At 44.3% G+C, this 550,208-nt stretch overlaps 5 protein-coding genes, 2 long non-coding RNA genes, 1 other non-coding gene and 1 pseudogene across 19 annotated transcripts; 4 read left to right on the top strand and 5 right to left on the bottom strand.

Annotated features, from left to right (window-relative positions):
* The first annotated feature begins 51,619 nt into the window (after nt 1-51,619).
* On the top strand, nt 51,620-88,800 carry RNF149 (ring finger protein 149). Of its 4 annotated transcripts, XR_008499589.2 has the most exons (8): nt 51,731-52,333; nt 64,944-65,194; nt 66,119-66,187; nt 71,159-71,241; nt 74,178-74,274; nt 78,290-78,488; nt 86,669-86,883; nt 88,267-88,800. XR_008499589.2 is itself a non-coding variant. In XM_054474370.2 (7 exons), exons 1-7 carry the CDS (start codon nt 51,874-51,876, stop codon nt 83,086-83,088), a joined length of 1,203 nt encoding a protein of 400 aa, XP_054330345.1. In that variant the 5' UTR covers nt 51,620-51,873; the 3' UTR covers nt 83,089-83,801. The 4 variants fall into 4 exon arrangements, 3 of the variants coding, with proteins under 3 accessions (XP_054330345.1, XP_063505350.1, XP_054330344.2); XM_054474370.2 differs by lacking the exons at nt 86,669-86,883; nt 88,267-88,800 and adding an exon at nt 83,045-83,801 and having other exon boundaries at nt 51,620-52,333; XM_063649280.1 differs by having other exon boundaries at nt 86,669-88,800.
* On the top strand, nt 86,966-87,079 carry LOC129030980 (small nucleolar RNA SNORD89). Its single transcript, XR_008500869.1, has one exon. It is a non-coding gene; the product is annotated as a small nucleolar RNA SNORD89 (small nucleolar RNA).
* An 884-nt stretch (nt 88,801-89,684) lies between the features above and the next one.
* Nucleotides 89,685-106,814, bottom strand: CNOT11 (CCR4-NOT transcription complex subunit 11). Of its 2 annotated transcripts, XM_054474350.2 has the most exons (7): nt 106,203-106,810; nt 102,022-102,186; nt 97,304-97,456; nt 94,941-95,143; nt 93,119-93,321; nt 90,865-90,961; nt 89,685-90,782 (listed from the first exon to the last, which is right to left on the bottom strand). In XM_054474350.2, exons 1-7 carry the CDS (start codon nt 106,714-106,716, stop codon nt 90,585-90,587), a joined length of 1,533 nt encoding a protein of 510 aa, XP_054330325.1. In that variant the 5' UTR covers nt 106,717-106,810; the 3' UTR covers nt 89,685-90,584. The 2 variants fall into 2 exon arrangements, with proteins under 2 accessions (XP_054330325.1, XP_063505349.1); XM_063649279.1 differs by lacking the exon at nt 102,022-102,186 and having other exon boundaries at nt 106,203-106,814.
* Nucleotides 106,815-207,703: 100,889 nt separating this feature from the next.
* On the bottom strand, nt 207,704-211,543 carry LOC129028689 (uncharacterized). Its single transcript, XR_008499441.2, has 2 exons — nt 210,349-211,543; nt 207,704-209,077 (listed from the first exon to the last, which is right to left on the bottom strand). It is a non-coding gene; the product is annotated as an uncharacterized LOC129028689 (long non-coding RNA).
* Nucleotides 211,544-211,618: 75 nt separating this feature from the next.
* TBC1D8 (TBC1 domain family member 8) lies at nt 211,619-356,699 on the top strand. 5 transcript variants are annotated; one of them, XM_054474294.2, is made up of 20 exons: nt 211,619-211,958; nt 275,321-275,431; nt 305,879-305,997; nt 311,043-311,271; nt 314,711-314,951; nt 324,947-325,154; nt 326,676-326,870; nt 327,639-327,815; nt 329,187-329,337; nt 331,600-331,814; nt 332,981-333,098; nt 335,588-335,873; nt 336,927-337,056; nt 337,213-337,311; nt 337,913-337,981; nt 342,846-343,086; nt 343,625-343,690; nt 352,333-352,422; nt 352,846-352,943; nt 355,648-356,699. In XM_054474294.2, exons 1-20 carry the CDS (start codon nt 211,832-211,834, stop codon nt 356,098-356,100), a joined length of 3,423 nt encoding a protein of 1,140 aa, XP_054330269.1. In that variant the 5' UTR covers nt 211,619-211,831; the 3' UTR covers nt 356,101-356,699. The 5 variants fall into 5 exon arrangements, with proteins under 5 accessions (XP_054330269.1, XP_054330266.1, XP_063505308.1 ...); XM_054474291.2 differs by having other exon boundaries at nt 211,638-211,958; nt 275,321-275,476; XM_063649238.1 differs by lacking the exons at nt 352,333-352,422; nt 352,846-352,943; nt 355,648-356,699 and adding an exon at nt 346,194-348,348 and having other exon boundaries at nt 211,646-211,958.
* LOC129030731 (BBSome-interacting protein 1-like) lies at nt 296,796-297,020 on the bottom strand (annotated as a pseudogene).
* Nucleotides 356,700-357,528: 829 nt separating the features above from the next.
* RPL31 (ribosomal protein L31) lies at nt 357,529-361,762 on the bottom strand. The gene is made up of 5 exons (XM_054474336.2): nt 361,650-361,762; nt 361,164-361,270; nt 359,683-359,808; nt 357,881-357,993; nt 357,529-357,601 (listed from the first exon to the last, which is right to left on the bottom strand). The coding sequence occupies exons 2-5, from the start codon at nt 361,268-361,270 to the stop codon at nt 357,570-357,572; spliced, it is 378 nt and encodes a 125-aa protein (XP_054330311.1). The 5' UTR covers nt 361,650-361,762; the 3' UTR covers nt 357,529-357,569.
* A 5,430-nt stretch (nt 361,763-367,192) lies between these two features.
* NPAS2 (neuronal PAS domain protein 2) lies at nt 367,193-546,438 on the bottom strand. Of its 4 annotated transcripts, none has more exons than XM_054474289.2 (21): nt 546,146-546,438; nt 459,030-459,083; nt 438,393-438,541; nt 430,689-430,780; nt 425,900-425,989; nt 415,213-415,333; nt 414,105-414,218; nt 399,705-399,823; nt 398,937-399,019; nt 398,113-398,219; nt 395,452-395,599; nt 392,810-392,894; nt 388,956-389,097; nt 388,326-388,435; nt 386,105-386,194; nt 381,548-381,694; nt 375,798-375,995; nt 373,547-373,737; nt 373,121-373,213; nt 370,474-370,654; nt 367,193-368,612 (listed from the first exon to the last, which is right to left on the bottom strand). In XM_054474289.2, exons 2-21 carry the CDS (start codon nt 459,059-459,061, stop codon nt 368,430-368,432), a joined length of 2,475 nt encoding a protein of 824 aa, XP_054330264.1. In that variant the 5' UTR covers nt 459,062-459,083; nt 546,146-546,438; the 3' UTR covers nt 367,193-368,429. The 4 variants fall into 4 exon arrangements, with proteins under 4 accessions (XP_054330264.1, XP_054330261.2, XP_054330262.2 ...); XM_054474286.2 differs by lacking the exon at nt 546,146-546,438 and adding an exon at nt 545,360-545,378; XM_054474287.2 differs by lacking the exon at nt 546,146-546,438 and adding an exon at nt 545,360-545,378 and having other exon boundaries at nt 367,193-368,216.
* LOC129028652 (uncharacterized) lies at nt 388,481-395,127 on the top strand. Its single transcript, XR_008499419.2, has 3 exons — nt 388,481-388,609; nt 391,044-392,174; nt 392,903-395,127. It is a non-coding gene; the product is annotated as an uncharacterized LOC129028652 (long non-coding RNA).
* Nucleotides 546,439-550,208: the final 3,770 nt, after the last annotated feature.

Genomic DNA, 550,208 nt, shown 5'->3' with positions numbered 1-550,208 from the left:
TACTGTGTTATTATTCTATAATGACTTACATCTGAAGGTTAATTTCATTGCTTTCGTCACAGAACAATTTAATGAAGAAATTAGCTTTAATAGTGAACAAATAAATTGGGTGCAACTAATGACAGTATCATTCGGACACAAATTCTAAATATTTTTCATATATGTGAATTCAGTTTCTTCTTACAATTTTTACTTCTTTTCTCCTATGCATCTCAGTTATTTTTACAAAAATGTAGATTTGGCTTTTGTTACATAGATTACATTCCATCATTCTTTCATCTTAGAAGAAAAATTTACAACTTAACAACCACATTTTTCCAGTATCAAAACTACCATAGATTATAATTTTATTTTATTTTTTTTTTCTGAGACTGAGTCTTGCTCTGTCGCCCAGGCTGGAGTGCAGTGGTGCAATCTCAGCTCGCTGCAACTTCCCTCTCCCAGGTTCAAGCTATTCTCATGTCTCAGCCTCCTGAGTAGCTGGAATTACAGCTGCCCACCACCATGCCCGGCTAATTTTTGTATTTTTTAGTAGAGACAGGGTTTCACCCATGTTGGCTAGGCTGGTCTCGAATTCCTGATGTCAGGTGATCTGCCTGCCTCAGCCTCCCAAAGTGCTAGGATTACAGGTGTGAGTCACCGCACCCAGCCCTTTCTTTATTCTTTTAATGGAGCCACACAACACATATTTTTCTTGATAACCAAAATGAGTCACTGAAGCAAGTGTCTCAATCAGTTGAGATTTATTAAGCCAACCTCAGTGCATGTCCAGGAACACGCAAGCCACAGACCTATCTGTGGCTATTTTCCTGAAGAGGTTTTCAGGAGGTTTAGTATTTGTACATTTTCTTAAAGGGGAGAAAGGCATGTAGGAAGAGAGGCAGGTAGGTGGTAAGGCAATGGTTATATCTTTGTGAGACTTTAGTTAGTGCCCAGTAAATCAACATTTTACATAAGATAAGGTGAATGTTTGAAAGAAAAAAAGGGAGTAAAGGAAGAATTTATTATGCAGATGTCTCTGGGTAAGCAGAGGAATGATTGATCCAGTCTTGTCTTTATTCTGCACCTGGGAAGATAAGCTTGCAATGGAATGTCAATTCCATTATCAGCATGGAATCAAACAGACTTTAGTTTCAGGAGCTAGACTTAGATTGCAGACCTAAAGTTACAATTGGCATGTCCTTGTTTATGGGAGGCCAGCAAAAAATTTACTTGTGAATGGTCTGTAGGGGCAGTCATTTGGAGACCCCTGAAGCCTTTAACATTTTCCCAGGGAGTCTGGCTGATGCATAATGCTGGTAACAGTGATTTATTTGGAAGAGGGAGTTGCATAACTCAATCTCTAGGCTTAACCTTCCCTTTGGAATAAGGAGTTTGAAGGTCCAGAGATTTTTTAAATTTCTTCAACTGTTTTTGTTACTGTGAGTAGCTAGTCGGACATGAGCAAGCCAGGAGAGGACCCAATCTCACCCCCACCAGGAATGTCAGGTGACTCTCAGGTGGTGGTCAGGTGGTTAACTGTCTCTCTAAAAAAATAATTGGTCACACCCAGTACCAGGGAAAGGTAGTCTCCCAATAGATAGAAAAAACCTGAAGTTGGTGATCAGCGACTTCCCACTAATATCTGAGGAGTTGGGTGAGTGGGCTCACACGTGTGCACCAAGATGCAAAATGGTGGAGTTTAACTGGTATGTGACCTTATAGGAAGACTCAACTGGTAAGGGAAGAACGTCTCAAGTGAGCATGTGTACAAGTCCCATAAACGCACTGTGCATGCTCCCCTCCAAGAGCTGGCAGGCCACTGCACATGCAGACAGCCCACCCCAAGGGAAGAATCAGAGAGAAGCGATGCAAGTCCCCAGAAGTGTGCCAACATATAAAACCCTAGGTCAAAGGTCAGTGTGCCAATATATAAAACCCTAGGTCAAAGGTCAAACCATGCACTTGATCTCTCAAGTCACCCGCTTGGCCCCCTCTTCCAAGTGTACTTTACTTCCTTTCATTCCTGCCCTAAAACTTTTTAATAAACTCTCACTCCTGCTCTAAAACTTGCCTCAGTTCTCACTCTGCCTTATGCCCCCCTCAGCTGAATTCTTTCTTCTGAGGAGGCAAGAATTGAGGTTGCTGCAGATCCATACAGATTCACTGCCTGTAACAGTTTTACTTATATCTTTGTCATGGACACCTATAGCTCTATCTCATCTATTTTAAAGGCTGCATTGTTACAGTATTGATAAAACTTAATTTATTTGTATTTCCCCACTGCTAAGCTTTTTGGTTACTTCCAATTTTTGCCATCATAAACAATTCTATGCAACAGGCTCTTTTTTTTCCCATGTGGTAGTATTTTTTTTTACCCCCAAGGCAAGCTTTTGAGAAAATGTCCCAGCATGATATTTAAAAGTTTATAATCAGATATTGGGATAAAGAATCCGTAAACCTTGGGGACTGACTGGATCTGGGAGATAGAGGAGAGGTGGAGTCTGGGATATACCCAGATATAAGGGACCAGATGGGGCTGGGCACGGTGGCTCACTCCTGTAATCCCAGCACTTTGGGAGGCCGAGGCAGGTGGATCACTTGAAGTCAGGAGTTTGAGACCAGCCTGGCCAACATGGTGAAACCACGCGTCCATTAAAAATACAAAACTTAGCCGGGCATGGTGGTGTGCGCCTGTAATCCCAGCTATTTGGGAAACAGGCAGGAGAATCGCTTGAACCCGGGAGGCAGAGGTTGCAGTGAGCTGAGATTGCACCACTGCTCTCCAGCCTGGGAGACAGAGTGAGACTCTGACCAGATGATAGGTAGCCTACCTTTTTTTTTTTTTTTTTTTTTTGAGACGGAGTCTCGCTCTGTCACCCAGGCTGAAGTGCAGTGGTGCAGTCTTGGCTCACTGCAAGCTCCGCCTCCCAGGTTCACACTATTCTCCCGCCTTAGCCTCCCAAGTAGCTGGAAGGTAGCCTAGCTTTCTACTTGAGACCAGAGGACCTAAGGTAGGGTCCTACAGGCCTGGCTGCACCCCTGTGAGCTCCATGGCCCTGGACAACTTAACCCCTCTGAGTCTCACTTTTCTTACTTCTAAACAGGGGTTAATAATAAAACTTCCTAGGGTTGTCATGAAGATCAAACAAAATGAGGTGATGTACAAATGTCCTTGGTATAAAAATTAACAAGTCTTACTACAGCAGCAGATGATGGAATATATGTGAAAGGCTTTTAGAAATACTGAAAACACTATGTGAATGTAAGTGACTAATATTATCATTGTGCTGCCTCATCCTTGAACCATCTTCCCAAACACTTATGGACACAGCTTGCAACAGCATAAGGCACAAGCTGTGGCCAAGAAGAGCTTTCTCTTGTGGGTTACATGCCGGTCTCTGAACGACATTTGGAGAATCAGATTCTCTTGTTTATGCTTCTTCCAGAAATAGGCACCCTGACATGATTAGAAGGAGGTGAGAGCTTTAAGTTCCCTTCCCCACAAGTCAGGCACGGTGGCTCACGCCTGTCATCCCAGCACTTTGGCAGGCTGAGGCGGGTGGGTTACCTGAGGTCAGGAGTTCAAGACCAGCCTGACCAACATGGTGAAACCCCATCTCTATTAAAAATACAAAAATTGGGCCGAGCGCAGTGGCTCGCACCTGTAATCCCAGCACTTTGGGAGGCCGAGGCGGGCGAATCACAGGGTCAGGAGTTTGAGACAAGCTTGGCCAATATAGTGAAACCCCGTCTCTACTAAAAATACAAAAATTAGCCGGGTGTGTGGTGCGTGCCTGTAGTCCCTGCTACTCAGGAGTTTGGGGCAGGAGAATTGCTTGAACCTGGGAGGTGGAGGTTGCAGTGAGCCGAGATTATGCCATTGCACTCCAGCGTGGGTAACAGAGCGAGAGTCCATCTCAAAAAAAAAAAAAAGAAGAAAAAGTTCCCTTCCCCACATCCTCGCTGCCAGATGACCTTTACAGTGGAAACAAGTCTTAGGATAATTCTGTCACCACAGAAACATTTCTTAGCAAGCAGTCACAAATATGATCACACTACTGCTCTTATTATTTCTAATATGCTTTTTCTGATTAAGGAACCCTCCAGTGCAGGTTCTGATGGCAATATTTGAAAGCCCTTTTTCCAGTCACTGCTGGATCCAGACAGATGCGTTGTACTACTCCAGGGATGCCATTCATATTACACACACATCCAACACCTGCCAAAGTTTTCTTGTGTCCATTTGATGTGTTTTGTTTCTGCAGTTAAAAAAAAAAAAGAAAGAAAACCCACCTAACATGAGATCTACCCTCTTAGTAAATTTTTATGTGCACAATATTATTTTGTGAACTCTTATGTTGTATAGCAGATCTCTAGAATGTATTCACAACAGAACTGAAACATCGTTCCCTCTGAATAATAACTCCCCATTTTGATAGGAACGGGAGGCAAGAGGGCAGGGTCCCTGGCAAGGGTTCCACCCTCAAGCCTGGACCTGCCGCCCTAAATGAGAACAGGCATTCCTGTTTTTGAGCCAGTGTTGCTTTTTGGCCTGCCCTGCCCCCACATCCTGGGCCCATATAAACCCCAGACCACAGCTGGCAGAGGGAAAAGCAGCTGGACTTCGAGAGGCGAAGAAGCAACTGAGAGTCGGAGTGGATGGATGGACGCAGCTTAACTTCAGATGGCACGACTTTGGAGAGGAGCCTGGCCGGAGATGGCCAGGCCTCAGGGAAAGATCACCTTCCTGCACCAGCCTCTTTCCAGCTCTTCTGCTGAGAGCCACTTCCACTGCTTCACAAAACCTCTGCACTCACCAGCCTTTAAGTCTGTATGACCCGATTCTTCCTGGATGCCAGACAAGAACCAGGGTACCAAGAGGGCAGGATGTACGTCACCCTGACTCGCCACCGAGCTGATTAACACTTAGCTATCTGCTGACGGCAACCACTAAAAGAGCATTGTTTGTAATACATGCCCTCTGGGGCTCCAGAGTTTGTGGGCAAGTTGGTACAGGGTTCATTCTTGCCTAAAAAGGCACTCGCCCCAGCTCCTGCACGTGCTCACCTGTGTACTCCCCTTCCTGCAAGCAAAACAAGCACTCCCACCCCCCGAACCCCACCCTACCCCGCTGTCGCAGGGAACTTTCCCGTCTCAATTTCCTCCACCTTCAAATGTGCACTTTTGCCTAGGGCGCTTCGGATGTTATCTCACTGCCCCAGAATGCAGACTGATATCTAACCTACACAAGCACACCTATTGCAAGGCCTGAGTATTTTAACGTAAATATCCATAACATAACCTGAATGATATAACCAGGAATGTGACTACTATTTTTAAGTTTATAAAATCGTTAGAATTGCCGGCTGATGTTCTATCCTTGTTCTGATATATGAAAAATGTTTTTCACATGCAGAAAAAACATCGTTGATCCAGAAGATCCCCGATGTGTCCAGTTAACGCTCACTGGCCAGATGATCGCAGTGTCTCCAGAAGAAGCAGAATTTGCCAAGCAAGCCATGTTTTCAAGGTGTGTAAATGCCTTAAAATTGATATGCCCAGAAATACACAATAATAATAAGCAGAGGTCAGGCTGTGCCATTTGATGCCTCTGGTGCAATGACAGTGATTGGTCTCCACTGCCCTTCAGTGGTAATAGGGCCAAGCTCAGCCTGGCTGTGGAGATCACTAGCAGTGGCAGCAGAAGCTGGGTGAATGCCTCTGGGGAGCACCGCACTGAGCTATTCCAGGTACAATTCCTACCTACTTCCAACCTTTGACAATGCCCTGCCTTGCCATGAAAATAGCTGAGCCTTCCTCGTCAACACAACATTTTCAAGCATCCACTTGAAACAAAGCCCATTGCCTGCTGGGGATGCCAGCGCAGCGTTTCTCAGTGTGGTGCTCTCACTCTTACATCAGTAGGATGCTGACTTAGACGCAGCTTTATGGGCCCCACCCCAACCTACTTACTGAATCAAACTCTCCGGAAATAAGGCTCAGGAATCTGTATTGTAAAAGGCATGCTCCAGGAAATTGATGTGCATGCTAAAGTTGGAGAACTACTGCTGTAGGGGTCCGCACAAGTGAGAGGGGGGCCCAGCCTGGAGTCAGAGCTTGTGCAAGCTGAGGACGGCGCATGCACACGGGGGTGGCCTTTCCACAGGTGTCCATGCAGGGACAGCTGGAAGTGGAGGCTCGGAGCTGGGGTGCAGGCTGGTGCAGCAATGGAAACAGGCTAGAAGGTATTGGTCTGCAGTAGAGGGAAAGTAACACGAAGGCAAGTGTTGAGCTGGAGGGGCGATCCACAACCCCATGGGAAGAAGATCCTGCACGCAGGGATGCAGTGAATAAGCAAGGCTTGTAAGGACACGGAAAAGGGCTAAAGGCACAATTGGAGAAAACTAGAATGATTGGGATTGGATATGTTCACATGAGCTCATAGCTTTCAATACCTAAAGAAACAGATGTCAGTGTGCGTGTGTGTGCGTGCGCACAAACATTTTTATTTTTTTATTTTTATTTTTATGGCTAGCTTTTAAACTCAACTCTAGTTCTTTAGTTCTTCTCCTCTCACATGTTATTATAAGCAATGAGAAGAGGCCAAAATCTTCCCTAGATCAGTGGGTTCATTAGGTTCATTTCCTATTTTCTTTTTTTTTTTTTTTATTTTAAGTTCTGGGATACACGTGCAGAACATGCAGGTTTGTTACACAGGTATACATGTGCCACGGGGGTTTGCTGCACCCATCATCTAGGTTTTAAGGTCCCCCATACGTTAGGTATTTGTCCTAATGCTTTCCATCCTCTTTCCTCTTGCCTCCACCCCTCAACAGGCCCTGGGTGTGTGATGTTCCCCTCCCTGTGTCCATGTGTTCTCATTGTTCAACTCCCACTTATGAGTGAGAACATGCAGTGTTTGGTTTTTTTTGCTCTAGTGTTAGTTTGCTGAGGATGATGGCTTCCAGCTTCATCCATGTCCCTGCGAAGAACATGAACTCATCCTTTTCTATGGCTGCATAGTATTTCATGGTGTATATGTGCCACATTTTCTTTATCCAGTCTATTATTGATGGGCATTTGGGTTGGTTCCAAGTCTTTGCTATTGTAAATAGTGCTGCAATAAACATACGTGTGCATGTATCTTTATAGCAGAATGATTTATAATCCTTTGGGTATATGCCCAGTAATGGGATTGCTGGGTCAAATGGTATTTCTGGTTCTAGATCCTTGAGGAATCGCCACACTGTCTTCCACAATGGTTGAAGTAATTTATATTCCCACCAACTGTATAAAAGCATTTCTATTTCTCCTCAGCCTCGCCAGCATCTGTTGTTTCCTGACTTTTTAATGATTGCCATTCTAACTGCCTTGAGATGGTATCCATTGTGGTTTTGATTTGCATTTCTCTAATGACCAGTGATGATGAGCTTTGTTTCATATATTTGTTGGCCGCATAAATGTCTTCTTTTGCTTCATGACTAAAACACCAAAAGCAATTGCAACAAAAGCTAAAATTGATAAATGGGATCTAATTAAACTAAAGAGCTTCTGCACAGCAAAAGAAGTTATCATCAGAGAGCAAATAGGCAACCTACAAAAAGAGTGAAAATTTTTTCAATTGACCCATCTGACAAAGGTCTAATATCCAAAATCTACAAGGAACTTAAACAAATTTACAAGAAAAAAACAAACAATCCGATCAAAAAGTGGGTGAAGGATGTGAACATTTCCTATTTTCTACCTAACTACAGACAACAGCATTGCCAAGTTTGCCTGCCACTACATAATGTAGATCCCTTTACCTCCAGCTTACAGTAGCTTTTTCTGCTTTTATTTTTAATTTTAGAGACAAGGACTTTTTCTTTTGTGCAGGCTGGAGTGCAGTGGTGTAATCATATTTCACTGCAGCCTTCAACTCCTGGGCTCAAGGGATCATCTTGCCTCAGCCTCCTGAGTAGCTAGGACTACCCACAGGCACCACCTTTTTTGGACACAGAGTCCAGGTCTGTCGCCCAGGCTGGAGTGCAGTGGCATGATCTCGGCTCACTGCAACCTCTGCCTCCTGGGTTCAAGTGAGTCTTGTGTGTGCCTCAGCCTTCCGAGTAGCTGGGATTACAGATGTGCGCCACCACGCCTGGCTAGTTTTTGTATTTTTAGTAGAGACAGCGTTTTGCCATGTTGTCCAGGCTGGTCTCGAACTCGTGGCCTCATGTGATCCTCCCACCTCAGCCTCTCAAAGTGCCGAGATGACAGGCATGAACCACTACGCCCAGCCAGGCACTACCTTTTTATAAGCCCTCACTGTCAGTCTCCTCAGGGTCCTTCCTGCTTCCACCCACTGCCTGGGCCCAGAGCCAGTGCCCCATGGATTAGGGTTTGTTGCACCAGCACTGCTTCCAGGTTTCAAACTTTGTTCCAGTTATCAGTACAAAAGTAGGTTTCTTAAAACAACAACAATCGTGTTATTATCTTGGCTGCATAATATTTGGGGTGTTATGGCATCAGATCAGCAACTTTTGTTCAAATGGATTAAGAAAATAAAATAGTTTTGGATACTGTACTTCCAATTTCCCTGTATGTTTATTATTGTTTCAAAATAAATTATTCTTTAAAAAGATGATTGACTGAGTGTGGTAGCACACACCTATAATTCCAGCACTTTGGAAGGCTGAGGCAGAAGGATTGCTTGAGGCCAGGAGTTCAAGACCAGCCTGGGCAACATAGTGAGACTGCATCTCTACAAAAAAAAAAAATTTAAATTAGCCAGGCATGGTGGCATGCTACTCATGAGGCTGAGGCAGGAGGATCGCTTGAGCCCAGGAGATCGAGGCTGCAGTGAGCTATGATCCCGCCTGTGCACTCCAGCCAGGACAACAGAGCAAGATCCCATCTCTAAAAAAAAAAATATTTAATAAATAAAGATCATCAAGCTATTATTGCATTTGCTTTGCAATAAATGTTTTTCCCAGTTTGGACTTGGTCTTTGAATTATGTTTATGACATTTTTAGATATAAAGGAAATTTTTATGAAGTTAAAAAAAAGAAGTGAGCCGCAGCCCCTGCCCTCAATGATACTGCAGCGTGTTTAGGGGTATGCGTCGGGGAGAGGCAAGTCAGTCAACAGCACAAGACGGGATGTGACGTTGCCTGTCAACTCTAGCTGGCTCTCACTTGCCTCAGTAGCTCTCAGCCTGCTGCACGACTGGAAATCTTCCCATGAACAAACCGGTTTCATAGGTTCACCATTTTGTTAACATTTCATATAGAGATGCATAAAGCCTTTCTTTATGTTTCCAAAGAATGGTAACCAGCCTCCACTGAGCACTTACTCTCTGTGGGTGTTTTCTGTGTGGTTCATTGCCTGCTTCCCCACACAGCCCTATGAAGAGCCACATCAGCATCACTCCACGTGACAGGTAATGAGACAGAGGTTTGTGAGTGCCAACAGCCCACTGGCGTCACGGCTTATCAGCAGTTGAACTGAGATTCACACCAAGGAGCCTGGCCCACGACTTGAGCCTCTAGCCACATGCGGTAGGGTCTACAGTCCCTGGCTTCCTGCGGTGGTCTCAGGCACTGACACTCAGCTCCCTGCCTCTGGCTGATGTGAGCAGCTGTCAGCCCAAATGAGGCCTGGACTCTGGAGGTCCTATGACTTGGCCCAGGGCGCACCTCTCTGATAAGAGCAGCTTGACTGTGGTCTCTCTTTATTCCTGCAGGCACCCAGGGATGAGGAAGTGGCCTCGTCAATATGAATGGTTCTTTATGAAGATGAGGATAGAACATGTCTGGCTTCAGAAATGGTATGGAGGCGTATTCAATATTTCAAGGGAGGAATATTTCAAAGCAGTTCCCAGAAAGGCCTGATGGAGTGAGAAGAAAGTCCTTGGTGTTTGCACTTAAATGAAAACTTTTTCAGTGATGCAGCCAGACAGCTATTGACCACTGTCTCTTTGTTGAAGGGTTCATAGCAGCCCTGCCATCCCTGCAGCAGAATGAGAGAGGGTGAACAGGGAACTCTATGCTAGATTTGAGATTACAGTGGTCATTTGCAGATCTCCAACTCACACAGATACTTCACGTAGATAATCTTTATTCCATTGTATTCAATCCAGACTCACTGATTCAGAAATCATATAATAGCTGCTGGTCAAAATGACATGTTGAGATCATTGTCGTTTCATTCTTTAAGAAAAAAAAAGCCTGTACCTACAATGTGATTGCTTTGTATTGTGAGAGGATTTTTGTTGCCTGCTGTGCCAAATGCAGTCTTGGTTCTAAGCTCATTGTGACCACGAAGCAGCTGACTGTGCATCACGCAGCCACAATATTGTTTTTAGGGTGAGAGTGGAGGACTGTGTGTCCGTGGATTACTCCTCCTGCTGGTGGGTTGCAGATGCATTATTAGGTCATACTGGCTAGAATGCAGCTTTTTTCCCACCATAACATGAAAAGAGTGTAAGAACATAGGGTGCTTTGTGCACAGCCCTTCTCTATGTAAGCAGCCATGGCAGTGCATTAAAGAGAAAGGAGTAGCTTTGACATTAAGCTCCCCAGATCCCTGCTGCTCATACTTCTGGCAAGAGTTCCCCTCTCTCATGCATGAACAGGGGCATCCAAAATAAGAAGCTCCCCATTCTGTGGTGGGGAAAGCGGAGAGGGGAGAGGGTGAAGCTGGGAAAGTAAAGGCAGCACGTTACAGAAGGAAGAAAAGAAGCCAGTAACGGAGGGCCCACTGCCTGCCCGGCCCTGGGCCAGGCCCTCAACAGAAGCCATCTCATTTAAGCCCTGCAACCAATGAGATGCACATCATCATTGGCTCTTACAGACAAGAAAACTTGACTCAGAGAGGCTGAGTCCACATCCCAGACAGCTCACTGCAGACACAGGTGGAGTGGTTCCTACAAGACATCCAATTTTAACAACAAAAGAGTTATTGAAATGCATGGGTAGAAACTGAACCAGGAAAATCAGTAAAGTGATCGTAAAAAAGAAGGACTAGCTTGCCTGGAAATGATGCTTCTTGCTTTTGGAAAAAAAAAAAGTCTCTGAAATTTGATTCTTACTACAGATTTAAAACTTTATACATATTATATGTACGAGCTCCTAGTGTTTTCAAGAAATTAGACTGTACCTGTGTACACTTCTAAGGCCTACATGGACCTGTGTATATATATCTAAGACTTCTGATCATTAAAACCTATGAAGGGTTGAGCTGTCCCAAGTTTTCTGTCTTTCTGTAATGGCTACAAACTTTCTTTGGTAGGTTAGGGAGGTTGTATAACATAAAAAACACATCACTATATATAGGAAATATATACTTTTCAAGTAAATAAAAGTGTTATTAATGATTATAAGCTTTTGCTTAACAAAATAACACACGATAAGAGTTTGAGTTGTCAAAATATATTTTAATTATCTATTGCTATAAACATAGTAAGATGCAGAGAATTCTTTATTTGTCATAGGCCAGTCCTCAAAAGAGTTCCTAACAGTGGTGATTTTTAATATATAAGAATAAGGCACCTCTGAGGGAATTTTATATTTTCAGAGTTTAAAATTACTGCTACTCCCAATTTAGAAAAAAGGGGAGAAAGCTGGAAGAACAAATGACATGCTCAAATGTATTGCATAAGTCAACTTCAAACCTTAATACTGGGAGCTTTGCTGCCTCCTGATCCTGTCTTGCAGATAAGGTCCCCTTGCTAGGTTTGCGTTTACAGTCAGGTTCCATTTAGCTCATTAAAGGTCACTGCTGCTTCAAAGGACTTTGCCGAATGGATGCCATTTATAACCACTGACGAATGTTATCAGCTACTTATCCAAATTACAGGAAATGAAACCTGAAAAGGTTGGGTAAGAATAGTGTTGAAAATTCATAGTTTTAAATTTGATGGACTCCATTCAGGCAAGTGTGTTTCAGCAAATCTCTAGAAATTTACATTGATTAAAATGTTAGAGGCTGTTCTGGAAGTTCTAGACATGGCAATAAGGCAAGAAAAAGAGATTAAATGCATACAGATCAGAAAGAAAAAAAAGTACCCCTATTTAGAGATGACAGGATTGCCTACATAGAAAATTCCAAATAATCTATTTTTTAAAAAAGACACTCTGGAACTAGTGAGTGAGTGCAGCAAGGTCTCAGGACACAAGATCAGCATACGAAAGTCAATTGCATTTCTCTGTGCTAACGATGAACACGTGGGGGAAAAACTAAAAACACGATACCATTTGCAGTCACTCCAAAGTGAAATACTTCCATATAAACAAAACTTACCCAGGACCTATGTATTGAAAATTTTTAAATGCTAAGAAAAGAAATTAATGATCTAAACAAAGAAAGAGAGATACCATGTTCTTGGATTGGAAGATACAAAACAGTAAAGATATCAATTCTCCCCATCTCCATCTCTAGGTTTAATGCAATTTCTATCAAAATCTCAGCAAGGATTTTGTAGACCTATACAAGCTTATTTTAAAAGTTACATGGAAAGGCACAGGCATTGAAATAGCTAAAACAATCTTGTAAAAGCAGAATAAGGTAGGAGAAATCATTCTATTTAATATAGAGTTATGATGTAGCTACAGTACTCAAGAAGTGTGGTATTTGGTGGAGGCATAGAAACACACGTTGATGGAACAGAATAGGGAATCTAGAAATAGGCCCACACAAATATGATCAACTGATTTTTTTTTACAAAAGTACAAACTAATTCAACAGAAGATAGCCTTTTCAATTAATGTGGAGCAAGTGGACATCCATAGGCAAATAAAATGAACCTTGGACTAAACTTCATACCTTATACAAAAATTAACTCAAAAGAGATCATATCTGTAAACATAAAATGTAAAACTATAAGACTATAGAATATAGAAAATCTTTTGGAACTAGGGCTAAGCAAAGAGTTCTCAGACTTGATACCAAAAGCACAATTCATAAAAGAAAAATTTGATAAATTAAACTTCATCAGAATTTAAAACATTTGTTCTGCAAAAGACCATGTTAAAAGGCTGAGAAGACAGGCCACATACTGAGAGAAAATATTTCCAAACCACATATCCAACAAAAGATTAGTATTTAAAATACATAAAGAACTGTCAAAACTCAACAGTTAAAAAAATTCTAATTAGAAAATGGAGCACATGAACAGGCATTTCACTGCAGAGGATATACAAATGGCAAATAAGCACATGAAAAGACAGTCAACAGCACTAGTCACTAGGGGAACTGCAAACTAATACTACAATGAGACATCACTACATAGCTACCAAAATTGCTAAAATAAAAAATAATGATGACACCAAATGCTGACAAGGATGCAGATAAACTGAGTCAGTCATATACTAGTGGTGGGAATGTAAAATGGAACAGCCACTCCACAAAACCATTTGCCAGTTTCTCATAAAACTAAACATACAACTGCCATACTGACCCTCAATTGCTCCTGGGCATTTATCCCAGAGAAATGAAAAGAGGTTCACACAAAAACTTGTGCATGAATGTTCATATCAGCTTTATCCATAATGTTCAAAAACTTGGAGCAATCAGATGGCCTTTAACGGGTGGCTGGTGAAACAGTGGGTGATGCCTCTATGCCTGGAATACTACTCAGCAATAAAAAAGAACTAATTACTGACATGGGCAACTACTGGGATGAATTCCAGAGAATTGTGCTGAGTGAGCAAAGCCAATCATAAAAGTTTGCACACTGTATGATTCCATTTACATGGAATTTTGAAATGCAAAATTATAGGAATGGAGAATAGATTAGGGGTTGCCAGGCAGGAGCAGGGAGAACAAGAGAGTTGGGCCTAACTGTAAAAGGATAGCACAAGAGATCCTTGTGGTGATGGACGTGTTCAGTATCTTGACCAAATCAATGTGAAAATCCTGGTTGGGATACTGTACTATAGTTTAGCAAGATGTGCCATTGGGGAAAACTGGGTAAAAAGAACATAGGATCTCTGTATTATTTCTTAGAACTGCATGTGAATCTATAGTTATCTACAACTATCTCAGAAGCTACAATTATCTCTGAGTAAAAAGCTTAACATAAACAAGATTTAAGCCTTAGCTTAATAAAGCATTTATACTCTCTCTCATTAGTGCCTAATAAAATGAGGAACTGAGCTATAAGCCAAAACCTAGTACAAAGAGACAGCATTTCATTTGTTAACCGTTAATATATCCATTTGCAGAAGAGGTGTAAAATTATTTAATATTTTCCTAAATATGTTCAATTTAATGTTAAATACAAATTAATAAGAATTCAACTAATCTGCTGTATAGATTTTAAGTGGGTCACTTAGGAGGAGAGGATATCTTCAAATTTCTGATATAAACATGTTGAGTAAGCTATAGGTGTATATAAGTATCCAAGTGTGTATATAATGATTCTCCACTGATTTTATAGAGAAGAACTATATTTCCAGTAATCTTCCCCTAAATATTGTGGGAAATAATTCTGTTTTAGTGAATAAGCTAATTAAAGTCTATCCAGACCACCATGTTTTTATTTACAGTGACTATATATATCCATGATTTTGACATAGAGTATAATTCTGATGTTACTTATTTCAATATGCCTTGTATATATTAGCTGCTTAGAAGAGAGTCGCTTTTTGGTTGAAAAGTATTTCTAGGCTGAGCAAGGTAGCTCATGCCTATAATCCAAACACTTTGGGAGGCCAAGGCAGGAGGATCACTTGAGGTCAGGAGTTCAAGACCAGCCTGGGCAACATAGTGAGACCTCATCTCTACAAAAAATGTTTATTAAAAAAAAAAAAAGGCCCAGCATGGTGGTGCACACCTGTAGTTCTAGCTACTCAAGAGGCTAAGGTGGGAGGATTGCTTTGAGGCCGGGAGTTTGACACTGCAGTGAGGTATGATCATGCCGCCGCACTTGACTGATAGAGTGAGACTTTGTCTCTTAAAAAAAAAAAAAGGTATTTCTACAATTTTTCCAAAAAGTCGGTATTTATTTAAATAATTGAACTATCAAATACTGTTCTGAAAATAAAACCTCTCTAGGATAATTTATTGATGCTTATTTGATTGCTGTAACAGAAAGTCAATTATTGTACAATTTGAATTGTAATGATGTGATTATTTGTCTGTGCCATGTAATATGCATGTAAAACGTAAAATCTGTTTTCAAAACTGGATCTATTTAACCAAAGACTATTTCATTCCTGATATGATTTGTGTGCCTGATTAAATGAAATTATGATATCAATATATAGTCCTTTCATGTCATACTACAAATTACCATTACTAGAGGTTCTAAGAAAATAGACACGACTACAGAGAATCCGCAGTTAATTTTCCAATAGAAAAGAAAGAATTAGGCCAGGCGCGCTAGCTCACGCCTGTAATCCCAGCACTTTGGGAGGCTGAGGCGGGTGGATCACCTGAGATCTGGAGTTGGAGACCAGCCTGGCCAACATGGTGAAACCCCGTCTCTACTAAAAATACAAAAATTAGCTGGGGTTGGTGGTGGGTACCTGTAATCCCAGGTACTTGGGAGGCTGAGGCAGGAGAATCGGTTCAACTCGGGAGGCAGAGGTTACAGTGAGCCGAGACTGTGCCATTGCACTCCAGCCTGGGCGACAAGAGCGAAACTCAGTCTCAAAAAAATTAAAAAAAAAGAAAAAGAAAAGAAAGAATTAGCCAGGTTACTTTTGTTGATTTCTTAAGGCACTGAGTAAAATGCACCTAATTTGCAGACTCGAAAATGCCAATGTAGCCACGCTTTGGTATTCCCACTCTTGAAAATATTTGCCATTTTCAACATAGTTGTTATTCCTGGAGTTCAGGGCTAGGAAAAAGCCCCATCCCACTGATGAACAAACATGCACAAGGGGTCACACATACAAAGTGTGGCAAAAAATGATGTGTGCCCACGAGGTCAACCCTGGGTGACTGTAGCTTCCACAGACCACCTGCCAACACCCTGGCTTCTCCAGGATATTCTTGTCCTCCACTTAGGGTGACAAACTGGCCTGGTTCACCTAGGAATGAGGAGGTTCCTGGAACGTGGGGCTCTCAGTAGTGAAGTCAGGAAAATCCTAGCATACTGAGAGAGGTTGGTACCCCTCCCTTGATGCCACCTCTCAGTCTCCCACATCCTGGGCCACCCCCTGGAGCAGGCCATCTCCAGGGTGACCCACTTCTGACCATGCACTCAGACATCTCCACCCACACTTCTGTCCTTCCAGCCTTTCTCCCCTGCCGCCAGAGCACTTGCTCAGGAAGGTGACCGACAACAGGATGGGATTGCAGTGGAGAACATGGCCAGGCCCTTCACTCAAGATACGAATGGTTTCTAAACAGTAAGTAAACAAGCACGCTTGGACCCCAGGTCATCATTCTGTAGATTCAGTGCCCCATCCCTTCAGCCAGTAGTCTCAACATTCCCACTGTTTTCATCAGAACCACATGGCAAACTCCAGCCTGGAGAAATTCAGCATTCATCTCTGCAGCTGAATAACATTCACAAGGATTGCTTTGGCCTTAAATCCAAGGGCTGCCATCCCTGACTAGGCCCTCCCTGTAGCAGGGCTTTCCCTGCAGCTGTCTCCCACCCTCTCCTATATGCTCCCGGGGAAATGGGCTCTCTCCAATAAGCACTCCCTCAAATCCCTGGAGAATTCCTCCAGTGGCTGCAGCCCCTTCCCCCTCCTGCCTGCCCTGCTGGATGGTTTTCCAGGGCACGGTTCCCCAGCCTGGATGTGGGCAGGAGTGGGTCCAGACTCATCCCAGGTAGAGACAGGTGTGATGGAAGAAGGGGAAACAAGGGGGCATTTAAGGTGTTTTTTTTCCTTTCTTTTTTTTTTTTTCCTTTTTTTTGAGACAGAGTCTTGCTCTGTCACCCAGGCTGGAGTGCAATGGTGTGATCTCGGCTCACTGCAACCTCTGCCTCCCGGGTTCTAAGCAATTCTGCCTTAGCCTCCGAGTAGCTGGGATAACAGGTGCGCGCAACCACACCCGGCTAATTTTGTATTTTTAGTAGAGATGGGGTTTCACCATGTTGGCCAGGCTGGTCTCGAACTCCTGACATCAGGTGATCCACCCGCCTCAGCCTCCCAAAGTGCGGGGATTACAGGCGTGAGCCACTGCGCCCAGCCGTTTAGGGTGTTTTCTAAGAGCGGATAGGGTGGGAAGGAAGGTAGTGCAGGCAGCAGGCGGCTGTGACAGCTGCAGCGGGGGACCTGAGACCACGATCTGGAAGGCCCACCATTGTCCACAGTGAGACATGTGAACGCCCAGTTCCAGAGAGATGACAGCGATGACAAGGCCAGGCTGAAGCTGTGGCAATGGACGGTGGAGGTGACCGGGAACATGGTGGCTGGGGTGAGCCAGATGCCGCAGTCACAGTGAAGGTGAGCAGGAGGGGCGAGGCGAGCAGAGAGGAGGGAAGAGGCTGACTGGCAGCCATGGGGGTAAGGGAGGGTGCTGCCATCCTGCTTGTCGGCTACTGCTGAGGGCTACTGATGTGAACTTTCAAGGAGCGGGGTTGTTTCGTGTTGCTTTACCGGAGGAGGAATGATCTGCAAAGCATGAACATAGCTTTATAATAGACTAACGTAGCTTGAATCCACTGTTTCTTAGCTTGGTGAATTTCGGGAACGAGTGAATCCTTCGAATCTCAGTTTCGTCCCGTGTAAAATGGGATAATTATTATGCAATGCCTGGCATGCCATAAAGGTTACAGACGGTGGCATTATAGGACTTCTCATTTGCATATCGTATAGATGACGTTTGTCCACGTGTCAGTCGCCTTAGCAAGACTGGGAGCCAGTAGATGGGCTGATTTTGCACACGCCCATTTATGGCTCCTGGTAGGTGCTCAGCAAATGACTAGAAAGAAGGGATGAGTTTGTTTTCTGAGGGCTTTGGGCCGGAGCCTCTGCGCAGGTCTCAGTGGGTAGCCTCACGGACACGCTTGCTTTTTTCCTGCTCCCCCGCGACTCCGTCCCTCGCCTTCTTACCCCGCCTCACTGAGGTGTCCCACCCTCCTAACCACTTCCAGATTAGCCGCTGAGCCTCCCGGAGTTTCTGATCAACTCCCGGGTTTGCAAGCCTGGCAATTTTTCACTGCAGCCAAGGCAAAGAACCACTGCGCCCCCTGGTGGCTCCATCTTGGAAACCTCGCCTTTCCCGGAGCCCAGCATCCTGCCAGGAGCTAGGTGCAGACATTAACCTCATCTAGTGTTCACATCCACCCTGCAAGAAAGAAATGCTTCAGTTTTTCACATGGGAAACCTGACGCTCAGCAAGCTCACAGACCTGCGCTCCTGGGCTTCCAGGGCCAGGGAGGAGGCTGAGCAGGTATTAAACCCATGACTGACTCCAACCTCCTTTCTCTCCTCTCAATGCTTTGGGGGTTTCCAGAACACAGTCAGACCTATTTTCCCCTCCTTGAGTTTTCCCTCTCTTCCTTCCGTTCTCAGCACCCCACCCTCTCCCTGCTCCCGACAGTGGCTGTCCCTGGCAGTGGCCCCAGGCTCAGGGAGGAGCAGCTCCAGCGGACCGAGACCAGGCTCCATCTGCATCCTTCACAAGCCGTGTCTTCCCTGGTCCTCACGGCGACCCTGTGAGGCAAGTCTTCCTATTCTCGCTAATTGCCAACTCAGAAGCTGCCCAGAATCACACAGGTAATAATTGGTCCATTGTGAGCCCAGGTTCATGCTCTGAACTACCACCCAAAAGTCTTACCCTGGCGTATTTATGTATTTTTTGGTATTCGGCTGTGATTGAAATTTTGATTTTAATTCAATGATACTTAAAAGAACCATAACTTCAGTGTGGACTCATGATGGCCTGTAGCCAGGCTGGGGAGCTTTGGCCCCGCCCCGGCTCCACCCCTTCCTTTCTTGGGTCTTTTGCTTTGTCGTCCCTACCAACCTCTCTATAGCGAATCCCCTGGATTAAACCTCTCTCTGTTTGAAATAGTGTGTTTGTTTTCCTGATTGGACGCTGACTGACAGGTCTCCTAACAGACATTTTCAGGGCACTGATCTCTTAATTTCTCATGGAATGAAGGCATTTGTTCTATCATAACCACATTTCACATTTCCTGTGTCATCTTATTATATTTTAATTACTTCTGAAACCAGGCTCTGGATCTGTCTTAGTATGAAAGCCATTCATTTTTAATAGATCCTTTTTTTGTTTGTTTGTTTGAGACAAAGTCTGGCTTTCTCGCCCAGGCTGGAGTGCAGTGGTGCGATCTCGGCTCACTGCAACTTCCGCCTCCCAGGTTCAAGCGATTCTCGTGCCTCAGCCTCTGGAGTAGCTGGGATTACAGGCACCCACCACCACGCCCGGCTAATTTTTGTATTTTTAGTAGAGACGGGGTTTCGCTATGTTGACCAGGCTGGTCTGAAGCTCCTGACCTCCAGTGATCCGTCAGCCTCGTGCTGGGATTACAGGCGTGAGCCCAGATACTTTTGAAAGAATCAAGTAGTTGACCTAAAAGTGTTTGGGTACAAAAAAAAAAAAAATAGTATGAATGTTTTGGGTTTTTTGTTTGGTTTTTAACAGAAAAATTTTTTATTGTATTCATCAATGGTGTACTATATTCTGCAAAAATAGCTGGTGATATTTTTATAAAGACCCAAACAATTCTCCTTCCAGACGTTTTATTGAGAAAGTAAAAATCAAGTCAGATTGAGAAAGGAAAAATCTTCCCTGCTATGAAATCAGGCTAGCCTAACATAGACAAACTTGCTGCTGCAAAGTTAACTGGAAACAATGTTTCTCCCAGGGTCAAGCTACATCTGTAAAATGTCACAAACCCGGTTTTAAGTGATTTCTGCTTTCTGCCTCAGTGAGAAACCTTGTTCTGAAGTCTTACACAGTCAGAAACTTAGCTGCTTGAAATCAAATCAGTAAAAATGGAATGTTCCACTTTTGCCTGGAGGATCCAAGTCTTTTAACATAGAGAAGCAGCCTCAATCTCCCACTCAGATGCAGGCTGCAGACAAGGGTTCTAGACACAACACAGCAAAGCTATCTTAACTTCCTAATTTCTAAGAAACAGAGAACTTTGCAGTTTAGGCCCAATGCTGAGCCCTAACCCACAGCCTGTTTGCCTGGACTCCATCAAAACATTGCTTCATTTAAGTTTTACCTAAGGGCCTCCCTTCCCCCAAATCACATAACCTTATCTCTTCTTTCTTTGGTGAAATGCCCAGTAGTTCCACTGACATGCAGTCTCCCTCATTTCCAAAAGCCAATAATCCTGATTTCATTGGACTTCTGTCCTGTCCATCAGATCTGTCCTGATGGCCTTTGGCTAGGACAGTATCCACAGACCTAAATGCTCGCACTTCATAACCAAGGCACCCCACACTCCTCCCTAGCCACCAGGAAAGCCAAGTGATTATTCAGAGTTGTTCGATGAGCATGCAAACAGAAGGTATTATTCACCCAAATTCAGAAACAGGCAAGTAAGTTCATCTTTCTTTTCCAACAGACAATGCAGACAAGTTGCTCTCATAATCCAGACGTAGTGCCTCTCTCCTGCTAGGAGACAGGGATGGGGAAATGCTTAATATCACTGATGAAGCTGTATTTCAAGATATTGTACTATAAGCCATAAGATACTCTATCTCCAACAATGTATTATATATTGATTTAATTAGAACTACTCATTAAGTCCCGGGATGACCTGCCATGGCAACCAACAATTTCCAAATACAATGCTTAAGTAATCCAGATTATATCTCACTGTTTTCATTATCTATTGCTGTGTAACAAATTACCCCCAAAATGTAACAGCTTGAAACAACAAACATGTATTATGTCATGCAGTTTCTAAGGCCAGCAATGCATATTATGCACACTGCTAGAATTTTTAGGGAGTTCAAATCCAGGTAAAAATAAATGTGATACTATAATGCCTAACCTTGTTTTTTTACTAACCCTATTTTCAAATTTTCCCTTTTTGTCTCCTTAATTACCTAGCCTTGTTTCCCATATGAATAAGACTCTCCCTTAGCTGGGAGAGCCGGACAAACTCCATCTGGCCCCTTGATTTACAAGATGTTAAGGGCTCCTTACCCAATCCCCTTCCTCAAGGCGTTAACCTGTGTAAGCAGATCCTTAGCATTTCAAAGGAGCCCAATTAACTGATAAGGTACTGGAACAAACAATGTATGAAGTTCCCAGGATTTTGCTCAAAAAGATAACAACATAAAGCCTTGAGTTTGTGTCCAGCATAGCATCCATATCTAACTCTAATAAAGGATTTAGAGCCCCGCACCTGGTTCCGTTGCTTTTTTTGTAACCATTTGTCTTTTAAATTGTTTATCTCTCTGTAACTATTTGTTTTTTTATTCTTTCATGTTTTTACTTCTGTAGAATTATTGCATTTGAGCTCCCCTCCCCTTCCTAAACCAAGGTATAAAAGTTAATCAAGCCCCTTCCTCGGGGCCAAGAGAATTTTGAGCGTTAGCCATCTCTTTGGCCACCGGCTTAAATAAAGGACTCTTAATTCGTCTCAAAGTGTGGCGTTTTCTCTAACTTGCTTGGGTATAACAATACTATTCCTTATTTAATGAAGATATTATCTACTTCAGTAAGTTCATATGAATGCAAACTTGTGGAAGATTTTGTTGTTGTGTGTTTTAGTGTAACAGCATATTCATGTTCCTCAGGTTAGTAATACAAATAGAATTTGTGTTATGCTCCAATGAAACAGGAGAATTCCCTGATTCCCCTCATAGGACATGTGACAGGGGTGTCGCCTGTTTGGTTGCCCAGCAGCTCAAACCCCTAAAGGCAGCATGCAGATGGGCAGGCACAGAGGCTCACCCAAGCCCTTTTGGGCTCTGGCCCCACAGCAGCATCTAAGGATGGGTGTCTTCGACTCCCAACACCCAAGTGGGCATGTGTTACCAAGCTCTTTTAGATTTGCCGTCTGCAGATGGCTTGTGTGTTCATCAGCTCAACGGACCCTCTGCCTTATCGCAAGGGGGATATCCACTTCCATGATCCGATCACCTCCCGCTAGGCCCCTCCTCCAGCACTAAAGATCAGAATTCAACATGAGATTTGGGTGGGGACACACAGCCAAACCATATCAGGGGTCTTGTTATTTTGCCCAGGCTGGTCTCAAACTCCTGGGCTCAAGCAATCTTCCTGCCTCAGCCTCCCACATAGCTGGGATTACAGATGTGCACCACCACTCCAAGCTTTTATTTTCATAACATGTATTATAGTCAGCTTCTCTATACAATATTTAGGTTGCTGGTTAGAACTAATATAGTCTAGTGTTTAGCATGCACATTGATATCTTAATTCAAAGAATTGCTCTTTTCTGATTCCAAAAGCTAACTATCTGGGTAGTTATAGGATCTGAGTACTAATTTCATGACTCACAGGAATGGCAGGAAGAAATGAAAAAAATGCCTAGTGAACGGGCTTGCCAGGGGAAGGGGAAAACTAACCCAGAAATATCAACTCTGAGACATAGCCCAAGAAAATGATTAGATTTCAAAGACAGAGATTAAATCCCAAAGCCCCCAGGCAAAAATATTAGATAACTTAGAAAAGCAAGAGAATTAGTCTGGAATCAAACTTTTCAAAGCCAAAATACAAACAAAGCAACAACAGGCATTATTTAAAAAAAAAAAAAAAAAAAGAAAGAAAGTATGATCCAAGGATTTTATACCCAAATTGTCCTTTAAATATCAAGGCTAAAGAAACAGTTTTCACCAGATAATAACTGAGAGAAATCTGTACCTATCTACTTTTCTTGAAGAATCTACTAGAGAATCACTGTTTTCTGCATGTTTGTTTATTTGTTGTTTTCTGTTTTGAGACAGAGTCTCGCTCTTGTCACCCAGGCTGGAGTACAATGGTGCAATCTCGGCTCACTGCAACCTCCACCTCCTGGGGTTCAAGCGATTCTCTTGCCTCAGCCTCCTGAGAAGCTGGGATTACAGGTGCCTGTTACCACGCCCAGCTGATTTTTTGTATTTTTAGTAGAGACAGAGTTTCACCATGTTGGCCAGGCCAGGTCTCAAACTCCTGACCTCAGGTGATCCACCTGCCTCGGCCTCCCAAAGAGCTCAGATTACAGGCATGAGCCATCACACCCGGCCAAGAATCACTGTTATCTAACCAAATGATGACTGGGAAAACTTTAGCAATCAGATTGATGGTGAGCATTTAAGAACATAGAAGTATACCTCTAAGATTAAAACAAAAATGAGACAAATGTGGAAGACTAATGTACAAATGTTATGACAAAGTTGAAATAAGACAAGTAACATATGGGAGAAAGGAGTGAGAGTGAGGAAAATAGAATTAGCTCATTGAGTCCAGGCGTAGTGGCTCACGCCTGTAATCCCAGCACTTTGGGAGGCCAAAGCGAGCGGATCACTTGAGGTCAGGAGTTCGAGACCAGCCTGGCCAGCACGGTGAAACCCATCTCTACTAAAAATACAAAAAATTAGCTGGGCATAGTGGTGCATGCCTGTAATCCCAGCTACTCGGGAGGCTGAGGCAAAAGAATCGCTTGAACCCAGGAGGTGGAGGTTGCAGTGAGCCGAGATCGCACCACTGCACTCCAGCCTGGGCAACAGAGCAAGACTCCATTTCAAAAAAAAAAAAGAGACTGATTTTAAAAAATAAACCAGATAGTAAAAATTAAGCAAGGAAACAGGGGAGCAAGTGAATTTTAAAATGTACAAGGAGGCCAGGTGTGGTGGCTCACGCCTGTAATCCCAGAACTTTGGGAGGCTAAGGCAAGAAGATCACTCGAGCCCAGAGGTTCAAGACCAACCTGGGCAGCATAGTGAGACCTCATCTCTACAAAACAATTAAAAAGTTAGCCAGGCATGGTGGCGTGTGCCTGTGGTCCCAGCTAATTGGGAGGCTGTGCTGAGACCTCAGCTTTAGCTCATTGAGAACAGTTTCAGAATTCTGATTTCCAAAACTGCAGGACGATAAATCTGTGTCATTTTTAGCCATTGATTTTGTGGTCATTTGTTACAGAAGCAGTAGGAAATGAGTGCAGTACATTTTTTTTTTTTTTTAGACGGAGTCTTGCCCTGTGGCCCAGGCTGGAGGGCAGTGGCATGATCTCGGCTCACTGCAACCTCTGTCTCCCAGGTTCAAGAGATCCTCCCACCTCAGCCTCCCGAGTAGCTGGAATTACAGGCGTGTGCCACCATGCCCGGCTGATTTTTGTATTCTTAGTAGAGACGAGGTTTCGCCATGTTGGTCAGGCTGGTCTCAAACTCCTGACCTAAGATGATCCACCTGCCTTGACCTCCCAAAGTGCTGGGATTACAGGCATAAGCCACCATGCCCGGCCAAGTGCAGTAGATATTGATGACAAATTCGTTCTCATGAAAAATGAATAAAAGCTGGAGGATAGGATCCAGTTAACAACAAAACTCAGTTCACATGAATAAATTAGACCTTGCTCAATTCAATTGAATAAGATGCCCTGTAAGATTTTTTTTTTAAATAATAATGCTAATTGACTTTTATTAGTATTTTTTTTTTCTTCGGAGACAGGGTCTCACTTTGTCACCCAGGCTGGAGTGCAGCAGCCTAATCACACCTCACTGCAGCCTTGACTTCCCCTAGCTTAAGTGATCCTCCCACCTCAGCATCCCCAGTAGCTGGGAGTACAGGTGTGTGCCACCACACTCAGCTAATTTCTGCACTTTTTTAATAGAAATAGTTTTTTGTTTGTTTTTTGAGACAGAGTCTCCTGCTGTTGCCAGGCTGGAGTGCAGTGGTACAGTCTCGGCTCACTGCAACCTCCGTCTCCCAGGTTCAAGCTATTCTCCTGCCCCAGCCTCCCGAGTAGCTGGGACTACAGGTGCGTGCCACCACGCCCGGCTAATTTTTGTAGTTTTAGTAGAGACGGGGTTTCACCATGTTGGCCAGGATGGTCTCGATCTCTTGACCTCATGATCCGCCTGCCTCGGCCTCCCAAAGTGCTGGGATTACAGGCATGAGCCCCCATGCCCAGCTGAAATAGGTTTTCACCATGTTGCCCCGGCTGTTCTCAAACTCCTGGACTCAAGCAGTCTGTCCACCTTGACCTCCCAAACTGCTAGGATTACAAGCTGACTTTTATTCTTTATGCCAGAGGCCTAAATAGTAAAAATGGGGAGAAATGAGAGAAAGTCTGATGTAGCCAGGATCCCCACGTACAATAAGAAGAGCTCTTCTTGCTATAAATTGGCATCACTATTATAAAAATGTGATTTTTTTGATAAAACAAAACAGGACTATCTCTTTTGAAATTCACAACCTAGATTAAAGATAAAATACAATGTAAAAAGGATATATTCTTCCAATACATGAGAATTTAAATTTCCAAACAAACTTACAATGATGGTTTTCATAATTTGACGTTAAGAAATCGTTAACAACATATGAGGAAGAGCAATGCTAATTCTGGTAGACATTTCTTTTCTTCTAAATAGCTTTATTTTGTAAAAAGAACAATTGGCTATATATAAAGGCGAGAATTGTGAAAAATAAAAATATAATTTATTATTTCATTGTAACTATCTCTTTTTTTTTTTTTTTTTTTTTTTTTTGAGACGGAGTCTCGCTCTGTCGCCCAGGCTAGAGTGCAAGGGCGCGATCTTGGTTCAGCACAACTTCTGCCTCCCGGGATCAAGCGATTCTTTCGCCTCGGCGTCCAGAGTAGCTGGGATTACAGGCATGCACCAACACGCCTGGATAATTTTTGTATTTTCAGTAGTGTTGGGGTTTTACCATGTTGCCCAGGCTGGTCTTCAACTCCTGACCTCAGGTGATCCACCCGCCTCAGCCTCCCAAAGTGCTAGGATTACAGGTATGAGCCACCAAACCCGGCCCATTGTAACTATTTTAAGAAATCTTTGCAGAGTTTAGTTCTTTTCCAAAGTCTCTTTATAATGATTTCATGCAAGTTTAAAATAGGCAACTTTTCTGAGTGCTCATAAAAAAGTGTCCTGAGACTTTTGTGCATTTTTCATAGTTGATCCTTTTGAAGTAGTTAGGTTAAGTAACCAGTGGAGTAAGTAACCAGTACACATTTGTAATCCCAGCACTTTGGGAGGCTGAGGAGGGCAGATCACCTGAGGTTGGGAGTTCAAGACCAGCCTGGCCAACATGGTGAAACTCCATCTCTACCACAAATACAAAAAATTAGGCGCAGCACACACCTGTAGTCCCAGCTACTCGGGAGGCTGAGGCATGAGAATTGCTTGAACCTGGGAGGCAGAGGTTGCAGGCCAAGATCATACCACTGCACTCCAGTTTGGGCGACAGAGCAAGACTCTGTCTCAGGAAAAAAAAAAAAAAGTAACCAGGGCAAGTGCATCCTTCACATATTGTTTCATCTATTATGTGATTAAAAATCATAAACTTTACTGAAAATAAAAACTGCCATGATCTAAAAGCTATCAAATGGTTCTGGGTATAAAGATAAGCTGACGCAGGCAGTGAGAAATCTTTTAAGCATTCTTCAATCTGGTGATATTACAGCTAAATAAGTTTTTCAACATGAAAAAGATACTTAAATAATTTTTATTCAAGTAAAATTCACATAAGAGAAAATTAACCATTTTGAAGTGTACAATTCAGTAGCATTTGGTACATTCACAATATTGTGCAGCCAAAAATATTCTTTTTAAAACAACTTTATTTTCACAGATCATTAAGCAGAGTTATCCACCAAATATTAATACATTATTTCTATAAAGACTTCAATCGTTTCAGCTAAAAGAGGCCAAATATCAAAAGCTATCTAACAGTGACAATTCTTTGTCTTTTCTGATGCTGACAAAGACTTTCAACTCTTTTCAGTAGAAAAAGTCAACAGAAATCAAAGATGCTGTTAACGTTGCTGCTGAGAAAAAACTGATGCTCTCTTTACACATTTGAAAAAGTCAGGAAAGTTCAATGACCTACAGGATGGGTAATGTTCCACAGGCTTTCTGAGAGAGAACAGTCAGAATTTCCAGAGTAAATTTGATAGGTTTTAAGTGACTTTAGCAGTAATGATTACATGCTGGCATTTGTATTTTTTAGTACTGTATAGTTTAGTCTTGTATAGTTCCTCGGTTAATTAGCAACTTCAAATATTAGACTCAAATAGCTGGAAAAGCTGGCCGGGCGCGATGGCACGTGCCTGTAATCCAACACTTTGGGGGGCCGAGGTGGGAGGATCACCTGAGGTCAGGAGTTTGAGACTAGCCTGGCCAACATGGTAAAACCCCATCTCTACTAAAAATGCAAAAATTAGCCAGGTGCGGAGGCAGGTGCCTGTAATCCCATCTACTTGGGAGGGTGAGGCAAGAGAATCGCTTGAACCTGGGAGGTGGAGGTTGCAGTGAGACGATATTGCACCATTGCTCTCCAGCTTGGGTGACAAGAGCAAAACTCTGTTTCAAAAAAAAAAAAAAAAAAAAAAAGGCTAGTTAAATGGTTCATTTGAAGATAAACATTCTTAAACACTTACTAGATTTCACCTATTAAAAAAGTATAGTTTCTCCCTTCCTACCTTTGGAGCTCCCGCCAGTACCTCCTATTGGTAGAATCTAACAGTAAGTCTGCCAGCAAAAGAGCCTGGGACACCCAGATCCCACACGCAAGAGAATTTACAGACTCCCAGCCTTAACACCGCAGAGCCAAGTAGAAAAGATCCACTGTGGCTGTAGGAGACAATTGGCCAATAACAGGCACAGCCCACTGCTTTGACTACTCAGCACCTGCACCCTTCAAGGCACAGACAGCTAAAAGAGCTAACAAGACAAACGCTCTGCCTTACAAGATGCAGTTATACAGTGCAGAAATAAAGATACTCTCACTTTCCCCCTGAAAAGGGGAAACCAAACGTCCCATCAGCCACTGTATCCTACTCTGGGTAATATTAGTTTCTGCCTCGGTATTCTGTAAACTGAAGACCAAATTGTAAAGTTAGCTGCCACCCACCCTTGTATCAGGGGAGACCATCTCTTTGGCCACTTCTCCATCCAGGAAGCTGGGTCTAAGATTTCCTTGTAGGTCAGGCGCCATGGCTCACGCCTGTAATCCCAGCACTTTGGGAGGCCGAGGCGGGGGGATCACGAGGTCAGGAGATCGAGACCATCCTGGCTAACGCGGTGAAACCCTGTCTCTGCTAAGAATACAAAAAAAAATTAGCCGGGCGTGGTGGCGGGCACCTGTAGTCCCAGCTACTCGGGAGGTTGAGGCAGGAGAATGGCGTGAACCCGGGAGGCGGAGCTTGCAGTGAGCCGAGATCACACCACTGCACTCCAGCCTGGGCGACAGAGCGAGACTCCGTCTCAAAAAAAAAAAAGATTTGCTTGTTGGTTTTCAGGGATCTTCTGCAGCTGTGCCCATTTTGTAAACTAAGCCCAAGTTTTGTTTGGGTTTTTCCTCAATGAACTGATCATAGAAAACTCCCCATAAGAATGGAAAACTCCCCATGAGAACTAGGTTATGTGGGCCCTAACACATCATCTCACAACCCTTAGAGGCTTCCTGATCTAAATCCTGGTGAAATAAACGGCCTCTATTTTTCATCTAAGTGCTTGCACCATTGGGCTCTTACATAGTTATTGTAATGAAGCAGGTTCAGAAATCATACCTTTACATCAGCTGGGAAAAGGGGGAGTAATTCAGGAATTTCCTTAAAACACCCAGAGCCTACCTGAGAAGTAATGAGAACCCAAATGAGCATCTACAGAAGGAGCAGGATTGAAAAAAAAGAAAAATAAATAAATAAAAACAAATAAGCATCAAGAAAACCAAAACACCACAGAATTAGACTTGGAGAAAATTAGACCTTCTTTCCCATCCCTATCCATTCATTCATTGCTTCTTTTTTTATCTTATTTTTTAAACACGTTTATTGATGTGTTCTGACATTTATCAAGCATCTACTTTACGCCAAATGCACAGTAGATGCAGTTGTGAGCCAAACAAATCCCATGCCCTCAAGGAGCCTCTGTCGCAGCAGAATGTGCTGCATTTAGCAGACCTGCCACTCACTAGCCATGTGGTTACTCAGGACTTTCTGCGCCTCAGTTTTCTCACCTGTAAAATGGGGCAACATGGTGCCTCAGGTTGTTATGAGGATTAAATGAGTTCATGCATATAAAGTGCTTAGAACAGGGCCTGCCACATCGTAAGCACAGAGGAAATGTGAGTTTGTCTTACATTCTATTTTCTATCCACAATTTCTCACAGAAAGAGAAAATTTGAGGAGGGAATGAGTAGCTATTAGGAGGCAGGGAAGCCAACATCTTCATGCTAGAGACATGGACAAGGAAGCCCAGGTACCACAGAGTATAAATGGTGGGATGCAAATCATCTGAGGCCAGGGTGAGCTTTCTGACGAGTGGTTTGGGAGATCCTAGCATGGCACCGCTGAGTCTGACAGATTGACTATATGTGCTAACCCGACACTCCCTACCTATGTAATTCTGGGCAAGCTTTATTTACCCTTGGGGAGGAGAAGGAGGAAGATCTTGAGAGCTGAAGTTCCCGACTTCTGAAGGGCAGAAACAGAGCAACTAGGTTTACACAGGAGCACAGGGAGTGGCACTTCAGAGTTCTGTCCCCTGCATGATTCTTCAACAATTTCCAGTTTTGTGCTACTCCAGTTCAGGTTCTGAGAGAGGGCCCTGCTTTGCACTACACTGAGTTACTTACCCAACCTTTGACCAAAAGAAAAGGAAGCACTTGAGTGCTATTCATCAAAACTAGTCTTGTGTGGAAGACTATTTCCACAAAGCAAAATAGTCATGCTCGTACCAGAAGAAAAGGAAATAGGCCTGTCCAGGAACGCCTAGCAGACACCCACTACGCTGAGCTCACCAGCCTGGTCCTGCTGGCGGGGGTGGGGAGACTTGCAAATGGGCTGAACAAAGGCTGCATTCTCTCACTAATCTCAGAGTAGGTTCAGAGAGCAGGGCTCCAAGGCTGGTGGGGCAGCCCAGCCCTCCTCAGCTTGGTCAGTCTCTGCTTCCAGGCCAACTACTCTAGGAGTGTCATTTCTCAGTCAGAGGGAAGGGAAATTGGGTGTGCAGACATATTTGCTTGTTTGCTAGTGATATTTTGCCAATTTCCAAATGCATAAGCCTATACAGTGGCTACAGCAATGCTACGGAAACTCTCACCTGCCATCAGCCTCTCTCGGCCTCTGGGCTCTGATGCAAAGGTTCTACGTCCGTCCAAGTCCTCCAAGAAGCCGACTCCAAGATGGAATGAATAGGGCAAGGATTTTATTGTGCCTGTGAGAGATAACAGACGGGAAGCTGGGAAAGGTTGAGAGCAACATTAGACCCCATGCAAGTCTGACTTGAGTGAAGGAGAAAGGGAAGAAAGACTAGCTGGAGGTGTCCTAGACCCTTATGTGAACTAAAGAAGGTTCCACAAGGCCAAAGGAAAGCTCTCAAGACAAAGCTGGCCATCAGAAGAAGTCCCCATCTTTCGAGAACTGCCTTAAAATGCCTGGCTTAAGTGCCCAGTCCTTGACTTAGAGCAGCCAGCAGCCCTGGTCATTTATGCCCCTGTAGTTTGAGGTCTATCAGATGCATTCTATGAGCACAGCGAGTTCAAAGTCACTTAACCTTAAGGGTGTATTCTGCCCAGAACTATGAAATTCTGAGAATTTAAGTCTGTAGACTACAAATATTCATATAACATATAAAAGATTATTGATTTCATTTTATGCCTTCCTTATGAGGTCTCTGCTGTTTTTTGTTTTTTGTTTGTTTTTGTTTTGAGAGAAGCAGCTATCTTTTGCTAAAATACAAGATATTTATGAACAGGAGCTCTAGGTTCTATATTTCTTGACTTCAGCTTTAGCAATGTATAAAGGTAGTTTCTGGAAGAAGTATAATTACAGAAAATTGCCTCTGATCCTGATGCTGATGCCCAGCTGTGCAGCTTTAGAACTTGTTTTATTAACTCGCCCGTCAGTTACTATGCCTCCCGTGAACTGAGTTCACACAACTGGTTTATACACCATCATCACAATTTATTAATGTTAAAAGCAGATAAAATCTTTGTAGTGCACCACGATTATGGCCTTGATGTTACACCTGTTAGATTTTCAGGCAGCCAAATTATAGCTCAAGATTGCAAGATAAGCATGGCAACATACGAAAGAGGGTGGAGGGCTTTTATGCATCTCCTCTGTGGCCTAGGCCAGGCAGGGTGAGCTTCTGCAGGCAAGAGGAGAGGGATGTAAGGTTCTGGGGCCTTCTGTCTGGCAGGTGCTGACAGAGTACTGACTCAGCCTTAGTAATAACACCGCCTCTCTCCTTCTAATATCTCCTTCTGCAGTTAACAAGAACTTTGATCTTGCTGCACAATTCATTCATTTATTCAATAAATATGTGTTAAGTATGAGTGTGGTTAATTGTCTTGGGTATTGGGAACACAGTGATGAATAAGGTATGAGCCTCCTTTTTATTTGCAGCAATAATGTGAAATATCCAGATGGCTGACTAGATTGTATCTCAGGGAGACCCCACCATCTGCTGCTTCTAATTCATGGGGGTAATGGAACCAGTGGTTTTTACTGCACATTCTGGAATTTAGACTCAGTGGAGTTCTCAGAGGTCTTCAGAAATCTGTTTACCCATTTCTGGTGGACTCTTTTTCTCATTCCTAGCAGCTATTTTGCTCCTTCCCTTATTCTGTAATCCCAACACTTGCCCCATCTTAGTTTCTGGTGACCTCACTTCCTATTCTTTTGAGAAGAGAAGAGTCACTTGCCCAGAACGATTTCAGCTTCCTGACTCTGCACATCAAAACTGTCTGTGTCCACACTGACCTTCTCATCCTTCTCCCTGTGTCAAAAAAGGAAATACACTTCCTTCCTCCCAGCGTTACCTCTGTACATCAACCCCACCCTTTTAGCTCATTTTGCAAACTTGTTCCCACAACTACTTCCTCTACTCTGCAGCCTCAATCTTCCCTTACCCCTGGTTCCTCCTCTTCAGCTGACAAACATTACTGTCTGCCACTCCCCAAGAAAGAAAACACTTCCCTCAACCCTTCTACTTCTTGGAATTACTGATCTTGCTTCTTCTCAAACAACTTAAAGTGGTCTATGCTTATGGCCCCCAACACTTAGGCCAGTACCAAGACTCTGCAGCACATGACATTATTCCCATTGCCTTCTGAGCCTGTCCAGCCCTGGGTGCCATAAAGCTGTAGTCTTTAGGGTCTTCTTCTCTGAACATTTATCTGCCATTGTCAGTGGCTCCTCTTCATTTCCTTGCCCTTCCCAACCCCCACTCCTTCTCTCCCCTCCCACCACCACAGTTCTCTCCTGGCTAAGAGTCTCTTTTGTCTTTTGTCTCCCCAGCTGAGTGTCTCAGCCCTCATGGCTCCATAATCATCTCTGTGCTGTTGCTTCTCAAATTAGGATTGTGAAAGTTTACCTCTCTCTCAAATTGCTGACCTACATTGCCTGTGCAGCAGACTTGGATGTCTTGCCAAGTACCTCAAGCCAAATTCATCATCTTTCCACCAAACCGGTTCTTCCTGCTGCCCAACGTAGCATAGTTTTTGCATCATCATTATTTTCAGGCATCCTTCTTTTCCTTTGTGCCTATTTGAGCAGTTTTCAGGACCTGTAAGTGTTGCCTCCATCATCTCTCCTTACATGCTGTCATTCCTTTCAGATCCCTTTCAGGCCACCACTCTGATTCAGTGCCTCATTATTGGGTTTTTATTATTTAAATAGCATCCTAGTTAGTCTCCTTCCATTAGTCTTTTCCTCTTTAGGTGCCTTCTCCTCAATGATATGAGGTATATCTTTTATTTTTATTTTATTTTTTTATTTATTCCTGAGACAGAGTCTCGCTCTGTTGCCCTGGCTGGAGTGCAGTGGCACAATCTCGGCTCACTGCAACCTCCGCCTCCCGGGTTTAAACGATTCTCCTGCCTCAGCCTCCCAAGTAGCTGGGATTACAGGTGCCCACCACTATGCCTGGCTAATTTTTATATTTTTAGTAGAGATGGGGTTTCATCATGTTGGCCAGGCTGGTCTCGAACTCCTGACCTCAGGTGATCCACCCACCTTGGCCTCCCAAAGTGCTGGGATTACAGGCCTGAGCAACTGCGCCTGGCCGAGGTACATCTTTTACATCACAGTAGAACCATGTCATTTCCTGATATTTAAAAAAAAAAAAAAAAAAAAAAGTCAATATGTCCCTATTATCTACCAAATGGAAGAAAAACTCCATGGTATAGAATCCTAGTCCTTTGTAGTATGGCCTCAAATGCTTTCTGACCTTGCCTTACTTGATTTAACCTGTATACCCTATTTTTCATTCAGAATTTAACTAGTCTCAAACACAACCCCCATTTTCCCACTTCCAAACCTTGGCTTATTTTGTGTCCTATCTCAAATGCCTTTCCTTTTCACCCTGCCTACCCCATTGAAATCTTAACTATCATTCAAAGTTGACTTCAAATTCACTACTTCCATGAAACAGTGCCCAATTTTTCCGTTTGGAAGCTCTCTTTTTGTTTGGAGCATCTTATGGTACTTACTGCAATTTACCTAATAACAAGACACACTAAAGTGAAGGTCTGATCTCTGCTACTCATTTGTAAATAAGCTTATGTCAGATTTCTCTTTGCATCTCCTCATACAGTATGGTATGCATCTCCTCATACTCAAAGTATGGTCTACATCTTTAAGCACAGTGTTCAATTCAGCTGAAGTTTTTTTTTTATTTTATAGCAAGGCTGTTTAGATAAAGTCAACAGTAGATTGATGTACATTCTGGAACAAGCTCCTTATCTCATGGCAGATTAGTACCAAACGGTTCATTGACTGGCACCAGACCACAGTTCACGTTAAGTTGTATTGCCTTAGGAACAGTACCTTTCAATAGATTTTTTTAAAGACTTATTTTAGGTTCACAACAAAATTCAGCAAAAGGTACAGAGAGTTCCCGTATCCCCTCTGCCCCAACACAGGCCTCCCCAACTAAACATCCCCCACCAGAGTGGAACATTTGTTACAATTGATGAGCCCACATTGACACATCATTATCACCCAAAGTCCATAGTTTACATTAGGATTCACTCTTGGTGTTCTATATTCTAAGGGTTTGAACAAGTGTATAATGACATGTATCTACCACTATAGTATCATACAGAATATTTTCACTGCCCTGAAAGTCCTCTGTGTTCCACCTACTCTTCCTTCTCCCTAACCCCTGGCAACCACTGGCCTTTTTATTGTCTCCATGATTTTGCCTTTTCAAGAATGTCATATAGTTGGAATAATACAGTAGTCTTTTCAGATTGGTTTCTTTCATTTAGCAGCAGGCACTTACATAGCCTCTATGTCCCTTCATGACTTAAGAGCTCAGTCTCATAATATTCCATTGTCTGGATATATCACAGTTTACTCAACCATTCACCTGCTGAAGGACATTTTGGTTGCTTCCAAGGTTTGACAATTATTAATAAAGCTGTTTGCTATAAACATCCATATGCAGGTTTTTGTGTGGACATAAGTTTTCAACATCTTTGGATAAATACCAAAGAACACAATTGCTGGATCATATGGTAGGAGTATGTTGAGACGAGAAAGGGAAAGAAAAAGTACTTATAGAAATAATGGCCAAAAACTTCCCAATTGGATGAAAAACATTATTCTACAGTTCCAAGGAGCTAAACAAAATTCCAAGTAGGATAAACTCATAGAGATTTACATCTAGACATATTATAATCAAACTGTTGGAAAACAAAGAGAGGATCTTGAAAACAGCAACTGAATCTTGAAAGCAGTAAAGAGAAGTGACTTACCACATATGAGTGATCATCAATAAGATTAACTGCTAATTTCTCATTAAAAACCATGGAGGCCAAAAGGCAGTGGGAATGACATGTTCAAAATGCTGGGAAAAGAAAAAGACTGATAACCAAGAATTCTATGCCAGCAAAACTATACTTCAAAAATGTAGGAGAAATTAAGACACTCTCAGATGAACAAAAGAAAATAGGAGAATTTGTTGCTAGCAAATCTGCCCTTGTATTTAGAAATACTAAAAAAGATGCTTCAGATCGAAATGAAAAAGCATCAGATAGTAACTCTAATCCATACAAAAAAATAAAGAACACTGATGAAGTTAACTACAGAGGTGTATATAAAAGACAGTTCAACTGTATTTTTTGTTTGTAACTGTTTTATTCTCCTGATAGATTTTTAAACAACCACATAAACCAGTATATATACAATTATGTTGATGTGTTGATGGGCTTATAATGTATAAAGATACAACTTGTATGACAATAGTAGGAAAAAAGGAGGGTGAAGGAAACAAAACTATGTAAAACCAAAGTTTGTATTCTTTTGAAATTTAGTTGGCATTATTGAGAACTAGATGGATATAAGTTGTTACTTGCAATCCTTAGGGCAATCAGAAAGAATATAACTCATATATATAGATAACAAGAAAAATGACAAGTGAATTAATGTTATAAACTAGAAATATCTACCTAACACAAAAGAAAGCAGAACCAGAAGAAACAAGAAAAACAAGACATATAGAAAATAAACAGCAAATTGGCAGATGTGAATCCTACTTTATCGGTAATTACATTAAATGTAAATTTAAAAGGTTGATATTTCTTCCTTCAGTTCTGTTGGGTTTTGCTCCATGTATGTTGGGACTCTGTTGTTGCTAATTAGTCAACAATAATAATTGAAGACTTTACCAGGTATGGTGGCTCTCACCTGCAATCCCAGCACTTTAGGAGACTGAGGTAGGTGGATCACTTGAGGTCAGGAGTTCAAGACCAGCCTGGCCAACATGGTGAAACCCCATGTCTACTAAAAAAAATTAGCTGGGCACAATGGCACGTGCCTGTAATCCCAGCTAATTGGGAGGCTGAGGCAGGAGAATCGCTTGAAACTGGGAGGCGGAGGTTGTGGTGAGCCAAGATTGTGCCACTGCACTCCAGCCTGGGCAACAGAGCGAGACTCTGTCTTGAAAAAAAAAATAATAATAATTGAAGACTTCAACACCCCACTTTAAATAATGAGAAAAACAACAGAAGATCAACAAGGAAACAGAAGACTGGAATAACACTGTAAACCAACTAGATCTAACAGGTATCTATAGAAGACTCCACCCAGAAACAGCAGAGTACACATTCTTCTCAAGTGCACACGTAATGTTCCCCAGAATAGATTGTATGTTAGCTCACAAAACAATTGAATTTTAAATTCGAATAGATTTAAAAGTATTAAAATTATATAAAGTATGTTCTCCAACCACAGTGAAATTAAATTAGGGCCAGAAGCAGTGGCTCACGTCTGAAATCCCAGCACTTTGGGAGGCCGAGGCGGGTGGATCACTTGAGGTCAGAAGTTTGAGACCAGCCTGGCCAACATGGTGAAATCTCATCTCTATTAAAAAACACACACACACACACAAATTAGCTGGGTGTGGTGGCGTGCACCTGTAATCCCAGCTACGCAGGAGGCTGAGGCACAAGAATCACTTGAACCTGGAAGCAGAGATCGCAGTGAACTGAGATCATGCCACTGCACTCCAGCCTGGGCGACACAGTGAGACTCCATCTCAAAAAACAAAACAAAACAAAACAAAAAAATTAGAAATCTACAAAAAAAGTAGTTTGGGAAAGTCACAAATATAGGAAGATTTTAAAAACTCATTCCTAAATAACCAATGCATCAAAGAAGAAAAAACAAGGAAAATTAGACAATACTTTGAGATGAATTAAAATGAAAAAAATACCAAAACTTCTGGGATACTGCTAAAGCACTACTTAAAGAGAAATTTATAGCAGCAAACACCTTTACTAAAAAGAATATCTCAAATCAATACCTTAATCTTTCACCTTAAAAAACTAGAAAAAGAAAAGCAAACCAAACCCAGAGCAAGCAGAAGACCGCAACAAAACCTAGAGCAGAAATAAACTAGAGAATAGAAAAAAAAATAGAGGAAATCAATTAAAACAAAAACTGGCTCTTTGAAAAGATGAACAAAATTGACAGACCTTTAGTAGACTGTCCAAGAATATAGTAGACTGTCCAAGAAGAAAGAGAGATAACTCACTTTATTAAATCAGGAATGAAAGAAGGGACATCAGCCAGGCACAGTGGCTCACGCCTGTAATCCCAGCACTTTGGGAGGGCGAGGTGGGTGGATTACCTGAGGTCAGGAATTCAAGACCAGCCTGATCAACATGGTGAAACCCCATCTCTACTAAAATACAAAATTAACTGGGCGTGGTGGCGCATGCCTGTAATCCCAGCTACTTAGGAGGCTGAGGCAGGAAAATCGCTTGAACTCAGGAGGCAGAGGTTGCAGTGAGCCAAGATCATGCCATTGCACTCCAGCCTGGGCAACAAGGGTGAAACTCTGTCTCAAAAAAAAAAAAAAAAAAAAAAAAAAAAAAGTAGGGGGGTGGGGGGTGGACATCACTACTAACCTTACAGAAATAAAAAGGATTATAAGTGAATATTATGAGTAATTATATGCCAACAAATGAGATAACTTAGATGAAACAAATTCTAAGACAAATATAGCACAGTTGTCTACACAAGGGAGCTATATTTATTTACCTGTTCATAAATAGATATTTCCAAGGATGAACTGAAAACTATGGAAGGAGATAGCTGCATTTTGAATATTGGCAGATGAGTCTGTCACATGTCTTCTTTAATTTTTTTATTTTGTTTGTAGAGCTCTACAGCTACAACTGATTATATAAGATGAATGAAGTACAGTTGAATAATATTGGCTTTTCTTTGCAATAACCTCAGGAGAGTGGCTCATTATATGAGTATAAAAGAATATGTTACATGTTTCCAGGAGAGCAGTGCAATCCACAAACTTGAGGAAATGGAAGAATTTCTCACTGTGGTGGGCTATCATTATGTAACAGGCTCTGCCAAGACAAGCTATATTCACTGCACGACCTGGTGCTAGGAGTGTACTAATGTACTTATAAATTGCAGCCTGAACCGGCGGGTAATACCGTAGCCCCTGTTTATGGGGTTTCCAAAACCATTTACAAATCTGTGTATTTATGGGGTTTGTAGGACGTCATAGCCTGCTTTTTCCACAAGGATAAGAAAGGGTTAATACAAATGTTTTGGTAAATATATAACCTCATAATTTTTCATCATCTGGTAAATTTTTTTTCATATACTGGAGCTAAATTTTCAAATGGTAGTAAGGCAAATTTTTCTTTGATCCATTCTGCAATATTTGTGAGAGTCACATTTTAAACACAGAAAATACGAGGTACATAAAATTCCTGGGAATTAAGATCTTTGGTACTTGAGAAAGAAGATTGATTCTTCACCAAATGTCAGGAAAGATCTTTGAAGACTTTGAGTGTAACATGAAGGCACAGTTGTACTTTGGGTTCATTAACAAATAATATGTTCTTGCTAAACACAATAGCAATGTCTCAGGAAATCCGCTTGCATTTACCTGGCCCTGCACTGTTCAATAAACCACATGTGGCTGTTAAGCACCTGCAATGTTGCTAGTCCAAATGGAGATGTGCTGTAAGTGTGACACACACGGAATTCCAAAGACTTAGTACAAAAAACTTGTAGGGCCGGGCACGGTGGCTCACGCCTATAATCCCACCACTTTGGGAGGCTGAGGCAGGTGGATCACTTGAGGCCAGGAGTTCAAGACCAGCCTGGGCAACATGGTGAAACCCTATCTCTACTAAAAATACACAAATTAGTGGGGTATGGTGGTGCATGCCTGTAGTCCCAGCAATTCAGGATGCTGAGGCACAAGAATAGCTTGAACCCAGAGGTGGGGGTTGCAGTGAGCCAAGATGGCACCATTGTATTCCAGCCAGGACAACAGAGGGAGACTCTGCCTCAAAAAAAGAAAAAGAAAGAAAAAACCTTGTAAGTGATCTCAAATTTTTTATATTCCTTACATGTTGAACTATTTTTGCATAAAACTGGATGAATAAAATACATTATTAACATTAATTTCCTCTGTTCTTTTTTTTATGAATTAGTTACTACTTTTATTCTTTTTTTAATACTTTAAGTTCTAGGGTATATGTGCCATATTGGTGGGCTGCACCCATTAACTCGTCATGTACATTAGGTATATCTCCTAATGCTATCCCTCCCCCGTCCCCCCACCCCACGACAGGCCCTGGTGTGTGATGTTCCCCATCCTGTGTCCATGTGTTCTCATTGTTCAATTCCCACCTATGAATGAGAACATGCAGTGTTTGGTTTTCTGTCCTTGTGACAGTTTGCTCAGAATGATGGTTTCCAGCTTCATCCATGTCCCTGCAAAGGACATGAACTCATCCTTTTTTATGGCTGCATAGTATTCCACGGTGTATATGTGCCACATTTTCTTAATCCAGTCTATCATTGATGGACATTTGGGTTGGTGCCAAGTCTTTGCTATTGTGAATAGTGCCACAATAAACATACATGTGCATGTGTCTTTATAGCAGCATGACTTACAATCCTTTGGGTATATACCCAGTAATGGGATGGCTGGGTCAAATGGTATTTCCAGTTCTAGATCCTTGAGGAATCACCACACTGTCTTCCATAATGGTTGAACTAGTTTACAGTCCCACCAACAGTGTAAAAGTGTTCCTATTTCTCCACATCCTTTCCAGCACCTGTTGTTGCCTGACTTTTTTTAATGATCGCCATTCTAACTGGTGTGAGATGGTATCTCATTGTGGTTTTGATTTGCATTTCTCTGATGGCCAGTGATGATGAGCATTTTTTCATGTGTCTGTTGGCTGCATAAATGTCTTCTTTTGAGAAGTGTCTGTTCATATCCTTTGCCCACTTTTTAATGGGGTTGTTTGATTTTTTTCTTGCAAATTTGTTTAAGTTCTTTGTGGATTCTGGATATTAGCCCTTTGTCAGATGGGTAGATTGTAAAAATTTTCTCCCATTCTGTAGGTTGCCTGTTCACTCTGATGGTAGTTTCTTTTGCTGTGCAGAAGCTCTTTAGTTTAATTATATCCCATTTGTCAATTTTGGCTTTTGTTGCCATTGCTTTTGGTGTTTTAGTCATGAAGTCCTTGCCCATGCCTATGTCCTGAATGGTATTGCCTAGGTTTTCTTCTAGGGTTTTTATGGTTTTAGGTCTAACATTTAAGTCTTTAATCCATCTTGAATTAATTTTTGTATAAGGTGTAAGGAAGGGATCCAGTTTCAGCTTTCTACATATGGCTAGCCAGTTTTCCCAGCACCATTTATTAAATAGGGAATCCTTTCCTCATTGCTTGTTTTTGTCAGGTTTGTCAAAGACCGGATGGTTGTAGATGTGTGGTATTATTTCTGAGGGCTCTGTTCTGTTCCATTGATCTATATCTCTGTTTTGATACCAGTACCATGCTGTTTTGATTACTGTAGCCTTGCAGTACAGTTTGAAGTCAGGTAGTGTGATGCCTCCAGCTTTGTTCTTTTGGCTTAGGATTGTCTTGGCAATGCGGGCTCTTTTTTGGTTCCATATGAACTTTAAAGTAGTTTTTTCCAGTTCTGTGAAGAAAGTCATTGGTAGCTTGATGGGGATGGCATTGAATCTATAAATTACCCTGGGCAGCATGGCCATTTTCACGAAATTGATTCTTCCTATCCATGAGCATGGAATGTTCCACCATTTGTTTGTGTCCTCTCTTATTTCCTTGAGCAGTGGTTTGTAGTTCTCCTTGAAGAGGTCCATCACATCCCTTGTAAGTTGTATTCCTAGGTATTTTATTCTCTTTGTAGCAATTGTGAATGGGAGTTCACTCATGATTTGGCTCTCTGTCTGTTATTGGTGTATAGGAATGCCTGTGATTTTTGCACATTGATTTTGTATCCTGAGACTTTGCTGAAGTTGCTTATCAGCTTAAGGAGATTTTGGGCTGAGATGATGGGGTTTTCTAAATATACAATCATGTCATCTGCAAACAGGGACAATTTGACTTCCTCTTTTCTTAATTGAATACCCTTTATTTCTCTCTCCTGCCTGATTGCCCTGGCCAGAACTTCCAACACTATGTTGAATAGGAGTGGTGAGAGAGGGCATCCCTGTCTTGTGCCAGTTTTCAAAGGGAATGCTTCCAGTTTTTGCCCATTCAGTATGATATTGGCTGCGGGTTTGTCATAAATAGCTCTTATTATTTTAAGATACATCCCATCAATACCTAGTTTATTGAGAGTTTTTAGCATGAAGGGCTGTTGAATTTTGTCGAAGGCCTTTTCTGCATCTATTGAGATAATCATGTGGTTTTTGTCTTTGGTTCTGTTTATACGCTGGATTACATTTATTGATTTGTGTATGTTGAACCAACCTTGCATCCCAGGGATGAGGCCAACTTGATCATGGTGGATAAGCTTTTTGATGTGCTGCTGGATTGGGTTTGCCATTATTTTATTGAGGATTTTTGCATGGATGTTCATCAGGGATATTGGTCTAAAATTCTCTTTTTTTGTTGTGTCTCTGTCAGGCTTTGGTATCAGATGATGGTGGCCTCATAAAATGAGTTAGGGAGGATTCTCTCTTTTTCTATTGATCAGAATAGTTTCAGAAGGAAAGGTACCAGCTCCACCTTGTACCTCTGATAGGATTCGGCTGTGAATCTGTCTGGTCCTGGACTATTTTTGGTTGGTAAGCTATTAATTATTGCCTCAATTTTAGAGACTGTTATTTGTCTATTCAGGGATTCAACTTCTTCCTGGTTAGTCTTGGGAGGGTGTATGTGTCCAGGAATTTATCCATTTCTTCTAGATTTTCTAGTTTATTTGCATAGAGGTGTTTATAGTATTCTCTGATGGTAGTTTGTATTTCTGTGGGATCGGTGGTGATAGCCTCTTTATCATTTTTTATTGCTCTATTTGATTCTTCTCTCTTTTTTTCTTTATTAGTCTTGCTAGTGCTCTATCGATTTTGTTGATCTTTTCAAAAAACCAGCTCCTGGATTCATTGATTTTTTGAAGGATTTTTTTGTGTCTCTATCTCCTTCAGTTCTGCTCTGATCTTAGTTATTTCTTTCCTTCTGCTAGCTTTTGAATGTGTTTGCTCTTGCTTCTCTAGTTCTTTTAATTGTGATGTTAGGTTGTCAATTTTAGATCTTTCCTGCTTTCTCTTGTGGGCATTTAGTGCTATAAATTTCCCTCTACACACTGCTTTAAATGTGTCCCAGAGATTCTGGTATGTTGTGTCTTCGTTCTCATTGGTTTCAAAGAACATCTTTATTTCTGCCTTCATTTCATTATGTACCCAGTAGTCATTCAGGAGCAGGTTGTTCAGTTTCCATGTAGATGAGTGGTTTTGAGTGAGTTTCTTAATCCTGAGTTCTAGTTTGATTGCACTGTGGTCTGAGAGACAGTTTGTTATAATTTCTGTTCTTTTATATTTGCTGAGGAGTGCTTTACTTCCAACTATGTGGTCAACTTTGGAATAAGTGTGATGTGGTGCTGAGAAGAATGTATATTCCGTTGATTTGGGGTGGAGAGTTCTGTAGATGTCTATTAGGTCCGCTTGGTGCAGAGCTGAGTTAAATTCCTGGGTATCCTTGTTAACTTTCTGTCTCATTGATCTGTCTAAAGTTGATAGTGGGGTGTTAAAGTCTCCCATTATTATTGTGTGGGAGTCTAAGTCTCTTTGTAGGTCTCTAAGGACTTGCTTTGTGAATCTGGGTGCTCCTGTATTGGGTGCATATATATTTAGGATAGTTAGCTCTTCATGTTGAATTGATCCCTTTACCATTATGTAATGGCCTTCTTTGTCTCTTTTGATCTTTGTTGGTTTAAAGTCTGTTTTATCAGAGACTAGGATTGCAGCCCCTGCTTTTTTTTGTTTTCCGTTTGCTTGGTAGATCTTCCTCCATCCCTTTATTTTGAGCCTACGTGTGTCTCTGCACATGAGATGGGTCTCCTGAATACAGCACACTGATAGGTCTTGACTCTTTATCCAATTTGCCAGTTTGTGTCTTTTAATTGGAATATTTAGCCCATTTACATTTAAGGTTAATATTGTTATGTGTGAATTTGATCCTGTCATTATGATGTTAGCTGGTTATTTTGCTCGTTAGTTGATGCAGTTTCTTCCTAGCATCGATGGTCTTTACAATTTGGCATGTTTTTGCAGTGGCTGGTACCAGTTGTTCCTTTCCATGTTTAGTGCCTCCTTCAGGAGCTCTTGTAAGGCAGGTCTTGTGGTGACAAAAATCTCTCAGCATTTGCTTGTCTGGAAAGGATTTTATTCCTCCTTCACTTATGAAGCTTAGTTTGGCTGGATATGAAATTCTGGGTTGAAAAATCTTTTCTTTAAGAATGTTGAATACTGGCCCCCACTCTCTATTGGCTTGTAGGGTTTCTGCCGAGAGATCCGCTGTTAGTCTAATGGGCTTCCCTTTGTGGGTAACCCAACCTTTCTCTCTGGCTGCCCTTAACATTTTTTCCTTCATTTCAACTTTGGTGAATCTGACAATTACGTGTCTTAGAGTTGCTCTTCTCAAGGAGTATCTTTGTGGCATTCTCTGTATTTCCTGAATTTGAATGTTGGCCTGCCTTGGTAGGTTGGGGAAATTCTCCTGGATAATATCCTGCAGAGTGTTTTCCAACTTGGTTCCATTCTCCCCATCACTTTCAGGTATACCAATCAGACGTAGATTCACTCTTTTCACATAGTCCCATATTTCTTGGAGGCTTTGTTCATTTCTTTTTACTCTTTTTTCTCTAAACTTCTCTTCTTGCTTCATTTCATTCATTTGATCTTCAATCACTGATACCCTTTCTTCCACTTAGTTGAATCGGCTACTGAAGCTTGTGCATGCATCACATAGTTCTCCTGCCATGGTTTTCAGCTCCATCAGGTCATTTAAGGTCTTCTCTATGCTGTTTATTCTAGTTAGCCATTCATCTAATCTTTTCTCAAGGTTTTTAGCTTCTTTGCAATGGGTTTGAACATCCTCCTTTAGCTTGGAGAAGCTTGTTATTACTGATCGTCTGAAGCCTTCTTCTCTCAACTCATCAAAGTTATTCTCCGTCCAGTTTTGTTCTGTTGCTGGCAAGGAGCTGCGTTCCTTTGGAGGAGAAGAGGCACTCTGACTTTTAGAATTTTCATCTTTTCTGCTCTGGTTTCTCGTCATCTTTGTGCTTTTATCTACCTTTGGTGTTTGATGATGGTGACGTACAGATGGGGTTTTGGTGTGGATGTCCTTTCTGTTGGTTAGTTTTCCTTCTAACAGTCAGGACCCTCAGCTGCAGGTCTGTTGGAGTTTGTTGGAGGTGCACTCCAGACCCTGTTTCCCTGGGTATCACCAATGGAGGCTGCAGAATAGCAAATATTACAGAATGGCAAATGTTGCTGCCTGATCCTTCCTCTGGAAGCTTCTTTTCAGAGGGGCACCTGGCCGTATGAGGTGTCAGTTGGCCCCTACTAGGAGGTGCCTCCCAGTTAGGCTACTCGGGGGTCAGGGACCCACTTGAGGAGGCAGTCTGTCCATTCTCAGATCTCAAACTCTGTGCTGGGAGAACCACTACTCTCTTCAAAGCTGTCAGACAGGGACATTTAAGTCTGCAGACGTTTCTGCTGCCTTTTTTCCTCCTCTGTTCTTTTTTTAATGTGGCTATTCAAACATTCTAAATTATATATGTGGCTTATCTTGTAGGTCTCTTGGACTGCAAAGACCTAGTCTATCACAGACTACTTGACGCATCCACTGGAAGATGCTGGAATTGGCATCACAGACTTGCAGGAATGCCCAGGAATGGCTGCAGACATTTTCTTCCTGAAAAATTCATCATAGAGAATTGGTGGACAATGGAATCTGGTTTTCTTCATTTTTTTCATGCTGGTAGTGTTCAGAAAACTAAAGATGTAAACAAATAAACAAAAAACAGGCTACTGTGTAAAGGGGTGCCCAGGCCTGGGTCTGATTATAGTTTCATTTAACCCCTGGAAAGGATGTTTGGTAATGTTCCAGTTTATGGCCTAATGACCAACATTATCAAATTACCCCCTTAGGTGCTTTCATACCATATTTACAGGCTCTTCCATTAGTACTCATTTCAAACAGAGATTAAAAAGTTGAGAGGACTGCAGGCACTCCTGACCCATATTAGAGCCTGGCCATACTCATCTAGGCCACTGGAGACCTAGATGAGCCTGGGGAGACTCCTGCTTCTCAGGAGCCACCCCTAGATTTTCTGGTTTGAATATAAGCCGGTAGAAGTCTACTTTGGGGCCTCTCTGACAATCCATCTGGGAGGTCACATGCCTGGTGCCTTTCACACACTCTCCAAAATAGCTTAGAAAATATCCATTCTTTGTACCTCCAAGTGTCCCTTACCCTATAACCCTCCCTGAGTATACACCTACTACCCCAAACAGAACAAAGATTTTGTAGACCTTTCCAGGTTTTCCTTAGGATTGTAATTTTTTTTGAGATGGAGTCTCACTCTGTCCCCCAGGCTAGAGTGTGCAGTGGCATGACCTGGGCTCACCGCAACCTCCAACTCCCAGGTCAGGCAATTCTCCTACCTCAGCCTCCTGAGTAGCTGGGATTACAGGTGTATGCCATCACACCCAGGTAATTTTTATATATTTAATAGATACGGGGTTTCACCATGTTGGCCAGGCTGGTCTCAAACTCCTGACCTCAAATGATCCGCCTGCCTTGGCCTCCCAAAGTGCTGGGATTACAGGCGTGAGCCATCGTGCCTGGCCAGGATTGTAATATTTATTTTATCAGCAATAAAATCATGTAAGTGCATTAAAGAAAATGTCTGAAATACAGAAAATAATTTGTGTTTTAACTTTTTTAGAGACAGGGTCTTGCTTTGTCACCCAGACTGGAGTACAGCAGCACGACCATAGCTTGCTGCAGCCTTCACCTACTGGGCTCAAGCAATCGTCCTGCCTCACCTCCTAAGTAACTGGGGCTACAGGCACACAGCACAACACCTAGCTAATTTTTAAAAATATTTTTAGGCCAGGCATGGTGGCTCACGCCTGTAATTCCAGCACTTTGGGAGGCTGAGGCAGGTGGATCATGAGGTCAAGAGATCAAGACCATCCTGGCAACATGGTGAAACCCTGTCTCTACTAAAAATACAAAAATTAGCTGGGTTTGGTGGCACACGCCTGTAGTCCCAGCTACTTGGGAGGCTGAGGCAGGAGAATCGCTTGAACCCTGGAGACAGAGGTTGCAGTGGGCCAAGATCCACCACTGCACTCCGGCTTGGTGACAGAGCGAGACTCCGACTCAAAAAAAAAAAAAAATTTTTTTTTGTAGAGATGGGGTTTTCTTGTGTTGCCCAGGCTGGTTTCAAACTCCTGACCTCACGTGATTCTCCTCCTTCAACCTCCTGAAGTGTTGGAATTCCAGGTGTAAGCCACCATGTCTGGCCAATTTTTTAAATTTATAATAAAATAAAACTAAATTCAGAAAAATTTTCACTCAGAGCAGTATCAATATCCAAAATGGCCACTATTAGCAATTACATAATACCAAGTCTTTTTTCATACACAGGTGAGTTCTATGAAGGTGAATATGTGTGTTTTAATATTTCAATAAGTTATCATTCACTCAACCCTCTGCTTATCTGGGTAGACAAATCTAAAAGCCACGGTCCCTGTCATCATGAAGGCCCCCTGTCAAGGAAAATGGGTTTTAAGCCTCTTTAGAAACTTCTTTCTTCCCAATTTCAACAAAATGCCAGTATGTATACAGTCTACATATAAATCAGATAAGTGATGTTTTATTAGTAGAACCTAATTTCCAATTAGTGATATTTATTTTGAAATACTAATTTGTTTGTTCTCCCCTCTATTCCCATATCATCCCACAACCAGTTCGAGCAGGTGCCAGGTTTGATGTTTCTCTGACCCAGGAAGGTGTGCAGAGTGGACGACAAAAGCGGTTCTAAGGCTCTTCTACCCTCTGAAGAGGGCACAGACAGTATTATAGAAAGGAGACTCCTCTAAGGGGCCTGTGAGCTCATTAGCAGTGGGAACACATGGGCCCACCGGACCTCTGGAAGCAGAATCTCTGGGGGTGAGGTTTTAACAAGTTCTTCAGGCCATGAGTATGCACATTAAAGTGTGAAAACCATCAGGTTAGAGGAGGGATTCCAGAGGTGGAGGGGTGCGCTCACCTTTGGAGAGAAGAAAGAAGAGAGGGAGTAAGCCCCCTGTACACGTGAGGCTCCAGGGTTGCACCTGAGGGGGTGTTACAATTTCAGGTGAGGTGGCACTCAGGATCCCGGCCCAGCAAAGCCTTTTCCTGCTCCATGCCACCCACAACAGGCCGTGAAACAGTGCATAGACAGTGGGAGTGGCAATGTGTTAACTGGGGCTGCTAACCAGAAGCCCGTGCCGAAACCCCCAGCCCTGGCCTCTGGACCCCATGGGGGCTACTACCATTTGAGGGACCCCTATACTGACTGAGACACCCATCGTAGGATGTATCCCACAGATCAATTTATTTTTATTAAAAACAAGGTGGGCATGATGGCTTGTAGTCCCAGCTACTTGGGAGGCTGGGACAGGAGGATTGCTTGAGCCCAGGAATTTGAGGCTGTAGTGCACTGTGATTGCACCTGTGAATAGCCACTGCAGTCCAGCCTGGGCAACACAGTGGAAACAACAACAAAATATACCACCACCCAAAAGAATACAGAACTGGAGAATTCTTGTACATCTGAGACTGTAGACTGAGAATCTTCCCCACTACGTGTATTAAAAGGTCAATAAATAAGACAACAAGCCATTTTGATGAACACAAAATTCTTCATTTGGAGGTTGTGAATGACACGTGTCATTCTCTATCAGCCTTGCCCTCTAAAGTGCTTCTTTATTGGAGGCTGTTTTTGTGTATTATGAAGGAAACCCTCGTTCATACTCATAGGTAATACTGTGTTCAGCATCAGGATGTAATGAGCCAAATACAGAATGTGGGAAATTATACAGGACAAATCATCAAATTTCTTCCTTTAAAAACTGAAAAGAAAAAAACCTATAAATAAAGGAAACTTGAGAGACATTTCAACCAAATGCAATGTGTGAAATTTGATCCAAACAAACTAAATGTAAAATAACATTCAGGAGACAATCAGGGGAAATTTGTGTGCTGACTGGATATTCAATGATATTAAAGAACTGTGGTCACATTTTTTAATGTGATAATAATATTGTGCTTTCATGTTTTTACAGAGTCCCTATGCTTTAAAGGTATACATTAAAATGTTTACAAATAAAATGATATAATATCTTGGATTTCCTTTGTCAACCTTAACTCATGAGATTCAGAACATATAGTTAATTATAGAAAATTCTATAATTCAAGTGCAAAGCTTGAGGATGGCCATCCAGAAACACAGAGTCCAAGTGAGCAGGGTCAGTGTTCCAAAGTAGGAAAGTTAAGGTTTTACTTGTATAGGTAGAGACAGAGAAGTTTTAGCAGGATTACAATATTTTCCGTATCAGACCAGTGCATATGTTATAGTTATTTGAGAACTACAAATATTTGATTGCTACATTCCAAGGAGGATTTATTTATTAATTTACTTTACTACTCTGTGAAGAGGAGTAAAAATCTGTGGGGGTCCTATCTTTGGTGCTGCTTGGCCTTTCCAATTACTTACAGGAAAAAAGGCAGAAGTTGCAGCTGCATGCCACGTGACTCAGGTTGCACAGCGACATCCCTCTCAAGGCTCGGAATACTTTCAATTTCCAACAGCTTTAAGTTTGAATTATTTAATTTCACACCTTCAAAGCAATCCATTGGAGGAGACAGGAAGTGGCCAGGTATATACTTGAAATCAAATTAGCCATGAGTTGATCTGAAGCCATCTTCACAGGGTTAACAAGAATTCTGGATAGAAATACAGTTATAGGTAAGCAGTAATCAGGCTGCACTTTGACCCACTTCCTTGTAACCACAAGTCATGTGGCAGTAGACACTGACTGTTTGTAGACCCATTCTTCCTATTGATAGGACTTCTAACGTTAGCGTCAGAAGGCTTTTAAGAATTGTGTATGATGTTTTTGAGATTCCTAATTCCAGTAAAACAGATGATGCCAACCAATCTGAAGACCCCCACAGAGGAACAGAATCATCATGAGAATACAATTTCTTCAGCTCCCTATCCCATGATTTTACCCTGCACTCTTCAACCAATCAATGATCTCCACACTTTAGCCCACTCCAAAACTCTTAAGAACCCTAGTCCCAAACTCCTCTGGGAGATGGATTTGAGGTTTCTCCCATCTCCTTGTTCAGCAGCTCTACAATTAAACCTCTCTCTGCTGCAATCTGGTGTATCAGTGTATTGACTCACCATGTGTTTCAGGCAATAGACCTATTATGGTTACAGATCATTGTTGGATCTAAGTTACAGGTGCATAACGTTTCATTATACTGTTCTCTCTACTTTTGAAAATATCTGAAAGTTTCTACAATAAAATGATTAAAATAAATGATAATGACAACTCTCACCCCCTTTCTCTCCCTCCCCCAACCAAATAGTGAGGGGTAAGGCTTGTTAGTTTTTCTTCTGGGGCAATACGGAAGGGAAATTAACGAGATTGGGTGGCCCCTGGCAGCCAGTGTAGGGAAAGAAGGTCCTGGAGGTTTGAGGTAGTGATGGCAACTTTGGATCAGGGAAAACCAACTGAGGCCTGGAGCTAGTAACAAAAAAATAAAGACCAAGAAACTGTGCTGAACTTAAGAGCTCAACAGCTGCAAGGTCTGTTCCTATTAGCCTGCCTGACTTTGCTCAACAAGCCTGTAACCAATCCTGAGTACTGAACTCTGGCACAGTAAAAAAAAAAAAAAAAAAAAAAACCTGCCTATTACAGAAATTATCAATTTCACATACACCACTGTGCTAGTTGAGGTAGGCTCATGAAAAGACCGAGGACACAATCCCAGCCCTTGCAAAGTTCACAACATTAAAAGAAGGCCCAAAACTTGGAAAGCAGTATTGCTGGTACAGCATGAATGTACAAACATAATATACACAAGCAACATGGAAAACTGGAGGAGCACCCAAGTTTGCCCAGTTACCCAAGGCGGGCTTCACCAGAAAAATAGCTTTTGAGTTAACACTTGAAGACTAACTTAGTGTTTGCTGGGACAAGAGCCAGGAGTAGGTCATTGGAGAAAGAAGTAAATGAATTTGCAAGACCTAACATGAAACTGCAAGGACACGTTTTTGGGAACTACAGTATTTGTTTTGCTGGAGCATAAAGGGTGGTGGTGGAGGTGTTCCTAAAACCCGTTCTCAGCCTGCATAGACCACCATAATTTAAGCCTGAGGCCCTTTGGGCCTTTTAAAATTCAGTTTCCTGATGGGAAAGGAGAGGAGATCCAACTTCATGGAAAATTTACGGGTTGTGGGTCAGACTGCATTTTGGAGCACAGAGACAGCAACAAGGAGGAAATGGAGAGGGTTTAAGGCCCAACAAAAAACATGTGGTGCAGGCCCGTCGCACAGCCTCACACCTGTAATCCCAGCACTTTGGGAGGCTGTGGTCAGGAGTTCAAGACCAGCCTGGCCAACGTGGCGAAACCCTGTGTCTACTAAAAATACAAAAATTAGCTGAGTGGTGCACGCCTGTAATCCCAGCTACTCCGGAGCTTGAGGCAGGACAATCGCTTGAACCTGGGAGGCAGAAGTTGCAGTGAGCCAAGATCATGCCACTGCACTCCAGCCTGGGCGACAGAGCAAGACTCCGTCAAAACAAAAAACACGTGATGCGGGCAGTAACAACCTACTTCCCACAGTTATAGACCCTTAACGCAGGAAGATGAGTCTATCAGAAATCAATGTTCTGAACCTCCTTTCTGAAAACAGTAGGTTTTGTACTCAATAGTAGTTTTATATGGATTCTGTATCACTGGGTATTGATGTCCAAACAATAAATCCTTTTCCCTTTTTTATTGACATAAAACGTAGTCTGATGCCTAAAAGGTAGTCTGATGCCTAAATGAGCACTTACATTGTATGTCATCAGTAGTAGGCATCAGACTACTTAAATGAGCACTTACGTTGTATGCTTATGCCTGATTATTTCAAAATGACAGATTATGCATAAAATACTATAACAAAAAGGGCTGTTGTAAATATACTTAAGCTGTAAGGAATCAATTAGCATCATAATATTAGTAGCAAAAGGTAGTTGGATAATGTGTGCATAGCTTTGGATTTTTTTTTTTTTTTTTTTACAAAATGTATTTGGATTTTTTTTTTTCTTAATTGACAGGGTTTCGCTTAGTGGAGTGGTGATCTCGGCTCACTGCAGCCTCGACCTCCGGGGCTCAGGTCATCCTCCCACCTCGGCCTCCCGAGTGGGAACTCTAGTTGGGTGCCACCAGGCTTGGCTAATTAACTTTGAAACGACTTAGACAAGGCCTCTGCCATGTGCCTTGCACAATAAACTCTCCACAAACATCTGTTCAGCGATTTTACAGAACTGCGGTCCCACGCCTGCTTTCAGGGAAGCTTCCCGTTTCTCTGGAGTTACTTCCCCTCACTTTGGGGGTGCTAGACGTCCTATTGCGCAAACTTGGCCCCTGGCCAAGGGGTCCGCCCTGGCGCAAGCTGTGGTATACAGGCTGCGCGCCCTGCCTCGGCCCACAGGCGCCTGAGACCCCGGGACGGATCGCGGTCCGAGGCTCCGCGGAGCTTACGCCTGCGCACAGCGCGGCCGGGCGGGCGGGGGCGGAGCCAGGGCCGATCACGCCCTTCGTCCGCTCCGCCAGGTGCGCGTGCGCAGCGGCCCCGACCCCGCCTCAGTCTTCCTGGGCGGCGGTGGGTGTCCGCTTCTCTCTGCTCTTCGACTGCACCGTACTCGCGCGTGACCCTGACTCCCCCTACTCAGCTCAGCGGTGCTGCCATGGCGTGGCGGCGGCGCGAAGCCGGCGTCGGGGCTCACGGCGTGCTGGCTCTGGCGTTGCTCGCCCTGGCCCTGTGCGTGCCCGGGGCCCGGGGCCGGGCTCTCGAGTGGTTCTCGGCCGTGGTAAACATCGAGTACGTGGACCCGCAGACCAACCTGACGGTGTGGAGCGTCTCGGAGAGTGGCCGCTTCGGCGACAGCTCGCCCAAGGAGGGCGCGCATGGCCTGGTGGGCGTCCCGTGGGCGCCCGGCGGAGACCTCGAGGGCTGCGCGCCCGACACGCGCTTCTTCGTGCCCGAGCCCGGCGGCCGAGGGGCCGCGCCCTGGGTCGCCCTGGTGGCTCGCGGGGGCTGCACCTTCAAGGACAAGGTGCTGGTGGCGGCGCGGAGGAACGCCTCGGCCGTCGTCCTCTACAATGAGGAGCGCTACGGGAACATCACCTTGCCCATGTCTCACGCGGGTGAGCAGGCCGGGGCGCGAGGACGGGAGGGGGACTTCTGCGCGGCAGCCGAGGCTGGGGTCTTCAGGGTTGGCCCTGAACCGCAGGCCGCGAAGCGGGCCTGGCACGACTCTCAGGCCTCTGGCCGTTGGAACTTTCAGGGAAGCCCTCGTTTGCTCGGTGCGGCTCCCCGAGCGCTGTTGGGAGGGAGGTAAGTCTGCAGACAAGATGTGATCTTCGCCTTTGATCGATGAGGTGAAGGGAGTACTAAAGACGTTAAAATCCACAGAAGGAGGCTTGTGGTTCTAACAGGTGGAGAAATCTCATGATTCCTAATCATGGGCCCCTTTTCCATTTACCGCTTCCCAAAGTCCGAGGGGTGAGTAGGAATCCAAACTCTTCCCCCAGCACGCGCCACGATCGGTTGTCCCTTCACCGACATAAAGTGATGGCTCGTTGGCACTCTGGTTTCTTCGCTTTCTTGAATCATGTCTGAATATTCTAAACTCTGAGTCAGAAAACCTGCATCTGACTGAGTCGGTGATCCTTGACCTGTGCTTTCTAACTTGCTAAATTTAGGGTTGTAACACTGGCTGTACTGCCAGTCAGATTCACTGAGGCTTGAGTTACGATCAAAATATTAAAATTAGTGTATTCATTCAAGAAAAGATCTTGGGGCCGGGCACAGTGGCTCACACCTGTAATCCCAGCACTTTGGGAGGCCGAGGTGGGAGGATCGCTTGAGGCCAGAAGTGTGAGACCAGCCTGGCCAACATAGACCCCATCTCTACATAAATTTTTAAAAATCGCGTGGGCGTGGTGGCGCCCACCTGTATACAGTCCCAGGCACTGAGGAGCTGAGATGGGAGAATCACTTGAGCCCAGGAGGTGGAGACTGTAGTGAGCTGTGATTGTGCCACTGCACTCCAGCCTGGGTGACAGAGCAAGACCTCAAGGAAAAAAGACAAAAAAGACCTTGCTATTTGCCAGGCAACCCTTCCTACACATACCATTCCCTAGGGCAGCAGGTTGTATCTTCAGGCAGTAGTCATAGTTTAAGTCTTATTTTGCAAAATATCCTTGAAACTAAGTTCCGGGTAAAATAACGACCAGTACACAGAGAGTGAGCATACTCTGTTATGTAAGATAACATCACTTTATGCATCACACAACTAGTTGACTCATTCTCAGCTGAATGTGGTTAGTTTTGGTTTTTGTTTTCAGTTTCCACTGCTACTAAGTCAGACATTCTTTTTCTTATACTTCTGTTTTTTGCTCTGTTTTGGCTTCCTGAATGCAAGTTCAGGTCCTAACAGTAAAGTGAGGACAGAAAAATAACCTTGGATTTGCCTATTTTATGAAGTGATGGGAAAGGTAGTCGGTTGAGAGACTGTTGAGAAGAATTAAAGACTGTTAGGACAACTCAAGAAGATTGAAGACTGAGGGAGATGCAGGGGAATGGGCAGAAACTGTGGGAGTACGGGATGGCGGGACAGAGTTGGTAGGGTGTGTTTGAAATTGGGTGGGAGTGATCTGCTAGAGTCTTCCAGAAGGCAAGAAGGCTGAGTCCAGAACACTGGAGGCTTGGTCACAGGCGGTCCAAGGACAATTCCTCAGTTGCAGCAGAAAGGAGGGCGTGGGAATGAGAGCAGATGTCCATGTGGTGTCACTGGGCTAGGCACTACGTTTGGTGCGGTTATTCCAGTGATTACAAATCTATTTAATTGTCACGGTACCCAGGCTGCTTTTCCACAAGAATGTCATGAAAGGTCCTGTCAGATTTGACATAGCACTTCACATATATATTATCAACAGTGTTCCCTGCTTTAGTAGTTCTGTCAAAGAAAAGAGGTTAGTGTGCCATGATTCTCTGATGTTGGGTTCTTATACACCCATCTTAATGTAGACTCTTTTTCAAATAGCAGGTTCATCAGCCTGCAGTTTTCCAACTCTACTTACTGCATTTTTTGATAATAGCATTAAGAAACACCTATTCGGGCTAATAGCACTTGTAACCATGGTTCAGCAAGCTTGCCTGCTTATGTTATTGACGTGTAATTTATCCAGGGCCAGAAAAACAACCATGATGTTCATGAGAAATCCACTTCTTGGGAGCTTCTCTTCCCATTATCGGTGTCCATTCTAGCCTTTTTAGTGAGAGGATAATTCTGTTTGAGAGAAAAGGCCAACGAAACAATTTAAAGATGTGTGAAGTGTCCAGTCTGCAGACACAGCTCACACAGCTCAGTGTTCTGCATAGAGTGACTCACTCTTCCCAACAGCCTTTAAGGTAGGTGTTTGACCACGGAGTACATACAGATGAGGAAACTGATGCTCAAGGAGTTTAAAGGATTAGCCAGAGACAACACAGTAATCTAGTAATCTAGGGCCAGATAATTCTTTGTTCTCTCTCCCTCTCCCCCTCCTCTCCCTCTCCCTCCCTGTTCCTACCCCCCTCACCCCATGTATGTCTTTGTGTGTGTTGGGGCGGGGGTTGCCCTGTGCATTTAGGATATCTTAGCTGCATCCCTGGCCTCCACCCACTAAATTCCACTTCTGACAATCAAAGATGTCTCCAGATATTGCCAAATGTTTAGAGAGTGGGGGAGAGGCTGACAAAATTATCCAACATTTTGAAACACTGATTTAAGGGAAATTAGTTTGCTAGCAGTGTGACACATGGATTAAACAGAGCAAAAGCTGGAAACAGAATCCACTTAGACTGTGGGGCTAGTCTAAGTAGAAATATAAGGGCCAGTACTATAGTCGTGACTGCAGAAATGAAAAGACCCTTACAGAATGTGGCCACATTGGGTATAACTTTTTGAGAAAGGAATTAATTCACAAGGTGACTGTGTACAGACAGCCTGGAAGACAGCTCAGACTTAGGTTTCTGTATTTAGTCAGAGTGTGACTAGAACCAGGAAAGATCACTGATTCAGTGGTTCTCACTGTTCTATGTAACACTGGTTTTCAATGAAATAGGTAGAGGTGGCCTGCCTGTAAAATTGAATACTAGGCTGAGTGCATTGGCTCATGCCTGTAATCCCAGCACATCGGGAGGCCGAGGCTGGTGGATCATGAGGTCAAGAAATCGAGACCAGCCTGGCCAACATGGTGAAACCCTGTCTCTATTAAAAATGCAAAAATTAGCCAGGCGTGGCGGGCGCCTGTAGTCCCAGTTACTCAGGAGGCTGAGGCAGGAGAATTGCTTGAACCCGGAAGGCAGAGGTTGCAGTAAGCCGATATTGCGCCGCTGTACTCTAGCCTGGGTGACAGAGTGAGATCCTGTCTCAAAAAAAAAAAAAATACTAGTAGTCTCTTCCCAAGCCTTCGGAGAATTTCTCCAGTTTTTCTGAAACCTATTACTCGTCTCTACTAGAATCCAGTACAAGATGCTTTTAGGATTTAAATCAGTATTTTATTGTGGCTCTAAAAAAAGTGTGACTTGAATTTTTTTGTCCAAACAACTGTAAGGACTGTTGCTGTTGCCCAAAGTCAATTCTGTTTACTTTAGCAGACATATATTCAGCAGCCACTTTGGGTTAAGTATTATACCTCCTGAGGGATAGAAATGCATAGGACACAGGCCTGCCCTTGAGAGGTGAAGGCCTTGAGAGGTCTAGTAGGAGTGATACACAGAACTTTCCAGACAATATGGTTTGGACCTCATATAATTCCAGTATGCACAGGTGCTTAGGAAGCATAAAGGAAAGTTTTTTTTTTTTTTTGAGGCAAGGTCTTGCTCTGTCACCCAGGCTGGAGTGCAGTGGCATGATCTTGGCTCATTGCAACCTCTGCATCCTGGACTCAAGTGATCCTCTCACCTCAGCCTCCCAAGTAGCTGGGACTACAAGCGCACGCCACCATGTCTGGCTAATTTTTGTATTTTTTGTAAAGATGGGGTTTTGACATGTTGGTCAGGCTGTTCCCGAACTCCTCAGCTCAAGTGATCTGCCTGTCTTGGCCTCCCACAGTGCTGGGAGTATAAGCCACCACACCCGGCTAAGGAAAGGGATTTAAGGCAGGTATTGCAAAGGTATCAAAGTAAGCTTGACCAAGGTAGGTGGAAATTAGTAAACATCAAAGCACTACAACAAAAGCTTTTACAGGATATTGGCCTTAAATTAACATACATATGTTTGTTAACAAATAGGCTGATCCTTTAACTGAAATCTTAGTGTGGTCTTTTAAGAATGGCACTTTCATTTTTTAACAGTTATTTACTGAGTGCCAAGTACTGGCAAGGCTTGGAGCTATATTTGGGAATCTGCCAGAATTGGGTGGCAGGGGAGGTTACAAAGGTATAAGAAATCCCTCCTATTGATTAGAGGTATAAAAATAAAATTAAAAAAAAAAATCCCTGACCTCTAGAGAGTTCACATGTTGAGAGGGGTGTGCAGTTTGTATTTGCAGAGCAGGTTAAATAGTCTTTTATGAATGGATAATAAATTCTTGATGCTGTGTAATGCTACACTCTCACAAATGATCAAAAAATTTAGATTTGAATTTAAGATGTATTTTGGGGTTGGGCGCAGTAGCTCACACCTGTAATCCCAGCACTTTGGTAGGCTGAGGTGGGTGGATCACCTGAGGTCAGGAGTTCGGGACCGGCCTGGCCAACATGGCAAAAACCCCGTCTCTACTAAAAATACAAAAAAAAAAAAAAAATTGCCAGTGTCGAGGCAAGTGTCTGTAGTCTCAGCTACTTGGGAGGCTGAGGCATGAGAATAGTTTGAACCTGGGAGGCAGAGGTTGCAGTGAGCTGAGATTGTACCACTGCACTACAGCCTGGGCGACAGAGCAAGACTCTCTCTCAAAAATAAAATAAAATGTATTTTGGTGCTATAGGAAGACAGAAATGGCACTTCATAGCCTCACAGAGGGTGGGATTAGCTAGGACACTTCCCAGAAAGGTTGAGGTTTTTTTGGTTGGTTTTGGGGTTTTGTTTTTGTTTTTTTTTTTTTAGAGACAAGTGTCTCAGTCTGTTGCCCAGGCTGGAGTGCAGTGGCACAATCATAGCTCACTGTAGCTTTGCCCTTTAGGGATCAAGCAGTCCTCCCACCTTAGCCTTCTGTGTAGCTGGGACTACAGGTGCATGCTGCCACATCTGGCTAATTTTTTAAATGTTTTGTAGAGATAGGGTCTCCCTGTGTTGCCCGGCTGCTTCCGAATTCCTGGACTCAAGCTGTCCTTCTGCCCCAGCCTCCCAGAGTGCTGGGATTGCAGGTGTGAGCCACCACACCTGGCCGAGGTTGAGTTTTGAAGGACAAGTTAAAGTCGATGGGAAAGGTGTGTTGTGTGCGGTAGAGGTGAGTGGGCTATAGGACATTCTGAGGGGCAGAAGGTCTGAGATAAAGCAGTGCATTTGGGAAAATTACAAAAGAGTTCTTAACATTGTCAAGTTACATTAACATTGAATATAGTATTATATTCAAAAATACAAAATATTTTTGAGCGAGACAAATTGTCTAAAACATAATTTAAAATTGAATGCCAAAAAGAGAATTGTACTTAGTTGGGGTCCTCCTAACTCACCCTAACCAACCATAAAAACGTTTGTTTTGTATAATGGCTTCACATTTCCATGATATTTACATTCATATTGATGAATTCACCAAATTCACCTGCTAGGGAATCTCTTTATTGGGAATTCTCCTTATTGAGTCATTTTAACTATAGCACTAAAAGATGAGCCAGTTTTTCAGATTGATTCATTCACGTAGAAGCCTGTTTATGGGCCATCACTGCTTGACGCTAGGGCTACAAAAATTAATAAATAAGATCAGGTAACACTTGTCTAGTAAGGGAGGCCTATAAATAAATTATAGTAGGTGTGCAAAAAGAGGTATCTAAGAGGCAGATGGTGCTGAAAAGCCTTAAGTTGAGCTTATGCTGAACCTTAAAGATTTGACCAGAAATTCTCCAGAGAGGAGGGGAAAAAAAGTAGAGAGAGTGTTGCAGTTAGCTATTGGGGAAAAGAAGACTTGAAAGTTTATAGTATTCTCTTTCTGGAACTTTAAAATGATTTCTTGCTGCCTAAATTAGTTTTCTAGAACAGATATCTGATCCACTACTTTAAATATTTCAGTAACTGCCATGTCCTTCAAGAGAATGTTGAAATCTACTTTAAATAGTTGTCTTGGGAGGAGAAATAGTACACTAGACTCATGTCATCCAGAAGAATTTTAAAGCTGTTGACCAAGTCAGAACTTTTTTCCTTTATTATTATTTTGACAAGGTGATAAGAGGAATGCAGAAATTTGAAAACAAACACAAAACAAACAAAAAAACCAGAAGTAAACACAACTTTACTTTTTGGTGCAGAAGAGTGTTAAATTATGTTACGGGTAATTTGGTTTGTTGAAAATACTATCTTTGAGGTGGGACGTCGTGATGCATACCTGTAATCCTAGCACTTTGGGAGGATGAGGCAGGCGGATTGCTTAAGACTAGCCTGGGCAACATAGTGAAACCCCGTCTCTACAAAAAATATAAAAAGAAAAATTAGCTGGGTGTGGTGGCACAGTCCCAGCTATTAGAGAGGCTGAGATGGGAGGTTCACCTGAGCCTGGGAGGTCAAGGCTGCAGTGACCTATAATCGTGCAAGGTGACATTTTTTAGTCAAGCAATATTGGTAACAACGTTAAGGCCTAAGGAAGGAAGAGATAACCTCTAAGGGCTTTTTCTCTGTCATCCCAAGTCTTTTGAGTTTCTGTGAAGAAATCCAGCCATTTAGTTTGGAAATAAGCTGTGATTTGGTCTCATGTGCCAGTTAAGGAAGGGTCGTGCACAATAACTTGAGCAGCTTAGCTCCTTAGTGTTGGCCAGAGAGGCGGCGATGCATCGGAGGCAAGAGTAGGGCCCACAAGGTGCCCGTGCCTGGCACCCCTTGCGGTTGTGCACACACTGACCCCTGAACTAGCACGTTTTTACCCAACTGCCCTGCCTCCGGTTCATCCCCTGAAATGTTCTGGAAAAGCAAATCTCAGGGTATAAAGAGTCTTCGTTCTGGGTTTTGTTAATTTAAAATAATTCCTAGAAGCAGTCTTGCTGCTATGATTATAATATAGCAAACTGTTTAGAACTCATGCTAGGTAGGTTTTTTTGGTTTGCTTTAATAGAGACAGGGTTTTGCCATATTGCCCAGACTGGTGTCAAACTCCCTAGGGTCAAGTGATCCACCTGCTTTGGCCTCCCAAAGTGCTGGGATTACAGGCATGACCCACTGCACCCAGCTAATGCTAGGAAGTTTTTAAAAAATAGTAATTTATTTTAACTCAGCAAACTAAGATGAATTTCCTAGGTGAGAAATTTCAGATTGATATTGCAAGTGTTTTCTGCTCAGGGTTTCCTGATACTTGTTGCGGCAGTATCACTTCCCCCACCCCCAGCCTTGAGATTGTAGGTGTTAAAGAACCTTTTAAATCTCAGTTAATCTTCTGTCTCCCACTCATCTGTTCATTTATTCAACAAGGTACCTTTGCATGTATCTTAGTCACCAGCCAAACTGGGCTGGTCACCATCCCAAATATATTTTGTTGTGGTCTACAGTCTAGAAACCCTCTTCCTTTGCTTTGTAAACTTTTTTTGTCTTCTTTGAGATGTGACTCCAGTGTGCCTGGGGAGATTTCCCTCCACCCCAAGCAAAATTGTCTCCTTACTTCTGTAGCTCTTTGTTACTCTGCTTTCTTATTGAAAAAGTGGTAGTCCAAAATAGAGTCATTCTCATTCCCATTTTGTAGCTGCAGAAGCATTCTCAGTGACCATGGATTTGTCCAACCTCCCAGGCAGTGGATAACAGTGATTTTTGCACCCAGGTCTGTCTGGCTGTGAAGCCTGTGATCCTATGAAGGGGGGTGGGGAAGGGACGCTACCTTGGAGCTGGGTCTTCAGACTTTAGAACTGGCTTTTTCAGGTGGTGTGTGACATTGAGCAACTCCCTAGAATTTCTTAACACTCAGCTGTAGAATGATAGTGTGGCCTTTTCCTGCTTCAAGTGAGATATAAATGTGAACATGTTCTTCCCCATTACCACACAAAGAACGTGGTATCAGTACCAGAAATTGATTCAACTGTCATCATAGCATAGTTTAGTTTTCTTTGTAAAAGCTTTTAACTGAGATGGGAACATGAGAGTTCGTTGTACTATTCTTTCTACTTTGTATGTGCTTGAAATTTTCCACAAAAGCAAGTTTACAAAAAAGACTTTTAGCTTGCAAAGTGCCATATAGTTATATAAGATATAACCATCATAATTCTTTCTATATACATCCTTCTTAACTACTAGATGTTTATTTTCCTGATGGCAGAAAATGCCTTCCTCCTTTGTTGTGTCCACTTGTGATGACATGGTTGGTTGTGTGGGTGCCTCAGAAACTACATTTCTTGCCAAGGGACCCTTTTAGACAGGCAGGTCATCAGATGATAGGATCAGCCTCCACACAGGGGCTACCTTAGAAGGGTGCCCTTCTGGTGTTTCAGTAACTAAATCCCAAAGCTTGAGATCTACAGTGGATTTGCTGCAGATGAAATTTCTCTCCACAATAAAATAGTGTTAGAGTGTGGTTTTAGTGTAATGTCAGGGAACATTCTTTATATACCCTTTCAAGTTATTTTTTGTTTTGTTTTGAGACAGAGTCTCGCCCTGTTGCCCAGACTGGAGTGCAGTGGCGCGAGTGCAGTGGCGCGATTTTGGCTCACTGCAACCTCCGACTCTGGGTTCAAGCAATTCTTCTGCCTCAGCCTCCAGCGTAGCCGGGATTACAGGCATGAGCTACCATGCCCAGCTAATTTTTTGCGTGTGTAATATTAGTAGAGATGGGGTTTCACCATGTTGGCCAGGCTGATATCAAATTCCTAACCTCAAGTGATCCACCTACCTTGGCCTCACAAAGTGCTGGGATTATAGGCGTGAGCTACCATGCCTAAAAGTTATTTTTTGAATAGCTAATATGTGCACATGGTACAGAATTCTTACTGTGCAAATAAGACTCCCCACCCTGTCCTGCATCCCGAAGCGCCTCTCCCCAGAAACAGTCATGGTCTCCAGTCTCTGGGGTAGCCTTCCAGAGGGTAGTATGTGTTGATGGGAGCATATAGGTCTTTGGGTTTTCGTTGTTTTTTGTTTTTTGGGTTTTTTTGTTTGTTTGTTTGTTTGTTTTTAAGGACTGCATGCTGTCCACACAGTTTACATGTTGTGTGTTTTTTATCTTGAGTACTGTCAGTACTTACAGAGCTGCTACTTCAGCCTTCATACACTTACTGTAATTTATATAGCTTTTTTCCTTTCGATGAACGTTTAGATTGTGATAGCAAAAACTTAGGGAAAAACATTGGCAATAAATCTTTTTTATTTATTTATTTTTATTATTATTATTTTTGAGACAGCATCTTGCTCTGTTGCCCAGGCTGGAGTGCAGTGGCATGATCTCGGCTCACTGCAACCTCTGTCTCCTAAGCTCAGGTGATCCTCCTGCCTCAGCCTCCCTAGTAGCTGGGACTACAGACATGCACCACCACACCCAGCTAATTTTTGTATTTCTTTTAAGTAGGGACAGGGTTTTGCCATGATGGCCAAGCTGGTCTCAAACTTCTGATCCATCCTCCTTGGCCCCCCAAAGCGTTGGGATTACAGGTGTGAGCCACCGTGCCCGGCCAGCAATAAATCTTTATAGATACCTCATTGGTTACATCTGTTCAATTAAGTTCCTGGGCACAGAATTGCTGGGCCAAAGAGACATGGACTTTCAGAATTTTTTGAATGCCGTTGCCTTTCGTAGAAGAGTGTAGTAATTTATTCACCCCCTGGTCCAGCAGTGTGCGAGAGTGCTCATTCGTGCCTATTTTTGCCAGTATAGTGTATCAGACTTTTTGATCTTTGCCAGTCTTACAGGAAATGTTTTCATTTGTTACCAAGGAAGACTTTTAAACACATGAAAACATGTGTTTAAAATCCCTTTTGCAGGGAGAGAGTGACTGCCAGTGGACACAGCGTTTCTTTTTAGGGTAATGAAAACGTTATGGAATTAGATAGTGATGATGGTTGTACAACCTTATGAATCTACTAAAAGCCACTGACTTGTATACTTACTTAAAAAGGGTGAATTTTGTGGTATGTGGATTATATCTCAATAAAGCTGCTATTTAAAATATCCATTTGGTCAGGCGTAGAGTGGCTCATGCCAGAATCCCAACACTGTGAGAGGTAGAGGTGGGAGAATTGCTTGAGGCCAGGAGTTCAAGGCTAGCCTGGGCAACATAGTGAGACCCCATCTCTAAAAAAAAAAAATGAAAAAAATTAGCCAGGTGTAGTGGTGTGTGCCTGTGGTTCCAGCTACTCAGGGGGCTGAGGCGGGAGGATCACTTGAGCCCAGGAGTTTGAGGCTTCATTGAGCTAGGATCCCACCACTGTACTCCATCCTGGGTGACAGAGTGAGACCCCATCTCTTTAAAAATAAAAACAAAACAAAAAACCCTTTTTATTTTCTTTTCTGCAAATCAACTTCATTTTCTTTGTTTTTCTATTACTCTTATAGGAAATTAGTTTTTTGTCTTTGTTATGTTACCAATTTTTTCCAAGTTGACCATTTGCTCTTTTTGTGTTTTGTTTGAGACGGAGTCTTGCTCTTGTCGCCCAGGCTGGAGTACAGTGGCTCAATCTTGGCTCACCGCAGCCTCTGCCTCCTGGGTTCAAGCGATTCTCCTATCTCAGCCTCCTGAGTAGCTAGGATTACAGACGCCCACCACCACACCTGTTTAATTTTTGTAATTTCGGTAGAGACGGGGTTTCGCCATTTTGGCCAGGCTGGTCTCAAACTCCTGACCTCAGGTGATCCGCCCGCCTCAGCCTCCCAAAGTGCTGGGATTACAGGCGTGAGGCAACGCGCCCGGCCGACCATTTACTTTTTTGAACTTGGTTTTGCTTTTACTTATGGTGAAAATTTTCATCTTTATGTAATTAAAAAAAAAAATTTTTAAGAACCTCTGAGGTAGTTTTTATACTTGGAGAAGTTTTTCTTCAATATTTTTTAATTCCCATGTTTCTTGCCATTGTATGTTTCCTCTTTTTTTATATATACACTTAAGTCTTTAATTTAGTTGGAATTTATTTTGGCGTAAGTTGTGAGAAATGGATGCAGCTTCCCCTGGCCCGCCACACCAATGATACCCAGTTGCCCCATGTGATTTTTTAAATAATTCATTTTGCCTCATGCATTTGGAATTCTGCTTTTATGCACTAAATTCTTTCATGTATTTGGATCTATTTCTGAACTTTTATTCTGTCTCATTCTGTGGGTGTCTCCATATGCTACAGCCACAATGTTTTAATTACTTTAACTCTAAAGACCAGTCCAGGTTTCACTGTTTAAAACGTTGTTCTGATCGTCTTATTTTCCTTCTAAGTGAACTTAGAAGCAATATTTTTAGTTCTTTTTTAATCTTATCGATATTTTATGATTATTGCATTAATTTGTAGCTAACTACATGTAAAATTTTTTATTTTAGCCTTTCTTTTCTATGTCTCTTAATTTTTGTCTCATGTCTGCTTATGCCTTCAGAGCAATGCTAAATAATAGTGATCATAGTAGAAATTCTCATATTGTCTCCCTGATTTTAATGAACATGCTTTAGGCATTATGTATTAGTACTCATAAGTGGAATTGGTCTGTATAGTTTTTTGTTTGTTTTTCGTTGAGATACAGTCACACTTTGTCACCCAAGCTGGAACGCAGTAGCGTGGTCTCAGCTCACTGCAGCCGTGACCATCTAGGCTCAAGCAATTCTTCTGCCTCAGCCTCCCAACTCATTTTTTCTTTAAATTATTTGTAGAGACAAGGTCTCGCTTACACAGGCTGGTCTCCAACTCCTGTCTTCAAGCTATCCTCCCATCTCAGCATCTCAAAGTGCTGGGATTACAGGTGTGAACTACCACACCTGGCTTGTATGGTTCTTTTGTTGGTTGTTTATTACCATGTTTGGTTTTATTATCTTAGAAGTAATTTTTAAACTTTTTTTAATCTGCTGTGGAACAACTTAAATATCATTGGTATTACTTGTGCCTTAAAGGTTTGGTGGTAGATTTCACCTGTGAAACTGAACAGTGCTCTAGCTTTTGGGGGAATAGTTCTTTTTTTTTTTTTTTTTTTGAGATGGGGTCTCGCACTGTCACCCGGGCTGAATTGCAGTGGGCATGATCTCAGCTCACTGCAACCTCCGCTTCCCGGGTTCACGCGATTCTCCTGCTGCAGCCTCCCAAGTAGCTGGGATTACAGGCACACACCACCACACCTGGCTAATTTTTTGTATTTTTAGTAGAGGCGGGGTTTCACTATGTTGGCCAGACTGTTCTCGAACTCCTCACCTAGTGATCCACCCGCCTAGGCCTCCCAAAGTGCTATTACAGGCATGAGCCACTGTGCCCGGCCGGGGGAATAGTTCTTAGTGATTTATTCTATTACTTCTAATGTAATCAGTTTCTTTTGGAACCAGGCTTGGTAACTTATGTTTCCTATGGAATTTTTCTAATGTATTTATATATGTAGATGAACATAGTACCCTTATATTTAATTTAATGTTCTCTATCTTATTTTGCGTTCTTCACATTGATTTCTTTGTTCTTTCCTACAGGAACAGGAAATATAGTGGTCATTATGATTAGCTATCCAAAAGGAAGAGAAATTTTGGAGCTGGTGCAAAAAGGAATTCCAGTAACGATGACTATAGGGGTTGGCACCCGGCATGTGCAGGAGTTCATCAGCGGTCAGTCTGTGGTGTTTGTGGCCATCGCCTTCATCACCATGATGATTATCTCGTTAGCCTGGCTAATATTTTACTATATACAGCGTTTCCTATATACTGGCTCTCAGATTGGAAGTCAGGTAATGATGGATAACTCTGAATTTTGCTTTTTAAAAGATAATTCATAAATATGCCACATATATATTCCTAGAAGTTACATTTGACCATATTCTTGATTTTCGCTTATATTATTTAAGTATTCAACATGACTTTTTGGAAGTAACTTTTTAATTGGACTATGTTAAATTTTTTGTTTTGTGGGAAATTAGATACCTTTAAGTCTGGGTTACCTTTTGCACATTTGTTTCCTGCAGGAACCCACTTAGTCCCTTGCCAGACACAAAGGAGTGATGAAAAGACCTGAGTTAAGGGTGGACCTGTCCTTAGGTAGCCCTCATTCTCTGACGAGGCCTAAAGGTGAGGAGCAGAGAGGAAGGGGGGGCCTCTCTGTCTCCATCGTGGAGCCTTAGTAAAGCCATTTGTCTCTCTCAGAGACAGCAAAGAGAAGGGCTGTCAGAGAGCCAGTGGCTTCCCAAGGCAGGCCTTTTGAACGTCCACTTATTTCTGTCATTGTGGAAAGTTGACTGTTCTGTCTTGAGGACTAGGAAGAGGTCTTTACCTTTTAGGTACTTGAATAGATGAGCATATGGTACCCCTATCCTCAGCTTCTTACTTTCTTGACAATATTTAAGCATAAGAAGTGGTTTCTTCTTCAGACAAGAAATTAAAATCAGTACTCTTGGTGAAACACCTCTTAAAGTTACATATGGCTGTTCTGCATGTTAAGACTTGAATGGCTTTTGTTGTTCGGGGGCTTTTTTATGAAGTTGGTGCAAAGGTAATTGCAGTTTTGCCATTAAAAGTTATTTTCAGTATAGTCATTTGACTTTGCCTTTCAAATGAAGTGTTTTCTGTATGCTTATGTGTATTATATTTGTGACTTTTAAGAAAAATAGTGATTTAATTTAAATTTTTCAATAACTATTAATATTTTCCTACCCAAGAGCCATAGAAAAGAAACTAAGAAAGTTATTGGCCAGCTTCTACTTCATACTGTAAAGCATGGAGAAAAGGTAATATTTTCATGGTTTTTCTTTTGTTTTGTGGTTTAGAGTAGAGAATATGCTGTACGTGTTTATTTTGAAGAAGGATTGGCAGAAATATTTTGCCATTGAGAAGGGCCTTCTAGACCTGCATTAATGTGGCAGCCACTAGTCACATATAGCAATTTGCATTTAAATGAATTTAATTTAAAATTGAGCCCCTCACTGGTGACACTTGAAGCACTTTGAGAGCCACAGTGGCTGGTTGCTGCCCTCCTGGACAGCTCTGACATTCCCAGCAGTGACGAAAGTGGTACTGGTTAGAACCAGATAATTATAAAGACACAGAGGAGCATACAGTCTTCACAGACCCTTGATAGCTTCAGTTCATTTCTGTTAAATCTGAGACTATGTGTCCACTCCCTTGGAGTCCTTTAGTTACAGGGAGAAAATGTTGGCATTTGTGGAGAAGGAGAGAAAAGATGTTTTTAAAACTACTTTTGGAAAAAGAAACATTTTGACATGGCCAAACTGACACTTAAAAGTTCAAAATCATACCAGAATTTTAAAGCATTTTTGAAATAAGACAAATCCTGAATCTAGAAGCTCAGATTCTTGGAGGATAGATGCCTTAGAAGGAAAACTGTTGCTAATGCATAGTATTTATTCTTTTCATAGTTCTGGTACGCTCTGAAATGTTGATAATTATGTTGACTTGCAGCTATGACTTGGTTCAGCTCTTTTGATTTTCATGTTATCTCACTAAGTTATCAAAAATCTGTTCCACCCTCCAATCTCTACTCCCCTTCAGAAAGAAAGAGTACGTGCACTTATGGGTGTATATGTCTTTCTTTGACCTTAAAGGATTAAAGCAAAAATAACACATTAGCTTACAGACCTTTGATTTTTTTTTGTTTTTAATTTGGAATTGATACTAATGAGGCTTTGAGAATTATATTGGTGGCTACCATTCCTTTGCTGATTGCTTTCATACTACAGTTCAGTTTTGATAGTTTGTGCAAGGTATTATTTTCTTTCCATACAAATGTGTTAAACAGAAAAAGTAAAAAAAAAAAAAAAGATCACATCTCATGGCTTAAGATCAGTGTCTGATTTGCAGATCACTCAGAAGGTCCTTGGGGGATAGAGTTTCCAGTTAATGCCTGTGACAAACTCTGCACACATTCAGCATAGTCAGTTACTTGACAAACATGTGGTTTATGTTCCTCTTGGAACATGCCTTCTTAGCCTCCTTAGCAGGAAATTGCAGTTCTTTTTTTTCTTCATTTGAGATGGAGTCTCGCTCTGTCACCCAGGCTGGAGTGCAGTGGCGCAATCTTGGCTCACTGCAAGCTCCGCCTCCCAAGTTCATACCATTCTCCTGCCTCAGCCTCCCGAGTAGCGGGAACTACAGGCGCCCGCCACCATGCCCGGCTAATTTTTTGTATTTTTAGTGGGGACGGGGTTTCACCATGTTAGCCAGGATGGTCTCGATCTCCTGACCTCGTGATCCACCCGCCTCGGCCTCCCAAAGTTGTGGGATTACAGGCGTGAGCCACCATGCCCAGCCGGAAATTGCAGTTCTTAAGTATGAGAAGACATAGATGTATATGTTTAATTTACTGAATCAAATCTTTGAGAACACAAGTCAATTGGTATTATCCTCTTCCCATACAGAACACTTTTGAAAATGTGCTTCCAGGGACTGTTTCTTCAAAGTTGTCAAAATAATGGTTGAAAAAAAGAGGATCCCTTGCAAAAAAGCCTTATGGTATATATATTTTTAAGAAGATTTCTAAATGATCCATGAGGTATATACAGATGGCCCCCACCTTCCAATGGTTTGACTTAACAATTTTTCAGCTTTATAACAGTGTGAAAGCAATATGCATTCAGTAGAAACCATACTTCAAGTGTTGTTTTTCACTTTCAGTATGGTATGCAGTAAATTATATGAGATAGTCAATACTTTATTATAAAATAGGCTTTGTGTTAGATGATTCTGCCCAAGTGTAGGCTAATGTAAGTGTTCTGAGCATGTTTATGGTAGGCCAGGCTAAGCCGTGATGTTCAGTAGGTTAGGTACATTAAATGCATTTTAAACTTAATGATATTTTCAACTTACAATGGATTCAGTGAGATGTGACCCCATGGTAAGTTGAAGAGCAGCTGTACACGGATTTTCTTGCAGTTTTACATTTTAAACTATACAAAAATATGTGTTTTCTTCAGTCTACATTGTATTCCGTTCTAGAGACTAGTGTTGTCTAATTTTTATTTTCTTGTAGATGCATTCACAGTAATGTATAAACTTGCAAACCATTATTAGAGATTTTAAAAATTAATCATTCTTGCCCTGCATATGATAAATGATACTATTTACTTTCATTGAAGCATATAATTTTAAATGTTGTTAAAAGTTCATTTTAATACAGTCTTTGATAACAATATCTACATATAAAATCAAATGTGGTCTGGCATGGTGGCTCGCACTTGTAATCCCAGCACTTTGGGAGACTGAGGCAGGAGGATCTCTTGAGTCCAGGAGTTCGAAACCAGTCTGGGCAATGTGGCGAAACCCTGTCTCTTAAAAAAAAAAAAATAGTCTGGGCGTGGTGGCTTATGCCTGTAATCCCAGCACTTTGGGAGGCCGAGGCGGGTGGATCGTGAGGTCAGGAGTTCGAGACCAGCTTGGCCAACATGGTGAAACCCCATCTGTACTAAAAATACAAAAATTAGCCAGGCATGGTGGCGCAAGCCTGTAGTCCTAGCTACTCAGGAGGCTGAGGCAGGAGATTCGCTTGAACCCAGGAGGTGGAGGTTGCAGTGAGCCAAGATCGCGCCACTGCCCTCCAGCCTGGTGACAGAGCAAGACTCTGTCTCAAAAAATAAATTAATAAATAAATTAATTAATAAAATAAAATCTTTACTGCTTCCATATTGACAGGTGGTGCACATGGCTAAATATATTTTTAAATACAGTAATTACATAAGAACAGTGTAACTGTGTTCCATGAAATGAACTGGCTAAATTTGCAGCCACATGCTGATACTGATTGGTAGTCCCTGAGTCCCTACCCCAGCATCCTGGGAAAGAGAATCCTGTTGGCCTGTCTTGTGTCAGATGGCCACTGTGGCCCTGGCTGCCTTGGTTGATGGATGAGACCAGGTGTGTAGATCCAGGAGTTAGCCAGAGAAGTAGGGAGGGCTGATTACCACCAAAGAGGTCCATGACCCATAGATTCTTAGAAGTGGAAATTTTGTCACAAGACTACTTTCTCCCCAGCAATTTTTGTTTCTTTGTACCTTTATTAAGTAGTTAGATGAAAAATGGTAACTTACTCTAATTTGTCATTCTTTTTAATCACTAGTGAGGTAACTATTTTGAAATATTTAGCCATTTACATTTTCTCATTTGTGAGTTGTAATTCCATTCTTTAGCAAATGTAAATGTGTTAGTTTATATGATTCCAGAAAACTAGTAGCTTATTTATATTTATTCTCTTTTTATTATGTTTTATGTTTGAAAAATAATTTATTTTATAATATAGCAGACATTTGCATTTCTACAGCACTTAAAACATGAATACTTTTTAACAACCCATGAACACTTGCTTAGTATTTAAACATTTTAAACTGTACAGAAATGTTTTCTTCAGTCTACATCATATTCCGTTCTAGAGAGACTAGTGTTGTCTAATTTTTATTTTCTTGTAGACTCATTCACAGTAATGGGTAAACTTGCAAACCATTATTAGAGACTTTAAAAATTATTTCATCATTCTTGCCCTGCATATGATAAATGATAGTATTTACTTTCATTGAAACATATAATTTTAAATGTTGCTGAAAGTTCCTTTTTTTTGTTTTGTTTTTTGAGACGGAGTCTCGCTCTGTCACCAGGCTGGAGTGCAGTGGCGCGACCTTGGCTCACTGCAACCTCCACCTCCTGGGTTCAAGCAATTCTCCTGCCTCAGCCTCTCGAGTAGCTGGGACTACAGGCGCGCGCCACCACGCCCAGCTAATTTTTGTATTTTTAGTAGAGATGGGGTTTCACCATGTTGACCAGGATGGTCTCGATCTCTTGACCTCGTGATCCACCTGCCTTGGCCTCCCAAAGTGATGGGATTACAGGCATGAGCCACCGTGTCTGGTTGTGAAAGTTCATTTTAATACAGTCTTTGATAACAATATCTACATATAAAATCAAATGTGGTCTGGTGTGGTGGCTCATGCCTGTAATCCCAGCACCTTGGGAGGCTGAGGCAGGAGGATCGCTTGAGTCCAGGAGTTCGAGACCAGCCTGGGCAACACGGTGAGACCCTGTCTCTTTTTTTTTTTTTTTTTTTGAGACAGAGTCTCTGAACAGTTGCCCAGGCTGGAGTGCAGTGGTGCCATCTTGGCTCACTGCAACCTCCAACTCGCTGGTTCAAGCCATTCTCCTGCCTCAGCCTCCCGAGTAGCGGGGACTACAGGCACGTGCCACTACGCCCAGCTAATTTTTGTATTTTTGGTAAAGATGAGGTTTCACCATGTTGGCCAGAATGGTCTCAATCTCCTGACCTCATGATCTGCCCTCCTTGGCCTCCCAAAGGGCTGGGATTACAGGCGTGAGCCACTGCGCCTGGCCGAAACCCTGTCTCTTAAAAATAAATAAATAAAACAATAATAATAAATAAAATGTTTACTGCTTCCATATTGACAGGTGGTGCGCATGGCTAAATATATTAAATACAGTAATTACATGTGAACAGTGTATTAGTATTTAAACACTCTTCATATCTGATTAGGCAGACAATGAAATTTTTTCCTTTTCAACTGTATTATTTAGATAATCCCCTAATAGTGGTAAACACCAAGTACAGTTATTTGTGTTTTAGTTTCACTGGTTGTACCACCGTAGAAGGGAGTTCGTCATTGTTTTAGTCCGGATGTAGTGAGTTTACCAAGGGATGTACTATGTACCAAGAATGTAGTAACACTTTCCTTTTCTTTTTACAGGGAATTGATGTTGATGCTGAAAATTGTGCAGTGTGTATTGAAAATTTCAAAGTAAAGGATATTATTAGAATTCTGCCATGCAAGTATGTTCTTTTTACCTATTGAGATGTTAAAAATTACTTGACAAGTTTTAGGTGTCTGACAAAATAGTTATTTGTTTTTTATGATATGAAGATCTTGTAATTTGTGATCATCTCTTCTTTTTAGAAAAGCAGCTTGGATTTTAAATGTAATGTCTTCCCTGCTCTTTAAGATTGCTTTGCCTAGGAGATTCTTAGGTGACATTAAGACTCATTAAGTATCTTTGTCATAGATTGACTTTTAGTCTTCTAAGCAAGGCTTTATCAGAATCCTAGGAATTCCATTATATATTTAGCAGTGCAAAAAGTAAGCTGTGTTGGGAGCAAGAAAAATGAGGGACCAGGGAGAAGGGCCTGAAACAGCCTAAGGGAAATGGGTTGGGGAGGGCAGTAGTCTGCTGTTATTTGCACCCTGGGTTTGCATTCCTTTTAAGGTTGTTTAAAATCAATATTCCTAGCTGGGCAACGTGGCTCACACCTGTAATCCCAGCACTTTGGGAGGCTGATGCAGGTGTTCAAGACCAGCCTGGTCAACATGGTGAAACCCCGTCTCTACTGAAAATACAAAAATTAGCCAGGTGTGGTAGCATACACCTGTAATCCCAGCTACTCAGGTAGCTGAGGCAAGAGAATTACTTGAACCCGGGAGGCACAGGTTACAGTGAGCCGAGATTGCGCCACCTGCACTCCAGCCTGGGTGACAGAGTGAGACTCCGTCTCAAAAAAAAAAACAAAGTTTTTTTTTCCTTTATTCTGGTTATACTAAGGGTTTTGTTTTAGTAGCAGGAAGTTGCTTTAAGGAAGGAAGGAAGGAGGGCAGGGCATGGTGGCTCGTGACTGTAATCCCAGCATTTTGGGAGGCCAAGGCAGGCGGATTACTTAAGGCCAGGAGTTTGAGACCAGCCTGGCCAACATGGCGAAACCCCATCTCTATTACAATAAAAATACAAAAATTAGCCAGACATGGTGGCGCATGCCTGTAATCCCAGCTACTCAGGAGGCTGAGGCATGAGAATTGCTTGAACCTGGGAGGTAGAGGTTGCAGTGAGCTGAGATCATGCCACTGCACTCCAGCCTGGGTGACATGGCAAGACTCTGTCTCCAAAAAAAATAATAGGATACTTTAGTTGATAACTTTTTTAAAAGAATCGCTTTGTTAAAAGGGTTCATTTTGTGTACAGAAATTGTATGTTTTAAGTCTGATGAATTTTAATTATACTTCACACCTATTAGAAGCAAGTCACAAGTCAGTACATAATTATATTTTGCTTTGTTTGCAAAGTACGTTAGTATATATCCAAGTACTTTATAGTAGATTGATAATTCTATGAAGGAAATGAAGGCGTGAATATCAGGGTAACCAAATGAAAGTTTCCTGACTAAAGGTAGCTGGTTTAAACCTACAGACATTTACATGTGATTGGTATGATGGGTACTGAATGAATTGGGTTGGATCAGTATAAGTTGATCATGTCATGTAGAAAGTTTAATTAAAGTAGAGAAAAGAGTTTTTACTCCAGACCGGTTTAGGGCAGGTCTTTCTGATTTGAAAACAATGTCCAGGAAGCTGCACAGATGAGCAGTACTAGGTCATGCTGGTGGCTGAGCTGGAGTTTGGACCTGACCCTCAAACGCAGGTGCATGTGCACATTTCCTGGTCTCCTTACTGGGCTTTTGACTTTTCCCTTATTTTCTCCTGTGCTTTATTTCTGTAACAAATTTCCCAATAAAACCAACATGTTCCTTTTATGTTTTTGTAAAAATTATTTCTTAAGTACTGTTTTTTTTATTTTTTTGAGACAGAGTTTCGTTCTTGTTGCCCAGACTGGAGTACAAGGGGTGTGATCTTGGCTCACTACAACCTCTGTCTTCTGGGTTCAAGCGATTCTCCTGCCTCAGCCTCCTGAGTAGCTGGGATTACAGGCGTCCACCAACACACCCAGCTAATTTTTGTATTTTTAGTGTAGAGCAGGTTTCACCATGTTGGCCAGGCTGGTCTCGAAGTCCTGACCTCAGGTGATCCACCCACCTCGGCCTCCCAAAATGTTGGGATTACAGGCGTGAGCCACCATGCCCGGCCGTGAGTACTGTTACTTTTCACTCCACTAGCAGATTTCTGTTTGTAAAAAAAAGTCTTCAAACAACAGTAATAATACCAAACAATTACCAAGTATTCTGTGTGCCTGGCACAGTTGTATGCACATTGCATGTGCCCCTCTAACCCTGGTGTGGGGCAGAGTGTAGGAACCTAGTTCAGAGTCCCGGCCGTTGAGTCGCAGAGCTCGTATCTGAGTCCAGCCTGTCTGGCTCTGAAACCCATACTATAGTGGTAACTCCTTTTCTTCATCACTTGCAGAAATAGATTTATCACACAGGAGGAAAAGTTAGCCAACTGAGACAAATCAGCAAAAGAAGAAAATATGTATGCTTTTTTTTTTATTCTGAAAGTGATAGGTGTTCATTATAGAAAAATGGAGTGTATACAAAACTGTGTAAGAGAGAAAATAAGTGTTGCATAAGCCTACCACCACAAGATGATCTGTTAATATTTTTGTTGTATTTCCATTTGAGTCATTTTATGGACTTATATAAGGTACTGCCAGTTTAGTATTAGTTTACTTATTACTACTAGTTGATTTATGCCACATTTTTTCCCAAAAAGCTTTCAAATAACTTACAAAGGCACATAAAAATGTACAACCTAGCATGAGGGCATAAATAAGCCATGGTTTTTGTAGAGTGAAGGAAAATCCCTAGAAGTGCCAGATTCTGTTTCACATGGAAGAGACAATAATGACATGATAAGTAAGTAGACTAGAATGTTGATTTGACGTCAGCTAAGTTGTAATGAGAGGATGAATTGGTAGAATGTCTTATTTCCTTTATAAGTTATGTAAACATTGATTTTAAAAACATTAACACATACTTAATCTTTTTAGGCATATTTTTCATAGAATATGCATTGACCCATGGCTTTTGGATCACCGAACATGTCCAATGTGTAAACTTGATGTCATCAAAGCCCTAGGATATTGGGTTTGTTATGTTTTTGTTTCTATTCAATCTCTGCCCCAGTTCTTCCTGAGTGATTCAGTTTCATTATTGACTAGAAACAAGAGGAACAGGTGAAATGCTCCTAATATCCTTGTAGTTCTCTGAAGAAATTTTCCTCATTATTAAAAATGAGTTATTAAGGCAGTGTAAAAAAATCAGTGAAATAAATTTATGATGGTAGAATAATATGCTCAGATGTTTCCCGAGCGTTTGTAATTACTTAGAGAGTAATGTGTTTTGGCGTGCTGCACCACAGAATGTATATATGCTAGTTTTGTATAAACAGGAATCATAAAATATTTGAAAAGGAAGGAGCCTCATAGGTTGTCTGGCTTAGTATGCTCATTTTACATGTGAAGAAAACAAAGCCAGTACTTCTTAACATCAAATATTCCCTATTCCTAGGTTTCAGAATCAAATAGACCTGGGGCAGTTTGTCCTGCATTGACTTTGGTTCATCACCGATGGTCACAGGGCCTTACACAGAAGACACGGGGGCGAAATTAAAAGGAAATCATAGTAGTAGCTAGCCACATGCTGAACAAATGCCTTCCATACCTTGTTATGTCTAATCCTCACAGCCGCTGTATAAGTGTTGTCACTATTCCCATCTTACTGATTAGAAACTTGAGCTTAGAGAAGCTAAATAACTCACCTGAGGTCATGCAGTTAGTTAATGGGGAATCATCTTTCAAATAAAGTTTGCTTAATTCCAGGGTCCAAGCACTTAACTATTACCCTACCCAAAGAGGGGAACATAGAGGGGAAAAATATATTTTTTTAGGTTATATTTTTTATTGTTTTTAGAGTCTTCATACAATCTATTAATGTCTCAACATATTCTCATTTAAAAGATAAACAATTTTAGGCCGGACTTGGTGGCTCATACCTGTAATCCCGGCACTTAGGGAGGCCAAGGCGGGCGGATCACTTGAGGTCAGGAGTTCAAGACCAGCCTGGCCAACATGGTGAAACCCTGTCTCTTCTAAAAATACAAAAAAAATTAGCCGGATGTGGTGGCACGCTCCTGTAGTCCCATTTACTCGAGAGACTGAGGCAGGAGGATCTCTTGGGTCTGGGAGGCAGAGGTTGTAGTGAACTGAGAGCGTGCCACTGCACTCCAGCCTGGGCAATGAGAGTGAAACCTTGTCTCAATCAATCATCAATTAAAAAACAGTTTTTAAATAAAGATCTTTGGGGAAAATAATTTATCAAATATAGTCTTGTTGCTAAACATATTTTTAGAGTTTATGATTTCATAGAGTTTATTGTAGAATCAGAAACTACATTTGGGGTTTTTAAATGATGGTCACTTTATGCAGCTTTAAGCCATTATGGTCATGTAAGCTTCTACAGTGGCATCGTCAAAGAACTGACCCGTTAAACAAGACTTAGTTCCCAGACTGCAGTCTGCTTAAAATGCCCCTCATCTTCTAGCTTAAGAGACCACTTCCTTAACAACTACTGTCATTCTCTATGAATTATGATTTGTTTGTTTTTTTTGAGACAGCCTCACTCTGTCGCCCAGGCTGGAGTTCAATGGCGTGATCTTGGCTCACTTCAACCTCTGCCTCATGGGTTCAAGTGATTCTCCTGCCTCAGCCTCCCAAGTAGCTGAGATTACACGTGCACTCTACTACACCCAGCTAATTTTTTATATTTTTTGTAGAGATAGGGTTTTACCACATTGGCCAGGCTGGTCTCAAACTCCTGGCCTCAAGTGGTGCGCCCGCCTCAGCCTCCCAAAGTGCTGAGATTACAGGCATGAGCCATTGCACCTGGCCACTGAATTATGTTTTTTAAATGTGAGTTCCAGAACGCCTTCACTGTGTGCTCACAGGAAGGTGGAGGTCAGTGTTCAAGAACTGTCTTACTAGAAACTGAGACTGTTTTGATGTGCAGAAAATTTGTCTCTCTTCTAGAATTTCTTCACGTATTCATGGTTTTCAGTAATTGTAGCTATGATTAGCATGGCATAACATGCTTTCTTAATGAACCTGGCTCATCCCCTTTACTCCAGAAACTGTAGCTTAGATGAGAGGATGAGCCTTTGTGGGACAGCATTTTAAATAATAGCATACAGGGAGCTTGATGGATTTCTTTCTTGGCAAGGTTTTAGAACTCTTTTCCTCCGTTAGATACACTCTAAAGCGTATTCTAAGTTGTTTTCTTCGTTAGTCAGTAGTTTTAAACTTGCTTTTCATTTCTGGATGTTTGTATGAAAGGAATTTCACTGACCATAGCAGAGGGACTTTAATCCTCATGAGTTTTGTTTTTGGAAATAAGCTATATATATATATTTCATGTATTAAAAATTAAGACTCTTCATCTCACATAAGGTTGAGTTGCTTTCTTAGAATGTTAATTTCAGAAAGCTAGAGTATATATCCTCAGAATGCCTAATTTATTTTTTGAAGAACAGAACCTGTAGTAACATCAAACCTCAGAAACTTACTGTCTTGCCTTTGACTTTTGAATCTTTAGACAGTACACCCTTTTCTGTGGACCTGTTGACCCCCTCCTGCAGTGTATGCTTTAGTTAGCCATGCTGTGCCCTCTTACAGTAACTAGTTCTCTATTTCCCCATAACTGTAGTGAGAGTCACCCTCAGTCAACCACACAGGCTTTAAAGGTTTACAGCTGTAACCATTTCAGTGTGTCCATGTCACTTGTTTTCATTCATTTGGCAAGGATGGGTCAAAGAAATGACATCTAAGGTGCTAGATCTGCACTTGGCTCTGGGGAGACAAAGATGAGTAAGACACAGCCCCTCCCCTCATGGACTCTTGAGGATTTCGCTTTCTGGACTGGTGGGGAGTGAGGGCACGCACACAGACACGACATGGCCAAAGAGGCCTGTTTGAAGTGCTGCCTGTGGGAGCACAGAGGAGGGGTCACGTGCCCTGCTGCCAGGTAGAAGTTGGAAGGTGGGGCAAGTGCATTTGAGAGGGCAGTTGAGCTGGGTGTTGCATTATCCATCAGACACACCAAAGTGTTGAGGCTAATGCTGTGTCTGTGGAGTGAACAGACGGGGTTGGAGGTTGGCAGGTAGTTAAGTTGGCAGATATTTAGGTAAAAAGGTTGGGGCTAGGCTGGGCAGGAGTTTGGGTATTGTGGTGATGTCATAGCCACAGGATTTGTTGCTTGGTGTGTCAGGAGTAGGGATGACACACTGGTGAGGCAGGAGGGGCAGGTTCTAGAACACAGGTGGGGCAGGGCTGTGGGGGGCGCAGCCCAGTGGAGGGAGGTGGAGTGCCTGTGAGTGGTGTTTTTACTTGAAGCAATGGTGAGATGCTGAGCCAGAAGGTCATAGTCAACCTGCAGTAACCCCTCGTCTAATAAGTCACTTTACCAGGAGTTCCATCCACTTACAACACAGCTTTGACTCTGGTATTAATCAAATAAGGTTTCTAGCTGTCCCCCAAATGTCGAGACTTAACGTAGTGATGCTGATAGTGTTTCCAGCCCTCCACTTTCACTGTCTTCCTTTCTTTAAAGCAGCAAATGGAAGGAGGAGGGAAGGTGGAGGCAAACTACAGCTGATCAACACCCTGTCCATACGGAAGGAGCCACAGTAACTTTTTCAAGAAAATAATACAGTCTGAAGGCATCTGTTCAAACGCCTTGTTTATCTCTGAAACCCTAGTGCCTCACTGTAAACCAGCACAGGGCGGTAATCAGAGTTCATGGCTATGGCCTCATATCCTCTGTCTGGGAAGGCAAGGAAGTGAAAGAAAGCCTCACTTTCTGTCAATAGTTTAAAAGGTGGCATTGCTTGTATCAAGGAGGGGAAATGTTTTTTAGAATAAAAAACATGTAGGCCTTAGGAGATTGGTTGTTGAGAAGGAATTCATTTTCTTGTGATACTAGATAAGGGAGACATCGATGTGTTTTTTGCCAGATTCATTGTACAGAAGTACATAATATTGTGTGTGAATTACGAGCCAGATGATAGATAAGCTTTGATCATGTTTTTTCTTCTGTTCTAATTCTCAAGGGAGAACCTGGGGATGTACAGGAGATGCCTGCTCCAGAATCTCCTCCTGGAAGGGATCTGGCTGCAAATTTGAGTCTAACTTTACCAGATGATGATGGAAGTGATGAGAGCAGTCCACCATCAGCCTCCCCTGCTGAATCTGAGCCACAGTGTGATCCCAGCTTTAAAGGAGATGCAGGAGAAAATACGGCATTGCTAGGTGAGCGGTGTGCAAATTATAAAACAATAGAATGTGGCCAGGAGTGGTGGCTCACACCTGTAATCTCAGTGCTTTGGGAGGTTAAGGTGGGAGGATTGCTTGAGTTCAAGCTATCAAAGAATAAGTAACCAGGAATTTGAGAACAGCCTGGGCAGCACAGTGAGACCCCATCTCTACAAAAACTTTACAAATTAGCCAGGTATGGTGGCATGCTCCTGTAGTCCCAGCTACTCAGAATGCTGAGGCAGGAGAGTGGCTTGTGACCAAGAGTTCCAGGCTGCAGTGAGCTATGATCCTGTCACTGTACTCCAGCCTAAGCCTGGGTGACAGAGCAAGACCCTGTCTCTTTAAAAAAAAAAAAAGGAATTTTATTAGTAGCTGTGAAAGAAAATAAAGAAATACATAAAATGCAGAAAAGCATAAGGAGAAAATGAAAATAGTCATCCCCCACATAGAGATGTCATCTTAACACTTTGATAATTACCTTTCCAGATGTTTTTCTGGAAATTGAAAGGTGTTTAAGGGTCGGTGAATATCACTTATGGGCTGTTAGGGTAACCTACTTTTTACTTAATATATGAAGCTCTTTCTATGTTGATAAATAGATAATTTTTTACAGCTACAGAGTATTATATTTTGAATTTTCTATAATTTCTTGAAACTAATTGAGTGTTTGTATTATCAGTAGCACTTTGAAATTGTTATGTATATATACTTATCCCTTGTCTAATTGTTTTCTCTCCTCTGATAGGTAAAATGTAGTGAACTGCATGTGTTTTTTTTGTTTTGTTTTTTGTGTTTTATTTTGTTTTTTGAGACAGGGTCTTGCTCTATCACCCTTGCTGGAGTGTAGTGATGAGAACTCAGCTCACTGCAGCCTCAAACTCCTGGGCTTAACCAGTCCTGCCACCTCTGCCTCCCAAGTAGCTGGGACCACAGGCGTGTGCCACCACATCTAGCTAACTTTTTAAATTTTTTTGAAGTGATGAAGTCTCACCATGTTGTCTAGACTAATTGCATTTTTTAAATTACATTTTTGTCCTCTTTTCACATTGTTGGTCATCTTTATTCTTCGATGAACTGCTTATTTTATCCCTAGCTTATTTTTTTTATGGAGATAGTAATTTTTTCATATTGATCCTTAGAGCTTTTTATACACTGAAAATACTAGGGCTTTCTTATATATTTTATGTATTTCTCCTCCAATTTCTGTATCCTTTGGCTTTTCATTGTACTTTCCAGATAGAAATTATGTAGTTTAGTTTCCCATTCTCTCATGAGTCTGCTTTTGATTGCATGCTGACTTAGGAAGGTCTTTATGTTAGGATTGTAAAGATATTGACCTGTACTTTGCTAGTATTTGTGGGTTTTGTATTTTACATTTAAATCTTAATGTAAGATTTAAATGTAAATCTTAAACATCTTAAACACACATAGTTTAAGGTGTGAGGGGAGATTTAACTAATCTGTTTTTTTCCTTTTATTCCACTTATTAAACCCAAATGTTTAATCAGTTGTCCTAATATTGTTTAGTGAATAATAATTGCAAATAATATGTTTTGATATTTGCAAGGCAATTTCCTTCATCTTTATTCTTCTTTTAAAAAATTTCTGGGCTATTCTACATCATTATTATTATTATTATTATTATTATTATTATTATTTGAGATGGAGTCTTGCTCTGTCAGCCAGTCTGGAGTGCAGTGACACGATCTCAGCTCACTGCAGCCTCCGCCTCCTGGGTTCAAGTGATTTGCCCACCTCAGGTGATCCACCCTCCTGGGCCTCCCAAAGTGCTGGGATTACAGGCATGAGCCACCACACCCGGCCTATTCTACATTTTTTAAAGATTAATTCTAAAATCATTTTGCCAAGTAAAAGAAAATCTCATCAGAATTTTTTTTGGAATTGGATTCACTTAAAAGGTTATTTTAAGTGGGAAGAATCGATGCTTCAGATTTTGAATTTTGTCATCCTAGAAGAGGAAGCATATTTTTCCAAAGCAGTAAGATTGAAACTAAGTCAGTTTTTTTGTAGCACATTTAGGATCTGTGAGGCAAAAATAGGTAGAAATATTAGAATGTAAGTATTAACCAGCACCAGAGGAAGAAAAGAATGCATTGTGGAACAAAAAAAGGAGAATAGATTTCAGAGAATTATAAAATTGTAGCGATTGATCTGTGTAGGCATTCTCCTAACAGCTCTCCAGCTAAGACTGGGCCACCTTGCAAAGCAGCATGTTCCCTTGGTAAATGGCTCTTACTTTTAAGAATGTCTTTATATAGAGCCAGAGTGCATACCAGTGTGATTTTGCCATTGCCTTCCAACTCCAGAAAGAAAACTAACTTTGCCTTCTCTAGTACATGACCACCCTGGAGATACTAAGACTCTTATTCTGACTAAATGTCTTTCAAGAGCAGCCTCCAGATTTTTCTGCATTCTTGCTACCTTGTTAACTTGCAGTGCCTTACAGTTTACCATTGGCTGTCCTGAAATACCCTCTTAGAACTAAGATAATACAATTTGAAATCATGGGTAGAAATCATGAAATCATGGTTAGAAATAAAGAAGGTGGAAGAAGCAGCTAGGTTTCCAAAGCAGCAAAATGTCAGATACATTCTGAAGCAGCCAGTTTCCCCAGTGTCCCCACCCCATCCCATATGGGCTCACATTCTATTTTTATCTTTGTCCTTTTTTTAAATTCTCAAGTATTGTGCAACAGCAAGTTGACTTTATCTGTTAATGTTCTTTCAGCCTTATAACAGTAACAGCATAAATTGAAAAACACTAAATTAGAAAAATCAGGCATTAATACTTCCAGAAAAAAATGTGGTTTCACTTATAGTTGAGAAAACATTTACTAGACTCTCAGGAGCAACTAGGAAATGAATGTGGAAGTTACTCATGGTAGACCCTGGAGAAGGTGTTTCCCTGTGGAAGTGCACCTTCCACTCTCCAGTTACATCACTTTCCACCTACTTCACCTCCTTGAAGGTGGGTGCAAAATATTTGGTTGGGTGTGGGGGCGATTGGAGAGATATTGGTCAAAAGGTACAAAGTTTCAGTTAGGAGTAAGTTCAAGAGCTCCATTGTACAGCATGGTGACTACAGTTCATAACAGTGTATAGTATTCTTGAAAGATGCCCAAAGAGTAGATTTTAAATGTTCTCACTTCAAGTAAATATGTCAGGTAATGCACATGAATTAGTGTGATTTAGCCATTCCACAACGTATACATGTTTCAGAACATCATGTTGTATACCATAAATATATACAGTTTTTGTCAATTTAAACAGTAAATACAAATTTTGTATTTATAAATATACACTTATATTTATAAAACAAGAGGAAGCATTTTATGAGATTACTTATGTTATTTCCCCGTTTAATAGAAACTTTAGGCTGGACATGGTGGCTCACACTTGTAATCCTAGCACTTTTGGAGGTAGGGTGGCAGGGAGCAGATTGCGTCGCATGAGGCCAGCCTGGGGAACATGCAGAAACTCTGTCTCTACAAAAAATTAGCGGGGCGTGGTGGCGTGTGCCTACTGTAGTCCTAGCTCTCTGGGAAGCTGAGGTAGGAGGATCACTTGAACCCAGGAAGTCGAGGATGCAGTGAGCCGTGGCCATGATCATGTCACTGCACTCCAGCCTGGGTGAGAGAGTGAGACCCTATATCAGAAAAGAAAAGAAAAAAGAAACTTTAAATTGGCAAAATAAAAAGTAGTGGGATCTGCTGCTATCTTTAAGGAAGTATTGTATTCTAAGAGCCTTTTGTGTGAAGTGATTTTGTATACTTAGTAATAGCAACTGTCTGGATTTCAGTACCAGCTCCTCCTCTTCCTTGCCATCTATAAACCGGGGCTGGGGATGTGTTAATCTCTACCTCTTAGGGTCAATATAAATACTGGCTATTGTTTTCGTTGGTGGCAGCGTCACCATCACCTTAGCTACTTGTTCAACTTTTGGGAACATCTTCTGGTACCACCATCTCTGACTGTCTTTAAAGACTGATCTGCTGATGAGATTAATGTTGGCTAGGCTAATGCTAGAAACCTCCTCATATGATGAAAGTGTTTACCGATTTTTCTTGTTAGCTATCAGTGGAATGGGTTTTCAGTTTTCCATGTATGTTTTATTTAAAATTTTCTGTTAGCCGGGCGCGATGGCTCATGCCTGTAATCCCAGCACTTTGGGAGGCTGAGGTGGGTGGATCACCTGAGGTCAGGAGTTCGAGACTAGCCTGGCCAACATGGTGAAACCTCATCTCTACTAAAAATGCAAAAAGTAGCTGAATGTGGTGGCGGGTGCCTGTAATCCCAGCTACCCAGGAGGCTGAGGCAGGAGAATCGCTTGAACCCGGGAGGTGGAGTTGCAGTGAGCCAAGATGGTGCATTCCAGCCTGGGCAACAAGAACAAGACTCCGTCTCAAAAAAAAAAAATTTTTTCTGTTTACCATCTTGAATTATCTCCAAGTGAGTAAGTGTGTTTGCATAATTGAAGCTCGGAATATGCTGCCCTCTTCTGATGGAGTAGCTTATGTTGCTCTCTTGCAGAAGCCGGCAGGAGTGACTCTCGGCATGGAGGACCCATCTCCTAGCACACGTGCCCACTGAAGTGGCACCAACAGAAGTTTGGCTTGAATTAAAGGACATTTTATTTTTTTTACTTTAGTACATGATTTGTATATTTGAAAATAATGTATATTATTTTACCTATTAGATTCTGATTTGATATACAAAGGACTAAGATATTTTCTTCTTAAAGAGACTTTTCGATTAGTCCTCATATATTTATCTACGAAAATAGAGTGTTTACCATGAACAGTGTGTTGCTTCAGACTATGACAAAGACAACTGGGGCAGGTACTCTAATGTAAAGGACAGGTGGTGGTTCTAAATAATAGACTGGCTGCTACGGTTCTGTAAAAAACCAGTTAATTCTGTTTTTCAAGGCTTTTGGCAAAGCACATCAATTTTAGACTAGTTGAAGTGGAATTGTATAATTCAATTTGATAATTGATCTCATGGGCTTTCCCTGGAGGAAAGGTTTTTTTTTGTTGTTTTGTTTTGTTTTTTAAGAACTTGAAACTTGTAAACTGAGATATCTGTAGCTTTTTTGCCCATCTGTAGTGTATGTGGAGATTTCAAAACCTGAGAGCACTTTTTCTTTGTTTAGAATTATGAGAAAGGCACTAGATGACTTTAGGATTTGCATTTTTCCCTTTATTGCCTCATTTCTTGTGACGCCTTGATGGGGAGGAAAATCTGTTTATTTTTTCCTACAAATAAAAAGCTAAGATTCTATATTGCACATGAGCGTTAAGTTCTTCATTGCCTTGTTAAGGAAAATGAGTAGGCAGACTGAGAATCTGTTATATTGATTTCAGTTACAATTTAATCTTTACAATTAAAAGGGCGAAAGATGTAGAATTTTAATTTTTGTTGTTGACCCGAAATAACCAGTTTTCTTGATTAGAGTTTAAGCAGATTTAATACCATGACCTTGCTCTTAACCATTTCTTCTTTTTTACTTGCTTGCTGTTATTTTGGGTCAAAGGAGCAGGCTAATGAAAAGCTTTTGGAGACTGCTAAGTGTTAGAAAGTGATTAAACACACACTCTGCTGTTTTCTCACTTCTTGGAGGTAGAAGTCGAGTATGAGGCAGTTATTTTTTAGAGTGTGGAATTATAGTCTTTTGTTGCTTTTAGTTATTCTGTATATCTTTACTTTGTAGGTAAAAATAAATGTTTATTTAAAACAATTTTTAAAATTATAAATTTATTTTTATAGCCATATGTAGGATACAAAGATTTATATAGATTATTTTCTCAAGCTACTTAATGCTTTAATTCTAGCTACTCATCATGAAACAGTAGACAGTTTTACTGAAATAAACTCTACAGATAGATGCAGTATGAGGAGCTATTGAAGTAGAAAATGTATTTTGCTTTGCATACTGAGTTTGTTTTAGCAGACAGCCTTAAGTAGGTTTCCATAACAGCCATTACCTTTGAAATCTACCTTCTGTAGTTTATTATAAATAGGAAAATACATCCTGATTCTGTAGCAAGTAGATTGTTTGCTCTTTGTCTTTAAGAAATACTAGGGGAGGGCCGGGCGTGGTGGCTCACGCCTGTAATCCCAGCACTTTGGGAGGCCAAGGCAGGCAGACACAAGATCAGGAGATTGAGACCGTCCTGGCTAACACGGTGAAACCGTGTCTCCATTAAAAGTACAAAAAATTAGCCAGACGTGGTGGCGTGTGCCTGTAGTCCCAGCTACTCAGGAGGCTGAGGCAGGAGAATCGCTTGAACCCGGGAGGCAGAGGTTGCAGTGAGCCAAGATTGCGCTACTGCACTCCACCCTGGGCGACAGAACAAGACTCCGTCTCAAAAAAAAAAAAAAACCCCAAAAAAACCAGAAATACTAGGGGAGGGCCGGGCGTGGTGGCTCACGCCTGTAAACCCAGCACTTTGAGAGGCCGAGGTGGGAGGATCACCTGAGGTCAAGAGTTCAAGACCAGCCTGACCAACATGGAAAAACCCCATCTCTACTAAAAAAAAAAATACAAAATTAGCCGGGCATGGTGGTGGGCACCTGTAATCCCAGCTACTCGGGAGACTGAGGCAGGAGATTCTCTTGAACCTGGGAGGCAGAGGTCGCGGTGAGCCGAGATTGTGCCATTGCACTCCAGCCTGGGCAACAAGAGCAAAACTCCATCTCAAAAAGAAAAAAGAAATACTAGGGTAAAATGTTTTAACTAGTCATTCTTCCCAGTAGCTAATGAAGCTGACTTTTAAAAAGAAGGCTGTGAGCTTTGCAGATGCTGCTGCCGCCCAGAGCCCCCTGCTTCCAGCCATGGTCAACCCCACCATGTTTTTCCACATTGCTGTCGATGGCGAGCCCTTGGGCTGTGTCTCCTTCGAGGTAAGGGGCCTGGAAAGCAGGAAGTGACTGCTCATCTAATCCATAAAACTATGTTAACAGATTGGAGCTGTTTGCAGACAAGGTTTTCCAAAGACAGCAGAAAATTTCCATGCTCTGAGCACTGGAGAAAAAGGATTTGGTTATAAGGGTTCCTGCTTTCACAGAATTATTCCAGGGTTTACGTGTCAGAGTGGTGACTTCCTTCACACGCCATACAGCACTGGTGGCAAGTCCATCTGCAGGGAGAAATTTGATGACAAGAACTTCATCCTGAAGCATACAGGTCCTGGCATCTTATCCATGGCAAATGCTGGACCCAGCATGAACGTTTCCCAGTTTTTTATCTGCACTGCCAAGACGCCAAGACTGAGTGGTTGGATGGCAAGCATGTCGTCTTTGGCAAGGTGAAAGATGGCATGAATATTGTGGAGGTCATGGACACTTGGGGTCCAGGAATGGCAAGATCAGCAATCAGCAAGATCACCATTGCTGACTGGACAACTGCAATAAATTTGACTGGTGTTTCTCTTAAAAAAAAAAAAAATACTGTGACAGACCAAGGTAAATTGTTTTTGATAATTACAGAAGTATGATTTCTTAATCAGCGCTGTCAAACATAGTGTTCCTTAATTTAAAAGCTTGAACACTAAATTATAAATTGGAGAGGTTGGAATAATTACGGTCATATCTCTAGAAACACAAGTCTTTAGTAGCAAAAAAGAAATTAGCAAGGGAAGAAAACTGTTCAGTACTTTGAAAGGAAAAAGTTTTCATTGATAGAAGTTTTTTTAGATGAAAATTAACATGATAAAGAAGTGACAGGCCAGGTGTGGTGGTTGAAGCTTTTTTAACACCAACAATTTGGGAGGCCAAGATGGGAGGATCTCTTGAGCCCAGGAATTCAAGACTAGCCTAGGCAACAAGACAAAACTCATCTCTACTAAAAATTTAAAAAATTAGCCAGGTGTGGTGGCACCTGCCTGTAGTCCCAGCTGCTTGGGAAGCTGAGGTGGGAGGATCACTTGAGCCCAAGAGGTTGAGGCTGCAGTGAGCTGTGATCACACCACTGTACTCCAGCCCGTGCAAGAGTGAGACCCTGTCAAAAAAAAGAAGGGACAAATACTAACGAGAGTTTTTGCTAAAAGTTTTAAGTTGATAAGATGCAGAGAATTGGGGGAATGTATAATAAATCAGATTTCATTGTTATATTATTTACCACATGAATCACTTTCCTCCTAACTGTTGTCATAGGAGCCATGTGTTCGCATGTCATGTGGACCAGTATTTAACTTTGGAAACCGCGGGTGGCATGGATAAGGAGGCAGTGTCCGTGACTGTGCCGCTCTCCGCAGCCCCCTGCCTGCTGTCCTGCTTCCTCGGCTCCTCGGTGTCTGGACTGGCGTTCTGGGTTTCCCAGCAGAAAACTAAAGGGCCAGAGAGGTGTAAAAACACACACCACTTGGCAGGTAATAATTTCCCCACATGCTATCTTTTTAGGGATCCTGAACTGTGTACACAGCCTTTCCCAAAAGACTGCTCCCTCCAGCTACTGAGGAATGATGACAAGAAAAGGCCGAATTGCAGTGTCTCCATCAGCAGTTTGCTCTCTGTGGGCACACGATGACAAAATATCCTGAAGCGAACCACTAGTCTGACCTCAGTAGCAGGATTGGAAGCTTCATGCTATGGGAGCTGTCAAGAAAGGCATCCCAAAGAGAACTGAAATTTAAAAATAATAATAGACCTTCAGGAATAGGTGACTGTCCCCATATACTGGGGATGAAATACCCAATGTAACCAAATTCCCCAGTAAGATCACTTAGTTTGGCAATAGTCTTTTCTTTTGAGCATGTTGAAGTTTATTTGCTCAATGAAGGCTGAAATGATAAGTCGGTATATATGTATTACTAAGTAGAACTTGAGGTAATTATATGTTTTAGTCAAAAGCAGTTTCTGTGGGCTTGGTATAAAACCTACTTTGTGATTTGCTAAAGCACAGGATGTTGACTCAAACCAAAACTAGTTTTGTAGTTAATGTGTGTTGTGTTTCTGTGACTTAACAGTCAACTAGAAAAGCCACCTACAACATTCCCAGCTACTTAAGTTTTAAAAGTTTTTTTAAAAACACTTGTCACCATATTTTGAAAAATACTAACATTTGGATTACTAGTTATAAAAGTGTAATTTCTACTGTGTCATAATCGGCCATGCAGCTGGAGACTTGCCCTCTTTGTACAGCAAAGTTGTGGAAAAAAGTATTTGCACTACATTTATTTAAACATTGGGGAAAAAAGCCAACCCGTGCTTCTTTCTGAGATGTAGGGCTGTATTATTGGCTAGTGAGAAGCCTGGGAACACTAGGACTTTGTGTGGGCTGATTGCAGGTATCAGATCCGGGATTATACAGGTACTCTTGGAAGTATCTTGGGGATTTTCCTGATAAGAACAGTAGTGATTGCATAAAAATAACAGACAGGATGTAAAGTGAAATCAGCAAAATATCTTAGTAGACAGAGGGCGCTGAAATTTTAACAAATGTGTAAAAAGTTCTTCCTATGCATTAATTTTCCAGATACCCTTAAAAGGTTTAAGGAATGTAATTCAAAATACTGTTAAAAAGACATGTGACCATCATTCTCCAAGAGAATGTGAATCATTTAGTGTGCTACTTAAAATTAGGTGTAAATGTATATGTACACTATAAGAATAAAAATCAATACCATTTCTTTAAAGCTTTCTAAAAGAAAATTATTTCTAATAGTTACATTTTAGGCTCTGAAACTATTTTTCTTTTGAAATAGCTGCTTTCTACCCTAAGATATTACTTATTGCTGTCTTCTTTTTAACAGGTGATTTGAAGATATTAAAGCTAGAAATTGGAACTAGAAAGTCAAAAGAATTCAAGGCATCTTAACATGACAGTTGAACTCATTTGATTATACTTAAAAAAGTTTATTGCAGTTATTGACTCTCAATTTTTTTTTTTTTTTGAGTGCAGTGGTGCCATTGTTGCTCACTGCAGCCTCAGTCTTCCAGGCTCAAGAAATCCTCCCACCTCAGCTTCCAGAGTAGCTGGGACTACAGGTGCATGCCACACCCTGATAATTTTTTTTTCCCAATATAAACGAGGTCTTGCTGTGTCCTCCAGTCTGCTCTTGAACTCAAGTGATCCTCCCACCTTGGCCACCCAAAGTGCTGGGACTGATTACAGGCGTGAGCCACCAAACCCAGCCACCAATTTTACTTTAGGTAAACTTTCATTTGCAAGCTTTTGTTGGTGTTGCAAGTGTAAATCTCTGTTTTATAAAATATTCTATAAATATAACCACTATTCCTTGTAAGCTATTTAAAATAAATTTTAAAGTCTTTCAAGTAAACACCAATATTGTGATTTTGATCCTCATTTACGAAGTCCCTATTTGAGAACCTGTCTACTAAAATGTATTTGTAACCCCAAAATCATCACATGCGGTCATTTTCAGACATGCACAGAGCAGTGAATGAGCCAAGCTGCCTGACCCGCACGTTCCTGACGGAGGCTGAAGGACGGGATACCCTGCCTTGTTTCCTCTCCTACTACAAGCAAGTGTCCTTTCATAGTCTCTTCAGTACCCTGTTCTTTGCATTTCTGCACTTTCTGTTGGCAATTTCACTATTTAAAATGGCCCTCAGGTGTGGCAAAATATTGCCTACTGCTCTAAGGGCAAGGCTGTGATGTGCCTCATGGCCTGTTAGATCAGCTTCACTCAGGCATGAGTGATGGTGTTGGCTGTGAGTTCAATATTTTATTATGCCAGAGAATCAATCAGTAGGTCCTGTAGGTCCTGGAACCTAAAGCTAGGTTGTTGAAACTGCCACTCCTAAAGTACTTCAGTAATAAGCTGTTCTTTTCCCAATGCTAACGTGCAAAACGGGGATGCTCGCTTTTAGGTGTAAAAAGAAATCTCTGTTGCCATCGTTTTAATTGTCTGAAGGCATTCCTCTGATAGATGGGCTTAGTTCATTATTTCCTCTAAGCAAACATTCTTAGACATTTCTTTTGTAAGAAAAACTAAGACAATTTATTATAAATCTTTAGTACTGCTCTTTCTCCAGAGTTTTGAGACTGGAACTTGTACTTATCTTAAAATCACAGGCTTGGTTTCCTTTAACTTTTTCAAGGTGTTAGTAATTCCTGTTGAACAGATTATCTCCCTGTAAATATGCTTTGAAAATACCTCAGTAAAAGGAATTTCTCATGATTTCTTAAAGTAAAAAATACATCAGATAACAGTTGATAAAAAGAACTTTAATGGAAGGCACTGTTGTCCAAAATCACATAAAGGGTAAGAGCCCACACGGTACCACCCTGCTCTCCTACTTCTCAAACCCACATCCACCACCCAGACAGGAGGGTGCAGACCTCACAGGAAATTACCTCCCAGAGCACTGACTGATATTTTTCCTTAAAACAAAAAAATGGCTGTCTCAGACTAATAACAGAACATCTTAAGAGGAAAAAAAAAAAACTATACCAGCTATTACAGCCTGGTAATAGAAGCAGCTTTCTAAGAATTCCCAAGTTTATAAGAGGCCCAAGAAATGCATTTATTCTGTTGTCTATTAAGCCTCCATGACAAGGAAAAAGTTATAGGTAAATCCTTGGTTCATCAGGAGTTAAGAGCTGTGTGCCTCATGAGGAGTTAAGAGCTGTGTGTATAAGCAGGTTCAAGAACCAAACTCCTGTTTGCCTCTTGATGGTTTGGAAACATTCAGCTGCTTTCACCTCTAAGACAAATGCTTAAGAATTTACTCTCATCAACACTGGAACTTTACGAAAACAGGATTCCTGGTTCATCAGAAGCCTGTATTAATGAAAAATGCATTTTGTTCTTTCGTGCTTAAAAAAAAAAGAAACTCATCTACTTTTTTGTGGAACTTTTTTTGGGATAGCCATTCCTCCTATGGATAGTCATCAGCAAGACACCTAAAAGACATGTTTTCCCCAGTTCTTATCAAAAATTCATCTCACGGAAAAAGTCATTCAAGAAAGCAAAACTTTGCTTTAAGTAGATAAAGTACTGTTTATATGCATTAGACCAAGCAATCCACTCAGGGTTTTAACGGTGTAAAAACTAAATCACAGTACAGCTGAACAGTGAATGGATGGGATGGTTCTGATGAGGTATTATTTTGACATTTTGGTCTCAGAAGGTGTTTCCCCAGTATCCAATGTCTTCAACAACCGGAAAAGACCAGCAGCTTCTCGTATCCTACTGAATTCAATACAGAATGCCTGCACTTCTATAAACAAATCCTGTACATTAATAATTTTGTTACGGATCAAGGATTGGAGAAACACACACACAAGACGCACCAACCGATTCTGAAAAAGGAAAAAAAAAAAAAATGTTAGTGTGCTCATTTTACCGGCAGGCATTTATAAAATTTACAAAAATTTATATTACCTGCATATATTTATCCTTAATCTGTTCACAAGTAGAGATGCAATTTGATATATAAAGGTGAATAAATTCAGGAGGTAGATCAACAGCTGTAGTTAGTCTGTTCCATAAAAGAAAATTTAGGCCATTAATTTCATTTGCTAACATTGAAAAACACTGTTAACCATAAAATACAAAATTTGCTTTGGTCATCTGGTGGAATTTCCTGACGTACCTAATTCCCTAGTTTTAAATATACTTGGGCAAGTTAACCTAAGAGCCATACCTACTTACTCATAAATAACACTTTTTAAAAATGTCTCTACTTACCATTTACATATCGCAATTATTTTTTTGAGCCCTGTCCCTGAGTATTCTTGGTTAAATCATAAGTCATGGTCTGTTATTGGAATTTAGAGTCATAATAAAGGCCAAAGCCGGTATTTTCCAAAGGATTACATGGAATGTTTTAAGGAGAAAAACGAGTGGGGTGGGAACAGGAATTCCGTGCTCAAAGTATGAATTTCCAAAAGAAGATTAATATATGCTGCCTTTTCTAAACTTACCAGACCTCAAAACTTTTTTCAGTAAGGCATGAGGAGGTAGTGCTCCAAGGACACTGTCATGAGCTGCTGCAGTCTCTTGAGATTTGTGTGTCGCCAAAAAACGTGTTTCACGCTTAAGGATGATGCACTATGATAGGTATCAGGGGAAAACAAACAGGACCTTGTCCTTGAATTCCAAGATACTGAGCAGACAGAATCACATTGATAAAAAGATGTGATTGTGCATCTTGGACTCAGGGCCAAATGTCTGGTAGGGACAAGAACTGCTATAAGAATATGGTGAAAGGGAAGTGAACACTCAGCGTGGTCAATCCGGATGACCTGCACAGAACTGGGCCACTGAAAAGAGTGAGTCTTCACTTAGTAGGGGAAACACTGGAACAAGGAGGGGGAGATGTGCAGCAGCACGTTTTCAACAAGCAGCTAGCCAGTTTTGCCGGTGACCAAGGTTAAAGTGAAAACTTAATTTGGAACCCTCACACTTCCTCCCTCTCCTGCCGCTAAAAGAACGCACTCTCCTTCTATGCACATACTTCCACTCCCTCGGCTTCCAGCTGGGCTTTTTCCCCCAGTAGCTGATGAAAAAAGGACACATTCTGTAGTTTAATTTCACACAGATTTTTCAAAAATCCCAACTTACAAACAGGTGGTCAAAAACTATGCTCTCACTGAAGTGTAGTTGCTTGGCACTCAGAATGGATTTCCCCATATAGGAGGACCATGTAATTTATCATCCAAAACAGGATACACGGAAAGGGAGCTCAGGATGCAAAGCCTCCACCAGGACTCTCAGGCACACCTGAACCTCTGGCCACCCTGCACATAAACAACTTAAGCCCTCCAGCCCATCTAATTCACAATTTACCTAAAAGATATTTGTAAGGAAAATACTATAAAATGCAAACACTGTACAGCACACATCAAGAAGGGAAGACGTTCTGTTTTCCTGACAGTCAAGGATGGCAGGGTCAGGAGACTGGGGGTCAGAAAGGCTGGGAGAAAAGCAGGAGGAAGCTAGGACGGCATTCTTAGGATTCTCAGCTCTTAAGGTCCATATTTTTCCTCACTTACTTACAGCTGTTAGTCACTAAGAAAAAATAGTATCTATATTTGTATAGGGATAAAGAAGATAGGACTATGTATAGGGAAATAAATTTCAGCAATTGGCTGGCACAGTGGCTCACGGCTGTAATCCTTGCACTTTGGGAGGCTGAGGTGGGCAGATCACTTGAGGTCGGAAGTTCGAGACCCTCCTGACCAACGTGGCGAAACCCCGTCTCTACTAAAAATACAAAAATTAGTCGGGTGTGGTAGCACACACCTGTAATCCCCGCTACTAGGGAGGCTAAGGCAGGAGAATTGCTTGAACCCAGGGGGTAGAGGTTGCAGTGAGCTGAGATCACGCCACTGCACTCTAGCCTGGGCAACAGAGTGAGACTCCCTCTCAAAAAAATAAATAAATAAAATAAAATAAATTTCAACAATTAAGTTTCATTTATGCTTCTACTAACACTAAATATGTTTGAAACCCTACCCTCAGTTCTTATGAACACATGCTAAATTTACATGTAGTGAATGCTAAGGCTTAGATTATTTCTTTAATAGTTAATCTTACGCCAATAATATCAAGACAAAAATCTGTTACAATTTTTCTTTCCTGGCCATCTAATCTGTATCTATCCCCACACATTTGATCAAATCTAGAAACTTACCGATTTACAACTTCCATTGAATGTAAAGACATGTCCATATTGACCAGGACAGAGAAATACTCAGTGATCTGGCTTGACTGCATTAATTTCAGCAACATTTCTATAGCGACTAAAGGGTTGTTTTCCACAAGGTCAGGAAGTTTGGCTGGGGTGAGGCCAATATGGTAGACAAGTTTGGGGTCTTTTTCCAACTCACCAAGGAGCTAAATACACCAGATTTTTAAAGAGAGAGGGAGAGAGAAAGAGGGTCTTGAGTCAATTTTTTTTCCACATGTATATGAAATAAGCATTTTATACAAAAAGCTACAAAACTATCTGCATTGAACCAACTTCATAAATTTCTTCCTTCAAACCCATGATGTCTTGACATTTCTAAATTTACATTTTAATTTTGAACAAACTAAAATGCAAACACATCTAAGACAGTTTATAAATATGCTAGTGATTCCTATTCCTGGACATCAAACCAGACTCCATACTGTCTGGTCAGATAAAATACTGTCTGGTTGTAACAATGTCAAGTCCTCTGCAGGTTTTTTTTCTGTCATCTGTTGTAACTAAAAATAATCTTAATGACCAACTAGTTCTCCCAAGAAACAGTCCTGCCCCACCCCACCCAGGTGGAGACCAGAAATACCAGAGAAGGGGGCGGAGTGGGGAGCAGGACAGCTGACCTGCTGCGAGTCATCAGTTTGCAGAACTTTACATTCAAGTCAAACCCACACTTTGTAATTCAAACAGGTATCCTCAAAAGACTTTTTCTACCAAATAAGCACTTCCTCTTTAAATGTCCTATGCTTTTTTTTTTCCCCCCTGTCTACTTATATGTTCCACAGTGGACTGTGTTTTCAGGATGGTCTTGCGAGCAAAGCGAACTACAAACATTGCTATTATTTCATTTTGAAAATGATATTTTTGGTGGCAAACTTGATAGGAGAGGTCAACTCCTAAAAAGTTCTAACTCAAAAGTGTGCAAACTGGATAAAATTCACCAACCAGTAGAAGAGTGGCCTTGCCTTTCCTGAGGAGAGTCATCCAGTCTCGCACTCGGGCAGTGGGGGCTACTTTAATCTCAAATCCACCACGATCCAGCTGTGTGATGGGGGCGGGTTCCCCTTCCCAGCCTTGTTTTCCTCCCTACAGCCTGTCAGTAACTCCACTTTCCACCAGAAGCGTTACCGTCAGCTCAAACGTAACCACTGTGTAAAGTGTCCCACTGTACACAGCAGTGACACCCCCACTACCCCACCTCTCCCAGGGACAAACTGATCACAAAGAAAAGTTAGAACATTTGTGCCATCAGACTTCTTGCCCCACCACAGCAAAATTACCAAAGAGTAGAACAAAGCTTCAGAGACCCAAAAACCTTTGCAACTTCCTACTGCTGACTCACAGTGACAGGATTAGTTTATTGCTTACCACTTTCCAAAAAAACAAAAATAAACTCTTGTTAGATTAAAGATAAGAAAATGCTCACAATGGCCGGGTGCAGTGGCTCACACCTGTAATCCCAGCACTTTGGGAGGCCAAAGCTGGCAGATCACTTGAAGCCAGACCAGCCTGGCCAACAATGGCAAAACCCCATCTCATAAAAATACAAAAATTAGCCGGGCATAGTGGTACATGCCTGTAGTCTCAGCTGCTGGGGGCGCTGAGGCACGAGAATCACTTGAACCCGGGAGGCAGAGGCTTCAGTGAGCCGAGATCGTGCCACTGCACTCCACCCTGGGCAACCGAGTGAGACTCTGTCTCAAAAACAAATTTTTTTAATTAAAAATAAATTTTAAAAAAAGATAAGAAAATGCTTACAGTCAATACCCACCTGTGTTTGTTGGGGAGAGGATAAGGGGCTTTTGAAGGCTTTGGCCATTATTCGCTTGATCTCCACACCAGTGCTATTCTTAACACACATCGATTTATCCCACTGGATCGCGTGGTCAGGCTCCGTGGGGTTTAGCCAAGCCAGTTCATCCTCACAAATGTGGAGTGGAGGCGGTGGACGAATAAACTCTGGTCGAAAATGGCCTGTAATGAGAGCAGTGATAGTTGCTCCTATCAGGAAGCTAATACCCCTACACATCTCACACATTTCACTTAATAAAGTACGCAAAGAAATCTCTTAATAAGGATGACATGACTAAAACTCTCATACTTCAAAATCAGAAGCAGGAATGACACAGGAAGTCAGGGTTTCAGTCAGAATGCAAACAAGACAATGAAAGAACACTATACCAGCATGATGCCAGAGAACAATCTATTCACTTTGGAGAAGTGAGGAAAGCCTGGCCATGATCCGCCCATGCTGCACTTGAACATGATCACTCAACAGCAAAAGGGCACGACTCCTAAACGAGTGAAGTCTTTTGATGAAAAAATGAAATACTATGTCCTCACACATCCTATTCTTAGTTACCACTATTTGTTCAGCTGCCACTATGATTTGTACTAGTTTTATCTTTGCCTCTTATAACTGAAGTAACAAATTACATGGCGATGAAACAGCAGGAGGAAAAGTATGGTTGCCTTTTGATATTTCGAAATGAATGTGGAAACCGTCACGAATCCCTAAATTCACAAATACTATATTCATTTTCAGAAAACAATAAAAGTACAAAAGGAAAAGGAAGTGGTTCAACTCAACTATTTTATAAAACAAGATTCATCCCTGAGTTACAAACCCACTGAAATAAATGCTGGCTAGGACTTCTGCTGAACCAATTTCACATCTCACATGGTTTCCACATAGGGCAGGAGTGGCTTATTCCTGTCATGGATCCTAGCCCTGCCAAATTTGAGAGTCTACTGTTGAGTTTACAGAAAATATCTATTTTTTTAGTTAAAAATCATCACTTTATCTTAAACATCTCCACTGTCTCTTCACTTACCTCACCAAGACTAGCATCTGAATCTCCCTTCAACCACTTATAAAAATAAAGTTTTTAACAATTTATGAGAAGTACTACTTATGTGATAGAGCGTTCTTGCGAGGTGGGGACACCTGGTGTTTGGCTAGACCCACTTATTATGAGTGATCTTTTCACATATCTTCCCGGTGACCTATGCAATTTAGAGTTGTGCCCGAGCAAATATTTAAAAGAAGCCATTACATGCCATGGACATTTCAGTCACACTTGTGACTAACAGAAACTTCAAATATTAAACCTATGTATGTCAAAGATCTACCGTAAACCAAATGGTACAAAAGTTACTGTGTGAACTTCAAACTCATGGTGATACTACACTATCATCTGGTAAACATGTTCTCATTCCAAAGCAGAAAGCTTGCCTTCATAATTCAAAGCACACAGAAGCCTATAAAATAGATGCCAGGTAGAGTGGTGCATGCCTGTAATTCCAACTACGTGGGAGTCTGAGGTAGGAGGATCCCCTGAGCCTCAAAGGATCGAGTCCAGCCTGGGCATCATAGCAAGACTCCATCTCTTAAAGAAATCCCCAAAAAATGTAGCTATGTTATTTCAAATTCTACAAGTGTTTTCTTCGAATTAAAGTAAATTAGGAGTTTATAAGAAAAACTTTAAAATGGAAAAGGAAATGACAGCAATAAGAAGATTAACTTAAGAGGTATAAAACAAAAAGATAATGAGCTGCTACAAAAAGACTCATTTCAGTAAAATCAGAATCTGTATTTTTTTTTTTCCTTTTTGAGACAGAATCTCACTCTGTCACCCAGGCTGGAGTGCAGTGGTTCGATCTTGGCTCCTGCAACTTCTGCCTCAGCAATTCTCCTGACTCAGCCTCCCAAGTAGCTGGGACTACAGGCGCATGCCACTACACTCGGCTAATTTTTGTATTTTTAGTAGAGATGGGGTTTCACCATGTTGGCCAGGCTGGTCTAGAACTCCTGACCTCAAGTGATCCACCTGCCTCGGCCTCCTAAAATGCTGGGATTGTAGGTGTGAGCCACCGCGCCCAGCCTGTATCTTTAGGTATGCATAGGATAGACATGCAACAAACAACTTGGCATGCATTTTTCTTAAAGAAGAAATTAACTGTCACTGAACATCTCTACTATGTTCTAGACACTACACTACACTACAAAGATTCACACTAAATTACAATTTAAGTCATAATAAAAATAAAATGATGTCTCAAAAACTGAAAAGTCCTAGAGGATCCTACTGACAGAATAAAACCAAGAGTATAAATTAATTTATATATACCTACTTTCAATAGGTGGCTTTGGTCCGCTGACTAAAGCTTCTGTGATCTGAGAGGCAACTGAGCTGTCAAATCCAGAATTAGAAGAATCCGGGTCTGGGTCACTGAGAATACTGGGGAAGCTCGCTTTGCTTTGCGTTGGCAATTCAGATTGGCGTTCTGGAAATAGGAGACATTTTAAAATTATGGACATCATGAGGAGAGTGAAGAGACAAACTACCAACTGGAGGCATGCTATCTGTAACAGAGAAAAACAAAGGGCCAGATTCAGAGAGACAGAGAGAGAGAGAATGTGTGTGTGTCTGTACATACAGCAGGTCCTCACTTAACGTTGTTGAAAGGTTCTTGGAATCTGCCACTAAGTGAAATGACATATAACAAAACAATTATTTTTATCAATGTTATAATAAAACAATGTTGATGAAACAGTGTTATTCAAGGACCTGCTGTACATCACTTCACTTAAATCTGCAGTTTCCAAAAACCTGTCAGTGATGTTAAGTGAGGACTTACTGTACATATATTTTTAAATCAATGTTTTAAAGAAAGAAAGAACCCACCGGGCGTGGTGGCTCACGCCTGTAATCCCAGCACTTTGGGAGGCCGAGGCAGGGGGATCACGAGGTCAGGAGATCGAGACCATCCTGGCTAACATGGTGAAACCCTGTCTACTAAAAAAATACAAAAAATTAGCCGGGCGTGGTGGCAGGCGCCTGTAGTCCCAGCTACTCGAGAGGCTGAGGCAGGAGAATGGTGTGAACCCGGGAGGCGGAGCTTGCAGTGAGCCAAGATCGCACCACTGCACTCTAGCCTGGGCGACAGAGTGAGACTCCGTCTCAAAAAAAAAAAAAAAAAAGAAAGAACCCAACAGGAAAAAATGGACTAGTAACTTTAATAAGGATTTTATTTAAAAAGCTTGAATGGCCAAAAAAATCTGAAAAGATGTTTAATCCCATTAGGAACTAGGGAAAATCCAGTTAAAATACAAGATACTATAACATACCCACCAGATTGGCAAAAATGTATAAACTTGACATTATCAAATGCGGAAGAGGATGTAAGGTAACTTGCAAGGTGCTACAAGAATGAAAAATGGCAAAGCAACTTTGGAAAATAATTTGACGTTTCCTTATAATGTTTACATGTGCATTTCTTTCCATCTAGGAGACACACTTTCACACGCGCCCCAGAATAATGTGCAAGAGTGTTCACAGCAGTATTATGTCCATCAACAGACACAGAACTTGGTGCTCCACAGTGTGAAGGTACCACAGCAGCAATGAAGGGCAGCCACTGCAGTTACACGCCATCAGCATGGACTCATCTGTCAACCCCCAACAGAAGGAAGGCACAAGAGAATAAATGCAGTACGATTCCACATGTATAAAGTTCAACGGCATGCAAAGTGAAACTATAGGCAGGCACAGGAGGGAAGCAAATTGAGGATGATTATCACAAAAATCAGGTTAGTGATGAGGCAGCCACTGGGAGAAACAGGGAGCCTGTAGGCCCTGAAAATATTCTCTTTCTTAACTTGGATGGCAGGTTGCCCCAGGTTCACTTAATTATAATTCCTTTAAAAAGTGAATGCATGTTTTACTTCAGATTGTGTAATTTTAAAGACACAGGGCTAAATTCCTGATTAAAGAACTATACAAATCAATTAAAAGACCATCAACCCAATGGAAAAATGGCCAGAGACATATGAAAAGATGCCTTAGACATATAGCATCTTTTGTCATTCACTTATTAAGAGAAATGGTCACTAAAATTATCCTGTAATGCCATTTTAAAAAATCTCAGATTGTTGAAGTACAAAAAGTTAGATAACATACTATCAACCGAAATGTGAAAAAAAAAAAAAAAGATAAATTGGGCAGTTGCATGGTAAACTAGTAAGTGGTAGGTGTTTGTCAGGAATAAATCATAAAGAAAAACAAAACCTCTGAAATGAAAACTCATTGTTAGGGTAAAACTTCACCCCTTGTAGTCACTTATGTTTAACTTGTCTGCTTGTTTTTTAAAGTTAAGAAAACACAAACTGCATCATCCAAAAATACACCTTTGGTCCACGGATGCCACTGTAAGACATCTGAATTTTAGGCCTCCAGAGAAGATCTGGGTGGCTAGCTCCAGAGTGGAGAGGCATGCTTGCTTTTTCTTTACACTTGTGAAGAGGAATGGATCCGGACATCTGCAATCTGGGTAGAGAACGGCAGGCGGCAAGCTTAGCCACTCGGCCAGGCTTCTCAGCCCTTACTCTAGACATGTGATCCTTGCTCCACGTGATATACTTCACAACTTTCTTACGGCTGACTCAAGGCATCCCAAGTTAAAAGGAAAGGTCAGATGTGATTCTCACTTTATTATGATTAAAAAAAAAACTATTTAAATACTATAAATAAATATTATAATAAATACTAAGCTAGAACCATCAGAATACATCACTTCTGTATCCAGTTTTCAAAGTATCTTTGGTGTTTGTCAGGAATAAATAAAAGTAATCATTTTATTTCTATTAAATTATATCTGGCACTAGTGGCTAGTACTTTTGTACTCATTAGTACAACCTTAAAAAGTCTTAAAAAGATTTCTTTTGGTTTCAGAACATAACCATTGTTACACTGTTCTTGTCTCTGCTTTTGTAACAGGGTTTCACTCTGTTGCCCAGGCTGGAGTGCAATAGTGCAATCATGGCTCGTTGCAGCCTTGACCTCCCAGGATCAAGCGATCCTCTTATGTCAGCCTCCTGGGTAGCTGGGACCACAAGTGCACACACCACCACACCCAGCTAATTTTTTTTTTTTTTAATTACTTTTGTAGAGACAGGGTCTCTCTATGTTGCCAAGGCTGGTTTTAAACTCCTGGGCTCAAGTGATTCTCATGCCTTGGCCTCCCAAACTGCTGGGATTACAGGTATGCACCATTGTGCCTGGCTCCATTGTTATAATGTTAATACCCAGTAGTTCAAAGGTTCTCAATGTTCCAAAGGAAAAGCTGTTTACCGCAACATGTCACCTTATATCAGAAGCCAAATGTCACAGGTTTATGAAGTCTAAGAAGGATGGGGCATTGTCAAAATACTTCAGCTTACTTAATTACAAAGTCAAGGGTTCACAAACCCAGCTACATATTACAATTTCCCTGTTGAGTTGCTCTCAAGTGAGAAAATGAATGCTCACAGCAGGCAAGCCCAAAGTGCCTCTTCTACTCCTTCAGAAATCAGAGAGCCTCTCTCTGACCACCAGTTATCCTTCTCCTATTATTTTCTGTCAGGACACACTGTTTACTTCAAGAGCACTCATTCATTTGCTTACATGTTTAACACAGAATGTGCCAGAACAATCCTGAACGAGAACAAAGTTGAAAGTCTCATACCTCCCGATTTCAAAACTTAGTACAAAGCTACAGTAATCAAAACAGTGTGGTACTAGGAGACAGACAGACATATAGACAAATGGAATGGAATAGAAAGCCCAGAAATAAACCCTTGCATATATGGGCAAATGATTTTCAACAAGGATGCCAAGAGAACGTTGGGTTTTGGCTATTCAGCATCCCCTGAGACAGGTCTCATGATATTGTGCAGGCTGGAGTGCAGTGGTGCAATCACAGCTCACTGCAGCCTCGATCTCCCAGGCTCAAGTGATTCTCCCACTTAAGCCTCCCAAGTAGTTGAGACCACAGGCATGCACCACCACACCCGGCTAAGTTTTTAATTATTTGTAGAGAAAAAGTTTCCTTATGTTGCCCAGGCTAGTCTTGAACTCCTGCCCTCAAACGATCCTCCCACTTTGGCCTCTCCCAAAGATTACAGGCATGAGCTACTATGCCAGCCTTTCTTCAGTTTAAAGATGGATTTTTCTTTTTTTTTTTTTTGAGACAGACTCTCGCCCTGTCACCCAGGCTGAAGTGCAGTTGCACAATCTCAGCTCACTGCAACCTCCGCCTCCCAGGTTCAAGTGATTCTCATGCCTCAGCCTCCCAATTACAGGTGTGAGCCACTGTGACTGGCCGGATTTTTCTATTTCTGCAAAAAACACTGTTGGAATTTTGACAGGAATTGCACCAAATCTGTTGTTTGTTTTGGGTAGTATTGACATTTTAACAAATATTAAGTCTTCCAATCAAAACTTAAAAAAAAAAAACCCACTACATTTTATCCGGCTTTCTTCTAAAACAGAAAAAGCAATCAATTCAAGTGAAAACTCCAAATGAATTTACATGCTATTAGCATCCAAAAATTTAAAGAGTTCCATTGATTGATTGATTGATTGATTGATTGAGATGGAGTCTCGCTGTAGCCCAGGCTGGAGTGCAGTGGTGCGTTCTCAGCTCACTGCCACCTCCACCTCCCGGGTTCAAGCTATTCTCCTGTCTCAGCCTCCTGAGTAGCTGGGATTACAGGCGTGCTGCACCACCATGTCTGGCTAATTTTTTGTATATTTAGTAGAGACAGGGTTTCACCATGCTGGCCAGGCTAGTCTCAAACTCCTGACCTAAAATGATCTGCCCACCTCAGCCTCCCAAAGTGCTGGGATTACAGGTATGAGCCACCGTGCCCAGCCCAGACTTCCATTTAAGATCCAGTACTAAAACTACTTTTTAAAATGGATGATACTAACCTTTTAGCAGTTACAAAAAACATAATTTTAATAGAGTCCTCAACAAGAGAGGCCTAATATTACCACACAGAAATGCCCAAAACACTGATTCCTCCTTACCGGCCAAGGCTAACTGAAGCCCACTAATGTCCACAGACTGGCCCATGTTTCCAACGTCCATCAGTGCAATCTGGCGAGGCGTCTTTTTGAAGAGTTCCCGTGGGGGTGCCAGCATCAGCTGGGAAAGAAAAAACTTTTCTGGTGGAGTTATAGGAGGTAAAAATCCTGCAAACAAAAATGTATAACGATTTCTCCAATGGTTACTTTTAAAAATCAACTTGAATCTGGTAAAATCAGTACTTGCTACTTGCCACTTCAAGCCACATAGTTTTAAGAACTAAATTATGTTAAGTTTCAGTCAACCAAATATATACATTTACAAACTATGTAATTAAATATGTCATTTGAAATTCTATGATCTGTGGCCCTACCAATGAAACTTGAGGTTTTTGTACCTGTTAATTGTAAGAGTTTAAGAAAGAGGAAAGAAATACAAAACGCAGCCTGGCAGTCAAAGACAGGTTTTCTTTAGTTAAAACATCGGCCAGGAGTGCTTCTCAGGTTTTAACTAAAGAAAATCTGTCTTTGACTGCCAAGCCGCGTTTTGTTTTTTTTTTTTTTTTTTTTTTGAGATGAAGTCTCACTCTTGTCTCCCAGCTGCAGTGTGACGGCATGATCTTGGCTCACTGCAACCTCCGCCTCCCGGGTTCAAGAGATTCTCCTGCCTCAGCCTCCCAAGTAGCTGGGATTACAGGCATCTGCCACCATGCCCAGCTAATGTTTGTATTTTTAGTCGAGTTGGGGTTTCACCATGTTGGCCAGGCTGGTCTTGAACTCCTGACCTCAGGTGATCCACTCGCCTCAGCCTCCCAAAGTGCTAGGATTACAGGCATGAGCCACCGTGCCCCGCCTGGTGTTTCTTTCCTCTTTAACTCTTACATGAGTAACTTTTCTTTCTTTTTTTTTTTTTGAGATGGAATCTCGCTCTGTTGCCCAGGCTGGAGTGCAGTGGTGCGATCTCGGCTCACTGCAAGCTCTGCCTCCCGGGTTCACGCCATTCTCCCGCCTCTGGCTCCCGAGTAGCTGGGACTACAGGCGCCCGCCACCACGCCCAGGTAATTTTTTGTACTTTTTAGTAGAGACAGGGTTTCACCGTGTTAGCCAGGATAGTCTCGATCTCCTGACCTGGAGATCCACCCACCTCGGCCTCCCAAAGTGCTGGGATTACAGGCGTGAGCCACCGCGCCTGGCCCAATAACTTCATTTTTTAAAGTGCCTCAATTCCTGCAAAGGCTAAAGCTTATATATGCAAGCAAAAACAGACAACACTATAGTGCTCGGAAATGCTTTTCTTTCTTCCCTTTTTCCACTGTGTAGAAGTTGAATAAATAGAAGAGCAACCAGCAGCAATCCAAATACACTACCTGATTTAACATACAATGCAGCTACAAATTCCCACGAGGCTGAATATTCCTTCCCTTTTGTCCCATGTTCAATTGTTCATGAAGCCTCATCTCTCCCACTGCAGAAATGTCACCAGGCTGCATTCCCTCAGCTGTAGTCCCCACTCCTCTCTTGCTGGGACTACTCCTGCCCCCTCTACTGACTTCCCCAGCTCCCAGTTTTGACCCCTGCTCACCCACCACCCATAGTCCACACTTCCTCTTACCATTTAGTTATATCTCTAGAGTACAAATCTGATCACATTACTTAACCTGTTTACATAGAATTAAACACAGATTTCTACACCATTACAAGACCCTTCATAATCTGGTCCCACCGCACCTTCCTAATCTCACTTCTTGACCTTCTCTCCCATCCATGTACCCTACCCGCCGGTTGCACAAAATCCCTCAACTTCTACACTTTTTTTTTTTTTTTTTGAGGCAGTCTCACTCTGTTGCTCAGGCTGGAGTGCAGTGGTGCGATCTCAGCTCACTACAGCCTCCGCCTCCCAGGTTCAAGCAATTCTCCTGCCTCAGACTCCTGAGTAGCTGGGATTACAGGAGTGCACCATCATGCCGGGCTAATTTTTGTATTTTTGGTAGAGATGGGGTTTCGTCATGTTGGCCAGGCTGGCTTCGAACTCCTGGCCTCAAATGATCTGCCTGCCTTGGCCTCCCAAAGTGCTGGGATTGCAGGCATGAGCTACCGCTCCCAGCCTTACACCCAGTTTTTAAATAATACCTGGCAGAGCTACTCCTGCCCTCCCACCTGCATCCCTAATCAATATCCAGCAAAAAATATCACTCCTGAGAATTTCTCCGGCTCCACAGGTGGTCGTTCCTTCCTCTGAACTACCCAGCATTACACAATCGCAGCCCTGCCTCTGTTCAGAGTCATCTGAAAAGCATTCTGAAGACATACCCACTAAATGTCTTACCCTAAACATACAATATCAGCAGCTCTGGGAGTGGAGTGTAGGCACTGATATTTTCTCTTCTATGTTATCTACACACCATCCCTACCTACTTTAATAATGGTATAATAGTGGGTAACACTCACAGGTACTTTGATCCTTTGTAACAACTCTACCAGCTGGGAATTGTTACTATTTGCATTTTACAGATGAGGAACCTGAGGCACATAACGGTTACATAGAATCCATCCATGGATTCCTTCTCTGGTGACTGCCATCCCACCTATGGCAAATCTGTGTGTACAATGCGGTCTATGGACTAGGTGTGGGTTTAGATTCACTGTACATGAGAATGACATTATATAAGTCGCGGTTTCTTTGCCTCACTTGTTATTCAGAATTCAAAGGACCCTCTGATCTAAATCCCACAGTGTCCCAATCCTCTAATACAAGCACCCTAGGGTGGTGGTTGTCTGTGTGTGTATGTGTGTGTGTTTAGAAGCTGTCACCCTAACTCACTGCAGCCTCAAACTCCTAGGCTCAAGTGATTCTCCTGCCTCAAACTCCTGAGCAGCTGGGACTACAGGTGTGAGCCACCCCATGCCCAGCAATTTTTTTATTGCTTTGTAAAGACAGGGTCTTACCATGTTGCCCAGGATGGTTTCAAACTCCTGGCCTCAAGCAATTCCCACCCCCCAACCTCCACCACTTCGGCCTCCAAAAGTGCTGGGATTATAGGAGTGAGCCACCTAGCCAGGCCTAGGTGGTGAGTTTTGACCACAAACCTGTGTTACATTCACTTTCTGGGCAGTCACAAGCTTCTTAGCAGCAGGTTAAGTACCTGTACCCTAAAGGCATCTCAGGCCAATACAAAGTGTTGCCCTTCTTAGATAAGGGCACTACAGGACACCTATCAGAAGATCCTGATGGGGTGCCCGGCAGGAACACTAACTAGAAATGCGGCCCTCCTGTACCATAAAAACAAACTCCTGGTGTTACTTCAAAATCTACTGCCTTAGCCTTGACTCACTGTATAGCAGGCCCTACCTATACTGGTTAAGGAATGTAAGATCAAGCTGTTTCCTATCTCTATGTGCTTCCTCCACTACAATGGTCCGTAAATCCTTCAGGTCCCCTTGTCACCATGGCATTTTTCTTGTTTTCTGATTGCAAGTCTTCTCCTAAAGCAAATCCACATAAAGCATCACCTGCTTGAGCTTAAAAACAAAAAAAATGCAGCCTCGCATCTAACCTACTAGTTTGATCTCACCAATGCCACACAATGGTAAATACATTTTACATAATGTATACCACGTATGCACTTTACATAATGTCCAGTAAGTCATGTGTTTCTAACCGCGAGATCATCAATTTGAGACTTTCTATCCTCTGCCCCCATCCCTAACAGGCTAAGGAAGGCGGCTGCAAAGTCTTTAATGGTGTTTCATGTGTATTTCCGCCCACCAACTTCTTCAGCTTCTTAGTACTGACTTCCACGTACTCCTTTGAGACTAAAAACCGGGGACAGATCCAGTCTTATCATTGGTTTTAACTTCACACACCACAGACGGGTTTTCGAAGAACGAACCGTATTTGAGACACTAAACATGTCAAGACCTACACTGAGCTGTATGATATGATGGGGTGTATAGAGAAATCATTTTCAGTGTCACGAACTTGCAATTAAGCTACCACCTCACCATTCTTTAGAGTTAAGGCGGGGAGGGCGTGAGGGGCGTGGGAACGCAGAGGGAGGCGGAAAAAGAGGATGATCATTTCACAGAGATAGTTAATTTCCCTTTCAGGTGAGTTCCCAGCAGCGCAGGTGGAAAGCTGCGGAATCTAACGCTATCCACACGGCACAGCTGGCTTCAGGAGGTACCTGAGAGCGGAGGGCGGTCGGGCTCCTGGCCGCCGCGGGCGGGCGGCGCGGGGTTGAGCAGGTGCGCGAAACTGGCGGCGAAGGGGTTGGCGGCCAGCGGCTCGGTGCGGTACATCTCCCAGAGCAGGTAGAGCGCCGTGAGGCGCTGCGCCGCGCTGGGCAGCAGGTCGGGCTGCTGGAGCAGCATGACGAGCACCGAGCCCAGGCGGAAGTGGTCGGCCTTGCTGAAGTAGTGGTGGAAGGCGGTGGACAGGCCCTCGAAGGTGCTGCCGCCGCCCGCCTCCTCCGATATGATGCTCAGCAGGCTCGAGAGCTCCTTCGGGGTCAAGCTCATCCTGCCCGAGGGGCCCCCCGGGCCTCCGCTCCCGGACCCGGGGCCGCTTGCTCCGCCTCTGCCGCCGCTGGAGCCCCCGAAGCCGCTCCTGGACGCCGACCCTGCCGCTTCCCGGGACCCTCTTTGCTCCGCGGCGGTGAGAAGCCGGCCAGACGCCGCGCTCGCCCCTCCGCCGGGCATCAACCTCGCTCCCCTTCCCCTCTTCCCGGCCCGAGGGGCCCTGGCGCCGGCTCGCTCCGTCCCCGCGGCCGTAAAGCGCGCTGTTACACGACAGCGTCGCAAACAAAACACGTCGGGGAAACCAGACCGCCGCGGAGAGGGACAGCGCCCAGCGAAAGCGAGGCTGATGGAGCCAAGCCAGGAAGAGGACGCGGAGACGCGGGGTAGGCGGGGCGAACTGGCAGGAAGCGGGGGTGGGGCCCGGGAAGAGAGGGGAGGGGCGGGACGAGGTCGGGCTGGCGGCGTTCAGGATTAGGTCCGCCGAGGTCCCCCGGCAGGAGAGCCCGGGGTCCGCATGCGTCTGCGCAGCTGCGAGCTTAAGCCGCCCTTTGGCGGTCCCCAGGACAGTTCCTGGTGCCAGACGGTCCCAGTAAGTGCTGTCTACGTTATTATTTGGAAAAACGCACCTCAGATGTTAACTATTTTCTTAATATAACATCCGTAAGTATTCGTCGTAAAAAGTATTGTAAATGCAGGCCGGGCGTGGTGGCGTGTGCCTGTAATCCCAGCGCTTTGAGAGTCCTAGGCGGGAGGGTCGCTTGAGCCCGGGAGTCCCAGGCTGCAGTGTGCTGTGATCACCACTGCACTGCAGCCTGGGCGCTCTGTCTCAGAAACATTTTTTTTTTAATGTAGTAAATGCAAATAAAGACACCACACATTTCTCATAACCACGGTTAACTTCTAGTCTTACACTCTTATTGCAGAAATGGAATCATATTGCACTATGAGCTTTTTTGTACATGGTTTTTTCTCTTAACACGATTTCGAGAACATGTCTCCAGTTAATATTCATTTACAAAATTGTTTGCTGTGCCACGTTTTACTTAGACTGCCCTAGGGCGCTTATTCTGGGCACTTAGCTGTGCATTAGAAACCCATGGGGAGACGTTACAAATACCTGGTCCCACCCCCAGAGATGCTGATTGAGATATTAATAAACCCCACCTCTTCCGGTGAGGCTGAGGTGTAGTCTGGGCTGAGAAGCACCGGGTGGCATTTCCTAGACTTGCCGGGTCCCTAAACCTACAGAAACGTACGCGTATTTCGCCAGTGATTACCACCAGCGATTCTTAATTATCTAGTTAAGAGCCACCTCAATTCTTTTTTAAAACATATTTTTATTTTATGTGTTTTTGAGGAGAAAGATATTTTATGTAAAAAAATTTTTTTTCATCTTTTTAAAACTTGTATTTCAGTAGTTTTGAGGGTACAGGTGGTTTTGGTTACATGGATAAGTTTTTAGTGGTGATTTCTGAGACTTTGGTGCACCCGTCACCAGAGCAGTGTACGCTGTACCTGTCAGGCTTCTGAGCCCAAGCCTGCACATATACATCCACATGGCCTGAGGTAACTGAAGAATCACAAAAGAAGTGAAAATGGCTGGTTCCTGCCTTAAATGATGGCTCAGAAGCTCTCCCGCTGAGCACCTTATGACCCCCGCCCAGGCCTGCCAGAGAACAACCGCCTTTGACTGTAATTTTCCACTACCCACCCAAATCCTATAAAACGGCCCCACCACTATCTCCCTTCGCTGACTCTTTTCAGACTCAGCACGCCTGATTTAAAAGTTTTATTGCTCACACAGAGCCTGTTTGGTGGTCTCTTCACACAGACACGCGTGACAGTACCCAAAATACAGTCTTTTATCCCTCAACCCTGTCCCACGTATACCTCCTCCCGCCCCTGAGTCCTCAAAGTCCATTATATCATTCTTATGTCTTTGCATCCTCATAACTTAGCTCCCACTTATAAGTGAGAAGTGTAATATTTGGTTTGCTACCTCAATTCTTAAGAAAAATTTAAGGAAGAGAAATTGTTGGGTCAACAGGTGTGATATCTACTGAATTTTAAAGGCTTCTTCAATTTGCCGCTAAATTGCACTTCAGAAAGATCCTGCCAATTAACGTTCCTAACAGCAGCAGATATAATGTGGTAACTTGGGGAACTGATTCAAATTAGCTCGAAAGTACTCTCATAAATTTTTTATTATAGGGCCTGGGCACGGTGGCTTACGCCTGTAATCCCAGCACTTTAGGAGACCGAGGCGGGTGGATCACTTGAGGCCAGGAGTTTGAGACCAGCCTGGCCATGGTGAAACCCCGTCTCTACTAAAAATATAAAAATTGGCCGGGCATGGCGGCTCGTGCTTGTAATCCCAGCTACTTGGAAGGATGAGGCAGAAGAATGGCTTGAACCTGGGAGGTGGAGGTTGCAGTGAGCCGAGATCTCACCACTGCACTCCAGCCTGGGTGACAGAGCGAGACTGTCTCCAAAAAAAAATTTTTTTTATTATAATAAACTGTATTTTGTGCAAGCCATTTTACATTGGGTGGTCTATGGGTCTATTGTAATTTTCCTGCAGTTCTAATACTATTTAATAGTAGTAATTATACCAATTGCCAGTTATTAATGTAGTAATACTAATACTGTGTGGGTTTTTTCCAAGATGTTTCAAAAATATTTGAACATTATATTTTATCTTAAAAAAAAAAAAAAAAAAATGAGAAGCCGAGGTGGGTGGATCATCGAGGTCGGGAGTCCAAGACCAGCCCAACGAACATGGAGAAACCCCGTCTGTACTAAAAATACAAAATTAGCCGGGCGTGGTGGTGGGCGCCTGTAATCCCAGGTAATTGGGAGGCTGAGACAGGAGAATCACTTAAACCCTGGAGGCAGAGGTTGCAGTGAGCCGAGATCGTGCTGCTGCACTCCAGCCTGGGTGATAGAGTGAGACTCTGTCTCCAAAAGAAAACCGGTTAGGACTAGGTGTGCTATCTGCATAGAGTGTGGATCTCTGGCAGCCCCCACCCCAGTCTTTTATTATGCAGGCAGGTAGCTATTCTTGTGACTGATCTCTTTCCTACCGTGCACATGCTAACACAAAAGGGAAGGTGGAGCCCCCATGGTGGACATACGTGGCCACAGGTTGCTCTGTCTGTGCGGCTGCTGGCATCACCCTGTGCAAGCGTCCAGCTTCCTTATTTATGTTTGCAGCTCCATCTTTCAGGCTGCTCTTTGTTAGAAAATAAGTGATTTCTTGGACTGCTTTTTGCTGCTTTTCTCTCTTCCCCTTCATGACCATTACCACGTAGGATGTAAGCCTCTGGCTTGCCTCCTATAGCCCCTCATTTCCTTCCCCATATTTGGCAACCAGACCAGCATCCAGGACAACATAAACTATGCCATTGGTTGTTAGAAGGCTTGGGACATTTGTCTCTTTGCCAGCCTTAGCTTAACCCGGGAGACAAAGATTATTTATTATCTCTCCTGCATAGGATCTGCAATCAGAACTATTGAACTTCTCCATTTGGACCACCACTCACACCTATAGGAAAAGGGTAATATAATAGATCATTGGCTAAATAACAGGGAATCCTATTCATATGTTGGAAAATAGGGACAAAAGGCTTTGGTACCTAAAACATTATTCCTACCTTGGCCTAAAAACTCACTAACACCTACCTTAACGCTATTATGCTTATTTGCTGTTTTTAGAGAATTTATTAGGACAATTTCAAGCTCAAAAATATGCTAACTGGTGCCTTGTTAGCCACACAGAATTGTACCCAAAAACTTTCTAGACCAACTCACTATAAAATTCAACTTTCTTTAGGTGTCCACGCCGCCCCTAAGTCATGCCTGAAGCAGCCCTGATTAACATCACCCCACCCCAATAATCTCCAGTAAAAACTTATATTTTCTTTATCTTTTCTTGTAACTTTATATTTTATAAGTAAGAAGACAGGAATGTCAGGCCTCTGAGCTGAAGCTCAGCCATTGTAACCCCTGTGATCTGCATGTCCAGATGGCCTGCAGGAACCAAGAAGTCTGGAGCAGCCAAGAAACCACAAAAGAAGTGAAACAGCCAGTTCCTGCCTTAACTAATTAATCCACCTTACGGCATTCTACCATTATGACTTGTTCCTGCCCTGCCCCAACTGATCAACTGACCTTGTGACATTCTTCTTCTGGACAATGAGTCTCATGATCTCCCCACCATGCACCTTGTGACCCCCTCCTCTGCTGACAATAGATAACCGCCTTTAACTGTAACTTTCCACTGCCTACCCGAGTCCTATAAAGCTGCCCCTTTCCTATCTCCCTTCGCTGACTGTCTTTTCGGACTCATCCCACTTGCACCCAAGTGAATAAACAGCCTTGTTGCTCACACAAAGCCTGTTTAGGTGGTCTATATGGATACATGTGACAATAAGCAATTCCAGAATTGTGAGACCCCTAGCGTTAAATGTGAATGGGAGGAAACTTAAAGTTTCTTCCAAAAGTTGTATTTATTTTTCTGGTTTTCCTGAATGCAATGGAAACTGCAGCCTGACTTTTCACAGGCCCCAGGTCATCCCCTTGCATGAGTTCAGTCACTGGATCTTGCTTCTCAAAATCAAATCACTGGATCTGGAGCGAAAAATATAGGCCCTTCAATCTTTTTCCTTAAATTATAACTGAAGTAAAACTACTGCTATTAGTTGTAAAGATCACTCTTTTTTTCCCCCCAACTGCTCTCAAAGCATCTACTGGTCCTGCCTTTGCACACTGCAGTCTACGTTCTCGTTGCTCCACTTCTTCACTAACCCTCCCCATCGTGTCCTTTTCTAAAGATCCAGGCCGGGAGTGGTGGCTCACGCCTGTAATCCCAGCACTTCGGGAGGCCGAGGCGGGTGGGTCACCTGAGGTCAGGAGTTTGAGACCAGCCTGGTCAACATGGTGAAACCCGAGCTCTACTAAAAAATACAAAAAATTAGCTGAGCGTGGTGGCAGGCACCTGTAATTTCAGCTTCTTGGGAGGCTGAGGCAGGAGGATCACTTTTACCCAGGAGGTAGAGGTTACAATGAGCCAAGATGGTGCCATTGCACTCCAGCCTGGGCGACAAGAGCGAAACTCCAACTCAAATAAATAAATACCAGCCTGGCCAACATGGCAAAACCCCATCTCTACTGAAAATACAAAAATTAGCCGGGTGTGGTGGTACATTCCTGTAATCCCAGCTACTTGGGAGGCTGAGGTAGGAGAATCGCTTGAACCTGGGAGGCAGAGGTTGCAGTGAGCCAAGATCGCACCACTGCATGCCAGCCTGGGCGACAGAGCAAGACTCTGTCTCAAAAATAAAATTAAAAAATAAAAATTCAGTAAAGGCTTCTAAATAACATAACCTTTAACTGGTAACAAATTACTTGGTTTGGAGGTGACTAACAATAGGAAAAGTTCAGACCTCAGGACTGAGCTCAATTTCAAAAGATTCTCCTAGGATACCCTGCTGTTAAAAAGGGAGACAAAAATATTCCCTTAGCAGCATAAATAAGATACTGTCAGCCTGGGCAACATAGTAAGACCCCCATCTCTACAAAAAATAAAAAAATTTAAAAACCACAAAATACTGTGCAAGCATCCCTTTTTTTTTTTTTTTTTTTTTTTTTTTGAGACAGAGTCTTGCTCTGTCACCCAGGCTGGAGTGCAGTGGCCAATCTTGGCCCACTGCAATCTCCACCTCCCGGGTTCATGCCATTCTGCCTCAGCCTCCCGAGTAGCTGGGACTACAGGCACCCGCCACCATGCCTGGCTAATTTTTTGTATTTTTTTAGTAGAGATGGGGTTTCACCATGTTGGCCAGGATGGTCTCGATCTCCTGACCTCATGATCCACCCGCCTCGGCCTCCCAAAGTGCTGGGATTACAGGCGTGAGCCACCGTGCCCAGCCAAGCATCCCATTCTTATCTCATTCAAATCCTACCCATATTTTCTCACTGCAAAGCAGAGGCTTGACAACTTATAACTTCTCTCCAATAACCCAAGAGATGCTGATTCGAATGTCAATTGAGATTAATTTTATGAAATATAAGAGGAGAGTTTTCCACAAAACATGGGCTTTGCAGTCAGCTAGACCTAGGTTCAGATTCTAATTCTACCATTTATTAGCTATGTATCTTCAGGAAATTTGAATAAGCTCTCTGAGCCTTAATTTCCTCATTTCTAAAATGAGAATTAAAATCTACTTCATGGTCTGCAGGATTGGACAATCACTGAAAAAATGAACAAAAAAAAACTCCCTCATGGAATCATCATAAAAATTAAGCAAGATACATAAGTAGAGTTGTACACATAGTAGGCACTCAGGGAATGTTATTTTCCATTTCCTCTTAGTCATTTTGTGGCAGGCCAGGTCTGGCTAATGCAGGCCTCCAAAACAACTGTTTCAGTACTGAGTGGTTAAGTGGTTAGTTAAATTTTTTTTTTTTTTTTTTTTTTTTTTTTGAGACGGAATCTTGCTCTGTCACCAGAGACGGAATCTTGCTCTGTCACCAGGCTGGAGTGCAGTGGCACGATCTTGGCTCACTGCAACCTCCGCCTCTGGAGTTCAAGCGATTCTCCTGCCTCAGCATCCTGAGTAGCTGGGACTACAGGCACGCGCCGCCACACCCAGTTAATTTTTGTATTTTTAGTAGAGACCGGGTTTCACCATGTTGGCCAGGATGGTCTCAATCTGTTGACCTCATGATCCACCCACCTTGGCCTCCCAAAGTGCTGGGATTACAGGCGTGAGCCACTGCGCTGGACCTAAGTTAAATATTAAAAGCTAGAAAAGCCAGTGCCCTTGTACAAAGGCTTGAATGTAACAAAAGCCCACCAAGAGTTTTGCCTAGGCCTTTCCTGGATTTTTAAACATGACAAAATAATGAAGGAATTCTTAACAGGACCCATTTAGGATTAAACGGATTTTTTTGGGGGGGTCTGAAGAAACTCCCCCAGTCCTCCACAAATAAGTTTATTGGGGGTCTGAAAGAACTCCCCAAACCTCCATGATTTAGCAGGAGGCAAGATAAGGGTAATCACCCCAGCACCTGGACCCATTTAAATTAAGTAAATTTACTCAGGCTCCAGAGGAAGGTCTTCAGGACTCAGACCTTAGTTATAGATTAAAAGAAGTTAATCGCTTATGTCATTAGATGAATGCACACTTACATGTAGACTTATAGCTTACAAGGTATATAAGCTCTAGAAAACTTTGTAATTTTGAGTCGGTCTGGAGATAATTTCCAGGCCTTCACCCTGTAACTGGTTGCAGAAATAAAAACTGTCTTTCTACCCAGTTCATCTGCATCTCATTATTGGGCCACAAGAAATAGCAGCCTGACCCTCAGTTTGGTTCAGGAATGATTTGAACAGGTTTAACTAGCACTCTAAACCATTATGTGTGTTTTTGTTTTTGTTTTTTTGAGACAGCCTTTCTTTGTCACCCAGGCTGGAGTGCAGGGGTACCATCTCAGCTCACTGCAATCTCCACTTTCCAGATTCAAGCAATTCTCCTGCCTCAGCCTCGCAAGTAGCTGGGATTACAGATGTGCACCACCACACCCAGCTAATTTTTGTATTTTTAGTAGAGATGGGTTTCACCATATTGGCCAGGCTGTTCTCCCTCAGGTGGTTTGCCTGCCTTGGCCTCCAAAAGTGCCAGGATTACAGACGTAAGCCTGTACGCCCAGCCTTAAACAGTTAAATACGTATCAGTCCTTTGTATTAAATATCTTAATGGTAAAATGTTAAAATATTAATGTGAATAACAGCTGACATTAAATATCGAAATTCACAGAACTCCTTAATAGTTTTAATTAACATCTGTTTATTTAATTTGTGCCATGTGATAAAACAGCTTTTTATGAAACAGCTTTTTTTTTTTTTTTTTGAGATGGAGTCTCACTCTGTCACCCAGGCTAGAGTGCAATGGCATCATCTCAGCTCACTGAAGCCCCCACGCCCAGGTTTAAGCAATTCTCCTGCCTCACCCTCCTGAGTAGCTGAGACTATAGACAGGCACCACCATGGATATTGCAGGATCTGGCCAGCAGCCCACAATGCAATGGGGCTCTCTCTTTGTTCCCAGGCAGATCGGCAGGTCAAGAAATAATAGACACACACAAGATAGTGAAAGCTGGGTCCCGGGGGGTCACCGCCTTCTGGTCCTGCGATGCCGCCAATGCACTGGATATACCAGCATTTATTATTAAGTTTAGTGAGGGTGGGGTTAGGTTAGTGAGGGATTTAGGGTCGTTTGATTGTGAGGTGAGATGGTCACGTGGGGATGAAGTAATTCTTTAACATAACATCTGTATGCAGAAGTACAGTATACAGAGATAAGAAGTTACAACATAGTGCATGCATCAGTAATTTCTAACAGAGCCTTAAAACAGAAACACAGTCTTTCCATAACCTATGATTAGCAAGATATTAATCAGCAGTAACAGTTGCAGTAAAAGCTGGTTACACACAATCCATAGAAACAGGACGTGAAGCTAGACAACCGGTTAGACTAGAAATTCTCAGAAGATAGCATGCCTTAACCCTGAAGAGGTCTAGAAGAGCCGTGGCAAGATGAGGGCGTTTATAGCCCTATCTTATCCACATGAATAGATGCCCTTCATGCATCCGTTTATAGTCCCTCCACAAGGGTCACATTCCATTCCCAGAGCTATGAACATCTGCTTTTCTGGGATAGGAATCTTGGTGATGTGAAATCTCCCTGATTGCATGTCCGTTCATAGGCTCTCTGCAGGGAGAAGGACATCATGTGCTGTTGGCTCATTCTGGCAGTCCAACCTGGCAATGTCTTTACACAATCCTGCCTGCAATTTTGTATTTACAATAATCAGGAGCATTTCATCTTTTATTCCATAGCAATAGTTTCAGGGGGTCTCCCTACATCTCCCCCTTTTCTCTGATTTAAATGAACCATAGCAATCATAGCTTGGCACTGATTGCGATTAGACTGAAGAATATTTTTTCCAGTTTTACACATGAACAATAAATCAATAACACAAATTATACACAGAACAAAATTAATGATAGTGGATCCTCCCAAAGATTTTACCCATTGAATGGGGTTGAGATTAGATAACCCCTCAGGGATACCATCTAAAACTTCAGCACTAGGTAAAGCAGTTAAGTTGCTTGAGAGCCCTCAAATATCTGTTCTTTTAGCTTGCTTATATCTAAACTTAATTTATCTTCACTTCCTTGTAAATGGCGTTTTACTGATTCCCAGTTGTGAACAGACTCATTATATTGGAATGGAGTTATACAAAAATCAGAAGTATTCCAATCACATTGCATTTGTAATCGATGTTCTAAACTCATAATTCTATCTCCCATCCATATAACAGTTTGTCTTAGATCATTAATTTGATTGGCAAATTTTTAATCAATACCTGACTGAGGATTCCACATCTGAGTAGAATTTTTTTGCCATTTTTCCACAAAGTGAACAGTTTGAGTAGATTGATGTCATGCAACTCCAGCAGTAGCAGCAGTCACAGTAACAGCAATCAAGCCCATTATTACTGCAATTAATGTAAAAATAAATCGTTTACTCCTTTTAAGATTTTTCTGTAGAATATTATTAATAACATGGATAGAAGGAGAAGATTCCCAAGGCCTATGTAAGGCTACGGGGAGCCAAATAACTTCTCTGGCTCTATTAAAATACTGCGATATTGATTAAAAGATGAGTCAATACAAGTAACAATTAACACATGTAATTATGTTGGTTTTTGAACTAATATGCATCTTTCCTACTAATAACATATATGGTGGTTTAACACAACTTTTAAGTGGTATAGTTTTGTTGGACTCCATATAGATAGTGTATATATTTTGGGATGGTATTCTTTTTTGTGAAATATGGGGTGGGGGGAATAGGTTGTATGAGAGGTGGTGGGGGGACATTAGCAATGGTGGGGTATAAGTCCTCATAATCTTTACTGTCCCATCTTTGAATTGACATTTTGATGATTGCCATAGTGATATTTTTGGCTGTGTGGAAATAGTAGTGTAAATTAATCTGTTGTCTTAGTTTTTGAGGTGACAAGGTGGATTTACTTATAACACTTTCTGCAGCCCAAACTCTCATACCAGTCATAGCTATGGTTAATCTCCATAATTCTGAATGTTCATGTCCTAAGTGGGGAACAACGAGCCTTGGCTTTGGAGGGGCAACCCCTGCCCCTTTCCACTTAAAAGGAAAAAATGAGTTAAATCTATGATATAATAGGGGAGGGCTTTCACTACTTTTTTGATAAGTAATATCATAGAGAAAATGTTGACAATCTCTATGACCTTGAGAGCAATCATTAGTAATATGACCTTTAGGAGGAGCCCAATCAACAATGGTGTAGTGAGAAGAATTAAATAACACAGTTCCTTCTGGACTAACACAATCCTTCCACATTAATTTGTCAGCATTTTAAGACAAGTTGAGAGGACACGCAGGTCCTAAAGGCTTATATTTGGAAGTGTGAATATAATCAGCAATTCCTATTTTTATCTGCCTTAGAGGTTTTAATGAGAGCCCTGATACCAAGTGTCCTAAAGGAGGGACAGAGTGACCAGATGGTAGTGTGACTGCCCAAGTTTGAATATCTAATGAGAGGTATCCATTAGTGGGTCCCAGGCACAAAGGTGGATACTAAAACCTAAAGTGATATTGAAAGGGATTCCTTCTTCTGAAGGTTGGGCAGGACAACGATCATCTACAGAACCAGGCATCCAAATACTGTCATTAACATAGACCTCAATAGGAGCGTCCGTCCATGTCATGGCTCGAATAAGAGGAGGAAAAGGAATATAGGCCCAATGTGTATAGTTTTTAACAGTCTGTGGAGTGACAGAGGGTAGAAGGATCAGTGTCATCAGGAGGAGGCAGAGATTGAGCCAGACCTGGATTGCTGGAGACAAGTTGTTCAGGATGGCTGACTGGATTGTCTGTTGTAAAGGAGTTAGCATGATTGTTTTCTTTTCTTTTTTTTTTTTTTTTTTGACGGTTGGTTGTGTTAGTTGTTTTTTGCTGTGGTGTTTTTTCAGCAAATTTCTCCGTCTCATTGTTGCATGCATCTTCAGGACACAATTTCAGGTGTCCAGCAGGAATCCAAACAGGAGATTGATGTTCACCTGGGGAAACACAAGCATAGCCTCTTCCCCACGTTAAAATAGAACCTTTTGACCATATATTAGATTGAACATCTTTCCACCACACTTCCCTTCTTGGTTTACCATGGGATGGTTACCAGAGAAATGTTTTTCAGCAGCAGTAACAGAACTAGATTTAGGAATATTAAGAAAATTTAACATGAACAATTCCAAGTTTAGTTGTATGTGAGGGGTAGACATCTCCTTATCCCCCTCTTTTTGTTTAAGTAATTGTAATTTTAAAGTTCTGTTACTTCTTTCTACAATAGCATGGCCTCGTGGGTTATAAGGAATACCAGTAATATGTTTAATATGCCACTGATCAAAAAAATTTTTAAAAGCTTTACTGCAGTTGGCTAGACCATTGTCTGTTTTGAGCTCACTAGGAATTCTCATAACCACAAAACATGAAGACATTTTTTTTTTAATGTGAGAAGTGGCTTCTCCATTTTGACAGGTAGCCCAGATGAAATTGGAAAAGGTGTCAACTGCAACATGCACATAAGCTAATTTTCCAAAAGAAGGAACATGAGTAACATCCATTTGCCAGATAGCATTAGGAGAAAGGCCTTGGGGATTAACTATGGGAGATTGTGTGGGTAAGACAAGAACCTGACATTGAGAACAGTGTTGTACAATTTGTTTAGCTTGTTTCCAATTGAGAGAATATTTATGTTTAAGACCTGAGGCATTAGTATGAGTGAGTTGATGAAATTGTTCTGCATCTGTAATAGCTAGAGAAACTAGACTATCAACTTTATGATTACCACTGGATAAAGGTCCAGGCAAATTAGTATGAGATCGAATGTGAGTGATGAAAAAAGGGTGCTTTCAGTTTCTGACAGTTTTTTGAAACAAAGAGAACAAGGAAAACAGATTAGTGTCAGCAGTATTTTTGATGGTAGCTGTTTCTATTGCCTTGGTGGCATGGACTACATAAGCTGAGTCAGAGACAATATTAACAGGCTGATCAAAATCTTGTAATGCAGAGATAACAGCAAACAACTCGGCTTTTTGAGCAGAAGTGTATGGAGTAGAAATGACTTTATCTTTTGGCCCTACATACCCTGCCTTTCCATTACTGGATCCATCAGTAAAAATGGTAACAGCTGCCTCTAGTGGTGATGAACGAGTAAGTTTTGGTAGACTCCAGGAAGTACTTCATAGACATTGAAAGAATTTTGACTTAGGCGAATGATTATCAATAGTGCCAATGAAGTCAGCCAGATTAGTCTGCCAGCACAAGGATGTAGAAAAGGCATTTTTAACTTCATTTTTTGACAAAGGACCACAATAATGTTTGGATCAAAGCCGGAAATTTTAGTGATATGTTGATGTCCTAACCCAATTAAAGTGGCCATTTGATCAAGATATATTGAAAGAGTTTTAGAGGCTGAATTAAGAAGAAATACCCATTCAACTAGAGAATCATTTTGTGCTATAAGTCCCATAGGAGAGTGGATGGAAGGAAAAACTAAAAATTGTAAAGACAAATTTGGGTCAATACGAGAGACTTGTATCTCTCTCACTCTTTGTTCTACAAAAGACAACTCTTGTTTTGCTGGTTCAGATAAGGAGGGAGGACTCTTTAAATCTGTATCTCCTGATAAAGTAGCAAATAGGTGAGATAATGCATAAGTAGGGATGCCTAGGGTTGGTCTGAGATAATTGATGTCACCTGGTAATTTCTGAAAATCATTTAAGGTGTTTAAATTGTCAGTATGAAGTTGGACTTTTTGGGGCTTAATGGAGAGAGCTTCTAGCTGCATTCCTAAGTACAGAAAAGGAGTGGCTTGTTGAATTTTATCAGGAGCAATGTGGAGTCCTGCATTGGCAACAGCTGATTTTAAAGAGGTAAAACATTGAATTAATTCATCTTTAGTGGGAGCAGCAATCAGTATATCATCCATATAATGAAGAATGTAATTATTTTTAAAAGTCTGTCGGATAGGTTGTAACACAGTACTGACAAACAACTGACAAATAGTAGGACTGTTAGTTATTCCTTGAGGTAAAACTTTCCATTGATATCTAGCTGCAGAAGCTGAATTGTTCATGGAAGGTGTAGTGAAAGCAAATTTTTCACAGTCTGACTTGTCTAAAGGAATATGAAAAAAGCAGTCCTTAAGGTCAATGATAATTAAAGGCCATTCCTCAGGAATCACGGAGGAGGAGGGAATGTCGGGTTGTAATGCCCCCATAGGTTTAATTACTGCATTAACAGCTCTTAAGTCTGTTACCATCCTCCATTTTCCTGACTTTTTTTGTACAACAAACACAGGCAAGTTCCATGGAGACAAAGAGGGCTCAATAGTGTTTGCTTGTAGTAAATCATTAACAATTTCAATTAAAGCCTCCAACTTGTGTTTGGAAAGTGGCCACTGCTCTACCCAAGCAGGTGACTCACACATCCATTGTGCATGGGCAGAGGAAGAGAAGGAGAGTGAGGGTGCTGGGATACAGACCGGGGGGAAGCAGGATTCCAAACCTCTGAAAGAAGGGGTCCCGGAGTGTCGAAAGAAACAGTACGCTTAGAAGAGGGGAGAGGTCTGAAAGGATGAGAGGAATGAGAAACGAGCCATTCAGATGAATGCCACACATCCTTCTCTGGCAGAGGGGGCAACAGCTTGGTAGAAGAAGAGTTAACATATACAGGTTCCAAGATAGGAGGTGGAGGGAGGGGATCATCACCAGGTTCCTCCTCTTGGGGAGAAAACAAGGAGAGATTGAATTCCTCCTCATCTTCAGAAGGAAGACTAGTAGGGGGGTCAGCTACCCAAGGTAAGGGGAGCAGCTCACCATCCGTGTTAACTTGTGGCAGTTGAAGAGGATCACCAGACTGAAAAGGAAGTAAAGCAACATGAATAAGAACCTAGTCAGCCCAAACAGAAATAGGAAGTAAAACAACATCTCTCATGAGGTGGCGGAGAGTGGCACCAACTCTATCCCAGTCTAACAGGTCCATAGAACCTTTGTCAGGGAACTAAGGACAATATTTTTCAATAGTCTGAAATAAGAGAATAAGGTTATTGGAATCAGCCTTGATTCCACCCTGTTTAAGAAGAAGTTTAATAAAAGACAGATAAGCCTGGTGTTTAGACTGTGATTGTCCCATAATAACCCTGGAATAATACCAGTTGACAAACCCGAAAAGAGGGGAGAGTTGGAAAAAGCGTACCCAGAGAACTTACCATCGAGACTGAAGACTACTCATCACGATCCCGCACTCAGAGTGCACTTAGTTGAGGAACAAAGAAGGCCATGTTGGGTGCCAGATATTGCGGAGTCTGGCCAGCAGCCCACAATGCAATGGGGCTCTCTGTTTGTTCCCAGGTGGATTGGCAGGTTGAGAAATAATAGACACACACAAGATCGTGAAAGCTGGGTCCCAGGGGGTCACCGCCTTCTGGTCCTGCGATGCTGCCAATGCACTGGATATACCAGCATTTATTATTAAGTTTAGTGAGGGTGGGGTTAGGTTAGTGAGGGATTTAGGGTCGTTTGATTATGAGGTGAGATGGTCACATGGGGATGAAGTAATTCTTTAATGTAACATCTGTATGTAGAAGTACAGTATACAGAGATAAGAATTTACAATATAGTGTGTGCATCAGTAATTTCTAACAGAGCCTTAAAACAAACACAGTCTTTCCATAAGCTATGATTAGCAAGATATTAATCAGCAGTAACAGTTGCAGTAAAAGCTGATTTCACACAATCCATAGAAACAGGACGTGAAGCTAGACAACTGGTTAGACCAGAAATTCTTGGAAGGTAGCATGTCTTAACACTAAAGAGGCCTAGAAGAGCCGTGGCAAGACGAGGGTATTTATAGCATCTTATCCATATGAACAGGCAAGCCTTATGTGTCCATTTATAGTCTCTTCACAAGGGTCGCATTCCATTCCCAGAGCTATGAACATCTGCTTTTCTGGGATAGGAATCTTGGTGATGTGAAACCTCCCTGACTGCATGTCCGTTTATAGGCTTTCTGCAGGGGCAAGCACATCACATGCTGTTGGCTCATTCTGGCAGCCCAACCTGGCATTGTCTTTACACAATCCTGCCTGCAATTTTGTATTTACAATAATCAGGAGCATTTCATCTTTTATTCCGTAGCAATAGTTTCAGGGGGTCTCCTTCCACATGCCAAACTAATTTTTTGTATTTTTAGTAGAAACAGGGTTTCACTGTGTTGGCCAGACTGGTCTTGAACTCCTGATCTCAGGTGATCCACTCACCTCAACCTCACAAAGTGCTGGGACTACAGGTGTGAGCCAGTGTGCCTGGCCTGAAACAGCTTTTTTATTATTTATTTCTTTGTGAGACAGGGTATCCCTCTGTCGCCCAAGCTGGAGTGCAGTAGAGTAATCACGGCTCACTGTAGCCTCAATCTCCCAGGCTCAGGCAATACTCCCACCTGAGCCTCCCAATAGCTGAGACTGCAGGCACATACCACCATGCCTGGCTAATTATATCTGTATCTATATCTATATCTATATCTATATCTATATCTATATCTATATCTATATATTTGTATAGAGATGGGGTTTCACCATGTTGTCCAGGCTAGTCTCAAACTCCTAGGCTCAGGCAGTCTGCCCACCTTGGCCTCCTAAAGTGCTTGGATTATAGGCATGAGCCACCATGCCCGGGGGTGGGGGCTTATAAATATTTTTCTTCCCCTCCTTCTTCTCCTTCCTCCTTTCTCCTTCCTTCTTCCTTCTTCTTTTTCCTATTGCTACCTTTTTAAAATCTGAGACAGGGTCTTACTTGTCACCCCAGGCTGAGTGCAGTGGCACAATCTTGGCTTGCTGCAGCCTCAACCTCCCAGGCTCAAGCAATCCTCCTACCTTGGCCTCCTGAGTACCAGGGACTGTAGACATGCACCACCACACTGGCTAATTTTTGTACTTTTGTGTTGAGACAGGGTTTCACCGTGTTACTGTTACTGGAGAGGGGTCCTCATCCAGACCCCTCAAGAGGTTTCTTGAGTCTCTTGCAAGAAAGAATTTGACGCAAATTCATAAAATGAAAGCAAGTTTATTAGGAAAGTAAAGGGATAAAGAATGGCTACTCCATAGGCAGAGCAGCCCTGAGGGCTGCTGGTGTACTATTTTTATGGTTATTTCTTGATTATATGCTAAACAAAGGGTGGATTATTCATGAGTTTTCAGGGAAAACAGGTGGACAATTCTTAGAAGTGAGGGTTCCTCCCCTTTTTAGACTATATAGGGTAACTTCCTGATGTTGCCATGGCATCTGTAAACTGTCATGGCACTGGTGGAAGTGTCTTTTAGCATGCTAATACATTATAATTAGCACATAATTGTGTCTGGAGTTGGTTCCTTCCAGTGAGTTCGTGGTCTTGCTGACACCAAGAATGGAGCCATGGACCTTCACGGTGAGTGTTACAGCTCTTAAAAATTGCACAGACCCAAAGAGTGAGCAGCAGCAAGATTTGTTATGAAGAGTGAAAGAACAAAGCTTCCACAGCATGGAAGGGAACCCGAGCAGGTTGCTGTTGCTGGCTGGGGTGGCCAGCTTTTATTCCCTTATTTGTCCCTGCCCATGTCCTGCTGATTGGTCCATTTTACAGAGTGCTGATTGGTCCATTTTACAAACCTCTAGGTAGCCACAGAGCACTGATTGGTGCTTTTTACAATCCTAGCTACAGAATGCTGATTGGTGCATTTTACAATCCTCTTATAAGACAGACAAGTTCAGGCCGGGTACGGTGGCTCATGCCTGTAATCCCAGCATTTTGGGAGGCCGAGGCCGGTGGATCACGATGTCAGGAGATCGAGACCATCCTGGCTAACATGGTGAAACTCCGTCTCTACTAAAAATACAAAAAATTAGCCGGACGTGGTGGTGGGTGCCTGTAGTCCCAGCTACTCGAGAGGGTGAGGCAGGAGAATGGCGTGAACCTGGGAGGCAGAGCTTGCAGTGAGCCGAGATTGCGCCACTGCACTCTAGCCTGAGCGACAGAGCAAGACTCTGTCTCAAAAAAAAAAAAAAAAAAAAAGACAGAAAAGTTCTCCAAGTCCCCACCCAACCCAGAAGTCCAGCTGGCTTCACCTCTCAATCCCCTCTCTAAACAGGACACCCCAACGCCTGTTGGGAATTGGGTGATGACCACTCTAGCTACTTCCTGCTGGATAGGGGCGAAGAAGGGGCCCTGCAGTGGTAGTGTCCTCCAGAGGGGAACTCTCTAGGCCAGCCAAAGGGTCAGTGGGTTGGTCCAGGGGTCCTCAGTAGAAGTTGTTAGTTGAGCTCGTTTAGGGTTCCATTTGTAAGACCATCTGTAGCTTGATGGTATTGATCCTGGAGGAAACAAATTTGACAAAGAGGTTAAAAACACAGGGCCCGAAGGCAAGTAATAGCAAGATGGCTGTTACAGGACTTAGAAAGGGGAGAAGCCATGTTGCCCAACTCCAGAGGTTGGTATAAGAGTTTGAAAGGTGTCTGATTTCAGAAGCCTTTTCCTGTAAATTCCGGGCAGCATCTCCTACTGTCCCTTACTGGTTAGTGTAAAAGCAACACTCTTCCCCTAAGAAGGTGCAAAGTCCTCCTTTCTCAGCAGTGAGGAGGTCTAGGCCTTGGCAGTTTTGGAGAGTCACTGCTGCCAAAGAGTCTACTTGGGATTGTAGAGTGAGGATAGATTTTGTTATTTCTTGTAAACTGAGAAATCCTTTGAGAGTGTGTGGTAGTAGGATAATGAAATAGATAAACGTGCTATTCTGGTTTCTGTAGCAGTAGCCATTCCTAACCCTATAAGTAGGGGTATTGGTTGTATGGCCCTGCGCTGACGTATTTGAGCTTTGAGGGGCACGGATAGGGTCTGATTTCCACAAGATTAGAAGTCAGGATAATACATGTTACACTGTTAACTTTTAGCAAACTTTACTTTTGTTGAAAACCTTGTAAGTTTGGGATTTCAATTATTCTTTGCTATTTATAAGACCTCGTTCAGTCCATATTAACTTAGAATTGGTATAGATGGCTCCTTCATGATTCTGTAAATACTTTAAGGTTCAGCTGAGTGCAAACAGCGCGCACATTTGAGCACAGCAATTATTAGGCAATTTTCCTAACTCTGCTTCTACAAGAATTTCCTTATCACTTACTGAATACCCATTGTGTCTTTTTCCCTTAATCACCTGGGAGGAACCATCTATTGTCCGGTCCTGAAGGGAGTTCCTCCTAGGTCTGGTTGGACCTTTTTATGGTAATTAATTAAGATTTAGATCCCCTGTTAGGAAACCTGCTGGGTTAAGGATTTTTGATAGAAAAGCTCTAAGTCCAGCTGGCTTCACCTCTCATAATGAGCAGTGAGGGTGATCAGAGGTCACTCTCATTCTTGGTTTTGCTGGGTTTTGGCCAGCTTCTTTACCACATGTTGTTTTATCAGCAAGGTCTTTGTGACCTGTATCTTGTGCTGACCTCCTATTTCATCCTGTGGCTTAGAATGCCTTAACCCCCTGGGAATGGAGTCCAATAGGTGTCAGGTGCATTTTACCCAGACTTTATTCAAGATGGGGTCACTCTGGTTTGAACGCCTCTGACATTACCCAGGCTGGTTTCCAACTCCTGCGTGCAAGTGATCTTCTCGCCTAGGCCTCCCAAAGAGCCATGATTACAGACATCAGACACTGCAACTGGCAAAGCCTTTTGCTTTTTGAAAGCTGTTTAGGAGATAGATATTAATTTGATGGTTTAGAGATGCTATTCTCCCACTAAATGTGAGGAGAGAGGCCATTTCTCTTACTGTCTCCTGTCTCCAAAGAAAAGGAGGAAGTAAGAACTGAAAAATAACAGACTGATCGGGGCCACTGGCCAGGCCTGTAGGCTAAAGATTAACCCCCATCCTAATCACTTGTGCTATCTATAGATCACAGACAATGGTATGGAGAAATACTTACCCCCACCTAGTCATGTACCCCATGCTTGCTGAATCTATCACCACCCTGTCATGTGGACCCCTTAGAGCTGTAAGCCCTTAAAAGGGCCAGGAACTCTTTCCTTGGGGAGCTTGGTTCTTGAGACACAAGTCTGCCAACACTCCTGGCCAAATAAAGCTACTTCCTTCTTTAACCCTTTGTCTGAGGGATTTTGTCCATGGCTTGTCCTGCTACAAATGAAGTCAGTAAAGCACAGAGAGCTTTGCTATAGAAAAGTGACCTCTGGATTGCTATGCCTTTTGAATTCTTATGTCTACCTTTTATAGTTTTTCTAGGTCTTTCATTCCTGTTAGGTTATTGCAAACCTCGCAGTTTGCTCTTCAAAGCTGAGAGGGGTGAGCATCTTACTTTTTACGATATTGTTCAGACAAGAGTGATGAAGTCAGAAAAGACTCATGGGTGATAGAAACTTAATTTTGTGATACTCCTTTGGCTGCTTGAGAAACTTTCCTGCTCATTTGTTGATCCCTTCCTGAGTTGCAGGTAGCTGAGGTTACTGGATATTTGGCTTTTGTACTGATATAGGAGTTAAGAGTAAATCACTTAGGCAGATAGCAAGGGTATGGGAGTCCTCAGTGAGACTTTTTTGGAGTGTAGTGGCACAATGTCAGCTCACTGCAACCTCTGCCTCCCAGGTTCAAGTGATTCTCCTACCTCAGCCTCCAGAGTAGTTGGGATTACAGGTGTGCACCACCATGCCCAGCTAATGTTTTGTATTTTAGTAAAGACGGGGTTTCACCATGTTGGTCAGGCTGGTCTTGAACTCCCAACCTCAGGTGATTCGCCTGCCTTGGCCTCCCAAAGTGCTGGGATTACAGGCATGAGCCACCACACCCGGCCAAGCAGTCCCAAATCATTTTCTAACAAAGAGCAGCCTGCAAGCTGGGAGCTTGCACGGGTGAATGCTGGCAGGAACTAAGGACTAGACATTTTCTCTCTTTTTTTTTTTTTTCTTTTTTGAGAAGGAGTGCAGTGGCATGATCTCGGCTCACTGCAACCTCCGCCTCCTGGGTTCAAGCGACTCTCCTGCCTCAGCCTCCCAAGTAGCTGGGACTACAGGCAAGTGCAACCATGCCCAGCTAATTTTTTGTATTTTTAGTGGAGACTGGGTTTCACCACGTTGGCCAGGATGATCTCAGTCTCTTGACCTTGTGATCTGCTTGCCTCGGCCTCCCAAACTGCTGTGGTTACAGGCATGAACCACCGCCCTGGCCCAGGACTAGACATTTTCAAGATGGCAGCTCCATCTTCCATTCTCTTCCAGCCACATGTACTGTAAAGGGGCAGACAAGACACTGATCAACTGGAAAGGCCATTTGCATAAGAAGATTAGGGTGGGGTGACCAGCCTTCCCCACATACTATATAAATGTCATACCTGATTGAACCAATCTATGAACTCTATGTAAATCAGACACCACCTCATCAAACTGGACAGTAAAACTCAGTGCATTCACTACCAGCAGGTCTTTTCCACTCCGAGACCCCTTCCTCTATAGAGGAAGCTGTTTCTCTTTCCTTCTACCTATTAAGCCTCCGCTCCTAAACTCGGTGTGTGTGTTTGTGTCCTAAATTTTCCTGGCACATGACAACGAACCCCAGAGTATGTATCCCAAACAACGTAACCACTTCAGTACCTAAGCTGTAATCTTGCCTGATGTTTGCTTCGTCGTTCTGCTTTCACCATTTTGTAGAAATTCTCATGCTTTTCTTCTAACATTCTATTTCCTGGCCGTTACTAACAAGGGATTCCCCTTTCAAAGGTAGCTTGATATTTAAGCAATAACTTTGGTATGAGGCAAGGAAATGTTTCGTTGTCCCTTCAGTTCGCTGCAAGGATCCTGGGAAGCTCAAAATGAAAGTAAAAAAGACAATTGAACCTCGAGTCTCACTCATACCTGATTTAGATGATATTTAGGTGAGACTTTGAACTTGAAATTGATGCTGGAATAGGTTAAGATTTTTGGGGCATTGGGATGGGGGTAAATGTATTTTGCATGTGAGAAGGACATGAATTTTGGAGATTCATAGAATGGAGTCATGGACTGAATTATGTCCCCCACCAACATTTATAATTGGAACCCTCACCCCCTATACCACTGAATGTGACTGTTTTTGAAGATAAGGCCTTCAGCTTAAATACCCAAAGAGGTATTTCAGTTAAAATGAGGCCATTGGTGGAGGTGGGCCCTATTCTTACCTGACTGGTATCCTTATAAGAAGAGCAGATTAGAACACACAGAGAGACATCAGGGTCATGCATGCATAGAAGGAAGACTATGTGAGGACACAGTGAGAATGCGGCCATCTGCAAGCCAAGGAGAGAGGCCTCAGGAGAAACCAACCCTACCAACACCTTGATCTTGGACTCCCAGCCTCCAGAACTGTGAGACAATACATTTCTCTTGCTTAAGCCAAAGAAAGAAAGAAAAAAGGAAGGAAGGAAAGAAAGAAGGAGGAGGAGGAGGAAGCAACTAAATAGACAGCTCATATCCAAAAGTTACACACTCCACATGATGTTGGAGGCTGAGACTGAAGTGATGCTGCCACAAGCCAGGGAACACCTGGGTTACAAGAAGCTGGAAAAGGCAAGGAAGGATCTTCCCCTAGAGGCCTAGAGCACAACACTGACTACACCTTAATTTCAAACTTTCAGCCTCCAGAAGTGTGGGAGAGTACATTTTTTTTTAAAAGCCACCCAGTTCGTGGCACAACAGATTCAGTAGTCCATTGTGTGAGTGAGTCTACAAGAATTTCTCTACCCATGTTATTATTGACAGATATTTAGATAATTTTCAATTTGGGGCTCTAATGAATAGAGGAGCTATGAATATTCAAGTAAAGCTGTTTTTTGTAGACATAAGCATTTTTCTTGCTGGGAGTAGAATTGCTAGGTCATAGGATACTTGCATGTTCAGCTTAAGTAAGTACTGGCAAAGACTTTCCCAAATGGTTGTACCAACTTATACTCCTCCCCACTCCCGGCAGTGCATAAGAATATGGATTGATTCACATAGCCACTATCTATTAATACTTTTTAAGCATTCTGGTTGGTGTGTAGTGGTATAGCATTGTGCTTTTAATTTTTACTTCTCTATTAACTAATGAAGTTGAGCACTTTTTCATGTTATTGGACATTTGGTATTCTCTTTTGTTCCCACTGAAGTCTCTTGCCCATTTTTGTATTTGCTTTCTTACTGATTTGTAGGAATTCTTTATATATTCTAGGGATAACTCCTCTTTCAGATATAGGTACTATGAATATTTTCTCCCACGCCGTGAGAGGGCTTTGTGAGATATATGTAATATGGTATAAAAGCCAGCCACTTAAAGGGACTGGAGCCACATCAGTTCAGAGTGTGGGTCCAAACAATGCTAAGCATGTCTGGTTGCTGATACTGCAGCTAAATACCTTAACAGCCAGCTCATTTTTCCTGACTTGTAACCTTTGCTCACTGGAATCCACCAACATAGCTGATTTCCAGTGAAGCATGTTGCAGCAACTTCTATCAGCTGAACCACAAACCCTAACTCCTTATTTTCAATGTCCCCTTTCTAGGCCCCAGTGGACTTCTGGGGCTAAGAAGAATGACACCCAACTCTGTTGAAAACCATTGCCTTCTTCAAGAAAAGATGGTACTGAGTCCAGTCCACTCCATTGGTCAAGGACCCTGACGACTTTTCCAGGCTGTCTCAGGCTTGGCTCTGGATTATGGTTGCCTAGAGGGTTGGCCAATTTTCTAAGCTGGCTCCAGGTACTAAAGCTACCAATATGTCCTGTGCTGAGCATGGGACTGCTTATGACACTGGACAAATGCAGCTAAGACAGTAGCATCTTTGGCCAGAAGTTTTTAACTGCTGCTACTAGAAGGAATGTCTGTGTCTATATTCAGAGATCTTTGTACTATGTGGATGAGATGGCTTCAGAATTCAATTTTCACTCATGAGTTTAGCTGATTAATATCACTAACGATAAAAGAAAGTTTCCTAATTAGCTGATTTCACTTAAACTGCTGGTCAGCCCTGAAGATGGAGCTCCCATGTAGGTGTTGCCATTGGGTGGGCTCAACATGTCAGTGGCCTGCACCAACCAGGCCAGTCACCTATCCTCCTAGATCTGAACTCTTTTTAACTCTCTCACTTTTCCTTCTTTTCTAGCAGTGAACACCTTCTGTTATGGGCTGAGTTGTGTTCCACCCAAAATGCAAATGTTAAAGTCCTAATGCCTGGTACCTGCAAATGTGTTGTATTTGGTGATAGGGTCTTTAAGTTAAAATGAGACCTGAGGGTGGGTCGTAATCCAATCTGACTGGTGTCATAAGAAGAGGAGATAGGACTCACAGAGAGACATAAGGGGAATTCATGCACTGATATGGTTTGGCTCTGTCCCCACTCAAATCTCATCTTGAATTGTAGTTCCCATAATCCCCATGTGTCATGGGAGGGATCAGGTGGAGATAATTGAATCATGGGGGCAGTTTTCCCCATCCTGTTTTCATGATAGTGAGTTCTCACAAGATCTGATCATTTCATAGGGGGCTTCCCCCTTTGCTTGGCACTCATTCTTCTCCTTCCTGCCATCAAGAAGGACGTGTTTGCTTCCCCTTCTGCCATGATTGTAAGTTTCCTGAGGCTTCCGCAGCCATGTAGAGCTGTGAGTCAATTACAACTTTTTTCTTTATAAATGACCCAGTCATGTGTATTTCTTCATAGCAGCATGGGAACGGACTAATACATGCGTGGAGGGACATGGTGTGAAAACACAGGGAGGGCCGGGCTCGGTGGCTCACGCCTGTAATCCCAGCACTTTGGGAGGCCAAGGTGGGCGGATTATGAGGTCAAAAGATCGAGACCATCCTGGCTAATGTGGTGAAATCCTGTCTCTACTAAAAAACACACAAAAAAAATAGCTGGGTGTGGTGGCGGGCATCTGTAGTCCTAGCTACTTGGGAAGCTGAGGCAGGAGAATGGCGTGAACCCGGGAGGCAGAGCTAGCAGTGAGCCAAGATCACACCACTGCACTCCAGCCTGGGCGACAGAGTGAGACTCCATCTCAAAAATAAATAAATAAATAAATAAAAAAGAAAACACAGGGAGAAGTTGGGCATCTGCAAGCCAGACAGGTCTCAGAGGAATCAACCCCACTGGCACCTTGATCTTGGACTTCCAGCTCCAGAACTATGAGAACATAAATGTCTGTTGTATTAGCCACCTGATCTGTGGTATTTTGTTATGGCAGCCCTAGCACAGACATCCAACACAAATGCAGCCAGGAGACCACCATTGTACTATGCATGTATGCCACAGTTTGCCTCCAATCATGTTGCTCACCAAAAGGGCAGCATGGTATCAAGTAACTTTAGATCATACATACCCAGACCAAGTACATCATGGGTATAATAAGGCTCATTAGTTTTTCCTATGGATAGTGAGTTGGCTTTTGCCGAAAGCAAGCTATGTATTTATTATTCAGCTTGTATTATAATTTAGGAAAACCTCTTACCTCAGCCTCTATATTGCTGGTGGACCTATATACATTTGTACAATCTTTTGCAAAATTAATTTGGTAACAGGCATTAAGAGTCTGAAAATTGTCAATCTCCTTTGTCTAAGTTATTCCACTTCTAAAAAAATCTATCTTAAAGAAATCAGAATCAGGAAACCCTTGTATACAAGATTTTCAGTAGCATTTATTTTTACCAGCAGCCATCTAAATGTCCAACAATAATAGAATAGTTAGGAAACCGATGGTATCTCCACCCATGGGAACATCACGCAGTCATTAAAAATGTTGTTTACTAACTATTTAAGATAAATATTGTAAATCCATACCATAGAATACTACTCAACAACAAAAAAGGAATGGACCATCGATATATGTAACTTGGATGAGTCTCAAGGGAATTATGCTGAGTGTAAAAAAGACGATCTCAAAAGGGCACATACTATATTATTCCATCACTTAACGTTCTTGAAGTAACAAAAGTTTGGAGATAGAAAATAGATTAGTGGTTGGCAGAGGTTATAGATGTTGGGGGGCAGAGAGGAAGTAGGTGGCATGAGGGAGCCTTGGGGTGAGGGAACAGTCCTGTATCTTGATTGCGATGGTGGCTACAGGGATGTGCACTGTAACCCTGCATGCTTCCTGGTTGAGACTGAACCGTAGTTCCACAAGATCTTACCATTGAGGGAGCTGGGTGCAGAGTACATGGGGACTTGCCATACATTTAAAAATTAACTTCCTGTGAATCTGTGACAATTTCAAAATAAAAAGTTAAAATTAGCAACATTCCTATGGCATAATGCTACACACAAAAAGTAAAATAGGCCAGGTGCAGTGACTCACACGTGTAATCCTAGCACTTTGGGAGGCCAAGGTGGGAGGATCGCTTGAGCCCAGGAGTTCAAGACCAACCTGGGCAACATAGCAAGACCACGTCTCTACCAAAAAAAAAAAAAAAAAAAAATAGCTGGGCATGGTGGTGCGTGCCTGTAGTCCCAGCTACTCAGGAAGCTGAGGTGGGAGGATCGTTTGATCCCAGAAGGTCGAGGTTGCAGTGAGCCATGATTGCATCACTACACTCCAGCTTGGATGACAGAAGAAGACCCTGTCTCAAAAATAAATAAATAAATAAATAAAATATATGTAATATTATATGTGTGTATACCATATGTATATACACACTTTATGCATTGTACAAAGTGTATGCACACATACATACTTAAAGTTGTTAATAATGGTTGTCTTTAGGTACTTTTTCTTATGTTCATGTGATTTCCAAACACACATGTATTATTTTTAGAATGAAAAAAATTATTAAAAGAGGTAAAGCATCCATGTAAGTTTATGATTGGAATTTGTCCTTTGTAACTCAGACATCTGCCTATATGTTCTTTTCTGAAATTTCCCTCGTTTCCCAAACTGAAAGAAATGCCAGATGTGCCACAGCATTCTCCCTTCTGAGATTCGAGCCCCCTCCCTTCTAGCTCATTGACACAGGCTGTTGACAGCAGTTTCAATCCGCTCTCCATGTGGAACACCACCAAACACAAGGCCCAACATTCTCACTCTCCCCGTGGTGCTGTCTAATGGTTCTTGAGGTTGGTGTGTTTCTCATCCCTCCCAAATGGTTCTTTCAGGAAAACTGGGAGAGGCAAAGAAGAATGAGGCAGCTTCAGTGGAAACATTTGGTTTTCTGCCCACTGGAGGAATGGACACCTTCCTGTGCAGATGTTAGCATCCAAAAGCTCTCTTTTTCTCCCCAAGGCCCTCCCATATTCCCCCATACAATTATCAATTATCTGCGATTTCTTTTTTTCTTTCTTTTTTTTTTTTTTTTTGAGACAGAGTCTCACTCTGTTGCCCAGGCTGGAGGGCCGTGGCATAATCTCAGCTCACTGCAACCTCCGTTCCCCAGGTTCAAGAGATTCTCCTGCCTCAGCCTCCCAATTAGCAGGGATTACAGGCACCCGCCACTACGCCTGGCTAATTTTTGTATTTTTAGTAGAGATGGGGTTTCACTATGTTGGCCAGGCTGATGTTGAACTCCTGAACTCAGGTGATCTGCCCGCCTCAGCCTCCCATAGTGTTGGGATTACAGGCCTGAGCCACCGCGCCCGGCCTGGGATTTCTTTAACTTCCCCATTCAAGGCATTCAAAAGACTTGCCCAACCCTGTTAGAGTATGAGGAAGCCAGGGAGGTAAGCACAGGCTTCAGAATCAGACTCATCTGGTTAGTATCCTTGGCCTGAGAGTTAGGTGCAGCTGAACAGACATCTGCCGAGTCTCTTGCGTGCTGGGCCTGCGCTGGCCCTGCGGATGCAAAAGGAAAGAGACCCTGTCCCTGCCCTCCAGGAGGGTTCAGACTGCATGAGGAGGAGCCTGCTTTGTAAATGTGGGCAAGTTGTGATAAAAAGTTCAGCCAAATTGTATTTAAAGGAGTTTAACTGAGCAATGGACCAATGCACGAATCAGGCAGCCCCCAGAATCACAGCAGATTCACAGAGATTCCAGTGCAGCCATGAGGCGGAAGAAGATTTATAGACCAAAAATAGGGAAATGTCATACAGAAATTGGAAGTGAGGGCAAGACGCAGTGGCTCATGCCTGTAATCCCAGCACTTTGGGAGGCTGAGATGGGTGGATCACCTGAGTTCAGGAGTGTGAGACCAGCTGGCCAACATAGTGAAACCCCATCTCTACTGAAAATACAAAAAAATTAGCCGGGCATGGAGGTGTGCACCTGTAATCCCAGCTACTTGGGAGGCTGGAGGAAGCCTGGGAGGCAGAGTTTCCAGTGAGCTGAGATCACACCATTCTACTCCAGCCTGGGCAACAAGAGTGAAACTCCATCTCAAAAAGAAAAAAAAGAAAAAGAAATTGGAAGTGAGAGACAGAATGACTGGATTGGTTAAAGCTTGGGGTATGCCTTATTTGAACACAATTTGAACACTCAGCAGTGTCTGAATGGTTGAAGTATGGCCATTGGGATTGGCCAAGACTTAGCTATTGTTACAGGTGCATACTACTAAGTTAGGTTTTCACTTTTGTCTGCCTGTTAATCTAGGTTACAGTTCATCCACAAGGACTCAAATATGGAGTCCTTCTCAGGCCATATTAATTTGCTTTAACAGTTGTTGACTGATACGGTTTGGCTTGTCCCCACCCAAATCTCATCTTGAATTGTAGCTCCCATAATACAATTCCCATGTGTTGTGGGAGGGACCCGGTGGGAGGCAACTGAATCATGGGGGTGGGTCTTTCCCATGCCATTCTCATGACAGTGAATAAGTCTTACGAGACCTGATGGTTTTATAAAGGGGAGTTTTCCTGCACAAGTCCTCTTCTCTTGCCTGCTGCCATGTGAGACCTGCCTTTCACTTTCTGCAATGATTGTGAGGCCTCCCCAGTGACATGAAACTGTGTCTATTAAACCTCTTTCTTTTGTAAATTGCTCAGTCTCTGGTATGTCTTTATCAGTAGCGTGAAAATGGACTAATACATTGACCCTTCTCAGCTTTGGTGTCCTCACCTGGGTTACAGAGAAAACCTTCCCTCTGTGGGCAGGAGATTGATAGCACAAGGAAGGGGGCCTTGCTTGGGATCCCTTGCCTCTTCTTAAATATGTTGAGAATGGGGAGAAAGGGGTTTGTTTTTTTTTTTTTTTTTTGGTTTGTTTGTTTTCTGAGATGGAGTCTCACTGTTGTCTAGCCTTGAGTACGATGGCACCATCTTGGCTCACTGCAACCTCCACCTTCTGGGTTCAAGCAGTTCTCCTGCCTCAGCGTCCCGAGTAGCTGGAATTATAGGCACCACCACACCCAGCTAATTTTTGTATTTTTAGTAGAAAAGGAGTTTCACCATGTTGGCCAGGCTGGTCTGAAACTCCTGACCTCAAGTGATCCGCCTGCCTTGGTCTCCCAAAGTGCTGGGATTACAGGCTGAGGGCACTGTGCCCAGCCAATAAAGGGTTTCTTTTTAAAAGGATGAATCTTTCTTTTGTGGAGTTTTAGGCATAAAACTGGTTCTACCTTTCACCTTCTTCAATAAAATTCTCATTCTAGCCTTTGGATTACTTCAACAGGACACATCTGTCATAAAATTAGTTTCCAGCACTCGTAAATCTTTCCTGTGAAAAAGACCAAATCTATGATTGTAGATATCTGTAAACAGCTGTCTTATCCATGCAGTGGGGAAAGACCCTGCTGAAGAGAACCCAGAGTGCCATCCAGGGCACTAAATGGCGATGCCAGTACTGAAAGCAGCTGTCAGTTGTAACTTGTGAGTTATGAACTCTTAAGTGGGAAACTCATAAGGAACTAAGCAGTTATTTCCATTTTCCTGTCGGAGAGAACTGTGAACTCTTTGACCATCCTTGTCTTCACTTGTGTTGGAACTCCTTCAGCATGACCAAGGATGACTGAGGAAGGGCTACAGTGCAGGTCCTTCGGCATTTGTAGGGCGATAAACAGTGAGGCAGGATCTTCATGAGCCACCTCAGTGTATTGGGGAATGGGTGTGTGTCCAGGGCAGCCTGAGCATGGCGAGAACACTGGATCTAAAGCCACTGGCAGTCTTCGAGTCCCCATTCCAGTTACCAGCTGTGTGAACTGAGATCTGTGTCTCACTTTCTTCATTTGAGAGTGGCAAGTTAAATAGTACCAATGTCAGAGGGTCATTGAAACTAGATAACCACTGTCAAGGCTTGGCACCATACTTAGTAACACAAAACCCCAGCTCTAGTGATGTACAAAATCATTTCCTGCCCGAAGGTTTGTGGTCTGTCTAGTGTCTCCATGTCCCAAGTGCCTTCTGAATGTCTAAAGTTGTAACCACAGGACCAGCTCAAACCAATTAACCATTGCTTAAGCTGCCGCTGTGGTGCAGAGCCAAAATTGAAAGTCATGTAGCTCAGGCATGCGCAATGGGAAAACGCTTTACCCTCCTGATGGTTAGCACCACCAGCCTGGCAGACCGGCTGCAGTGGCATCACCTGGACCTAGTTAGAAATGTCATAAAAGCTTGACCCCACTCCCCAGAGCAGGGAGACAGATTTGAGTGTTGCCTCTTGTCTCCTTCCTTGCTAGCCAACTCATAATAAAGCTTTTACTTTCCTCAAAAGCCAGTGCCATAGGATTGGCTTCTATGCACGTCAGAAAGTGAGCCCATTGCTCAGTAACAAAGACTTCCACATTCCCTATCTCAGATTGGAAGCTCTCAAATGAATTGGTCTCAGGAACCCTTTGCACCCTTAAAAATTACTGAGGCCCCCAAAGAGCTTTTCTTCTATGTGGGTTATATCTATCAAGATTTACCGTATTAAAATTAAACATGATAAAATGTTAAAATATTTATTCACTTAAAAATTACAGTGATGGGAGGATTGTTTGAGCCCAGGAAGTCAAGGCTACAGTGAGCTATGATCACACCACTGCACTCCAGCCTGGGAAACAGCAAGATCCTGTCTCAAAAACTAACAATGAAAATAGCAATATTTTCCCAAACAAAACACACCTGGGGCCAGGCGCAGTGGCTCACGCCTGTAATCCCAGCACTTTGGGAGGCTGAGGCAGGCAGATCACTTGAGGTCAGGAGTTCGAGAACAGCCTGGCCAACATGACGAAACTCCATCTCTACTAAAAATACACAAATTAGCCAGGCCTGGTGGCTCACGCCTGTAGTCCCAGCTACTTGGGAGGCTGAGGCATGAGAATCGCTTAAACTGGGGAAGTGGAAGTTGCAGTGAGCTGAGATCACACCACTGCGCTCCAGCCTAGGCAACAGAGTGAGACTTGGTCTTGAAAAACAAAAAAAACCATACTTGGTAGGAAGAGTAGCATTGCTTTACATTTTTGCAATTGTCTTTAATGTCTGGCTTAATCACATTCATTTCTGTATTTAATCTGTTGGAATGTGTTGTTTTGGCTGATGTATATCAAGAAAATCCAGCCTCACTTAAATATGAAGTTAGAAATGGAGAAGTATTTTATTAGCCTTTTTATATAATTGTGGCTATACTTCGACACAACACCAAAACTCAACAAGTACTAGTTTTGTTTGTTTGTTTTTCAGATGGAGTCTCGCTTTGTGCGACACTCGCTGTGTCAGGCTGGAGTGCAATGGCATGATCTCGGCTCACTGCAACCTCTGCCTCCCGGGTTCAAGTGATTCTCATGCCTCAGCCTCCCAAGTAGCTGGGATTACAGGCGTGCACCACTACACCCGGCTAATTTTTGTATTTTTAGTAGAGACAGGGTTTCACCATGTTGTCCAGGCTGGTCTCAAACTCCTGGCCTGAAGTGATCCGCCTGCCTTGGCTGGGATTACAGACCAAAGTGCTGGGATTACAGGTGTGAGCCACCACTCCTGTAATCTACTTGTGAGCCCAAGTAGTAGTTTCTTAAAAGTTCTTTGTAGTGAAGAGTCTGCAACCATATCAATGAATGTTCCTAGTTGATTACATTAAAATCCATTGGTCTATCTTGCACATTGTAGAGATATTTTATCATGCATGTTTTGGGATTATCATACATTAGTATTTGGAAAATATTGACTGTGAGATGCAGATCTTCCAAATGTTGACACATTTCATTATATTATACAATATCAAAACTCACATTTATTAATATTATCACTGATATCATCAGAAACATATTTTTTTTTTCTTTTTTTTTTTGAGGCGGAGTCTTGCTCTGTCGCCCAGGCTGGAGTGCAGTGGCGCGATCTCGGCTCACTGCAAGCTCTGCCTCCCGGGTTCATGCCATTCTCCTACCTCAGCTTCCCTAGTAGCTGGGACTACAGGCGCCCGCCACCATGCCCGGCTAATTTTTTGTATTTTTAGTAGAGACGGGGTTTCACCGCGTTAACCAGGATGGTCTCGATCTCCTGACCTTGTGATCCGCCCGCCTCGGCCTCCCAAAGTGCTGGGATTACAGGCGTGAGCCACTGCACCTGGCCTGGAAACATATTTGAAGTATTGAGAAGCTGTCAAGCTCAGAGGGGCAGACAAAAGTTTTCCAAAACTCTAATTTTCACATGAATGCCTAAATGTTGTCATTGGCATCAAATACTGTCAGTAGTTTTCCTTGAACTGTGAAGCTGACTTTATTCATTTTCAAGAAAATGTTTGTTCAAGTACTGGTATCTAAATAGCCATAGTTTATCTGCTAACCCACCTTGCAAATAAAAATGATGTTTCATGAAAAAAGTGGCTAATTTAGCTCAAAATTCAAACAATCATCGAACTGCCTTTCTTTGAGACAACTATGGATGCAGAAGGAGTGCTTTACACATATTTCTCATTTTGTCACACAGAATATTGAGAAAGCATGTGTTCAGCCAGGCACGGTGGCTCATGCCTGTAATCTCAGCACTTTGCGAGGCTGAGGTGGGCGGATCACCTGAGGTCAGGGGTTCCAGACCAGCCTGGCCAACATGGTGAAACTCCATCTCTACTAAAAATACGAAAAGTAGCCAGGCGTGGTGGTGGGCACCTGTAATCCCAGCTACTCGGGAGGCTGAGGCAGGAGAATTGCTTGAACCCAGGAGGCGGAGGTTGCAGTGAGCTGAGATTGCCCCATTGCACTCCAGCCTGGGTGACAAGGCAAGACTTCATCTCAAATAAATAAATAAATAAATAAATAAAAAGAAAAAATAAAAAAGCATGTGTTGAAGGGATGAGTTTTTTTAAAATTTTAATTTCATTTTATTTTAAAGTCTGGCATACACGTGCAGGACGTACAGGTTTGTTACATAGGTAAACGTGTGCCATGGTGGTTTGCTGCACCTGTCAACCCATCACCGAGGTATTAAGCCCAGCATGCATTGGCTATTTATCCTGATGCTCTCCCTCCACCTGCCCTCCCCCTCCAACAGGCCCCAGTGAGTGTTGTTCCCCTCCCTGTGTCCCTGTGTTCTCATTGTTCAGCTCCCACTTATAAGTGAGAACATGCCATGTTTAGTTTTCTGTTCCTGCCTTAGTTTCTTGAGGATAATGGCTTCCAGTTCCATCTATGTCCTTGCAAAGGATGTGGTCTCATTTCAAGTGATGAGATTTAATAAAATTAATAATTTGTACTGCTTCATCAAGAACATTCTTCAGTGAAATTGGCATTTTTCCTTTTTTTACTGGGAGTGTATGAAGAATATAATTGCCAGAACAACTTAACAGTACTGCCTTGATTTATGCTGAAGTAGCAGCAGTTTTATTCACCATGGCCATTGCACTATCAAATGAGAACACAGTCAAAAAAGGTAAATAATGTCTTACTTTTATTAGAAAAATAATTTCAACCTTATAGGCCTCCTGAAAGGGTCTTGGGTACCCCCCAAATCCCATGGACCAGAATTGCTGCCTTAGACCTGAGATCAGGCAACCTCTTCTGTAGAGAACCAGATGGTGGATATTTTAGGCTTTGGAGGCCAGACAGTCTGTCACAGCTACTCAACTCTGCAGGTGTGGTGCAACAGCAGCCCTGGATAATGTGTAAATGGAGGGGTGTGGCTGTGTTCCAATAAAACTTTATTTACAGGCGTGCACGGTGGTTCAGGCCTGTAATCCCAGCACTTTGGGAGGCCGAGGCCGGCGGATCACTTGAGGTCAGGAGTTCGAGACCAGCCTGACCAACAGGGTGAAACCCCGTCTCTACTAAAAATATAAAATTAGCCAGGCGTGGTGGTGCATGCCTGTAATCCTAGCTACTCAGGAGGCTGAGGCAGGAGAATCGCTTGAACCTGGGAGGTGGAGGTTGCAGTGAGCCAAGGTTGTGCCATTGCACTCCAGCCTGGGCAACAGGAGCAAAACTCCATCTCAAAAAAAACAAAAAAAACTTTATTTACAAAAACAGCCAGATTTGGCCCAGGCAGTAGTTTACCTACCCCGGCTTTAGACAATCCCAATTGCTCGTGGACTTTTTTTTTTTTTCTTGAGACTGAATCTCGCTCTGTGGCCCAGGCTGGAGTGCAGTGTCGCAATCCCGGCTCACTGCAATCTCCACCTCCCAGGTTCAAGCAATTCTCGTGCCTCAGCCTCCCTGAGTAGCTGGGACTATAGGCGCCCATCACCACACCCAGCTAATTTTTCTATTTTTAGTAGAGACGGGGTTTCACCATGTTGGCCAGGCTGGTCTCCGAACTCCTGACCTCAAGTGATCTGCTCGCCTCGGCCTCCCAAAGTGCTAGAATTACAGGCGTGAGGCACCGTGCCCGGCCTTGCTTGTAGACTTTTAAGCCACAAGATGACTATTAATGTAATCTCAGCCAATCAGATGAGGGCACAACAAATATATCCCACCATTCTTGTCTCACACAACTTCGGGCCCACACCCTCATTACAAGATATACCCTATGCAATGCTATGCTCTGTGTCTGTCCTGACATTGCACTTGTCAGAGTTGTTGGGGTCAAGGACCCAACAGGAAATAGATGGCATGTTCAAATTGGGTGACTCTAGGGGAGTGTGGTTGGGGAATTACAGGGAATGATGTGATAACCCCTGGTCGGTTACCACCTCTGGGCCCAGAGAAACAAAGGGAGGGAGGGGTTGTCAGAATCTGGAAGGAATCACATATGATCAGTGACCTCTATTTAAGCTAAGAAAATAAATACCCTAACTGACTGTCTTGCCTGCTCAGGTCTGCTGGTAAAACCCACGCAGAAGCCAGGGGCCTGGGGAGCCTGCCGATGGGGTCCATGAAGGTCAGGCTTCCATGATAGAGGGCAGGGCATAGAAAGGTGGAGGGGGCTAGGGGTGGGGCGGATGAAAGATCTGTGGCTTGGCCATGTCCTGTGAGTGCCCGTGGACCAGCCTGTGTCCTCAGCTAGCTGGCCCAACATGAAGTCAGGTGCATGACCCTCTTTATTGTGGGATCTGCAGCTCTTTCCCAGTGCCTGGCCCACTGTGGGGTCAATAAACTTTGACTGACAAAGGATGCATGAGAGTCCTGATGATGTGACTAAGGGGTGGGCCACAGAGCCAAGGAACCCTCAGCCACTCATTTATCCATCATGGGATCCCATGAGCCTGCCTGCAAAGGAGACCACAGCACCAAAACTCCAGGCACCTGACCTGCTATGGCTGCTGCTGAGCCAGTGTTGAGTGGATCAGATCTCCAGCCCCTCCTCCTCACCTAGCACAACTTGTCCAAATAAAGAGCTCAGTGACTAGGCTGGGCGCGGTGGCTCACGCCTGTAATCCCAGCACTTTGGGAGGCTGAGGCGGTTGGATCATGAGGTCAGGAGATCGAGACCATCCTGGCTAACACGGTGAAACCCCGTCTCTACTAAAAATACAAAAAATTAGCCGGGCGTGTTGGCGGGCGCCTGTAGTCCCAGCTACTGGGGAGGCTGAGGCAGGAGGCAGGAGAATGGTGTGAACCCAGGAGGCGGAGGTTGCAGTGAGCTGAGATCGCGCCACTGCACTCCAGCCTGGATGACAGAGTGAGACTGTGACTCAAAAAAAAAAAAAAGAGCTTGGTGACTAGAGATGGTGTGAGCTGCGATTATTTCTGAATTTAAGTATAGAAGCCTTTCTCAAACAGAAGCCATGGCAGGACTTAAGACTCTGGCAGTGGTTTCCAGATTTTCTTTTACCAGCAAAGGTCCCCATTCATGAGAAATCCTGTAAAGAACAGAAATATGAGCTGGGCACAGTGGCACACACCTGTTGTCCCAGCTTCTCAACAGGCTGAAATAGGAAGATCCCTTGAGCTCAGGAATCTGAGATCAGCCTGGCAACATAGGGAGACTCCACCTTGGAAAAAAGCATGTAAACCAGATAAAAGGAGAGCCATCCTGGTGGAAGAGGAGGTGCCCAGGACCTGACCTGCTTTGCCTCCCCTGGACGAAATCATTCAGGTGGCTTGGAGATGTCTCCATCATCCCACAGCTCTGAGGAATATGAGCTGAAACCCACTGCCTTTTGCAAAAAGTGACCGATGTTGTAAATGAACCTGGGAAAACCCTTGTGGGTTTTTTTCAAGCCCATAAAAGTAAAAATAAAAAAGAAATAACAGCACTCAGAATAATTCAAGATATTTTATATCACAAATAAGTCCCACTAGTTTTCATTTGTCATCTTTGACATCCTAGAACGTTTTTTGGATACCTATCTTCCATCTGTTCTTAATACTTTTTTTTCTTTTTCTTTTCTTTTCTTTTTTTTTTTTTTTTTTTTCTGAGATGGAGCCTCACTCTGTTTCCCAGGATGGAGTGCAGTGGTGTGATCTCAGCTAACTGCAACTTTTGCCTCCTGGGTTCAAACGATTCTCCTGCCTCAGCCTCCCGAGTAGCTGGGATTACAGGTATGTGCCACCACGCCCAGCTAATTTTTTGTATTTTTAGTAGAGACAGCGTTTCACCATGCTGGCCAGGCTGGTCTCCAACTCCTGACCTCAAGTGATCTGCCCACCTCGGCCTCCCAAAGTGCTGGGATTACAAGCGTGAGCCACCACGCCCAGCCTTACAATTTTAATTGATTTTTATTTTTACTATCCTTTTATAATTCTAAAAAAAATAGTAAGTTTTTATCATCCTCTTTTTAATTTATTAAGACCTTAATTTTTATTTTACCAAACTGGTACTTGCACAAGAGACCAAATAGTTCTAACAGGCTTATAATGAAGAAACAGCTGTTTCCTGGCTTACTCTTCCCTACTTGTTTCTCTTCCAAAAGGTAACCATTTTGAAATCTTTTAGCTGTTTCTTCTGGTATTGAATAACCTCCATGTTATCTAAATAATATATTTGGGGCTGGGCACGGTGGCTCATGCCTGTAGTCCCAGCACTTTGGGAGGCTGAGGCGGGCGGATCACGAGGTCAGGAGATGGAGACTATCCTGGCTAACACGGTGAAACCCCGTCTCTACTAAAAATGCAAAAAATTAGCCAGGCGTGGTGGCGGGCGCCTGTAGTCCCAGCTACTTGGGAGGCTGAGGCAGGAGAATGGCCTGGACCCATTCTCGGGAGGCTGAGGCAGAGCTTGCAGTGAGCCGTGATCATGCCACTGCACTTCAGCCTGGGCGACAGAGCGAGACTCCGTCTCAAAAAAATAAATTAAAAATTAAATAAATAAATAATATATTTAAGAGCTTCCAGATAGCTGAACACGTGGAGGTGCCCAGGGAGAGCATGGAAACTCCATCCCCCTTCCCCCATGCCCTGCCCTATGCATCTCTTCCACCTGAGTGTTCATTTTTTTTTTTTTGAGATGGAGTCTCACTCTGTCACCCAGGCTGGAGTGCAATGGCACAATCTCAGCTCACTGCAACCTCCGTCTCCCAGGTTCAAATGATTCTCCTGCCTCAGCCTCCCGAGTAGCTGGGATTACAGGCGCCCACCACCACACCCAGCTAATTTTTTGTATTTTCAGTAGAGATGGGGTTTCACCATGTTGACCAGGCTGGTCTCGATCTCCTGACCTCAGATGATCCACCTGCCTTGGCCTCCCAAAGTGCTGGGATTACAGGCATGAGCCACCGCGCCCAACCCTGGCTGTTCTTTTTTATTAAAAAATCCTTCTAGCTTGAATTCTCTTCTTACTTGAGTATTCCCTCCCAGATATTTCCCCTATGTTGTCTTTTTTTCCCCCACTCTGTCACCCAGGCTAGAATGAAATGGAATGCATAATCCTGGCTCACTGCAGCCTCAAACTCCTGAGCTCAGGTGATCCTCCCACCTCAGCCTCTCAATTATTTGGGACTACAGGTATGCACCACCATGCCCAACTAATATTTATTTTTTTAATTATCATTATTTTTTGAGACAGCCTTTTTGTATAATTGTGGCTATTCTTTGACACAACACCAAAACTTAACAAGTAGTAGTTTCTCTTTTTTTGAGATGAAGTCTTGCTCTGTCGCCCAGGCTGGAGTGCAGTGGTGCCATCTTGGCTCACCGCAACCTTCACCTCCCAGATTCAAGTGATCCTCCTGCCTCAGCCTCTGGGGAGCTGGGACTACAGGCGTGCACCACCACACCCGGCTAATTTTTGTATTTTTAGTAGAGACGAGGTTTCACCATGTTGGCCAGGCTGGTCTCTGAACTCCTGACCTCAAGCGATCTGCCCACCTTGGCCTCCCAAAGTGCTGAAATTACAGGCATGAGCCACACCACGCCCGGCCCCAACTAATTTTTGAATTGTTTTTTAGAGACAGGGTCAGCCGGGTCTTGCTATGTTGCCTGAGCTGTTCTCGTACTCCTCAAGCAATCCCTCTGCCATGGCTTCCCTGCAGGTGTGAGCTACCACACCCAGCCTGCCCTATATAGTCTTCATTTAGATTTTCTCACTCCACTTAGCTCTATCACACCTGTTTAGACCCTCACAGATCCATCTGCTTGCCTATGAAAAGTTCTGGTCATTCCAGTCTTGAGGTGTCCTCCATACTTGCCAGAGAAACCATTGTCTACTTTCCCTGCTTCTTTTCTCAATACTCCCCAGCACACAGTGTACTGTAAACATAGCATTGTATATGGAAAAAAAGGGTAATAGATACAGAATTCCTGTTAATCACAAGAAATGTAGGGACTTGATTTGGCAGGAATCACACCGGAAGGGTAAAAATTTCTTGAATGTTTATCAAAATCACCTGGAAGCTTTTTAAAACCTAGATCCTTGGCTTTGATCCACAAAGTAAACAAATAAACAAATACTATGTTTATACTGCCCTTTCTTGATTTATAACTTTTAGGGATTATCTATTGACTTATTTTTGGTAGTTGGGATTTTAGTATCTTTATATGCCCCTTTCTCTTAACCTCCCCTCCCTATTTTCCCAGTGAGGTTCTGTCACAACATTTAGTTAAATCAGTCACCAGCATTTAGATAATGTGATATTGCTCACTGCCAAGCCAGATGATGTGCCAAAATTATGGGGTTTTTTTCCCTCCAATAGCCTTGTGTTTTTCCTGAAGTTCATAAGTGCATCTATTTTTATGTGCGTCTTCCTATGTACTTATCACTAACATTTATCCAAATACTCAGATCTGTCTAATTTTCCAATGGCCCAAGCATGTCAATGACTGACAATTGTATTCATCATTGCTCCTGCCCCGCTGCAGAGTTCCAATATGTATTTTGGGACATTTAGACCTGGTAGTTAGCTACTTTCCTGGGACCTCCTTTTGCTGTTCTCCTGTTCTGAATCCCATTACCTAATCTCATGTGCTCTTCAACCTCAACTTACCTCCTCATTTTGCTAAAACAGTTTCTCCAGTATCTTCCTGGGGCCTCCAAGTGTTCAGACTCCCAGCCGTTTTTCTCAACAAATTTGTTTGCTTCACATATATATCTTCTTCTGTGGCTGCTTAGCTACAATTTCCCCTTTTCTACTGAATGAGTTGTCCTCCATTGGACTAGGGTACAGGCAGTGGAGATGGAGAGAGGCAAACAAATTCAAGAAACAAAAGATATAAAATTCCCAGGACCGGCTGATATAGTGGCTTCGGGGAGTAAGGGAGACAAATTTCTGGCTCATCCAGTTGTGCAGGGTTGTTTATTTGAACAGAAAACATAAACTTGTTTTATATCTGAATGTTAAGAGTTTTTATACAGTAAAGACATACAAGTAAAACTACAAAATTGCATATATTTATAAACAATATATAAATTTGTATGAAACCAAATGTCAATAGTTGATTTTTGGAATAGTTTCTAAATGGTATCTAATAAATCAGTGTTTTCCAAGCTTTTTTGGTCATAACACCCATCAGTAAAACTATTTTTTAATATGCGCCCCCATATTACACAGGTTGAGCATCCCTAATCCAAAAGTCCAAAATCCAAAATGCTCCAAAATCTGAAACCTTTTGAGCACTGACATGATGCCACCGTGGAAAATTTCATATCTGACCTCATATGGCAGGTCACAGTCAAAACTTTGTTTCATGCACAAATTTATTTAAAAATATTATATAAAATTACCTTCACACTACATGTATAAGGTGTACATAAAACAAAAGTGGGCCAGTAGTGGTGGCTCACACCTATAATCCCAGCACTTTGGAAGGCCAAGCAGGAGAATTGCTTGAGGCTAGGAGTTCAAGACTGGCCTGGGCAACACAGCAGGACCCTGTCTTTAAAAAAAAGTAAAAAAAATAGCCAGGTATGGTGGCATGGTAAGGCATGGTGGTCCCAGCTACTTGGGAGGCTGAGGGGGGAGGACTGCTTGAGCCCAGGAGTTTGAGGCTGCAGTGAGCTTTGATGGTGCCACTGCACTGCAGCCTAGGTGACAGAGCAAGATTCTTTCTCCAAAAAAAAAGAAAAAGAAAAGAAACATAAATACATTTTGATTTTAGACTTGGATCTCATCCCCAAGATATCTCATTATGTATATGAAATCCAGATTTCAAAATTTTGAAATTTTCAAAATTTTTGATTTCAAAAATTTGAAATCTTTGGACCACTTATGGTCCCAAGAAATTTGACTAAGGGATATTCAACCTATTTACACACACATATACACATACTTATATAAATATATATATTATTGTGCTAATTTATTAAGTACAGCATAAAAATATACAAAAATATAAATTACAAATGATATACAGCTGGGGCAACATAGCAAGACCCCCCCCTTCTCTACAAAATACTTTTAAAAATTAGCCAGGCATGGTGGTGCATGCCTGTAGTCCTAGCTACTTGAGAGACTAAGGTGGGAGGATCATCTGAGCCCAGGAGCTCCAGGCTGCAGTGAGCTACAATTGTGTCACTGCATTCCAGCTTGGGTGACAGAGTAAGAATCCATCTGTAATAAATGATACAAAAATAAGTGAAAAGTTACAGTGTATTATAGAAGTTATAGTGTATTAGCCAGATGACATGATCTGCTGTAAAGAACTGCCTGAGACTGGGTAATTTATAAAAGAAAGAGGTTTAATTGACTCACGATTCCGCATGGCTGGGGAGGCCTCAGGAAACTTAGAATCATGGCAGAAGGGGAAGCAGACACGTTCTTCTTCAAATGGTGGCAGCAAAGAGAAGTGCCGAGCAAAAGGAGGAAAAGACCTTTATAAAACCATCAGATCTCAGCGGGTCGCTGTGGCTCACACCTGAAATCCCAGTACTTTGGGAGGCTGAGGCAGGCAGATCACAAGGTCAAGAGATTGAGACCATTCTGGCCAACATGGTGAAACCCTGTCTCTAGCAAAAATACAAAAATTAGCTGGGCATGTTGGCACATACCTGTAGTCCCAGCTACTCAGGAAGCTGAGGCAGGGGAATCGCTTGAACCTGGAAGGCAAAGGTTGCAGTGAGCCGAGATCATGCTACTGCACTCCAGCCTGGTGACAGAGCGAGACTTCATCTCAAAAACAAACAAACAAACAAAAAAACTCATCAGATCTCATAAGAACTCTTTCACTATCATGAGAATAGCAGAGGGTAACTGTCCCCATGATTCAATTACTTCCCACGGTGTCCCTCCCATGACATGTGAGGATTATGGGAACTACAATTCAAGATGAGATTTGGGTGAGGACACAGCCAAACCATATAATATAGTACTTAAGCCATGGATTTCATTGAATAATTTTAGGCCCTATTTTGGTGCTTAGACCCATTTTGGTGATTAGACCTATTTTGAAGACTATTGCTATAAATAACAGCCTTAGTTCAAAATATGTTATGCAAAATGACCAATATTTATCAGCACTTCTGTGTATTGCTAAACTTCATAGTAACTTAACAGTTTAGCCTGACCATCAAAGGCCACAGTTGCTTAAAGGGAGACTTCTTGAAAACCCAGGACCTGGCCAGAAGTGGTGGCTCATGCCTGTAATCCCAGCACTTTGGGAGGCTGAGGCTGGTGGATCACTTGAGGTCAGGAGTTTGAGACCATCCTGGCCAACGTGGTGAAACCCTGTCTCTACTAAAAATACAAAAATTAGCTGGGTGTGGTGGCGTGTGCCTGTAGTCCCAGTTACTCGGGAGGATGAGGTAGGAGAATTACTTGAACCCGGGAGGTGGAGGTTGCAGTGAGCTGAGATCACGCCACTGTACTCCAGCCTGGGCAAGAAGAACGAAACTCTGTCTCAAAAAAGAAAAGAAAAAGAAAAAAAGAAAATCCAGGACTTGGTTTCAGCAGTGTCACTGCTGAATTCTACCAAACATTTAAAGAACTAACACCAACTCTTCAAAAAATCAAAGAGGAAGGAGTACTTCTAAATTCATTTTATGAGGCTAGAACTACCCAAATACCAAACCAGACAGGGACACACAAAAATAAAGAAAATTAGAGGCCAGTATCTCTGATGAACATAGATGTAAAAATCCTCAACAAAATACTAGAAAACGGAATTCAACACCACACTAAAAAGATCATTTACCATGATTAAGTGGGACTCATCCCAGGGATACAAGGATGATTCAACATATACAAACCAATAAACATGATGACTTACATTAACAGAATCACAAATAAAAACCATATGATCATTTCAATAGATGGTAAAAAGCATTTGAAAAAATTCAACCTCCCTTCAGGATAAAAATTCTCAACAAACTGGGTATAGAAGGAACGTTGTCAAAACAACAAGGACCATGTATGACAAATGTATAAGTTACACTGAAAGGGGAAAAAATGGAAAGCCTTTCCTCTAAGATCTGGAACAAGGCAAGTATGCCCACTTTTACCACTTTTATTCAACATAATACTAGAAATCCTAGCCAGGGCAACTAGTCAAGAGAAAGTTAAAATAAAGGGCATCCAAATAGGGAAGGAAAAAGTTAAATTATCCTTGTTGCAGATGACATGATCTTATATTTAGAAAAACTCTACCAACAGTCTGCTAGAACTGATAAACAAATTTAGTAAAGTTGTGGGATACAAAATCAACATACAAAAATCATTGCATTTCTATAAATCAACAGCAAACAATCTGAAAAATAGACCAATCACATGTAGGTAGCTACAAAAAATACCTAGAAATAAATATAATCAAGTAAAATATCTCTACAATGAAAAATATAAAACGCTGATGGAAGAAGTTAAAGAGGACACTGTATTAGTCCATTTTCATGCTGCTGATAAAGACATACCCGAGACTGGGTAATTTATAAAGAAAAAGAAATATAATGAACTCACAGTTCCACATGGCTGGGGAGGCCTCACGATCATGGCGAAAGGCAAAAGGCATGTCTTACATGGCGGCAGGTAAGAGTATGAGAACCAAGCAAAAGGGGTTTCCCCTTATAAAACCATCAGATCTCGTGAGACTTATTCACTACCATGAGAACAGTACAGGGAAAACCGCCCCCCATGATTCAGTTATCTCCCACTGGGTCCCTCCCTGAACACGTGGGAATTATAGGAGCTACAATTCAAGATGAGATTTGGGTAGGGAACACAGCCAAACCATACCAGACACATACACACAAAAATGGAAAGATAGCCCATGCTCATGGGTTCAAAGAATATTGTTAAAATGTCCATGGTACCCATGGTGTCCATGCAATCTACAGATTCAGTATGCTCCCTATCAAAATACCAATGCCATTCTTCACAGAAATAAAAAATAAAATCCTAAAATTTTTATGGAACCACAAAAGACACCAAATAGCCAAAGCAATCCTGAGCAAAAAGGATTGCCGTCCCTTGGGCCTGCTGTCCCTTGGGCTTGTGTGCCTCTTCCTTCTGCTTCCCTCTATGTTCTTTCTCTGCAATAACCCATAACCAAACACAGCTGAAGGCATCACACTCCCTGACTTCAAAATATACTACAATGCTATAATAACCAAAACAGCATGGCTTGTGTATAAAACCATGACACATAACCAAATGGAATAGAATAGAGAACCCAGAAATAAATTCACACATTTACAGCCAACTCATTTTTGACAAAGGCTCTAAGAACATATACTTGGGAAAGAAGAGTATCTTCAATAAATGATGCTGGGAAAACTGAATATCCATATGCAGAAGAATAAAATTAGACCCCCCCTCTCTCACCATGTGCAAAAGTCAAATCAAAATAGATTAAAGACTGATATGTAAGACTTGAAACTATAAAACTACTAAAAAAAAAAGCCATAGAGGAACCACCTTAGGACATTAATCTGGGCAAAGATTTTATGGAGAAGAACTCGAAAGCACAGGCAACCAAAGCAAAAATAGATCAATGGGATTACATCAAGCTAAAAAGCTTCTGCACAGCAAAGAAAATAATCAACAGAGTGAAAAGACAACCTACAGAAAGGGAGAAAATATTTGCAAACTATGCATCTAACAAGGGGTTATGCAAACCATTGTTATATACCAGAATATATAAGGAACTCAAATAACTCAGTGGCAAAAGGTCAAATAATTGGATTTAAAAGTTTGAATAGACATTTATCAAAAGGAGATATACAAATGGCCAACAGGTTTATGAAAAAATGCTCAACATCACTAATTATCAGGGAAATGCAAGTCAAAACCACGATGAGATACTATCTCACCCTAGTTAAAATGTCTATTATCAAAATGACAAAAAATAGCAGATAATGGCAAGGCTGCAGAAAAAGGATAACAGTGGTACACTGTTGAGAGGAATGTATATTTAGTACAACCACTATGGAAAGCAGTCTGAAGCTTCCTCAAAAAACTGAAAATAGAGCTACCACACAATCCAGCAATCCTGCTGCTGTGTATATATCCAAAAGAAAGGAAATCACTGTGGAAGAAATAGCTGCACTCCAGTGTGTATTGCAGCAAACATCACAATAGCCAAGATGTGGAATCAACTGAAGTGTCCATCAACAGATGAATGGATAAAGAAATTGTGGTACTTATACACAGTGGAATATTATTCAGCCATAAAAAAGGGATATCCTGTCATTTGCAGCAATGTAGATGGAACTGAGGGGTCATTATGTTAAGTGAAATAAGCCAGGCACAGAAAGACAAATATTGCGTGTTCTCACTCATATGTGGGAACTTAAAAAGTTGATCTCATGGAGGTAGAAAGTAGAATAATGATTACCAGAGGCTAGGAAGAGGGCACGGATGAAGAGAGGTTGGTTAATGGGTATAAACATACAGTTAGATAGAAGGAATCCATTTTAACATTTGATAGCACAGCAGGATGGCTAGTTAACAATAATTTAACGTATATTTCAAAATACCTAGAAGGTAAGATTTGGAATGTTCCCAACACAAAGAAATGCTAAATGTTTGAGGAGATGGATATCCTAATTACCCTGATTTGACCATTACCTATTGTATGCTTGCATCAAAATATTGAGTGTACTTCATAAATGTGTACAATTATGTATCAGTTTTTTTAAGTTTGTTTTTTAAAGGTAGATTTCTCTGGAGTGCCAGTATCTGGACCATTGGGAGACACTGTTAGCTTTGTAGAGAGGGCAGCAAGAGAGAGGGCTTGAGCTCTTGAGCAGCCTCTGCCTTCAGCTAGCTTTGAGCATGTCTTTGAGCATGTCTTCTCTAGCCTTCTGTTTATTTCTAAGGTGAGAAAATTAGATGCCATGTCCTCCAAGAAGCCATGCAGTGCTTAAATGTGATATTTCATGTATAGCGCTTGTCACAGTGCCTGGCACACAGCAATGTCTGACAGCCTCAAGGATAATATTATCATCAGTCCTCTCCCAGATAACTGCAGCATCTCCTCCGTGGTGTTCCTGATTCCACTCTTGCTTCTGTTTTCCACATAATAGCCAGAGTGACCTTTGAGAAAACATAAATGGGACAAATGATAAAGCTTTTTTAATATAAAATGTATGATCACAATTATGCAGTAAAGGATTAACCGGCCGAGTGCGGTGGCTCAGGCCTGCAGTTCCAGCACTTTGGGAGGCCGAGGCAGGTGGATCACTTGAGGTCAGGAGTTCAAGACCAGCCTGGCCAACATGGCAAAACTTCGTCTCTACTAAAAATACAAAAAATCAGCTGGGCGTGGTGGCAGGTACCTGTAGTCCCAGCTCCTTGGGAGGCTGAGGCAGGAGAATTGCTTGAACCTGGGAGACGGAGGTTGCAGTGAGCTCTGATCATGCCACTATACTCTAGCATGGGTGACACAATGAGACTTTGTCTCAAAAAAAAAAATTAACTTTGTCCAAAGAAATGTTTGGTGGTTGCTCAGCTCCTGGGTGGTAACCTCCAAGCCTGGAATGTCCTGCCTGATAAGATAAGTTGCCTTTGTTTATCTGGGGGCCTTGGGCCACCAAGATCGTGTATGCCAATTGATATGTGGTTTGGGGGACGTTGGGCCACACAGTAGCAGCTCGACTTTTGGAGGGCCTGGAGACTAAGGTCAGCTGCATGGTCAGTCAACCACACCCACATGACTGACTCCCGATCAAAATCCCAGACACCAAGGCTCAAATGAGCTTCCCTGTTTGGCAGTACTCCGTATGTGTTGTCATGCATTGTGCTGGGACAGTTAAGCACTGTCCATAACATTCCAATGGGAGAGACTCCTGGAAGCTTGTGCCTGCTGTCCCTTGGGCCTCTGTGCCTCTTCCCTCTGAGTCATTCTGTATTATTTCTCTGCAATAAACCATAACCCCCAGCACTTTGGGAAGCCAAGGCAGGCAGATCATTTGAGGTCAGGAATTCGAGACCAGCCTGGCCAACATGGTGAAGCCCTGTCTCTACTAAAAATGCAAAAAAATTAGCTGGGCATGGTGGCAGGCACCTGTATTCCCAGTTACTAGGGAGGCTGAGGTAGGAGAATTGCTTGAACCTGGGAGGCAGCAGTTGCAGGGAGCTGAGATCACACCATTGCACTCCAGCCTAGGTAACGGAGTGAGACTCAATCTCAAATAAATAAATAGCCATGAATATAATCACTTCTGAGTTCTGCGAGCCCTTCTAGCAAATCATTGAACCTACAAGTGGTTGGGGGGACCCCTAAATTGCAAATTGTTTTAATTTTTTAATTTTTGAGATGGAGTTTCGCTCTCATTGCCCAGGCTGCAATGCAATAGTGTGATCTTGGCTCGCTGCAATCTCCGCCTCCCAGGTGATTCTCCTGCCTCAGCCTCCTGAGTAGCTGGGATTACAGGCATGCACCACCACTCCCGGCTAATTTGGTATTTTTAGTATAGAGATGGGGTTTCTCCACGTTGGTCAGGCTGGTCTCAAACTCCTGACCTCAGGTGATCCGCCCGCCTCAGCCTCCCAAAGTGCTGGGATTACAGGCTTGAGCCACTGTGCCTGGCCTTGCAATGCTTTTTTAAGTTAAAAATCTAACAGAGTACTCACCCTTAATAAACAATTAACATGCAAATCAACATGCACCTAATGTCTACCTGTTGAGACAATCTTGAATAAGATACCCTTTAGAAAAATCTGACAAAAAACTTCAATTTTAAGATACGTGAAAGTATTTTGCTTTAGTGAGTGCTAGTCTTCCCCCTATTTTAGACTTACAGATCATTTACTACCCTGCTTAAAAGCCCAGTGGCTTCTTGGTACGGCTGGTATAAAATCTTAACTCCTTTTTGTAGTTTACAAAGTCCAAATGACCCTGCCCCTGCCCAACTCTCTGACCTTGTGTGGCATCATTTGTTCCTTTCCCCCGTGCTCTGCCCACCTTGGACTTTCTGCGGTTCTTTAGACAGGCCAAACCTCCTCCAGCCTTGGGGCCTTTGCGCATGCTGTTTCCTCTGCAAGGAGAGCTGGCTTCGTGTTGTCCTTTCATGCCCAGCTTCTCCCAGGAAATTTCTGGCCTCAAGAAAAATAGCCACCCCAATAGTCTCTATAACATGGCACACGCCTCCACGGCCAGCTAATTTTTTGTATTTTAGTAGAGACAGGGTTTCACCATGTTGCCCATGGCTGGACTCAAACTCCTGGACTCAGGCAATCCACCCATCTGAGTCTCCCAAAGTGCTAGCATTACAGGCGTGAGCCATCGCACCCAGGCAATTTTTGTATTTTTAGTGGAGATGGGGTTTTGTCATTTTGGCCAGGCTGGTCTCGAACTCCTGACCTCAGGCGATCCGCCGGCCTCGGCCTCCCAAAGTGCTGGGACTACAGGCATGAGCCACCGCACCCCACCCATCAGTACTTTTCTGATCTGTGAGGAGTTTCCAAGGCTGAGTCCTGGAGGCTGCTCCCAAAGATTGCATGTCATTAACACTAGATGGCATCAGAAACTGATCCAATGCACCAGCCAAGTCTTAAACCCCAGGACCGGAGCTCATCAGGCCCAGAAACCATCGTTTCCCTTACTTTCATTTTAAAATCAAGCAAAAACAGAGTATCAACTATAAGTAACAGCTATGTAACTTCTTCCAATATATAAAATACCCCTTGGAGCTAATCTGATGAAGGAAATCTATGGTATGTGAAGTTATCTTTTTGAATGAATTTTAGCTATTTTTAATCTTTTTCTCTTAAAAAAATTTGTTTAGGCATATGAAAAAGTGTAAGCATTACTATAATAAGCACCTACATGCCCGTCCCCCAGGCTAAGGAATCAAGAATATAGGCCGGGTGTGGTGGCTCATGCCTGTAATCTCAACACTTTGGGAGGCTGAGGCGGGCGGATCACCTGAGGTCAGGAGTTCGAAACCAGCGTGGCCAACATGGTGAAACCCCATCTCTACTAAAAATACAGAAATTAGCCCGGCATGGTGGTGTGTGCCTGTAATCCCAGCTACTTGGGATGCTGAGGCAGGAGAATCGCTTGAACCCAGGAGGTGGAGGTTGCAGTGAGCTGAGATCATGCCACTGCACTCCAGCCTGGGCAACAGAGCAAGACTGTCTCAAAAAAAAAAAAAAAAAGAAAAAGAAATCAAGAATATAAATACAGTAGTCATCCCCTGGGTATGTTTTTCCTCTCAAATGTTTCTCCCTCCCTGTTCCACATTTCCTATTCTGAAAAGACTAACTCTATGTGTATGTCCATTTATGGGATCCCTGAACAAATACCACAGATACACCAGAAATCCATTGTACTGCCATTGCCTCTCCACTGGGGGACAGACGTCAGGGGAGCCTCTCTTTTCAATGCATTCTCTCCCGTACTATTTAAATTTTTTTCATTAAAAAAGTAATATCCTATTCAAAATAGTAAGTATATAAGCTTTGAAAATTGTCAGCCTGTATCTGGGTTTTAAAGGGGGGGTTCTTAGACTAGGCGCAGTGGCTCACACCAATAATCTCATCACTTTGGGAGAGCAAGGTGGGAGGATTGCTTGAGGACAGAAATTCAAGACCAGCCTGGGCAACACAGTAAGACCCTGTGTCTATAAAAAGTTTAAAACTTAGCCGGGTGTGGTGGTGCAAGCCTGTGCACTTGGAAGGTGCACAGGAATGGGAAGCTGAGGCAGGAACATAGCTTGAGAAAAGGAGTTCAAGGTTACAGTGAGCTATGATGGTGCCACTGCACTCCAGCCTGGGCAACACAGCAAGACTCTATCTCAAAAAATAAATTATAAATAAAAGAGTGTTTCTTCTCTTTTTACCATCTGAAACCTCACTTGGTTTAAAATCCTTTTTCTTAAAACAAACAACAACAAAAAAACAGCTTTATTGAGACAAAATTCATACACCATACAATTCACCTATTTAAAATATATGAGTCAATGGTTTTTAGTGTAAAATTACTCTCTCTTAGGGCTCATTTACTATGAACCCTAAAGAATTCTGGGTTTTTCTCCACAAAGGCACTCTGGCCCCCTAAGCTTGGCAGGTGTGAAGCCTCCACCTGCTTCCCTGCTTCCTTGGTCTTCCTCTTGAGCCCTCGATCCTCTCCCTCACATGCACACTCTCCCCTCCCCTGCTGTGCAGAGAAAAAGGTCTAATGAAATATTCAGCAAACCACCAGGTGCGGTAGCTCACGCCTGTAATCTCAGCACGTTGGGAGGCGAAGGTGGGCAGATCGCTTGAGCTCAGGAGTTCGAGACCAGCCTGGCCAATGTGGGGAAACCCCGTGTCTACTAAAAATACAAAAAATTAGCTGGGGGTGATGGTATGTGTCTGTCATCCCAGCTACTTGGGAGGCTGAGGCAGGAGAATTGCTTGAACCCGGGAGGCAGAGGTTGCAGTGAGCCAAGATCACACCACTGCACTCCAGCCTGGGGGACAGTGAGACACCATCTCAAAAAAACAAACAAACAAAAAAAAAAACACAGAAAGAGAGAGAGAGAAAGAGCAAGAGAGAGAGAGAAAGGAAGGAAAGAAAGAAAGAAAAAGAAAGAAAGAAAGAAACAAAAAGAAAAAAAGAAAGAAAGAGAAAGAAAAAAAGAGAGAAAGGAAAGAAAGATTGATTCAGCAAACCTAGGGGTGCTGTGAGAACTCAGGTGTTGTATTTGATAAGCTTCTGTATTGTTTGAAAATTCTACAAGTAGCATGTCTCCTATTTTAATTAAAAAATATATTTAAAGTCTTATCTCTTCCCAGCATTTGTCAGTTCTAATCTGCGTATATGAAAAATGCCAGGAAGAGTCGGAGGAAAGTGGAGCATCCATCCTTCCTGGGGGGCAAGCCCTGCCTCTTATTCTTATTTTTATTTATTTATTTTCTTTGAGACAGGGTCTCGTTCTGTCACCCAGGCTGGAGTGCAGTGGAATGATTACAGCTCACTACAGCCTCAGGCCCCCAGGTTCAAGAGATGCTCCCACCTCAGCCTTGCAAAGTGCTGTGGAATTACAGGCCTGAGCTACAGCACCTGGCCAGACCCTGTGTCTTAGGTCTTGAGTTTCCCAAGGTTTTCCTCTCTGCCTTCACTAATCATGGAAGCCCTCCCCATGCAATCATGCCCAGCACTGGCTATAACCCTGGGAGGGGCGCAGAGGCAGCGCACAGTTCCAGGGGAGGAGGCAGGCCCTGCTGGGAGGGAAAGTGACTTGTTCCAAGTCCCAGAGCAGCAGAGCAAGTTTCTGCTCCAATGTGAGTGCTTTTAAGCATACCAAACAAGCTTTCCCTCATGTCTGGGTGTTGAGAGCAGCCCTCCTTTGGGGCACCTCCATGGGCAGCCACCTTTGACAGGTTGCAGCCCAGGCCAGAAGGCAGGAGAATGCCAGAGAGAAAACGTCAGAGAGGATGCCAGGCCAGCTGGAGTCCTGCCTGCCCCTGGCCTGTTCCCCACCTGGGGACCCTCCCAAGCACCTCACATCCATGCACACACAGGACCCTTTCTAACCATTTTTATCACCTATCACTTTCTTTTTTTTATCACTTTCTTTTTCAGCATTACATTCCCAGTGGCTCTTATTGTCCTTTGCAACCCCACTTGATGTTGAAAAGCTTCAAACACACAGTAATGAAGCATAATAGTAATCCTATGCGCTCAGCAGGGAGTTATTGATTTTGGGTGTAAAATACTAATGTGTCTTTCAGGGCTATTTCTGTATGTCGTTAGAATGCAGCTCACATAGTGTTTCCTAATGTACAAACCACACCACGACCTATTTTTCTTTCTGGGAAAACATTAAGTATTATCACTAGCATTACTTTTTCCCCCCTTTTTATTTGTATTGCACATCCAGACACTGAATAATAACTGATATAGGTTAGTTCTGTTAATGCATCAGCTGTTTCCATTTTTTCGGAGTTTTTTCTGCTCTGCACAGTTATAGAGCTGTATTCTCACATTAGTATTCCACTGGCGTGATTTTCAGTGGTACCATCTAAAGCCATACACTCAATTGCTCCTGTCCAATTTCGTCTTTGATGAAATAAAAATGTAAAATGTTTTGGCATGTCATTTTCCAAATGTTTCTCTGTTTTTTGCAGAAATACATGTTATTGATGGCAAGATAAATGCAAGGTCAGAATAAACGGTATTCTCCCTGGCTTCCAGCACTCCCACCAGGAGGCATCCAGGAGAAAAGATCACCATGTTCTTGGGAGCTTCTCTATGTGATGTCAATCAGCATGCATGCCTATTCTGAAGCCACACAAGGCAGCCACAGATTGTGCCCAAAAGCATGTATAGCTGGGACCACCCCATGTGTCACCAAATCTTTTCCTTCTAAGCACACAGAGAGACCACATTGCATCTAGAGAAATAAGAGATGTGGTGGAGCGCAGTGGCTCACGCCTGTAATCCCAGCACTTTGGGAGGCTGAGGCGGGTGAATCACTTGAGGTCAGGAGTTTGAGACCAGCCTGGCCAACGTGGTGAAACCCCGTCTCTACTAAAAATACAAAAATTAGCCAGGCGTTGTGGCATGCACCTGTAGTCCCAGCTACTTGGGAGGCTGAGGCAGGAGAATAGCTTGAACCTGGGAGGCGGAGGTTGCAGTGAGCAGAGATGATGGCATTGCACTCCAGCCAGGGGGACAAGAGCGAAACTCCATCTCAAAAAAAAAAAAAAAAAAGAGAGAGAGGGAGAAATAAGAGATGAGTTCTGGCCAAGGAAATGTGGACAGAAGAGTGTGGGTGATGATTAGGGCCACACCCCAAAAATCTCTCATGTGAGCGAAAACAGTGATGGAGTTTCGCTGTTTTCTGACCAATCAACTGTATACTCATTCGAAAAGTGTTAAGTTCCTTGTTTGTAATAGTGTCTTGCTCAATAATTTGAGAAACATTGGTTTCAACTTGTTTATTTATTGCAGAACTTCTCAGAGACTTTATTTTTATTTTTATTTATTTTTTTGAGATGGAGTCTTGCTCTGTCGCCCAGGCTGGACTGCAGTGGGATGATATTGGCTGACTGCAGCTTCTGCATCCCGGGTTCAAGCAATTCTCCTGCCTCAGCCTCCCAAGTAGCTACAACCATACCTAGCTAATTTTTCTATTTTTAGGAGAGATGGGGTTTCACCACGTTGTCCAGGCTGGTCTTGAACTCCTGACCTCAAATGATCCACCTGCCTCAGGCTCCCAAAGTGCTGGGATTACAGACATGAGCCACTGCGCCCAGCAGGGTCATATTTTTGTAACAAATAGCTAGGTTTTAGCCCATCACAAACAGCCAAACTTCAGCTAATCAAGGCAGCCAACTGATCACATCATGCTCAAATAAGACAAATGCCTAGCAGTAGCCAATCAGGTGATTTTTCTACTTTGCTTCTGTGTTCGGTCTATAAAAGTTCACTGCTCACACTTACGGGTGGAGTCCTTGGAACCTCTCCTGCTTATGAGTACTGCCTGACTCATTAATTGTTAATTGTTCAAATAAACTGTTAAATTTATTTTGTCTGAAGTTTTCCTTTTGACACATTGCATATTAGTGTTTTCCAAAGCCTTCAAGGCCCTAGACTGAACCAGCTCAAGACAAGTGTTGGGCAGCTGACACTGTGGCACTAAGCTCCAAGTGGCACTAAAACAAGCAATCAAAGAAAAAATAGATAAACTGGACTTCTTCAAAATGAAAAGGTTTACACATCAAAGAACACTATCAGGACAATGAAAAGACAACCCACAGCATGAGAGAAAATATTTGCAAACCATATATCTGATAAGAGAGTAGTATCCAGAATATATAGAATACTCTGATAGATCAGAAATAAAAAGACAAATAACCCAATTAAGAAATAAAATTGGCCAGGCACGGTGGCTCATGCCTGTAATCCCAGCACTTTGGGAGGCCGAGGCAGGCAGATCACGAGGTCAGGAGATCAAGACCATCCTGGCCAACACAGTGAAACCCCGTCTATACTAAAAATACAAAAAACTAGCCGGTTGTGGTGGCAGGTGCCTGTAGTCCCAGCTACTAGGGAGGCTGAGGCAGGAGAATGGTGTGAACCTGGGAGGCAGGGCTTGCAGTGAGCCGAGATTGCACCACTGCACTCCAGCCTGGGTGACAGAGCGAGACTCTGTCTCAAAAAAATAAAAATAAAAATAAATAAATAAATAAATAAAATCTGGCCGGGCACAGTGGCTCACACCTGTAATCCCACCACTTTGGGAGGCCGAGGTGGGTGAATCACTTGAGGTCAGGAGTTCAAGACCAGCCTGGCCAACATAGTGAAACCCCATCTCTACTAAAAATACCAAAATTAACTGGGCATGGTGGTGGGTTCCTGTAATCCCAGCTGAGATTACAGGAGGTTGAAGCAGGAGAATCATTTGAACCTGGGAGGCGGAGGTTGCAGTGAGCCGAGATCATGCCACCCCACTCCAGCCTGGGCGACGGAGCAAGACTCCGTCTCAAAAAAAAAAGAAAAAGGAGGAAAGGAAATAAAATCTTCTTTGTCCAAAGAACATATACAAATGGCCAAGAAGAACAGGAAAAGATGTTCAAGTCATTGGTCATTAGGGAAATGCTAATCAAGCCCACAATGAGATACTAGTTCACACCCGCTAGGATTGCTGCACTAAAAAACATGGACAATAATACGTGCCAGCAAAGATGTGAAGAAATTGGAACCCTCATAAATTGCTATTGGGAATGTAAAATGATGCAGCTGCTTTGGAAGACACTTTGTCAGTTCCTCAAAAAGTAAAACATAGAATTATCCTATGACTCAGCAATTCTCCTCCTAGGTATAACCAAGAGAAATGAAAACATATGTCTATGCAAAAACGTGTATAAAAACGTCCATAACAGTATTGCTCATCATAGCCAAAATGTGGAGACAGCCCAAATATCCATCAATCGATGAATGGATAAACAAAATGTGGAATAGCCTTACAATGACAAATGATTTAGCAACAAAAAGGAATGAAGTGCTGACACATGCTACAACATATGAACCTCAGAAACAATCTGCTAAGTGAAAGAAGCCAGACACATACAAAAGGAAGCCACATATTGTATGGTCTCATTTGTATGAAATGTCCAGAATAACAAATCTGTAGAAACATAAAGTAGATTAATGATTGCTAGGAGCTGGGGAGAGAGGTGAATGGGGAGTGACTGCTAATGGGTACTTGGTTTCTTTTGGGGGTGACAAAAATATTCTGGAATTAGATAGTAGTGATGGTTGTACAACTTTGTGAACGTACTAAAAACCACTGAATTGCATTTAGTGGCTGTAATTGTAAAAGGGTGAACTTAATGGTACATGAATCACATCTCAATGATAATAATTTTTAAAATCGTTAGAATAAATGGGGGCCAGGTGCAGTGGCTCTGGCGCCCCCATTTATTCTAATGACTTTAATGATTTATGCCTGTAATCCCAGCACTTTGGGAGGCCAAGGTGGAAGGATTGCTTGAGGCCAAGAGTTCAAGACCAGCCTGGCAACATAGCAGGCTACATCTCTAAAAATGAAAATAAAATTTCAGGCTGGATACAGCAGCTCATGCCTATAATTCCAGCACTTTGGGAGGCTGAGGTGGGAGGATTGCTTGAGCCCAGGGATTGGAGGCCATCCTGAGCAATGGCAAGACCCCATCTCTACAAAAAAATTTAAAAATTAGCTGGGTATGGTGGTGCACTCCTGTGATCCCAGCTACTCAGGAGGCAGGCTGTACCAGGAGGAGGATCACTTGAGTCTAGGAGGCTGAGACTTCAGTGACCCTTGATTGCTCCACTTCACTCCACTCTGGGTGACAGAGCGAGAACTTGTCTTAAAAAAAAACAAAAAGGCCGGGTGCGGTGGCTCACGCCTGTAATCCCAGCACTTTGGGAGCCCGAAGCTGGTGGATCACAAGGTCAGGAGATCGAGACCATCCTGGCTAACATGGTGAAACCCCGTCTCTACTAAAAAATACAAAAAATTAGTCGGGCGTGGTGGTGGACGCCTGTAGTCCCAGCTACTTGGGAGGCTGAGGCAGGAGAATGGCGTGAACTCGGGAGGCAGAGCTTGCAGTGAGCTGAGATCGTGCCACTGCACTCCAGCCTGGGCGACAGAGCGAGACTCCGTCTCAAAAAAAAAAAAAAAAAACAGCTGGGCGCGGTGGCTCACGCCTGTAATCCCAGCACTTTGGGAGGCCGCAGCAGGTGGATCATGAGGTCAGGAGATCAAGACCATCCTGGCTAACATGGTGAAACACCGTCTCTACTAAAAATACAAAAAAAAAAAAAAAATTAGTTGGTCGTGGTGGCAGGTGCCTGTAGTCCCAGCTACTTGGGAGGCTGAGTCAGGAGAATGGCATGAACCTGGGAGGCAGAGCTTGCAGTGAGCCAAGATCACGTCATGCATTCCAGCCTGGGTGACAGAGCCGGACTCTGTCTCAAAAAAAAAAAAAAGAAAGAAAAGAAAGAAAGAATAAAGAAATAAATAATAAAATTTTAGCCAGAGGCAAGATATTGAAAAAAAAATTAATAAAGTAAATGGGAAGTAGGATGACCATTAACACTGGCTGTCACACAGGACTCTTCATATAACTGGCAAAATATAAAATGGCTTCAAGATGAAAAAATCAAAGCAAAATCAAAGCACCATTGCTCAGCTGCACCAATTTTTTTTTTTTTTTTTTTTTTTTGAGATGGAGTCTCGCTCTGTCACCCAGGCTAGAGTGCAGTGGCACGATTTCAGCTCACTGCAACCTCCACCTCCCGGGTTGAAACTATCCTCCTGTCTCAGCCTCCTGAGTAGCTGGGACTACAGGTGCCCACCACCACACCTGGCTAATTTTTGTATTTTTAGTAGAAATGGGGTTTCACCATATTGGTCAGGCTGGTCTTGAACTCCTGACCTCAGGTGATCCGCCCACCTCGGCCTCCCAAAGTGTCGGGATCACAGACGTGAGCCACCGCGCCCAGCTGCACCAATGTATTTCTACTGACTGCTCTTGCACTATGCGTGTGGATAATTGCTCTGTACAACCAAAGACCCAAACCTGAGCTAAGACCAACCAGCTGACAGTCACCTAAGATGGTGTCACCCAAAACAATGCCTGCATTAGTGCTGATAACTGGAGATGAAGGATTTTATCTAAACTTTAATTTAAATTTCTTTTTTTTTTTTTTTGAGTGGAGTCTCCCTCTGTCACCCAGTCTGGAGTGCAGCGGCTCAATCTCTGCTCACTGCAACCTCCACCTCCCGGGTTCAAGCGATTCTCCTGCCTTAGCATCCTGGGTAGCTGGGATTACAAGCACGTCCCACCATGCCCGGCTAATTTTTTTTTTTTTTTGTATTTTTAGTAGAGACAGGGTTTCAGCATGTTGGTCAGGCTGGTCTTGAACTCCTGACCTTGTGATCCGCCTGCCTCGGCCTCCCAAAGTGCTGGGATTACAGGCGTGAGCCATCATGCCTGGCCTAATTTAAACTTTTATCCAAACTCTTTAATATTTTTGCTGTGAAATTGCCAGATTCAGAACGTTAGTAAAGAAAACTGGAAAACCAGAACTACAGAAAAGTAGGAAAGTGGTCGGGCGAGGTGGCTCAAGTCTGTAATCCCAGCACTTTGGGAGGCCGAGGCGGGCAGATCACAAGGTCAGGAGATCAAGACCATCCTGGCTAACACGGTGAAACCCAGTCTCTACTAAAAATACAAAAAATTAGCCGGGCGTGGTGGCAGCCGCCTATAGCCCCAACTACTCGGGAGGCTGAGTCAGGAGAATGGCGTGAATCCGGGAGGCAGAGGTTAAAGTGAACCGAGATCGCGCCACTACACTCCAGCCTGGGCGACAGAGCGAGACTCTGTCTTGACAAAAAAAAAAAAAAAAAAGGAAAAATAGGAAAGTGTTTGCTCTATGCAAACCAGAAGAAAAAAACATGTAAATTATTTCGAGCAGATCTTTGGGAGCATGCGCAAACTATACTGTTCAGCGATAAATCGCAGAAAAATGGTGACATGAAAGACAATTCTAAAAAATGCAAACGTTGTCATTTAGAGCCGGACAATGTTGACTATTATCTGAGACCCATGCTCATGGAAAAGGGCAACGGTGACAAGTCCCCCACCCGTTTGTTTGTTTTCTGAAACGCCCCCACGCTTTTGTGTTCCAGTAAAGTGCCAACACTAATCACCAAGAACAGTCCTGCCCCATATGCTTAGATAAGACTTGCTGTCCACTCCTTCTCCTAATGCTGTGGGCCTCGTGGATTATTCTCGGGGCTACCTGCCTTTAGAAAACTCAGACCCCTTGTCCACATTGAGGCATTCCTCACTAATGAGTGACTCCATCTTGCAACAGCCTAAATAAAATCTTCTCCTTAATTGTCCAGTGCATTTTGTCTTTCACAGTCATGTAATACAATAAATCCTTTATTTTGAACATAAAGAAAGAGGTGTACAGTTTTTCTTACTAGACAATCTGTTCTTTCTGTCCCCACAAAGAAAAGATTGAAAAAATATTTTTAAAATGTCAGTTTGGAGGGATGCCAAATATTCACCAGCTGAGGGTACCCACAGCTGGAGTTGCCCTGACCAGCTATCTCAGATAAGGACTGTGCCACAGCCTTCTCTGGATGAAAATTCACCCCCTTGTGGTGACAAATCAAGGAAGTTTTTCTTTTATTTTTTTAAAGCAAAACCTCTCCAAGTGCATGACAGTTTTACATTTCTATAGAAACCGTCCTTAATCCAATGCCCAAGGCTGGTTCTTCTCCTCTCCCAGAGCTCCTCAAATGCTAAACATCTAGCTTTGTTCAGCTTTTTTGGATATTAAGTGGAAATGTGCATGTATAGAACTGGTTTTATGCCAGGTGATCAGCTTTTTCATATCATTAATACATCTGATTTCTGATTTATTTTAATATAGTGACCACTCTATGCGTGTCACTATGCTTTAAGCCATTATAATAAGTCATGGATGGTAAATAAGATGGACATACTCTGAGATGATCACAATTGAATAGCACATTGAACTTACTCAGCAGAAACACTGTGGATAACGCACTCTTCAGTCTGTTAATGGGGCACATCACTGAATTGTCTGATACTTTCGTGTAGCTGTTCCATTCCTGGATTCTTCCATAATCTGCTGGGCAGCCTCAGGAGCTCAACCTCAGGATTTCCCAGAATCATTTTTATTTCCCTCATGCTGAACCATTGGGGTTTGGGGAGTACAAAATGCTACAATATTGCAGAGACATGGTAAATTCTTCTGTTACCTGTCCAAAGGGGATCCAATTGTGCCCTGGGCTGGGGCAAAGGGATTTAGAGGTTGAGCTGTTTCAAAGAAGCAGCTGAATCTAGAAAATCAGGGCCAAGAATAAAAGTGTGATTCATCCTGGAAACTGCCCGGGGTCCTCCCTCTTAGTGGGTACAGGATACAGCTTCAGGCTTGTCTGACAACACCTGTTCCAATGGTCAGAGTAGACAGCACACTGACTGCCACAGTCCTATGGTCTGAAGTTTCCATTTTGCTGGTACTTTGGGCCAGGAGAGCCAACTCCCTTAGCATCCAGTTACTGCGTGTTTACTGTGGAATGATTGTGCTGTTGCATAGCAGAGGGAAAAAGCAAACTTTGCCCAATGTCTCACCTATGAGTGCTATGAATGAGAGGTTGCTTGGTGTAGCAGGGAGATATCTGAGCTGAGAGAGTTGAGCTCTGGTTTTCAGCTGTCAGTTTGGGGTTGTGTATTAGTCCGTTTTCATTCTACTGATAAAGACATACCCAAGACTGAGCAACTTACAAAAGAAAGGGGTTTAATTGGACTTACAGTTTCACATGGCTGGGGAAACCTCAATCATGGCAGAAGGAAAGGAGGAACAAGTCACATCTTATGTGGATGGTGGCAGGCAAAAAATCAAAGAGCTTGTAGAGGGAAATGCCGCTTTTTAAAACCATCAGATCTTGTGAGACTTACTCACTATCAAAGAAACAGCTGAATCTGGAAAATCAGGGCCAAGAATAAAAGTGTGATTCATCTCATGAGACTTATTCACTATCAGGAGAACAGCTTGCCCCCATCTATCTTATCCCCATCTTGTCCCCACTATCAGGAAAGACTTGCCCCCATGATTCAATTACCTCCCACCAGGTCCCTTCCACAACATGTGGGAATTCAAGATGAGGTTTGGATGGGGACACAGCCAAACCATATCAGGTTGGGAGACTTTGGACAAGTCATCCCTTTCCTTCCACCTGTTTCTCTTCATCTATAAAATAAAAGAACTGGATCAAATGAGCTAGGAAGCCCCTTCTAAACCTAGCTCTTTTTTTTTTTTTTTTTTTTTTTTTTGACAGAGACTCGCTCTGTCACCCAGGCTGGAGTGCAATGGTGTGACCTTGGCTCACTGCCAACCTCCGCCTCCTGGGTTCAAGCGATTCTTCTGCCTCAGCCTCCTGAGTACCTGGGACTACAGGCGTGCACCACCATGCCCGGCTAATTTTTGTATTTTTAGTAGAGACGGCATTTCACCATGTTGGTCAGGCTGGTCTCGAACTCCTGACCACTGGCGATCCACCTGCCTCGGCCTTCCAAAGTTCCGGGATCACAGGCGTGAGCCACCGCGCCCCCCAGCCTAAATCTAGCTTTTGCTCATCAATCTCTTTGAAAAGGATGTAAAAAGTTTAGTTGATAGTGAACTAACAGCATTCTTTCTTTTTTCTTTTTTCTTTTTTCACGGACAGGGTCTGTCTGGCTATGTTGTCCAGGCTGGCCTCCAACTCCTGAGCTCAAGCCATCCTCCTGCCTCAGCTTTCTGAGTAGCTGAGACTACAGGTAACACAGTTATTTCTGATATTAGGATTAATATTAGGCCTGAATGTTTCTAGTGAAACTGTATATCATTCTTCCACAACATATATATTGAGCATCTACTAGGCACCTGATAAAACAATTAGGAAAATAAAGATTCCTACCCCATGTGGAACTTACATTCTAGCAGAAAAATGCAGACCCTAAACAATAAACACCATAAAAACAAGCTTATATAATAGGCAACAAATTACTTATTTGGATAATTTCAGCAAAAGTGCCTAGCCAAGTGGAAACCCCAAACCAGCCTACTATGGAAATTGATTTGAATGCTTTGAATATTTTCACTGCTTTCTTTAACCAACTAACTAGATTCCCCAACTGTGGGAAGAGGATGGGGCTGGCCAAGAAGCTTGGATTTTTGCCTTAATTAAGAGTTTAGTTTGTAAGTAAATAACCAATTCAAGCTGGATTAAGCAAAAAGGGGAATTTATGCTAAGACTCCAAGACTGAAAGCTGGACTCAGGACAGTGACTAGGATACCAGGGGTGCACACTTGTAGAAGGCACAACAGGTTTGTACAAGGGTAGGCCGACACCCAAGTGGAAGACATCAGTTCAGTGTTTAGGGGCTCCACCAGCCTGGTGGGCCCTCCATGAGGGGCTGAAAGCAGCTCTGGACACCTCCAGGGGCCTGGGTGTCTTTCTTCTCCCCAGGCCAGGGGTCCTTCCATCACATCACACCAGGCTCATTCAAGCAGCTGATATACCACATTAAGTACATTTCACTGTTTATTATTGAGACAGAGTCTCGCTCTGTCACCCAGGCTGGCGTGCAGTGGCATGATCTCCGCTCACTGCAACCTATGCCTCCCAGGTTCAAGCAATTCTCCTGTCTCGGCCTCCCAAGTAGCTGGGATTACAGGCGTGTGCCACCATGCCTGGCTAATTTTTTGTATTTTTAGTAGAGATGGGGTTTCACCATATTGGTCAGGCTGGTCTCAAACTCCCGACCTCAAGTGATCCACCCACACTGGCTTCCCAAAGTGCTGGGATTACAGGCGTGAGCCACCAAACCCAGCCATTTCACTATTTTTAAAAAGTTACAGCTGTTACTATTTGGTGTTATAAATGAATATTAATTTGACTTTGCCATTTTTCTCTTCACATTTGGGGGTCAAAAAATTTTATTTCCAGGATTCAAACTTTTTTTTTTTTGAAGTAGGGTCTCACTCTGTCACCTAGGCTGAAATGCAGTGGCATGACCGTGCTCACTGCAGCCTCGACTTCCTGGGTTCACGCAATCCTCCCTCCTCAGCCACCCAAGAAGCTGGGACCATAGGTACATGCCACCATGCCTGGCTTATTTTAAATTTTTTTGTAGAGATAGGGGGGTCTTGGCCGGGCACATTGGCTCATGCCTGTAATCCCAGCACTTTGGGAGGCTGAGACGGGCGGATCACGAGGTCAGGAGATCGAGACCATCCTAGCTAGCACGGTGAAACCCCATCTGTACTAAAAATACAAAAAAATTAGCCGGGCATGGTGGTGGGTGCCTGTAGTCCCAGCTACTCGGGAGGCTGAGGCAGAAGAATGGTGTGAACCCGGGAGGCAGGACGTGCAGTGAGCCGAGATCGTGCCACTGCACTCCAGTCTGGGCGACAGAGCAAGACTCTGTCTTAAAAAAAAAAAAAAAGAGAGAGATGGGGGCGGTCTCACTACATTGCCCAGGCTGGTCTTGAACTCCTGGGCTCAAGCCATCTTCCTGCCTCGGCTTCGCAGAGTGCTGGGATTACAGGCATGAGCCACTGCGCCCAGCCTCAACCATTTTTAAGAGCCCTGGAACTCATACAGGCTCCCGGCCCAGTGTGGCTCGCTGCTCTGAACCTGCCTCTCTCCCAGAGCCCGGAGCTCAGCACACCGGAAAACTTCAGCCAACCCATTCTGATTGCTTCCTGCACCGAAGGGCCTCAGCTGAAATCCATCTCACCGTGGTCTCTGATGGTCAGATTTGATAAAGGGGCCACGTAGGAACCTGAGCCGCCTGGGGAATGGTTGTGAATCTCAAAGCAGACGCACATTCTCCATTAGCGGCCATCTGAGGAGCCCAATTTCAGCAGAATCATTAAAAGTTGAAGATTCTGCAAATGTCTTTTTGTCTGCTGTGGGGTGATGGAAGCAGGGAAGTGTAGTTTTCCTCTGAAATGATGAAGCACTAGGCAAAGAAAGGCAGTAAGACAATTCCACACTTAACCTTAGAGTGACCGTGAAATTCAACACTGAAGACTTTTAAGAGAGATTCAGGAGGAGAGGAGAGCTCAGGTAACCACTGAAATGCTTAAAGGTCAGGAGCTGGGGAAAAAAACATCAAGGACTACATTCAAAATAAATCAGAAGGCCGGGCGTGGTGGCTCACACCTGTAATCCCAGCACTTTGGGAGGACGAGGCAGGCGGATCATGAGGTCAAGAGATGGAGACCATCCTGGCCAACATGGTGAAGCCCCGTCTCTACTTAAAAAATACAAAAATTAGCTGGGCGTGGTGGCGCTTACCTGTAATCCCAGCTACTCGGGAGGCTGAGGCAGGAGAATCACTCTAACCGGGGAGTTGGAGGTTGCAGTGAGCTGAGATCGTGCCACTGCACTCCAGCCTGGTGACAGAGTGAGACTCCATCACAAAAAAAAAAAAAAAAAAAAAAAAAAAATCTGAGTGCAGAAGACCAGGGCTTAGCCTTATTATTTTTTTCCCCCAAGAATTGAACCACTGTCACTGTTTAGCCTTTGAGAGTTGCTTTGAGACATTGAACAACATCACCATGTATGAGGGCATCCTCCTCATCCAGCCCCGACTGGGCTGGGGTCCAGTCTCTCCTTTCAGGGGGCCCTCAGCCCCCCTTGGGGAGAACTGCAGGCTGCAGAACTGCAAAGGGCCCTGGGTACACAGATAAGTGAGCAACCCGACTGAGGGGCTGCAAGCCCCTTGTAGTCAGAACTCGTACTCAAGCTGAGCTGGAGCTCCTGTTTCCTGATCCCGACCTGAGCTTTGCACTGACCACCAAAAACATACATGTAAGTTGATTAATTTGGGAAAACTAAAGGCTGGGCACGGTGGCTCATGCCTGTAACCCCAGCACTTTGGAAGGCTAAGCTGGGAGGATCTCTCGAGACCAGACTGGGCAACATGGTGAGAACCATCTCTACAAAAAAGTTTAAGAAATTAGCCGGGTGCAGCAGCAGGCATCTATGGTCTCAGCTATTCAGGAGGCTGAGGAAGAATTTCTTGAGCCCAGGAGGTGGAGGCTGCAGTGAGCCATGTTTGCACCACAGCACTCCAGCCTGGGTGACAGAGCAAGACCTTGTCTCAAAGGAAAAAAAAAAAAAAAAAAACAAAAGAAAAGAAAAACCATAATAAGTCCTTTCTCTCTTTCCTTCTTTTCTTTCCTTCCTTCTTTTCTTTCCTTCCTTCTTTTCTTTCTTTCCTTCTTCTCTTTCTTTCTTTCCTTCTTCTCTTTCTTTTTTTGATGGGGTCATGTTCTGTCTCCCAGGCTAGAGTGCAGTGATGCAATCACAGTATCGCAGCGTTGAACACCTGGGTTCAAGTCATCCTCCTGTCTTAGTCTTCCTGAGTAGCTGGGACAACAGGTATGCATCACCATGCCCAGCTAACTTTTTTTTTTTTTTTTAGAGATGGAGGTCTCACTGTGTTGCCCAGGCTCATCTCTAACTCCTATTCTCAAACAATCCTTTGTCCTTGGCCTCCCAAAAGTGCTGGAACTACAGGATGAGCCACCTCGCCCAACCTAGAAGTCATTATAAATTCTGAATAATATTTCTACAATTAATTAATTTGCTAACACAAATACTAGCTTAGAAACATAGTACTTAAAGTTGTCTGCTTTTCTTTTTCATAAAAGTACAGTTTATGCTCAGTGGGTTTTGCTTGTTGACCTACTTCTCTCTGGTTATTTGTCACAGACCCACAGTTGATTAACGTCACCACCGGCTCTGGGAAAAATGGCTTATGGGCAGTTTCACATCATAAAATCTTCTTGCTATTATTAAACAGAAAAAAAAATGCCTGTGAGCTCAAAGAAAGTGAGTGCTGTTCATGAGGTTGGAGGCGTTTTGCAATGGGTAGGTCATAGCCATATGAAATGTTTACTTCCTCTGTTTCTCTTCAGCTCTTTCCCTGGGCAGTTCTGACTATGTGTGCCTCTCCTCCTAGGTGAGCCATGCTAATTGTCCTCCCCTGAGAGGAGAAGCTCTAGGGGTCAGGAATGTCTCAGCTTGACACGGGAGGTGTCAGAATAAGGCTGTTCTTGTCCTTCACCGTGCCCTGAGCATGTGGCAGCATGCCCTCCTCTCTTTTATGGAGTGAAAGGGCTGCATGTGTGGTGACAAGGACACCTTGGGAACAGGAGGCTTCGATTCCACTCTCTGTTCGCCACAGACCCACCAGGTCACCTTGGCAACCCCCTTAGCTTGCATTACGTTAACTCTGCAGAAGCTGGAAGTGGAGCTGAAGAGGTTCCTATTTCACATGCCAGCTGGCTCAGTGGGGGCAGGGGCGGGGGTGGGACTGGGAGTGGGAGGGAAAACCTGGGGGTTGATAGCTTCCCACAGTGGGAAACACCACCCCTGACAGGAGTCTACCCCACTGGAAAACACCTGTGTTCCAGCCCTTCCGTGAAGTCTGACTACCCTTTCCTCCCTCATATATATATATATATATATATATATATTTAAAGACAAGAGGGTTGTTCTGTCGCCCAGGCTGGACTGCAGTGGTGCAGTCTCAGCTCACTGCAGCCTCTGCTTCCCAGGTTCACACAATTCTCCTGCCTCAGCCTCCCGAGTAGCTGGGACTACAGGCATGCACCACCACGCCCGGCTAATTTTTGTATTTTTAGTATAGATGGAGTTTCGCCATGTTGGCCAGACTGGTCTCGAACTCCTGACCTCAAGTGATCCACCCACCTCGGCCTCCCAAAGTGCCAGGATTACAGGCATGAGCCACCATGCTCAGCCCCCTCTTACTATTTCTCCGAGTATAGGAGAAGCTGAGGGGACCGAGACTAGAGGGAGAAGGGAGGGTGACTCCGGATAGCAGAACTTCAGTGACTTAAAAGCTGTAACTCCCATCTCCCTAAAATGCATAAAACTAAACTGTAACCCAGCTGCCTTGGAACCACTTACTCAAGGCTTCTTGGGTTCATTTTTCCTCCAGGCTGCGGTCATTCATATTGGCTCGGAATAAACCTCTTTAAAATATTTTACGGGATTTGGTTTTTGTCTTAAGATGGGAGATAGTATCAGATCCCACAGGTTGAGGGTTCAGTCCCCAAAACTGCCCCCTCACCTTCAGACACCAGTTGCAAGTCCTAGCATGTGGAACTTCTGATCAACTGGCTTCAAGTTGGGGTTCCTACAACCCTGTCTTTGAGTTCAATTAATTTAATGGAGTGGCTCACAGAACTCAGGGAAACACTTATGTTTACTGGCTTATTATAAAGGATATTACAAAGGATACAGATGAAGAGATGTGTAGTACAAGGTTTAAGGGAAGGGGCATGGAGCTTCCATGCCTTCTCCAGGGCACCACCCTCCAGGAACCTTCATGTGTTCAAATTTCTGGAAACTCTCTGAACCCTGTCCTCTTGGGTTTTTATGGAGGCTTCATTACATAGACATGATTGATTAAACCATTAGCCATTGATGATCAACTTAACCTTCAGCCCCTCTCCCCTTCCTGGAGGGCAGGGGTAGGGCTGAAAGTCCCAACTCTCTAATCCTGCCTTGGTCTTTCCAGTGACCAGCCCCATCCCTAATGTTGAGCTGTCAGTCATCATTAACACACAAAAAGATAGCACTCTGGAGATTTCAAGGATTTTAGGAGTTATATGCTAGAAAATGGTAGGAAGACCAAATATATATTTCACAATATCACAGAGGGTAAACAGTAAAAGTGATTAATGTGATATCAGTGACTCAGGTCAAAAACTAAACTGCTGCAACCAACAGGCCTTAACGTGATAGTTCAAGGCAGACACTTTCTTTCTCTCACTAATAGTCCAATGCAGGAGTTCTAGGTCAGCGGGACTCTGCTCCACACAGTCACTCAGGGGCCCAGGCTCCTGGTAGCCCTGCCATCTCTCCTACTTGGCATCCAGAGGGGCTCTGATTGGTACCATCCCAGCTAGAAGGAAGGAGGCAAAGGGCATGGAGAAGACCACATGAGGGGCTTTACACGCCAGGCCTGGAATAGGGACCTATCTTTCTTTTCTACTTCCACTGGCAAGCATTTGATCTCATGCCCACTCCAGACTACAGGGGAAGCTGGAAAATAGACTCCAGCCTTAAGTCCAGGTAGAAAGGAGGGCCAGTTTTTGTTGGACAGCCAGCAGTCTCTGCCCCGATGGCCTTATCAAAATGGAAACATTTGAAAGGAAAACTATAGCTCAGAGTCCAATTTAACTCCCACATGTCCAGGACCTCTCAGACTTCCCAAAGCTGCCAGTAGAGGGCCAGACTTTCACTCTGAGGACTGTCCCCTCTCCCAGCTTCCACGGATTCTGGAGCAGGGAATCAGAAGCCCCAGGACCACATTCGAGGTTTACTCTTTGGATCAAGTATGAGCATCTGTGGCTCTATTTTTAAAGCCAAGTACTTCTTCTTCTGGACGGGTATTGGGGTAAATTGTGCTAGATATCCAGTTAAAGAAAGTACACTCAAGAAATAGCTTTCCAGCCAGGCTTGGTGGCTTGCGCCTGTAATCCTAGCACTTTGGGAGGCTGAGATGGGAGGATAGCTTGAAGCTGCGAGTTTGTGACCAGCCTGGGCAACATAGTAAGACCTCGTCTTTACAAGAAATAAAAATATTAGCCAGGCATGGTGGCACACACCTGTAGTCCCAGCTACTGAGGAAGCTGAAGCAGGATGATCCCTTGAGCCCAGAAATTCGGGGCTGCAGTGAGCTAGGATTATACCATGGCATGCCAGCAGAAAAAAAAAAATTTTTTTCCATTAATAATGTTAATTTTTTTTTTTTATAGTTGTTGTGGAAGATAAAGCCCAGCCTGACATATGCTCTTTCAAAGGAAGTTCTCAGGAATATCCTGTATATGGCACCAGACCTCAGACAATTCAGGTAGACAAAAACCCTCATGTGTATCACAGCTACATAATGCTAGAACAAAATATTGAATATTCAAGCTCAGAGTATTTTTTAGAGGCTTTCTGCTTTTCCCTTATTTATAGGTTTGGCTTTTTCCTGATGTTCTATCAGTGACTGGAAATTGTATTAGTCCCTTCTCATGCTGCTATAAGGACATACCCAAGACTGGGTAATTTCTAAAGTAAAGAGGTTTAATTGACTGACAGTTCTGCATGGCTGCTGAGGCCTCAGGAAACTTACAATCATGGTGGAAGGGGAAGCAAACATGTCCTTCTTCACATGGCAGCAGGAAGGAGAAGTGCTGAGTGAAGGAGGAAAAAGCCCCTTATAAAACCATCAGATCTCCTGAGAACAAACTCAGTATCACAAGAACAGCATGGGGAAACCACCCCCATGATTCAATTACCTCCATCATGTCCCTCCCATAACATCTGGGGATTACAGGATTACAATTCAAGATGAGATTTGGGTGGGGACACAGCCAAACCACATCAGAGATCAATTTTGAGTGTTGGAATTTTGGTGACATAGCAGAAGAATGACACCTTCGGACAAGTCTGGGGTTACATCCAGATGTTATTTCCAAATTGCACATTATTTAGGGGACTTGTGACCTCTAATATTTTGGCTTAAGATATGGTTAAGAAGTGGCTCAATTTATAATACTATATACCTGGCTTCTATCATAAAACTCCATTAAAACCACAGTCTTGATGATTTGCAACTAGTCAGTCTCCGTATATCAGGAGATGGATTGCCCAGGTTGTGGGCTGACTTTTGAAAACTAAAAGTAAAATTCTAAGTCCTCAGCCATCTGAATGGATCCTTCCTCTTGGCCAAGGGCATTCCAGAGTTAACCTGAAAAACTAGTTCAGGCCATGATGCAAAGGAGGGGTCAGATATACCTCATTGTACCCTCCTCCCTTATGAAGTTCAGGCACAGCTGACCAGCATTAACATTACCCTTATGAAGTTCAGGCACAGCTGACCAGCATTAACATTAAAACAGATCCTAAGACTGACAAAACAGACCTTTTGTAGCAATAACAGATATTGAATTCCAGCCTAACTCTAGTATAGCATCACATGACAGGTAAGAGGCCCTGAAAGAAATTGAAGTATTTTACCCCCAAATTATGTTTCTTTGCCCTATCTTGAAATAATCCTGCAAAGCTGTCTCTTGTGGGGAAAATCTACATTCTGAAGAGAATCCCCTTTCTTTTAGAGGACCCTTTCTTGATCCAGGAGAGAATCAACTCTGATAAGAAACATCTACAATCTATTCTCTCTGAAGCCTGCTACCTGGAGGCTTATTTTGTGTAATGGGAACCTTGGTTCTCATTTAAGGGGAACCATTAAGGGGTCTCCACAACCCCTTAACCCAGACATTCCCTTCTATTGATTCTAGATCTTTAGACAATAACTTGACCTCTTTCTACCAATTGCCAATCAGAAAGTCTTTGAATCCACCTGTGACCTGAAAGCCCCACCTTGCTTCAAGTTGTTCTGCCTTTCCAAACCAAATCAGTGTACATCCTACATGTATTAATTGATGTCGTATGTTTTCCTAAAATGTTTAAAACCAAGCTGTAGCCCAACCACCTTGGGCACATGTCCTCAGGATCTCCTGAGGGCTGTGTCACAGGCCATTGGTCACTCATATTAAGGGAGGAGGCCACCCTTCATATTGTCTTATGCCCAATTTCTGCCTCCAAAGAAAGAAGTAAAAACTAAATGGCAGGAATGAAATCCACAAGCAGACAGCCTGGTGCCACCCCCTGGGCCTGGTCGTTAAAGATCGACCCCTGACCTAATTGGTTATGTTATCTATAGATTACAGACACTGCATAGAAAAGCACTGTGAAAATCCCTGTCCTGCTCTGTTCTGATTACCGGTGCATGCAGCCCCCAGTCACGTACCCCCTGCTTGCTCAATTGATCATGACCCTCTCACGCGGACCACTTAGAGTTGTGAGCCCTTAAAAGGGACAGGAATTGCCCACTCGGAGAGCTCAGTTGTTGGAGACATGAGTCTTGCCAAAGCTCCCGGCTGAATAAAGCCTTTCCTTCTTTGACTCGGCGTCTGAGGGGTTTTGTCTGCGGCTTGTCCTGCTACAATATTTGGCTCAGAATAAATCTGCAAATATTTTACAGAGTTTGACTCTTTTTGGCGACACTTTATTTCTCTACTTTTTCCTTGTTAGGCCATTTTGTGTTTTTTTGGTGTACTTCACACCCATGGAGACCAGGAAAGGCAAGATCAGTTCCAACTAGAAGTGTTGCTCATCAGTGGTGAAATACGAGGACAAGGAGGCTGGATCTAATGCTTAAATCACATCCTCGCACTGTCCTCTGCACCTGGAGCATGCTCTAACTTGTGAGTTGCAGTTGTGGTCAGAGCAGGTGTTTTAGGTAAAGGAGTGAGTTTGCTCTGCCTGGTCAGATACTCTCCTGCCCTTTTCTCTGTTGAAAAACGCTTTGGAGACCTCACGGAGGGAGGTAAAAACACTCAGGTGTAAAAGATTTCTAAGGTTTACTAAATAAGCCTTCTCAGAGCCAACTGCTTTTAATCCCTAATGCCTCAAGCAGAAGGAATCAACCTCTATTCTGGAAGCTGGGGTCTGTACATACCAAATTCCCTCAGGTAAGGGAATAATTCCTGAGTAGGTTGTTCCTTAAATGCATGAAAATGAATCTTATGGATGGCAGCTTTTTTGCCTATGCCTGAGGTGGGCCTCAGCCACAATTAATCCAGCACAAATGCAAATTGCAGAAAGCTCTTGACTTCCGTAGGCATGATTCTCTATTTAGGCAATTTTTTTCGAGGAAGAAGCTTGGGACATAACATCTTACATGGTGCAGTTTGCATGTACAAGGCTAGATAAAAAAGGCCTCAGCTGTTAAGCAAACAGAAACAGTTGGTCTTGTTTATTCTCCTTCCCTTTTCTTTTGTTCACCTTAGAGAGGCCGCTTAGAGCTTGTCTATACATGTCTTGAGTGTATTAAGGCAAAGGTATGGGTAGAAAGGAAAGGAAAACGTGAGCAAAGTGATGAAAAACCAATAGGAAAATTTTGTGGGGAAGTTTTAATGATTGCCACTACAAGAAAATCACCTGTAAAACTCTAACTTTTAAAACTGTAACTCTTTTTCCCATAAACATTTAACTAAATGTTAACTCCATTTTGGCTGGGTGTGGTGGCTTGTACCTGTAATCCCAGCACTTTAGAAGGCCAAGGTGGGAAGATCCTTTGAGCCCAGGAGTTTGAGACCAGCCTGGGCAACATAGTGAGACCTCGTCTCTACAAAAACTTTAAAAAAAAACAAAGTTAACTCCATTTAACAATGTTTATGCAAATTCCATTTAGGATAGCATCTAAAATAATAAAATACTTTGGAATAAGCTTAACAAAAGAAGTATAAGATTTGTATGCTAGAAACTACAAAATGTTGTTGAAAGAAATTAAAGTAGACCTAAATAAGTGAAAAACATACATATGATCATAGATTATAAGAGTTATTATTATTAAAATGGCAATACTATTCAAAGTGATCTACAGATTCAGTGCAATTCCTATCAAAATCCTACCTGGCTTTTTTTTTTTTTTTAATGGAAATTGACAAGCTCATCTCAAATTCCTGTGGAAATGCAAGAAACTGAGAGTAGCGAAAACAATCTTGAAAAAGAATAAAGTTGGAGGATTCACACATTCCTTTTTTTTTTTTTTGAGATGGAGTCTTTATCTGTCACCCAGGCTGGAGTGCGGTGGCACAATCTCGGTTCACTGCAAGCTCTGCCTCCCAGGTTCACGCCATTCTCCTGCCTCAGCCTTCGGAGTAGCTGGGACTACAGGCGCCCGCCACCATGCCCGGCTAATTTTTCGTATTTTTATTAGAGACAGGGTTTCACCGTGATAACCAGGATGGTCTCTATCTCCTGATCTCGTGATCTGCCCGCCTCAGCCTCCCAAAGTGCTGGGATTATAGGCGTGAGCCACCGCGCCAGGCCAGGACTCACACTTTCTAATTTCAAAACAAACATAGCTACAATAATCAAGACTATGTAATATTGACATAAGCGTAGACACGTAGATCAATGGAATAGACTTGAAAGTCCAGAAATAAACGTTTACATTATAGTCAATTGATTTTCAGCAAATGTCCCAAGACAATTTAATGGGAAAATAATCTTTTTAACATGTCACATTGGTTGTGGGACAATTGGATATTTACACGTAAAAGAATGACATTGAACCCCTACCTCAACCACATGAAAAATTAACTCAAAATGGAAAAAAAAACCCCATAAATTTAAAAGTTAAAACTATAAATTCTTAGAAGCATATATAAGTGTACATCTTCATGACTTTAGGTTTCTTACATATGGCACCAAAAGTACAAACAACAACAAAAGAAAAAATAGGTAAACTGAACATTACAAAAATTAAAAACATTTGCTCTTCAAAAGACAGCATCAAGAAAGCAAAAAGACAATCCACATGGGAAGCAATTTTTTGAAATCATATATCCAATAAGAGATTTTGTTATGAATGTAACTGTGCCCTCCACAAATTCATAAATTGAAGCCCTCACCCCTAATGTGATGATATTTGGAGTTAAGACCTTTAACAAGGTAATTGAGGTTAAATGACATCATAAATGTTGGGTCCTAATTTAATAGGACTGGTGTGCTTATGAGAAGAGGAAGAGGCCGGGCGCGGTGGCTCATGCCTATAATCCCAGCACTTTCAGACGCAAGGCAGGTGGATCAGTTGAGGTCAGGAGTTCGAGACCAGCCTGACCAACATGGTGAAACCGCATTTCTACTAAAAATACAAAATAAGCCAGGCATGGTGGTGCATCCCTGTAATCCCAGCTACTTGGGAGGCTGAGGCAGGAGAATTGCTTGAACCTGGGAAGCAGAGGTTGCAGTGAGCTGAGATCGCACCGTTGCATTCTAGCCTGGGCAACAAGAGTGAAACTGTCAAAAAAAAAAAAAAAAAAGGCCAGGCACGGTGGCTCACGCCTGTAATCCCAGCACTTTGGGAGGCCGAGGCAGGTGGATCACGAGGTCAGGAGACTGAGACCATCCTGGCTAACAAGGTGAAACCCCATCTCTACTAAAAATACAAAAAATTAGCCGGGAGTGGTGGCAGGTGCCTGTAGTCCCAGCTGCTTGGGAGGCTGAGGCTGGAGAATGGCATGAACCCGGGAGGTGGAGCTTGCAGTGAGCTGAGATCGTGCCACTGCACTCCAGCCTGGGCAACACAGCGAGACTCTGTCTCAGGAGAAAAAAAAAAAAAGAGGAAGAGACACCAGGGGTGCTCGAGCACAGAGAAAAAGGAGGTTATTGTCTACAAACCAAAGAGAGAAACCTCACCAGAAACAAACCCCGCTGGCACCTTGATCTTGGAATTCCAGACTCCAGAGCTGTGCTGTGACAGAATAAATTTCTTATGTTTGAGCTGTGATATTTTGTTTTGGCAGCCTGAGCAAATGAGTACAGACTTGTATCTAGAATATGTAAAGAACTATTACAGCTCAATAATAAAATGAAAACGCATTTTAAAAATGGGTAAAAGATCTGAATAGACATACTCCAAAGAAGATCTACCAATGACTAATAAACACTTGAAAAGATGCTCAAAAACATTAGCTATTAAGAAAACCATAATGGAGTACCACTTCACATTGACTATGACGGCTATAATCAAAAAGACAATAATGACCAGGCACGGTGGCTCACGCCTATAATCCCAGCACTTTGGGGGACTGAGGCAGGAGGATTGCTTGAGCCCGGGAGTTCAAGACCAGCCTGGACAACATATGGAGACCTTGCCTCTATAAAACAGTTATTTATTTATTTATAGACAAAGTCTAGCTCTTTTGCCCAGGCTGGAGTGCAGTGGCATCATCTCAGCTCATTGCAACCTCTGCCTCCTGGGCTCAAGCGAATCTCCTGCCTCAGCCTCCTAAGTAGCTGGGACTACAGGCATGCGCTACCACACCTGGCTAATTTTTGTATTTTTAGTAAAGATGAGGTTTCACCATGTTGGCCAGGCTGGTCTCGAACACCTGACCTCAAGTGATCCCGCATGCCTTGGTCTCCCAAAGTGCTGGTATTACAGGCATGAGCCACCACACTTGGCCTCTACAAAAAATTTAAAAATGAGATGGGTGTGATGATGTGTGTCCTAGCTACTTGAGAGGCTGAGGCAGGAGTATCGTTCGAGCCCAGGAGGTTGAGGCTACAGTGAGCCATGATTGCGCCACTGCACTCCAGCCTGGGTGACCAAAAAAAAAAAAAAAAGGGCAATAACAAATTTTAGTAAGGATATGGAGAAATTGGAAGCTTCATACATTGCTGGTAGAGATGTAAAATAATGCAACCACTGTGGAGAACAGTGTTGTGGGTAGCTCTTCGAAAAGTTAAACATAGAGTATATGACCTAACAATTCCATCCCTAGGTATATACCTTAGAGAAGTGAAAACATATGTTCCCAAAAAATCTTGTACATGAATGTTCATAGCAGTATTATGCATAATAGCCACAAAATGGAAACAATCTGATAGAGTTTGAATACATGTCCCTGCCAATTCTTATGTTGCATTGTAATCCCCCGTATTGAAGATATAACCTGGCAGGAGGTGATTGGATCATGGGGGTGGAATTCTCATGAATGGTTTAGCACCATCCTCTTGGTGCTGTCCTCATGATAGTGAGTGAGTTCTTGAGAGATCTGTTCATTTACAAGTTTGTGGCATCTTCCCCCACACTCTCTTTCTTGCTCCTGCTTTCACGATGTGATACACCTGCTCCCTCTTGCCTTCCACCATGAGTAAAACCTTCCTGAAGCCTCCTCAGAAGCCAAGAAGATGCCAGTACCATGCTTGTACAGCTTGCAGAACTGTGAGCCAATTAAACCTCTTCACTTTATAAATTACGTAGTCTTAGGTATTTCTTTATAGCAATGCAAGAATGGCCTACTACACCATCCAAATGCCCATCAACTGATGAATGGACAAGCTAAATATGACATATGCATACAATGGAATATTATTCAGCCACAAAAAGGAATAGAGTACTACAAGCTACAACATTGATAAACCTTGAAAACTTTAAACTAAGTGAAAGAAGTCAGACAGAAAAGGCAACATATTGTATGATTTCATTTAAATGAAATGTCCAGAATGGACAAATCTATAGAAAGCAGAATGGAGGTTGCCAGAGGCTGGGGCCAATGGGAAATAGGAGTGACTATTAATGGGTAGAGTTTCTTTTAGAATTTTTTTTTTTTTTTTTTTTTTTGAGACAGAGTCTTGCTCTGTCGCCCAGGCTGGAGTGCAGTGGCGCAAGCTCGGCTCACTGCAAGCTCCGCCTCCCAGGTTCATGCCATTCTCCTACCTCAGCCTCCCGAGTAGCTGGGACTACAGGTGCCCACCACCACGCCCAGCTAATTTTTTTTTGTATTTTTTAGTAGAGATGTGGTTTCACTGTGTTAGCCAGGATGGTCTCGATCTCCTGACCTTGTGATCTGCCCACCTGGGCCTCTCAAAGTGCTGGGATTACAGGCGTGAGCCACCGCGCCTGGCCTCTTTTAGAATATTTGATGAAAATGTTCTGGAATTAGATATGGGTGATGGTTGTACAACTTTGTGAATATACTAAAAACCACTGGGTTGTATAGTTTAAAAGGGTGAATTTTATGAGTGTCAGTTGTCTCTCAGTAAAGCTCTTATTTTTTTAAATCTTCAAAAAAAGTGTGTGCAAACATAAAATTAACAGTATTTCCTTTTCTTTTTTTTTTTTTTTTTTTTTTTCTGAGACAGAGTCTCGCTCTGTTACCTAGGCTGGAGTGCAGTGGTGTGATCTCGGCTCACTGCAACCTCCACCTCCCAGGTTCAAGCAATTCTCCCGCCTCATCCTCCTAAGCAGCTGGGATTACGGGAATGTGCCACCAAGCCTGGCTAATTTTTGTATTTTCAGTAGAGATGGGGTTTCATGTTGGCTAGACTGGTCTTGAACTCCTGATCTCATGATCTGTCCGCCTTGGCCTCCCAAAGTGCTGGGATTACAGGCGTGAGCCACTGCGCCTGGCCAATAGTATTTTCAAAATGTAGATACAGTAACCAACATATTATTTTGCCCACTAGGTTAAAAGACTTTGGAAAGTCTCCAGGCCACTTAGTTTGTTAGTTTTTCTTCCCTGGTCTTTTCCTCTTTAAAAAGTGATGAATTATGCATGATGATGGTTCCTTCCCATTTTTCTCCTCTGCCTAGAGCTGTACCCACCCAGGAAGTGTGTTCTCAGCAAACAGCAGGCTCTCCTCTTACCACTCCCTCATTCTGTTCTGAGGATGGCAGAGGTCAAGGGGAATATTGGTCTGTAAGGTCCAGGGCTCACTTCCCTCTGCAGGCCTGCGCAAGACACACTGCTTTTTTTTTTTTGGCAACGATTATACCACATGGTCTCAGCCTCAAAGTACTTACATTCCCAGACATGTAGAATGTGAATGATAACGTGTATTTCAGGCGGTAGGACTGGAGGAGCTGTAGGCGGGAGATAGATTTTTCAATGTGAATCATTGTGTACTGTTTGCATTTTTACCATGTGTTGTGGATAGAATTGTGCTGCTCCCCCCACCAACCTCACCCCCTGCCCCACATTCGTATTTTTGGGGTTTTTGTTTGTTTGAGACAGGGTCTCACTCTGTCACCCAGGCTGGAGTGCAGTGGCACAATCACTGCTCACTGCAGCCTCTACCTCCTGGGCTCAAGTGATCCTCCTGCCTCAGCCTTCTCTGAGTAGGTGGCACTATAGGTGGCACCACCATACCCAGCTAATTTTTTTATTTTTTAGAGATGGGGGGGTCTCACTCTGTTGCCCAGATTGGTCTTGAACTCCTGAGCTCCAGCAATCTGCCTACCTCAGCCTCCCAAAGTGCTGGGATTATAGGTGTGAGCCATCGTACCTGGCCACTAAATTCATTTAAGTCTTTTTTTTTTTTTTTTTTTTTTGAGACGGAGTCTTGCTCTGTCGCCCAGGCTTGGAGTGCAGTGGTGCGATCTCGGCTCACTGCAAGCTCTGCCTCCCAGGTTCACGCCATTCTCCTGCCTCAGCCTCCCAAGTAGGTGGGACTACAGGCGCCCGCCACCATGCCCGGCTAATTTTTTTGTATTTTTAGTAGAGACGGGGTTTCACCGTATTAGCCAAGATGGTCTCGATCTCCTGATCTCATTATCCACCCGCCTCGGCCTCCCAAAGTGCTGGGATTACAGGCATGAGCCACCATGCCCAGCCTCATTTAAGTCTTAATCTCTGGTACCATTCCAAATATTTGGAGATAGGGCCTTTGAGGAGGTGATTAAGGTTAAATATGGGTGGGCCTTGATCCAATAATACTGGCATCCTTATAAGAAAAGAGACAGATCACACTTCATTACCCTATACTTATAAGACCCAACCCAGGCCAGGCGCAGTGGCTCACGCCTGTAATCCCAGCACTTTGGGAGGCTGAGTTGGGCAGATCATCTGAAGTCAGGAGTTTGAGACCAGCTTGACCAACATGGAGAAACCCCATCTCTACTAAAACTACAAAAAAAATTAGCCAGGCGTGGTGGCACATGCCTGTGATCCCACATACTTGGGAAGCTGAGGCACGAGAATTGCTTGAACCTGGGAGGCAGAGGTTGCGGTGAGCTGAGATTGCACCATTGCACTCCAGCCTGGGAAACAAGAGCAAAACTCTGTCTCAAAAAAAAAAAAAAACAATTGATTTGCATTTCTATTTTTCCTATAGATAGGATCTCTGCCATTAGAATCATAGGCATTTTTCTTTTGAGACAAGGTCTGCTCTGTTGCCAGGCTAGAGTGCAATGGCACAATCATAGCTTGCTGCAGCCTTAACCCCCCAGGCTCAAGCTGTCCTCCTGCCTCAGCCTCCTGAGCAGTTGGGACTACAGGTGTGTGTCAGGCCTCTGAGCCCAAGCTAAGCCAACACATCCCCTCTGACCTTCATGTATACATCCAGATGGCCTGAAGCAACTGAAGATCCACAAAAGAAATGAAAATAGCCTTAACTGATGACATTCCACCATCCATTGTGATTTGTTTCTGCCCCACCCTAACTGATCAATGTACTTTGTAATCTCCCCCACCTTTAAGAAGGTTCTTTGTAATCTTCCCCACCCTTAAGAAGGTTCTTTGTAATTCTCCCTACCCTTAAGAATGTACTTTGTGAGATCCACCCTCTCTGCCCGCAAAGCATTGCTCCTAACTCCACTGCCTATCCCAAAACCTATAAGAACTAATGACAATCCCACCATCCTTTGCTGACTCTCTTTTCGGACTCAGCCCGCCTGCACCAGATGATTAAAAAGCTTTATTGCTCACACAAAGCCTGTTTGGTGGTCTTTTCACTCGGGCACGTGTGACATTTGGTGTCAAGGACCTGGGTTAGAGGGACTCCTTCGGGAGACCAGTCCCCTGTCCTCACCCTCACTGCGTGAAGAGATCTACCTACAACCTTGGGTCCTCAGACCAACCAGCCCAAGTAACATCTCACCAATTTCACATCGGTTAAGGGGTCTTTTCACTCTCTTCTCTAGCCTCTCTCACTACCTTCAATCTCCCTGTCCTTCCAATTCCAGTTCTGACTCTGTTTTCAGACTCAGCCTGTCAGCACCCAGGTGATTAAAAAGCTTTATTGCTCACACAAAGCCTGTTTGGTGGTCTCTTCACTCGGACGCATGTGACAGTGTGCACTACCATACCTGGATAATTTTTAATTTTTTGTAGAGATGAGGACTTGCTATGTTGAACAGGCTGGTCTGGAACTCCTGGCCTCAAGCAATCCTCCCACCTCAGCCTCCCGAAGTGCTGAGATTATAGACATGAGCCACTCAGCCTGGCCAGAGTCATAAGGCTTTTGTTTAAGGATCATTTAAGATGTTTTTCAGACACCAAATCTCAGCAACCAGTTTGAAGATCCTCTGCCTGCCCCTCTAGAGGAGCAGGATCAGCTTGAGAATACAGCTTCTTCCTCTCCCTGTACTCTTCAACCAATCAACAGTCTCCACACTTTGGACTACTCCAAAACCCTTAAGGACTCTAGCCTCAAACTCCTCGGGGAGATGAATTTGAGGTTCCCTCCCATCTCCTCATTTGGTGACCCTGTGATCAAGAACCTCTTTCTCTGCTGCAATTTGGTATCTCAGCATTTTGACTTGCTGTGTGCATTGGGTAACAAACCTATTACAGTTACACCACCCACCTAGAAGGTGGTCTTGTCTTCCTCCAGAATCTTAGAGAAATCACTGCTTCTAAGACTCATTGTGACACCGGGTCTTTCGTTTTTCTCATTTATTTTGTAAAGTTTGTGAAGATTGGGCCCATCTCATGAGTGTAGACAGCTCTTCCAGGGAATCTTTTTGTTGTTATTGTTGTTGACTGATTGAGTTTAATTGTCAGAGGCGTTTGAACCAGAGTGACTCCATTTTGAATAGGGGCTGAGTAAAATAAGGCTGAGACCTACTAGGCTGCATTCCCAGGAGGTTTAGGCATTCTTAGTCACAGGATGAGATAGGAGGTTGGCACAAGATATGGGTCACAAAGACCTTGCTTATAAAATGGGTTTTGGTAAAGAAGTTGGCCAAAACCAAGATGGTGACGAACGTGACCTCTGGTCTTCCTCACTGCTCATTATACGTGAATTATAATGCATTAGCATGCTAAAAGACACTCCCACCAGCACCACGATAGTTTACAGATGCCATGACAACGTCAAGAAGCTATTGTATCTGGTCTAAAAGGGAGGAAACCACAGTTCTGGGAATTGTCCACCTTTTTGCTGAAAAACTCATGAATAACCCAATCCTTATTTAGCATATAATCAAGAAATAACTACAAGTATACACAATCAAGCAGCCCATGCTGCTGCTCTGCCTAGGGAGTAGCCATTCTTTTGTTTCTTTACTTCCCTAATAAACTTGCTTTCACTTTATGGATTCTCCTCGAATTCTTTCTCATGCACGATCCAAGAACCCTCTCTTGGGGTCTGGATTGGGACCCCTTTCCTGTAACATAATTAGCATCTCCAACCAGAACAGGAAAGAAGATAAAACCCAATCTGTTTCTTCTACTTAGTTGCTTTGGTTAGAAAAAGAAAGTCAATTTCTGTAACTGTGGGTTTGAAAGGCTGTTTCCAATAATTAGAATTTTAAAAATGTTTTTATCGATTTAATCTTAGTCATTGTTAAGGTATAATTTTCAGAAAGGTACAATCATGAATCTTATGCAAATATGAACTGAAAATATGTCAAAGATTTAGTTAACTCATTAATTATAAGGGCACAAGTAAAATGTGGTAATTAATAAGATAGTATAAGCATTTGAGAAACTAGTTATAGATTGGCAATTTTATACATTGCTGGTTCAGGAGTGGAACTGATTAATGTCCAACAGGGCCAAAAACTATAACCTGTGGGATTATCTGTTCCACGGGACAGAAACTAGTTTGTATTCCCATGAGACAAAAATCTACAAGTTAATCATTGTCCCTACAGACTTGCAAAATAGCTCTGACAATGAAATGTTAAGCCCAACCTGCTGCAATGAGTGAATGCCTGGCATTTTAGTCTGTTCAGACTACTATAACAACATAGCTTAGACCAGGTAGCTAATAAACAATTGATATTTATTTCTCACAGTTCTGGAAACTGGAAAGCCAATGGTCAAGGTGCCAGCAGAGTCCACATTTGCTGAGGGCCTGCTTCCTGATTCATGGATGCCCATCTTCTCCCTCTGTCCTCACAGCGTGGAAGGGGCCAGGGATCTCTCTGAGGCTCCTTTTAAAAGGGCACTAAGGCCAGGCGCGGTGGCTCATGCCTGTAATCCCAGCACTTTGGGAGGTTGAGGCGGGTGGATCACTTGACGTCAGGAGTTCGAGACTAGCCTGGCCAACATAGTGAAACCCCATCTGTACTTAAAATACAAAAATTAGCCAGGTGTGGTGGCAGGCACCTGTAATCCCTGCTACTTGGGAGGGTGGAGACATGAGAATCACTTGAACCTGGGAAGCAGAGGTTGCAGTGGAGATTGCACCACTGCACTCCAGCCTGGGCAATAGAGCGAGACTCCATCTCAAAAAAATAATAATAATAAAATAAATAAATAAAAGAGCACTACTTCCATTCCCAAGGGGCCTACTTTCATGACCTAATTACCTCCCAAAGGCCCCATCTTCTAATACCATCTCATTGAGGATTAGGTTTCAACATATGAATTTCAGGGGGTCACACACACTCAAATTGTGATCTCTTTTGCCCATTCCCAAGTATCTAAAACAATTTTCAATCCTTTAGGATGGAGGTTTAAGGGTGTGCCGAACTGGGAAATAGGAGCTGGTGCCACCAGAAACCCAAACGTTCATTGTAGTTATTAGGCAATGAGGAGGAATCTGAATTTTGGTGACTCATTTTCCCATGCCACCAGTAACTGAAATAGAAAATTCAGTGTTGGCCATCTGTCTTCTCAGGAGTAAAGTGAGGAAATTATAGGGCATGGTCCTTGTTGGGAACAGGCCCCCCAAAATCTTGCCATAAACTGGTCCCACAATTGGCCATAAACAAAATCTCTGCAGCACTGTGACATGTTCATAATGGCCATAACTCCCATGCTGGTAGGTTGTGGGTTTACCCGGAATGAGGGCAAGGAACACCTGGCCCACCCAGGGCGGAACACCGCTTAAAGGTGTTCTTAAACCACAAACAATAGCATGAGTGATCTGTGCCTTAAGAACATGTTCCTGCTGCAGATAACTAGCCAGACCCACCCCTTTATTTCGGCCCATCCCTTCGTTTCCCATAAGGGATACTTTTGGTTAATTGAGTATCTGTAGAAACAATGCTAATAACTGGCTTGCTGTTAATAAATACATGGGTAAATCTCTGTTCAGGGCTCTCAGCTCTGAAGGCTATGAGACCCTTGATTTCCCACTTCATGCCTCTGTATTTCTGTGCATGTGTCTTTAATTCCTCTAGCGCTGCTGGGTTAGGGTCTCCCCGACTGAGCTGGTCTCAGCAGGTCCTCTGAAATAAAATTAAGCATTCCTACCACTAAGCATTCCTACCTCTAAACATTATTTTTTTCCTAAACTTATACTATCCATTTCTAAGGTTCCTCTCATGATTTAAAATTATTTAACAATTTTACATTTCTTGGCCTGGTGTGGTGGCTCATGCCTGTAATCCCTAAAATTTGGGAGGCCGAGATGAGTGGATCACTGGAGCCCAGGAGTTTGAGATCGGCCTGGGCAACATGGTGAAACCCTGTCGCTACAAAAAAATACAAAAATTATCCAGGTGTGGTGGCACGTGCCTATAATCCCAGCTACTCGGGAGGCTGAGGTGGGAGGATTCCTTGAGCCTGGGAGTTTGAGGCTGCAGTGAGCTGTGATCATGCCACTGCACTCTAGCCTGGGTCACAGAGTGAGAGCCTGTCTCAAAAAAATTTTATATTTCTTACAGTACATAATTTTATGACATATTGTTCTTTAAATGTATAATGAAAAACAACAGCCTTCTGCTTCATTTCCTCCCATCTCATGCCTATGCCCTACAGACAACCTCTTTCAACTTTTTTCTCAAACTCTCTGTCAGAACTTCAAGTTCTTCTGAACCCAGTTCCTCTCCATCAGAAAATCTCTCAAGTTACTAGCTCCCCTGGTGCCCTGGGACTTCCTGCTTCACACCAGATCTGGAGCTTTCTGACCTTTTGCAAGGCTGTTGTGCTGAGATTCACTCGCCTTGACCTTTGTTGGGGGAATTCCCTTTGACTCTGTACTGTGTGGAGTCCTTTACTTTCTGGCTCCCATTTCCTTCCCTTTTTCTTGACTAACTCTCTTGTTTTATTTTCTTCAGTATTTCTTGAGAAAGTACATTTGGCAAGTAAAGTTTTTAAGATGTCTGGAATTGTCTTTATTTTACTCTCATATTTGATTAACAGTTTAGTTGGGTATAGAATTCCTAGTTTAAAATCACTCTCCCTCAGAATTTTCTTTTTTTTTTTGAGACACAGTCTTGCTCTGTTGCCTAGGCTGAAGTGCAGAGGCACAATCAAAGCTCATTGCAGCGTCAAACTCCTGGACTCAAAAGTTCCTCCCCACTCAGCCCCTCAAGTAGTTGGGACTGCGGGTATATGCCACCACGCTCAGCTAATTTTTTAATTATTTTGTAGAGATAGGGTCTTGCTAAGTTGCCCAGGATCATCTTGAACTTCTGGGCTCAAGTGATCCTCTCACCTCAGCCTCCCAAAATACTGGGATTACAGGTATGAGCCACTGAGCTTGGCCACCCTCAGAGTTTTGAAAATTTTATTCCACTGTCTACTAGTTTCAGTGCTTTACTGAGAATTGCAATATTGATTTGATTCCTAATCATCTGTTTGTGATCTTTTTCTTCTTTTTGGAAGAGTTTAGGATCTTTTTATCCTGGATGCTCTGAAATAACCTTGGCAAAGGTTTTTTTGTTTTGTTTTTTTGTTTTGACAGGGTCTTGCTGTCACCCAGGCTGGAGTGCAGTGGTGCAATCAGGGCTCACTGCAGCCTTGACCTCCCTGCTCAGGAGATCCTCTCACCTCAGCCTCCCAAGTAGCTGGGACCGCGATTGAGTACCATTAATTAATTTTTTTTTTTTTTTTGAGATGGAGTCTCACTCTGTCGCCAGGCTGGAGTGCAGTGGCACAATCTCAGCTCACTGCACCCTCCACCTCTCGGGTTCAAGTGATTCTCCTGCCTCACCCTCCTGAGTAGCTAGGACTACAGGTGCCAGCCACCACGCCCAGCTAATTTTTATATTTTTAGTAGAGACGAGGTTTCACTATGTTGGCCAGGATGGTCTCGATCTCTTGACCTTGTGATCCACCCCTCTCGGCCTCCCAAAGGGCTGGGATTACAGGCATGAGCCACTGCACCTAGCCTAATTAAATTTTTTAATTAAAAATTTTTAACTTTTAAAAAATTATTTTTGTAGAGACAGGGTCTTGCCATGTTGCCCAGGCTGATATTGAACTCCTAGGCTCAAGTGATCCTGCTACCTCAGCCTCCCAAAGTGCTGGGATTATAGGTGGCAGCCACTACACCCAGCCAGTACGGGTCTTTTTTTGTTCATTTGGCTACATATCCTTCAAACTGGGTCCTTAAATTTTATCGTTCATTGAAGATGGGCCCTTGCAATATAGAGACTCATTTCCTCTAGTTCTGGGAAATTATCTCGTGATTTTTGTTTGTTATAAATAATATTCTCCCTCCTTTTGTCTATTCTTTCTTTATGTACTTCAATTTGTCAGATACTCACCCATTTAGATTGACTCTATCTCTTTTCTCCTTCTTTCTGTATCTTTTTTTTTTTTTTTGAGGCAGAGTCTTGCTCTGTCACCCAGGCTGGAGTGCAGTGGCGCGATCTCAGCTCACTGTTTTGCTTTTCTTTTTTTGTTTTTGTTGTACTTCCTGGGAAATTGTCCTCAACCTCATTTTCCAGTTCTTCTATTAAACTTTTCATTTTTGCAATTATATTTTTAAATTTCATAGAGTCTTTCTTGTTCTCCATTCCTTTTTTATAGTCTCCTGCTCCAGTGTTATGGTGAATATTTTGCTCTTAGTTCTCTGGGGATTTTTATTATAGATTTTGGAAAAGTTTTCTTCTACTTCCTGCATTGTCTCTGTTTTTGTTTTATTTTTCCATTGTCTTCTGGTTGTTTGTTTTGGTCTCCGTCTTTCCTAAAAAGGTATTCTCTAAGTGTCCTGAGATACAATGTGGTCCATTCATATTTTGAAATGAATCTCTAAAAAGTGGATGGAAGTTGTGTGGGCATGCACTGTGCTTGTTGATGGGAGGTTCTCATAGTGGGGACAAGGTACTTAGCTGGTATTTTTCATGGAGGGAGCCCCAAATGTCAACATATGTAGGTCATTTTTCTTGAACTACGCACTTTCCCCATTGGGTTAGCTTTTTCTCACGTTGCTATAAAGAAATACTTGAGACTAGGTAATTAATAAACCAAAGAGGTTTAATTAGCTCACAGTTCTTTAGGATTTTATATTAGTCCATTTTCACGCTGCTGATAAAGACATACCTGAGACTGGGCAATTTACAAAAGAAAGAGGTTTAATTGGACTCACAGTTCCATGTGGCTGGGGGGGCAGGGGTGGTGGTGGGAGGGCCTCACAATCATGGCAGAACGCCAGGAGGAGCAAGTCACATTTTATGTGGATGACAACAGGCAAAGAGAATTTGTGCAAGGGAACTCCTCTTTTTAAAACCATCAGATCTTGTGAGACTCATTCACTATCATGAGAACAGTGCAGGAAAGACCCGCCCCCATAATTCAATCACCTCTCACTGGGTTCCTCCTATAACACATGGGAATTGTGGGAGTTAAATTTAAGATGAGATTTGGGTGGGGACACAGCCAAACCATAGCATTCCACCCCTGGCCGCTCCCAAATCTCATGTCCTCACATTTTAAAACCAATCATGCCTTCCCAACAGCCCCTCAAAGTCTTAACTCATTTCAGCGTTAACTCAAAAATCCACAGTCCAACATTTCATCTGAGACAAGGCAAATCCCTTCTGCCTATGAGCCTGTAAAATCAAAAGCAAGTTAGTTACTTCCTAGATACAATGGGGTACAGGCATTGGGTAAATACAGCCATTCCAAATGGGAGAAATTGGCCAAAACAAAGAGGCTACAGACCGCATACAAGTCCAAAATCCAAAGGAACAGTCAAGTCTTAAAGCTCCAAAATGATTTCATTTGACTCTGTGTCTCACATCCAGGTTACGCTGATCCAAGAGGCGGGTTCCCATGGTCTTGGTCAGATCTGGCCTTGTGGCTCCGCAGGGTACAGCCTCCCTCCCAGCTGCTTTCATGGGCTTTTGTTGAGTGTCTGTGGCTTTTCCAGGCACACGGTGCAAGCTGTTAGTGGATCTACCATTCTGGGGTCTGGAGGATGGTGGCCCTCTTCTTACAGCTCCAGTAGGCAGTGCCACAGTAGGGATTCTGTGGGGGGGCTCCAACCCCACATTTCCCTTCCACACTGCCCTAGTAGAGGTTCTTCCTGAGAGCCCTGCCTGTGCAGCAAACTTTTGCCTGGACATCCAGGCATTTCCATACATCCTCTGAAATCTAGCCAGAGGTTCCCAAACCTCAATTCTTGACTTCTTTGCACCCTCAGGCTCAACACCACATGGAAGCTGCCAAGGCTTGGGGCTTGCACCCTCTGAAGCCACAGGCCGAGCTGTCCCTTGGCCCCTTTTAGTCATGGCTACAGCAACTGGGAAGCAGAGCACCAATTCCCTAGACTGTACAAGCACAGGGTCCCTGGGCCTGGTCCACAAAACCATTTTTTTCTCCTAGGCCTCAAGGCCTGTGATGGGAGGGGCTGCCATGAAGACCTCTGACATACCCTGGAGACATTTTCCTCATTGTTTTGGGGATCAGCATTTGGCTTCTTGTTACTTATGCAAATTTCTGCGGCCAGCTTGAATTTCTCCTCAGAATATTGGATTGTCTTTTCTATTGCATTGTCAAGCTGCAAATTTTATGAACTTTCATGCTCTGCTTCCCTTATAAAACTGAATGCCTTTAACAGCACCCAAGTCACCTCTTGAATGCTTTGCTGCTTAAAAATTCCTTCTGCCAGATACCCTAAATCATCTCTCTAAAGTTCAAAGTTCCACAAATCTCTAGGGCAGAGGCAAAATGCTGCCAGCTCTTTGCTAAAATATAACAAGAGTCACCTTTGCTCCAGTTCCCAAAAAGTTCCTCTTCTCCATCTGAGACCAGCTCAGCCTGGAGCTTATTGTTCATATCACTATCATCATTTTTGTCAAAGCCATTCAACAAGTCTCTAGGACGTTCCAAACTTTCCCACATTTTCCTGTCTTCTGCTGAGCCCTCCAAATTGTTTCAACCTCTGCCTGTTACCCACTTCCAAAGTTGATTTCACATTTTTGGGTATCTTTTTAACAACACCCCACTCTACTAGTACCAATTTACTGTATTAATCTGTTTTCATGCCACTGATAAAGACATACCCAAGACTGGGCAATTTACAAAAGAAAGAGGTTTAATTGGACTCACAGTTCCACGTGGCTGGGGAGGTCTCACAATCATGGCAGAAGGCAAGGAGGAACAAGTCACATCTTACGTGGATGGCAGCAGGCAAAGAAAGATTGTGCAGGGGAACTCCTCTTTATAAAACCAACAGATCTTGTGAGACTCCTTCACTCTCTCAAGAACAGTGCAGGAAAGACCTGCCCCCCATAATTCAATCACCTCCCACCGGGTTCCTCTCACAACACATGGGAATTGTGGGAGTTACAATTCAAGATGCGATCTGGGGCTGGGCACAGTGGCTCATGCCTGTAATCCCAGCACTTTAGGAGGCCAAGGTGGGCAGATCACCTGAGGTCGGGAGTTTGAGACGAGCCTGGCCAACATGGTGAAACTGCGTCTCTACTAAAAATACAAAAATTAGCTAGCCGTGGTGGCACATGCCTATAGTCCCAGCTACTCAGGAGGCCGAGGCAGGAGAATCACTTGAACCTGCGAGACAAAGGTTGCAGTGAGCTGCTATCACACCACTGCACTCCATTCTGGCAACAGAGTGAGACTCCGTCTAAAAAAAAAAAGAGAGATTTGTGTGGCGACACAGCCAAACCATATCAGCTTTACAGGAAGCATGGTGGTATCTTCTTCAGGGGAGGCCTCAGGAAGCTTCCAATCATGGTGGAAAGCTAAAAAAGAGTAGGTTGTCTTACATGACAGGAGCAGGAGCAAGAGAGAGATGGGGGAGGTGCTTTTATTTTATTTTTATTCTTATTTATTTTATTTTTATTCTTATTTATTTTATTTTATTTTTTATCTCATTTTCATTTTTATTTTTACTTTTTGAGACAGGGTCTCTGACACCCAGGCTGGAGTACAGTGGTGTTATCATGGCTCACTGCAGTCTCCACTTCCCAGGCTCAAGTGATCCTCCTACCTCAGCCACCCAAGTAGCTGGGACCATAGATGCATGCCACCATGCCTGGCTAATATTTGTATTTTTTTGTAGAGATGGGGTTTTGCCGTGTTTTCCAGGCTGATCTTGAACTCTTGGGCTCAAGCAATCCACCTACCTTGGCCTCCCAAAGTGCTGGGATTACAGGGGTGAGCCACCACACCTGGCCTGTCACACACTTTTAAATGAACAGATCCTGTGAGAACTCACTATTATGAGGACAATACCAAGTGGATAGTACTAAATCATTCATGAGATATCCACCCCTATGATCCAGTCACCTCCCACCAGGCCCCACCTCCAAAATTGGGGATTACATTTGAACATGAGATTTGGGTGGGGTCATACATCCAAACTATATCATTCTTCCCCTGGCTTCTCCCAAATCTCATGTCCTTCTCACATTGCAACATACATTCATGCCTTTCAAACATTTCCCCAAAGTCTTAACTCATTCCAGCATTAACTCTAAAGTCCAAAGTCCAATGTCTCATCAGAGACAAGGCAAAACCCTTCCACATATGAGCCTGTAAAATATTTTAAAAAGTTAGTTACTTCCAAGATACAATGGGGTATAGGCACTGAGTAAACCTTCCCATTCCAAAAGGGAGAAATTGGCCAAAAGAAAGGGACTAGAGGCCCCATGCAAGTTCAAAACCCAGGAGGGCAGTCATTAAATTTTAAAGCTCCAAAATAATCTCCTTTGACTCCATGTTCCACAACCAGGGCACACTAGTGCAAGGGTTGGGCTCCCAAAACCTTGGACAGCTCTGCTCTTGTGGCTTTGCAGGGTTCAGCCCCAAGAGTTGCTCTCCTGGGCTGGCGTTGAGTGCCTGCAGCTTTTTCAGTACATGTTGTAAGCTGTTGGTGGATTTATCATTCTGGCACCTGGAGGATGGCAACCTTCTTTTCACAGCTTCTCTACACAGTGCCCTGCTAGAGACTCTGTGTGGGGGCTCCAACCTCATGTTTCCCCTCTCCTCTGCCCTACTCGAGGTTCTCCATAGGCGCTCTGCTCCTGCACCAGGCTTCTGCATGGACACCCAGGCTTCTCCATACGTTATCTGAAATCTAGGTGGAAGCTCCCAAGCCTCAACTATTGCACTCTGTACACCACAGGCTTAACACCACATGCAAGCCACCAGAATTTATGGCTTGTACTCTCTGAAGCAATGGTCTGAGCTGTACATGGAGCCCTCTGAGCCATTGTAGGAGCTAGAGCTGTAGGGAGCAATGTCTCAAGGCTGCTCAGGGCAGTGGGACCTTGGGCTTGGTTCACAAAACCATTCTTTCCTCCTAGGCCTCTGGTTCTGTGATGAGAGGGACAGCTCAAAGGTCTCTGAAATGCCTTGAGGCCTTTCCCCCTTCATCTTGGCTATGAGCACTTGGCTTCTTTTTAGTTATACAAATCTCTCTGCTTCTCTTTTAAATATAAGTTCCAACTTTAGGTCATTTCTTTGCTCACACACATGAGCACAGGCTGTTAGAAGCAGCTAGGCAACATCTTGAATGCTTTGCTGCTTAGAAATTTCTTCCACCAGGTACCCTATGTCATCACTCTCAAGCTCAAAGTTCCATAGATCCTAGGGCAAGGGCGCAATGCAGCCAAGTTCTTTGCTAAGTCATAACAAAAGTGACCTTTGCTCCAGTTCTCAGTAAGTTCCTCATTTCCATCTGAGACCTCTTCAGCCTGGACTCCACTGTCCATATCACTATTAGCATTTTGGTCACAACCATTTAACCAGTCTCTAAGCCATTCCAAACTTTCCCTCATCGTCCTGTCTTCTTCTGAGCCCTCCAAACTGTTCCAACCTCTGCCTGTTACCCAGTTCCATAGCTGCTTGTACATTTTCAGGTATCTTTATAGTAATGTCCCACTCCTTGGTACAAATTTTCTGTGTTAGTCTATTCTCATGTGCTATAAAGAAATATGAGACTGGGTAATTTATAAAGAAAAGAGGTTTAATTGGCTCATGGTTCTTCAGGCTTTACAGGAAGCATGACAGCATCTGCTTCAGGGGAGGCCTCAGGAAGCTTCCAATCATGGCAGAAGGTGAAGGGGGATCAGGCATCTCACACAGCAGGAGCAGGAGCGAGAGATGGGGGAGGTGCCACACACTTTTAAATGACCAGATCTCACAGGAACTCACTTGCTATAGTGAGGACAGTACCAAGCAGGTGGTGCTAAACCATTCATGAGAGATCCACCCGCATGAGCCAATCACCTCCCACCAGGCCCCACCTCCAACACTGGGGATTACATTTCAATATGAGATTTGGGCAGGGACATACATTCAAACTATATCACCTACTTTCCTGATTATGCATGTGGGAAAAGAAACTGAAAGTGTTCCCTAAACTTTCAACCAATGCTTCTTTTTTTTCTTTTTTTTTTTTTTTTTTTTTGTAGAGTCAAGGTTTTTTGTGATGTTGCCCAGGCTAGTCTCAAATTCCTGGACTCAAGTGATCCTCCCTCCTTGGCCTCCCAAAGTGTTTGGATTACAGGCATGAGCCATCATGCCTGGCCCAACCAACACTTCTTATTTTCATCCACATGTTTCAACCATCCCTCAGAAACCTGGGGAAATTCAGAGCTAATTGTCTAGATATTGCTCAGCCCTGTGCAACCAGGGCTCTCCCGAGTCTCTTTAGATTTGTGCTTTTTCCATCTTTTAGACCATTTTCCATTCCATTCCAACTTCCAAAGTGTTATTGCTATCTAGTCTGCTGTTTTCTACCCTCCTATTATTTTTATCCTTGCAAGTTTATTTCCTTTTAATCCCATTTACTATAATTTTAATGGAGCTTTGGAAGACAGAAAAGATAAATGCCTGTGTTCATTCAGCTTCATTTAACGTAAAATCTTCCTCCCAACATTTCAATTACTAAATTAAATTCTGGATAATTCAGTCTCAAATGCTCCTCCTTATAAGTTCTGCAAGGCATCAAGATGATGTTTTCTCCATATGGACCACCACCCACCCCTAACATTTATTTTCCTCCACCATCATTAAAAAGAAACAATTGGCCGGGCGCGGTGGCTCACACCTGTAATCCCAGCACTTTGGGAGGCTGAGGCGGGCGGATCATGAGGTCAGGAGATCGAGACCATCCTGGCTAACACGGTGAAACCCCATCTCTACTAAAAAGATACAAAAAAATTAGCAGGGTGTGGCGGCGGGTGCCTGTAGTCCCAGCTACTTGGGAGGCTGAGGCAGGAGAATGGTGTGAACCCAGAAGGCAGAGCTTGCAGTGAGCCAGGATTGTGCCACTGCACTCCAGCCTGGGTGACAGAGCAAGACTCTTGTCTCAAAAAAAAAAAAAAAAGAAAAGAAAAGAAACGATTAACTCATAGATTCATAGATAGAACTTCCTGGGCCTTTGTTTTCAGGCTTATAATCTGGGTTTAGGGCTCTTTTACAATGCAAATAATTAGCCTAAAAAGGTTCTAATTTGTATCTTCTTTTTTTTTTTTTTTTTTTTTTGAGATGAGTTTTGTTCTTGTTGCCCAGGCTGGAGGGCAATGGCATGATCTTGGCTCACTGAAACCTCCGCCTCCCAGGTTAAAGCGATTCTCCTGCCTCAGCCTCCCACGTAGCTGGGATTACAGGCATGCACCACCACGCTCAGCTAATTTTGTATTTTTAGTAGACATGGGGTTTCTCCATGTTGGTCAGGCTGGTCTCGAACTCCTGACCTCAGGTGGATCTGCCTGCCTTGGCCTCCCAAAGTGCTGGGACTACAGGCGTGAGCCACTGTGCCCAGCCTGTGTCTTCTTTATAGATGTTCACACTAATGAGAGCAATATAACTCAGTGAGGTGTTTGTTTGTCAAAGGAAACTTAAGAGGAGAAATAAATATTTAACAGACACAATTCTATTTATCACAGAGTTATAATTGGTGAGTTCCAGCTTTGAGACTCTAGGGTTGCCACCAGCCACATGTGGTGATTAAGCAATTACAATGTGTCCAGTGTGAATGAAAAATGAAATTTTATTTTAAAAAACACTTCATTACTTTACATTTAAATCTAGAGCCAAGCACAGTGGCTCACACCTGCAATCCCAGCACTTTGGGAGGCTGAGGCGGGCAGATCACCTGAGGTCAGGAATTCGAGACCAGCCTAGCCAACATGGTGAAACCCAATCTCTACTAAAAATACAAAAATCATCTGGGTGTGGTTGTGTGTACCTGTAATCCCAGCTATTCAGGAGGCTGAGGTACGAGAATCACTTGAGCCCAGGAGGCAGAGGCTGCAGTGAGCCAAGATGGTGCCATTGTACTCCAGCCTGGGTGACAGAGCAAGACTCCGTCTCAAAAAAAATAAATAAAAATAATAGATAAATAAATAAATTTACATTTAAATAGCCACACATGGCTAGTGGCTACCATATTGGACAGCAGAGCTCTAGAGTCTCACAGAAATTTTCCTTTTTTTCATTTCATATCATTTTCTGTAACATGAGGGGAATTAAACATTTGAGCTTGCTTTCACTGAAGCTATGCACTAATGTGTCATCTTAGTCCACTAGTGTTGCTATAAAGAAATACTTGAGGCAGGGTAGACTGAGTGCAGTGGCTCACACCTGTAATCCCAGCACTTTGGGAGGCCAAGGCAGGCAGATCACCTGAGATCAGGAGTTCAAAACCAGCCTGGGCAACATGGCGAAATCCCATCTCTACTAAAACTACAGAAAATTAGCTGGGTGTGGTGGCGGGCACCTGTAATCCCAGCTACTCGGGAGGCTGAGGCAGGAGAATCGCTTGAACCTGGGAAGTGGAGGTTGCAGCAAGCTGAGATCATGCCACCGCACTCCAGCCTGGACGACAGAGCAAGACTCTGTCTCAAAAAAAGAAGAAAAAAGAAAAAAAGAAAAGAAATACTTGAGGCAGGGTAATTTATAAGGAAAAGAGGTTTCTTTGGCTCACAGTTCTGCAGGCTGTACAGGAAGCACGGCACCAGCATCTGCTTCTGGTGAGGCCTCAGGAAGCTCCCACTCATGGCAGAAGGCAAAGAGGGAGCTGGCGTGTCACATGGTGAGGGGGAAAGAGAGAGAGGAGGAAGTGCCAGGTTCTTTATACAATCAGATCTTGTGGGAACTACTAGAGTAAGAATTCACTCATTACCGTGAGGACAGCACCAAGACATTCATAAGGGATCAGCCCTCATGACCCAAACACTTCCCACTCGGCCCCGCCTCCAACAGTAGGGATCATATTGTTACTGAGAAATCAATAGGCTCACTGCCCAATATGCATTGAGGCCAATACCATGGCACTAGCTTCTGAGAAAAGAAAAGCTCTGGCTGGGTGCAGTGGCTCATGCCTGTAATCCCAGCACTTTGGGAGGCTGAGGTGTGTGGACTGCCTGAGTTCAGGAGTTTGAGACCAGCCTGGACAACGTGGTGAAACACCATTTCTACTAAAAATACAAAAAAAATCAGCCAGGCGTGGTGGTGCACGCCTGTAATCCCAGCAACTTGGGAGGCTGAGGCAGGAGAATTGCTTGAACCCGGGAGGTGGACGTTGCAGTGAGCTGAGATTGTGCCACTGCACCCCAGTCTGGGTGATAGAGCGAGACTCTGTATGGGAAAAAAAAGAAAAAAACTTTATTGCAATTCAACTGGCAAGGAAACAGGAGAAATGCTCAAATCTGTCTTGCCAAGCAGGGATTTGGGTTGACTTTTATTTTTATTATTTATTTATTTTGAGATAGAGTCTTGCTCTGTCACCCAGGCTGCAATGCAGTGGCGCCATCTCAGCCCACTGCAACCTCTGCCTCCCATGTTCAAATGATTCTCCTGCTTCAGCCTCCTGAGTAGCTGGGATTACAGGGGCACACCACCACGCTTGGCTAATTTTTGTATTTTTAGTAGAGACGGGGGTTTCACCATGTTGGTCAGGCTGGTCTCGAGCTCCTGACCTTGTGATCTGCCCGCCTCAGCCTCCCAAAGTGCTGGGATTACAGGTATGAGCCACCGCGCCTGGCCTGGGTTGGGTCTTATAAGTATAGGGTAATGAAGTGTGATCTGATTAGATCTTGCAATGAGATGATGCCGGGAGGCATGATCTGACTGGATCCTGCCATGGGGTGATGCCAGAGCTCAATCTGATTGGATCCTGGATTCTGCCAGGCAGCGTGGCTTCTTAATTTAGTCCCTGTTCCTTTGTCTGAGCATTTAGGTTCCCCCTGGGGTTGCAAACTTGGTTCCTTTGAGCGTGCTCAGGTTACCTGACCTTTAACCTGGGCGTCCATGGCAACCAATAAACAACTCACAACTTTATTACATGATAATTGAACCAGATTGCTCTGATGTGGTTACAAAATTTCAACCTGAGATTTGGAGGAGACCAGTATCCCAACTATATCATGTCCATAGACTACATATGTTATAACATAATTGGGACATGAATAGTTTTACACAGATTTCGGTAATTAGGGGGTAGATTAAATAATACGGTAATCAACACATACTTAAAATCTAGAAGAAAAATATGTTAACATCAATAGGTGTGATGAAGTGAAAGAGGAAAGGATGCAATATAGTCTGGTGAATAACAATCAGAAATCAGACAGGATAAGAGGATGTCCTGCTCTTACTGGTTCAGTGATGGCTGAACATGCAAAGAAAACATTTTTAGGTCAAATCCTGGGTTCTCAGAAAGAACAGGGTAATTTGTACCTTGGGAAGATTCCAGTTTATGAAGGTCCTTTTAATTGATCAAAATTCTTTTCTTTCTGCTTAGGAGCTTATGATTGAAATAGAATGCAGATTCTGCATCAGCTGAAGATTAGTAACCTTTCAGAGCTAATTAGAGAACATTCCAAGGTTTTGTCCTTTGACTTAATACTATTACAGTGTAGGGGTTCTTAGTAAAGGTTCTCTGACTTATAAAGAAATGAAACAAACTGGTTGTAAAATAGGCAAAGAATTTGGAATAGGACAGGGCCATTTGTACATTCCCTACAGTAATTTTCCTTGGCACATGTGCAGACTCACAATCATTGCCATTTGTTATGATTCTTCGATTCTAATGTATGTGTGTGTGTGTGTGTGTGTGTGTGTGTGTGTGTGTGTGTTTTGAGATGCAAAAAGAGTTAAAAAGGAAACCTAAAATTTGCTTTTCCCTGCCTAGTTCTGCTCCCTCATCTCTTTTGGCCTCTCCTTGTCCTTGTTTCTCCAGAGAGGAGTGCCTGGCCTGGGTGCAGGCTGGAAAGTCTTGGGAGGGTACTCTGAGGAGCTGGATGCTAGCTAGACTTTTGTTGGAGCCTTTCAAATATGTTGACATAATATAAGTACAGAGATAGGGAAATGCAAGCAGAGGTTGGGTGAATGGCCCTAGATGACAGATGGATGAGTGCACTGTCCCTATGAAAGGGGATGCCAGGGGACCCTCCTCCTCACCAACCCCTGAAGCAAGTGCTTTCTAAGGCTGACTTGGGTAGGGAAGAGGGCGGTAGTTGTGTTGGCTGTAATTTACTTTAAAATATGTTAGCACAGGCTATCAAATGACATATATGTACATGCTCACTGGTTTCAATCCACATGCCAGAGACAGCAGCATATACCCTCATCCCAATAACAAATGCACACTCCAGGAGCGGTAGAGCACCTGTAATTAAATGCCTACACTTTTAGCCAGGGGTGGTGGTGTGCGCCTGTAATCCCAACTACTCAGGAGGCTGAGGCAGGAAAATCACTTGAACCCTGGAGGCAGAGGTTGCAGGGAGCCAAGATCCCACCACTGCACTCCAGCCTGGGCGACAGAGCAGACCCCATTTCAAAAAAAGCAAAAATGCCTACACTCCAGCTGTCTTTCTCTCCAATCAATGGCAAGGATTTTGTTAATTATCCCAAGGGATGTTAGAAGAGTAATTTTATTGACGAAATTCTTTGCATTCAAGAAGGTAGGTTGGCTAAAATTGGTTGGTAGGCCGGGCATGGTGGCTCATGCCTGCAATCCCAGCACTTTGGGAGGCCAAGGTGGGTGGATCACCTGAGGTCAGGAGTTTGAGATCAGCCTGGCCAACATGTAGTCTCTACTAAAAATACAAAAATTAGCTGGGTGTGGTGGCAGGCTCCTGTAATCCCAGCTACTTGGGAGGCTGAGGCAGGAGAATCACTTGAACCTAGGAGGTGGAGGTTGTAGTGAGCTGAGATCCCGCCACTGTACTGGGCAACAGAGCAAGACTCTGTCTCAGAAAAACAAACAAACAAAACAAAACAGGCTAGGTACAGTGGGTCACGCCTGTAATCCTGCACTTTGGGAGGCAGAGGCGGGTGGATCATGAGGTCAGGAGTTCAAGACCAGCCTGACCAAGATTGTGAAACCCCGTCTCTACTAAAAATACAGAAATCAGCCGGGCATGGTGGTGGGCACCTGTAATTCCAGCTACTCGGGAGGCTGAGGCAGAGAATTGCTTGAACTCGGGAGGCAGAGGTTGCAGTGAGCCGAGATCATGCCACTGCACTCCAGCCTGGGTGACAGAGCAAGACTCTGTCTCAAAAAAACAAAACAAAAAACAAACAAAACAAAACAAAAACCCAAAACATTGGTTGGTAGCAAGGCCTTTGTCCCTCCCCCTCCTGGAATGGCATTTGAGGCTTGACATAAATGGGCCCATGTCCAGCTTCTGACTCAAAGCATTCTGGTTGCCTGGTGCCAACTGTGAAGTTACTTCTAGGATATAGTCACATTTTTACTTTGAGTAAACATTTAATGCAAGTTGTAGTCAAAGACCTGAGACTTCAGGAGCTTACAGAACAGGATATAGGGTTATCTTGGGCTCTCTTTCTAATAAATGAGTTTTAATTTTTTTTAAATTTTTGTAGGTACATAGTAGGTGTATATATTTATGGGGTACATTTTTTTGGGACAGGGTCTTGCTCTGTCACCCTGGCTAGAATGCAGTGGCATGAACATGGCTCACTGAAGCCTTGACTTCCTATGCTCAAGTGACCCTCTGGCCTCAGTCTCCTGAGTAGCTGGGACTACAGGCACATGCCACCATGCCCAGCTAATTAATTTTTTTTTTTTTTTTTTTTTAAGAGAAAGGGTCTTGCCATGTTGCCCAGGCTGGCCTCAAACTCTTGGGCTCACATAATCCTCCTGCCTTGACTTCCCAAAGTGCTGGGATTACAGGTGTGAGCCACTGTTCCTGGTCTCTAATAAATGTTTAATACATGTTTGAGTGTGGTGCAAAATTTAAGAGACTTGCTTCCATTTTAACAAATTAATTCTTTTGAGTACACGGTGGTGATGAAAGGCATATCTACACCCTCGCTTATTTCAAACCACTAGTAGCTACTGACATTTAGCAAAAAGAACCTAGTGGTTACACATAACCAAACTAATGTTTGTTTGCAATAGAGATTCAATGTGGAGAGGTCATTATTTCTGAGTTGCTATCATCCTTTCCTGGGGTGCTTGCCTCTCACTGTGCTTGGAAGAATGCTGGGGAAGGTCCTTCAGTCTGCAGGATACGAAAGCAATTTCAGAATTGCAGACAGAGGTGAGATATGTCACAGGTATACCCAGGGCCAGCGTCAGAATAACCCAGAGGTGATTATAACAGTTGCTATTTAGAAGACATGCCCAGGACAAGCCTGAGGTAGGTGTGTGACTTAGGTTACTTCACTTAAGCCTTATAATATCTTAGAGAGACATAGATATCCCTGTGAAGAAACTGAAATTGTAAGAGATTAAGGAACTTGCCTGTGGTTGCATAGCTAGGAGCTAGGGAAAGATTTCTGAATCCATATCTGCCTCCTTCGAAGCGCATGTTATTTGGATGATGGCTCTAATCTCTATTGAAAGTAATGCTAAGGAAAAAAATAGATGCCACTCTCCTTCCATTAATAAGACTGAAACCAACTTCAACTGTTCATTAATGGAAAGAGCATTGGGCTGAGATTCAGAAAAGCCTAGGAGCAAATCCTGGTTCTGCCATGTAGCAGATATGTGATATTGGCAAGTTTCTAAACTTTTCTGTGGGCTGAGTTTTCTCATCTGTAAAATGGGACTAATTTTAATTTTATTTTAGATTTATTGTGAGAAATAAGTGAGACACCTGTTGAAAGTACAAGCACAGAGCTTAGTATATAGTAGTCCTCCATCAGTGTTCTTTTCCCTTGGGGGAAACTCCTCCTACTATGACATGAAGCCAGGAACCAGCATTTATTTATTTATTTTGAGACAGTCTCGTTCTGTTGCCCAGGCTGGAGAGCAATGGTGTGATCTCAGCTCACTGCAACCTCCACCTCCTGAGTTCAAGCAATTCTCATGCCTCAGCCTCTCGAGCAGCTGGGATTATAGGCGCCTGCCACCATGCCCGGCTAATTTTTGTATTTTCAGTAGAGACAGGGTTTCACTGTGTTGGCCAGGCTGGTCTCAAATTCATGACCTCAGGTGATCCGCCCCATTCGGCCTTCCAAAGTGCTGGGTTTACAGGCATGAGCAACTGCACCGGGCCTACAATTTTTTTTGAATCCCAGGAATTTCTCACAGTGCTAGTCTGTTGAACATATTCAATGGCTGTTTCTTGACTTTGCAAATCCCTTGAAACTTGTTAGCTTATTCCTGGGCTTCTTGTGCCTGATTCTGAGCATGCTTTGCGCTCATTGGATGGAAGGCACTGTGGCAAAAGGTGTGAACACACACAGAGGGCTCCTTCTTTGCCTGTTACCTTACAACTGAGCTGTCAGAAGTGGGAGAGAACCCGCAGCCTGGGCCAATGATCTGCCCTTCACAGCATTCACGTTACAAGAGGAAATACAAAATCATGCTTCAGACAAGTAATCAAGCTAGAAATGTGAGCCAAAAGTCCATGAGGAAAATGTGATAGCAGTTTTCAAAAGGAAATCAATAATATTAAAAGCATACATTTAAAAAATTATTTTAAAGATTAAAAAACTAAATGAAAAACCAAAAAACAACTACATTTAATAGGTATCTGGACACTAATAGAAGCTTGTAGGTAACATAAGTGACAATTCTATTAAGAATTAAAGAGTATTAATTATGAGCCGGGTGTGGTGGCTCATGCCTGTAATCCCAGCACTTTGGAAGGTTGAGGCAGGAGATCACCTGAGGTCAGGAGTTTTGAGACCAGCCTGGCCAACATGGTGAAACCCCATCTCTACTAAAAATACAAAAATTAGCTGGGTGTGGTGGTGCATGCCTGTGGTCCCAGCTTGGGAGGCTGAGGGGGGAGAATCACGTGAACCCGGGAGGCAGAGGTTGCAGTGAGCTGAGATCGTGCCACTGTACTACAGCCTGGGCAACAGAGCAACAGAGTCTCAAGAAAATAAAAATAAAATAAAATAAAATAAAAAGAGTATTAATTATGAAGGAAAACCAGAAATGCCTTACCATTGCTTCTTTATATTGGGTCTAACATTTTCAGAATATTTAGTTTTTCTTCCCCATTTCTCTCTCCTTTACCTTCTTCCTCCTCTGCATGTATGAAGGTAAGGGCAAGGGGCTGGTGATGCTGTCTGGAACGGCTGACATGGGCAGGCTGGGCTGCTAGGGCAGAGACCTAGGAGCCAGGTCCTGGATCTAGGAAAAGAGGTCCTGGCCCAGCACCACCTCTCACCCCCAAGTGGAAGTAATCGTCACATGGATAGGCTTTGTGTGTGCAGTTTCGTTCACCTGTACAACAAGGGATTTTTGGTACTTCTCGCCAAACCAGTGTTGAGTTGGGCCAGTCACCTGCCAGCTGAGTTCAGGTTAACTACAAGCAAGTGCTGGCAGTGAAGTGTTGAATGAGTGGTGTGCTTTCATCTCTGAATGCTTGCCATCCCACGGCAGGACATGCAGTGTGTTCGTCTTTCTATGACCTTTCTCAAACTGCCAGTCAGCATGTGAGGGGGACCACAGCAGGGAGATGTCACTGCGGTTTGGGTGCTCTCAGAGGAGAGAGGTGTCCTAGAGGTTGGGTCTACTTTTCAAGGTTTTGCCAAGGTCTAAGGGCCTAGTATCTTTTCTTGGGGCCAGGGAGTATGTTTAGTGGGGTATTTGTATCCTGGATAGGACAGCAAAAGTATCTTTGAAGGTCATTTTCTCTTTATTTTATTTATTTATTGAGATGGAGTCTCACTCTGTTGCCTAGGCTGGAGTGCAGTGGCGTGATCTCAGCTCACTGCAACCTCTGCCTCCCGGATTCAGGCGATTCTCCTGCTTCAGCTTCCCGAGTAGCTGGGACTACAGACGTGCGCCACCATTCCCAGCTAATTTTTGTAGAAATGAGGTATCACTATGTTGGCCAGGCTTGTCTCTAACTCCTGACTTCATGATCCGCCCGCTGTCCTCCCAAAGTGCTGGAATTACAGGCGTGAGTCACCACACCCCGCCTCGAGGGTCCTTTTCTCTTATCTCTCCTTTTTTTTTTTTGGTTTGGTAGAGATGGGGTCTCACTATGTTGCCCAGGCTGGTCTCCAACTCCTGGCCTCAAGTGATCCTCCTGCCTCAGCCTCCCAAAGTGCTGGGGTTACAGGTGTAAGCCACTGTCCCTGGCTTCTCCTTTTTCCATCTTTCAACTACAACAAAATATTTATTTTATTTTTATTTTTTTGAAATGGAGTCTTGCTCCATCGCCCAGGCTGGAGTGCAGTGGCGCGAACTCGGCTCACTGCAAGCTCCGCCTCCTGGGCTCACGCCATTCTCTGGTCTCAGCCTCCCGTGCAGCTGGGACTACAGGCGCCTGCCACCACGCCTGGCTAATTTTTGTATTTTTAGTAGAGACGGGGTTTCACCGTGTTAGCCAGGATGGTCTCGATCTCCTGACCTCGTGATCCGCCCGCCTTGGCTTCCCAAAGTGCTGGGATTACAGGCATGAGCCACCGCGCCTGGCTAACAAAATATTTTCAACACCCTACCAATCCTGTTCCCTGTCTTCTTACTGCTAAAGAATAATTTCCAAAAAGTTAAAAGCATGATTCTCATTGTAAATATAAAATGAACATGGATCAAAGATTTTATTCAACTCATTCATTAATGAGGGAATCAGTAAGATGTTAGGATTAGTTCAAGGGAGAATTCAAAGAACAGATATATAGGTATAGACATAGATATTAGTCAGGAATGCCGAATGACTTTGCTAGTGGATGCAAAACTAATTAATATTCTATAGGATATCTTTATGGACCAAAGTTCATTTGCATTGCTTTGGACAAGAGTCATGTGCATTATGATCTGTTTTCTACAAGTTACCTTTTAAAGTATTCAGCGTGGGGCGGGCGCGGTGGCTCAAGCCTGTAATCCCAGCGCTTTGGGAGGCCGAGATGGGTGGATCACCTGAGGTCAGGAGTTCAAGACCAGCCTGGCCAACATGGCGAAACCCCATCTCTACTAAAAATACAAAAATTAGCCGGGCATGGTGGCATATGCCTGTAATCCCAGCTACTCAGGAGGCTGAGACAGGAGAATCACTTGAACCCGGGAGGTGGAGGTTGCAGTGAGCTGAGATCGTGCCACTGTACTCTAGCCTGGGCGACAACAGCGAGACTCCATCTCAAAATAAATAAATAAATAAATAAATAAATAAAAAAGTATTCAGCGTTTTCTGTATATTCATAGTATATTAAGAAACATCGCTGGGTGCAGTGGCTCACACCTGTAATCCCAGAACTTTGGGAGGTGGAGGCAGGTGGATCATCTGAGGTTAGGAGTTCGAGACCAGCCTCACCAACATGGCAAAACTCCGTCTCTACTAAAAATACAAAAAATTAGCCAGGTGTGGTGGTGTGCACCTGTAGTCTCAGCTACTCAGGAGGCTGAGGCACGAGAACCTGGGAGGTGGAGGTTGCAGTGAGCAGAGATCATGCACTGCACTCCAGCCTGGGCAACAGAACGAGACTCCGTCTCAATTAAAAAAAAAAAAAGAAAAGAAAAGAAATATCACCACATTTTCTAAAACATTTTAATCACTCCAATATATAACACACTAAATCATAAATCCCAGGTGAGTGTATGCATATTCATAAATTTTGCTGAATCTTACTTTATATTTTATTGGAGACAGGGTCTTGCTCTGTCACCAGGCTGAAGTGCAATGGTGCCATTATAGGTCTCTGCAGCCTTGACCTCCTAGGTTCAAATGATCCTCCCACCTCAGCCTTTGAGCAGCTGGGACCAGAGGCATGCATGCACCACCACACGTGGCTAATTTTTACATTTTTTGTAGAGATGGTGTCTCACCGTGTTGCTGAGGCTGGTCTTCAACTCCTGGCCTCAAGCTATCCTCCTGTCTCTGCCTTCCAAAGTGCTGGGAATATAGGTGTGAGCCACCATGACTGGCCTAACCTAGTATTTCATCCTCCTTAGCCTAACACTTTAGAATCCATTCCCATACACAGTTCTCAGCTTCTTTGCAACACATATTGGCAAGATTTTCCAGCTTTCGTGGTATATAATCTATTTCCATCCTCGTCTTCTCTGTCTGACCTTGCATTTCTTCTTCTGGGCTCTGTAGAGAGTTTATTCTTGTTATGGTTCTGGAGTCAATAAGGTGCATCAGGGGCAAGTTTGGAGAACAGGCATCCATGTGGGAGGCAAAGGCCCCAGTGAAGTCTTGAAAGGTCTTAGTGTGAGTGAAGGCTAATTTCCTTGCCACAGGGGAGGCGGGGCTACTTCTGTATACAAGGGAGCCTTGAGATTTGGGAATTCGGCTTTGTCTGTGTCTGTCCAAATGTTCCTATCACAAGTCTATGGTCCTACTCCTTCCCAATCAGTGTCCTAATCTTAGCAAGAGAACTTGCTGAGGTTGACCACTTAACCTTTGCCACAATTCTGTCATCTGTACAATTATATTTAGTATCTGAAGATGAACTTAGTCTGTCCTGTGCCTATCCCAGATAAACGGTTCTTTGAATTTCAGCATATCTGTACCTTAAAATGAGAATTTAATACTTCATGCTTATCTTTTCCATTGTTAAAAAACTCTCCAGGGCAGTCAGAAACATCCACTCCACTCTACAATCTTTATAATTATTACTGTTGCCACAGCAATCAAGTGCAACAGCAGCAAAAGCCTCCAAAGCTTTGTGGTCCATCTGCCCCTCACACTACTCCCAGTGCTAACTGGGGTAATCCTGCTGCCCCTCTATGCCACGGGTTACTAGCATCCCTTTTGTTCCCTATGCATGCATGAATCTGTGGGTAACCCAGCTAGAATCCCACAGTTGAGGAACTGCTTCCTGGGGTCACTCTGCTATCAGCCAGGGTCTTGGTAGGAAATGCAGTCCATCTCCGAGAGGTTGAAGAGACTTGCTGCTCAACAGCTGTGGGCAGAATTACAGAGGCAACTGGATTAATTTGCTAGGACGGCTGTAACAAAGTACGAGAAGCGAGGTAGCTTAAACAACAGAAATGTATTATCTCCCTGTTCTGGGAGCTAGACATCTGAGATCAAGGTTGTCGGCAGGGAAGGATCTGTTTCAGGCCCCTCTCCCGGCTTCTGGCAGTTCCTTGGCTTGTAGCAGCACAACTCTAATCTTATGGTGTTCTCCCTGTGGATTTGTCTTCCCAAATTCCCTCTTTTTATAAGGACACCAGTCATTATGGATTAGGGGCCACCCTAATAACCTGACATTAACGAATTACATTTGTAATCATCCTTTTTTCAGATAAGGTCACATTCTGAGTTGCTGGGAGTTAGGACCTCAACATATGAATTTGGGGAGACATAAGTCAACCTGCAACACCATCAAGGGTGATGAACACGTAGAGATGAGCAACAGCGGGAAGTGGTTAGGGCTCTGCCAGATTTTCTCCATCCGCTCCTCCAGATCCCCTCTTCACCCTTCTCCACCTCGTTGTGTGCCTGGGAGGCTGACTGCCGCAGACTGCAGCCTGTGCCCCCTTGCCTCCTATTGGCTTCTGTTTGACTTGGGTAATGGCACAGGCAGGAGCTTCGGAGGTGGGAGAGAGATAATAGAAACACAGTACCTCATAGTACCCTCCCATGCCTTCCCAATGACTTTCATATCCCTCTCCGTGCTTCTGTCATATTTAATATTTGTCAGATCAGAGCTGAATAATGCTTAAAACATGGGTGAATGTGTGTGAACCGTTTCAGAAGTTTTTGAACATTTAATAATAATGGCTGATGTTCACTGAGTACTTACTTTGTGTTCCAAGTACTTACTACAGTATGCTCTTGATAGTTCCTACAAGGCAGGCACTATGATTATCCTAATTTTATAGTTGAGTAAACTGAGGCTCATTGAGATTGGTATCTTGCCCAAGGTCAGGGTCACACAGCTAATTAGCAGCAGTTGCAGGATTCGATTTGGGGCTGTCAGCCACCAGAGGCTGCTCTAAACCACGAGGTCATCTGTGCTGATCCATTTACCAGACATGACCTCCCCTACTTGACCTCCTATCAAACTCATATTCAAGTTCTGATCTAGCAACAGCTGTTCTGTGGGGCTTTCTCAATTCCCTCCCCCAAGAACTGACCACGCGGTCTCCGCATTGCTCTCTGCTCACTGCCCCTCTGCGTGGGCTCCTGTTAGGAAGCCTACCGCTCTTTTCTGCCTCATTTTCCTACCTGTGAGTTCTTCAGGGCAGACAGGTCTCCGAGTTCATCTCTGCGATTCCCGGGCCTGGCAGTGTGTCTGCCCAGGAGGTGCCAGTGAATGTCTCTGGAAGGAATGTTTTCTTACCGTCCCTGACTGTTCTATATGTCCTGATGCACCCTCATGGTCCCGATTACCACTGACTTCCTTCCTCAGTTTCATTCAGAGGCTGTTAGTGGCTGCCAGTCCTGGACCATGCTCTCCCGGCTTCTGGGTGGGCGTTCCTGTCCCCCGTCCACAGGGTTCTTCTCCTCCAGGTCTGGTCAGGGTTTCTGAGCTGTTCCCTTCTGGGGCGCTTCCCTCAGTTCCCAGGCGTCCTGGGGGGTCAGGATTGACTTTACTTCCACTTTTCATTTCTGTCCTAGTTATCAGTCACGCTTCGTCAGGGATTCCTTTGTCAAAACCCCAGGGATGTTTTGATGGGGTTGTTCTTTTCTTCTTTTGCTAGGTAGGGTGTTGAATGTAACTGCCTCCCTGTGGAGATCGTTGGAGGTCCTCCAGCCTGCTCCAGGCCAGCCACCTTGTCTCTGCTTCCACAACATCCTTGAGGAAATACGCATTTAAAACCCGACCTCTACATTCCCTGTAGTTTCTCTTCACATCGCCTACTCCATATTTTCCAGCTTTTCAATTTCTCTCAGAACAAAGGTTTTATTTCTGGGCAGGGCACCAACGGCGGTGACACTAATATCGGTACCTCCAGGCCACTTGAGGGACGTCCAGAGCTGAGTCTGGTCTGATGCTTTCTTTAGGATCCCAAACATCGCTGCCGCCTCCGCAGCGCCGTCGGATCCCTGGGGAGAGCATCCAAAATGTGAACCAAGTATTAAAAACATTGGAATATAACTGTTTTTAATTCTTATGCTATTTTTTGGTTATTTGTAATTTTTGTTGTTGTCGCTATTTTAAACCCAGCGCACTTAGGTTTTCTGGCGTGCATTCTGCCCCCCGCCCCCTCGGTGCGGAAAAATGCCCTTGGTGGGGCAACCTGCAGCTGCGAGAAGAAGGCTTTTTTCCCTGTCCCTCCTCCACGTCTCAGGTCGAGGTCAGGGACCGCTGCTCTCCCGAGTTCCCCCTGGGAGCGCGGAGGGGCGGGAGGGAAGGAGCCTGGCGCAGGATTGGACTTCCTCCCTCCACTCCGGAACTGCGCGCCGGAGCGCCTGGGACGCGGAAACCCGGGAGGCGCCGCGGGAGCCGCGGGGTGGGGGCGGTCGGGGGCGGGGCCGGCGGCTGGGGCGGGGACAGGGGCGGGTGCGGGGCGGGGCCACGTGGGGGCTGCGCTGGGTGCGCGGGGCGAGCTGCGCCCGCTGCGCTCCGCGGGCTCTCAGAGCGCTGGGCACCGGCCGGGCTGTGGTCCCCGCGCGCCGCCGTCGCCTTTCGAGGGGGCTCGGCTCACAGCGACCGGCGGCCGGGGAGATGTGAGCCGGGGCCGGCGGGCGTGGCCGGACCGCCGCGATGTGGCTCAAGCCCGAGGAGGTGCTGCTGAAGAACGCGCTGAAGCTCTGGGTGACCCAGAAGAGCAGCTGCTACTTCATCCTGCAGCGGCGCCGCGGGCACGGAGAGGGGGGCGGCCGCCTCACGGGTAAGGGGCGCGCCGGGGCGGGCGCGGCGGCCGGGCCCGGAGCCTCGCACCCCGCCGGGCCCGCGGCCCCCAGTCCCGGGCTGCGTCGCCAGAGGCGATTTCTTGGGAGACGCGGGGCCCGGACGGCCCTGCCGCGGGCTTGTTTTCCTTTTTTATGCGTTTCTCCCGCGGGCTCCCGTCGAGGTGGTGGTAGAGGGGCTCCCGGGCGCGTGCGTTTTCCGGGCGAGGCAGGTGTCTTCGCCGCCGGCCCGGTGAGTTGGAGGCCGGACTCGGCTTGGGAATCGAAGGAGAAACGCCGGGTGGAGCGGGGCTGGAGGGAGCAGGGCCGCCCTGGAGCAGCGCGGCTGCTGTGCGGGGCCAGGTGACAGCGGGGTGCGCCGGGCCGGCCCGGACTCGGCCATCTGGAGGCGCCGGAGGCTCCAGGTGGTGTCGCGGCTGGGGGCGCGCGGCGATGCGCGCGGGGCGCAGCTCTTGGAGGCCGCGGTGAGCGGGGACTGTCTCCACGCCCGGAGGGGAAACTGAGGGTGGGCGAATCCCAAGCTCGTGATCTTAGTAGAGAAATTGAACAGGTCAGTTTTTTCCTCTCTTTCAGTGTCTTACAAGGAATGATAAGAAAAAAAACCCAGGGTCGTAAAGTTGATGAAAAAACAAAGCATTTTTTTTCTAAAAGTTATGTTCCAAAGCTCTTTGAAATTGACGCCAACTTGCAGTAGCTAGGACACCTGTTTAAACAGGTCAGTGAAGGAACAATTAGACTTTTTCATTTGTATCTAGGGGACCTATATTTTTCTTTCCAATTTTGGAATCTGAATAAAAGGGAGCTTAGATCTCCTGTCTCGTTCCTGTTCTACTGAGGAGAAGACAGAGGCCAGAGAGAGGTCAAAGGACCTAGGTTAGGTCCCCGGGTTAGTGGTTGGCGGCTCTTTCTGCTCTCAGACCAGTCTAGGGAAGGTCCTTTTGAGGTTGAGGCTTGTAGGAGATGTACTAACATGCCTGGAAACCACAGAACCAAGTGCAAAGGAACTGGCTTTTGCTGGACTTTAGCTTCTGAGAAAGCTGGCGGTTGGGTTTGTTAGAGGAGTGCAGACTTACACTGAGACCGGGTGAGTGGGTGGGAATTGGCAGGTTGCTGCATGGAGGGAGCTGTAGGCAGCTGAGGGTTCCCCATGGAAGGGGCAGAGGGTAGTTAGGATTCTCGATGGAGGATAGGTGTAGGGTGCTTTGGTAACCAGTGGTCCTGTTGAGTGGCAACAGGGACTCAACTTGGGCAACTTGGGCAGCACGTGGGCCTGCTCCAGGAGCTGTTTTGAGCTTTGGGGGAGGGAGTTGTGCAGGAGGCAGGGGCCGCAGTGGCCTTGTTGGGCCCCGTGACGCACCCTGGTGCTTAGTGCCCAGGCTCTCAGGAAATGGAGGTGGGTGGTGCCCTGGGAAGAGGCATCAGAGGCGAAGAGGCAGGAATTTGTCTTCTCTCCCTTTCTTTGAGGGCAGTGTATCTTTATTTATGGTGCATTTAGCAGGGTTCCTTGGTCTATAAATGTTTCATTTAGTAGAGAGTGAGGACAAGGCCTGAAGATTTGTGAAGTGAGAAACATAAGGACAGTTTGTCCCGTAAACACTCATTCATTCACTTTGTTCCGTGCACATATGTAGGATACTCTGTTCGCTGCTCTGGAAAGAGGCACGAGAGCAGGCGGTGAGGGCCGGCTACCTTCAGCCGATTCACCATCTAGTTAGTGGGTGAGATGGTTCCAGACACGGAGGGCAGAGCTGGCCATAGGATGCCTGGTCGGGCTTCAAGCCCGCTTCCTGTCCAGAGGGTTTCTGACTCTGTTGTCCAGAGTCTCTCTGTGATGAACTCAGTGAATTCCCTCCCTGTTTCATTCCAAAATCAAGCAGGTCCCATATTAATATTATACCTGTGGCCCTGGCATTCCTTGATATTTACTTTGGTTTGGACTTCCTGTGAATGTGCAGAATTTTCTTACGCTTAAAGGCAACAAGATCGACCATAAAAAGGGAAAAGTCTACAAAAAGAGGATACTTGATGTATTTCTTGGAGACCCTGTTGATTGTGAAAAGGATGATGTGTGCAGCCAGACACTTTACCTTTGAGCATTTAGCTGGGAAGCCAATGCCGATGAAGCAGTGCTGACCTGCCACGTGTGCTGTGGGGGGCTGGTCTTCATGGGGCCACTTAGGATTGTGGTAAAGTCAAGACCCCTGGGACACAGGGCAGCTCTGTGGTGGTGGCGGTTTTTGGAAAATGTGCAATTCTAATGTGGCAGATTGTTAGCAATTTAAGAGTTTAAAACCTAGATTGAGTTTATGAAACGAATGGGGGCTACAGTGATACACATTCTGGCAGGTTGTAGACTTTTGTTTGGAGGGAAGCAAGCAGTGGTGGCCTAAGGGGGATTGGAAGTAAAATGTAATAGAGCAGTAATCAATAAACATCTCTGTTCCTTTATTGTGATGCTGAATTTGTATTAGTAGGAGTTTAGACAGAGGAGATCTGGTGGTTGAAGTAATCTTAATTGCCTAACTTCAGAAATACTATCAGCTTTTGTTTCCTTGAGGATTAAAATCGGCCCTCCTGCTTACATACATGCATAATACATGCTCTCTCTCTCTCTTTCTCTCTCCCTCTCTTCACATTTCCAGGTTTATTTTTCTCCATAGTTCCTTCTCACTTTCTCTTACAATATATCAATTTATTTTTTTCATTGCTAAATTGCCTATTCGATGAGGGCAGGTATTTACCTGTGATAGTACCCAGCATATATGTTCAGGAAACATTTGTAGGATGAATGGATGGGTGACTGTATGCATAGGTGATGGATCCCACTCTTTTCTTAGAAGTTGGGTGGGAGTAGAGGCCCAGCGTTTTGGACTGATTGCCTGGAACAGGAACAACCCCTGTCTCTTCTCAACTTCCTGTTTACCTGGCAGTCTGACCATTATGGAAAGCTGGAGGGGTGTGGGTGGGAAACACAGTTGTTTCCTCCAGTCTTTTTTTGTAGCTCCCTCTTTTGAGGGGGATGGATCATCACACTAACTTCTCTGGTAGCCAGAAAGGGCGGGCACAGATGTGGCTGCCGTTGTTACCTCCTGGGCTCTGAGCACTGCTAGTGAGGTGCCCATACTTTCCTCACCTTAGAGCATAGCATGGCAGAATTCAGGATTATGAGATGTTTCCAAACTTCTGCTTGCAGAAGTGATATTGCTACTCTGGAAAGGAAGTAAAGTTATACAGTGTTCACTTTGATACAGTCTCCAACCTCTCCTAACAAGTTCAGCCAGCTCTGGGAGAACAAAGAGCCGGAGATGTTAGCATGTGGGAAAGAGACTGTGCAGAGAAAGAACACACAACATTGCTGCCCTCTCTCCCAGGGTCTCTGAAGCACTTCAAGTGAGTGGGATAATAAGGAACTTAAATAGCTCAAGAGCAAAAAAACCTAATAACCGGATTGAAAAATGAGCAAAAGACGTTAATAGACATTTTTCAGAAGAAGACATACAGATGGCTAACAGGTACATCAAACATGCCCAGCATCACTAATTATCAGGGAAAGGCACATCAAAACCCCAAGGAAATACCGCACTCCAGTTAGAATGGCTATTACTTGTTTATTTAATTCATGTTTTTCTTAGAATGGCTATTATTGAAAAGACAAAGGAAAAACGTGTTGGTGAGGATATGCAGAAAAGGGAACACTCACACACTTGGTAGGATTGTAAGTTAATATAGCCACTATGGAAGACAGTATGGAGGGTCTTCAAAAAACTGAAAATGTAGCTGCTGCATGATCCTGCCATCCCGCTACTGGGTATATATTCGAAGGAAATGAAATCAGTATGTTGAAGAGATACCTGCATTCCTGTATTTATTGCATCACTATTTACAGTAGCCAAGATATGGAATCGACCTCAGTGTCCCAACAAGAGATAAATAAACAAAATGTGAGATATATACAACAGAACACTATTCAACTATATGAAAGAATGAAATCCTATCATTTGCGACAACATGGTCTCGAACTCTTGACCTCAAGCAATCCTCCCGCCTCGGCCTCGGCCTCTCAGAGCACTGGGATTACAGGTGTGAGCCACCGTGCCTGGCACATTTGCAACAACATGGATGAACCTGGAAGAGGACATCGTGTTAAGTGAAATAAGCCAGACACAGAAAGACAAATACTGCATGATCCTACTTATATGTGTAATCTTAAAAAGTTGGTATTATAAAAGCAGAGAGTAGAACAGTGGTTACCAGGATGGGAGAAGATGGATGGGGAGAGGTTGGTCAACAGGTACAGAGTTACAGTTAGATGGGAGAAGCAAGTTCTGCTGTTTTCTTGCACAGTAGGGTGACTGTGGTGGTACCGTATATTACACAATAGCTATGAGAATGAGAAGCTTTTGAATGTTCTCACCACAAAGAAATGATAATTGCATGAGGTGATGGATATGCTAACTACCCGAATTGGATAATTATGTAACATATATGAGTATTGAAACATCAAATTGTATCCCATAAATATGTACAATTACAGTGTGATAATTAAAAAATAGTGAGTGGAATAAACATTACTCTAAAGACCAAATATCACCACCCAGCTGTGCCCTCTAAAGGATTTGATTTTTCAGTGTTTTATTGCGTGTATTCCTGTATAATCTTGCAATTCTTCTCTTAAATTGGCTGACAATTTAAAAGTTGTAATTTGAAAAAATATTAATGTTTTCTGCTTTGCAACATGGTTACCTTAAGCCTCTGTTCCTGTCATTGCATTTGTAGTAGTGATGGGCTGATTCCCTAAACAGTTAGGGTGAAGGGAGGAAGTATGGTATAGTGAAAAATAGTGTAAAATACAACCTTTGGAGTCAAGGTAAGTAAGTCTGTTCATTAAGAATCTGGACTGAGAGGCTTTGAGTTAGTTTATCCAGTTTCTTTGAGCCTTAGTTACAACTCAGCCTTAAGAAAGGGACAATAATGGATCTTACTTTGGAGGGTTAGAAACTGTTTTCCACAGCAGCAGTACCATTTTTCATTCCCACCAGCAATGCATAATGGTTATGATTAAAATAAGGCTTAAAATTAAAATAAACAGTATACATCAAGGGCTTAATTGTGCTTGGCACCTAGTAGATTTGACAGAAGAAAAGCAAAGTACAATTTTAAAAAACTGAATAATGAAGGCTTCTGAGAATAAAGGTGTAAAAACATTTGCATTGTAGTGAAGGACATAAGAAACATTCATTTATCTGTTAGTGCAGTATTTAATATGTGTAATTAAAAGATGAAATATTTAAATAACAGCTTGGGCCAAGAATTGCTCAAGAGAAAGGTGTTTTTATAGGATTTGGGCACACGGTGGCTACTCTCACCACATTAAATCGTAGTAAGTAAAGGGAGCTTCACCTTGTTTCAAATGTTGAGAGTGAGTGCTCATGCTGTGCCTCCAGTGAATCACCTACTGCCTTTGGAAGAGTGTCTTAATGACTGGGGGAGGTGAAACTGACAGGCTAAGGATTCACGTGGGGTTACAAAGCTTGCTCAGAAGGACTCTTATCAGAAGGTTGGAAACTGATGAAGTCCAGCATGGATGTTGCATTTCTTGGCTAGTCTGTCTGAGGTTGGCTGGAGTCCTGCTCATATAGCTGAATTTGTTGGCGAATTTTGTCTCCTCCAACAGTGAAAGTCTTTGACTCAACAGGGCAGCCTGTTGCATTCTATGGAAGTCCCAGATGTTGGCTCCAGAGTCTTACGTGCTTTGGTATTTTTTCTTAAAAGCACAATAGGGAAGAAACCACAAGTAAAGGAAGTAGTTTGATTTTAGGATCATAAATCTGAAAAATTAAGTTAAATAACTGATATATCTTTAGGGGCCGATAATCTATAAATAAAAGCGTTGAGGTTTCCAAGAGCTGCATTTAGTGAGAGCATAATAAAGGCAGTGTATTTGTAGTGAGATAATCAAACAAGGCACGGACTGTGTCACTCCAGGAGATAATATAAGGTACAAATTGTGCAGGCGGTGGGATACTGGAGGGTGGCCTTTTCCGCCTAATTGGAACTCCTTAGGAAGAGCTGACAATTATTGAGAGGTTGGTAGCTTGTAAAGAATTCATTTACTAGCAGTGAAGGCAGAAGGATTTTATGATCTTGACTCCACATTCTAGGTGGCACTGGATAAAGGAGGAATTTATTTATTTTTATTTTTTAATTTTTATTTTTGGAGACGGAGTCTCGCTCTGTTGCCCAGGCTGGAGTGCAGTGGCGTGATTTCGGCTCACTGCAACCTCCGCCTCCTGGGTTCAAGCGATTCTCCTGCCTCAGCTTCCTGAGTAGCTGGGACTACAGGCGCGCGCCACCACACCCGGCTAATTTTTTGTATTTTAGTAGAGACAGGGTTTCACCATTGTTGCCCAGGCTTGTCTCGAACTCCTGAGCTCAGGCAATCCGCCCGCCTAGGCCTTCCAAAGTGCTAGGATTACAGGCGTGAGCCACCGCGCCCAGCCAAGAGGAATTTATTTAAAATGAAAGTAAATCTGGTAATTCTTTCAGCATGGATTTTTTCCCCCTATTTTAAAAACTTACATCAATGGTATTAAAAAGCAGCCATGAGCCTATTTTAATCACTGCTGGGGGTTGCAGGCGCTGCCCCTGAACCGCCTGTTGGGTTGCCTCTCTTCGCCCTTCTGCTCTTAAGCACAGACCCTGCAGCATGTTGGCACTTTTCTCTCCCAGGCCCCTCATGGCTGTCTCCTCCTCCACCCCCAAGCATCTGGCTAATTCTTGTGAACCTTTGGGGCTCCGCCTGAGCTCCACTTCCTGGAGATGAACCTGACTCTTCCCCTACTCCCACCACTGTAGTCATGGAGAGGCGTTTTGAGGCTTTGTTGTTTAGGGTGAACCAGATCCTGAGCTCCAGGAGGGAGGTCATAGGTCTGTGCCCCTCTCTCCTGTGCCTTTAGTGCTGATGGTTCTTGTCACCAGAGCACTCTTGATAAATATTTGTGAAATACATGGATGTAGACGTCAAGTAGTACAATCTTGAGGAGATCAAGTACAAACTTCATGTAGATGTCATGTAGGAGATATCAAGTTGTACATATCAAGTAAAATGGATAGATGTGAGCCTGTGCAGTTGAAAAGTGTTTTGTGTGTATCATCCTGGAAATGGAAATTATGTAGAATGCAGGAATAAATAATAGAGTGTTGTTCTTAACTGTCTTACACCAGCGCTGTGTGCTGTAAGGACTAGGTAGCTTGTGGCTGAACCAGCTTAGCTGTTAGGACTACCTATTGATGCCGGGCGAGGGGGCTCACGCCTGTAGTCCTAGCACTTTGGGAGCCGAGGTGGGTGGATTGCTTGAGCCCAGGAGTTTAAGACCAGCCTGGGCAACATAGCAAAATCCTGACTCTACCAAAAAATACAGAAAATTAGCCGAGTATGGTGGCGTGTGCCTGTAGTCCCAGCTACTTGGGAGGCTGAGGTGAGAGAATCACCTGAGCCCTGGAGGTTGAGGCTGCAGTGAACTGTGATCACACCACTGCACTCCAGCCTGGGCATTGGAGTGAGACCCTCTCATGGGGTTGGGGGTGGGGGGAAGAACTACCTATTGGTAACCTTGATGTAAATGATTCCACACAGAACCAGACTTATTCCTCTAGTGTATCACCAGCCAACAAACACATATGTATGAATTTGAGTCATCCATATTCTTTAACATTTGGTGAATCTTTCATTCTACTGGATTTTATTATTTTCCTGCTTCCTGCTTTTTACTTAAAAAAAAAGGAAAGGTGGCTGGGCGTGGTGGCTCACGTCTGTAATCCCAGCACTTTTGGAGGCCGAGGTGGGCAGATCACAAGGTCAGGAGTTCGAGACCAGCCTGGCCATCATGGTGAAACCCCGTCTCTACTAAAAATACAAAACTAAGCTGGGTGTGGTGGCGGGCACCTGTAATCCCAGCCACTTGGGAGGCTGAGGCAGGAGAACCGTTTGAACCCAGGAGGCGGAGGTTGCAGTGAGCCGAGATCTCGCCATTGCACTCCACTCTGGGTGACAGGGTGAGAGTCCGTCTCAAGAAAAAAAAAAAAAAAAAGGAAAGGAAAGAAAAATCAACAATAAAATAAACAGTGCCTTAATAAGATATCCTTATGAAAAGGTTCTGCATTTTGTGGTTTGTTTTTTAGTTATGAACTTTTCGGTGTGCATAAGAGTATTTAAGGTAAGTTGTAGGTAATGGAGCAAACACTATATATCTACCACCTGTAAGTAAAAAAATAAGAGTATATCCTATGCCTGAGAGACCCCTTCTGTGTTTTCCTGATTACATTTCCCTCCCTTCCTTGCAGGCACCACTACCCTGGATTATGTGTTAATACTGACTTGCTTTCCTTTATAGTTTTAACACATTTATACGTATTCCTAATCAATACATAGTTTAGTTTTGTGTGTTTTTGTAACTTTATTACAAAGTATACTTTTATTCATACTTTATGTATTTTTCTGTCACTTGACCACCCTGCCCCCTGCATTATGTTTTTCTCACTTTGACCCATGGTAGCCGCCATAGTTCATTCATTTTCATGGATGTGTAGTAATCCATTGAGTGAATATATTATTATTTATTCATTCTCCTGTCCGTGGATATTTGGGTTGTAGTTGTTTTAGTAGATAAAGCTGCTGTGAACATTTTCCTATAGTGTTCACACAGGTATACATTTCTCTAGAGAATATTTCTATGAGTGACCTTGTTGGGTGTATCCATCAGGATGAGTTAGGTTATGCTGCAGTAACAAACACCCCGACACATAAATTTATTTCTCCGTCATGCTGTATATTCAATGTGGGTCAGCAAGGGTCTTTTCTGAGGGAGAACTGGGACTTTTGTGAACAGCCCTAATACTGGGTCATAGCTATGTGTATTTTCAACCTTTCTAGATAATTCCAAATTGTTTCCAAGCAGAGCATGGTGATACATGCCTGTAATCCCATCTACTTGGGAGGCTGAGGCAGGTGGATTGCTTGAACCCAGGATTTTAAGTCCAGCATGGGCAACATAGTGAGACCACTGTCTCTAAGAAAAAACTTCCCACAGTGGTACATCCTTGCTAATGCTTGATATTGTCAGAGATGTTACTTTTTGCCAATCTGGTAGGTATATACATAGTATCTTAGAACCACTAAGCTACTATTTCTCATTATTACTAATAGGGATGAGAATATTTTTATGTGTTCATTAAGTATTTGTTTTTCCTTCTGAGAAATACTTGGGTCTTTTGCTCATTTTTTCTGTTGGCTTATCTTTTTCTTTAGTTTTTTTATGAGCCGTGTGTGTGTGTGTATGTGTGTGTGTGTGTGTGTGTGTGTGTGTGTGCCTTTATGTGTGGTTTTTCTGTATTCTTTTTCGATTGTATGTATTTTTTTTAAAGTCAGGCTTTTTATTTTCATTGTAGGTTTTTTCAAGAGCTCACGTTGTTAATTTTCGTGCAGTCAGATGTATCAGTCTTTTCCCTTTTGTTTTAATTAATTAATTTACCTAGACCTTTTCTGGCAAGATCTTTTTCCTTCAGTTCTTTTTGTTACTTGTTTAAGAAGAGCTGCTTGGAGGGGAATCTCTAAGATGATGGTGAAGGGAAATCCTGAGATGTCAGTGAGAACCTCTCTTCTTCCCTCCTCCAACCCAGTGTTCAGTCCAGACTGGAGCCTGGCAGGAGGCTGCAGGACAACTTCTGGGAGAAGAGAAAGTGATAGACTGTGCAGTGTGTTTGCACATATTGAATGAAGATCTGCACATCAGGGGAGAATTTGTGGATAGATTATCCATAGATGGAAAGCTGAGTAAGCCAGAAATTTTGGGATAGTTGTTAATTCCAGGGAAAATAAAAAGTTGTATAGGGTGGAAAAAGTATTGTAGTTTTGCTGCAAAACTCAGCTCTTGTTAATGTTTTTGTAGTTATAATAATGTAAATATTGACTCACGATCTAACTGAAATTATTGCATAACTGGGGTGTGAGTGTTGGGTGGCGGGTGGCAGTCAATGAAAGGGAGCTAAAGCCTCCACTTCTGAAAGTTGACAGCTAATGCCTACAGTAAATATCCAACAAGTAGGCTGGGCATGGTGGCTCACGCCTGTAATCCTAGCACTTTGGGAGGCTGAGGTGGGTGAATCACCTGAGGTCGGAGGTTTGAGACCAGCCTGGCCAATGTAGTGAAACCTCATCTTTACTAAAAATACAAAAATTAGCCGGGCATGGTGGCGCGTCCCTGTAATCCCAGCTACTCAGGAGGCTGAGATAGGAGAATTGCTTGAACCTGGGAGACGGAGGTTGCAGTGAGCTGAGATTGTGCCATTGCACTCCAGCCTGAGCGACAAGAGTGAAACTCTGTCTCAAAAAAAAAAAAAAAAAAAAGTAATATAGGTGTGTTATTTGGAGATGCGAAGGTGGATACAAAAATAATCCATTAAGAGTTGGAAGAGGTTGCCTTTGGGGACTTGGTAAGTGGGAGCAGCAAGGAATAAGGGGGGACTGTTTGTGTTTCTCATGAGCCTTGCAGAATTATATGCTGATTGACACGCACCTGTAACGTTGATATAATGCAGACAGAATCTAAACTCAGGGAGAGCTTGGCATTTTTTCTGGTGGGCAACTCTGTTTGGGTAATGGCAATCAGGAAGGCATTGAAGCTGTGTCCCCTCATTGCCCAGGGGCCGTGATTTTCCCCGGATGCCTGTGTGTCAGCTATTTGTCCTCTCTGTGCTATATTTAGCCTTCAAAATGTCTAGCATGCGTGGGGTGTGTCATTTTACAGAAGCTTTTAAAACTATTTTCAGAAATGCATCTAATTTAGTCAGGTACTTTTATTTGAAATTAAAGATATCTATTCTGGATTTTATTCCCTCTCTCAATAGAGGAAATAGGTTTAGAGTTGCAAGCGCATGATCTTTGTCTTCTTTCTCAACTTTAAAGAGGGGTTCTGTGACCATAACCCACTCTTCATAGGGTCTCAGTTTATTAATCTGCAAAACAGTAGCAATGATTGCATAAAAATAATGAAAGTTTTTGCTGTGGGGGAGGTTTTATGCTTCAAACTGTTATGTTTTCTAGATATGTTGGTTAAATCAATGAAATTACTTGTAGATAAAGCAGCAGAAAGAAACCCAAAGAGCATTTTATTTAGCAGTGCCAGGCCCTGTGCTGTCATGCAGCTTATAGTCTGGAGAGGTGGGGTTTGTAGTTGTGGTCATGGGGTGATACTAAGCCACGAAACACTGAGTTATCAATAGTGGTGAGTGCTAGGGGATGTGAGAGAGAATAAGAAGGAAATGAATTTGGGTTGAAACATCAGGGATCTGTCTCTGAGGAGCTATGATCTCCACTGAGACCTGCATGGTGTGCAGGAGGGTGGTAGCTGGTGAGAAGTTGGGAAAAGAGCCGTCTGAGCAGAGGAAATGGCATGTGCAAAGGTCCTGAGGCCTCAAAGAGTCTGTTTTGGACAAGTTAAGTGTGGGATACTTGGGAGTTGTCTAGAAAGGCCTGTAGAGGAGGAAAGGGCAGAGGGGACTGAGGCATGGGCAAGGGGCAGGAGGGCCTCAGCAGTGTATTTTCCCTGAAGACAGGAGGAGGTGTATATGAGAAGGAGGGAGGGGTCTGCTCTGCATTGCAGTATGGAAAAGGCTAGGAAGACCTCGGAGACCTCAGCCACAGCAGCTTGGATGCAGGGAGATGTGGCGTGGGAGCGGGCTGGAGACTGCAGGGTGACGAGGAAGCAGGGATGGCAGATGAAGGCAGCTCTCTCAAGGTGGGATGTGGTGGTGTTTTTTTTTTTTTGGATACGTATTTATTATTTGTCAATGAATGGAGTCTCTGTTGAATGCTGGATCCACAAATGTTGTAGATTTGGGGCCGAGCTGCTGGGTCTTGAGACGGGCTGGGGAAAGATTTGAATAGGTCGAGGGAGTAGTTCACCTCATCTAGGTGAGGGAAGCTCAGGAGCCAGTTCCGGAGGAATGTTGTTTTAGAAATGGGGTTAGTACTCACTACTGAAAAAAAAAATACGTGGAAGAATCTGTCTCTCACTACCTGTGACATATTAAGAAATGTATTTACCGTTTGGCCTCTGCTTCTTGTTCCTGGCACAGAGCTCCTAATCCTTTGGAATTTCCTGGGTGATGGGAGCATCTTTTGTTCTAATGAGGTGACTCTTGGTGGGCTCCTGGGTGGAGACTGGTCACCAGCAAGAACAGATTTGAAGCTTGGGGATTTCAGCCCCACCTCCATCCTCTGGGAAGGAGCAGGGACTGGTGATTAATGATCAGTCATGCTCAGGTGGTGGTGGTGAAGCCACCTTAAGAATCCCTGGACTCTGGGGTTTGGGGAGCTCCAGGGCTGCTGAACACATGGAGGGTAGCCCACCCAGAGAGGGCACAGAAGTGCCACATCCCCTCCGATATACCCCGTCCTGTGTATCTCTTCATCTGGCTGTCTTCTGTATCCTTGATCATATTCTTTATTATGTAATAAGTTGGGAAATGTGTTTCTGTGAGCCATCCCAGCAAGTTATCAAACCTGAGGATGGGGTTATGGGAACCCCTGACTTGTAGCTGGTTGGTTAGAAGTGCAGGTGACAGCCTTGGGCTTGTGACTGGTGTCTGAAATGGGGCCGGTCTCGTGGGACTGAGCCTTTTTTAAAAAAATTAATTAATTAATTAATTAATTTATTTATTATTATACTTTAACTTTTAGGGTACATGTGCACAATGTGCAGGTTAGTTACATATGTATACATGTGCCATGCTGGTGCGCTGCACCCACTAACTCGTCATTTAGCATTAGGTATATCTCCCAATGCTATCCCTCCCCACTCCTCCCACCCCACAACAGTCCCCAGAGTGTGATGTTCCCCTTCCTGTGTCTGTGTGTTCTCATTGTTCAATTCCCACCTATGAGTGAGAATATGCGGTGTTTGGTTTTTTGTCCTTGCAATAGTTTACTGAGAATGATGATTTCCAATTTCATCCATGTCTCTATAAAGGACATGAACTCATCATTTTTTATGGCTGCATAGTATTCCATGGTGTATATGTGCCATATTTTCTTTTTTTTTTTTTTTAAATTTATTTATTTATTTATTTATTTTTTAATTTATGAAGAATTTATTGATGATTCTTGGGTGTTTCTGGGAGAGGGGGATATGGCAGGGTCATAGGATGATAGTGGAGAGAAGGTCAGGAGATAAACACATGAACAAAGGTCTCTGGTTTTCCTAGGCAGAGGTCCCTGCGGCCTTCTGCAGTGTTTGTGCCCCTGAGTACTTGAGATTAGGGAGTGGTGATGACTCTTAAAGAGCATGCTGCCTTCAAGCATCTGTTTAACAAAGCACATCTTGCACCGCCCTTAATCCATTTAACCCTGAGTTGACACAGCATATGTTTCAGAGAGCAGGGGGCTGGGGGAAAGGCCATAGATCAACAGCATCCCAAGGCAGAAGAATTTCTCCTAGTCAGAACAAAATGGAGTCTCCTATGCCCACCTCTTTCTACACAGACACAGCAACAATCTGATCTCTCCTTCCTTTCCCCACACTTCCTCCTCTTCTCTTCAACAAAACCGCCATCGTCCTCATGGCCCGCTCCCGATGGTCGCTGTCTCTTCGGAGCTGTTGGGTACACCTCCCAGACAGGGCAGCCGGGCAGAGGCGCTCCTCACCTCCCAGACGGGGCCGCCCGGGCAGAGACGCTCCTCACTTCCCAGACGGGGCCGCCCGGGCAGAGGCGCTCCTCACTTCCTCCCAGACCGGGTGGCAGCCGGGCAGAGGCGCTCCTCACCTCCCAGACGGGGCGGCCGGGCAGAGGCGCTCCTCGCTTCCCAGACGGGGCCGCCCGGGCAGAGGCGCTCCTCGCTTCCCAGATGGGGCCGCCCGGGCAGAGACGCTCCTCACTTCCCAGACGGGGCCGCCCGGGCAGAGGCGCTCCTCACTTCCTCCCAGACCGGGTGGCAGCCGGGCAGAGGCGCTCCTCACCTCCCAGACGGGGCGGCCGGGCAGAGGCGCTCCTCACTTCCCAGACCGGGCGGCCGGGCAGAGGCGCTCCTCACTTCCCAGACGGGGCGGCCGGGCAGAGACGCTCCTCACTTCCTCCCAGACGGGGTGGCGGCCAGGCAGAGGCGCTCCTCACCTCCCAGACAGGGAGGCCGGGCAGAGGCGCTCCTCACTTCCCAGACGGGGTGGTGGCCAGGCAGAGGTGCTCCTCACTTCCTGTATGGGGTGGTGGCCGGGCAGAGGCGCTCCTCACTTCCCAGATGGGGCAGCCGGGCAGAGGCGCTCCTCACTTCCTCCCAGACGGGGTGGCGGCCAGGCAGAGGCACTCCTCACCTCCCAGACGGGGCGGCCGGGCAGAGGTGCTCCTCATCTCCCAGATGGGGCAGCCGGGCATAGGTGCTCCTCACTTCCTCCCAGACGGGGTGGCAGCCGGGCAGAGGCACTCCTCACCTCCCAGACGGGGCGGCTGGGCAGAGGCGCTCCTCACTTCCCATACGGGGTGGCGGCCGGGCAGAGGCGCTCCTCACTTCCTCCCAGACGGGGTGGCGGCCAGACAGAGGCGCTTCTCACTTCCCAGACGGGGTGGCCGGGCAGAGGCGCTCCTCACTTCCCAGACGGGGTGGCCAGGCAGAGGCACTCCTCACCTCCCAGATGGGGCGGCCGGGCAGAGGAGCTCCTCACTTCCCATACGGGGTGGCAGCCGGGCAGAGGCGCTCCTCACTTCCCAGATGGGGCAGCCGGGCAGAGGCTCTCCTCACTTCCTCCCAGACGGGGTGGCGGCCAGGCAGAGGCGCTCCTCACTTCCCAGACGGGGCGGCCGGGCAGAGGCGCTCCTCACTTCCTCCCAGACGGGGTGGCGGCCAGGCAGAGGCGCTCCTCACTTCCCAGATGGGGCAGCCGGGCAGAGGCGCTCCTCACTTCCTCCCAGACGGGGTGGCGGCCAGGCAGAGGCGCTCCTCACCTCCCAGACGGGGCGGCCAGGCGGAGGCGCTCCTCCCTTCCCAGACGGAGTGGCCAGACAGAGGCACTCCTCACCTCCCAGAGTGGGCGGCCGGGCAGAGGTGCTCCTCACTTCCCATAGGGGGTGGCAGCCGGGCAGAGGTGCTCCTCACTTCCCAGATGGGGCAGCTGGGCAGAGGTGCTCCTCACTTCCTCCCAGACGGGGTGGCGGCCAGGCAGAGGCGCTCCTTACCTCCCAGACGGGGCGGCCGGGCAGAGGCACTCCTCACCTCCCAGAGTGGGCGGCCGGGCAGAGGCGCTCCTCACTTCCCAGAGTGGGCGGCCGGGCAGAGGCGCTCCTCACTTCCCATAGGGGGTGTGCCACATTTTCTTAATCCAGTCTATCATTGTTGGACATTTGGGTTGGTTCCAAGTCTTTGCTATTGTGAATAATGCCGCAATAAACATACATGTGCATGTGTCTTTATAGCAGCATGATTTATAGTCCTTTGGGTATATAACCAGTAATGGGATGGCTGGGTCAAATGGTATTTCTAGTTCTAGATCCCTGAGGAATCGCCACACTGACTTCCACAATGGTTGAACTAGTTTGCAGTCCCACCAGCAGTGTAAAAGTGTTCGTATTTCTCCACATCCTCTCCAGCACCTGTTGTTTCCTGACTTTTGAATGATTGCCATTCTAACTGGTGTGAGATGGCATCTCATTGTGGTTTTGATTTGCATTTCTCTGATGCCGAGCCTTTAACCTGCACTAATTCCAGGTAGTTAGTGTCAGAATTGAATGGAATTGTAGAACACCCAGGTGGCGTCTGGAGAGTTGGAGAATTGGTTGGTATGGGAAAACTCCCCATACATTTAGTGTCACAAATGTGAATAGTAAAGGATAATGTTTTTTTCTTTTACCACCAAAACAATTAACTAATTTAAATGGAACCTGATATGGTTTGGATCTGTGTCCCCACCCAATTTTCATTACAAATTGTAATCCCCAGTGTTGGAGGTGGGGCCTGGTGGGAGGTGATTGGATCATGAGGGTGGATTTCCCCTTTGGTGCTGTTCTCCTGAGAGAGATCTCCCAAGGTCTGGTTCTTTAAAAGTGTGTAGCACCTTCCTTCTCTCCCTCTTCCTCCTGCTCCGGTCATACGAAGATGCCTGCTCTCACTTTGCCTTCCGCCATGAGTAAAAACTCCCTGAGGCCTCTCCAAGCCATGCTTCCTGTACAGCCTGTGGAACTGTGAGCCAATTCAACCTCTTTTCTTTATAAATTACCCAGTCTCGGGTATTTCTTTATAGCAGTAAGAGAATGAACTCATACAGAACCCAAGTCTGTTGGCTTAGCACTATACAGTGATGTTTTCACCTGGCAAAAAGTGTTATTTGAGGAGACTGTGGCAGCTTAAAAATGTAATGTTACTGGTTTGGCATTTCATGTCACATGGAGCCTGCATGTAGGATGCCCCTGTACTGTCTTGTCTGGGGTAAATGCTGGTAGGAATCTGATGTGGCTCCACTCAGTGTGTTTCTCAGCTTAGATGTATTTAGTATTTTGTTGGAAATAATACGGTCAGGATTAAAAAAAATCTATTTCCAGAAGGACAATACAGATTAAAAGTCATTTAAAATCCCAGCACTTTGGGAGGCCAAGGCGGACGGATCACAAGGTCAGGAGATCGAGACCATCCTGGCTAAAGCAGTGAAACTCCGTCTCTACTAAAAATACAAAAAATTAGCTGGGTATGATGGTGGGCGCCTGTAGTCCCAGCTACTTGGGAGGCTGAGGCAGGAGAATGGCGTGAACCTGGGAGGCGGAGCTTGCAGTGAGCCGAGATCGTGCCTCTGCACTCCAGCCTGGGCGACAGAGCCAGACTCCGTCTCAAAAACGTGGTGGCTCATGCCTGTAATCCCAGCACTTTGGGAGGCTGGGGTGGGTGGATCACTGGAGGTCAGGAGTTCGACTCCAGCCTGACCAACATGGTGAAACTCCGTCTCTACTAAAAATACAAAAATTACCTGGGCGTGGTGGCACATGCCTGTAATCCCAGCTACTTGGGAGGCTGAGGCGATAGAATCACTTGAACCTGGGAGGCGGAGGTTGTGATGAGCCGAGATCACACCATTGCACTCCAGCCTGGGCGACAAAAGCCAAACTGTCTCAAAAAAAAAAAAAAAAAAAAGAGTTAGCCTAGTGATGAATGGTTTAGAAGCAGCTTCTGGGCTTTCTTACTTGAAAAACGTGTTTGCTTGACAGAAACACTTTAAAAAGGTGTAAACAGCATTGCGCAGCCTCAGATGGAGATGTAGGTATTTTACCCACCACGGGAGCGTAGAGAGTTAAATGGGTTCTGAGTATCTGTTATATTGCTGTTTTGTTATTATAATTAAAAATAAATGTGAAACGTAAGCAAGGCATTAAGATTGCTTACAGAATGTATAGCTCGTGATCGTCCATCATCAAGGATTCAGCCGTGGCAAGGGTTTGGCTGGAGTGAAGGGTCAGACTGGATCTTCGTAAATCCAGTGTCCCAAAACTGTATGTGTGCACAAGTGTGCATACTCGTGTGTTTTTATTTTAACCTGTAGCTTCCCTTAGGTTTTTGAGGTAAAGGAAGGCTTTGATGCTCACTTTGGCTCCAAATTGGACCATGTTTAATCCCAGTATTATGTAGCTGCCTGTTAATGTGGGGATTCGGTTCTCTCTCAGTCCTTTAGAACACCTGAGGCTGGGTAATTTCTAAAGAAAAGAATTTTATTTGGCTTGCAGGTCTGCAGGCAGTACAAGAATCATGGTCCTGGCATCTGCTTCTGGTGAGGCCTCAGGAAGCTTCCACTTGTGATGGGAGGTGAAGGGGAGCCCCCATGTACACAGATCACATGGTGAGGGTAGGGGGAGGTGCCAGGCTCTTTTTAACAATCAGTTCTTATAGGAACTAATAGAGTGAAAACTCACTCATTACCACCAAGACAGCATCAAGCCTTTTATGAAAGATCCACCTCCATGGCCCAAACACTGCCCACCAGGCTCCACCTCAAACACTCAATATGAGGCCAGGCCAGTGGCTCACGCTGTAATCCCAGCACTTTGGGAGGCAGAGGCTGCTGGATCACTGAAGTCCAGGAGTTGGAGACCAGCCTAGGCAACATGGTGAAACCCTCTCTCTACAAAAAAATAAAAAAATTAGCCAGGCGTGGTGATGCCTGCCTGTCGTCCCAGCTACTTGGGAGGCTGAGGTTGGAGGATCACTTGAGCTCTGCAGGCAGAGGTTGCAGTGAACCAAGCCAGGGTGACGGTGAGACCCTTCTCAAAAAAACAAAAACCAAAAAACTAAATTTCAGCATGAGACCTGTATTGGACAAACATCCAAACAAACCCAGGTTCCAAAATCAACATGAAGAACCAACATTGCTTGAGGGAAAAACGACTGCAGAAATCAGCAAACTACCCATCTTTTTGCAATCTGCTTATGTTATCAGGAGGGCCTGGGAAGTGAGGACCCCTAGAGACCTGGGGAATTCCAGCCCTTCCATGAACTCAGGCCAGGGCCTGTGCTCCCTGATGGTGGGCAGTTGGTTTGAATTGTTGTTCCCCACTCTGTGTTTGGACAGTGCATATCGCTGAATGTGATGAATTCACATGATCTGCTCCATAACGCCAACTGCCTCTCCACGTAGAGAATCTGAGGTGGCTTCACAGTCAGGTGAGGCCAGCAGTGATCACGCCTACATTTGGTATATTACATGGGGGATTGCTGTTAGGTGAGGTTGGTGGTGGCATTTTTTTTTAATTAGTTGAGCTACAATTCTGTTTTCTCTTGTTCAGATGGCTTATAACAAAAAGGTCTGTACTAAGAAGATGTTGTTTTGTCTTTCAACCTTTTGGTTGTCTTCATTTAGCCAAATAAAACATTTAGATTTGAGGAGAAAAGGGGTTGGAGAGCCTCTTGTAGAACTGGAAGGTTCTCTTTGACAAGATATGTATCTCACTGTAAAAACGACTTTTTCTTTTTTCTTGTTTCTTTTTTCTTTTTTTGAGACGGAGTCTCGCTCTGTCGCCCGGGCTGGAGTGCAGTGGCACGATCTCGGCTCACTGCAAGCTCTGCCTCTCGGATTCATGCCATTCTCCTGCCTCAGCCTCCAGAGTAGCTGGGACTACAGGCGCCCGCCACCATGCCCAGCTAATTTTTGTATTTTTAGTAGAGACAGGGTTTCACTATGTTGGCCAGGCTGGTCTTGAACTCCTGACCTGCTGATCCACCTTCCTCGGCCTCCCGAAGTGCTGAGATTACAGGCGTGAGCCACCGTGCCCAGCCAAAAATGGCTTTTTCTGTTTGGTTTTAACTTCATGTGCAACCTGGAAAGCCAGATTTCAACATTCTGTATTAATACCAAAAGTTAAGTTATGTTGTGGATTGAATGTGCCCCCCTGCCCCCTAAATTACTGTGTTGAAGCTGTGACCTCCAGTGTGACTATATTTGAAGATAGTGCCTGCAGGGAGGTAACTAAGGTTAACCGAAGTCATAAGGGCAGGGCCCTGATCCTATAGGGCTGTTCCCTTTATAAGAAGAGGGACAGTCACCAGAGAGCTTACACTCTCTGCCATGTGAGGACACTATAAGAAGGTGGCTGTCTGCAAGCCAAGAAGAGAACCCTCACTAGACATCACATTTGCTAGCCCCTTGATTTTGGACTTCCAGCCTCCAGAGCCATGAGAAAATAAACGTCTGCAGTTCAAGCCACTCAGTCTGTGGTATTTTGTTATAGCAGCCTGAGCTAAGACAAGTTAGAATCATATAATGTAATGTAAATTTGTTTACTTTCTTTGAATTAAAATTTATAAAGACTCTAACTTAGGCAAAGCCAGAGATCTGATTAGTATTGGGTGGTGCCTGAACATACTAAGACCCAAGACCAGACAGAGGCCCCAGAGGTTAGCATCCATTTCTTCCAGAAAGATCATTAGAAAGTCTGTGTGTGTGTGTGTGTGTGTGTGTGTGTGTGTGTGTGAGAGAGAGAGAGAGAGAGAGAGAGACAGAGAGAGAGAGAGAAAGAGAAGAGAGGGAGTGCTAAGCTGTGAATATTTATGTCCCCCCTCCAAATTCATTGTTGAAATTCTAACCCTGATATGGTTTGGCCCTGTGTCCCCACACAAATCTCATCTCAAATTGTAATCCCCACATGTCGAGGGAGGGAGGTGATTGGATCATGGGGGTGGTTTTCCTCCATGCTGTTCTTGTGATAGTGAGTTCTCACAAGATCTGATGGTTTTATAAGTGTTAGATAGTTCCTCTTTCACACACGCTTTCTGTCCTGCTGTCTTGTGAAGAAGGTGCCTGCTTCCCCTTAGCCTTCCACCGTGATTGTAAGTTTCCTGCAGCCTCCCCAGCCATGCAGAGCTGTGAGTCAGTTAAACCTCTATCCTTTATTAATTGCCCAGTGTCAGGGAAGTTCTTTATATTAATAGCAGAGTGAAAATGGACTAATACAACCCCCTAAGATGATAGTACTGGAGGTAGATTCCTTGGAGGTGATTAGATTATGAGGGTGGAGCCTTCCTGATTGTGATTAGTGCTCTTAGAAAGAGACCCCAGAGAGCTCCCTCTCCCTATCCACCTCGTGAAGACACAGCATGAAGCCACCATCTGTGAACCCCCCTCACCAGACACCAAATCTGCTGGTGCCTTGATCTTGGATTTCCCACCTTCCAGAAGCATGGGAGGTAAATTTATGTTATTTATAAGGTATCCAGGTAGTGGAGATTTTGTTATAGCATCCCAAATGGACTAAGACAGGGAGAGAGGGAAGATGGAAAGAGGGGAGAGAGGGAGAGGGGAAGGGAGCGAATATCTCAGAGAGAGACTTGAATGGCGAATGGACTCACACAAAAAGAGATCATGATCCCAGAAGCATTTGGCAGTGCTCATTCTAATATGCTATGTGATTAATATTTCTATATGCATTTCTGAAAAGTTTTATTTAGAATCAGAATTGTCTAAGTTAGATAATTTTCTTATTGCTTACATTTTCAGAGAGATGTACTTTTTTTTTTTTTTTTTTTTTGAGATGGAGTCTCGCACTGTCACCCAGGCTGGAGTGCAGTGGCTCGATCTCAGCTCACTGCAACCTCCACCTCCCGGGTTCAAGCAATTCTCTTGCCTCAGCCTCCCAAGTAGCTGGGATTACAGGCGTCCGCCACCACGCCCAGCTAATTTGAGATGTACATTTTAAGTAAAAGCAAACTGTTAAAAATTTATAGAAACATCTATACATTTGAATAAGATAATCGTATTGCAGATATAAGAATATTTTTATTGCAAAGTAAAAACAGAAACAGTGGCTCACGCCTGTAATCCCAGCACTTTGGGAGGCTGAGGCAGGAGGATCACTTGGGCCCAGGAGTTCAAGACCAGCCTGGGCAACATAGGGAGACTCCATCTCTACAAAAAATTGAAAAACAAAAAATAAATTAGCCGGGCATGGTGGCATATCCCTGTAGTCCTAGTTACTTGGGAGGCCAAGGCGGGAAGATTGCTTGAGCCCAAGAGGTCGAGGCTGCAGTGAACTGTGTTTATGCCACTGCACTCCAGCCTGGGCTGCAGAGTGAGATCCTATCTCAAACAAAACAACCTGATCAAAATTGTCAAACACAAAACAGGGATGGGATGGGGATTTATGTCTTCAAAAATGTCAAAGTCATAGAAAGACAGGCTGTGTTTGGAAAAGTTCTTTATTAAAGGAGACTAAAAAGACGTGGTAGCTCAATGTAATACGCAACCACAGAGTACGTACTGTACTGGAGGGAGCAGGTGCTATAAAAGACATCATGGGGTCACCTGGCAGCTTGGGGATATGAAGGGTAGATACAGGTATACACATGTAAAATCCACTGGAGTTGATGACTGCTCTTTTGTGTAGGACAGTGTCCCCATTCATAGGAATAGGCTTCCCCTCAAATGATTTAGAAAAGTGTGTGTGTGTGTGTGTGTGTGTGTGTGTGTAATTATATCATATATCATATTGTATCATTATATTGAGAGGAAGAAATAGAAAAAGAAAAATAGCAAATGATACAGTGAATGGGGTAAGCTGCCCACAGCAGATGAATCTGAGTCTTGGCAGAGAGGGGATGAGTGTTCTCTGTCTTATTTTAGTTCTAGTTTTCCTTTAAGTTTGACTTTATTTCCAAATAAAAGGTGAAATGAACATGCAAATCCAGTTTATGTGTGAATCCGGAAGCACCCGTCTACTTTGATTGAAGTATTTTTAGTCCGTGTTAATAAAATGTAAAATATACCTATAACAATTTTTTAAAAACCCTTTAGGAAATTTCTGCAGAAAAATAACTTTATTGTAAGTCTGAAACTAACCACTCCCAGCTTTTCTTGTTGAACAACTATATTTGGAACCTTGTTTTTTTTCTTTTTTTTGAGACATAGTCTCGCTCTGTCGCCCAGGCTGGAGTGTCGTGTCACGATCTTGGCTCACCGCAAGCTCCGCCTCCCGGGTTCACGTCATTCTCCTGCCTCAGCCTCCTGAGTAGCTGGGACTACAGGCGCCCACCACCACGCCCAGCTAATCTTTTCGTATTTTTAGTAGAGATAGGGTTTCACCGTATTAGCCAGGATGGTCTCAATCTCCAGACCTCATGATCCAACCGCCTCAGCCTCCCAAAGTGCTGGGATTATAGGCGTGAGCCACCGCACCCGGCCAGAACCTTGTTTTTTTTTTGAGACGGAGTTTCGCTTTTGTTGCTCAGGCTGAACTGCAATAGCACGCTGGGCTCACTGCAACCTCTGCCTCCCGGGTTCAAGCGATTCTCCTGCCTCAGCCTCCCGAGTAGCTGGGATTACAGGCATGCACCACCATGCCCGGCTAATGTTGTATTTTTAGTAGAGATGGGGTTTCTCCTTGTTGGTCAGGCTGGTCACAAACTCCCGGCCTCAGGTGATCCACCTGCCTTTGCCTCCGAAAGTGCTGGGATTACAGGCGTGAGCCACCATGCCTGGCCTGGAACCTCGTTTTTAAAGAGGTAAGGGAGCCAGGCTCAGTGACTTTTGCCCATAGTCTCAGCTACTTGGGAGGCTGAGGTGGGAGGATGACTTAAGGAGTTCAAGACCAGCCTGGACAACATAGCAAGACCCCATCTGTCTAAAAATAAATAAATAAATAAAATAAAGAGGTGAGGTTTCCCAGGGGTCCTGGATGCCACAGCCAGCAGGGCAGGTTGTGTACTATTTCATGTGTATGAGGGTGTTTTATCTAATCCCTTCCTAAAATTAAGTGACTTAAACACAGGAGTTTTTGATATAATGTGTATGTATTATTGCAGTGTTAGATTGGGGCTTGATTGTAGTCAATAACAGTTAGATATTAAGAGAATGAAGATCTTGGAAAAGAAGGCCATTCAACAGGTATTTACTGTGTGCTGCTAGGAGCCTGGCTCTTTCCCAGGCACCTGGATGTAGCAGTGAACAAAACTAGATCCTACCCTCATGGAGCTTGAAGATTACTCTAGTGATTAATCTAGGGTTGGAATTCTCAAATATGCACCGCCAATCCTCCTAAATATGTCAGCCCGGGCATCATTTTAAACTTACTTCATTAAAACAGTTAGTGCTGTTTTCACTGAACCACAAAAAATTGACTCTTTGCAGCTCTTGCCCTTGAAAATGGAAATACCTAGTCAAGGGGGTTAGGGCCTTTGAGCCCTGTCTTTCAGGTTCCTGCCTGTGTTGGCTGTGTCATCTGCAAGCTCTGTGACAGGGTCAAAAGCATTGGGGTGAGGAACTTCTGCCCCTGGAAGTCTTTCTGGCCCCTTCTCACCAGGGTCCGACTTGGTGAGGGGAAGCACAGCTTAGCTTAGCCCTCTGGGACCCTGCAGGGGGCCTCACGGCACGGCACCTGTCTTGCAGGCCAGCCCTGCTAAGCCACTAGAGTGTCAGCACAGCTGGCCCGATCGACGCTTCCAGGCCTCCCTGGCTCTCACTCCCTTTTGGGAGGCAGCTCAGCAGCCTTCCGGAGGCGACTGGAATGAAGTGGACTCATTTTCTTAGTTAAAAATAACCCCAGCAGCTGTGGGTTCAAAGTACCCCAATGGCAAGACTGGCCCTTGACTCATTGTTGTGACTCCTGGTCATTGTGGCTCTGAGGGTCATGGCCGGATGAACGTCATTGCTGGGATCTTGGAGCCCACCAGCTCGTACCCTTTTTTACAGATGAACAAGCTGGGGCCCAGGAAAAGGTCCAGTGACTGATCTGAAGGAGGATGCTGTTACTTGATTTGACTTGGGCTAGCCCTTCCTTTTTCTTTTCTTTTTTTTTTTTTGAGACAGAGTCTCGCCCTGTTGCCCAGGCTGCAGTGCAGTGGCACAATCTCGGCTCACTGCAAGCTCCACCTCCCGGGTTCACGCCATTCTCCTGCCTCAGTCTCCTGAGTAGCTGGGACTACAGGTGCCCGCCACCACGCCCAGCTAATTGTTTGTATTTTTAGTAGAGATGGGGTTTCACCGTGTTAGCCAGGATGGTCTCCATCTCCTGACCTCGTGATCTGCCCGCCTCGGCCTCCCAAAGTGCTGGGATTACAGGCTGAGCCACCACGGACTCGGGCTAGCCGTTTCTAGCAAAACTAGAAACCCCTGAAACATGGGTGCCCCTGGCTGCCTTCTTCCAGCCCACCTTGGCTCCTCCAGACCTCTCCAGCTACCTTTGTTCTGGGCTGGCGACTGTTGAAACGCTTGTTTGTTTGTTTAATGGTTTAAGTAACAGATATTTAAAAAAAACGGTGGTCAGGGCCGGATGCTGTGGCCTCATGCCTGTAATCCCAACACTTTGGGAGGCCGAGGCGGGCAGATTACCTGAGGTCAGGAGTTCGAGAACAGCCTGGCCAACATGGCGAAACCCTGTCTCTATTAAAAATACAAAAACATTGGCCAGGTGTGGTGGTGTGCTACTCGGGAGGCTGAGGCATGAGAATTGCTTGAATCTCGGCAGCAGAGGTTAGCAGTGAGCCAAAATCGTGCCACTGTACTCCAACCTGGGCGGCAGAACAAGACTCTCTCTCAATTAAAAAAAACAAAACAAAATAAAAAACACGAAAACTGTGGTAAATATACATAACATAAAATTTACCATCTTAACCATTTTTAAGTGGCATTACATACATTCGCAGTGTTTTGCACCCATCACCACCATCTAATTTCCAGAACTTTTTCATCTTCTCTAAATGAAAGTCAGAGCCCATTAAATAAATAACTCCACCTGCTCCCTCCCTCTATGGTAACCACCATTCTACTTTCTGTCTCTGAATTTGACTATCCCAAGTTCCTCATATAATTAGAATCACACAGTATTTGTCTTTCTGTGTCTGGCTTATTTCACTTAGCATAATGTTATCAAGGTTCTCAAGATTCTCAGGGAATATTATTTGAGGCTAATGATATTCTATTGTATGTATATGCCACATTTAAAGAATTCATTCGTTTATTCATTGAGGGACCCCTGGGTTACTTCTGCCTTTTGGCTATTGCAAATAATGCTGCTGTGAAAACAGGTGTACAAATATTTGTTTGAGAACCTGCTCTCACTTCTGGGTATAGACCCAGAAGTGGAATTGCTGGATCACATGGTGATTCTGTGCTTAAGTTTTTTGAGACAATCCTAGACTTTTGCACCTGATTGTTTGTCTCTCCTGGCCTCTGAGGACTTGACTGCCCAGCTAGCATTGTACTGAATTTGCTGGGGCTGAGGCCCCAGTCATGGGCCCCTGGCTTCCTGAGTACCCTAAGCCTGGCCCTGAGACCCTCATTCCTCTTCCCAGGAAGCTTGAGTGGAGAATTGAAAGAGAGCTGAAGCTAGTTTAGAGGTGCATTGCAATTGACTTAAAAACAAAGAATGAGAATGAGAATTTGATTTGGGGCATTTTCAGGTTTACTGTTCAGTCATTTGTTTTGGATTTCATGTAGTTTTGTTTTTTATAACTAAGATATAGAGTGGAATGCTTAATCTGTATTTGGTAGATTTTTCTAACATGTTCTCAGTTACATCTATACCTAAAGTTATTGGGGGAAAAGAATAGGGCTATTAGGAGGTGGAAAAGAAAAGAAATCTTGTCCTTATTAACCTGAATGACCTTGGACCTTGGTTTCTTATTTTGTGAAAGGGAGTTAATAATGTAACTAATAAGAATGTTATGAGTAATTGGGGAAAAAATGGATCTGAAGTATCTGGGACAGGCTTAACAGCCAGTGTGCTTAGTTAACATCAGCCTATCCTTACCTGTTTGTGGTTCTGGATTCATTAAGTAAGCTGTGTGTGTGGTCCTAGGCTCCCGAAGGGTAGAGCAGCAACAATGGGAAGAGCTCGGAGCAGGACTCAGGAGCTGCGACCCTCACATCCTCCACCAACTTCCTCCAGGCTTAGGTTCCTCACCTATCCAATGAGGAGGTTGGACTCATCTCTCTGATTTCTCATGGTGCTAAAAGGTCAACAAGGCTGGGTGTGGTTGCTAAGTTTGTAATCCCAGCACTTTGGGAGGCTGAGGTGGGAGGATCGCTTGAGCCCAAGAGTTTGAGGCTGTAGTGAGCTGTGATTGTGCTGCTGCACTCCATTCTGGGCAACAGAATGATACCCTGTCTCAAAAAAAGTGTTAGGTTTGTGAGTAGCCTTCTTTTGATTGCAGAGTGCTTTCTTTTCTCCATACTGACGTCTGTTCTGTACACGTGGTAGACCCATCTCCTCAGCGGTGTATGAAGTGAGTTGAGAGATTGAAAAGCCCAGACTGGAGTTTTTGTCATTCTAAGATCTTTAGGGCCATATGGGACCTGAATTTCCTTCTTTCTTTTTTTTTTTGAGATGGAGTCTTGCACTGTTGCCCAGGCTGGAGTGCAGTGGTGGGATCTTGGCTCACTTCAACCTCTGCCTCCCAGGTTCAAGCCATTCTCCTGCCTCAGCCTCCCGAGTAGCTGGGATTACAGGTGCCCACCACCACGCCCGGCTAATGTTTTGAATTTTTAGTAGAGATGGGGTTTCACTATGTTGGCCAGGCTGGTCTTGAACGCCTGACCTCATGATCCACCTGCCTCGGCCTCCCAGAGTGCTGGAATTACAGGTATGAGCCACTGCGCCCAGCCAGGGGCCTCAATTTCTTAACAGCTTGTTCTCTGGCTCTAGCCCAGAATTCCAATACCTATGAGGAGTCAACCCCCAAGCCCTTGTGACCTGGGGCCATCGACATCTTCCAAGGAGATGAGAAGGTGGAAGGGGCATTGGATGTGATTTTTGATTGCTCAGAAATAGAATTAAACTGTCTTCAAAGAATTGAACAGAGAAACTCTCTTGCTCCACTCACTTCAAGACTTGGCCATTTTCTACAATTGACGTTGTCTGTCTTTATTACTTAGTTACCAATCTTCATTTTCTCCAAGGAAGAACAGCCAGCTTAGCTTGTAATGCTTCCTTCTTCCAGTCTTCCTATTTTTGAGAAACATTTATTGCTTATTAGCATTGTAGTAATAATACCATACGTTTTCATATTGCATTACATTTTTCATAGGGCTTTCACCTACTTTACCTCTCTTTGTATATCTATCAAGATTTCTCTAGGCCACCTGGTTACCTCCTTTTTGTAAACTGAGATCCTTTGTGGTCATCTGTTTGCCAGGCTATTGGTAACAGGGCCCTGGTATCTGTCTTTTCTTTCTGTGATGCTGGTTAGTCACCAGTGCTCGCTCAAGATTTGCATATGGGCAGGACATATGTACCCAGCAGAGAAGCTTGTGGTAGAGAATTCTTACCCTCAGGACATTTGCTATGGTTCGGATATGGTTTGTGTGGCCCCACCAAGTTTCATGTTGGAATTTGATGCCCACCCAGTATTGGAGGTAGGGCCTGGTGAGAGGTGTTTGGGTTGTGGGAGTGGATCCTTTATGAATGTCTTGGTGCCATACTCATGAGAGTGAATTCTTGCAAGAACTGGTTGTTGAAAAGAGCCTGGCACCATCTCCTCTCTCTCTTGCCTTTCTCTCCTACCATGTGCTCTCTGTATATGCCAGCTACCTTCACCTTCCACCATGAGTGGAAGCTTCCTGAAGCTTCATCAGACACAGATACTGGTGCCATGCTTCTTGTACAGCCTGCAGACCTGTGAGCCAAATAAAGCTCTTTTCCTTATAAGTGACTCAGCCTCAGGTATTCCTTTATAGCAACACAAATGGACTAAGACAGCATTATAAGCTAATAGGGACTCAAGGGGAAGGAGAATGGAGTTCAAGTGTGTTACTCTCTGGTAATGCTAATAATTAAAATGTCTGGTGGATGGAGGAAGAGCTAAGAACTCAAATGAAGTTTGGGAATGTTTCTGAATTTAATGCATGGATATTGGTTACCCTGCCTCACTCTGGCATTAAGGAAAGGTAGTGGTTTTTAAACAATACATTTAGATATCCTTAAGTCTCTGGGCTCTACATTGTATTGCTGCACCATAAAGGTGCGTCTATACCTCATCTCTGCAAGCTATTTCACACTATTGTTAAGTGTAAAAAGACAGGAAACATTGCCTAACATGCGTTATTTCTGATCTTGAATGCTTGTGGTTTGTGGCTTAGTTTTTCAGAGGATCATTGATAGTAAGGGCACGGGGCTGACCCAGGACTTTCTTTGGAACAGAAATAAGGATTTTTAAAATAAGTGACATTCTAATAGATTACACTATACTGTGCTTTGTGGAAATAAAATTTCTGGAAGGAGGCCTGCCTGCATGTGTCTGTGTGTGAGTGAATGTCTGTGGGTATAATTTTCTCAGATTCCTGACTTTGCAAGTGTTTCATAAATCTGTAAGTATTTTATTCATATCTGCCTGCACCAGACCTGGAAAATGTGATTTTTTTTTTTTAAACTATTTTTCTTGTGTACTCTTAGAAGGGAGTGGCTGTGAATAGCAGGTTCAGGAATGTGGGATTGTGTTGTCAGAATCTGAACCCTGGCCCCGGGTGCCCCCTGGGCTCTGTAGGTGCTGCTTTGCCAGATTGCTCTTGTTGGCTGGAAGTGATGTTGGCTGGAGGAGTGGCCGGAGGCTGCTTGATTGTTTGCATGATGAATGCATTTGTCATGGGAGGCTGCTTGTTTTTCAAACAGGCATAAAAATATCATTTGCTCAGAGGAAATGGATTCACACACAAATGTCAAGAACCTTGGTGATCTTAGATTGTTTATCCGTGGGATAGTTTGGTTATTGAAGAGCTTATTTCTAAGGCACATGGGAAGGGAAGGGCTCTGACTCACTTGGTGGGTACTTGGCCTTCTGTCCTGTTGTTGTAGGAAGCCCTATCACGTCTCCAGATGCTTCAAAAGAGGATTACTGGCCACCCAGCCTCTTCATCACTCTCTGATTATAGTATTTTTTCCACAGCTTCCTAAGTAATGAACTGCAAGTACTTCTGGCAGCTGATAGACCTGGGCTGTGTACCAACCCAGGGACCATGTCGCTAAGCAAGTTGGGGAACAAAGTCACATTTGATCTGGTCCCTGAGTTCAGGGTTGGCTTATGGTGGGCTCTGCTGCCTTGTGCAGATGTTCTCTGCTCTTGGGGGATAACCCTAACTGACCTCATCATTTCAGCCGAGGGTTTACTTAGATTCCTTGCCACATCTCCTCAGCCAGCTGAGTGTACTGTATTAACAGCAGGTTTTTTTTTTTCTTAAATTGGAAGAGTTGTTTTTTAGTGTTAGTATTTTTGGATTTGGAGACTAGAAATGTGGTAGTTTTCATCTTGGTTAGCATGCAAGCAACCCTTATAGCGCTCTCCAGAAATTATTTTTAGGAAATTTGAAGCATTTATTATAGAGCCTTGAGATAGGAAATGAGCTTGTCTTAGTCACCCACTGCTTAGATGCCCTATGTAATGATGACAATTCTTTTATACATGTGTGTACAGAAAGAGAAAAGGTTTGAATTCTTTTTCTGTTGGAGATTGTAATGCATCCTCCACCTCCTCTCTCCTGCTGTTTCTGGTGGCCTCTGACCTTGTGTTTGTGTGGTGTCGGAGATCCAGTGACAGTGGGAGGGAAGTGCTCACTGGTTGGCGAGGGTTTATGGCTTCAGTTCTTACTCCAGGAGCCTCTTGCTGAATCTAAACAACCAGCTGTCTATCGAAGTAATGAATCCAGGGACAGGACAACAGGGGCTGGAGATTGAGTCCAAGCACCAAGCCCATGGCCAGTGTTTAATCACTCCTGCCTACATAATAAAACTCTGGTGAGTTTCATTACTCTAAACACCGAGGTTTGGTGTGGCTTCCTGGTTGGTGAGTATGCTGATGTGCCAGGAGGGGGATGCCCCCTGACCCACAGGGAAAGGCCATGGAAGCTCCCTGTCGGGGACTCTGCGGGACCTTCCTTTATGTGTTTTCTCCATGTGGCTGTTCCTGAGTTGTATCCTTTATCATAAGACTGTAGCTGTAAGTATAGCCCCAACAAAACAAAGCAAACAACTGACTCCTCTTTTTTTGTAAGGTAGACCTATATCTGTGACAGTATACTGGTCCTTAAGGTGATTTGTTCCAGTGTGTGGAAAGCATGTTCTGTCTTTGGAGTAGTCGTGAGACTCAATCACAGGGTGAAACAGCCCAAGAACACAGCTTCCATAGATTGTTGCGGGGGCAGGTGAGATCCCGTACACGACTTAGCTGTGCACACTGGTTTGGAGCGTGCTTGAGAAGTTGCATCTTGGGGCAGTGGCTCCACAGTATTTTTGTGGTTGTGGCCTACTCTGAATACTGCTAGAACTGTCACTAAGCAAATTAGCCACAGTGCTAATTTGCACTATGTACAACCGCTGAATACTGCTGGAAGTCCTAGCCAGAGCAATTGGGCAAGAGAAAGAAATAAAAGGCATCCACATTGTGAAAGAGCAAGTCCAATTATCCCTGTTGGCTGACAATATGATCTTCTATCTAGAAAAGCCTAAAGACTCCACCAGGCTGGTCACGATGACTGTGTTGCCCACGCTGGAGTGCGGTGATGACCATAGCTCACTGTGGACTGGAATTCCTGGGCTCAAGTGATCTTCCTGCTTCAGCCTCCTGAGTGGCTTGGACTACAGGTGCGCACCACCATGCCATGCCCAGTTTCCTGCTCTGTTTTATGTATACATTCCTAAGACTTTTACCTGTGTGTTTTGGTAGACACAGGTGCTGGCTTGACACTGTGCCATGCCTTTCGCCTTTGATTGGCAGCTGCTTACACACCCACATCACATTGCTGTACCACATGCTGGGCCTGATTTTTTTCTCCAACAAATACTACCATACAAATCTATATTCCTGGCTGTGGTAAAGCACATTTTACACCTTGATCAGTGTTTGACACCAATGGGAAGGGCTCGTGGTGGTGCTGCTCTGAACTGCACACTGTTGAAAAACGCACGCGGATCTGTCTTCAAAATTTGGGGGGACTGTTTTGTTTAAAAATTTATTTTAAATCCTTTAATTGAAAACTCAAATAGTCTAAGAGTTCATTTGGGTTTCATGTACAGTATTACATTTATGCAACCAAGCTATCAAATGGACTGCTGTCCTTGGGAATGAAACGTAACAAAACCGTCAATAGAGTATTATTTGAAAAGATTGTTTTCAGTCATGAACTAGCTATTTAAATGAGAAAACAAATGTAATGATGCTTTCTGTCATGATTTTATAAATAAATGTCAATTGTAGGAAATTGGAAAAATAAAGGAAAAAGAAAAACTCATAATCCCACAGTTAACCTTTTTGTATTGATATCCTGGCATTATCCATGCATTTTTTTTTTTTGAAATGGAGTCTTGGCCGGGCACGGTGGCTCACGCCTGTAATCCTAGCACTTTGGGAGGCCAGGGCAGGTGGATCATGATGTCAGGAGTTCGAGACTAGCCTGGCCAATATGGTGAAACCCCGTTTCTACTAAAAAATACAAAAATTAGCTGGGCATGGTGGCGCACACCTGTAGTCCCAGCTGCTTGGGAGGCTGAGGCAGGAGAATCACTTGAACCCAGGAGGCAGAGGTTGTAGTGAGCTGAGATCGTGCCACTGCACTCCAGCCTGGCAGCAGAGCAAGACTCCGTCTCAGAAAAAAAAAAAAAAGAAAGAAAAAAATGGAGTCTCACTGCGATGCCCAGCCTGGAGTGCAGTGGCGTGATCTCAGCTCACTGTAACCTCTGCCTCCCGGGTTCAAGCAGTTCTCTTGCCCCAGCCTTCCAAGTAGCTGGGACTACAAGCGCCTGCCACCATGCCTGGCTGATTTTTGTATTTTTAGTAGAGACAGGGTTTCACCATATTGGCCAGGCTGGTGTCGAACTCTTGACCTCAGGTGATCTGCCTGCCTTGGCCTCCCAAAGTGCTGGGATTACAGGCGTGAGCCACTGTGCCTGGCCGCATTTCATTTATATAATTGAACTCTGTATATCAGTCCTGTGTCTTTTCACTTACTGGAATAATAGCATTGTGCTATGGTCTAAATGTTTGTGTCCCTCCCAAATCCACATGTTGAAACAGAAACACCAACAGGATAGTATTAGCAGCTGGGGCCTTTTCTTGAAGGTGGAGCACTTAAGATGGGATTAGTCCCCTTACAAATGAGACCTCAGAGAGCTCTCTCGATCCTTTCACCGTCCTGGGACACAGCTCTAGAAGGCACCATCTTTAAACCAGGAAATGGGCCGTCACCAGACACAGAATCTGGGATGTGAGTGCCAATCCCTCTCCCACTCTTTGCTATGTGACCTTGTAGCGGCTACAGAGCCTCCCTGAGCCCTGGGGATAGGACTGTGTCTGCCTCTAGTGTGGCAAGGCTTAAACAGAGGTGATGAGTGGGTGGAGCTTGTCACAGTCCCTGGCACGTGTCATATGTCTGATATGTGTTAGTTAATGATGGGAGGGACTGGAATGACACGTTCAAACAGGCACAGCTGATAACAACCTTATAAAGGATAGAACAGAATATTACTTTATATTTTTGTCAACAAAGTCCTTTGGAATCCTTTTTCTCTTATTTTTTTCTTTTCCTCAAAAGAGCTCTTTAGTGATATGAGATACTTTAATATATTTTCTTAGAAAAGAGGGAGGTTTGCCTGTTCATAGGATCTGTTAGGTTAGGCTCTTCAACGTTATCATGCTACTTGTGAGTTCAATATTTCTAGGTAGCTGAATTTAATAGGGCTAAGGAGTTTTTTAAAAAATGAACATTAAGACACCCTGTAATGATTGCTACACATCCAGCTTAGTGTAGGGATCGGCTCTCAGCTTTCAGGTGTCATTGTCCCACTCAGGCGTGCTTCTGGGTGTGGGAGTGTGCATGTGTACATGTGCCGTGCCCTCTGAGTACTTTCTATTGGCCTTATGTCCCTAGCCCATGGTTGTGAGCCAGCTCTTGTTAAGGTCAGACATGAGTCACTGCCCATGGGGCCCTTGGCCGTGTTCAGAGCTTCCTGGGACTTTGTGTCCTACCCAATGTTTCTGCCACGAGGTTGGACCTGAGATTGACATCTTTGCATGGGCCTTGTATCCTTTTGCATTTAGCTATTTGATGAATGACACTGACAGGTAGTTTCTTCCTAAACGTAGGCTGGCTTTTTCCTGCCTGTACTTTATGTTCTTCTAGGCAGATTTTAGCTGGCAGATGCATCAGATAACAAAGGTCCCTGCTTAGTTGTGCAAATAATAGGATAGACACAGTGGTTCATACCCTTGGCCACACAGGTGAGAGCCTGGAGAACTGTCAGTAGCCCAGGCCGGACCACAGACCACTAGCATCTCTGACATTGGAATTTCAAAAGCTCCTCAGGGGATTGCAGAGCTCAGGCAGGATTGAGAACCAGTGGAGCAACCCACAGCTCACCCTAAGATGTTTTGGGCACCAGGAAGGGTGGGCACCAGGAAGGCTGGGCACATGAGAGATGGTTTGAGTTGGGAGCAGCGGCCAAAGAGGCAGAAGGATAAGGATGACTCTCCAGTGTGTTGTGGGCAAGATGTGAAGGGGGTCTTCATGCTGCCCTCTGTCCTGGTCTGAGGAGCTGGCTTTTGGATGATGGAGCGTCCTTGTTGCCACCCCCACCTCGGTGTTGGTGGTGGTGGAGTCAGGGACCCTCTCTGCACCATGGGGATGGACCTGGAGTGAAGGCAGGAGGGAGATCTAGCTCTCTTGGGCTCCTAGCTCACTTGGGTTATTTTGCCTGTTCTGTGGAGGGAGCATCTTCAAATTCATCACCTTCATCAGCAGGAGAGACTATTATCTTCATGTTGCAGATAAGAGAGCTAAGGCTGGAATATTTGATTGGTGTCCTTTCAAGGACCTGCTGTAGAAGAACTGTCTGAGTGGGGGCTAGATGCAGTGGATAAAGAAAGGGGCAGCAGGTGCCTTCTGCTTCTCTGTAATTTTCAAGGTGAAAGTAACTACAGAAGTGAAATTGCAGCTTAAGGGCAGACATAGTGGCAGTCAAGAGCCTTAGGGAAGAGGGAACAAGAGAAGATCCTAGAACAGTGGTCCTGGTCTTGGCTGCACAGTGAGTCATGGAGGATCCTGTGACAATGCCCGTGCCCAGGCAGCACCCCAAACCAATGACAGCAGACTCTGGAGTGGGGCCCAGGCCGGCTCTGCACTGCAGCCAAAGGTTGAGAACCCCTGCTCTAGAAGGAAATCCAGGGAGTTCATGCAACCACATCTAGAAGGAAAGGAGTCAGAGGGGTTCTCATTTCTTCTAAACCTGGTCGGAGGGGAAGCAAAGGAGTAGAGATGGGACACTTAGGGTGGAAGAGGAGGCACAGGCTCCTGAGTCAGCAGGGAGGTGGGTACCAGGTAAAGTGTGGAGCCATCTGTAAGTAGGGTGGTTTGTATCTCACTGATACTGTTCCCCTGTTGGCTGGAGGGGGCTTCATGTTGGGGAGACATGGAGGACCAGGGGGACTTAGTTGAAGGTTTATGTGGAATAGCTACTGGCAAACATGCATTGCCCATGGTTCTCCATATGGGAACTGCTTGAGGAGCCTTAAAAATTCTGAGGCCTTCTTGATTTCATTCTCAGCTAGATTGTTATTGGTGTGTAGAAATGCTATGATTTTTGTATGATGACTTTGTAGCCTGAAACTTTACTGAATTCGTTTATCAAATCTGGGAGTCTTTTGGTGGAGCCTTTTTTTGGGTGGGGGGGGGGCGGAGACAGGGTCTCAGTCTGTCATCCAGGCTGGGGTGTAATGGTGTCATCACAGCTCTGTGCAACCTCTGCCTCCCAGGCTTAAGTGACCCTCCCACCTCAGCCTCCCAAGTAGCTAGGACCATAGGCTGTGTGCCACCACACCCAGCTAATTTTTGTATTTTCTTGGTAGAGACGGGGTTTCAACATGTTGCCCGGGCTGGTCTCGAACTCGTGGGAACTCAAGCAATCTGATGGCCTTGGCCTCCCAGAGTGCTGGGATTACAGGCGTGAGCCACTGTGCCCAGCCTGGTGGAGTCTTTTTTTTTTTTTTTTTTTTGAGATGGAGTCTCACTCTGTTGCCCAGGCTGGAGTGCAGTAGTGCCATCTCGGCTCACTGCAAGCTCTGCCTCCCGGGTTCACGCCATTCTCCTGCCTCAACCTCCCGAGTAGCTGGGACTACAGGTGCCTGCCACCACGCCTGGCTAATTTTTTGTATTTTTAGTAGAGACAGGGTTTCACCGTGTTAGCCAGGATGGTCTCGATCTCCTGACCTCGTGATCCGCCCGCCTTGGCCTCCCAAAGTGCTGGGATTACAGGCATGAGCCACTGCGCCCGGCTACCTGGTGGAGTCTTTAGGCTTTTCTAGATAGAAGATCATATTGTCAGCCAACAGGGATAATTGGACTTGCTCTTTTCCAATGTGGATGCCTTTTATTATTTTCTCTTGCCCAGTGGCTCTGGCTAGGACTTCCAGCACTACGTACAATTGCATTTGGACCCCCAAAATTTATACAAATGAAAAAAAAGTACTGAAATCCAGGCCCCAGCGTGGCCCATTAGAACCCAGGGCTCTGGAGGGTAGGACCTAGGGTACATGGCGGTCTGGGTGTGTTGCCAAGCAGTCACCTCCCCATGTTGAAGGGAGCTCAATCCTCACTCATTCGTGACTTTGTGGTTGATGATGAATGTGATAAGAGTGGCATTTGCTATTTCAGGAACTTCAGCAAACCAGCATTGTGTTCATGTCAAGGAGGAGGAAGTTACTGAGAGAAGACTTTCCAGTGTCCCTGCAAGAGGCTGTCCTCCCACCCTCTTCTGTATGGAGAAATTAGAAGGAGGTCATTCTTTTTAAAGGTTAAAAAAAAAGGCCGGGTGCGGTGGCTCACACCTGTAATCCCAGCACTTTGGGAGGCCGAGGCGGGCGGATCACGAGGTCAGGAGATCGAGACCATCCTGCCTAACAGGGTGAAACCCCATCTCTACTAAAAATACAAAAAAAATTAGCCAGGCATGGTGGCAGGCACCTGTAGTCCCAGCTACTCAGGAGGCTGAGGCAGGAGAATGGTGTGAACCCGGGAGGCGGAGCTTGCAGTGAGCCGAGATGGCGCCACTGCACTCCAGCTTAGGCGACAGAGCGAGACTCCGTCTCAAAAAAAAAAAAAAAAAAAAAAGAAGTTCTGCCTTTCTGCCTCCTAACCAACTGTCATAGGCCTTGAACATATGGGTGCCTCCCCGCTGAATCTGGCCTTTACTGGACTTAGATTATTGACAGGTCAGGGGAATAGGTAAAGTAAATAGCAACGTTTATGACTAGTAAATAGAAATTGGTTATGAAATCCACTTTGGGTCCAGAAAGATTGGCTGGGTGAGATGGTCAGTCTATTGTGGGAGGCTTTGGAGAGCCATCTTTTTGTATATTTAAAGCTCTCTCACTCTGTGTGTGGAAAAGAGCCAGGCCCTGAGTTGGGCATTGTCTCAGTTTCTAAGGGCTGATCCCCAGCTAGGTGGCTTAAAACAACAGAACCACAGTTCTGGTGTCCAGAAGTCCAAAGTCAGCTTGTCCACCATGCTCCCTCTGAAACCTGTAGGGGAGTTCTTCCTTGCCTTGCCTGGGGTTCTGGGGGTTGGCTGGCATGCTTTGGGGTTCCTCACAGCTGCATGGCTCCATCCCTGCCTGGGTCATCACACAGTGCTCTCCCTGTGTGTCTGTGTTTTCAGTGGCTGTCTGCTCGTGATGACACCAATCACATTGGATTAAGGGCCTGCCTCCTCCAGTATGACCTCATCTTAAATAACATTAAATTTCACTTCTTGGCTGGGCATGGTGGCGCACACCTGTAATCTCAGCACTTTGGGAGGCTGAGGCGGCGGATCACTTGAGACCAGGAGTTCGAGACCAGACTAGCCAACATGGCAAAACTCCATCTCTACTAAAAATACAAAAACTGGTTGGGCATGGTGGTGTGCGCCTGTAATCTCAGCTGCTGGGGAGGCTGAGGCAGGGAGAATTGCTTGAGCCCAGGAGGCAGAAGCTGCAGTGAGCTGAGATTGCACCACTGCACTCTAGCCTAGGGGACAGAGGGAGACTTTGTCTCAAAAAAAAAAAAAATTCACTTCTTTTAATTAATATTAACTGACATCACACCTGCAATGTGGCCCCGTTTTAAAATAAGGTAACATTCTGAGGTATGGGGGATTAGGATTTCAACATATCTTTTTTGGAAGGGGGGAGCTGGCCCCTTCCAAAATTCAGCCTGTAAGAGGCAAGTGGGCCAGGGACTTTGCACCTGCTTGTTTAATCTCCATGCACACCAGTGTGGTGGGGATGATCCCTGTTGGACACATGAGGAAGCTGAGCCTGAGAGAGGTGAGGCTACTTACCCAAGCCACACAGCTGATACAGAGCAGAGTGAGGATTGTGACTCTAGAGCAGTGTACAACTTCCGTAGGTTAGACCAAACATAGGTTCTTTTGTGACTTCCTTGGACTGGAGTCCACATGTCTTTTGGGCATTCTCAGGGCCCTTGTGGACATTATGCATCTGTGGGCAACCAGTCAAATACTAAGATAGTACTTCCCTGCCTCTTCACCCATTACCAGAAGGAAACTTGGAAACGTGAAGTTGGTTTGATTTGTTGAGGGGGTAAGATTGGTGGAGATTTTTCTTATATTTATTTTTGTTTCCATTCTTATAGCTATAACAACTTAAGCATATTTTAAATGGAATTAAGAGGAGGTTTTTAGAGCTTTGGTAATAATCAGCACCCTGCTGAATGCTGCTGGTCTGCTGGAATCCTTTTATGTTGTCAGCCTTACCTGATGAAGACTCGCCCCATTTCTCCTGGTGGCTGGCCTTGCTGGCGTGTGCGTAGCAGATCCAGGTCATGGGATGTCTGGGGCCCAGGTGGTGATGGCCCGGTTCCATCACTACCACTGCCAGAGCATTTTGCAAACAAGTACTGTGTACTGGTTTGTCTCAAGGATCCAGAATCTTTTTTTTTTTTTTGAGACAGAGTCTTGCTTTGTCACCCAGGCTGGGGTGCAGTGGTACAGTCTCGGCTCATTGCACCCTCTGCCTCCTGGGTTCAAGCAGTTCTTGTGCCTTGGCCTCCCAAGTAGCTGGAATTATAGGCATGGACCACCAACCCCAGCTAATTTCTACATTTTTAGTAGAGATGGGGTTTCACTGTGTTGGCCAGGCTGGTCTTGAACTCCTGGCCTCAAGTGATCTACCTGCCTCGGCCTCCCAAAGTGCTGGGATTACAGGCATGAGCCACTGCTCCTGGCTGAGATTCAGAATCTTGAAGGCTGCAACTTCCCCTAAATGGAAGGCATTGAACAATCAGATTTCAAGATCAGAATTCCCAGTAGAAAACTCCTGCTAATAAAGAGACGTCCATGAATCTGAGGAAGTAAATTGCTCCTGCTAAGGCTCTTCCACTCCATCTTATTAAATTTTAATTTCATTTGATTTTTTTCTAATTACTGGCTCCACGTCTGTTCTTCCCACAGGTTGTCTGTTTGTGGATGTTGGTGGAGATGCATCTTGGGTCAAAAGGACAGATTTTCTAAAGATAGATTGGGTGACTGCTGTCTGTCATAATGTGTGATAGCCTTAGAGAGAGAATGAGCTGTCATTTTATCCTTACTCCCTTTCTTCCTTGTCTCTATCTTGGACACTGTTGGGATCCACATGTGACAGAGCCCCGATCCAAAGCTTTCTTGGTAGCTGCAGAAAGCAACAGGTTCTGTGAAACACACCAGTTGGCAGTGTTTTACAGACTAGCTCTATGTATTGTCACTTTATGGGGAAGTCAGACCAGGGACCATGGGGCCAACTGCACTTCCTTACTTCCATGGGGTGGGACCCCTGTTCTGGGTGTTTGCCTTCCTTACCTCTAGCTTGCCCTACTCTCCTACTTTCTCTGCTTTTTAGAATTAGTGGTTAAATTCCCATATGTATGACCCTACAGAAGAGAAGACAGTGTCTGAGAGTACACTTTTAGTACCTGCTGAAATGTCTGCACTGTGTGCTTCTTTCTAAAACCAGAACAAAGTAAAAACAAAAAGAAACTCTGTTTAGTCCGTGATATAAATTTAATTACTGACACAGTATCTTCTGCCCAGTCCAGGATGAGATTAGTGGGGTACTGTAACAGAACCATGTAACTGTTGTGTTGCAAATTACTGAAAGACATATGAGAGGCTTTGAGTAATCGGATTTCAAGATCAGAATCCACAGTGAACAAAACTCCAGGTACTTGGAGCATATGAAAAAAGTTTCCTGTAAGTGAGTTTAAACAAGTGGGTTCTTTGAATTTATTTTACTGAAAGGGCTAATTAAACAAATATTTATTGAGGGCACAGCAGGAACCAGGTATGCCAGGTGTTGGGAACTGATAAAGGATCCCAGCGCTTACCCTTGTACCCCCTTATATGTGCACTTAAGAAGGCTTCTGTAGTTTGTAAACATCTGACATTTAGTTGTAGCAAATTAGATATAATTTTATGCCTCTGTTATCAAAGATAGAAATGTTGACATAAAAATCAAGTAAATATGAGCTTTACAGCAAAGGTTGTAAAGGGTGTTGGAAGCAGTCGTGCCAAACACATGCTAAGCCTGACTGCTTTTAATATACCTGCACATTTTCAAGATGAATGGAACCCACTGTGGCCTCACTGGCTGCAGTTTGCAAATGATTCATCCTTCCCCCAGGGGAGGATTAATCAACTAGAGTGTCCTGAGCCATATTGGGTGTTCAATAGATAGTTGTTTGTTTTAGGAATTGCACAAGAGTTGCTGTCTTGAAATGCATGTAGCTTGGTGAGCCTGATGAAACAGGCAGACTCATTCCTTTTCAAGATTTGTTTGCAGATTTACAGGCTCCCTGGGGAGCTCTTTCCACGTGAGGAGCCGGAATCCACCTCGGAGCACCGTTTTTTTATTTTGAACTTGAGCCTATGGAGTTGTCTTCCTTCACTGACCGCTTTGCCTCTCATATTGATTTCCATTTTGCAAAGGAGGCACTCTTCCCTTGTCTTATTTATATGTTTTTCTCTGATCCATGAGTGCCTCCAAACTCCATTTCCTGCCTTTTATTATGTACAGGGCCATTAAACAAGAGTGTGGTTTGCAAGGTAGACTTGTGTCTGTAACAGTAGCATACAGGGCTGTCAGGCAGCAGGCGGTATTTGTGATTAAATCTGGCTGGGAAACTGATTTGTGCATCCTGGGCTATGAGTCTCGCTGAACAAGTTTAACAGCCTTTCTGCAACTGTCTCTGAGCATGAAACAAGGGATCTTAGTATTTCATGTTCAGTCTTGTTTTTGTTTTGTTGATTTTTTTTTTTTTTAACTTCCAATTCTCGGTATCCTGTGTGGGAACTGAATTGTCTAAATCTATGGCCAGTAAGGAAAGAGGCTAGAAGGACATATACTAATTAGTTACTGCTGAGTGGCAAGATGAGTGATTAAGCTTAGTTTTCTTCTTTGTGGTTTTATATGTTTTCCAAAATTCTATAATAAAAATGGATTAATTTTGGAATCAATGGGAAAAATTGCTTTTAGGAGGACAAATTGAGATTAGACCTTATTAGGGAAAGTTTTTGGAAAAGATGTTCTTTATAACTGGTTCTCTTGATGTGATTTTGGGAGTACAGGTAATACCTGTTGGGCTTGTTAAAATGGGATGTCAAAAGTGATCCGTTATTCAGACTCAAATGGGAAGTCTTGTGTTACAGCCTGCACGGGTATCAGAGTGCACTGGGCTGTTAAAGTGCTTGACCCAAGGCAGATACTGTCTCAATGAAATGGAGAAGTAGTCAGAAATGTTTCAGCAAGGGTTCTTTTGACGTAGCAGAAACCGGCAAGAGAGTGCTGCCTGTGCCATTATATTTGATTACAACATAGTGTCATATTGTTGTAGTCTTCATGAGTTAGGGCTACTGGTCTCTAAGGGAGGAAGGTTTGGGATTAAAATGGGCATGTCTGGAAAGAGCCCAAAAGAAAGGTAAGGGTGGGTTACACAAAGTTGGAACCATCAGGGCTGTGAGTGGCCAATACCCTGAGCAGTCAGGCCTCCATTCATGGCCTTTGGGAGACCGAGAATGGCACCTCAATGTCCAGGGAAGAGCTGTGGGTAATCCTGGATTGTCCTGTGTTTGGCAGCGGAGGTGGAACAGGCTGTTCCAGTCTAACCCTGATGTCTCTGGCACCTGGCATTTCATTTGAAGACTGTATCAGATCTTAAAGCCAAGCTCTTTGTGACATTTTGGTTTTCCTTCTCCCATTATGACCCTGGCCTTTCATTTTATAGACTTGAATCATCTGTTCAACACGAGAAATGAAATCTAATTGCTCTTCATAACCATCATGGCAGGAGACCACCTTAGATCAATGGATGGCCAAGTGGATAGATGCGCTGGGAAGTTTTCACAGAACTGTATTCTTTAAAGCCCCAGCAACAAGTGTGAGAAAGACACAGCAGTGACAGGGTTTGGAACTGGCTGCTGTGATGCTAAGGATTCTTGCTGTCATGTGTTTGAGCATGATATCACCCTGCTTGGAGGCTCAATACAACAGGACTCCTACGTTTGGTCTGAGGCAAAGCAGATGACTTGGTCCCCATCCAGGGATTATTTATGGAGCAGCTAGAGGACTGTGTCGGGGTGAGCAATGTGGACCCAGAGCACATATATGCTCAGATGGATTTATGATTCATTGCTTGGGGGATGAGGTTAGGAAAAGTTGTTTTTCTATTTACATTAGGAGCCCAACTGCAGAAATCTCTGACCACTAGAATTTCACATTTTTTTTTTTTTTTAAAACCTATGGTCAAGTACACAACATTTGACCATTGTAACCATTGTTAAATGTACAGTTTGGTGGCATTATGTACATTTGCATTGTTGTGCCAGCATCACCACCAGACATCTTCAGGATTCTTTTCATCCTGCAAAACTGAATCTCTGCACCCAATAAAGAATTTTCAGGTTTTGAGTGAAGACTCAAACCAATTTCTCCCTCTAATTCAGTGTGAATCGGACAGTCAGTCCAGGTAGCGTAACTCGCCCCAGACACCTGAGGCTAGCAGCCACACCCATTGTTCTCTCTTGGTTTCCTGAGAAAGCAAAGGACCATTGTGTGGATGTCATCATTCCCATGTATCTGGGGCACCACGTGCAGGTGACTGTTAATTCTGTTCTTGACAACGAGGGCCAGCATCCCTCCCTTGCAATGCCCTTGAAATGCTCCTCCGGACCTGCACTTGCACACACACTCAGGCATTCATGTTGTGGATTTGGCAGGCTCGTTCCACCAGCCGTGATGGGCACAGGACTACCCATGTTGTCTGCTTAGTTATAAACGGTGAGCTTGTCAGGTTGCCGCCTCCGGAGCATCCTGCGTGATACGGTCACCCTGCAGCCTTGCCCGCTGCTCTGCTGCATGCCCTGAAAATAGCAGTCATCTCTTGGTTTAGTGGGAATTCATGGGGATCATAAGAGTTCTCATTAAGAGTGATATTGAATTATAAAATGCTTTGTAAAAACAATATTCAAAAGTTGGATAATTTGGATTATGAATTTTACTTTGAATAGGTAGATTTCTCATGTTACCAATGCAAATTTCCCCAACATTTTTCTTTTCTTTTTACTAGTCATTAGAAAGGACTTCATGTGGTCTTTTTCGGTTATTTGTGACCTTTCGTGAATAAAAGTTTTTCTCTGTTCTGGTTCTTTTTTTTTTTTGCGATGGAGTTTTGCCCTTGTTGCCTAGGCTGGAGTGCAGTGGCACAATCTCGGCTCACTGCAACCTCCACCTCCTGGGTTCAAGTGATTCTCCAGCCTCAGCTTCCCAAGTAGCTGGGATTACAGGTGTGTGCCACCATACCCGGCTAATTTTTTTTGTATTTTTAGTAGAGATGGGATTTCACCATATTGGCCAGGCTGGTCTTGAATTTCTGACCTCAGGTGATCCACCCACCTCGGCCTCCGAAAGTGCTGGGATTACAGACGTGAGCTACTGCGCCCGGCCTGTTCTGGTTCTTTATTTGCTTTTCTCTCTAACCCTCAAAAACAGTGGCAGCAGCCAAAGCAAACAGCCCTAGCATGAAGACAGCTATCTAGTGCAGCTGGTTTCCCCATAGTGGCTTGTGGTGCACCATGAAGGTGCCATCACCGTTTAATGGATTGTGTATATTGAGAAGTCCTTCTATTACTCCAGTAATAATGTTTTCCATCATTGAGCTGCTCAGATGTACTTCTGGGCCCAAAGCTGTTAGGGAAGGCATACTTTCTTTAATGTGGATGGGAGTGGGGTGGGGAAGAGGGATGGGTGTTACTATTTCTTAAAAATGGGTTTTATTATGCTATGGTGCTATTATTGGTAAGAGCAGAGCACTCTGCCACCACTGCCTGTGGTTAGCACAAGGCCCAACACAGTGGTTATAAAAACCATTAAGCCATGGGAAGGCTTCTCTGAGTACCCCTGTTTGCCCTGAATCAGTAGCTGTCATTTTGTCTCAGACTTAGTACCATCACTGTGCATCAGATCCAGCCAGAATGAAAGAATTGCCGTACTATTGCTTAGAAGCAAATTATTAGTAGGCCTCTATTTGGGCCCTAATTATAAAACTTGTCACTCGACATCTATCTCAGCCAGAGTTGTTATTCTAAGAGCCTAAAAATAGGAGTGTTGTGCTCGCTGAGACGCCAGGAGGATTTTCCTGTAGCGCCAGACAAGCCATATGGAACTGCTGCGGAAGGGAAAGCAGGATGCACGAGGTGGCGGCCCCGCAGCCCTTGAGTGGGGCCTCATTCCTGGAGATGCAGCAAAGAGTTTGCTGGTTCGGGCTTGTGGAGGGAAAGTCAGTCTGAATGTAGATGGAACTGTAGGTTTGTAAATGATGTAGTATTTTTAAAAATAAGTGTTTGCCTGTCTCTAACCAGTCCTCATCCAGTAGAAGAGAACGTGGGCTCTGGAGCCAGGGCTGGGGAGGCCCGGCATCATCTCTCAGTGCTCAGGGCCTCAGCTGCTTCATCCCATCTGCAGAAAGGTGGTGGGAGGATCAGATGAGAAAACATGCACGTGGGTAGGAAGAACAGGAGTATTTTTTTTTTTATGACCCTGATCATAAGTATTGCCCAAAGGCCTCATTGTGAGTTACCTTCAGCTTCCTTATAAAAGGACAGACTAAGTAGGGCTGCACCCTGTTGTGGGAGCAGGCATTAACATTTTGCCATATAGTTGCTTTCTCTATGTGTATATATGTATATATTTTTGTCTTTGACCTGTTTGAAATTTGCAGACATGTTATCCAATTTTCTGATAATGGTGAAGGCATTCTTTGCCATGTTAACCGTTTTTTGTTTGCCCATTCAACAAAAACTTATGGGTAGTTCTTTCTTCCTGAGTTTTGTTTTCTCACCCGTATCTTCCCCTTGTCTGCAGAGTTGTGCCAGGGACTCTCACTGCCCTACCTCCCAGCTTTGCATCTCCTCTGTGGTGCTGGTCCTTTGTACCGTGGGTGGTTCCACCCTGCGTGCTCTAGTTTACCCCCTGGTTTCATGCCTCTCCCCAACCCCAGCCTTGGGTTCCTATGGGGGCAGTTTGCATTTGCACAGATGTGGGGGTCACTCTGCCCCACTTCTCTGCAGGTGGGCACTGATTGACTTGATTTTCCTTGCCACTTTTTAAAAAAATAAACTTTATTTTTTAGAACAGTTTTAGATTTACAGAAAAATTGTGAGGATAGTACAGAGGGTTCTGGTATATCCCATACCTGGTTTTGGTTTCTCGTGCTACTGACAACTTGTATTGGTATGGCATATTTGTTACAATTAATGAACTGATATTGTTACATTATTGTGGTAGGCTGAATAAAGGCTCCATCCTGTGAATGTTAGGTCCCTTGACAAAGGAGCATTAAGGTAGTAGATGGAAGTAAGGTTGCTAATCAGCTGACCTTAAAATAGGGAGATTATCCTGGAGTAATGGTGGGCGGGGGGGGTGGGGTGCCAATGTGATCACAAGGGTTCTTATAACTGGACGAGGGGATCTGAAGAGAGGACCAGAGAGTTGGTAGTGTGGGAAGAACTTGGCCTGATGTTGCTGGTCTTGGAGATGGAGCAAGGGGCCCCGAGCCAAGTAAAGTTGTTGGTCTCAGAAGCTGGAAAAGGCAAGCAGACCTCGGAGACTCACACCTGTCACCACCTGGATCCTAGTGCAGTGCGTTCTGTATCAGACTCACACATTTGTTTTGTTTTAAGCTATTATGGTAGTGGTAGCTTGTTATGGCAGCAGTAACAAATGAATACAATTATTATTAACCAGAGTCCAGGTCCTTATTCAGATTTCCCTAGTCTTGGGTTCCAGGATTCCATTCAGGACAACACATTACATTTAGTTGTCAATGTGGCTGGTACAGTTTCTCAGACTTTCCCTGTTTTGGATGACCTTCACAGTTTTGAGAAAATGCTGGTCGTGTATTTTATAGAGTGTTGCTCAGTTGGGATTTATCTGATGTTTTTCTTTTGATAGATTAGGGTGATTGGCTTTGGGAGAGGAAGACCACAGGGATAAAGTGCCATTCTCATCAGTTCATATCAAGGGTACATTCTCCCCTCCCCTCCCCTCCCTCCCCCCCTCCCCTCTTTTTCTTTCTCTTATTTTTTGAGACAGAGCCTTGCTCTCTCGCCCAGGCTCGAATGCAGTGGTGATCATAGCTCACTGCGACCTGACACTCTTGGCTCAGGTGATCCTCCCATCTCAGCCTCCTGAGTAGCTGGGACTACAGGCACCTGCTACCATGCCTGGCTCAAGGGTACCTTCTGTCAACATGACTTATCTTTATTGTTGCTGTCCTCAGTCACCTGGCTGAGGTAGTATTTGTCAGTTTCTTCAATGTAAAGTTACTTCCCCCACCTTTCATACTGTGGGTTGTGTATGGCTAGCATTCCTTACTTTATGACACTGTAAATGGTTCCAGGCTCATCTTGTATATTTCTTGCTCCAGTTCCAGAGGCAGCCATTTCTCCAAGGAGCCCTAGTTCCTTTCATTGGAGCATGGTAGTAGAAACCAAATCTGTGCTCTATGTGTGCTCATTGCTTCTAGGCCCTCTCAGAGGGCAAGGAATTTTTTTCCTGACAGAGCAAGGAAATACATCTGTGTGAATTTACTCTTGTGTATATGCATGTCTATAAATATTTCTTCATGCAACTGTATTAGGATTCTCCAGGGAGACAGAACCTCTAGGATACATATCTTCCTCTGCCTTTTTTTTTTTTTTTTCCTGCCTGGGCCCTCAGCCAATTGGATAGTGCCTGCCCACAGAGAGATTGGATCTTCCATACTTAGTCCACTGATTCAAATGCATATCTCTTTTGGAAACACCCTCACAGATATCACCAGAAATAATGCTTTACCAGCGATTGGGGTATCTCTTAGCCCAGTCAAGTTGACACCTACAATTAATCATTGCAGTAACCCTTTGTATCTATAGTAAGCTGAACCTGAGTTCACACCTGTCTCTGACTCTAGTTCGTTACCATCTGGATCATTCTTGCGTCTTTCCCTTGCCTGTCTATAAGCTCCTACTGCAGAAGTGAGAAACCTGGCTCTCACGCTCTGCCATCCTTTCTCTTAATCGTTCATTTACAATATGCTGATGCTCCTTAGCTTACGATGGGGTTACATCCCAATAAACTCATCCTAGGTTGAAAATATCATAGTCAAAAATGCATTGAATACACCTGACCCTCCAAACATTATAGCTTAGCCTCACCCACCTTAAACGTTCTCAGAACACTTACATTAGCCTACAGTTAGGCAAAGTCTTCTAACACAAAGCATATTTTATAACAAAGTGTGAATATCTCATGTAATGTATTGAATACAGTGCACTGCAGAGCACAGTACCGGTTGTTTATCATTGTGATCACGTGGCTGACTGGGACCTGCAGCTCACAGCTGCTGCCCAGCATCACGAGAGAGTGCTGTGCCTTGCACCACTAGCCTGGGAAAAGGTGAAAGTTCAAAATTCAAAGGATGGTTTCTACCGAATGTGTGTTGCTTTCATACCATTGTAAAGCCAAAAAACCGTTAAGTGGAACCATTGTTAGTCGGGGACCATCTGTGCACGTGTAGTAGTTTCAGAGTTGTTAACCTGTGGCCCATGGAGTCCTGTACTTGTGTATGGTTCTTTGCCGTCCTTTCCACAGACTCCACTTATTTCCAAAATTACTTAGGGCTGTCCCCTATTTCCCTCACTCCTCGCACTGAGGCTGTTTCAAACATGTGTAGTACAGTCAGGTTGCTGGGTCACATCCTGCATTAAATCCAGGGGTCCCCTGACCTCCTAAAGGATTTATTTTTAAAACTTGCAAATATTAAGGTTTACTCTTTGTCCTGTAAAGTTCTGTGGGTTTTGACAAACATACAGTGTCATGCATCCACAATCACAATATTATACAGAATAGTTTTCACTGCCCTAAAATTCCCCTATGTTTGACTAATTTAACCTTTTCCCTCTAGCAACCACCTGTCTTTCTACCCTTGCTATAGTTTTCCCTTTTCCTTTTTCTGGAATAATTGGAATCGTACAGTATGTAGCTTTCTTAGGAGGGCTTCTTTCCCTTAGCAATATGCTTTTAAGTTTCCTGTTTGTGAAAAGTCATGGCTTGATAGATTTTTTTTTTTTAATCACAGAATAATACTCTACTGAATGGATCTAACCACAGTTTGGTTATCCATTCACCTATTGAAGGACATCTTGGTTGCATCCAGTTTTAGATAATTATGAATAAAGCTGCCATAAGCATTCATATGCAGGTTTTTCTGTAGACATGTTTTTACATCAGTTGGGTAAATACCTAGGTGTGTGATTGCAGGGATCGTACGATAAGGCTGTGTTTAGTTTTGTACAAAACTATCAAGTTATCTTCTAGGTGGCTGTGCATTTTGTATTACCAACAGCAATGAATGAGTCCCTGCTGCTACGCATCCTCACAACTGGTATTGTCAGTTATTTGGATTTTAGCCATTCTATTAAGTATGTAATGGTATCTTGTTTTAATTTACAATTTCCTAGTGACAAAAGATGTTGGACAACTATATATATATATATATATATATATATATATATATATATGTATTTTTTTTTTTTTTAATTTGAGACAGCGTCTGGTCTGTCATCCAGGCTGGAGTATAGTGGCATGATCTAGGCTCACTGCAACCTCCGCCTCCCAGGTTCAAGTGATTCTCCTGCTTCAGCCTCCCGAGTAACTGGGATTACAGGCAGGCGCCACCACGCCAAGCTGATTTTTGTATTTTTAGTAGAGACAGGGTTTTGCCATGTTGACCAGGGTGGTTGCAAAACATTTCATATGTTATTTGTCATCTGTATATCTTCTGTGGTGAGATATCTATTCAGATTTTTTGCCTATTTTTAATTCGGTCATTTGTTTTCTTATTGTTGAGTTTTAAGAATTCTTTGTATATCTTGGATATAAGTCCTTTATCAGACGTGTTTTGCAAGTACTTTCTCTCAGTCAGTGGCTTGTCTTTTGGTACTCAAGTGTCCTTTGCAGAGCAAAAATTTTAAAATAAAGTCTAACATCAATTTTTTCCCCATGGATCATGCTTCTGGTGTTATCTCTACAGAGGCATCACCATACTTAGTCCTCTAGGCCTTCTCTTATGTTATGTTGTAGAAGTTTTTTTTTTTTTTTTTGAGATAGAGTTTTGCTCTTGTTGCCCAGGCTGGAGTGCAATGGTGCGATCTCGGCTCACTGCAACCTCCACCTCCCGGGTTCAAGCAATTCTTCTCCTGAGCCTCCTATTCAGCCTCCTGAATAGTTGGGATTACAGGCGCATGCCACCATGCCTGGCTAATTTTTGTATTTTTAGTAGAGACGGTTTCATCATATTGGTCAGGCAGGTCTTCAATGCCTGACTTCAGGTGATCTGCCCGCCTCGGCCTTCCAAAGTGCTGGGATTACAGGCATGAGCCACCGCGCCTGGCCTGTGTTGTAGAAGTTTTATAGTTTTCTGTTTTACATGTAGGTTTATGAGCCATTTTGAATTACTTTTTGTGAAAGATGTAAGGTCTGTGTCTGGGTTCATTTCTTTGCGTACAGATGTCTAGCGATTTAGCACCATTTGTTGAAAAGACTATCCTTCTCCACTGAACTACCTTTGCTTTTTAGTCAACGATAAGTATTTAGTAAGTATTGACTTACATATCTAATCTATTACCAGTACCGCCACACTGTCTTGATTACTGTAACTTTGTAGCAAGTCTTGAAATTGCATAGTGTGAGTCCTCCAACTTTGTTCTTCTTCTCCAGTATTGTGTTGGCTTCTCTATATCTTGACATTTTTGTATCAACTTTAGAATCAGTTGTCAATATTTACAAAATAGTGTGTGGGATTTTTATTGGGATTGCATTGAATCTGTAGATAAAATTGGGAGGAATTACATCTTAGCAGTATTACATCTTCTAAACCATGAACGTGGAATATTTATTTAGATCTTCTTTGATTTCTTTCATCAGAGTTTTGTAGTTTGATACAAAGAAAGCCTATGCATATTTGTTTAGGCTTATGCCTAACAAAAATACTTTTTACTGTTGTCATTGGTAATTTTTTTTTTTTTTCCAAATTCTAGTTGTTCAAATTCCAGTTGTTCCAGTTCCAGTTGTTCCAATTGCTGGTATGTAGGAGAGATGTTGTCATGTTAACCTTGAATCCTGCAGCCTTGTTCTATTTGCTTATTAGTTCCTTGAGATTTTCTTGCTGATTCTCTGAGATATTTCTACAAAGACAAGCATATCATCTGTGAGCAAAGTTTTGTTTTTTTCTTCTCTCTCTCACACTATATATATATATCTTTTATTTTCACTTTTTATCTTACTGCATTAACCAGAACTTTTAGTATGATGTTGAATAGGAGTGATGTAAGAAGACATTCTTGTCTTGTTCCTGATTTTAGTGGGAAAATGTCCAGTTTCTCATCATTAAGTATGATGTTAACTGTGGGGAGTTTTTCTGGAGATGTTCTTTATCAAGTTAAAGAAGTTCTGGCCATGCGCGATGGCTCATGCCTGTAATCCCAGCACTTTGGGAGGCTGAGGCAGGCGGATAACAAGGTCAGGAGATCGAGACCATCCTGGCTAACACGGTGAAACCCTGTCTCTACTAAAAATACAAAAAAATTAGCCGGGCGTGGTGGCGGGTGCCTGTAATCCCAGCTACTCGGGAGGCTGAAGCAGGAGAATGGCGTGAACCCGGGAGGTGGAGCTTGCAGTAAGCCGAGATAGTGCCACTGCACTCCAGCCTAGGCAGCAGAGTGAGACTCTGTCTCAAAAAAAGAAAAAAAAAAAAAAGAAGTTCTTGATCCTTAGTTTTTTTTTTTGGTTATTTCCTGCTTCCCCCTTCCAAGTTTTTTTTGTTTTTTTATTTTTTTTTAAAATCATGAATGGATGTTGGATTTTGTCAACATTTTTTGTGTATCAATTGATATGATCATATTTTTTTTCTTCTTTAGCCTGTGGATGTCATGTATTATATTGATCGATATTTCCAATGTTGACCCATCCTTGCATACCTGGAGTAAGTCCCATTTGATCATGGTATCATTCATTTTATGCATTCTTGGTTTCTATTTGCTCATATTTTGTTGAAACATTTTGCGTGAGAGCTATTAGTCTGTAGTTTATTTTAATATCTTTATTTGATTTTACTATATTACAGGAACGTTGCCCTCTTTACTGTAATAGAATGAATTCGAGTGTTCCCTCTGCTCTGTTTTCTGGAATAGATTGTGGAAATTTGTTATCATTTCTTTTTTCTTAAGGTTTGGTAGTATTCACCAGTGAAACTATCTCAGCCTGGTATTTTTTTGTTTTTATTTTTATTATTTATTTTTTTTTTGCTACGTTGCCCCAGCTGGTCTGGAACTCCTGGCCTCAAGCAGTCCTCCCACCTTGGCCTCCCAAAGTGCTGGGATTACAGGTGTAAGCCATTGTGCCTGGCCTGTAATGCCCCTCTTTATTCCTGATAATATTTCCTGTTTTGAAGTCTATTTGTCTAAAATTAATATAGCTACTCCTGCTTTCTTTTGATTAATGTTAACATAGTATATCTTTTTCCATATCCCTTTACTTTTTTTCATTCCTTTACTTTTAACCTATGTGAGTCTTAGATGAGTTTCTTGTGGACAACATACAGTTGAGCCATGTTTTTTATTTTTTTTTGTTTTTAATCCACTCTGAAAATCTCGTTTAGTTGGTGTACTTAGACCATTCATACTTGAAGGGATTTTTTTTTTTTTCTACGTTTTATGGAATCTCACTCTGTCACCTAAGCTGGAGTACAGTGGCATGATCTCAGCTCACTGCTATGTCTGCCTCCCAGGTTCAAGCAATTCTCCTGCCTCAGCCTCCTGAGTAACTGGGATTACAGGCACCCGCCACCACACTTTGCTAATTTTTGTATTCTTAGTAGAGATGGGGTTTCACCATGTTGGCCAAGCTGGTCTTGAACTCCTGACCTCAGGTGATCTGCCTGCCTCAGCCTCCCAAAGTACTGGGATTACAGGCGTGAGCCACTGCACCCGGCCCTTGAAGGGATTATTGATGTAGTTGGATTAATATCTACTATGTTTGTAACTGTTTTCTGTTCATTGCATCTTTCTTTTTCTCTTTCTCTCCCCTCCCCTCCCCTCCCCTCCCCTCCCCTCCCCTCCCCTCCCCTCCTCTTTCTCTTCTAAAAAAAAAACCAACAAAACAGGATACATGTGCAGAATGTACAGGTTTGTTACATAGGTATATGTGTGCCATGGTGGTTTGCTGTACCTATTGACCCATCGTCTAAATTCCTTCCCCTCACCCCCTACCCCCCAACAGGCTCTGGTATGTGTTGTTCCCCTCTCTGTGTCCATGTGTTCTCATTGTTCAACTCTCACTTATGAGTGAGAACATGAGGTGTTTGGTTTTGTGTTCCTGCATTAGTTTGCTGAGGATCATGGCTTCCAGCTTCATCTATCCCTGCAAAGGACATGATCTCATTCCTTTTTATGGCTGCATAGTATTCCATAGTGTATATGTATCACATTTTCTTTATCCAGTCTATCATTGATGGGCATTTGGGTTGTTTCCATGTCTTTGCTGTTGTAAATAGTGCTGCAATAAACATACATGTGTATGTATCTTTATAGTAGAATGATTGATATTCCTTTGGGTATATACCCAGTAATGGGATTTCTGGGTCAAATGGTATTTCTGATTCTAGATCCTTGAGGAATTGCCATACTGTCTTCCACAGTGGTTGAAGTAATTTACATTTCCACCAACAGTGTAAAAGCATTCCTATTTCTCCACAGCCTCGCCAGCGTCTATTTTTTCCTGACTTTTTAATAATTGCCATTCTGACTGGCATGAGATGGTATCTCATTGTGATTTTGATTTGCATTTCTCTGATGATCGGTGATGTTGAGCTTTTTTTCATGTTTGTTGGCTGCGTAAATATCTTCTTTTGAGAAGTATCTGTTTATATCCTTTACCCAGTTTTTGATGAAGTTATTTAGCTTTTTCTTGTAAATATGTTTAAGTTCCTTGTAAATTCTGGATATTGGATCTTTGTCAGATGAGTAGATTGCAAAAATTTTCTCCCATTCTGTAGGTTGCCTCTTCACTCTGATACTAATTTCTTTTGCTGTGCAGAAGATCTTTAGTTTAATTAGATCACATCTGTCAATTTTGGCTTTTGTTGCAGTTGCTTTTGGAGTTTTAGTCATGAAAAGTCTGTGCCCATGTCTATGTCCTGGATTGTATTGCCTAGGTTTTCTTCTAGGGTTTTTATGGTTTTGGGTTTTACATTTTAGTCTTTAATCCACCTTGAGTTAATTTTTGTATTAGGTGTAAGGAAGGGGTCCAGTTTCAGTTTTCTTCATGTGGCTAGCCAGTTTTCCCAGTACCATTTACTGAGTAGGAGATCCTTTCCCGATTGCTTGTTTTTGTCAGGTTTGTTGAAGATCAGATGGTTGTAGACATGTGGTGTTATTTCTGAGGTCTCTGTTCTGCTGCATTGGTCTGTATGCCTGTTTTGGTACCAGTACCATGCTGTTTTAGTTACTGTAGCCTTGTAGTATAGTTTGAGATCAGGTAGTGTGTACTAAAAATAAATAAATTTTTAGTAGTATTTTCAGCTTTGTTCTTTTTATTTAGGATTGTCTTGGATATATGGGGTCTTCTTTGATTCCATATGAAATTTAAAATAGTTTTTTCTAATTCTGTGAAGAATGTCAATGGTAGTTTGTTGGGAATAGCATTGAATCTGTGAATTTCTCGGGGCAGTACAGCCATTTTCACAATATTGATTCTTCCTATCCATGAGGATGGAATGTTTTTCCATTTGTTTGTGTCCTCTCTCGTTTCCTTGAGCAGTGGTTTGTAGTTCTCTTTGAAGAGACTCTTCACATCCCTTGTTAGCTGTATTCCTAGGTATTTTATTCTCTTTGTAGTGATAGTGAGTGGGAGTTCATTCATGATTTGGCTCTCTGCTTGTCTGTTGTTGATGTATAGGAATGCTTGTCATTTTTGCACATTGATTTTTGTATCCTGAGACTTTGCTGATGTTACCTCTCAGTTCAATAAAGTTTTGGGCTGAGATGATGGGGTTTTCTAAATATAAAATTATGTCATCTGTAAACAGAGACAACTTGATTTCCTCTCTTCTATTTGAATACCCTTTATTTCTTTCTCTTGTCTGATTGCCCTGGCCAGAACTTCCAATACTATGTTGAATAGGAGTGGTGAGAGAGGGCATCCTTGTCTTATACTGGTTTTCAATGGAAATGCTACCAGCTTTTGCCCATTCAATGCAATATTGGCTGTGGGTTTGTCATAAATAGCTCTTATTATTTTGAGTTATGTTCCATCAATACCTAGTTTATTGAGAGTTTTTAACATGAAGGGATGTTGAATTTTATTAAAGGCCTTTTCTGCATCCATTGAGATAATCATGTGGTTTTTGTCTTTGGTTCTGTTCATGTGATAGATTATGTTTATTGATTTGCATATGTTGAACCAGCCTTGGATCCCAGGGATGAACCTGACTTGATCATGGTGGATATGTTTTTTGCTGTGCTGCTGGATTTGGTTTGCCAGTATGTTATTGAGGATTTTCACATCAATGCTCATCAGGGATATTGGTCTGAAGTTTTCTTTCTTTTGTTGTGTCTCTTCCTGGTTTTGGTATCAGGGTGATGCTGGCTTCGTAAAATGAGTTAGGGAGGAGTCCCTCCTTTTCAATTGTTTGGAATAGTTTCAGAAGGAATGGTACAAGCTCCTCTTTGTATTTCTGATAGAATTCAGCTGTGAATCCATCTGGTCCTGGGCTTTTTTTGGTTGATGGGCTATTAATTACTGCCTCAATTTCAGAGCTTGTTATTGGTCTATTCAGGGATTCGACTTCTTCCTGGTTTAGTCTTGGTAGATGGTATGCGTCCAGGAATTTATCCATTTCTTCTAGATTTTCTAGTTTATTTGTGTAGAACTATTTATAGTATTCTCTGATGGCAGTTTGTATTTTTGTGGGGTCAGTGGTGATATCCCCTTTATCATTTTTTATTGTGCCTATTTGATTCTTGTCTCTCTTCTTTATTAGTCTAGCTAGTGGTCTATTTTGTTAATTTTTTCAAAAAACCATCTTCTGGATTTATAGATTTTTTTTTTCGATGGTTTTTCATGTCTGTCTCCTCCAGTTCTTCTCTGATCTTAGTTATTTCTTGTCTTCTGCTAGCTTTTGGATTAGTTTTGCCTTGCTTCTCTAGCTCTTTTAATTGTGATGTTAGGGTGTTGATTTGAGATCTTTCTAGCTTTCTGATGTGAGGATTAAGTGCTATAAATTTCCCTCTTAACACTGCTTTAGCTGTGTCCCAGAGATTCTGGTACATTGTCTTTTTGTTCTCATTGGTTTCAAAGAACTTGATTTCTGCCATAATTTCATAATTCACCCAGGAGTCTTTCAGGAACAGATTGTTCAATTTCCATGAAATTGTGTGGTTTTGGTTGAGTTTCTTAATCCTGAGTTCTAGTTTGATTGCACTGTGGCCTGAGAGACTGTTTGTTATGATTTTAGTTCTTTTGTATTTGCTGGGGAGTGTTTTACTTCCAATTATGTGGTCAGTTTTAGAATAAGTGCCATGTGGCACTGAGAAGAATGTATACACTGTTGATTTGGGGTAGATGTCTACTAGGTCCGCTTGGTTCAGACCTGAGTTCAAATCCTGAATATCCTTGTTAATTTTCTGTCTTGTTGATCTAATACTGACTGTAGGGTGTTATAATCTCCCACTATTGTTTGGCAGTCTAAGTCTCTCTTTTTTTTTTTTTTTGAGACGCAGTTTCACTCTTATTGCCCAGGCTAGAAAGCAATGGCATGATCTCAGCTCACTGCAACATCCACCCCATGGTTTCAAGCGATTCTCCTGCCTCAGCCTCCTGAGTAGCCCCCGCCACCACACCTGGCTAATTTTGTATTTTTAGTAGAAACGAGGTTTCACCATGTTGGTCAAGCTGGTCTTGAACTCCTGACCTCAGGTAATCCGCCCGCTTCAGCCTCCCAAAGTATTGGGATTACAGATGTGAGCCACCATCTCTTTTTTATTAATCGCTTTGTTCTTTATTTTTTTTAAAACCTCTCTTTTTCTGCCTTCTCTGGTTCTAATTGATTTAATTAAGTAAATGATTCTATTTGCTATCTTTAGCATGTCAACTATACTTCCTTAAAAAAATTTATAGTAGTTGTCTTAAGGTTTACAATATAAATTCTAAATTAATCTACATCAACCTTCAAACAATACTATACTGTTTCACATTGAATGCAGGCTCTATTTATTTTTTTGAGACAAGGTCTCACTGTGTCATCCAGGCTGGAGTACAGCAGTGTGATCAAGCATAGCTCACTGCGGCCTCGAACTCTTGGGCTAATGCAATCTTCTCACCTCAACCTTTTAAGTAGCTGGGACTACAGGTGCATGCAATTATGCCTGGCTAATTTTTACATTTTTTGTGAAAAATGTGAAAAGTGAGATGGGATTTCACTTTGTTGCCCAGGCTGGTCTCAAATTCTTGGCCTGAAGTGATATTCCCAAAGTGCTGGGATTACAGGTTTGTGCCACTGCGCCCAGTCTAAATGCAGGTGTATTTTTTTTTTTTTTTTAAATAACAGAGTATTTCCAAGTCTTCTCTGCCATTTTTATGACTTTACTATTGTTCATGTCACTTATCCATGTGCTGTAATCACCCAGTACATTCTATTATTACTTTAGACGATTATCTTTTTGATCTATGGAGAATAAGAAAAATAAAATATTTTATTTTACCTTTATTCTCAGACACATTTCCTTTCTTCATATAAATTTCGATTGCTGACCTATGTCATTTTCTTTCTCTCTGAATAATTTCATTTAACATTTTTTGCTAATTAGATCTGCTGGAAATTATTTTCTCAGTTTTTGTTTAAGGAAGCCGTTATTTCTTCAATTTTGAAGGATAATTTCACTGGATATAGAATTCTAGGTTTTTTTTCCTTTAAACATTTGAAATATTTCACCCCACTCTTTTGTTTGCATGCTTTTTAAAATGAGAAGTCTGCAGTAATTCTTATCTTTGTTCCTCAAGCTGTTTTTTTCCCCTATGGCTTCTTTTAGAATATTCTCTTCATCTTTCATTTCTGCAATTTGAATATGATTTACCAGTTTTTTTTACATTTATTTTGCTTAGTGTTCTCTGTTCTTTTTGGATCTGTTGTTTGGTGTCTGTCATTAATTTTGGAAAATCCCTGGCCATTATCACTTCAAATGATTACTATCTCTTCTCCTATTATTCCAGTTACATACATCTTATACTTTTTGGAATTGTTCCACAGTTGCTGGATGTTCTATCCCTTGTGCTCTCTCTCTCTCTCTCTCTCTCTCTCTCCCCCCCTCTCTCACTTTGCTTTTCAGTTTGGGAAGTTTCTATTGACTTATCTTCTAGCCCACTGATTTTTTTCCTTGACTATGTCCAGGCTACTGATGAGCCCATCAAAGGCAGTCTTCATTTTTCCTTGATTTTCTTTTCACGTCTAGGATTTCTTATTAATTATTCCTCAGAGTTTCCATCTCTCTGTTTACCCATCTGTTCTTGCATATTGTTTACCTTCTTCATTACAGCCCTTATTTATTGCAGTTATTTTAAATTCTGTCTGATAATTCCAAGGTTGTGTCATATGAGTTTCATTCTGATGCTTACTTTACCTCTTCAGACTTTGTTTTAGCGTGCATTATAGGTTTGTTTTTTTTTTTTTTTTTGGTCAAAAGCCGGACGTAATATTTTGGGTAATAGGAACTGAGAAAATAGTCCTGAAGTATGAGTTTTGTGTTATTCTGGCTCAGACTTGGGCTGTGTTTCATCTTCACTGTAGTTGTAGGTGACAGAGCGTTCAGATTCCTCAGGTGTCCTTGTTATGGTCTCTGCATTTGTCTTTGGGCTTCTTTAAGAACTCCTTGGCTGAGCACTGTGGCTCACGCCTGTGATCTCAGCACTACGACACGTCAAGGGGGGAGAATTGTCTGAGCCTAGGAGTTCGAGACCAGCCTGGGCAACAGAGAGAGATCCCCATTTCTACAAAAAACTAAGACATAAAAAAATTTAAAACAACAAAAAAAGAACCCTTTCTCAAGTAGAGTCTGAGTCTTGCCATACTTCCAGCTGTCATTACTGTCGTTATACTGGAGCCTGTTGGTGTGGTGGTCAGGTATGGGGGAGGGGAAGAGTTCTATAATCATAGCATAAATCTCAGTCTTCCATGGGCTTGTGTCCCTGGGTGTGACCTTCACAAGTGATTTCTGTTCCTCCTACCCTTACACCCCTAATGAGACAAGAAAGCTAGATGGAGTTAGCTTGCTTACTGACTAGAGAAGACTTTCTCTAGTTAATGAGAAATGCCCTTTTTGCATGGGCCAGGGAGGGTGGAAAAGGCTCTAGAAAATACTTCTCTGGTGAGTTGGCCTTTATTAATGGAGAACGGCCTGAGGATGTTGAACAATGATTACTTTTCCCTTTGCCCTGAGAGGGCCAAAGAGGATCTTCCCTGGCTCTTCACGGTGAGAACCTGGTGGGGTTCCTGGTGTTAAAACCTATGAAAGTTGTGGGGTACCCTAGAGACTGTGGCTTTCAGGAGTTTCTTACTTACTCTTCTTACAACTCAGCCTCCAGCAAGTTGCCAGAAATCACCATTTAAATATTCCTATGATTTATGCCTCCAGCAGAAGCTATAAACTGCTCCAGGGAAGCCCATCTTGGCTGTCTCTGTATTCTTCCATCTCTGTCTACATTTTGAATTGTGGTTTAACCTATGCCCTTTGTTCTCTGATTAGTCTAAGAAAAGTCGTGGCTTTTCAATTTGTTCACCTTGTCCTTGTTGTACATATGGGAGTGATAACTTCCAAGCTCTTTGCATGTTGGAGCTGAAACCGGAAGCACCCCTGTGGCTTTCTGATGGCTGCTCTGTCCACTTTCCCACCAGTTGAAGGGGCTGGGTTGGTCTTGACATAAAATGTCTTGACCTTTGCAAAAGCACCTGAGTCTTGTGGAGAAAAATTTCCACTCTTTCCAGTTAAAAAGTCACTACTTCCGTATTGTGGCTGCACACCCTCCCTGCTGCTTTCATTTGATGTTGTCCAAAGTCCCTCCGGTTTTTCTTTTTATCAGACTAGATGTGGGCTCTACAGCAGATCTCTTAATGTAGTTGAAAGTGCCAAGCATGTGGGGGTGTGGGATGATTGGGGGTCTTTAGCCCCTTTCTAATCTTCATCAGCTTCCTTATCACCACCTACTGTCCCAGTCCTTGACAGGCAAAGGTTGTTTTATCAATCCCCTGCAACTGCAGCTTTAACCCTGTCCCCAACCTGATGTTCCTAATCACTGAGCTCTCCTGAGGTATGGCTAAGATTCTGTATTAAAGTGGCAGCCCCTTTATCCAGTAGACAGGTTTCCGGCCTCCTTTGTTATCTGGAACTTAGGAGCAAACTAGGAAGGGGGCAGGAATTCTGAGCAGCCTTAGGAGTATTTGCTAGAAAAGCCCAGTGCTCTTCCTTCTTTTCTGAGGGTTATTGAGTGGGCAGATTAAGGAGATTGTAGGGGTGGGGTGTGTTATAGCCTGGATGGCGTGAAGGGGGCCTCTGCTGGGAAGGGGATATTGGTAGCAATAGGAAGACTGATCAGATAAGTATTTTGAGAATCACCCAGGAGTGGTGGCTCATGCCTGTAATCCCAGCACTTTGGGAGGCCGCATAGGTGAATTGCCTGAGGTCAAGAGTTCAAGACCAGCGTGGCTAACATAGTGTACTAAAATACAAAAATTAGCCAGGCGTGGTGGCAGGTGCCTGTAATCTCAGCTACTCGGGATGCTGAGGCAGGAGGATCGCTTGAACCTGGGAGGCGGAGGTTGCAGTGAACCGGAATTGTGCCACCGCACTCCAGCCTGGGCGATAGAGTGACCCTCTGTTTCTTTTTTTTCCTGAGATGGAGTCTTGCTCTGTTGCCCAGGCTGAAGTGCAGTGGCGTGATCTTGGCTCACTGCAACCTCTGCCACCTGGGTTCAAGTGATTCTCCTGCCTCAGCCTCCTGAGTAGCTAGGATTACAGGCGTGTACCACCACACCTGGCTAAATTTTTTTTTTTTTTTTGAGAATAATGGAAGCCAGTTTACTTGGTGTTGGAAAAGGAGTTACAAATATGGAAAGAAATGAGAACTCTGTGGTATTGGATTGCAGTTGGAGGTGTTGGTGTGAACTCTTTTTTCTCTATGTAGATATATATGAAAATGCAAATAGATGTAAATGTGTCAACAAATACGTATATATGTGTGTGTGTATGTAAGTATGTAAATGCGTATACAGTTGGCCTTGGAACAGTGCTGGGGCTAGGGTTGCCAACCCCCGTGCAGTCAAAAGTCCTCACATACAACTTTTGATCCCTAAAAATTTAACTACTAATAACTTACTGTTAACTAGAAGCCTTACTGATAAAACAGTTGGTTAACACATTTTTGTGTGCTATGTGTATTATATACTGTGTTCTTACAGTAAAGAAAGTAGAGAAAAGGTTAAGAAAATTATAATGAAGAGAAAATATATTTACTATTCATTAAGTGGAAGGGATCATCATAAAGGTCTTCATCCTCATCATCATCTTCATGTTGAGTAGTCTGAAGAGGAGGAGGGGTTGGCCTTGCTGTCTTGGGGTGGCAGAGGCAGAAGACACTCCACATATTAGTGGACCCATGCAGTTCAAACTCGTGTTGTTCAAGGGTCAGCTGTACACACATATACATGTACAGACGTATATTTCCTGGCTCTGTACACTGAGGGGACCTGGAGGCACCCCATTAGCAATGAGCACACCTGGCTTCCCCGTACTGGCTTTTAAATACCATTAGTCACTAAAGAAACCAGAGTTTCTTGGAGAAATGGTGGCTGATTCCAGGGCCAGAGTAGTGAAAGTACAAGATGAAGTTGGAATATTTTGTTGTCCCGGGAAATATGAAGAACGATGGGGACACATCCGAAGGACACAAAAGCCTGCTTGAAGGGGTTCCCACTGGCCAAACCTGGGACAATCAGAGCATCAAAATATATGATAGTAATAGATTATAACCCATTGAAAAAAGGAGGAAAACATGAGGCCATACTGATATAAGTAAGAGAATAATGAAATATTTGGTGAGGAGCAGGAAATTTGCATGGCTTCAGAATACTTCTCCACAGAATACTCGTTAATTACAAAGTAAAAAGGAATAATTTTATAGTGCAGGAGCCTGGCAGCCCCAATTTGAGTCAAGTGATGAAAGCGAACATTACCAAGAATGGGACAAGTAGAGGTCATCTGCCACCTGATAAGATGTGGTGAAAAGAACACAGCATCACTTCTGTGATTCTTGCCAAAAATATATAACCTGAATCTAATAATGACCAGGCCTCAGACAAACCCTGACTTTGGGACATGCTACAAGAAAAACTGGCCTATAAAGCTTCAAAAGTGTCAAGGTCATGAAAGTCAGTGAAAGACTTCTCCAGACCCACGTAGTCCAAAGAGACTTCACAACTGAATGTGATTCTGAACTGGATCCATTGCAGCAAAAGGGCATTATTGGGACATTTGGCAACATTTGAATGGGTCTTATGATTAGATGGCAGGGCCATATCAATATTAATGTTCTGAATTTGATGGTTGTACTGTGGTTATATAGGAGGATACTGTGTTTGTACTAAATATATGACGGGGTGTTATGTAAGTAACTTGCCCCCAGTGATTCAGTTTTTCTTTACACTTGAGGTAATGTTAAACTGTATAAAAATAGACATAGTAATTGCTCAGGCAGCTGTGGCCCTTATTCAGGGCCTATTAGTTAAGGGTAATGTGTGAAGTAAATTGAAGACCTAATCTTCTCAGCCATCTTAGCCATCTAGATTCCCAGGCAATCAAGGATCAAGATGCCCTTTTTTTTTTTTTTGAAACTGAGGTCCTGCTCTGTCTCCCAGGGTAGGGCACAGTGGCATCATCACTGCTCACTGCAGCCTCGAACTCCGAAACTGAAGCCATCCTCCCGCCTCAGCCTCCTGAGTAGCTGGGAATACAGGCACTCGCCACCATGCCCAGCTAATTCTTTAATTTTCTGTAGAGATGAGATCTCACTGTATTGCCCAGCCTGGTCTCAAACTCCTAGGCTGAAGCGATCATCTGCCTCAGACTCTCAAAGTGCTGGGATTACAGGCATGAGCTACCATACCCAGCTTGGGATGCCTTTTTTGTTTGTTTTGTTGTTGTTGTTGTTGTTGTTTTACCTGCCATTGATTTCTGATGCCACTCATTACAGGAAAATGCAAATCCTGTGCTCCCATTTTGTGCTTTATGGTCTGTAAAAGACTTTGATAGGTTTTCTTTTCTTTTCTTTTTCTTTTTCTGAGATGGAGTTTCGCTCTTGTTGCCCAGGCTGGAGTGCAATGGTGCAATCTCAGCTTGTTGCAGCCTCCACCTCCTGGGATCAAACGATTCTCTTGCCTCGGCCTCACAGGTGCCTGCCACCACGCCCAGCTAATTTTTTGTAATTTTAGTAGAGATGGGGTTTCACCATGTTGGCCAGGCTGGTGTCTCGAACTCCTGACCTCAAGTGATCCTCCCGCCTTGGCCTCCCAAAGTGCTGGGATTACAGGCATGAGCCACCCCTCCCGGCCGGTTTTCTTATTTACATCTCACAGTACCCTGGAGCAGGCAGGGATTATTCTACCATATTGGAGAGGAGGATAATGATGATAAAATAATAATAATGGGTGACATAGAGTACTTTTTATGGGCTTGCAATAGTTTAAGCACTTTGAATCTTGGATACTTTAACTCATTTAATTATCCCAATTACCCTATGAAGTAGGTAGACTGTGCTTATTTTATTTCACCAACAAGGAATCCAGGGCACAGACAAGTTAAGTGATTTGCCTAAGGCCCCACAGATGGAAAGTGGTGGAGCCAGGGTTTGCATCAGGCAGTCTTGAGTCCAGAGCCCCTGCTTATTTATGTACTAGGACTTAGCGCCTTAGCTAGGCTGGGTGACTGGTTCAGGGCCCTTCGTTCACCTCTTCATTGATTCAGCAAATGAGTACTGAGTGCCTGTCGGGGCAGGTCCTGCTGCAGATGCAGACAGAGCCCTTGGCTCCATGGAGCTCAGGCTTTGTGAGGTGAGTCGAAGAACTGGATGTGAAACTGTCTCTGCCACCCCAGCATGGAGTCCAGACAGCGACCACATGCCTCACACGCATGAGGAGCTGGCCAGCCCCGTGCTCACAGGTGCACTTTCTTCTCTTTTCTTTTGAAGGTCGCCTGGTCGGCGCTCTGGATGCAGTGTTGGATTCCAATGCACGGGTTGCTCCATTTCGAATTCTGCTTCAAGTTCCCGGCTCCCAGGTTTATTCTCCCATAGCATGTGGTGAGTTACTGAATGGATCAGACGTTTACTGGGCCATAGCCACTGGTGAGTTTTGTTCCAGTTGGAATGTTCCAAACCTTAAGGTGTAAGCATGCTGAGTATCTGCATGTTGGTGAAGCTTGAAGGTAACCCCTTTGGATAACTCCCTCATCTGCTTTCAGGAACTTAACTCCCCTCCCCTCCACTCCCCTTCCTTCCCCTTCCCTCTCCTTCCCTCCTGTCCCCTGCCCTCCTCTTCCTTCCTCTCCCCTTCTTCTCCTCCCCTCTCCTTTCCGCCCCTCCCTCTCAACCCTTGCTTTCCCCTCCCATCTTTTTTTTTTTTTTTTTTTTTTTTAAACCATCGAAAGCACATAAAGGCTGTAATCTTGGGCAGCATAGCTTGGGCATGCCAGGCTTTCGATTGGTGTGTTTCATGGTGCTCGTATATTGTTGATAACGAATCGAGCCATTTTCTTCTTAATCTTGTTTCTGACTTAACAAATGTGCTCCTGGATGCATACACATAATGGTGTGGGCAGATTCTGAGGGCTGTGTCTGACTCAGGGCAGTCTTCTCCTATTGTGATGGTGTGGGCAGATTCTGAGAGCTGTTTCTGACCTAGGGCAGTCTTGACCTCTTGTTCCACCTTTGCACTGAGAGAATGAGTCACTGGACAGCTGGGCGCTGAGAGAAGGTGGAAACCACCTGCTCATTTTCTCCCTCTGGGGTTTCTGTTCCTATCACAGGCATTACCTGGTGCTCTGTCTAACTACTCAGGTTCCTCTTGGGCCAGGAGTCATCACTTCTTGAGAAGACCCTTTTATTAAAAAACAAAACCAAAACATCTTTTTTTTTTTTTAAACACAAGTAATAAATGCTCATCTTCCAGAAATGAAAAAGTGGATAAGAAAGAAGGAAAAAATAATCACCTGCAACCCTTTATCCACAGCTAATCTTCTTTCTGCATATATACATGGTGGTTTTTTAGTTTTCTGTCTTCTCATAGCACCTTATTAGTTAACTTAAACTTTCAAAATCACCTCTACATGTTCTACGTTTAAATTAAAAAAAATTAAATTAAATTTTATTTTATTGAGATGGAGTCTCACTATGTGGGCCAGGGTGGTGGTCTTGAACTCCTGGCCTTCAGTGATCAGCCTGCCTTGGCCTTCCAGAGTTGCTGGGATTACAGGCGTGAGCCACCATGCCTGGCCAACATTGGAATTCTTTTCCCTCGAAAATACAAGAAAATGTGAAGTGAATTCACATTCATATCCCATGGATCCAATACTAATCACTGTTAACATCTTGGCATGTTTTTTTTTTTTTTTCAGTTTGTTTTGTTTTATAATTAAGACAGATCATTCTGTATTTGCATAAAATGATAAAGATGATGCATGCTCAGTAGAAAGAAATCGATCAGGCTGGGAATGGTGGCTCATGCCTGTAATCACAGCACTTTGGGAGGCTGAGGAGGGAGGATCACTGGAAGCCAGGAGTTCAAGGCCAGCCTGGGTGACAAAGTGAGACATGCATCTCTGCAAAAAATTTAAAAATTAGCTGGGCGTGCTGGTGTGTACCTGTAGTCTCAATTACTAGGATGGCTGAGGATCACTTGAACCCGAGTTCGAGGCTGCAGTGAGCTATGATGGTGCCACTGCCCTCCAGCCTGGGTGATAGAGGGAGAGCCCGTTTCTTAAAAAAGAGAGACTGGGTGTGGTGGCTCACGCCTGTAATCCCAACACTTTGGGAGGCCCAGGCGGGTGGATCATGAGGTCAGGAGTTCAAGACCAGCCTGGCCAAGATGGTGAAACCCCGTCTCTACTAAAAATACACAAATTAGCCGGGCATGTTGGCGGGTGCCTATAATCCCAGCTACTCAGGAGGCTGAGGCAGGAGAATTGCAGTGAGGAGGAGGTTGTAGTGAGCCGAGATTATGCCACTGCACTCCAGCCTGGGCGACAGAGTGAGACTCTGTCTCAAAAGAAAAAAAAAAAAACAGAGAGAGAGTGTGTGTCAAATAAATCAGCTAACTGAAAAATACAAAGAAGGTATCTATCTCCCCAAATCCCAGCCACCCAAGGTAACCTCTAGTTTCATGAGGTGAGCATCAGCCCAGATAACTTTCTAAGACAATTAGACACACAGGGATAGTTGAGAAGATGGACAGAAGGACTTTTATAAAAATGCAACTTGTATGTCAGTTGATTTCAATAAAAGGAAATAAACTGAAATGAAACCAAAGAAATGTTAAACTTCAAATAAATGTTTCTTTAGTACAAAAGAGATTATTTTCTAAAAGGTTCAAGTAAGGTTAAGGGAAGAGATTTTTGAAAGCATTAAAAGGTTAGAATTGTGGCTTTTGAAAAACAATGTTTGAAGTCTGATAGTGTTCACTGGCTCCCCACCCTCTGAGTCAAGGGTGCCAGCATTCTTATTCTCCTCCCTGCTTTCCCAATCTCTCATTTAAAAAAGTTTTATTATTAGTTTTACATTGCACTTTCCATTCTGTCATGTAACCTTACTTTATTGTTTAGCTCAGTTCTCACTTATACATTGATTTAATGCTTTTACTCAGGTATAGATTTCCCAATCTGGAATTTTTTTTTTTTTTTTTTGAGGCAGAGTCTTGCTTTTGTTGCCCAGGCTGGAGTGCAATGCTATAATCTCAGCTCACTGCAACCTCCACCTCCTGGGTTCAAGTGATTCTCCTGCCTCAGCTTCCCAAGTAGCTGGGATTACAAGCATGCGTCACCACGCTCAGCAAATATTTTGTATTTTTAGTAGAGACAGGGTTTTTTTTTAACCTATTGGTCAGGCTGGTCTCAAACTCCTGACCTCAGGTGATCTGCCTGCCTTGGCCACCCAGAGTGCTGAGATTACAGGTGTGAGCCACTGCATCCGGCCCCAGTCCAGAATATTTTCTCTCTTATTTGGCTGGACTCCTGTTTTCTTCCCTCAATAATGTCAGTGTCCTATTTTCTGAATGTTTTTCCCATTTGCCAGTGTTTGCCCTTGTTTCCGGACTTGAGTGACACCTTGGCTGGGTGATAGTTTGAGGCTATGCTCTAGAGCAAGCTTGTCCAACCTGCGGCCTGCTGGTTGCATGCAGCCTAGGAGGGCTTTGAATGCAGCCCAATACAAATTAGTAAACTTTCTTAAAACATGATGAAATTCAGCCGGGCATGGTGGCTCACTCCTGTAATCCCAGCACCTTGGGAGGCTGAGGTGGGCGGATCACCTGAGGTCAGGAGTTCAAGACCAACTTGGCCAACATGGGGAAACCCCGTCTCTATTAAAAGTACAGAAATTAGCCAGGAGTGGTTGTGGGCGCCTGTAATCTCAGCTACTCAGGAAGCTGAGGCAGGAGAATCGCTTGAGCCCAGGAGGGAGGTTATAGTGAGCCGAGATCATGCCATTACACTCCAGCCTGGACGATAGAGTCAGACTCCATGTCAAGAAAAAAGAAAAAAAGAAATTTTTTTGTGATTTTTTTTTTTTTAAGCTTATCCGCTATTGTTAATGTTAGTGTATTTATATGTGGCCCAAAATAACTCTTCTTCTTCCAGTGTGGCCTAGGGAAGCCAAAAGATTGGACATCCCTGTCTAGAGGTTGGTGGCTGTTGTTCTAGGGCCTTCCTGTATTTGATAGGCCAATAGGAGAAATCTCAGGCAGTACCGATTGTTTTTTTTTTCTTTGCATATAATGAGTTTTTTTGTGCACACAACTCTGTCTTTATCATTGAAGTTTAGTAACTTGATTAGCATCTGTAACTACTGTGAGCATAGTGTGTTACATTTTTTGGAACATGGTACACTTGCAGTGTGCAGATTGGTTTCTTTAATCACTTTAGGAAATTTTCTTGCATCATTCTGTGTATGTATTGTATTTTTTGATGCATTTTACATTTCATTTAACTTTTCCACTTCAAGGATACTTTATGTTGGATAGCTGTTATCTGCTTTTCATTTCTGTTTTTTGTTATCTTTTTCATCTATGTTCTCCATTCAGCTCATAACTCTTTTGAGTTAATAATTTGGTTTGCAGCAGTATATTCTATACCTTGCTGCTTTTAACTTATCTACTAATTTTGTTGTCAAGTTTTTTTTTTTTTTTTTTTTGAGACAGAGTCTCGCTCTGTTGCACAGGCTAGAGTGCAGTGGTACAATCTCAGCTCACTGAAACCTCTGCCTCCCAGGTTCATGCCATTCTCCTGCCTCAGCCTCCCAAGTAGCTGGGACTACAGGCACCCGCCACCACGCCCAGCTAATTTTTTTGTATTTTTAGTAGAGACAAGGTTTCACCCTGTTAGCCAGGATGGTCTCGATCTCCTGACTTCATGATCCACCTGCCTCAGCCTCCCAAAGTGCTGGGATTACAGGCGTGAGCCACCGCGCCTGGCCTGTTGTCAAGTTGTTTTGACCCTCATTTCATTTTGTTAGGTTTCCAACATCCTTTTAATCTGTTATCCATTAGTTCATCTGTGAGCGCTTGTTTTATTGAACCCATGTTCTTCAGTTGTTTGGGAGCATGAAGCATTCGTGAGAATTTTCTTTTCTTCCTTGAGTGTTCCATTCTCTTCTAGCACAGAATCTCTTCTTTGGAACGTTGTGTTCTCATCCATTCATTTTCTTTTGCAGTCGAGTGTTTGCTTGTTTGCAGTGCTGTTTCTCCTTGTCCTGCTCATGCCTGGGCATTGTTATCCCAGATGTTATATTGGCACTAACGTAGTGTGACTTTAACTCGTGTTATGGGAACAGGGCAAGGAGGACTGGCATCTCGCTAGACGAGATGTGGGTGACAGAGTAGGATCCTCTTTTTCACATTTCTTGCAGATGTGGAGCTTTTGATATGAGTATTTTTTTTCTCCCCCCTAGGTTGGCTTCTGGGGAGTTGTCAGGGTGGGGAGTTGCCCACATTTCTGCTCTGTTCCTGAATCCATGCCCTTTGTAACCACAGCCATACCACGTTCTTAATGGCCACACAGCATTCAACTCTGTGGCTGTAGCTCAATTTACTCATCCAATCCTTTATTGGATACTTAATTGGCCCTGATTTTTTAATAGTTTAAAAGCGTTTAAACTGTTATAGTTTAATAGTGAATACCCTGGCTGGGCACGGTGGCTCACACCTGTAATCCCAGCACTTTGGGAGGCTGAGGTGGGCAGATCACGAGGTCAGGAGATCGCGACCATCCTGGCTAACATGGTGAAATCCCGTCTCTACTAAAAAAATACAAAAAAATTAGCTGGGCCTGGTGGCGGGCGCCTGTAGTCCCAGCTACTTGGGAGGCTGAGGCAGGAGAATGGTGTGAACCCAGGAGGCGGAGCTTGCAGTGAGCGGAGATCGAGCCACTGCACTCTAGCTTGGGTGACTGAGCGAGACTCTGTCTCAAAAAAAAAAAAAAAAAAAAAAAAAAAAATAGTGAATACCCATTCATGTCAACTTTTCAGGACACTTCACAATGCCTAAAGTCCATTTATTTGAAATGTTTGTTGCCTGCCATGTACCAGACACATGCTTGATGTCAGGGATTCTGCGCTGAGTGTGTGAGGGGCAGTCTCCCTGCACCTAGCTTTTCAGGACCTGGGGGAAGGCGGATAGCAACATGAATAACAGGTGCAGGTGGGCAGAGGGCTAGGGAGGCCTGAGAGAAAAGCACCCTTGCAGAGCACATCCTGAGGAATGGCTGCATGGAAGGGATGTGTGTTTCTTTTTTTTGAGACAGAGTCTCACTTTGTTGCCCAGGCTAGGGTGCGGTCATGCGATCTCGGCTTACTGCAACCTCCACCTCCTGGGTTCAAGCAGTTCTCCTGCCTCAGCCTCCTGAATAGCTGGGATTACACGTGCACGCACCACTGTGCCTGGCAAATTTTTTGATTTTTAGTGGAGACGGGTTTTCACCATTTTGGCCAGGCTGGCCTTGAACCTCTGACCTCAGGTGATCCTCCCACCTTTGCCTCCCAAAGTGCTGGGATTACAGGCATGAGCCACTGCACCCGGTGGGATGTGTGTTCCTAATGCATTTTATGTTTATTGCCAAATTGCCTGCCATGACGTTTGTGCCAGCTTCCCTGGGTCCTCCCCTTCCAGCAGTGCAGGAGTCCTGAGCAGGTTAACTCCTAGACCCTCTTTCTGTTGAGCCGAGATGAGCTTCCTTTAGTTCCCACTGGGCGCAATTTCTGCCTCAGGCCTGACCCGGGCCAGTTCTGTAGATGCATCACTTTCTGTTGCCTTCTTGCCCACAGAACATCCCTTGAGTAAGAATTTGTTCTTTCAGTGCACTTTTCTTGGGTTAAGGAAGAGAGAATTGTTGAGTGTATTTCTGTCATGGACCCGGGGTATCAATTTAGAACCTTAGGCCTCTTCTGGGAGTGCCTTGGGCATCTTGCACTGTGTTATTGACTCACCGTAGTTAATATTTTATAGTGTCTTGAGCATTGAGCAAAGGCCCCTGCCCAGGGCTTCAAGTCTCAGATAAAGCCCAAACAAGAAGTGTAGGAAGGGCCTGGGCAGCCCCAGGACAAGGTGGGAACAGGAAGAGTGGCCTGCACAAATGATTTATATCTTCACTTGAGTTTGGCTGCTTGCACAGCAGGATGGGGAGACGTAGGAGGGCCTTTGAGGATAAGTTTTTATCCTTTTTTTCTAAGTAGAGATAGGTAGATAACTTCATGGGTGAACTACATTATTATTTGGCAGAAGATATCTATGGCTGACTGTGGTTGGAAGGAGAAATGAATTGCTATTATTTTTAACTTAACATGGACCAGAGAATCCCAAGGCTTTATAAAGATTACTGGCTTCAGTGGGTGGAGACATCCTAGGAGAGAGTGGTTGTGAGTTGTTTGTGAGGTTGTGGGCGGTGTGATTTGGGTGAGAGCTGAGATGTCACCTCCCCTGACTCCCTGTCACCTGCGTCCTCCATCCCAGCACTCACTTGTCACCAACTCTCCTTTGACTTGATTTTTGTCTGCCTTTTACTTCATGGAAGTAAAAGTTCTCTGAGAGTCATACTTGTGACCTTCTGATGCCTAGGACAGAGCTTGACGTGTCATCAATGCTCAGTAAACCATGAGTGGGTGAATAAGTGGGGAAGTATGGGAGAGAAGGAGAGGAGTCTCAGCAGTTAAGACGTCCATATATAAAGAGAGTGAAGGTAAGGCACACAGTTACAGATGAGACTCCTTGGGCACTTTCTGCCGAGCCAGGCCGGGGATATTCCAGGCAAGGCATGGACCTGCTCACCACCAACATGCAACGGAAGAACTTGAAAAACAGGGATGTTTCTTAATTTCTTTAAAAAACAAATGCTTGTATTGTTGTAAAATATATATAACATAAATATATATAAAATAAAATTAAATATATATAACATAAAATTGACCATCTTAACCATTTTTAAGTGTACAGGTTGGTGGCATGAAGTACATTCGCAGTATGGTGCAACCATCACCACCATCCATCTCCAGAACTTTTTTCATCTTCCCAAACTGAAACTCTACCTGTTAAACACTCACTCCTCACTTTCCTTTCCCCAAGTCCCAGGCAGCCCAGATGGGATCCACGTTCTGCCTCTAGGAATTTGCCTACTCGGGCACCTCGTGTTAGTGGGCTCGAGCAGTGTTGGTCCTTTGGTGACCGCTCATTACAGTCAGCATCCTATTTTCAACGGTCCTGCATGTTGCAGTGGGTGTCAGAAAGTCCTCCGTTTTTACAGCTGAATGATATTCCATTGTAAGTCGGCTTGCTTTTTGAAATCGTATCTCTAAATGATTGGGCATAAGTAGAAACAAGGACGTGGTGTGTGGAACCAGGAGAGCAAAATCCTAGGAGCTAATTCTTAGTCAAGTCATGGGGAGCAGGAATGCTGGGAGGGCCAGGGTGCCCAGCCTGCAGGAGGGCTGGTTTTTGGCTGAATTGATGCCTATCTTGTGCAGAGCCCTCTGGGTCTCTGGATGAACAAGGAGACTTCATTGCCATTTCTATGTGTCTGATGGTCTTAGTCATGACTCTGTCCTGTGCTTGGAAAGTCCAGGCTGTTGTAGGCTGAGAGTTACCTGTCATGTTCCTATGTGAGATGTCGATGTCTCGTGTTCTTTTTGGTAGGTAATTCTCAAGGTTACCAACTGCATTATTCACACATATATTTTATTCTTTTTTGTTTTTTGAGACGGAGTCTCACTCTGTTGTCCAGACTAGAGTGCAATGGCGTGATACTTGTTCACTGCAACCTCCGCCTCCCAGGCTCGAGCGATTCTCTTGCCTCAGCCTCCTGAGTAGCTGGGATTACCGGCGCCTGCCACCACGCGCTAATTTTTGTATTTTTAGTAGAGACAGAGTTTCATCATGTTGGTCAGGCTGGTCTTGAACTTCTGACCTCAAATGATCCACCTGCCCCAGCCTCCCAAAGTGCTGGGATTGCAGGCATGAGCCACCACACCTAGGTACACATTTTATTTTTTACCATGGCCCTGTGCATTGAGTGCATTGTTCTTGCCCAGTTTTCAGGAAGCAGAAAGAAAATACAGGCAAGAACTGCAGGACTTTGAATTATCTGCCTAGATCATTCTAAGAATTGAATTGATTATGAAATAATTGGACTCCTTTTCCTGTAGATTAATTGAGGCATGAGGTGGACTGTCTCTGGTTACTGGAAGAGGACTTCCTGATTGCCTTACTTTGAGGCAGCCAGGGTGGGGGTCCTCCTGAGAGCATGGGGAGGGTCCCAGGGGGCCCACTTCAGGGTTGCCTTTCATGAAAAACTTGTCAAACCTTTGTACAGATGGCCTTTTAATAACACTTACTGCTTTGCAGATCCAAGTTTGGACTCTGGGCTGTTCCAGTAGTTTGTTGGCTCTGTTTATGGTAGCTTAAGTGCAAGGTTTTTATGTAGCCAGTAAGGTCTGTCCCATGGTCTTGAGTGAAATGGGGAGCAGGGAAACAGAAAGAAAGGAAAGTGCCACGTTGTAGCAGGGGAGGGTCAGGAGACCACCTTACCTGGGCATTGTGGGGTGCAGGGGTGCCAACAGAGCAGGAGCTTACCTGGTGGGCAGGGACACTGCCACGTCTTGGGAGGGAGTATGTGTGTAATTTGAAAAAGCTTACTTAATAGTTTAAATTTGGAAAATAGAAAAAACATCCTTTTGAAATGTTAAAGATTGTTAAAGAAATTTGTGATATTTTCATAAATCAAAATGTGGCATATGTTTTAAAAAATTGAGAATAGCTGGACACAGTGGCTTGCTCCCATAATCCCAGTACTTTGGGAGGCTGAGGTGGGAGGGTTGCTTCAGGATGGGAATTCAAGACCAGCCTGGGCAACATAGCCAGACCCCATCTCTACAACAAAATTTAAAAAATTAGCTGGGCCTGGTAGTGCTCCTGTGGTGCCAGCTGCTCAGGAGGCTGAGGTGGGATGGGACCTGGAAAGTTGAGACTGCAGTGAACTGGGATCGTGCTACTGTACTCCAGCACTCCAGCCTGGGCAACAGAGCAAGACCCTGTCTCCAAAAAAAAAAAAAAAAAAAAAAATTTAGAATACAAGAGTTGGGCTTTCCAGTTTAAACAATCCTTCCCTTTCCCATACTTTCTTTATTTGTTCCTCTCAATATTGTATTGGGAAGTGTGACGCTTTGGCTCTGGAGAGGGAAGGAGCAAGCCACAGGGAGCTGAGGGACTTGCCAGGGCTGCTTCAGGCATCGGTAACACTGCGGGTGTATCAGGTGCTGGCCCTGACAGAATGTTCTTTCAGAGCATTCTTTCTGACGCACATTCTCTTATCCCTGCCCTTGACCACGGCTGGCATCTTGGTTTTCTTGCAGTCTGCATCACTGTTTGCTTTGTCTTTGGAGAGAGAATTTTATTGAGGGAGGAAATGTTCCAGGGTGGATCAGATTAGCATCTCTGTGAACTTTGTACCAGGGTAGCAAAGGAAGTGCCAACCCCATCTTATTTCAAGAACAGAACACCCTGGGTGCTTCAAGGAAAGTCTGGGAAGCAACCCAGTGGGAGGGAAGACAGTGCTTTTCTCTGGGTCCCCACACTGAGGTCAGGCGGTGCGAGTTGTCACACTTGTTTTCGGTCACGCTCGGGGTGCTGCGGTTCATGTTTCTTTTCTATTATGGAGTTATGGTCACCAGGCTCTTACTGTTTTAAATAAAGTCATTTTGCTTATGCTCAAATAATTACACTCATCCAAGGCATTCTTCCCTTAGGGTTGTTGTTTATAGTTATTTGAAAAGCAGGGACATACTGAGTCTAACTTGTAGATCTAGTAAATGCTGATATCAAAAGTGACGTTAAAAACTATTTTTAAGACTGGACCTGGTTGGGGCTGGTCGCGGTGGCTCACACCTGTAATCCCAGCACTTTGGGAGGCCTAGGCAGGCGGATCACGAGGTCATGAGATCGAGACCATCCTAGCTAACACGGTGAAACCCCGTCTCTACTAAAAATACAAAAAAATTAGCCAGCCGTGGTGGTGGGCACCTGTAGTCCCAGCTACTCTGGAGGCTGAGGCAGGAGAATGGCGTGAACCGGGGAGGCGGAGCTTGCAGTGAGCCGAGATCGCACCACTGCACTCTAGCCTGGGCAACAGAGCAAGACTCCGTCTCAAAAAAAAAAAAAAACCAGACTGGACCCAGTGACTCAAACGCCTTTAATTCCAGCACTTTGAGAGGCTGAGGTGGAAGGATCACTTGAGGCCAAGAGTTTCAGACCAGCTTGGGTGGCATAGCAAGACCCTGTTTCTACAGAAAAAAAAAAAAAAAATTAGCCAGGCGTGGTGGAGTGCACCTGTAGTCCTAACTACTCAAGAGGCTAAGGCGGGAGGATTGCTCGAGCCTGGGAGTTCAAGGCTGCGATGAGCTATGATGGCACTCCAGCCTGAGTGACAGATGAAACCGTGTCTTTAAATAAATACATGAATAAAACCCTCCAAAACAAAAAACCAATTTTTAAGCCTGGAATCAGACTTTTCTCTAGTGTCTTATAGGTTACAGAACCGGTTGGTAACTTCTGCATAGAGTGAGACTTGATTAACAAGGAAACCGTCTGGAGAGGATCTTAGCAGGTGTCTAGTTTAATCCCTTTCATTTTTAGTAGATGAAGAGACATTGACTGGGGCTGTGGGTTTCAAAAGGAGATGACTGGCAAATGACTTTTTATTAAATTATTCCTTAATGATAAAAAAATAACACTGGGAATGAGCACCGAGGCACCATGACTCTGTGCTGCCTGGAGCCCTCCTTCTTGGCCAGTTTTGCTGGTCTGACCCCAGTGGGTGTGTCTGCCTGCCTACTCTAGTCTCTCCCATTCCGTGAGGTCCCCGGGGGCCCACTTCAGGGTTGCCTTTCACTGACTTCTGTGACATATGCTAGAGCCTTGTATATCTGAATTGCCTGGGGCTGGTAGTGATCCTGATCAAAAAAATAATAAGGAAATTCAGGGAGTAAGCACTTCTGCCCGTTTTCTTGCCCTGCATTTTCACTTCTGATTATATTTTCCTCACAGGTAGGAGTTAGTTATCCATATTTGTTCCTTTTTTTTTTTTTTTTTTTTTTGCTAAGAAAGGTTTTTCTTTTCTTTCCTTTTTTTTTTTTTTGTTATGAAGATTTTCAAACATGTCCCAAAGTAGGGAGGAGAGTGTAAAGAAACCTGCAGAAACCTCATTGTGTACATGCATGAGGATTGAAGTTTTGCCCTTCTTCAGTTATTTCTTCCTCTCTAAGCCCTTCCCCTACCCCAAAGCATTTTAAAGCAAATTCTAGAAATTATAATATTTCACTCCTATGTATTTTAGGGAAACATCTCTGAAAAATATGGCCAGTCTTATCACTGTAATGCCCTCACTAAACTGATAAAGTTAACTTTGATTCCTTGGTGTCCCTGGACTCAGTCCATTCTTAGGCTTCCTGCTTGCTTCAGGAATCTTCATAGATCTGGGTTTTAATCCATAGCTAACTAGAACCGCACACCCATTTGGTTGTGTTTCTAAAGTCTCTTTGAGTCAAGAAAACTGTGACTGTCCAATGTGTTCATTTTGCCCACTGCCCATTTAGAGCCAATTTCTCAAGACAGGAATTGCAGTAGAGAAAGAGTTTAATATGTACAGAGCTGTCTGAACGGAAGACTGGAGTTGTATTACTCAAATCAGTCTCCTTGAAAATTCGGAGGCTAGGGTTTTTCAAGGATAGTGTGGTGGGCCAGGGAATGGAAGCTGCTCGTTGGTTGGGGATACAATCTTAGCAGTGTGGGAAATGGTCTTTGTGTGTGCCGAGCCCACTTCTGCAGGGGATGACCGGGCCAGTTGGTGGGTCCGGGTGGAGCCATCTGTGATCAGAAATGCAAAAATCTGAACAGACATCTCAAAAGGCCAATTTTAGGTTCTGTAAGAGTGATGTTATCTGCAGGAGTAATTGGGGAAGTTGCCAATCTTGTGACCTCCAGGAATAAAGGCTGGTAATTGTTTAAGTCTACACCTTAGCAGAATTCAAGCTCCCCTCATCCTCCTAATCTGGTGGTCTTTCATTAGCTTTACAAGGGTGCTTTAGTTTTGGGGAAGGGCTATTATCATTTGATATGGTTTGGATCTGTGTTCCTAACCAAATCTCAAATTGAAATGTAATCTCCAGCGTTGGAGATGGGGCCTGGTGGGAGGTGATTGGATCATGGAGTGGATTTCTCTTGAATGGCTTAGCACCATCCCCTTGGTACTGTCCTCAGGATAGATAGTGAATTCTTACGAGATCTCGTTGTTTAAAAGTATGTAGCACCGGCCAGGCGCGGTGGCTCAAGCCTGTAATCCTAGCACTTTTGGAGGCTGAGGCGGGTGGATCACGAGGTCAGGAGATTGAGACCATCCTGGCTAACACAGTGAGACCCCGTGTCTATTAAAAATACAAAAAATTACCCGGGCGTGGTGTTGGGTACCTGTAGTCCCAGCTACCCGGGAGGCTGAGGCAGGAGAATGGCGTGAACCTGGGAGGCAGAGGTTGCAAGTGAGCCGAGATCGCGCCACTGCACTCCAGCCTGGGCGACAGAGCGAGACTCCGTCTCAAAAATAAAAAATAAATAAAAAAATAAAAAGTATGTAGCACCTCCCCCCTCTCTCTTGCTCCTGCTCCCACCATGTGAGATGTACCCCTTTGCCTTCCAGCATGATTGGAAGCTTCCTGAGGCTCCCCAGAAGCAGAAGTTGCCATGCTTCTGCAGAACCGTGAGTCTCGGGTATTTCTTTATAGCAATGTGGGAACAGATTAATACATCATTTATACCATCACCTAAATGTCTTCCAAAGTTAGGTTGGCCCAAGCCCAGGAATGACTAAGGGCAGTTTGAAGGTTAAAGGCAAGATAAGGATTGGTTAGAGCAGATCTCTTTCATAATTTCTCAGTTATAATTTTTGCAAAGGCAGTTTCACAGTTTCAGCCCTCTTCATCCCCATCCCTCTTTTCATGCCACTGACTTGTTGAAGAAGTTGGGCCAATTTTTATGTGGAATATCCCACCGGCTGCACAGTCTGTTTTCTCCCTCAGGGCATCATTTAACTTAGTGCACTTTTCTTCATGTTTCCTGGAAACTGGAAGTTACTAATAAAGGTTTAATTGAATGTAGATTCAGCTGTTTTTAGGAAGAATACTCGATAGGCTGCACCATGTATTTTATTTTGCATTCTCTCAGGAGGCACGTATCATCTGGATGTCTCACTCCTGTTGATGCTAAGATTAGTTCACGAGTTCAGGTGACAGCTTCCATTGCATTCTCCCCCATCAAGCTTTCGTCAAAGGCTTTTTCCGTTATGATCATTGCCTGAATTCACTTTTTCTCTATGGATCATGAAATGGTGGCTTTCTAATTTGATCATTCCTTTTACAACTGTCAGCTTGAGTTATCTGTAAAGAAGAACTTTGTCTCTTCAACTAGTGCTATTTGGTCACCCTGAGACATAATATATTTAGAAAACATGGGGTAAAATGCCTCCTTTTGCTCTGTAGTTGCCTACTGTTAATGTAAAGAGTTGGTGCCCTGGTCATCTGCAGTGATGACAAGTGAATTATTATTCTTCTGTTTTAGCTTCCTTTTCTTTTTCTCTCTCCCTTCTCCCCTTTTTAGCATCATTTTAAAGTTAAGAATCCCTGCTCCTAGCATTTCATTATGAAAATTTTCAAACATACAGAAACATTGAAAGAATTATACAGTGAACACTACAAGCCAGGAGTTTAAAAATAAATTCACTGTGTTTCAATTAATTGCTGGATTTTTTTGGTATGTAGATTGAACCATCTTCTGCCCATTAGAACCCATTTGTAGTCCGTTTTATACTGCTATAAAGAACTGCTTGAGACTGGACAATTTATAAACGAAAGAGGTTTAATTGACTCACAGTTCAGCATGGCTGGGGAGGCCTCAGGAAACTTACAATCATGGTAGAAGATGCAAAGGAGAAGCAAGGCACTTTCTTCACAAGGCAGCAGGAAGGAGAAGTGCTGAGCAACGAGGGAAGAGCCCCTTATAAGACCACTTTGTTAGAACTCACCATCATGAGAACAGCATGTGGGAAACTGCCCCCATGATTCAGTTACCTCCACCTGGACTCTCCCTTGTCACATGGGAATTATGGGAATTACAATTCAAGATGAGATTTGGGTGGGGACACAAAGTCTAACTATATCACCCTTCCTGTGACTTCTATGACTTTTTTTTTTTTTTTTTTTTTTTTGAGATGGAGTCTCACTCTGTCACCTAGGCTGGAGTGCAGTGGCGCAATCTTGGCTCACTGCAACCTCTGCCTCCCAGGTTCAAGCAATTCTTGTGCCTCAGCCTCCCCAGTAGCTAGGACTACAGGTGCGTGAAACCACGCCTGGCTAATTTTTTGTATTTTTAGTAGAGATGGGATTTCACCCTGTTGGCCAGGCTGGTCTCAAACTCCTGACCTCAGGTGATCTGCCCGCCTTGGCCTCCCAAAGTGCTGGGATTACCGGTGTGAGCCACTGAGCCCGGCCGACTTCTGTGACTAAACTGTAACATTTGTCTCAAGTGCTTCCTCGCTTTCTGGCCAACAAGCTGTGAAATGCTCATCTTGTAACTTTCCTACCTTTTATTTGGAATCAGTCATTCCTCAAGTAGCCATGGCTCCTTTTTAATGGGTATTTAACTGATATATGATGCATATTTAATGGTATTTAGGGACCACAGTTTAGGCTGTAGGGGTGCTCATTGTTACTGGGTTGTCATTGCCTCTAAGGCTTTTCAAGTAAGTGTGAACCTAAAAAGTGTGTGTGATGATAAAGAAAAGTAAATAATGAGTTCATACTGACTTTTCCAGTTCAACTGTAAAACTACATAGTTATAACTTAACTTTGATTTTATATTTCTTCTCTTATACTGAAAATCTTGATTTCTAACAATGTTCCCATAATTGTTTGTCTGTTTATCTAATATATGTACACATACACCATTTCTAAATAACGTCAATATTGCTGTTAAGAATAGTTGAATGAGATTTTAAGGTTTTGAAGCTCTATATGGTGTTAGAATACATTTAACTACAGGTGTACTTCCTTTTATTGTGTTTCACTTTATTGTACTTTGAAGATACTGCATGTTTTACAAATTGAAGGTTTATAGTAACCCTGAACTGAGCAAATCTGTTAGCACTATTTTTCCAACAGCGTTGGAATGTGTTCACTTTGTGTCTCTGTCACATTTTGGTAATATTTTCAGTAGTTCAGACTTTTTCATTATTATTTTGTCTGTTAATGGTGATCTGTTATCAGTGATCTTAGTTGTTACTGTTGTAATTGTTTTGGGGTGCCATGAACCATGTAAGACGATGAACTTAATTGATAAATGTTGTATGTGTTCTGACTGCTCCACCCACTGGGCCACCTTCTTCTTGGGCATCCCTATTTCCTGAGACACAAAAATACTGAAATTAGACTAATTAATAACTCTGCAATGGCCTCTTGTGCTCAAGTAAAAGAAAATGTCGCAGGTCTTTCACTTTATATCAAAAGCTAAAAATGATTAAGCTTAATGAGAAAGGCATATCAAAAATTGAGATAGGCTGAAAGCTAGGCCTCTTGGGCCAAACAGTTAAAGTTGTGAATGCAAAGGTAAAGTTCTTGAAAGAAATTAAAATTGCTACTCCAGTGAACACATGAATGATAAGAAAGCAAAACAGACTTATTGCTTCTATGGAGAAAGTTTTTGTGGTCTGTATAGAAGATCAAACAAGCCACAACATCTCTTTTAGCCAAAGCCTAATCCATGCAAGGCTCTCACTTTCTTAAATTCTGTGAAGGTTGAGAGATGTGAGGAAGCTGCAGAAGAAAAGTTTGAAACTAGCAGATGTTGGTTAATCAGGTTTGAGGAAAGCAGCCATCTCCATAACATAAAAGTACAAGGTGAAGCAGCAAGTACTGATGGAGAAGCTGCAGTGAGTTATAATATCCAGAAGGTCTAGCAGAGCTCATTGATGGAGGTGGCCACACTACACAACTGACTTTAAAACAGTGTAGATGGCCGAGTGTGGTGGCTCATGCCTGTAATCCTAGTGCTTTGGGAGGCCGAGGCGGGCAGATCACAAGGTCAGGAGATTGAGACCATCCTGGCTAACATGGTGAAACCCCATCTCCATTACAAATACAAAAAATTAGCCGGGTGTGGTGGCGGGCACCTGTAGTCCCAGCTACTCGGGAGGCTGAGCCAGGAGAATGGCATAAACCTGGGAGGCGGAGGTTTCAGTGAGCCGAGATTGCGCCACTGCACTCCAGCCTGGGCGACAGAGCGAGACTCCATCTCCAAATAAATAAATAAATAAATGAATAAAACAATGTAGATGAAAGAGCCTTCTGTTGGAAGAAGATGCCATTTAGGAATTTTATGGCTGGAGAGGAAAAGTTAGTGCCTGGCTTCAAAGCTTCTCTTGATAGGGGCTAACATGCCTGGTGACTTCAAGTTGAAGCCAGTGCTCATTAACCATTCTGAAAATCCTAGGGCCCTTAAGATCTATGGTAAATGTATTCTGCCTGTGCTTTATAAATGGAACAACAAAGCCTGCATGACAGCACATCTGTTTATAGCATAGTTTACTGAATATCTGAAGCCTACTGATATGATTTGGGTGTTTTGTCCCCTCCGAATCTCATGTTGAAATGTGACCTCCACCGTTGGAGGTGGGCCTAGTGGGAAGTGTTTGGGTCATGGGGGCAGATCCCTCTTGAATGGCTTAGTGCGTAGGTCCCCAACCCACGGGCCGCAGATTGATACCAATTTGGTACCAATTTGTGGCCTGTTAGGAATTGGGCCACACAAGAGAAGGTGAGCGGCAGGCAGGCGCACATTACTGCATGAGCTCCGCCTCCTGTCAGATCAGTGGTGGCATTAGACTCTCATAGTAGTGTGACCCCCTATTGTGAACTGTGCCTGCGAGGCATCTGGGTCAAGTGCTTCTTATGGGAATCTAACCAATGCCTGATGATGATCTGAGGTGGAACAGTCTCATCCCAAAACCATCCACCATGGTCCATAGAAAAATTGTCTCCCACAAAATTGGTCTCTGGTGCCAAAAAGTTTGGGGACTGCTGGCTTAGTGCCATCCCCTTGGTGATGAGTGAGTTCTCGCTCAGTTCACATGAGATTTGGTTGGTTAAGAGAGCCTGGGGCCTCTCCCTTCTCTCTCTTGTGCTCTCTCTCTCTCTCTCCTTCTCTCTCTCTCCCCCCTCTCCTTTTGACACACCTGCTCCCCCTTTGCCTTCTGCCATGATTGTAAGCTTCCTGAGGCCTCACCAGGAGCAGATGCTGGTGCAGTGTTTTCCGTGTAGCCTGCAGAACTGTGAGCCAATTAAACCTCTTTCCTTAATAAATTACCCAGCCTCAGGTATTCCTTTATAGCAATGCAAACAGACTAACATGCCTATTGTTGAGACCTAATGCTCAGAAAAAAAAGATTCCTTTCAAAGTATTACTGCTTATTGACAATGCACCTGGTTACCCAAGAGCTTGATGAAGATGTACAAGGAGATTAATGTTGCTCTCATGCCTGCTAATACAACATCCATTCTGCAGCCCATGGGTCAAGGAGTAATTTTGACTTTCAAGTCTTATTATTTAAGAAATACATGTCATACGGCTATAGTTGCATAGATAGTGATTCCTCTGATTCATCTGGGTAAAGTAAATTGAAAACGTTCTGGAAAGAATTCACCATTTTAGTTTTTGATTTTTTTTTTTTATTTGTAGTACCTTTATTTTAGGTCTTTAAAAACACTTTTAAATTTCACACAGCAAATTTTAAATCATATAAGGATACATATTTGAACTTAGTGAATTTAATCTGTGTTCCTTGAAAACTTTTTTTTTCCTGCAAACTTTTAAAATGAGAGTACAATAGTAAATTATTTAAAATGAAACTGGGGAGGAACACAGGCACACTTTTCTCCATTGTTTACTACTTTGATCTAGACCTTAGTTAAATTTCTAAAATATGTAATACCTTTCATAATTTTTAAATTCTATTACCAAATAATGGTTAGTGTTATAGAAAGTTATTCTCCAAATACCCAAAGCTTTACGTTTACTTAATATCTGAGAAAATATCACCTACCAATCAATAACAATTAACTAAAGAATGATCACATTTCTAGCCTCCGCACAGGGCCTAATAACCAGCCCTTAAGGCCGATGCTTATTTATTTATTTATTTATTTATTTATTTTTGAGACGGAGTCTTGCTCTGTCGCCCTGGCTGGAGTGCAGTGGCGCAATCTTGGCTCACTGCAAGCTCTGCCTTCCGGGTTCACACCATTCTCCTGCCTCAGCCTCCCAAGTAGCTGGGACTGTAGGTGCCCACCACCACCACACCCGGCTAATTTTTAAAAATATTTTTAGTAGAGGCGGGGGGTTTCACCGTGTTAACCAGGATGGTCTCCATCTCCTGACCTCGTGATCCGCCCGCCTCAGCCTCCCAAAGTGCCGGGATTACAGGCGTGAGCCACCGCGCCCAGCTTGGCGGATGCTAATTTAAATTGCCTATTATTGACTGAGACAAACCCCCAAGAATTATATTCAGAATTTACAAAGATACTCTTAGCAATGTATCTATTAGAGGCTTAGGTACAATGTTTTAGAATTAAACGTCCAAGTTTAATATGTATATTGACCTCCTGGGGTCTTTCAAGTCCATATTACTTAGGCTTATATAGATAATTACAGTAACCATTTTTAGGTTTGTAATTGTTTGATACCTGGATGATAAAGGCAGAAATGTAATTCTCAAGTCCTTGAAATTAATGTAATTAGAAGCTTAGCTGACTACAGAATAGGTGAGGGTTTCTTAAAAATCAGATTTGTTGGCTGGGCGTGATGGCTCACGCCTGTAATCCCAGCACTTTGGGAGGCTGATGCAGGCAGATCACCTGAGGTCAGGAGTTTGAGACTAGCCTGGCCAACATGGTGAAACCCTGTCTGTACTAAAAATACAAAAATTAGCAGGGCATGGTGGTGGGTACCTGTAATCCTAGCTCCTAGGGAGGCTGAGGCAGGAGAATTGCTTGAACCTGAGAGGTGGAGGTTGCAGTGAGCTGAGATCGTGCCACTGCACTCCAGCCTGGGCGACAGAGCGAGACTCCATCTCAAAAAAAAAAATCAGATTTGTTTTAAGACACAGTTTTGTCATTACTGGTAGGATCGGTTGGTCACACAAGATATTTAATAGTATTTAACATGGCACAGAAAATTGGTTAAAAAAGTTTTTTCTAATTAGGTAATGTAAAAACCCAACATGAACTTTATGTAAGATTGGAATGTATCTTAAATTCATGTTTTTAATAAAAATGTAGGCTGGGAGCAGTGGCTCACGCCTGTAATCCCAGCACTTTGGGAGGTCGAGGCGGGTAGATCACCTGAGGTCAGGAGTTCAAGACCAGCCTGACCAATGTGATGAAACCACATCTCTACTAAAAATACTAAAAATTAGCCAGGCGTGGTGGTGGGTGCCTGTAATCCCAGCTACTCAGGAGACTGAGGCAGGAGAATTGCCTCAACCCAGGAGGCGGAGGTTGCAGTGAGCCAAGATCACGCTATTGCACTCCAGCCTGGGCAACAAGAGCGAAACTCCATCTTAAAAAAAAAAAAAAAGTAAACATGCTCTGTATATAAATGTTGTATTTAGTTCCTTGTGTCCAAGAATGTTATCTATAAAACTGAAAGCAATAAGAATAGTGAATAATTTAATTTGCAATTCTAAAAACATGACTCGAGAAAAAAAATCCCATAAAATTTGGTTCAAAGTTTAACTGCTATGTTTAATACAAACCAGAGTGTTTAAATTCACAATACAAGTTCTATCAATCTTGGGCATTTTTATATTATTTATATGAATATTATCAATTTTATTGATATCATTAACAAATACTGCTTTCATTGCACCTTATTTTCTAGTTACTGGTTTGTTTGTTTTTTTTTTTTGAGATGGAGTTTCGCTTTTGTTGCCCAGGCTGGAGTGCAATGGCACGATCTCGGCTCACTGCAACCGCCGCCTCCCAGGTTCAAGCAATTCTCCTGCCTCAGCCTCCTGAGTAGCTGGGATTACAGGCATGCAGCACCACGCCTGGGAAATTTTGTATTTTTAGTAGAGATGGGATTTCTCCGTGTTGGTCAGGCTGGTCTCAAACTCCCAAACTCAGGTGATCTGCCCACCTCAGCCTCCCAAAGTGCTGGGATTACAGGCGTGAGCCACTGCGCCTGGCCTTTTTTTTTTTTTTGGGACGGAATCTCACTCTGTTGCCCAGGCTGGAGTGCAGTGGCGTGATCTTGGGTCACTGCAAGCTCTGCCTCCCGGATTCAAGCGATTCTTCTGCCTTAGCCTCCTGAGTAGACTACAGGCGCCCACCACCACACCCGGCTAATTTTTGTATTTTTAGTAGAGACGGGGTTTCACCATGTTGGCCAGGCTGGTTCGAACTCCTGCTCTTGTGATCCACCCGCCTTGGCCTCCCAAAGTGCTGGCATTATAGGCGTGAGCCACCGTGCCTGGCCTTTTTTTTTTCTTGAAATGGAGTCTTGCTCTTGTTGCTTAGGCTGGAGTGCAGTGGCACGATCTCCGCTGACTGCAGCCTCCACCTCCCAGGTTCAAGCGATTCTCCAGCCTCAGCCTCCTGAGTAGCTGGGATTACAGGCGCCCCACCACCACGCTCAGCTAATTTTTGTATTTTTAGTAGAGACAGGGTTTCACCATGTTGGCCAGGCTGATCTCGAACTCGTGACCTCAGGTGATCTGCCTGTGTTGGCCTCCCAAAGTGCTAGGATTACAGGCATGAGCCACCACACCCAGCCAAGTTATTGTTAAATAGTAGATAAGGCAGATTGTTCCCTAAAGTGCTAAGGTATCATCCAGTGGGTTATTTGCCATTGTTCCTTTTCTGCCGTTTCTTGTTGGCGAATTGTATCCTGTGCTGCTTGGTGCATCTTCTCTAGTTTTACCAGAGTCAGAGATTTTAAGGGTAAAAGTTTGGTTTTACATACCACCACTGTGGTTACATCTTCCAGAGACAACTACCTTTGTTTTGGAAGAACTTCCTGGAACACTGACTTCACTTCCGCCATATCTGAATTGCTGGATACAGTAAGTTTTTTCCTGAACGTTCTGGTCTTTTTTCCTGCAACTTTTGACATCCAACCCGGTATTACCAAGATGACCGAGAGTTCTTGACTCAAGCCTACAGAAGAAAAGGTGCATCCCTTTGCAGGTGTCTCAGCTGCTGCCGCAGGTCATAGTCAGGATTTGCCATTTTAGATGCCTGAGGCACATTTGTGATTCTTAGAAGGTCGTCAAAATACCAACATTAATAGGAGTTTGGAAGAAGTTGATTGTAATCCTCATAGATGACTTTGAGGGCTTCAGGGGTTCAAGGCTTCAGGGGAGGGAGTCACTGCAGATGTGGTGGAAACAGCAAGAGAACTGGAATTAGAAGTGGAGCCTGAAGATGGGACTGAATTGCTGCAATCTCATTAAACTTGAGTGAACGAGGAGTTGCTTCTTATTGATGAGCAAAGAAGGTGGCTTCTTGAGAGGGCATCTACTCCTGGTGAAGAGGCTGTTGAAACATTGTTGAACGCTTCACACATTGTTGAAATGACAACAAAGGATTTAGAGTATTTCATAAACCTTAGTTCATAAAGCAGCAGTTTGAGACAATTGACTCCAAATTTGAAAAGTTTTACTGTGGGCAAAATGCTATCAACAGCATCTTCGTGAAAGAGAGAGTCAATCATGCCAGAAACTTCATTGTAGTCTTATGTTGAGAAATTGTCACAGCCACCCCAACTTTCAGCAGCCAGCACACTGATCAGTCAGCAGCCATCAACATTAAGGCAAGACCCTCCAGCAGCAAAAAGATTACGACTTGCTGAAGGCTCAGATAATCATGAATGTTTTTTTAAGCCATAAAGTATTCTCTAGGTGAAGACATAATGCTTTCACACACTTAATAGACTACAGCATACTGTGAACATAATTTTTATATGCATTGGGAAATTTAAAAACCTGTGAGTGACTCACTTAATTGTGATATTTGCTTTATTGTGGTGGTCTGGAACCAAACCCACACTATCTCCAAGGTATGCCTGTCCCTAATCTCAATGTCACCCATGACAATCTGTGAAAACTGTGTTCTTCAAGCTTGGTCATCTGTGATTGTCACCACTGCTCTCGAAGAGAGAACATTTTACTCTTCCCATGTAGCATTTGGAACAAAATGCCTTAAAGGCCAGTACAGTACCTTGTCATGGCTGTATGTCTACCTTATAAGAGAGGAAGATTCATTATTTTAATAGACAGCTGGTTGTTTAGATTTAGCAAGGTGCGTTTGGTGTAAGAACTGAAGTCATAAACACTCTGCCAGCCGGAAAGCACTTTCCTCCTATAGCCACTGGCTGTATCTCCAACACCATACAAAATAAATACATGGTCAGAGGCCACCAGAAACAGCAGGAGAGAGGAGATGGGAGGATTCATAATAATGCAATCACACACTTAATAGACTGCAGTATAGTGTCAATATAATTTTTATTTATTTATTTTTTTGAGATAGTCTCGCTCTGTTGCCTAGGCTGGAGTGCAGTGGCACTCGATCTCCGCTCACTGCAACTTCTGCCTCCCGGATTCAAGAAATTCTCCTGCCTCAGCCTCTCGAGTAGCTGAGATTACAGGTGCATGCCACCACACCTGGCTAATTTTTGTATTTTTAGTAGAGACGGGGTTTCGCCATGTTGGCCAGGCTGATCTCAAACTCCTGACCTTGTGATCTGCCTGCCTCGGCCTCCCAGTGTGCTGGGATTATAGGCATGAGCTACTGCGCCAGGCCAGTATATGCACTGGGAAGCCAAAAAATTTGTGTGACTTTCTTTATTGTGTTATTTCCTTAATTTCATGGGTCTGGAACTGAACCCATGATATTTTTGAGGTATGTCTGTACATATGTGTAATCAAAACACTGTTTAATTAGTTATTTTTTCTGTGTAATTATTTTAATAACCCAATAGTTAACTTTATTCATTTTTTAAAGAATTGATTCTTCCCCTATATTGATTTAATCTTATTTAAATACCATATTTTTCATTCCTAAAGGTTTGAGTTGGGTGTTTTTAAATGTCTTCCATTTGGCTTCTTAACAGGCTTGTGCCTTCTTCTACCATTTGAACATACGGAGTATATTTATATTTATTTTATTTTATTTTTTTGAGACATACTCTTGCTCTTTCGCCCAGGCTGGAGTGCAGTGGCGTGATCTCGGCTCACTGCAACCTCCACCTCCTGGGTTCAAGCAATTCTCTTGCCTCAGCCTTCTGAGGAGCTGGGACTACCGGCACCCGACACCACACCCAACTAATTTTTGTATTTTTAGTAGAGACTGGGTTTCACCATGTTGGCCAGGCTGTTCTCAAACTCCTGATCTCAGGTGATCTGCCTGCCTCGGCCTCCCAAAGTATTGAGATTACAGGCATGAGCCACTGCGCCTGCCTTAGAGTATATTTATAATAGCTGTTTTATGTCTTGGTCTACTGATTCTATTTTTTGTGTCATTTCTGACTCTGTTTCTACTTACTGATTTTTCATTTGATCATAGATCATGTTTTTCCTGTGTCTTCTATTCCTGCTTTTATTTCTGAAAAGTGTGTCTAATGGTACTAATACAGGGACATTTTAATGGCCACTTCAATTATAAATTAAAAGGCTATTTTACTTTTACTGTCGAAGAGATTAAGTTTGTCTATTTTTCACTTTTAGGACTCTTTAATTTCACTTGAAGGCAAAAAAAGCCAAGGAAATTTTGTAAAAAGAAACATTTAAAGCTTATTTTCTTAAACTCTACAGTGAGAAATGTACCTGACTGAAAATCTTCTAAATCATGATGATGGGATGGTCATTGAACTTTTTTATGTTCTTGTAAAGATACTGCTTTCGACTTACAGATTAGATGTTACAGTATCCACTTGAAGAATGTCAGCTTTCTGAAAATCAAAGGCTTTTTGTTCCAACCCTTTCCCTCCTTCATTTGTAATTTTTGCTTGAATTCTTTGATCCTGAGTTACCCTGCACAGGGTGAGTGTTGAGTGAGATTTGGGAATGACATTGCCGTGACAGTTAACTTTTAACTAGCTCCTTTGTAGTCTGTATGGCTTTTAGCCCAGGCATTTAGACAGTAGATGGTTAGTGTTTGGCCTGTAGAGAAATGTCTTGTCATTTCAGAGGAACAGATCTGAACTATACACACAGAATGCCCGTTTCATCGTTGATTAGGACTTAGGTGGCTGGAGAAGGCACTTAATTCAGTTGGATATTTACTGTGCAGAGAGAAGCAGCTGCTTTTGAAAACAAGCTTGGATCAAGTCTTTGTGGCAGTGTCCATGCAGGAGCTGCGGGCATAGACAATGAGATGTTTGTTTTATTTCCTGGAAATACCTCTGGGAAAAACCTAAGAGAATAAATATTGTGTGTGCGTTTCAGTGTGACTCAGCCACTGGGAGCTTCCATCCATGACGATGTCATGGGCAGAGCCAGGCCCGAGTCAGATGAATTGGCTTTCAGGTTGGTTATTTTCTTCACTTTGCTCTTCTCACCTAGAAAATTAAAATACTGGCAGTTACCTTGTTTTTTATGTATTTTATGGAGGTAAGTGATATTATGTGTATGGTATATGGAACAAAATTCCTGACACGTCAGGCATACAGAAAATATCCTCTGTTGACCACCTCTGGTTGTTCTTAGAACATGGGTTTGGTTACTCTTAAGTCATCAATGTTGTTTGTTTTGTGGTCTTACCTGAGGTTTCTAATACTGAATTTTAGTTTTGCAGAGGCATTTATAACTCTGACTTTTGACTTCTTATGTGGGTGAAGTTTAAGATTCACTGGACTTTCATTTTCTTAGAAAATGAAAAAGTCTTTTTTTTTGAAAAATTGGAGGTCTAAATAAGACAGGCGTAGTTTCGCTAATTGGACTTCCATGATGGTCCACAATATTCCTATAAATTTTGGTTTTAGACAGCTGTATTAGTTTGCTAGTGCTGCTCCCCACCTCTACCCCACCTCCATCCCCCTCCACACACTGAGTGGCTTAAATAACAAGCATTTATTTCTCACAGTTCTGGAGACTGGGAAGTCCAGGATCAAGGTGCCAGCAGGGTTGGTTTCTGGTGAGGTCTCCTCTCTCCTTGGATTGCAGACAGCAGCCTTCTCTCTGTGTCTTCACATGGCCTTTTCTCCGGAGGGGGGTGCACTTCCCCGGTGTCTCTTCTTATAAGGACACCAGTCATGCCAAACTAGAGCCCTGCTTTAATGACCTTATTTAACCTTATACCTCCTTAAAAGTGCTATCTCCAAACACACTCCCATTGGGAGCAGGGGCTTCAACTTGAATTTTGGGGAGACAAAATTCAGGCCATAATAGCAGCTCTCCTCTGTCTTGGTTTTGGAAAGTCAGCAGAAGCAGCAGTGAGAATACTGCTGTGGTACTGAGTTAATTTGTAGGCTTTTTATCATCCTGTGTCTTCAATGGATGACACATTCTCACTTTCTTGTTTTCTCTTTCTACCCTTCCCACTGCTTGTATGTCTATAATGCAGTGGCTTTCAATTTTTTTTTGATCATGACCTACAGACAGAAATATATTCACGTGTGTGTGCATAACTCTAACAGATATTTTACAAATCAGTAGCTATCCTTAGGAGTTTGTATGTATTCTGTTTTCTATCATTTTTTTTTTTGAAAAAAGGTATTTTCAGATGTGCTACTTTATGTAATTTGAAAAACTGCTGTAGTGTAGTTTGAGAACTGTGATATGTGACATAAATTAAAGGACTTTCCCTTTTAATCTTTTGTGGTCACGGATGTGCAGTCGGCTTACATTGATTTGTGGAATTTGTGGAACCCATCATAAGACTTTCCTGCAGAGGAAATTATAGTCTGGAAAATTTCCCTGCCATTTGGCAACTTTTGTAGGAAATAGAAGCCAGTAGGGTGGAAAAGTTTCATCATATTGATTGTCTTTGCTGGGAGAAGCATACAATTATGTCTTATATTCAGGAGCAGGGTAGATTGGAACAATAGCTTACTATAGCTCAGTGATAGATTTTTTTAATGTGTGGTTTATTTTCTCTTTTAAGGTGTGAGTTTGTTTTTGTTTTAGAATTATCTTTCTCTATGATAAGCTCCTTCCCAATAGGTAGAATGAATTTTTTAAAGAATAAAAGTCTAGTTTTTTGATGACTTTGTCTCAAATCTTAATTCCATAGGGATATATTGTGTTGGGGCTTGATGATAATTTATTCATGTTATCTAAAGTTGTCAGTTGAGGAAGACGCATGCGGTTAGCTGGTATCAGTTTACGGTGTTAGCCCCTGTGAGCTTAATAGCAGGGTAAGTGAAAACTTGTATCAGGTCGTCCGAAAGGATGCATTTGGGAAGATGGGAGTGGAGGGAGAGAGCTTGCTGTAAGTGGAAGCACAAAGTATCTCTTTTAATGCTCAGCCATAGCAAGAACTGGGCCTGAGGATGATGTAAATGATACTTAAAAATTCAAATTAGCAGGGCTGGGCGTGGTGGCTCACTCCTGTAATCCCAGCACTTTGGGAGGCCAAGGCGGGCGGATCACGAGGTCAGGAGTTCGATACCAGCCTGACCAACGTGGTGAAACCCCGTCTCTACTAACAATATAAAAGTTAGCCAGGCGTGGTGGTGTGCACCTGTGGTCCCAGCTATTCGGGAGGCTGAGGTGGGAGAATCACTTGAACCCAGGAGGCAGAGTTACAGTGAGCCAAGATCACACCACTGCACTCCAGCCTGGGCGACAGAGAGAGACTCCATCTCCAAAAAATAAAAAAAATAAAAATAAATAATAATAATTCAAATATAGCTTTTTATGGAAGGACCCTAGAGTACTTCGAGGTTGTAGAGAGTCATTTCATGCCCTCGTTTGCCCTTCATTTGATATGATTTTGGACAGATACTTGAGCCTCCATTTCCTCATTCAGTCTTCATCACAGATCAGTGAGATAACATCTGGAACAGACTAGCACCACAAAGGTGACTTTTCTCCCTGCTTTAGTTCTTCTTCATTCCTGCAACTCTTGATTCTCTCTTCTTCTGGATCAATGAGTCCATGAAAACAAATAGCAAAAGATCAAGGTCCCATAAAATGCTCCCTTTTTAGCTTATTCTTCACTTTTTTTTTTTCTTTAAGTATTCTGAGTAACAGATTTTATTGTAATGGGTAATAAATGATAAAGACCTAGAAAGAAAAGGTCTTAAAGTACCAAGGAGAAGCAGAGCCCTGGGCTACCCCAGGTGCTTGTGCAAGATTATCAGCTTGGGTGGAACCCGACTTAGTGATGTGATAGAGAGACATCACTGCTGACCCACTGGATTTAGACGAGGGTGTTCTTGTGGCTGACACCTACACACCTGCCACCTGGGAGCACTGAACAGGGCAGGGAGACTTAAGCCAGAGGCAGGTAAACCAGATGTACCCCTAAGTCGGGCCAGCATGGCGTGTGTTATAACCAGCTGAGGAACCAAGCAGACGCTCTGGGCCTCAGTGCAGGTAGGGAAAGGTCAGAAGCTTCAAGAGAGTCATGCTAGGGAGCCTCGAGTAGCTGGGTTTGATTTTGTTTTAAAATAACCTTTCTTGATTGTAAGAGGGACGGGGATCCTGAAGGGCCCAGATGGCAGGAAGTGGAGAGCAAGAGGACCGGGACCCCTCACCTCAGAGGAAGCTTCTGCTACACCTGAGTGGGCTGCTGCTTGGGCTTCTGTGATCCATGGGACCGAGGGGCAGCAGGGCAGGGTCACTGACCAAGTGCTCTTGGTGTAGGGACCGGAGAAGTCATGGCCTGTGAATAGAGACCTCAGGCGGAGAGAAGCCTGGGCTGGCCCTCCCAGCTCTGATGAGAACACGGGCTTTAGTGATGACTGAAGGATACTGCTTTGGCCAATGCCTTGCCCAAGAAAATACAAAACAAGCACCATTGTTTTAAACTTTCATTATTCCTTATGAAGTATTCTATTAGATACTTCTTTTTATTCCTTCCCTAAGGGTCCGCTCAGAACAACAGTCCTACTACAGATAGATGTTTTTCATTCTCATGGACTCCAAAGCAGCCACAAGTCCAGAGCCAGTCCCCTGACACCTTCTTGTGTGGGGTGTTTATATTTACATTCCAGGGAGAGGAAGGCTGCTGCACATAAGATGCGGAGAGAAAGATGACTGAGCAAAATGCATGCCTGGCTTTTTTTTTTTTTTTTTTGAGACGGAGTCTTGCTCTGTCACCCAGGCTGGATTGCAATGGCGTGATCTTGGCTCACTGCAACCTCCACCTCCCAGGTTCGACAGATTCTCCTGACCCAGCCTCCCGAGAAGCTGGGATTAGGGGGCCCCACCACCATGCCTGGCTAATTTTTGTATGTTTAGTAGAGATGGGGTTTTATCATGTAGGCCAGGCTGGTCTCAAACTCCTGACCTCAAGTGATCCACTCACCTTGGCCTCCCAAAGTGCTGGGATTACACGCGTGAGCCACCGCACCCGGTCCATATCTGGCTTTTGAGTAGGTGGTGCGTGGCTCCGGGCACCATATCCCTCTCACACTGGCTAGATGATTCAGCTCTGTTGTTTGTCTAATTTCTTTGAGGTTAGAATATCTCCTGCTTCCCATTTTGGAAACCTGCCTACAGTAGAAACACCTGATGCCCACGTGCCTTTTGTTGTCCAGGACCATGTGTGCTTCTAGTCGGTGGACCTTACTGAGCATCTGCTGTGTGCCAGGCCCTTCATGAGGAGCTGGAAATAGTCCCTGTGTTAAAGTGCCCATTGTCCGGTGGAGATGATGAGAATAGAGAGGAAATACAGATAACTAAAATGGCTAAGCTTTTTGCTTAATGCTTTAATAATGTGGTGATTTAAAAAAATTTTCATTGAAAGAAATGAATTTACGCCTTTGATTTAATGCTTTTGTGTTTCTGTTTTAACATGTACTATAAGACCTCTTTTTATGTATGTTTTTAACGGTCATTGCTGTAAATGATATGAAGTATGCATTTGTAAGCTGTAAATTTCCTAGGCCCTTGCTTATTGTGTTGCAGCGGTGTTGAGTGCAAGTGGCAGCCCCTGGCCCTGGCAAGAGACTCTTTCCTCCATGGACTTGGGCTTCAGTACTTCTTGAAGGGACCCTTGTTTTCATGGGAGAACTTTGCAAGGCTGCTCAGGATTGGTCTGCTACTCGGGGCTTGTTCTATGCCGGAGTAGCTGGATAATTAGAAATGTTTCTGTCATTTGAGTGGAGATGGTCAGAGTTCTTTGCATTAGTAGGGCGGGTGGGATGGTCATAGAACAGTCCCAGTGGTAACTCACTTGGCCACCTGGCCCATCTTTGTGGCAGTGGGAGTGACGCTTGCACATCCCAGTGCTGCAGGGAGGAGCACCACGGCCCTGATGGGGGTGCCTTCCTTTTCATCTGGCAAACTGTGGCCCAGGGTATGAGAGGCAAGATTTTTTATTTTTTATTTTTTTGAGACAGAGTCTCACACTCTTGCCCAGGCTGGAGTGCAGTGGTGCCATCTTGGCTCACTGCAAGCTCCGCCTCCCGGGTTCACGCTATTCTCCTGCCTCAGCCTCCTGAGTAGCTGGGACTACAGGCGCCCATCACCACGCCCGGCTAATTTTTTGCATTTTTAGTAGAGACGGGGTTTCACCATGTTAGCCAGGATGGCTCGATCTCCTGACCTTGTGATCCGCCTGCCTTGGTCTCCCAAAGTGCTGGGATTACAGGTGTGAGCCACCGCGCCCAGCCAAGGCCAGATGTTTTAACATCAACATGGGGATACACAATATTTGGAAAATGAGTTAATGTTCTAGGAATTACTTTCATTGCATTTTTTAATCTCTGTATCTTTTTCTGCTCGAATCCAGGTGCAACATTAGAGGAAATCAACCAGCACTGGGACTGGCTGGAACAAAATCTCCTCCACACCTTGTCCGTCTTTGATAATAAAGATGACATTGCCAGTTTTGTCAAAGGGAAGGTAAAGGTAGGTCCCCTGAGTTTAATGTTTCTCCCCATCTTTCCATCTTTCTTCCTTAAGACATTCCAACACTGTAGCGTACTAACAGTTTTTCCTACTAACTGAACTTTTTGGCTCAATACGTAATGCCAAATAAGTTTCATTTATCACCTGTCTTAACTTTGTAGTCATTCTAGCAAAATACACCTGACATGTTAAAAAAAAAGACTTGGCTGGGCACGGTGGCTCACGCCTGTAATCCCAGCACTTTGGGAGGCCGAGGCAGGCAGATCACGAGGTCAGGAGATCGAGACCATTCTGGCTAACATGGTAAAACCCCATCTGTACTAAAAAATTAGCTGAGTGTGGTGGTGGGCGCCTGTAGTCCAGCTACTCGGGAGGCTGAGGCAAGAGAATGGTGTGAACCCGGGAGGTGGTGCTTGCGTGAGCCGAGATAGAGCCACTGCACTCCAGTGGCTTTTTGAGACTCCGTCTCAAAAAAAAAAAGACTTCATTCTCAGGCTTAGTTTTTGTTATCCTTTACAGGAGTGAAGGCCCTTTTTTATCCCAGGAAAAAAAATAATGTTAAGATTTATGTTTTCGCAGAGCAACACATTATTTGACTTCTTAGAAAATCACCTTTTTTTTTTCTTTTTTTTTTGCAGTTGTGACATCTTGTCACACTATTCTGTTGGATCTACCACTTTCCTCCTGCTAGAAGTGGATGTTTATTCTTAAAATATGTAAATTAAATGTAATGAAAGTTTTGAGTTGGCAAGAGAGGAATATTTTGGGAGGTATCTGTGATACCTCCTGTGAGTTACAGTCTTATATAACTGGCCTCACTGCAATAACATGATGGGTAATCAGTGCTTTCAAAGCCCCATCGGGCTGGGAGAGATGGTTTCTCATTCTAAATTTAACTCTCTCGTTAAATACTTTAACACATTAGCGTGTGATACAGTTTTCCTTCCTTAGGGTAAAACCTCCTAGCCCTTTGATTTTGTTTGTTTTCTGCAAAAAGCTTGGCTTTCTAATACCTCAAGTGCTATGGCTTTTTAGTAAAGGGTGTCAAAGCAGATTTTTGATTTTGGAGAAACAAAATTTTTTCCTTTGGGGACTGTAGGATACTTGTGGGATTTGGTGAAAGGGAAGGCATCCCAAGTCCAGCCAGCTTGACAATGTCTTCTTGGAGTTACACCTGGCCTGTGGGGTTAGGGGGTGGGCTAGGCCATGGTGGGCTCGGGTCAGCCCTCGTCCTGGCCCAGCCAACTGTGGCTCACTTCCCTGGGTCAGATCACACTGGGGTAGCTACAGAAAGGCCCCATTCAATGCTATTTTTCACACTTACCCTGCATTTCTTGGTCTAATGCAAGTTGTAGTGGTTATTTGATTTAGGTGTTGCTCTTCTTAATTTGGAGGAAGAAAACTAACTTTCGCTACAGTGATTTTAAAACAGTTTCTGTAGAATAAGAAAACTTGTCCTTGACTCTCCTAGATTTCATGGCTGGGGCTCTGGAAATTACACTGAAAAAAGATTAACAAGAGAAAAACAGAGTTTATTTTTGTTTGTTGTTTTTTTGAGACAGGGTCTTGCCCTTTCACTCAGGCTGGAGTGCAGTGGTGCAATCGTGGCTCACATCAGCCTTGACCTCCCAGGCTCAAGTGACCCTCCTGCCTCAGCCTCCCATGTAGCTGGGGCTGCAAGCACACACCACCACACCTGGCTAATGTTTTTATTTTTTGCAGAGACGAGGTCTCATTATGTTGCCCAAGCTGGTATCGAACTCCTGGGCTCAAGCAATCCTCCTGCCTTGGCTTCCCAAAGTGCTGGGATTACAGATGTGAGCCACCACGCCCAGCCGAACAGACTTTATTTGAACACAAAAGCATGCGTATGTGTAACAGAAACTCAGTGATGAGTAACTCACAGGGGTGGTTAGCACTTGGGCTTACATAGCATGTCGGCAAAGAACAGTGCATTTGTAGAAAGGTGACAAGACTAGGGAAAAGGCCTTTAGGCTTTTGGGGGCAGTGTACTGTGGGGGAAACTCATGGACGCTAAGGATTATTTTAGTGAGGTTTGTTATGTAGATTCCTCTCAGGGCTGTTTCTGGACTTGGGAGGGTCGAGAGCTGTTTCTGGTGATTGAGAGTCAAAGTCCTCTTTCTGGTACAGGAGCAGGACACACCTTGACAAATGGACCTTTAAAAACAGGTCCTGTTTTTAGGCAAATGCCAGGGGAAGACAGAGAGCCTTTTTGGTGTTTGCGGTTTCTCGGTTTTCTTCAGCTCAAAATAATCCTGTGCCAAAGTGGCATATTTTGGGGTGACATATTCTAGTCCCTGACACTTTGAAGCTAAAATGCTTCGAAAAATAAGTCCTGAGGAGGCAGGGCTGGGGAGTGAGGGGCCTGCCTGGCCTGAGCCTGGGAGCACAGCATGACATTTGATCTCCCTTTCCTCTGGCCAAATCCTAAGGATCTGGGAATAGAGGCTTTCCTACTCATATCCTGAACCTTTGATGACTCTACAAAACTTTAAAAAAAATCCCTGTTTCAAGCTGTGCCTATAACCAGAAACCATACTTCAAGGAAGGCAGGGGTCAGCATGGCCACCTCATGCCTGCATCGGGAGGCCACTGGGTCCCACCCTGCAGCCGTGCCTGCTGCCTGTCTGCTCCGGAGCCTTCATAAAGACCCCTCCACGCCTCACTTCCAGGGCAAGGGGAGAGCTCAGCACTCATTATATATTAGATATGCTTTTCAAAAATACTCATCTCTCTTAACTAGAACTTCGTTAATGTATAATGTCTTGTTAAATGAAATGTGGAAAATAGAGAAAAACATAATGAAGAAAATAAAAATCACTTGAAATTTCTTCAGCCTCCAGATTTCTGTTAAAAATAATTTTAGGCCGGGTGTGGTGGCTCACACCTATAATCCCAGCACTTTGGGAGGCAGGTGGATCATGAGGTCAGGAAATCGAGACCATCCTGGCTAACACAGTGAAACCCCGTCTCTACTAAAAATACAAGAAATTAGCCAGGCATGGTGGCGGGCACCTGTAGTCCCAGCTACTCGGGAGGCTGAGGCAGGAGAATGGCATGAACCCGGGAGGCGGAGCTTGCGGTGAGCCAAGATCGTGCCACTGCACTCCAGCCTGGGCAACAGAGTGAGACTCCGTCTCAAAAAAATAATAATAATAATAATAATTTTAAATTACATTGTTACTTTAATGTCAGTGCTCAGGTTTCATTTTGAAAATAGCTTATAAAGTAGTGCAGGGTTTGATAACAATACCCAAAAAGTAGTCTTGTCTTCAGGGACATAGCTTTTCATGAGACATACCTACAAAACAAACAAAAAAAGGGAAATGTTAACAAAAATAAATGATAGAAGTATATATATATATGTGTGTATATTTTTAGAGATGGGGTCTTGCTGTGTTGCCCAGGCTGGAGTGCCGTGGCTGTTCACAGGTGCCATCATAGTGCACTGTAGCCTCAAAACTTTTGGGCTTACATGATTCTCCTGCCTCAGCCTCCTGAGTAACTGGGATTTGAATTATAAATGTATTTTTATAATCAGGTAGCATATGTGAGGCTTGGGGCCCAGGAGTTCCTAAACAGCTGCTCACATGAAGGTACCAAGAAGTTATTCTCAGGGAAGGATTTTGCAGTGAGCTCCCAGGGATGGGAAATCAGATTTCTGATGTTAGCAATGAGTTGTCAATTAGGAACAAATAGACCACAAGCCTGAATTCTAGGCTCTTCTACCACCACCCCAGATTATGAAGGACACTAGTTGTTACTCATTTTTGGCAAAAAATTATAGATTTAGATGTTTTGTTTTCCCATAGACCCGAGTGCTTTGGAGGTTATTTATGACCTTGGGAACCTTGGCCAATATCCATTTAAGGCTACAAAGTGAACCACACAGTCAGGCAGGTAGTAGCCTTAAATGCCAACATTTTTGAACCTAATGAGGAAGATCTTCGTGAGTTTTTCTCAAAAGACTAACTTTTTTTTTTTTTTTGAGGACTCTGTCATCCAGGTTGGAGTGCAGTAGCACAATCTTGGCTCACTGCAACCTCTGCCTCCGGGGTTCAAGCAATTCTTGTGCCTCAGCTTCCCAAGGAGCTGGGATTGCAGGTGCACCACCACACCTGGCTAATTTTTGTATTTTTAGTAGAGATGGGGTTTCACCATGCTGGCCAGGCTGGTCTCAAACTCCTGGCCTAAAGTGATCTGCCCACTTCCGTCTCCCAAAGTGCTGGGATTACAGGTGTGAGCCACTGCACCTGGACGCTCAAAGGACAAACTTTTATCTTAAAGTTGGGTAGTTCTTTGGGATTGATGCTGAGTTCACAGGCCTGAGCCAGTCCTTTTATCCTCATATGCCTGTAGGGAAGATTTAGAAAATGATCATTTGTGGCTGGGCGTGGTGGCTCACGCCTGTAATCCCAGCACTTTGGGAGGCTGAGGCAGGTGGATCACCTGAGGTCGGGAGTTCGAGACCAGCCTGATCAACATGGAGAAACCCCGTCTCTACTAAAAATACAAAATTAGCCCAGCGTGGTGGTGCATGCCTGTAATCCCAGCTATTTGGGAGGCTGAGGCAGGAGAATCACTTGAACCCAGGAGGTGGAGGTTGCGGTGAGTTGAGATCGTGCCATTGCACTCCAGCCTGGGCAACAAGAACAAAACTCCGTCTCCAAAAAAAAAAAAAAAAAAAAGAAAAGAAAAAAAAGAAAATGATCGTTTGAGAACTGGGCTTAGAAGTCAAATGATTTGCCCAGAGCCTCATGATTGGTAAGTGGCTGAGTGAGAGACTGGTTCTTGGGTTTTCTGACCCCGACTGCCATTCCTTTTTTTTCTGCTGCAGCCATGTGTCTGGGTGGCTGACGGATGACACGGCTGAGCCATTCTCCTCGTCAGGTGTGTCTGTCGTTGAAGCAGCGCACACTTCTTGGGGGCCTGTGCGCCTCAGTCCCTCCTGCTTCCTGTCCCTTGCACCCCCTGCCTTCCCATTGCTGGCTCACTGAGCAGGGACTGTCATCTCTGTGTGTCAGGCTCTGATAGCCGAGGAGACCAGCAGCAGGCTCGCCGAGCAGGAGGAGGAACCCGAGAAATTCCGAGAAGCCCTGGTGAAGTTCGAGGCCAGGTTCAACTTCCCCGAGGCGGAGAAGCTGGTCACCTACTACTCCTGCTGCTGTTGGAAGGGCAGGGTGCCCCGCCAGGGCTGGCTGTACCTCAGCATCAACCACCTCTGCTTCTACTCCTTCTTCCTGGGCAAGGAACGTAAGTGAGGCCTGGCAGCTCTTCCAAGATAAAGTTGGCCCTCGGGACTCAGCGCTGCTCCCAGGAAGGGCCGTGAACAGGAAGAGTTGGACAGATTTAAATAAATGGTGGAGATGACACCAGGTGACACTTGATTACTTATATATGCTACTGCTAGCAGGGGATTAGATCTGGAGAATTCACTTTTTCTACTGCTTCAAGAAACATCCTGTATAGTTCACTTTCTGTAGCCACTAAAGGGTTTCTACTACTATAAGTTGTTTAGAAAACATAGTATTATCACTGATGGCTTAATATTTCTCAAAGTGGAGAACATATTCCTGCTTCTTAACAAAGCAGGCCATTAAAAAAATTCCTGGCACTGAAGGTCAGGACTGCCCCTTGGAAGACTGGCTGGATATGCAGTCACTTCCAGAAGGGGAATTCTTCACTATCTCCTTGAGATTCATGCACTGATTCACTGCTCACCTATTTATCCAGTGGCAGGAATTGTCCTAGGCAATGGGATTCCAAGGTGAAAAAGAGAAGCCACAAGTGTTAATTGTATATTGAGTGTTTAAAAAGTCATTCCCACGGAAACTTCTTCCAGAACCAAATATTGTTTCAAGTGCTCATGTTGGGTAGTATGGATGCTGCATATGTGAGTGTGTGATTTTGTTTTCTTTCTTCATTTATATTTCAAGTTGAACCAGTGAGAGGGGCTTCTCTTGAGTGTCTGCTGTGGCTGGCTTCTGGCACATGGTTTTCCTTTTCCAGCTCGCCAGCCTTGGTTCTGATGCTCTGGGATATACACCCTATCTGCACAGCCCTTCTGCACCCTTGGAGTGTGCCCTTACCTAACCTTGGCCACCTTCCTTGTTTTTGAAATGCTTTTCAAAGTACACCTGGTGGCTTTCTTTCCTTTCTCTGTACTTAGCCTGTTGGAAACTCCTATTCATCCTTCATCCTTCAAAATTCAGTTCAGATTTTGTCACCTCCAGAAAGCCTTCCCTGGTCCCTATATTATTTGTACTGTATTTGCATTTTTATGCTGGGTCCCAGCAAGTCAGTGGCACTTATTAATACGCATGGCTGTTTTTTCTGTGTGAACAAGCTCCTTCAATGCAGGGCGGGCGCTTCACAAAGGAGATGCTTAATGAATCAAAGTTGGTGGTGTAGGTGGAGCATATACCTGTGTATAAAAGAGTTTTTATGAAAGCAGCTAGAAGTAGCTGGAGAAGTTTATTGTCGAGCCTGATGCAGAAATGTGGCCTTTAAAATTATTAAAGCGCTGAAAGTGGTATTGTAAGATAAATGGAAAGAAATGGTAAAAATAAAAACAGTCATTCTCTATTTGAAAAGGAAAATGAATTGTTTTCTGACACTTATTAGTGATTATCACTAAACCTTTTTGTGTTAGGAGGATAAGATTTGGAAAAAATAGGCCAGGCACAGTGGAAACCCCGCCTCTACTAAAAATACAAAAATTAGCCAGGCACGGTGGTGCACGCCTATGGTCCCAGTTACTTGGGAGGCTGAGGCATGAGAATCGCTTGAACCCTGGAGGCGGAGGTTGCAGTGAGTGAGCCGAGATTGCACCAGTGCACTCCAGCCTGGGTGACAAAGCAAGACTCCGCCTCAAAAAAAAAAAAAAAAAAAAAGATTTAGGAAAAATAAATGATTCCTAATATGTGGTGACATTTCTGATTTTCAGTTGTTCTGCATGCCTCTCTGATGACAGCAAGCCGCCAGATGTTTAGATTTCTGTTCTCCTTGCTGGCTACTGCTGTTAGAAACCTTTCTGAGACTAGACCAGGTGTTTCTAAAATGTGCTGTTTGTACTATGTTACTTTTTTAAAGTTTCATAAAAACTACTTATACTCTGTCTTCTAAGACTCTAACAACTGTTATTGACACAGGCTAAATGTTAAGTCCGTTTCTCTGAACGAGATCATGAATGATCCTCATTTACACACCTCTTTTCCCCATAGCTTACACCTTGAATGCTGTTTTTGAAACCAGAATTTATGTAGATTCAGAAACTTTTGCATAACTGTTGAAGTTTAAATATTCTTGAGAAAGGTATATGTTGTTAACTTGGTGTTTCAGAATAGTGTTCCTTTGAAACATGCAGTAGCCAGCAGCTTGGGAAGTTTTACTGAGATCTTTAAGAAAACCATTAGAACATGAGTTGGGTTTTGACCAACAGTTGGCAAGTGGTCTATGCTCTTCTTTCCTGCTCTGGTTTAAAGGTATTTATACCAGCAGCATATAAATGTTTCCTTTTATCCACAACTTCGCCAGCATCTGTTATTTTTTGACTTTTTAATAATAGCCATTCTGGCTGGTATGAGGTAGCATCTGATTATGGTTTTGATTTGCATTTCTCTAATGATCAGTGATGTTGAGCTTTTTTTTCCCATACGCTTGTTGGCCGCATGTATGTCTTCTTTTGAAAAGTGTCTGTTCGTGTCCTTTGGCTACTTTTTAATGGGGTGGTTTCTTTTTTTCTTGTAAATTTGTTTAAGTTCCTTATAGATGCTGGATATTAGACCTTTGTGAGATGTCTAGTTTGCAAAAAACTTCCCCTATTCTGTAGGTTCTCTGTTTACTCTGTTGATAGTTTCTTTTGCTGTGCAGAAGCTCTTTCACTTAATTAGATCCCATTTGTCAGTTTTTGCTTCTGTTGCAATTGCTTTTTGGCATCTTCATCATAAAATCTTTGCCTGTTCCCATGTCCAGAATGGTATTGCTGGTGTAAATTAGCTCAATCATTGTGGAAAGCAGTGTGGTGATTCTTCAAAGAACTAGAAGTAGAACTACCATTCAGTTCAGTGATACCGTTACTAGGTGTATATCCAAAGGAGTATAAATCGTCTACCATAAAGACGCATGCATATGTTCTTTGCAGCACTATTCACAGTAGCAAACACATGGAATCAACCTAAATGCCCATCATTGGTAGACTGGATAAAGAAAATGTGGTACACATACACCACGGAATACTATGCAGCCATAAAAAAGAATGAGATCATGTCCTTTGCAGGAACATGGATGGAGCTGGAGGCCATTATGCTTAGCAAACTAACACGGGAACAGAAAAGCAAATACCGCATGTTCCCACTTACAAGTGGGAGCTAAATGACAAGAACCCATGGGGGAAGAACTGACACAGGCACCTACTTGAGAGTGGAGGGTGGGAGGAGGGAGAAAATCAGAAAAAAATTACTAATGGGTACCAGGCTTAACACCTGGGTGATGAAATAATCTGTACAATAAACCCTCTGACATGAGTTTACCTATATTACAAACCCGCACGTGTATCCCTGAACTTAAAAGATTTTTTTAAAAGGCATTTACACATTGGCCTAAGGAGAGCTTTGGATAGTTGCTTGCCGACACACTCAAGTTTGGCTCAAATTTCATGGCATAATATGTATTTCACACTTTTCTCTTACAGTTAAACTCGTAGTTCCGTGGGTTGATATCCAGAAATTAGAAAGAACGTCCAATGTCTTTCTGACGGATACCATCCGAATCACCACGCAGAATAAGGAACGTGACTTCTCCATGTTCCTGAACCTGGATGAGGTGTTTAAGGTCATGGAGCAGCTGGCCGACGTGACGCTGCGAAGGCTGCTGGATAATGAGGTCTTTGACCTCGACCCCGATCTGCAGGAGCCGAGCCAGATCACCAAGAGGTGAGAGCGTCTGTTCTAGAGTGTCTCCCACCTGCACAGGGGACCCATGAGCTGTGCCCGTCCCTTACGTACAAGTGCTTTTGTTAGCCTTGGTTATGTTAGATTTCAATTTCCCTTGTGGCATAATCCAGATTTCCTATGTTGTTAATCTCGACAGAGTTATGACAGAAATTATGATTACTCATTTCATTTACGCAGTGGACTTCAAGTTTTCAGATATTATTTCAAAATTGATTTTCATAAAGAATACTTTTAGAAATGTAGTATGGGTAGGGCCGGGTGCGGTGGCTCACGCCTGTAATCCCAGCACTTTGGGAGGCTGAGGCGGGTGGATCACGAGGTCAGGAGATCAAGACCATCCTGGCTAACATGGTGAAACCCCGTCTCTACTAAAAATACAAAAAAATTGGCTGGGTGTAGTGGCGGGCGCCTGTAGTCCCAGCTACTCAGGAGGCTGAGGCAGGAGAATAGCGTGAACCCAGGAGGCGGAGCTTGCAGTGAGCTGAGATGCCACCACTGCACTCCAGCCTGGGTGACAGAACAAGACTCTGTCTCAAAAAAAAAAAAACAAAACAAAACAAAAAAAAATGTAGTATGGGCAGCTGCATAGTGGAAATCTGTGGAGCACTGTGCTTTGCTAGTGAACATTAAGACATTTTGTCTTTTCTTTTTCTTTCTTTTTTTTATTTTTTTGAGATGGAGAATCTCTCTGTCCCCCAGGCTGGAGTACAATGGCGCTATCTCGGCTCACTGCAACCTCCGCCTCTCAGGTTCAAACGATTCTTCTGCCTCAGCCTCCTGAGTAGCTGGGACTACAGGTGCCCACCACCGCGCCAAGCTAATTTTTGTATTTTTAGTAGAGATGGGGTTTCAACCACGTTGGCCAGGCAGGTCTTGAACTCCTGACCTCGTGTTCCGCCCGCCTCAGCCTCCCAGAGTGCTGGGATTACAGGTGTGAGCCACCGTGCCTGGCTGACATTTTGTCTTTTCACAGGAAATTACTTTGTAGAAAACATTTTCAGGACAGCTGGACTTATTTTTGGTACCACTTTGTCATCAGAAATATGCCTCACTAGTAGTGTAAGTCAGTATGCTACGTGGTTTGTTTGCCACAAATTGATACTAATCCTAGAGACTTGTGAGATAGTTGTTTGAATTGTTTGTTGCTTTAAGGAAGTTCAACGTTATTATCCAAAATTTTTATTTTTAATTTTTAAAGAACCACTAGTTATTTTTTATTATCTTGGTGCAAAAGTAATTAACAGTAGAATTATCTTAGTGTCCAGCAATTCCATTTCTGGGTATATACACTAAAGAATTGAAAGCAGGGGCTTGGAGCTATTTGTACGCCCATGTTTGCAGCAGCATTATTCATAGTCACCAAAAGGTAGAAGCAACGTGAGTGTCCAGCAAGAGATGAAGCCATCAGCAAAATGTGAGCTGCACAATGGAATATTACTCAGCCTTGAAAAGGAAGGAAATCCTGACCCATGCTACCACATGGATGAACCTTGAGGACATTATGTTGAGTGAAATAAGTTGCAAAAAGACAAATACTGATATTCAAATGTGATTTTTCTGAGCTTTAATCTTCCATACTTGGGCTGGATGACATGCCAAGTTCCTTCAAAGCTCTAAAGTTAGTGTTCAGTATTAATATAGTGTTTTTGTTTTAAAGAAGACTTATTATTCTTGAAATCCATGCACTGTCCTCTGTCTTTTCTCAATGTGTGGGGGAGAGAGTGTCCCTTCATTCATGGCCTGTGAGCAGCAGCATGCTGAGGGTTTGATGTGTTCAGAAAGAATTCAAAGCCCCTTCCTGCTGTGTCCATTTGTTTTAAATGGATCATGTGTAGTCGTGAGTTAGGTAAAATCAAACGCAAATGCTCTTGATTTTTTTGGTTAAGATTCCAAGGAATTTCACATGATCTTGTGCCACCTCTGATAATCTGAGATGGAGGGTGAGGGGGTGCTCATTGCCCCCTGTGAAAGGACATGCTTGGGGCAGTGTCCTTTGGGATTTGGACCTGCACCTCTCAGCCCCAGGCTCCCCATGATGGTCTCTCTGGCTCCATCATAGGAGCACCCGTTTTAAAAGCAAGACAGTCCAGTACAGTGGGTGCCATGCCCTCCTGTATTTCTTCAAATGCCTCTACAGTAGTTGGTATCTGAGTCCTTTCAGTGCAGCTTACAAAGATATCTTAAAAATGAGAAAGTCGCAGGAAGCCCCGAAGCAACAAGCCTGGCTTGTGTGAGTTGCTAGAGGGCTCACAGGAGCGCCAGTTGAAGCTTCTTCCCCTCTGCCTGTGTGTGTGGGACACATGGGCATATGAGTGCAACCGTGTAGTTGCAGGAGTCAGAGGCCTGCTAGCAGCTGTTCTGGCCAGTCCCACAGCGCTGGGATTTCCGGTGATTCCTCACAAATCTACTGATATCCCGGCATAGCTCCACTTCCAGATGTGGCGTTTTTTGGTTTTGGGTAGAAGGGAGGAAAGAATACATTGAAGGTCTGTAGCACCAAATCCCTTGTGGTAAGAGAACTGGTTTTGGAGAAAAGCCGTCAGTTGGCAGCCTTCATTTACATTCCAGAATTCAGGGAGATTCTACAAGACATTCCCCCTCTGTCTTCTACCCTAGGAATTATCAGAAAGAAGAGGGGAGAGGAAAGGCTAAAAAGGGCCTGGTGTTGGCCAGGGCTGAGCTGCCAGGGTGCCTGCAGGTATGTGGGGCTGGCCCTATGATGGGGCTGCAGGCTTCTGGGCCAAGCTGTTGACTGCAGGTTCAGCAGCTTTCTCAGAAAGTGAAAGACATGTACCTTGCCTCCCAATTCCTGGTCAGTTCTCATTTGTAGCATTTGTCATGGAGGCGTGGGCCTGTGGGTATAAACAGGTAATGACTCAGTCTTCTTGAAGCCCTGCCAGGAGAGCCCAGGTTTGAAAGCTGAGGAAAACAGTCTCTTCACACTTGCTCCCTGGCTCTCTTTGGTTGGTCCCTTTTCCCTTCCCTTCCCAGATAATGGCTGCAGAAAGGTGCCCTTGGGGTCACGAGCCGGGTGAGCCTCAGATTGCCAATTAGTCATGATTGCCATGTGTGGCCACTCCAGCAGGACTTATGGCCACAGTGCGGAGCCGCTCGTAGCTCCCTTGGGAGCAGGGAGGGTAGGGGGTGCATTGTCACTCCCGGTTGATTGGGCTGCTTGGAGTTGCCAGGCGTGGGAGTCACCTGGCTCAGCCCTCACAGGGCACAGGGGAGGCCCTGGGCCAGGGATCCCCACATCATAGCCACGGAGTCCAAGAGGGCAGAGTGACTGAGGAGCTGCCCACAGAGGGAAAGAGGGAGGGAAGCGGAAAGGAAAAAAGATGATCCTGAAATCTCAAAACAGAAAAGATATATCCCGAAGTTGGGAATGGTGGGGTGAAAAAAAGTGTATTCGGCTATTTTTTGTTGGGGAGGGTGGTTGGAGAGTGATGGGCTTCATTAAATCAAATTACAATCTGTTTTGACTGGCTGAAGATGCTGGAGGAGAGCTGAATTAAAGTGGTGTAGTAAATGGAAACTCTCCCACGAGGCAGGCTCTTTCTGCCGGTTTATAAGGATGAATAGCGGCTGCCCAGAGGCAGGTGTCCTCAGCAGGGAACCCTGGTCCCTCGTGGCCTGGCAGATTCTGAACTCCCGGGTCTGGCTGGCTTTGCAGACCCTCTTTGGCCTTCTCCTTTCCTCCCCATCTCCCTTTTCCTGCTCTTCTTTCTCGGCTCCCACTAGGACCGCTTTTGTGTAATTTATTTGACTTTTCATCCCTCTAATTCTAGCTCGAGTCCTCCTGGCCCACTTAAGACATCTCCCAGGGGCTCCTGCAGCCTGACAGGCCCCACCTTACAAGAGAAGGCCCATGTCTCACCCTCCACAACCCCAGCCACCAAGCTGCTCGGTGATTGTCAGCAGGTTGGCTTAGGTGGTTCTCTCTAGGACAGGATGGGAGGAAGAAGATGGAGGGACGAGCCTTTTTCTGAGCGTCAGAGAGCCTTACGGATGCCCTGTGTTGTCAGGGTCCTGGTCTCTTAGGGGCTCAGTGCAGACGGATTTCCAAAGGAATGAGGGGCCCTTTGTGCCGACTGCCTGTACTGGCTCCTGACAGCCAGGTGAGCCTAGTGGCTGTGGGCTGCCGTGTGTCTTAGCAGCTGCATGGCAGCTTCATCCACATTTCCTTAGGACCCCTGGGGGGATCACAGAAGAAAAGTATTCTGAGTGAACACATATTTGAGAAATGAAATATTTTATATACAGACTTGGGCTTTGAGGAAAAGCACGTGGATCTGGCCTTGTTTTTAGATTCAGAAAGCTTGATATTTCCCTGATTTGATTTGATTTAGTTAGTTAATTAATTAATTAATTAATTAGAGGCAGAATGTTGCTCTGTTGCCTAGGCTGGAGTGCGGTGGCATGATCTCAGCTCACTGTAGCCTCCACATCCTGGGTTCAAGTGATTCTCCTGCTTCAGCCTCCTGTGTAGCTGGAATTATAGGTGTGCACCACCATGCTGGCTAATTTTTGTATTTTTAGTAGAGATGGGGTTTTGCCATGTTGGCCAGGCTGGTCTCGAACTCCTGGTCTCAAGTGATCCTCTCGCCTCGGCCTCCCAAACTGCTGGGATTACAGGCGAGAGCCACCTCCCGGCCATGGGTCTCTGGTGGGGCACATCACCTAGAGCCACTGGAAATCCTTGTGTGCTCCTTTATGAGGCAAACTCACCGCAGAGGACCGAGTTTGTCCTCCCTTATCCAAGAGGGCAGGAGCCATGGCTCCAGGCTTTCTGTCTAGTGCACACATGGGAAGTCCCTGCATGCCGAGCACGGGAGAGCCAAACTTCCCCGGCCTGTCACGCAGCCTGAGTTTGGGGACGCGTTAAGCCTGGAAGCAACGTTAAGCCTGCTGACACACAGTAGGCTCTTGGATGCGGGCTGAATGACCAGAGGGAGCGAGAGTTGGCGTGTAGCTCAGACAGGGTTCTTCCCAAAGCATTCTAGTGGGTGGATGGGGAGAGAGAGAGAGAAAGGGAAACCTATTTTGATACATCTTTACCAAAAGTAGGAGAGACAAATATAATTCTGGATTTGCAGCGAAATAAAAGAACTACATACCTTCTTGGGTCCTCTTAGGGATTAAGCTGAATTTTTTTAAGAATGTGTAACTTGTCTAGAATCTTCTGCATAGTTGTCATGCGTTATTGCACATATTAATTTCAGCTTCAGCAACAAATCTGATATTTGTTGTTTCAGAGTCGGGTTGACCCACATTTATTCCCTACTTACTTACAGTCTCATCAATGGCATGTGTTAACATAGGGTGGTTGGGCTGGGTGCGGTAATCCCAGCACTTCGGGAGGCCGAGGCGGGCGGATCATGAGGTCAGGAGTTTGAGACCAGCCCGGCCAACATGGCGAAACCCCACCTCTACTAAAAATACAAAAATTAGCTGGGCGTAGTGGTGGGCACCTCTAATCCCAGCTACCTGGGAGGCTGAGACAAGAGAATCCCATGAACCCAGGATGCGGAGCTTTCAGTGAACCGAGATTGCACCATAGCACTCCAGCCTGGGCAACAGAGTGCAACTGTGTCTCAAAAACAACAACAAAAAAAAGGTGATTGGTGGCACTTTCTCCCGCTAGTCTTAGCTGTAGCTCTCTCTTAGAGTGATTGCTTTGGCCTGTGTATGCAGGCACTGGAGGGTAGGTGTAGCTGGGGTAGCTGGGATGGTCTCCATCCTCATAGGGGTGCTTCTGCAGTGACCTACAGGCTTGTGTGGCCACCTTCTGAATGTCAGGTCATCACCAATGTCTGTTCTTCTCTACAGAGGAAAAGTGAAGGCACTTAGGAAGTACTGAAAAGTCTGAGAAGCAGGCTGTGAGCAGTGGCTTTGTTTTTTGATGGTGTTCAGTAAAAGGAGTTGATATATTTAGCATTAAAACTAACATCTGCTTTGAAACAGACCTAAAGGATAGGATGGTTTTATTCTAAACTTCATAAAGAGCTGATTTCTCGAGGATTTCTCATCTTTTCAAAGTCACGATATCTTCATCTCAGTTATGCTGGAAATTTGACTATCTTGTATATAATACATATTTAATGAACGGTGAAATTGGAAGACAACTTTCTAGTAGGGAGGAAGGAAACTAACTCAGATCTTAGGAAAGTCCCCCCTGTTGCTTATTTGTTTGTAACTTGAGGTTTCTGGTCTCTGGCTACCCAAATGTGCAAAAGACAGATGTCTACAGGGAAAGCGAGGACAGCCCTGAAAGGGGAATGGAGACTGTGTGCAGCATGCCCAGGCTGCTTCGAAGCCACTGAGAGAGAAGCTGATTGAACTCAGGCAGCAGGTGCACTGAGTAGAACAAAATGGTTTAGTTGCCTCAGATACTGGAACACCTTATTCTTTCTTTTTCTTTTGAGACAGAGTTTTGCTCTTTTTGCCCAGGCTGGAGTGCAATGGCGCGATCTCAGCTCACTGCAATCTCTGCCTCCCGGGTTCAAGCCATTCTCCTGCCTCAGCCTCCTGAGCAGCTGGGATTACAGGCACCTGTCACCATGCCCAGCTAATTTTTGTATTTTTAGTAGAGGTGGGGTTTCACCATGTTGGCCAGGCTGGTCTCAAACTACTGACCTCGTGATCTGCCCAGCTTGGCCTCCCAAAGTGCTGGGATTACAGGTGTGAGCCACTGTGCTCAGCCTGGAACACCTTATTCTTAATTTGAGGGATTCGGTGCAAAATAAATGTAAATAGAAGTACTGCCACCCTTCTGGTGGCTCAGTGCAAGCTTCTGTGATTTGAATACTCACCATGTATTCACTTTGGCTTCAGCCATGTCTGAAGGGGAAAGAGATGCCCAGCTAGGAAGGAAGGCTGACTTGACAGGTGAACTCACTGGCGACTAGAACCACGTTTGTGAGATACGTGCAAGGAGTAAGGGCTGATTTTACTTTCGTCAAAGCCAACATAGCCAGCATGCTCTGAGGACAAGGATGGAAGTTTTCCAATTTAAATGAACCAGACATAGTCAGCTTGGGGAACTTGGGGTCCTCTTGAGGGGCCTTGCCTTCCATTCTTGCGGTGTATGAACTGGTAGAGCGTTTATGGTGCTTTTCCTGTGTTCTCCCAGGTCCTCTCTGGAGGCAGCTCAGGCGCCCATGGAAACAGTAGTCCATGTTGTATCAGGCATTTAAGGAACTGCAGCTTTGGGCCCCAGGAACTGAACCCATTGTGATCTGTAGAATTTAATTTCTCTATGTGTCCAGAGGACTTTCTCTGCGTCTTCTCTTTTTGAGGGCTTGATAGTAAATTCCATGGATTGTGCCATCTCTGTATGATGGCTGCTGCTTGTAAGTCAGTTGTGTGATGGTGGACATGAGACCTAGAAGGGGTTGCAGAAAAGGCGTGTGTCCAGGAGCCCAGCCTGGCATGGTTGAGGTGTGGTCATATCTCCGGGGCCCCACAACCAGATTATGCCTGAAAAGCTCACTTGAGCTGTGTGCAGCCGATTCCAGAGTTGATAGTTTACTATCTTGCGTTTATGGCATTTATGTAACATTTCAAAAAGTTGTACTTTTCCCTAAAGAGAATAGCTAAGGTTTATTTTTTTAAAGCTAATATGTAGTCATATAGAAAATGTAAGCAAAATAAAATTGGAAAGTGGAAGTCCCACTATGCAAAGACAATCACTGTTAACACTTCAGATAAAGTCCTTGTACACATCCCTGTCTGGAAATTTTAAGGAATTTATGTAAAGGGATCATACTGTAGGTACTATGCCTAATCTCTGTTTTACCATATTGTGGGGATCATTTTAGATTCACAGGGATCCCTTGAAGCAGAGCATTCAGACATTATTCCCGTTTTGTAGCAATCAAAATGAGATTACAGAGAGTCTCATTCAGGGTTATAGAGTACATAAGCAAGCCAAGAATTCATATTCTGACTTTGAGCAAGTGCTAATTTCATCCTTATATTTATAAGGAACTTTATAAAGTGCAAGAGAAAAATCTTTCCCTCTGTATGTTGGAATTTCCCCCTTACTAGAATTTTGGAATATGACATAAATTGATCAGTATTTTTAAACATTGTGATTTGGCTGCTTTCTTTACTGGTTTTAGAGCCAAAAATCAGGATATGTGGGGTTGCCTGGGGGTTAGGATCCTTCTTTCCTCCTCATCAACATTCTCTCTTGTCATTACTGATGTGATGCATGAGCCACTGCACCCGACCTGGATTCTTCAAATATATTTTTAAAAAAAATAATAATAACTAATGTTTATTGATTACTTACTGTGTGTCAGATACGCATCTAAACTTTTTTTTTTTTTTTGAGTCAGGGTCTCACTCTGTCACCCAGGCTAGAGTGCAGTGGTGTGATCTCGACTCACTGCAACCTCTATCTCCTGGGCTCAAGTGATCCTTTCATCTCAGCCGGTGGAGTAGCTGGGACTACAGGTGTGAACCAACACACCCAGCTAATGTTTGTATTTTTTTGTAGAGATGGGGTTTTGCCATGTTGTCCAGGCTGGTCTCAAACTCCTGAGCTCAAGTGATCTGCCTGCACGGCCTCCCAAAGTGCTGAGATTACAGGCATGAGCCACCGTGCCTGGCCGCATTAAATTTTTTAATTGTTTTTTTGAGATTTAATTTACATACCATGTAATTATTATACATCATTTAAAAGTGTACCATTCAGTGGTTTTTTACCATATTCACAGAGTTGTGCAACCATCACCACAATCAATTTTAGAACATTTCATCACCCCAAAAAGAAAAAGAAACCATGTACCCATGAGCAGTCACTTCCCATTTCTCTCTCTTCCCCCAAGCCCTGAGCAATCAGTAATCTATTTTCTGTCTCTAGAGATTTGCTTATTCTGGATATTTCATATTAATGGAATCAGGCAGTATGTTGTCTTTTTGTGTCTGGTTTACTTCACTCAGTATAATATTTTCAAGGTTCATCTCTGTTGTGGCACTCATCAGTACTTCATTCCTTTTTTATGGCTGAACAATATTTGATTGTATGGATACACTACATTTTGTTTATCCACTTATCAGTTAATGGACACTTGGGTTATTTCTGCCTTTAGGTTATCATAAATAATGCTGCTAAGAACATTCGTGTGCAAGACACACGTTTTCAATTCTCTTGGGTATATCTACCTAGGAGTGAAATTTCTTGGTCAAGTGTTAAGTCTGTTTTTAGCCTTTTGCGGAGCTTCCAGACTGTTTACCAACATGACCACACCATGTTAATTCCCATCAGCAGTGCAGTAGGGTTCCAATTTCCCCACATCCTCCTCACCACTTGTTATCAAACTTTTTGAAACTTGGATTCTTAAGCAGTTGTTTTTCTGGTAATTCTCAGTGTTACTCAAACCAGGAAGGAATGCTTATTTGGCCTGTGAGTTTATTAAATTACTTCTGTGCAGAGCAGCATGTCTGCTCTGCGTCCTTGTTCTGAAGGTTGGCCATGCAGTTAGAACGTGGGATGTCCACGTGTACCAACACAGGACGAGCATGGTGCCTTTCTGCACTCACTTAAATACAGATTGTGCCAGTGGCTTTAAAAGTATTTTCTTGGCTGGGTGCGGTGGCTCACGCCTGTAATCCCAGCATTTTGGGAGGCCGAGGTGGGTGGATCACCTGAGGTCAGGAGTTTGAGACCAGTCTGGGCAACATGGCAAAACTCCATCTCTACTATAAATACAAAAATTAGCTGGGTGCGGTGGCGCGTCCCTGTAATCCCAGCTACTTGGGAGGCTGAGGCAGGACAATCACTTGAACCTGGGAGGTGGAGGTTGCAGTGAGCTGAGATCACACCACTGCACTCCATCCTGGGCGACAGAGCGAGATTCTGTCTCAAAAATAAAATGAAACAAAAAAGGAAAAGTATTTTCCTTTGTAATCTTGGCTATCCATTCACCTTTCCTATCTCTTCTTCTTCTCTCCCTGTCCTTCCCCAGGGACCTGGAAGCCAGAGCACAGAACGAGTTCTTCCGGGCTTTCTTCAGGTTGCCGAGGAAGGAGAAGCTGCACGCGGTTGTGGACTGTTCGCTCTGGACGCCGTTCAGTCGCTGTCACACCGCGGGGCGGATGTTCGCCTCTGACAGCTACATCTGCTTTGCCAGCAGAGAAGATGGCTGCTGTAAGATCGTCCTGCCACTCAGAGAGGTAGACTGGCCCTACTCTCTGCTTCCCGAAGCAGCCTTTTGTTGTTTGAACACAAGGTTGCTGGCTGTGAGATGGACCGTGGGAGGGGAAGTTCAGACGGCATGGCTTTGCCATCTAAAGATGGATGACTACAAGGCTGGGCTTCTTGAGGGAGGCATGGCCTGAATTGGACCATTACCCATTCGGCCATTACTTTTTCTGCTGTTGCTATGACATCTTGAAATTTGCCAACAAGTGACTGCTGAAAACAGGGGACTCTAACCTCCACGTTATTGATAAAGCTGTTATTAAAAAGTACATACCTAGCAATTAAAGATTTTTCCAGCAGCTCCTAGGAAGGAATCCTCCCCTTTCACTCACCAAAAAAAGAAAGGAAAAAAAAGCAACCTACAAAAAGCATCACCTTTTAAAAATAAATGGTAAATTGCCTGGCTTTTATATGCTCCTGGAACTTCAGTTAAAAATTTTAAAATGCTTCCTTTGACAGGGATCAGGTCCCTTCTTCCTATAAAATTCTGCAATTCTCTTCTTGGAAATGGGGGCTCAGATTACTTCCAGATCTGAGCAGCTCAGTCCTTTGGCTTCAGGGCAGCAATTCTGGTGAGATGGTACCCACAACTCTGTTTACACGTCAGGACCTCCAGATTCTTCTTTCTGATAACAAACGTACTGAGCATTCTTCTTTGGAAAAACTCAAAACTCTTATTATTTTCTTCTTTTTGGAGAGGAGGGTTTCACTGTGTTGCCCAGGCTGGTCTCGAACTCCTGGGCTCAATTGATCCTCCCACTTGGCCTCTGACAATGCTGGGATTACTCCTTGTGGTCCCCTAACTCCATGTTATTATTCTGTAGTAGATGTCTTCATTTTACAAGTATTTTTACTTATTAGTGGAGCAAGAAATCTAGGAGCCAACTTACATGCTTAAAAAATTTTTTTTGGTAATGTTTACCTAACCAGAAATGACATTTTAATCATTTTAAGTGTATGGCTCAGTGGCATTAAGTACATTCACATTGTTGTGCAACCATCAGCACTATCCATCTCCAGAACTCTTTCATCACTGACAATGGAAACACTGTCCCCATCAATCAACTTCCGTCTTCCCCTTCCCCCAGCCCCTAGCAACCATCCTTCTACTTCCTGTCTCTATGAATTTCACTCCTCCAGATACCTCATATAAGTGGATTCATACAATATTTGTGACTGGCCTTGTTCACTTAGCATAATGCCCTCGGGGCTCATCCATGCCGAAGCCTCTGTCCAAATTCCCCTCCTCTTCAAGGCTGGGTCATACTCCAATGTATGGATAGACCGCACTTTGCTATCCAGTTTCCCCTTGATGCAGCGTTGCACAGCCTCCCTTTGTGGTGGTGGTGAGCAGTGCCACTTTCTCGCCGTTGCATCATCTCCTTTCTGCAGTAATTGTGCCTTGCCCTCTGTTTCGGGACATCTTCTGCATATATAATAACATGCCTACCTTCCTCCCTCCCTTCTGTCCCTGCATGTTGCCTCTCGCGCAGGTGGTGAGCATCGAGAAGATGGAGGACACGAGCCTGCTGCCGCATCCCATCATTGTCAGCATCAGAAGCAAGGTGGCCTTCCAGTTCATTGAGCTCCGGGACCGAGACAGCCTGGTGGAGGCGCTGCTTGCGAGGTTAAAGCAGGTCCACGCCAACCACCCCGTGCACTACGACACCTCTGCGGATGATGACATGGTATGGTCCCTCCAGACCCTGATGATCCCCTTCTTCATGTCTCAGGCTGTGGTCTCCAAAGGGGAGTACACATGAGGAGAGCCGTGTGGGGACGAGAAGAATGTGGGGACGAGAAGAATGTGGGGCCTGTGTGTGGTCTGCTGTCATTTCTGATGTGCCAGTTGTCCTGAGAGGGTGTGGGGAATTGCCCCAAAGCTTGGAGGGCGTGACGGGGACACCCCTCACAGGTGAGAAGGGTTGCTATCCCTGCTCCTGAGGTTCAAGGATGGCCTGATTGGAGGCACGTGTAACCTGCTAAAAGAGGAGCTTTGTCGGCCCTGAGGTTGGGCAGCTGCAGAGGTGGCCCCGGGGTGGCTGGAGCCTGGTCTCCTTTTTTCATGTCTCTTCTCTTTCTCAACCTCTTTTCACCCAAAGTAGTGATGGGGAGAAAAAGGAGGTGCAGCCTCCCTCGACCCCAGGGCTGCTTTCTCAGGGTGGCCATCCTCCTGTCCATAAGCTGAGGGGAGGCTGGGGCTGCCCATGAGGAACTGCATATGGAACCAGATACGGACCCAGGTTCTGGGGACCAGGACAGCCTCACCTGGAGCATGCAGTGGGACTCTGTCTTCCTAGGAACCCTGTCTGGTCTGGTGTCAGTCTGTCTTCCCCCTGAGTCATTGAAGTCTGCTATGCCCATGCATCCAAATGCAAAACAAAGACTGTCCCCTCGACTAAAGCCATGATTTTCTCCTCTCTTCTCTCTCTCTGTCTCTCTGTCTCTCTGTGCAGGCTTCACTCGTGTTTCATTCAACAAGCATGTGCAGTGACCACAGGTTTGGGGATCTTGAAATGGTGTCTTCTCAAAATAACGAGGAGAGTGAGAAAGAGAACAGCCCGCTGCTGCACCCCGATGCCCTGGTCACTGCCTTCCAGCAGTCAGGCAGCCAGAGCCCTGACTCCCGAATGGTGGGTGACGCCTAGTGCCCAAGCTGGACCACAAAGCTGAGCCGTGGGCTTGGGGGGGTTGCCCAGCTGTCTGAGTCACCATGGAACGCGGCACCTGACCTTGGGAAGCTAGCGCTCCTCCTCCCTCTTGTTCTCATGGGTGAAAAGTGAGAGGGGTCCACTGAGGTGGTCAGAGGACTGAGGGGCTGCTCTCCCACCCACCCTTTGGTAACCCTCGCGCAGCTCTCGGCTGTGGGGCCTGGGGAGCTGGCCGCGCTGCCCCTTGGGGGTCTCCAGGCACAGAATGGGTCCCTCTCCTTCCAGCGAGTGCTGTCTGTGTTCCCCTCATTATAGCTTTCCTTTTTCCTTTTTTTTGGTCTTCTGGGAGAAGGGGTCACCAGTCTTCTAGTTTTACTAAACTGGAAATATTTTTGCTATATTTACTTACAGATTTCCTCTTTGTAGGGAGAACTTGAGGGAAATGTCACGTATAGTCTGGTAAAGATACTGGAAGTTGTGCTTTGAAATGGGGCCATGGCAGGCAGGGTGCTGCGTTGGACTATGAGCACTGGGCAGTGGCCATGAACCTGTTACCCTGAGCTTATTTTTGGTCACTTTAATGGCTCCTGTAAAATCTATTGTTGGTTTTATTTATCCAAAACTTAGCCTTCTTCATAGGCTTTACACCCAGATCCTTAATTAACTTTTGTTGACAAAATGTATGAGAATGTTAAATATATGTATTTATTTCTGCCATTACTGGAGAATACAGATAATTAAAAGCAAATGTAAATACCTTGTTTAAAAGGCACTAAACATTCCTGCCACCTAGGGGTAATTTCAAGTATTTTCAGTTGCCTAGAGAAATGGTATCTTTCTCATTTGTGTTAATGAGAACAATGCAGTTTTTTTCAGATTTCAATTTTCCCTCTGACTGTCAGGAAGCTTAGGGGAAATTGTGATGCCCCTGTACTCCCCTTTGCCCTCTGAGCTGACCAGTGTCTTTTTGGTAGATGCAACATCCAGAGAAAGCTTCCCCCAGCGTCCCCCTTACCCACCCCTCCCTCCCATCTGATTTGGGCTACTTTAATACTTGGATTCACATATCCTTGTTACCAGCCTTGCTAAGGAAATTTCATTTTATTTGTATAAATGCTCCCACTGGGCTCTGAGCTCCTGCAGGGCCTTACTCTGTGTTGTTCATCTTTGCGTCCTCTGTGCCCCCGGTAGAGGTTCAGAAATATTTGCGACTTGAATACAGGTGTCCTTGCCCGTTGCTGTTGGCCCCTCGGAGGGCAGAGGCAGTACTTCCTCCATTACCAGTGGTGCATCGGTGGGCGGGGGGCGGTGAGGACGGACTTCTTTGTACATTAAGAATATTCCCATTTCCAGTCCAGAGAACAGATAAAAATAAGCCTGTGGAATGACCACTTTGTGGAATACGGCAGAACCGTGTGTATGTTTCGCACAGAGAAGATTCGGAAGCTCGTAGCCATGGGCATCCCTGAATCTTTGCGAGGGAGACTCTGGCTTCTCTTCTCAGGTAAGCACTCTTGGTGTCTGTAAGCTAATTGTTCTTTTTGTCATGCACACAGGAACAGCCCGGACCGAGCAGCGCGTGTGTTTATGTGCAGATGAAATGGTTCTGTCTTTGGGTCATTCCTGTGATTTCCCAGCTGAGGATTTCCACCCCCTGTTGTATCAGCTGTGGGACCTGGGTCAGGCTGCCTGGGCCTCTGGGCTGTGGCATCCAACTGGGTAAATGCAAGGTCTGGGCACAGTGACGGCCACTCTTTTAAAAATGCCTTCACGAGGCTCTACATAGTGCTGAGAATTCTATTCAGAACCCCCTGGAAGTGAAGTGTCTATAGTGTGTGAGCTCTGAAGTAGATGAAACAAAAAGTCCTCATCCATTGTCAACTGGCTGGGCTGCTGAAACACATCCCTCAGAGTGTGGCTGCCATGGGTCCCTCCTCCAGTGAAGACACATGGCAGGCACCAGAGGCAAAAGTGCAGATTTCTCTTCTGTTCCGTTTCCTCTTTTGTGCTGGACCCATTCAGGGAGGGCCTCTTTTAGCCTCAGAGCCCTGGGGCCTCTCCCTGCGCCCATTGGGGAATGCCTGGAAACCCTCATCGGGACATTTAATGATGGATGGGCTGAGCCTGGGACCAAACTTCCCCAGGGACATACTGGGTAGGCATTTGTCTGTCCCTCCATATCAACTGTGAGCGACTTGCTCCTTGGGGCAAAGGAGCTTGGGCCCGAGGGTAGGAAGGGAAGGCCCTGCCATTGGAGTATGGCTTTGCTGCTCCTCAGGGTGCTGTGGGAGGCCAGGTGAGAGGGTCCCTTCCCCAGATGACCCCATGGCGCTCTTGTCAGCAGGGAGGCGCCTGGAGGCTGGGTTGGGTACCTGTGCCCTGCTCCGTTACTCTTCCTGGGACTGGAAGCAACTCTTGTCCTACTTCACCATCAGCCTCTTGCTGGTTCCTTATCTACCCCCCAACTTTGTCCCTCACTTTCCTCTTCCCTGTCTCCCCCCAGCCCCCAAACTCCTGCCCGAGATGCCCAGACACAGCCCTCATGCTTTCTGGCACACTCACTGTGTTGGGTGTGGTCAGTGGTCACTGATGCTGCCTGCACCACTGCGCCCCTCGTCTCCTTCCTGCCTCCTGGCTTCTGCAGCTAACTTCCAGAGGTGCAGCATTGAAACACCTCCTTTTAAAAGTGAAAAATGTCTTCTGTATTTGTGTATGTAAAAATAACAACATACATTCATAGTTGAAAAATAAAGCCATGGAGGAGCGAGCAAAGACAGTGACCTTCCTCAGAATCCCACCACCTGATGGTGAGGCCTGTCACTGCCCAAGGTCTGCATTCCTCTAGGTCTCTCTAACGCATATGCACACACACACACGTGCACACACACATGCCTGCACAGACACATGTGCACACACATGCACACACTTTTCATAAGGGATGCATTCATCCCTTCATCTTGCCCGCCCGCTGAGGCCTGGGCCGTAGCTCTGGCTGTGGGTGGCTGGCGCAGGAGTTTTCCGGGCTGGGCCCTTCTGCTGCGGTTTGTGCATCTCAGACCTGACTTCAGAATTGCATGTGGGCGCCGTGCTGCTGGCCCCTTTGCTTCATCATAGCTGTGCCCCCTTCATGTGCCTCATGCATCAGTGCTCAGTGTCATTTCTTGTTGAATTAATGCATGAAATTTGCGTGTGTGTATGTGTATGCTTGCACACTCCTGCTACTAGGGAATACAATGTGTTAAAAGCATATTAGTACAGTTATTTGTATTATGAGTTTTCTCCCCTTCGTCCTATAAGGTTATTCTTAGAAAAGCCGTACTATTTCTTTTATTTCTGTTTTTTTGACTAGGCTACATGGCAGAAATGAAGTCCTTACTCTGTCGCCCAGGCTGGAGTGCAGGGGCATGATCTCAGCTCACTGCAACCTCTGCCTCCTGGGCTCAAGGGATTCTCGTGCCTCAGCCTCCTGAGTAGCTAGTATTACAGGCACCTGCCACCATGCCTGGCTAATTTTTGTATTTTTAGTAGAGACAGGGTTTCACCATGTTGGCCAGGCTGGTCTCGAACTCCTGACCTCAAGTGATCCACCCGCCTCGGCCTCCCAAAGTGCTGGGATTACAGGCGTGAGCCACTGCACCCGGCCAATATTTTGTCCCTCAGTAAGTAACAAGACCCCGCTGGGGTCCCCTGATGGGACCAGCGTCCTCTTCATCATGACACCATCCTAGTAATCATTCCCCCTTGAAACATTGCTTTTAAAACTCAGATGCGGTGATGGATCTCGCCTCACACCCTGGTTACTACGGGAATCTGGTGGAGGAGTCCCTGGGGAAATGCTGCCTGGTAACCGAGGAGATAGAACGAGACCTGCACCGCTCCCTGCCAGAGCACCCCGCCTTCCAGAACGAAACGGGAATCGCTGCTTTGAGGAGAGTCTTGACAGCCTATGCCCATCGGAACCCCAAGATTGGATACTGCCAGGTGAAAGGGGTGTGCTCTGGGGCGCAGAGAGTCTTTAGTTGGTGTCTCATGTTGTCCTTCCCAGGGTTTCATTTCCATTCCCAGTCATCTGGTCCTGAGTGTTGTCATGTGAAGGCGCTGTACTCGGTCCCTTTCCGGAAAGAAAGTATCAAATGAGGGCCAAAGGGACTCATCTTCTTATATCAACAGATCATGAGGTCAGGAGATCGAGACCATCCTGGCCAACATGGTGAAACCCCATCTACTAAAAATACAAAAATTAGCTGGGCATGGTGGCGCGTGCCTGTAATCCCAGCTACTCAGGAGGCTGAGGCAGGAGAATCACTTGAACCAGGGAGTCGGAGGTTGCGGTGAGCCGAGATCGTGCCACTGCACTCCAGCCTGGCAACAGAGCGAGACTGTCTCAAAAAAAAAATTTACCGAGTGCCTGAAAAGAGAAACGTGCATGTGTAGTGGTTGTTGGTGGCAGGGCAGATTCAGTCTTCAGCGCCCCTCTTGAGCTCAGACGTAGGAGGGCATTAATAGAATTTCTAGACCTCTACAGAAATTACAGGAGTTATTTAAAATGGCAGTGCCATTTGGGGAGGAAGATGATGATCAGGGCCAGTCCCCTTCTTTTAGGACATGTGAGTGGAGGTGACATGTCTGCTGAGCTTTCCCAAGCTGAGGGTGTGGTCAGCAGGCACAAAAGGAAAATTAGTCCATTAAAGCAGCAGCCAAACCCAGCACAAGCCGGGATTAGTGAAGCTCCTGACATTTAAAAATTTAAGATTTCAAACTTTGTTTCCTGTGAATAAGCAAAGTCAGCGAGCGAATTAAGTTGTGTGTGTGTGTGTGTGTGCACGTGCGTGCATGTGTGTGTCTGCTTGAACAAGCAGAGAATAGCTGGATTTAAACCAACCCTAAGACTTGCACCACAGCTAAATTCCACATTGCTAGATGGGGACCGGAGCTGAGTGGTGGACGATCGCTCAGCTGGGCGTGTCCTGTGAGGACCGTGTTGCTATCATGGTCATTCCACTGCACAGTGTCAGTGTGGTTGGTGTATGCTGGATCTGTCACCTATGAAATCTTTTCTTTGTGGGTTGTTTGGGCTTGGATGCTTGTAACATCTCTGTGGCATCACATGGGCCGGTCAGTAACTGCCCTCCTTGACCCCCGAGCAGTCCATGAACATCCTGACCTCCGTGCTGCTGCTGTACGCCAAGGAGGAGGAAGCCTTCTGGCTGCTGGTTGCTGTGTGTGAGCGGATGCTGCCCGATTACTTCAACCACCGAGTGATCGGTAAACAGACCCCCTTCCTCCTCCTGTGTATCTGGGGAACAGTGACAGAGTCTGGGCAGGATGTTTCTCATCAGTCCTGTTTATAAAATCTCTCAGTACCACTCAGTTAGTCTGTTTGCAAACACAGTTTGACTCCTGAATTTGCAAAACTAACTCAGGAAATTCTCTGCACAGTCTGACAGTGTAGTGGAATAAAGAAACTCAAACACATTCCTGCTACAAAGACCTATAGAGTTGGGATTAAAACAAACACATGACTTTAGATGGATAGCTGAACTTACAAGAAGGGAAGAAAGATCCAAGGCCCAAGAAACAAGTCAGAAAGTGAAAACCAGGGTGGTTTTATATGGATGCCATGGCCTGGAAAGGGAGAGTAGGGGCCTGGGGGGATGCCTCTCGGTAGCTCAGGGAGCTCGTTCAGACAGGAGGCTCTCGGTTCCCCTAGAGAGAGGAGGTAGGTGGGACGGAATTAGAGACGCTCAAGGCCCATGTGGTCAGTTAAAGGGCAGACTTGGAAAAGTCCCCCACTTCCATAAGGACATCTTAAGAAAGCTCGTTGGCTGCTGTCTGGACTCTGGGTAACCTGTGGCCTTGCAACACTCCTGCACTGGGTACCTGACTTTCATGTGGTTGAGATTTAAATGTATGCTGTCTCTGTAGTCCAGCAACCTCCTAGTAAACAATACAAAAGTGGTTTTGGTCTGGTGATACTCTTAAGGACTCTTCTTAGTAATTCAGATGAGAGATGGAGCTGGCCCAAAATTAGGGTGGCAGCCCTGGGAACAGAACCAACTTCAGACAGAATTTAGCAACTGAGTGGATGTAGGAGCAAGGCGGGAAGAAGGCGCCTTTGAAGACTGTGTCCTAAGGACTGAAGGGTGGCCCCTAGGAATAAGAAGGGGCAGGTGGGTGGTGTGGTCAGCTGGGAAGGCAGTGATGGCTCTGTGCCTTCTGGCCCAAGTGTGCCCTTCCCTGAGCCTTCGGCCGTGTACACCGGCTCCTCTGTGTGCCTGAGTGGCTAGCTGGCTTGCTTCCCTTTTTACTTTGTGTTGTGGGAAGCAGTGTAAGGAACAGAGTAGCAAGGAGTAATTAAAACCTCGGCTTCATTGAGAGACATGCTGTCAAAGCCACTGTTGATGATTGTTGCTATGTGACAGCTCATATGCAACAGTGCCAGCTAGACCCTCTGTGAGAGTGCCTGTGCCTGTGTGGACACTGCCCCAAGACAGGAGGGGACCATTGGAACACACGCATCACCCCAGCAAGTTATCTTCTGCCCCCTTCCTGCCATAGGCAACACCTGGTACTGAGTTCTAACACCATGGATTAATTTGGCCTACTCTTGAACCTTGTATAAATGTAATCATGGAGGACGGGGTCTTCTGTGTCTGGCTTCCATCACACAGCAGAGCATCTGTAGGAAGCAGCAATGTTGTTGGTGCATTTGTAGAGCTTGCTCCTCTTTGTTGCTGAGTAGGATTTCACTGGTGTGCTTGCCCAGTCACCTGCTGATGTGCATTTGAGTTGTTTCCAGTCTTGGAATATGATAAAGTAGCAATGAGCAGTCATATAAGTCTTTTTGTGAATATATACTGTCATTTTTCTTGGGTATTTACCTAGGAGAATTGTGGGGTCATAGGTTAGATGTATGACTTAATAAGAAACTCACAGTGTTCCAGAGTGGATGTAACGTGTTCATTTGTCTCATATCAGCATTGTAGGAGAATTCAGCTTGCTCCACATCCTTGCTAACACTTGGTATTGTTCATCTTTTTAATTTTAGGCATCTAGTGGGTAAGAAGTGGTATAATTATGGTGGTTTTAATTTGCATTTCTCTGATGATTAATGATGTCTCTTTGCTTACTGACCATTTGTTTATTGGCTCTTCTGAGTGTTTAAATCTTTAGCCTCTTTAAAAAAGGTTGGTTGTTACCTTCTTACTAAGTTGCAAGAGTTCTTTCTTTTGAATATAAGACCTCTGTCAGGCATATGGATTGCAAATATTTTCTCCAAGTTTGAAGCTTGCATTTTCATTTTATTAATGGCGTCTTTTAGAGAACGGCAGTTTTAATTTTGATGAAGTCCAGTTTACAGTTTTTTCTATGGTTAGTACTTTTTATGTTGTAAGAAATGTTGTATTTCTCTTAAATGTCTTCTAAAAATTTTACAGTATTAACTTTTATATGTAGGTCTATGGTCTATTTCAGATATATTTTTCTGTATGGTGTGAGGTTAGGGGCTAGTGTTCCTTTTTTATTTCCCCCATGCCAGTTTCCAGCTGATCAAGCAGTATTTTTTTTAAAAGGCTATCTTTTACCCATTGAATTACCTTGATCTAAAAGTCAGAATCAATGAACTAAGCATGGACGCTTTTCTGGACTCAAATTCCATCTCTTTGTTCTGGTTACCTCAGAGTGATTTTAATTTCAGACTGACCTTAGAGAGTGAGTCCCACCCCAGCCAGAGCCCTGTGGCCTTTCTTTTCCAGGGGCGCAAGTGGACCAGTCTGTCTTTGAGGAGCTCATCAAGGGTCACCTCCCAGAGCTGGCGGAGCACATGAACGACCTCTCAGCCCTGGCGTCCGTCTCTCTCTCGTGGTTCCTGACCCTGTTCCTCAGCATCATGCCTCTAGAGAGTGCGGTGAATGTGGTAGATTGCTTCTTCTACGATGGCATCAAAGCCATCTTCCAGCTGGGACTGGCTGTGCTTGAGGCCAATGCTGAGGACCTGTGCAGCAGCAAGGACGATGGCCAGGCCTTGATGATCCTCAGCAGGTGGGCCCCGCTGCGCCTCTGTGGCCAGCCAGAGATGGAGGAGGCAGCAGCACGTGCCCAGCAGGGCCATCGGTGGGGAAGTTTTTTTTTTTTTATTGAGACAGAGTCTCACTCTGTCGCCCAGGCTGGAGTGCAGTGGCACAATCTGCTCACTACAACCTCCGCCTCCCAGCTTCAAATGATTCTCCTGCCTCAGTCTCCCGAGTAGCGGGGACTACAGGAACCCACCACCATGCTTGGCTAATTTTTATATTTTTAGTCGAGACGGGGTTTCACCATGTTGGCTAGATTGGTCTCGAACTCCTGGCCTCAAGTGATCCACCCGCCTCGGCCTCCCAGAGTGCTGGGATTACAGGTGTGAGCCACTGCCTGGCCCCTGTGGAAGTTTTCTGTTCGACTCTGCCTCTTGACATTGTGTGGCCTCCCAAGCCAGTTCGCCGTGTGGCACTGTCGCAGGCACGGGGTGAAGGGTGCCATTGTCCCTCACTGCTTTCCACAGTGAGAAAGTCCAGGAAGAGCAGGGCCATAAATGCTTTTCTTTAAGAAGATTAAATGTCTTGCATTTAGATGGACTCACAGGGGCCTTGAACAGGGCTCGGGGGACACCAGGCATCATGGGCATCAGGCAGCCAGCTAGAGGTTGCGGACATTTTCTGCATAAGGCTAGTGAGCAGCAGTGAGGGAAAAGGCCCACTAGGTTGAGCGCCAGAGCTGGGCTTTCTAGGAGCTGAGGGCAAGTCAGATGACATTGAAAGAGGGGGTTCTCTTTCAGAGCATGATGGAAGCTTAACCTTGCATGTATGCCCGGAATGTTGGGCTTACTTCACTGGAGAGTTTCAGGCCTGGAAAGCCACCCGTGGAGCCCGATCCACAAGCCGGGCTTCATGACTGCCTCTCGCATCTCTAAAATGAGCCGAGCAGCTGCAGCCTTGCCCTCCTCCCAGGTGTTGGTGTTTGGAAGTGCCCTGGCATGTCTGACACTGTGAAGGCAGCCCATGTTGTGTGGTACCCGAATGAGGATGGACTTGGGTGTTGACGGGGCGGTGTGTTCAGGTTTCTAGATCACATTAAGAATGAGGACAGCCCAGGGCCCCCAGTTGGCAGCCACCATGCCTTTTTCTCCGATGACCAGGAGCCCTACCCTGTGACTGACATTTCAGACCTGATCCGGGATTCCTATGAGGTAACGGGAACCCCCGCCCCATTCCCCGTTGCAGCCCCTAACCCCCCGGGAATTGTGACTGGGGGATGGACGTGGAAGGAGGTTCCTGGGCCACTTCCTGTTTCCACACTTTGGATGAGCAGGGGACTGAGCAAGTGGTCCCTTGTTTCCCTGCAGAAATTTGGAGACCAGTCTGTGGAGCAGATCGAGCACCTGCGTTACAAGCACAGGATCAGGGTCCTCCAAGGCCACGAGGACACCACAAAGCAGAACGTGGTGGGTAGCGGATGCCTCACCCCCGGTGATCACGGTATTGGGGAGCCAACCTGGGAGTGCGCATCCTTTTTGGTCATGTCATAAGAATGCCAGTTTTGAAAAATGTATATATATTTTTGGATTATATTAACAACTTAAAGGTGAAGTAGTGTAGAAACGATGTGAGCTTTGGAGCCAGGTGGTGAGTGTACTCAACACTGTGAGCCTGTTTCCCCCATGTAAAATGGGGATAACAGTGCCTGCCACACAGTTAAATGAGGTTGGGGTCTATAATGCCTAGCACAGGGGGCCCGCAGGGGCATTAGCTGGCGCTCAGAAGGCTCCTTCTGCTCATGCTGTTTCTCCGCTAGCTTCCTGGCTTCCATTAGAGCTCGGTAGGTTTGTCCTTAGGCACTGATGTGTGAACTGAAAAGAGGCTAAGGATGAAACACCTGGGAAAGATACCTGGAAGTGATCTTTATGTCAGAAAAGAGACTTTGTGGGAGGGAAGCTGGTGCACGGGCCCCTTGCATCCCCTTCAGGAGGAAGAGTCCCCTCCTGCTCTGACCCCCGAGGGTGCAGGCCTAGATTTCACGCCATTGCTGTTTATTCTTTCCTCAAGCTTCGAGTAGTTATCCCGGAAGTCTCAATTCTTCCTGAAGACCTAGAGGAGCTCTACGACTTATTCAAGGTACGCAGCTCTGGGAGGATGAGGGGTTCCAGGCCCTGAGCTGGCCCGAGCCGCGGTGCCCAGCCTGCCCAGGGGACAGCATACAGCTGCCTGCAGGGCTCTGCAGAGCAGAGGCCGGAGCTGCCCCCCTTGAAGCTGTCTTAGCCTGCCTACCTGCTTCTACCCAGAAACCTCTCTCTCCACCCTCCGCCCTGGAACGTGGGAGGAGGGAGCTGGGGTGCTCTTTGGGCAGCCCAGCAGGCCTGGCCTCGCACTGGAGCTGCTGCACTCTGCTGGGAGGGCTTCGGAGCTGTGATCTACTCTGCTCACCACTGCTCTAGTGAGTGCAGGCTCTGGGCCCTGCGGCAACCCTTATTGAAATCATCACCTGACATACTTTTTAATTAATTTTGATCCCACCCCACAGTACATGCATGCATATTTTCCTATTTGTGTGGCAGGTATGCATGCAAATTCATATTCTATTTTTCCTTAACATTCTTCCATGTTGCTGTATAGTCTTAATCATTTTTAATAACTCTATGATCTGTCATATAGCTAATACTTAATATAGTTAACGAGATTTTTAATATTTGGATATTTACCTGGAATCATCTTGCAAAGAACATCTTCAGGCACATTACTAGAGTTGTCTTTCTGAAAACAGTGAATGGAAATGAGGAAGAGAGGCAGGCACATTGGGGTGGACTCTTGCTACCCTGGCAGAGAATGGGAGGAAGCGCAGTTGCAGAAAGCAAGCCTGGCAGGGAAGGGAGTGCGGCTGCCCCAGCTCGTCTTGGTGGGGGCTCCGAGCCCCTTTCCCTCCTGAGCCTGGGTTCCCAGCACGATTGAAATGACAGTCAGCACAGTCTAGGGCTTTGGAAACCATGGAGCAGGCCTTTCCCTGCAGTCACTGAGTGCAGGGTTGTTGGGTTAGTTAGTAGGTTCCTCACTCGTCATTCCTAATGAGCAGGATGTGTGGTGAGAATTAGCAGGCCGCTTTCTCCCATACACATCATGTTTGCAAGTTTTATTGTTTCCTTTGTTGTGTGAAGGCAAAATATGAAGTCAAAGGTTACTTGGTATCCCAGCCCCCCCAGCCTTATTTTGGCTTTCAAGGAAGGAAAACAGGGAATACTAGGAACATAAAAGTTAGGCAAACAAATTATGTGAGTTTTGGCTTGTGTTTTTTTACCTTAAAAAGACTTTGATTTATTTAGGGCTAATTGTTCTCAGGTTGAGAGAGTAGGAACCATCGCACGTCGGAATTTATGTAATTTAAAGGATGGCTTTAAATTCACAATAAAAAAAAATTTCGTTAAGTACCAGCCACATCGTTCATGTTTCATAGGAAAGATTAAAGAAGGCCTTCAAAGCCAACCATGCTGGTTTCCTGTTTTTATGCTTCCTATGAAGGACCAACAGTGTTGGTTAGTACTTGAGGAAATTTATTTTTATTGTTAGTTTAAAGCCATTCTTTAAATCACATAAATTCAGGTCTGTGATATCTCCTTTTTTCTCAAATTGAGAACAGCTTCATTACTTTATCTCTGCAAGTAGGATGTGAACAGTATAAATACAGACTTGGTGCATAAGCTACTCCTGGAAGCATCGGGGCCTGAAACGGTGCCTTGTGTATTCCACAAACACGTTCCTACTGCTAAGCAGTGAAATTCACCCAGTGTTGCTGGGTTATTGTGCTCTAGAGAGCATTTGGTCTCTTCGGTGTTATTTTGCTTCCTTTCATGTTCTGCGTAAGACTTATTTTCAAAGTTTAATTGAAAGACACAAAGCTAAATAAAATTATACCCACTCTTACCATTGAGAAAAGAAAAACAAAGCTTCTAAGCAAGAAAGGAAAGTGGCCGGGCGCAGTGGCTCACGCCTGTAATCCCAGCACTTTGGGAGGCTGAATCACTTGAGGTCAGTAGTTCGAGACCAGCTTGGCCAACATGGTGAAAACCTGTCTCTACTAAAAATACAAAAATTAGCTGGGCGTGGTGACGCGCTCCTGTAATCCCAGCTAGGCGGGAGGCTGAGGCGGGAGAATTGCTTGAACTTGGGAGGTGGAAGTTGCAATGAGCCAAGATCACAGCCACTGCACTCCAGCCCTGGCAACACAGTGAAACTCCGTCTCAAAATAAATAAATAAAGATTTAAAAAAAAAAAAAAAAGGGCCTATCGTGCCCCTATACCCTCCCTGTACAGGTAATTACGGTAAACAATGTGCATATCTTTCCGGAACTTTCCCTCTTGTATCTATATCTATAAATACACACATGCCTACAATACAAACACACACACTCTTCTTTCCCCACAGAAGTGAGATTATGGTATGTATAATACCTGCAGTTTTTTTGTTTGTTTCAGTTGGCCATGTATCATGAACTTTGTTCCAGATGAGAATCTATAGATCTTTTCTCACACTCTTTTAGTGATTGCAGGTTCCTTGTAGGGCCGAACTCTGATATATTCAATTATTCATCTCTTGAGTGACATTTGTGTTGCTTCCAGTTGTTGCTGCTTGACACTGAGCACCTGTGCATTTCCTGGATCCCAGTGCTGCTGATTCTGTAGAATGGGTTCCTTGAGGTGGAACTGTTGGGTCATGGGTGACGTATATATTCAACTTTAGTCAATACTGCTAAAGTTTTTTAATTTTTTCAAATTACAGTTCTGGCTGGGCACGGTGGCTTACGTCTGTAATCCCAGCACTGTGGGAGGCCAGTGCGGGTGGATAACTTGAGGTCCGGAGTTTGAGACCAGCCTGGCCAACATGGTGAAATCCCGTCTCTACTAAAAATACAAAAATTAGCCGGGCGTGGTGGCATGCACCTGTAGTCCCAGCTACTTGGGAGGCTGAGGCAGGAGAATTGCTTGAACCTGGGAGGCAGAGGTTTCAGTGAGCCAAGATTGTGCCATTGCACTCCAGCCTGGGCAACAAGAGTGAGACTCTGTTTCAAAAAAAAAAAAAAAAAAAAAAATTACAGTCCCACTGATGGTGTCTAAGAGGACTCATTTCCCCACACTCCACACCCACCCAGCATTTAATATCATGTATCTTTTAAAATTTTGCTAGTCCAGTGGAAAATTGCATTTCATTTTAATTTAAACTTGTTTTCTCATTAATGAGGTTGAGTGCCAGTTCACGTTTATTGGCTAGTTGTCTACTCTTTTGAATCACCTGTTCATATTCTTTGCCTATTTTTATAGTGGTTTGTTTTCCTGTGAGATTCTATGTGAACTAATATTTGTCCTTGGCGTATGCATTACAACCATTTTCTTCTGCATTTTATGGGATGTTGATGTGACAGTCCACACGAATATACATAGAAATTCATGGTGTGCCTGGGTTTTAAGGAACAGAAATTTATGAGACCTTTATTTCACACTTAAAAGTTGTTGTGGTTATTTTCATGATTCTGTAATGACTATTTAAATAACATGGCTGCAGTGAATATGACAGTAAAATTATAAATGGCATTTTGGTCTCTATTTGAGGATATGAGCTTGCAGACTACAGCATCTGCCCTTGTTTTTGTCCCATCCTGTGGACAGAGGACATTGAAATGGTCAAGAAACCTGCAGTTATTGGGAACTACTTCAGACTTTTGTGAACTGGGATGTCCAAAGAGATGATGTAGTCATTTAGTATGGGTGGAAATGATGCATTCCGAAGAGGCTCACCTGGTCCTCAGCGATGGGGCCGGTTTTGTTAGTTTTCAGTCTATTTCCAAGACTTCAACTCACCTTAAAAAAAAAAAAAAAAAAAAAAAAACTTAAAAAAAATTGTTAATGTATTCATGTGGTTCAGAATTCAGAAAGTATTAAAAATATGCAATAAAAAGTCTCACTTCCACCTCTGGGGCCCTCCCCGCAGATAGCTAGGGTTATTAGTTCCTTCTGTATCCTACAGATCTGGCTAGTCCTTTTTGATTTTTAAATAATATGATTTTGGTTCAGTCGCAGTGGCTCATGCCTATAATCCCAGCACTTTGGGAGGCCAAGGCGAGTGGATCACCTGAGGTCAAGAGTTCGAGACCAGCCTGGCTAACATGGTGAAACCCCGTCTCTACTAAAAATACAAAAAAATTAGCTGGGTGTGGTGGTAGGCACCTGTAATCCCAGCTACTTGGGAGGCTGAGGCACGAGAATCGTTTGAACCTTGGAGGTGGAGGTTGTAGTGAGCTGAGATCATGTCACTGCATTCCAGCCTGGGTGACTGAGCAAGACTCTGTCTCAAAAAAAGGAAAACAAACAAACAAAAAAATGCTCTGTTGCCCAGGCTGGAGTGCAGTGGCATGATCTCGGCTCACTGCAACCTCCGTCTCCCGGGTTCAAGTGATTCTCCTGTCTCAGCCTCCTGAGTAGCTGGGATTATAGGTGCACACCACTACACCCAGCTAATTTTTTGTATTTTTTAGTAGAGACGGGGTTTCACCGTGTTGCCCAGGCTGGTCACGAAATCCTGAGCGCAGGCGATCCACCCACCTCGGTCTCCCAAAGTGCTAGGATTACAGGCGTGAGCCACCGCGCCCGGCCAAAAAAGTACGATTTTAAGTGAAAATATCAGAATAAAAATTGTGTGTCTTCTATAATGAAAACTATGTTAGCTGAACTGTACATTTAAAAATAGTTAAATTGGTACATTTTACGTTATGTATATTTTACCACAATGAGAAACAAAAAAACCTTGATAAAAAAAGAAACCAACGTGAAAATTACATGTTCATGTGGGTAAGGATGTCAGAGTAACAAGGGAACACTTTTACGTATCCAGTTAGAGTGGTGACATTGTGAGTCATTTATTATTTTATTTGTTTGTGTTAACAACGTGGCTTGTTCAATAAGTGCTAAGAGCTCCCTTTCCCCCTCTTGTTTGAAGAGAGAACACATGATGAGCTGTTACTGGGAGCAGCCCAGGCCCATGGCCTCACGCCACGACCCCAGCCGGCCCTATGCCGAGCAGTACCGCATAGACGCCCGGCAGTTTGCACACCTGTTTCAGCTAGTCTCGCCCTGGACCTGCGGGGCCCACACGGAGATCCTCGCCGAAAGGACGTTCAGGCTCTTGGATGACAACATGGACCAGCTCATCGAGTTCAAAGCATTTGTGAGCTGCCTCGGTATGCCTCTGTGGGATTTGGCAGTGAGGTGCTTTGGGGTGTGGGTCTGTGAACAGAACACAAAGTGGATCTTTGGAGCAGGCAGATGCACATGGTGTAACACTTTTGTGACTGGCCTGACATGAACTTATGATTTTGAAATATCACTCTGCAGGCCCCTCTCGGGATCTACTTTTTGAAGGGGGATGGGAGAGGGGCCCACGCTCTCAACATGGGAGGCTGTTCACCTTGCTTTCCTTGGCATCCACGATGTGGTGGTGGCTTGTTGGGAGCCATGTTCCTAACTTTTGTCCATAAAATTAAAATGTTTTGGAAGGTATGAGGCCAGACAACATTCACAAAGTTCCTTGGAGCTCACACAGTCACCAGCCCTGCCTTTAACACTTTCATTGCTACCATGGTGTGTGTCTGGGGCAGGAGAGTTGGGGGTGGCAGGTATTGACCTTCCCCAGTTTTCTCTCCACAGTGAGTTTGTGTCCTGACAAATGGACTTTCAGCATTGGCATCAACTCACTCTCTCTTTTTAAAATTTTTGCAGATGTTATGTATAATGGAGAAATGAATGAGAAGATTAAACTATTATACAGGCTTCATATCCCTCCAGGTAAGAAAGTCCAAGTAGCAAAATCAGACTGTGCTGTGCTTCAACACAGTATCAGCTTTGTGCATGACTCTGAAGCTCTTCTCTTTTTAAAGTTCACTTATGCTTGAGGCAACAGGTGTGTGTGGCTTGGGGTTTCAGGTCACAGGTTTGAAGTTCTGTGCTGCACAGCTCTGGCAGGACCTCCCAAACTGGAGTGTGCACCAGAATCGCCTGGAGGGCCTGTTAAACCAAGTTCCTGGGACCCCGCCCTGGTTTCCAACACCCTGGGTCTGAGGACGCCTTCAGAACCTCTGGCCTGTGGAATGTGTGTGAGAGCCAGATCCTCATTACCTTAATAGTTATTTTAGGCTACTGAATCTGAAGAACCATTTCATGTTTTTAGTGCATCAGACCATGTTTTCTCCAAATTTCAGCACTAGTAACCAGGAAAAGGAAGCCATTTGGGTATCTATGAGATCAGACTTGACGTTGACGGGAACAAGACCAAGGAAACCTAAAAGGTGTTCCTTGGATCTTAAAAACTAATAGAGATGAATCAGAAATCCCAGAGGGCTCCGCCCCCCCAGTGCTGTGGTTGTGGTTCTGGTGTTGGATGGTGCCTGGGGAGGCTGCTAGGCACTGAGGGGGCTTCTAGGGCCATGATATCCTGGTGGCTTTTACAACTATTAGTGCACTTACACATTCTCCTTTATCCACTGGGCATATGTCCCAAGAACCCCCCCAACTCCCCGTGGATGCCTGAAACTGTGGATAGTACCAAACCCTATATACACTAGATTTTTTCAGTCTGATCACCAGGATGGCTAATGAGTGACTAACAGGCAGGTAGTGTAGACCTTGTGGAGATACTGGACAAAGGGAGGATTCACGTCTGGCCTGGGATGGAGTGGAGCAGCGCAAGATTTCAAAATGTTACTCAGAGCAGCGTGCAGTTTAACACTTCGGATGAGGGGGACTACTGTACAAACATTGAAGATGCACCTGGACTTGACTTGTGGGCTTTCTGGGTCTACTTCCCGGATGCAGCCATTACTGAACTGGCATCTTCTACCTTAGGCACGCTCTCCCCAGTGAGCATTCTGTGCTGGCCACACAGTCCCTCCTTGGCCTTCTCATTGACAATGTGCACTATTATGACTTGAGTGCAAATTGTTTATTATTTATTTATTTTTGGTTTCCTTTTCTCTGTCAACTGATCATAAATGCAAATTGTTTAGCATCACTGAAGTTTTCTGCCCTTTATGCCAATATAAATTGAGTTTTAATTTATCCTTATTTTTCACAAATGTTTTTCTATTAACATAGAAGGCATGCATAATTGTTTATCTTCATCATATCATCATCATCATCATCATCTTTCCATAGTTGTCATTATCTATATCTGGCATTCTTAAATAGAACATGCTTGTTTTTATTTTACTCTATTATTTTATCTTGGTTTTAAAACAAACATTATTTTGGAATAATTTTAGATTTATAGAAAAGTTGCATAGATTAGTACAGATGGAATTTCACCATGATATATTTTTAAATTTATAATTGGCTTTTGAATTATCATCTAAGATTGATTTTTGATTCTTCATCGAACTTTCTTTTTTTTTTTTGAGACGGAGTTTCGCTCTGTCGCCCAGGCTGGAATGCAGTGGCGCAATCTCAGCTCACTGCAAGCTCCGCCTCCTGGGTTCACACCATTCTCCTGCCTCAGCCTCCCTAGTAGCTGGGACTACAGGCGCCCGCCACCACGCCCAGCTAATTTTTTGTATTTTTTTTAAGCAGAGACAGGGTTTCACTGTGTTAGCCAGGATGGTCTCGATCTCCTGACCTCGTGATCCACCTGCCTCAGCCCCCCAAAGTGCTGGGATTACAGGCGTGAGCCCCCGCGCCCAGCCTCTTCATCTAACTTTCTAATGAATTACTACTTGTTTCCAAATAAGTTTATTTCTAAAGGACATTTTAATTACATTGATTTATTAAAAGCATTTGTAGTCCTTCATGGTTTCAGAAAATCAATTGTTCAGACCTTTTTGAACATATCTGATTGTGATATTCATACTGTGTAACTCTGAATTTAAATCAAGTTCAATGGAAATTAAGATATGATGTATTATTTTTTAGTGTATGTTTCGTATCTGAATTTTTGATGCAGTTAAAAAAGCCTTAAGAAAATGACGAAAAAGCTAGAGTGCAGACAACCTAAAATCTCTATTTTAAAACATCATTTTCCTGAGGCCATGCAGACTCATATCTAAGTTTTTTTCATTAAATAGACTTAATTCTAACAAATACTTACTTTCATAATGAAAAACTTTTTAAAGGTGGGACAGACATACTAGTTACGAAATGAAAGTTTTCAATCACAGATCAGGAAGTATAATGAGATTACATCAAATGTGAATTTGTGTGCCTAAAGAATTCTCTTCACTTAAGTCTTATTACTTATATGTCGAAGAGGCAAGGGCAGAAAACATCAGTACCTTGCTGAAGCCCCGCCCGTGTATAACAGGTCTGGCCCTCTGCCAGGGTAATATGGGAGACAGACATCTTCGGTGAGCTTGGTTGTAAAGGCATCTGCTGCAGCTCAGGAAGCAATGAAGAGCCGAGACCCAAGGCCTCATCCATTTCCAGGAGGGCTCACTTTATGGGCTCTTGGTGACTGTAACACTGTTTAGCACAGGAACTAGCAAAGAAATATTACAGATGATTTGGTACCATGTCAGGTAATACACAGATGAAGAGTATTCCAGAAGATTATGAAATCAACAGTTTTCACTGCAGATTGATATAAACCTACGGATATTGGTCATTTTGCTTAGTTAATTATACTAATTGGACTTTCAGAGGAGAACTTCCTGGGAGAACTTTATTTCCCTTGGAAAGAAACATAACAAACTGCTGATAAAGTTATATTGAAAATGGACACACACAAATGAGACAATTTGGAGGTTTTTCTGTAAGTTTGTATACCGAGCAGACCTATGAGGACCCCTCACATCATGAGTTTCTTCTGCGAACTCTGAGATTCAGGGGATATGCTATTTTATTCACAGATAGGCTCTCTGAAAGGTTTGCCTGCCAGCCTGAATCCACATTAAAGGCTGTCCTTAAAATGTTGATTAATAAAATTGGAGCTGCTCCAGTCTTTGTGTTCAGCTTTCTGTGAAGGAATAGAAGTTTCCTTCTGAGGTCTTATACATAACCAAGTACATCTGCTGTCTAAAGGATGAGTTCTGTCAAGAAGTTGAGTTAAAAGGAGAAACCTTTTGAATAATTCCAATTTGCAGTTGGTTAAGGGTAATTATTGGCTTTTAAAAAAAAGCACTTAAAACGTTGAAAACCTGAATGAACTTAATTGATAACTGAAAGAGCACATGACATTATATTAACACATACTGACAAAATATGAATTCAAAGCAAAAATTCAACTTCGAAAAAAAGGAGGTCACAAATGTTTCATTAGTGATGTTTAGTCAGTGTTATAATTTGAATTCTAAAACCTAATTATAGATTAGCACAGCAATCTGTATGAATGAGGGAAAGCTTTGTTATTCTGAAAACTTTATATGAAAAAGTGTTGATTGGATTCGAAATCTAGTCCCATTAGCCAAAAAATCGTCAACATTACATTTGTCAGTGAAAAAGGGGTTGATATGTAGAATGAGCACATGCTTGAAGTAGAATTGCGAGCACTGGGACGGTTCAAATCCTCTATAATGACTTTTCACCAAGTAGAGAAAAAAATGCCATTTGCTTTCCCCTTCTTGTTCGGTTTCTCACTGATGGTGACAGTCTGTTTTGAAGAGATCATCGTTTTGAAGACCTAATTGGGAATTGCATGTAGCTGCTTCACTGTTAGTATTAGTATGAAAACTAATATTAAAAAGTCCTGAGCGTGCCAAGATTTTGGTAACATCTTATCCTTTTTGTCACTTGACCCTATCTTGCCTGTGATAAAGTGATGTACCATGGATATCTGTTAGAATGATCTGCTTTCCAAACCTGTGTAGTACAATTGGAAATACGCAAGATCTTTGCACAGCATGGTCTGCTTTGCCAAGGGTATCTGCAGATTAGATGGTAGGTACTGATAAATGTATACCGTTGTGTGCCACATAGGGATGTTCTGGGCAAGGATAGACAGCATGTATGATGGTGGTCCCATAGGATTACGACGAGACTGAAAAATTCCTATCTTAGCCATTGTAAACACCACAGCAAAACACATTACTCATGTTTTTGTGATGGTGCTGGTGTAAACAACTCTATTGCTGTTGTATAAAAGTCTAGCATATAAAATTACATGTAACACCTAATACTGGGTAACGATAATGAATATTATTGCTTTATGTAATTACTATACTATTTATCATTATTTTAGCATGCATTCCTTCTACTTATTAAAAAAAATAAACTGTAAAACAGCCTCAGGCAGGTCCTTCAGGAGCTATTCCAGAAGGCACAGGAGAGGACACCTTTGTGTGTGTTATTGCCCATGAAGACCTTCAGTTGGGACAAGATGTGGACGTGGAAGACATTGATATTGATGATCCTGACCCTGTGTAGGCCTAGGCTAATGTGCGTGTTTGTCTTGGTTTTTAACAAAAAAGTTAAAAAGATTTTTTTGATAGAAAAATGTTTATAGAATAAAAATATAAAGAAAATATTTTTCACAGCTGTACAATGTGTTTGTGTTTTAAGGCAAGTATTATTACAAAAGAGTCAAAAAGTTTATAAAGTAAAAAGTTACAGTAAGCTAAGGTTAATTTATTATTGAAGATCAAGAAGACTATTTTAAAAATGAACTCAGTACAGTTAAGTGTTTATAAAGTCTATGGCAGTGTGCAGTAACGTCCTAGGCCTTCATATTCACTCACTACTCACTGATTTGCCCAGAACAGCTTCCACAGCCCTGCAACCTCCATTCATAGTAAGTGGTCTATACAGGTATACCATTTTTTTCTTTTATACCATATTTTTATAGCACCTTTTCTACATTTAGATAGTTTAGATACACAGCTACCATTGTGTTCCAGCTGCCTACAGTATTCAGGACAGTAACATGCTGTACAGGTTTGTAGCCTAGGAACAATAGACTGTATAGGCGAGGTGTGTAGTAGGTTTGTGTAAGTCCACTGTATGATGTTTGCACAATGACAAAATCACCTAATGATGCATTTCTCAGAATGTATTCCTCTCATTAAGTGACACATGACTCTATAAAATAATAGATTTCACAGAATATTTGCTGTGGAGAAAAACCTTACAAGCATTATGGAATGGGAGGTGTTTAAAATTAACATCAGTAGGACCAAAGATAGAGAGCATGTGACTACTGGTTGTCTAAGAGAGAAGTCTGGCACTCAAGTTATACCCACTATCTTGATTCTTCACTTTTTGGTCAGGCTTTTCTTACAGCTATGCTAAGAAACAATACGGCAGATAACTCTGTAAGCTCTTGCTTTTAACAGCGTGCCAATATGTAAAGGTATCTGCTGGAACCCAAGAAACTGAGGGATGCTTACACTGCTCTAAGGACCAAAATAATAATGGGAATGGCCCAAACGGCATAGGGGAAGAAGGCTCACCAGGTGAAATGAAAGCAGATTGGCTAAATGATGAATCCAGCCAGGATTAAGAGCCTCCCTCAGAGAAAAAAAAGTCATTCTAAAGATTTAGCTGGAGGAGATAATGACTTTGAAAATGGATGATGTGTTGATGAAATTTGCAAAGGTCAGCGTCTCACAGGGCACAAAAAAATGGTAGTTTAGATTCCAGTTTAACACGCAGTCCTGATATCAGCTCCAGTTTAACAGTTAAGCAGTCCTGATATCAGCTACACCAGAAATGATACCAGACATGTTTGATTTGATGATGGGCAGCTTGGGCTAGATGAAAGATCTATTCTGGCCTTGGATTGGGACCCTAAGTTAAAGTGCCACAGAAGATTTTGAAAAATATGGAAACATAGAATATAAACTTCCTTGAAAAACAAAAAAACTTTTGTGAAATTAAAAGACTGCCTCAGACCCTTTTCAACAAAAGAAAACTAAGTGATAAAGATTCCTGGTATCCAAGTCGCCAAGAAGCCACCACTAAGAAATGGGATGTATGATCCCTGCCTCCAGTAGCTGTTGCATCTCCAGTGATTTTTCTTACAGTAGATCCTTGAGAAACAAGTTAGATACCTTAGTTGATTTTCCTATCAATGACTTGGCTGTATTGGAATTTCTAATTAATCCAAGTGCAAGGCCTCGCTGCTATAATTTGATTGCTGTTTCCAACCACTATGGAGGGATGAGAGGAAGGCCCTATACTGCTTTTGCAAAATAAGCATGGTGGAGATGGGATTATTTTGATGATTACTGTAATGTCTCAACTGCATCTGAAGGCCAGATTGTGTTCAAAGCCATATGTGAATTCTACTAGAGAGAAGACGCTTATGGTGGAACTGGCTTGTCGCCTCCACAGGCATCCCATTTAGAAAGTGAGGAAGATGGCAGTGGCAATGACAATGATATAGAAAATGGAAACCATGTACAGTGTGTAATGAAGGTCCCTAAGGCCATAAAGGAGAGACCTTCCTGCTGGTGGTATCTGTTGGAGCAATGAAGTTACCTACTACCTTCAAACAGAAGTCTGAGATGGGGGTTTCAGATGACCAAATGTAAACGCTTTATCTGATTTTAACTTGTGTAGTACTTGAAGTGAGACACAGTGCACACTTTAATAGAAATTGTCTGTCAATCCATTTAGACTCTTGAATTACAGGCTACATATATATAGGAATGTAAAAATAAGGTCATGTTTAAACAGCCCAAATATCTCATGTAAAAAGATTGAAAGGATTTTTAAAGACTATGTATTCTTAGTAGTTACTATTTCCCATAATGCATAGTATCCTATCCTTCTGATCATCAATAGATCGTGGAATGAGTATTTTCGGAGTTCCATGTCCAGGTGACGTTCTCTTCATATGCTGTGACGGCAGAGGTTGGGAGGCTGTGCTCTGGGAGTTGTTTGGCCCCTTAGCTCCTTGTCACTGTTAGTACTTTACCGGCTTCCTTTCTGGACACTTGCCCACCCCCTGGATTAATTGCTGCCTTTCTATGGCTCCCATCAATTTTGTTGGTGACTTGTATACACATTTCTACTTTGTGGTACGCCAAGTTCTTTGGCATCCCAGCACTATTCTGGGAAATCCGTTTCCATCCTGACTGCCCCGGGTACCATTCACAGTTTGCAATTTTCCTCCTGTTCAGTTTGAGTGGATTCTTACATGTGCCACTGCACAGAATTCGTTTTGGGCAAAGTTGGAAAAAGTTAAGGGTAGCTTTCCAAAGCTTTGCTGCCATCTTGTGGAAGCTTGTTGAATCACAGCTGAATTTTTGATTTATTTTCAGTGAAATGGTTTACGAATAAGTTCCAAACTTTTTAAAATATGGGGAACCTTCCCTGTCATCCCCCTGATAATTGTTATTTTGTAGCAGCTCTATTGAGATATATTTCACGCACCATGCAAGTCACCCGTTTAAAGCGTACAATTCAATGGGGTTTTTTTTGTGTATATTCAGAGTTGTGCAGCGATCACCACAATCAATTTTAGACCATTTCATCACCCTGAAAATAAACGTCATATCTTTAGCTCTCACTCCCAGTGTATCCATTTTCCCCAGCCGTAGGCAGCTTTCTGTTTCTGTAGATTTGCCTGTCCTGGACATTTGATATAAATGGAGTTGTTGTATCATGTTCGACTTCTCTCACCTAGCGTGATGTTTTCAAGACACATCCATGCTGTAGCATGCGCCAGTGCTTCATTCCTTTTAATGGCCAGATATTCCATTGCATGGGTATGCCATGATTTGTTTATTCAGCAATTTATTCAACATTTGGTTTTTTTTTTGGCTACTATGAACAATACTACTGTGAACAATCTGTGTACAAGTTTGCATGTGAACACTTTCAGTTCTCTTGGGTGTATATGTAGAAGTGAGATTTCTGAGTCAAATGGTGACTAACTTTTTAAAAAACTGCCAGACTGTTTTCTGAAGTGGCTGAGCAAGTTTATATTCCCATCGTCAATATATGAGGGTTCTGACAGTTTTATTTTTAACATCCTTAAGAACACTCCTAATACTAAGATGCTGCTTTGAATTCACTAAGGCTTTTCTTCAACTTTTAAAAGAAATTGTGTAAGTACAGCAGTATGTGCTCATTATAGAGAAATACTGTCCTGAAAAGTTTAAAATCATTACCAATTATTCCACCACCCAGAGATTTAGTGTATTTATTTCTAGAGTACTTTATGTGTGCATGGATATATTTTAGTTTTACAAAATGGGATTTCACTACATACATTTTTTCCAAAGCCAGTATTAGCAGTGTCCTTCTATGAATGTGTATGTTGTTAATTACAATAGTCTCCACATACCTCTGGGAAAAGGCACACTTGGTGTGGGGGACATTTTATTTTCTCTGGGTATCCAGACAGTGCTTGGTGTGCATTTGGGTTCATGGATCCTGCAAAAACTACAGTCCACAGGCTGGGAGCTGCTGGCTTAGCCTTTAGTTGCCTAGAAAGCTACATTACTGTCAGTTTTGGTAAGGCAGAAAATTTGTTTAATTTAAACCTCTCATCTTTTTTTAAGCACTCACTGAAAATGACCGAGACAGCCAGTCGCCATTGAAGAATCCTCTGTTGTCAACGTCGAGACCCCTGGTTTTTGGGAAACCCAATGGCACGTACCTCTTTTCATTGTTGCTTTCTCCTGGGCATACCACTGCAGTGGCGGGAGGCACCGGGGTTGCCCTCACCCCTCTTCTTGTAGCAGCCTTGTCTTTTCCCTTCGCCCAATGAATTATCACCAAACTCATTGCCTTTAGAGGCCAGAAATGCTCTGAGTGGGGGTGTTGCTGGGTGGCTGCCCCTTGCCCCCACCACCAAGTTCCTTCCTCCTGTTTGCTGTTTCATGGGTCCTCTTAGAGCAGAAGTCCCCCAGTTACCACCCACTGGCTCCCAGGGGAATCTCTTGCTTTCCAGTTTTGTACGGAATTTGCTTAGTGGAATTCCTCACCCCCTTGCTCCTCTCTCCTACAGTTTCCTTTTTGCTGTCACTGAATTTATTGAAATTAAACCACATATTGTTTTCCTTTGTTTCAAGGTGATGCAGTTGATTATCAGAAACAGCTGAAGCAGATGATTAAGGATTTAGCCAAAGAAAAAGATAAAACTGAGAAAGAATTGCCCAAAATGAGCCAGGTATGGACTTTCTTCAGTGCAGAGAATTAACTTTTTTTTTTTTTGAGATGGAGTCTCGGTCTGTCACCCAGGCTGGAGTGCAGTGGCGCGATCTCAGCCCACTGTAACCTCCGCCTCCCGGGTTCAAGCAATTCTCCTGCCTCAGCCTCCTGAGTAGCTGGGATTACAGGTGTGTGCCACCACGTCTGGCTGATTTTTGTATTTTTAGTAGAGGTGGGGGTTTCACCATGCTGGTCAGGCTGGTCTTGAACTCCTGACCTTGTGATCCGCCCGCCTCAGCCTCCTAAAGTGCTGGGATTACAGGTGTGAGCCACCGCGCCTGACCGAGAATTAACTGTTTTTTCAGATGATTAATCTGAGAATCAAGCTTGGGCCCCTTTACCTGCAAAGTCCAGGTAGCGGAACATCATGGTGATTAAATGGGAAATACTAAATTGTGATCAACTGAAGATACTTCATATATTCAAATCGCTTCAAAACAGGAGGCTGCCACACACTTCACATCTTTGAGGAGTTTTTATATAAAATTCATTTATCCAGGTTGTGATACAGATTTATTCCTCTGGGAGGTAGAAGTATTTGGGGCCAATGTGGATACAGCATTTTTCCCTTCAAAAATACTGTGCTTGCTCCATTTCCTGGGAAATCACTGGCTGCATGATACACAGTACTGATAGGAGTCTCTCAAACTTCTGAGCATCTTCCAGAAAAGGGTCGTGCCATATTCAGGTTCCACATGGTTTGTTTCAATTTGAAAATGGTTCCTCCCAATGTTTAGGAAATGTAGGCTTAAAGTTAAAAATGCTCCTTTTTGGCCAGGTGCGGTGGCTCACGTCTGTAATCCCAGCACTTTGGGAGGCCGAGGCGGGCGGATTACGAGGTCAGGAGATTAAGACCATCCTGGCTAACATGGTGAAACCCCGTCTCTACTAAAAATACAAAAAAAAATTAGCTGGGCGTGGTGGCGGGCACCTGTAGTCCCAGCTACTCGGGAGGTTGAGGCAGGAGAATGGCGTGAACCCGGGAGGTGGAGCTTGCAGTGAGCCGAGATTGCGCCGCTGCACTCCAGCCTGGGCGGCAGAGCGAGACTCCATCTCAAAAAAAAAAAAAAAAAAAAAAAAAAAAAATGCTCCTTTTTTATAGGACTTAAGTCATTTTGGTGCTGTGGACTACGACCCTTCAAGAGTAGAATTTAGCCTGCAGTTTCTCAGTCTTTTTTTTCTTTTGACCACAAAACATCTTGTGGGATTAGTGTTTCATAGCATGTTTGAGAAATGCTGCTTGGCTACTCTGCTGGGAATTGCTCTCAGATGTTCCTTCTACTCTCTGGATATATGATCAAAATGAGTTAAACTTCATCACTTAGAGCTATCAGTATTAACATTCTGATAGACATAACCTTTTATTTTCTATAGATGATGTTTCAAACAAAACGGGCCATGTTCATACTCAGGTTTCCTTTCTTTCAGAATAACCATGGATCTTTTCCCCCAAATAAATATTTGTTATATTAGTACCCAAGCATTTTTCATTTTTGTTTTTTTTTTTTTTTTTTTTTTTGAGACAGAGTGAGTCTCACTCTGTCGCCCAGGCTGGAGTGCAGTGGCGCGATCTCGGCTCACTGCAAGCTCCGCCTCCCAAGTTCATGCCATTCTCCTGCCTCAGCTTCCCGAGTAGCTGAGACTACAGGCGCCCACCACCAAGCCCGGCTAATTTTTTTGTATTTTTAATAGAGACGGGGTTTCACCGTGTTAGCCAGGATGGTCTCGATCTCCTGACCTCGTGATCCACCCGCCTCGGCCTCCCAAAGTGCTGGGATTACAGGCATGAGCCACCGCACCCGGCCATACGCAACCATTTTTTTATTCTTGGAGTAATTGTGTAGCTAGATTCCACCTTAAGCACCTGTCCTCACATTACGTATTCTCAATTTCAGCAGCAGTGTCCCAGATTACACTGAGAAAACAACAGGCATCACTCTTCCATTTCATTTTACATTTAGGTCCTGCATGGCCTTCCCACCAGAGGAACATGCCCTAACGTTATAGAGTTTCAGCTGTTTCCAGCATTTTCCTATTATAAACTCTAGCTTAAAGATCCCTACGGATACATCTGTACATTGCTGTGGTTTCATTTTTTTTTTTTTTAAGACGAAGTTTCACTCGTGTTGCCCAGGCTGGAGTGCAATGGTGCGATCTTGACTACCACAACCTCTGCCTCCTGGGTTTAAGCGACTCTCCTGCCTCAGCCTCCCAAGTAGCTGGGATTGCAGGCATGGGCCACCATGCCTGGCTAATTTTGTATTTTTAGTAGAGATGGGGTTTCTCCATGTTGATTGGGCTGGTCTCTGACCCCCAACCTCAGGTGATCCGCCTGCCTCGACCTCCCACAGTGCTGGGATTACAGGCATGAGCCACTGTGCCCAGCCTGCTGTGGTTTCTTGAATTGCTTTGTTAAAGGGTGTGCACATCCTCTAGGAAGGTCTACCCATTTCCAAGTCTGTGCTGAAATTCCCAGGAATCACCACTGTTAATAGTTTAGAGTGGAAAGGCAGAGACTACCTTTTCTTATATTCTGTGTCTTCAAAAGTACTGTGTCGTTTTCTCAAAGCTCACAGGTATGTTAAAAAAAAAAAAAAAAAAGAAAGAAAAAATGACACTTCCACCCTGGTTCTGCTGCTACATAAGACTTATTTCAATTTCAGAGAGAATTTATCCAGTTCTGTAAAACTCTGTACAGTATGTTCCATGAAGATCCAGAAGAAAATGATTTGTATCAAGCCATCGCCACAGTCACCACACTGCTGCTGCAGATCGGGGAGGTGGGGCAGCAAAGCAGCAGCTCTGGAAGCTGCTCCCAGGAGTGTGGGGAGGAGCTGCGGGCCTCAGCTCCTTCTCCTGAGGACTCGGTTTTTGCAGACACTGGAAAGACGCCCCAGGACTCCCAGGCATTTCCAGAGGCAGCAGAAGGGGACTGGACTGTCTCCCTTGAACATATTTTAGCTTCACTTCTGACTGAACAGTCATTAGTCAACTTTTTTGAAAAGCCACTGGACATGAAATCCAAACTTGAAAATGCCAAGATCAATCAGTACAATCTCAAAACTTTTGAAATGAGCCACCAATCACAGTCTGAACTTAAACTGAGTAACTTATAGCAAGATAGCAGCTGCTATGCACACTGGAGTCCACCACACCAAAGCACGAAATAGACTGTTTCTTGGGGTCAGCCCTAAACCGAGATTTCAGTCTACTTTACAAATGGCGCATCTGGATAAACAACCTGACAAACTGCGGCCAGGGAAACCGACACAACCCTCAAGCATTTCTATGTATTCTTTGAGAATTGTCTGTCAGTGCCCTAGGGAACCCATTGGTTCCCTTGATGCCGACTTACAATTTTTACCGGATTCGCTGAAATGGGCACTTCTGCTGTGACGCTAGTGTTGATTTTGCTCTCAGATGAACACAATGTGTCATACTAACCAAGAAGCAAGAAAAGCCCCATGCTTTCATTTTTCACTTGGAATGACAATGGGAGAGGTCAGGAATCAAGTTCACTTTCAAGATCTAAGGGAGTCCACTATCTATCTGTGCAATTGTATTTGGCTTTCTTTTGCACTGTTTCAATGCTGGTAATTGAAACCATTTTAATATACTTGGTTGTATTCACTTTATATGTCCTTCCAAAAATGTGTACAAACCATGCTTTCAATGTTGGCTTCCAAGTTTTTTAATAAGAAACTTTTTGTATTTACTTGGTCCTTTTCTTTTACCTTGTAGTTAAGTGTCTTAAGCTGTAGACTGTGGCAGCGAATGGGTAAGGTGGAGATGTTGCTGCTGCCCATCCATGGTTTCTGGGTGGTGCAACACTACTAGGTACTTCTCAGCCCTGCCTTGGGTGTGCCCTATGGCTTCAGAGACCTCTTTATGGCAGCATTTAACATACAGCTTGTAAATGCTGGTGAAACATAATCCCAGCAACACTGCTTTAGGACTGAACTATTAATACAAATTTTTGTTATTGATACCTTAAGGAACTTTTTACTTCTGAACCTTGGCTCCATGTACCACGGGGCCATTACAAAGGAGTTAAAATATGAATCTGGTTATCTCACCAAAAATCAATTATTTTAGAAGATAACTATACTCAATATGGATGTAGGCAGAAGCTTAAAAGACCTACTGCCACATTAATTTCATTACATTTAAGATGCTACAGATAGATAGATAGTATATCATTTTAAAGTTGTTTCCTAAAATGTTAAAATGTCAGTGGCAACTGGATTCTACATCCTGGTTTCTGGAAAAATGCTTATCTTAGAATTAGCAAAACATATAAAAGTAGAGTAATTAACAATATGCCTTCAGTATCCCAACTACCCAGAACAGTGGTTCTAAAACCAGGTTGCAGTTTGAAATCACTTTAAAAACCTGCCTAGACCCTGTCCACAAATTCAACCCCAGGGGATGGGGAGAAGGCAGCACAGGCCATCAATTTGGGAAAAGCTCTTGAAGTGATCCCATAATTAGGATAGGATATACAAGTACATTATGTTGCAACTAAAAAGAACCAAAACATGAAGGCAATTTTATAACTTTATTTGATCTATCTGATGATCAGCGATTAGTTCTCATCCACATTGACTGTCTGTAGATCTGTAAAAGAAATGACAGTCAATTTCCATACCCACATCACATTTCATATTTCAACTCTAAAAACCTTTTGTAGACAGGTCTGGGCATTCTATTTTCCACAACCTTTTTACATCCCAGATATGGACCAGTTTTGCATTCTTTAGCATCTTCCCACACCAACAATTTAAAAAGGGTACAATGATGTGTGTCACCCCAGCTTAACAGATGAATTCACATTTTAACAGAGGTAAGGACATTTTTCTAATGAATTTAAATGGCTTTATGGGACGGAGAACTTACTTTTGAAAGTGGTAACAGGTACATAGGTAACCAAAGTATATAGCTTATTTGGTGAATCTTCATCCTCATTACGTTTTCTGGACAGCCGCACACGGATTCGGTATGGGACATTCCTAATAAAAACATAATTGTGTTGCTAAAGTCAATGCCTCCTTTCAACCAAGCAGCCACTAGCTGTATTCACATCTCTCATATGCCTGCTTCTAATGCTGTCCTTTGCTCTACTCTGACCAACCTAGAACTTACAGTTCCCTAGAAAATGAAACATAACCCCCAGGTGAACATTAAATGCTGTTACCACAGGAGGGATGCTTGTTTGAAGATATGTTAAGGTAGCCACCATTGATACCCAACTGGTTAATCCTAAGCAGGTATCTGGGTCCAGATGGTCCAAATGTGTTAGTCTTTTGTCTATCACCAGAAACTTGTTACGTGATTTTTCTGTTACATTAAAATATGAAGAAACGGTATGGTGGCTCGCCCCTGTAACCCCAGCACTTTGGGAGGCTGAGGTGGGCGCACCATCTGAGGTCAGGAGTTCGAGATCACCCTGGCCAACATGGTAAAACTCCGTCTCTACTAAAAATACAAAAAGTAAGAGCCAGGCATGGTGGCGGCTGCCTGTAATCTCAGCTACTTGGAAGGCTGAGGCAGGAAAATAGTTTGAACCCGGGAGGTGGAGGTTGCAGTGAGCTTAGACTATGCCATTGCGCTCCAGCCTGGGCAACATTAACTCCATCTCAAAACAAACAAAAAACACTGTTAAAAACTCTGCCACAGTCGCATATTCTATTTCTCTATCTTCCACATGCAATCCCCTTGTCCTGTCTTACCCTCTCCGTGGCATCACAGCTGATTCTCTTTCCTCTATCGATGCCGGGTATTGTTCTAGGCCCCGGATTCCTATAAACTCAGGACTTCTCTTGGCTCCTGTAATCCCATTCCTCTTATCCCAAGGCAGGCATCGGAGGACACCTCTCCTGCTGCACCCTTAAATGTCCACCCATAGAAGAGCTAGGTCTTAGGTCCCTGTCTTGTTCATCTCACTTAATCCTAAGGTTTAAATACCACACAGATGCAGACAGTCCTCCCCCAACCCGTTTCCAGAATCAACTAGTCCATACTGTCATCATTCCTCTAGCTGCCCCTCACTCCACTTCCGTTCTGGCACCTCATGACGTCCTTTACAGCACAAGCCTCCCCTGCTTTCTGGTTCCACTTTAGAGCAGGGTCTCCCAACATCAGCACTAACATCTGGGCTAGGCAATTTTTTGTTGAGGGAGCAGCCCCATGAATTGTAGGGTGTTTAGTAGTCCCTGGCCCACAGTATCCCTCAGTAGTGACAAAAAACACTGCCCCCCGCCCCAACCCCGGGAAGGACAGGTAAAACTGCCCCAGGCCAAGAACCACTTCTCTCATGGTGGACTTGCCATGATGTCTAGAGTGACCCTACAGGGTCGGCCCTCACCCCTCCCTCTCCTCCACTGGGCTCACAGTGATTTATTCCACTTTACCTGCGTTCACCATCCTGCTCCCAGATCCCGCCAAGCTTCCTCTCTCTGCAATGCTCTTTCCCACCCTACACTGCAGGCTTCTTCACTTGGGTCTCAGTTCATAAGCCACTAAATTAAGGGGCTTCCCTGCAGATACTATGCACCCTAAGTCACGGTCACAGTATTTTTTTTTTTTTTATACTTCCACATGCATTAACCAAATTACTGAACTGATATGGGCTCTTGCAGGGTTAAGTGAAGCTGGTGTCATTGCAAAAGTTCACCTTCGAATACAGATAATTTTACCACCTTATTCCTTTGGCCCAGACAGCTTTGTTCAGCCTGGTGTCAATGCGCACATCTGGCGTTCCCATCTCCTTCATGGCAAATTTCCGAATCTCTTTGAGTGCCCGAGGTGCACGCTTCTTGAAGCCCCTACAATTCAAACATAAGTGAACAAATTAAAGGAGCACAAAACTAAATTAGGTACATGTAAGAAATTCTCAATGTCGTTGATAGGCTCCTGGAAACTGACTTTAAGCAATGTCTTATGTAACAAAATCAAGTTTTTACAGCATACAGTAAGTAGGCCAGTGTGCTTAAAGCTCAGTGAAGACTTACTGTAGATGGTATGTCCTCCTAAAACCAGCCTAAACCAAACCTTAAACTAGGCAGTAACAATCCTTTTTTTCCCCACCAGTGTGCAATGCCCAGCAATTAGCGTAATACTTAGGACAAGAAGATGCATAATCCACTTTCTGAAGTCCTCAATCAAAATACTAAATTTGATTAAATGTCATGTCTTAAGACAGGACATGTTTTTGCAACAGATCATTCAATGCTATTGACTTCATCTATGCTTAAAGAGCAGGGGCCTGAAATGTGCAGGCAGGCTGCTGCTTGAGTATGATGAATGGCAATAATTAACTCTGAACCCATCAAGCAAGCTCACTTCACTTACATACTTAAAACATCCAGAAGTAAACGGTACTAGAAATAACAGCAGCTGGCAATCCCTTGTTCTTCACACAGCTTATATAAGCAACCTATTGAGTACATCAGATGGTATCTAGTACTACAGAGAAAGACAAACCAGGGAAAATAAAGCATTAAGGAAGGGGACTGCAAGTTTCTATACGACGGCCAAGGTGGGCCAGGTGTCGTGGCGGGGTCCTGTAATCCCAGCTACTCGGGAGGCTAAGGCACAGAGGCGGAGGTTGCAGTGAGCCGAGATCGCGCCACTGCATTCCAGGCTGGAGACAGAGCAAGACTCCGTGTCAAACAAAACAAAACAGATGGCCAGGGTGATACTGGACTCAAGGTCTGAAGGCAACGAAGCATCTATTTGTGGAAAAAAACATTCAGGCATAAGGAAAAAAAGAGTAAAAATTCAACAAAAGCAGCTACTTTGAAACAGAAGCATGCCCGGTATGATTAAGCGGGTCAGCCAATGTGGGATCATGGCAAGAACTCTTGATTTCTAACCTAAAATAGAAGGCCGATGGAGGATCTGAGAATAGACCACGCATGTTTGGGTACGGAAGGGAACAGGAGTAGGGAGCTGCTACTGTCAGCATTCGGGTAAGAAAGAATAGGGGCGGTCAGAAAGACCAATGCAGCTGGTCAGACTGAATGTATTCGGAGGGTAAAGCCCACAGGATTTGTTAAATTGCCAATGAATGAAACAGGGAAGGCCACAAGAGGAAAAGATTGGGGTGGAGATGATTCGGCACATCAGTGACAACCAGACGCGTGAGTTCGAGACCCAGGGCGGTTACAGGGATACTCACACTCCATGTATGCGCTTGTGAATGTTGATGGTGTATTCTCGGGTTACCACTTCGTTGATGGCAGAACGGCCCTTTTTCTTCTCGCCACCCTTCTTTGCGGGAGCCATCTAAATGCAGGCGACAAGGAGGCTCAGAGCAGAGTTTAACAAGCTCAAGTCAAGTCCTCCCTCCCAGCCTCACGCTGTCACTCTCGGTGCGCTTCCAGGTGCTGAGAGTCTGGCCAGGCTAAGTCGGTCACCCAGTGGCCCACGCACCCGCGCCCCTCAGATGCCTCCGACCCGGAAATCCCTGCCGCTCCGGCTCCCCTAAGCCTGGTCACTTTCCTCCTCAGGCTTCGGGAGCCTTTAAACGCAGGGTGTAATTCCCATCTCCCCACAACCGGAGCCCCGGGCTGGCTCGGGAGAGATTTTGCGGTCCCAGTTAGCACAATCCCAAAGGAGGATGGGGCTGGATTCCAGGAGCCCAGACTCCGCCAGCCATACTCACTCTGCCGCGTCCAAGTTGGAAAGGAAGAGCGCGAAGGATTGTGGGAGAAGGAAAGCGGCAGTTGCAAGTACAACTTCCGGGTCGCCAGGCAACGGGGTGTGGCTAGGGAAGGGGAGAGGCGAGGCTATGACGTAAAGCGGCGCGCGCCGAAGTGGGGCCAGCTAGAGGGCGTCGTGGCGGGGCCGCGCTTTTGGGCCGCGAGCTTGAGGTCCCGCTTCTCGACGGATTCCTTCTGGCTCCGCGAAGGAACTTGCGTCCCTTCTCTAAGTCTTCGGATAAAACCAAGACTTAGGCCTACAGATGTATGGGAGCAGGGCCAGGGAGAGAGACTTCGTTTGTTTTTCCCATTCATTCATGCATCCGACCAACACTGACTGAGCCTGCGTCGGGCGCGGTGCCTGGCTGGCGGTCCCAGGGTCACTAAGACGCAACCCGGCGCTGGAGGTGCTTGCGTCGAGCAGGGCCGGCACAGGATTGCCAGTCGTTGCTGTCCTGGGCGGTGGAGCCACAGGCCAGTCGCGTCGTCCCGGTGCGTGGGTGGCCGAGTGGGTTGGATATGACCCAAGGGATGACAGATGTGAGATGACACGACACGATCTGAGGAGGTCCCCAGAGAACTGGGAACTGCGTGTCACCAGTCTAGAGATTCGGAGACAGTCAGTTGGATCTATGGACCCATGTCTTCCTTTTTCTTGTCAAATTCCCTTCTTTCACAGGAGCACACCATTTTTAGTGGTTTCTTAAGATGAATACACAAGCTAAAAAGTTTCTGAGCCCTCAAATATCTGAGTATTTATTCAACCCTCAAATTTAAATTCTGGCTTGTATGGAATTCTAGATTGAAAAGAATTTCTCCCCAGCATTTTGAAGGCAGGCTTCATTGTCTTCCATTTTTCAGTGTGGTTGAGAAGTGATGCGTCATTTTTTTCTCTCTGAAATATTTTAGGATCTTTAAAGTTCAGAAATTTCATGATGATGGTACCTTGAATTTAAGGAAATTTCCCAGAACGAAGGAGCTTGATGTTCCAAGTTGAAAGGGCCCACTTAATGCCTGGCACTTTGGTGAATGGGAAAATGCCCGGACCAAGTCACCCCCAATCTACTAACAAGGTTTTCAGCAATGGACATGTTTCAAGACCTCACAGACAAGACTGGAGGCAGTCAATTTCAGGGCTGGAACAGGGACTCTGATCTCTTGAGGAACCTTTGCATCCTGTATCAGGGTAGATGTTGCACTTCTAGGTATCCCAGCAGTCCTCAAAGGCAAGAGATGGTGGTGGACAAGCAAGCCTCCCCCCATGTCTCTTATCAGACTCCAAAGGCCTTTCCAGAAACCTCCAGTAGCTTTCTGCCTGTCATTGGCTAGAACTAGGGACTCCAGTTAGGCTGGGAGAGCACATGCCTGCCAAAAGCAAATGGGATTGTCATGATTACCTTGGCCTAATGATGGGTTGTGTATTTTGTGGCCTGGGCTAAACACATTGCTTTTGTTGTTGTTGTTGTTTTGTTTTGTTTTGTTTTTGAGACGGAGTCTCGCTCTGTCGCCCAGGCTGGAGTGCAGTGGCGCGATCTCGGCTCACTGCAAGATCCGCCTGCCGAGTTCACGCCATTCTTCTGCCTCAGCCTCCTGAGTAGCTGGGACTACAGGCGCCCACCACCACACCCGGCTAATTTTTTGTATTTTTAGTAGAGACGGGGTTTCACCGTGTTAGCCAGGATGGTCTTGATCTCCTGACCTCATGATCCGCCCGCCTCGGCCTCCCAAAGTGCTAGGATTACAAGCTAGACACATTGCTTTTAATGCACAGAAGTGGGGTTCTGTTAACAAAGAAGAAGAGGGGCTGGCACAATTTGTTTCAACCAAATGATGCTTGCTCTCATCTCCTTTCCGCCTCCTCTTCCTCATGCTCAGGCACCCTAAAGCCTGCCTCAGGCCTTTCATACCCCATGGCCCTTTTGGGATCGTTGTTCTGATCCTGACTCCCTGCAATCACTCTCTGAAGATGTGATCTTGCCTCTTCTATCGGGCTCCCAGCACCTAGAGAGGGATTAAGGGACAGCTTTCTAGGGTACCATCCATTAGAGGTAATAAAAGTGTTACTGTAATAAATCAGAAAGAAGTCTGGTGCCAGCTGACTCAAGTTTCGGTATAACTGATGAAATGTGAGTAGATCCTACCACTTGTTGAAATAAATAGACCCCTCCAGTGGGAATCTACAAAACATCCCCCTAAGATGTCAACTCTGCTGCCTTACATAAAGGTTGAACAGACATATAATAAAGACTGTTAGGTTTGAGGACTGAAAATCATTTGCCTGCCTGGGGCTCTGCAGACTCTTCCAGCTTCTGTTTCCCTCCCAAGCCCCAGGGACCAGGCCAGTGACTACTGGGCCTGGAAGAGACCAGAACCATATAATAGGAACTTTGTAACTCTCTGGTGTTTGTTAGCTGGGCTAATCACTCACGTCTTTTTACTTTTACTGATGAGCAGAGAATCCTTAAAATGAAACAAGATCTGAATGTTTCCCTGTGGGGGCAGCAAGAAAGTAGACAGGTTGCATTCCCGTCCACCACCTTTAGGGGCGACAAACCTAAGGGGCTAAGGGAGTCCTCCTTGGCAGTTTCATGCTGGACTGAGCTCCAGGAAGGTCCAATGGGACTTCCCAAGAAGCGCCACCGAAAGATTTATTTTAAAAGGAAAGAGGCGTGGTGGTGAAGAGGTGCTAAAGAGGTAGTGTGGGTAGACCAGGCCTGGGAGGTCAGTGTGGAGGCTGTTTCTGTGACCCAGCCTAAATAGGGCCCAAATGAGGCAGCAACTAATGTGACAGAAAGGAGAGGAACGGCACAAGAAGTATTTGAAATTAAAATCAACAGTTCATAACTGACTTCATATGGAATGTCAATTTAGGAAAAAGTGCTGAACAAAATCACATTAGAAAAGTAGACTATAATATATGTTACATTGCAGAGATCAATGTGATTTTATGACTGAAAATGTTTTCAGCTCCATCACAACAGGATGACCCAATAACAGCAACAGATGCAGCGCTTGACCCAATACCACCTCTTAGTCTTACTCTAGGCGTCCAGATTTTAATCTCTACTTTTTTTTTTTTTTTTTAACTAAAAGGAATCAGGACTCCTTGGAGGGTAGTCGCCTGCATGCTTTGAGAGAGGAAAAATAAAATAAATAAATAAATCAGTATGGGCCTTGATTGTGTTGTTCCCAGAAGGAAATCTGGAGTCTGATTTCTGATGGGCAATGCTAAAAAGAGAAAAGAGCCAAACACAGGAGCTGGCTCTCACTGGCCGGGTTGTACCAATTTGAGCATGAAATAAATAACAATGGTCAATTAGAAAAGTTGAGTTCATAAAAGGCCATGAGTTCCTAACTTCATGCTTAAAATAAAACATGAAATATAAAAAAGATAATCATAATTTTAAAAAAGGAATCAATATCATAGATGTGCCTAAGTGTGGTTAGGCAAAAATCCTACAAGAGTTGTTTTCTTTTTTGTGTTTCCAGTGAGCTTTTTTTGCCAGAAAAATAAAGCTGTTTGTATGCATAGTGTGAAATTAATGCATGTCTGCCCAAAAAGCTGCTAACAGGTATCTCTAGAGGATCCAAATTAGTTATTTATCTGGGACATTAATGGCAGACTTGGAGACCTTCAGGCTGTGCCTACACTAAGTAAAGAGAGAAACCAAAGCAGTCTTGTACCAAAACAAATTTTACCAGATAATTTAGACAAGAGTGTAAAATGTCATGGCTTAGAACAGTTGGCTACTTCCCCATGTTGCATGCACAAACATTTTTAAATTAATGTAATGAATTTTAGTTGAATTAGAGACAGTAAACTGAGTTAGTTGAAAAGATCATAAACTTAGTGTACTCGAGTTCGCGTTTCAGTCATTTCACATGAGCCAAGACTTTGTAGTTTTACAAATAGAAAGGTCATGGTTTTTCTGGAAATAGGACAGGGTTGCAAAATAGCCTTTTAATGAGCAAACTTTAATGAATCAAAAGTTTAGGGATTAAACTTCCCATGATGCATGTGGGTTTAAAGAAATATTACACAATGAGTTTTCTGAGTTTATCCAAATTCTGAACAAGTGTAAGATTTAAGCAAAGCTAAATCAAATTAGTAGCAGGGCACACTCTGCCCCTTTTTTAATGATTTCCAGCTAGAAAATCCTAGGACGATAAATATGCTGTCCATTAAAAATCTTGTTCTGCTTAAAAAAATGCTGACAGCAAATTACAATTCTATTACAGGCAAATCAGATCTAGAAACCTTTGAATATATAAAACATTTAAAAATAGTTAATCCAGTTTCACACAGCATTTTTAAGAAGGGGGTTCATTTCTGGTTCCTTTAAAGAGTTAAGTGTTCTAGTACGTGCAAAATATTTTCACTTACCTTCTTCTCAGGAATAGAACAATTGTGTGAGTAATAAAACTTTTTGGATGTATTTATACAGCACCCTCTCATGCCATCCAAAACTGATCCTAGTCATAGAACTGGGAAGAGCCATTCCCATTCTACATGGGAGGAGTAGGAGCAGAGAGCCATAGCAATGCAGCAGGGAAACGAACTTTGCTCTCTTGGGCCAATGATTTTGGAAAGGGCATTGCCATCGCAGTGGTTCTCAACCACAGTACTCCAGGGTACCCTCCTTCAGCCCCATGAAGCTTCATGATGGGGTGGCTGTCTGTAGTTGGTAGAAATCTCCTAGATGCTGCGGCTATGCCCCAACCCTCAACATGGCATATGTGCACACATCTTATATGGAGACACACATACGCTGCCCACATCACTGATAGATATCTAAGTGTTGGCGGCGAAATCCCATGCAATTCCAGCCTGAGTGAGTTTAATGATGGGCTATAAATGAATGCTTTGGTGGAGAATGTCTTGGTCACCTCCATGGATTTTACCTGTGTCAAGATTGAGATGTTGGCCAGGCATGGTGGCTCACACCTGTAATCCTAGCACTTTGGTAGGCCGAGGTGGGCTGATCACTTGAGATCAGGAGTTCGAGACCAGCCTGGCCAATATGGCGAAACCCCGTCTCTACTAAAAACACAAAAATTAGTGGGGTATGGTGGTGGGTGCCATACCCCACTAATGTGGGTAATCCCAGTTACTCGGGAGGCTGAGGCAGGAGAATCACTTGAACCAGGAGGCAGAGTTTACATTGAGCTGAGATTGTGCCACTGCACTCCAGGCTGGGCGAGAGAGAGAGATGCCGTCTCAAAAAAAAAAAAAAAAAAAAAAAAAGATTGAGATGTTTCCAGTAACTTTTTCTGTTTTGTTTTGTTGTCACTTCTATAGTAAACCAGTGTTTTTCGGGCACAAACTTTAACACATAAAGATCAGAACCTGATAGGCCGATGCACATACTGCAGCTCAGAAAGCTGATGGCTTGCTTTCATCTTTTCCGTATCTTTGATTATCCTTGAAACATCTTGAAATTAGAAAAAAAGAATTACTGGTGAAAAGATGTATGCAGGGATGTATAACAAGGGACAGAGGAAATTGTACAAATTTGTTAATTTATTACAAAATTTTCACTCACAGAAAAACACAAGAAAACTTTTATACTTTTATATTTGGGAAAAGGAACTGGTATCTCAGATACAAAATAATTTACACATAAGCCATACAATTTTATTTTATATAGAAATAGGTCATTATTACAACAGCTGTACAATTCACTACGCTTCATCTTATAATTACATAAAATCTTTTCTTTAGAAACATCTCAACATAACAAAACATACAAAAAAAGCAAAGTGCATTTTGAAAAGGAAAATCCAATTCTCAGTATTCTCATGAAGATATGTAGAAAGATGCAGCATTCTCACTCAAAGGGCCAGCACGTGGCAGGGTCTCCTTGGGGACTGCAGTCCCCCAGGCCTGTCTGGCTTGTGAAACCTCTCCCCTCACAGACTTGGAGTTCTCAGCAGAATTCTGGAATGTTGGCTGGCATGATTGTGCTTTGCTTTGAGTCCACCTTTGTAGTTGCAATCAATGAAGTAAACAGGAAATAGTCCAGTGTTTTATTTAGGGGCTAAAAAAATCACCACCAGCATGGCATGGGGTGAAAAGCCTCATCCCATTAGGGTTTAGGCCAGAAAGTGTGAATCTGTAGCTTGGTTAATAACAACCAGCTTCTCTGATTGGTGGGCTGTTGTTACTGTGGTCTCTGAATGAAGCCATGAGACCTTATTATTTTTTGAAAAAAACAAAGTGCCTAAGTTATTTCCTCTGTGTAGCTGTGCAAATTAAAACAAAAACCACCATTTAAAAATAATGAAAAATAATCTCTTTATTCTCTCTCTCCAACAGATCTCTGACCCAGTCCTTCTCCAATACAAAGGAAAGACGATCAAGAGCATGAAGGCCAGCTAGCGCAGATGGGCGGGCCGCAGGTGGCTAGAGCAACCGGTGTACTCTCGGGGGATGCAGCGAGATGCGCCATCTCTGACGGTAAACCGACCAACGATGCCTACACGGGGCACCTGGTTCCTGTCCAGTATGGCTATAGAGTGTGCCCAAGAACCTCGGAGGCAAGAGAAACACGGTCAGTATTCCTGATCATTTCCACTGCAGCAAGCGCTGCACTCCAGAGATGGTTACCATCCAGGAGTTCTGAAACGTATGCAGTGTGCACAAAAGCCAGGGGTTTAGTTCAGGCTCCTCTCCCCATCTCCTGTGGCCACCCCCCTCATCCATTGCTTAAAGCTGATTGTGTCCCGACTTCAGTGCCGGGGCACTATCGGGGCGGCTGCTGGAGGCCTGACGACTCAGACAGACTGCTGACCCTTCGGGGAGGACGTAGGGGCTGGGGCTGTGCTGGGGGTGGTTGGGGGTAGCCCAGGGTCCCTGGCTGTTGTGAGTAGGTGGAGAGAAGTAGCGAGTCCTGCTGCTCACTGTGCAAAGAGGTTGGTGCCTGTACCTAGAAAAAAAAGAACAAAGGGCTTCAGAGGTGGTTTTGATGTCCGCTCCTCAACTGTCTTACAGGGCAGTGCAGGGCACCCTGCAGGTTGAGTTAGACTATAGGGCTGTCTTTCGTGGGGGGTCATGTGGGGAGAGGTGGCTCTGGAAAGACCTGGGGGTGTGGTGGGGATGGGGACTAAAGGAACCTTAGGGTGAATTCTGAAGCTAAGTTCTCCGCCAATAGTGGGGGCACCTTCTGGCCCAATTGGCCTAGGCCTGTGGCTATGGCTATGGGGAATGGTTTCGCAAACACGTGCACATGATCTACCTGTAGCCAGAATGTTTTTGGATGATGGAACCTGAGACCACATGCGGGCAGTTGACAGGGCAGAATCCAAACACACATACAGTTTGCACACTTTTCACTGCTGGTCCCTGATCCCGTAGCTACCTCCAGATTCGCCAGCACCTACTAGGAGCATCTTGATTGGAAGTTTAGAAGCTTTGACTGGCCAAAGCCTGACTTTGGAAACTTCAGTCTTATCACCCTTCCATGAAATCTCCTCCTGCAAGTAACCCAGCACTCCCCTGCTCTCAAAGCTGCCCAGGCACAGCTGCCCTGAACTTTTGCTCAGGCTGCTGGCTGGAACTCTGTCCCTTTATCTTCACCCTCACCCACACTTCGGGCATTTCCTGGACATCAGACTCTGCAGTGGGTGCCTTCTGAGCCCTCTGTCTTCTCAAGTCCCTTCCTCCACAAAGGCTTCCCCACGACAGTACTCCCACTGTTCCCAAATCTGAGCCTGACTGCACTCTGTGCTAACCCACCTCTCTGCACCCCACCCCAAGCCCCTAAGGGCAGTGAGTGGGCCGAAGAGCTCTCTGTATTCATAGCCTGCATCTTGTATGCAACAGGTGCGTGCAAACTTGTCTGTTGCTCATTTCCCATCCAAAATCACTTCTGGGTCTCGAGAACTGACAAGATCTGCAAAGCCAAAGTCTGAGTTGACTCCCACTATGCGTGGGGTCAGGGAGATCTGAAAATTATAGCACAGATGGCTTAGCAGCATTGGAATTAAATTACATTCTAGAACTTCAAGGACAGCTATCTCCATCACTATCTACAGTGCTCAAGAGGTCTCAGCTATTGCTCATTCTCCATGGCTTTGCAGGTGCAGGTGGGGCTGCAGGCCAGGGAGGAAGCCCCCCAGAACAGGGAAGGGCTGGGGTGAAGAGGGGCACCCTGAACATGGGTGAGGGAAGGCCAGGCCCTTCTGGAGCTTGGCAGACGCAGACGTGTGGCTCCCACGTGAACCTGTGGACCAGTGGCTCTCACCCTCCCTGCTTTTGGCATACTTGGCACTTGCTTGAAGTAATTTTTGCCTTCGAAGTAGTGACCACATGTAAATGAGCTCCAAATTTTCCTGGCAAGCCCAGTTTCACACATCACTCTATTTATGAAGGCAGGTTAATGGATCTTTAACTAAACCTGATTTAACTTTATGTTTATATAGGACTTTATAAACACACTGAAAAGTCCAGCATAGTCATCAATGTTTTTTGACTTTTGCTCTAAAAACTATGAACATATCAAGATGCAAATCCTTGAGTAAAAACTACTTTTTAAAAAAAGAACGTTTTTAGCACATAACCACATAAGGCATAATAGCCAACTCGTAATTTCATGTACTCTGTAGACACAGACTTCATAAACTTTAAGCATGAAAAACAATCAAATAACAATCTTTCTGGGGCTTACTTCTATACTAGGGATAGAACAACCTTGAAAGCAAGGGAATAAAATATCTTTGAGACTTGGGGTGTGGAGCGTGGCCCAGCTCCCAGGCCTGCACGGGGGCCCCCTGGGCCGTGGCACCCACCTGCAGGTAGTGCTGCTGTGGCTGCTGCCGGGCCTGTGCAGGCTGCAGGGGCGATGGCTGGGAGGCGGGGAAGCTGGGGTGGAGCACCGCCTGCCCCATCAGCAGGACGGGCATCGGGGTGCTGCTGCTGTTGGCGGGGTGTGCATCTGGATTTTGAAACACGGTCTGGCTCTGTGCGTACCTGTTTCACGTGGGAAGGAGAAAACAGGTCCTTTAAGAAAGCAGTATTGATACGACACCAAAAGCACGAGCAACAAAGAAAAAAACAAATAAGCTGGACTTCATAAGAAACTTTTCGCCAGGCGCAGTGGCTCATGCCTGTAATCCCAGCACTTTGGGAGGCTGAGGCGGGCGGATCACAAGGTCAGGAGATCGAGATCAGCCTGGCCAATATGGTGAAACCCCCATCTCTACTAAAAATATAAAAATTAGCCAGGTGTCATGTTGGGCACCTGTAGTCCCAGCTACTTGGGAGGCTGAGGCAGGAGAATAGCTTGAACCCGGGAGGTGGAGATTGTAGTGAGTTGAGATTACACCACTGCACTCCAGCCTAGGTGACAGAGTGAGACTCTGTCCCAAAGAAAAAAAAAAAAAGAAACTTTTGTGCATCAAAAGACACTATCAACACTATCAACAGAGGGAAAAGGCAGCCCACGGAGTGGGGGAAGATATTTGCACATCACATATCTAATAAGAGACTGATACCAGAATATATAAAGAATGCCTACAACTCCACAACAAGAAACCCACACAACCCAATAAAAAAATGGGCATTGGGGCTGACATTTCTCCAAAGAGAAGCTAGAAATGGCCAACACACACATGAAAACATGCTCAGCATCACTAGCCATTCCATTAGGGCAAAGCAGATCAAAACCAAAATGAGATGTCCCTTCACACTCATTACAATGGTGATTGTCAAAAAACCAGGAAGTAACTTCACATGGCCGGGAGGAGAGAGAGAACGAGGGAGAGGAGCTACACACTTTTAAACAAACAGATCTAGGGAGAACTCTATCACAAGAACAGCAAGGGGGAAGTCCCCACCCATGATCAATCACCTCCCACCAGGCCACACCTCCAACGCTAGGGATTACAATTCAACATGAAATTTTGGTGGGGACACAGAGCCAACATTTAACACAGTGGCTGGAGCACTGGACAATTCCCACCAACAGAGCACTAAAGTTCAAGTGATTCTCCTGCCTCAGCCCCCTGAGTAGCTGGGATTACAGGCACCTGCCACCACACCCGGCTAATTTTTGTATTTTTAGTAGAGATGGGGTTTCACCATGTTGGCCAGACTGGTCTTGAACTTCTGACCTCAGGTGATCCGCCCGCCTCAGCCTCCCAAAGTGCTGGGATTACAGGCATGAGCCACTGCGCCCAGCCTATTTCCACTTATTTGGATCATTTAGGAAGAACAGGCAAAATCCGAAAGCAAAACCAGCCCACTTCCTCCCACCTAATGATAGACATGAACGGAACTTTACAGATGGCTCCCTGCAACCTGCAGGTCCCTCCTTACCCTCCTGTGACCAAAGGGAGGGCCAGAAAGTCTCGGGGGCAGAGGCTGCCTAGAAAGTTATCCTCAGGCATGGGGAGACCCCAGACAGGGCCAACAAGGTAGACTTCGAAGATTCAGGGAGCCTAAGGGGCCTGTGGCCTGGAGTTAGCTGGCCTCCAGCCCCACCATCTGCACTGTGTGGCCTTCGAGAATGGAACCTAACCCCTTTAAAGCCCAGCCTCTTCACGGGTTTAAAACAAACAAACAAACAAAAAATAAGCATGTACCTACACCGTATGGTTTTTATCGGGATAAAATGAAATAATGAACATACAGACCCTGACCCTCAGAAAGGCAGTAACCATCTGCCGTTACTCTCAGTCCTGGCTGAAGGAGGGCATGGAAGAAGGACTTCCAGGGAGAGGGGCCTGGGGGTGCCTGCGAGGCCTCTACATGAGGGCATCCCCGGCCTGATCAACTAGCACTGTCCTGGTTAGCTCTGGACACAAAGTCAACCAGTGTTAATATGAAGGAGATGTCTGTGTGATAGCTCTATTTCTGCCTCATTCCCAAGGGCTAGAAACTGTTTTCCAGCAGCTTTTAAACTATTCCCCTTGTGTCTCCAGTAACCGTTGTCCCTAGTAATTAAGTAGCTGAGTAAAGCTGCTTCTGGTCCTGCGGGTGCTAGTGGAGAGGAGGCTGGGGAAGGCAGAGCGGGGGCTGTTTGTCTGGGAGAGAAGGGCCCGAGCACAGTGCCAGAAGCACGGAGCACCAAGTGTGCCTGCGGCATGTCAGCTGGAGCCTGGAGGAGGGTCCTTGGGAAGGGGGGTGTCTCCAGGGGTGAGGGCTTTAGAGGGCTTTACAGGTGTAAAGAAGTCAGAAGATGATGGCAAACGGTGGGGTGTGAATTGTTTCATTCAGCGCTGCTCTAAGCATGGAGTGCTGAGTTTTTTCTGCTTAATTGGGACACGGTAGAAGAAAAGCTGAGGGGCAGCGTCCCCTTCACAGCTGTGGGCACACTCAGACCCTGCCTTTAGCACAAGGCTCATGTGAGTGCTGCTGGCCCAGGCGGGTGAGTCTCGCCAGCCTGGAACCATTCCACCAGTGCTTGCCTCCTGCCTCCCGCCAGGGTCCACGTACTTGACTTGCCGTCCCGTCCTGCTGACCTCCGAGGGCTGCCTTGCGTCACAGGACCCGGGCATCATGGGCTGGATGGGTTGGCTCAGCAACAGCCTTTAAACAGAGGTGGGAAAATAGGAAACTGATCAGCACCTGAACCACAGACCCACTGGTCGTGGCAGCACTTGCTCAGCCTGGCTGTACCCTTTATGGTTGACCCTAATCCCCACTCTCCTGGCCTCATTCTCAGAGGATGATGGACACAGTGGGTAACCTCCCCTGGACCTCAGGACCCCAAGCCCTGTCCTCTGCTTCCTTAGCTGAGATCAACTGTGGACACTTTGGAATCTGTCTGAACTCTGCCTCCGTCTAAAGCAGAAAGTAGAGCTGAAATGAATGGGGTAAAATGATGCCTGGGTAATCCTTTAAACAACGGCAGTCTCGTACCTGAGCTGCCGATCATGGCTGAAGTCTGGGCTGGGCTGGCACTGGCTGGCATCCTGGGAGGTGGAAGCAGGTGTGGTCAGATTCAGACTTGGCGGGAGCACAGCGGTGGCGCTGCTGAACGGGGACACTAGGCTGCTTCCAGAGCGGCCGCTGCTCTGCATTAGCTGTGAGCTTCTCATTGGCTTTGGACCCTGGAGCATCATTTCAATGAGAAAGGTAAGACTTGGACTCAACCCTGGGGCCATCTCTCCAGGAAACCTCTCAGTGTCTCCTCCTTCTACCTACCCTTGCCTTTCCTCTAAATCAGAACCTCCCAACTACTGAATTACTTTGATCTTGTGACTGTCTTCCCCATTGGATTGTATTTGAATCCCTTGGGACTAGCACAATGCCGGACTCCAGGCAGGCAAGTAGCAAATGTGCCTCAAACTGAACTACTTTCTGCTTCAAATTCTACTGCAGACACGTGGCCCTCCTGGCTGTTTCTCCAACTCACCAGGCCTACTCCTGCCCTAGGGCCTTTGCACGAGCTGACTGCTCTGCGGAATGCTCTTCCCCTGACATTGACATGGCTCATTCTTTCACCCCCTCAGGTCTTGACTCAAATATTATCTTCTTCATGAGGCCTTACCTGGCTACCTCTTTACACCTCCAGCCCATTCCCGGCCCTCACCAGCATTCCTGTACCATTGCACATACTATAATTTTCACATGTTCATCTCTCTCCTCATTTGGAACAGAGATTCTTTTTTCTTTTCTTTTTTGTTCACTGCTTTCCCTCAGTGCTCAGAATTTAGTGCCTGGCACGCAGTGAGTTGAGTGAAATAATAAATGAGTGAGGAAGTGGGCTTGCACCTGCTTTGGGTTTTCTGTCTATTTCACTGATTGTCCATTCATCCGATAACACAGTGCTCTCATTCTTAAAGTTTTTACAAAATTTTCCAATATCAGATAGTATAAATCCTTCCTCAGTTTTCTCTTTTCCAAAATTTTCTTAGCTCTTCTCACCTATTTTTCTGATGACCTTTTAAATCAAAAGGCTGCATTTTCAAGCAAAACCCTTACATTTGAAGAAAGACGGCCTAAACATTTCCATATGTGTGCTTACCCGTATTGTACTTCAGGTTATCTAAGTTCCCAGATTCTCTACTGGACTACAAGCTCCTTGAGGCCCAGGACAACTCTTGCTCATCATTGTTCCCCTGGGTCTTGGTGAATTCAGGAGCTCAGCTGACTTTACCAAAGCCACGAGGGCATGGGAATGTGAGGCTGGAGGAAAGGCTGCCTTCCTATCTGTCATCCTCCAGGAGCCCTGCTCCAGACTTCTGAACTCCATTCAATTTGAGTGCCATTATCTGCTGGCGATTTTGTCTAATTGCAAGGTCACTGGTGGCTTGGAATAGGTAGAAATGGCTACAAGGGTTTGGCAAGGAGTCTGGGGAACCTGGAGGAGCAGCGGGGGCCTGGAGGAGCAGGTAGGCCTGGAGGAGCAGGGGGGCCTGGAGGAACAGTGGGGACCTGGAGGAACAGTGGGGGCCTGGAGGAGCAGGGAGGCCTGGAGGAGCAGGGAGGCCTGGAGGAGCAGGGGGGCCTGGAGGAGCAGAGGGGCCTGGAGGAGCAGTGGGGGCCTGGAGGAGCAGGGAGGCCTGGAGGAGCAGGGGATGCCTGGAGGAGCAGGGGGTGCCTGGAGGAGCAGGGGGGCCTGAAGGAGCAGAGAGGCCTGGAGGAGCACTGGGGGCCTGGAGGAGCAGGGGGCGCCTGGAGGAGCAGGGAGGCCTGGAGGAGCAGTGGGGGCCTGGAAGAGCAGGGGGCACCTGGGGCAAGGGACAGTGAACAGCAGTGGCTGCTCACGTGGGTAATGGTTAAAACCAGAGTAGATGGCGGGGACTGTGGACGTTGAGTGTTGGGACATTCAGCTGCCAGTGGGTCTCTGGGATGGCCATATCTGCCTCCAACCCTAAGTCAGCATCAAAGGTGAACATTTCAGCTGAGTGATATCTTTAAGCACAAGAGCAAGGGACTGAGGTGGACATTTATAAAACATAGAAGGAAGCCAATACAACTTGGGGTTTCAAAGTGACTTTAACAGAAGGAGGAAAAGAAGGCTCACTCCCAAGTCTACCCCCAGTCCATAACGGAACATGGCAGTAGGCCTCACTTCACGTAGGCTGCAGGAATCAAGTATGTCCCAAATTGCAAGAGGGTGTCTGCTCTAGAGGCAAGGAGTGAAGCTGGCAAGGAGCACATTTACCTGGGTTGATATCACACTTGATTCTCTGAGCAGGTGCTGGCTTGTGACCTGGGCAGAGGAGATCTGCCCTGGAAGTTGGGGGCCCGCCCCGAGCTGGGGCTGAGTCACTGCAGCTGACCTTTGCTGTAGCTGCTGCTGAGCCTCAGGTCGCTGGGTGCTGCTGAAGCTCAGGGATACAGCTGGCTGCTGCAGGAACATCTGGGAGCAGAACAGAAATGCCTGTGAAGTTGGGGTCATGGGTACCTCACCAGTGTGCACCTCCTTTGCATTCCCTGTGCCCAGTAAGAACTTCCTTGCTCTGAGCTGCCTAGAAATAGTTCATTTACTCCACTGGTGAACATGAAGCACCTGTGATGCCCCAAGCTCAGTGTAAGGCACTGGCCACAGAGCCATGGGCTGGAGAGACACTCTCTCTGCCTTCATGAAGGTTATAGGCAAGTGACTGAGGCCTAACAATGTGAAAGCTGTTTAGACCCAGATGTTCTCTAAATAATGTGATGTACTTGTTTAGAGTTGAGGTTGGCTTACCAGCTTCTTCCTAGAAGGGAGAAATACCTGTTGAGTGGAATGCATGATGCAGTCATGATACTACTGCATCATGATGTAGGGGCAGAGGGATGGCTCACCTGTGGCGTGGGCCACATTGCCCTCGCGGTAGGACCAGGCTCTGTGTTTGCCCTTGAATCTCTGACCAGTGACTAGTGTCTGTACCCACGTTGCTGTTGAGAATCTTCAACCCAGTGCTCTCAGCTGAGATGGCAGATCTCTCATTAATTAAGGAACCACATTCCCGGGCAGGCCAATAAGCATGGATATGATCACATAACATCGAGTCCATGCACTTTAAAATTATGTTCGAGTTTTGTAATCATCATGATCATCTCTGGGTTTTGTTACCTGAGATGTCTCAGAGACATTGAAAAGGCCACGGTATATTAGCTTGGTGGTTTTAATTTGAAAGATTTAAGAGAATTTGAGGTGTTCTTGAGAATCCTGATTTAGTTCAAATAAGTTTGGTGTATTTGATTTAAAACAGTTGTTTACGCTGGGCGCTGTGGCTAACACCTGTATTACAGCACTTTGGGAGGCCAAGGAGGGCAGATCGCTTGAGGCCAGGAGCTTGAGACCAGCCTGACCAATATGGTGAAACCCCGTCTCTACTAAAAATACAAAAATTAGCCAGGCGTGGTGGCGCACGCCTGTAATCCCAGTTATTCGGGAGGCTGAGGCAGGGGAATCGCTTGAACCTGGGAGGCGGAGGTTGCAGTGAGCTGAGATCGTGCCACTGCACTCCAGCCTGGGCAACCGGGTGACTCTGTCTCAAAAATGAATAAATAAATAAAACAGTTGTTTAGGTGCTTAGAAAGATTTTACTTCTTAGCTTTATAAGTCTGCCTTGTTAGGTACATAAAATGCTTGAAAGATTCAGATAAATTAAATGTGTAAATGAATAGCTTTGGTAGATAATGCTGATTATTCACAATCAACCTATTAACTAATTGAACATAAATAAAAATCTAGTTAGAGCATTGCTCTTTTTAGACCAAATCAGTAGATTCCTAAATAAAATAGAATCTGTCAGTTGACTCTGAAGTTTTAAGAAACACAGCTTCTGTAATTTTAATAATAATTTAATGACAGACCTGAAACTGGCTTTTTAAACAAAAGTACCTCTTGGGTATTAAAAACATCAGATGGCACTATGTCTATCATGATTCTCAACATGCACTGTTCCAGTCCATCAGGCCCTTAGCTTGGAATTCTTTAGGGGGAAGGCTCTCTGGCTCCCCACATCTGACGTTTTTCACCCCATTCCTGTACTCAGTGCAGTCCCACCTCATATGCAGTACAGGACCGACAGGCTGACATCTGCTGAGTGTCAGCGCAGGTTTGGAGGGGCAGGCGAGGATCCCACCATGCAGGCATGCTGGGGAGACTTACGGATCAGTTCGCTCAAGTGTCTGCTTCATGGGTGGGGTCGAGCCACTTACCAGAGGCCCGAGATGGGCAGGTGGCTGAGCTGGGGCTGGATTCTGATCTTTCTACCATCCCACGGGACCTCCCCAAACTCCTCTCATGCCCCACCCACCACAGAGAAGCCTGCAGTTTTGAAATGAGGACTCCTTGTCACTTTAGAAATTAAGAAGAATTTTCTGGGTATCCATCATTTTACACATGTTGAGGATTCATGTTTCATGCAATCCCAGCTCCCTATTAAAATACAGCTCGTTTACAGCACATAGGGCAACCTATACTTCATCACTTCAGCAAAAACCTAGTAGTCAAACCCATTTACCATGCGTTTTTCTGTTAGGGCACAATTTACTTTTTGATTAGAGTTCGAATAAATCCAACCTTTATTGATGAGAGGCAGTATAATTTACCTTAAAGCAGACCTACCTTAGCTCAAATTCCCACCCTACCATTTACTAGCGTTATGGCCTTGGGCAATTTTAATAACTTTTCAAAGCCTTAGTTTCCTCATTAGTAAAAAATAGTGACATTAAAAAAATAGTGACATTAAGAGCATACATCTTATTAAGGACTAAATGAAGTTAATGCATATAAATGACCTGAGACATAGTAAGTACTGAATGAATGTCAGATAATAGCAACATTCAAAATGAAAAAAGGAGCTTTTTCCTCCTTTGCCTCTTTGGGCATATAAAAACTGTTTGATAAATGAATGAATGGAATAAATGCATGTATGAATGAATAAACATATGAATGGTGCTTTCACTCAGAGAAGGGCAAATTATGTCTGCTAGTGTTATTTATGTAACAGACTGTAACAGCAAGGTGTGCTACTCTGTCCCATCGATGTATATCCTCTGACAGTAGAAATCCTGTCCTGTTTATCTTTCTGTATCCTCACAGTGCTTAACCACGTGCCTGATAAATAAAGGGTGTCTGTCAGATGGATGGATGGATTAAAGGATGGATGGAAGGAAGGATGGATGGAAGGATGGATGGAAGGATGGATAGATGGTGGCTGGATGGAAGGAAGGATGGATGGATGGATGAACCAGTTGAGGAACACATCATTTGCCACTGCTACAGGTGTCCTTCTAGGCATTCCTTTAAGCAGCCAGCAGAGGGCGCGCATGCTCTCAAAAAGAGCAAGAGGCAGCCTTGGAGGGGGCGATGGGCCTTTCAGCACAACAGCTCTTGTCCAGGTAGCCCCATTCATGATCCCATCCAGGTGCAAACACCAACAGCCCTTCAGGACTTCTTCCTCATAACCCAACATTTTTTTTGAAAAAAAAAAAAAAATAGCAAGCATCACAGGCACATATAGCCTTGATGAAAGTTTTGAAGCAATGAAGTAAAGCATCACAAGTCCACTGAAGTTGGGATAAAGGCCACTGGGTGGGGGACTGGTTCCTGGTTTGCTGCTGGGCACAGCCATACTTCTGTTTATCAACAATAAAGTAGAATTTTGTGGCTTAAGGAGATGGTGACTTGAAAGGGCTCTGAGGTCAACTTTATAGAAAACATAAAAAAAAAAAAAAAAGTTCTCCAAGTGGGAAAAGTTATCAGAGAAAACAAACCAACAACTTCTAATTTTCAAGAACAAACCAATCCTACACTCACAGATGATTTTTCATTAGTGGTATCTGCTTAGTTCTACAAATACTTGTCATTACAGGACATTTTAGAAGTATACAAAATAGACAAGTAATATAATGAAACCTTGGTATCATCATTAGGCTTCAACAATCATCAATGTTTTGTCATTCTTATTTTATCTATCCCTCTACTTTTGGGGGTGGGCTGGAGTCATTTGTACTTGCTTATTCTTCACACTTGAATCACACTGTTTAGTTTAAAAAAAAACAAATATCACATTTTGGAACATATTTCTTTAAGTCTTAACAAAAAAACAAGGCAGACTCCTTGAGGAAATGTCCTCTGTCTCGACTATCTGTGGATTTCCATGATCTCTGGAAAATTCCACTGCAAAGATAAGGCCTCAGGAATGAACACAGGGCAGGAAGGCACCGGAGGGTGCAATTCCCATGCCGGCCGGCTCAGAACATCCCTCGGTGCACTATGGCATAGGTACTTTGGGGTTAACCAAAGGCACGGGTCACAAGGAGGAAAAATACTTTGTTATAACAGGAGTGAAAGCGATAACCTTGCTGCCTGTTATTTTAAAATTCAGAAAAGGCAGGAAGTAGAAAAACTCCAGGCACTGAGGGGGATGTTCATACGCCTACCTCAATTTTAGCAGTTTCTGGCTCGATTTCCCCCTTCCTGTTAGTGTAAAAATTCCATTAAAGTAATTGGAGTCAGGCAAGCGTTGGGCTCCCAGTCAGGCCCTGGATCAGTGAGAAAAATATTCCAGCTGGGAAGGCGTAACTAAAAAGCCATTTTTTACCTATTCTGGTAAAAGGTGGAATGGCAGCTCGAGAAGGCCGAGCCTTTTCCTGGTCAATTTAAGGGTGCACTGAGGAGGTGGGGAGAGTAGCAGGGCTCTGGCATGGCCCAGGCTGTCTGAGTGAAGCCTGCTCAAGGCGCACACGCCGTGTCTTGAGGGGAGCAGGTGGGGAGGTGGCCTGTCCAGGGCAGGGCTCTTCTCTTTAAGGTGAGTAGCCACCTCTGAGAGGCCTGTGCAGGGGCAGGAAGGGGAGGGACAGTGAGCATCTAGAAAGCCACCAGGAGTGCCCCTGAGGTCCAGGCGGAGCTGCTGGGACCTCAGCGAGGCAGGATGGCCAAATGAGCATCTCCCTAAGCCCCCAGACACCTGCACCACTGTGTATTAATCTCAGCGTGCACCGGCTCACGGCGCTGTGCCTCGACAGAACCCGCCTGTCACCTATGGTAGGTGTGGCTGCACTTCAGAAGCTGTGTGGCCAGGGGAGGGTCTGTGTAGATGGTGATGGGGGAAGCAACAGGGACAGTGCTCCGGCAGAGATGTTATATCTGCTTCTTTCTGTCCCTTCTAAGGGTCTCCAAATGCTTAGTGCTCCCAGGGCAGACGCCAAGGTTAGCTAGAGTTACATTTACAATCAAAGGCTAGGTCAGAATCAGGCACTTCTGAAGATACACAGTCCTGGACTAATATAAGTAAAACATTATATATTATTAAAAGAGATCCAATATATAAAGGTTTTCCTCCAAAACAAAACAAAACAAAAAACAAAACAAAACAACACCTCTCCAAACAATTCTAATATCTGGGGGTCACAGTGAGAGCTGCTGCTGCTGGGCCTTGCAGAGCCTCCCTGCTGGCACACCACAAATGGGGTGCCACCCAGCTCCCTCTGCAGTCTCCAGTAGGCTGTGATACGGATATCATCATTTCCCACATCTCCCTGGATGCCTGCATTGGATGAGAAACAACAGAGCTGCTTCCATCTCCTCCTGATGGCAGCCTGGGCTGGGAGCTAGGAAAGCGAAGTTATAGAGGTGCAGGGAGGTACTACCCAGGACCGAGGCAGGCATCCATGCAGGGCAATCCAACGCCAAGTGCACAAGTGCAAACGTAGGTGGAGGCAGCGAGCAGATGTGCCTGCCAGAGTGAGGGGTGAGGGAAGAGGACATCAGGGGTGTGGCCTGGAGGCAGGGATGAGGACCGGGATTTGTTCCTTGTCCTTTGCAGAGACTGCAATATGCTTTCATAAGCAAATGGGGCTTGGCAGGGCAGTGCGCAGGGCTTGGGAGGAAGTCCTGGCTGCCTGGAAATGGCGGCAGGACCCCTTCCCACACAGCAGCAGGGACAGAGGCCAGCCCGGGAAGGGGATCACCTGGACGTTGGAGTCCTGGACCAGGCAGAGCTGCTCCTGGATCTTGTGGAGCTCTTCCTGTTGCCACCGGATATTGGCCTGCAGGATCCGCGTCCGCTGCTCTAGCTGGTCTTTGATGGTCTGGAACATACTGAACTGTGCCGAAAACTTCAAGGTGGAACCGAAAAACATAACCAGATGAAAGAGTTATTTCAGCCTTGCAGGCAGATCTTGCTGCTGCTCGGTCTGTACACTTCATTTCCGTCCCTTAGCCATCTTTCCCAGTGTCCCTAAGGAGCCCACGGCTGGGTCCAGGGCAGTGAACAGGGGCTGCAGATGAGGTCTGGGCATCCTGGGGGCCCCTGTGCCAGTCTTTCTCAGGCTGGCTATGACAGCAGGCCCGCCTGAATCTGCAGACCCGACTTACTGCCCTGCAGTCTGGGAGGGCCAGAGAATTGGGACAGGATTTTGTAAGCAGTGTTCACAAACTGATATTCCAAATTTAGAGAGATGAACAAATGGTTCTGGAGATGAATGTCAAAAGCAGGGCATCAGAGAGTCCCTTTTCCCCCTCATTTAGGGCATAGCAGTTTGTATGTGACAGCTTCACAGGCATTTTTGGGTCAGGTCATTATCCTAAATCTGATCCTGGCTCTCTCCAAAACAGCCTGGGATCATCAAGGACTTATCATTCCCCCTCACCCTCCCTTCTCCAGCCTTACTTGCTACTATGCACGTCTCGGAAATCTGTGCAAAAAAACGAACAAAACAATCACCCGGTCTTTGCCCCGAGGGCCCCCTCTCCAGTGTGACTGACCTCGGGTAAAGACAGGGTGAATGTTTTGGGTCTCCCCTTCCTTTGGACCCTTAATCCTTTCTGGGGAAGGAGGCTGGCCTTAGGAAACTTGCAGGTAGTCTCTGCCTCCTGTCCCGTCTCCTTCAACACAGGCTCCTCTGCTTCCAGGAAACACTGTTTGGGAGGGATGGCAGGAGGGGCCTGTAGCCCCTGCTCTGGGCTCTTTGGGGCTATGACTCCCATATCTTGAGGCAAATGAGTTTGCTAGATTCATTCTGTTTTTCTCTTTCTCCCTTTTTACCATGACTTAACCTTCACTCCCTCAATCTCTAGCCCAACAATCTCCCTAGTCTGTTTCCTGCCCGCTGTCTTTTGCAAATGCCCCCAGGGCCTCTCTCTTTTCCTCTGCCCTTTGACCTCCCAGACACAGAGAAGCAAGGAGAGCAGGAGAGTTGAGAAACAGGATGAAATAACTGAAAGCATAGCTTTTGAAGCAGCAAAATAATAATTAAAAAGAACCAGTAAGAATAAGAATAGCAGGTGCTGACATGTGCAGAGACCCTCAGGTGCCAGCTGCTGCCCCAGGCAAGTAGAGGTACGCGTGTTGTGCTTCTTCACGATAAGCCCATGCCACCCCAAGAGGCTGCACCCTGCTGGAAGTCACACAGCGAGATGGTGGCAGCACCAACATGTAAATCCCAAGTCTTAGGAGCTGAGCGAAGCCAAGAAGTTTTGCCCACAAGACACTCTCACCTTGACCAGAGAGGCTTTGACCTCAGACTTCCTTTAAAAGGAAGGTTCTGTTGCTACCCATGCATTTAAAAATACCTGTGCTGGGCCGGGGGTGGTGGCTCATGCCTGTAATCCCAGCACTTTGAGAGGCCGAGGTGGGCGGATCACCTGAGGTCAGGAGTTTGAGACCAGACTGGCCAACATGGTGAAACCCCATCTCCACTAAAAAATACAAAAATTAGCCAGGCGTGGTGGTGTGCACCCGTAATCCCAGCTACTCGGGAGGCTGAGGCAGGAGAATTGCTTGAACCCGGGAGGCAGAGGTTGCAGTGAGCTGAGATTGCACCACTGCACTCCAGCCTGGGCAACACAGTGAGACTCCGTCTCAAAAAATATATATATAAACAAAAATAACAAAAATTAAAAAAAAGAACCTGCGCTATCCCAGACTCACAAAAATCCCAGTCAGATTGTGACTAATCAGACCACTCTGTGAAGATTTTGAAAGAGAATTCAACGGAGAAAGCAAACGAGCTATTGCAAGTATTTAACGAAACACAAAAGCTTCTCTGGCAGGTTCTACAAAGTCGGGAAACTCAGGGTTGCCCCTTCCACTTGCAGTGGATGTGGCTCATGGGTGCCGAGTTGGCTTGGAAAGGGAGGGGTGATGGGCTGGGTTAGGAGGTGGTAGCTGCCTCTCACGTTATTCTGATTTTTTCAAGGCCTCCCAGACACCCCATCATTAGGCCCTCCTTACCTTCTTGATGGCGATGTTTTTGATAAAGAGATCTACTCTAATTTAAAGACATTTTAGAAACATAGTATGAAGAAAGAGGCTTTTTGGAAAACCACTAGTTACCCAGATAACCGCTCCTCAGATTTTGGATTTCATTTTTCCCTCCTTTCCCTGAAGGGTGAGGGGAGTGAGAAAAATCCCAGAATCTCATTGTTTCACATGAAGTGGGTATGGGAAGAGCTGTGTGACTTGGAAAGTCAGTATTACGCAGGGATGTCTTAAAGAATATAGTTACTGGCTGGGCGTGGTGGCTCACGCCTGTAATCCCAGCACTTTGGGAGGCTGAGGTGGGCGGATCACCTGAGGTCAGGAATTCAAGACCAGCCTGACCAACACGGCAAAACCCCGTCTCTACAAAAAAACACAAAATTAGCTGGGTGTAGTGGTGCATTCCTGTAATCCCAGCTACTTGGGAGGCTGAGGCAGAAGAGTCACTGGAACCCAGGAGGTGGGGAGGTTGCAGTGAGCCAAGATGCTGCCATTGCACTCCAGCCTGCGCAAAAAGAGTGAAACTCCGTCTCAAAAAAAAAAAAAAAAAAAGAATATAGTTATTATTAAATATAGTACATACGACAGACTAAGAAGTTCAATAAATGAAAAATCAGAATTCCAAAAGAGACTGCATCACACCGTTGTGTCTTATAAACACAGACATTCTTTATAATGCAAGACCCAGAAATTAAAGACATTTTCATTTTATGCCCCTTTGGATTAAAAGGTTACTAATTTCATACCAAATAGGCCTTGGAAATTTAAAGAGAAAAACAGTATTCAGGTTTTTTTTTTTCTTTTGGCCTAATGAGGGTGAATATAGGCAGTTTTAATGAGTAGATTCCAGAAGGGTAGCTTTTACACCACTCTTGAAGCCTGACTCTGGCAAGCAGCACGCGTTAGCATGTGTCTTACTCCAGGAATGCATGAGAGACCCCCACTAAGAGGGCATATGTTCCGAAATAGTTTTCATCAGTGGTGACAGATGTGTGCCAAGACAGAGAGGGGCACCCTGAGAAGGGTGTGCCCAGGGGCACCTGCTGCTGAACCGCTGTCTGGGACCGCAGCTCTAGCTTGTGGCCATGGTCTGGGCAGAGCTAAGTCTCCTATGAGGGAACTGAAGTCAGAGCTCAGGCCTGGGCAGGGTTTGTCACTCCCTGTGTTCATAACTCCCTGCTGAAGCACATCCCTGCTGTCCCCCTACCGCACCATCTGGCAACCTCCTACCCACCTTTCCGGGGCCAACTCAAGCGTCACCTCCTCCAGGAAGCCACGTCAGACTTCCCTGGGCAGAATATTTCCTTCATGGTTCTATAAAAACGCATGCCCTGCCACGGCAGCGTCTCTGTTTACATGCCTGTCTCTCCCTTTAGTTCTGAGAACTAAAAGCAAGGGCTGACTTACATCTTTACATCCCTAACACCTCGCTCACTGACTGACCCAAATAGTAACTCACCGAATGTTGTTGAAACAGGGATGGAATTACTCAGCAAAGCCGTAATCCTTTTCTTTTCTTTCTTTCTTTCTTTTTTTTTTTTAAACAAATGTGATATTTATAGTGCTGGACTCACAGCTTTTAGATCCTTTCAGTCTTTCTATGACATGCAGCCCAATTCAGACCTTTTCTAAAATACCATGGCCAATTTGGCGTCGTAAAGAACAAGAGGAATGTGGAAAAGTGGCAAAGAGGTGAACAGAGACTGTTAAAAGAATTAAAAAAACAGACCCTGGACTTTTGCAGCAACTTGGATGGAGCTGGAGGTCATTATTCTAAGTGAAGCAACTCAGAAATGGAAAACCAAATATCGTATGTTTTCACTTCTAAGTGGGAGCTAAACTATGAGGTCACAAAGGCATAAGAATGAAATGATGGACTTTGGGACTGGTGGGGGAAGGGTGGGAGGGGTGTGAGGCATAAAGGACTACATATTGGGTACAGTGTACACTGCTCGGGTGACAGATACACAAAATCTCAGAAATCACCCCTAAAGAACTTATCCATATAACCAAACACCACCTGTTCCCCCAAAAGTATTGAAATTAAAAAAAAAAGAAAAACCCAGACACTGGAAAAAAGAACTTGGAGACGAGAGGGTGGGTGTGGGGGGAAACTCATGGCTCGACAAAGGCCACACGCACATTGGGAGGGACATTCCCCCACGTCAGGGCCTTGGTTGGGACCTAAGTGTACAAGACCATCATCGCAGCACACTGCGTGCTTCTGGCTTGAGATGGGCTGCCCTTTCCTGGGTCCCAGACTCACCTGTGCCATGGGAGCGGGTGTGCTCTGCGGAATGGTCTGAGGCAGGAGCTGCTGTGTGAGGTCGCAGGACGATGGGGAAGGCAGAGGGGCCTGTGGGAGAGAAAGGGGCTTTGTTACCACTGCTTCTGCCATTCCAGGGGACAGGGATGTGGTCTCTTGGTCCGGTGGGTTCTCTGCATTCCACACTGGGGTGAACAGCTGCAAGTCAAGAGTTCCAGAAAGTACAGGTGTCTGTTCCCTGGCTGCACCGCTTCCTACGCAGGACACACGGGCAGAGCCCCCGCACAACTGGTGCAGGCTTCCGCCCCACCACAGTGTGCTCTGCCAGGCTGCTGCTACCTGCCCAAGCCTGGTAGCTCAGCTTCACTTCCCTTCCCATTGCCTGCTGTCCTGGACTCCGCCCTGGGTGGATTTGGTTGCTCTCCTCCCAAACGGATTCTTAGCGGTGTCATCAAGCAGGACGATGTGCATAGACTGCTATCATGAGCTGGCTTGTGTGTCCGTATCTTTTCTGCTCAACGCTAATGCACATGGACAGACACACCATGCATGTTTGTCCGTGAACTCATCCAGGCAGTGAGGACTGGGGCAATTTCACCAGCCTCTGCCCAGAACCTTTTAAGAGACTCCTGGGAAGTGAGCTGAGTCACATCTGTGTTCCCTGATCACTCGGGTGGGTGGGGGAGACAATGTATAGTAACAAGAAATGAAACACTCTGCTTCACGGGCTAGTGTTTTTTTTAAAAAAGAACAGTGAAAGGACTTGTCTGAAGTTATTCTGACACGGCCCCTAGTTGCTAGGGCCTATATAAAAAAGCAGCTCAATGGAAAGTGTCACCCAGGACAGCATTGGGAGGAAATGACACCAGGAGACCTTGTTTCAGTGAGAAGTCCCAGGCACAGGGCTGATCCAGAAGCTGGTCTGGGTTCTGTTTCCCTGCACAGCTGGGAGGAGACGGAAGCACTCTGGGCCTCCTCCATTGTTGGCAAAGTGAGTGACACTGGACAGGAGAGTCTGGAAGAATGGCAGGCATAGCTTGCAAGCGCATCTGGAGGTGGCTGGAGAGAAAGCAAGTGGTCTTTGCCACATTCTACTTGCAAATAAAATGCATCGCCCAAGCTTCTCAAGCAGGGTGTGCACAGCCTTTATGGAGACAGCAAGCAGGAAGGTGGCACATTCACTCCATCTCCAAAGTGACAGTGAAGTGTGGGTGGAAGGGGTTTGGCAACTATCTGGAGGTGGCCCCTAAAATTCCTGGGTACTTATCCCATCTAGAAGTGGAGGTCTATATCCCTCTCGATGGGTGAGCTCGGGGCTGCTTTGACCAAGAGATATGGCAGTGGTGACACTATGTGACTTCCGTGGCTAGGTCACAGAGGGCTGCATGGCTCCTGCCTGCGTCTCCAGGTGTCTCCTCTTGGAACCCGGAGTCCACCACCATGCCAGGAGAAGCCTAAGGCTTGAGAGGCCCGTGCAAGTCAATGACGGATGGCCTCAGCTGAGCCCAGCCCTCAGCCACCCAGCCCGGGTGCTGGACATTCATGTGCAGACACCATCTGGTGGGTGCGTTCCATAGCCTAGGCCCACGAGACCCCCGACACCAAGGTGCAGAGAAGTGCCATCCCCATGATGCCCTTTCTGAATTCCTGACCCAGACTCCATGAACGTGATACACGTGGTTGCTTTAGGCCACTAAGTTAGATGTAGTTTGCTACCTGGCAATAGATGACCAGAGTGGTGCATGCCAGTGACTTTACATATAGCCAGGGCCATGCATCCCCTGATGTTCTGGAAGGATCTGGCACATGTTGGGGACGCTACCTGATATGTGCAGAGGTACATTTTTGTTGACACTGAGCTGCTCAAATATTTTCACCAGCATGAAAGGGGATTCAAAACAGAAGAATCCTAATTGTGTAGCCCCAGGGGCTCTGGGGGTATGAGGGTATGACCCCGGGTTTGCAGTTTTGCCTTTAATCCTTAAAATTCACTTGGATTTTGTATTCTATGGATATACATCCATGTTAATTTTGTCATGCAAATGTTTAAAATTAGTTGCCAATTAAATTACTTAACTTCCCACCCCCATCTGCCACCCTATACTCTCAATCCCTAAGTAAAACGGATTCTCTGGGGAGACGCAGCACATCGCCTGTGGCTCTGCAGTCCCCACCACATTGTAGCGTACTCCCGTGGAGGAGTTTGGGGTCACACACTTACCGGCATGGTGGCTGCCTGGCTGAGCCCGGGGACAGGTAACTCTTGGGGCAGGGTGGCTGATCTTGGCAAAGCTGGGGTGCTGGCCTCTGCCATCAGCTTGGTGGGAGTGGCTGTAAGAAAGCAACGAATGACCTTCTTAACTTACATGTACCTAGCACGTACTCATCCAAAGAGGGGACCCATGACCATGGTGTGCACAGCACAAGAGCTCAGTTGGGATCTCTGACAAAGGAAGTCCACCATGCAGGGTTGAGCTGAACCACAGAAGCCCAGCCTGGGAGCAGGTAGGAGACACCACAAACACTCCTTAAACTTCATTTCGGCTGCTTGGTCCAATGAGCTGCCTGATCAGACGCCTAACCAGAATTACTAAAAGCAGTCAAGGGATCACATCTGTGTGCAACCCACTCAATGTCTTTGCTTGGCAATGAATGGATACCAGAGTGTGGAGAGGTGATCAGGAGGCGAGAAGTCTGGGAAAGGAAAGGAAAGGAGTATAAACTGCACGGCAACCTCCGTCGGAGGCACAGACTGCCCTGATTCCACTTGGGCCCGGGACCCTCTGTGGGGCTGTCCTTCTGGTCTGATAGGGTCCCCCATCCCACTCCCCATCCATGGACTCGCACTCACAGGTGGGTTCTGACATGGCTGTGTGCGAGGATTTGTGGGAACTTCTTGAGGACGCCGATGGCGAATGACTGGTATTAAGGCCCGAGGCACCCACGTCGAGTGCATTAAAGTGCTGCCGAGGTTCCAGGCTTGAGCCCTTGTCCTGAAACACACACATCAAACAGTCCTCATGTCCGCATCAAGAGGAAAGAATCAGTGGGCGTGACTTTAGTTCTAAATATGTCGACAACCTCAGAAGCTGCTGAGACAAATACCATAGTTGTTTGGGGACGATTCCAAAGACACTTGGGTAGAGTATATACATATACGTAACCTAAAGCCTCAGAGAGGCTTGCAGCCAAAAAGCAGTGTTTATTACCCTTTCTCGCCTTTTGTTTTTATTGTTTACATTTTTGTAACTGACTTTGCATTTTATTTTTTCCTCAACATTATCACCTCACCACCCAGCATCCTGACTTTCCAAGAAGAGGGAAAGAGGTTCTAGAAATAAGGTTGCTGCTGGCAGTGGACTGTAAACTCATCCACTGGGACAGGTGCCTTTGGACCTTCCTGGGTCCTTCCCGCGCTTTCTCCTGTTACTCATTCTCTGCAGCCTCAATGTCCCCTGGAGTGGAGAACCGGGAAGGGCAAGAGGTCTCCTGTCTTTCGACTCTCGCTCCTGACTGACCCTGGCTCCCAAGATGTCTCTGCTTCAAATACAGTGTGACGGGAAAGCAGCTGTGACAGTCTGACTCCGAGGGATCGTTTTTCCATCCTCTGTGGCTTAGCTGTTATAAGCACATGAAAACGGGTTGGGTTGGGGCTGGGTGCAGTGGCTCACGCCTGTAATCCCAGCTCTTTGGGAGGCTGAGGCAGGCAGATCATTTAAGGTCAGGAGTTCAAGACCAGCCTGGCCAACATGGTGAAACACCGTCTTTACTAAAAATACAAAAATTAGCTGGACGTGGTGGCAGGCGCCTGTAATCCCAGCTACTTGGGAGGCTGAGGCAGGAGAATGGTTTGAACTTCAGAGGCACAGGTTGCAGTGAGCTGAGATCATGCCACTGGGCAACATAGTGAGACTCCGTCTAAAAAAATAATAATAAACCAAACAAAGGTTGGGATAATTTTTAAGCTAAAGAAGAAAACAAAACAGTGATGACCCTCCTGAGCCACATTCCTACCTAGTGTTAGAAGAATGGAAACTGCCAGCATCTCTGGGCTACGTCAATGGGCTGGTCTGTGTCCCATGGCCTTGGGTATGAAATCCCATGCGTGCGCCTGCGTGGCTGTTTTGTCTTTTGTGTCACGGCTGCAGTGGGGGTGGATATTGTACGCGTACAGTAGGAATGACGTGACTGACATGTGACCTACGGGCCTTTGTGCAAAACAGAAATACCAGATGTGGCTGGATGTGCTGAGGTAAATGGCAATTTGGGGACCTTGCTGCTTGGTTACAGTTTCCCTTTGACCAGGCTCCTTAGAGCGGGGTCCCTGGACTAGGGCTGTTTGTGAATTATGTGTTCCTAGTCAGCAGAGAAGTCGGTCCAGGAAGTGAGAATAAGCACGGAGGAACCTTGATGCCCATTTGACATCTCTGCACGTCACATCCACACATGGGAATCTGCATTTTACAAATGCACTGCACAGTGACAGACAGCGAAGCTATAAAAACCAAACTGGTTCAACACCACGGATAGTTTGGGAGCTTTTACTTTAAAGGGATTTCTTAACCCAGTGCCCAAGATTGTGTTTGTATTTTTTAATTTTTTTTGAGATGGAGTCTCGCTCTGTTGCCCAGGCTGGAATGCAGTGGTGCAATCTCGGCTCACTGCAACCTCTGCCTCCTGGGTTCAAGTGATTCTCCTGCCTCAGCCTCCTAAGTAGCTGGGATTACAAATGTGCGCCACCATGCCCGGCTAATTTTTGTATTTTTAGTGGAGACGGGGTTTCTCCATGTTGGTCAGGCTGGGCTCGAACTCCTGACCTTGTGATCTGCCCGCCTCAGCCTCCCAAAGTGCTGGTATTACAGGCGTGAGCCACTGCGCCCGGCGATTGTGTTTGTATTTATACATATATGCATTTTGATGAGAAGACGTTCTTTTGCAGGGCTCCAGGACTCCCCAAGGATCAGAAACCTCAATGATAAATTTCCGACTGGATGATATACACTACACCTGTTCTTCAGTGATGATGTATGGTATGTCTAACATCTGCCTATTAGCAGCTGAATTCCCTTCTATGACGTGATACATAATGTATGGTATGACAGAGCTGGGTAATAAACAATGTCAGCTGCGTCCTATCAGCACGCTGGTGATGAATTGCCATGGAACACACCACCACACGGCACAGCAGCCGGGGAGGCTCTGCCAAGGCACCCACTGCTCTCTGATCTTGAAAGGTGATTTCTCCTTCCTCCCAACTTGGCCCTTCAGGGGTGAGAGATGCTTCTGTTGGACCACAGACAGCCTGAAAGGCTGGACCGTTGCTGTGGCACCAGCCTCTGGCCCAAGGCTCTGGATTTGCAGTCACTGGGCACCCTGGAAGTTGAGCTTCACCAATTCTAAGAGGTACTCCCCTCTCCGGCACTCACATTTGAACACTTCTGAAATTAAGACGTGTCCTTCCGTTGATGAAAAGAAACTCTTGTTTCAGAGACTGGTTGGCAGCAATTTTTCTCTTAGCGGGAGAAAAAATCATGTGGAGGCCAGGCATGGTGGCTCACGCCTGTAATCCCAGCACTTTGAGAAGCTGAGGTGGGAGGATCACTTGAGGTCAGGAGTTCGAGACCAGCCTGGCCAACATGGTGAAACCCTGTCTCTGTGAAAGACACAAAAATTAGCCAGGCGTGGTGGCGGGCACCTGTAATCCCAGCTACTTGGGAGACTAAGGCAGGAAAATCGCTTGATCCTGGGAGGTGGAGTTTGCAGTGAGTCGAGATCGAGATTGAACCACTGCACTCCAGCTGGGGCAACAAGGCGAGACTTTGTCTCAAAAAAAAAAAAAAAAAGAGAAAAATTCATATGGATCTTCCAGTTGACAGCTTCCTTAACTTTGATGAAATACAACACTCCCTCCCTTTCTTGCTTTTTTTCTTTTTCTCCCAACATTTGTGTCTGCTTTAAGAATGGACTCTGAGGAACAGGGCTCTGGTCTACTTGCAGATGGCCCCCAAGGTTCCCTGGAGCTGTGTGATGGACCAGGACCAGGGACAAAGAGACGTCTGGCTAGGCAGAGGTGAGCAGAGGGCTCAGTGTGTGGAAGGGACTCTGTGGAGGGAAGGCCTTTCTATAGCAGGGCTCCCTGACCCAGAGCTGGCTCCAGCATGAGGTTCACTAACACCCCTGGACACAGAAATAGAAAGCACAGGTGACAGGGAGGGTGGTGTGCGAGGGCAGTCTCCCCACAGGGTGCCTGGGTCCTGGAGGCAGTGTCACAGCCCTCAAGCAAAGGAAGACCAAGGACTCTGGAATTCCTCTACAACCCAGTGGGGGAGGGAGGAACTCCCCCCCGTGTCTTATCTGTGGAGGAAATGCTGAGTGGACTCACTGGAGTCATGCTTGTAAGGCTGGAAAGTCGCCGAGCTGTGCTTTGAGTCCAGGAGCTGTGTCTAGCCCAGCTCTGCAGGCTCTTTTTTTTTTTTTTTTTTTGAGATAGAGTCTTACTCTGTCATCCGGGCTGGAGTATGGTGGCACAATCATAGCTCACCACAGCCTCAATGTGATGGCCTCAAGGGATCCTCTCACCTCAGCCTCCTGAATAGCTTGGATGTATCCTTCCATTGATGAAAAGAAACCCTTGTTTCAGACTGGTTGGCTGCATTTTCTTCCTAGCCAACCTTTGCCATATCCAACTGGCGGGGATGGGCATACCTTTAGTGCTGAGGAGTGGAGGGCCTCGGATGGTGGGTCTTCCAGAGCCAGCTCCTGCCTCCTTTCCACCCGGACATCTGCGTAACTGCACAGGAAATTAAGAGACCACAGTGGAGATGGGGCATTTCAGGAAGGGATGACACCACCTGAACAGACAGCAACGTACATCGAGGTTCTCTACGTAACCCCTGCCCCCTACGACAGTCAACACAGAGGAACCTAGCCTGTGGCTTGTTGGAAGGAATGAGCGTCGTTCTCTGCCTTAAATTCCACCTGAGTGACTTACAATATTACATTCAAAATCTTTTTATTTCCAGGATGTCTTTATTCCCCTCTCATTTACTATTCTTTTTACTTCCCTGAAATCTCCAATTGTAGTTGTCTTTAAAAAACACATTTTTGTCCATGGGATAAGCTTCTGCCTTTAAATAATTAGAAGCCTTTCTTAAAACCTGCTCAGTCTGGACCGTGCATATGGAAGAGTGACACAAAACTTTTTTAGTAGTTACATTTCTCAGAAAGTTCCCTCTCAAACAAACCCAGACTAGCCAAATCCAGACCGTAGATGAGCCCACAGGCCCACTTTTCAGTAGTGTGGGTAAATCAACTCAACACAGGGACGCCCAACTGACCCCGCAGTGCCTCTGCCCTGGGTGTGGAGACCCTAGGGCAAGAGGCCTTGGAAAGCAACGTGGCTCCTAGGCCTCCGAAACGCCTGCTACGTGATTCATTTGCTTTGTTCTCTTCCTCCTTTCTCTGAGAGTTTCTTCCAAGGATTTGAGAGGTGGAGGATGGAGAAGAAGAGATGGTAGAGGGCACAGCCGGAAGAGCGAGGGGTCAGTGCTGCCCAGCCTTCCCTGGGGGTAGGGGGCCCTCGGGCAGAGGACCAGGCTGGGTGGCAATAGGCGGCTGCCATGGAGTCAGAGACCACTGCTGCTGCACGCCCAGTGGCGGGCTGGGAATCCAAGATCAAGTCCCTGAGTGAGGGCATGAGGTGTGGTCAAGTAGGATCAGGGTCACTGGCTGCTGAAAACTAGCGTTTCTCCCCTCTTCTGCATGTTAAGGAAGAATGGCTGATTTGGTGACCTGATACATGTATGGTGTGTGTGTGTGTAGTGTCTGTCTGTCCACATCTGTCTGTTACATATATATAGTCATGTGCTTATGGGACATATTGGTGGTTCCCTAAGATTGGAACGCTGTATTTTTACCGTACCTTTTCTGTGTTCAGATACGTTTAGGTGCACACTTACACCTGTGTTGTGACTACCTGTAGCGTTCAGTGCAATAGCATGCTGTACAGGTGTGTAGCCTAGGAACAATACACTATACGGTGTAGCCAAGGTGTATGGTAGCCCACACCATCTGGGTGTGTCCAGTACACTCTATGATGTTTGCATGATGACAACATCACCTAATGACACATTTCTTGAAACATATCCATTATCAAGCAGCAAGTGGCTGTATATAAGAAATGCATATGAAATTTAAAGTAGGTTTTTCTAATTTTATGGAATACTATGCAGCCATAAAAAAGAATAAGTTCATGTCCTTTGCAGGAACATAGATGAAGCTGGAAGCCATCATCCTCAGCAAACTAACACAGGAACAGAAAACCACACACTGCATGTTCTCACTCATAAATGGGAGCTGAACAATGAGAACACATGGACACAGGGAGGGGAACATCACACACCAGGGCCTGTCAGGGGTGGCGGTAGGGGACAAGTGGAGGGAGAGCATTAGGACAAATACCTAATGCATGTGGGGCTTAAAACCTAAATGATGGGTTGATAGGTGCATGGCACCATGTACCATGGCACATGTATACCTATGTAACAAACCTGCACATTCTGTACACGAATCCCAGAACTTAAAGTTTAAAAGAAAAAAAAAAAAAGAAAGGCATGCTGTCCTTCCAACTTTTGTTTCTTTGCCCTTCTCCAAGGCTCTTCTGTAGGCCAGCTTAAAACTAATTTACGTTCTTAAAATTTCTGTAGTTGGGGAGAAGACCATTTTCCCCTTCATCCTTGGGAGCAGTGACCCCACAAAGGTGGCGTCTATGAAACCCTGGGCATGCCGCATCTCTTTAAAGTCCTGCTCACCCGCCCTGGGTGGAGGGCTCCCTGAGGCCAGCGGGGACCTCCCGGGAACCCGCGCCCACTGGCAGCCAGGTTGTTTTCCCAACACTGCCTCAGTTGCCAGCAGGGGTTTTTAAAGCATTAAAAATAAAGGGGAATATGTGTTTGAGTTATTTAGAGGTAAAATTTAAATTTTCTACTCAAAGCAGGAACAAGAGAAGGCTGTGGGTTGGATAGAGATGGGAAAATATGTAAGTAGGTCAGTGAAGCAGTCACTTACTAAGTAATATCCTGGCAGCCTGTGAGAGTCCATGAGGCGTTCAAAGGGGCCTGACTGAGAGCTTGAAAGGAGTCTCAGCCCTGGGAGGGCAGAGCCAGTGGTGCCTGGAAGCGAGCTAAGCTCTGGGAATTGTGCTGTTAACGGCAGGGGATGGCCTGGGCTTGATCTTTGAAATGGGGAACACCTGAGTGACTGCTGATCTGACTTGGCCATCAGGGGTCACCCTGTACCCCTCCCAGGTGTGACAAGGATGCAGCCGCACTCCTGCCCATGCACGGTACCTGACCACCGAGTGTGTGCACACGATGAACTCTGGCTTGGAGTTCCACTGATGGTAGGTGATGTAGTAGTGAGTCTGCAGCCAAATCCACTGCTGACCTTTGGTCAGAAACCGGTAGCAACACGACTTCCCTTTGCCAAACTGCATCACTGTGAGTAGAAAATGGATTCTGCATATAACAAATGTTAATATGAAAATGATCTTTTCCCCAAGAGTTATTGTAAAGATAAGCTTTCAAAAAAAAGACAATACCAAACATGGCTTGTTTCCCCGGTTGCCCTGTATTTTAAGTGACTGTCAGGATCACGGTACACTGTCATGAATTCTTAAACAGTGGAAGAGTGATCCATATACCTTTCCAAATGCTCAGAAGTTTAAAGAGATCCTCAGATAAGGGCAGATGCAGACGGATTTTCAAACTGCAGGTTTAATGAAACAGAGGCCCTGGTTTGCCTGGTGCTCATCTTCCTGCTGCAGGCAGAGCTGTCTTTGGAGCTGCAGGAGCCCAGGAGCGAGCATCCAGAATTGGCCCAAAAACAGACCTGCCAGCCAGCAACCTCTGGACGGATTCTGCGGCTGTCAGTCAGCAGTTCATGCTCAGTCAACACAGTTCTCAAATAAAGAGTCGGAGACAGATGCCTCCACCCCAGGCTTCCCCCTTCCCCAGAGCCGCTTGGAGCCCCCTTATAGTAATGTCTGCTGGTGGCTTCTCTAGGGGTGTCCAGAGCAGAATGGATGCTGATGGTGTATCAAGCCTGGGCAGGGCAGAAAGATGGACTACGGATCCAAGGAAGAAGAACAATTTGGGTTTTATTGCCACAGTGCCTGGAATTTAGCACCTCTTTAGGTAAACGGTTAAGAGAAATCTCAACTAGGAAACTAACGCTACAAAAGGACACTGACAGCCGGGCACAGGGGCTCACGCCTGTAATCCCAGCACTTTGGGAGGCCGAGGCAGGCGGATCATGAGGTCAGGAGATAGAGACCATCCTGGCGAATACGGTGAAACCCCATCTCTACTAAAAATACAAAAAATTAGCCGGGCGTGGTGGCGGGCATCTGTTGTCCCAGCTACTCACGAGGCTGAGGCAGGAGAATGGCGTGAACCCGGGAGGCAGAGCTTGCAGTGAGCTGAGACTGGGCGACAGAGTGAGACTCTGTCTCAAAAAAAAAAAAAAAAAAAAAAAAAAAAGGACACTGACTTGGAGAATGTGATTATCTGAAGAGGAGAAAAGCCCAGCAGATTGAGGGTGTGGGCTACACAGGGCAAGGACATCTTGCCTGAGCCATGGAGAAGCCTTTCAAATGCTGAATATAATTCTTCACTTGGGGATCTTGTTAAAATAGACACCCTGATTGAGTAGGCCTGATTCTACAAGTGTAGCAAACTTCCCGTGATGCCTATGCAGCGTGGTCCTAGACCATGCTTTGAGGAGCAATGAGTTAGTTTTAATGATTAGCTTTAAATTCTAACAGCCGATCCAGATGGAACTCAAGCCTATTCTTCCTTCCCTCTCCACAGAAGAGAAAGCTCTAGCCAGGCACAGTGGCTCACGCCTGTAATCCAAGCATTTTGGGAGGCCGAGGTGAGCAGATCACTTGAAGTCAGGAGTTTGAGACCATCCTGGCCAACATGGTGAAACCCTGTCTCTACTAAAAATACAAAAAATTAGTTGGGTGTGGTGGCACATGCCTGTGATCCCAACTACTCTAGAGGCTGAGGTGGGAGAATTGCTTGAACCCAGAAGGCGAAGCTTGCAGTGAGCCAAGATTGCGCCACTGCACTCCAGCCTGGGTGACAGAGCGAGAATCTGTCTCAAAAAAAAAAAAAAAAAGTTCTAATGGGTACTACAGGTGAGGCATCTTTTAAAGCACAATGTCAGTGGTCAATTCATGCATCAGGATCAATAGGTCAGTGTTCCTGTTTAAAGTTAAGAGTCGGCACTGAAAATATAGCTGTAAGTGGTTAATTCTTGAAGCCACTTGCTAAGTGAGAACTTGGAGAAGCTTGTAATTCTCACTCCCCCACATCATAAGTCCCATCCCCCATACATTTGCTAATGTGTTCCCCTTGTCTGTGGCAAACAGCCTTCCCTGAACCCCAGCTGTGAGGGTCCTCTTGAGTCCCCCAGTATGCTGTGTACATCCCCTTCAATGCACCGACCACATCCCACAAAGTCACCCATTTCTGGCTTTCCTAGAAGACCTGCCCTGCGGGACAGCAAGTAGGTACTGATCATCCCCATATGCTGGCCTACTCAGTATCCGGCCTATGGTTAGTGACCAATACATATCTGCTGATGAAAGAACAGTTATGAGAATTCGGTATTTTATCTCTGAAATGTGTTGCATAACTTAAAAAAAAATCCCTGCATCACCTTAGTTTCTTAATTAGGTTTAAACAGGGTGCCTATCTGGATGACAGTGGGAAGGTGCTAGGGTTTGGGGCCAAGTGAATTCCGGTGAATTCCGGTGACATGGGGGTAGATGCAGATAAGGGGCCTCCACCATGCCCCCAGATCATCTCAGAGAAAACCAAATTCCTCACCTTAAAAAGAAACCAGGTAACGAGCAGAGGCTTCTGGAGTCCCAGAGCCCTGCTGCTGGGCCCCAGTGGAGTGAACGCAAGGCCCCCATGCCTGGGCTGGGCAGTGGTACTCACGGTGCTGGTGGCACCTGGCCAGGAGCTCCAGGTCATCAATATGGTAGTAGTCATAGCCCGAGGTTCCCAGCACTTCAAAAGGCAGGTATCCTATGATTGGAGGGGCTCTGCACAAGGACAAGGAGGACTTGTCATCAGGCAGGAGACACACTACAGGGCTCACCCCGGTGGCCATGCGTTTCCATAAACATCAACATGGAGGCCTCATTTCTCAAGAACAAGGGGAGAAAAATAACTTTGCAATGGTCAAAACCAGAGAGGCTGTGTTTTCCAAAGGGCTCAACTTTTTTTTTTGGCATATAGATACCCCTTTCCCTTGGCATAACTTGGTCCAAATAACAATAAGCTTTATCACTACTGGGTAATTAAAAACAGCTACAGATTGGATCAGCCCAACACCAAAGTGTAATATAAAATTAAAGGGTGGGGAGGGGAGATTTGGAGTTCTTCAACTGCAAATAATGTTACAAAAGAAAAAGTAAAGACTGGGCTAAACGATCAAAGGATGTTGAAAAAAATGAGATGAGAGATTTCTCTCACACTTGCTGCTGCCTTACTGGGAGCCGGGAAGGGCCCCAAGTGAGGATCATCCCAAAGATGGACTGGGGCTGAGCCATCAGACCCAAACACAGAACATATTCACGATGGGGCAGATGAAGTTGGAGGGAAACCACCCACCCTTGGCAGGGATGACTTTTCCTAGCGCCAGAGAGTCCTTCTCCTTCAATGGACCAGGGCCGACTCTTCTCTCCCAAGGAGAGCCTGGCTCACGCAAACAAGACTTGAGAAGGGCCCAACCCAAATATGTTTTTCTTTTCTCAAACCTGTGATCCAGAAATAAAAATTTCCATTCCAAGCTATGCCTTGAAGTGAATTCCTCTAAAGGTTCGTCAACTATGCACATTTCCTGTATTGGAAGCAGAAAAAAAAAAAAAAAAGTTGCTTGCGTGCCAGATGCTCACCCTAGGTTTGTTCAAGAGGAACGCATGGTGGGTAACAGAAGTTAAAATCATTTCGAGCAAGTCTCCAAGTCGTGTTGGACTAAAACTCATCATCTGTAGCTAATTTCGGTATTAGATGATACTAAATTTATTTCACAAGCTGGGGAAAAATACCTAGGAGCCAGAATGTCACACCATCCCTTCCCATTATCGAGAAGTGGCAAACATGTGGAAAATGGCTTTTCATCGGAATCTGAATTACTCATTTAACTCAACATTCATGCCATCGATGTTGAAGCAATCACAGATGAGAGAAGGCAGACAAACCCCCAGCGCTCCGACACTCGGTTCTCACCCAGGCGTGCCCTGCATGGTATTAACGCCGGTGTGAAAGGTGGGAAGATTTACAGTTATCAAACAGCACTTCTGCAGGCTGAACAGCAAGTGATGCTGCCTTCAAACAGAACCACTTGCAGGAAACGGGGCAGGGGAAAGGGCGTGTGCAGGCACAGAAGCCAGACACTTCGATTTTCAAAGCCAGTGACAACTTCACTGCAATTTCTTCCCTCCCGAAAAACCATTAATTACATATAACAAAATGTGAGTCAATCATAACAGCTCCGCACAATGAACTGCCTCTCAGGTACTTGCCTTTAAGAATTGTGGTGTTGCCAGACGAACGGTGGCAATGAAGCAAACCTCCTTTCCTAGTGGCACCCGGCAAGGTCTTGAAAGGGTGTTGTCAAAACCGTTACAGGAGGGGCTAGGCACTGGGGGGTTGGGAAGAAGAGGACACATAGGTTAGCCCTGTCTGGTGACAGCAGCCAATCCCTAGCTGGCACTTAACTGTAAGCCAAGCGCTGCCCCCAGGGTTTATGTAGAGTATATTAACTCATTTCATTCTTACAACAACTGGATAAGGTAGGTCATACTATTATTCCCATTGCAAAATGAGGAAACCGAGGCACAGAGGGAAGTAACTTGTGCAAGACCAAAAAGCTTGCTAGAGCTGGGATTTGAGCCCATGCTGGTCACCAGCATTCAGCACTGCCTCTCACTTCCATTAGCCCTATGGCTTAATAATGCTGGGAAAAATAGTCTACAAAATGAGAAGACAGGCCAGGCACAGTGGCTCACACCTGTAATCCCAGCACTTTGGGAGGCTGAAGCGGGAAGATCACTTGAGGCCAGAAGTTCAAGACCACCATGGCCAACACCGTGAAACCCCATCTCTACTAAAAAACAGACAGACAAAAAAAAATTAGCTGGGCATGGTGGTGTGTGCCTGTAATCTCAACTGCTTGGGAGGCTGAGAATCACTTGAACCTGGGAGGCGGAGGTTGCAGTGAGCCAAGATCACATCACTGCACTCCAGCCTGGGTGACAGAGTAAGACTCTGTCTCTAAACAAGACAAAACAAACCAAACAAAAAAACAAAATGAGAAGACAGCCTCATTCTGCAGTAACGGTTTGAATACTCCAGCCAGTGTTTTAAGGTGAATTCTATAATCAGTGTTCCTGATACTGACGGTCCCAGGGAAAGTAGGGGTGTTCTGGCATCATTGACACCTCCTTCCCTGCCCCTGTCTTGGCTGCCATACCTGGGGTTCAAGGGCCTCTGTCCTGAAACTCCCCCTTGGGAGCCCAGGCTGATACAGGGGTTGGGTCTGGGCCACTGAGGAGAGAGGGCCCAGGATTTAGGGTCATCCCCAGAGGAACACAATGCCTACAACAAAACTTGCTAGTTCCCTAGCATGGCCCAGGTGACAAAATCCACTCTCACACATCTTCTTATGTCTTCTCACACATCTAGGAGGGCATTACTGTCCTAGGCCCGGAATGGTTCTATAATTAACCACGGTCACTCAGAAATAACAGCAGGGATGCCATCAAATTTTTGGGCTCTAGGCCCAGGGTTCTAACAGGGCAGAGGGGGGACTGTCCTAGGCCCACAGCCATGGGCCCACATCATGACGCCATCTCACACCTCCAGTAGCCTCGGCAGAGTCTTCTCTGTGTGACTCGGTCCCTGCCTCCAGGGCAACTGTGGAGAATGGACTGACCTTCTGGGCCAGAGAAAAAGTTAGCTACTTTTAGATGGAGTTTTCTAGGTGGGATAAAGAACCCTGTTAAATAGGAGAAAAGCCAATTTACTACGTACGTGGAATTCTCACAGTCAACCACGTGTGGGGTTCCCTTGGGACCCTGGGCACCGCTGCCTGGGCCCTAAACAGATCAGCTAATTCACAAACTCTGGGGTGAAGCCCAGGTACTGGCCTTCTCAAAGGCTATGCAGGTTCACCAGTGTGCAGCCAGGCTGAGGATCCCAGGGCTGATAATCTGTGCTGTGTTTTTCACAAGTATATCCTGCACATTCTGAACTGAAATATCATGATGTTCTCCAAGTTAATGAGGAACATATCGAGCATCAGAAAGCTAAATCATTATAAAATGAAATCTGCAAGATTTTCTTTGGATTTTAGCTTTCCAATCATTTTTTAAAATATATATATATTTATAGGTTTCTAAAAGATTCTATAATGTGGTCTTCTCTCCACTAACATGAATAAATTCATTTTAGCAAACATATTCTCTGAATTCATTCACATAAATACTAATGTTTCTAAACATGAATATAAAGTGGGCAAAATAAAAAACAGTGGTCTCTGGAGAGCTTACATCTGTCACAAGTTGGCTTAGGCTATTGCGAATGAATTTGTAAGATGAGCCAAGAAACTTATCAAAGGGAAGGAAAACAATTCCACATAAGGGACGGGTCTACAGATGTGAACATCTGCATAATTAAAAAAAAAAGGGACATTTAAAAACTTCCCAGATGTGAAATACTCTCTCTGCTAAAATCTAAGAGATGTTACCCAGCCAGATAATGACTAATAAAATTCTGACTCTTTCAGAATACCAAGACCTTCCAAACAAACTTCTGAGGGCCTCCCAGGAATTTAAGAGAAGGCCTCCCCCTTAATCTATCTCTAAACGATGCAACTTCTTTGAACGATCCTTTCAGCTGTTACATTCCTGTGCTCTGTCAGAAATGACTTCCCCTGATTCACTGTGAGGAGGAGAAGGGGACAGAAAAAGATTGTGAAGTGGGAGGCCCTGGTTGCTTCTTCGAGGGCAGCAGCGACCTGGACCATGGACATTAGGTGGATGTTTTAATGTCCACCATGGACATTAGGTGGATGTTTTGCACAGCTTACTGTTGGCCTGGCTGCCCCCCAGTGCAGTTTTATCTGCTCTTTTATAGCATCTAAGTCTTTAAAGATAAAAATGCACCCCCCAAAAAGGAAGCTTCATTATTGCTTGTAGCCTGCATTTGATGAGCTAGATATTTTACAGATGTCCAGAACGGAGCAACTTCTCTCTTCAACATGCCTTTTCCACCAAAAAACTTGAAAAACTGAGGGCATGATCAAGGGTGATAATAAATCAAGGATGAATGTTTTAATAGAGGCCAAGGACAAAACCTTGGGGAAAACTAATGCAAAGAAGATACTTAGAACATTTTGCCAGTTGCATTTGAAATAACTTTTCCCCGCAGCACGAGTCTTCTTGCGTATTCTAGAAGCAATACAGGGGCAAACTGCTCCCTGGGACTTCCTAATCATATTTAGCACTTAGAATAACTTCTCTGGCACTTTGCATCCCAAGGTATTTTGAAGACATTAGTTAAGGATTCAATTAGTTGTTTCAATTTAAGTAATAGAAAGAATATATCTAATTACAGCTGGCTTCCTGAGACTCTCAGAAGGATTAACCACTAACTGCAGGAGCAGCCCTGTTTTCTCAGATCTCTGACCACTCACAATATAGAGAAAAGCAACCCATTCTTGCTACATTTTCCCTCCTAGGGTCATCTTACTCAAAATTGACCTTACTCTTGCCGAAAGCTAAATATATAGGCTTCCCCATGGCAGGAACTGGGGCTCATTCTCTGTCTCCATCTCTGAGCAGGTGTGCTGCACACAACAAGTGCTCAACATGTGTTTATTAGATGACTCTCCCATGAGATGGCCCGGCTCATCTCCAAACCCTAGCTTAAGGTCCAGTTCGGGAAGACACCATCTCATCCTTGCCAGCAACTAGCACACAGGCCTTGGGACCCCACAGTGGCTTCCCCTCTGCAGTGTGACCCACCTTGGTGCTGCTGGTGGCCTGTTCACTCTGCCAGCTGTGGGAGGTGCCCATAGCACATGGCCTGGGTTCCACTGGCAGGCAGGTAAGCTCACTGCCTGACTGATACATTAACACTGGTCAGCAGGAGGCCTGGTCAGGGAAACTGCTGCAAATCAGCACACGGCAATCACCACCCTGTGATGGAAAACAGAGCAGGTGCGTGGCGTGGACTTCTGCTTGCGGAGATGCAGGGCTAGCTTGCTTTTTGAGACAGAGTCTTGCTCTGTGCCCCAGGCATGTGCCACCATGCCGGGCTAATTTTTGTATTTTTAGTAGAGACGGGGTTTCACCATGTTGGCCAGGCTGGTCTTGAACTCCTGACCTCAGGTGATCCACCTGCCTCAGCCTCCCCAAGTGCTGGGATTACAGGCATGAGCCACCACACCCGGCCTCGTGTTTTCTTGATGGTCTTCCTATTAAAACAGTCCACAGGTTATCACATCCTGAAACTTTCATTACACTCTCCAACTTCAGAGACCCTGAAAAAGTTTTGTCTTGGGCTGGTATTCTTGGGATTCCAAAACCAGCAGAGTCCCAGGGAGTCGGAATGAATCATGTCTGCCTCATTTGGAAGCACCCAAGGTTGGCTTCCAAGTCTGTCTGATGACAAAGGTGAGCTCCCAAATCAGCCATGATGAGAAGAAAAAGATGACTATGAGGGCGGGAAGATCTCAGGTGGTAGAGAACTTTTTTCAAAAGGGCTCAGGAAGGAGCAAGGAAGATGCAGAAATGCTAATAGCATTAGTTAACAGCGAAAGAATACAAAGAGCTGGAGAAAGATGTCTGGCTCTGTTCCACCGAGTTACCAACTCAGTCATCAGAACAATTAAGTATTCTCATCAGAGATGACCTGCTTATGATAAATTAGTTGCAATGGCTGGAGGAAAACATACTAATAGTCCACAAGGAAGTGACAAATAGCTTTCTCGGCACTTCTTGAAACAAATGAAAAACAAGGCTGACAGGTGTTTGGGAAGATATGAAACTATCAGTGATGAGGTTTCGCTCCAGGAAGAATAAAGTTGTTAAGTCCCAATTGTGATAAACATCCAAAACGTTCAGGCTATGGCTTTGGAATGTTGAGGGGAAAACAACTTTCTGCACATTCATAAGAAATCATCTCCCACTAATTAAGCGCTATTTTCAGACTCTTATTTTTCTCTCTTCACAATGTGCTTGACCCAATGTGTTCTGAATAGCCAGGTGGCTGGGTTCCTAGGAGAGCAGCATGATAATCCTGCCCACTTATTGGCAGGGGCACTGCCTACCTTACCCAGGATATATTTGATCCTTTCCTTTCTGTTTCGTTTCTTTCAGCTCTGTTTTGCATAGAGAAGAGCAATGTTGGAGAAAAGGCAGGAGCCACAAGAGAGAGCTGGGGCTTTGCAAATTTTTTTTTTTGAGACAGGGTCTCCCTCTTTGCCCAGGCTGGAGCACAGTGGTGCAATCTTGGCTCACTGCAGCCTGGACCTCCTGGGCTCAAGTGATCCTCCCACCTCAGCCTCCCAAGTAGCTGGGACCACAGGTGTGAGCCACCATGCCTGGCTAATTTTAGTTTTTTTTTTTTTTTTTTTTTGGAAGAGACAGGGTTTCGCCATGTTGCCCAGGCTGATCTCAAACTCCTGAGCTCAAATTATCTAACCTCTCAAAGTGCTGGGATTACAGGTGTCAGCCACCGTGCCTGGCCTGGCTTTGCAATTTGCTGGATTAAAAAATGACTCTAAAGGGAAACTACATGTCTTACTCAAATATTTCTTCTTTTCTCCGGCAATTATTAATTAAAATGAGTATTTTTAGGGGCCAGAAGAATGTAATAGCGTTGAGAAGTATCCACCAGATGGCTGGTGTGGGTGGGCCAAATTATTTGTATGTTCAGGAAAGTGAACTTCCCTCGTCCCTGTCTTCAAAGTGGATCTCTCACACACATTTTTATCATGATTATGGGACAACTTGTATGAAAGGTCCCCCCACTCCCAGACTGAAACAAGCAGAAAGATGAGGTTCCTTAAAAACCTGGCCATTCCTCATTGTTCCATTTTAATATGGACCCTAGGTGTCTGTGCAGGATGATGCTCTTGGGGCACAATTTTTTTACAGTGATTTTAACTCCCCTGCAATCTCTCTGGCAGCACTGACCCCTGCAGGGGAAAGACGGCCAGATTCTTTGCTGGGTGGAGGGGACACTCTGCTTCCCACTCTTAGGGTGCTGAGTAGATGAGACACTCCTTCCACGAAGCCATCCACACTTGCGTCTCCATTCCCAGTGAGGTCTGGCGTGCATACGCTTTGTTCCCTTTACTGAGGCATCTCAATTAAGCTCAGCAAGGAAAAAATTCAAACCACCCCAAAGCCATAAACTGAGGCAACCTCCAGAAATCCCACGGAACATACAAAATCGAGTGTTGTAAGCTGAAAAGCCTCCACTTCTGCCAGTATTTCAAATCTGGTTGTGCGGTTAGAGGCAAGTAGGTAAAACGAGGGCAGGGAAACTTTTATACTCTGGTGTGTGGTTTCTGGAAAGCCCAGAGTGGAATGTTTGCCGAGGGTGACCTATTTGGAACCACACCAGCAACTTTTGAAATACTGCTTTCTGGATTTGTCAGACGCACATCTACATCCAAGTCTGGAGGAGGAGCAAAAAGGCTTAGAGAAAGGATTGCCTTCTTCTTGCATGAAGTTATCTTTCAGGATCTGGAAGCCTGCATATTAGGACCCCGTACAGCAAAGACCTTTCCCCATGCCTTTGAAAATCACCCGGCCAGTTTCTTTCCACTAAGAGTGGTCAGGTGGGGCTACAGGACTTGGGTGCCTGGGGTTTCAGAAAGGAGGCACTATTTTGCTGGAGAAGCAAGAGATGGAATTGTGTATTTGTCTGAAAGCATCTCTCTTTTGTTGTTGTTGTTGTTTAAAGTATCTGTTACAAGCAAACATAGCCCTAAATAAAATCATCTCGTTAAGCTCTATTCTGGAAACAGTCGATTAGAGGAAGAAAAGGGCTGCCCCTACCAGTGGTCCATGCCAGTGCTGCTGGCTGGCCAGGTCCAGCGTGGGCTTTTCAGGGGAAGAGAATGGGACACGGGGTTACATATCCCAGCTCAGAGCCCTCCAAGAGGCTTTGCACAGACTGGGTTAGAAACTGTCCTCAAGTGAAACTCTTCTAAAAAAGACTACTTTCTTGTTCCATTTCCTGACACATATTTCTTCACATTTATTAAAAATCTAGGTTAAAGATGTGAAGTCCTGTCTTCCCTCCCCTGCCCCCAGAACATCTGTGGCAAATGATGAAGTCCTAAGGACTGACCAAAATGCGCAAACATTGAAGTAGGGGAAAATTCCACTTGGCTGAAGGACCTGAGCAATGGCTGGTGTGTTTACACTGCCAAAGTGAATGGGGGCAGAGGAGAGGGGGGCATCGTCCACTGGGGAACCTGGACATGTCCAGTTGGAGAGTGTAATGTCACCTAGTTCACCAGAGCAAAGGGGCTTTGTTCCTCCCTTCCCCTCAAATTCGTACGAACTCAGCCCCATCATGTTGTGTACAGAGCCGGACAAATCCCGGGTAGCCATGTGGGCGAGCAGATAACAAGATGGGATCCTCGTCTGTGTGCTTCAAGGCTCACCCAGAGCCCTCTCCAGCTCAGCCTCACCCTCTCTCCTCTGCCCTGGAACCTACACATCTCTCTTTGGTTTGGGGCCTGAGACTTCCTGTTGATGTGATTTTTGAGTGGTGGCCCAGGGACTCTCTCAGTCTTGGGCCAACTCAGTTGATCAGAGGAGCAAGAAGAGAGCGCATTAGCCGTGGAATACTATACAGCTATGAAAAGAATGAAAACATGTCCTTTGCGGCAACATGGATACAGCTAGAGGCCATTATCCTAAGTGAATTAACACAGCAACAGAAAACAAAATACTACATGCACTCACTGATAAGTGGGAGCTAAATATTGAGTACACATGGACATAAAGATGGGCGCAGTGGACACTGGGGGCTGCTGGAGGCTGGAGGGAGGAAGGAAGGAGGGGGTGAAGGCTGAGGGGCTGCCTGTCAGGTGCTGTGCTCACTGCTTGGGTGACAGGATTATTGGTACTGCAAACCTCAGCATCAGGCAGGGTTCCCATGTGACAGACCTGCACATGTACCCCCTGAATCTGAAATAAAAGTTAAGCTGGGTGCGTGGCTTGTGCCTGTAATCCCAGCACTTTGGGAGGCCAAGGCGGGAGGATCGCTTGGGCTCAGAAGTTTCAGACCAGCCTGAGTAACACAGCGAGACCTCATCTCTACAAAACATAAAAGAACTAGCCAGGTTGTTACAGCATGCGCCTGTAGTCCCAGCTACCCGGGAGGCTGAGGTGGGAGGATCTCTTGAGCCCAGGAGGTGGTGGCTACAGCGAACCATGATGGCGCTACTGCACTCCAGTCTGTGTGACAGAGTGAGATCCTGTCTCAAAAACAAAAAAAAAAAAGCTGAAAATATTTTCAAAAGAGAGAGAGGGTGTCAGGAGCATGCGGTGGGGAGTCCTGGGTAGGGACATCAGGTAAGGGGGCTACTGGCCTCCAAACACCCAAGCAGCTGAGGTGAGGAGGTGGCTTGATGTGGTGGGAGGTACAGAGTGGGCAGTGCACAGAGCCCACAGATGAACTTCCCCAGCCACTCACGCTGCTTCAGAGGCCCTCAGTGTGGACAAATCACAAGGCACCAGGAGTGACACAATCCAGTTTACCCAGTGCGTACCCACCTGTGTTCAATCTCCACTTTGGATTTAAGGCCAAAGAAGTGGCTGCAGCTCTTCTGCATATTAAGTGCACTCTATCCCCAGAGTGTACTGTGGAGCTGGTCAAGGAGAGAGCTCTGTTAGCTCCTAGGGAAGCTCTCTAAGCCTCAAGTTTGGTCTGAACCCTGCTCTGCCCTCCACCAGCTGTGTCCCAGGACCAAGATCAAGCCTCACTTTAGGTCAACCTATTTTTATCCGCTGTTTATTTATATGCTGGGTAAGGACCATGCTAGGCCCAGGAAGCGGGTACAGTAAAGGTCACTGTCCTTCCCATTCCATTATTTATACAAATATATAAAAAGGACAGGCATCAAATAAGAATGTACTACGTAACACTCCACCAACTAAACTGCCCTGCAGAAATGCCAAGACTTTTCACAGTAATGGACTAAGGTGGGTTTCCTAAATAGTTCATTAAGGTGTGAGCAAGTGTCCTATAAAAATACAACAGACAGGCCAAGGTGGGATCACCTGGGGTCAGGAGTTTGAGACCACCCTGGCAAACATGACGAAACTCCGTCTCTACTAAAAATACAAAAATCAGCCAGGCATCGTGGCACATGCCTGTGATCCCAGCTACTTGGGATGCTGAGGCAGGAGAATCGCTTGAACCCTGGAGGCAGAGGTTCCAGTGAGCCGAGATCACGCCACTACACTCCAGCCTGGGTGACAGAGCGAGACTCCGTCTCAAAAAAAAAACCAAAAAAACAACAAAAAAAATGAAGTTAGTGGTCATTTTTCTTCTACACATGTTACATATTATTATTAATATTACATCTTATTTTTTCAACTTTCATCACACCTGGGAACTTGGAGCTTGGGGAAGTTGTATGGGGAGGCTTGTGTAATAGCTATGTTTTCTAGTTTCTTTCCTTTTTTTTTTTTTGAGACACAGTTTTAGTGTGTCACCCAGGCTGGAGTGCAGTGGCACAATCTCCGCTCACTGCAACCTCCGCCTCCCAGGCTCAAGCAATTCATATGCCTCAGTCTTCCGAGTAGTTGGGATTACAGGCATGCACCAACACACCCAGCTAATTTTTGTATTATTAGTAGACACACGATTTTGCCATGTTGGCCAGGCTGGTCTCAAACTCCCGACCTCAGGCAATCTGCCCGCCTCCCTCTCCGAAAGTGCTGAGATTACAGGTGTGAGCCACCGTGCCTGGCCCACATTTTCTGGTTTCTGTTTTGATGCTTTGACATCTGGGGCCTTGCTGGTGCTGGAAGGACCGCCTCTCCCAGGGTTAGCCAATTCCTAGGGAGGACAAACAACTCACCTTCCAGGTACCTTTCATATGCAAAGCAACCCACCTACAGCCCACACCCCAACCAGGTCCTTCAGGCTCTCATGTCCTGGGCCCTGTCCCCTGCCTTAACCAACCCCCGGGCAGGCACCAGATAATTAGGGACAGCTCCTCCCTCCCAGAGCCCACTAAACTTATTCAAACTCACCAGTGTTAAGCCTGCCTACCCTCTCTCACCCATTCTTTCTCTTGGAAGCTACAATAAAGGTTCCCTCAGTCTCCTGACCAACACCGGTGCTTCTCTGTGTGGCCCTGCGTGGTGGGCCGTGTGTGCCTCCTGTTCCCAGGGACCCGAGAGCATGAACCTTTCCCTTCATGATAGTCATTTCCATGACTGTGTGTCTTCGTGTTTGATTAAAACACATCTTGGGTGCCCTTCACACAGCCTGGCAGGTGGGTGCAGGGCATCTGACATGCACAGGCATCGTAGGCATCATGGACCAGCAGAATGCCAGGAGGCCAGAGGGGGCCTGTGTCTGTGTGTTTCATTCCGACACAGATGTGAGAAAGGCAGCAGGCACTGGGGTGAAGAGTGTGGGCTCCGGGTTAGAGGGTCTGGGTGTGAATGTGGGCCCCCGACTTCCTACTCACACATCATAGATGCAACCCTTCCACATGTCCATTTCCTCCTCTGTGAAGATGGGATGATGCCATAAACCACCTCAAAAGGCTGTGGTGAGGATTACATGATCAATGCAAAGCCTGAGCTCTGGACCGGGTGCTTAGAAAGCACTCCTAGGGTGAGCTGTTTTTGTTACCTCATTGTTCAATATTTATTCAGAAGTAAAACTATGAAGTCAAATTTGAGTTGTTACATTAAAGCATATCTCATAGGTCATGGTGGTTAAATGTTGGCAATTTTATAGGATGTTTTTGTTTTTTTTTTTGAGATGGAGTTTCACTCTGTCACCCAGGCTAGAGTGCAGTGGCGCGATCTCGACTCACTGTAACCTTCGCCTCCCGGGTTCAAGCCATTCTCCTGCCTCAGCCTCCTGAGTAGCTGGGATTACAGGCTAATGCCACCACGCCCGGCTAATTCTTGTATTTTTAGTAGAGACGGAGTTTCGCCATGTTGGCCAGGCTGGTCTCAAACTCCTGACCTCAGGTGATCTGCCCGCCTTGGCCTTCCAAAGGGCTGGGATTACAAGCGTGAGCCACTGCATCCAGCCTTTATAGGGTTTAATCTGAGAAATTCATTTGTCTCTGACAATTTTTGCTATTTTAATCCCAGTTAGAATGATATTTCACGTACTCCACAGTTACAGGGGGAACTCTTGTCTCAAGAAAGCCCCTTTAACGCCGGTTTGTAGAACAGGCTCTGAAAAGACACTCTGCACTCTTGCTTTTAAATTTGCCACATTCAGTGCTGTGTGTTTATAGCAGTAATAGTTTCCAAAAAAAAAAAAAAAAAAAAACAAAACTTCACACATAATTTCCACACATTCTTTCAGGCAAACAAACACTATCTCAACCCACAGTGAAAGTAGAGCCCTGCTAGTTAAAAAAAAAAAAAAAGTCCCAGGTATTCGGAATGAAGCCTGCCTATTTCCTTGAAATCCTCCAAGATGTGGTAAATGACAGGATGCTTCAAAGGGATATTCAACAGCATCTTAATGAGATCGTGGAAATGTAAATTCACAAAGGATACAACTGCTGCCTGCCAGCCAATCACAGGCTGGTGTTTTTTGTTTGTTTGTTTTTGTTTTTGAGACAGAGTTTTGCTCTTGTTGCCCAGGCGGAGTGCAAATGGCATGATCTCGGCTTACTGCAACTTCCGCCTCCCAGGTTCAAGTAATTCTCCTGCCTCAGCCTCCCAAGTAGCTGGGATTACAGGCACCTGCCATCATGCCCGGCTAATTTTGTATTTTTGGTAGAGACGGGGTTTCTCCATGTTGGTCAGGCTGGTCTCGAACTCCCGACCTCAGGTGATCTGCCCGAAGTGTGTGCACTGTTGTCATGGGGCAAGAGGGAGCAGCATCCTATGATTCCCACAGTCTTGGCACCCTGAGGGCCAGGGTGCCTTTGCCCTTTGCCCTCTGTGCATGTGGCCACTGGGGTATGTTGCTATCACAGTAGCTGCCATTATGGCCAAAGCACATCTTTTTTTTTTTTTTTTTTTTGAGACAGAGTCTTGCCCTGTCGCCCAGGCTGGAGTGCAGTGGTGCGATCTCGGCTCACTGCAAGCTCAGCCTCCCGGGTTCATGCCATTCTTCTGCCTCAGCCTCCCTAGTAGCTGTGACTACAGGTGCCTACCACCACCACGCACAGCTAATTTTTTGTATTTTTAGTAGACATGGGGTTTCACCGTGTTAGCCAGGATGGTCTCGATCTCCTGACCTCGTGATCCACCTGCCTCGGCCTCCCAAAGTGCTGGGATTACAGGTGTGAGCCACCGCTCCTGGCCATCATTTTTAAAAAATTGTGGTAAAACACATATAAAGTTTGCCATCGTAACCATTTTGAAATGCACAGTTCAGTAGGGCTAAGTACATTCATACTGCTGTGCAACCATCCCCACCATCCACCTAAAGGAATCCTTTCATCCTGCAAAACTGAAACTCTGTCCCCATTTAGCAACTCCCATTTCCCCCTCCCTCCAGCCCCTGGCACCCGCCATTCTACTTTCTGTCTCTATGAATTTGGCTATGGTACCTCGTATAAGTAAAATCATACAATATTTGTCCTTTGGTGGTTGGCTTATTTCACTCAGCATAATGTCATCAAAGTTCTTCCATGTTGTAGAATGTCAGAATTTCCTTTCTTTTTAAGGCTGAATAATATTCCAGTGCATGTATACACCACACTTTCTTTATCCATTCATCCACTGATGGACACGTGGGTTGCTTCCACCTTTTGGCTATTGTGAATAATGCTGCTATGAACACAGGTGTGCAAATATCTCCTCAAGTCCCTGTCTTCCCTTCTTTTGCATGCATACCCATAAGTAGAACTGCTGGATCATATGCTAGTTCTATGTTTAATCTTTTGAGGAACCAGCACACATGTAAAGCAAATTCCAAATCACTGTTTACATTAACTCAATGATAAAGTTGTCTGGGAGGAAGCCCATTGCATTCTGTACAGAATGGCACTGGTATCACACTAGGGCAGTGCTTTTCAAAGTCCATGGCCCCTGGAACCGACCGTACTCCCCGACTGCACATTCCTGGGTCCTATCCTTCCATCTCCTGAGCTAGACTCTTTAGAGCAAAGGCTGAGAGTCTGCATTTTAACAAGTTGCCTCACCCAAAGAACCACTGCGCCAAGGTTAGTATGATGCTGGGTTCTCTACAAGGTGCCTCTTAGGTCAGTTTCTTTAACTGAGTAGCCCAACGAGAGCTTCCATTTACCTCTTTGTGTGGTTCATTAAACATTCATTTCATGAAGTTTGGACAAGCCTTTCAGATGAGTAGGATGAAGCATGGTTAGGCCTTGGCGTCATCTGACTTTGCCCAGATGTAGGGGCCCACTTGGGAGGATGGACCTCCCACCACTTCCAAGCATCTTAAGCCCTTGGATGGGTCTGTTCCCAGAAGGGCCTCCCAGTCGGCCAGGGAGCCCACCATCCAGGCATAAGCCCTGCACCCTGGACCTGAAAATCATGCTGGCAGGATCACACTAAAGGTTTAGCATCTAGTTGAAGCCTTTTAAACAAAGCATGTATATTTATGCAAATAACATACAACAAAGGACCATCTGAGGTAGAAGGAAAAATCCTGGTTAGACGTGAGGACTTGGTGCCATTACTTTGGCTGTTTCTAATATAAACCCTGGGACTAATCTGACTGAGGGAATAGATCCACCACTTCCAGAGTGAAACAGCAGTCAAGAACACAGCAGAAGTTAATGCTGTCATCATCTGCTCTCTGCATCTCCCCCTCATTTCTGCAGCTCATCTTTCTGTTTTTGTTTCCTTTGGTATTTTTCTCATTTCCTCTTTTTTTCCCCCATTCCCTGTCAATACTTTATTTTTTTTCCATCTTTGCTGCTTTATGAAATGTTAGCTGTTTCAAAGTTATTTGTTTTGTGTTGAGTTTGGAGGAGCCTAGAAAACAAAATGCAGGCCATGCTGAGCTCAGCCCATAACCAAGTTGGCTTAGGACTTGGTTTCTGAATTCCTGGCCTCAGGCCTGCATTTCCATTTTGCATGGTTCAAAAGTAAAAATAAGTGTTTTAGTCTAGTTCAGAGTTGTTGTCTCTGTAGCCAGAGTTTGGTTAATCAGGTATCTGTGTAATTTCAGAAAATAAGACTTTGCTACTTGGCTAATCCTGCTTGATAATTCATCCAATGCAGATTCCTGGCTCACTGTAAAATGACCCCTTTGCTGTGCATTAGTCCCACAGTGAGCAGAAGAGCTACGGACCAGGTCTACTAAAATACGCTCACAGCAGTACTGCAGGGGAGGTAAAAAGTGTGGAAGGCAAGGTTATGGATCGTCAAGTCACCACGAAGGCCTGTTCGGCAGAGCCTGTTCTTTATTTCCTGTACGTTGTTTCTCACAGTACAGAATTATTTCATCAGCCCGAAGATAAATAAACGAATAATGTGTGTTTCAGTGGGACTGTGTGCAGTGGCACAAACAGGTGTGGGAGTGTGTTCCTCTTGAATGGGAGAGAACATCGATGAGCACAAAAACACATCCTGGGAACCTGAAAATTCAAATGCAAATGTGAAAAGCACACGTTCTCCCTCCTCCTCCCTGGGCGATTCTTAATGCCCCCATGTGCACGTTTGCATGAGAAAAGACACTGTCACAGTTATATGACAATTAAAGCTTACCATTGTTGTAAGAGCGAAAATTTCCTACAAATTTTATGTATTCATAAGTTGGAAATTCCTTTGGGTTCAAGCTGCCTCTGAGAAGATGGCAATAAAACTCTAAATCGCTGTCAGCTGGGCCGTTAAAGGAAGAAGAGGAGAGAAAGGGGTCGTGAGCATTGCAGACTCTAAACAAATAGCGTCTCTGTGAAAACTCTTACGGGATTTAGTCTACACATGGCCAGGCTAGTTCTCTCATTACGACTGACTTTTGGACCTGGTTTGTAACCCTGCTGCACAGAGGTTTCCTTCCATAGTTCATAGATATTTTGCATTCCATACATGGACCCAATTAGTCTTAATTTGCTCCCAGACGTCTGTGGTTGGTAATGTCGGCATTGATTAGTTCCGGCTGTTTTCATATGGTGTATTAAAATAAAGCGGCTCATATAGAGCTGCTCCGTTTAATTTAATCTTTTTGCTTTGCTTTGAAGTAAAATCAGATGTACGACGGGACAGATTATTCATGGAAAGTGGACTCAGGCTTGCACTGATGCAAGCAGCTTTGCTACCTCATGCAATTGTGTATGCTTCATTAAGTGACACGTGGTTCACAAGGCATCAAGCTTAGCCTTCTACCTAGGTTGCGAAATATTTTGATAAAAACTTCCAAATTCCACAGAACACAAAAATGTATATAAATAACCAGGTGAGAGCCTCAGGAGGACAGAATTTGGATTTTTGACCTAATTATTCCGTTTTCAGTTGGTTTCTTGATATTATATGAATTTAGCATCTTAGTATCCTCCACGAGCTGATTTTTCACTGATGTTTCTTACTAAAAGACTCTCATGTAAAAAAGAGAAATCTTATCATATACACAAAATAAATTATTATTCTTGAGTTCTCTGCTTTCAAATTTTCCACATAAAAGCCAAATGTCTTACATATTCCAAATTCCAGTTTTAGTTTTAAACCTAAAATATACCTCTAAGGATCTTGGAAATGTTCTGAGTCATGAGGAAAATTATTCTTAAAATTAGTTCTCCCTTCTTAATTCATTCTAACCTCCTTTCAAAAGCAAAATTCTTATCTTTCTAGCTTGTAAAACCAGAAAAATTAAACTTACATTTTAAGTATTCTGGGGAAGGGGAATCCGTCACAAGCATATGGGAAGAAAGGATTTTATAAACTTCTGAATGTTCTTGTTCTGGGAGGAAATTTAACAAATTCTGATCCATGACATCCGACTGAAAAAGAAAATAAAGGACAAAGGTACACCCTCAACGAAGAGGAAAAACAGAAGCAAAAACAAAAACTGAACATTCACAACAACGCAGAACTGGTTTCTGAAATGGAAAGTCCAATATCTGATTTTCTGTGGACACTCTCAGTTCATCACTCCATTGTTTTAAATAGTAACCTAAAAGGCTGTGTTTGTTCAAATGCATCTGTGCTGTTGTCTGTGGGCCCAGGAGGGAACTAAGAGTGAAGTCAGACAAATGTAGGAAGGACTGAGTCCTCCTGTTGCTTGAGAAGTGCTGTTTGCTGACACTCCTGCGTTTTGGCTGGGTTAGCATGGCCGCTGTGCACGCCCAGTATGAGGCCAATCATTGATTTAAATAGCTCCAAAGAGCCCATGGGGTTCCTTTCCTGACCCTTAGGGCAGCAAAGGGCTGCCAGTCTACTTCTTAAAGGTCTTTAAGTTATGGAACTGCATGTTTTTTTCTGAGTGCCTTGGCACTGTGGTTACAAAATAAATGTAAGGTAGAGTTCAGATTGAGTGCTGTCCAATAGAACTGTCTGTGATGATGGAAATGGTCTGTAATCTGTGATGATGGAAATGGTCTGTAATCTGTGATGATGGAAATGGTCTGTAATCTGTGATGATGGAAATGGTCTGTAATCTGTGCTGCCGGTAACAGGAGCCACTAACCACATGGTTACTGAGCACTTGAAACGTGGCTAGTGTGAACAAGGAACTGAATTTTAAATTTCCTTTTTTTTTTTTTTTTTTTTTGAGATGGAGTGTTGCTCTTGTTGCCCAGGCTGGAGTGCAATGGTATGATCTCGGCTCACTGCAACCTCCACCTTCCGGGTTCAAGTGATTCTCCTGCCTCAGCCTCCCAAGTAGCTGAAACTACAGGTGTTTGCCATCATGCCCGGCTAATTTTTTATATTTTTAGTAGAGACAGGTTTCACCGTGTTGGCCAGGCTGGTCTTGAACTCCTGACCTCAGGTGATCCGCCCGCCTCAGCCTCCCAAAGTGCTGGGATTACAGGCGTGAGCCATCAAGCCTGGCCCATTTAATTTGAATTGAAATTTAAACAGCCACATGTAGCTAGTGGCTACCATATTGGATATGCAGGTAGGAGCTCACAGTGGACAGAGGAGACAGGCGCCTCTCTCTTCCTCAGTTTCCCTCAATAAACTCATCCACTCTCACAGCTTCAAACACAATCTGTATACACTTTCAGGTTTGAATATCCAGCCAACTCTCTCATGTGCCAGCCTCAGCCTTCCAACTGCCACTAAGAAGCTCCCTGGGGACCACAGATGCACACATGTCCTGAACATTGGCATTCTTTCCCACCCATACCATCTCCAACCCTTGTGTTTGCATCTCCATCAACAGTATCATCAGTTGGTTACCTGCCTGTCCCAGACACTCTGGTGGCACCTTCGTCTTCTCTCCTTCTTGTCCTTACCCTCAAACCAAACAGTGTCCATAGTACTGCTCATTTTTCTCCCTCAAATTCTCTGCTCCATCCACTTCTATTTCTCCAGCTTCCACCCTAGTCCAGACCCCCATCCTCTCTTGCCTGGGAATGATTTGGCCAAACTGGTCTTCCCACATCCACTTTGGTGCCTGTCCAATTTGCTCTCCATCAGCAGTCAGAGGAGCCTCATATTAGATCAAGTCACAACTGTCCCTTGGCTTCTGACTGCTCCAGGAACAAAGTCTCAACTGCTCAACACAAGTTCACGGCTCTTCACAGCTCAGCCTCTGCCTCTCCCAGCTCCCAACACTTCTCTAATCCTTCCGAGCCTTTTTGCCTCCAGTTTTCCCTCTGTTCTCCCTCTGAGCCTCACCTGGGCTGTTCCTTCAGGCAGGAACATGCTGCACCCTCCCCTAGTGTTTAACGAAGCCCTGTGCAACCTGCAGGTCCCTGCTTTGAAGTCACTTCCTCTGAGAAAGCCCCAGGTGACACCCTCCACCCCCACTGATGATTTAAGGGGCTCTGAGGGGACAATGACCCCCTTGATGGGACATCAGGTGACATGGCAAGGTGTGAGAGCTCAGAGCCCAGGCTTGAAAGCAGGTTCTGCCCCTCCATGCTGCATTTTCCTCAGTTTCAAGATGAGGAAACCATGAGGGTTCTATGAGCTCACTTGTCTCCACTGCTGATAAAACAGCACGTGGCAGACATTCAATAAATGCCAAGTGTGATTAAGCACTGAATGACCAGTTACAGAATGACTACAAGGGCACCTGCACCACAGTGATATTTTCCTGTACAGCTATGTGCTGACTTGTGCATTCCGCCTCCCTCTGTCCAACAGGAGCTTCAGGAGAGCAGGGCCCAGTGCCTTGTTCACCACCACATCCCTGACGTCCAGGATGGTACCTGGCCTTCCAGATGACTGAACTGACCAGCTGAAAGAATGGCGTGGCCAGCACTATGACAGGCATTAAAACAAGGTGCCCAGAGAACACTGTGGATGGTGTGCTGCCTCCAAAATGAAAGGGTAGAGGAGACTCCTGGGGAACAATTTCCAGAGGGAGGAATCCTTGAGTGGGAACCAGGGGACAAGACAGTGTCGGCCAGACAGGGTGGGAAGGTGCTCCAGCCAGGGGGCTCAGCATGTACAGAGGCATAAGGTGGGTACCCTGACAGCACTGCAGGAAGGTGGGAACAACAGGGAGGGCGAGAAGCCACGACAGAGGAGGTTGCACAGGGAAGCAGGGCCCAGAAGAGAGAGGCCTCGGAGGAGTCATGAAGCACCTGAAGAAAGGGGGCGGCAGAACTGCTCGTGCATTTTAAAGAGATCCTGCTTGTGGTTTGGAGGGAGAGAGCAATGGAAGTCAGCTGGAGATGGCCAGGGTCCCAATAGAGACAGGGGAAGGAGTGGAGAGGAGCAGACAGAGTCCCAGGCAACTCATCAATATCGTAGTCCAAACAATACTTGGTGAGGGCCGCCATGTGCCAGCCGCTGTTGGGCATGGGGAAGACACGTTGGGAAGCAGGCAGAGCCCCTCCCTGCCTGCAGTCAGTGTTCTGGTGGGTGTGAGGACAGTGGACACAGCTTGGTGGCTGATCAGAGGACAGGAGGAGGGAAAGGAAGGACTCAGCGTGGCTTCCAGGCTCTGGCTCGGACGCACCGGTCTTTATCTTTATGGACGAAACTCTACCAGGATCCTCTCTCGTCTATGCTACCATTTCTCATTCTGGCTTTCTCCAAGTTTCTTCGGATGTTCCTGGTTTTATTTTAAGCCCATTCTCTCTAGTTTTTTTAGAAGATGACTCATGTTCACAGATGACAGTAGTCTTTCTTCATAAAGTTATTTCAAATACTTGAAAATGAAAACTAAGTGACTCCATGGCCTCTTCTTGGAGGGCTCCACCTGAAGCCACTTCCCCTGACAGTGGGTGTGGCAGAGAGCAAGGCTGGGTGGCTGCCTGGCCGGGTCACCTGTGTGACAGAACTTTACAGATACAGGTCCAAGGGCCAATATCAGGACACAGGTTCCGCACAGAATAAAGACGAACGCTGGATGCAAGTAGGGGCAGGTATGATATGTGGGAGGTTGCGAGGATGGTGAATTAACACACAGAAAGGGCTCCGGACTGTGCTTGGCTCTTACATGTATTTGCTAGTACACTGCTATTATGCTATTTCCACATGCTGAAAACCAACACAAACAATGATAACTTGAAATTTTTAACCCTAGTGCTTACAGGGGAGAAAATTACATTTGCAGTTGAATGGTCCCTTGAATGAGCTGAGTTCTGTTTATTAAAATAATAGCAATTACGGAGACAAGGGAAGGAATGTGCCATCCACAGCCGTCTTCACAGCCGAGTCCCACGATCGGGAAGGTCACCTGCCTGTGGAGGTGGGCAGTCCTCTCTCCCAACTGCCTGACGGGCCTTGAACCAGCAGCACCAGTGCAAGGACACCAAGCTACGTTAAATGAGCCTGTACTAAAAGCACACTGAGGCTGAGCTGGAAGTGGACTGGATGGACACCTCCTCCCAGAGTGTCCCTGAGGCGCTCTGGCAGTTTTGGCTTGAGATCTGTGCTGGCTGCAGTGAGAAGAGGCAATGGTGAGCAGCCCTGGAGAAACTTCACCTTGAGAAAAGAACGGCTTAAGAGAAGTCACTGGGGCCTTGCTCTCCTTAAAGGTCCAGGAAGTTGGAGGCATATTTGATCCACTTAGATTCAGTTTAGATTCAAAGTCAAACTAACGGCCATACAGCTAAGCTTTCAGAAGGTAGTGTAGAGAACGGCTTTGACTTTGTAATAGTAAGAATTAATTGAGATATAAAAGGTACCAATTATACAGAAAGAATCTCTGTTCATCAAAATGCCCTAAAAAAGGGGGAAAGGTAAGCCACAAAGTGAGAGAGGATATTTGCAACACATACGTCTGTGGTATGGCCCAAAATTAAGGTTCTAAATTATATGCTGCCTTGGCATCTGGTAAAATTGGAAGGGCCTCAAATGGTCTAACTGCAGGTTCCCTCCCCACACAGACCCATGGATGAGGTCCCCCAGCCACGCCCCCCCTCTTATCACGGGGACAGGTACAGTTTCTGCTCATCCCTGAGTAGCAGGTTGTGGAATTATTCAAACAAGTCAATCACATCCTCCTGTGGGGACCAGCGGTCACCTCACCCTCTTCTTACTGCACAGCCTGCTTCCCACAGCCCCTGCTGGTTCACTCTTTTCCCACGTGCAGCCCCCTGTGGCCCTGTGTGGTCCTCATCTGGGCTGTGAGTATCTGTGACTAATTAACTGCTGTTGGCCTCATCCAGTGTCAGCTGTGGAGTGTTCAGACATCCGCATTACCCTAGGGTGGGGTGAATGAGAGGCAATTAAAACAATACCTGCCCACAACTTGTGTCCGGATCGCGGAAAGAAAGCCTACTCACAATTGCAAGAAAAAACCCAATCAAAGAGGAGGATGTCCAAATACCTGAGCAAGTAATTCAGAAAAGATGAAATCTAAATGGCTGACAAACATATAGACACTCAATCTCATTGGTAATCGAGAGAAAAGCAAAGTACAACTCCATGAGACACCTTCATGTACCAGACTGACAAAAACAAGAAGTCTGACAATGCCAAGTTCTGATGCTACAGCACTGCGACGTCTCCACCTTGCTGGTGTGGGGCAAACTGGTGCCACCGCTATGGAATCATTCTGGTGTTACTTAGTAAAGGTGGAGGCAGAGCTTCCCTCAACCCAGCCCTTCTACATCTAGTCAGTTCTCCAGGGATGCTTGCAAACGTTCATCAGGAAACACTACAGGATGTTCATGGAAGCACCTTCCAAGAATTCCTAACTGGGATGAATGCAGGAATTGCAGCACACTCCTACGATGGAACACACCCAGCAATAAGAAGAGCCCACAGCAGCTACATCCGCCAGTGTGAGGCAGATGCGAAGCACAAACGATGTTGAGCAAACGGAGAAGTCACAAGAGTCCATTTTCAATGATTCCATTTACATACAGTGAAACAAAAGGCGATACTAACTTAGAGTTTAGCAGTGAAGTCAAAGTTGGTGAAACTACAAAGGACAACAAGCAAACAATGACCTTAAAAGTCAGGAAAATGGTTGCCTCCAAGTGGAAGGTGGGAGTGTGATGAAAAAGGGGCAGAGAGGAGCTTCTGTGGTCCCAGCCGCGTTCTATTTCTTCACCTCAGTGACAGCTGCATGTATGTTCACTTGATCAATTTAATACTGAACATATGTTTTATACATACATCTGTATTTATGGTATATAAAAATCAAAAGGCATAAAAAAAATCTAACTAGAGGCCTGGAATCTTTTAATCCATGATCAACTCTAAGCTGCAGATGCACCTGTCAGGGCTCTGTTCCAACCCGGAGACACCTCTGACAAAATGATGTGGATCAGGTGGGAGCTTCCAGCAGGTGAGGGCAGGGTGGGGTGGGAAGGGCAGAGGGAAGCTTCCTGAAAAGGTATCTCATGGCCTTGGCGTTGCTGCTATGTTTTGTGATAACACAGGCCAGGGGCTTTGGCTTTCCTTTCCTGGGATCTCCTCCTGCCGTGCCCCTGCCACAGGAACTCGGCTCCATATCCCGTTCTGGTCTTGTATTTTCTTCTCGCTGGGGCTTGTACCTGGCGAGCCCGCATGATACGAAGTATTTTCTGGCCTGCAGATTTCTCCAATTTTATGAACAGTTGTGCCTTATTTTCTCTGGGGAAGGTAGGGTTATCCATGCACATAGTTCTCACATCCAAGGCACTCCCCACCCATGCCAAGCTGCTTGTACTTGCTCATAACCCCAGTTACGAATTCAGTCCCTCGTTCAATGAACACTTAGGCACATGGCAAATGTTCAGGGCTGGGAATATGATGTCTGCCTTAAGAGCTTAGCATGATCCAGCTCATTAGGCAACACCGCACCTATGAACAAATCAGAAAGCAACCCAGGAAGCTAACTTTCAAAAAGTCAAATAAAAGCCCAAACAGGAAACACAGATTATGCCTACTTTTGGTCTCTCATTTGGTTCTGCCTCAGCCATACTGTTTCCCCATTCTGTCCAAGGCACGTGACTCATACCCCTTGGATCTCTCCTGCAAGGTTTTCATTCCAGAGGCTCCCGTGAGCCCTTGGCCTCCACTGTATGCAAGTCTGTCTTGCTCATGTTCCTTGCCTGTATCAATTCTAGACACCAAAATGTGCTGGTGTTGCCACTATTGAACAATTCTCATTATTATTGTTATTTTTTTTTTTGAGCCAGGTCTCACTCTGTCACCCTGGCTGAGGTGCAGTGGCGTGATCTCGGCTCACTGCAACCTCCTCCTCCCAGGCTCAAGCGATTTTCCCACCTCAGCCTCTCAAGTAGCTGAGACTACAGGCATGCACCACCACACCTGGCCAATTTTTGGATTTTTTGTAGAGACAGGGTGTTGCTGAGTTCCCTAGGCTGGTCTTGGACTCCTGACCTCAAGTGATCCACCCAGCTCAGCCTCCCAAAGTGCAGAGATTACAGGCGTGAGCCACCGCGCCTGCCAGTTCTCATCTTAAAATCACTTTCACTTTGAGCTATTTTATTCTTTTTTTTCTCTGCCAATTTGGTAAAGAAAGTTCTAGGCTATTTCATCAGAAATTGCTGTACAAAAATCTATCACATGAGCTTCTGTTACATCTGAGATGTTGGCAGTGTGAAGGAAACAGAGACTTGAAGCCCCACAGCCTGAGAAGTGGGAAGGAATTCTGGCTGCTCTTATACGCCTTACAATGGCTCTCCAATCCCCACCCACACGAGGGGCATGGGAGGGGACCCCGGCAGGCCAGCCTGTGCTTGGTGTGACACCAAGAGGGGCATTGCTGCTGGGGCCCACAGCCTCCTGCCCCCTGGCTACCCTGTGTCCCGACCTCCACCTCAAGAGCTGCCTCTTCCTCGAGGACTGACCACCACCTCTCAGCTCCTCATTCTCCCTTTCTGAGCCCCACACCCTGAGAACATTCAGCTTTACTGTGTCCTGTATAGGATTCTGAGGAGTGGTTAAGCACCAAGCTCTAGAGCCAAAGTGCCTGAGTTCAAATCCCAGCTCTTCACTGTCTGGCTGTGGAACCTTGGGTAAATTATTTAATCTCTCTGTGCTTCAGTTTCATCATCTGTGAACTGGGTAACTATGTACTTCATAGGATCCATAAGGATAAGGAGAGCAAATATAATACAGCCTCGCTCTGGGCCAGGCACGGTTCTATGCGCCTACACATATTAACGCATGTTAGTGACTCTTAATGGTGCCTGCTACATTGTAAGTGCTCAGTGTTAGTCACCCAAGGTTTAATGGGTAAAATCTCTCAACAAAATTGCAAAAGGAAAGACAACCTCACAAGTTTTGAAATGTTGCATCATCTGTGGAAAGGACCTGGGCTCACAGGGAGTGATATTTAATAGTTAGTTAAGTATGCATCTAAGTAAACCAAACCAAAATCAGAATTCCTAAATTATGACCCAAATCCTGGGCACCAGAAAGACACCAGAGCAGAGTGGCGACCAACTTGGGTTCTGCAGTCAGCTACCCCCGGGGTAAGCCCCACTCTGCCTCTCACTGCCTGGGCCATTGGGGCTTCCTCCCCATAGCGGAAGTCATAGAGGTCTGACTCCCAGATCCGCTCCTCTGCCCAACCAGCTGTATGCTGATTGCACCAGGGAAGTTTCCATCCTCAGCAGCCTTTGCCTACCCACTTGCAAAGGAGGATCCTGGTGAAAACTGGATAATGAAAGCTGAAAGTAAATTGCAGTTAAATTTGGGGACTGCCTGGCCCAGGCTCACCTGCACTAGGGAGTTGAGGGTTGTCTCACTGTATGTGCCTGGGCATGGGTATATATACAGACTCTTAGTTTGCTTTCAAGTAGGTCCAGCATTGATAAATTAGAGTCGGGTCATTTCTGGCCCTTGTAGAATTAGAAAATAATTTATGAAAGTGGTCCTAAATTGCTCCATAATTTAGTCGGAAGAATTTCCCTCTTACTTTCTAAGTCCCGTCTGCCACGTACAGCAACTGGGTCATCAGATAATTACAAGAGCATAAAGCAGAACAGTGCAAATCCTGTTTACCCAAACAGCTCTGGCTCCTGTCTCTCATTCCCAGGTCAATAAGCAGCCACGTGTGGTTGCTTTCGGTCAGTGCCTACCACTGCCGAGCCCTTGCCATTCAATACAAAACACAAGCGCCCTCCAAAGAAGTACCCCAGCTCCTCTTCTGTCATCAGACACCCTCAGATCAGCCCAGCTTCTCTGGGGTGATGATGGGGATCACTTCTGTATTCATGGTGTCAGCCCCATCACTAGCTTCCTGGCCAGAGATGAAAATCAAGGTGCAGCTGCACCCTTAGCTTCCTCCTTCAGGCTGAGTGAGGATGAGCCTCTTCTGATGGCTATCAAGAGGAGAGAGCCCCCCAGCTCCCCACCACCAGCCTGACGCACCCTCGTTTTAGGAAATGGGCTGGAACACAAAGGGGAGACAGATTAGGTTAGATTAGGGCCTAATGGGAAGGCATCTGTTTAGCAACATAAAAAATGCTTTTGTGGGCCACGGCTCAGTGAATGCAAAGGAAAATGTAGGCGGCGGCTTCGATCTGCACACAGCATCATTTGCACTAACAGCGGGATGAGGGAGTGGCTTCCAGGCAAAGGTATGGCCCAGGATGATGTGGAGCCCTGAGCCGTCAGCACAGCTGGGCTCATCACCCCAAGGCAGATGGAAGCTGCCCATGGAACAAGGCCACGCTGTTCCCTGGGCAGGGGCAGCTAAGGAGAGGGAACCGCAGTCCTCCAGCATCATCCTGGCCCAAGCTTTCCTATGTGTGAACCCAGGGCAAGCTTTCCTCTTTTCGTCACATAAACTGGCCGCCCATCCATGGATGAGCAGGGGTGGGGGGTGGTGCGGAAGGTTTTGGCTGGGCTCATTGAGAGGAGAGTGGAGAGAGGACGTTTTTTTCTTGTCCATCACACGTGCTGCTCCTGGTACAGCTGTCATTCACAATGATGCTCTGTGCAGATCGAAGCTGCCACCTAGGAACAGGAACAGGCAATGGTGTGGCAGGAGATGGAAGCCTGGCCAGATGCCCATGAGGGAGCCTCAATGGTGGGTCCTCCACCAGCCAGGTACAGACCCGTGAGTCACTTCATCCTGTGTCAGGGGTTACCAGAGAGCCAGCAAGGCTTATGCAGAGAGGAGGGAGGGAGAGAGGGAGGAAGGAAGGAAGGGAGGGAGGGAGGGAGGAAAGGGGGGAGGGAGGGAAGGAGGGAAGGAGGGAGGGAAGGAGGGAAGGAGGGAGGGAGGGAAGGAGGGAGGGAGGGAGGGAGGGAGGCAGGACAAAGGCAGAGGAAGGAGGGAAGAAGAAGGGAAGGAAAGGAGGGAAAGAGTGGGGAGGGACATCTGTCAGGGCCTGTGACCATACCACAGCCCCTTCTGCCACCTTGGAGCGTCCATCGTGCACTTCTGGAATGCAAAGCCGACCCTCTCCTGGTCCACCCAGACACTCCTCACTCCCCAAGGCCTTCTAAGACATCTGTCTTCCCAGAGCAGTTCAACCCCCAGGGACCGGCCCTGCTGCCGAACCCTTACCACCACTAAGTGTTGCTACCCACTTGCAACCTCAGACATGTCCCAAGTAAGCCCCAAACCATGTTTCAACCCAAGCCATCTGTTGTCCTCTCCCTTGATCAGCTGTCAGGTGACCCTGGGTGTCTGTCAGCCTCCATGATGGCTCTGAGCTCCACTAACAACAGTGCTGTGACTCTCTCATCAGTCCCCATTTCTGACCCAGAAAAAGAATCTGTAGCCACAGCTCCCACTCCAGGCCTTGCATGTTCCAGGATGGCACACGCCTGCATCTGCCCTTTTCCTGGAAGGCTCCTGGGTCCTTGACCTCAGCCTGGTCCTGTCCCCAAAACTCAGCAGTCCTTTACTCTCCACCCCCTTCTCACCTGCAGCCCCCTGACACCTACACCACCTTCCACCTGAGATCTAATGATTCTCAACAGAAACATGATAACGGGAACCGGTAAAGGCCATCGGAGCGGAAACTCACCGGTAAATGCCCAAGGAGAGGCGTGATACTGTCAGAGACGTAGATGATGCTGCCGTCTGTTGTCACTGCGATAATGAAGCCGTCCAACGCCTGTGGAAAATGCAACATTTGAAAGCTCCTTAGCAATGCGTTTATGGAGGAGCATGTCACTGAAGCACAGGACACTATTTTAGGACACTGGCTTTGTTTTATAATCCTCAGAATATTTCCTTGAATAACCTCACGGCACTTCTTGGCCTTCCACGGAGGACAGCTTCTTACAGAGAATGTGTCTGGCCCAGGAAAAGCGTTTGCAAAAGCACTACAGGATCAGTGAAAAATGTGACCTAGTGACATAATAAAATAACATTTAGCCATGGAAATTCCCTAAGTAGGTTTAATGATAAGCATATTATTAGCCTGATTCAGAACCACCCTTGCCGTTAGAAAACATCAGACATTGTTTATGGTTCCCATCTCCCTATCCCTGCCATCACTTTGAGTTCAATGGTAAACATTTGCCCTGATAAAGATATCAGACCTAACAAATGTATTAAAAACAGAAAGTGTGCCTGTTGGCCAAGGCAGGCCTCTGTTCACATTCATTGCCACAAGAGAAATGCCCACTGAAGGGACTGTTTGTAAAGAACATTCACATTACTCTACAGGGCTGGGCGGGTGTGGGGGTTGTGTAACTCAACTGGATCCATAAGCATTTCAGGATGTCTGAAAAATCCATGCATTTGAAAGTCTGTACTGAGTGCCTACTCTATGGGGGGCACACTGTCCTGGGTGCTTGTGATATAACAGATTGAAGGTGGGCAAAGCTTTCTCATAAAGCAGACACTTTTGCTCGTGGATTTTTTTTTGAGATGGAGTCTCACTGTTGCCCAGGCTGGAGTGCAGTGGCATGATCTTAGCTCACTGCAACCTCTGCCTCCCAGGCTCAAGCGATTCTCCTGCCTCAGCCTCCCAAGTAGCTGGGATTACAGGTGCATGCCACCATGCCCGGCTAATTTTTGTATTTTTAGTAGAGACAGGGTTTCACCATGTTGGCCAGGCTGGTCTTGAACTCCTGTCCTCAAGTGATCCACCTGCCTCAGCCTCCCAAAGTGCTGGGATTACAGGTGTGAGCCACTGCGCCCGGCCACTTTTGCTGGTTTTAGATTGTTTATTGGGATTTATTTTTGTGTGGATGCTTGCAATGCTTTCATAAGATGTATCTGACAGTTGATTTCTAAAATAAAGACGACATAATTCAGCAGAGAATAGGATCACAGTGGCAACTGGCTGTCTAGGGTGTGCCAGTGAGGGGGAGGAGACTAGAAATGAAGCCTACCTCTCCAGAAAGCAAGTCTTTAAGGGAATAATAGCTCAGGGAGACTTTTACTGGAAACCTGTCACTGTCGGTTCACTGACTTTTTCTTTGACTATTTTCCCCGAATCTGGACATTTTTCTGCTTAGGAAAAAAAGTGAAATATGTGCTTAGAAAGCTCTGGAAACATGTTGCATGGACTCAACTAGATGGTCACATGATGTCTGAGAATCTGTGTGGACAATTCATTCTTTCACGTTAGGAGGGTGTGGCTGAAGTGCATGGCAGCGGGAACCCGGAAGAGGCCACAAGCAGTGCATGAAGGGCACCTTTATACCATGCCGAAAGGGGAAAGAGTTCTTTTCACCAGGAAAATTAACACTAGACTCATTTATTACTTTACACTGGCAGCTGGTAGGATTTAGACTGAAAAACAGATTCAAGTACGTTTCTTAAATGGAGCTCATCCTCTTGGATGACATCAGTGGTTCTCAACTGGGGGCAATTTTGGTAACGTCTGGAGGCATTTTTGATTGTCACCACTGGAGTGGGTGGTGTGGGCATCTAGTGCTGCCAAACATCCTGTAATACGCAGGAGAGCCCCCACAACGAAGAACTACCAGGTCCAAAATGACCATAGTGCAAGATTGAGAAACGCTGGGTTAGATTTATGAGTTACGGTAAACGAAGAAGTACATCCCAGTAACTTTTCCTTCCCAAGTATTTTTCTAAAAATGTTTTAAAGTCATCTATGCAGCCCTCTAGGAGGTGAATTTTTTTAAGGGATAAGGGCACTGTTGATGACATCAGTGAGACTTTTCTGGAAAAAGCAGATTGGAAAGCTGGGAAAAGCAAGGGCAGTGCAAACGGTCTTGCACAGTGAGCCCATGTCCCTCCTGAATGTCTAAAGCAAGCGGGTGTTAAAAAGCTGAAGGTATTTATAGATGGGAGATCATTTTCATCAGCTCATTGGCATTTCCATCAACTCTATGAGAACTGCACTGAGTCACTGCTTTAAGAAAGCTTGCTGTGGTTCTGGAAGTCCCATCAGTAGCATCTGAAAGGGATTCAACAGCAAGTGATCGCAAAGTGCTGTGCCCCTATCCATGGAAGAGTGATTTTGACTGGGGTGTTTCCAAAGGTGCCATAATGGCCCAGAATTTTATAACCGCCACACACTAGAGGGAAATGAGACCTTCCCTTTCTGCGAATTCCTGAATCAGATGGAACATTTCTTGTGTTCTTTGGGACAACCTCTGGGCTAAGAGAAGAGATTGCTTTTCTGATTAAAATTCAGAAATTCCACAAGCTCCCTATTCCACAGGCCACAGGCACTTTGTCTCCTTTTGAGTGCAATTGTTCCAATGCTGGCGGCCACAGTCTTTGCCAGCTGATACTTTACCAGCTTGGCTGGTCTGCAGCCAGGTCAATTTTGTTTTTTCAAACTTCACAGCTACGTGAGTCCTCCTGGAGTCTGGTTTTGTGCCTCTCTGAGAGAAGAGGGAAGAAGACGGGAGTCACATCTGGAGGGCATTAGCAGTTCCCTAGGGACATGATGGGTTATCTCCTGGGCTCTGTCCTCATTTTAGAAAGGGAACATCCTGGCCACTAAGACATGGAACCTGGATTCTTCACAGTCTCTGAAATGGCTCTGAAAAAAACAGAGGGATGGGCAGCTGGAGAGAGACCCATGCTATGGGAAGGTTGCCCTGGACAATGATGACATCACCGTGGGAGCTCCCCATCTCCCCCAACCACAGCTGGGGCTCAGGCCATCAGGGAAGAGATGCTAGGGGGCTCCAGTCACTCAGCACTAGGTCTGTGTCTACTGAAGAGGAACAGGTTGGAAGAGAAGCCTGACACAGTCAGGGTCAACAGTACTAGTTGGTGGACTTCCCAGACCACTCACAGCTGCCATTCACCCAGAAGGCCTGCTGGTTGTGCAGGCTTAATTTCAGATCCAATTCATTCATCTAGCATGATTTCCTTTCCACCGGCTTCTAGGAGTCTACACCGGGAGCAAGGGAAAGTGCATAAAGACTATACAAATATCAATCTTCCTTGTCTAGAAATTCCAGTATCCTGAATCTCAGTCCTGTCTTCTAGCCCCAAAATTTATTCATTTTTAACTGTACAAAAGCCCTATTTCCTCAAATACTTTTGATAGTTTGAAACTCACTGGGAAAAAAAAAAAGGTTGTGCTACAGGCTCTTAAAAAAAGGCTGCTGCTATAGGGTTATGTGTTTTAACTACTTTTCCATAAGAATTAAAAGATAAATCGATTTATGTAAATTAGCATAATGATACATTAATTCAACATTTCACAAGCTGCTTTAAATTTAACATACTTAAAAATGCATTGCTTCTGCAGAAAGTTCTGTATTTTCTTTAAATATAGTTCACATGTAGATTTAAGTATCTTTCATCTTATGCAAATGTTCATTAATGCGTTTACATTTCATAATATTTGGACATCTTCATTCTGGCATTTTCTTACTCCAGTACTTTCTGTTTTCTGCAAGTTAATCTATGTAAATTGAAGTTTACATCAGTCTTATATAGGCACATAAGATATGAGAGAGAAAGATTTATCTCCAGAAACCACTCTCCAAACACCCTGCCAGGAACCACTGGTCACAGCCAGCGTCTAAGCTCATCTGTCCCAGTTTGCCTCTTCTTGGTTGCGGGCCTGGATATGCCATGCCTGGAGCTTTCTCTGACCCACTGCCATATCCATATACTCCAAAACTTATCCCCAGGTGAGAAGCCACAGCACCTTGGCAGTTGTTTCTGTAGAGGCTTATGCTCATCTGTATTGAGGAGTTTCACCCATATACAAATATATGATGTTGAGGAAGGGCACTCGTTCAGATCAGCCAGGTTTTCACAAACACAGCCCTGTAGATGAGTATGGGGCCTCTGACCCAGAGGGAGGAACATGAGCATCTCACTCAGCACAGAAAGGGTGTGAGCTGGATGGGGAGGAACGGGATCCCTGTGGCTGATATCCGTATGCCATGTGGATGTAATATGAGTTCAAGTTCAAAGCATATCTTAAAAAGATAACTTTTAATTTCAAAACGTGTTTCTACTAAGGGAAAAATGTATAATCATAGCAGTCTAAAGAGAAGACTCTCTGAGTCAAATGACAGTGCAAGCTGATTCATCTTCCCTCTGTCCTTCTCCTCTCTCTACCTACCTCGAACTCACCCTTCCTGGCTCCCCAGCAAGGTGTCCTCTGGTTGTGACACCATCAAGGGGCTCATCCTGTGGTCACTGTAGTGAAAACACGTGACCACATTCAATTTTGGGATTCTTGTTGACATGGCCCATACGCAACAGCAGACAGAGAGCCTCAGGGAGGGTATCTGTTTCAAAGCCAAGTCTTCCCAGGATCAAGAACAGTAGTTTCCTTTGGGTACAGGGACTTATCTGCAACAAGTAGCTACATTTTAACTGGCAACTGTTTAAGCTATTTTGAAAGTGCATTTCACCTCCAACATCAGCTGGGTGAATTCTTCATTACTGAGGAATGAAGGCTTCCAGTCTTGCTGAATGTCACAGATTTCCGTTTGCGCTGAGACTTCTAAAAAAGAGACACAAATAAGCCTTTATATTCAATGGCACCTAGAAATTGGAATTAACAAATGAAGCACATGTTACTTCTGTGTAATTTTGTGTAAACTTCTGTGTAGTCTAATTTAAGAAGCCAGCAGAAGGAAATATGTTACCCTGATTTCCAAGGACTGGGAGCTTCGGATGTTCTCACCTCCCTTAATGAGGCTTTAGGGAGGTGCACCCCTCACTTTCTCTATGGCTGTGGTGCCTGCCCTTGCAGGTGGTACCATGGCCCTGAATGTTTACATGACGAACTCCATCGTCAACAGTTGGAATTAGGTAGTTACCACCTATGAAGGGAACAGGAACAAACACTGGGATGGTGTGACACCTTCGTAAGTGGCTTCTTCATGGTCCAGGTGAAGCAAAACACTTCACAGACCTGGGATTTTAAAAATTCCAGAAACACCTTAGGCGTGTGGAAAATAACCCACTGTGTTATACAGAATGTACCATATTTTTCAGCATTTCCATTACTGAAATACAGCGTGCTATACACATACACAGAATGTACTCTTCTCAAAACTTTTTGGGGTTAATCTATAGTTTATCCATTTCACAGAACTGCCTTGTACTGAAGACATTATGCACATTTGTAAATTCAAATAGTCATTGGCCTACAAGGGGGTCCTTAAATATTTTAGTTCTGCATTTTTAAAGAATGTTTTGTTCTATTATTAAATTATTTCTGATAAGATAATTACAGGTAGCTCAAATGCAATATCAAATATGTTTGTTTTTCCTTCAGTTTATCCTCCATCTTAAACCAACATTTTGCTCCATTTCACATAGTAAGAGGTTTCTTCAGGGATTATTTCCTTGGTGCTAGGAAAAACATAAGAACATAAGACTTATAGCTCAGAGAATAAAACTAACCTGTTTAACAACTTGGAGAATGCAAATGGTCCAGGCAGATAATCCATCAACTTTAAGCCAGGAGAAAGATTTCAAGGCTCTCTCCTTTGTGCCTGTGTTTTTGATAATCTCTCTTAGATGGAGCATGAGGAATGCACTCTGCCATTTGAATGAATGAATCTGAGTGAATGCAGCAGCTACTCATGAACAAAAGATGTAAAGAGCTGAGTTATGGCTGGGCGCGGTGGCTCACGCCTGTAATCCCAGCACTTTGGGAGGCCGAGATGGGCAGATCACGAGGTCAGGAGATCGAGAGCATCCTGGCTAACATGGTGAAACCCCGTCTCTACTAAAAATACAAAATATTAGCCGGGCGTGGTGGCGGGCTCCTGTAGTCCTAGCTCCTCGGGAGGCTGAGGCAGGAGAATGGCATGAATCCAGGAGGCAGAGCTTGCAGTGAGCCGAGATCGCGCCACCGCACTCCAGCCTGGGCGACAGAGCAAGACTCCGTCTCAAAAAAAAAAAAAAAAAAAAAAAAGAGCTGAGTTATGCGTGTCACCCTGTAAACCTCCACTTGTTCCAAAACCCAATGTTCCCAGCAGTGCTCGTCTCCACCAGGAAGATTCCTTCCTTCGAGATGTCAGAAAGAACAAGTTGCTGCTGCTGTTATACAAAATTGGATTTTTGTCTTTGTGATTTTAAAGGGGCAGAAAAGAGCTGCTATGAGCCTTTGGTAATTGAACACTGGAAGAAACCCAGGAGAGGAAACCGTGCTGGTAGTCAGGCAGCCAATGACACTGAGAGGGCCCCTGGAGGGAGGGCCGCGCTGTGGGGAAATGCCCAGTGCCGGGCCTCATATGCACATGGTGGAATGCAGCTTGGGAAGCAGAGGCAGGTGCTACATGCACATCGTGGCCAGAATCCGTTCTGTGGTGCTGGCCGAGGCAAGGAAGAGAGGGTGCAACTCCCAGTTCTTCAAACAAATGGTTGCCACAGTTTGACCACTTAGAAAAGAGAGGCACTGAAGATATGCTATATTAACCCCACAAATGCCTTTCCTCTTCTCCCCAATATGCACACTCATCTGTAAGACTCTTGGCCATTAGGATCAAACTGTAGATTAACTGTTTTTCTAGCAGAAGAGTCTTTATGGCAGCCCAAATTTCATTTAAATAGAGATCCATTCAACTTAATGGTGAAGGAAAATGAAATACCCATTTCTTTAACCTAAGTAATTTTTAGATCATTCTGTATGACTGGGTATTTTGTCAACGCTAGCATAATAACACTGAAAGCAGCCATCTCATTCACTTTGTATTTCAACAATTGAATTAGACACCTTGGAAGTTAAGGTTCATTTCATAGCATATTAAAAAAATATGTTAGATACGATGTCTCGAATCGAGGAAAAAATGTTACACTGGGAAGTAAAATTCAGTGTTATGGTCAAAGTGGTTTCCAAATTTCAAGGGAAACAAAACCACCCTGAGAGCCATTTTTATAGGAAAACATTGTGATTAAGAGCCAACCACCAAAATTCTACTCTGATATCACTTGTACCCATTTCCTAGAGTGCTCAACTCCTGACTGCTCCTGGTATATCTGAATAATAAGCAGTATATGTTTGGGATGTATGTGGTCAAATAAAAGCCTGGAAAATGGAGCAGAAATTCCACAGCTGTCCTGGCTAAATATTACCCTGTTCAATAGGGAAATTTCTCCTTGTTCTACAGCTCTCCCCACCTCACCTTCCATCCATCAAGACAGACACATTAAAGAGGTGTGAATGAGGAATGGGATTTAATGTTAGGAGAAAATTTCATTAAGTCAGCTTGAGACTCACTCAGGAAGAGGATAACGTGCAGGCCAGCCTGACCCTGTAGAACATTAAGATGGATGTAGATAAGAATGTCCAATATGTCCTGCTATTTACAGACTTTAGGGATTTCTCTCTCATAATAGCTACTGTTACAAAATTTTGCTACAAAGAATCATCATCAGATTCTCATTTTGATTTGGATTACTTCAGAGAGAATAAGTGTACAGTTCAGGATTAAAATTCATTTCCCAAGCTGAGAAAATAGCAATGCTGAAAGATTATTGGGGAAAGAGCTAAATAATTATAATAACTACTTGGACCTAATCATCTTTCTTTACTTATCATGTGGTTTCCCTTTAGCATGAAGGCAGGAAGCATGTTGAAATTCATAGTTCTTAACCCTCACTGCACACCGGAATCACCTGGGGAGCTTTAAAAATGCTGATGCCTGGGCGTTACCTAGCCATCTGCTGGTGAAAGGCTCTCCACCCTCTACAATAAACAGCCCTGATTTGCAGTGTTTGCCCCTTTCTGTGGTGTAAATACGCCTACCATGGCTGATTTCAAGCTACCAACTTGATGTCAACTGGCTTGCAAAACTCCTGAAAAGTGAACAATCTTCTCTTGCAAGCTGGTATCCCCTTGTGGTCCCACCTCTAGAGATCATGACATATTGGTCTGTGGGGGGTTACCTGGTAATATGTATTTTTCAAAAGCTCCTCCGGTGATTCAAATGTGCACACAAAGTTGAGAACCAGCAGTCTAAATGGACACACTCATGAACAGCTGGAGTGCAGCTGTGATATAAATAGCCACAAGAAGCCCTGTAGATCACCTCTTGTGGAGGAGCATAGAGTGTAGTGCTAAAAGGTTGGGCTCTGGAGACAGGCTGCTGGGTTTAGATTCCACATTTTCCTGGCTGTCTGACTTGGATGAGTGACTTGACCTCGTGTGCCTCATCTGTGCAATGGAACTAACTCAAAGTGCTGCCATGGGCCGGGTGCAGTGGCTTATGCCTGTGATCCCAGCACTTTGGGAGGCCAAGGCAGGCAGATCACTTGAGGCCAGGAACTGGAGAACAGGCTGGCCAAAGTGGCAAAACCCCGTCTCCACTAAAAATACAAAAAATTAGCCAGGTTTGGTGGCACATGTCTGTAATCCCAGCTACTTGGGAAGCTAAGGCAGGAGAATCGCTTGAACCTGGGAGGTGGAGGTTGCAGTGAGCTGAAATTGCACCACTGCACTCTAGCCTGGGTGACAGACCAAGACTCTGTCTCCCAAAAAACAGTGCTGCCATGAAGAGGAGCTCTATGTAGAAGAGTTCCTGTATGTACAGCTCTTAGAATATTGCCCAGCTCACAGCAAGCCCTGAATAGATGCTTACGGTCAGTATTCTCTACTCTGTTGCAGATGCCTGCAGAGTTCATGTCCATTTGCACTGCAAGTAAAGGAAAGTGATTGCTTTGTTTTTTGCTTTAATCCAAGTTTTGCTCCAACAACTCTATTTCCCCAAAAACGTACCATGAATTTTCTGCTTTATTTTGAATATGAAATCACAGAGATGAGTGAGATCCTGGCATGATCCTCATTGTGTTTAAGCGGGTTGTGCGGAGTAGGCCTTCATCTTATGAAAAAGGCGAGCTGAAGCAGGCTCTCCCGGTTTTTGGAGGCTGCATTTCTGCTGACTTATCCTTTCCAGGGCCCAGATTTGACAATTCTCTGTAATTCCACAGTGGACAGAGCCCGGCATAAATATCAGGCTGATGAACTTGATCCCAGCTGTCCTATTTAACAGCTGTCCTGCTTCTCAGTGGCACTGACCTAGTTTGAGTAATTTGCACAAAATATCTTGGCAATCAAACCAACCTGCTATTTCACTTGGCTAAATCATTATTTAGGAAATATAACCATTTTGATTAAATTATCAGGGCAATCAAATACTGCTGTAACACTCCGTTCCAATCCTGCTTGATTGGTCTTCCCTGACTTTTAACAAAAGCAATTAACATGTTCTTTACTCTCTCCTGGGCAGCTTTGGAAAAAATAATATGAGGATATATCATCACTGTCACATTTTTAATAGGTATATATGATCATCAAAGAAATAATAAAAGAATAAGAAGTATAATGAAACTTTCTGATGTCCCAGCCGCACCCTCTTTTATGAAATCATCTTGTCTAGGAAAATGTTCAGTGGAACAGACACATCACTGCCTGCATGGAAGAACTGTAATTATTTCCTCACCAATTCTGACATTTCTGACTTATTATGTTTGGTGTCATGATTAAAGAAAAAAGAATTCTGCTCTTCCTGCTTGCTAATAGGTTCTGAGCCCTCTCAACTATTCTGTGACTTTTTGTAACATCCTGGGTGACTGGCAGGGTAGGTGTGACCACACACTAACAGGTAAAAGCGTTTGAAGGAGAGGAAAAGGGAGAGAGAATGATTTGAGAAAGACGTGAGCTCAAGGATGAGTTCAAGTAGCATATGCAGGTGATTGTGTGATGGAATACTATACACTAGTGAAAGAGAACTAGAAATAGCACTGGAAGAATGGGAAGAATCTCATAAACATCATGTGTATAATTCATGGTTCCATCTTAATAAGGTTCCAACAGGCAAAACCAACTTATGGGGTTAGAAGTCAGCACACAGTTTCCTTCTTTTGGGAAAGCAGAGGAAGACAGGAAGGAGCTTCTATTTCTTGACCTGGGTTATTGGTTCCCCGGCTGTGTCTGCTTTGTGATAATTAATTCAACTGTACAGTTATGATTTGTATATTCTCTGTATGTGTTACTTTTATCAAGTATTACAAAGTTAGAAAAAGAATGGAGTGCCAGGATAACTGGAAATCCACATGCAAAAGGATGAATTTTCACAGCCTACCTTACGACATCTACAAAAACGAACACAAAATGGATCAAATATCTATGCTTAACCTACAGTTTAAAATTACAAACCTTTTAGGCCGGGCGCGGTGGCTTACGCCTGTAATCCCAGCACTTTGGGAGGCTGGGGCGGGTGAATCACGAGGTCAGGAGATTGAGACCATCCTGGCTAACACGGTGAAACCCCTTCTCTACTAAAAATACAAAAAATTAGCCGGGCATGGTGGCGGGTGCCTGTAGTCCCAGCTACTCAGGAGGCTGAGGCAGGAGAATGGTGTGAACCCGGGAGGCGGAGGTTGCGGTGAGCCGAGATCGTGCCGCTGCACTCCAGCCTGGGCGACAGAGCAAGACTCTGTCTCAAAAAAAAGAAAAGAAGAAAAAAAGAAAAAAATATATAAACCTTTTAGAAGGAAACATAGATATAAATCTTCATTACCTTAGATTAGGCAATGGTTTCTTAGATAGGATGCCTCAAGCACAAGTAATCAAAAGAAAAAAATAAATTGGACATTAACTGATTAAAATTTAAAACCTTCGTGTGTCAAAGAGTATCACTTGAAAAGTAAAAAGACAATTCACAGAATGGGAGAAGATATTTTCAAATTCTATACCAGATAAGGGTCTAGTATCTAGAATACACAGAAAACTCTTACCACTGAAGCATAAAAAGAAAAATCAATGATTTAAAAACGGGCCATGGATTTGGACATTTCTCCAAAGAAGATACACAAATGGCCAGTGAGTATATGAAAAGATCATGAAAAGGAAAACATCATTAGTCATTGGGAAATTCAAATCTAAGTCATATAAGATACCACTTCATACCCACTAGGGAGATTATATTAATAATAGTCATAATAAAAGAAGACAGTAATAAGTGTTGACAAGGATGTGGAGAAACTGGAACCCTCATACATTGCTGCTGGGAATGTAAATAGGTACAAGCCACCTTGGAAAACAGTTTGGCAGTTCCTCAAAAAGCTAAACACTACCATCTAATGCAGCAATTCCCCTCCTAGGAATACAAACAAGAGAAGTGGAAACATACATCAACTCAAAAATTTGTACATGAATGTTCACAGCAGCATCATTCATAATTTCCAAAAACTGTAAACAACCCAAATATCCATCAACTGATGAATGGTTAATCAAAATATGGTATTAATATATCCATACAATGGAATATTGTTGGTCCAGGAAACGGAATGAAGTACTCACACGTGCTAAAACACAGATGCTACGTGAAAGAAGCCAGATACAAAAGACCACATACTGTATGATTCTATTTGTATAAAATGCCTAGAATAGGGGAATTGATGGAGACAGAAAATAGATTTGTGGTTGCCAGGATATGGAGGGAGGGGGAAGAATGGGAAATGATGGCTAATGGATACAGGGTTTCTTTTTTGGCGTGATGGAATTAGATAGTGGTGATGGTTACACCACCTTGCGAATATACTAAAGACCACTGCACTCTACACTTTAAAATGGTGAATTTTATGGTATGGACATTATATCTCAATAAAAACAGAATGAATGTGACATGAAGAAAATGAATTCTTTTCAATGTATTTTTTCATGATGTAGCTCAAAAGACCAAAGAGTTCGAGGGCAGTGGCAGAGAGGGATGAAAAGGCCCACATAGTCTGATCCCACAGGAAGTGAGTACTCAGCCACTGTGTCTGTTCAGCATTGAATAAAAGACACTTGTTCCAGGGATTTTTGATCAAGATGTTGTCACTGTGAATGCCACACTGCTTCGGCTGGGTGCTACCTGTGAGGTTGTTTTGGATTCTCTCGTCTGGCTAATAATGCAATTGGGAGGTGTGTGCCCTCTCCCCACCTAGCCAGAGATGGGCTGATAGAGGGTGGAGTGCCTTTGAAATGGGAAGCCCTCGACCAGTAAGGCTGGGCCTGGCTGGGGAGACAAAACCAACCAGGCAGCCCAGATTGGTGAAGTCATCACCACATGGACAGGGCAGGGTGGAAGAAAAACAGAGAGAAGGGTGACCTTTACCATTGTGTTTCTGCAAAAATCCGATGACCTTTTCCAACACGGTGGTTTTGTCCATTTTCCGCGTGTTGCCAGGGAGCATGGAACTGAGCTCTTTGATGAGAACATTGAACTGGTCCCGACGCTTCTTCTCAGACTTGTTTCGAGAAGCTCTGCAAACACAAAATGAGCAGGTTACTGGAACATTCCACGTCACAAAGGCTTTGTGATGAAACAAAAGCACTTTCTAATAGAGCACATTCTATTGTGATTATCTATCTTATCAAAAAACTCTTTCAGGAAGGTCACGCTGGCCACATTTCCGAGGCAGGATAGAAAATGTTTTGCTAGACTCTTGGCCACAAAGACAGACAGCATTAATAACCAGTAAGTTCTGACTCAGACGCAAAATCTTACAGATTAGCTCTGAGGCCAGATGCTGCTCATTCGGATTTCATAGAGCTTTCACTTTCAGAGAGCAAAGGACACATTGCTGACTGAGATGGCTGTGCTCGGAGAGCCCTTCCTAAGACTCAAACCATGTCCCCTTCAATCCAGAACACCCAGCCTGGTTCCAGGGCCCAAGGGGTGGCCAGGTGTCCCGTGTGCCACCAGTGCATATGTCCTGGCCCCTGCTCCAAAGAGCTCATCGCCCTGTTGGGGGAGGCAAGATACACCCTTCGTACAACAGCCAGGGCCGTATAGACCCAGGGCAGACGTATGACAGGTACTGCACATGGCTGTCAAGCTGCTAAGAGCAGATGAACACTTTTTAAAATGACATGCAGGAAAGTTAAACACATATTACTAAGTTGGAGAAGCCAGTCTGAAAAAGCTACACACTGTATGATAGCAAGTATATGACATTCTGGAAAATGCAAAACTACAGAGACAACACAAAGATCAGTGGTTGCTAGCGGTTAGGAGGGATGAACAGAGGATTTTTAGGGCAGTGAATCCACTCTGTATGACACCATACTGGTGGATGTGTGTCATCACACATTTGTCTAGACTTAGAGAATGTACAACACAAGAGTGCGCCTTGATGTTAACTCTGAATGGTAACAATGTATCAGTGTAAGCTTATCAGCTATAGCTAATGCACCACTCTGGTGGGGGATGCTGATAATGCGGGAGGCTGAGTGTGTCTAGGGAGGGCTCAGGGGGATATGGGAACGCTTTGTGTCTTTCACTCAATTTGTCTGTGAGCCTAAAAATGCTCCAAAAATTAAAGTCTATTTTAAATAAGTGACACCCTGTGCTGCACACTTATAGGAGAGATCAAAGCGAAGCTGCTTGGTTAGAGGGGAGGGGCCTCTCCCAAGCCACCCAAGCACCTCTGAGGACCCTGAGATCCTCAGGAACTTGAGCAGGGAATCATGGCTCTCAGGGACGCTCTAATTAACAACAGGGAACACATGATGCAGAAAGCCCTCCTGAAAAGTCCAGAAGCAGTGCTACTCGAGGGGCCTCCCCATCTTCAATGACATGCCACAGGCCCTTCATCAACAATCCACGTATTTGAAGGCGATCCAGGGCTGAGAAAGCTGGCTCACTCCTCCCCAATTCACTGAAGACAGACTTGTTCCAGAAGTCAGCTCTCTGAGAGAGAACAGGGGCCCTAGAGGCCAGGCCCATAAAACATTGCTGCTTTTCCAGGCACCTGGGGCCCGGGGTCATGGTTCCCAGGGGAGCAAATCCTTCACCAGGAGGCTCCTGGCCAATGTGTGGTCAGGACAGAGTGTGCTGCTGGATTCTGATTCACCTCCCTTGGAGCAGGTATAAGTATCTATAGGTAACAGTATCAATAAACAGCCCTGGGACACAAAAGGACATATTTCCAAAACCCTTTCCCTAGACACCACGAGGACCATAACCACTCAGTTTGCCCCTGCCTAATTGCACACAACCTGCCTTTATTTCAACACACATGTTCACAACCCATCTTTTACTGGTCCTATCTCAGTTGAGGCTGTTTCCTGATAATATTTGGGCAATTCTTCAAAGCTCAGCTAACATGCGTGGTCTCTACCCTTTACCTAGGGGTCTTTTCCTGCCTCTCCCCTCCTCCCTGTCTGTTCTTGGCCTTCTACAAAGGCCCTGTCCCTCGCCGAGCCACTCTCTTTACCTGCGCTCTCTCACATCACACACTAACTGCAGGCGTGGCAGCAAGATGTTGCGGAGTCTTGTTGCTAGTCCAGGCTAAAAGACCATGTTCAAACACACGGGAGAGAAGAAAGGAACCCTGTAACTTTCAGAGTGAGTGTCTATGCATTATAAATAATTTTTTGGCCTAGATTTTAAAGAGTGACATGCAACCTCCTTAGCCAAAAAAAGCTCTGTTCCTGTCCTAGTTTGCCCATTATAAATTATTTGTGAGCCGATAACACCCAGCTCATTACTGCTCTGTTCTCGTCTTCAATGGGTGTAATGACGACCAACATGGCCTGGTAGCAACTCCGACGAAGGCTCCTATCGTTAGTGACAGAGACATAAGCTTGTTTCCATCCACCTCTGGCTGGGACACACTGTGGTGTCCACTGGAAACTGGTCACTGTCAGCTGGTTCCACTGCTATCAGGCAAGAGAAAGAAAACGAGCCTGGAATGACCTTATTTCCAAAAAGAAGGTCCTCTCGGCAGGCCCCGAGACCACCACACACAGACACTGGGACGAAGGTTTTGAAAGACACTCCAACAACCCCAACAACCAGGCTTTGGGTTTTTGTTTTTGAGATGGAGTCTCACTCTTGTTGCCCAGGCTGGAGTGCAGTGGCGCGATCTCAGCTCACTACAACCTCCGCCTCCCGGGTTCAAGCAATTCTCCTGCCTCAGCATCCCGAGTAGCTGGGATTACAGGCATGCACCACCACACCCGGCTAATTTTTGTATTTTTTAGGAGAGACGGGGTTTCACCATGTTGACCAGGCTGGTCTTGAACTCCTGACCTCAGGTGATCCACCAGCCTTGGCCTCCAAATGTGCTGGGATTACAGGCATGAGCCACCATGCCTGGCCAGGCTTTGGAGTTTTAAGGCATTTTTTAAATTCAATAAAATTCATCCATTTTAGTGCATAGTTTGGTGTATTAGTTGGGTAACTACCACCAAAATCAAGATAAACAACAGTTCCTTCATCCTAAAGAGGTTTCTCCTGTGTCTTTGTGATTAATCCGCCCACCCCCAGCCATAGCCACAGGCAACCACTGATCTGCTGTTAGTGTAGTTTCACCTTGTCTAGAATTTAACAGACCTGGAATCAGAGTATACAGTCTTTTTGATTTAGCATGACATTTTTGAGATGCATCGTGTTGCTGCACATATTAACATCCCATTCCTTTTTCCTGCTGACTAGTATTCCTGTGTATGAATATGCCACAACATCTGGTTCATTTCCAGTTCAGGGGTAATAAGAATAATGCCGTTCAGAATACTCATGTACAGATCTGTGTGTAGATATAGGCATTCATTTCTCTTGGGTGAATACAGAGGCATGGAATTGCTAGGTCATCTGTTAAGCATATGTTTAACCTGATAAGACACGGCTGCACTGCCACACAAAGCTGGCTACACTGTTTTTGCTTTTCCACCAGCAATGTATGAAAGTCCCGGTTGCTGCAATCCCTGTCAATGCTTGGTGTTATGAGCCTTTTTTTTTTTTTTTTTTTTTTTTTTTTACTTTAGCCATTGAAATGTTACCTTACTGTGGCTTGGATTTGCATTTTTCTGGTGACTAGTAATGTCGAACATCTTTTTACATGCTTAATGGCCATTTATGTATCTTATTTTGTGAAGTGTTTGTTCAAATCTTCTGCCTATTTTCCAGTTGGGTTGTTTGTCGTCATCTTACTGAGTTTAAGAAAGAGAGAGTGAGAGAGAGAGAGAGGAGAGAGAGAGAGACCAACGGAGGGAGGAAGGGAAGGTATGTGTGTGTTTTAAATACACATGGATATTGATTTTTGAATGTGGGGCTCAAAAAGCCACAGGTTATCTGTTCTGAAGCGTCCATCATCGGGCATCTTGGGGAGTTTGGGTCTGGTTACACAAAGAACATTTGCTGGGCACTTACTATGTATGTAACGGGCACCATGTTAAGAGCTTTACATCCATTCATTCCTTCAATTCTCATGACAACCCTTTAAGGCAGGTACTATTGCATTTCCATTCCAAGGGGAAGGAGCGAGGCACTGAGAAGCTGTGTAACCCACCACCATCACAGGTCTGGGAAGTGGTGCCACAGGCTGGCTCCAGTGCCCACACTCTGAGGCCGTGCACCCTCCTGCCACTTCCTACAGCTCCCTCCAAATCATTGTGGCGGGATCTGTTATGGACCGACGGACCCAGTGTTCTGGGAACACAGAACTGAGAGTGACTAATTCTGGCTGCTATAGAAGAGTTTATAGCACAAAAAAGAGTTTTGTGCTATAAAAGAGTTTATAGCACAAAAACTAAGCACACCCTGCAGAGAAACAGTGCCACACACTAACAGGAAGCTGGTGTTTGCGTTCCCTGTTGGGGAAGGGTAATGCAGGAAATCAAGGGAAGACTGTGACCTTCGCTTCAGCTCCTAGGAGTAGCCTTTCCCACTGTCATGGTCACCTGTGGTGCTAGGATTACTGTTCACCAAATATTTCCAGTTTGTCTTCTAGACAGAGTAGGATTGAGCTTCCCTGCCCCTTCGCTTGGCCAAGAACATGTACGCACAAGTGCCATGTGTCAGTTCCCAGGGAGAAGCATGGAAAGTCAGTGCAAAATCTGGTTCATTCCTTTTTCCATTCACCTCCCTTGGCAATGGGAGGTGAAGCCTCTCCCAGCCTGGGTCCTTGGGTGAGGACACTTTATAGCAAGGGTCCAGCAGCTCTGTGATGAGCACTTCAGCTTTATTGAGATTTGGGGATGGTGTGCCACACAGCCCAACTAGCCTATCTGGATACACACAGTAGGGGATTGAGCAGAAAGGCACCCACGGGTGGAACTCAAACATCCATTTATTAAATGCAATACAGGCAGACCTCCAGGGAAGTGGGGGACAGGTTACCTTCCAGGACCCTTAAAAACTGTACATGTTTATGGGGTACAATGTGATGTTTTGATATACATATACAACATGGAATGATTAAATTAAGCTAATTATCATATCGGTCACTTCGCTTATTTGTGGTGAGACATTTGACATTTACTCTCCTTGCAATTTTGAAATATACAACACTGTATGTTATTATTAACTACAGTCACCCTGCTGTGCGATAGATCTCAAAACCTGATTCCTCCCGTCTAACTGAAGCTTTCTACCCTTTGACTAACATCTCCCCACTCCCTCCCCCTTTGACAGGAGGACCCTCTTCCACTTCTGACTTGAGGGTTCTCTGGACAAGGGCAATTAGAGACAGGAAGAGTATTTGTTCTATATTCTCTGATTAGCACCTTCTGTGCACAAGGTGCTCCATCAAGCGATATGGAGGAGGTGGCAATGAAGAGGCCTTGGCCCTCAACTAAAAGCAGCTCAGTGTCTAGAGGAAGAGATGGAACTCACTCCTCAGAAGCTGGTACAGGGGGTGCAATACAATACTGCCTGGTGAGAAGTTCCAACAAATTGCCAAGGGTGTTCACCAAGGAGGGAGCCCAGCCACGGAGCCCTTAGAGGCAAGAACATGAGGTGGCTTTGAGGGGTGCATAGTCAGGGGTGGAGAGGACAGCACAGGAGAAAGCTGGGTGGTCAAGTTTGGCAGCAGAGTTGGGCTCAATTGGAGAAGGAGAGGATAGGGTGGGGAGGCAGGGAGAGGCCGACGGCACATCGTGAATGGTAGGCCAAGCAACCTGGTCTGAGCTTTTGGATGAGTGGGGACAGGGAAAGGAAATGAAATGGGTCCTCAGAAAAGGATGAGGAACCCAACTTAACGGGAAGTGAGTACAGACAGGAAGGGTCCGTGAGGCTCCTCCACCCCAAAGCACAGCACTGCACTGCTGCTCCCTACCGCCCCCCAGCGGGGGATGTAGGGAAAGAGCCAAGCAAGGCTCAATCAAACTTCATTAGCCTGGAAAAAGTGACGCTGACGGTGGATGCTTTAAAACGTTTTTTTTTTTTTCTTCCTTAAAATTAACACACACTGAGCCTGACTTTTTCTTCGGGGGCACGGTTCTATACATTTTAGCACACGTATAAAGGTATGCAACCGTCATCACCATCAAGACATGAGACAGCTCTCTACAAAACTCTCTTATGCTCTCCACTCCCCCAAAACCCTGGCCAGCTCTGTTCTGTTCTCCATCCCTATGCTTTTTTCAAGAACGTCGTAAAAGTATAATCCTATAGCACGTAACCTTTTGAGCCTGGCTGCTTCTACCCAGCATAATGCTTTTGAGATTTATTCAACTTGTGTCTGTCAATACCGTGGGCCTTCTCATTGGTGAGTAGTTTTCTACGGCATGGGTGTTCCACAGCCGGTTTATGCATTCACCCATTGAAGAAATTTGGGTTGTTTCCAGTTTGGGTAATTATGAATAGAGCTACTATGCCCATTGGTTGTACAGGTTTTTCAGTGAACGTGTTTGTATTTTTCTGAAGTAAAGAACCCAGGACTAGAACGTCTGGGTCATATGGAAACTATATGTTTATAAGAAACTACCAAACTGTTTTCCAGAGTGGCCATGCCATTTTACCTCCCTACCAGCAATGTATGAGTGATCCAATGTTCTACAACCTTACAGGGAATTAATATTGTCAGTACTTTAAATTTTAGCTAATCTAAGAAAGTTGTGGTGGTACATTATTAGAGGTTTAATTTGCATGTATCTAATGGCTAACGGCAGTGGACATCTTTTCACTTTTTTTGACATCTGTAGACCCTCTTTGAGAAAGCATCTGTTCATATCTTTTGCCCATTTTAAAATTGGGTTGTCTATTTCCTTACTATCGAGTTTTGACAGTTGCTTGTATTTTCTGGATACAAGTCTTTTGTCAGAAATGTGATTTGTCAGTATTTTCTACCCGACTATAGCTTGCCTTTTCAATCTCTTAATAGTAACTTACAGAGTGAGTTGTTAATTTTGATGAGGTCCAGGTTAACAATTTTTTCTCTTGCGAGTTGTACTTTTGGTGTTAGGTCTAAGAACTCTGTCTAACCTTATAGACTACAAAGACTTTCTCCTATTTTTTCTTCTTGCGGTTTTACAGTTTTACGTATTTTACATTTAGATTTATAATCTAAGTATTGATTTTTATTTCATGAATAGATGTTGCATTTTGCCAAAGTCTTTTTCTGTATCAATTGATATAATCATGTGGTTTTTCTTTTGTAACTTCATAACAGAATGGATTACACTGATTTTTGAATTCTGAATAGCCTTGCATTCACTAGATAAGCTCCATTTGATTGTAATTTAACATACATATACAAATATATATATATAGTTGGATATAATTTGCTAATGTTTTGTTGAGAAATTTTGTATCTACATTTATGAAAAATGCTGTTCTGTAGATTTCCTTTCTCATACTGTCTTTGGGTAATGCTGGTCTCATAAAATAAACTGGAAAGTACTTCTTCAACTTTCTGGAAGAGTGTGAACAGAACTGGTGATATTTCTTCTTTTAATGTTTGGCAGAATTCACCAGTGAAATCATCTCAGTCTGGAGATTTCCTGTTCAGGTTTTCAAATACAAATTCAATTTCTTAGTTATAGGACTCTAGGTTTTCTCTTTCATCTTTTGTGAGTTTGGTAGTCGTGGTTTTTAAGTAATTGGCCCATCTCATCTTAAGTGGTTGGATTTTATGCAGATCTAATTGTTCACAGTATTTCCTTATGGCCCTTTGAATTTCTCAGGAATATCTAATGATAGGCCTTCCTATTCCTGCTATTGATAAATTGTGTCTTTTTCAGTCCCTTGATAGACTTACCAATTTTATTGATCTTTTATTATTTTTATTTTTTTTTAGATGGAGTTTCGCTCTTGTCACCCAGGCTGAAGTGCAATGGCACGATCTCGGCTCACTGCAACCTCCACCTCCCAGGTTCAAGCGATTCTCCTGCCTCAGCCTCCCAAGTAGCTGGAATTACAGGTGTCTGCCACCACGCCTGGCTAATTTTTGTAGTTTTAGTAGAGACGGGGGTTTCACTATGTTGGTCAGGCTGGTCTTGAACTCCTGACCTCAAATGATCCCTCACCTTGGCCTCTCAACCTGCTGGGATTACAGGCATGAGCCACCATGCCTTGCCAATCTTTTAAAAAATCACCTTTTAGTTTAGTTGATTTTTCTATATTGTTTTTCTGTTTCTAATTTTATTATTTTCTGTGTTTATATCTAATTTCCATCTTTCTTGCTGTGAGTTTATTTTGCTTTTCTGTTTCTAGTTTCTTAAGGTAGAGGTTGGTTGTTGATTGGAGACCTTTCCTTTTTTTCTAATATGAGCATTTAATGTTGCAAGTTTCCCTCTAAGCATTGCTTTAGCAGCAACCCACTAATTTTGAAATGTATGTTCATTTTTATTTAGCTAAAATATTTTCTAATATCCTTGAGACTTTCTCTTTGACCTATGGATTACTACAAAGTTTGTTGTTTAATTTCCAAGATGTGGAGATATTTTTCCTGCTATCTTTCTGTTTCTAATTTTTTCATTTGAATTTATTTACATTTGTTTTATGAAGCAGGGTTTGGTCTAGCTTGGTAAATGTTCAATATGTACTTGAAAATATGTGTATTCTGTTATTGCTGAGTAGAATGTTGTATAAATACCAATCAGATTCTGTTGGTTGATGGCATTTTTCAGTTCTTCTATAGCCTTGCTGAAGTTTACTCTACTAGTTCTATTACTAAGAGGAGCATGTTAAAGACTCATCTAACTTCTTCAGGTTGTGCTTCCTGTACTTTGAAGCTTTGTTTTTAGGTGTATACATATTAGAACTGTTATCTGTTCTTGTTGAATTGATCCTTTATCATTATGTAATGTCACTTTATTCCTAGTAAATTTCTTTGCTCTGAAGTCTATTTCATTTGATATTAATAGAACCATTTTGGCTTTCTTTTAATTAGTGTTTGTGTGGTATATAATTTTCCATAGTTTTACTTTTACCCTCTACCTATATCACCATATTTGAGTTGAATGTCTTGTGGACAGCATATATTTAGGTATTTAGGTTACTGAAAAAAAATCATTGCAACAAAATCTGTTTTTTAGTTGGCATATTTAGACAATTTACATTTAATGTAATCACTTATATGTTTGGATTTACATTTTCTATTTTAACATGTTTTCTGTTTGTACATTCTTTGTTTTGGGTTATTGTTTATTTCCCCTTTCCTGCTTTCTTTTGGATTATTTAAACATTTTTTAGTATTCCATTTTAATTTATCTATTGTTTTCCCCTCCATATTTCTTTGTATGACTTTTAGTAATCATTCTAGGGATTGTAATACACAAACTTGTCTTTTCAAAGTCCACTTAGAATATTTTATCATTTCAAATGGAATCTAGAAACTTTTCTCTATATAGCCCCCTCTACCTTCCCCGCTCTTTTATGCTGCAATTGTCTTATGTACTATCTATAAATACACTGAATATACCCTATCATATTATGCTGTTTTGTCAAATATTTACCATTTCTGTTATTCTTCCTTTATTCTTCCTATTCCAAGTTTCTATCTAGTGTCATTTCCTTTCTGCTGAAAAAACTTCCTCTAGTAATTCTCTCAGAGCAGGTCTCTTGACAGGAAGTTTTCATTCATTTGAGAATTAGCTTCATTTTACCTTCATTCCTGAAGGATATTTTCACTGCATGTTGAATTCTGGGTTAATAGCTCTTTTCTTTCAACATTTAAAAAATATTGTACCCCTATCAGAAGGCTTCCCTGGTCTCTGATGAGAAATCCATAGTGCTACTTAAATATGTTCCACATGGCCAGTCTTAGACCTTGGGTGGTGGTCTATTCTAAAGTTCAGACCTGAGGGTCTATGGTATGCTGCTCAAGATCAGATCCATGCAGATTCAGCTCAGGGGTGAGCCCAGAAACTCACAGCCAGCTTTATAGAGTCACTTTCCTGAGTGCCTCCCTCTCTGAAATCTGCCCAGTACCTTCTGGTTCCCAAGCTCCCTTTCTGTTCCGTTGGCCAGAAAGCTGGCTCTATTTATCCTGTCCTTCCTCATACTACCTACATCTGCGCTCTCATCTGGGGCCAAGCAGTAGGAAGATAGAGGGAAAGGGGGAAGAAAGCAGCAGGGTTTCATCCCACCCTCTTGGAAGTGTAGCTGTTCTGTCTGGAGAGAGGTTCCCCCTCCCCCTGCATAAAAGGTTTCATGTGGATTCTGATTGCCACTGTTGCTCCTGCTATGCTGCTGTTGGAGGATTGCTTCCAGGATGCAAGGAAATAGAGAAAAAACAAAAAATGGCAGATTTAACCTTGCACAATCTGAGCATTAGGAGACCTTGTTCCTGCTCCTTAAGCCAGTACTAGAGCTCCTGGTTCTCTCTCTGTCAGCAGAGGCCCACTTCTGGGTGTGGGGCTGCATTGAGTCTCAGCTAGGAGATATTACAGGGGAAAAAATGGTGAACTAGCTGCTGGTTTGGTAGTGCTTCCCCAATCTGTACCCTACTATTTACTCTTCAGGGTCCTCAAATGGCTGTTTCATGCATTCTGCTCATGCTTTACAGCTGCATTCAGTGTGATGGACAGGACGGAATAGGCTAACTCCATCTTACCAAGATCCAAAACTCTCATATATCTTTTCATATATTTTTTAATGAGTTTGTAAAAAACCCATAGGAATCAAAGGGTGGGAACAGAGAATATAAAAGCCTGGTGGCAGGGGCTGTTAATAAGATCCTTTTGCAGAAAAGCGTATGGGGTGAGCTGGACTGTAATTATAAGAGACTCTTGAAGAAACATATTTCTGGGTAGCTCTTGCAGAACAAAGAGAATGACAGATGAACTGGGCAGGCGCTTCTTCCCTTGGTATTAGTGTATCACTCTGGAATGAGCTAACATTAAAAAAGCATCAAAAGGAATCCGCCATTGCACATCAACATGGAGTTTTACTAACCCAATAAAACTACTGTCCTATGCTTCCCTACCCTCTGAGAGTAGATGTGCACCTCAGGCATAGCTCTCTAGAACTCTGGAATTCCAGAGGAGGGTTGTACTTGCAGCTCAGGATCCAAGTGAGTCCTAGCACAGTAGCCCCATACTCTTACAAAGGGGCTGCGTCTGTGGTATTTCAGAAGGGCTGAAGGAAGGAGAGTCACCACATAATGCAAGGCAGGAGAGGGCCATGGTTCCAAGGCAAAGTGTCACACCCACATCCACACCCATACCCCTTGGGTTTCTCCCACAGGTGGAATCTTGGAGGCCCTTCTCTGAGAGGATGTCATAAGACAGATGCATATTATATACACCATACTCTACGCTTCTCTCCCCTCCTTCTTGGTGAAGAGATGACACAGGTGTGCACACTTAGCGTGCAAGACTGGACTTCACACCCAGCTGCCCAAGATGCATGGCTGTAGCTGGGATGGGGGTCAGGTCCTTCTGAGGGGCCTGTGGCACAGAGGAGGAAGGAAGATGCTCTTTCCCATCCTGCTGGGAGAGACCCTGTGCCAAGAATCGTTGGAGCATGCAGGTGAATGACAATGAGCACCACCCCCAAGTTTGTGTCCTTGGCCCTCTGTCTTCCTTAAACTCACAAGAACGCATGCATAGTGGTGCAGGTGCATTTTATACATCACCAAAAGTCCTATGTTTCCCTTGGGAAAAAATTAAAAACCATTGAAACGGAACTCCTCATCTGTGAGTTGGATCAGGAATGAGGATAAAAGGCAGTAAAAAGAGAAAAGAGGGGGAAAAAATATCATTCCTAGCAGACTCTTCCTTTTAATCCATTTCATATGTGGACTGCTCTGGCTGGCAATGTCTTCAGCTTATGCATCTCTGGTATCCATTGGGAAACTATTCATAACATCTATCAGGCTTCCCTGCTACTAAGATGCTTTTCCTGGTGCCTCTTCCCAAGGGTGCCATCTTTTAAACTGGCTCCACTAAGTCTAGTTCTGTTAACTGAGTAAATAGGGCATCCTGATGGGGGAATATAGAAGATGCTCTCTGAATCAAAGACAGTTGATCAAATGGAGTGAAAGCTCATAAATTAAATGCTTTCCAATCAAGTTGGAAAGCTATGTTCAGAACTGGTGAAGGGAGCACTAGCAAGCTCCATTGCTGCCAAGAAGAGCTGGTATTTGAACAAGAGGTACAAATAGTATGCAAATAGATGTGCAGCTCTCTGAAGAGTGACTTCTTGCCCTTGGAGGGTCTCTATGGTGAGGAGCTAAAGGCATTCTATGAGGCATCCTATTTTCATGTTCCCAATTCCCACCAGGAGCTGAAGAGTGGTGGAGGGAACAGGAGAATCCAGACAATTTGGCTTGGCTGAGATGAGCATTAGACAGGCTTCAGAAGATGTGAGTTCTCATCCTCGTTCTGCACCTAAGCCAGGAGAGAGTAAGCAAGGCACTCCCAACCACACAGGCCTCAGTTTCCTCTTAAAAAATAGTGAGGACATTGATATGGTGATTCTGACACACAGCATTTAAATTCTCTGAAGTTCTCCCATCAAAAGACGGGTTCTAATTCTCCTTCCCTTGAATAAAGGCTGGCCTTGGAGACTGGCTCCTAGTGAATACACAGCAGCCGCAGTGACAATGTTTGACTTCCAAAGCCAGGTATTAAGAGGAGACAGAGCTTCCCCATGACATTCAGCCTTGAATGCAACCACGTGTTGTGAGGAAGCCATATCTCCATAGGGAAAGCTACTTCCAGTGGACATGCTGGTTGAAAGCCAACATCAACCAAAGGTGTGGGAGTGAGCGTGTCTTCAGAGGGTTCTATCCATCTTTGAGCTACTCTGGCTGATACCACCTAGAATGAAACAGGCACTCCCTGCCAAGCCCTACCCTAGTCAAAGATCCACGAGCAAAATGAATGCCATTGCTTTAATCCCTCACATTCTGGGATGGTTTGTTACATAGCAACAGAAACCCAGAATAGTTAATGCCTAAACCAAAGACTCACTGATACCCAAGTTCCTTCCAGACGGGGAATTCTGGCATATCTTACTTGGGATCACTAGTTCTGCATTATAGGATGGGACAGGAACCGAAAAGGGTGCAGCACTAGGCTTCCCAAATCTGAGTTTTATAAACTGAGCAAAAAATAAATAAACAAATAAGTAAACCGAGCAAACTGAACCTTTCTAGAAGGCATATCAGGACTAGGCCTTATTCTTCTTTTGTAGTCTCCACAGTGCCTAAGACTGAGGTTGTAGAAGGAACACACATTTCTGGTAGAACTGAAATATACCAAATAGGTGCTCACAGTTTTAAGAGGCAACTGCAGCACGTGATGCTCAGTGAAGACAGTGCTGTCCATAAAAGGTGAACTTTCCTAAAGAATACATTAGAGCTGGTCATCCACATTAACAAAGAGCATCTATGAGCATTCCTATTAAAACTGACTGGAAGCCGGGCGCCATGGCTCGCACCTGTAATCCCAGCACTTTGGGAGGCCAAGGCTGGTGGATCACTTGAGGCCAGGAGTTTGAGACAAGCCTGGCTAACACGGTGAAACCCCGTCTCCACTAAAAATACAAAAATCAGCCTGGCGTGGTGGTACATGCATGTAATCCCAGCTACTCAGAAGGCTGAGGCAGGAGGATGGCTTGAACCCGGGAGGTGGAGGTTGCAGTGAGCCAACATCATGCCATTGCACTCCAGCCTGGGCAACAGAGTTAGACTCTGTCTCAAAAAAAAAAAAAAAAAATTGAATGGAATGTATAAAAAAGGCTGATAGGGAATATGGTATAATATTAACAGTGGCTATCTCCAGGTGGTATGATTATAAATGATCTTTGTGGCCGGGCAGGAGAATTGCTTGAACCTGGGAGGTGGAGGTTGCAGTGAGCCATGATTGCGCCACTGCACTCTAGCCTGGGCAACAAGAACAAAACTCCATCTCAATAAATAAATAAATAATCTTTGCTCACATATTTAAACATTTCAGAATTTTTCAAATGTTGTTTTGGAATTTTTTATGTATAAGAAAATGTATAATTATAATGGGAATACAGATGACGTATCTATTGCTTAAGATAGTGTTGGTCAATAGGTCTTCGGTGGAAAATCATGAAGAATTACTTGAAGAAAGGGGAAGGCCCATGGCCAGAGGAGGTTATTTTCTCGCTACTATGTTTTTATTTTTCAAGATAATTTTTTAAATGCAGGATTGTACGATTTTTGGTTATTTGCTAATTGCAGTCTTAGCACCTTTAATGTGCTGAGAAGCCCTGAAATTCTCCACAAGGGAGAAACAGTAAACATACACTCCACAATTATTTTGGGGGCATTTCCTGGGATTAATATTCTCCAGAATATATTTTGGGTAATGTTGGCATAAAACAAGGTCCATATAAGGTCAGCGCAGTCCCCTCCTGTGCCCAGGCTTAGAGCCTGGAGACAGGTGCACAACCCCTCACTTCCATAGCCCAGGCAGCATCCCTGCATGCTGAGGCCATGGGGTTTGGGAGCGTCACTGGGCTCAGAGTCTCAAGAAGTTTGGTGTAAGAAGAAGACATCAGGCTGGGCATGGTGGCTCATGCCTGTAATCCCAACATTTTGGGCGGCTGAGACAGGTGGATCACTTGAGGTCAGGAGTTCAAGACCAGCCTGGCCAACATGGTGAAACCCCAACTCTACTAAAAATACAAAATTAGCCAGACATGGTGGTGGGCGCCTGTAATCCCAGCTACTTGGGAGGCTGTGGCAGGAGAATCACTTGAACCCAGGAGGCAGAGGTTGCAGTGAGTCGAGATCACACCATTGCACTCCAGCCTGGGTAGCAGAGTGAGATAGAGACTCTGTCTCAAAAAAAAAAAAAAAAAAATGTCATTTGGCTGTGTGGGGAGAAAAGTCGCCACAGCAGGGCGGGCTGATGCCATCCTCATCTCATGGAGAACTTGGGGAACTACTGCAGAGACTTAGCAAAGCATCTGGGGGTGACTGAGAGCAGCTGAGGCTGTCTATTCTCCCGAGAAGCAACAGAACAGCTTTACTCTTAACCACAGTTAGCAGAAAGTGTCTGGGCCCAAATGGGAAGCTGGCCTAATTTCATAGTGACTCTTAGTTAACAGTAACACAGGCACCATTTAATTGGAACATGATAGTTAGGAACTTGTCACCAAAATTCTAAAAAGAAACGTTTAGCCTTTTCTAAAGAAAGGCAGCATTTTCAAGTGGTGCATTCCTGATCATCTCTTTTCAATTTAAAATTTACTGAAATTATTGAAAAGGCTTTAGTAAACTGCCTTTTGCCTCAGATGCCCCCAGAGAGGTTCTGGAGCTCCTTGAACGAAGACATTCCCAAGTTTCTAAGCCTGCCAGACACCACGCTTCTCTGACATCTCCACTGAGCCAATCAAAGAACGCTAGCAGGGTAAAAGCCAAAAGCCCCCAGCAGAGGGAGGCCCGTTTTCCATTCCATCGTTTACTGGGCTACAGGAAGAATTAGCATTCTGCCTGCAAGTATAGTTCTACTTTCCCCTTTGTTTTGAGAACAGAATCACTCATCTGGAAATTACAAGGTAATATACACGAATCGCATGTCCTATTACCTCCCGCGTTCTCGCGATGCCTGCTCCTGCCTCAACCATCAAAAAACAAAAACAAAAACAAAAACAAAGAGGAAGCCTCAGAGATGTTTTACTGCCATTTTTTTTCCCCGTGTGGGAGCTTATGATGATGTAAGTAAAACTCAATCCAAAGCCTATGAAAGGAAATTACAGCAAAATTAGCACGACAGGCTCCAGCTGGGAGCATCAGCCCACTGTCCAATGCTGAGGGCCCAGGGTTCTCACTGCACTGTGCCTGCACGCAGGGGCACTCTGCAAGTGTGCACAGGGCTGGAGTCCTCCAAAAGGGCTACAGCCTTTCTGGGCAGACCTTTGCTTTCAGACCTACAGAATTTATATCCAAATAAATGGTACAAATGAAACGAGAACAGTCTCTCTTCTTTGCCATATTACTCTCCCTGAAAGAGCAATTGGCTGAAAGGGTTGAGTTTACAAATTTCGATCTCTATCCTGTCTTGGCCTAAAACAGACTCTGCAGAAAGTGTTTTCTTTTCCTTCTTTAGGCTTATTTTCATGAATGCATCTCTAACTTGCCTGAAAGCACTCTGAGAGCAGGATAATGCTATGTATCCTCATCTGTAGCATCTACTTGCTCACCACATCACTCAGTCAACAAATACAGATGGGATGGTCTCAGTCATTCATTGGTCCATGTCATTAAACTACCCTATCCTTCTCCTCTACCCTGGGGGACCAGAAGAAATAACCAAATGGCTAAAGCTTCTCCTTCTGAAATATCTGCTTCTGCAACATGGCATGCGTAGGCTTCTTGTTTGCTTATGTTTTAACTCTTCCCTCTCATCTGAACCACTTTATTGACATTGAGTCTAAGAATTAGGGTCAAAGAATCATAAAATTGTTTAGTTGATGTTTCAGAACCAGCATCCACTCCATTAAGAGCCCCAAGAATCAGCGAATCTGACCTGACACTCTTGATTCTCATGAACAAAGGCAGCAGAGCCATAAACTCACCTTCTACTCTCCCTCTCTCAACCAAAGGTATGGGACTATGGAAACGACCTCACAGCTGACTGGAGAGAAGAGGTCATGAACTCATTTAATACTGGATTAAAGGAAGAGGTGACTATGACGCAGTTTCTTCGTAGCCAACAGGTGCTCATTTCTGTCAAGAAATGGAGTATGCTGGATTTTGTAATACGGCAAAGTTAGATAATTGCTTTCTTTGGAAAGCAAGAATTCCTATCAGAACTTATTGTCTCTACCCCTTGGGAAGGTGGTGACTCAAAAGGAGCGGCTTCCATTTACTGAATATCATAGACGCTGTTAGGAGCCCAGACTTTAGAACAGATGTGTGCATTTGAATCCCTGCCTGCCGCCAACTGGCTGTGCAATCCCTGAGCCTCAGGTTTCTCAACTGTAAAATGGGGCTAAGAATAACCTATTTTATGAGGAGGTGTTGTAAGGCTTGGAGAATTACTGCATGTAAAATGCTCCAGGCAGGCTGTGAGTGCTCTGCAAATTTTAGCTTTCCCTATCAGCACTGCGTACTGCACTGTGCCAGGGGGTTAGACGCAGCTACATTTAATTTCTGCAATAAGTAGCTACTATTATCACCCCACTTGACAGAAGAAGAAACTGAGGCTAAGAGAGATTTAGTGACTTGCCCAAGGACAGACAGTAAACATTGGCAAGAATCAAAGCCAGGCCTGTCTGAGTCTAACCCTGTGCACTTCCTGCTACCCCACACCGCTTCCTGGATGACCACACATGCACGTGCATGCACGTGCGCACACACACACACCCTACAATACTGTTTCACATCAGAATTAGAAAGACATGCTTATAACTGGAACACAGAAAAAGCTGTGAACTTCATTATCTAGGGATTACAAATATCAATCAAGCTGTTTCCTTCTTGAGTATAAGGACTATATTTTTGCATCTTCCCTAAAGAATAGAGCACTCAGTTCTGAACACACAATAGACACTCAATTAATACTCTCTGGATTTACATGGAAATTCACGGAAGAAAGTGGAACCGTGCCCTTGTTCGGAATACTTGATCAAACAACCCAAATACACCATGAATTCCCTAAAGCATCGCAAGCCTTGCCTAACACAAAGCATGTTTTCTGGAGACAATGAGAGTTTTGATCTCAAGCTAAACATTTCTAATCTCATCAAAAATAGTGGGTGAGTGAAAACAATTCACGCCAGGCCTCCAGGTGGGATTAGGGGAACCGCCTCCCATGTTACTGCTATAAAAACTACTTTGAAAAGAATATGATCTTAGGGGTGTGTGTGTGTGTGTGTGTGTGTGTGTGTGTTCCCAAGTGTTAGGAGGGGTACTGCGTCCTTGCTATTTCTGGGTACCACCAAACATTCTAAACCCCTTTTTCCATCTGAGGACAAGGGAGGAGTGTGGGCCCCAGCCTCACTACACAGGTCTCTGTGCAAAGATTTCCAAGCAGAGAAGTTTTGGGGAGGGGGAGGTATGCTTATGGCCCAAAGCAAATGGGGAGGGTAATGAATGAAAAGAAACTGCATACAAACTGATTTATTTCTAGGAACTTTTAGCCCAGATTTTTTTTTGGCATGTCTATATTTGCTGATTTCTGCGTATGGTAGAGCCTAAACATGCATTTTTATCTCTTCCTGATTTAGAGGTAAGCGGTGCAGGAGAGAGGCAGGGATGGGACTAGAAGGGGTTTGGAGGGTGATATTAAAGACGACGACAGCAAAAGTAAAACTCCTATGAACTCCTTAGTCACGCCAGAATGCAACTCTTTGTCTAGTCGGCCAGGTAGATTGAGTTTGGTCTTATATGAAGAGCCTCTTGTGGTCTGGGGATAAGAATAGAGTCTAAGATTAAAGAAGTCTGTATTGAAGTTCTCATTCCGCCACTTCCTAGAGCTTTCTGATCTCTGACAATGTACTCAACCTTGTTGAACTTTAGTCTTCTCACCTGTAAAATGGGAATAAGAATGACACACACTTCAAAGGAATATGGAGAAGATGATATGAGATGATGCACATAAAAGGACTTAGCTCAGTACTGTGGGCACCCAGCGAATGCTGGCTACCTCTGCTGTTCTTTCCATCATTTCTCATAAGAATGGCCTGTGCTTGAACCCGGGAGAGGGAGGTTGCAGTGAGCCAAGATCGCACCACTACACTCCAGCCTGGGCAACAGAGTGAGACTCCATTACACACAAAAAAGATTGCCCTGTAAATGTATTATTGTAAAGTGTGCTGCATATTCATACACATGTAATGATGAATACTTAAAAAGCACTACTCCGTGTATTTTGTAGCTAATTTCCAAAATAACCAGTGAGGAAAGCAGGACAGACATTACTACCCTTATGCTGTAGGTGAGAAAACAGAGGCTTTGAGAGATGAGGGGTCAGTTGGAATTCATCAGCTAGCACAGGGCAGGCCAGGAATGCAGCTCACATCTCTCTCCAGTGCTCCATCCATAGCTATGCTGGAGGAAACCAAAACATCCCAGAGGAAGGAACTCTAGTCTGGTCTAATCTAGTCTATTCATTTGTTGCTGGGACCCAAGTGGATTTTGCAACCCTTGTAGGTTGTGACCTACAGTTTGCAAAGCAACTGGGTCCCAATGCCAAGTAAAGGGCCTGCCACTTCAGGATAAGCAGGGGAGTTCTTTTCACGGATGCCTGAATTTTCATTGCAGAAATTTGCAAACATATGCAAAAGTAGAGATAAGATTACTAAGAGTCCCCAGTGCTGATCTCCCAGATTCCTGGGATGAAGGCTCTTCTGTCTACACCTCTGGCCATTTCCTCTGCTCCCTGATTTTTTTAAAGGAAATACTGGGGGAGTTTAAAACAATCCAGACTCCCTTTATGCCTTGCAGACTCAGGTCTGGCAGGTCTGGGGGTGGCCGGGGATTTGTGGTTCTCATGGCTGCCTCTCCAGGTGACATGGAAGGACAGCTACCCTGCAGCCACAGAGCTGGATGGTACCTGAGGGCACTACCATTTACAGGTGACAAGCAAGCAGTGGGTTCTGTGAAGGGAAGTGGGCAAACCCTTTAGCTCTGCAGGCTCACAAGGCTGTCACAGAGGACAGAGAGCCCTGCCACACATAAGCAGTGGCAGAGGCAGAAAGGGGTGAGATCACAGCGAGGAGGCTGGTCCAGTGGGGTTGCAATGAAGGGTGTCTCCAGAGAGGATGCCCCCTGCTGCCGAGGCTCTGTGGCTGGACCTCCACCCGAATGACCCGCAGTGAGCCACTGAGGAGCTTCCTGCTCACGAGTTTTTCCCCAGAGCATGGCATAGTAACTGCCGACTCGGGTGAATTGTATGAAACCGATGACATTCGACTGTTCCTGACCCTCTCGATGTCACCGTTAGGATTCCACCACACATCTAGTAGGCATTCAATACATGTCCAGTGAAGGAATCAACATAGACAGGTTATCAGGGCTCTCACGTGCCAGCTGCCAAGTTAGTATTTCTAGTTGACCCAAACACAGTGCAAGGTGTCTATGACATCTCCAATCTACAGCTGAGGAAACTGAGCTAATCTACGTATACAAAAGTGCTTAGCACACTGCTGGGTGATGACTGCATGCTTACTGGGTGGCAATGATCATTATTATTATCCAAAGCCAGACAGAGTGCCAGCAACTGAGTTAGGACTTAAACCCAGGCCTGCTGGGCTCCAGTCAGCCTGCCTTGTCAAGCAGTGTCTGTCCTGGAAAAGTAGTAACCAGAAGCCCTGCAAGATGACCAGTGTCAACAGGGATACACAGGAGCATAACAAAATCCCAGACCACTCAGCAAGTCCTAGACAATGTGTCATTTCACAGTGAGGGCAGGGCTGAGCCAGCTCTCTAGAAGGTTTCTCATGGAGCACTGCAATATGTCACGGAGAGAGTGTGTCCTACAGCTGCCTATCTTGCTGGTGGCCTCACCTGTACAGAGTGAAAGCCAGCGAGATTCTGCCAGGCAGACCCTCGGGGGCCAGAGAGCTCTGCTGAGGAGGGGGACAGCTGCATCTTACCTCTTGGCTCTGTCTTTCTCATCTTCATCCATTAGATTTTCTATGCAGTTTTTCCTGCAAAAAAAAAATTAAAAAGAATGGATAATTACTGTCTGCTTCTACATCTTTCTTAAAAGTCTTTCAGGTTGTTGTTGTTTTGGTCTTAGCCCAGTGGTTCTCAAACTTGTTGGTCCCGGCACCCCTTTACACTCTCAAAATGGACTGAGGTCTCCAAAGCACTTCTGTGTATGTGGGTTAAGGCTGAGAAATGTTTAAATGCACAGGCACTCATTTCATCGGGCATCAGAGCAATGAAGTCATCAGATGTCAAGTAACTTCTGGAAAAGTCAGAACAATTATGTCGTGTACACTCATGAGACAAGGAGAGCTCTTTTAAAAGGAGCAAATAACGAGTTAATTATATTTTGAAAAAATGTCTTGACCTCAAGGACCCCAAGGGTCTCCAGACCACACTTTGAGAACTGCTGTCCAGACCTGCTCAGTGAAGGAGCATCTGTTCATCTCAAGCCTTAGGTCACACGCACCTCCCAGTGCCTTCCTGGGATCCGTTAGTGACACCACAGTGGGCCTTGTTCACTCCTGCTTGCAGGACCCCATGACATCCTAAAGGAGAGTGTTTGTTTATCTGTCCATTCAAACCACACAAGCTCCTCTGACAAGTGGCCTGGAAGAATCAGCCCCAAAGGAGTGTAATCCGCAGTTCCTCCCTTAGGGCGTTTACTCTCCTTGAGACAGCGAAGGTGCACAGATGTGAAAGATTAAGTAACAATCCAGGAATGTTCGTCCTCAACGCTGGAGCCTCTACTCTTCCAGGCCACTGGCTTGATGCTTCTCAGGCCCACAGATCCAGCTTCCTCTCCTACCACACACAGGCCTGGGTTCCCTCCACCCCTCAGAGCTGCACAGCCCTGGTTCCTTTCTTCATTCACACATTTCCCAGAGCCCCACCTGTCTGGGGTGCACCCCCCAAGTCAGCACATCAAGCAGAACCATTCTCAGGGCGCTCATGAGGCCAATGCCAGCTGTGGAGTGGGAGGCTGAAGGCTGCGGTGGCTGGGAAGGCAAAGTGTGATCGAGGTAAAGGTGGGGACCATGGAGAAGCTGAATCACCATTGCCCACCCACTTCTATGCTCAACACACAGGGTCTTCAGTTGGAACTCCCAAACCAGCACTTCACAAATGCACCACCAATTACTCTTGAAATGTGAAGTTTCAGATAAAAATTTTCAATGGAGCCAATCAATCTTTCTCTGAGCTCATTTAGTTTTGTGATTTTGGTCACCTACGTACACAAACATGGGTCTGAGCCAAAGCAAAGATGAATTCTGCAGCCACAGCCCCTGTTTACGTAATGCTCATGCAGTCAACAGCAGGTATATTCCACAATGGACTAGCAAGAAATGCTCCTTAGAAGTCAAAGCCTGTATTACAATTAAGTCAGCGTTAACACATCTGCAAACAGGCCTGTGCTTAATGGTTTCCAGATGCGATCTATTCAAAGTTTTATGTCAATTCATTGAATGATGCCCTACCCCAAGTCTGTGCTTCCAAGGAGAATGGTGGCTGACCAAAGCCCCAGGGCATGAGTGAGGACCTGGCCACGCTGTGTTCTTTACCAGGGGCCCCTGGACAGAGTTTGTCCACAGGAGGGCTGGCTGCTATTCCTCAGTCCACTCTTCTGAGCTCCTGGGATCCTGTTTGGATGACCAGGGTTGCTGAGTCATAAACTAAACATCTAAAAATGACTAATAGCTCTTCTTTATCAACCACATCTTCTGTGATTTGTATGTTTATCCTGCAGACATTTCCTGAATCTATAAAACCTGGATGCTCTACACCCATTTCCTCTTCTTCAGCATCCCTCTCATTTCCCTGCCCCGTTCCTCTCACTTGACCCCTGACTAAGCCATTCAGCTGAGCTGCACCCAGTGTGAGGAGAAGGCCTCTAAGCTGAGTTCCCATTGCACCTGCCACAGAAGCTCCGGTGCTGATATTTTTACTATTTTGTCACCTCTGTTGTCTACCATGTTATTTTTTAACTTAAAAAATTGTGATGAAATACACCTCACAAATTTACCATCTTAACCACTGCTGAGTGTCCAGCTCAGTGGCATTAAGCACATTCATACTGTTAGGCAACCATCACCACCATCCATTCCAGATCTCTTTGCCCTTGCAAAGCATAAACTATTCATTCAACAAGAAGTTCCCATTCCCCACTCACTCCAGGCTTGGCAACTGCCCTTCTACTTTCTGTCTCTATAAATTTGACTATTCCAGGTCTGTCATGTAAGTGCAACCAGACAGTATTTGGCTTATTTCACACAGCGTAATGTCCTCAGGGTTCATCCATGTTGCCGCATGGGTCAGTCTCCTTCCTTTTTAAGGCCAAGTGATATCCCATTGCATGGAAACTCAGTGTTTTGCTTGCCCATTCATCTGTCCATGGACATGGGCTACTTCCACCTCAGCTGCTGTGAGTGTGGGTGTCCATCCCCCCTTGCGTTTTAGAGTCATCCTTTTACTTAATAATAGGATCTGGAAACAGCTTGAAGGCAAACAAGGAACAGGATGGAAGGGAAGAAAAGCAGTCCTCTGAAGTCAGGTTAAAGGAATCACAGAGAAGTTTAGGGGGTGACAATGACTCTTCTCAACCATATAAAGTTTTCAGTGAGAAGGATTTTGAGCATCTTTTTTTTTTTTTATTTTGATCACAGAGTGCCAGAAAACAGAAAAGGAGCTTAAATGAAAGCAGAAGAGATTTTGTTTGGAGCTGAGACATAATGGTTGAGGTGATGAACCCCCAGAGTGAACAATGGAGGGATGCCGTACAGGCTTTACCCCAGATAACCATGTGTCCTACGTGGCACAGACAGTCACGAGGTGTGTGAATCAGGGTCCCAACAGGAAAGCAGACGGCGGATGGGATCCTCTGAGGAGTGTTGATTTACAGGGGGGGCTCTTTGTAAAGATGTGGGTGGGGAGTAGGGAACCAAGAGGGACAGTGTAGTTACCTGAGGTGGGGAACGGCAGAGCTGTGAACACCTGTAAAGGGAAGGGACAAGAGGGAAATCACTTCCCAAACCTGGAAGGAGTATGTCCCATAGGAGGCGGCCTTCAGTGAAGGGACAAGAAGGGAGCCAAGGGAATAAACACTCTCATTCTCCACCCACCCTCTGATCTCTTGCTGCGTCTCCTTTAGCCATGTCTGCAGGATCCTCTGCACAGGGGAGCCTCAGGGAAGAGAGAAGGGAACACGCCTGGTAACATTCATCTCTCTGGGGCTCTTCCAGTTCTGGGTTTCTTGGGTTTTCCTAGAACACAAACTCTCCGGAGTCTTTTTAAGCTTTGTAACATCCCCCCCAATTTGAAATCCAAGCATCTGCACCTAGCAACTGACCCCACAAGAAATCATGATCAACAGTAACAATAATTATGGGAGCCTGATGAAAAGAGAGGCTGAGAGGGGTTCCCAGAACAACCTGAGCAACAAAATAAGTGACAATCGTATTGATTATAGCCTGTGCCACAAACTAAATACTCATGAGTCTTATTTATTTGTTTTATCATTCCCCACCTCAGGTAACCACACTGTCCCTCTTGGTTCCCTACTCTCCACCCACACCTTTACAAAGAGCCCCCAAATAAATAAACAAATGGGGAGGTAGAAGGAGGGATCGGGAGACAGCTTCCTCTTACAGATGATTCCAATTAATAAACGTAGAAGGAACAACAGCAATAGAAAGTCACCATCATGCCTCATGCCTGTAATCTCAGCCCTTAGGGAGGGAGAGTAGGGAGGATAGCTTGAGCCCAGGAGTTTGAGACCCGCCTGGGGAATATAGTGAGACACTGTTCTCCACAAAAAGGAAAAAGAAGAGAAGAGGAGAGGGGAGGGGAGGGGAGGGGAGGCGAAAAGAAAAGAAAAGAAAATCACCATCAGCATACCATAGTAATCATTGTTGCAGGCAAGATCCACCGATGGATGCTAAAATTAATGTGAAAAAGCCTGGGGAGAAACAGGATATTTGCAGAGTTTCAAAGTATCTCTCTCAAGATATTAATTACAAAAGAAAAACATTTTACAGGGAAGAAGGTTGGCAGACACCACTTTCACCTACTGGTCAACATTAACATCATCAGTGTTGCCATATAGAAGTCTCTGTGGAAATAAGCACTCATTCCTCTTGGGTGTGTTTATCTAGGAGTGTCATTCTTTGAACACGGGGTAGCTGTATGCTTACTTTATTAAAAACTGCCAGGCTGTTTTCCAAAGTGAGCGTACAATTTCATATTTGTACCAGTAGTGTACAAGGAGTTCCAGTGGCTCCATTCTAACATTTAATATTTCTTATTTTTAGTAATTTACTTGGGTGTGTTATGATATCTCATTGGGATTTGCATTTCCCTGATGACTAATGATGCAGAGCACTTTTCACTGGCTATTTAGATATCTTCTTTTGTAAGATGTCTTCTTTTGTAAGATGTCTAATTCTTTTGCCTACTTGAAAAAATTGGACTATTAGTCTTCATCATACTGATCATAGAAGTTTATCTCTTCCAGGTACAAGTACTTTGTCAGAAAATATGAATGGTGAACATTTTCTCCCAGTCTGTGGGTGGCCTTCGTGCTTTTTGGATGGTGTCTTGTGATGAGCAGTTTTAAATTTTGATAAAGTCTAATTTATCAACTTTTTATTTTATGGTTAGCGATTTTTGCATTCTAAAATATATCTGCCACCTCAATGTTGTGAAGAATTATTCTATGTTTTCCTCTAGAAGCTTCATCACTTAGCTTTCACATTTTGATCCACAGTCCACTTGAAGTTAAATTTTATGTGTAGTGTTGGATAGGGCTCAGACATTATTCACCACCACCCCCGCCACGCCCCCAATATGGACATCCCTCCAGAATAGTTTGTTTAAAAGGCATTTATTTCCCTGTTGAATTGCATTAGCACTTTCATCAAATAGTGTGTGGTCTTATATGCATTATTTATGGACTGTATTTAGCTTCATTTATCCTATGTGTCTTAATTCTGCAGGACAGAATCAGGATGTCTGTGGAGTGAAGACACATAAGATAAACTTACTAAAAAATAAACCACATTTTTAAGAACAACTTTAGATTTACAGAAAATGCAAAGAGAGTAGAGAAAGTTCCCTTATCCCCACACCCAGTTTCCTGTTATTAACATTTTACATTAGTATGGTACATTTGTCGCAATACTGATACCTTATTATTAAGAAAAGTCCAGGCCAGGTGCCAGTGGCTCACACCTGTAATCCCAGCACTTTGGGAAGCCAAGGCAGGTGGATCAACTGAGGTCAGGAGTTCGAGACCAGCCTGGGAAACATGGTGACACCCCATCTCTACTAAAAATACAAAAATTAGCCCATATGATGGTGCATGCCTGTAATCCCAGCTACTTGGGAGGGTGAGGCAGGAGAATCGCTTGAGCCTGAGAGGCAGAGGTTGCAGTGAACCGTGATCACGCCACTGCACTCCAGCTTGGGCGACAGAGCCAGACTCTGTCTCAAAAAAAAAAAAAAAAAACCCATAATTTTCAGACAAACTTGCTCAGATTTCCTCAGTTTTTACGTAACGTCCTTTTTCCACTCTAGCACTCTATCCAGGACACCACAGCACGCTTTGTCAGCATGTCTCCTTAGACCCGCCTTGGCTCTGCAAGTTTCTCAGGCCTTGACAATTTTGAGGAGTATCTGTAGGATGTTCTTTAGTTTGGGTTTGTCTGATGTTTTTCTCAAAGTCAGGCTCAGAATACGGGTTTTTGAGAGGAAGACCCAGGAAATAAAGTGTCCTTGTTATCACATCATGCTGTCAACATGGCTTGTCACTGTGGATGCCAGCCTTGGCCACCGGACTGAAGTGGTGATAAACTCACTCATAAGAGGTGTGTTAGTTACATTTACATGTAATATGTACAATGTGTTTTCCTTCAACTTTCAGGTTTTTTTTTTTTTTTTTTTTAGGTGAAGAATGTCTAAACTTAGAGTGGTAGATCCAATTATTACGCTGAAAAAAATTATATGATTTTTCCCTGTACTTTTGGACTTAAATATATAATGACTGAACCTTTATCAGATTAACAATTGGAGCCATTACTTTACATTTAGAGGCCCTTCATCTGGAAACATATTGAGCATTTCACTTGAAAATATAACTGCTCTGTTGTTTAAACAAACTTATTCCATGTTTCCCAATTCCACCACACCCTTTGTCTATTGTTATGCCGGTACCACGTTATCTTAACTTCTAAAGTTGTGCAGTAATTACTGATATAAATGTAGGGTGGGCCTTCCAACTTTTCTCTTATTCAAGTTTGCCTTGGCCATTCTAGGTCGTTGCACAGCCGCATAAATTTTAGAATTAGCTTGTCAATTTCTATAGAAATGCCTGATGCAGCTGGGTGCAGTGGCTCATGCCCGTAATATCATTGCTTGGGGAGGTTGGGGCAGGAGGATTGCTTGAGGCCAGGAGTTGCCTGGGCAACATAGCAAGATCTCGTCTCTACAAAAAAATAAAAATCAATTGGTCATGGTGGTGCATACCTGTGGTCCTAGCTACTTGGGAGGATGAGGCAAGAGCATTGCTTGAGCTCGGAGTTCAAGGTTACAGTGAGCACCAGCCTAAACAACAGCGTGAAACCCTGTGCCTCAAAAAAAAAAAAAGTGATAGCTTGATGCGATTTTGATTGAGAATGAATTGAATGTGGGGATCAATTTTAGGAAAACTAACAATGTGCAGGTCTCTGATCCATGCACCGTGTGTACTATCTCCTTCTATTTGCCTCTCCTCTTGGGCTCTGTGATGAGGCAGGAGAATGTATTTGCCAAAGCACAAATGTGCCAACCGCATGTGATATACAGTGATTCAACAGATACTCTCTGAGTGCCTGGGCAAGGGGGAACCCACTGTGAGCAAAGCCGCTACTCTCATGGTGCTTACATGAGGCTGGGGATGCACGTGTCAGGGGAGTTGGGGAAAACTGCAGGCAAACAAATAAGTAAACACAGAGCCTGTTCTTTGGTTATCACTGCAGTGCAGGAAAAGGTGAATCCTGGGTGGGACGGGGTTCGGGAAGTCTTGTTCTGACGTTTTAGGGAGTCTTGGAAGACCTCCTTGATGAGATGCTATGTGAGCTGTGACCTGAAGGGAGTGTAGGAGTGAGCAGTGAGGGTGCCTCCCCCAGACAGCAAGGAAAGCGAGGAACAGCCCAGAGGCCAGCCCGCTGATTGCTTTGGTGAGGGGGAGGTGGAGCCAGGGGCAGAGGGGCATTGTGGCTTTTGCTTTATGTGAGACAGGAAGGCACTGGAGGTTTTGAACACGAGTGACAGACACCTATCTCAGAGGACAGCAGTGAAACTTAAATGAACTTAAGTTTGCAAAGTCTGGTCTGCAGCAGACACTCAAAAACAGGTTCTCTACTTTGATGGCAAGGATTAGGCAAATTGCATCTTCACCCATTTCACATGGCTTGCCCAGCTATGATATGGTTTGGCTGTGTCCCCACCGAAATCTCATCTTGAATTTAATTCCCATAATCCCCATGTGTCCTGGGAGGGACCAGGTGGGAGGTAATTGAATCATGGGGGCAGTTACCCTCATGCTATTCTCATGATAGGAGTGAGTGCTCATGAGATCTGATGGTTTTATAAGGGGCTTTTCCCCATTTTGCTCAGCAGTTCTCCTTCCTGCCATTATGTGAAGAAGGACGTGTTTGCTTCCCCTTCCGCCATGATTGTAAGTTTCCTGCGGCCTCCCCAGCCATGTGAACTGTGGAGCAATTAAACCTCTTTTCTTTATAAAGTACCCAGTCTCAGGCAGTCCTTTATAGCAGCATGAGAATGGACTAATACAAGCTCCTTACCCATATTAGGTGCTCAGTAAATGCATGAGGAATGAAGAAGAAAAGGAAGGGACGAAGGGAGGAAGGGAGGGAGGGAGGAAAGGAAGGACAAAGCCAGGGCCAAACCCCTATCTGAATTCCTGTGCCACCACCTGACATTCACTCCCACAAACCTCCCCATGATCATGGGGGCTCCAAGGTAATAGTGCTTATAAGGTACATTTGAAGGTACAGTTATATCCTGGTGACTAAAATTAAAACAAAAACTTCTGCATGTGCAGGAGCTACTGACTAGAGGGAAAATCCACTCAGACAACACTGACAGTCAGGGCTCTTCAGAGAGGCCCAACGGGTCCCTCAGCAACCCCTGGCAGCTGCCAAGTTCTGAAAAAACATAATCTCATTTTGTCTCCATCAGTTCTGTGGGTGGAATGGGCTGGCTATAGTTATCCTCCACTCATAAATCAGGCAGCACCACCCCCCCAGCAAGGCTAAGTGGCCTGCCCACAGACACAGGCTTGGGGACAGAGCAGACCCTGGGCTCTGCCTCCTGGCACTGACTCAGGAGGCCTTTCTCCACCCACTGCTGCTCAGAATAGGGGGTTTCCGACTTCAGAGTCAGTCTGATTTAAATCTCCATTCCAACCTACTTGCTCTATGACCTTGAGCAGGCCCCTTAAACCTCATGAGCCCCTGTTCCCCTCATTCCTAACACAATGCAGCTAACACCCACCAGGCAGCAATTGTGCGAGGTGCAAACGGGAAGCAGGTCACAGGTATGTGTGCAATAAAGGGCCCAGCATGATGCCTGGGGCACAGGAAGCTCTAGGTGAGTTCCATTCATTGCACACCTGCCTCACCTAACTGTCCTACCTCTTCTGTTCACACTGTGGCCACTGAGCCCCTGCTAAGGGAGGTGACACTAAGCTTCAGCCTTTCTTATCTACTTTGAATTTCAATGAACACATTCTCTGCACAGTAAGGAGGTCAGCAGGGGTGAAACAGACATGGACTCTGGGGTCACACAGACCTAAGGTTTCAGAGAGGGGCTCCTGAACAGAGACAGAAAAGGCCATATTGGTAAGAAGAGTGCCTTACAGCCAAGAGGCACCCGCAAGCAGGGGCTCCAGCTGAAGCCTGAGTCTGCCCCACCCCTAGGGACTACCTGTGGCTGCTGCAAACAGGACTGTGAGGACCACTGAGTGGGGGCATGGGGGTAAGGAGCTTTGCCAGGCCCAGTAAACAGACCAGCTGGGGAATCTAATCAAGCAGGGCCAGTGGAGCACTGAGTGTGGAGGGGCAGGGAGGAGGGCTGGAACTCCCAAGTGAATTGGCAGACAGCCACCCCTGCTGCTGGCAGGCAGAGCTACTGGGGCACACTGGGTGTCAGAGTTCCTGGGTCCAGCATCCACATCTGTGAAGGGGAGAAAGGCAGTGGTGGCCTGGGGTCAGGAGACCCAAACTGAGACTGACCCAGGCTTTGCCCCTTCAGTATCTCTGTATAACCTTGGACAAGTGTGATGCTCCCAGCCCTAGCTCCCCAACTGCAAAGTGAGAGAACAGAAGGGCTTTTCTCACTGTTTGGCTGTGAGACGGCATGAGAGTCCAAGAGAAGCCCCCAGCACAGTCCTCGGCACAAATAAGTCACCACAAAATTGTAGCTGCAGATTTTTAATCACACTATCACTAATGATCATGAATTAAAGGGCTCACAGTAGAAACTGGTACTTAAGCCCAACAAGTGTCTTTGGGAGAAACGGGATAATCATTCCCTTCTACCAGCGTTGAAAATGTGTATGTGTGTGTGTACGCATGGTGGACAGACAGACACACATACGCTGTCTAGAATACTGGACTAGCTAGTGATACAGCACCCTTGACACAGTAACTCCATCTTAGAGAAAGACTCCATCTTACATTTTAAAAGGCACCTTGCCAACAAGACTGGATGTTTTGCCTAATCAACGAAGACTGCTTCCAACAAGGACATAACCAAGTACACTCCACCACTCAGTCCTCACCAGAGGACTCTGCGGCCATAAGAGCAGTACTTCACCAGCTAGAAATGGCTGTCCCCACAGACCCCATCTTGCTGTCGCTTGTGATCAGCACCCAGCATCCACTGCGCAGTGCTCTGCCCACATCAAAGACTCTTCTCTGTGAGACCAATGGACTGCCCAGACCAGGCCAGGACATTCTTTTTTTTTCATATTGCTCTCCCCGGACTGGTCCATTAACCTCTTTTCCTACCCCTTTTCTTTTGATGTTACATGTTACTTCATTTATTGTGAAATGTTTAATCTATAACATTTATTTATTGGTAAGTGTACTATTATGCATGGTTTGCAACACTGACTGACCTGTGGAGTGGCTTGAGCCTGTGTGCCCGCGGCTCTGACTCCTGAGTGAATGGGAAGTAGTAAGGGGAAGTTCCTCCTTGGGAACTCAATGGAGCTTCCAGCTTTTGTGATTGAAATGACATCAATAAAAGTCTGACCTTGTGGAAAGACACAAACGTGCATGGACCTGGTAATCACTGACCCTGAGCTGCTCATAACTAAACAGGAAAGCAACCAGCCATTGTGAGGTTGTGAGGAAGGAGAGAAGGGAATGGAATGACTATCAGGTGAAATGACTGGGGTTTTCCTTCACACAGCAGACCCTCAAAAAATCTATTGACTCTAACTGAAGCAAAGGACAAAAATGAAGCCTGCAAATGACATTTACACACCTAGGTGAAATTTCTGCCCCAAAGGCTTTAGAACATTCTTTCTCACAGCCACCTACTACACAACTGATTAGAATTCTGGCCCCTGGCAAATGGGGACCTGGAAATGGCAGCAGGATTATTTTGTCATGCCATATCCGCCCTGGGTCCCAAGTGCGTCAGCAGTGAGACAGAAGACTAATGAGTCATACAAGTGACAGGCCCCCCCCAGGGACTAGCAGCTCACTCAGGTCTCCAGAGAGGGCCTCATGCAGCATGCATGGAAAGGCGTGTTACTCCACTCATGCAGGAGGTGGCAACCCTTTTCTCCAAAGGGCCACCTGGTAACTATTTTAGATGCAGAGCATCCAGTCTTTGTTGCAACCACTCAACTCTGCCATTATAGTGCAATGCAGCCATAGACAACATGTAAATGAGTGGGCATGGCTGTGTTTCAATAAAACTTTATTTACGAAAACAGGTTGTGGGCCAGATTTGGTCCCCAGACAGCAGTTTGCCAAACCATGTTAAAGAATCACTGGAATCACTACTAAACTTTCCTCTTCAGTGTCTTTTAATTTAGAATTTTTTGTAAAGTCTTTATAGGCCCAGTGGGTCACTTTGTATCATCATGAATTTTTCCCTGCAATGACCACCCCGAGCCTGTTGTGTTGCAAGGCCTATGTTTTTACAAACATAAAATCATGATGTATTGAAATTGGCTGAGAACTGGTTTGAATTACAGGTCCCAAGTTAGCTGGAAAATCCTAACACTCCTCTCCACCATACCAACCAAGCCTGGTAGAATTTAATCAAAAGAAAAAAATACAGAAAACAAGAACAAGTTGAAATCATAAAAGGCAAAACCGAGCACACACATCTCCCCAATTGATGGGGGTTTATTTATTGCTGACAGAGTGTGTACCTTCTGTCCTCCCAGCCAGTCCCTGGTGAGGGGACCTCATGTCGTTTTGGATTAACGTCTGTATCTCACACATGGGAGCTTGGTAATGATTTTTCCTCATTATGTTAAGGAATAAAAAGCCTTTGAGCAACAGTTGCTGATGAACTGCGACGCTCACTTATCTTCCTTTGTCATTTGGGGAAGCTAGAAAATAACTTCCATATTTTGATGCTTCCTCTCCAGGGAATGGCTTTTGGTGTTGCAATGATTCATTCAGTGAGAAAAGATAAATTTCTAAGGCCAAGCGCAGTGGCTCACGCCTGTAATCCCAGCACTTTGGGAGGCTGAGGTGGGAGGATCACTTGAGGTCAGGAGTTCTAGACCAGCTGGCCAACATGGAGAAACCCTGTCTCTACTGAAAATATAAAAAATTAGCCGGGTGTGTTGGTGCACGCCTGTAATCTCAGCTACTCGAGAGGCTGAGGCAGGAGAATTACTTGAACCTGAGCCAAAGGCCGTAATGAGCTGAGATCACGCCACTTCATTCCAGCCTGGGCGACAGAGCGAGACTCCATCTCAAAAATAAATAAATAAAATAAAAAATAAATTTCTAAAGGAGATGGACAGTGAAAGCCTGAGAACCGGCAGCTCCTGCAATCCCAATTCCCCTCCAACTAAGGAGTTCTCATCGCATTCTGGCACATTCTCTGACCTGGAAAAGGCAAGGCGGACAGATCCAATCCTAACACTAGCCCTCTCCAGCCTTGTCCCAAGGAGCCGGGTCTCACAGTGCTTGCTGGAGCCTCATAGAGCCAGATGGCTAGAAGAAACCAAGACAAGACTCTCAAGAGCGTCGTGACCATAAGCAAACACTACCACGAGTGTCTAAAAAGCCAAGCTGAAGCTTTATCTGCCTGTTACAACCATGGTTCCTCGTTCATGCTTTCCTTTTTCCAAGAATCTGATGATTCATTATTCAGAGAGAGGGTGACATATGCAATGAAGGAATGGATGAAGAAAGTTGAAAAATTTGTTATTAAGTAAATGTACCACAACATCGTTTGGTCAGCAAATAATTCTCAAGATAGAAATGGCCATGATATCTGGATGGAAGGGCCATCCTAACACAACATATTATTCTTGCAACCTTTGACATTTATGTTGCAATCACCTCAGGTTCCTTTTAGGGGGCCTCTCTATCAAGAGTTCAGATGGCACAGTGTAAACCTGAGTCAACTGGAGACTACGATGGGTGACAGTGTGTGGTCAGGGTGTGGACAATAGATGCCTAGAAAAATCAGCAAGAGGGGAAAAGGAGATTTATGAGTCATGCTTGGAGCTGAGTCAGTGAAAGCCTTTGTTGGAAACTGCTGTTCGGCTGTCACAGACAAGCTGAAATGAATCCACAAAATACTGCTCCAGCAAGCATCTCCCTCCATGGAACTGTTCCCCAAATGCTCCTTCAGGTCCAGAAATGCTCATCTTCACTGTGCTCAAGTTTGCAAGGAGAGAAAAAGTAGGTGCCCTTGAAACAGGAAGTCAAATTAGTTTTGGACATCTAGACTGTGAAATCTTGGGTTTAATATCAAGAGTTTCAAATAACATTTAATCAAAACGTAGGAGGTTTGATGTGAATTGCTAACTGAGGCAGCAGAATTAGTTTGGGAACTAGCCAGATCTAGGTTGAAATGTCCTCAGTGCTCTTGCCTTCACTTGTGTGGTGGCCTTGGAGCCTGGACATGATGACGTCATCTGTAAGCTGAAGTGGATAGACCCACTTTTCACAATCGATAGGAGAATCTATTGGTACGCCTCTTCTGGTTAATTGCCTCCCCTTCCACAGCACAGCGGTCAGAAATGGTGACTTTAGAACAAGAACAGGTGGGACCTTCAGAGCCGCAGGTCACGTGGTCATGCGTGTCCAGTGCTGCACACCTTGTTGGTAGGAAGCACCCTCATGTTGCACTATCTTCCTTCTCCTGTCATCCTCACTTCTTTTTTTTTGAGATGGAGTCTCGCTCTGTCGCCCAGGCTGGAGTGCAGTAGCGCAATCTCGGCTCACTGCAAGCTCTGCCCCCCGGGTTCACACCATTCTCCTGCCTCAGCCTCCGGAGTAGCTGGGACTACAGGCGCCCGCCACCACACCCGGCTAATTTTTTGTATCTTTAGTAGAGATGGGGTTTCACCGTGTTAGCCAGGATGGTCTCCATCTCCTGCCCTCGTGATCCACCCGCCTCAGCCTCCCAAAGTGCTGGGATTACAGGCGTGAGCCACTGCGCCTGGCCCATCCTCACTTCTTTTACTTACAGTTTAAGCAGATGGCGCACTGCTGGCCCTCCCTGTGCAGCCAGGGGCCTCCTGCCCACCACCCCTGCTGACTCAGCCAAGGCCAAGTCAAGCTCATGGGCTGCAAGGGGTCCTGCAGGGAGCAGATGGGACAGCACCAGCAGCAAGGAGTGCTCTTCCTTCACAGCCGGGACTCTCTCATGATGAATTAGATTTAACATATTCACTGTTAAAGTATCTGTGATGTTAGATCCTCCTCCATTCCCTCCACTGTCACTGTATCATGCAATTCAGCCGAGCCTGGAAGAGGCATGCAGGCAGAAGGAATGGTTTGTTCAAAGGCCCCTGGGGCATGAGAAAATGGGGCATTTGGAGCCCCTCAAGTGGCTCTGAGTGGCTGGCTCCTCACTGTATTTGGGCCTGATGACCTGAGGGTACAGGGACACCTTGTGGTACTGCCCAGAGCACCTGCACCTCTCCCTGCCCCGAGATCCCCTGTAGGCTAGAGTCCCTGGGAAGGCCTGCACAATTTTGTGTGGAGGTGCATTCAGGGGTAGAAACTATCAAGGAGATCAATGTTACTAACTTTGCCACCCCTTCCCTGCACCCACCTGTCCCTATAGTCAGAGATGATGAGGGGCCTTGGCTGGGCCCTGAGGCCAGCTGAGAGCTCGCACTACCTCTGAGCCCGGCCTGCTCCCTGGACACAGCCGGCCCACTGTAGGGGCCCAACATGCCTTGCAGAGGCATTATACCAGGGCTGGGGCCTAACAACCCTCAGAGACGTGACCTTGTTAGCTGTCATCCCAGTGTGTCACGCTAAGACCTGGCAAAGCTACACACCTCATACAGTATGCACACAGAAGCAGGAGGGTGCCCATCTAACTCCCAATGAACCAGGAACTCACCACCGCACGCTGCCAGGAGGAGGGTGTGCAGGCGAGGAAAACCTCAATCCTTCTAGTTGCTCTACATATCCCTCCCCGTCCCCGAACATGCCCACCCCAGGCTCTCAACCTCAGGGGACGTCTCCACGGCATCTACACAAATCTACACAATGATGCATTCATACGGAAAATGGCACTAATTCACCATTTTTAAAAAGTCAATTAAAAAGTAAAAAGCATTGACATGTATCTGCTAGGTCACCAAACTGACAGGTTGCTGCTTTTCTTTTTAAAATCTGAGTTGTCTGAAAACCCTGGTTGGTTGGTTTGGATGCAGGCCCAGCTGGGAATTTAGGATCCATTGGTGATCGCTGCCCGGCAAGGCCTTTCTCCCACCACCTTGATACAACTAAGCCCCTAATCCACAGAGTGAACCAATCCTGGACATGCCTCTCCCAAAACCCCAACCAGCCCAACTTCAGGATATCCGGTCTGGTAAAAATCTGTGCACGGATCAAATACACAGGAACAAAACTAATGTCAGGAAGACCAACCAGTAGGCAGAGAAGCTGGGATGTGGAGATCATAGGTCAGTAGGGAAAAAAACTGGTCGGGACGACTGGTCTCCTCGAATGTCACACGGCGAAGGGTGTGTCTCTGCCTGTGCTAGAAAAACCACTGGATACAGGGTGAACCTCAACAAACAGAAAGTCCCGTGGCAAGCCCTTCCCAAGAGCTTACAGCTCTCCCTAGTGAGGGGCTTAGGCAATGTAGGGCCGAGTATTTCCATTTTCCCTCTTTGAACACCAAGACTCAGAGTCCCATACAGGTACTCAACAAATGTTTGCTGAATGTCTAAAGAAGAGCTACTGCCTTAATTGAGTGACAAACATTACCATCACCGGTAATGGGACAGGTAGAAATGACCAACTTTTATGCCATCTCTAGGTCATTTGGGTTTTGCCTCAGCAGGACTAGAAATCTCCAGTTTCTCAATGTCCATTCAGATATTCACGCTGTAAATTAAAGATGTTTTAGATCCCTCTCCTTACATCTGTCACTCTGCCTCTGAATAATGCTGGGGAAACTGCAAGAGAAATGAGAAGTACATATTTTTCTTTTTAAAAAGAGACTGAGTTCCTCCTTCTGCAAACGTCTAAAGAAATGGCCCCAGTTAAGGCCAATTCACCCACTGGCCCGATTCCTCCTCCAAAGCTCTGGGTGGTGGCTTCGGGGTGCCAAGGAGAGTCCAAGACACATCCCCCTGAGTCAGAAGTCATGGCATCAGAATTAGAAGGCACAGGCCCAGGACAAAAGGCACGTTACTACACACAAAATCCATGAGCTGGAGAAATAAACTACACATGAAGCTCTCTGGCTGGTGGTTTTCTTGTACATTAGCTCATTTATTCATGACAGTCTGGGTCTGATCTTAACTGTTTTCCCCTGAACAACTCTAACAGATACTATCCTATGTCCACAGGCAGCAATATAGCAATATTTCAGCAAAGAATAAAAGCAGTAAATATGGGGTGGGGGGATAACATGTACATCTACTAGCACTTCACATGGTTCCAAATCGTAGCATTCAAACCCTCAGATGACAAGCTGCCAGTCTGTGACTTTAGCCCCAACCTCATCACATCGTCCCCCTCTCCAATACCTTCTACCCTACTAGCACATCTTCCTCCACCCCCACAGCTCATCCCCATCCTCTTCTGTTTCTGCTTCTCCTTGGCTTTAGCTATTCACAACCCTTCCCCACTGGATGGTAAACCCCTCAAGCACAGGCATAGGTCCCACCCTCCTGGCAACTCTGCAAGTGGCTGATGTTCTTAGGGCTTAGTATAGAATATGAAGAGCTTCCATTTAGGAATCTGTGTTTAAAGTTTGGAAAGAAGCCTGGCATTGGTTCCCACAATAATTCATCCTAACGCAGGATCTCTTCGGGAGAGGCTGAATATGGGTTGCAGGATGCCCCTGTGCTTGGACCTGGGCTCAAGCCATCCTGGATGCTGGGCCCTAACTCTGCAGACGAAGGGCAAAAAGGGCAAACAGATTCAACCACACTCACTCAGAAGACTGCCATCTGTATGACTCGGAAAGCAACTTGCTCTGCCCAGCGCCTCTGGACAAGGCTAAACAGGCTTAGCCTGCTGTGGGCAAACAAGAAAAGTAGGTCAGCTTGACAGCCCAGTTCTTCCATGGTGATGAACTAATGATGCGAATGCAGGGCCCGTTTGCGGAGAGGGGCGGTGCCGGCACCAGCCCAGGCCCTCGGCTGATCCCAGACCCAGCCTGGGTGGCTCATGCCAGCCTGTGGATGGCAGACAGGGGACCTGGGTAAGAGGAAAACCCAGAGAACACTTGGGAAGATGGCTCAAAAAAAAAAAAGAAAGAAAAAGAAAAGACAAAGAAAAAACTGCAGAAAAACAACTGTGTAAATTGACACGTTGCCATTTCCCTGTTATTAAAGACACATCAATTCATGTCTGTGTGGTGCTGTGATACTTGCACAGGCTGCTGGGCCTGCACGGGTGCATTATGGTGATAATTTGCACGAACACTGCTGAGAAACCGTGGTGCTACCTCCCAGCTCGCCTGCATGACGTCCTCTCCCCTCACCTCTCCGTCAGCCACTGGCAATAACTAGAGGCTCACTGGAGCTGAGGACGGACTTGAGTCAGTGGTTCAGTGGTGCCGGGATTGGTGGGCACAAGGCCCCATGCCACGGAGGAGGCCACTGTTTCTGCTGTTCCTGCATCCAGTCTGGGCTGTAGCTGTCCAGACAGAAAGGCTTCCACTTCTGGCCTCTCTGGCTCAGAAGCTGGAACACTTTGAGGGAATTCCCCTCAGTCTCAGGTGATCTACTTACAGGAGGTAGTCTCTAGATTGAAGTTGTCTCAGGAGGACCCAGCACAAACCTGGAGGCTAATGCTGGGGTCCTCAGGAGGCCAGTCCTGCTTCCTAGGGCTCATAAGAGGACAGTGGCCTTGCAGCCCAGGCCAATGAGGAAGCAAAGGAATCTGTTCAAATGCAGTTATGTATAATATTTAGAGCCCTTTCTTCCAAAACGCTGGACATTTTTCCTCTTTATATCGTTTTTATAACAAATGTATTAGAAGGTTCTGTCAATCAACATTTTAGAAACATTCAAATCTAAAAACTCATGACTCTAGGAATGTTTACCCCACCTCTTCCAGGAAGTGACCTTGTCTGAAAGTTTTCTCTCCGGCATTTTTAAGAACTGAAGGACAGAGCCGACATCATTTCTTCCTTCTTTCTCTCTTTCTCCTGTCCCTTGGCCTTTGTTCATGAATTCATCTAGAGGATATTAAAGGAGATGGGAAATCTACCATTTATGAAGAGAGGCGAGGACTCTCGCATAAAATGGGAACAGTCCTGAAAGATCCTGGCTTCTAATCGTGACTGTTGCTTAACTAGCTTAGGCAAGTTCCTAACCCTCTCTGTGCCTCAGTTTCTCCCCTTCACAGGCCATCTGTGAGACCTGAGAACATGATCCCTTAAAGCAGCTAGAATGTGGGACAGCATAAAAGCTCAATGAATTGTTAGCTCAGGTGGTGGCTATTATCACAATGCAAAAAACAACTCCAAAGGCATATTTAAATGCTTCTACGTTTAAATAACAGATCCTAACCATGGACATCAACTATCTTCATATTTAAATTCCCAAGATATTCACCAGCTACCAGGGAGCCTGCAGAGCAAGTCCTTTTATGTGCGGACCTCGGGATACAAAAGGTTGCCGGATAGGAGACCTTGGCTTGTGTAACAGTGTTTTCCTGAAGAGCTGAAGACAAACAAACTTGGGTAAAGTGAATCATACTTTAAATGTGCCAGTGGCTTGGGGCCCACTAATTGGAGTGTGTGGATTCCCACCCACCCTCACTAATGAGCCTTCTGCAATGCAAAACTCCAAGCTGCCAATTAGTGTGCTTAACAAAGTATCATACACCTGGTTTCCAGGCGACCACAACTCACTGCAATTTTGAAATTCTGGATAAAACAGGGAGAAGTTCGGATTTTTAAATTTTAAATAAATGATTTTACATGTCTAGCCAAATTTAACAAAGTTGAAAGTGAAATGGTGTTAAAATAAATTGGCTAGCTGGGTTCGGTGGCTCATGCCTGTAATCCCAGTACTTTGGGAGGCCGAGGCAGGCAGATCACCCGAGGTCGGGAGTTCGAGGCCAGCCTGGCCAACATGGCTAGGCTGTCTCTACTAAAAATAGAAAAATTAGCCAGGTGCCTGTAATCCCAGCTACTCAGGAGGCTGAGGCAGGAGAATCACTTGAACCTGGGAGGGGGAGGTTGCAGTGAGCTGAGATCACACCATTGCATGGCAGTCTGGGTGACAGAGCAAGACTCCATCTCATAAATAAATAAATAAATAAATAAATAGGCTATACATTAGTCCTACCTATGATTCAAAGCATTTCTTATAATGCAACAGCATTATCTCAAAGAACGTTCCATTTACTTAAGTAAGCAATTCAGGATATCTTTACCTAAATAAAGCATGAAGTTTTCAATTCCCAGAGTACCCTAAATTATAGAGTTCATTTAAAAACTATCAGATTCTTTGGAACAGAATTAAATAATCATTCCAAGGCCACATACACATATACTCTTGCATGTTATAAATTTAAACAGAAATTTCATTTTTGCAACCTATTTGGAAGAAAAAGAAACCAACAAGGAAATAAATTAAAAAGTATATGTCTGGTTCAAATAAAAATATTAAAAATTTTTCTGTTTTCTGGAGAAGCAATACATATTCATTGCAATTCATTCCCTCTTTCATTAAGGATATAAAGGATCGGCCAGGCACGGTGGCTCATGCCTGTAATCCCAGCACTTTGGGAAGCCGAGGCAGGTGGATCGTGAGGTCAGGAGACAGAGACCATCCTGGCTAACACGGTGAAACCCCATCTCTACTAAAAATACAAAAAAAAATTAGCCGGGCGTGCTGGTGGACACCTGTAGTCCCAGCTACACGGGGTGGGGGGAGGTTGAGGCAGGAAAATGGCACGAACCCGGGAGGTGGAGCTTGCAGTGAGCCGAGACTGTGCCACTGCACTCTAGCCTGGGCGACAGAGTGAGACTCCGTCTCAAAAAAAAAAAAATATATATATATATATAAATTTATATATATTTATATAAAATTTATATATTTATATATTTTAATATATATTTATATTTTTTATATTTTATATATTTTTAAAATATATATTTATATATATTTATATATTTTATATATTTTTAATATATATTTATATATATTTATATATTTTATATATTTTAATATATATGTATTCATATATTTTATATTTTAATATATATTTATATATTTATATATTTTATATATTTTTAATATATATATTAATATATATTTATATATTTTATATATTAATATATATTTATATATTTAATATATTAATATATATTTATATATTTATCTATTTATCTATTTATATATTTATCTATTTATCTATTTATATATATATATATAAATTTATCTATTTATCTATTTATATATAAATATATATAAATTTATCTATTTATCTATTTATATATAAATATATATAAATTTATCTATTTATCTATTTATATATAAATAGATAAATTTATCTATTTATCTATTTATATATAAATATATATAAATTTATCTATTTATCTATTTATATATTTTTATATATATATAAATTTATCTATTTATATATTTTTATATATATATAAATTTATCTATTTATATATTTTTATATATATATAAATTTATCTATTTATATATTTTTATAAATAGATAAATTTATCTATTTATATATTTTTATAAATAGATAAATTTATCTATTTATATATTTTTATATATAAATATATATAAATTTATATATTTATATTTACATATAGTCATATATTTTTATATTATATATTATATATATTTATATATAATATATTTATATATTTACATATTATATATTTATATATTTATATATATTATATTTATATGTTATATATTATATATTTACATATATGCATATATTCACATATATGTATATATTTACATATATGCATATATTCACATATATGTATATATTTACATATATGCATATATTCACATATATGTATATATTTACATATATGTATATATTTACATATATGCCCATATATGTATATATTTACATGTATATTTACATGTATATTTACATGTATATTTATATATATATAAAGGATCTTAGGTCGTTTTCGTTAGGGAGAGCCAAGATGTCTCTTTATATATTAAAAAAATACATTTTAAAACAAAACGGCAGAAGTACTAAGTCCTTCTAACTCTCCTAGAAATACTAATATTTTCTCTCTTCTTTACCTATACTCTCATTAAATCACTCCTTTGAGTCTTTCCTCCTTCACATGGTTTAAACTGTGTATTCTGCCTTGCTCTGGAGAAACTATGTTCATATCTATGTAAGAAGGACCCCAGGCTGACTCCCTCTGAGGAATGCTCCATCTCTGACCCCAAGCTTGCAAACATTTTGAGGTCATAAATCTTATATTAACAATAACACCACCACAATCTTTCTCAGCCTTGATCACAAGGAATGAAGTCTTAATAATGTGTGTGCGAGAGCATGTATGTCACATGGCATCACAGCAGGATGTAAACTATGATAAGACAAGGGATACTTATCCAAGGGGCAGGAAGAACTGGTCCATATCAGATGGTGGGGCCAGTGAGCTGTACAAGGCATACACATTCCTTTATCTACTGTCTCTTATCTTGGTTGTAGAAAAACAAATGCAATAATTTTTTTTTAATCTTCTGAAGGTACTGTTTGCTTTCTGCTAAGTTCCTCAGTGCCCTTGAGACCTCTTATATGGTCAACAGGAGGAGATGAGGGTGTGGCTTGCATTTAGGCAAAGAGAAATGAACTGAATTCAAGAACAGCCTCACAGAAACTTAAAATACTGACAAATATAGGGGTTTCACACAAAAGCAAGCAGCTTGCAAAATGCCCCACAGATCGCAGCCACAGTACTGAGTTTGGAAAATCCCATAATCCAGAATCAGGGTCAAGTTCTCTCGAGCACCTGCCCCCGGTTTTGGAGGGCATTTAAGGGACAGGACGTGAAGAGAGGAGTCTGGCTGTGCTCCCCACGGAAGCAAGAGCTGCTCCTCTTCTCTTTCTTTCCACAAACTCACAAGATGCTTCAGGGCCCTCTCCAGGGGTGAAACAGAAACACTTCTCTGTGTGGGCTGGGACCTAACCAATAGGCAGGTGTAATGAGAAGATGGGAACTGTGGTGCTGATCCATCACTGACCAGGTAGGTGGCCTCAGGGGAGGCACCAAACTTTTCTGGACTGTGGTTTCTTCATTAGGTGGAATAAGAAGTAACTTTTATAAACTATGAAACCTCATATAAATATGAGTTTTTATAACCACCTGAAGATGGCTGTTTAGCTCATGTACTATTCTGGGCAAGAATGACCTGCTCAGGTGGCTGTACAGGTAAACATGGATGGGGAAGGGTGCTAAGAACCCATGGAGACTGGGAGTGCTGGTTATGACAGAGCATTCTCCATCTGTGACTGTGCCATGGTGACAAATCAGAGCCATTCATGCTGGTCCTCTCAGCTGCAAGCAGTGGGCACATAAATCTGCAGCATCCCACGGCGTGTGGTTACCTGAAGTTCAGGTTTATGCTGCTACCGTGTGTGGCTCTGACACACCGCTCTGCAAATGAGTCAGCAGGTCGGAAACCTCATTCCCACCCTCCAGTCAGGTGCTGATGTTCTTGGTTAGGAATGACTGGTCTGTGAACCTGCCCTGACCCGGCAACCTTGCCTGCACCATCTCCGACCCAGTTCACCGATAGCCTGGCATAAACCCAGTCACTGATGACAACATCTGGCCTTGGTGGATCTCAGCCAGGCATTTGTACTTTGGACTGGGGTCAGTTCAAAGATAATCATCCTTTTATTTGGAGTTTAACATGAAAGAAATAAAATAGCTACACTTCTGGGTCATCTGCTCCTGTGGTTTCTGGATGCAAATTCTTCCTCTAGCTGTATAGATTCCAATCCATCATAGACACTGATGTGGAGCTATGTTTCCAGCACGGGACACAAGTGATTTCAAGTGATTGCCTGCTGGTTAGGTCAGCTTCCTTTTCTTACAGATGAGAGCAACTTCCATCCCCAAGACTGTCTGACTTTGTGTCAGTTTCTCCTCTAAAAAGAAATACAGGTAAAAGGAGTGGGCCCCTCCCCTAGCCCAGCCGAGGAAGAACAGGTCTCAGAACAGCCACCAAACACTTTGAAGTCTTCCACAGAGAAAGTGCATGGCATGTGTGTGCGTGCATGTGTGTGTGTGAGTGAGAGAGAGACAGAGACAGAGAGAGACACTTCACCCAGGCAAGGCAGAGGTCGCTGACCATACCACTCTAGTGGGCCGCCTCGCTTTGTGATGTACAGCAGCTCTCTCTCCTGCCAGCAGGAAATCAGTCTTTAGAAAGTGTGTTTGCGGGGACCCCACCGTTTTTTGTTTGTTTTTTTGAGACGGAGTCTCGCTCTGTCTCCCAGGCTGGAGTGCAGTGGCATGATCTCGGCTCACTGCAACCTCTGCCTCCCGGGTTTTACGCCATTCCCCTGTCAAACAGCTGAGCAAACCAGCAATTGTTCAGAAGATAAAATGAGGAAAAGCACCTTGAAGTGTCTTGTAAATAAAGATCGACAGCAGCACTTTTTTTTTTTTTTGAGATGAAGTCTCACTCTGTGGCCCAGGCTGGAGTGCAGTGCTGTGATCTCAGCTCACTGCAACCTCTGCCTCCTGGGTTCAAGTGATTCTCCTGCCTCAGCCTTCTGAGTAGCTGGGATTACAGGCACCTGCCACCATGCCTGACTAATTTTTGTATTTTTACTAGAGATGGGGTTTCGCCACATTGGCCAGGCTGGTCTCAAACTCCTGGCCTCAAGTGATCCAACTGCCTTGGCCTCCCAAAGTGCTGGGATCATAGGGGTGAGCCCCCATGCCCCGGCCCAGCAGCACTTCTGAAACTCAGATGGGCACACAGGTCCCCTGAGATCTTACTAAAATATGGATTCTGACTGGGCAAGCATGGGGAAGGGAGATGCTGCATTCCCAGCCAGCTTCCAGGTGAGGCGGATGCTGTGGGTGCACCACTCACACTGAACGGTGATGATCCTAGGCTCGTAGGCCCCACAGTCATTAAAACAGAAATCCCTGTTGGGGCTGAGGTAGGGTGGGAGGGACACAAAAGGTCATCTGTTTCCACCTAAAGCTAAGCCACCAGGGGCCTTTGTCTGGATGCCCAGTCCCCACCTTAGGCCAACAGCGTCAGCAACCCTGGGGTGGGGCCCAAGTGTGGCTTTCTTGTGCCACCAAGTGAATCCCACATGTCCTCGGGGTGAGAACTGCTGCTCTCGGGCTTGAGCGCAGCACCCGACAGGCACTCTACAGTCTCCTGCACTTGCTGCTTTCTTGGGCGGCCTCTTCAATTTCCTACTAGTTGTATTTATGAATCAGTTTTTCCTGCTGAGCAAAAATACTGCTCTCCCTCCTCCCTGCTGTGCTCCTGGAGCTTCTACTCATTTCCTCTTGCCATATGTCCAGGGGTCACACAGAATGACAGCCCTCAGATTATTGTTTAAATTGAGGTAAAATTCACATAACATAGACTTAACCACTTAAAAATGTACAATTCAGTGGCGTTCACTGCATTCATAATATTGTGCAACTACCACCTTTCTCTGGGTTCAAAACCTTATTTCCCCAGAGAAACAGCCCGTACCCACTGAGCCATGCTCTCACTCCCACCTCCCCCAATTCCCTGTCTCAAGGGATTTTCTTTTTCTGGATATTCACAGAGAGGGACTATACGACCTTTTGCCGTGGCATCTTTCATTTAGCATAATGCTTTCGAGGTCCCTCCACATTCGGGCATGTTTTAGAATTTGCTTCCTCTTTAAGACTGAATAATATTCCTATATATATACACATGGTACCACATTTTCTTCATTCATCCACTGATGGGTGCTTGGGTCGCTTCCATATTTTGGCTATTATGAATAACGCTGCTGTGAACATTGTTCATAAGTTAACATAAGTTTCTGTAGGGACATATGTTTTCATTTCTCTTGGGTACAGACCAAGGAGTGGAACTGCTGGGTCATATGGTAATTCTATGTTTTAACGGCTTGAGGAGCCACCAAACTGTTTTCCACAGCGGCTGCACCAGTTTACATTCCTACCAGCCATGTATGAGTGTTCCAATTTCTCCATATGCTCACCAACACTTGTTATTTTCTATTTCAAAAAAATTCTTTTAAATTAAAGCCATCCGAGGGATGCAGTTAGCCCTCAGATATTGGAGCAGAGTGATCTTGTCCCCCCCAGAGGTCCCCCATTTTCAGGCCAAATATCTTCACTTGCTCCCAGCTTCTTGACTGTCAAAGACAACCTGAAATGCGGTCTTCAGAAGTGGGCCCGGTGTCCCTGTGTGGAGGGACCAGCCCTCAGCCGTGCAGGCCACCAGTGGCCAACCCCAGAGCTGACTCTCCTGGCCACTGATTCGGGGCCTCTCTCCTTGAGTGGCTGCTAGGACACACCTTGTCCCCTGTTGATGGTTGTTTTTTAACCTAAAAAAGTGAAATCCTTTTGCAAAGAACATAGCACCATATCCAGTGTGAAGCACGATATTAAGTAAGGCCTGGCCACAGTGAGCACTGTCTCTAAAAAGGGAATCAGGAGGTCCTGCCATTTCCCACAACATGGTCGGGCCTGGAGGACATTATGCTAAGCAAAATAAGTCAGATACAGAAAGAAAAATACTACATGATCTCACTTACATGCAGAATAAAAAAAAATAGAGATAAGAGAAGAAAATAGTGGTTACCAGGGGTTTGGGATGGATGGAAGGAAGGGAGAGAGAAAAGGAGGAAGTGAGTTCAAAGGATACAAAGTAGCAGGTGAGTGGGCTCAGCAAGGCTAGAGGAACATGGGGATTGTAGTTAATAACATTGTAGTGCATTAGGAACTGTTGTTAAATAAGTATATTTTTAGCTCCTCTTGTCACATGAAAAAGTAACTGTAACATGATGGATACCTTAATTTGCTTCACTATAGTAACCCTTTTCCTGTCTATACATATCCCGTAATATGTTGTAAACCCTAAATACAATAACATTTATCTTAAAATATAATTATCAATGAAGCAAATGATTCATCTTTAGCAACATGTGCCCTGGAGATCTATTGCACCTTCATGAAAATATTTAGAAGGCTTTTTTTTTTTTTGAGACAGAGTCTCACTCTGTCGCCCAGGCTGGAACACAGTGGCGCAATCTCGGCTCACTGCAACCTCCCAGGTTCAAGTGATTCTCCTGTCTCAGCCTACCAAGTAGCTGAGATTACAGTGTGTGCCACCATGCCTGGCTAATTTTTGTATTTTTAGTAAAGACAGGGGTTTCACCATGTTGGCAAGGCTGGTGTTCAACTCCTGACCTCAAGTGATCCACCCGCCTCAGCCTCCCAAAGTGCTGGGATTACAGGCATGAACCACCGCGCCTGGCTAGAAGGCATTTTCTTTTAAATAATCTACAGTGCCTTTAAAAAAATTAGTGGTGAACATTTAAAACCCAGGTTATATTATTTGGACTCAGATGAATTTCAAAGAAGTAAACATCTCTCCCTTATAGTTGGGTATCAGTGAGAATCTACAAAATCAATGCCACCAAAATTAGAAAACTTTTTTTGAAACAAAACCGCAAAGTTACCTTGATTCTGTTAGCAGATAGCTGAAGGTGTATATTCTTACTGAACTTAATGTACCACACAGGGCCATTTCAGATGATGGTTAAAACCAGGTGTTCCTTTTGAAGAACAAACAAAGTAGCCAAATCTCTCCATGCCTTTTCTTCTTGCTTCAATGTCACAGAGGGAGCTATTCTCCAGCTTGTTGCTGTGGGTCTTTCTCATGTCCTTGTCCAACGCTGGAAAGAGGAACTGCTGGTTTTCCAGGTCCTCAGCTGCTTCCAAAGAAGGACATTCCATTGTGGGTGACAGTCTCCTCCTGGCCTGCAGAGCCCTTGCTTAGGCAGATATGTCAGGGAATGCTGCTTGCCTCACTCCTGGCTCCCTCCTGAGCTCCTCGGACAGTCCTCTGTATTTTTTTTGCCTTCTGCCCGGCTTTCCCTAGCATCTGGAGCCAGGGCCACTGATCCCTGCGTGGCCACACACACTGACCTGGTCCCTGGAGCCTGTCTTCTGTCACAGGCAGCCTGTCTCAGCTGCTGCCAAACAACCTTCCATGGACCTTGGAGAATGCTGACTCGTCACTTTTGCAATCAAGGCAGGTCCACGGGGCCTATAAAGAACAGCACTCTGGTCTTAGCTATACCACATGTAACTGATAAATTCTGCAGGCCCCAGACTATAAGTTTCCAGCACTTTTTATGTAGTGTTTCAGCCATGTTTACTGTTTGATAATTTCATTTTACTTGGTCCCTGGTATTGTACAAGAGAAGGTCCTTGGCATTCTTACAAGGCAGTATGTGAAATGAAATAAAAAGGATGCACCAGCTGAAGACACAGCTGCATTTGAGCCAAATGATGGGGTTCCCTAAGAGGGATGCCAAGCCGAGCTGCTTGGGTGATGAGTCACGCCATATTCAATTGACCAGTGAAGGTTGGAACAGTAATCACACAGTGCAAACATATCAGAAAATGCGCATGGCGCTGTGTAAAATGGGTGCTACGACGCTCACAGGATACTCTCAAGTGAGAAGGTCCCTGGTGAAAACCCTTGGGGCTGTGAGCCCACCTAAGAGGAGGGGAAGCTGAAGGCTGCTTGGCCAATACTTGCATGGCTCCACTGTAAAGAAAAACAATCTTTAGAATCAACTCTTCCAGAAAGCTCTCTTACTTCAACCATTTCTTTCTTTTTTTTTTTTTTTGAGACGGAGTCTCACTCTGTCGCCCAGGCTGGAGTGCAGTGGTGCGATCTTGGCTCACTGCAAGCTCCACCTCCCAGGTTCATGCCATTCTTCTGCCTCAGCCTCCAGAGTAGCTGGGACTACAGGCACCTGCCACCACGCCTGGCTAATTTTTTGTATTTTTAGTAGAGACGGGGTTTCACCATGTTAGCCAGGATGGTCTTGATCTCCTGACCTCGTGATCTGCCTGCCACGCCTCCCAAAGTGCTGGGATTACAGGCATAAGCCACCGCGCCCAGCCTATTTCAATCATTTCAAATATAGCAATTCCCCGGAGGAGATCACACTGCCCTGATTGCCTCAGCAGAGTCAACTGAACATAACCATAAGCTCTCCTGGGTGGCTTGGTCATCAGGAGGAACTTGATCCATGATGTTGATGGAGAGGGCCGCGAGGAGGGTGACGGTGGGCTCCAGAGTCAGGTGCCCTGTGAAATATCAAACCTCTTTGGCTCTTCTATCAGTTTTCTATTATGTTTCTGTCCTTTTTCTGGTCCATGGGAATCACCTGCACCTCACGGTGGCTGCAGCTCTTATTCTTTGCAGCATTTCTTGAACCCTGAGCACTTAAGGGCAGACGTCCACCCCCACATGTCTTTGTTAAGAGTCGGGGAGTGCTCTCTGCCTTCCCTAGGAACTTGGTGTGCATGGCTCTGGGACCTGTTTTCCAGACAGGTGAGATGCCCAAACAGATAGGATTAGGCCTGAGCCACCATAACATGCACGCCCCTGCCACCAACAGCAACAAGCAGAAGGGATCTGAAAGACTCCCCTTGCCACCAACCACACACCAGGCCCACATCTAAGCTCTTCATGAGTCAACACTGATGGGGAATCACTGATTTAAGGCCATAGTCTCCAAATACAGCTGGGCAGCAGAATTACTTGGAGAGCATCTAAAATACAGATTCCTGGGCCCCTAGGGCAGCTGGAAATTCTGATATGGCCACGTGGAAAGGCCAGGTCCAAAAGGAAGACACAGATACCTGATTCTGCGTTCTCCCGAAGCCCTCTTAGGAGATGTGGGAAGCAGCATCACTGACAGTCACGAGGGTGATGGGGCCCTGAGCAGCAGGTGTGGGGACCAGGTCATCACTGCATTTCTCCACGGAATGCGTTCTGGCCCCACAAAATGATACCAGCCACACGCCTTGGTTCAGGAGTTGTGAATACCCTGTTTACCCTGGAGAAAGGTTGCTAAGCGAATCTGAGGCTCCCAGGTGCCACTACAAATACCAGATATGGGGAAGACAGGAACAGAACCAGAGAGGCCCCAAAGGAAGTCTCTGTCTGATGTCAGCTGCCTCTGAGAAGGCCTGCTCTCATTTACTCAAACAAAAAAAAATTAGAGTGGTAAAGGTAGAGAAAAGCAAATAATCTGATCCACTGGAGTGTAATGGGATAACAGGATTTATAGCATTTTTGAGGCTAAAAATAGCTTAAGAGCCCTCACTTCAGAACTCTGAGCACTTCACAAGGTTTTAACCCATCCTCCCATTTCCCTTCTGTGCTAATATCACGTGGCTTGAAGTTTGCTTTCTGCGGTATTTGATTCCATGTGGGTGTTTTTTCCTCATCCGTCTCCCCTTTTGTTACTTCAAGGGAAAAATAACCCTGGGAAAGCTTTCATGCCGTCTGCCATTGTTCTGCGTTTAAGGAAAAAAGTGCATGCTGCTTAATCTGGGCCTCGGGACCAAGCAGGCTGGCAAATTCCAGAAACTTTAAATCTTTGTTAAAAATGCCAAAGTAAACGACCTTCGGTCTACAAAGCTAAGGGGAGGCAGCCCTGCCCGCGCCTTTCAAGCCTCGACAAGCTGCGCGTCCAGGAGCCGCGCTGTGTAGGAACCAGCTAAGGAAAGCGACTGTCTCATCCCTCCGAGAGGCCAATGCTGGGGCATCATGCTCACATCTGTGTGATCCCTACATGCTGTGTGTGTGTGTGTGTGTGTGTGTGTGTGTGTAAGCTTTTAATTTTTAAAAATTTTATTTTTAAAAATTGTGGTAAAATACATAATTAAAAATTTGCTGTTTTAACTGTCTTTAAATGCACAGTTCAATGGCATTAAGTCCATTTGTACTGTTGTGCAACCATCAGACAGAAACTGCACCCACTAAACACTAACTCCCCATTGCCTGCTTTCTCCAGCGTTTGGCAACCACCATTCTGCTTTTTGTCTCTAGGAATCTGACAACTCTAAGTGACTCAGGTAGGTGGAATCATGCAGCATTTGTCCTTCTGTGACTGGCTTATGTCACTTAGCATTAACGCCCTTAAGGTTCATCCATGTTGTAGCATGTGTCAGAATTTCCTTCCTTTTTAAGGCTGAGTAATATTCCACTGTATTGTATGGATAGAGCACATGGGCTTAAGCTTTTCATCCTAAAAATGATAAAATATCAACCTGTCTTATGTCTTGGATTCCACATTCATTTTCAATAAATAGAAACTTAATAGACAAATGATCCAGCATGAGGCCCACCACAGTCATCGGGGCCCATCCGCCTCCTTGGGTCCTTGGTGTGGGGCCTGGCATGAGAGCCCCTAGAATTCCAGGATAGGAGACAGCCTGGAGGAAACGGCCCCGGGTTCTGGCCATTCTCTGCCTTGGCCACATTTTGCAGGGCTGTGAGAACACTTGCAGAAAACTGATGTTTACTTCATTTTTATCTTTTTTTTGAGATGGAGTTTCACTCTTGTCCCCCAGGCTGGAGTGCAATGGTGTGATCTCAGCTCACTGCAACCTCCGCCTCCCGGGTTCAAGCGGTTCTCCTGCCCCAGCCTCCTGAGTAGCTGGGATTACAGGTGTGTGCCACCACACCTGGCTAATTTTTGTATTTTTAGTAGAGACAGGGTTTCACCATGTTGGCCAGGCTGGTCTCGAACTCCTGACCTCAAGTGATCTGTCCTCCTCAGCCTCCCAAAGTGCTAGGATTACAGGCATGAGCCACCGTACCCAGCCCATTTTTATCTTTTTAAGTGGTAGTTGCTATATGGGAATTCTCAGCTTCTTGGGTAAAGCAGAGACTATGCCTCCACCTTGTACAAGGCAATGTGGGGTGCTCTGCATATGGCAAAATCAAACATGACCAATCGTTGTTCTGCTCCATCACGTGGGTTGTACTCCATTACTTTCCTCTACTTGCTCAACAATTAAGAGTTGGTTATATATACTTTGGGAAGCTGAGGCAGGCAGATTGCTTGAGGTCATGAGTTTGAGATCAGCCTGGCCAACATGGTAAAACCCTGTCTCTACTAAAGATAAAAAAATTAGCTGGGTATGGTGGCATGCACCTGTAGTCCCAGCTACTCAGAAGGCTGAGGCAGGAGAATTGCTTGAACCCAGGTGGTGAAGGTTGCAGTAAGCCGAGATCACGACACTGCACTCCAGCCTGGGCAACAACAGCAAGACTCCATCTCAAAAAAAAAAAAAAAGAGTTGGTTATATATAAAACTGCCAGCTGAAGAAAGGCTTCTAGAAGCCCCTCTTATTTTTCAGGTTGACCAAAATGGGAAGACATTTCTGTCTTTAAGCCTTTAAAGCTACAGACAGTTATGATGGGGAGGAACAGGGCAGGTATGATGCTCAGGTATGATAGCAGTTGGAATTTTGGAGCTTACTTGCGCATCCATTATACCAGTGCAGCAGCCCTGCTCAAACTGCAATCCTAATCCACTCATAAATGAATCCCCGCTCCATTACTACGAAAGTAAGCACTTTATAATATCGTAGTTATAAAATATTTTTACAGAGAGCACAAGAAAATGAAATGGTGTTTGAACAAAATGTAAAGGAGAAAATACAGAGGTTTAAAGGACTATCTATGTAGCTGAGTTGGCATATACTTTGGGGGTTACTTTCTGGGCATATTTCCATTAACCATGAAATTTGGAGACAGGTTAAAAAAAGGGATACAATATATAGTGCTCTTGTGAGATTCAGTATTGTTGTATTGAGAAAACGAATCATACTGCAAATTTCTTAAGGTAGCTTCCTTGCGTGTTTGCAAATATATATATATTTGATATATATTTCAAAAAATATGTATATATACATATATACATATGTGTGTGTATATATATGTGTGTGTGTGTATATATATATATACGTATATATATATATATTTATTTTTGAGATGAAGTCTCGCTCTGTCGCCCAGGCTGGAGTGCAGTGGCACAGTCTCGGCTCACTGCAACCTCTGCCTCCCAGGTTCAAGCAATTTCTGGCTAATTTTTTAAATTTTAGTAGAGACGAGGTTTCACGATATTGGCCAGGCTGGTGTCAAACTTCTGACCGCAAGTGATCTGCCCACCTCAGCCTCCCAGAGTGCTAGGGTTACAGGCATGAGCCGCTGCGCCTGGCCAGTTTTCAAATAGATTTTAACTGGCATTCATTTATTCATTCATTGAACCAGGAAGTCTTTGGTACTTACTAGAACTTAGTGTGTTAGTCACAATAGGTATGCAGATGAATGACACCAGTCTCTGCTCCAGTAGACAAATAGGATCTCAGGATGCCACAGAAGCACCAAGGTGATAGGGGGTTAGGGATCAGGGAGGACTTCCTGGAGGTGGAGGCTGAGTCTTGGTAAACAGAGTTAGCAGACAAGAGACCAAACTTTTCTGGGCTTCTCATCCAGTGTTCAGCTCTAGAGTGAGGCAGTAAGACGTTACCAAAGATCCACCATGCTGAGGATGGCCACTAGGTTCTAGATGTTTCTAGAAACCATTTCCTTTGAAAAAGGAATTTATAAATAGCCTCAGTAGGAAAAGGGAGATAGAGAACAAATATAAATGAAACCCCAGAAAATGGTATCTATCTACCATGTATTTGGCTCCTACAGCGTCCCCTGTTTTGGTGCTTTAAATCTATCATGGTTACTCCTTAAAACAAAAGTTTGTTATTATGATTTCCATTTTACAGCAGGAAACACAAAGTCAGAAAGATTAAATAATATATTATGATAACGAATTACATTTGATGGCTTCCTAGGTTACAGGCATGGTTCTAAGTAGTTTAAAATATATTATCTCATTTTGTCATGTTAGTAACCCCATAACCCCTTTGTCCAGATGAGGAAACTGAGGCACAGTGAGATTAAGTGACTTGCCAATGCCCACTGGTTAGTCAGTACAGAGCAAGGATTCCCAACTAAGCAGTCTGATTCCAGGTTGCACACTTCTGACCACAAGGCCATCAACAGCCTGTGCTCTTGCAGCCACAGAAAGCATACTGGTGAACACTTACACAAAACACACTTGCTGGTGATGGTTTCCAGTACAAATTAATTCTTCACTGCTCAAACTGATGATTCAAAAGGAGAACTCCTCTAGTGCCATTAAATGCTATTTAACTTGCTGTGTTACCTGTTTGTTGTTGCTGTTGCATTCCCAAGACTATCTGCTGCTTGAAATGTGTATTTGGACTGCATGTGTAAATGGATGAAGTCAAGATATCTGCCTTCCCCCAAAGGGTCTGCAACAGAAGACCCATGAAGAGTGGAGTGAGGTCCCTGATGTGGAGTGGAGAGACTTTAAGCGTCTAACTAAATTAAGTAAGGGTTTCCAAGGGCAAGCTACTACATTGTCTTTCAGCATGCAGAGACGAATTTCTAGTGTTTCAAAGGGCAAATCATGAGCAGGCTGAGGACAGCAGGAAAAGTTCAGTGGAGCAACGCTGGAGCTGAAGGGGTGACAAGTGTGGTTAATGAAAAGGGGAAGGCCTGGATACAGGATGCTCTAGGGAAGAGCTAAGAAGAGGTAGGCAGGCCAGGCGTGGTGGCTCACACCCGTAATCCTAGCACTTTGGGAGGCTGAGGTGGGCAGATCACTTGAGGCCAGGAGTTCAAGACCAATCTGGCCAACACGGAGAAACCTTGTCTCTACTAAAAATACAAAAATTAGCCAGGCACAGCAGCATGTGCCTGTAATTCCAGCTACTCAGGAGGCTGGGGTGCAAGAATTGCTTGAATCTGGGAGGCAGAGGTTGCAGTGAGCAGAGATTACATCATTGCACTTCAGCCTGGGCGACAGAGTAAGACTGTCTTAAAAAAAAAAAAAAAAAGGAAGAAGAAGAGGTGGGCAGCAAGCATCCTAGCTCAGGACCTTAAAGCCAGGCTGAAAAACTCTTTGCAAAGTGAGATATGGTAAATATTTTCAGTCTGATGGGCTACCACAGTGGGAAAGTAGCCAAAGGTAATATGAACGGGTGTGGCTGTGTTCCAATAAAATTTTATTTACAAAAATAAGCTGTGGGTGAGTGGGTGAGATGTGGCCCACAGGCAGCGGTTGGCCAACCCCTGCCTTAGAGTATGGCATTGAAGAGAAGGCAACAGGTTGCCCAGGGCAGTGTGATGGGACACCCAGGCCAGCTGGGAGAAGGCTGTCAGAACAGCGTTAACAGGAAAGCCCAAAAGTCATTGATCTTCTGAATGATAAAAGACTTGACTGGTCCAAAGTCCAAGGTGCCACTAGAGGGCACACAGCTGAATTCAGAGATGAGAGGAAGCATTGACTCCCCACAGGAATCTTCACCTAGATGGGACTGAAGCATCAGCGCTTGCCACAAGCATATCTGTTGGTACATGCACAGCCCCTCACACCATAGTGCTGCTTGGGGGTGTGTGCTCAACTACAGACAACATGGAAGAAGGGACCTGCCTATATCACCCTTAGCTAGAGGAACTAAGCAGAGAAGGCTGGGAGTGGCGACTCATGCCTATAATCCCAGTACTTTGGAAGGCCAAGGCAGGAGGATTGCTTGAGTTGAGTTTGAGACCAGCCTGGGCAACATGGCAAAACCCCATCTCTACAAAAACACAAAAATTCACCAGGCGTGGTGGCAGGCACCTATAGTCCCAGCTACTCGGGAGGCGGAGGTAGGAGGATCACTTGAGCCTGGGAAGCAGAGGTTGCAGTGAACCAAGATCGTGCCACTGCACTCCAGCCTGGGCAACAGAGCAAGACCCTGTCTCAAAAAAAATGGGGGGTGGGGTGAGAACTAAGCAGAGAAGTTGGTCCCCGTAAGAAAAAAGATGGGGCCCCTTGGCCTTAACAATACAGAACACTTATTAACTGCGTGTGGTTTCAGCATATACCCTGGACAGCCTCCTGCTGAAGTCAGCTAAAAAGAATAAGAGAATAGGAAACTTCTGAATAACTGTTGAGCTAACATGAAAATCAGGAGTCTGGGCCAGGCACGGTGGCTCACGCCTGTAATCCCAGCACTTTGGGAGGCCAAGGCGGGCGGATCACGAGGTCAGGAGATCGAGACCATCCTGGCTAACACGGTGAAACCCCATCTCTAAAAACACAAAAAATTAGCCAGGCGTAGTCGCAGACACCTGTAGTCCCAGCTACTCAGGAGGCTGAAGCAGGAGAATGGCGTGAACCTGGGAGACAGAGCTTGCAGTGAGCCAAGATCGCACCACTGCACTCCAGCCTGGGTGACAGAGTGAGACTCCATCTCAAAAAAAAAAAAAGAAGTCAGGAGTCTGCTGGGGCCAAACACAGACAGGAAGTGGGGTCCTGAGAGTAACAGGGTTGAACTAGCATGCTCACAGGAGGTGAGCCCCGGCCCAAGCCTTTTTGATACTGTTGGATGAGGCAGGAGGCCAGAGATGAAGCCCATCCTTGGAGGGGAGGGGTGTGCCTAAGAAGAGACCCTTGCATAAGGCTCAACCTCAAAGGAAGGCTGTGCTCAGTATTAATGGGCATGAGGAATAAATCCGCCCACCCGGAAGGGACAGGAAGGGAACGTGCCTTTTTCAATGCCAAGGAGAAAGATAGCCTCTCCCAAATAGTCCTAGCCCCAAACTGACCTTCACACAAGGTTCAGGCCCAAATTCCCACTGTGTGGTTTGAAAATCCTTAAGCGATCATTTCGAGTGGTTTCAGGTTGACAGCCCGCAGGTGTGTAGCAGAACGAACACAAATCCTCTGCAGAGGTAACTTTAACCCAGGCTTCAAAAAATTCTCACAGATCAAGTTCCGAGGATTAGGATACCAGTCAAAATTCACCAAATGTACAAGGAAAAAGGTCACCCTGGATGGGATCCAGCAGAAACAACAAAGAACAAAATTAGATTCACAATGACTTCAAATATTTGAGGATCATATGTCAGTTAAAAAATAAGCATGTTTAGACCGAGCACGGTGGCTCACGCCTGTAATCCCAAAACTTTGGGAGGCCGAGGCAGGTGGATCACTTGAGGTCAGGAGTTTGAGACCAGCCTGGCCAACAGGGTGAAACCCTGTCTCTACAAAAAATACAAAAATTAGCCAGGTGTGATGGTGCATGCCTATAATCCTAGCTACTCAGGAGGCTGAGGCACGAGAATCGCTTGAACCTGGGAGAAGGTTGCAATGAGCTGAGATTACACCACTGCACTCCAGCCTGGGTGCAGAGTGAGATTCCATCTCAAAAAAAAAAAAAAATAAAATAAGTATGTTTAATATGTTTAAAGATATAAACATGAGGCTTAAAAACAAAAGCAAGGAAGAAGGGATTATTTTTAGAAAATGAAGACCAAGCAATTTGAAATTTGAGAAAAGAAGAAAAGATAATTTCTGGAATAAGAATTTATTAATTTTTTTTAAAAACCCCAATAGATTGGTTAAAAAGAAGCTGAGACACAGGTAGAGTGAGAATTACTACAGTTTAACACAGATCTGAAGGAATTATCCAGATTGCAGAATGCAGAGACAAAATACAGAAAATATAAAAGGGAGAGTAAAATCAACAGACAGTGATCTAACACATGCAAAACTCAAGTTCTAGCAAGAGATATTCGAGGGAATGGGGTCTAGGAAATGTTCAAAAGAAAATTTTCCAAAATTTATGAAAACCACCAATTCTTACATTCAGGAAGCCTAACAACCCCAAGCAGAATAATTTAAAATGTATCTATTCCTGGAGACAATCACCATGACACTGCAGATTACCAAAGTCAAGGGAATGATCTTAAATGCAGCCAGAGAAAATGCTGATTGTCTAATAAGGAACAGCAACTGGATGGGCAGCAGGACTTTCAAGAGCAACCATGGAACCCAGACAACAGGAAAAGAATCCCTTCAATGTGCTGAGAGAACATCACCATCACCCTAGATTTGTATACCCTGTAAAACTATCTTTCAAGAATTAAGATAAAATAGAGATATTTTAGATGAAGAAAAAAGTTTGCTACTAACAAAATCTCACTAAAGTAAATCTAAATAATGCCCTTGAGGCAAAAGGAAATTGTCCCAGATGGGAATTTTGAGAGGCAAGACAAAAAAGTGAGGAAATATAGTGTGCTTTATAGAAAATAATACTGGATAACAGTAACATGTAAGTAATAAATCGTTCTAAGGTCTTCATATTTGGGAGGAGAAAAATTAATATAAAATTTTCATTAATTAAATTGAAATTTTAATTAATTAATTTGAACAAAAGTTCCAATTAGTAGAGGAAAAATGTAATAAAGAGGGAAAAACATTAAAGGCAGAAAAAAATGGGACAAATACCAAGTATAATATAAAATAGTTAAAAATAAATAAGTACTTCAGCTGAGCACAATGGCTTATGTCTGTAGTCCCAGCACTTTGGGAGACCTAGGTGGGAGGATCACTTGAGCCCAGGAGTTTGTGAGACTGGCCTGGGCAACAAAGTGAGACCTTGTCTACAGAACAAAAACAAAACAAAACAAAAAGTACTTTTAGTAATCATAATAAACATATAATATCTCCAGTTAAAAAGATTTAAGGGTCATCACACAGGATCTTTTAAAACCTAGCAAACATTTTTCTCAACAAACACATCTGAAATCTAAAAACAGAAAACTTAAAGAGTAAAAGGAGAAAAAACAAATACCAGGTAAATACTAACAAAAGGAATCTACCACACATCTGTTAATATCAGACAGACTTTAAGGCAATAAACATAACTTACTAGCTTATAAGCATAACTTTGACATCGGAGAGGGTTACAAAATAAAGATAAAAGTTTCAACTTACTTGGAAGAAAAGATAATCCTAAACTTACATGCACCTAATAATATAGCCTCAAATTATATAAAGCAAAATGCACCACATCTCAAAAAGAAACTGACAACTCTATCACAGTCATAAATTTCTGACATATCTCATAAGTGATATATCAGGCAACACAACAATTAGAATAAATAAAATTGAGCAGCACAGATCTAATGGACAAATATGGAATATTATACCCAATAATGTGAGAATAAACATTCTTTTCAAGCACACAACAAACAAATATTGACCATTTAGGAAGAGGCTTTTTTAGGTCACAGTAGACTATGTTTCAGTCCTCCTAACAGGGGATTTGGAGCATCCATTTCAAATTCAGCTATTTGTCAGGTGACCAAATATTACACTGGCTACAAAATAAATTAACTAACCTGTAAATGACTGCCTTTAAAATGGTGTGCTTAATGTCACCCCAAAGAACAAGAATTGTTTTCCCCGCTCACACACCTCACTGGACTGAGCAAATAAACAGCAAATTAGAAACAGTATAGAAGCTACAACCCTTAAAATGACCATTGAGAACCTAGATAAAAGATTCACTTCACCCCAAATCTTGGAGAATGCTGATTTATTACTTGCTAGATAGAATGTCAGTAAAATAAGAGCAGGAATCTTTGTTTTGTTCACAGATATATCATCTAGTGCATAACAGCATTTGATAAATACTTCTGACTGATTGGTTGAATAAATGAATGAAGATCCTACACTACTATTAGATGTTCTTTGCCTTTCCCTGTGGCACTGTAATAATTCTGAATATTTTGTGACGTATATGCTATTTGGCAAGTGAGTGACCTAATCATCCCACATTTAGGTTCAGATACGGTATTTTGGAAAGAAAGCACCCAACATCTGCGTTGCTTTTTTGCGCTCCTGATGCCAAGTTAACTCTGAGGCTGCTGGACAAAGAAAAAGATGCCATGATGGACATATCTGGGCTTGCTCATGGGAGCAAAGCCTGCTGAGAGAAGCAGAAAGAGGGTAGATAAAACAAAAATGAACTTAGCTCTACTTCTCTAGTATTGTTCTTATAGGGAGGGGAACAAAATCACACAGTCAACAAATGACTCATGAGTAGCCTGCTCTTGACAAACTGTGTCAGGAGTATCCGAGGAGAAAAGCAGAAGATGAATAAGAACGCTTTGCCCTGATCGACTGTTCTCTCCCCATCACCCCCTGGCCTCAACTTCTCTGCCACAGTGCTCACTCCACTTCCAATCTTTCAGGCCTCACTGATGGCACAGCTAGGGCCCTGCAGAGTGTGTGGCCAGACAGCTGCAGGAACAAGCACAACAGAGCAACCATCCATTCATAAACGGAATTGCTGAGCATGAACACTGACTGAAAGGGGGTGGGTCACCCTGGGCTGTCAGGCTGAGGGTTGGGTCCAGGCTGGCATCAGTCAGTGAAGAGACAGGAATAAAGAGACATCAGGGCCAGGGTCTAGGCAAGCACTTGGGATTGGTTACAATTTTAGCCGGAGGTAGTTCAAGGTTTCCATCTGTAGTACTGCCTCAGGTATGACCTTCCAGAACTTAGAGAGTTTGGTCCAAATAGGAGTCTCCTTGTTCCCAAAGTCAGCAGTTGTCCTTCCTGGACAGGGCTCCTTGAGTTTCCAAGTCAAATGGAAGCATGACTTCCTGCATGTGCACTGGAGATCCAGTCAGTAACACCAGGCACTTGGAATTGCCCCCTTTCCAAATTCTTCTCTGAAATGGGGTCAGAGGGTGGATTTTCGACGAGGGTTCTGAATGTTTAAGAGCTTACCTTCTTATTTTAACTAGAAGTCATGGTGGTGATTGGTTGGCCAGGTTACCTGATTTAAGCAAAGGTGTCCTACAAAGTAGAATATGTCAGCAGTCACTGGTCAGGGAACCAGGTAAATTGTGTGAGCTTCTGAAAGGTCAACAGTGTGGGGAGCAGTAGTCTAAGAACACATAGCAGGTAAGCGGGGCCTCAGCTCCACACAAGCAGACAGGAGTCCAGGCTACGTTCCCAGTACAGAGGGAAGGTTGAACACGCATCCAAAGGAGCACGCTGGCTCAGGCGGCAGCACGACCTGCTTCCTCCCATGGACTCCCAACATCATGGACAGAGAACAGATTCGTAGTTGAGTTCAGGGTTCTTATGTTCAAGAATATTCCAGTTCAACTAATTACTCTGTATTAGCAGTTTTCAAAGTGTGGTCTGGTGACCCCTTGGTAGCTCATGACGTTTTAAGGGGATCCATAAAGTCTAAACTATTTTCATAATAATGCCAAGACATTATCTATCTTTCTCAATCTCATTTTCTCACAAATGTACAGTGGAGTTTCCCAGAGGACACACTGGCACATGATACTTGCCTTCTGTGAAGCTGGACATTGAAGAGATTTGCAAAAATTAAAACAATGCTACTCTTCTCACTAAATTATACTGTTTGGGGAAACATAGTTATTATTTTTGTGTTAAAATGCAATGCACTTATTATTTTTAATGAATTAATAAACATTTTTAAATGTTCTCAGTTTTCATTTATAAGGTGATAAATACTCATAGATAAACCCACATAAACAAAACCTCTTTGGGATTCTCAATAATTCTGAAGAATGTAAAGGAATCCTGAAATCAACAAGTTTGGGAACTGCTGCTCTAAATTTTCAACATAAATCCTTGGTTACAAATGTTGACACTGACCAGAAATACTTAATAGTCACTTTAAAGACTAAGGGGGTGTCATGCCCCATTTTTTCTTTGTTATGTAGATGTTCAAGCAATATAAAAGACTTGGCAACCATTTTTCAATGCCATGTTCCTTGGTGCCTCAGAAATGGCTCCACAGTTTCAAGGAAGACGCTTCCCACGTGTCCCAAGGTAAGGTTCTCGTGGACTTTTTATTCCAAGGAGTTGTTGGCTAATCGAATGGAAACTTAATGCTGAACCCAGCACCATTAAATGCGGGAGAGGCTTTATTTATATCCGAATATTATTATATCACACAGTTTTGGAAGAGATCAGGGAAATTTGTGAGCAATTTAAATATACTAATATTTTATCCTGATGGACTACTCAGTCTAGAACTTAAGGTAATTTGGTAAACAACTAAAACAATAACCACAAAATGTTTTTCTGACATTCAGATGAGCCCTCTTCCTCTACAAAACCAATATACAAATCAACAAGCTGAAAAGATAAAAGGTATCCCACATGGGCTCCGAATTATGAATAACTCACAAAGAAATAGGATGCTAATTCATAATCATGTAAGTCAACCAAATTCCCACCAAGCATCTAGCTACTGATAGCTCACTACACATCCCATCTTCATGACATCTCGGCATAATGCTTTCACAATTAGCCCAGTCTCGACATGACAGAAATATTTTCATTCACATTTCAGACAATTGCTAAGTGCTGAGTTGTGTTCGGCTTGGATTTGGCCGTGTGACAAATTAAGGTGTGCTTTAGGTCAAAAGCTTACTCTGATGGAGGACACTGTCCATGACAGAGAGAGAAGGAGATCTGCAGCAATCCTCACACTACAAAGTGGAATGCAAGGAGGGCTATATAAATTATATACATATATACATTAGAGCTCACAGATGGAAGAAACTAAAATAAGAATGGTCAAAATGGCAAAGATATAAAATATTTGCACAAAAAAACATGTCTTCACTATTGTGTGAAAATGGTCCAACTGTATTTAAGGATGCAACTCCTTAGCATTTATTTCTCATTCCTGTGTTTAGACTAGTAGGAAGAAAGAAAGAAAAGCTATTTAGAGTCATTCTCATGCCATTCTGACCCATTAGATATAATTCCCCATGGGAAGCTCAAGCTGGGCTTCATATCCCTTCTAGGATGCTGAAAAAAGCAACTACTCCTCCAAACTTGGGGCACAGATCTGTGGGCCCACGGGCTGTGTGGCCACTGATATGCACATCTTTCTATCTGCCAGGATCTCTTTCTCTAAGACACAAATAGCAACTCAGGAAAGGGCTCATAGGTAACTGCATGGGGCTCCCATCAAACCAACCAACCAACTAATCAACCAAGCAACCCACCATCAAAGCGGGGAAGAGGAAGCAGAGTCTGGCAGCCATGGCCCTCTTTTGCTTGAATGGAACCAGTGTGGCTGACCATCCAACTCCTACACCTGTGTGAGATGCTCCAGCACTTGGGATAAAGGGTCATTGTGCTAAGTGCTACTAGCGGTAGACTAGCCCCTTCTGCTCTCGCTCTTATTTTAGGCAGTGAGAAGGTGGGGCTGTTGTTTCAAAGTAGGCTTTCAGAGGCATCAGATTAACCAAGAGGATAGGTGACTGCCATGGTGGCACTGCTGTGCACGGGCTAAGGCTCTTGACACGGAAGTGAAGATCCATCCTTCCTCATTAGAGAGAACATGACCTTTTAGCAAGGCGGAGCTTACTCCTTCCTGATCCGACAACACCATTTCACCAACAGCTCCACACACAGCTGTTACTCATGCTGCCAAAAGGCAGGGTAAGAACAGGGTCACTCACGTATGTCCCCCTCACTGCCATGTCTAGTCTGGGGAGGACACAAAATGGGAGGTGTACGCAAGCAACTCCCGTAAAAGGAAGAGCTCATTAAGAGGAAGTGGAGCACTGTCTGCCCATTTCCACATAGAATTTAAAGCCAAACTATATGCAAAAGCCAGGCCCAATGCGTGTTTCAGGTGTGAAAAAGGAATGGCAGTGTGCTGACTTGCTGGAGAAACTATGCCATGGTACGTGTGGATAACCCGGGCAAACCTGAAAACCTTTTCTAGTCTACTGAGGGCTCAGGAAGGTTATGATAAGGGAAGCTCTGGTCAGTGACTGTCAGGCAGCCGCTGGATCACCATGCCCTGCACCTCCAGACCTAACCACAGCCTCCTGCACTGCCAAGCTATGGTTAACACCAGCCCTTGATGTGAAATAAAAATTAAGCTACGAGGCAATGAAACCTTCCAACTTTGCTTTTCAGACAAAAGCAGAAGTTAAATACAGCCCAATGAATATCAGCTGTTTCTGATTTAGAGGCAAAAAAACCCCCAACCAACCCTCAAGTAAACATTACCAAAAATGCCAAAACAAACAACATCTATATCTACGGAAATGATTGAACTTACTCCATAGAAGCCAGATCCCTTTCTGAGGTCTGAGGAGGAAGGCTTGGACAACAAAACCACTGTGTTTGTGAACTACACATCTACTTAGCAGCAGCTCTGACTCTAGCTTTCTTTGAGATGTATTCTTTTAATTTTTTCCTTTTACCCATCCAATAGGTTGTGAGACTGCTATGATTATAGTTTCCTTATCATAAATTCTTTATCCACAATTTATTTTTAATTACCCCTTATCAATTTTAATTTTGACATAATGTATTTTTTGACAGCAAACATTTTAAGTACTACATATATACATACATATGTATACATACATATACACACGTTCTTTTCTTAACACAGATCCCTTAATACAAAAAAAGTGACAATTCCTGTTGACATCTTCCCCAGTCCACTGGGTTGGTGGTCATAGGATGGTGCAGAGAGGTAATCTGTTTACATTTCTTTTTCTTGATACACATACCAACGGCCAGACCCAGAAAACATGCCCAAAGGCTTTCATATCTGTTGTGAAAATGCCAAGCATCTGCCAAGCATTGGAAAGTGAAAACAAGGCAGAATATGAGTTGAAGGACACACTCTTCTACCCAGGACAGCCTGATTCAATACCTGTAGAAGAGGCCCCCAGGTGTGTGGTCAAATCTCACCCTTCTCAGATATGCGTCTCCAGCCCAGGCCTCCTTCCTGTGTTCCAGACCCCTGAGCCCACCTGCCCCTCACGTGACTGCCTGGCTGACAAACAACTCTCAAGATGCACAGGCCCAAATCAGAACCTTCCATCTTCCCTGTCCAAGACGGCTCCTCTCCTCCCCTTGTGTTTCTTACGTCAGAAAAGGACGCCTCTGTTCTCCCCGACATCCCACCCATCACAATTCTGTCAGTTCCAGCTTCAAAATCTACCTTAAATCCATCCCATTCTGTCTGCACTATGAATATCAAGCCCAAGCCAGCAGACTGAGCTACACCCGAAAGTTTTCCAAGTGTTCTCCCCGATTTGTCTTCTGCTTCTCTCTTCAATGTGCTCCTCGAAGGTAGACACAGTAATATGTTAGAAATGCCAATCAGATCAGGCCACTGAGCAGCTCGGAACCCTTCAGTGCCTCACTCTTCATGAAAAGAGCCAGGCTGGGCCAGGCATGGTGGCTCACAGCTATAATCCCAGTGCTTTGGGAGGCTGAGATGGGAGGATCCTTTGAGGCCAGGTGTTCGAGACCAGCCTGGGCAACAAAGTGAGACCTTGTCTTCAAAAAAAAAAAAAAAAAAAATTAGCTGGGGGTGGTGGTGTGTACCTGTAGGGAATCTGAGGTGAGAGGATCGCTTGAGCCCTGGAGTTCCAGCCTGCAATGAGCCACTGTACTCCAGCTTGGGCAAAAGAGTAAGACCCTGTCTCAAAACACAAAACAAAACAAATAAACAACAACAACAAACAACAAAAAAACCATGCTAAGTCCAGTGAGGAGGAAGGAAAGTACAGAATGAGCCTGGAAAGTCAGAAGAGCTCAAAGAATGATGGGGACACGTCAGAAGCCAGCTGGAAAGAGCTCTCCCCGGCCAAATCTGGGACAATCTGAGAACCCAAACTGTAATTATAATCCACCAAATAAAAGAAATCTACAAACCCATACTGATATAGAGAATAAAGAAAGAATGAATGGATGGAGGAGAAGGAAAGCTCCTCCTTCAAGTAGACTGCCAACTAACACACGCAGAAGAGAGGATTGAATTAGAAACTTACCATTTGGCAACCACCATAGTAATGTTTCAAGCAAGAAAAATCGATGGATACTAAAACTAGTGGGTGAGGCTTGATGAGAAACAGTATATTTACATAGTCTCAGGATATCTCCCACAACATAACAATTAAAAGGAAAAATAGTTCAGTGGAGAAACCTGGCAGATACTGCCTTAATCAAGTGATCAAAGTTAACATCACCAGTAATGGGACTAATCAACAGCATGGTCGTCTGATACATTGCATCACTCTGATATTCCTGCCAAAAGTACAGAATCTGAATTTAATCATTAGAACACATCAGACAAACCCCAACTGAGGGTCATTCTATGAAGTAAATGACCTGTAACCTTCCAAAACGTCTAGGTCACAAAAAACAAGTGAAGACTTACAGAACCGTCCCAGATGGAAGAAACTAAACACCAGAAGACTACCAAATGCAACGTGTGACCCTGTATTGGATCTTGAATCTGTAGAGGATTTTACTGGGACAATCTGTGGAATTCCAAAGGGGTCCGAGCATTAGAAAGAAATACTGTATCAGTGTTAATTGCCTTCTTTTGATGACTGAACCATGGATACATACACAGGAAAGTGTCCTTAAGCCTCATATCTGCAACTTACCTTCAAATGGTTTAGTAAAAAACAGTAATATAAATACAGAACATGATAGGCAACTGTGATCAAATGTTAACATTCTTAGCAAAGGCTATAAGGAAGCTAGTTGCCCTATTCTTACAACTTTTCTCTTAAGTTTGAAACGATTCTAAATAAAAAGTTAACACCAACCAACCAACCCACCCACCCTTACCACTTTCCCACTGCACTTTGGGCAAAATTACCAGGGCCTTGGTAATCTGCACCTATACCTCTAACCACCCCTCAAGGAACATTTCCCATCCTCTCCACCCGAGGTGTCCTTCTATGCTGTTCCCTCTACCTGAAAAGCTCTGCTTGCTCCCCTGGCGTCACTGGTTCCTACTCCCTTCCCACCATTCAGGTCTAAGTTCAAATCCATCCACTTCCTCCGAATGGCCACCCCTGTCCCCTAGACTGGACCGAACTCCCCATCACAAGGTGATATTCTACACTGATTTAGGTGATTAGCCATTTAATGCCCATCTACCCCACTACTCTATGAGCTCTGGGTTTGACTTGTTTTCCTCACTTTCAATTCCCAGGGCTGAAGCATATTTTCTGGAATAAAGGACTGAACAAAGGATCTCGACCACAGAGACTTGACCTGGCTTCCACTCTTGGAGGCAGTGGCCTTTCCATCACAAATGCATGCTTTTTTTTTTGAGATGGAGTCTCACTCTGTCACCCAGGCTGGAGCACAGTAGCATGATCGCGGCTCACTGCAACCTCCACCTCTCGGGTTCAGGCGATTCTCATGCCTTTCAGCTACCTGAGCTAGGATCACAGGCGCATGTTACCATGCCCGGCTAATTTTGTATTTTTTGTAGAGACAGGGTTTCGCCATGTTGGCCAGGCTGGTCTTGAACTCCTGACCTCAAGTGATCCACCCACCTTGGCCTCCCAAAGTGCTGGGATTACAGGCGTGAGCCATCGTGCCCAGACAAATGCATGCATTTTTATTATTTTACTCCAACAACTTAAATACTTGAGGCGTTGATTATGCAACCTTACTCAGTTTTACTAAACATCTTATTGAGCAGGAAAATTACGCTATGGAGGGCAAGGGCTGCTATATTTAAATCCAAATAAACAGGACGGGGCGTGCACACTGACGTGTAACATGATCACCCTTAATGACTTAAACAACTGATGTCAGTAATTAGGACTATTTTCAGAGTACGAAGAAGGTGATTAAAAAAATAAAGTAAGGAGTAATTAATTTCACATAATAGTCACACTGGGACCTATTGTGAGATCTGACGTTAATGATGTATTTCTTTTCTGTAATTAATTTTTATGTGCAGTCCTGGGAACTCCCCGCCACCTTCTGAATTGCTCCTTGCTCAGCACCCCTAACTCTTCCAGCCCCACCACATCAGGCCAGCCTTCCCCATAGTCCAGAGACCACTGGACTATGTCCAGGACCACATAGTGGTCCAGAGACCACTGGAAACAGAGACCCTTGCAGCAAAAACTTTAGTGTGACAATGCTTTCTCTGCTCAGCGAGGAAATTAAAGTAACTAATACAAGCGAGAATGCACGTTGGAAGGAGTATGTTTTTCTCTGCAGTTTTTTAAGCATTAAAGCAGACAACAAAGGGAGAGACAAGGGCAAGAGACTCGAATTCCAGTCTAACCATTACCACCACCTACCAGCCTGGCAAATCACTTTCTTTCTCTACGTCACACTGGTCATGGTTTTAAAATATGGATAGCATCCTCATCCCTGAAGACAGAGGCTGAGTCAGATGGCCTGTAGCTTTCACAGTGAGAAGGAACTAGAAATTACAGCAAAGCCCCTGATACGATGCAAAAGAGAGGCAATGAGACCTCTTTTCCATGACTTAACCCCTGGCCTCTTTGTCTAGGACTAACATGCAAACAAACTGGTTAACACTGAATCATGTTTTATAAAGAGCTGCATCATTTCCTTCTCTTGAGTACTGACTTTTTCTTCCAGATTCCTAAAGAAAAGGATGTTTTACAACCAGTTTTCCAACTTGCCTGTAGCTGATAATGGCCAAATACACAAAATTAAGGCAATGTGCTTGTTCTTCAATGCCAGGAGGCAGCTTGAGCTCTCCGAAGCAGATAAGACAGACCAAGTGTTACAGATCACAAAATATACACGTGTTTGTTTCAGTGGGACGAAGAGTCATTTGGTGAGAACTGAAGGAAAACGAAGTTCCAGATTAAAGTGTGGCCTGCCTGTAGCAGACGCTGGGTGCACAGAGACACTTGCTGTGGTCACACAGCCCAGGTTAACAGGAGCATGTTTTCACGCCACCCATTTGCAGAGACTTGGCTAGGCTCCCACTCTTGGAGGCAGTGGCCTTTCACGATTAGAACCCTCCCTGAAACACATATCTAGTGACCTATCCAATGGTTACCAAGTCACTGCAGTGGCCTGCTCTGGCCTGTTCCTAAATATGGACCCAGGAAGCCCCATGGCCACATCCGAGGGCAGCCACCACACTGACTGACAATCCACTGGGCTGCTCTCTCATTAGCCAGCTCCTTGAGAGCAAGGACTGAGCTTTTTATTTCCATGTCTCTGCCATCTACTACATAGAAGGGCTCAGCAAATGTTTTCAACAAATGAAAGCTCAGGGGTGATCTCAGGGAATGATAACATCTTTTTTTTTTTTTTTTTTTTTTTTTTTTTTTTTTTTTTTGAGAAGGAGTTTCACTCTTGTTGCCCAGGCTGGAGTGCAATGGTGTGATCTCGGCTCACTGCAACCTCCGCCTCCTGGATTCAAGTGATTCTCCTGCCTCAGCCTCCCAAGTAGCTGGGATTACAGGTGCCCACCACCACGCCTGGCTAATTTTTTTTTTTTTTTGCATTTGAACTTATCTTTATTTATTTATTATATTATACTTTAGGTTTTATGGTACATGTGCGCAATGTGCAGGTTAGTTACATATGTACACATGTGCCATGCTGGTGCGCTGCACCCACTAACTCATCATCTAGCATTAGGTATATCTCCCAATGCTATCCCTCCCCTCTCCCCACACCCCACAACAGTTCCCGAAGTGTGATGTTCCCCTTCCTGTGTCCATGTGTTCTCATTGTTCAATTCCCACCTATGAGTGAGAATATGCGGTGTTTGGTTTTTTGTTCTTGCGATAGTTTACTGAGAATGATGATTTCCAATTTCATCCATGTCCCTACAAAGGACATGAACTCATCATTTTTCATGGCTGCATAGTATTCCATGGTGTATATGTGCCACATTTTCTTAATCCAGTCTATCATTGTTGGACATTTGGGTTGGTTCCAAGTCTTTGCTATTGTGAATAATGCCGCAATAAACATACGTGTGCATGTGTCTTTATAGCAGCATGATTTATAGTCCTTTGGGTATATACCCAGTAATGGGATGGCTGGGTCAAATGGAATTTCTAGTTCTAGATCCCTGAGGAATCACCACACTGACTTCCACAAGGGTTGAACTAGTTTACAGTCCCACCAACAGTGTAAAAGTGTTCGTATTTCTCCACATCCTCTCCAGCACCTGTTGTTTCCTGACTTTTTAATGATTGCCATTCTAACTGGTGTGAGATGGTATCTCATTGTGGTTTTGATTTGCATTTCTCTGATGGCCAGTGATGGTGAGCATTTTTTCATGTGTTTTTTGGCTGCATAAATGTCTTCTTTTGAGAAGTGTCTGTTCATGTCCTTTGCCCACTTTTTGATGGGGTTGTTTGTTTTTTTCTTGTAAATTTGCTGGAGTTCATTGTAGATTCTGGATATTAGCCCTTTGTCAGACGAGTAGGTTGTGAAAATTTTCTCCCATTTTGTAGGTTGCCTGTTCACTCTGATGGTAGTTTCTTCTGCTGTGCAGAAGCTCTTGAGTTTAATTAGATCCCATTTGTCAATTTTGGCTTTTGTTGCCATTGCTTTTGGTGTTTTAGACATGAAGTCCTTGCCCATGCCTATGTCCTGAATGGTAATGCCTAGGTTTTCTTCTAGGGTTTTTATGGTTTTAGGTCTAACGTTTAAGTCTTTAATCCATCTTGAATTGATTTTTGTATAAAGTGTAAGGAAGGGATCCAGTTTCAGCTTTCTACATATGGCTAGCCAGTTTTCCCAGCACCATTTATTAAATAGGGAATCCTTTCCCCATTGCTTGTTTTTCTCAGGTTTGTCAAAGATCAGATAGTTGTAGATATGTGGCGTTATTTCTGATGGCTCTGTTCTGTTCCATTGATCCATATCTCTGTTTTGGTACCAGTACCGTGCTGTTTTGGTTACTGTAGCCTTGTAGTGTAGTTTGAAGTCAGGTAGCGTGATGCCTCTAGCTTTGTTCTTTTGGCTTAGGATTGACTTGGCCATGCGGGCTCTTTTTTGGTTCCATATGAACTTTAAAGTAGTTTTTTCCAATTCTGTGAAGAAAGTCATTGGTAGCTTGATGGGGATGGCATTGAATCTGTAAATTACCTTGGGCAGTATGGCCATTTTCACGATATTGATTCTTCCTACCCATGAGCATGGAATGTTCTTCCATTTGTTTGCATCTTCTTTTATTTCCTTGAGCAGTGGTTTGTAGTTCTCCTTGAAGAGGTCTTTCACGTCCCTTGTAAGTTGGATTCCTAGGTATTTTATTCTCTTTGAAGCAATTGTGAATGGGAGTTCACTCATGATTTGGCTCTCTGTTTGTCTGTTATTGGTGTATAAGAATGCTTGTGATTTTTGTACATTGATTTTGTATCCTGAGACTTTGCTGAAGTTGCTTATCAGCTTAAGGAGATTTTGGGCTGAGAAAATGGGGTTTTCTAGATATACAATCATGTCGTCTGCAAACAGGGACAATTTGACTTCCTCTTTTCCTAATTGAATACCCTTTATTTCCTTCTCCTGCCTAATTGCCCTGGCCAGAACTTCCAACACTATGTTGAATAGAAGTGGTGAGAGAGGGCATCCCTGTCTTGTGCCAGTTTTCAAAGGGAATGCTTCCAGTTTTTGCCCATTCAGTATGATATTGGCTGTGGGTTTGTCATAGATAGCTCTTATTATTTTGAGATACGTCCCATCAATACCTAATTTATTGAGAGTTTTTAGCATGAAGCGTTGTTGAATTTTGTCAGAGGCCTTTTCTGCATCTATTGAGATAATCATGTGGTTTGTCTTTGGTTCTAATTTTTGTATTTTTAGCACAGATAGGGTTTCACCCTATTGACCAGGCTGGTCTCGAACTCCTGCCCTCAGGTGATCCGCCCACCTCGGCCTCCCAAAGTGCTGGGATTATAGGCTAAGCCACTATGCCCGGCCAGGAATGACAACATCTTAAGCTTGTGCTTGGACAGCCTGTCCTATCCATGCTGCACGAGCCACTCCCAATTCTGGCAAAAATGCACCCCCTACCACTCTCCATCACCTGCCCTACTTCCTCACCCAGGTGCTGTCTTACTACCTGTTCTGAAATTTTTAAATGACTCATAGCTCATCTGAAAAGGTCAGGGTGCAAGCAGGGTGGACACCTCTCTCTCTTCTCATGTTGTGGTCCTTCCCTGGCACCACAAGTGCTTCCTTTTGATTCACAGGGGTTATGATTCTGTTAAACACATGCCCCCCCCCGCCCCCTGCCATACACACATTCTCTCTACATTGCTTCCGATGTCCGAGCTGCTAAAGCAGATGCAATGCACTCGGAGTGTGCCACATGGCTTGAATTCTGTGAGAATTATTTCCACTTCTTTTCTTTATAAACATCAAATTTTGAAAAATCAATTTCAAAGTCTGAATGAAAAATATTTTCTTTTCTTTACCCTGAGTCTTTACTAATTTACTTCCAATTAGATCTAAATGAACATTTAAATGCTTATCAAAGAACACTTCTTCTACATCCAACCAGCAGGTAACACAGGTGCCCTTTAACTGGATCTGCACCAAGGACCGGCAGCTTGTGAGAAAGCAGACAGCATTGGGAGCCTGTGCTCAGGAATGCGGACAGTCATGTAACAAAACAGTTCTCAACCAGAATTAACTACATGTTTAATTCAGGAAACGAAAGGTTACTAATTAGCAAGCAGAATTAAACATGTGACACTTAAATCCTAATGGATGGTCTTGTCTGATTTTTACTGGGCAGTTACATGCCATAGAGAGAGTTACCTGTAATTGCCAGAGAGAGCTGGATCCATTTTTCTGTTCTGGTTTTGGATGGGTTTCTCTCAATATGTCAATTTTAGACAAAGCTCCTTAATTTTGCTTAAGTAGGGCTCTTAGCTCCAATCCCTCTAATCAAAATGTATTACTGGAAGACGTGATAAGCAGAATGTGTTTGGAGGGAGGGGGGTTATTTCAAGGGGTTATTTCTCAGAGGAGTCCTTGGGAGAAAGCAGCATGGACTCCAACCCTTACCTTAACCTTCCCCATTCAAGCTGAGTGGGCTGAGACCCTCTGTACTAGGCATTGTGCACTTTTCCTCCAAGAGTTTTGGGGAAAGTTGGTTAAGAGCCAGTGATTCATCAGACATGCAGGAAAGCTGAAGCTGGTGCTACCATCTGCTAGCCCTGTGAGTTTGGGGAATGGGCCTGGTTGCCTCACTGCTGAATTCGGCCCCGTGCCTGGCACATACTAGGGGCTGTCGCAACTTGATAAAAGAATGGATGGAAGGACAGACAGAAGGCTGAATGGAGGGAGATAAACATGAGGCCAACAAGAGGGCAAAGAGTTTCCATTTTGATTAGGCTCCGAAGTGCTTTCTCACATCTGGATTGTGGAATAAATGCATGATGGCTCAACGAGGAGGTAAAAACAAAATGTGTAAGAACACACACAAGCAACTCGGAATGCTAGTGCTTTTCATGGAGACATGCAAACCTTCACAAATAGGATCCAAGAATGAGATTCCAAAAGTTGTGACATCTATCATTCACTCTTTTCCCCCTGAATCTCAGGTGGTTCCAGCTCTACCCACAGTCGAGGCCTTTGTGAGACAGGCTAAGCAAGTTAGGAGAATTGTCTAGGAATCACGAAGGGCAAACAATGACTCACTGAAACCCCCAACGCTCAAACGGGTGCACATTAAAGTCTGAGGAGATAATGTCAAGGAAAACAAAATTAATGACCCAGTGGATAGTGAACTTATGGATTAATACCCCCAAGGCAGAAATATGAACACAGTCTGAAATATGAACAGCGGTGTGAAGAGAAATATAATATGAGCCACATTATGTAATTTCAAATGCCTACAAGCCACATTTTTACAAGTAAAGCTATATGGGTGAGTATAATTTTGAAAATACATTTTATTTCACCTAACATACACAAAATGTTATTTCAACATATAATCAATATTAAAAAAATAATAGCAGAGCTTGCATTCTTTTTTCCTACTAAATCTTTTAAATCCAGTATGCACTTTACACTGACAGCACATCTCACGCAGTGTTTCAGGGTCCAGCACTCAACAATTTCAGCGTCTCAATAGCCACACTGTGCACAGCTGTAGAGACAGGTGAATACATGTACCAACAATGGGTATCATAAAACGAAGCAGCAGGTTTGGAGTGTAATCCCTTTGTGGGGCTTCAGTTATTTTGGTCTGCATTTATTTCCCGTGGATTCCTGCCATACAGTTTTAACAAGGCTGTCACTCGTAGTGCTTGTCACCTGACTCACAGGGTGAGCACCTGACCCTGGCCTCCTAATCATAATTCAGGCTAATGCTGGAGTCCAAGAGAAGGGCCCTGTGACCAGACAAGGCCAATTAGAATCTTTCCCTAGGACTGATGTATAAAAGCAGGGGGAAAATGCTTTCTCTTTCCCCTGGGGTTGCTGGGATAGAGTCTAGGTCTCTCCCTATCATAGAGACCTAGAATCATAGTCTGTCTCAGGATGGGGTCTGAAAAGGCAAAGAAACACCCTAGTTCCATGCCCTGAGGCCCTGGTTCAGGTCTCTCTCTCTCTCTCTTGCTTGGATTCAGCCACCTACTCCACTTCCTTCCCAGTAGTTGCTCTCACTTCCTTAAGCGACTTAGCCTTGGGTTTCAGCCATTCCCACAACTCCAGCCCATGGCCATGTCCTCCCACTCCATGCCTAGGAGCCTGTCTCTAAGGCTACATGCCAGGCCACAGAGAGGTCACCAGCCAGACTCAAAGGCAGGACTTCATTTTTTTTTTTTTTTTTTTTGAGGCAGGCTATGTCCAAAAGCCTGTTGTCCAGGCTGGAGTGCAGTGGTGCAATCTCTGCTCACAGCAGCCTTGACCTCCCAGGCTCAACTGATCTCCCAACCTCAGCCTCCCGAGTAACAGAGACTAGAGGCACATGCTACCACGCCCTGCTAATTTTTTGTGGGTTTTTTTTTTTTTTTGTCGTGGGCTGAAGCCATCTGCCTGCCTCGGCCTCCCAAAGTGTTGGAACTACAGACGTGAGCCACCGCGCCCGGCCCAGGACTTCATCTTTCAAGTTTCATCAATGCTGCGCAGTGCTTGTTCCCTCCCTAGGTCACCACTTGGTTTTCAGATCTGTGCCCTCACACCTCCACCCAGCCAACAGATGTGTGCCAGAAGGCTGAACGGCTCCACCTGGCTGCAGACACCCCTGGGGCTCCCCTTTGTTCTCCTCCACGTGTCCACCGTCTTACCTCACTGCCCCTCCAGCATCCTGCCTTGAGAAGCAGAAGGGTGCCATGAGTTTGCCCTTTCACTACAGGATCTAACTGGCCTCTTTGTGAACCATGTGAAAAGCCTATTCTGAAACACTGACCTTTTAGAATCAAGTGAACACAAAAGGAGACTGTTCCAGGCCCGAGGTTACAAACATAAAGATGATCATGTCTTCTGTCCATGCATGAGATTCTCACTGGTATTCCCAGCATGACAGCAAATATGTACTATGTTCACCCAGGAAACAGCCACTTAGGACACTGGTGAGCTACTCCTTAGGGGGTTGTGGAAATAAAGCCCAATCTGGCCTTGACCCCATCGTAGAGCACAATTTACTGAGTGAATTCTAATAAATGTAAATTTAAATTTACATACAATGTTGTTCTTTTCAGAACCAAGATTCGTTCGCTTAATGCTTATCAACTTTTCCTCCTGTTTAGGTCTAGTTATCTCCTATGCAAGATTCCGACAGAAGCTGAGAGGAGCCTTCTGGTGTTTGATCGATACATTCCCTTGACAACAATTTATTCACTGTAGTTACAATGGATAGTCTTATGAAATCTTAAATAGCTGCTTTGAAAGCCCAGAGGGGTGTAGACAGGGCTCTTCACTCTACCTCACATGATAGAAGTTTATAAGATAAGTAATTAAAATCCACAGTTCAAATTATTCTTGCTCCTCTTAGGAAGTTCAGCATGCTAATTTAATGCTTAATGTTTTAAGGGCTATGGGAAGATAATGAGTGAAATTCATATTGAGCCATTAGCGGATTTTTTGTTTTTGTTTTGTTTTGTTTTTTAAAGAAAGCACTGAACGCCCCTGCAGGAACTAGTGCTATCCTACCGAGTCTGGTGCCTGTGCAGGGGGCAGGCAGAAAGGGTCCATACTTGCTATTTTGCTCATTTTCCTCCTGTAGCTCTGAAGAGTGCAGGACACCAGGGCAGGGATCAGTGCCTCCCATCTCTCCTGCAATGCAGAGGCGGTGACTCCACTGTGAGTGCATGAATCCCTTCCTGCGGTGCTCCATCACAAGTGGCCTCATTGTCTCCCTTCTTCTCCACTCTAGCTAGACAAGGACAGGTTTGTGGGGCCATATGGGGTATGCTGTGCTAGCCAGGGGTCCCTGCATTGACAGATGCAAACACCTGTAAAACGAGTCCTGTTCTTATGCGGGTGGGCAGAGTTCTATGGGGGAAAATTCTTGCCTCAAAATGGCCAGACATCCATTCCTGGAGGCTTTCAGAAACTTTTTTTTATTTTTATTTTTATTTTTTTGAGATGGAGTCTCGCTCTGTCACCCAGGTTGGAGTGCAGTGGTGCGATCTCAGCTCACTGCAAGCTCCACCTCCCGGGTTCACGCCATTCTCCTGCCTCAGCCTCCCGAGTAGCTGGGACTACAGGCACCCGCCACCACGCCCGGCAAATTTTTTGTATTTTTTAGTAGAGATGGGGTTTCACCGTGTTAGCCAGGATGGTCTTGATCTCCTGACCTCGTGATCCGCCCACCATGGCCTCCGAAAGTGCTGGGATTACAGGCATCAGCCACCGTGCCCGGCCAAAAACTTTTATTTGCTAAACCCAAAGCAAGTTTATCTAACCTGCCGGGACCTCACTTTTTCCTGTTCAAAATAGGAACACAACACCAGCTGCCTGATTTGGTTATTGCAAGAACCATGTAGCTAATGTGAGACTCCCTGAACAGCCTCTTCCACCAGGGTCTACCTGTAGCAGGCAATTGCTTTCCTTTCTTTTCCTTCACTAAAGATCATTTTTGACTGTGTTCCTATCTACCATGCACCTTCCCAATAAGACTACTCACTCATTCAAAAACCCGGAAGACCCAGACAAGTAAAAAACAAAAATGTTAAATCTTCCATGGACTCATGACCCCAGACAACCACTATTAATAGTTTGTGTTTTCATTCCTGGGCATGGGAGCATTTTGCATAGTTGAGATCATGCTGTAGATATAATTTGGCATATTCTGTTTTTCACTGAACATTATATGCATTTCCGCATGTCACTCTGTAGTCTCCAGAAACAACACCTTCCATAGCTGCATGTGTTTCCAGCCAGTGGGTGCTCAGGGTTTATTTAACCACACCAAGCTTTTTAAGAGTCTTGGCTTCCAACTTTTTGCTAACATGAACAACGCTGGTTAGTAAAGCCTTTCCTTGAGTTGGGCTTATTCCCTTGGGAGCAGTCCCCAAAGCAGAATGACGGCATTCAGAGTGTGAACTTGTCAAGGACCTTGATGTATACTGCAGAAGGCTTTCCCTGTGCTCATGCCATAAGCAATGCTGTGGAAAGCCCACCGCACATCCACAGGAAGTACCTTTCAGAATTTTTGACTTTTAAAAATTGTGGTAAAAGACATATAATACAGAATTTACCATGTTAACCATTTTTAAGTGTACAGCTCAGTACTGTTCACACTGTTGTGTAAACTATGTCCAGAACTTCTCAATCTTGCAAAACTTAAACTTTATTCCTATTAAATGGTATCTCTCCATTCCTCCCTCTCTCCAGCCCCCACAACTCCCATCCTACTTCCCGTCTTTGGATTTGACTATTCTGAGTACCTCATCTAGGTGGAATCATGCAGTGTTTGTCCTTTGGGACTGGCTTATTTCACTTAGCATAGTGTCCTCAACATTCATCCATGTGGTAGCATGCGTCAGAATGTCCTTCCTTTTTTTTTTTTTTTTTTTTTTTGAGACAGAGTTTCACTCTTGTCGCCCAGGCTAGAGTGCAATGGTGCGATCTTGGCTCACTGCAACCTCTGCCTCCTGGGTTCAAGTGATTCTCCTGCCTCAGCCTCCTGAGTAGCTGGGATTACAGGCACCCACCACCATGCCTGGCTAATTTTTGTATTTTTTGTAGAGACGGGGTTTCACCATGTTGCCCAGGCTGGTCTCGAATGCCTGATCTCAAGTGATCCTCCCACCTCAGCCTCCCAAAGTGCTGGGATTACAGGCGTGAGCCACTGTACCTGGCCTGTCCTTTGTTTTTAAGGCTGAAGGATATTCCACTGTACCTATAAACCATATCTTGTTTATCCATTCATCCAGTGACAGACAGACGGGTTGCTTGCACCTTTTGGTGACTGTGAATAATGTTGATATGAACATGGATGTACAGCCCTGTAACATTTTTTTGGATACCTTGATACAAAATGATCTCGTCCTTTTTCTTTGCACATTCTTGACTTCCACTTTCCTGTTAACCATATACCATTCCTTCCTCTTTTGTACCCGCACATGAATGAATGCCCTCTGCCAGAGAAGAGAAAGGATCCCAACCTTTGGAGGCTGAAGACTTGGCAGAAGAGTTTGACAGAGGACAGGAATCTACACTTGAAACTAAATCTGATGCAACCTATTCTTGGGCCAGAATATGAGAACTCGATTACAGTATTAGTTTTAAAATTTGTTTATTTTCCTTATACTGAAGATGTTAATTCTTTTCTGCAAATTCCTCTAAAGGTTAACGATCTTTACATTTTGATTACCTTTTATGAAGTATATAAGTTTAACTCAAATCTGTCAGTATGTTCCTTAGCGATTTCATTGAATCTTAGAAAATTCTATACACTCTGAATTTCACAAATGTTTCTTTTTCTATTTTCTCTTGCTTTTTTTTTTTTTTACAAAAAGAGTTACTGTTAGATCTATCTGGAGTTTAAGTTGGCTATATAGGGTAAAGTGAAGATGTAAAATTTTATATTTTGTTTTTGAAAAAGTCTAACCACTTTCCCTGACCATTACAGCATAATTTCTCCCTCCCCAGTGACTCCTGATGCCTCTTTTAGCCAACATCAAATTCTTACAGACAAAAGGACCTCTGTGGGACCAGAACCACGCTGTGTCCATTCCTCTCCTCCCCAACCTCTCTCCAGTTTTTCAGGATCTCTTTGTTAGAGACTCTAGCCCTGAGAAACCTGCTGGCACCTGAAACCTTCCACAACCTTGCTTTAGAGCAAAGTAAAGAATGTAACAATTCAAATGTCTTCCTACAGAGAGTGAGGAAATACATTATGGCTTTTTGTAAATATAGAAGTCATGCCTATCATTTTATAATAATGTTGTGATTAGAATATGGTTGAGGCAGAGATTTTTCAAGCTGAAGGAAGCCCAGGAATGATCTACCTGGAGTTCTGACCCTATGAAGAACCTGAAGACCTGGGAGGTGAAACCAACTGCGCAAACACTGCAGCTAATGGTGGCAGGGCTGGAACTGACAGCCCTTGTCTTTGCTATAAGCCATGATCCTCCCACTGTGGCCTGCTGCCACTGTCTTCCCCTTTCTTGGATTTATTGGTGTCACAATTAGGCAGGGAGGTGACCATTTAGCTAAAGACCCTATTTAGGGTATCTTAATTACTTTCATTCACACACTCAGCTACACAGAACCAAAGCACACAACTATCACCCTAAACCAGAAAAGAGAGAGCTGACTTTAGACCAATGCGCTACTCTGGTCTGAGAGATGCTTCCAGCGGAATGGTCTAGATGAAAGCCATCTTGCTCGTGGAGCAGCCTTTGAGAAAGGCAACCGACTGCCTTCCACTTCCCAGCAGGTCTATAAACTTGGGTTACACGTAGATTTAAGTGTGCAGGGAAACCCGTATTCCTGAGATGAACGCACAGAAAAGGTAGCTGGATGACCTGCAGCATCTGCCCTGTGCGCTGGCTGTCCTCCTGGCCCACGCATGACAGGCTGCGCCCCACGGCAGGGATTTGGGGACTCAAGGCAGAGAACATGTCAGGGCGATTTGGGACAAACAACTGCAAGATTTTCCCCAAATAGAATTATTTTAACCAGTATACAGCCTAAAATTACGTAGAGAGAGTCTTATTGGACATAAAGAAAAGTTTCTTGACCACTTGAAAGTTAAAACTAATTTCCAGCTACAGATCTATGTATTCGTTGACAGCGGGGAATGTCCTCTTTACGCATCTCCAGCTCTGTCTTGTTGAATTGTGCAAGTAATGCTCTCAAACACCCACCAATTTATGCTGAAAAGATCACTTTTTCAACCTATGATGGCACGTATGTATTCCTCTCATTCAACGGGGTGCTTCAGAAAAATAATGTGTGCTCTAGATGCGGAAGTGACCATTTCATGCCAAACTGTGTGGGTCAATTCGAGGCTTTGGGAATTCTCTTTTCACTTCCCTTTCCTCCTCCTTTAAATCCTCCTTGTTTTATGAGTTTCCTTGGATCCCAGAAAGGCAAACACTCAAGGCTTCATCCAGATCTTACCTATAAGATTTGTGTCTATAAGAACTTTCCATTCACATTACCTCCCAAGTATGATACAGGAATTTCTTCTAGAATACTATATGATCCTGGAAGATCACACCCTAAGAAAAACTGGGCCAACGGGAAAAGCAGGGCTGGGCAGACCACTGAGGACCCACCGGACTTTGTAACCAGGGTCTTTGCAAAATCGAAAACAATCCCAATAAAAACATGAGTCCAGTCGAACCTCCCAGGCCCAGCCACAGCATCACAATGGCCCACCCAATGCAAGCTCCTTCCCTGGGCCTCTGCTTCCTCCTTTAAGGGGAAAGCCCTTGAAAACATCCACTTCTAAATGACAACAGATTTGTCAACACTAAAAATAAGGTCCAGGGGTCCCCCTCTGCATCAACTCTTTTCTTTCCTCTTCTTTTAAACATAGGAAGACATATATTCACAGCGTCTTTATCTGTACTTGTAACTTCCCCAAACACAGTAGAAACCAAAGTGGTTCTTGAGGCCACTAAATCAGCCACTTCTTGTACCAAAAGAAGGCCCTTCTACACTATTCTTGGCTTTTTCCTAAAGGTCTTCATATACGGCGAAGGCGTTCTGATTACATGTGTTATCAACACAGAACATTAACGCGCTAGGAGAAAACCTCACTACAACCTTTGAGTCCTACAGACGTCACACCTTGCCGAGTTCCCCATCAGCTCACTGGCTTTATAAAAAAAGTATTTATGGCTGGGTGTGGTGGCTCACACCTGTAATCCCAGCACTTCGGGAGGCCAAGGTGGGCAGATCATGAGGTCAGGAGATTGAGACCATCCTGGCTAACATGGTGAAACCCCGTCTCTACTAAAAATACAAAAAAATTAGCCAGGCACGGCGGTGGGCGCCTGTAGTCCCAGCTACCCGGGAGGCTGAGGCAGGAGAATGGTGTGAACCTGGGAGGCGGAGCTTGCAGTGAGCCGAGATCACACCACTGCACTCCAGCCTGGGCGAAAGAGCGAGACTCTGTCTCAAAAAAAAAAAAAAAATTATTTTTATTTTGGTAAAGTATACATAATCTAAAGTGCACAATTTTAACCATTTTAAGTGACAGTTCAGTGGCATTAAGTATTTTACCACAACGAAGAAATGTAACTCTGCTAAAAACTAAAAAAGAATTCCAAGATAAGAAGATAGTCATGTTATTTTTACTACCATCATCCTCCTTGTTTATTTTTAACCTGTCTTTTCTCAAATTTGGCTTTATAGATAGCAAATCAGTCCCAACAATATCACCAACAGCTGAGATTCAAACTCCAGGAAAGAATGGAATGATTGTTATTATTTCTCATACTCCAAAAGCTTGAAGTGTTCTGAGCTAAAAGCATCTATAGAGTAAGTGGTTCTCTTCCATTCCAGGTTTATGTTTTGGGGAGACACAAGAGAGAAACTAAGCGCCTTGACAGCATGCAATGGAATCTTCTAGGGTCAATGCAGGCTTTTGGTGCATGATTGATGGCTCAGGTCCAAACTGTGGCTGTGTGACCTCAGGCAGACGGCTGAACCTTTCTGGGCCTCAGTTTACAAGCTATAAAATGAGAATAGCATGAATAGAGGAGTTAACATATGTAAGGCATTTTCAACACTTTACGGCACAAATAAGTCCTCATTAAATGATACCTAGTATTATTGAAAGGCCGAGATCCTGCAACCAAAATATTTTAGTTGAAGGACCAACTAATATGGCATTTTTATTGTGTGCAGCTAAACATCAAAATGTTTTAGAATTCATAAAAATACTTTAAATAACTTAAAGACATGAATAATTGTTCTTTCAGTGACAAAAATAAATATTCTTTTTTAACTTAAAAAGAAGGCTTATTGTTACTCTTGGTAGTCAATGGCACAAGAGTTGTTATTAGGAGAAAAAATTACTCTTGACAGCTTTGACTTAACTCCTACACACAGTGGATGTCATTTAATTTAAACGTACAAACACACACAAAGACAAGAGAAGAAATGCTTTTTTAAAACCGTCCCCTCTTCAAAAATTACAGATGTCTTTCAAAACCCAACATCACATTTTTAAAGTTTATTTATAAAACTTTAAACGCATTTTATGTAAAACTTAATGCCTTAAACTCTGGAAACTTTTTATTCATATCTTCTAGCAAAATAAAAGATTCCAGTGTCTCCCTTGACTACCAATGATGTTACCACCCTAGAATTTTCCCTAAATGTTGAAGAAAACACACAAGAAACATATAAGCAGAAAACCATGGGGGAGGGGCACGACCTTCAGAAAACCACATGTGGGCCTGCAGGTGCTGAAATCGTGGGCACCGAGGGCTGGTCCACATGGCGAAGCCATTTGGGCACTGTCTCCATTCACCTCGGGCCCTGACACCGCACCCAGGGCGGGGAAGCTACAGCATTGAACTTGCAGGGGTGGCAAGAAACTGACTGAAGGAGGGGTCGGTTCCTACAGAAATTCCAGAGTGGTTTGGAATAATCCATTCCTGACCAGAAAACCCTCTGCTATGGTGAGGAACCAGGTCAGAGCTGAGAACAGGGGCATGATGACATGCAGGAGAATCTTTTACTGTCAGGGGAGTCCCTAGATGACAAAGACAGCTGGTCACTAACAAAAATGGGCTAAAATCTGAGCTAGAGCTGCCCTGCCCAATAAAACAGCATGCCTCTCAGAGAAGCAGTTCTCTGATGTGAATCCCAAATTGAAGGAAGGCAGTTAAGAGCTCCCAGCACAAAGACACTGCACTGTCAACAAGCCCCATGGCCAAGTACGAAACTGCCCACCAGGGCTGACATTGGATGGCTGCAGTGTGGCCCCAGCTGGCATCCACCCGGAGCAGCGTGGGTGCCTGAGTGCATCTAGTCAGCTACCCGGCTGGGTGGCTCCCATGCTAGCCTATGCCAACCGGTGTGCTGGGTCTGTTGTTTGTTCTTAGCCAGCACTACCTTGGCACTGAGAGACTGAATGTGCAAATGGACAGTGGACAGACCATATGTAAAAACAGAACCTGATCCCCAGCCTGCAGCAACCTGTACAGGAAGCCAGCCCCTCATCTACAATAATCAGCATGGAGCCAGCCTGCTCCAAGTCAGACTTGGAAGAAGTCAGACCTCTATCTGCAGCCACCATCCACGAAGCCAAACTATAATGATCAGCCCCAAATGGCCAGGAGTTGATTAATAAATGACAGCTGCCCTAATTCCACACCGATCCACTGCTTCCAACTTAGAACCAACCAGAGAGAGCCAAACACGCTCCCCTAACTGATCACACAGGAGGCCCCATTTCTAGTTAGTTACCTGCAGCTCCCCCATGCCAACAGCCTCCAATCAGGGCATGCTTGGAGCCTTCCCTTCTTTCCACTGTGAGGCTTTCCCACCCCCTGCCTGCCTCTAAGTCTCTGCCAAACACAAGTGCTGGTGGCCGACACCCTCACTAGTGCAAGCTCTGGATGAATTGACCTCTGCTTGTTCTCATTTGGGTGGTCTTTGTTTATTCCCACAGTACAATGTCTCTCATCCCTTCCTCATCCTTGACTCTCTATCTCCTTCTCTAACGAAAGTGGCATGAGGAAAAGTAATTAATTTCAGTGAAAGAGTCAACTGTTGCTCTGGAAAGAGGTGCAACTATACACGACCTGTATGAACGATCACAAAACACTCTCATCTCACTTTCTAGTAGTAAGTATGACTCATCCGGACAGCATCAATATGAAATACTCACTGATCCAGATTTCAAACAACCAAATGTTCCCCTATATTCATCTGGTGACATAAGAGCTAAATGAAAAAGAAAAATTAATATTAAGGGTTTGTTTCAAAATGCACTCCGCAGTCGATGCACATCAGTGTGGTACCCTACACCTTTTATACCTGCAGAGCTGGTGGGGAATCATGCAGAAAACTGTTCAGAATCATGGGCCCCTCCTCCTCGGTACCACTGGAGGCTAACTGAGCAAAGGAAGGTGAACTTTTCTGTAACATTTATGTATACTTATTTCTTCTAATTCTCTGAAAATTGGTGTTCCAAGTATAAAATATATGGTTAAGGAGATTTATCAAAATACTTGCTGATCAGAACCCCTGACTCTCCCAACATCCTGGGTAAGGGTCCCCAGGGTCCTTCTGAGCCCCGAGCCTCCCCTTGACCCCATGGAGTCCCCCTTCAGTGGTACCCCACACCCAGCAAAGAGCTGGGCATGGTGATTGCTGGGTAGATAAATTACTTCACTAACTATGGGGATGATGACACAAACCCTATATTAATTGGGTCAGTATTGAAGGAGAAATTGGGTGGCCAGGCTGTGAACCTGCAGACAGTGAGAGCTGACAGGGCCCTGGGAGTCTGTGTACTATGGGCAGCCCGGCCCTATCAGGGCGGGCATCTCCACCACCGTTTCTCTTCTCATCTCTTCTTGGAGTATCTAATCATTGGAATCTTCCATTTCTGTCTCCTTCTGAGCAAACGGAGGACATGGGTGCTGGAATTCCTTAGTTCTGGAATGGCTTATCAGGACACCATCTTCTCATTTTCCAAACCATCTGAACAATTGATTGATGGGTGAGATAAAGGACACTCTGAAAAGGAATTATTCCTTCATGCCAGAGTCCTTTCTAAACCTCATCCATTTTCCTTTATAAAGAGATCCTTTAGATCTCTTTATAAATGTCATCTACTTCCTTAAGATAAATGGAAATTTTTCTTAATCAAGAAAACGTTAAAGTGAACATTGAAGTGTGGAAAGCATTTTATGTTTCTTCTGCTTAACATAAGTGTTAACTAACAGAAAACAAGGGTCAGAGCCAATTCAACAATGAACAAATATCAGTACATAGGACAAACTATCTCAAAACATACTGAAAACTTACAGTGAAAATTTTTCTAAGCAGACTTTTACCTGAGGCTATCAAAACATCTTCCCATAATGGAGGTTCTGATTCCCTATTTATCTAAAAATCTGCTTCTTACCTGCCCCCTCAACCCCCAAAACTATATTGCTATTTGGCTGTAATCTGATTTTAACGTGTGTGCAGTGTTCGGGGCGGGGGAGGCTTTATTGCCAATGATTACAGCTCAAGCAAAGCAGAGACTTTGGATTTTGATCAGAAAATGTATGAAATTCCCAGGTGAGGCTGACCAAAAGTGGGGACACCAAGGAACAGATGCCAGCACTTTTTTTTTTTTTTTTTTGAGACAGAGTCTCACTCTGTCACCAGGCTGGAGTACAGTGGTGCGATCTCAGCTCATTGCAACCTCTGCCTCCTGGGTTCAAGTGATCCTCCTGCCTCAGCCTCCCGAGTAGCTGGGACTACAGGCATGCACCACCACACCCAGCTAATTTTTGTATTTTTAATAGAGATGGGGTTTCACCATGTTGGCCAGGATGGTCTCAATCTCTTGACCTCATGATCTGCCCGCCTCAGACTCCCAAAGTGCTGGGATTACAGGCATAAGCCACCACACCTGGCCGATCCCAACATTTTCTACTCCTCTCAGGAACAGCTTAGGACAGAATCACTTCATTATGATAGAACTGTACTTTTCTGTAAAAAGAATCCAGCCACAATGTATAAAAACTGGCTGTTTGTTGAGGCACTGAATGTCTTTGCTAAAAGAAGGAACACTGGTGGGGCCACATGGAGCCTCCTGTTCTCAAAGATGCACCTGTGGGCTGTACTGACCCGTTGTCCAGTTCCTCAAACACATCCCAGAGACAAGGACACAGGTTTCTCTAGGCCAGCGAAGTGCTCAGTTATACGGACCCGCTTTGTGAAACTGTGTAGGGTCTGAGATGCTGCCCACCTTGCACGACTAAGGACTTTATATAAGTGAATACTGCAGAAAGAGGAGGCAGCTGGGTCAGGGAACAGGGTCCTTTCTTTACTGACACTCACACCCTGACTAACAGCCAGAGAAACTGCAGCACCAGCCCCCACACCCAGACCACAGGCAAGGTGATGACAGTTGAAGGAAACTTTCTATGTGGGCACAGACTAGCTCCCATTGACAAAGGATGGCGCACAATGCATTCTGTTTATGTGCAGGAGTAGCCGTCTCCTTCCCCAAGGAGAAAGAAGGGAGAGAAACCTTTAGCTCCTTGGAGATGGGATGGAAAGGATCCTGGGTTCTTACCCCGACCTTTTAAAGTATAAATAAAATATCTCCAGGGGTCAGAAAGCCTCATGAGTCTGGGCTTTTATGACCTAGAATTGTCTCTAAGATCTGGGCTTCATCCCTTTGGACATGTAAATACCTAGGAAGACAGTGCTCCAGTCTTCCTGGCACCTGGGGGCTTAAGTGTGTGTGTGTGTGTGTGTGTGTGCGCGCGTGTGCGTGCGTGCATGAACATGTATGTGCACGTGTATGGTGTGCATACATGCATGTGTGTATATGTGTACTGTGTGAATGCATATGTGGATGTGAATATGCTGTGCATGTGTGTGTATTTCTGTGTGTCTATATTTGTGTGTGCATATGCGTGTGTGTGCACATGCACTTATGTATATGGTATGCACACATACGTGTGCAGTTATATGTGTGCACCTTTACATGTATTTGTGTACACGCACATATGTGCATGTGTATATGCTGTGCGTGTATGTGCATATGTATGTGTCTTTCTGTGGGTATATACATGTATTTGTGCATGTGTGTGTATGCATATGTATGCATATGTATATGTGTGCATGTATATACACATATGCAGGTATGTATGCATGTGGTACGTGTATATGCATGTTTGTATATGTGTATGTGTAAATGTGTTTGTGTGTATGTGTGTGTAGATGGAATTCTGGAGGGTCAGTCTGGTTATCGAATGTTCTAATCTTTAGTCATTGGTCACATCAACTAGTCACCAGCCCCTCTGGCCACTCTACACAGACCCACAGCAAGATCTTAGGCACACAAATAGGGATTACGCTTGTTTTCTTTAACACTTTCTCCAAATTTTTCACAGGTATATTCGGCATGGGCATACACAGTCACTGTAGGAAATTCTTTTCTTTTCTTTTGAGATGGAGTTTCGCTCTTTCATCCAGGCTGGAGTGCAGTGGCGCAATCTCGGCTCACTGCAACCTCCACCCCCTGGGTTCATCAAGCAATTCTCCTGCCTCAGTCTCCAAAGTAGGTGGGATTATAGGCACCTGCCACCACGCCTGGCTAATTTTTTTTTATTTTTAGTAGAGAAAGAGTTTCGCCATGTTGGCCAGGCTGCTCTCGAACTCCTGACCTCAGGTGATCCACCTGCCTTGGCCTCCCAAAGTGCTAGGATTACAGGTGTGAGCCATTGCGCCCAGTCTAGAAAACTGAACAGTCACAAGTAATAGGCACTGTTTGCTTACATGCCAGGCACAGCCGTAGGGCTCTGCATATGTTGTCTCCGTGAATCCTCAGAACAACAACCTAAAGCAGATCCTGCAATTATCCCCACTGTACAGAGGAGGAATGGAGACCTGGACTGAAGCCACTTTCCTAAGTTGCACAGCTAATCAGAAGTGGAGCAGAGATGTAAACCCTGGCTGCCTGACTCCAAACTTGACTGGTAAGCACCGTGTTCTAGACTTCCTCGTGCTTATTTTTAGACAGATCATTCTTTTCACCTTTCCATTTTTTTAAACTAAAATGGAATCAAACTGCTGTTTGCCCCTTGCTCTTTCCCTTTGCACATGTGACTTTCTCTGATGGATATGGTTCTCAATGTTCCCTGCCCCACCGTGAAACTGATGACTTCACAGGCATCTGATGTTCTCTGACAGATCGACTCTGGAATTCCAGATTCTAAACTCCAAACAAAGCCTCAGGAACATCAGGTTGCTGTGGGGGTTAAGATTAAAAAAAAAAATGGGGGCTGTGGAGAGAAGATTGTCCGGGGTATAAAGCGGCTACCAGAAGGTTGCATTAGAGGGTTGTGAGGAACCCGGATCTGTGAACACAGTGGATTTAATAAAATGGTGCATCTCAAGGACCTAAAATGAATAATTTTAAAAGATGGGTCTCCATTCAAATGAACAGAGGCTTCCTGTCCTTCAGTGCAGTTCAATAAACATGGATGGAGCAAGTCTACTCTACAGCAGCTCCTAAAAGACAGGAGAAAAAACATGTGGTCCCCACCCCGGGAACCTACAGTCTTAGCTGTAGTTAAGTGAAGGAGACAGCCATACCGGTAACCTTGGAACTGTAAAATCTAGATACTGCCATGTAACAGACATGCAGGAGTCTCTGTCAGAGCCCAGAGGATAGACATCCGACCCCTGTGGGCAGGCTCTTAGAAGCCAGAGCTGTCTGAAAGGGTGAACAAGAATTGGCAAGCAACCATTGAAGGAAGGGTGTTCCAGGGCAGCAGTAACAGTATGGGCAGAGGCCCCGGGGCCTGGAGAGGTGAACAGAGTAATGCCACTAACATCTGCTGTTCATGTAATGCATAAAATTCCCTGAATATAGATGAGAAAAATCTGCCTTCACACACTCTGCATCTACTAACAATGAGCAATTTTCAAGTTAATCCTAAATTCCATCAAAAAGAAAAAAATATTATTTAAACATAGAGTAGCTGTTTACGGTTCTAAGAGTATCTATAGAAGAAGATGGACTTCACAAGTGAAGCACAAATATTCCTAACTGATATGAAACAAAAGCTCTACACATGCCTGGCAGCAATTTTTGATAAAAATAAAATAAAAGCATAAAAAATTCGAAGGATTACAAAAATAATCTGGATAGAAATATGGCTGACTCTTGAACAATGCAGGGTTCAGGGGCACCAACTCTCATGAAGTTGAAAATCTGAGTATATAACCTTTGATTCCCCCAAAACTTAACTATGAATAACCTACTGTTGACCAGAAGCCTTACTGATAACAATTAACACACATTTCATTTATATATATATCATACCCCATATTCTTAAAATAAACTAAGCTAGAGAAAAAATGTTATTAAGAAAATCATAAGAAAGAGGAAATCTATCTACTCTTCACTAAATGGAAGTGTATCAAGGTAAAGGTCTTCATTCTCAGGCCAGGCGCAGTGGCTCACACCTGTAATCCCAGCACTTTGGGAGGCTGAGGCAGGCGGATCACCTGAGCTCAGGAGTTCGAGAGCAACCTGGCCAACATGCTGACACCTTGTCTCTACTAAAAATGCAAAAATTAGCTGGGTATGGTGGTAGGTACCTGTAGTCCCTGTTACTCGGGAGGCTGAGGCAGGAGAATCCCTTGAACCCGGGAGGTGGAGGTTGCAGTGAGCCAAGATCATGCCACTGCACTCCAGCCTGGGCAACAGAGACAGACTGTCTCAGAAACAACAACAACAACAACAAAACAAGTCTTCGTCCTCATCATCTTCACATAGAGTAGGCTAAGAAGGAGGAAGAGGAGGAAAAGGAGGGGTTTGTCTTGCTGTCTCAAGGGTGGGAGAGATGGAGGAAGGGAAGGGGAGGCAGGAGAGTCAGGCACACTCACTCACTCTAACTTTTATTGAAAGTAAATCTGCATATAAGTGATTCCACACAGTTCAAACCTCTGTTGTTCAAGGGTCAACTGTAAATATACATTTAATATTTATTTCTAAAATTTAATCTCTTCTCTGTATATTAAAAAATAACTGATCCAAAGCAATGGAACAAAGCACCCCTTAAACTTTCTAAGCAGTACTAACAATTTTCAAAGCAAATTCACCCTCGTTATCTCCTCCAATTATTATGAACACCCCTTTGAGAAGGCAGGCCTTGTTATCTCAATTTCTCAGAGGATGTAAAGTCAGTCACTTCCCTGCAGCTAAAAGGGCCTAGACCAGGGGTCTTCTGACCCCGGTGTCCTGCTCTCTCCATCTCAGCGTACTGACTATGCAAATCAATCTTCAAGAGAAAGGCCAGGCATGGTGGCTCACACCTGTAATCCCAGTACTTTGGGAGGCCGAGGCAGGCAGATCACCTGAGGACAGGAATTCGAGACCAGCCTGGGTAACACGGTGAAACCCCTTCTCTACTAAAAATACAAAAATTAGCCGGGTATGGTGGTGGGTGCCTGTAATCCCAGCTACTCAGGAGGTTGAGGCAGGAGAATCGTGTGAACCCAGGAGGTGGAGGTTGCAGTGAGCTGAGATTGCACCACTGCACTCCAGCCTGGGTAACAAGAGCAAAACCCTGTCTCAAATAAAAAAGAAAAAATCTTCAGGAAAAATTAAATCAGCACACATATTCATGAAAAGCAAATCTTAAATATTTATTATAACCCATCTGACTTAGGGGAATTATTAAAAAAAAAAAAAGCTAACCCAGGGATGACAATTTCAGGCCTTGAAAGATCGTCATTTTCTGATGTCACAGCTACCATCGTGTTCTTGTGTCTAAAATAATTAACACTGCCACTGAAAGACAGGTAGGGCAAGAAAGAAAGGGTGCTGCAGAGAATGAGGTGGAAAGGCAGATGGTGACCTCATGACAGAAGGCTGAAAACCTGTTCCCACCCTGGGCTCTGCCACTGATGAGCCTCAGCCTCAGTTTCCCCTTCTGTAAAATGATGGTGCTGGCTTCCTGACCTCTAAGGTCTCGTCCAGCTCTGTCGTTCCCTGACCCTCCTCTCTAAAGAACACTTCCTGGATTAGAATCACAGTTGAGGACAACAGTGTCTCTCTTCCATATCTCCTCCTCCCAGCATATGCCCAACTGTTCTTTACTTCAGCTTGAAAAGGGCAAAAAGACCAATCTGAGGAAAATTCCATTTATCTTCAATCAGATTAGCAGCTAACCCCAAATATTTTCCAGGTAGTTATCAAAATAGGACAGTGCAAAATTAAAAGGTAAACTGTGTGTCTAAAAATGGCAATCCAGGCCAGGCACAGTGGCTCATGCCTGTAATCGCAGCATTTTGGGAGGCCAAGGCGGGTGGATCACCTGAGGTCAGGAGTTCGAGATCAGCCTGGCCAACATGGAGAAACCTCGTCTCTACTAAAAATACAAAACCCTGTCTCTACTAAAAATACAACAAAATTAGCTGGACGTGATGGCGCATGCCTGTAATCCCAGGAGAATAGCTGGAACCCAGAAGGCAGAGGTTGCAGTGAGCCGAGATCGCACCATTGCATTCCAGCCTGGGTGACAAGAGCGAAAATTCACCTCAAAAAAACAAAATAAATAAAAATGGTAATCCCTAGTTAGGTATAAGAAAGAGCATAAGATATTAGAATCAATATGGCCTTTTACAATCTAACTTTTAGACTGTCAGATAGATCCATCTGGGGCCTCAAGTAATCTGGATGAATTATCTATTCTGCCTGAACTCAAGTGAATTCAGGCTTCTGCTTTAGCTGAAAGAAAATCTCCTTGGGATACTAGATTTGTCCTAGAACACTAATAACTCTGGAAGGATGGGGTCCTGCTGCTGTATGGCTCTAGTGTCTGTAAGCGATGTAATTTACTGGAAATAGCAATGTGAGTGTGGCCACCAGATGAGCCACACTAAAGTGTTCAAAGGTATTCTTGGTTTCAGTTCTTGATCCTGAAAAATCTGCCCTAGAACTAAGAGGAGCACCATGTTTCACAATTCACAGACCTCATCTCATGTTCTTTTCCAAGTTCTTTCATATTTCTGACCACACATTTCCCTATCTGGGAAAATGGAGGAAAACCCCATTCCTCCCAAACCCTGTATACCTCTTTCCTCCAACATTATACATGTGGCCCGGGGACTTGCCTTCACGACAGGGCAAAGCTGCAATGCCATAGAACCCAGGGAGGCATTGGAACCAAGATACAAAACAGTTCCGTGCGTACGGAAAACAGAAGAAGGGCATTCACTCGGTAGAGCCACCCCTGACCTGCATAATGGGAACTCGGAGGTACCCCTTGAATCGTTAACTCCTGACCCTGTTATTCCATGGTTGGTCCTACAACAGGTCATCCCAACCTCACCCTCCCCTACCACCACTGTCCCCAGGCGCAGGCGTTGAGTGGCCATGTCTTCCAGCTGAAAAGCCTTCCTAAATCAGTTTCAGTGTTGTTTCCTAGAACTCTCTGAAATGATATACAGCCCAGAATAATTCAGACAGATGTTATTCAAGGATTCCAGGTGGGGAGAAGAGAACAAAACAGAAATGGCTCGGGTCAGGGTAATACGCTTATTCTGAGAAGGCACTGGGTGGCTGATCCCACCTCTCTGGTATGGGGGTGGTACACATCGAAGTAAGGTCGCTAGGGCAAATTTGATTTTGTGTGTGTATATGTATGTCAATCAAATTACTTTATTGATGCGTATGTTCAGATTTTGCTTCTGTTTTCATAAACCGTGGCAGCAGGAAGGTAGACAAAGTGGAAGTAACCTAAGCGGGCTCCTCACTGCCATCCTGCAAAGAGAGCCTGGCATCCCTGCTTACAACCAAGGCTGGTGGCGGGAGTGGGGTTAGGATGCTCTGAACTGCCCTTAATTAGTTAAGCGGATCACTACGGAGACACTCCCCAGGAGTCAAACTGAGGAACAATGACTTAGAAAATCCTGTTACTCAAAAGTCGGTAATATCTTGCTTGCATGTATTTCCTTTATATTACGTTGAGCGCTGAGGTCTGTGCTCAGGTGTGGAGGGGAAGGGGGCAGGAGGATATGTTTTGGGGTGACCCTGAGTGACTTCTAGGAGGCTCCCCCATAAATTCAGTCCATCTCGGGTTTTCCAGGCCCGGGATGATGAGACCCAGGTGAAAAGCTGTTTTACAAATGTGGTCCAGGTGACCCCTACCTTTCCATGCTAGCTTCTAGGTTAAGCTCAGCTGAAGAAAGATGTACCTGACTCCAAAATGAGGAGAGACATAATGAGTGTCCTGATTTAACAATCCTTATTACAGCCAAAGAAACAATTTTGGAAAGCTGGTTCGCTACTAAAAGACAGCAAGGAACAGAATAATGATTTTGTCCTAAAAAAGATTTTCCTGCAAGCATTCCTCTTTTGTACCCTTTCACACACAGCCTCCTCCTCCGAAGGGTGGAGTCGAGCACGGACACCAAACTGGAGTGGTTTCCTGCCCCGGCATGCACCCAGCCGCCGCATGGTGACCTCCTGCTCAAGAAAAACCTGCTGAAGCTAAAGAATGCAGGTTCAGATGCTGGATTTGATTTACACACATCCTATTTTCTTCAAAGCAACATTTCAGAAAAAGTAAATAAAAACGAGCTGTTCTATTTCTGGTTCTTCTCTAAACAGTGAAATTCAAGTTCCTGTTCTGACTGTCCTCATGCCAGTCGTTTAATTTATCTGCGCCTCGGTGGCCTGTATGGAAAATGGGAAGAGCATAGTGCTTCCCTCCAGTGACTGCTGTCAAAGCAAATGAGCAAACTCGTGTCTATAACGATGACTGTCGAACACAGGGTCCCCCCTCCCAAATGATCCTCGGACCTGACGATATTTTTACGTTGCCTAAATTGTTATGGAGAAATGATAAACAGGCCGGGCGCGGTGGCTCATGCCTGTAATCCCAGCACTTTGGGAGGCCAAGGCAGGCAGATCACTCGAGGTCAGGAGTTTGAGACCAGCCTGGCCAACATGGTGAAATCCGGTCTCTACTAAAAATACAAAAAATAAAATAAAAAATAAAAAATTAGCTGGGCATGGTAGCAGGTGCCTGTAATCCCAGCTACTTGGGAGGCTGAGGCAGGAGTATGGCTCGAACCTGGGACGTGAAAGTTGCAATGAGCCAATATCATATCACTGCACTCCAGCCTGGGCAACAGAGTGAGACTCCATCTCAAAAAAAAAAAAAAAAAAAAAGAAAAGAAAAGAAAAATGATAAAGGGATGGCCAAGGATGGCAATGTTATGGGATTAAAAAGTACGGGTGAGAAAATCCTGCAGCTGACCCTGACCCCGCCTGGCATACATGAGAAGCACTATTAAAAGTTGGTCAAGTAAGTAGGCAGTTTAGTCTCCTTCATAGGCATGAATGAGCTCTGTGCGTTCAGTCTGTTTATCTGAAAAAAGTCAGATGTCCGCACCTAAGAGAGTCAGCTGGTTCCCAGAAGTCAAGTGGACGGTCCGTGTCCATCCTTGTCCTTGTTTCTCCCTGTAACCAGCTGCCTCTAGCACCCAGCCTTCCTTATCTTATGCTACTCACGGCAGAGAGCAGATTGTGGAGAACACGCGGAGAGATAAGGCGATTCAGGCAGAGTGGGTAGTTGGCCTGTGGCGTGGCCCTCCCAAAACCTCTGGGTGGAGAGTGCGCCGGCTGAGCCCAGAAAGCCTCTTTCTTATGGACTCTCTGGAAGCAGGGCCTGAGAAACCCGATTCTCCAGGTGAGGAAGCTTCTTCAGGGCTCATCAGAGAAAGAGAAGCACTGAGCCACCAGGAAGCGGTCGGCTGGTCTGTTCGGTGCCGGGCAAGCTCCAGGACTCAGCAAAGGCCTCTTTGCTTTCTGAGCCTCTAGTTTTTACCTGGAAAAGGTGCACCACGTTGTAACAGATGATCACTAGGGTTCTTTCCTTCCACCTCAAAACCAACTTATTAACCAGAATTGGGAGTGTGTCTCCAATCTGAAGAATAAACTCCTGGTTCCATTGAAAACCAGGTGATCCTTATTCTTTAGGGGATCCTGACATAGGAGACAAACAATAGGATCCTTTAACAACTGTGGGAGCCGAGCCTCCATTCTGCAAGCCAAGCCTCTTTAGAAAAAAAAACGAAAGGCCACTCCAAGTAGCGTATGTCACATTCATCATGGCAAAACAGCCCCACACATCCCACAAAAATCTCAGAATCCATGGGATACACAGAGGCTATTTGATTTGGATTGAAATCCCAGACACAAAAGGTTATCAGGGTACTTTGCTCTTATAAATGGCAAAAGCTTTCAAAAGCACACCGTGCAGCCCCAAGCAACTGCCAAGACATTCTGAATGTTTGGCTTCTAGAGTTGAAGTATTTCACCTCCCCCACTTCATGTTAGCTTTCAAGAGAACACTGGGATATGTTGGAGTTTTAATTGCTAGAATGTACCTTGTCTGAAAAAACCAAGTACTTCATTCAAGAAGAAAACACCTTGAGGCTGGCATTTACCCAGCTGGGTGTGCAAGAGTTTGAGTGAACTGGTCACAGCGCAAAATAAATCAATAGCAGTACTTTTCATTTCTATGAAACTCTAACAAGCATTCTCTCCTCTTGATTCTCATCCTGAGTATCAATATCTCCCTTTCACAGATGAAGAAACTGAGTCATGGGGTTTATGCAACTTGCCAAGGTCACTTGGTCACAGTGACCATATCAGGGTGTCAAAGCTTTCTGCTATGGGCCACGCGCTGTCCTCGTTACACCATTTAAAAGTGCCCTGGCCCATACGGCGATGGCCACTCACACACTGTGATTTAAAATCAGGTTATAGGGCGCTGCTGGCACACCCGTGGCGCAGGCTGAATGTTTTTATAGGTGTCTCATATAAACAGGCTGCAATAGATGCAAGAGCTGCCAAAGTCTGAGCTGTTAGAAAACACAGACATCGCCTCAGGGAAGCACATCCGAATGATACCACCCAAAGAAGTACAAAATGGGCAACGAGATGCCGTTGCTTCATAGAGATATGTGCTTAGACACATGGCACGAGGGAAACATAAGGAGATTTTGTACGGAGAGGTTAGATAGCTGACCACTTTGGACAGCTAACTCATGCAAACACAGCACAGCTTCCCAGAAACTGGGAGCCCAAGAAGAATTAACTATTCCTTTTAAAATTTAAGCATGGTGTCTCCTGCACTAGGCACCCCCATTGTTTCCTGGGTCTTTGCCATGCAGGGGCCTATCCAGGTCTCTTAAGCGGGCTAGCAGCAACGTTCTTCTGGTGAGAATGCTACTAGACCAGGCATGGCGAGAGGAGAGAAACCTATTGCACAGTTGGAAGACTCACCAACAACTCCCACTGAGGGACTGTGTATATACCAAACAGTACAAGCCCAAACAGATATGGCGCACACTGGAGCGCACCACCTTGCTGCCCAAGAAATCCCCATTTTTCACAGAGCACCAGGAACACGACTCCCTGAACTGGTACAGCAATAGCAGCAGGCCCTGGCTGAGGAGGAGCCAACAATTGCCAGGGCAGGTGCAGCATGGCAACCGCCAGGTAAGTGCTTGGAGCAGGTTTCTATAGAAATCAGGGGATGAGGATGATGAATGACCTTTCCAGGGCGAGAAGGGAGATACAGGTGGCTCAGGGTGCTGTGAGTTTCCTGAGACTCTCTTTGAGGGGCTCATATCTGTTGTCTGGCAGTCAGGAACCAGCACAGTTCTTCTCTCATTTTCTCCATAGAATGTGATAGAATGCCGATGTGCCTACCCTACATGAGATGCAGGGCATTCAGCGGCGATCGCAGGCCCAAGGATAGCCAGCTTGGTCATGAGACTCACACACACATACACATCAGGACAAGAGCAATGATGCCAGCAGCTAGAGCCTTGCCAGGAAGCATCCCAGGAATAACTGGAGAGCAAGTTAAGGACTTGGGGCCCTGGCAGCTGAGAATCAGCATGCTAGGGAGTAAATGACAGCAAACGAAGGCAAAAAAGAGTATGGGTTTGCAGGTTTGAGAGAATGGAAAAGCCAGGAAGGAGATGTAAAATGCAGGATAGAGGTCTATTTTCATCAAGGCCACCTTGAACTCCAAATCCAGGGGTCCTGTGCTTCCCCTGGACAGAGTTTCCAAAAGTGGTGCCTTCTCAGATCAAATGAAAGTAAAGAAGATTTTATTTTGCTTGACAGATCATAAAACCTCTACAAAATTGCCATGCAAATTGGCTGTGAATGAATCTCTCTCTCCCACAATGCTATGAAGGGGAAAGGGGGGAGGCCATAAAAGGAAAATTCTCTCTGACCATTAAGAAGTCCTTGGAGAGGTCACATAAAAACTTCCATCTGCTTTTGGTCATCAGATGAGCTGAGATGACAGAGCTACACAGCAATCGTTCTCAGCAAGGTTCCAGCTGACACATCCACCCCCACCTTACCACACACCCCACAACTTGGGGTTTAAAGTTTTCCTCCTATTTGTTATTAGATCTTGATCTCCAGGGAATTAGGCATCTTTTGCAGTAACTGATGATACTGTATGCCATGTCTTTTGTAGACAACACAAACTGAAGTGCTGATGTGGCAAACACACAATTTATTTTTATTTTTATTTATTTATTTTTTGAGACAGAGTCTTGCTTTGTCGCCCAGGCTGAAGTGCAGTGGCGCAATCTCAGCCCATCACAACCTCTGCCTCCTGGGTTCAAGTGATTCTCCTGCCTCAGCTTCCCGAGTAGCTGGGATTACAGCTGTCACCACACCCGGCTAATTTTTGTATTTTTAGTAGAGAAGGGGTTTCATCATGTTGCCCAGGCTGGTCTTGAACTCCTGACCTCAGGTGATCCACCTGCCTCAGCCTCCCAAAGTGCTAGGATTACAGGCATAAGCCACTGTGCCCAGCCCAAACACAAGATTTGGTAGATCAACGTAGTAGCCAGACTGGCTTCCCTTTGTCCTCACTCCAACCCATCTCTTCAAAAAACCTCTCCAGCTACAAGAAAATGTTTCCTCCCCTCCCTTACTGTCAACACTTTGTCAACAGGCAGTGATCAGCACTGTTTGTCCCGTGACCTCTGTGGACCTATGATGCTGTCTGCTTCTAAAAGGTCTTCACCCTCCATGATGGATAATGGAAAAAAAAGTTCTGAGATTGAAAAAATAATGGATGGATGTTTCTATATAACCCTAAAGACAGATCTGACTTCTACTGATGGGGACTATTTGTGAAAATACTCCAAAAGGACTCCAGCCCATGTCGGAGAACCATGGCTAGCTGCTGGGTTGGATGAAGCTGGAAACCATCATTCTGAGCAAACTATCGCAAGGACAGAAAACCAAACACCGCATGTTCTCACTCATAGGTGGGAACTGAAAAATGAGAACACTTGGGACACAGGGCAGGGAACATCACACACCAGGGCCTGTTGTGGGGTCGGGGGAGGGGGAGGGATAGCATTAGGAGAAATACCTAATGTAAATGACGAGTTAATGGGTGCAGCACACCAACATGGTACATGTATACATATGTAACAAACCTGCACGTTGTGCACATGTACCCTAGAACTTACAGTATAAAAATAAAATAAAAAAGAAATGGAGTTAACCCATCTGAATTAAGGAGAAAACAAATGTTTGCATTTGTATGCCAAAAAATATAGGCATTCATAAAAATTAATAAAAAATAGAGGCATTCTCATTTCTTGGTGGTCTCAAAGTTTCTTCTACCACCTGTCACATTATTGCATGTAGTTTGATGACTAATAATTCTATTCACGTTAGGATATTTGGGATGCCTCAATGCATGCAACAAAGACCAAAGAGCTATGCTGGCTGCCTCATGATGTCCCCAGGAAGTCTACTGATAGGTTGTTTTTGCTTTCAAGGTATCTTTTTCTTGTGTGGTCTCTGTTGACTCTGAGAAGGTTTTTTCTTTTGTCATCTTGCCTTTTCCTTTCCTATTGGAGGACAGCAGGTGGTGGGTGTTCCTGGGCTATGCACTATCACTTAGGAGTAAGGAAGTAGAAGGATGATCAGAGGTCCATGCCCAAGAGTGGTGATTTTCAAATGTGCCCTTGCCTGAAGGGTGATTAACATTTCTTATGAGTTTTGTCCATTTCATTTGCTTTCCTCTCTTCTCTAGCAGAATTGAAAATGTTTTAAGAGCATTCCCCTGGATAACTGGAACAAGATGAGGATGCCCACTCTCACCACTTCTATTCAACATAGTACTGGAAGTGCTAGTCAGAGTAATCAGGTAACAGAAAGAAAGTAAAGGCATCCAAATAGGAAACGAAGAAGTCAGATTCCCTCTCTTTGCTGCTGATATGATTCTACAGCTAGAAAACCCTGAAAAACTCCACCAAAAGGCTCCTAGAATGGACAAACGACTTCGATAAAGTTTCAGGATACAAAATCAATGTGCAAAAATTAGTAGCATTTCTACATTATTTCACACCAATAACGTCCAAGCTGAGAGCCAAATCAAGAACACAGTTCCAAAGTGCTGGTATCAGGCGGGCGGATCACTCGAGGTCAGGAGTTTGAGACCAGCCTGGCCAACATGGCAAAACCTCACCTCTACTAAAAATACAAAAATTAGCCAGGCGTGGTGGTGCGTGCCTGTAGTCCCAACTACTCAGGAGGCTGAGGTTGCAGTGAGCTGAGATTGCGCCACTGCAATCCAGCCTGGGTGACAGAATGAGACTCTGTCTCAAAAAAAACAAACAAACAAAAAAAAAACAACACAGTTCCATTTGCAGCAGCCATTAAAATATAAAATACATAGGAATACAGCTAACCAAAGAGGTGAAAGATCTCTACAATAAGAACTATAAAACACTTCTAAAAGAAATCATAGATGACAGAAACAAATGGAGAAATATTCCATGCTCATGGACTGGAAGAATCAGTATTATTAAAATGCCCATACTGCCCAAAGCAATCTACAGATTCAATGCTATTCCTATCAAACAAACAATGTCATTTTTCACAGAACTAGAAAAACCTCTTCTAAAATTCATAGGGAACCAAAAAAGAGCTTGAATAGCTAAAGCAATCCTAAGCAGAAAGAACAAAGCTGGAGACATCATATTACCCAACTTCTAACTATACTATAAGGCTACAGTAACCAAAACAGCATGGTACTGGTACAAAAACAGGCACATATACCAATGGAATAGAATGGAGAACTCAGAAATAAAGCCACACACCTACAGCCATCTGAGCATCAACAAAGTCGACAAAAATAAGCAATGGGGAAATGACTCTCTCTTCAGTAAATGGGGCTAGGATATTTAGCTAGCCATATGCAGAAGAATGAAACTGGACCCCTACCTTTCACCATATACAAATATTAACTCAAGATGAATTAAGGATTTAAATGTAAGACTTCAATCATAAGAATCCTAGAGAAAAGCCTGGGAAACATCACTCTGGACACTGGCCATGGGAAAGAAAGTCCTCAAAAGCAACTGCAACAAAAACAAAAATTAACAAGTGGGACCTAATTAAACTAAAGAGCTTCTACACAGAAAAGGAATCTATCAACAGGGTAAACAGACAACCTACATAAATGGGAGAACATATTTACAAACTACTCATTCAACAAAGGTCTAATATCCAGAATCTATAAGGAACTTAAACAACCGAACAAGCAAAAAAACAAAAACTGTATTTAAAAATAGGCAAAAGACATGAACAGACACTTCTCAAAAGAAGACATACAAACATGAAAAAATGCTCCATATCACTAATCATCAGATAAATGCAAATCAAAACCACAATGAGGTACCATCTCACACCAGCCAGAATGGCTATTACTAAAAAGTCAAAAAACACATGCTGGAAAGGCTGGGGAGACAAGAGAACACTAATGCACTGTTGATTGGAATGTAAATTAGTTCAGCCACTGTGGAATGCAGTTTGGAGCTTTCTCAAAGAACTTAAAACAGAGCTACTAATTTGACCCAGCCATCCCACTACTGATAGTAGTATCTATCCAAAAGAAAACAAATCATTTTACCAAAAAGATATATGCATTCACATGTTCATCACAGCACTATTCACAAGAGCAATTGTGATTCCATGTCCATGTCTATTGGACATGGAATCAACCTAGATGCCCACCAACAGTGAACTGGATAAAGAAAATGTGTTACATATATACTATGGAATACTATGCAGCCATAAAAAGAATGAAGCCATGTCCTATACAGCAACATGGATGCAGCTGCAGGCCATTATCCTAAGTGAATTAATGCAGAAATAGAAAACCAAATACTGCTGTTCTCACTTATAAGTGGTAGCTAAACATTGGTACTTGTGGACATAAAGATGGCAACAACAGGTACTGAAGACTACTGGAGGGAGCAGGGAACCAGGGGATAAGGACTGAAAAACTAACTATTGGGTACTACATCAGTACCTGGGTGATAGGATCATTCATATCCCACACCTCAGTATCATGCAATATACCCAGGTAACAAACCTGCACATGTATCCCCTGAATCTAAAATAAAAGTTGAAAAAAATTAAAAGAATACAGCAAGTTTACTTTTCAGCTATGTCTCATGCAATGTACGAAGTGTTTACGTAACTACTGTACATTCAGAGAACTGAATTTAGAACCTGTCTGACTGTAAATCTGAAGGATTCTAAAAGCAACAAAGCTTCTTAGACATGCTTGGGGCAGCCTACCATCTGACTGGATTGAGAAAGGCCTGGAAGGACATCTTCTCAGGGTTTTCTTGGAAACATATCACTGGAGGGGTGTGTCTCCCAACACCATTTCCAGAAAATCTTTCAGGTTTACTGCAAGGTGGATCATAGCCACTTAATTTTCATAGACAACCTCTATTTCAAATATTTCCCTCTGTGTCTTCATGTACCATCGATACACTCCCAAAACAAGTATAACTATTATGTAGCCAATAAAATTTAATTTAAATAGTTTATGTCATGGAAAAATGCTTATGTTCAGGTGAAGACAAACAACCAGAATAGAAAACTATAAACGGTGCTACCTCAAACATGTGAAAATGCATAAAAAAGATTTAAAAGCTGGAAAATATCTTGTGTTAGTTAAGATACGGAGACCAGGCAGCCTTACACACTGTAGATGCGGAGGTTAACAGGCATAGCTCTTTTAGCCCCCAATTTGGCAGCATCTATCAATATTTCAAACAGGTGTGCCTTTACCCAGGAATCCTAATAATCCCTGACCTAGAAAATCTTGAAATTGTACACAAAGATATACAGATAAGGAAGTTAATACAAAAACTGTAACAGTCACCTCAATAGATTGTTTATTAATAGGGATGGGTTAAATAACGTCCTATTTGTACTTCTGAATAATACTCTGTAGCCTTTAAAAATAAAGAAAAAGATATGTCATAAAAAATCCATGCCATATTAAGTTGCTAAATAATATACATAAAATGAGTTGTTTTTGTTTTTATTTTTTAATTTAATTTTATTTTTTTGAGACAAAGTCTTCCTCTGTTGCCAGGCTGGAGTGCAGTGGCAGGATCTTGGCTCACTGCAACCTCCGACTCGCTGGTTCAAGTGATTCTCCTGCCTCAACCTCCTGAGTAGCCACGATTACAGACACGTGCCACCATGCCCAGCTAATTTTTGTATTTTTAGTAGAGACAGGGTTTCACCATGTTGGCCAGGATGGTCTCAAACTCCTGACCTCGTGATCCACCCGCCTCAGCCTCCCAAAGTGCTAGGATTACAGGTGTGAGTCAGTGCACCCGGCCTTAGTTTTTAAAAGTGTACATATGTGTGTGTATATGTAAATATGCCAAAAATGACTAGCAGAACATGCCCCATGGTTATCAGTCATTACCTCCTGAGAAAGGTGGAGAGTATGGGATGCTTTTGGCTGCAACAGAAAAACTAACTCAGCTTGCTTCATCTGGTAATGGTTTCATGATCTCACACATGTTCAAAAACAGACTCTTCTTTGTGTAATTCAGAAGGTCAAGGGCACCACGGAGACCTCCCTGCCCCCCGCCCTTCTTCACCTTTGCATTCTTCCGCAGGTCAGCTGAGACCTGGCCCAGCCCCTCTGGTGGCTGATGGCTGCCCAGTTTGCAGGCATTATGGCCACATATCACAGCATCCAGTGGAAGGAAAGGATTGTTTCCTTCCTTGCCTCTTTTGAGACCAGGGAAACTTTCCCAGAAGCCTCCCAGTGGCCCACCCTCACATTTTATTGGCTAGAACAAGGTCCACATGCTCACCCTGAGCCAGTCACTGGCAAGGGCAGCAGCCCCACCCTCACCAGGGTTGAGTGGCCAATCTGATAAACCTCCAGAGGCAGGTGTGGGTTGGCAGTCTACTGTACAAAATCCAGTTTCTGCTAGGCAAATAAAAGATAGGGGGATGATTATTGGGTAGGCCACAAGGATGAAGGGAATTTTTTTCTTTCTACTAGAAATGGTTCTGTGCTATTTGAAAATTTTTACGAGATTATATCCATGTGCCTTTTAAGATAAACGAATATAAAAATATTTCAATGCACAGAAAAAACACTGAACAGAAAATATATCTTGAAATTGTGGGGTTTTTTCCTTCTTATCTTTTCCAAAAACTATGTACTTTTATAAACAAAAAAACAGTAATTTTCAGATGACCTCGAGCTCTTAATATTTTATCACCAAGGGACACAGATATCATTCATAAAATTGTGCATGTCATTTTTGGCTCAGAAGAGGCTCAAGAATCACACCACTAGGTTCTGTCACCTCGTCACCTGTCTGCCTTTAGATGGGCCTGTGTTTTCTGGAAGCCTGGATGATTTTCAGTGGTCTGGGAACATCATCTGCCATGGCCTTAAGCAGCAAAGTCCACAAATTGGGTCCTAGGGCCCAACCTCTCAGCTTCAGCCCCCACCACTGCTCCCATTTCCGTCCTGGTACTCCCATGCCTGACGATGCCTTCCTTTCCCTCTCTCGTCTCCACCCTCACCCAGGCCTGCCTTGGGTCCAGGGGTTCCTCTACTTTTCCTTCCTCCTAAACATCAAACTGCCATTGCCATTCTCTTAGAACTTGGTTTTCAAGATTTACTTTTAGGGAGCGTGGAAGGCAAATGGTAGCAGAGAGATCGCCTTTGCAAATAATAAATGGAATCCCAAAATATATTTTAAAAAATCAGAGTGATGTTGGTTGAAGTGTTTTCAGGGCCACCCAGGTGACCCCTCCTAATATCAGGGTGAAGGACACCATTGCCTTGCAATATCCGTCTCTCCTAGACGGCAGGAGGAAGCAATCATCTCAGAGTGCGAAGCATAAAAGGCACCCCAGGTGAATTCCAACATGCCCGGCACTAGTTTCAAGTTAACTCACACTATGGTGGAAAGACAGATTGATGGCTTTGATCCTAGAAAGTGACCCACCACAGAACAGACCAATGCCCCTCAAAGAGGAGAGGTGTTTGTCCTCTCCGCTACATTTTTAAAGAGCGCTTGATTGCTGCTCGCAGTCTTGATCAACAGAACCTACAGCTTAAGTACCAAGAAAAGCTTCAGATGAAAATATCCTAGGAAGGGCTATCAACAAAGCAAACCAGACACCAGGGACTGCAGGAGAGGGTGGAGATGAGCATGCTCCCAATAATTTGCCATTTTACCTCTGATTAGCTTCCACAGCTGCCTGCCCTCCGGCCCTGGCCCGGCTCTCCACGGCCGGCCTTGGGTTTGCTGGTTAACCAAATTGAATCTCTAATTGGTGAACTACATGGAACATATTTTAGTAACCTCCTCGTCCTCCTTGCTTTCCAGCCTCCTCTCTCCTATCAACAGTAATAAAAGCAATCACTTTTGTTAGGCCTAACACACGTCCTTTACTGGTAATCCTACAAACTTGGCAAGGTAAGTATCATTTGCACTGTTTTTCTGACAAGGACTCTGAGTCTCAGAGAGGTTAAAAGTTGCCATAGCTGAGCTGGGAGGCTACCCCAGGCCTGTCTGACTTCAAATTCTGCATTTTATTTCTTGCCAAGTCACAAGGCTCTCCATTCAAATATGACTACAGGTCAAGGTCAGCAATGTGGAAGCCCTACCAGCAACTCTCCTTTCCTGGGCCCCTTTCTGGCCATCACCCCGGAGAATGGCATCCCAGAACCTCATTTTCAGTTTACAATTCCTCTCTCTCTCCCTGCCACCTCATCTTGTTAGCTCCTCAAGGGCAGGTACAACCCATCTTCTTATTTTTGTATCATCTGGGCTCTCTATGTGGTATATGCTCAGTAAACATGCTGAACTGGATTCAGTGCATCCCAAAACCTTGCCAGCGTGCAGCAGCTGGTAGCTGTGAGATATGCAGCTAAGGTCCTCTCCCAGGTGTCCTGAGTTAGAATCTGTGTTTGCCAAGGGCCCCAGGTGATTCTCGGGCACTATGATATCCAGCATCCTCCATCTCCTTAAACACAGTTTTTTTCATACCAGTGTAGAGGATCAACACTCTCTATTCTGAACCATCAAATGGAACCACCCATTGTTTTAAGACTTGCAAAAGTTCAAGTGGTCTCTGAGGGAACTTTACCTAAGAAATGACTTTGCTTAAAATGCCAAGGACTCCTTAATCTCAGTTAAAGAATTCAAGTGAGAAGCAGTAGTGCCTTAAAGACTGCATTAAAAATTTCCCCTTTAAACATACGCTCATATTTAATACATGTTTATTTAGTGCCCTGAGATACTATTAATCATCATCACCTTGAGATTTAAAATAGAATTACTCATAGTTAAGTACCCCATTAGCATTCAGAAATTTCTAACCTTTGGATAGTGATCACCAACAATTCAGCTCATTTCCCACACCTATTTACTGAGCATCTATTCTGAACAAGGCCCCATCGGGATGAGATGCTGTGGGGAATATGAAATGTGACAGTCCCTGACCTCCCATCTTTGCTACAAATAGAATGAGGATCAGGAACATGCTAATCAGACACTTCTGTAAGCAAATAATGCACCAAGTACCATATCCACTATTTAAATGTGAAACTCAATTAGATGCTTGCTATGATGCAGCCAATTAAACCGTTGGCATAAAGCAGCCAAGAATACTGAGTCACTGGGCTATTTTCAACACCTCGAAATCTGACCTCTCTTGGGAAAGAGTTGCACCGTGCATGGAATCAGCATGGGACAGTGTCGTGATCACACTGGGAGAACCGACGATTCATGTAAAGAACAAAACACATGCTTGTTTTAAAAATTAAGAAAGAAGACTTAGCCCTTTGGGTTCTTAAGGTTCAAAAGCAAGACTCTGAAAAAATGAACATATAAAGATGGTTAAATTAAAAAGTATACGCATGCCTTATTATTTTATTCTGAAGAAATTAACGTTGTTTTTAACCTAATAAGTTGCAGTGTTGAGTGAGCTATAAAGATCACCAAGAGTTAAGAAAGATTGTTCAAAAAAATAAGGTGAATTCAACTTAAACATGGCACACATCAGGTTATATGTGTTATCTTTGATGATTTTCATCATTTGCATTATTAAACAGCCAGAAATTTTTTTAAAGGGCCCAAACTGTTTTAAGAGAACCAAATGAGCTTAAAAACAATTGTTGTTTTCTACATAAAGATCAATTCTTTAGTCACCATCTGAACACTCCCTCATCAGACCACTAATTAGTAAAGCCTCACTTGGTTCTTTTTGGCGTGTTTAACTCTTTGGGGGGTAACGTTTTACTAATAACATATTTCCTCTAGAATGTATTTCCTTCTTTCACCTCCACAGGAGCCCCTCTGGGAAGCAGTGAGAATAAAACCGATTCTACATTTACGCACAGTGGGACAGATCAGCAAATAAATACAGGCATCGATTTCCAAGAAAAAAACGGCTAAAAGCAGCGCATTTACAATTCTTCTAAGCCACACTCCATATCTCTCTGTGAGATGGAAGATAATTACTGAATGTCTTTATGTTGCACACTTTATTTTTAACTAAATCTTTAAGTAGACTGCTGAGAGATACCAATACTTCTACTGGTCCTGGTTTAGCGCTGTAATGAAACACTGAATTTTAGCTTTTGTAAAATAGTGGCGCAGGTCAGGATAACTCTTTTAAACATTACACTATTTATTTGGGGGTTATTTTTGGCAAACTTTTTCCTTTAAGGACATCTTAGTGGCAGGAAGATGGAGCTAGTGTGTGCGCTTGAATGTGAACAGTGCCTCCCAAGGAGGGCAGCTCTGTGTTTAATGCAAGCCATAATTAGTTGGTCAATTCACTGATGGGGACCAAGTTACAGTGAGAGAGAGATGCTGGCAGAGATGTCTTGCTGGGAACTACTTTAGAACTAATTACCTGGGAAGTCCAAACAGGAAAAACCTTTCTATTAAGGAAAATAAGGTTTGGGTTCTAAATGATCAAGACGGTTTAGCTCGTCTCTGCTGATTAAGTTAATTTAATAAGTGCTCAATGTTTTACCTGTAGGAAAACAGGCTAACCACTTTAATGAAGTTGGGGTGGATGCCAAAGCAACGCGTAAAGACGAAACTCCTCTCCGGGACCCTCCTGAACACCTGTTGAACTCCAGGGCTTCTAACTTTCCGTACTAAAGCCTCCCGGACACAGCCTCGGGAGTGTTTAGACTTCGTGGAAGTGCGTGTGTATATTCAAGGTTTCCATCTTGCTTAATCAACAAAACTAGTTACTAATTATTTATGAATCACAGGGCTGAAACAAACTTTCTTACCTTGAGCAATTAAGGAGTGGCAAGCAGAGGAGCGGGACTGGTTCTGAATTTAGCCCGGTGGTGCCTGTCCCTTCCCTGGTTACCGACCTGCCCAGCTCTTTAGAAAGGTCAAAGGTGCGTCCCTCCTCGGCTGGGAAAGGGGCACATCTCCCAACAAAACCACACGTATACATCCAACCTGGGGAGCTCCGGAGTTGGGGTGGGGGGTAGGCAGCGACGCGAGGAGCCAGGCTGCACGCTGTCTGCGCGCACGGGTTTTGGGGGCACCGACTCCGCACCCAATCCGGCCCGGAACCAATTCCGACCCAGGGACTCCGAGAGACCGCGGGCCCAGGGCGCGCACGCCGCACTCTCCGGGGGTCCAGGACGCCCGACGTTTCGGAGGGTCGAGCGATGGGTCTCGAAGACAACCGCGGGCAATCCCCAAAGCTGTTGCCCTGGGGCACGATCCTTCTCCACCCTGTCGGACACTCCGAGGACCCCCAAATTCCGAGGCTCGGGTGCCCAGTCCTCTGTCTTCTGCGTCGAGACGCGCCCGGAGCCCACCGGCCCAATGGTTGCTACCTCCTGCAGGACGCGAAGCCCCCAGCGGCCTGACTGTGGAGGGGGAACCCACCTCTCCGCGCCCCCGCGTCCGGGGTCCCCGGTGCCGCGCAGCCTCGCTCCTGAGCGCCCCTCCGCCCCCGCGCGTCCTCCACGCTGGCGAGCAGGTGACCGAGTCCTGCGACCCCGCGCGCACGTACTGCCCACCCTGGGTCCCCCGCGCCCCTAGGCGCGGCCCCTTACCTCGGAGCGGGCCGGAGCGGCCCCGCGGGGCCGGGCGCGGACTGGGCCGGGAAGACGCGCCTCCCGCCGCCGCTGGGAGACGAGGCGGCGAGCGGGCGCGGCGAGCTCCTCCCGGGCGGCGGCGGGAGGCGCTGCTCTAGCTGCTGCCGCCGCCGCCGCCGCCGCCGCGGCTGCGGGTCTCCGGGCTCCGCGGCCGCCGCTCCTGGGCCGCAGCCGCGCGGGGCCCTCGGCTCCTGCGAGAGGCCGGCTGCTCGCGCGGCAAACTCTTCCGCACGCAGAGCCGGCGGGGAGAGCCGCCTCCGCCTCTGCCTCCTCCCCTGCCTCCTCCCTCCACCCTCCTCCCTCTCCACCTCCCCCTCCTACCCGCCCCCCCCACTCCTCCTCCTCCTCCTTCCCTCGCCTGCCTCCGCCTGCGGGGTCTCTCCTGGCCCCGACCCAGCCTGGGACAAGCACCCCGCGCGCGCCGCAGGCAGACGGACCCCCGGACCCCTAGACCCCCGGCTTCCCTGGGCGGCGCAGACACCCGCGAGTCCCCAGGCCGCTGCCGCCTCTGCTGGGCTGCCAGGGACGCGCGGCGGGGTCGGGCCTGGGGCGCAGGGTCGGGGTTGGGCGCCGGGGCTGGGGGAGGGGGGGTTGTGCTTCCAGGTGAGCCGGCCCAGAGGAGAGGCAAGTGGACTAGAGGCTGCCAGCCGAGGTCCCATTAAAGTTGTCACTCGGGGGGAACAAGGAATCTTCCGCCCCCGCCTAGTGTAGACCCTCGCAGTGCGGGCCGCCACCCTGCTGTCCCGCGCAGGGGGTGAGGGGGGACGAGAACGCGACTGTCACCCCCTCCACACTGTCCTCCAGGGGCAGGGTTGCGCGCGTGTCTTGACCCAGGGCACAAAGCGCGTCTCTGCGGGGACCACTGCGATTTCTCAATGAGCGGCGGGGGTGCGGCCCGGGGGCAGGTGGGAGGCGGGGGTCGGGGAAGATGCGGGCGAGCGGTGGTCGGCGGAGGACAGCAGCGACTGCTGGGGAGGAATAACCGGTGCCTGTCCTAAGGCGAACGTAGCTGGTCCGGAAAATGGGTCAAGGATGGAAAGGAACCGGCTAATTGCCCCCCTCCCCGGCAGGGGCACGTGGGGTGTGGGGCTGCGGCCAGGAGCCGGCACTTGGAGCTCCACTCTGCCTCTCCCTCCCCTCCTCCGCTGCCCTCCTCTCCTTTTGCACCAGTGCAGGAAATGTTCCACTGACCTACATATTTTTCCAAACATACGTGACCTTTTTTTTTTTCCTCTGTGGGAGGAGACAGGCGAGAATCCAAGAAAAAGAAGCTGGAGAGAGAGGCGCGCGCGAGAAACAGGGAGGATTTTACCAAGGTTCCCGCAAACGCCAAGCGGAGGGAGGCAGAGGTACAGGAATAGTCCCCGGGTGCCGGGGCTGCTGTCTGATGCCCTTCGGGGCTCCAAGACAGAGCCGGGTGAAAACCGGAGACCGTGTGCCCCGCCGAGGTCCGGAAACGTGGCCGGTTTCCCCTTCACCCGGGCGGCGGCGTTCACAGCGGGGAGGCGCCTGGGTGGAAGCCCCGGAGACGGGAAAGGTCCCCCTGCCCGCTCCCACGAGGTCTCCGCTCCCCTGGCCTTAGGTGCCTGGCCTGGCGCAGCGCTCCGAGCGTGGCAGCCTTTTCCGGACGTCTCTCCGTCCCTCTTACATTCCGGCAAGTGGCCCTGGAAGAAAAGCGCCCCCCGCTGGCCCTTTTCTGTCATACTCGATTTTGTGGCCAGAAGGGGTCTCCTAGGGCCTTTGCCCCGAGCGCGCCAGGCCCCCGCGGTGGACTGGGGGTCGCCCTGGACGCTGTTCCTCTCGCTGTCTCGTCCTCTCCCTCGAGTTTGAGACGTGCCCTCTCCCGCGCAGATCCGACCAGCAGCGCCTTATTTGGGCATGCAACCCCACACCGTCAATTAGATCAAAACGCTCACACAGAGCTCCTTTTCCCCCCCTGTAAAGTAGGTCATTCTCTTTATTTCCAACTTGTATTATTTGTGTCTGATTCTCCTCCTGAAAAATAATCAGCTGCAAGGAGCTTTGAGCATCCTAAGAGCAGCTGTTATTCTCAGGCTTGCTTCTGACTTGGAGGGCTTTTCAAGAAAGGGGAGGAGGCATTTGGCCCATCATGATTTTGAAGTCCTTCCCTTTCCAAAAGAAGAAACTTTTGTTTAATGTATTTTATTTTGCTTTGTTTTTCTACCCCGTCCTTTTCCTCCAGGCAAGTAGGTTTCACCCCGCCTTTAGAGCGTGGCCGTGACTAATATTACTAAAGGATGAAATTGTGTACTTCTAACCGGTTTTAAAGCAGAATTTAAAGTCGCCTCCCTTCCTTTTTTGCTTTGGAAGAGATTCCAACTCCCTTTTCCTACTCCTTTTTGGGAACTTGTTGAACAATCATTAAATTATCTTTTAGGAAACCTGGAATTTCCTGTAGTAGTAACTCATCAAATAATTCTGCAGTGCAAAAAGTATTTTTGCTGTGGTCTCTTTTTCTCTGTTGTCCGGTAGATGCCCCTACTAAATGTGGTTTCTGCCTTTTTAGTCTTGGAGATGACGTGTATGTGGTTGTCGTATTTATTCAAAACTCCATCCCGTGTCCTAATGTTAATCCCACCCAGATGGGAAGGATACCTCTAAGATAGGCCACATATCCTATCTGACCATAAGGCAGAGTGGATTCTGCATCACAGAAGCCAGTTAGACTAGGCCCTTTCCCCCACATACAGAAGAGAGCTACAGAGGAGAGTTGACCCCATGTTCATTCTATGCATTTGACAGTTCAGTTCCTTTTACTGACATCTGTTGAAGGCTTGCCATGAGTCTGGGCTTGGCCTGTGAGGGATCAAGGAAACATTAAGGCAGTTTCTATACACAAAGGGTTTACAATGTTGAGGCAGGCATCAATACGAGCCAAATAGGGCTAGGGCCAGAAAAGCCCTCCAAGCCAAAAGCAGATGTCCCGTGGGTGCCGAGGAAGGACTCAGGATGAGCTTCTTGGAAGAGGTGACATTGGTGCTTGGATTTTTCGTTAACCAAATAACAAAGCCAAGCAACAATAGATCATCATCCATGCATTGTTCAAAATGCGCAGCATGGAGCAAAAGAGCCATTTCAAAACTGCATTGCCAGTTTTGGGACATTCTCACTGGGTTCCAGTCATTGGGCCTTTAAAAGAACATGGCTTTACTGATTGAATGTTGCCTTGATGTATTCAGGAACTCCAGATATTTTTCAGAGTCCAAATATATGGAAGGGAGGATAAAAAATTTTTTGCAGTCAATTATGTCAGTCTTTAGAGGTATCGGTGAAATAATTCAAAGTTCTCACAGTCAAATTGGATATTCTTTTCCATTATAGAAGTTGAATCTGTGGCATATCCTAATTTTAAATATGCATACATTAAATTTTCAAAATATGTATTGGGTGACTATGGGTGTTCATTTGTGGTATCACATAAGGGCAAGAATGTGTGGGCTGCTATACGAATTACAGCACTAGCCCAGGGCTTGGGACTCTTGTTGGATGTATACATTCAATGACTTCAGCATAAGCTTTGGAACAGACAATAAGAACAGGGTTCCATGCCAGATGTTAGCACAGTTTTTCTAGTTAATCACAAGGTGGGAAGGCCCTCTTTCTTCATGTGAATGTCCAGAAGCCCATTTGTGGATTCTTACCTCTGATTATCAGTTTTCACTTCAAAACTCAAAAGAAAAAACACAATACCACGCATCATTGGTTGGAATAACATTATGCTAGAGAAGAAAATTGTAGCAACCAAGGCAAAGGGAAGTTGGGTTAGTATAAACGTGAAGAAGAGGCTTTAGAACCCAATAATTGGAGACTGACTCAGAGGCCAGGGATCATGAAGAGTACCTTTGAAAGCAAGACTGAGGAACGCCTATCATGTGTTTCAAATATCAAGTAGGCCGTGACAGTGGCTCATGTCTAATCCCCAGCACTTTGGGAGGCTGAGGTAGGCAAATTGCTTGAGCTCAGGAGTTCGAGACCAGCCTGGGCAACATGGTGAAACTCT

The sequence above is a fragment of the Pongo pygmaeus genome, chromosome 12 (assembly GCF_028885625.2).
Source record: "Pongo pygmaeus isolate AG05252 chromosome 12, NHGRI_mPonPyg2-v2.0_pri, whole genome shotgun sequence".
Taxonomy (NCBI): Eukaryota; Metazoa; Chordata; class Mammalia; order Primates; family Hominidae; genus Pongo; species Pongo pygmaeus.
Note: the sequence above shows the minus strand (reverse complement) of the source record. Positions and strands in the feature narration are given on the sequence as shown.

Bases quoted from the DNA above. Each gene is read 5' to 3' on its own strand.
- CNOT11 (XM_054474350.2), bottom strand. From the start codon at position 106,716: ATGCCCGGCGGAGGGGCGAGCGCGGCGTCTGGCCGGCTTCTCACCGCC. The intron at 97,457-102,021 runs GTAAGGAGGAAT...TCCTATTTCCAG, and splicing joins GCTTCAGTTAGCCTTGGCCG to AACGCCAATCTGAATTGCCA. The intron at 90,962-93,118 runs GTAAGTTTCTAG...TTTATGGAACAG, and splicing joins TCAATGGAAGTTGTAAATCG to ACTAACTACAGCTGTTGATC.
- RPL31 (XM_054474336.2), bottom strand. From the start codon at position 361,270: ATGGCTCCCGCAAAGAAGGGTGGCGAGAAGAAAAAGGGCCGTTCTGCC. The intron at 359,809-361,163 runs GTGAGTATCCCT...TTTGAATTGTAG, and splicing joins CACAAGCGCATACATGGAGT to GGGCTTCAAGAAGCGTGCAC. The intron at 357,994-359,682 runs GTGGTAAAATTA...TGTTTTTATTAG, and splicing joins GTCTGGGCCAAAGGAATAAG to GAATGTCCCATACCGAATCC.
- RNF149 (XM_054474369.2), top strand. From the start codon at position 51,874: ATGGCGTGGCGGCGGCGCGAAGCCGGCGTCGGGGCTCACGGCGTGCTG. The intron at 52,334-64,943 runs GTGAGCAGGCCG...TCTTTCCTACAG, and splicing joins CTTGCCCATGTCTCACGCGG to GAACAGGAAATATAGTGGTC. The intron at 66,188-71,158 runs GTAATATTTTCA...TTCTTTTTACAG, and splicing joins CTGTAAAGCATGGAGAAAAG to GGAATTGATGTTGATGCTGA.
- NPAS2 (XM_054474289.2), bottom strand. From the start codon at position 459,061: ATGGATGAAGATGAGAAAGACAGAGCCAAGAG. The intron at 438,542-459,029 runs GTAAGATGCAGC...TTGTGTTTGCAG, and splicing joins GAGAAAGACAGAGCCAAGAG to AGCTTCTCGAAACAAGTCTG. The intron at 389,098-392,809 runs GTATGCCCATCC...TGTGTGTTTCAG, and splicing joins TCCACTCCTCAGCACTAAAG to GACAAGGGCTCAAGCCTGGA.
- TBC1D8 (XM_054474291.2), top strand. From the start codon at position 211,832: ATGTGGCTCAAGCCCGAGGAGGTGCTGCTGAAGAACGCGCTGAAGCTC. The intron at 337,312-337,912 runs GTGGGTAGCGGA...TCTTTCCTCAAG, and splicing joins ACACCACAAAGCAGAACGTG to CTTCGAGTAGTTATCCCGGA. The intron at 343,087-343,624 runs GTATGCCTCTGT...AAATTTTTGCAG, and splicing joins AGCATTTGTGAGCTGCCTCG to ATGTTATGTATAATGGAGAA.